The 430,929-nt window shown below is 43.8% G+C and overlaps 6 protein-coding genes across 13 annotated transcripts; 4 read left to right on the top strand and 2 right to left on the bottom strand.

Annotated features, from left to right (window-relative positions):
- Positions 1-27,864: 27,864 nt before the first annotated feature.
- On the bottom strand, positions 27,865-39,241 carry psmd14 (proteasome 26S subunit, non-ATPase 14). The gene is made up of 11 exons (XM_084337582.1): positions 39,102-39,241; positions 38,471-38,520; positions 38,025-38,096; positions 37,787-37,906; positions 37,491-37,561; positions 35,716-35,866; positions 33,289-33,396; positions 32,782-32,856; positions 32,553-32,678; positions 32,015-32,077; positions 27,865-28,055 (listed from the first exon to the last, which is right to left on the bottom strand). Exons 2-11 carry the CDS (start codon positions 38,516-38,518, stop codon positions 27,957-27,959), a joined length of 933 nt encoding a protein of 310 aa, XP_084193708.1. The 5' UTR covers positions 38,519-38,520; positions 39,102-39,241; the 3' UTR covers positions 27,865-27,956.
- A 12,458-nt stretch (positions 39,242-51,699) lies between these two features.
- On the top strand, positions 51,700-87,919 carry rbms1a (RNA binding motif, single stranded interacting protein 1a). 4 transcript variants are annotated; one of them, XM_084337698.1, is made up of 14 exons: positions 51,700-51,997; positions 55,451-55,696; positions 57,838-57,896; positions 59,090-59,181; positions 61,312-61,469; positions 63,786-63,865; positions 64,045-64,157; positions 64,938-64,987; positions 68,184-68,274; positions 68,757-68,807; positions 78,254-78,355; positions 79,113-79,181; positions 79,455-79,529; positions 87,785-87,919. In XM_084337698.1, exons 2-13 carry the CDS (start codon positions 55,473-55,475, stop codon positions 79,521-79,523), a joined length of 1,158 nt encoding a protein of 385 aa, XP_084193824.1. In that variant the 5' UTR covers positions 51,700-51,997; positions 55,451-55,472; the 3' UTR covers positions 79,524-79,529; positions 87,785-87,919. The 4 variants fall into 4 exon arrangements, with proteins under 4 accessions (XP_084193824.1, XP_084193826.1, XP_084193823.1 ...); XM_084337700.1 differs by lacking the exon at positions 87,785-87,919 and adding an exon at positions 84,234-86,292 and having other exon boundaries at positions 55,554-55,696; XM_084337697.1 differs by lacking the exon at positions 87,785-87,919 and adding an exon at positions 84,234-86,292.
- An 18,487-nt stretch (positions 87,920-106,406) lies between these two features.
- itgb6 (integrin, beta 6) lies at positions 106,407-127,323 on the top strand. 2 transcript variants are annotated; one of them, XM_084337325.1, is made up of 16 exons: positions 106,407-106,453; positions 106,581-106,659; positions 107,093-107,172; positions 107,748-107,946; positions 108,545-108,791; positions 109,016-109,181; positions 109,347-109,508; positions 110,181-110,276; positions 110,589-110,678; positions 113,389-113,523; positions 114,038-114,455; positions 117,365-117,590; positions 119,218-119,312; positions 121,595-121,711; positions 125,294-125,460; positions 127,025-127,323. In XM_084337325.1, exons 2-16 carry the CDS (start codon positions 106,596-106,598, stop codon positions 127,121-127,123), a joined length of 2,361 nt encoding a protein of 786 aa, XP_084193451.1. In that variant the 5' UTR covers positions 106,407-106,453; positions 106,581-106,595; the 3' UTR covers positions 127,124-127,323. The 2 variants fall into 2 exon arrangements, with proteins under 2 accessions (XP_084193451.1, XP_084193450.1); XM_084337324.1 differs by having other exon boundaries at positions 106,418-106,659.
- A 653-nt stretch (positions 127,324-127,976) lies between these two features.
- Positions 127,977-185,855, top strand: pla2r1 (phospholipase A2 receptor 1). Its single transcript, XM_084337574.1, has 30 exons — positions 127,977-128,232; positions 129,381-129,761; positions 131,637-131,810; positions 133,077-133,241; positions 139,627-139,740; positions 145,283-145,432; positions 146,668-146,862; positions 147,170-147,333; positions 149,824-149,934; positions 152,648-152,760; positions 153,062-153,231; positions 153,569-153,777; positions 156,174-156,319; positions 156,569-156,653; positions 157,283-157,418; positions 161,538-161,573; positions 163,213-163,373; positions 163,958-164,022; positions 164,154-164,257; positions 164,687-164,823; positions 165,129-165,246; positions 168,989-169,128; positions 169,985-170,132; positions 172,159-172,394; positions 173,731-173,908; positions 175,561-175,695; positions 180,665-180,787; positions 180,933-181,109; positions 183,637-183,672; positions 184,251-185,855. Exons 1-30 carry the CDS (start codon positions 128,016-128,018, stop codon positions 184,460-184,462), a joined length of 4,536 nt encoding a protein of 1,511 aa, XP_084193700.1. The 5' UTR covers positions 127,977-128,015; the 3' UTR covers positions 184,463-185,855.
- A 2,990-nt stretch (positions 185,856-188,845) lies between these two features.
- On the top strand, positions 188,846-297,969 carry ly75 (lymphocyte antigen 75). Its single transcript, XM_084337079.1, has 35 exons — positions 188,846-189,098; positions 190,428-190,826; positions 203,123-203,296; positions 204,068-204,235; positions 207,975-208,088; positions 211,867-212,004; positions 212,881-213,084; positions 214,128-214,291; positions 214,365-214,472; positions 216,136-216,224; positions 216,355-216,524; positions 227,861-228,060; positions 231,655-231,797; positions 247,605-247,683; positions 248,209-248,280; positions 252,595-252,718; positions 255,392-255,427; positions 257,765-257,934; positions 260,537-260,604; positions 262,836-262,912; positions 264,068-264,204; positions 265,322-265,430; positions 265,713-265,873; positions 271,812-271,941; positions 279,332-279,549; positions 283,995-284,157; positions 286,467-286,631; positions 286,737-286,859; positions 287,422-287,607; positions 287,729-287,952; positions 288,368-288,575; positions 290,297-290,458; positions 290,708-290,824; positions 291,160-291,342; positions 295,699-297,969. Exons 1-35 carry the CDS (start codon positions 188,948-188,950, stop codon positions 295,872-295,874), a joined length of 5,310 nt encoding a protein of 1,769 aa, XP_084193205.1. The 5' UTR covers positions 188,846-188,947; the 3' UTR covers positions 295,875-297,969.
- Positions 297,970-300,496: 2,527 nt separating this feature from the next.
- marchf7 (membrane-associated ring finger (C3HC4) 7) lies at positions 300,497-363,975 on the bottom strand. Of its 4 annotated transcripts, none has more exons than XM_084337762.1 (11): positions 363,918-363,975; positions 340,299-340,503; positions 318,994-319,128; positions 317,326-317,851; positions 316,774-316,947; positions 315,390-316,578; positions 306,982-307,151; positions 305,877-305,980; positions 304,855-304,956; positions 301,982-302,030; positions 300,497-301,248 (listed from the first exon to the last, which is right to left on the bottom strand). In XM_084337762.1, the coding sequence occupies exons 2-11, from the start codon at positions 340,494-340,496 to the stop codon at positions 301,160-301,162; spliced, it is 2,736 nt and encodes a 911-aa protein (XP_084193888.1). In that variant the 5' UTR covers positions 340,497-340,503; positions 363,918-363,975; the 3' UTR covers positions 300,497-301,159. The 4 variants fall into 4 exon arrangements, with proteins under 4 accessions (XP_084193888.1, XP_084193891.1, XP_084193890.1 ...); XM_084337765.1 differs by having other exon boundaries at positions 363,904-363,929; XM_084337764.1 differs by lacking the exon at positions 363,918-363,975 and adding an exon at positions 363,835-363,898.
- Positions 363,976-430,929: the final 66,954 nt, after the last annotated feature.

The following is a 430,929-nucleotide window of genomic DNA, read 5'->3' as shown; positions in this document are numbered from 1 at the left end:
TGTTTAGAAGCGGTCCGCCATGTGAGCTCAGCAGGAAGAAGACAAAGCGAGGAACAAAACACTCCATTTAGGACATTAGGACATTAAGACAAGGATATATGGGTTAGGTTGGTCCATGGTGTGTCCATGTCATAAGGAGGAGGAGAAAAAGGAGAGATTATTTGATGAGGAGAGATGGAGAAGATACATAAGCTGCTGCACTGTGTGACTCCAACCTCCTCCTTCTCTGTCCTCATCTCTCTCTCCCTCTATAGCTCTCTTCAACTCTGATGGGTCTCTCTCTCTCTAGCTCTGGCTCTCTTCAACTCTGATGGGTCTCTCTCTCTCTCTCTCTCTCTCTCTCTCTCTCTCTCTCTCTCTCTCTCTTCAACTCTGATGGGTCTCTCTCTCTCTCTCTTCAACTCTGATGGGTCTCTCTCTCTCTCTCTTCAACTCTGATGGGTCTCTCTCTCTCTCTCTTCAACTCTGATGGGTCTCTCTCTCTCTCTTCAACTCTGATGGGTCTCTCTCTCTCTCTCTCTTCAACTCTGATGGGTCTCTCTCTCTCTAGCTCTCTTCAACTCTGATGGGTCTCTCTCTCTCTCTCTCTTCAACTCTGATGGGTCTCTCTCTCTCTCTTCAACTCTGATGGGTCTCTCTCTCTCTAGCTCTCTTCAACTCTGATGGGTCTCTCTCACTCTTCAACTCTGATGGGTCTCTCTCTCTCTCTCTCTCTCTCTCTCTCTCTCTAGCTCTCTTCAACTCTGATGGGTCTCTCTCTCTCTCTAGCTCTCTTCAACTCTGATGGGTCTCTCTCACTCTTCAACTCTGATGGGTCTCTCTCTCTCTCTCTAGCTCTCTTCAACTCTGATGGGTCTCTCTCTCTCTCTCTCTCTCTTCAACTCTGATGGTCTCTCTCTCTCTCTCTCTCTCTTCAACTCTGATGGTCTCTCTCTCTCTAGCTCTCTTCAACTCTGATGGGTCTCATTTCAATTCATTCAATTAAAATAGGCTTTATTGGCATGAAATATTACATACTTATTGCCAAAGCAAGTTCAACATACAAACAATAACATATATATTAAGCAATAAAATATCATAATATTAGTAATAACAGTAAAGACAATCAACAAGAAACATATTAATTTACAAAATAGTCACTCGATCGGGTAGTCATTTTTCAAGTGTGGCCACTCAGATACATTTACAGGGCTTGTTCTCGTATTTTGTGACAACCGTCTACATATTTTGCAGCTAATGCTGTACACTGACTTTTCTCCCCACACATGTATAGCAGCTTTTGGTGATCAGGGAGATGGATAAACTGTGCGTCAATTTTGTTTATTTGATCAAAGAAGACTTCTCTTAGATCCTTGTATTTCTCACAGTATAGCAGGAAGTGAGGTTCTGTCTCAATGTCCCCCTGATGGCAAAGTGAACACAGCCTGGCCTCTCTGGGCAGCCAGTTCTGCCTGTGACGGCCTGTTTCAATGGCTAGACTATGTCCACTCAGTCTGTACCGTGTCAATGTTTTTCTTAATTTTATCTCATTCACAGTAGTCAGGTATTCTGCCACCGTGTACTCTCTGTTTAGGGTCAAGTAGAATTCTAATTTACTTTGAGATTTGGTTGATTTGTTCCAATATTCTATATAATTTTCTTTTTGTTTTGAGATTATTTGGTTGGGCCAGATTTCTTGGTATCTGTCCTGAAGCGTTTGTGGGCAGAGATTTCTGACTAGCTGGCAGAGGGGACTCTTATCTGGGTCATCTCTGGCTCTGAAGGGCTTTGTAGTGGTAGGAGTGGGGGGTCACTTGATTGGAGGTGTGTGTAAAATGTTATGGCTCGCTTTTGAATTTGAATGAATCTCTCTCTCTCTCTCTCTCTCTTCACTCTGATGGGTCTCTCTCTCTCTCTCTCTCTCTTCAGACTCTGATGGGTCTCTCTCTCGCTCTAGCTCTCTTCAACTCTGATGGGTCTCTCTCACTCTCTCTCCTCTCTCTCTCTCTCTCTCTAGCTCTCTTCAACTTTGATGGGTCTCTCTCTCTCTCTAGCTCTCTTCAACTCTGATGGGTCTCTCTCTCTCGCTCTCTTCAACTCTGATGGGTCTCTCTCTCTCTCTCGCTCTCTTCAACTTTGATGGGTCTCTCTCTCTCTCTAGCTCTCTTCAACTCTGATGGGTCTCTCTCTCTCTCTCTCTCTTCAACTCTGATGGGTCTCTCTCTCTCCTCTCTCTTCAACTCTGATGGGTCTCTCTCTCTCTCTCTCTCTCTCTCTCTTCAACTCTGATGGGTCTCTCTCTCGCTCTAGCTCTCTTCAACTCTGATGGGTCTCTCCTCTCTCTAGCTCTCTTCAACTCTGATGGGTCTCTCTCTCTCTCTTCAACTCTGATGGTCTCTCTCTCTCTCTCTCTCTCTCTCTGGCTCTCTTCAACTCTGATGGGTCTCTCTCTCTCTCTAGCTCTCTTCAAACTCTGATGGGTCTCTCTCTCTCTCTTCAACTCTGATGGGTCTCTCTCTCTCTCTCTCTCTCTCTCTCTCTCTTCACTCTGATGGGTCTCTCTCTCTCTCTCTTCAACTCTGATGGGTCTCTCTCTCTCTCTTCAACTCTGATGGGTCTCTCTCTCTCTCTAGCTCCCTTCAACCCTGATGGGTCTCTCTCTCTCTCTCTCTCTCTCTCTCTCTCTTCAACTCTGATGGTCTCTCTCTCTCTAGCTCTCTTCAGCTCTGATGGGTCTCTCTCTCTCTCTTCAACTCTGATGGGTCTCTCTCTCTCTAGCTCTATTCAACTCTGATGGGTCTCTCTCTCTCTCTTCAACTCTGATGGGTCTCTCTCTCTAGCTCTCTTCAACTCTGATGGGTCTCTCTCTCTCTCTCTCTCTCTCTCTAGCTCTCTTCAACTCTGATGGTCTCTCTCTCTCTCTCTCTCTCTCTCTAGCTCTCTTCAACTCTGATGGTCTCTCTCTCTAGCTCTCTTCAACTCTGATGGGTCTCTCTCTCTAGCTCTCTCTCTCTCTAGCTCTCTTCAACTCTGATGGGTCTCTCTCTCTGGCTCTCTTCAACTCTGATGGGTCTCTCTCTCTCTCTCTAGCTCTCTTCACTCTGATGGGTCTCTCTCTCTCTCTTCAACTCTGATGGGTCTCTCTCTCTCTCTCTCTCTCTCTTCAACTCTGATGGGTCTCTCTCTCTCTCTCTTCAACTCTGATGGGTCTTCTCTCTCTCTCTCTTCAACTCCTGATGGGTCTCTCTCTCTCTCTAGCTCCCTTCAACCCTGATGGGTCTCTCTCTCTCTCTCCTCTCTCTTCAACTCTGATGGGTCTCTCTCTCTCTAGCTCTCTTCAGCTCTGATGGGTCTCTCTCTCTCTCTTCTCTTCAACTCTGATGGGTCTCTCTCTCTCTCTAGCTCTCTTCAACTCTGAGGGTCTCTCTCTCTCTCTTCAACTCTGATGGGTCTCTCTCTCTAGCTCTCTTCAACTCTGATGGTCTTCTCTCTCTCTCTCTCTCTCTTCTCTCTCTCTCTCTAGCTCTCTTCAACTCTGATGGGTCTCTCTCTCTAGCTCTCTTCAACTCTGATGGGTCTCTCTCTCTCTCTCTCTCTCTCTCTAGCTCTCTTCACTCTGATGGGCTCTCTCTCTCTCTAGCTCTCCTCATCTCTCTCTCTAGCTCTGATGGGTCTCTCTCACTCTCTCTCTAGATCTCTTCAACTCTGATGGGTGGTCCTCTCTCACTCTCGCTCTCTCTCTTTCTTTCCCTCTCTCTCTAGCTCTTCAACTCCGATAGGTCTCTCTCACTCTTACACAAACTGTCTACTGGGCATTGAAACATAGACCCCAAAAACTGTGTATTGATACCTCAGAACTCAGGTCCATACCTACTGGGTATCATGGCTCCATGTTCCTGAGTGACTTTGTGAGGTAACCATCAGATTAACAATGGGCCTGGAATGGTGCTCTGTGTGGAGTCTGGCAGGAAAGATTACAATATGAGAGGAAGTTATTCAAAGATGAGATTATATCGTGTGTGTGTGTGTGTGTGTGTGTGTGTGTGTGTGTGTGTGTGTGTGTGTGTGTGTGTGTGTGTGTGTGTGTGTGCAATTGCGAGAAAGAGTATGTGTGTATCTGCAAGTGTGATGTGCGTGTGACAGTGTATTTGTGTACGTCTGTGTAATTACAATAGTAAAGCCCAGCAGTATTACTGCACCTTTGTCAAGGCAGACAAATATTTCAGGGTTTCTTCCCCATCATCATCATCATCAGAGAGAGGAGAGAGAGAGAGAGAGAGAGAGAGAGAGAGAGAGAGAGAGACTGAGAGACTGAGAGACAGAGTTTCAGGTTGAGACTTGTAGTAAATAGAAGCCTTTGAGGGGAAGTCTCTTATCGTGCCTCAAGGTGATAACATTGTGTTATTCATCACCACATACCCCTACTGTGCTGGACACACACACACACACACACACACACACACACACACCAACTGAGCCTGTAATCAGGAGACATCTTATCCACCAGGACAGGACCGGCCATGTCTACAAAGGTCTCCATGGTTGCAGCAGGGACCAGTGAAAATGTTTACATCCACACATGCACGGTTAAGAATGAGTGCACACAAACAAACAGAAATACACACCCAGTTGTTAGATTTCGATCAATCAGCCAGTACCACCTCTTCATCTGTTGGCTTGTGTAGTTCTGCGTTGTCTTTATTTCTTTGACGTCTTCTCATACTGGCTGTACCATCTTTGTCATTCCCCTTTAATGCAATCCGTAATCATAATAATTCACACCGTCAGACATGTTACCTTTCTCGGAACACGTTGTTTATTACATAAACAAAAGCCTCAGATGTCACCCATTTCGTATTGTCCTTGAAAAGTATTTGATGGAACACTAAATTCATTATTCTCTATTGTCCCTTCTGCTAGCTGCTTCTGTTAGTCCAATGGTGGTTGAGGCCTCGTCGTTAGCCAAAACCCTTCTTTGTTAGCAGAAGCTAGCCTCCTCGAGGCATAGGAGGGGGCCCTCTAATCTCTCTCTCCACGTCTGCTCGTATCACGCTGTGTCCTGTTCTAACTCACACGCGGAAGAAAACTCACATTATAATAATCATCATCATCATTATCATCTCGGCATAGCAATGACAGGCCCCGCCCCTCTTCTTGTTGCCATGTGACGCGCTGTCATGGCAACTGCTGTTCACCCTTCACACACATTAAACGTCTGTTTCTAGTGGTGTCAAACTCTCTCTCTCTCTGACCATTCTGCTAATGCAATCCTTATCAAGATGACGAACGACCTCACACCCTGCTCGCCGTGGAGACCCACTGCCTGCTAACACACTCTCTCTCTGCCTGTGCTGCTCTCAGATGGCTATAAGCAGTGCTGTCATTATATAAATTTTGTTTACATTATATACACTGAAAAACCTTGAGATCTTTCACAGTCAAACAGTTTGAATGGATCTGACCTGTCTCCATTCTCTCAGATCGCTCTGATCTTCAAATAGGATTACTGATATGCTTTTGAACTAGACCCGATGTTCGTCGGATTACATTTGCGTTGCTATGCATTTGCGTCACCCCCACTCCCACTAGTGCCACCAAGTCAAATATGAACATGTATATACAGTAACGCACCAATGTCTACCTCAGCTGTCATTAATGTGACTAAATGTCCACCAACACAGCTTCACCTCTGCATCTCCTAAAATGACCACTTCCAATGGCATTATGCTCCTTACACAAGATTTGTAAAGCACAGCTTTATTGCCTAATGTTACTTTAGCTAACGTAACCCTCACAAGTTAGCATTAGGAGCTAAGGACACAGCTACAACCACCGTTAGACACATGGAGGACAGCAAATTACACATTGCACATTAAAGAGGTCAGGACATGCCATATCTAGTTAGCTATATACTCATGACATTTTTAGAATATGACTAATTCCTGGAACATATGGACACATGGAGGACAACAAATAATGTTACAGAGGTGAGGACATGCCATAGCTAGCTAGCTATATGACTCATGACACTTTTAGGATAAACATGGAACATAATCGCTACTTGCTGGTCCCCCTGGCTGTAATTTATGTAATGCTACGCTACACTGACTTCATAGCACATAGCAGTTAGTTAGCATAGCGTAGCATTACTATTAACTCATACTTTTGGGCCTGTAACATTAAAGGCCCCATGAAATCTGAAATGAAGGCTCAGCTTCTTCCCTCAGGCCATCAGAACACTGAACACTGATCTCTCCACACACAAGCACACATGAACACACACAATACACACACACAACACACATTCTGCACTCACTCACACGGAAGGGAAAAAAGGACACTTTAAGAAAATAAATAAATAAACCTCTTGAATCTTGAATCTTGAAATCAAAATAGATGTTTGTAATTTCCTGGAAAACAAAAAAGAAATGTTGATGAGTCATCCAGCACACAGGGACGTATACAAATTTGGCACATTCAGCACTACGACAAGTAGCTCCCTAGCTTCCTGTTTTTACAGGAAACACATAAATATGTGGAATCAAATACCATTCTGCTAGCCGTTTCATGGGGACTTTAAGTCATGTATCCACCACTGCAGCATGATTTGAAACTGTCAGTTCTTGAAACTCAGGGTCACGTAAACCGTGCTGTGAAATAAGTTATAACAGTGGCTTTGGTATAACTATACCACATTTCACTAAAAGCCATGGTTGAGGCTACTCCATAGACAATAAAAGGGGCTCTGACTTTATGAGGCCATTGTGGTGGTAGCTTCTTGCTGCTATTGTTAGTCGAATGTCATTTCTTCAGTCGCTTGCTGTGAAGACCTTTCTATGTTTCAAGCACGAATGTATAGTTGCGTCATGCTTCACAACTAAAAACACCATCCATCATTAACAAGCATTCTGTCATGGTTTCTACTTGGTTTGATGGTGCTGTGGTTATCTATCTAGCTATCAATAACTGGATTCTGTGGATTTATTCCTGTGATGGACAGCTGTCAATCACTGGACTCTGTGGTTAATTGCCCCTTAGTAGGTCAGGTGTGTGGGCTTGATTGCACCTGATTCAGTGCAGCTGTAATGATGAAGATGATGATGTTGGAGACTTTATTCCAGACTCAAGGTCCATATTACATATATAAAAACAATACAAAAACAACATAGATCAAATACATAACAGGCATCGATTCCAATGTGTCCACAAACCAGAGGAGTACCTTGTATCGCTTTGTTTGACATCAGTACACCTATTATCCTTTTTTTCTAAACATAAATCAGCAGAGCATGTGGAAGGTGGGGACATTTTTTGTCACAAACATAGCTTGCACTAGTCCATCTTGGGAGCTTAAAGAGGATCCTAAATGCTTTAAAAGTGTAGGACCCAGGCCTAGAACTGTGCCCTGAGAGAGGGAACTGCACCCTGAGAGGGAGGTTTGCCCTGAGTAGGAGGTTCGAAGGGTCAAAGTGGGTATCAAACAAGAGGGAAGACTATCAGGTTTTAAACTTTGGATAGCAAACAGAAGGTAAAGACGATTTTGAACTGTTAAACAGTAATCCAGAACTATTTTATTGCACTGTAAAAAACTGTGATTTTATAGTATGTCTGCACTTTATGTGCTAATTTCATCATTCATGTCTTTTCTATTCTACTAACACTGAATCAAACCATAAACAAGGTGGCCTGTTGGGATCTTAGATCCTAATGTGAAAAACTGTGATTTTATATGTCTGCTCATTTTACCCTTGCTATTATTTTACTTATTTGTACTTTTATCTCTACGCCCCACTATCTGCTGGGTGCATACTATGACCTTTATCATGTTTTGTAACATTACAGAAATTCAAGAAGCCCATTGGAACGTGAGGTTCTGATATGATTTGATCAATATATCTGCATTATTTTATCCCACTTTATGCTTTGCTCTTGCTGCTTGTTTTACACAGATTTGATGTCTTATTTCTTACTGATGTAAAGCACTTTGAACTGCAATCCCCTGTATGATTGCATATACATATAAAGTTATTATTATTATTATTATTATTATTATTATTATTATTATTATTATTATTATTATTATTATTATTATTATTATTATTATTATTATTCGTTTTCACAATCATAACTACACTCTTGTTAGGGTTGAAATTGAAATCATGTTGTATACCATACACAGAGCAGACTTTAAACAATTGCTGTAAACCAGCACTATAGGGGGACAGTATGACTAAATCATCAGCATAAATCAGGTGATTGATAAGACTCTCCCCCACCATACATCCAGTCTTACATTCCCTTAGTTTAGTGGAGAGATCATCCATATATACATTGAACAGGAAGGGAGACAAAATCCCGCCCTGTCTTACTCCGTTACCCACATTAAAATGAGCTGACATAGAGTTAGCCCATTTAACATACTATAAGCTGATGGGCATACCAGACCTCTAAAATCCATAACTATAAATTTAGGAGCCTCTCTTTGGGACAGTTTATGGAACAGTTTGCTATGATTTATTCTATCAAATGCCTTAGAGGCATCCATAAAGCATAAGAACATTGTTCTGTCTTCTATACTTGGCTACTATTTATTTTAAAGCATATATGCACATGTCTGTTCCATGTTTTCGTTTTAAAACTGATTATCACTGGTGAGAATATACATTTCTGTTCTATTTAATAAGATTGCTAGTGGCCCAAACACCCGCAGCCCTCACACCTTCATCTTTAAGACCATATACAACATATTGGTGTCATAATCACAAGTGTGTATGTTTAACAATAAGGGTCATGAGGCAACATATGGTGGCTTAATGTCAAATCTAAAAATATTAGTGCTGTCACAAGTTAGCCCGTTAATAACGTGTTAACGCAAATGCATATTAACGCTACAAATTTTTTACGCATTATGCACAGAAGATATATATAATAATATCAATTGTAAAGATGTACAAACATTCAGTCATACCAGTTCATATATCAAGAAAAATAAATGTAATTTTGGTGACATACTTCTTCAGTCAAACATTTCTGAGTACATTTTAATTAGTGACGTGCGTTTCTTGTATGTATGTATCTTGTATGTGTCTGTCCCCAAATATGCCCACAATGAAAATAACCTCTCACATGGTCCTGTGTGAGAGGGGGAGAGAGATAAATTCAGTTTTACTGTACAAATGATATTAGTCTGTAAAAGGTTGGCAAGAGATTAACATTGGACTCCATTTAACCCTTCGCCAATTTGCAGCATATTTATTTTATGCCAAATGCAGTACATTTGTTTTTTGGACAATATTTGTAATTTTGGTTATTTATTTGACAAACACATATTTGCATAAAGCAAGCATACCTGTCACTCCTATGTTGATAAGAGTACAATTGAAAAATATCCGTTTAAGGTACATTTTGCAGATAAAAATGTGATAAAATACGCAATTAATCAGTTAACTCTGAACAATCATGCGATTAATTGCAATTACATATTTTAGTCAATTGACAGCCCTAGAAATATATTATAAATTATATATATAATAATAATAATTATTATTATTATTATCTCTTTATTTTTTGTATATACAGTATTATCCAAAGTGATGATATTGTCAATGATCCCTTATCTGTCAGATTCATATATCCTATCTATGCTGCGAGGTTGCTGGTTGTGTTTATCTTGGCATTTCCTTGATGATTGATGATTGATGATTGAGGGCGGTATTTCTCGAAACATTTTGGTTGTGAATTTACCGTAAGAACTTTTGTGCACCTCAGTCTGTCATTTCCCGTATGGCCAAGAGGGGGAAAAAAGTTTAATTTCACAGCCATACGTCTTCACAATTGTTACAATATGTTCAGGGGGAGAAAGGCTAATTTCCTCCTCTGTGGGTTGCAAAGACTCCGGTAAGGGACGAAGGTTACACAACCCCCACGAAGACCCCTAAGGCACATGTTCCAGACGAGGACCAAGTCTGTCATAACAATTAGTCTATTTGGTATATTTCGGACAGACTGGAGAAAGACCATATGCTGTATGCTATTGTGTAATTTGAGTTACTGCAATACTGGTGCTGTCCCTGGCTGAGATCCTGTGAATCCATTATGGAGACCCTTTTCCACCCTGTTTAATGGACTGAGAAGGAAACCTGCTGTTTACTGCAGGCCCAGGGCCAGTTATGAGAAGACGACTCCTCAAACAAGAGAACATCCTATTAGATAAGATAATGAAGTTGATTTTCCACAAATCCTTCCTTTAATACTGGTCCGCTTTAACCCCTTAAGTCCTAAGCTTTTTGGGGGGAGTTGTGGAAGGTTGGGGTGGGTGAGTATCAGGGGAGGGAGGGAGGGGGGGGGGACTCAAGGTCAGCAGTAGGTGCCACATACAAGTGCCAAACACCATCGGAGAGCTGGGACCCTAAGGAATCATTTTAGAGCACTACACTGTATGTCAATCCTTTCTATCTATTAATATGCAATAGATATGACAATTCTGACTTCTTGAGTGCATATGGGCTTGGGACATTATGTGCTGGCCTAATGATTGCCATGCCCATGCATGCTCAAAAACAGTGTGTCTCATAAGTTGCTTCTAGCTTTCTGCAAGAAAACCTTTTTTTTCAGTGATTGGATGGCAGGCACTTTTCCTTTTTTAGATAACACCCCTTATTGTCAATGTACCTAGTCAAGCCATACATCATCTGAATGGACTAAGGTCTCTAGTTTGGGTTGTAAATGTTCATGTGGCTGTGATTTTCCTAGAGATCCCAATATGGCGTTTAATACAGTGAGGTTAGGTTTTTAAAAAAAAAAGAAAAAAAATAGATGGTGTCACTACATTGAAATGGCTGCTATGGGTAGTCGAATTATCACACATGAATACTATTGGGCTCACTGGATCATCTCAAAGGAATATCTTATCTTATCTTATCTTATCCACATATGTCTCAGCTTTACAGCCATTCCCAGTGTGCAATTCCAAGACTGTTGAGGGACCACAGAATGCTAAATAAACATCATGGTTGTGGCCCCAAACTGCATGGGACTAGCATATAGGCGGGTGGATTATCCCTACTTTATGAGAGTAGATGTGCACTGTCACCAGGTAGTGGGAACACAGCAGATCTGGGTCCGGCTGAGTCCCCGACTGTAGTGTAGGGGTATTAGAATTGGGATTTAACAGAGGGAGCGGATGGGGCCTAGGGTTTACTAACCTAGGGGCGATGCGCTGGTCCTTCCTTCCCTCCAGGGCGACTTAGAGTAATTCCCCAAACACCCACACTTCCCCTAATACCTCCCACACCCTCCCACACCCGGTGGAAGTAGTGATAGATGATATAATTTCTCCCCAAAGCAGTACCTTTCCTTGTTGACGAACGGAGACCTGTCCCAATGAATGAATGAATGAATGAAAACTTTATTTAACAGATTGCAGAATGGGTACAATACAGTACGGCTCAATACATACAATTGTTAAGGGGATGCAGACCTGAGAAAGACGTTTGTCTTGTTTCCATCAGGGTCCCCCATTTTCAATTCATATAGACATATATGACATACACGACATACAGATAGTCAGTACTGCTACATCTATACATTTATGACATACCAGATTTGCAAATACAGTACTGTTTGTGCAATGATGCATAGGCTGTGGGTAAGAAGGGGTTAAACAAGAATGCACATTAATGGACACGCACACAGTGATCCCATTTGTACGCCTCTCCTTTTATATAGATTAGCATATAATCATTACAAGGCACAGTGCATAGCACTTAGATCTTACAAGTAGAAGGGTTAATATGCTTTGCACTCGTCCGCGGGGAGAGAGAGAGAGAGGGGGTACTGGCGAGCTCCGCGAGCTACTCAATGGGATTTATTATTATTAAACACACGTGCGGTCTGCACACCTTAACCACATAACCCATGTAACCAAAAAATGCAGTGGGCCCACAATTGAAACAAAAGTCCTATCTAAGCCGGCATTCCCCAAAATAACAAACGTCAGGGCACCCCTAGTCACTGGTGCACGTGCCAGTTCAATGTATCTATTCTGTTCGCCCTTAGAGGGCACGCTCTCGAAAAGGAGAATGTTCGCCGATAAAGTTCCAGCGCTCGGAGCGCTAATAGTACCTGGCTTGAGTGTACCAACCGAGTGCTGGTCTGCTCCCGCAACGAATGTCCGTGCTGCGAGATGGCCGTCGAACGGTCCCGTGGTTGTCACCTGTGATAGCAAGGGGCGGGCTGGGCGGACGTTTAGGCAGGCGACAGCTGGACTGGCTGTCGGCTAGGCGAATGCTGGAGGCGGGTGCGGTCTGGCGACGTCTGTTGCGGTGTCCTCTGCGGGGCTGGGAGACGGTGGAGCGACACGCGAGCTAACTGTGCTACTAGGCCTATACTTGAAGCTAAGCTTTGGGTCAGTGCGACCCCCTAGCCTTCCGCCTATACTTTACTAAAATGCAGCGCCTGCAATATCCACAGCGCTCTCCGGCAGTAGGACGTCTTCTTCTTGGTTCAAACGTACCCTAAGCACTAACTGGGAAGCTAAACTATCGCATACGACATTACTATCCCGCACCGTGACGGGAGTCGTATTCCGCGTGTCTTTGGTGTCAGGAGCTCCTGCTCCACACGTCTGCTTGCTTCAATGGAAAAACGACAAAGAGGATGTCCCGCTGTATGAGCCCCTCCTTCAGCCAGCCTCTTCTTCACCTGCCGTCACCAGCCCAACGTCGCACCAGCTCCCCCTGGCGGCAGTCCAGTGCCATGTCCCACTACTAAATGTCAATATTAGGAGATGGAGAATCAAGACGGGTCAGCAAGTTACACAACGTTATCATGAACACAGTAGAATACAAGGAATTAGAGTTATACACATTGAATTATTGTTAGACATATTCAGGTGTCTACACATAGTTGGGCATGACTGTAAAGGGGAAACTCCTGTGTATTCACTGAGCCCATTTTCTTTCAAATATCTTGAGGTGAGAGGCCCTTTGAAAAAGCTTGACTTTTTAACTTGATTTTACTTCAATTTTAAGGTTCTGCAACGCCTGCATTTAAAAAAAATAGTTTTAAATGTTTCCAAATGTAGCCTAGATCCCACATGTGACAGAGTCTTTCTCTGGCAACTCCAGCACTCATTTTGGCAGTGTCCTAACCTGTCCACTTACCACAGTTCAATCTTTAAAACACTGTCAGAGGTCTTAGAAATAGAAATTCAGCCAGATCCTATGATAGTTATTTTTGGCATAAGAGGAGAAAACAATGAGAATCTCTCTGGAACTAAACTCCAGATAACAACATTTGTTACACTGCTGCATAGAGCCTGATCCTTCTCCACTGGACGTCTCCTCATCCACCAACTCAGTGGCTAAGAGGCGATGCAGCAGCTTAAACTTGAGAGGTTGAGACTCATGGTCCGAGGAGCCTGATTACTTTTACCAACGGATTTCCAGTTCCGCGTTCTGCTATCTGATTGGCCACTGACGTTTCTGGTCGTGTGACATCTGCGCCAATCGTGTGACGCCTGTTTCTATCACCGGTTAAGCTTAGGCACTCTTTCGAAGTTGGTTAAGGTTAGAGTTTGTCTTAGAGCAGGGCGATAGAACACCAGCCCTGATTCCAAACTCTAACCTTAACCAACTTCGAAAGAGTCGCCTAAGCTTAACCAGTGATAAACTAGGCGTTAGGTAGTTTGCAGGCTGTTCGAGGCGGAAATGGGCGCAGAAACAGGCGTCACGCGATTGGGCGCATATGTCACATGACCAGAAACGTCAGTGGCCAATCAGATCGCACCAGAAACGTCAGTGGCCAATCAGATCGCAGAACGCGAACGCGGAACTGGAAATCTGTTGGTAAAAAACTAGACGCGTCCGGGGATTCTTAGATAGATTTGAGAAGATTTGAAATCCATTCGTGGACTATGTGTGAGGAATCCTGCACGCAGCCTAACGAGGGGGCGTGCCGTTTTTCACCTTCACGCACCTGTTGGGAGAGTACTTGTATTGCAGACTCCCCGCCACTCCTTGTCGGGTCGTTCTTGTTACTACGTTCTACTGCCGCGTCTCCGGCGTGAGACGACGTGCCCCCCGTCACCACCTGTCGCCGTTTTCCTGGAGTGGGACACCGCCTTCGCTCTCTAATACTCTACGGGAGGATTCCAGTGTTCCCACTCCAGACGTCAAGCCGGCTACTTCCCAACTCCCTCTTCGTGGTCCTGGTTCCTGGGGTGAGGCTCGCCATCGCTCCCTATTACTCCACGGGAGGATGGCGTGTTCTCATCCCGTTCCCCTCGGACCCCCTGTGTGCTGCATTGCCCGTGGGCAGCGTCTGGTCGGGAGGAGGAGGATTCCTTGGCAGAGCCGAGCCGCAGAGCCCTACTCGGTTGTAGGGACGAAGAGGATCCCTGTTACTTTTTCCCAGCCTGTTCGCCCGTTAAAGGCACAGTGCCGCCTTTTTTGTGTTCATGGACGTTTTATGTTTTTACCCCCTTAAAGGCTGAGTGCCGCTTTTTGTATTAAATAAATAATGCCCTGTTTTTGGCTAACTCTCATACCTGTCTTGTGTTGTGCTATTGGGGTCGGTTTCAAACCATAACACTATGTAAAAGAGAAGCTATAGAAGCCTGACATGATGAAACAGCTGTCAGTTCATGACTGGTTTTTTTTCTTTCTTTCTTATCGTCGTCTTTCTTTTCTTTCAAATGTTTTAGTCGTGTCTGTGTTGTTGTTTACAAAATAAATGTAAAGTTCAATAACAATTTTATAAAAGATATTGGAATATCTATGGATTCAAAATCTCATATGATACCAGTACAGTACTTTCGCACTACTTAAATAAATGAGCCCGACAGAGCCTGTGAAAAGAAAACGAAGGTTATCCTATAACCCTAGTTATGTGAGTACTGGCAAGCGTCCTGCTTCGCCTTCTGAACAGCTCGTTCATACCTAATGTATAGAAGTATTTCTCATACACCTTACATCTACCCAGCCACGCCCACTCCTTGCTACGTATATAACCCTGTGGCGTGGCTGTGCTCCTCCTTCCGAGTCTGAACTTCATTCGAAAGACAGTCAGGGGTCCTCAGGGCCGCAAAGCAAGACGCTTGCCAGTACTCACATAACTAGGGTTATAGGATAACCTTCGTTATGTGTCGATACTGGCTATGCGTCCTGCTTCACCTTCTGGATAAGTGGGCAGAGCAAGGCGCGTAGGGCCGATAAATGTACCCGCTGAGGTCCCTACTTTGACAACCAGAAAAACAGGGAGGGTCCTGGCCCTCACACTCGTCCTAGCGAGGAGCGGAGGGATAGAACACCGACTATGCAAAAAAAGGGTGCAGTACCCAAAAAACGCACAAGGTGAGTAGACCATGTGAAAAAGGCCAGCGTCTACCTCACCACGCATCCCGCCTGTTACCTAGCGGCAGGATGCAGAGGAGGTCCCAGCCCCATGGACCGCACGAGTAACAGGGCTCTCTGTTGGGTCCATGAGCTAGAACCTGACCAAAGGGACCTGGTGAGGACAACGAGGATGTGGCATACGTGTCCTCCCCAGGCGTTGTTTGCAACACCACCTCCCCTTCGTCAGGACCACCGAGTTCCACGTTCTAACAAATCGTTGACTGGTAGGTGGGGGTTCAGGATGAGTCTCTGACGCAGCCGCTCCTCTATAACTGGTGTACCAGGCAGGGGGGGACAACCACTCCTTGAAGAGGATTGCTCCTTTAACCCAGGCTGACAGGTTCCTTAGTAAGAGCAGAGCTCAACCGTCACCCGGCAGACACCGGGCTAGACTGATCCGGTCCGGCGTGACCAGAATGAGTCCTGGGTCCCCAACGCTGCCGCCCGCTTTTAAAACCGGTATACCAGGCGGGGGCTACACGTTTTGAACGTAAACCACAGGGGGCGCTACCGAGACTGACTGCCGAAAAGCATCTCCACGGTGGCCCACCCCCCTGTGACGCTCGATCTGCCCCATCATTTCCACCCGGAAATGTAGGGGGCCCTCAAGCTGGCAGATTCCTTAGCAAGAGCAGAGCTTGACTGCCGCCTGGTGGAGACATACTCCCTCATGTCTGACCACATAAACGCCCCAAGACGGCGCTGAAACGCCCGGGACCGGGCACCGACTTCCCTTCCCCAATATGTTAATTGTATCAAAGGACAGGGGATAGACCCTTACATTATGACCCATTCATTGGGGCTGTAATTGGCCTGCTTCGCCAAAAGAAAAGGACTCGATTAAAAATCTGCCTCTGTTTGGCCAGGGCTGTTGTAGCTGCGGGCTCAGATAACAGAGCTAGGTTCGTAAAACCTGAGAACGGCGTTGGGTGTATTGATAAGACAAGCCCCAAACCATCGTTTCTCCCCTATTTAAAAATGGGGGAGACCCGGTCCCCCGTAGGGGCCCTTGACACGGGATTTCTATACAGAACATGGGAAAAAAACACCCGTCGTTACATCCACCTCTTTGAGAGGGGGACGACGCTAGTTTATCCCACAGAGCCAGATCCCTTTGACCCACTCTTTTGAGTCGGCGGGTATGGGAAACCAACCCCCCCCCCCTCTGCGACGAGCAGGATATGTTAATATCTGCTCTGACGCTGAGGACTTCAGTCCATCCTGACAGGGCGGGACCCCATGTGCATATGTCAGCGCGTACAGGGAATCCCCTTAGTGATGACCGCACCTGTCAAGGCTTTCGCTTATTTACACGCACCCTTGTCAGGATTTCACCAAATTGATATAGCATACCCAAAGATAAGGGTTTATATTTCCACCCCCCGAGCAACCTCATGAAAGCAAAAACATACGAGGTGAAAATGGAACCTCGAGGAGCAGTGTTTTTAACCCTGTGTTGATTATAAGTGAAAAGCATATGTCACAGGCGGAATCACAGGCGGTTTAGGCCTGGTCCCGCGGCCATCACCTCCTGCCGCCTCGTGCGGTGCGCCCTCGCTTGCCCAGAGAGGCAGATGCTCTGGGAAGATGGGTCAGGGGTCGTGCAGTGGGTGCTGGCAGGTCCCTACCTTCCCATCCGAGAGCAGGGTAGGCGGAGGCACTGCGAGACGCACTGGCCTTGCGACGCCTCGGGTTGGGTCACTCCCTGGTCTCCGGCCTGGAGAAATGGCGACCAAGGAGCAACCGCTGCTCCTCCATCTCCCTGCAGATCACCGCCACTTTCTCGATAGAAGACTCGAATAGGCCGTCTTCGGAGAGGGGGGCCAGGAGGAGGGGCAGTCTTCTCCGGTCCTCCAGAGAAATACTTTAAATGTATACATTAGGTACAGTATGAACAAGCTGTTTAGAAGGCGAAGCAGGACGCATAGCCAGTATCGACACATAACAAATCATCTGGAGCCGTCATCCATGGTCTTTGAAGCCTATTATGTTCAGCGGTGTAAAATGTACCCAGAAATTATACTTAAGTGAAAGTATGGGTACCGTCTCAAAATCGTACTCAAGTAAAAGTACGAGTATCTGGCTAAAAACACACTTGAGTAAAAGTAAAAAAGTTTCTACTTTTAAATGTACTTAAGTACTAAAAAGTTAAAGTAAAAAAAAAAAATTATTCCGGGGGAATGAAATGTTCCGTTTCGTCCTCTTCATCACTTGTACTATCGTTTGTGGCCATCTTCTGTAGCTTGTCACTCTGGCTGTTTATTCTTCTGATAGCAGTCTGTTTAAGATCCCCGCTTTCTAGTCTTGCACAAGGACTAATCAGCATGGGTATGGGCGGGTTCATTTTCCATTGATGGGGATTTGATTGGCTGTTTTTAAATAAAGTGCGGGCGCAGGATTAATAACGTTAACGTTAGTTCGGCCAGAGAAACAAATATACTAATTAAAATGGTTGGACCTGCGAGATTTGTACTTTGTACTTTGTAGGTCTGCATTTTAAATGTAAGGAGTAAAAAGTATGTATGTCCGATATTATCGGCCTACCGATATTATCGGCCGATATTGGCATAAAAATGTGATATCGGAAAATGTCGGTTTTGGTTTTCAATAATATATATATTTTTTTACATTTATTTAACCTTTATTTACCCAGGCACGCAAGTAAGAACAAATTATTATTTTATTTATTGTCAAAGTATGCATAATGTTGTGTTAATTACACGACAAGAGATATGTAATGTTAATTACCTGAAATTATTCATTTTTTTGGGGGGGGGAAACCCTGCATATATCAGTATCGGTTGATATCGGTATCGGAAATTAAGAGTTGGACAATATCGGTATATCGGTATCGGTAAAGAAGCCAATACCGAGCATCCCTTGTTTTCTCTGAAATGTAATTGATAGTTAGGGAATTTTAGAAAGATGTTTGGACCATCTGTGAAAAAATGTATTACCAATAGCTTTCTTCACCAAAGTGTTCCTATAGGTGTCTACTAACACCTCTCAATTCAAACCCAAATCCTCTGAGAAAATTCTGGAGAGCCAATCAAAGTTAACTCTTTCAGTGCCACTCACGAGATTTCTCTGGTTTTTTTATAGGTGGCTGCATGCCACTCACGAGATTTCTCGGAATTATTATTATTATTATTTTTTTTTTGCGATCTGAAAAATTATTGCATCACCCGAGCCTACCCGAGTATAGCCGAGCTGCGCCGGTGATCACTGTGGAAAAAAGCGCCCCCTGTCGTCTCCCAGATGACATAAGTGATTTTGGAATGGACTCAATGAAAATGAATGGGGAAAAAAATCCGGTACTCCACATTTTCCAGTTCACTGATCCAGCCGGGGTTACCACAGTTCATTCTGGAGCCTCAGATCCCCGCGGATCATGGAGATCTACTGTGTCGCGTTGGATCCATACACGTATCGATTTTTTCGAATGGTGATCAGGAATTGGAATATACCAGTTGGATACCATCTGATGTCAGGTAAGGACTCTATGTTATCAGTGGTAGGATAATCAGAGTAAGTTTGATGAAGTTATAAGCTGTTTTGTGAAATGTCTTCTTTCGGTTTCACTGTAAAAGTCTGTGAGGAAATCAACGGAGCGATTATCAGTGCGCGGCCGTAATGTGCTTGCGTGCACGTATAATATTGATCATCTAGCGTTTATTTGAAAACGATTCATAAAAAGGCCGACGAATATCAACGTTGTGGAATATTCCACTAAAAGACGATTTTCATAGAATGCTCCAGAATGAGCTGTTTTTTATATCAAAACGGGGGCTTTTCTAACTGCTCTGAAACGGAAACGACGCGATAAAAAAACAATCTGTCTTCACAGCACTGACTGGAAAATAGTCTTTGATAATGCGATGGGCAGATTAGACACATAGCCATAATTTAAAACATAGATTAGGCGATATTAACGTTAACATTGGCGCCGATGGTGGCATTCAAGCGGTAAAACGGAAAACCAGGCGTGGCACTGAAAGAGTTAAGGAGCCCAGGGGGCTTGGGCGAAAAATATGAAAGAAATAAAAATCAAATATTAACGTGTGGGGTGACTAACTAGGGGCAGGGATGCTGAATCTATTCCAACCATTTGTTTTGAGTAAGAATGGCTTCCTGGCCATAAAATATTGGTATATTATATATAGTATAATATATTTTAAGCTATAATGTACAGCAAAGGGTATAATCAACAGTATGGGACTGAGGTGTTGTTGGTTTGATACTATTCTGGAAAATAAAAAATTTAAATATTGCAAAACACTAATAAGTGTTCACCTACTGCACATGCTCAGTACGGGTACACTGTCTGTGTGTGGGGAAGGAGCAGGAGTGCTGCATCATGGCAAATATTTCTGCACAACAAAAACGATTTTATGGTATGATTGTTTAACTACTCTTTGGGAGAGTAATTGGTTTTCCTCTGCGGGCAAAAGGTTTTGATAACTGTAAATGTATGTACTTTATCAATTTTCTCTAGTTTATTGCTAACAATAAACAACCATTCACCTAGCTAAAGTTTGCTTACAGCTAACATTAGATAGATAGCTAGCATCAGAGTGGTTATAAAATCAGCTGGACTTTGTGTGGTGATCTACTTTTTCAGTGAAGATAATCTTGTAGTTCACTCACTCCATCAATAAGTCTTGCTGTGTGGACCAGTTCTGTATGTTTTGACACGAGTCATGACACTTGTCTTTTAGTAGACTACAACATGGAAGAGGATTCTGTAGCTTGTTGCTTAAGGTGCTTCATCTGTGGTGGTCCTGAGACTAGGATTAAAAAACTCTCAAAAGTCACCCAAAAAGGCTACGCACAGATTTTGTCTTATTCTGAGAGTGTGGACGATGAAGCATTAATCAGAAGACTACATGAAGACTGGAAAAACGGAGATGACCCCAAGCTTAGATGCCATTTGGAATGCAGAACCGAGCTATACAATCGTGCAAGAAGTAAATCCACTGGAAATCGTACGTTTTTGTTTTATTTTTCATTGTGATGAAAGCACTTGCAGTTTTCAATCATATTCTATGTTGTGAGTGACATCTCAATTTAATAAGGCTCTTCAACCGCCTCATCATCATCAGTGAGCGTGAAGTCAAGACCAAAGAAGCTCTGCTATTTGAGTTGACGCCAACACCGATGTCTCTTTTTGACAAAAACCAGAAGATGCGAAAGCCAGATAAGGCTGCTCTAGCAAAGTTCCTAGAGACATTTGTGGAACCCATCGGGCAAACCCCATGCACGAGCCTTGTGATTGATGGTGGGTGGCTCCTGCACAATGTCAAGTGGGAGGTTGACCTCACCTGGAAGGACATCACTGAGAGCTACCTCGGGTTTGTGAAGGCCATGGGAAGCCAGCACCTCCGGATCATTGTGGTTTTTGACGGATATGACAACTTGACCAAGGACCATGATCATCTCAGACGTACAAAGCATGCATGCTGTGACATCCAGATTCGCCCAGACATTCAAACCATTATTCCTAGAGAAAAGTTCCTTGACAACAAGAACAACAAGGCCCAGCTTATCCTGCTTCTAGCTGAGACATTCAGTAGTAATGGAATCCGTGTACATCAATGCTCTGATGATGCAGACACTTCTATCGTCCAGGCAGCTCTAGATGGGGCAAGAGAGTCCGCTGTTGAGGTGAGAGCTGAGGATACAGACAGGTTATGCTCATTCATCATGATGTAGACCACTCAGTCTTCTTCACAACAGCAAACAATGTGTCTTACGATGTTGGAAAGATACAAGAGGGCCCTCCCAGAGAAATACAGGAAATATCTGCTCTTTCTACACAGCTTCTCAGGCTGCGATACCGTGTCTGCAATTTCTGGCTTTAGCAAACCAACTTTGCCACGCACACTCTGCAAGACGGACCAAGCTGAGAAGGCCATGGAAGTTTTTTCTTGACATCCAAGCCCAGAAAGATACCATCATCACAGCCGGCTGTGAAATATTCAAACTCATGTTCTATGGGAAACCACCCAAAGGCTTGGGGAACTTGAGATTTGAAATGTTCAGCAAGTGGGCTGTAGCAGGGAAAACCAGCCCTGAGAAACTGCCCCCGACTACAGCAGCAGCAGCACAACATTCGCTCCGGGCATATCTCCAAACCAGAGACTGGCTTCTACTACAAAGTCCATCACTGGATGTTCTGGACTATGGCTAGACACTGGGAGAAGAAGGCTATGCACCAGTCCCTACCACAGACCCCATTGCCCCAGACTATCTCCTGAAATTCATCAGCTGCAACTGTGAGGGAGACTGCAGTACACGCAGGTGCAGCTGTAAAAAACAGGGGGTTTGATTGATTGAACATTTTATTAACAGATTGCAGAATGGGTACAATACAGTAGAGCTCTGTACTGTACATTGGAGGTGGTTGGGTGGGTGGGGTGGGGTGGGGGGGGGGGGGGTAACTGTACATTGGATTATCGACGAAACCTTACTTGGTCCCAAGAAGAGGGTCTCGTGTATTATTGGGTTAGGACATTTACTGTACATTGGAGGGGGTTGGGTTAGGACATTTACAGGGGCCAGTTTCGAATTGCAGTCTCCCGTAGGTGCTCTTTGAGACAGGTTTTGAAAGTGGGTAGTGATTCACATTCCTTTACAGGTCAAGTGCAGGTCAAGTGCATATCTGCTTGTGGCAAGTGTAAAGGAGAGTGCCATAACAACTAGACAGACGAGAAAAGGAGTGAGGAAGATGGGGAGTTAGCTTAGTAAAAAAGAAACTTAAACCATGTATCAATAATGCACATTTCTATGTAACGTTACATTTCAAGTCAAGTCAAGTCAAGAGTTTTATTTGTCACGGCATACAAGGCATACAGTGAAATGCTGGTGGTCATGCCCGCAGCGATTGTGCACTGGGTCTTATGTACACTACTATACAATACTATACAATATACAGTTATACTATATATCCTTATGCTATCTTGCTATCCATCTATTACTATACAAGAACCACTCCTGTTTTTTTTTTTTTTTTTAGTGACCTTTTCATTGTGTAAAATGACCGTTTAGTGTGAGCATATACAGTATGTGTGTTGTGTGTGTGCTCATGTGTGCTTGTGTGTGGAGAGTTCAGTGTTCAAGACTCTGATGGCCTGAGGGAAGAAGCTGAGCCGAAGTCTCTCTGTCGTTGCTGGTGTGCGCAAGCGTTTGCCTGACCGCAGCAGCTTGAACAGGCTGTTGTTGGGGTGGTGAGGGTCTTTCATTATTCTGCAGGCTCTGGATTTGCACCTCTGCAGGGGTGGTAGTGCAATAACCGTAGTACGCTCAGCTGAGCGCACCACTCTCTGTAGGGCCTTCTTGTCCTGTGCCTTGCTGTTTGCATACCAGGCAGTGATGTTTCCAGTCAAGATGCTCTCTACAGCTCCGGAGTAGAAGGACTGGAGTATCTTCCCCGATACTCTGAACTTCCTTAACTGTCTCAGGTGGTAGAGGCGCTGCTTCGCCTTTTTTTACGACTGAGTCTATGTGTGTTGTCCATGTCAGGTCCTCTGAGATTTATCTTGGAATAAAGTAAAAATATATGTTCTTATGGTTGGAATAGATTCAACGCCCTGAAAAACCCTAGTTAGACACCCCACAAGTTAATATTTGATTTTTCATATTTTTCACCCAAGCCCTCTGGGTATACCAATATTGTATGGCCAGGGAGCCAATTTTACTCCAAACTAATGGTCGGAATAGATTCAGCACCCCTGAAAACCCCTAGTTAGTCACCCCACACATTAATATTTGATTTTGATTTTTTTCATATTTTTCGCCCAAGCCCCCTGGGCTCCTTAACTTTGATTGGCTCTCCAGAATTTTCCCAGAGGATTTGGGTTTGAATCAATTGAGAGGTGTTAGTAGACACCTATAGGAACACTTTGGTGAAGAAAGCTATTGGTAATACATTTGTTCACAGATGGTGAAACATCTTGCTAAAATTCCCTAACTATGAGTAAAAGTACAAGTATACAAACCTAATAATACTAGAGTAAAGTACAAATCCCCAAAAACAGTACTTAAGTATTGTAACGAAGTACAATTACTCAAGTACTTTACAACCCTGATTACGTTATTATAATTGGTGCATTCTCTGTTGAAGCAAAAGCACATTCATAAAGAATTGTGAGATTCTGTCCAGAATGCAGCATGTCTAGATCATATCGTTGGCCATTGCTCAGGGTAAAATCTTTAGCTGGTGTAATTGCTGCGACCCCCTCCGCAGGAATCTATTTAATTCTTTAAACATTTACTTAACCCTTTCACTACCACACGACAAAGGGTTAACCCTTTCACGACCACACTACAGAAGGTTAACCCTTTCACTACCACACTACAGACAGGTAGTGAAAGGTTAACCTTCTGTAGTGTGGTAGTGAAAGGGTTAACCAGGCAAGGCAGTGAAGAACATATTCTTATTTACAACGACGACCTGGTACGAGGAACCATGTGTTTAGGATAAAATCCTGCCAGGGAATGTCCCCCTACCTCCTCCATTCTGCATCCCACTCATCTCTCCTGTCAAAATGAAAAGAAAGATGTTTGCGAAGAGGGTGAACTGTAGGTCTTCTTGTCCAAATAAAGAGTGCACTGTATGGAATTATATTTTAAGACCTACTGTATTCAGTTACTGGAAATGTTCCAGTTTTGATTCCTCTTTCACTTCCTTATTTCAGATGACTTAATATTGCATTTGACGTCTTTCCTCTGCATTTTGCAAACACACATATTGTGTCATTATATGAAAAATCGTAAATTGTTTATGTTTTATTTCCAAAGTACTGTTTTAAAAGTCTTTAAAAACCCTTTTTGGATGAAGTAGATCCTTACTTCTCAGAAAAATGTGCCATGCCATCTCAGGCTATTTTTCTTTTCATATTGTGTGTTTCATCAACCCTGTTACCGACATATAAATTACTGTTTTTTTTTTTATCTATTTTTTCTCCCTCCTTTTTCCGTATTTTTCTCCCATCCCAATTTAGTCGTTATGCCAATTCCCTTCCTGGTCGTTGCGCGCATTTGCCCCCTACTGTCGGCATAGGGAGGGTGAAGACTACCACATGCCTCCTCGGATGTGGAGTCAGCCAGCCGCTTCTTTTCACCTGACAGCGAGGACTCTCACTGGGGGAATGTAACGCGTGGGAGGATCACACTATCTCCCCCAGATCGCTTCGCTGCTGAACAGGCGCCCCGACCGACCAGTAGGAGTCACTGTTTACAACGACCAGGACACATACCCCACCGGCTTCCCACCCGCTAACACTGCCAATTGTGTTAGTAGGGACGACTGACCAAGCCAGAGGTACCGCTGACAGCTGATCCCAGAGTCTCTGCGGTGGTAGGCGAGCGCTTAGTCCACTGCACTACCCAGCCGCCCCATATAAATTACTGTTTGAAAATGTTTTTAATCCATATTTAGAACAAATCTTATACATTATGAAAGATAAAAATCCCCCTCTCTTTCACTTAACATAAAATTTGTTTTTGTACACTGTAGTGCCCATTAGCTCGATTCCTCTAATACACATGTCACTCTATTGAGTCCCGGCGTTCCTTACAGAGGACAACCGTATAGCTTTCCAATGATATATCATGTGTTGGGGTGTGACCATGAAAAATTGCCTTTTTTGTCTTTTCAAAATGGCTGCCAAGTGCCAACACAAAAGGCACATTGCACGGAAAAAATAAAGATAAGCTGCATGATATTCATATTTAAAATGTTTGTTAATGTTATATTTTTTATTGTTTTTAGTAAGTAAACATCTAAGGAGCATTTTGAGAGAGTTGTCAGAGTTAAACATATTTATTTTCAGAGGAAAAACATTAATTGATTAATGTACACACTGTAGTGCACATCAGGACTTACTGTATGTTTGTTTCATATTTAGTAGACACAGCTCTATGTCAGAATGTGAGAGACGAAAGATGAAGAGCCAGATGAAGTTGATAAAGACCATCAGTCTTCTGGATGCTCTTCAAAAAATGGGCCTGCCTCTACTGGGACAATTCAGAAGAATCAAATTTGACGTTTTCTTTTCTTCTTTCTCACACACCCTTTTGGCCAGTGAAAAGACTGTGAATGTGGATGCAATTTTCATAATTCCTATGCAAGACTTGTATTGTTTTATGATCAATGAAGTCCGGTTGTGCACTACAGTGCACATTTTGTAGAGTTAAGTTAAAAATATATATATATTTAAATCTTTGAAATGTGTTCTTTAGCACCCAAACACTTAAATCCCCCAAAAAATACAAGTGACAACACTTTTTTACCCCTGGGTCTCAGGAGGGTAAAGGTCATGACAACACATGGTGTGCATCACCATCACACATACAAGAGTAATGAAAAAATCGATGCTTTATAAAAGTTTAAGTCTTTATATATTTAGTTTTTGTTGGCTTCAATAGCTAGTAAAAGTAGAAAGATCCTACTTTATTTTTACATTTTTCAAGTCTGATTGCGGTCATGAAAAAGTTTCCAGGGTGGGGGGGGGGGGGGGTATGTCATTTTTTATGTTCACAGTTCAGACACAGCCAGCTGACAAGTGGACAGTGTACGAGTCTTCTTTCATACTGTGCACTTTCAATGGAGTTTGTCTCATTTGGTCAATGGGGACGTTGCAAAATTGAAAGCTCACTTACAAATGTTAATGTAATGTTAGCCTACAGCTACATGGCACCACAAAAGGATTTCAAAATATTTCTAAATGTATATCATGCCATCTCTTTTAGGCTGTTTTTGAACAGGGGTTTTCCCAAAAGTGTTCTTTCATGCTGTATGACATTATGATCTAATATTTACTTTCAATACATCTTAACGTAATGTAAGTGTAGACTGTGTAGTGTACTAGTGTGGCCCCTCCATCGGAATACTCAATTCAGTTTCAGAGGAAAAACAATATCATCCTCTTCCTTGTCCCACGCAGGCATGCGTTCTTCATGGGACGGGGGTGCACTACGTGCAAGCCCAGATAAGTACTCGCTATTTGCATATCAATAGCGCCGGTAATTAAACCTTCGGCTAAATGGCCGTTTTCACTTCAGCATTAAACAGGACAACTGAAAACATGCCTGTAGCCCTACAACAGCTAACACTCAACTCTCAACTCACATTAACGTAGCTGTTTTTAATGGATGCATTCCATTTTCTAACCTGCCTAGACTTCCTGAGCACATAATCCGCGTATAACATGCCACCTAGTGGTCAAAACTGGTATGAATGATGTAAAATGGTCCACTGTTAGAAATGATGTAATCAGCCGTGGATTCCGAGGGTAATCAAGCGGGTGGCTCTTCTGACAAACAATTATGGTTGGGAGACTAAACTGAAAGAAACTAAAAATAAGCAGACTTATTTAACTTTTATTTACCCAGGGTAGGTTGACTGAGCACTCTTATTCAGCAACGCCCTGCTTCACACTCACACATTCACACCTGGGAGTTGCCCAGTACGACACTGTTGACCACACTAGTAGCTGCCCAGTATGACAACAGTAACACTGTTGACCACTAGTAGCTGCCCAGTACGACAACAGTCTAACACTGTTGACCACTAGTAGCTGCCCAGTACGACAACAGTCAGACACTGTTAAGAATAAGACACTTAGTTAACCCCTAATTGCTCCCGATGAGCAGGTTGGCACTTTGCATAGTTGCCTCCGTGGTCAGTGTGTGAATGTATGGAACAAACCAGTACATCCAGTCTGACACTGTTGACCACTAGCTGTCCAGTACATCCAGTCTGACACTGTTGACCACTAGGAGCTGCCCAGTACAGTCCAACACTGTTGAGCACTAGGAGATGTCCAGTACAACCAGTCTGACACCGTTGACCACTAGGAGCTGCCCAGTGCAACCAGTCCAACACAGTTGGCCACTGAGCAGCTCGAGTTTTTTGTTTAGTTTTTTTGTTTATTTGATCAGGGACAGTGCATATCAATCAACAGTTATACATTTATAAATGAATACAAAAAAAATACAAAAAAAATTTAAATATGCCAGCTGCTCTATTGGAACAGTTGGGGGTTAAGTGCCTTGCTCAAAGGTTGGGAGATCGTTACTCCTCCACTTCCACACTTTCCCTGCTGTCGTGGGGTTGAAACGGACAACCTTCCAGTCACAAGCCCATTCCGCTAACAACCTGTAGGCCACCGCTGTGTTCCTCACGCTCGCATGCTGGATACAAACCCCAAAACCTCTGCTGCATTTACAGTAGAATCCCTTTTAAAAAATAATCTTAAAATTGTTTTTAACACTGTAAATTATTATCTGTGCTTGCATGTAATTCTAGCCATCTTAATTGTTCGTTGCATTATGCATTGTGTGTTGAGTACTGACTTTTAATAATTTCGTTTTTGCAATAATAATTGTTTTTGTATGTTTTTTGTTTTCTTTTGGTGGACCCCAGGAAGACTAGCTGGTTGCTATGGTACCAGCTAATGGGGATCCTTAATAAAATCATAATCAAATACACATTTCATACACACATTTATTTATTATTTTTTTTATATAAAAGAAGAAAACAAAGAGTTGCAATATTAACAGTTATACACAGAGGGTTCCTCACTGGAAGACCACTGTATCCAGCATGGCAGCTAGGCACTGAACGATGTTGGAGGTCATTAGAACATCGACATGCTCCTCCAAGTGTCTCTTGGGATCCTGCAGGAGGGAGACAGAGGAGCAGACGATCAATGGAGGAGAAGGACAAGTGACAAAAGTCAAGAATTTACCTGTATTCACGCAGCGGCCCTTTTGCTCTCATGTCGTGCTCAGGTTGGGATTCCTTTGGGAACCGGGTGGAAAAGAATCCCGACCCGAGCATGACACAATAGCAAAAACGATGGCGTGTGTATCGACATAAACACGGATTGCAATACATTTCACAGGAGAGCATAAAGAGACCGGCAAGAATACACCCTGAGCTTCTCATCTTGGGAAAAAAAGCACATACCGGTATGTCATTTTTGAAAAGGATTTACAATTGACCATTGTTTGCTATTTTAGCCCAGTGAGAGCCTGCAGGGAAATTGTAGCTAGCTCAATACAGGACCGATCAGTGAAATGATTGTCTCTATGTGTCAGGTACATGGTAGACAGACCGCAAATAGGGTCTAATGTCCAAAATAGCAAAGCTATCCGTTTGTGTGTAAAATCAAGTTATGACATCATTTATTTAGACATAGTCAACTAAGCTAACGGAACATAGACCAAATGCGGCCACATTTGTATAGGATTCTATCACATTTTCATAACAATAGCACCCTGCACCGTTTTCATTGAGGTTTCTTACAAATTAACGATGCTTTGTGTTGTCCTCATGGATTAAAGCAAAAAAAAAAAAAGTCAGGCCAAGTCATTTATTCATCTTATTTTAATCTCCACTGTATTTTTTTTAATAGCGTTAGCGTTTTAAGGGAGCCTACTTGTAGAGCCTACTGTCCTGACTGTGACTATATACCCTACTGTTGTGGTTGTTGTGCCAGGCAGGGAGGCTGTGTGCTGGAGAGCGTGAAATGCAAGTCTTGTGGCTAGCTTCTGATTGATGGCGAGCTAGCACCCCTTTCCCATTACTTTGAACCATGAACTAAACGGCTGGTTATCATACAAACAAGGGACTAAACACGTTTCGCAATTATGCCACAACAACAATGGACAGTCTCCTCCCCACAGTTTGTATATATTTTTTAGCACCCACCCACCCCCTCCTAATGTACAGTCTCCTCCTCATCATATGTATATATTTACTGTTAGGATCTCTGGGTAACAGTACTGTATATTTGCATATCGTATATGTGACAAATGTTAACAGTACTATACCTGGAAGTCATGTATGTCCCTATGTCATAAATGTCATGATGTCATGTATGTTGTGTATGTCATAAATGTCACTATGAATTGAAAATGGGGGACCCTGATAATGTAAACAAGACAAACATCTTTCTCTGGTCTGCATCCCCTTAACAATTGTGTGTATTGCTACTGGATTGACCAGATCCAGAGTGAATGAATGAAAACTTTATTTAATACACGAGACCCTCTTCTTGGGACCAAGTAAGGTTTCGTCAATAATCCAATGTACAGTTACCCCACCCCGCCTACCCAACCACCTCCAATATACCACCCCACCTACCCAACCTCCTCCAATGTATATACTCTCTTTTTTAGACTATTTTTGTATCACAAACAATACTGTATTTGTAAATCTGGTATGTCATAAATGTATAGATGTAGCAGTACTGTCTATCTGTATGTCATGTGTGTCATATATGTTATGATGAATTGAAAATGGGGGACCCTGATGTAAACAAGACGAAAGTATTTCTCTGGTCTGCATCCCCATAACAATTGTGTGTATTGAGCCGTACTGTATTGTACCCATTCTGCAATTCTGTTAATAAAATGTTCAATCAATATTTAACAGATTGCAGAATGGGTACAATACAGTATGGCTCCCTTTTTGACATAGTTGCGGCACACGGAACAACTCACCACTACAGCCCCCAGTAGCGCTGCCTAGCCAGTCTCTTCAAACGTCCTCTCCTCTCGAAACTTTCTTTTGTTAGGTGGTCCCGCTGATCCTTTTCATCTGAGAAACCCGCGGTGGGTTTTCTTTTTAGTGGCCGGCTTACTCCTTCCATTTAACCGACGCTATTAAACTAACGTTAACTAATCGGTATAGCAGCGAGTGCAAGCAGCGTGGTGGCTGTGACGTCGGTCAACAAGCAGAGTTGACGCGCGAGGATGCAAAAAAGGCGACTCGTAAAACCAAAACACACCGCAGTTTTTAATTATTTTACATTACTATTTTGTTACCCTGCCATGTGGCGGACAGACTTCTCAGACCTCGCAAATGTGTAACTTGCCCAATAGCCTGCAGCTGCAACCGCGGAGCGAGCCTCCGGAGCGAGCAGCGTAATCCTGTATCTCGAGTCGCTGAGTGATGACTCTGCTTGGCGCGGCGCGATAGATTTTTTTTCTTTCATATTTGGCGCCTCTGATTGGCTCAATTTTGTTTTCAATGTGTATGTATCTACAAATCATATTATACCAGGTAGCCAATTCCGTCAGACTGCGAATCAAATGGACAGATCTCCCCAATCAAATTGACGGAACGCTTTAATGCATGTGTCCTTTATATGCCGATTATCATTCAAATCTTAAATTGTACCATAAGTCCCCCTTTAGACAACATATGTAATGCTACCAGCGCACTTAATTAGTTTACCATTCGCGGTCGCTATACCGAGGTCGCAGTAATAGTTTACCGCTGTTCAGATCACGTCGAAGAATATACACACATCCCAGTGACCTGCGACCTGTGCTAACGCTCTTGGGAAATGCATTATTGTAGTTTTCAACATTTTCACCTTTTAATTTTAAACCAATGCTGCAATCTACTGACAACAGAAAGTGTTGTCTAATCGTCACCTTGAGAGCCACTTCCGTATTCAGCGTCGCCCCAAACCCATTCTAGAGATTCCCACTTTTTACTGGGAGTGGGGCGTGGCCGTATTTGGTCCCAGACAATAAGAGTGGCTGCGATTGGTCACTGTGAAGTTAACCCTTATCTTCAAACCCTCTAGACAGTTATGGCAGCCTGCACATTATTATAAGGTCGGTCGAAACGTCGCATCTACTGCATTTTTGTCTATTAAAACACCTTGGAACAACAAGTGAGTTGCGAGCCCCGCTTTGTCTTAAGGCCTCTACATGCTACAGCAACTTCAAAGCAACTTCAACACAACATCAGCGCGATTTCAGCGCGGTTGTTTTAGAGGGTCTTGTAGACTGTTGTGAGGATGTTGCGTACCTTTCACCCAAATCTAACCTAAACAACTATTGCGTAGCAGTGATTGGTTGGTTAGCGAATGGGGGCGGGGCTGTCATATAATAATATTGGTCCCGCAGAGAATACCATCCTCCATTGTTGTAGCCAGCCAGCTAGCGTTGAACTTGATGCTATTCAATGCTCTATCATCATACCCAACTAACGTTAATGCCATTCAGAATTTATTAACATAGCTACAACAACACACAGTAACGTTAATATAATTACATGCATCATTGTTTACAATGAACGGACGGTGGGGCAGTTCGAAAGGACTGGACACGGACAAGTTGTATATTAATTTAATATAACACAGGTAGTTCGAGCTGCATTTTCGTGCCTACAACCACAGCCACAGGGATATATCCAGCTTTGACGAGCTCTCTCTCCTCCTGCCGATTAAATTCAGCAGCTCTTCCTCGACCTCGAGTGCCTGTAGCTGCCAGCTAACGTTAAAACTAACCTAAAGTTACACAAGCAGAATACATCACAAATACTTCCGGTCGGGGGTAAAAGCACCGGAAATACGTTTATTTTGTACATTATCTAACGTTAACACGAACCTAAACTAACTTTAGTTAAACTAACTTTGCGCGTCGATGTTGCAGAAGCATAAAGGCAGCGTCTAAAACACTGTTGCTTTGTCGATGTTGTGGTGCAGTTGCTTTGAAGTTGCTGTAGCATGTAGAGGCCTTTAGCCTGCACATTATGGACATATCTTTAATTCCCCATCTAAACTTGTCAAAAGCACCGACCATAGACTTTACCTTGAGTGAACATTAATTATTACCTGTTTTCCAACATTCTTGATGGCCAACTGCTCGGGCGTCATTTTGTCCTCTTCCTCAACAGCCTAGGTAGAAAGACAACAAATCTTATTAATACACATACAAATATATAAACACTTATTTCACAGATGTGAGTGTGCGGACGCAGTCTTCATTCGGGAACTGCCTCCGATTCCAAAAAGGGCATTTAAGCCATTAGACAGCCATTAGACTATAATGCATCACTGAGCACAGGGTGACAGTACAGCCTGGCGAAATCTTCCTGAACACTTCTCAACATCCTCCTGGACACTTCACATGTTCACTTATTACTGTACATTTTACTGTATATTTTTGGCTAAATAGTTGTATATTTAAGATCTTAGAACGTATTTTATTCGTATTTTTAATATTATTATATTCTTATTACCATTGACTACCTAAATGTTTATTTTTGTTCAATGTGAGCGATCTGTAGTGCAGAATTTCCCTCGGGATCATTAAAGGATTTATATTCTATTCTAAGAGCAACTGAAAGCCTCTCTCCTTGGCCAGGTGTACCTTATTGTAATTCTTGGCTAGCTCCAGCATCTCCTTCACTATGGTCTCGTTGAGCTTGCAGTGCTCACTGTAGTCCTGCAGGGTCAGGCCCTCCATCCAACTCTTCTTATGTAGGTTCAGCAACATCTAGAAGAGCAACACAGGTCAACACACAGGTCTCATGCTCAGGGCCAAGGCCAAGGTAGAGATTGTGGATCTTCAGCCTGGCAAAGATAAAAACCATACAAACCTTTTGCTCGAGCTCATTTTTCCTGTAATTGATGGTGATGGAGTAGTAGTGTCTGTTCAGTCCATGGATCAGAGCCTGGCAAAAGAACAAACCCAGAGTTATTAAACATAAGCCAATAGATTTAAGTCACTGTGTGATCGGATTCAAAAGAAGATTGAAAAGGGCAACTGAAGTGAAAACCATCATAACATGTTTTCAGTGGTTGATTAAGGCTTAAACAGGACTGACTGAAAAGTCCAGTGTAGCTCAGTGGATAAAGAACAGAGTATGGCATTAACACTGCCAGGGTTATGGGTTTGATTCCCACTACGGCCACTAATGTCAAAATGTCATTCCATTGGAAAAGCACTTTGAGTAGTACTAGCACTTGGAAAAGCACTACAGAAATGCAGCCATTAATTAATTCATCCAAAGTGGAACTTCTGCTCAGATTAAATCAAATATACAAACTTTATAAAAAAAATTCCCGTTTGAAGCAAGTGTTAATCTCCATCTCCAGGGTGTTACCTGGATAGAAGGCTTGTTCAGATGACCCAGGTTGGATGTGGTTTGTCTCGGCTCATGTCCCAGCACCATCATGTTGGCATTGATGAGCCTGAAGGCGTCGATTACAACCTGTAGAAGAAAATCGGGCTCATTAGGGATGCACCAATAACACCTTTTCACCGCCGATACCGATTCTGAGTACTTAAACTTTCGGCCGACAACGAGTACCGATCCGTCACCGTTTAGTGAACAGTATAGATTTAGTCCATCGGTTTGAGGTCACTGGAAAAAAATGGATATACATTTTTCTCCATTAGAGAGATCCAAGGCCTAAAAGAAAAAATGGTTTGTTTCCAGTTGCCGACCGACCCTGCCGATTTAGGTGCGACCCAATTTATTTTATGAGTTTAAATATTTATATTTTTTTAATAAAAAAAAAAAAAAAAAATATATATATATATATATATATATATATATATATATTTACAATAAACTTTAAAGTTTCATAAAAATCATAGTCAACCGGGCGGCTACGTGGCGTAGTGGGCAAGGCGCTCGCCACGAATGCGGAGACGCTGGGCTCGCCTGTTCGAGCCCAGCGCTCCACATTGCTTTCAGTTTAGCTGGTCGTTCATACTAATACACATTGGCCGTATTAGGGGGTGGGAAACTGATGGGTGGGGATCGGGCGTTGTGGACAGCGACTCCTACAGGTCGGTTGGTGCGCCTGCGCAGTAGAATCAGGAAGTATCGGGGGCAGCGTGAGCCTCCCACGCGTTACTCCTCGCCACTGAGAGATCGAGCTGCGCAGGTGAAAAGATGCGACTGCTGTTACCTCAAGTACCGGAGGGGACTTGTGCTATGTATGACTTAGTCCACATTGCAGCCGGCTTGTGGGAGGCAAGAAACAGCGTTCGTGACAGGGGAGGGTTGAATTGGATGATACGAAATTGGGATGGGAGAAAATATAGAAAATGGGAGAAAAAGTGGATAAAAAAAAAAATCATAGTCAAACCTTTAGTATTATGGATATTAAACATGCTGGCAAAGTCATGCATCCATGTTGTTGTGAACATTTTAATTAAATAAAGAAATTCCCTATCCATAGTCGCGGTGGGAAAGAATAAAATAAAAAATTAAATAAATTCCCTACCTACCCATGGCCTTAACACATTAACTGCCACGCTTATATCCATCGATGTTTGATCTCTGCCAGCACTGTAAGTCTATGGAGATGTTCACCTTCTTTGCAGGGCTATAACTTTTTTAATTGTATTGCTAAATTGACATTACTATGGCCCATTCAACATCGATTATCTATCGTTCAGGATGTAGGAACGTTTTACTTTTTCATTCACATATTCATACGAAAATACTGTCTAGACTCTAGAGTATAAATATGTTATCGTTTTCTGCAGTATTTCCTAGAACGTGAGATAGACATAAATGCATATATTAGATTATCAAATGCCGTTTGATACCGATGCACGCTATATAAAAAATGTCAACTGTACATGGTCCTAAACGTTATGACTGATCATGCGCGGGTGAATGGAGGGGTGGGGGGTCGTTTATAATTCCGTGATCGACGTTAAATGATTTATGTAGTATGGGTGATATATTGATCAGAGCAGTTTGTATCGATAATGATAAACACTCACGCTGAAACTCACGGCATCCTCCTCTTAGCGTTGGGCGATGATACTGGAGCAAACAGATCCCAGTTATGTGATGGGGATCGAGGCGATCTATTTCCGGTTTGTATAATACGAATACACGCCCAAATCATGTTGTTTATTGAGTTATGGCAACGATCCATATCCACGGTGTGTGTATTGAATCCCGCGACGATATACAAGTGGCCGGACGGAATAGGGAGAAGCACCGGGATCACAAGAGATCCACTTCCGGTTGCAACTCGCCGATCAGCCACCAGGTGGCAGTATTGAAGCGTTGCAGAGTTGTGCTGGCTCAGACAGCATCAGACCAGCCTCTGTGATGGAAATATGAATACCATGGCGAAAATATGAAATATGATCAGAATAACGTCGTACGCCGTGATCTGGCAGAATTCGCATGAACTTGAAACACGTCGTAAGCCATTTCCGGCGGAGAAAGGGTTAACTGACAACCAACAGGAAACAAACAATATTTTTTTTATGCCCAACATGCTTCTATCAAGTGTTAAAAATGCAGCAAATCAAGTAACTTTGATCTGATCTCTCTCTAGTATCTACCCTAGTTTAGCCTGCCACCGGACCAATATCAGACACCAGCATCGATACATTCCTACAGCTCATCATGCGCAACAACACAAAACAACAGACTAGTTAGTGAGAAAGAAGCCATGTATATAAATGCACTCAGATGGTTGATGTTGAACACGACGGCTGAACCCCACGTCACGTGGTAATAATACTGATAGAAGCTCGAGTCGTCCGTCCATACCTTTCCCTTGACGCTCTGGATGGGGTCCACCACCACAGCCACGGCTCGCTCCGACAGGGCCTCGAAGCTCTGCTGGGTGTTGATGTCGACCCCGGACAGCCAGCAGCCGAAGCCGGGGTGACTGTGATACCAGCCCACGACCATCTCCGGCCTGGAGAGGACCGTGACAGAGAAGACAAGGAAGACGACTTGTGAATAGGGATGTCCGATATTATCGGCCGATATTGGCATTAAAATGTGATATCGGAAAATATCGGTATCGGTTTTCAAAACTAAAATAAAAGTTGCATTTCTATAACCTTTATTTACCCAGGCAAGCAAGTAAGAACAAATTCTGATTTTATTTATTGTCAAAAGTATGCATAATGTTGCGTTAATTCCACAACAAGAGATATGTAATGTTAATTACCTGAAATTATTCCGTTTTTTGGGGGGGGGGGGGGACCCTGCATATATCGGTATCGGAAATTAAGAGTTGGACAATATCGGTATATAAAAAAAAAAAAAAAAAAAAAAAAAAAAAAAAAAGCCAATATCGAGCATCCCTACTTGTGAAGAATATCTGCTTCAAAATAGTCACAGAGCGGCGGAGGAGGCCATTTCCACTCTACATTGTAAAGCACATCGAGTGTCTAGAAAAGTGCTATGCAAAGTCAATGATTCATTCATTCAAGCTGGGTTAAAAACACACGGCTGTATATATGTGAACAAGCAATGGTCTATTGTTCTATCTATGTTACAACTATAACACTTAAATAACTGAGGGCTAGATCCACAAAGAATGGATTGCACAGAGAAAGTTGCACCCTTACTTACAATTCATTATGAATTGAAAATGGGGGACCCTGATGTAAACAAGACGAAAGTCTTTCTCTGGTCTGCATCCCCTTAACAATTGTGTGTATTGAGCCGTACTGTATTGTACCCATTCTGCAATCTGTTAATAAAATGTTCAATCAATCAATCACTGTGCAGTCTGATTGCATGAACATTTTATTAACAGATTGCAGAATGGGTACAGTACAGTATAGCTCAATACACAATTTTTAAGGGGATGCAGACCAGAGAAAGACTTTCATCTTGTTTAGATCAGGGTCCCCCATTTTCAATTCATAATGAATTGTAAGTAAGGGTGCAACTTGCTCTGTGCAATCCATTCTTTGTGGATCTAGCCCTTAGTGTGTGTGGAATATAAATTGTATAGGCTATATATAACAGAGTAAATGTCAACTACGTTTTTTACTGAGTGAAATTCCCCTTTTTCTTATGAACACAAAAGGGAGTGATAGTAGCAGGGAATCCTACACATGCTGCTGGAAATGACTCGGAGCTGAACACCTTGCAGAGAGAGGTTAATGGACAACATTGAGTTCAGATCCAATCCACTCTAAACCCGTCTGGAGTTGAGAGTTCTGATCCACTACTTTTTAGAACGGTACAGATGTAGACTAGTCGTTTGGAGTCACTGGACAAACATAATTGGATGTAATGAGATTTTTTATTTTTATTTTGTATATTTGTTCTCCATTAGAGATCAACACATTCACGATACCTCCAAAGAGACGTTCAGTTTACAAAACAGAAAAGTGAAGTAGGAGGACGATTGATTTCAACTGTGTTTGTAAAACATAGCCCTTTATCACAGCAGCTACCGATCCCTTCAAACCCTGTGTGCAGCTCTTCTACTCCCTTGTCCCATATAATTAACTATTATGTTGATTACCAGCAGAGCCTCTTCACATTTTGCACAACTACTTCAAACATGGTACATTTACCTCCCAGTCTGTTTAAGCATGTCCAACATCTTAGCCTGAAACACGGGGTCCACTGCCTCAACACTGACACCCTATTGGATTGAGAGGTTTAATAAATCAACAAACCAAGAACAATTACACAGGTAAAAAAGATTGCAACACTGCCAATTATATCAAGGCTAACAATAAATGCATTACTCAATAATAAGGCTACATAAGAAAATGTGCATACCATAACCAGGAATACTATATGCTAGCTGTCTCGAATGGGCTACTACAGTAGTATTGCATGATCTTGATGTTTAAAGGAGACATACCGTTCCTGACTGGGGCATGGCAAATACATCAATCACTCGCACTGTATAGTCGTCAACAAATTCGCCCAACATCAAACCCATGACCTCCATTGGCACACCTGCACGGCCATGCTTCAGCATCTAACAAGGCCAAAACACATACGGAGAGAGACGTGTCAAAACATAGACGATCATGAAACAACACAAGACCTTTTTCAACAATGCACTACACCAGTTATAAATGACAAGATGCACTTACCTTAAGCAGTGCCAGAGAGGAGATGTACACCTGTTCTGCCGTGTCCACAGCAGGGGCGTCTGTGGGAGGGCCCTTGGGGTCAAAACATATATATATTTTTTTTAAAGACTGTCAATTTACCTGTTCAGGTATTTCAAACAGTCACTGGGTACAACAACAAATAACATCAAATAATAAATGCACATCTCTGTAAACATACATCTACACATTCATGATGCTGATGGTCAAAGTAAACATGTTAAGTGACAGTCTGATCCCAGTTTTGCAAAAAGGTATCTCAACACAAAGACAACTTGAGCAGTGGTTTATAATGAAATACGTCGTAGATACATGCTTTTGCCTTGGAAAACACAGCCAAGTGTGTGTGAAGTTGACGAATAGATAGTAGCTTAAGTAGATAGTAGCTTATTAGCTTAACTAGCTAATATATTAGAGCTTAATCATACCTGACCAAGTCCGGGCATCCCGCCCCCAAGCCTCAGCAGCCGGTCCATGTCTGTTGAACAGGACAGAAACAGAGGAACGTGTTTAACGTTTACATCACTTAACACACTGCTTAGATCCAACTAACTCTGATCAACCCTGTGCTCATCTGATGTAGCAGTACTGTCTATCTGTATGTCATGCATGTCATTATGTCCTGATGAATTGAAAATGGGGAACCCTGATGTAAACAAGACGAAAGTCTTTCTCTGGTCTGCATCCCCTTAACAATTGTATGTATTGAGCCGTACTGTATTGTACCGATTCTGCAATCTGTTAATAAAGTTTTCAATCAATCATCTGACGGTTAGCTAACGCACTGTCATCAAGTGGACGCTAGCTCATTCTACCTAACATTAACGCCAGCGACTTTAGCATAATAACAGTTAACATAGGTTAGTTTGAATTACTCAGCGGCTTAAGTGATAAAACCCGTGTTACATTTAGATGTCTAGCTGATGATGCTGATCGTGATATTTACGTTAGCTATTACAAACGAGCTGTTGGCTATCAGACATAACGTTAGCTAGCTCGCCTAGTTAATATAACAACACAAAATAAACAAAAGGACATTTGGTTATTTTTTATATTTACCTGTTAATGTGCAAATGTAGCTAGCTATTTATGGCTTTAATCAGTAATCTGTTGTCAAATGTCAGAATGATGCCGTTGATTTGTGTGCTATCGAGTCATAACCAACAGCTAGCTACAATGAATCAGCCGGAATTCTTCTTAGAAACAAATGTGTTCCGTCGCACACTGAATACGTCTTCCGTCGCACTATTTTGTGTGCACCTGACGATTGTACCTGGTAGGGGGCGCTGCAGGTTAGATTTTGAAGTAGGCCTTGTGCTTTCAATCGAGTCTCTGTCGCCATGTCAAATTACCAAATCTTGCTTGGAACTTCAAGCACAATTTAATTTCAAATAGGCCTATTCACTTTATAAACATCATGAGCATCTCATTTGAACAAGATTGCTATTCAACACATGAATAGGTGCCTATTCATAAAAAACCCATGATGTGTCATGCATTTCTTACCAATGGATAAATGAGATTAACAGATCTCATTGGCCACAGGCACGGTTGTCATAAAGTCATTTGATCAACCGTTGTTTGCCTACCAAGATGTCTGCCATAGCCTATGGAATAGTCTAGACTATAATATGTATGCTATAATGACATTATTTTTTAAATGGTCATATTATGGACATTTCTGTTTGCCTAGTTTTGTACGGCAGTCTGAAATGTTATCTAGTCTAGTGGGGGGAAATGACAAATGCATTCCTTGCTGTTTGGCCAGGGTTTGAAGTCTTCAGATTAACACGCCTAAGCAAACTGTTCAGAACCATTGCCCCTGGTGACGTCAGAAGGGGGACACAAGCAACGAATTAGCTTGATCTAAACAATTAGCTGTGCTTTTTGAGCCAGGGACACTGACCTAATGAGTTTGTAAAGTTGTTTTACTCTTAGGTGTGGGGTAGCCAGGCAGTGAAGGAAATAATTCATTTAAACTATTGCTACACCCACCAAAACCATTAACCCATTTAGGGTTTATTTTCAAGATTCAAGAGTTTTATTTGTCACATACATACATTTGTACCTCACTGTACTTAGATTGTACTTAGGCTGCACTTAATATTGTATATTATATTGTATATTCCTCTTTTACTTACTTTTGTACTTACTTTTTTGTACTTACTTTTTTACTGTATGAAGCACACTCTCAGGGGCTCATACAGAACCAAGCATTTCACAGTAAAGTACATGTATTTTTTATTGTGACAACTAATAAACAAACTTGAAACATACACGAGACATGCAGTGAAATGTGGGTGGCCATGGCCGCCTGGATTGTGCAAAAATACAAACAATAAAATACAAAATAGACATGCTAAAAGAAAAGTTATACGAATAAAATACAGTACTAAACGTAAGAAGTAATAAGTAATACTATACAAATATACATATTAGACCATTACATGAGGCTGCAGTAGTAGGCTATCATCACTACAATAATGAAATAAGACCTCTGATCTTCTAGCCTGAGATGTGGCCACCGAGCTGGATTGCAAGCAGTGTACTTTTCCGGCCTCCCCAACAGACTATAGGCCTACTGTACAAACACCTCTAGCATGCTGTGTGTCCTACCTGGCTTGTAGCATCATCCTCTTTGGTAGAAATATCTGTACCTTGAGAGTGCCTATATGTTTATATACACAGATAATACATACAAAAGATCAACATGTTTATAATACCAGACATGCAGCGATGGAAAGATTCACACTTCCACTACCCAAAACGAATTCATTAAAGATAACTGTAATGTATAGAGCTATGTCAAACTGGAACAAACTGCCATTACATCTAAGACAAGTTTCCAAAAGAAATTGAGAACAGCGATTTTATAGAAAGAAATTATTTTATGATATACTTTTTGGTAGGGGAGAGTTGGGACCTCTGTGACCTCTCCACTTCTGTGGAGCTTCATTCATGTAGACAGATGAATGACTATCTTTACTGTCATTATTATTCTTTGTTTAGGTGTTGTTGCTTGTACAATGTGCATGGAAGTATTGTTTTATTCTGATTGTACAATGATTTTATGTTAATGTGTTATGTTATTTTGAGAGGACCCCAGGAAGAGTAGTTGTTACTGTGGTAACAACTAATGGGAATCCTAAATAAACGAAACTAAACTACCTAGACTATATGTAGTGAGGCAAAGGTATGTGGTTCTCCTCTGTCATCGGTCTCTGACGTGGAACCCTCTCTCTGGCTGTGAGCCACAGTGAATAGTCACGGTCCAGTGTGATGATGAACAGTGACAGTGTAGTGTAGAACTCACACACCATAGGACAGATGAAAAGGGCACTTGGCCAATAGCATGGAGCGGAAGACGGGGACTTCCAAGGCAGAGTTCCGTTAAATGCCATTTTGTCACCTAATTGAAAGGCTGTTCCTTGGAAATTATTTGCTATTTTCAATGGCCTTTCAGGATTAGCGTTCATCAGCAATAGACAGGCTCATTCATGTCATTATTTATAAACTCTTCAGCATTAATAAACCATTTAGTCTCTTTGATTTTGATTAGCTACTTGCAAATATAGACAAATTGCAAATGACTATAATCTTCATATAGCAATTATTGCATAATTATGATGAATCAGTGGATGAATCAGCTTACATTTGAGGTTTCAATACAGAAATGTGTTTGAAGCTTTAGAATCTGTCTTGGTAACCTGGTGCATTTCACAGTTGGCACTAGTCATAGAACTACAATCCACATAATTCAAAATACCACATGCTTGAGTCAGATGTGATTCATATCCTGGACACCCAAATCCATTCCTTTCATTGTTCCGAGCACATGCCATGTCAATACTAAGCTTTTTGATGAATGACTGAAATAATATTATGCATGAATAGATGCACTGAAGGATGCAGGATCAATATGCCTATTTGAACTAATTTGAACTACATGGTAAATGGGCCTATATACCGTAAGGTAGTGATGTACTGTAGTCAAAAGACAACAGAATTTGCTCAGCTTTTATGCTACAAATAAGCTACTTAAGCTAAATAATGTTCATATACATTCTTGCCACATTTGACTCAACATTCTAATACATTTCTGAACACACACACACACACACACACACACACACACACACACACACACACACACACACAGTTGGAAGAGATGGGAGAGTAACCACTAGTAACCACTAATTATCTCCCTAGATAATAAGCACAATGCATCATGAACATAAAAGCATCTACCATTGCAGCTGAGCAGCCTGTATTCCTTGTGACCTGAACCTTTCACTTTTCATGGGACATCAGTGGCTGCTTTGTAACATGACACCTCCCTGAAACCATAATCCTGTCGGCAGAGGAAACGAGGGAGAGAAATGTGATCCTCTAAGAGCCTCTTCCATCCATCCAGTTGGAATTTAGATTTGGTTTTGCTTTGTGAATCTACAACAGCATAGGATGGGTCAGCAGCACTGATATGTGCAGCTGAAGGCCATGCATTGTCATGCTTATACCTGACGATAAACTTGGACCAGGTAGGATCAAAATGAAAGGCAAAGGTTGTTGTTGTTGTTGTTGCACATTGTGATTTCCTACTTTATTTATTTGCCAAGTGAATTACATGTACAAGGAATAAAGTGCCTAAGTTAACCACGCCCCCTGGACCCTAGGCTGGACCCAAGGAGGGTCAAATCGAGGAGATGTCACCAAAGATGTCACTCGTCGTCATATAGCATCAAACATGCACCATACCCCCATCTCCCATTGGATGGATGACTGGTGACTTAGCCTACATTTATTAGCCTTGGCTGGACCCAGGAACTACTGTATGTTTACACAATATAGTTTTTGCATAGGAGGTAGGAAGGCTAGGCGCAACACTCAGGTTAAAACAATGAGTGATTCGGAATTATCCATGTTACATAGTATTTGTATGCAATTTTCTGTATGTGATCTGTAATTGTGCAAATACTGTAGGCGAAATAGATTTGTATCAATCCTAAAAGGACCAATATTTGATGTATGGAGTGGTTGCTACATGATCGTTTCAATCCCACAATTTTTTGTGGCAATTCTTTGGAAATTTCTCAAACAAACATTAAAACAAACAACATGCTGGCCACTGAAGCATCATTTGTGTGTTTTTTGGCCACACTGACAGCAGGCCTATAGCCTATACCTTCCCGATTGTACAGCTAGCAAGTGGAAACAGCTGTGAGTGAAATGTTTTCTTCTACTGGTATTACAAATGGCCACTTCTGCCTGGGTGTGGTGGAAGTCCTTCAAGTATATTGTATGTGAGTTCCTCTGGTAGTATGTCACACATACAGCACTCCATGTACTGAACAGTATTAGCTCCAACAATATGTAGTATGATGTACTTTATATATGTAGTATATACAAGTAATGCAGTTAACTTATTATTTCTAGTCTAAAACCATGGGTGACATTTCAGTCTGTCAACCTTCAACAATAGATATATTAAGGATTCTACGCCACTCTATAGCTACGCACAGCTCCACCATGGTGATTAAGTTTGCCGATGACACAGCAGTGATAAGCCTAATCACCAACAACAATGAAACAGCCTACAGGAGAGAGGTTGATGACCTGGCACAATCTCTTTCTCAACATTGACAAGACCAAGGAGCTGGTCGTGGATTACAGGAGAGGCGGAGAAAGGCTGGACCCCATCAACATCAATGGGTTTGTTGTAGAGAGAGTTAGCAGGTTCAAGTTCCTCTGTGTTCACATCACCGAGGACCTCACCTGGGACAAGCTCACCGGCCAGGTGGTGAAGAAGGACCTCACCTAGGCCCTCACCTGGGCCCTCACCTGGGCCCTCACCTGGGACCTCACCTGGGGCCTCACCGGCCAGGTGGTGAAGAAGGACCTCACCTAGGCCCTCACCTGGGCCCTCACCTGGGACCTCACCTGGGCCCTCACCTGGGCCCTCACCTGGGACAAGCTCACCGGCCAGGTGGTGAAGAAGGACCTCACCTGGGCCCTCACCTGGGACCTCACCTGGGGCCTCACACCGGCCAGGTGGTGAAGAAGGACCTCACCTGGGCCCTCACCTGGGCCCTCACCTGGGGCCTCACCTGGGCCCTCACCTGGGGCCTCACCTGGGGCCTCACCTGGGGCCTCACAACGGCCAGGTGGTGAAGAAGGACCTCACCTGGGCCCTCACCTGGAACCTCACCTGGGCCCTCACCTGGGACAAGCTCACCGGCCAGGTGGTGAAGAAGGACCTCACCTAGGCCCTCACCTGGGCCCTCACCTGGGCCCTCACCTGGGACCTCACCTGGGGCCTCACCGGCCAGGTGGTGAAGAAGGACCTCACCTAGGCCCTCACCTGGGCCCTCACCTGGGACCTCACCTGGGCCCTCACCTGGGCCCTCACCTGGGACAAGCTCACCGGCCAGGTGGTGAAGAAGGACCTCACCTGGGGTCTCACCTGGGACCTCACCTGGGGCCTCACCGGCCAGGTGGTGAAGAAGGACCTCACCTGGGCCCTCACCTGGGCCCTCACCTGGGGCCTCACCTGGGGCCTCACAATGGCCAGGTGGTGAAGAAGGACCTCACCTGGGCCCTCACCCGGAACCTCACCTGGGCCCTCACCTGGGACAAGCTCACCGGCCAGGTGGTGAAGAAGGACCTCACCTGGGGCCTCACACCGGCCAGGTGGTGAAGAAGGACCTCACCTGGGCCCTCACCTGGGACCTCACCTGGGGCCTCACCTGGGGCCTCACCTGGGGCCTCACCTGGGGCCTCACACCGGCCAGGTGGTGAAGAAGGACCTCACCTGGGCCCTCACCTGGGACCTCACCTGGGCCCTCATCTGGGACCTCACCTGGGGCCTCACAACGGCCAGGTGGTGAAGAAGGACCTCACCTTGGCCCCCCTCACCTGGGCCCTCACCTGGGGCCTCACAATGGCCAGGTGGTGAAGAAGGACCTCACCTTGGCCCTCACCTGGGCCCTCACACCGGCCAGGTGGTGAAGAAGGACCTCACCTTGGCCCTCACCTGGGCCCTCACCTGGGGCCTCACAACGGCCAGGTGGTGAAGAAGCACAGCAACGCCTGTCTCACCTTAGACAGCTGAAGACATTCGGCATTGGAACCAGATCCTACGGCCTTCTACAGAGACACATCCAAGAGCATCCTGACTGGAAACTGCTCTGCCCTCAATCACAAAGCAGTACAGAAGGTCGAAAGAACAGTCCAGAACATCAGTGGATGTGACTTCCCTCCATCCATGACATACTGTATACAAAGCCTGCAGGGTTATCAAAGACCCAAACCACCCCAACCGTGGATTGTTTCAGCTGAGTCTCAGAGCCCGGACCAGCAGGCTCCTGCAGGACAGTTTTCCCCCAGGCAGTAAGGCTCATGAACAAATAACCTTTGTTCTTTGGTCCTTTGGTCAGCTAAATGACTAAATGTAAATGTAAATAACATATGACGTATATCATGCCAGTTAGGGTACCTTGTGTATACTGCACATTGTGTATATCGTTTACGTTTACTCTTACTCATAATATATATTCAGATTAAAAAATGTATTGCTTATATTTATTGTAACATATACTGTGATGTAACCGGCATACAGACCCTCATCTGAACCTTTGAACATTTTCTGCTGCCACTTTGCACACACTACCCTCATACTGTGATTATTATATTATAACTCAGAGCTACCTTATTGTTGTCTCTGCTACTACTTTGCACAAACTACACCCGTACTGTGATTATTATATTATAATTTAATGCTTTTTAAATTTTGTATCATTGTTCTGCTGCTATTTTGCACACACTACACCCAGACTGTGACTATCATATTATAATCTAGTGCTATTTTATCATTGTTTATGCTGCCACCTTGCCATACTGTGATTATTATAAATATAGTTATTTTGCTGCTATTTCTATGCTATTGCTATTTTATTGACTTTACTTTATTTAGTCACTGCTGCAGGCAGAGGAGCCGGGACAAAGATAATCTCACTCTTTTATGCTGTAAAGGTGTAAATTATGTGATAATAAAGATCTGAATCTGAATCTATATGTAGCCTACACACACACTAACACTAACACACACACACTCACACACAAACCTGGAGAAGAAACTTTGTGGAGTGGGGGGCGGGGGTCTTTACTGATACACAAGGACATGATGAATTGAAAATGGGGGACCCTGATGTAAACAAGACGAAAGTCTTTCTCTGGTCTGCATCCCCTTAACAATTGTATGTATTGAGCTGTACTGTACTGTACCCATTCTGCAATCTGTTAATACACTTTTCAATCAATCAATCAATGCAGGACATCACAGTGGAAGGAAAAACAGTGGAAGACATTGAGATGGTACATTATACATAATACGCAAACTACATATGTAAATATATACTGTATGTGAGTGTCCAAGTAGTACTATAGTCAAGTCAGTGATACCGTAGCCTAAATACTAAATGGTTCAACACATTACAGTGTATATACACAAATACAGTAAGTACTGTGAATTGCTGGCAAACTGGCCATTGTATGATATGTACATTATCATTATCATATCAAGACATTCCTTGTGGAGGTTTATTCAGACCTTTTGGCAGTCTACTTGGAGTGTTACTAAAAGCACCTTTTGGCAGTCTACTTGGAGTGTTACTAAAAGCACCTTTTGGCAGTCTACTTGGAGTGTTACTAAAAAGCACTTAGCCATAATAGAGTAAGTTTGGTTTGAGGCCGATTGATCAGAATTGCACCACAGGCCACTTATACTTTCTGGATACTGGCCTTTAGTCTAGAATTATAGTCAGTGATGTCATATACATGTTCAATGTGTGCACGGTGGTGGAAAGTAACAAAGTATTTCTACTCAAGCACTGTACTTAAGTACAAATCCAAGGTACTTGTATTTTACTTGAATATTTTCATTTTTGGGAACTTCGTGGCAATAATATATGAAAATCATGTACTTCCAAATTAGAAAAAAGACGTAATCAGAGCCAGCATAACTGGACCACATACCACTTTAACATAAACTTTAGAGGTCAGTGGTTCAAGCAATGAACGATCCCAAGCACTGGAATACATAAACATCATGTAGTTGAATGTAGAATGCATACTTTTACTTTAGTTACTTAAGTACTTTTAATTTAATGTCAAATACTCAATATACTTTTACTTTACAATTTTGAATGGAAGACTTACTTTTACCAGAGCACTATTTTATTTGGGTAATTCTACTTGTACTTGAGTAAAGGAACTGTGTACTTCTTCCACCACGGCACATGTGTTCAAAAATTGAAAATGGGGGACCCTGATGTAAACAAGACGAAAGTCTTTCTCTGGTCTGCATCCCCTTAACAATTGTGTGTATTGAGCTGTACTGTATTGTACCCATTCTACAATCTGTTAATAAAGTTTTCAATCAATCAATCAATCAATCAATCAATGTCTCCAGCACACTCTTGTTCACACTCTCAGCCTGCTTCTCTATAGATTCCTGGCTGGATGAATACCTGGACTTGAACATGGAACGGGCAGCCTGCCTCTTAAAAGACAAGGACAAGGATCTCGATGGGTCACTGGGACACTGTCAGCAAGTTCCTTGATAGATTTAATATTTTATTTTGTATTCTATTTTTATTTTTTACTTCTCCACTGTACGATAATTTTACAACCTGTATCATGTCTTCTACTACCTGTACCTCCCCTCCCCCCTCCCCCATGCTGCTATGATGCCTGAATTTCCCCAAGGGGATCAATAAAGGAATATCTTATCTGTCTGTCTGTTTGTGTATTTGGGTTTTCACCGTACACACCCCCCCCCTCTTATTTGTTGTTGTTGTTGTTGTTGTTGTTGTTGTTGTTGTTGTTGTTGTTGTTGTTGTTGTTGTTTGTCTATATGTTGAATTGAAAAAAAGAAATGAATAACCCTTGTATCCATTTGTTCTCTTAGTCCACTCCGGCTCATCTTTTCCTTCATACTTGTTCAATCCCTTCTGTCCTTCACTCCCTTCACTTCTCTGGCTCTCCCTATAGCCCTGCCTTCCCTCCACCTTAGATCACTTCTCTGGCTCTCCCTATAGCCCTGCCTTCCCTCCACCTTAGATCACTTCTCTGTCTCTCCCTATAGCCCTGCCTTCCCTCCACCTTAGATCACTTCTCTGTCTCTCCCTCTCCCTGCCTTCCCTCCACCTTAGATCACTTCTCTGTCTCTCCCTATAGCCCTGCCTTCCCTCCACCTTAGATCACTTCTCTGTCTCTCCCTATAGCCCTGCCTTCCCTCCACCTTAGATCACTTCCCTGTCTCTCCCTCTCCCTCTCCCTATAGCCCTGCCTTCCCTCCACCTTAGATCACTTCCCTGTCTCTCCCTCTGTCTCTCCCTAGCCCTGCCTTCCCTCCACCTTAGATCACTTCCCTGTCTCTCCCTCTCCCTCTCCCTAGCCCTGCCTTCCCTCCAGCTCTCTGTCTGGAATGCAGAGTATGCCAGGCCTTAGGCCCACCAACATCTCCAGGCGAGGAGGCCACCCAATACCTAGACCTGCCGACATGCCTGGGGGCTGCTGTAGACCCAAACCTGCAAGCCTGTTCGATTCATGTTTTCTACTATAGCTGTTGATGGATCGATTGAAAACTTTATTAACAGATTGCAGAATGGGTACAATACAGTACGGCTCAATACACACAATTGTTAAGGGGATGCAGACCTCGAGAAAGACTTTCGTCTTGTTTACATCAGGGTCCCCCATTTGTGGTGTGAATGAACCAGGTTATGCAGGTTTGTAGATTGTTGTTTGTTCAATACTTAGTCAAACAGCGATCTCTAGGCAAAAGAGCTCCACATGGTATTGCACTTATTTGACATATTTAGTTTAGCTCTGATTGGATGGAGTTTAGTAACTTACTATAATGTGAATTTCTCCACAACTCCCTTGGCAGAGCCTGGGGTGTGGCTAGCAGTAACAACCCTTCCCCTATCACCATTCAACTCCAACCCACACATCAGACCAAAACATGTTTACAAAAGAATGTGTGGAGCTCTTTTGCATAGAGGTCGGCTGTTTCACGGTATTACAGATTTGACCTTTACTTTTAAACCAATAATTGTCTTGCACTCTGGTTAAATGGCAACTTCTTTTCATTGTACTCCACTTGTGCTGTGCTGTACGATGACAATACATTTGAATCTAATCTAATCTAATCTATCTGTCGTGCACAGTGGGAAATGGGCGCAGAGAGGAAGGACGGATGGGAAGTGCAGCAACAGGAAGGATATGATGGTGTTTTGGTCACCAGGAGTTAAATCATGTAAATATCTGTTAATAAAAACAAGATGTGGGAGGGCTCTTTTCTATTGTGCTACGGTCTTTGTATTCAGTTATCAGTTAGATCTAGTTGAAAGTAGACAGTTTCCTGCACCCAATAGATACACAAGCTAGATTAAGTAGAATACATGGTTTTGATTATTTGCAAAAAAAAATAAAGGTCACTTTTGAAACAGAGATAAAGCGTAATTCAATCTGGCTTGGCCATTTGTTGTTCTGATGTTCTAACTGATTATGTCTGCCAGTGCTGTATCTATATTTGATGTGATTGTATGCCGAAGGGTAATGTGCTTATGGTAAATTCATCAAAATGACTTGCTATAGCCAGCTAATGTAACAAAATGTAATGTAATGTAACTAAAAAAACACAAGTGAGCTTCATTAAATTAGACTGAAAATGTAAATTTCACTCAAATTATTTAGTAGCCTACCTAATGTTAGCATTTTTTTTTGGTGATAATATGATAAGATATGATGTTACAGATGGACAGGCAGGGCAATACAAATATATGAGAATAAAAACAAATATCCGTATAGAAGGACAAGATATAAAAAGGATATAAAAAGAATCTAGGTCTGGTCAACCATGGACAGGTGAGACATATACTCTATCAATAATAATAACAACACAATGCGATATGTACAGCCCCCCTGGGTATGATACACATTCTATCCTTAGTCAACCCCATGTGCAGATATAGCTTACTAAGTTTACTCTGTACAATGTGCAATACTCCATACTGAAGACAATTTGATATAAGTATATTTAATTAAAGGAGAATGCCACCCACTTCAAGAATTCATAATTCTCTCAATGAGCCCCAGGTCAGTTCAGTGAGTATTTATGAACATAACCACCCAATCTGTGATGCCACCTGGATGTAAAATCTGACTTTGTAGAGCCCTAACATATTTTAGTTGAGCTATCAAACACAAACACGTTTTATATTTGAGTACTGCTAACAGACTAGAATTGAACCCTCTTTTTAGGTGTAAGAGCTCACACAAACATGTTGTGGCCTCACGAAGACATGGATGCTATGGAGCAGACCCAGATTTTACATCCATGATGATGTGACAACATCACAAATGTGAAGGTTCGGCATTAGGAGAGTGGTCCATGTTCATAAATATCGACTGAACTGTCCCGGGACTCAGGAATAACATACAGGAATTAATTCTCAAAATGGGTGACATTCCCCTATAATGGGAATTATATTTACATGCAATATGTCTGCAATGTTTGGATTTAGGACTGCACAAACTATTCAGATGTGTCATTCAGATGCATATTCCTTTATTATGTTTAACTAAAAGTATTTTTTTTGTATATAACTATTATTACAAAGAATAATCTTTGTATATTTAATTTGCTGGCATTAAACCACTCAAACATCAAGAAGACTGTAACTGATAAGAGGAAACAACTCTTATGTATGTATGTTTAGTTCATATACTGGTTATGTGCTTGAATTGACATAGATGTTGTTGTTCTGCTTCATGAGGCAGTGAATTAAACTGCTTAAATAGTTATTATGAGGTACAAGACATGAAGGATTAAGTGATAATGATAAAACATCAAGATTTCCATATAACTGAAATTATGGTTAGATGACCTACTGTATTTGAAGAGAGCCTACCAGTAGTGATTGTTTTTTTTTTTTTGTAACAGGGTCTTTAATTGGCCTACATACATACTGCACATAATAGCGTAAGCGCAAGGAAAATGATCTTGTAGCCTGGTCTCATAGCAATCAAACCCATCGTCTAAAGACACCTTCCATAGAGCATCTGTTATTAGAGGCAAAGGGATATAGGACATAGGATAGACCAACGAGAATGAGCCCTCAATCAACCGGTTCCAAATCCAATTCTATATCAGGATTTATAGGTGAACAGGCTGTGTGACCTCTATGCCAGTCCAGTACAGTCCAGTCCCCTGCTTATTGCATTGCATCCTGATTCTGACCTGTCAGTATGCTGGCTTGGAGGGGGAGGGGTTGGGGGAGGGGGGGAAAGAATGCTTGGTATGCGCGGGCGATAATAAAAAGAGGCCCACAGAGTGCACCAGCAAATTAATAGAGGGGATTAAGGCCAAATATAAACGCATTTTTATGTCTGCATAAACCTTAGACGTTAAATATTCACGTTTCACCCCCTACTTTGTTAGACAAAAACGCGAAAATCGTATTATTTACTCAGAAGCGACATCATTTATTTGTTCCATTCCCCCCGCTGCTGCGGGAATGGTTTGGTCCGTAGTAGGTGGGACTCCATGGGGCGGGCGGCAGGACGTCGTAGATCAATGAAGCGGACCGTTTCGGGTTGGTCCCATCGCTTGGTGTTCGCAGGATCCGACTAGATGTAGATGTGTCAGTGTTGCCTATAGACCCGGAGAGGACATAAACGCATCAACAAGCCTATACTCGCGATTATTGTCAACCACCCTGTTCTTCAAAATGCGGATTATTTAAATTGATATAGCCATCCCTTTCATTTGGATTTAATCTGTCGCGTTGCTGCTATACTGGATCTGTTTAGGGATAATAACCAGCGTTATAACCTCCAGGATGATCTTTGCAAATACAGGCAACCCACTGAAGACAGTCAATCGTAAACAGGTAGGCCAAAAAAAAAGATTAAAGCACATTGCCTCCTATTATGTCCTCTATCCTCACCTGGGGCAGGCGATGGAACCAACCCAAATAGCCTGTATAATAACAAAGCAATAACTTAATCCCAAAAATGACATTGGAAAGTCCTTCTCTCGGCTAACATAGCTAGGTTAGATTGTAACCGGAACTGTTTTAAATGGCTTTATTATACATGGATTTGATCAAATTCATTTGACTTGAACGGAGAATACCCTATAGATCCTGATTCACTTTTGCTCATCACTGGTAACAGTTAGGCTACATGGAATTGGTTTACTGATGAGGACGGTGGAGGCTAGAACGAGATGATCCAACTAGCCTAGTCTCCTCAGAAGTCACCCATGTTATAGGCTATAACTTGTCTTCCCCATCTATTATCAATGTTGGCTAATGAAAAAAAGAAGAAGAAAAAAGAAGCCTAAATCCCATATGAAGAAGTTGGCAACTGTGGTCATCATTATTTGGTTAATAATAATCCAACCATGTATGGATTTTGTCACCTGATAATGCATCCTCAAATGTGGGCCAGTGTGTTGGAATTAAGGTTTCAGCAGCCATGCATAATATTGACCTCTCAGGTGTAAATTGGGTTATTATGTCCCATGTTCTATATCACATCGCCTGCCTCCCATTGACTTAGATTGTTAAGCAAAATGGAGACAATGCATCCAGTGGCAGACCGTGACAAAGATAGGAGGAACCACCACGGTCCACAGACACCTGAAAATGTTACTTTACCTGTCCTGTCCTCTGCATAGCCTGGATTCCTGCCAGTAGGAATCAGTTTGGAACCACAGTCTCACTGTAATCCCCACCATTGGAGAGGTGTGTTCCCACTCACCTTTGCCACACCCAAAGAGACAGGAGTCTGACTTTAATAACAAGTCATATTATCATGGATAGGGATACCTGAAAAACGGTCAAACAAGGTAATGGTGTATAGGTGTAGTGGTGTGTTCCACTTTGGTGAATAGGCCTATGGTGTCTAGACTTGGTGTGAATCTTGTCACATTCAGCGTAGATTATTCCTCATGCCGTTAGCTGTATTACCGCCAACCGTAATCCAAGGGTTCTTAGATTGTTTAAAGATGTTTCTGCAATGGAAACGAATGTCTTAATGTCTATAGAAAAGGAAAAGTATAAACAATCCTGGGTTCCTTTCTTTTTTACTAACCTTTTTTCTTTTCTTTTACCAATTGCTCCTCCAATCAATATCATTGGCTATCTCTTTGTAATCACTCTGGTGGTATTTATGGTTTTGGATTGGTTTATGTGGTTTTGGACTGGTATGTGTATGTATTTTCTTTCCTTTTTGATCATAAACACATGCGGTAGGAGTAGGACGCTCCATGTTTTGGTGCTGCCCCGGCAGGGAGTGGTGGGCTTGTGAGGATGCTGTTTTAATGAATGAGTACGAGGAGGAAGGAAGTGCAGTATGACTTGGCTCTGCATTCGACCGTGTGTGAGTCAGGGGGGTTTCCGTTGAACACTCAGACACAGGAAACTAACCAGGATCAGGAGCCAAGGCCCCGTTTTGGTACGCACAATCGTTTTTTATCTGAGGGACATACAGGAGTGAGTAGGTTTAGCCTACTGACGGAAAAACACAGGCACACAGGTTCAATCCTGCTGTGGAAAAGGACTTGAGTCAGAACTAACCAATTTATTAAACGATACACACAAGTTTATACTGCAATGAAAATTCCAACGCACACACACACTTGATAATTTTGCTTGTAAATGTAAGGGGTTCCCCCTGCTGACATTCCTGGCCAATCGGATCTCTGACATCGAGGCCACTTAATCATCCCTCTCCTTAATTGGCTCAACATCCATCCTTGTCTGCCGAGCCTTTCAGCCGTGGTGTAGTATGATGTGTGCCTGGTGCCAGTGTATGGCAGCCATTGAGCCCTCGTAGGCCAAGGTTGGGGTGCCACACATTGCCAGTGGAGGAGGCATTTTCCGCTTACATTGTAAAGCGCTTTGAGTGTTGAATAAGACACTGTATAAATGCAATTATTCATTAATTCTCAGTCATATTATGATTATCATACATGGAATGATCATTCAGGAGGAGATAACAAAATATGAGTAGGCCTAGCTGCTGGCCAAGGAACAACATGTATTAACTGGGGAAAGTATTATAGGCTGATCTCATTACATTTGTGTAGAAAATGTAATTTCTTTTAACAAAGTCACACATGAGGCGGCTAGGTGGTGCAGTGAGCAAGGCGCTCACCACCAATGCAGGAGACGCTGGGTTCGAGCCCAGCTCTCTGCATTGCTATCAGCTTGGCTGGTCGTTCATACTAATACACATTGGCAGTATTAGGGGGTGGGAAGCTGATGGGTGGGGATCGGACGTTGTGGACAGCGACTCCTACAGGTCGGTTGGTGCACCTGCGCAGCAGAATCAGGAAGCGACTGGGGCGGCGTGCCCTCCAAACGCAGACCCCCGACGCTGAGAGATCGCGCTGTGCAGGTGAAAAGATGCGACTGCTGCTTCCTCGAGTACCGGAGGGGACACGTGATGTAAGGCTTAGTCCACATTGCAGCCGGCTTGTGGGAGGCATGGCCTAACAGCGTTCGAGACAGGGGAGGGTAGAATTGGACGATACGAAATTGGGATGGGAGAAAAATAGAAAAATGGGAGAAAAAGTAGATACAAAAAAAAACAAAGTCACACATGAACTGAGGTCAAGGCACACCAGTTGAAAACCACTGGTCAATGGCAGGCAGTCTCATAGGGTGACAGAGTAAGAAGGACTTGAGCTCTGTTGACTGTTGTGAGTGGATCATTGTGATGTCATGCCATATCACATTGAATGATAGAAGAGCTGTTGCATGTATTGACTTAATACAAGGTTTACATTGCACAGTGACAATCTTTTGTATCTAATGTGTGTGTGTGTGTGTGTGTGTGTGTGTGTGTGTGTGTGTGTGTGTGTGTGTGTGTGTGTGTGTGTATGCGTGTGAGCGGGTGTCTGCTCCCATTAGCCAAGAGCCTATTGACAGGACGTTGATCAAAATTGGGCAATTTTCATTCTAAACAAAGAGATCAGAAACCCTAACAGTGCATAGCTGCTGGGCTATGTGGAAGAAGTTAATATCACAGTAATCAAAAGGGATGTTTACTTTATTCAATGTCAGTATCACAACTTATGCTTAGCCTATTATGCAAAAGCACATGGACGGTAAATAATCCAACGAATGTGAACTGCCTTGAACTACGTGATAAGGCGAAGTGTGATATCAAACCAAAACGGTCATTTCCCAATAGTATTCCCTCAAATATATCCAATCTAATCTTGTGAGAATTATTTAGTTGATCATTGATATATTCATTCATCCGTAATTTAGACTACAGAATTGAGTTCCACGGAGTCACGGTGTCATATTTCCATCTCAATATCATCCCAGTGAAAGTGGCTCAGCAGCAGCGATGATGATACAGAACGAGCCCTGCCGCCCAGTGCCCCTGGCCTCCGTACGCTTCCTAACTAGTGGCGCTTCCTCTGTGCAGTCCTACCCCATGACACCATCCAGCCCCGGCAGCAGCAGCAACAGCAGCAGCACAGGCTGGGAGCAGCTCAGCAAAACCAATCTGTACATCCGTGGGCTGCCGCCTGCCACCACTGACCTGGACCTGGTCAAGCTCTGCCAGCAGTAAGTACACAGGAGTACGGTTCCACGTGTTCACAATGCTCATGCAACACCCCCCCCCCCCCCGCCCCCCCACACACACACACACACACACACATACACACACACACACACACACACACACACACACACACACACACACACACACACACACACACACACACATACACACATACACACATACACACACACATACACACACACCTACACAAACACACACACACACACACACACACACACACACACACACACACACACACACACACACACACACACACACACACACACACACACACACACACACACACACACACACACGCATGTGCAAGCTTGCCGTGAATAAATGAATGCAACACTCCCAGACATACCCCACGCGAAGGTAAGGAAAAACTCACTAAAAACCCAGCAATAGGAAAAAAGCACCACAGGCAATGTGGAGGGGAGAAACCTTAGAAGGGCCATTCAACTCAAGGAGGGATCTCCCTTCTAAGATGTCGGTGATAGTAGTGTTGCTATAAAACAGGCGAAACAGTTGGTAAGCATGTACATATACGTGCAATGAAACACAAATAAGTACATGCAATAGCAACTGGGGTACATAAGAACATTTTGACAGATTGAAAATAGAGCTGATGACGGATCCATTTGAGGTATGGGGGCGGCACTATTACCACTGTAGGCTGTAGTGCTAATAGTGCAGTATATGCCGTCATTAGTTGGGTTTCCTCTCCTCTCTCTTCCTCTGAGTTATAGGCGTATGGGGAGAGGCATTGGACCATGGAACCAGCAGCAGCAGCTGTTTGTGTCATGTTTGCTTGTGTTTTGTTCCCGTTCCCAATGGTGTTCACCAGCACAAAGCAGAAATGAAAGAGCTTTTCATTGCAACAGGGTTTGAATGGAGATGTAAGCTAGGCATTTAGTCTGTATGGTGTGTGTGCGTGTGTGTTTGTGTAGGTGTGTGTGTGTGTGTGTGTGTGTGTGTGTGTGTGTGTGTGTCTGTGTGTGTGTGTAGGTGTGTGCGTGTGTGTGTGTGTGTTTGTGTAGGTGTGTGTGTGTGTGTGTGTGTGTATGTATGTGTGTGTGTGTGTGTGTGTGTGTGTGTGTGTGTCCTCAAAATACCAGTTCTGCAAACTGTGTTTTTAGTACCATAGTTCAAGCCAAGTATGAAACCAGTGCTTTACAGTATGTGGCATTGATATTAGACACAACGAGTTATAGAAATATAATGGTTTAAGTAATGTTGTTCATGGATCATGATACACCACGCTGTCTTCATTCACTTCATGGTTCATTGTCACACTAGTCTCCCTTATTTCTTTAGAAGCTCCTGAGTCTGTCGGTTTCTATCAATGCATCCTTTCTATTTTTATTGTTGGTTGCCTGATCCTGTTTTTAGGTTGTTGTCAAAATAGAGGGTAGTTTCTTCACAAAATTACTCCAAGGTGGAAGGGAAGACAGAGAGGAGGCCAGCTGGCTGACATTAAAAACAAACAAACAGAGACCAGTGCTCTGATCTGATTTGTTTTCTTAGTGTGAATTGGGATTCACATTTGCCATAACATTAAAGTGTTGTGAAATACGCAAGTAGTGTAACTGATGCATAGCTATCGGCTTACTTACCGAGTCCCGTGGTCGGTGAGTTCTGGCCCGGGTTCAGGCAGGCGGCAGACAGGGCCCGGAAACCAAACAGTTTGAATCCACACCGCAGCGATGCAGACAACAGTTTTAACAGAACATTCTAAACAGAAAACAGCAGTCCTCCTCGAGCATGCCCTGCCGCTTGATTCTTCTCTCAGACCGACGTGAGGTCTTGGAACGAGTGTATGCAGCTACACAGAGGATAATCAAGCATGGGAGATGCGCGAGGAGGACTGCTGTTGTATGTTTGCGGAAGGTTCAAACAAATGTCTGCATGCTGTGGTGTGGATGAAAATGCGTCTCTCTGAAGCTTCCCGGTTCGCTCAGAAGTCAGAACTCGGCCAGAACTCTGACCAGTAAGTAAGCTAATGGTTATATGCATCGATTACACTACTGGCAAGTATTTCATACTATTTCATACCACTTAAATATGAATTGTTGACATATTCTTATGTATCATCCAGTGTGGTTGCTGTGATAGTAATAATATATATGTTTATTTGTAGGTATGGTAAGATCCAGTCAGCAAAAGCCATCCTGGATAAGACCACCAACAAATGCAAAGGTCAGTATGTTCATTCATTCATGGACCTTGTTGAGTCATTGTAATATTATACATTGGATTTTAAACGATCGCTCCCGACCCACTACTGGGTCCTAACCGAGGGCCAGGCGGGTCACGGTGGGTCCTAACCGAGGGCCAGGCGGGTCACGGTGGGTCCTAACAGGCTGGCCACAGGATGAAAGGGAGAAGGATGAGGCAGAAATAGTTGAAGGCTGCATGAGCAAAATAGACTAATTTCCTGATTGTAAACTACTTCCTAAGTGAAGGATGATTTGTGAACAAAATAGACAGATTGATATATTATTAATTTTACTAACAATTTTGCAGTGAACTGAGTGTCAATTATCATGGTACTGCATTCAGCAATGTTAATTACTGAGTGATTACTGACTAATGTCAATGTAAGATTCAAAATAGAATATCTTGGTCAATATTGGGTGTAGAATTTTTTTTTCTTTAGCTGAATTATTATTGACATTTCTCATTGATGACTCGGCATAGACCACCACAACACTTCCGGGATTCTGAAATCATGGGAGAGAGAGCGGGGGGAGAACATTTATGAATGTGGATGAGACTCTTGACATTAAGTGGTTGTAGCTACGGCTGTGGGGGTGCTGGAGACCTGATCCAATAGACTTTTATACGCCTGAGTCTCCTGAACACGGAGAGACCAATCCCAAGTCGATCGGCACTTTCTCGGCCGAGCGATAGTCACCTTTCCGCATCTACTCCCGAACTACGCATGCGCAGATTGCCCACGGAGTCTAGGTTTATCAATCTGCGCATGCGTAGTTCGGGAGTAGGTGCGAAAAAGTGACTATAGCTCGGCCGAGAAAGTGCAGATCGACTTGGGATTGGTCGCTCTGTGTTCAGGAGACTCAGGCGTATAAAAGTCTATTGGATCATGTCTCCAGCACCTCCACAGCCGTAGCTACAACCACTTAATGTGACATGTCAAGGCTCTCATCCACATTCATAAATTTTCTCCCCCTGCTCTCTCCTCCATGAGCTCAATATAACGCAGAAGTGCAGTGGTCTATGCTTGGTGGGTCTCGGCACCCCTCTTGGTAGGACCCCCGGGCCCGGACATGAAACCGCTTGGGAACCCCTGTGATAAGATGTAATATGAGTTGGTGCATGTCCGATTTATAGTGATGATGTTTGCCGTTATTATGCTAACTCTACTACAGGTTATGGCTTTGTGGACTTTGATAGCCCAACGGCAGCCCTGAAAGCAGTGCATGCCCTCAAAACCAGTGGCATACAAGCCCAGATGGCAAAGGTGAGGTAGATCTAGCTAGACCTATACCTAATGTGTTTGTTTTACGCATGCACGTGAACATGTGTAGTATGGGTCTGTGCTTCCTTGATGCATGTGTGTGTGTGTGTTTGAGTTAGAGAGAGAGAGAGAGAGAGAGAGAGAGAGAGAGAGAGAGAGAGAGAGAGAGAGAGAGAGAGAGAGAGAGAGAGAGAGAGAGAGAGAGAGAGAGACAGAAGAGCAGTCACATGGTCGGTCTCAGCTGACTCGGCTGCTCTTCTGTGACCCCATTTACATTCACTGCAGAAACCAGATGTCACGTCTCTCTCTGCCAAGTAACCAGTCTGTCAACATTACACGCACTGGACCACCAGTTCCCTGCCCCCCCCCTAAACTATCCCCGCGATTCACGTGCCACGCAGATTAGTGGGTAGCATTAGCATTCAAGCTAATTGATGTTAGCATCTGCACTAAAGCAAATACCATGCATGCTCTGGGGCATCCTCCGGTTTTAATTATGTTAATCCTCTATGACCAATTAGGATATAGTGGTCTGACTTTCCTGTTTGTTTCAGGATATTTTTAGGGAGGTAAAAAAAAAAAAAACAGTGCTCTGTGTTTCTGCATTGAGAGCGTGATTTGTGAAGCGGCTTCTCTTCCTGGGCAACAGTGGTTTCTCTGGGTCAGCACATTTCTCTTAGTTCCCTTCCCTGGCCTATAGTGTTCCTGGATTTAAATGCAGGGTGGAGAGTTCATTGATGAAGGGTTCCTCTCTGGAGACCCGTTTCTAGCTGCTGTGTTTCGGCCAAGCCTAGCAGAACACAGTTTGTGTGTGGCGTGTGTGTGTGTGGTAGCTAGGTTACAGCGCTCCCCTGCTGTGACTAGTGGAGGCCTTAAAGGAGATGATTTACAATATAGAAGAGATGAAGTATGCAGGCAGTGTGTGTGTGTGTTTGTGAGAGAGACAGTGACAGAGAACATTAATGATGTTAATAAAAGTCACTTGGACCACACCTAATGCCTTCCAGCATTAAACCACACCATTATTTGCAACCTAGTCATGACTGTGAAACTAGTTTCTTGGCAAACAAAAAAAAATACATCTGCTTTGCTTTCTACAGTACATTCCATCTGCCCGTGTATGATTAGTCAAGCATCTAACTAGGCCACGTAGGATTGGTGATTTTAAAACTGGAATGAAACCCCACCAAAAACGTACCCAGAAGCCCCGGACTGCCATGTAACAAGAAAGGCATTTGAATAGAAAACTCCCATATTGTGACACTTTCTATCATGTTCAGCCACATTAATCATCCACAAAAACATTAGAGTTTCATACACGGCTGGAAAGAGGCGAATAGCAGCTTTCTAAAAATATTTATTATTTGTTTAATCCTTATATATATCAGTATTGGTCTTATTTGATAGAATAAGACCAATGTAAAGTACATTTATATTCTGAATTTAGAATGAATAATCAATACAGATTATAAAAGGCCAGATATTTGTTAGTAAAATATGCCAAAACCCAGACCCAAAAATCGACGTTTTTGACGGCAAACATCACTTGTATGCAAAAGAGCTGTTGAACAGCCTCTCATGCACATCCAGCCTTTTCTGCCCAAAGGGTTCCTTCGGCATGGGAAATTTAACGTTATCAAACTAGCTTTGTCTGCGGTTCACACAGGCTCTTTACCTCGAACAAGGTCTTCTGATATCCATTTCTTTCTCTGCTAAGCCAAGAGATAAAAAAAAAAAAAATAGAATAAAAAAGTCGCTAGCTAAAACTAGCTTAGTATTGCAGCTCAAGTCATCCACCATCACCAATGATGAAATCTAAGCAGTTAGTGTCAGCAATATGGCTCTGAAAATTAGGCTTGTTAGCAAAACATGTAATCCTCCTGTAAACACGTCACTTTCCCTCTCACCTCACATGCCGTTTCAAAGACAAAATCACTGGTAAACGAGGAAGGAAAACAGATTATTTTTGCCATAGGCGAGAGAAGAAAAAAGGAACCAGAGCTTTGTGCTTTTATTTATGTCAAAATTATGACAGCACTTGACAACACCAAGGGGCCTGTTGACCAACTGAGACTGATGGGACAGTTCCTCCTCCCTCTAACTCTCCCTCTTCTTCCTCTGCCATGGGAGCAGCAACAGGAACAGGATCCCACCAACCTGTACATCTCCAACCTGCCTCTGTCTGTGGACGAGCAGGAGCTGGAGAACATGCTGCAGCCGTTTGGCCAGGTGGTCTCCACCCGCGTCCTCAGAGACTACAGTGGCAACAGCCGAGGGGTCGGCTTCGCCAGGTCAGTCAGAGCCTCTCAACCTGAGGGGTCGCCAGAGAAACACATCATCACGCTTATTATCGTATAATACTGAATGTTTGAAGTCTAAAGCTCCTCCTCCGATCATTAATCAAGTTAAATAGCCTAAAATGGGGAAATAAAAAGGATTATTTTCATTATTGTCAGCATTCACTCTGTCTTTAGGGGTTTGCTAACCGAAAAGGTTGAGAACCACTGGCTCAGTTGGACGAGAGTTCTGTGCATGAAGATGTTTTCTTTGAGGAAGCATAGCATGTTGTATCAAATAATAACAGTAGAATGTCACTCAGAGGGATGTGACACAAAACACATTGACCCGTGAATGAATGAAGAGGATGGGTCAGTGACATCGTAGAGACATTTGAAAATGGTTTCCCCTTTATTATCGCGTTGTGACAAGTAGCGCTGTCTCACCACCGCTCTGAATGGCGTCTGTCAAGGCTAACGTATTAGAGGCTCAGTCACCCCATGGGGAGACGGGGGTACGGAACATGCTCAGATTGCGCTGGTGGAGCGTTTGGGCACCAAATCTAATGTAAATGCGGACAAATGTTAACTGAGCATCTGCTATATACCCCAATTCTTCACAGGGTGCGACGCGATATGGCGACAGTGACATCTCCTCCATTTACCCTCCTTGGAGAGTGTTTGGGCTGTGACTCATCCTCTATAATCCTCTATATCATCCTCAGCCTCCAGCCATGAATATGTAGGAGAATACCAAGAGGACTGACAAGTTATAATAATGTGTAGTCCCTTTTGTGCGTCACCATCTTGGTCCTCAGTACTAGCGTGCACTACCGTGACTGTCAACCTATCCACTACGGCTGGGCGGTATGGTCAAAATGTCATATCACCATATCTTTCTTAGTTTTGACAGGTATTTGATGGTATTTAGTTTTCTAGTACAAATTACAATGTGATATGACATTTATTGTACAGTTACCACGGTGATATTACATTTAACCTCTTAACAGGCACCCATTTTCTTGGCCATTTTCTAACTTGAACTTGAGGACTACATACCTTTTTTGCAAAGCTTAGCTTTATACTTTATACTTATAGCACATGCATGAGCCTGGTCTCTTTTGAAAGATAACATTCTGTAGTTACTAGGGGTGTAATGGTACACAAAAACCACGGTTCAGTACATACCTCGGTTCGGTATGGGTTTTCGGTACAGTGGGGGAAAGTTTGGCTTTCCATGTTCCACTCAGGGGTGATGTAGTGTGCAGTAACTAATTGTACTTGTAGGGCTGTCAACGAATATTCTATATTGAAATTAATAATCGACTTGTTAAATTTTTTAAATAATAATAATAATATTAAATTGTGTAACATACCGCTGTATTCGTTCAGTACACTGAACCTAAGGTCCAGTACTGAAACGGTTCGGTACGGATACGTGTACCTTTACACCCCTAGTAGTTACTAATGCAAAAAAGGAACACCACTTTTAGTGCTAATGAAATAGAGTAACAGAGGTCTGAACTTGAGTTGAACTTGAACTTGTGTACTCACATTTTTCTGTAGTGGTTGCAAAAAAATTATAAAAAATAGATATAAGCTGGAAAACACAGCGGATCCAGAGCCTGAAGTCTTATGTAGTACAGGTCCAAATTTATAAAAATCCCTTCAGAAATGGGTCTTTGAGAGAGATCCGGGTAAACCGTGCAGGAAAAAAAAAAGCACTCCAAAATTTCCTCATCCACGGCTGTTCACTCTGAAGTGTGATTCACTTCTGGTTTTCGCTCGTCAACTTTCACCTAGATCCCTTATTCGCACCCCCCCCCCCCCCCCATTCCATATCATTGGAAAGGTACATTCATTGGCTACAACGCTGACCAATCATTTTCGCCATCAGCGAATCAGCCGATGATTGGCAGTTCTGGAGCGACATGTAACTCGAGAACCGAGGCACAGATTTGGTCGAGTGAGGTGGTGTTCGAACAGCAACAAATAGACGCTCGGAAAGTGCCGTTACTTTTGTGCGTTCTGCGCACGTATACATCCCGGTGCACGTTATGAGGTTAAAATGGCCCCTTTTCATTAATACCGCTGCAAGGGACTCTTTACATTATGTATATATCATGGACGACGGTATAGTAAAAGTCCATATTCTGTATACCTCCCAGCCCTACTATCCACTGAGTTTGAGCCAAATCGGATAAGAAACGTACAAGATATTGGAGTTAGACAGACACACACACACACAAATGATTACAATACCACCTTGCACTTTGCATGAAAAAGCCCGGTCAGTGATCAGTGACTCAGCCATGTTTGTTTGCTCCTCAGGATGGACACAGCAGAGCAGTGCAACGCTGTTATCTCCCATTTCAACGGGAAGTTTATTAAAACAGTGGCGGGAACTCTGGGTAAGAATAAACTCAGTCTTTGTTCACTCTCTGCAGTGGAAGCAATCACTAGGTGATGTAGTGATGGATGATAATGATAATGATGATCAGTATGATGATGAGATGATGATGATGATGATGATGGTGATGATGGTGATGATGGTGAGGGTTTTCTAACCGGTCATGTGGTCCGTCCCTAGCTCCCTCTGAGCCGTTGCTGTGTAAGTTCGCCGATGGCCAGAGGAGGAAACACACTCATAGTCCATTTGTTCCCAACGGGCGCACATGGACCAGGGAAGGGGATCTGAGACTGGTATGTAACCCTGTGTCATTAGTATGACTCCCTGCAAGTCTCTGCAGGAATATAACATATTAACGAAATACGTACAGTACGTACTTGAGATATACTATATCCAGAATCTAATAAAAATAATCTTTCATACTTCATACTTCTCGCTAGTTTGGTGTTTCGTGGCCAATTGACCATATTCGCACGCCGGCCATTTTGCTCTTATGTCATGTTCAGGTTGGGATTCCTTTCCCACCCTGTTCCGATGTAAGAGTAAAATGGCCACTGTGTGAATATGATCAACAGCTATGACAGGAGTATTTTAAATTCTGTGTATCTTTTCTGGTATACATGTGAATAATAACCATTTTAAGAATTAATTAATTTTACCCTTGTGTTCTAGGGCAATTCAAACAGCTCTGAAGATGCACGACACTCTCTTCTAAAGTTTGGAGTCTTTTCTGGAGTTTGTGATGTCACCTGGATGTGAAATCTGGGGCTGCTCCATAAAAGATTAACAGGGCACTAACTTTATGAGCTCTTAAACCAAAACGACTTGTTAGCAATACTAGAATTAGAACCTCATTTGGGTGTGTGAGAGAACTCAACATTTTATAGCTCGACAAAGTCACTACCCCAATCGACATCCAGGTGACATCACAAATTCAAGGGTTGTCTCTCTTGATTTCTACCTTTAGGAGAGACTGTTTCATTTTCACAAACATTGACTAAACTGTCGTAAGGAAAATGGGTGGCGTTCCCCTTAAAGTGTGTAATCCTGTGCTATGTATCTCACCATCTCAGGGCGGAATGACTCTCACTTACGATTCCTCCTCCATAGCTATGCAGAATGGGTAAGTCACGCACAGGAAAGTAGCGCTGGAAATATATATCCAATTCATCTTTGCAGTATGTTGCCGTATTAATGAACACGTATTTTTTTACATTTTAAAATGATACAAAATAAGAGAAAGTGAGGTTTAGAAGAGTTTGGTAGATGTGCTTCACTCACAGAGATGCTGCATGAATGAATGAATGAATGAATGAATGAATGAATGAATGAATGAATGAATGAATGAATGAATGAAATAGAGTACGGCTCAATACACACAATTGTTAAGGGGATGCAGACCAGAGAAAGACGTTTGTCTTGTTTACATCAGGGTCCCCCATTTTCAATTCATAGTGACATTTATGACATACACAACATACATGACATCATGACATTTATGGCATAGGGACATACATGACATACAGGTATATAGTACTGTTACATTTGTGACATATACGATATGCAAATATACAGTACTGTTACCCAGAGATCCGAACAGAAAATATATACATATGATGGGGAGGAGACTGTACATTAGGAGGGGGTGGGTGGGTGGGAGAAAATATATACATACGGTGGGGAGGAGACTGTCTACTTTACTGTTACTTTCACACACAACATTTTACAGGGTAGATGACAGAAAGTCAGCCTGTATTGCCGGTCAACAGACACAGGCTGTTAATCCATGTTTTATGTATCAACGGTGATAATCACACTGTTGTACAAGAAAGATCGTGTTCACAAGTAACACATCACTTCCTTACCATGCATTTTTCAGAAATTCGATTGGGGCTGAGGGTCATATGGTTTGGCTTATCAACGGCCGTATCTAAATAATACATATTGATACCATTAGTTGGATATCATGAAGGGACAACGCATTTCGAATGTCATCATGATCAGTTAATTTCATATGTTTGTGAGTATAGCGCCACTATGAGGCCAAATGTCTCAAAAGGTCTTCTCGCTATAGCAGGACAAACATAATTATCAAGATTGGTGCAAATCGGACAAAGTAACACATCACTTCCTGTTTACGTGTGTTTATCTGAAATTTGATAAGACTTGGCGGTCACATGGTTTGGCCTATCAACTATGTAAATACTGTATTGTGCCAAATATAAGAGGGTTTCTTTCATAGGAAAAAGGAGCATCGTCTTATTTTCAAGGTCTAGACTTTTTAACGTCATTATTCTTTCACAACAACAGATCGTGCCAAATGAGTTTCAGTTTTTGCGCCATTGTTGTTGTTTTAGCTGCCTATATGCAGCCTCTCTCTCTCTATGTCCTTCGTATCTCTATCACCCAGTGCTGTCTCCTCTAGTTTCTCCCTTTCCTCTGTCTTTCCACTCTGTGTGCGTGTGCGTGTGCGTGTGTGTGTGTGTGTGTGTGTGTGTGTGTGTGTGTGTGTGTGTGTGTGTGCGCCTCTAATATTCAGACAGCAGTTCCTACTCAGTTGTCTGTGTAAATGTGTGTGCCAAGAGTGCCAAGGCTTCCAAGAGCGTTGAGTTCACCAGCTAAGGACACGACTCTCGTCTGTGTGACTGTTGAGCAAATTATCTTTCATTAGTTTCCTTTGTATCTCTCTCTATAACACCTTGCACTGCCTCTCTTTCTTTTCCCTGTCCCTCCATCTCTCTCTCTCTCTCTCTCTCTCTCTCTCTCTCTCTCTCTGTGTATGTATGTGTGTGTCTGCATTCCCTGATCATTTGCGGCGGCGAGCACATGCCAGGCAAAGCTGCAGATCTTTTATTTCTTCATAGGAAGATCTTCATAAATGGACAAATTAAAGTAGCATATAGATGTGCTTATTAGCTGTTGCTGTTTATATATTTCAGTGTATCTTTGTTAGAATGTTAGAAGACAGCCTACATGGAATAAAACAACGTGTTTTATTATCATTATTTTCTAAATAAAAAAAAAAAATCTTCAGAAAAGTATTTTTCCAAAAATGGTTCTTGGAAAAAGAGGGGTCGTCTTATAATCAGGGTCATCTTATATTCGGACCAATACAGTAATACATGGAAATATGTTGGTCCCTAGATGCCACACAGAAGCTTTAATGAGAATCAGATGAACAGCCCAGGAGGAGTATAGGGAAAAAAAGTATTTTCAAAGAATCAAATAGCGGAAAATCCAATATGGTGAACTTGAAATGTGTTCTCCATAAGGAGCCACATCTCAGAATATCAGTTTTGTGACTGTACGACTACCGGGTCATTTGAGAAACTGAACGTTTTGCTTAATGGTGGCACTAGAGGAAAGGTCACGGGTCACCAAGATTAATAGGTTTTTTCCTCTTTGGGTCATGAATGTTCACAGCAATTTCATGGCAACCTAGATATTACTTTTCAAGATACATAGAACAGTATCTTCTTCACAGACAAACAAACACCGTTTTCAGCAAGAAATCAAACAGGAGACGCCACAATGCCATAGGGTTACACCCACGTGGCAAGTACATCTACTGTACTCTCACAATATGCTACTATCCTAAATGTATGAGTAGACCTTAAAAAAATCACGTTATGTCACGTTATGTCACACTATCTGCTAAAATAATCACAAAGTGATCATTCATCTCTACAGGGAAGAGCAGAGCAAGATGTGTTAGCGTTTTTTCACCAGGCTCGGGATCACCCATGTTTTTTCACTTGGCTCACTCAGGATCACCCATGGTTTTTCACTAGGCTCAGGATCACACATGGTTTTTCACTAGGACCAGGATCACCCATGGTTTTTCACTAGGCTCAGGATCACCCATGTTTTTTCACTAGGACCAGGATCACACATGGTTTTTCACCAGGCTCAGGATCACCCATGTTTTTTCACTAGGCTCAGGATCACCCATGTTTTTTCACCAGGACCAGGATCACCCATGTTTTTTCACTAGGACCAGGATCACCCATGTTTTTTCACTAGGACCAGGATCACACATGGTTTTTCACTAGGACCAGGATCACCCATGTTTTTTCACTAGGACCAGGATCACCCATGTTTTTTCACTAGGACCAGGATCACACATGGTTTTTCACTAGGACCAGGATCACACATGGTTTCTCACTAGGACCAGGATCACACATGGTTTTTCACTAGGCCCAGGATCACACATGGTTTTTCACCAGGACCAGGATCACACATGGTTTCTCACTAGGCCCAGGATCACACATGGTCCTTTCAAACTTTCATCTAATGTCAAAACGCTCTCTGTTCTCTAGGTTCTATCACTCTCCTTACCCTTTGGCCAGTAGGATGATGACTGCTCAGCCGGCCATGTCCCCCTACATGTCCCCAGTCTCCGCCTACCAGGTACTGTGGTAGGCTTATCTCCTGAGGGAAAGCTGCATGTGGGAGGTGTGGGGGCCTGGGGCTCTGCTTTGCTGCACACCTATTTAAAAAGAGGGGGGACACAATGGGATTTGAGAAAACAGGGGGGGACACATTACTCCCTGACCCCTTGTGGAAATTACACCAGTGCTCTTTTCCAGGGAAACCAAGAGGACTCGTTTGGGCTGCTTTGGGTGTGCTAGTCAAACTGTTTACAATACGCTTATGTAAACATGTCCAATAGTTGTCATGATACTTAAATCATCCTCCACCCTCCCTCCCTCTCTGTCCCTACCCTCTCTCTCCCACTCCCACTCTCCTCTATTCCTCTCTCTCCCCCTCCTCTATTCCGCTATCTCTCTCTCCTCTATTCCGCACTCTCTCTCTCTATCTCTCACTCTCTCCCCCCTCTCTCTCCTCTATCCCCCCCCCTCTCTCTCTCTCTATATTCCTGCCTGCATCAGGTACAGAACCATTCTTGGGTGGCTCATCAGCCTTACATCATGCAGCACCCGGTAAGATGACAACACAATGCAACAGCACAACACAACAACACCACAGCTCCCAATGCTGTTGAAGGGAAAGCCGCAGGGTTTCCCACTTGCTGGTTCCTGGCTGTATATGTACTGCTACACTTTGCTTCATATCCCAGCTGTATATGTACTGCTACACTTTGCTTCATATCCCAGCTGTATATGTACTGCTACACTTTGCTTCATATCCCAGCTGTATATGTACTGCTACACTTTGCTTCATATCCCAGCTGTATATGTACTGCTACACTTTGCTAGCTTCATATCCCAGCTGTATATGCACTGCTACACTTTGCTAGCTTCATATCCCAGCTGTATATGTACTGCTACACTTTGCTTCATATCCCAGCTTTATATGTACTGCTACACTTTGCTTCATATCCCAGCTGTATATGTACTGCTACACTTTGCTTCATATCCCAGCTGTATATGTACTGCTACACTTTGCTAGATTCATATCACAGCTGTATATGTACTGCTACACTTTGCTAGCTTCATATCCCAGCTGTATGTACTGCTACACTTTGCTAGCTTCATATCCCAGCTGTATGTACTGCTACACTTTGCTAGCTTCATATCCCAGCTGTATATGTACTGCTACACTTTGCTTCATATCCCAGCTGTATATGTACTGCTACACTTTGCTTCATATCCCAGCTGTATGTACTGCTACACTTTGCTTCATATCCCAGCTGTATATGTACTGCTACACTTTGCTAGCTTCATATCCCAGCTGTATATATACTGCTATGCTTGGCTAGCTTCAGATCCCAGCTGTATATGTACTGCTACACTTTGCTAGCTTCATATCCCAGCTGTATATGTACTGCTACACTTTGCTTCATATCCCAGCTGTATATGTACTGCTACACTTTGCTAGCTTCATATCCCAGCTGTATATGTACTGCTACACTTTGCTAGCTTCATATCCCAGCTGTATATGTACTGCTACACTTGGCTAGCTTCATATCATAGCTGTATATGTACTGCTACACTTTGCTTCATATCCCAGCTGTATATGTACTGCTACACTTTGCTAGCTTCATATCCCAGCTGTATGTACTGCTACGCTTTGCTAGCTTCATATCATAGCTGTATATGTATTGCTACACTTTGCTTCATATCCCAGCTGTATGTACTGCTACACTTTGCTAGCTTCATATCCCAGCTGTATATGTATTGCTACACTTTGCTTCATATCCCAGCTGTATATGTACTGCTACACTTTGCTAGCTTCATATCATAGCTGTATATGTACTGCTACACTTTGCTTCATATCCCAGCTGTATATGTACTGCTACACTTTGCTAGCTTCATATCCCAGCTGTATGTACTGCTACGCTTTGCTCGCTTCATATCATAGCTGTATATGTATTGCTACACTTTGCTTCATATCCCAGCTGTATGTACTGCTACACTTTGCTAGCTTCATATCACAGCTGTATATGTACTGCTATACTTTGCTAGCTTCATATCCCAGCTGTATATGTACTGCTACACTTTGCTTCATATCCTAGCTGTATATGTACTGCTACACTTTGCTTCATATCCCAGCTGTATATGTACTGCTACACGTTGCTAGCTTCATATCATAGCTGTATATGTATTGCTACACTTTGCTTCATATCCCAGCTGTATGTACTGCTACCCTTTGCTAGCTTCATATCATAGCTGTATATGTATTGCTACACTTTGCTTCATATCCCAGCTGTATATGTACTGCTACACTTTGCTTCATATCCCAGCTGTATGTACTGCTACACTTTGCTAGCTTCATATCATAGCTGTATATGTATTGCTACACTTTGCTTCATATCCCAGCTGTATGTACTGCTACCCTTTGCTAGCTTCATATCATAGCTGTATATGTATTGCTACACTTTGCTTCATATCCCAGCTGTATATGTACTGCTACACTTTGCTTCATATCCCAGCTGTATATGTACTGCTACACTTTGCTAGCTTCATATCCCAGCTGTATATGTACTGCTACACTTTGCTTCATATCCCAGCTGTATATGTACTGCTACACTTTGCTAGCTTCATATCATAGCTGTATATGTACTGCTACACTTTGCGTCATATCCCAGCTGTATATGTACTGCTACACTTTGCTAGCTTCATATCCCAGCTGTATGTACTGCTACACTTTGCTAGCTTCATATCCCAGCTGTATATGTACTGCTACACTTTGCTAGCTTCATATCCCAGCTGTATATGTACTGCTACACGTTGCTAGCTTCATATCCCAGCTGTATATGTACTGCTACACTTTGCTTCATATCCCAGCTGTATATGTACTGCTAAACTTTGCTAGCTTCATATCCCAGCTGTATGTACTGCTACGCTTTGCTAGCTTCATATCATAGCTGTATATGTACTGCTACACTTTGCTTCATATCCCAGCTGTATATGTACTGCTACACTTTGCTAGCTTCATATCCCAGCTGTATGTACTGCTACGCTTTGCTAGCTTCATATCATAGCTGTATATGTACTGCTACACTTTGCTTCATATCCCAGCTGTATGTACTGCTACACTTTGCTTCATATCCCAGCTGTATGTACTGCTACACTTTGCTAGCTTCATATCACAGCTGTATATGTACTGCTATACTTTGCTAGCTTCATATCCCAGCTGTATATGTACTGCTACACTTTGCTTCATATCCTAGCTGTATATGTACTGCTACACTTTGCTTCATATCCCAGCTGTATATGTACTGCTACACGTTGCTAGCTTCATATCATAGCTGTATATGTATTGCTACACTTTGCTTCATATCCCAGCTGTATGTACTGCTACCCTTTGCTAGCTTCATATCATAGCTGTATATGTATTGCTACACTTTGCTTCATATCCCAGCTGTATATGTACTGCTACACTTTGCTTCATATCCCAGCTGTATGTACTGCTACACTTTGCTAGCTTCATATCATAGCTGTATATGTATTGCTACACTTTGCTTCATATCCCAGCTGTATGTACTGCTACCCTTTGCTAGCTTCATATCATAGCTGTATATGTATTGCTACACTTTGCTTCATATCCCAGCTGTATATGTACTGCTACACTTTGCTTCATATCCCAGCTGTATATGTACTGCTACACTTTGCTAGCTTCATATCCCAGCTGTATATGTACTGCTACACTTTGCTTCATATCCCAGCTGTATATGTACTGCTACACTTTGCTAGCTTCATATCATAGCTGTATATGTACTGCTACACTTTGCGTCATATCCCAGCTGTATGTACTGCTACGCTTTGCTAGCTTCATATCATAGCTGTATATGTACTGCTACACTTTGCTAGCTTCATATCCCAGCTGTATATGTACTGCTACACTTTGCTAGCTTCATATCCCAGCTGTATATGTACTGCTACACGTTGCTAGCTTCATATCCCAGCTGTATATGTACTGCTACACTTTGCTTCATATCCCAGCTGTATATGTACTGCTAAACTTTGCTAGCTTCATATCCCAGCTGTATGTACTGCTACGCTTTGCTAGCTTCATATCATAGCTGTATATGTATTGCTACACTTTGCTTCATATCCCAGCTGTATGTACTGCTACACTTTGCTAGCTTCATATCCCAGCTGTATATGTATTGCTACACTTTGCTTCATATCCCAGCTGTATGTACTGCTACACTTTGCTTCATATCCCAGCTGTATGTACTGCTACACTTTGCTTCATATCCCAGCTGTATATGTACTGCTACACTTTGCTAGCTTCATATCACAGCTGTATATGTACTGCTACACTTTGCTAGCTTCATATCCCAGCTGTATATGTACTGCTACACTTTGCTAGCTTCATATCATAGCTGTATATGTACTGCTACACTTTGCTTCATATCCCAGCTGTATATGTACTGCTACACTTTGCTTCATATCCCAGCTGTATATGTACTGCTACACTTTGCTAGCTTCATATCCCAGCTGTATATGTACTGCTACACTTTGCTTCATATCCCAGCTGTATATATACTGCTACACGTTGCTAGCTTCATATCCCAGCTGTATGTACTGCTACCCTTTGCTAGCTTCATATCCCAGCTGTATATGTACTGCTACACTTTGCTAGCTTCATATCACAGCTGTATATGTATTGCTACACTTTGCTTCATATCCCAGCTGTATATGTACTGCTACACTTTGCTTCATATCCCAGCTGTATGTACTGCTACACTTTGCTAGCTTCATATCCCAGCTGTATATGTACTGCTACACTTTGCTAGCTTCATATCCCAGCTGTATATGTACTGCTACACTTTGCTTCATATCCCAGCTGTATATGTACTGCTACACTTTGCTTCATATCCCAGCTGTATATGTACTGCTACACTTTGCTAGCTTCATATCATAGCTGTATATGTACTGCTACACTTTGCTAGCTTCATATCCCAGCTGTATATGTACTGCTAAACTTTGCTAGCTTCATATCCCAGCTGTATATATACTGATACATTTTGCTAGCTTCATATCCCAGCTGTATATGTACTGCTACACTTTGCTAGCTTCATATCCCAGCTGTATATGTACTGCTACACTTTGCTTCATATCCCAGCTGTATATGTACTGCTAAACTTTGCTAGCTTCATATCCCAGCTGTATATGTACTGCTGCACTTTGCTAGCTTCATATCCCAGCTGTATATGTACTGCTAAACTTTGCTAGCTTCATATCCCAGCTGTATATGTACTGCTAAACTTCGCTAGCTTCATATCCCAGCTGTATGTACTGCTACGCTTTGCTAGCTTCATATCATAGCTGTATATGTATTGCTACACTTTGCTTCATATCCCAGCTGTATGTACTGCTACACTTTGCTAGCTTCATATCCCAGCTGTATATGTATTGCTACACTTTGCTTCATATCCCAGCTGTATATGTACTGCTACACTTTGCTTCATATCCCAGCTGTATATATACTGCTACACTTTGCTTCATATCCCAGCTGCATATGTACTGTTACACTTTGCTAGCTTCATATCCCAGATGTATATGTACTGCTACACTTTGCTTCATATCCCAGCTGTATATGTACTGCTACACTTTGCTTCATATCCCAGCTGTATATGTACTGCTACACTTTGCTTCATATCCCAGCTGTATATATACTGCTACACTTTGCTTCATATCCCAGCTGCATATGTACTGTTACACTTTGCTAGCTTCATATCCCAGATGTATATGTACTGCTACACTTTGCTTCATATCCCAGCTGTATATGTACTGCTACACTTTGCTTCATATCCCAGCTGTATATATACTGCTACACTTTGCTTCATATCCCAGCTGCATATGTACTGTTACACTTTGCTAGCTTCATATCCCAGCTTTATATGTACTGCTACACTTTGCTAGCTTCATATCACAGCTGTATATGTACTGCTACACTTTGCTTCATATCCCAGCTGTATATGTACTGCTACACTTTGCTTCATATCACAGCTGTATGTACTGCTACACTTTGCTAGCTTCATATCCCAGCTGTATGTGTACTGCTACACTTTGCTTCATATCCCAGCTGTATATGTACTGCTACACTTTGCTAGCTTCATATCCCAGCTGTATGTACTGCTACGCTTTGCTAGCTTCATATCATAGCTGTATATGTACTGCTACACTTTGCTTCATATCCCAGCTGTATATGTACTGCTACGCTTTGCTAGCTTCATATCATAGCTGTATATGTACTGCTACACTTTGCTTCATATCCCAGCTGTATATGTACTGCTACACTTTGCTAGCTTCATATCCCAGCTGTATATGTACTGCTACACTTTGCTAGCTTCATATCCCAGCTGTATGTACTGCTACACTTTGCTAGCTTCATATCCCAGCTGTATATGTACTGCTACACTTTGCTTCATATCCCAGCTGTATATGTACTGCTACACTTTGCTTCATATCCCAGCTGTATGTACTGCTACACTTTGCTTCATATCCCAGCTGTATATGTACTGCTACACTTTGCTTCATATCCCAGCTGTATATGTACTGCTACACTTTGCTAGCTTCATATCATAGCTGTATGTACTGCTACACTTTGCTAGCTTCATATCCCAGCTGTACTGCTACACGTTTCTAGCTTCATATCCCAGCTGTATATGCACTGCTACACTTTGCTAGCTTAATATTCCAGCTGTATATGTACTGCTACACTTTGCTAGCTTAATATCACAGCTGTATATGTACTGCGGGATCATCCCTATGTTCCCCGGGTCCTATGTTCCCCGGGTTCTATGTTCCCCGCTTTGATTGATTAATAGATTGAACATTTTATACATTTTTATTATTTTATTAATTATTAATGTCCACCTTGTTTCGAACGGTTAAGCTTAGGCCCTCGTTCGAACTGGTTAAGGTTAGAGTTTGGAATCAGGGCTGGTGGTCTAAAATTTTCAATCTATCAATCAATCAAAGCGGGGAACATAGAACCCGGGGAACATAGGACCCGGGGAACATAGACATGCTCCCTGTACTGCTACACCTTGCTAGCTTCATATCCCAGCTGTATATGTACTGCTACACTTTGCTAGCTTCATATCCCAGCTGTATATGTACTGCTACACCTTGCTAGCTTCATATCCCAGCTGTATATGTACTGCTACACTTTGCTAGCTTCATATCACAGCTGTATATGTACTGCTACACTTTGCTAGCTTCATATCCCAGCTGTATATGTACTGCTACACTTTGCTAGCTTAATATTCCAGCTGTATATGTACTGCTACACTTTGCTAGCTTCATATCACAGCTGTATATGTACTGCCATGCTTTGATTGCTTCATATCACAGCTGTATATGTACTGCTACACTTTGCTAGCTTAATATTCCAGCTGTATATGTACTGCTACACTTTGCTAGCTTCATATCACAGCTGTATATGTACTGCTACACTTTGCTAGCTTAATATTCCAGCTGTATATGTACTGCTACACTTTGCTAGCTTCATATCACAGCTGTATATGTACTGCCATGCTTTGATTGCTTCATATCACAGCTGTATATGTACTGCTACACTTTGCTAGCTTAATATTCCAGCTGTATATGTACTGCTACACTTTGCTAGCTTCATATCACAGCTGTATATGTACTGCTACACTTTGCTAGCTTAATATTCCAGCTGTATATGTACTGCTACACTTTGCTAGCTTAATATTCCAGCTGTATATGTACTGCTACACTTTGCTAGCTTAATATTCCAGCTGTATATGTACTGCCATGCTTTGATTGCTTCATATCACAGCTGTATATGTACTGCTACACTTTGCTAGCTTAATATTCCAGCTGTATATGTACTGCTACACTTTGCTAGCTTAATATTCCAGCTGTATATGTACTGCTACACTTTGCTAGCTTCATATCACAGCTGTATATGTACTGCCATGCTTTGCTTGCTTCATATCACAGCTGTATATGTACTGCTACACTTTGCTTTCTTCATATCCCAGCTGTATATGTACTGCTACACTTTGCTAGCTTCATATCCCAGCTGTATATGTACTGCTACACTTTGCTAGCTTCATATCCCAGCTGTATATGTACTGCCATGCTTTACTTGCTTCATATCACAGCTGTATATGTACTGCTACACTTTGCTTTCTTCATATCCCAGCTGTATATGTACTGCCATGCTTTACTTGCTTCATATCACAGCTGTATATGTACACTACACTTTGCTTGCTTCATATCACAGAAATGGTCTAACTCCTCAAACTGGAGAGTAGGTTATGTCTGTTTCCTGGGGGCTGACATCTTGATTAGAACGTAAAATGTGTTATTTTCATTCCCAAGTCGCATTGGATTCATCATGGCAGCGCCCCAGTAAACAGACAGACTTTCGCTAAAGTGAGTTACTAAAGCAGAGCGGCTTTGGACAGTTCACCCAGCGACAGCTATCGGTTACAACATGAACGCACTACAGGTGACAGCGGGTCTGAGATCCATGTCCTTCACCTCTCGTCTGACTTCTGTCTCGTCTGACTTGAGGATGAACGTACGAGACAGCTAATGTTACTGTGCGTGGAATGATGTTATGACACATGCCGCTTAACAACCATCACAACTGTGAGGTTAGTCAGCTGTTTTATTTACTAGATGACATAACCGGCCTTTCACTCACTGACTCATCCTCAATTCCATCATTCCATTCTCACAGAAACCACAGAGTCCTACATCAGTGTGCTACCGCTCCACACCGGGCCCCCCGTTGGGCCCTCGTTGGGCCTCCTGTCAAAAGACACTTGCCACTTGCCTAACACTTTTTGCGGGGGAGACTCTGATGCTACTGACGCGGCTAAAGCTCCAGGCTGGCAGCTTGTTCTGCTGACACAGTTAAACCAACAGCTTCTAAACTAAAACTTACACTTTGTGGGAATAGCACAGTGCTGAGCTGAGTTCTGGGATATTGTGTGTGTGTGTGTGTGTGTGTGTGTGTGTGTGTGTGTGTGTGTGTGTGTGTGTGTGAGGGTGTGTGTGTGTGTGTGTGTGTGTGTGTGTGTGTGTGTGTGTGTGTGTGTGTGTGTGTGTGTGTGTGTGTGTGTGTGAGGGTGTGTGTGTGCGTGCGCGCGCGTGCGTGCGTGAGTATGTGTGCATGTCTGCATACATGTGTGTGTGTGCGTGCGTACATACGTACGCGCGTGCCTATGTTTGTTTGCATGCCTGTTTGTGAGAGAGACATAGAGAGACAGCAGAGAGAGAAAGAACGAACGAAAGAAAGAAAGAAAGAAAGAGCAACAGAGAAAGAGAAAGAGAGAGACAGAAAGAGAGTGTGAGGGAACAACTAAAATGACATACAGCCTCTGGCCTCTTGCCCCTCCTCCTTCTCCCCCTCCCCCTCCTCCTTCTCAGAATCCAACAGGAAATGCCTTGAGCAGAGACAGTCTTATGACTCTCGGCCTGTTTTACTCTCCCAACAGATGGTTTCCAGTAGAACAAGTGTCTATGTTGGATTCCCCCCTCCCCCGCTTTTTACTAGGAAATGGTATATTCCCTAAAGGCATTGTGTTTAGAGGAATAGACCACTACCGCGGAAAATGGAGCGAATCTGATGGTTCTATATTTTCTTGCCTGTCTATCCTCTTATGACCAACAAGGACCAGATATACTTTTCCATGTCTGCCTCAGACAAGCACATCATCACGCAGCATTTGTGCTACAAAAGCTTCCTTTATTGGGTGCATATATAAGCAAACTGTCGAGGCTCTCTACCGGAAAATATACATTTTATTTGCTTCCTGAATAGTGGAGTGACCATGCCATATTGGTGTGTCTGTTTGTCTGTAGGCCATGTGTTATTTGAATGGCACTTATTGTCTATTCAAACTGTAATGTTAACTCACTTTGAATGCAAGCCATCCTCTAAATATGATGATGAATATGAGAAACCAACACTGTTCTCCTCACTGCAGGCTGCTGCGATGTCTCCCTCTGTGGACCCCTCCATGCCACTGCACCCCACAGCCATGATTACTCAGCAGATGGGCCATCTGTCACTGGGCAACAGTGGAACGGTGAGGAGAATTCTGGGATATATTCTGTCATCACACGCCATATTGAATATAGACGGTTTCCCTACTTGACAACATAAACATCCTAAATGGACCCAGGTTGACTTCCTGTTGCACTGTGTGCTAATATCAAGAATAAAACAACATGAGTCCAAGCTGTTCCCTAGCAACACAATTCCAGTAAAACTGCCTATACTGTAGTTGAGAGTGACAAACGACGAACATAATGCCATCAACACGGTGTGTCACGACACAAAACAAAGCCATACAATAGGCTTACAATGTCATTGTACAAGCCATACAATGTCTTATTGTTATGATTGTATATGCTGTGTGACTTTATATGCTTTATTTATGCTTATTTTCACACTCGACATGAATGTAAATGAGGGAAACATTGCCTTTTGAGTTTAAATAAACATTGGATAAAATATATATAATATATCAAACAGTCTGTATCAACCTGTACTGACCATACTATTCATAGTATTTTCATGTTATGTCATGCCTACCAATATGGCACAATGCTATAGCTTGCGGTTGTCATTTAGTGCCAATCCCTTGAGTATGACGACCTGTTGTTTGCCTACCAAGATGACTGCGATGAAACACTATGAATAGGTCACACTGTATGCTTTGAATGTGGCTCAGATGGAAAGACAACAGGACTGATTTTATTCTAAAATGAGTTCATCAAATATAATTGAATACAGTAGGTGATATATTAGATTTGTTCTAATTCCCCTCTACAATTGAACAGTTCATTACAGCTAACCCGGCTGTGCAAGGAGCATACGTGCCTCAGTACGCCCACATGCAAACCACATCTGTAAGTATGCTTGACCTCTGTGCCATACATTCAACTTAACAATACACCCCACCATACATATTTCAGTATGATACAGTCTTCCATATCCATTTATGGATATAAATGTTATTAATTTCTAATTGTAAAATTACCTGTCATCACAGTCCAGCACACTTTCAATCATGAAGTTTTATTTATGTGTTATTCACGTTCTGATGTATTCATTGCCATATTGTAAACTATGTGGATATCTGTTGATGACCTGTAAATTAAAGATGGTGTTTTAATCTTCAGGACAATGGCACACAGCAACAGGTGGACTCATCCAACAACTCATCCCCCTACAGTCAACAGAGCAAGTAATCATAGGTACACATCACTCATTCATCCCCTTACAGTTAACAGAGCAAGTAATTATAGGTATACATGGGCCACATTCTGTTAAAGTAATCATAGGTACACATGGTTCCACATTATGTTACAGTAATAATAGGTACACATGGGCCACAGTCTTACAGTAATCATAGGTACACATGGGCCACATAGTCTTACAGTAATCATAGGTACACATGGGCCACATTACAGTAATAATAGGTACACATGGGCCACATAGTCTTACAGTAATCATAGGTACACATGGGCCACATTCTGTTACAGTAATCATAGGTAAACATGGGCCACATTCTGTTACAGTAATCATAGGTACACATGGGCCACATAGTCTTACAGTAATCATAGGTACACATGGGCCACATAGTCTTACAGTAATCATAGGTACACATGGGCCACATAGTTTTACAGTAATCATAGGTAGATAGATAGATAGATAGATAGATAGATAGATAGATAGATAGATAGATAGATAGATAGATAGATAGATAGATAGATAGATAGATAGATAGATAGATAGATAGATAGATAGATAGATAGATAGATAGATAGATAGATAGATACTTTATTAATCCCCTTGGGGAAATTCAGGGTATCTCGCAGCTCACACATTATACAGACATTGACCGTTCTCATTCAGTTATTACACGTTATGTCTGCATCATGAATAAAAAATAAGCACATGATAAAATTCAATTAAATCATATCCATCAATATTAATAGGAGCGTGATTAGATAAAAGCAGGTGTATAAAACAGTGTATAAAAACAGGTGTAAAAACAGGTGTAAAAACAGGTGTGTGGGTCAGAGGTCAGGTCCCCCGCACTATATTGCGCTGTTGTACAGTCTGATGGCTGTGGGGACAAAGGACCTCCTGTGCCGCTCAGTCCGTGAGTGCAGGGAGATGAGCCGTCCGCTGCGACTGCTGCTCTGCCCCACCAGGGTGTGGTGGAGAGGGTGGTTGGTATTGCCCATGATGGCCAGCAGCTTGCTCTGCGTGCGGCTCTCCACCACGGTCCCCAGTGGGTCCAGTCTCCTCCCCACCACTGAGCCAGCCTTCTTGACCAGCTTATCCAGCCGCCTGGCATCCCTGGCCGTGGTATTACCACCCCAACAGACAGCGGCGTAGAGGAGCACACTTGACACCACTGCCTGATAGAACATGAACAACATTTCCCCACACACATTAAAAGACCTGAGCCTCCTAAGGAAGAACAGCCGGCTCTGTCCTTTCTTGTAGAGCGCTTCCGCGTTTGCAGCCCAGGCCAGCTTATCGTCTAGGTGCACGCCTAAATATTTGTATGTCTGCACCGTCGCAATGTTGTTTCCCCGTATGCTGACTGGTTGCAGAGGTGGTTTCGACCTGCGGAAATCCAGTATCATCTCCTTGGTCTTTGTTGCATTCAGGAGAAGGCCGTTCCGTTCGCTCCAGTCGCTGAAGGCTCCCACCTGGTCCCTGTACTCTCCCTCCTGTCCCTTCCTCACACACGCCACAATCGCTGTGTCGTCCGAGTATTTTTGGACGTGGCAAGACTCAGAGTTGTAGTTGAAGTCTGCCGTGTAGAGGGTGAACAGGAACGGAGCGAGAACAGTCCCCTGTGGAGCCCCAGTGCTGCTGACCACTGTCTCCGAGACACAGTTGCCCATTCTGACAAACTGTGGTCGGTCTGTCAGGTAATCTGTGATCCAGGAAGTGAAGGAGGGATCCACCCCCATCTTCCTGAGCTTGTCTTCAAGTATGGGAGGTTGAATAGTATTAAAAGCGCTCGAAAAATCAAAAAACACAATCCTCACATAACTCCCCGGCTCATCCAGGTAGGAGTAGGCCCGGTGGCCACATGGGCCACATAGTCACAGTAATAATAGGTACACATGGGCCACATAGTCTTACAGTAATCATAGGTACACATGGGCCACATTCTGTTACAGTAATCATAGGTACAAATGGGCCACATTACAGTAATAATAGGTACTAGGGAGTAGGGGTGTAACGGTACGTGTATTCGTCCCGCGAATTTACGGTACGGCCGTCAAGGTGCGGTACGTGCAGCCATACGAAGAATACGCCTCACAGCGCACACACACACACACCAGTCGCGCATGCAGGCACTCGCGGGTTCCGTGTCCGTGTGAAAACAGCGCGCGGCACACCGAGTCCGACTTCAGATGAAGCAAATTAAACCAATGGAAAGACACACACACGCGTCGCCAACACACACACCAACATTCTCCCCCGCCGGACTCTCAGGCAGAGCTGATCAAATTAAAAAAAGAAACTTACATACTGAGCTCCTCTCCAGTTGAACTGCTACTGTGTTTAAATCCAAATAATCCTCTGCCATTGTTGTAACATGTCATCTGTTCTCTAGTATTCAGTCTTGTGAAATAAAATTATCTCTAGAAGTGAAACTGAAACTTAGCAAGGATAAGTTGTTAAAGGGACAGTAGGCAATTAATTTATTCAGTGGATGCCTGAACACAGAATGACACCAGTATCACTGACTACCACCCTATACATAATTATTCTATTTAATAATAATAATAATAATAATAATAATAATAATAATAATAATAATAATAATAATAATAATAATAATAATAATAATAATAATAATAATAATAATAATAATAATAATAATAATAATCATAAATATATAATAATAATTATAAATAATTATAAAAAAAAAGTATAATAATAATTATAAAAAAATTTATAAATTAAATAATAATTTCTTTTTCTGTTGTACCGAAATCGTACCGAACCGTGACCCCAATACCGAGGTACGTACAGAACCGTGGCTTCTGTGTACCGTTACACCCCTAATAGGTACACATGGGCCACATAGTCTTACAGTAATCATAGGTACACATGGGCCATATTATGTTACAGTAATCATAGGTACACATGGGCCACATTCTGTTATCTGAAAAGAACCATACACTTCCGTTATACATTTTCAGATTAATGATGTCTTCACCCATACAATTCATTCACTATAGTATTGCTGTAGTAATTGGTGTGTGCAGAGAAAAACCCACAGGAATACAGATGTACTATCTAAAGATAGTAAACTGAAGTGTACTTACTTGGTTATTTTTCTCAACGGTCCAATTCACCCATTGTAATTCACCTTGAAAGAAACGTGTTAGTGCTTGTGGGTCATCTGTGGTCTTCTGCTGGACATGGCATAGCCATAATATCAGCATGTTGACTGTTATCACTTAATATATGACATTTAGTTCCGTAAGTGCTTCTAGCCGCCCTATAGGAACTGGTATCTTACACTGCTTAGCAACACAGGACCAAAATAAAGCTTAACCTTATATTTGAAAGGATTCTGTAAAAAAAAAGAAAAAGAAAAATGTATTGTATAAAAGCAGTAACATACTCGAGGTCATGGTGGTTTATACCATGGCCTGGATGAATACTCTTTTCTGATTGGCTGACAGGTGTGTGTTAAAACCGCTTATTACATGGCGTTTAAAAATTCGCCAAAATGCTTGATTGTGATTGGTCAATAGCGCTGCGTTGCCCCTAACAGCGGTCAAATATTTCTCGATAATTCACTGCTGTTAGGGGCAACGAGCAATATTGACCGCTGTTAGGGGCAACGGGGAAAGATTCTGTTGTTTGTATAGCCTACTTTTCAAAACGACTGCATACGTTACATCCACAATGGCCTACAGTTACAGTGTTGAGGATTTTAACATTAATTTCGATTAAAATTACGAATGGTCCCCCCCGGCAAAACAAAGTAAGCCCTGTAATAAGCGGGATAATGTATAGCTATACTCGGTCATTGTCACAAAATAATTGACCTTCACTGCGTTTAGAACACAGTGTCGGTAAATAATTTTGCGACAATGACCTCGTAGCTATACATTATCCCTTACTTAATGCACATGTAGTTCGGCTCAAGATTAATCACTGTTCTAAATTCATCCGCTTACCCAAACTGTAAGCCATAGCTGGTTTGCTAGCCGGACATCTCATGGTCCCAAATAAATAACTTTTTTCCACGTAAAATATGTGTGGTAGCTGTATCACTGTCAAGCGACTCGTAGCCTCAAGTACATTCATTGTTGAATTGCAAAGACAACTCTGGGTGTGTACACAGACAGACAAATCTTTGCGCAAATATATATATAACCTAGTAGCCTATTAGTTAATCGGTCAGTGTGTTAATAAACAATAGTGTATTAGACTACTACCTCCGTTATGTCTCTGGGGCAAGGATTGCAACAATGTTTCTGACCAGGTATAGGATGTGCTACATACACGCCATTTAGCCGAGTGCACTCTCTGGCATCAGGGCGCTTACATCAAACACCATGGATTGTTTTGCACTACTGTGTTATGCAAGTATAGTTGTTCTTGCAATTACACATGCACTGTAATTCCTGTCCACTGTTTCTTCTTTCGCCTTCATGTCAACCGTTTAACACACACCTATGCATTGATTAACCCTTACTTGTTTATTGACTGGTGCCAATAACCACGATATAGCGCTCTCTCTCTCTCTCTCGTTATTGATCAAGTATAACAATGTTGACTTACATGTTGACAGTGTAAATATGGGGGCCAGTTGAACGGTTCAAAAGATTAAATGGAATCTAATATTGCTGACAATGACCAAATATGAATCTGTTATGGAAGTCTTCATCATCGTGTGTTGTTTTCAGATCACACGCCCCCCCCCCACCCCCCCCCCCCACCCCCCCCCCCCCCCCCCCGTGAGCCGTAATGGATGATGTGGGCTATTGCTGATGGCATTACAGCGAGAGCCATCATGGCCTCCTCGGATTGGACCTGACCCATGAACTCTTTGCACAGCTCCAATGTTTATGGTGGAAAGTGAGCGAGGACAGTGTGAATGGACTCAAACAGTTGGCTAATCATGAGATGACAAGTTTTATTTTGATAAGAGCATCATGTAACCCGACCCCCCCCCCCCCCTCCCCTCCCCACCACCACCCGAAGGATTCTCAAACGGATGCCATAAGACACCCAGTGTGATGTGATATTGAACATGCATGACTTTGAAATATTGTTTTTCCCTGAGGAGAGCTTCAATTTTTTTTTTTTTATATAGTTTGTTTGTGAGATATGAAAAACCTTGCCTGCACTGACGTTTCAATAGATGTTGCTTCATTCTCGTTTTCTCACTTGTCATGAAACAGCTGGTCGCATTATCAATTTCATCTTCCAACTCAATCGACAACTGATACAGACAGCCATTACCTTAGAAAATTAACAAATTTATTATTGGAAAATGTGCCTTCTTTATGTCACATTAAACATTACGCTACCAATCATATTGAGGTAGCTTAAAAAGGTTATCATATTGTAATTGGTTGATCACAATGTGTGTCGAATCACGACAATATCCATGATGTGCTTCACTAACTGACTAATCTCCTGGTAGCAATAAAGACAACAAGAGTCCAACTGCAATACATAGAAGAGAAGAATAGCGATGAGCTCACAGCAAAGGCTATTCCATCTTTCTAAGTTTTTTTTTTTTTTTTTTTTACTTCAATAGGTGACATCAACCAAGAGCTGTACTTTTATGAAATTTCACTGACGTTTTACATAACCTAGAATGGGTGTCTTTTAGGAAGCGTTTTGCTCTAGTGGTCGGTATGACCGGTGATCTACCTCATGGATCTTTGTCTGCTGGTGTGGTGGGGTTTGCGGGTCCAGCCCTTCTCACCAGAATGGACTCAAAACAGAACAGCCGTTGCTCAGGAGCAGGCTGGTAAAAATAACTTTTGTGTCTCGCATGAAATATTTCTCTCGTCTTGGTCCTCAAAGAAGCATTACGTTTTGCCTCATCTTTATTTGTCATCGCTCCAATTCTCAGTGTTTTGTGTGTGTGTGTGTTTTTTTTTTATCCTACATGTTGACATGTTTTTCTGTTGTGATGCTCCATTTTAGAGATTCCAAAGTAAAAAGACTAACTTCTTCTCCTCCTCAAATTAAAGATTCCAGATTTATAAGGTGCTTGAAAGACGGAAGGAACACAAGCTACATGAGTTTATTTGGTGCATTCCCACGCCTTGTACCGTTGGAATGGTGTTCTAGACAGACCCAAGACAAATCACCCCTGGCCTCTTAGCTCTGTAAAGAAGATGTCTTTGAAAAGGACAAGGGAATACGACTTTAAACTACAGTTATTTTGGGTTACATTGTAGTGCTCTTTAAAACAAAATATTAAAAACGGTTTGGATTTGAAGAGTTTTGGTACTTCTGTTGTAAGCTACTGCAGGTCAAACAAACTATTATTTTGTATGACAGGAAGACCTCTCGCGGGATGTCACTTCCTGTTTAATACATTTAGGATTAAGGAATGGACCTTTGTCTATGAAGTACTTTGAGAACAGGGATTTTTCATAAACAACACAGCAAGTCCAAGTGTCATTCATTGGATGTGTAAGATAGTGGTTGCCACGTGGTTTTAATAGAGGTCAAATACGCAGTGTGTGTGTGTTTCAAAGGTTTAGGTGGCAAAGAGTAAAACTGTAAATTGTGATTTACGGACAAAAAGAGAAAATGGGATTTTTTTATGTTTGTATTTCTGTTTTACATGTCTGGCTGATATGAAAAGTTTAAAAAATGAAGAAAAATAATTTTTTTTTCTTGTATGTTGTATTTCCTGCCACTTTCTCCTGATCCTATTCCAATTTCCTCCTTGTTCCTTCCTTTAATGAAACGATTTGAATAAAACAGTGCTCAGAGGTTGCTTTTGTTCATCTCAGACATTATTATCCCCTCCCCCTAACAGGGTCTTGCCAACGTTACCAATGGAATGTTGTTTTGTTTGTATTCCTGTTCATTCTTGTCATTCCCTATATCTCCCAAATGACAGACTTCAAATTCTGTGATGCACATTCAGGGGAAGAACCCTATTGATTTTTGTGAACCCATGACCTTTCCTGCAGGGCTCAAATTGTGTATCTTCTGCTAATTTCACAGAAATGATATCCTGACATGCAGCTTACTGTGGTCAACACATTTACCATAAGGATCTATGAAGTCCACCATATTGGATTTTCCACCATTTTAAACTTGCTGTGTGGCATCTGGGGACCAACATCTAGGTGTAATCTTCATAATTGATAGGCCAAACCCGATTTTGCGAAATTCATGGTAAACAGGAAATGATGTGACTGATGTGATTGACAAATATGGTTGTAATACTATCAAGGTGGCCTGTGAAGTTTTGAGTAATTTATCCTCATGGTGGCGCTATTCTCACAAAACAAAAAACGCTGTACCTCAGCAGCTTGTGCAATCATGATGATATTTGAAATGTGTTCTTATATTAAAAGGACACGTACAACATGTAACTATATTTACATTTCTCAAAAAGAGATTTTCTTTCGCTACTCCCCCTAGGCCGTTCATGTGAGTCTCAGGGGCCTGATCAAAGGTGGCATTGAGTTTTCATGGGATATACCCGCTGTTGGCCACCAACAGCATAATGTCTAGTTGTGCTTTTGGAAACACTCAGAGGGCCACTCTCCTGAGGAGATGACTACTGCAAGCAGCAGAGGGTGCTGTGAGGCAGACCTGTCCACTGGATTTCAAATCAATAACTGTTTTTGTAACCTTGGACATATTTTGCCCGGGATTCACTAAAAACTCTGTATCTGATGCTAATCACAGCTAATGGGTGGTTAACGTGGGGCGTGAGGTCCAATGAGGTTAAGGTAGGGTGGGTGGGTTTATACAATATTTTAGGTTGTCCTTCTTTTGCCCACCCATCCGAGTATCTCATCCCACACGCGTGACATTGAGACAGGATGAGTGATACAGATCAGGCCTAGAGCAACATCTGAGATGTAACCCAGCCTGTTCTGACACTATTTCCAGCATTCAAACTTTGTAATAGTAGTCATATACTGGACTTTCCTCCTTAAGCCCAGAGGCTTAGCGCAGTCGATGGCAGAGACATGAAGGCACCATGCCCCTATCTCTTACCAGTTGCAGGGATCAAACCAACTGGGGTGCGAGATTAACCATCACACCCACTGTTACCCTCATCCCAAACTCCAGGAGCGGACAGGTCTTACACACAAGAGATGTCAGTCAAATGTCTCTGAGGGGCATAACGTCTTTGAACATAAAGAACACTGGTCAAGGATTCTCTCTCTCTATCTCTCTCTCTCTCACACACAGTCCTGCCCTCTCTCTCCTGCCCCCCCCCCCTCTCTTTCTTAATACTCCACAGCTGAGGGGACACATGGCGTTATCCCTTGAGTGAGTCCAAGGTCAGATTGGGGGTGCAGACATTGAGGGGCTGTCTCTGGTGTCTAATGTCATTCATTTAGTCACCATCGTGTCACTCAGTACAGAAGAAGAAGACGAAGAAGAGGAGGAAATGCTGGTTAATGCACACATTTCTTCATCCATAAATGACATGATACAATTATAATATAGTACATATACTACTAGTAATACTAGTGTTTCACTTTTACTAGTGCTTTAGTTGATAATGGCAGCGTGTGGTCAATTCAGTTAGTAAAAAGGATGGCTATGATTGGTTATTACAGTATATGATGTGAAGATATTGACTGATTATTGACTGTTTATGTTACTATTTCCATTACTGCTGCTCTCTTGATAATCTCTTAGAAAATGATATGATAGTCTCTCAGAGGCAAATCATTATCACATATTCTGGTCTTGTCCCTTGCTGATGCCTTTCTGGAGGGAGGTCCATAAAATCTTTGAAAAAGTATTCCAGGTGGACATTCCATTTAAGCTGGAGAGTCTATATTTGGGCGCTATGCCATCAGAAAATGGTGATAGATATATATTTCAGATTCTAAGTGCTGCTAGCACGAAAGCCATTACTAGAAAGTGGTTAAGAACAGAAATTCCTACAGTGGATGATTGGATTGATATTATTTATGATATTTCTAAGATGGAAAGAATTACTTTTTCTTTTAGACTGCAACAGGTTTTGGAAGAAATGGGAAAGATGGATAATGTACATTACACCATTACGATCTTCATTTGTTTAATGTGTATAGCTACGTTCCTTCGGGTTAATTTTTAAGTGAACCTTGTGTAAAGTAGCCCCTTACGTGACTGCGGTTTGCAAGCCTGGGGCTTTTGTAACCGCAGTCACGTAAGGGGCTAGTGTAAAGGGAGTTGAGTGTCAGGAAGATGCACCCCAACATATTATTTAGTTATTTTTGGTTATTGTTTTTGTTTGTCTAGAAAAAAAGAAGTATAGGATGTTATTGACTGTATTGGTCCATGTGTGTACTTGTACTTCTGCACTTTAACTCAGAGTTATTAACAATGGATGAAAGTTGTACTACAGAAGGCTGAGATAAATTAATGTGAAGTCATGACATTGTTTGTATGGACCCTGGAGAAAATTAATAAAAAGAGAATTTCAGAAATAAAATTTAAAATGATATGATAGATGATAATAATGTTGTAATTTGTTATCATTATGATGATGATGAAATAAAAACAAATATTATAGTAAAATAAATACATAGAGATAGATGCAAATACATACTTCTGTACCTGCCATTAAGTTGTGGCTGCTGTTCTATACAACACCACCCGGCTGTGTTGATCTCATTTACCATCCAGCTATTCAGCATCACCACAGAGCACCCTATCCGGTTTAACCAGGACTGTTAACACCAGCATGGAAACTGGACAGTAAATATTGCGCTGCATTACTGTAATATTTCATCTCTAAGTGCCTCACATCCATGCCTGGATTACGCCTGGGCATACCGGGCACATGCCTCGGGGATCCAGGCCACCAGAGGTATATTAATTGCCTCATTTAACAGATTTCAATTGTAATATGTGCCCATGCAAGCATGCTTTTAATTAAAGGGGCCCCAGCACACTGTTTAAAGTACAGTCAAATATTCTCCACTAAAGGGCCCTTTAAATTAGTATTACAGAGCTGTTTTTCTAGATATTTTCTATCCCCTGATGGACAGGCTGGTCCATAGCAATTTCTTGCCCTGGGGCACCCGGGTGAAAAAATTCAGCCATGCTCAAAATAACAACATTGATTTTGGATTTATTTTGTGGAAAAGCAATACTTTTATTCCACACCTTTCTAAAAGCTCTGTGGATATATTATTAATATAGCACCTTTAATGAATGGCAAATCTAAGGTGGGTGAGAGCAAGTGATCTATGCTATTTGTAGCCTACATGTGATTTTAGGAAGACAACTTCAGTTATACAAGTGTTTAAACAAATAGCTTACTATAATGCTCGTGAAAAAGTAGAACGGTGTGCGTCCACCATCCCACCCTGAGCATGACATGATATATGGTCGATGTTGATGTTCAACACATTCCAGGAATTATTTTCTCATTAGGTTGACTGTTGTTTTGGTTCTCTGAGTCTACCCCTACATACTTTACATTAGGTTAGCTACATTGCTTTATGGACAAGCTACAAAGAAGCCCTGTTATATATCGTAATAGCTTACGCTCTGCTCGTAGTGGAACTATCCCTTTATCCAGTCTAATAATGAATGATTTTCTCCACATGCACACACCCATCCGCTCCAAGCGGGGTCGTGGCCACACCATCAGCTCCTTCCCTATTTTCACCACCAAAAAAGTGTCTGTAACACACCACTTTAAAGTTTAGTGCCGAAATAGTTATTGGAGATGAGGAGCTGCGTTGACATTGTATCTTTGTTTTCTCTCTCACAATTTTTCGAGGAAATACAGCGATAATGTCTTCGCCACCGGAGTGTCTAGAAGATGATGATCATTCTGACCTCCACCGGCGCTTCGCATTAGGGGCGCGCGTCGCTGAGCAATGCCCGCCGGCATTGTCTCCGGCTCTACAGCTGGATACTATGACGGCCTCTCTGGGCGGGTGATGTTTTTTGCGACGCAGGCGCCAGGTGTGTCAGTTGTGGGGGGACAACTGCACAGCTTACGAAGGTCGGCTCCAGGCTGGAATCCTTTGGAGGGGGTTCTAGTCTGATACCCCACGATAACATTGGCTCCTCCTCAGTGAAGTCGTAGCTTTGTTTTCCTGGGACCGTGATTCCGAATCTGCGGTTCAATTCCCCGGGTCTCTGGACAAACGGATACCCTCTGCCGCCGCGCTGGCCCCGTTTTTCAACATGAAAAACACCCAGCGCGAGGGGGGTGAGCTTGGTGTTTTGTTATGAGAATGTCTCCGAGCTCAGGTCGGCTGCAGCCCGCGTACAACGAGGGGCTTGCTGCCGATACCGCTGTGTCTGGTAAACGCCGTTCTGTAAGAGGGGCGTGTGTTGCCTTTTTTTTCCTTTTTTCTTCGGATAAGAAGAGGAAAAGACAGCGGCTGTCTGAAGTGTTGGCCTGTATTGCTATTTCTCACGTTGTACAGCTTCAGTAGTAGCCGCTTAGCTTGCCACTGCGTTAGCTGCCGGCTACGCTCGGCTAGAAACGTTAGCTTGATGCTATCAGTTAGCCTAGAGTTAGCTGTTTAGCTTATGCTACAACCATTGGCGCTAGCCGTGAGGATAGCGGGCCCTGGCACTCTGACTACGACGTCATCTCTGGCAGAAGATGTCGTCGGGCCTGCGCCATGACCGGCTGCAGGAGGGGGGCATCACGCCGGAGCAAGGCTCCAGCCATTGTCTCTTCTGGCCTTGCCAGCAAGAGGCCTTGTCAACGTAGACCAACCTGTGTTGTGGCCTTTCGTCCTGCGTTCGTAGGTGCAGGTAAGATGTCCATTTGACATTACTTCACTACATTTCTGCCAGGTGAAAAAAGAGGCACTGGCTGTCGCCGCGCGTGACGGAGGAAGCGTGCAGATGACTTCAGGTTTCCCTTGTACCGACCAGTTGGAGAACATGCGCACAACAAACAGGTAGGGGAGGGGAGGAATTGGCACAACAACTAAATTGGGACGGGGAGAAAACAGAAAAAAATCGGAGAAAGAGAGGATACATTTTCTTTTAAAGAATTCACCATTGATGTGTTTCGGGTTCTTGACGTGCATATAGCGCTGGCCCTGGGTGCTTCCAATGTGGAACCACGTTATGGGCCGGCGTGCCTTGGTTGCCCAATTCATAGAAACAGCATTTTTTATGCGGGCGACTGGGAAGGACATTTTTTATCTCTACTGAGCACCAGTGCACTAGGTTAGACTCGATGACTCACGTGCATCTCCGGGGGGAGATGACGGAGTAGATCAATACATTGGCGGAGGGGTCTCACGCCCATGAGGTGGGCCACCAGGAGCAGTGCTTTCACGTACTGTCCATACCCCCCTTTTAGGACTGGCGGCGTGACTAGGACGCGGGACTGGTTCTGGTCGCGCCGGACCAGGTCAGTTAACCCGTTGTCCGCCGGGGGGCAGATCTGCTGTTCTGGAACCTTATCGATTTTGGTGACTTTTCCTCTAGCACCACCATCAGGCCAAACAACATTTTCAAATTAGGATATCTCCTCCTGATCCGTTAGTCATACAGTCATGAAATGAGAAATGAGAAATGAGTCTTCTCATGGACAACAAATCTGCCATAGGACCGATGAAGTCTGCCATATTGGAATTTCTCTTTCTCTGTTTTCTCCCCGTCCAATTTAGTCGTTGTGCCAATCCCCCCCCCTCCCCTACCTGTTTGTTGTGCGCATGTTCTCCAACTGGTCGGTACAAGGGAAACCTGAAGTCATCCGCACGCTTCCTCCGACACGTGTGGCGACAGCCAGTGCCTCTTTTTATACCTGACAGCGAGGACTCTCATTGGTGAAGTGTGGGAGGTCACGCTGCCTTCATCAAGTCCTGCCTCCGCTGAGCAAGCGCCCAGACCTGACCTGTAGGCGTTGCTGTCCACAACGCCAGATCCCCACCCGTGACTTCCTTCCCCCTAACCCAGCCAAACGGGTTAGTATAGCGATCAGCCCAAGCCAAAGGCAATGCTGACTCCGGGAGTCGAGACCGCAGCCTCTTGCATTGGTGACGAGCGCAATCTCCGCTACGCCACCTGACCGCGATGCCATATTGGAATTTCTGTCATTTTTTACATTTTTCCTATTCCCCCTAGCCTGTTCACTGGAATCTCACCAAACTTGCTGTATGGAATCTGGGGACTAACATCTTTAAATGTGTCATTTAGATAATTGATAGGCCAATTATGACCGCCAGATCAAATTGAGTAAAAACGCATGATAAACAGGAAGTGATTCAATACTTTCCACCAAACCTGGCATATATGTTCAGTTTACAATAGCAAAGAGGCCTGTGAAGTTCTCAGTCATCTGGCCTCATGGTGTCGCTATTCTCATAAAACAAAATACATAAAATACAATACTCAATGGCTCAGATTAGGGGCATGGTCAAAAGATGGATTGAGAATTCAGGCCATTCGGGGATATACCTACTGTTGGCTACCAACAGCAATTTTTGTGGTGCTTAAACACACACACGCACGCACGCACGCACGCACGCACGCACGCACACACTTACAGTACATGACTGTGACATTAACTGAGATCTCACAGAAGTATATTCCAGTGTCAGGATGTCAGCCATGACAGCACAGAGCCAGCAACTCCCATTCCTGCGAGGGATGCGAGGATGATCTGATGGTTGACTGTGTCGAAGGCTGCAGACAGGTCCAGGAGAATCAGGACAGAGGAGAGGCCCTTCGCTTTTGCTAAGTGAAGAGCCTCTGTGACCACTATGAGGGCCATCTCTGTGGAGTGATGACCAGTCCCGAAGCCTGACTGATTGGGGTCTAGGTCGGAGGTCATTCTGTAAGAGATAATCAGTAAGTTGGTTGGATACAGCATGTTCACGTTGATTTAGAAAGGAAGGAGACAAGAGAGACAAGACGATAGTTGTCTATGGCGGTGGGGTTCATGTTTTTTTTTTATGAGCGGTGTGACTCTGGCTTGTTTTAGGGAGGTGGGGACCACCCCCGAGTTGAGGGTGGAGTTGATGGTAGCAGTTAGGAATGGGAGGATGTCTGGTGCTATGGTCTGGAGGAGTGGGGAGGGTAACGGGTCCAGCTGGCATGTAGTGAGACAGTTTGACGTTACCAGTGTCAAGGTCTTGGTGTCTGTAATGGGAGAAAAAGATGACAGAGTGAAGGATGAGGTTCTCGATTCAGCATTTGGAATGGGTGGGGGTTGGGAGAAGGAGCTGCGGAAGTCTTCGGCAGAGAGAGAGGAGGGGGAGTGAGGAGGGAGGACATGGTGTAATTATTTTGTTTCTGTCAAATCTTTTCACATACTGGAATGTAACACAAATGGCAGTATACTGCATACTGACAGAGTATGTTGTGCTATATATACATGTGGCCGTAGACTATTTATCTAACTGTATATCAAAATATGGATCTGCTCCCCTCAAGATGGGAGGGAGATGATCAGACATTGAGCTCACACAATGACGGGAGGATATAGTGACACGTGACAATTGTACATCCAATGTGGTATTAATTAGCCTAAAGGCCTAAAGCCTTCATGGCTGTTCAGTGAGCCTTGTGCTTGTGTGCCTCTTGTGTTTGTGTGCAGTACTTGTGTGCAATTATTTATTTATTTATTTTACTTTATTTAAGTTCATTGTAATTATATTTGACCTTACTTTATTTATGGCAGTAGGCTACTGTTTAATATTAAGATAATATATTGTAAATATTTATTATAATAATGTCAGTTGTTCACTGTTTTGATGTTAACCGTTTGATTTTGTGGGTTATTTTCAATAAAAGAAAAATGTGAAAACAAAAGTGTGAGTGATTATTATTGGTAGTGAATAAACTGTGATGCCACGGGGCGCCAAATAAAATCCTGCCTAGGGCCGCCAATTGGTCAGAGCTGGCCCTGGTAACCTCTTAAGCCCAATCGGTACCGGGCCGAGATTTATTTCACATCACTAATAGATCAATACAGTCCGTTAAATGATGTTGCGTTTCTTTTTCAAATGTAGCCAAGAGTAAAGACCCTAACCCTATCAAAACCCAGTCAAAGTGTATATTTTCAGCACTACGTTTGTTTCCCAATGACTTTAACCTCTTCCACCCGACGGGACCGGTACGCGTGTAGCTTTTTTACAACGCATCCTCGTTTCCGGCGCTCTGATTGGCCAGGTCATGTGACATGTGTGCCCAATAGCGTGTTTGCCCATTTCCGCGTCGAAATAGCCTGCAAACTACCTGGCGTTCTATCGCCATGCTCTAAGACAAACTCTAACCTTAACCAACTTCGAAGAGTGCCTAAGCTTAACCAGTGTAGAAACTTGCCATCCCACGATTGGCACTCATGTCACATGACCTGGCCAATCAGAGCGCAAAACGGGAACCCGGAAACGCGGATGCGTTGTAAAAAGGCTTCAAGCGACCGGTACCGGTCCCGAAATGACATCTGGTCATAAATCAATATACTGTATACGTTCAGACTGTATTTCAAACGTATTCAAGTATAAACATCATAAACATGTCACAACAGCATGTAGAATGTATATTATCATCAATACGTTAGTTTAGCAATAGGTTAAAAGTGTTATTAGATAGATTTTACTTTTCGATTTGGTCAAGTCTATTTCGCGAGGGTGACCATTTTGGATATTTTGAACCATGGGAATTGTAGTTTTTTGCAGCCATTTTGTAGCAGACTTCCACAGGTCTGGTTCTGCATTGGAATTCTGGAAAACTACACTTCCTGTAAGGTTCTATGGGGTTCAAGGTTCAGAGTTCTGTATGAATTATTTCAATAACTGTTATTATTCGGGATAATAAGCCACAAAAGGTAAAGTTTTTGTAAAAAGTAAAGTATTGAAAGGCAGTTAGTTTATCTTCCCTATTGTTAGCATGTAGGAACAATTAGATCTGAAATTAGTTTCAAAACGGTTGCACTGTGGGGAAAATAAAAAAGTACAGTAGATTACAGTAGATTTCATTATCTGTTCTTATGCACGCCTGGTGATACTAAATCCAAATTGAACTTGGGCATTTGAAAGATAATATATGTATATATAAATGAGCGAATTGGCTATAATAAGGTAATTTATAAGCCTCCTATTCTATATTCTATAATAATATTTCAAATTGCATTGGTCCGGATGGGAGAATTCAGTACTGTATCTACAGAACCTTCTGTTTAATCATCTTCCCTTTATTCATTTCCTTAGATTTTTTTGTACACATGATCTCAAGAAGGTACTGAACGAGATCAGTGGCCGTTTTTAATGTTTGGTCAGTATTAGCATGGTGTTATTCACTGTCAAAGATGCAAAGAAAAATCATAATTCATATTCTCCTTTGTTTCATCACAATTTAAGCAAGCCTAGTAATAGACACAATATTTCTGACACTGAATACATTCCCTGAGGTCCATAGATGTCCCTAGATACCACGAATATGCAAATGGACCTTGTAGAAGTGGAGCAATATTCCATTTACCTAGGTATATATTTTAGGCGGATTTTCAGAAAATATTCCACGGGTGGAAGAGGTTTTAAGTGTTATTAGCAAAATATGAGCTTATATTATAAAAATCTCTGTGCATTGCACCGGAAATGGGCGATTTAGACGCGAGGACAGGAAATCCATCATGAAATCATTGTAGTCCTAAAAAAGAGGAGACCCAGGGCTTTCGATGGACGTTTAAATTTCATAAAACTACACTACCCAGGGCGGCTGGGTAGCGCAGTGGAGAGTGCACTCGCCTACCACCGCAGAGACTCTGGGATCGAATCCAGCTGTCAGCGGTACCCTCGGCTTGGTCAGTCGTCCCTACTAACACAATTGGCAATGTTAGCGGGTGGGAAGCCGGCGGGGTATGTGTCCTGGTCGCCCGATTGCTTTTACCAAACGGTTCGTGTTTCCGCGTTCCCGCTTTGCGCTCGGATTGGCCACTGACGTTTCTGGTCATGTGACATGTGCGCCCAATCATGTTACGGCAAGTACTTTAGACGGTTAAGCTTAGGCGCTCTTTCGAAGTTGGTTAAGGTTAGAGTTTGTCTTAGAGCATGGCGATAGAACGCCAGCCCTGATTCCAAACTCTAACCTTAACCAACTGCGAAAGAGTCGCCTAAGCTTAACCAGTGATAAACTAGGCGTTAGGTCGTTTGCAGGTTGTTCGACGCGGAAATGGGCTAAGACACTGCTCGTCATGCGATTGGGCGCACATCAGTGGAGGTTATTCCATGACAACACGTGAAACACAAATTCACTCATAATTAGTAATTTAGACATATATATATATATATTTTTTTTCAATTATTATTATTATTATTATTTTTATTAGAAATGTTTCTCTGTAAAAAAATGCCAGTAAATTTTTTTCTCTTAAAAAATGGCCAAGTGACAGCTCTGAGCTCTCTGATCAGGCCTGCAGTGCTCACATAACTGCAGTAATGCGAGCTGTCATCACTCAAGTGCAACTTTCCCTGCACAGGTTGATCTTTTTATTCTATTATCCAATCAAAATAGGCTATTTGAGTCATCTAAGCCCCGCCCGTGCAACTTTGCGCACGCTACTCACGAACGCGGGTTGAATGATTGACAGCCCTCAATGGTCTGAGACTCAATCAGAGAGGAGCTGCGCGACATGGCATAGACCACTGCACTTCCGCGTTATATGGAGCTCGTGAGGAGGAGGGGGGCGGGGGGACGAGAGCGCGAGGGAATCAAATGAATGCGCTGCCTTCCCCCCCATGAGCTGAAAATACCGGAAGTGGTGGTCAATTGTTTACACTTTCCATGGGATAAAAGAACTTGTCTCGAGTCGAGTCGGACTTGTCACGATGGAGAAGCTGCAATATTCAATGGAAGATGAGATCGGTCACTGCTTTGGCTGTCGTGTGGTGAGTGGATTTAAAATATATATATATATTTTACAGTGATTATGAATTAATTGGCCCGCTGTGGCCTTGCGTGTGTAATACACCAACACGGTTCCCGCGGGCACCAGGTAGCCCCCAAGGCAAGGACCACATGAGTCGCCCACGGCAAGCCTTGCGTTTCTAATCAAATATTAATATCGCCGCGGGGAGGGGGGGGGGGGCATAATCCCACGGGACAATGCATTGGGATCTTGTGTCCCCAACTTCTCCTCTCCTCTCTCCTCTCCTCTCCATCTCCTCTCCCCTCTTAGGTATGAATTGAAAATGGGGGACCCTGATGTAAACAAGACGAAAGTCTTTCTCTGGTCTGCATCCCCTTAACAATTGTGTGTATTGAGCCGTACTGTATTGTACCCATTCTGCAATCTGTTAAATAAAGTTTTCATTCATTCATTCATTCATTGTCCTTGTGTTACATAAAACCCATAATGTGGCCTCGTGCAGGGGAAGGTGGTAAATACATGTTAGATATTCCAATGTACAGTTTTGCTGTACCATTGACTCAGAATGGTCTGTTTTATTGAAATCGTCACAGCAGTATAGTTTGTTTATACTTCAGAAGTAAGATATTTAAACATGGTCCCCAAAATGAATGGAAGCGAATGAGGAGCCTGACACCTGGGAGGAATGGGGGTGTTGCAGCCTTGGGGATGTTTTAAAAATATAATTTAATATATAATATAATATAATAATTTGTGCTTCACAAAGAAATTGTCTGTCACATGACCAGAAACGTGCGTGGCCAATGACAGCGCAAAACGGGAACGCGGAAACACGAACCGTTTGGTAAAAGCATAGACGCGTCCTGGTCATTGTAAACTGCGGTTCCTACTGGTCGGTCGGGGCAGCTGTTCAGCAGGGAGGGGATCGGGGGGAAATAGCGTGAACCTCCGCACGCGTTACATTCCCCCAGTGAGAGTCCTTGCTATCAGGTGAAAAGAAGCGGCTGGCTGACTCCACATGTATCGGAGGAGGCATGTGGAAGTTCTACACTCTCCCTAGGCCGACAGTGGGACAATGAGCGCAATGACCAGGAAGGGAATTGGCATAACGACTAAATTGGGATGGGACCAAAAAAATAAAAATTTAAATAAACAAAAAATATTAAAATAACTACACTACACCAGCCACATACAAAAAGGCCAACCATTTTTCTCGTACAAATATTGGTCCTCATTCTCAAACGGACATACATTCCTTCGTAACTCGATTTACGGAATTATTCTGCATTCTCGAACATCTTCGTATTGTAAAATCTTTTGTAGGATTTATGTAGGATATACATACTTGAAAAGGCAGTTGTAAGCCGGACAGACCGGCGTGTGCCTGTGTTCTCAACATCTTTCTCTGGGACAAGTCATTGGGGATTGCCGATACTACAGACATCCATGGAATTGGGGTGGCTAAGTGGCGCAGTGGGCAAGGCACTCGCCACTAACGCAGGAGATGCTGGGTTCGAGCCCAGCTCTCGGCGTTGCTACCAGCTTGGCTGGTCGTTCATACTAACACAATTGGCAGTGTTAGGGGTGGGAAAGCTGGTGGGTGGGGATTGGACGTTGTGGACAGCGACTCCTACAGGTCGGTTGGTGCGCCTGCACAGCAGAATCAGGAAATATCGGGGGCAGCGTGAGCCTCCCACGCGTTACTCCTCACCACTGAGAGATCGCGCTGTTCAGGTGAAAAGATGCGACAGCTGCCTCCTCGTGTACCGGAGGGGACACGTGATGCAAGGCTTGGTCCTCACTGCAGCCGACCAGTGGGAGGCATAGTCTAGCAACGTTTGAGACAGGAGAGGGGAGAATTGAAGGGAGAATTGGCGAGGAGAAAAAGTGGATAAAAAAAAAGACATCCATGGAATTAAATTATTATAATGATAATTAATACAACAATATTTGTATCATTAATAATTATGTTTTGCATTTATAGTCCTGACTCAATGAGGCATTGTGAGCATTACACACACACACTGCAAACTAAATAAATAAGAACTAAACCGATCGCTGTGGATTAGTGTTGTCACGATACTGGAATTTCGACTTCGATACTATACCTTGAAAAGTATCGATATTCGATACTTAACACATTTTGCTTTTGTTGCTGGTTGGTTCTCCTCAGCTTCTCCCTGGTACTATAAAATAAGATAAATATAACACTTTTAAAACCCTTTGTTTATCTTTAGATCAGACATTTAAAAATAACTAAATTATCTAATCTAAATCAAACCACTCTTAAAAACAAAAACCTGTTTAACCTAGCCATCTATAAAACATCATGCTAAAACTGTGAAACAAACTCCCCTAAAGAAAGAAATACATAGCAAACATGGCTCAGTTATGCAATAGTGCTGCACACACACACACACCACACCACACACACACACACACACACACACACACGCACACACACACACACAAGCCCTGCAGCTCCTCAAGGCCTTCTCCAAAATAATACTAATAATAATCAGAATGAGTGAGTTTGAGTGAGTTTGAACAAGGCCAGAGAATGTTTGATTTTTAGGTAATGGCTGTGATTGTTGGCACAACTGTGGTGATGCAGGACCTCTGGGCTGTGTGTGTGTGTGTGTGTGCTCATGTGCTGAGGCTTATCCACGCATTTATTTATTTATGGAGCATTTATTTATCCACTCTGGTTGGATGGCGTATTGTACTTGTGCTGTATAATAACAATACATTTATTTTTAATCTAATATAATTGTCAAGTTATGTGGTTTTTTTTTCCCCCTTTGGTACCAGTGCTGCCCAAACTTGAAAACGGCTTGAAACCTCAACAGAGGACGCTGGGACAACTCGACTTCATTTGTTTGCAGATTTTAATGACTTTTTGGTACAACACATCATCATTTGTTGCATCATCAGAAGTAGGTTGAAAACCTTTAAAGAAAAACACAAATTAGCCACTCCACAAATAACAAGTGCATGCCAAATAATCAAATACACTTCAATTGTAGTATTTTCAGTATATGATTATTTCTTCCCTCCAAACACATTTATATATTCTTTGGCTATTTTACAGACCAAATCAATTTAGTTTGAATTTCAATTTAACCAAATTACATTTTATACATCATTTGGCTATTTTACAGACCAAATCAATTTAGTTTGAATTTCAATTTAACCAAACTACATTCTTTGGCTATTTTACAGACCAAATCAATTCGTTTGAATTTTAATTTAACCAAATTACATTTTATACATTCTTTGGCTATTTTACAGACCAAATCAATTAAGTTTGAATTTCAATTTAACCAAATTAGTCTACCAACCTTCCAAATACATTTTACTTTAAATTTAACCAGACCAAATCAATTATGTTTGAATTACATTTAACCAAACAATTGTTACTTGATCACAATGGACCAGATCCAACCCAAAGTAAACAAAACAACTTGCCAAAAGGCATCCCCTCCTATCTGGTTACACAGTACACCCAAACATTCATTAATTGGAATGATTCCCACAAATTGCCACCAACCCAACCCTCCACAGGTACAATTTATAGTGATTTAAGTTGACAATTACACAACTACAAACATACATACCAATGGAGTGATTCTTTCACTTGGTTCCCTCTTTTCTAATTCTAAATGGGCATTCTTCTCCCACTGAAGGAAACTAGTCCTTCCACTGCAAAGAATTTTTTTCCCTCTGCCTATTCCACCCCAAGATGGCATTCACACCTGAATTGCCTTGCTGCTCATTACCCCCTGCAGCAATCAACTCTCATCACAGCAGCTCAGGGTTGGCGGCCATCTTGTCACAAATCATACCCCTTAGAATGTATTAGGAAAAATGAACCATCCCCACATTGTATATATATAATATAAATAATATATAATATGAAACAAACATAAATGTAGACATTGTCTTAACAATAATTTTTAGATCAGTCGCAAATCACTTCCGCGCTACCTGTAGAATGGATCAGCATGGTGAATGGCAATGCCGAACCTCTGCTGTTTTGCACACGCCTCATTCGCCTTATAAGGAGCTGGCGGGCGTGTCTGTATGCAAATGCAATGAACGAGAACACGCATTTCAGTTTAAGAATGAGTTATGCCCAGTCATTCATGTGAACCCAGTTGCGAAGATTTTGACAAGTTACGGAGACCGTTTCACGCATTCAGGAATCTGGAGGAGGATTTACGTAAATCTGTTGGTACAACATTTTTACCAAGATATTTACCAAGACACTTACGAACACGTTCGAGAATGAGGACCAAATGAGGACCAAAAAATGGCGGAGCTATGGACATTATACAAAAGTAACTGTACTTACAGTAGATTTAATTCACAGTCTTTGCTGCCCTGTAACAGGGGTGCCTGGTGGTACTAAATCCAGATTTAACTCTGCCATTGGAAAGAGGAGATTTGGGCCGATTTGGGCCGATCCACAGATGTATGATGTGGCCATAATAAGGTAATTTATAGGCCTGATGTTCTATATTCATATTTCAAATGACATGTGTCCGGATGGCAAAATTACATTTGGACCAATCGATCACCGATTGTGTTTAGTTCGGGACAACATGTGTTTATTAAGAGTGTCTGTGTGACGTACAATATTTCTGGAGGAGGCAAAGGCACCTTGCCAGCAAAAGGAGGCCATGTGTAGTTCTACAGCTAATTACCTGACATGTCTGATCTCTCTCTCTCTCTTTGATTCAATGTGTGACCTTCTCTCTGTTCAATCGCCTTTTTAGCAGCGTTCTCATTCTATTATTCTCCAGAGACATTCCCACATTCCAGTCGTACTTCTTCTGGTGAATATACTGCAACTGACTGGTTACTGCTGACACTCCTTTAAAAGCCAATCTCCTTTCCTTACTGGGTGGAATTTAATTGACCTTGAGTAAACACGTGCACGGAAACACACACACACACACACACACACCCACACACACACACACACACACACACACCCACACACACACACACACACACACACACACACACACACACACACACACACACACACACACACACACACACACACACACACACACACACACACACACACACACACACACACACACACACACACACTCACACACACACACACACACACACACACACCCACACACACACACACACACACACACACACAGTATACTTACACTCACACAGACAATACACACATGAAAACACCCAGAGAGAGGAATATACTTTCTTGTGTCGTTGTGTATTGTGCTTGTGCCTCCAGAGTGCCATGCTTGCACATTTGGCCTCTCAGTCCAGGGCTCTCTGGCCACAGGGCTTTCTAATGAAGCCGGCTGCTATGTAGAGCTCTCAAAACCAGCAGTTGTTACTGTCACTCATTATCACTACAGCCTCCCCCTACACACACACACATACACACACACACACACACACACACACACACACACACACACACACACACACACACACACACACACACACACACACACACACACACACACACACACACACACACACACACACACACACACACACACACACACACACACACACACACACACACACACGCTCAACACACATACATACACCCCCCCACACACACAGGCTTGGAGCATGGGCAGTAGGCTGAGTGGAAGCTCATAAAGCGATGTGTTACAGTAGGTTTACAGTTACTCAGCCAGGGGGCTACAATACATCTGGATGTATTCCTCCAATGACTTGCCCTTTCCTCCCACTTCTCACCTGCTGACAAGGACAAGAGACTCAGAGAAGACAGCATGGTATCAGAGGACACCCCTGAAGGTGAGTTGTCTCACTGCAGGCAAAACATTATACCATGGTACTGTAATACTGGAGGGTATTGAGTGTTGCTTTCATGAGGGATATTGTCAATAGAGAATTGGCAGGTATGACATTCTTGGATTGCCAGGTTGCTTCGACTGCCTCAGACCTTTCCATTTCAATGACTGTAAAACATTTGTTAAAAAAGGTGTTTTACTGATAACATTTGGGCCCAGATACTGTACATGTACAAACCATTCCATAGTGGAAAACATCCTTCAGGTTATGCTACTGTAAGTGAATGTCCTCTAAGTGCATTCCAAGAATGTTGTAGCTGGTAATCCTCAATATATTGGACCACAATTGGGATGTTCAATTGAACCATTATTATGTGGATATAGGGTTGGAGAGAAGCACATACAGTATAGCTGACTTTACCTGAAAAGCCTTCATTATATGGGCTGTCGTTTCTGGACTTTTTACTTTTTACTCTTTACTTTTTACATCAACATTTTACATTTGTACATTTATTACTATACATTTGACTGTATATTACTGTATATTGTTGGCTGTATATTTTAGAAAGTATATCCATATTTTAGAATGTATATCCCTTATTGTATTTGTATTTGTGATTTTTTTTACTACCTAAATGTTTATTGTGAGCGATCTGTAGTGAATTTCCCCTGGGATCAATAAAGTACTTCTATTCTATTCTATTACAGTAAAGGTAGTTGGCACAGTATTTGGGGCCGAATGCTCTGGTTAAAACTGTGTAATGTAGCTATGACTTCCTATAAGAGATGTACTATCTACCCCATAGAAATATAGCTTCTGTAACACGGGGGGCTGACAACATTGAATATGACCTGATATTGGGACATGTGAAGGAGAGACCAGGTGCTCAGATGGTAGGTAGTCATGCTGAGTGACATGACAGTCCCTTTCATTCATAAAATATAATGGTAGAAATAGGTGGAGGCAAGTGTGTCTGCTGAGAAGAGAAGAGGAGAGAAGAGGAGGAGATAGAAGAGAAGAGGAGAGAAGAGGAAAGGAGAGGAGAAAATAGAAGAGAAGAGGAAAGAAGAGAGGAAAGGAGAAGAGGAGAGGAGAGGAGAGGAGAGGAGAGGAGAGAAGAGAAGAGAAGAGAAGAGAAGAGAAGAGAAGAGAAGAGAAGAGAAGAGAAGAGAAGAGAAGAGAAGAGAAGAGAAGAGAAGAGAAGAGAAGAGAAGAGAAGAGAAGAGAAGAGAAGAAAATAGAAGAGAAGATGAGGGAGGAGTAGAGAAGAGAAGAGAAGAGAAGAGAAGAGAAGAGAAGAGAAGAGAAGAGAAGAGAAGAGAAGAGAAGAAAATACTTTGGGGAGGGTCAGTGTGAAAATGAAGAAGATAGAGGGGTGGAGGGAGGGACAGGTAGACCATGAAAGGGGGAACCTGATTATAGCAGATCAGATGAATGAAACTGAAGAGACACTAGCGAGGGGTGACAGGGATGACTATACTATAATAGCTATTGAGGATGACAAAGGAGAGAAGAGGGGAAATGAGAGGGGGATGTGAGGGAGAAGAGGTGCAGAGTAGGAGGAGGGGGTTTAGGGGTAACAGATGGGACTTACCCAGATTCACGGGGTGCGGTGCTGATTCCATTCCGTCGGGACACGCGGGGAACTTTGCACTGCAGCTGTCAATGGTTCAACACCTACGCACACACACATGCACGCACACATATACATGCACACACACACACACACACACACACACACACAGTAGTCCATAAAACATCTTATAACATGTAAATAAGGAAGTATTATATATTCTTTAAGGGGAATCAACTACAAGCTTGTTTTTCCTACAGGGTGATACACTGATGTTTTGCCTGCATGGTGTTAATCATCAAGCTGAAACAATCTTGACGTATAATAAAACAACAATGAACTATGGTTGGTCAAGTTAAACATTAACACTTGTTTCTGTTATGGTGTCTGCGGGTAATGTGGGCATATTTACTCATGGCGTGGTCTGTCTGTATTGTATTTGTCTCCTTCTTCAACAGGTCTCTATTTTGGATACTCTATTATACAGTATGGCTACATTCAAGGCGTATTGTGCGACATGGCTCTGAACACAGTATATATGCATAGGGAGGATGCGGAGACTTGTTGACCTACAATATGATACGACACATTATATATTCACCCTTGGCCTTCAACATTGATGCATTGTTTTATTTTTTCAGTGGGTGAAATGGGACACATCAGTAACAATAGTCATGTCACGCTTTTAATTCCGCTGGCTGCTGATACATTCTGCTGGGCTGTCGACAGATGATGGACTCATGTTACCTTATTATCGCTCAATGCTGGCTGGTGGCATTTATTTCAAACAAACTGTTACTGCCGGTAGGCCTACTGTAGGCTATTGTGAAGAGTATGACCGTTAGCATATAAAGACACAATCAGAGGCTGTATTGTCTTCAAGTTCAAGTTTCAAGTTTTGTTTTATTTGTCACATATAATGTACATTGCAGTGAAATGCTTGGTTCTGTATATGAGCCCCCTCCCTGAGATTGTGCTTCATACAGTAAAAAGTAAATAGAATATAAAGGCCAAATACTATACACAAAATATACAACATACAAACCTAAAGTACAAAGTGAAGTACAAAATGCAAACAATAAAGTGCAAATGCAAGTGTTTTTTTATGCAAGAATGAGGTAGGGATGTTGTGCAATTTCTTTCAGCTGTCCTATTCATATCGTTTGAAATTGTTTGCCGAACAATTAACAATTCATTAACCGTTTTTTCCATCTGTTTTAACGTAGAATTATTACATAATATTCCTTTTTAATAATAGTGGAATAGCTTTCACTTTTGTTTGGATCGGTAAATATATTGGATAGTATTTTTTTTTAATAGGCCTAACAAATAACGTAGGATATAATAACGAATACACAAGCAAATCAGAAAACATTTCCCCGTAGTAAATTATTTCCCACCAACGTCCAAGTTATTGTTTGATTGAATTGATTGATTGATTGATTGATTGATTGATTGAAAAGTTTATTAACAGATTGCAGAATGGGTACAGTACAGTACAGCTCAATACATACAATTGTTAAGAGGATGCAGACCTGAGAAAGACTTTCGTCTTGTTTCCAATTCCAGCAATTGTAGTCTGCTGTGGTCTTGCTCCTATATTCTCCTGCACGCTCGAACCCGCCTTGTTTGCGATTCCCACTTCTGTTCTCACCTGTACGGAAGTACACATACAAGGTTGGGCAGGTAAGAATGTCTGAACAAGGCAGGCATCGTTCCTCCCCTGGGTAAGAGAGACTGGAGAGACTCTTCTGATCGGGGCCGCATATAGCGCTAAATATTATAGATGACTTGTGCTCAGACAACTGTGAATATGATACAACCTGGAATCTATTTTTCTTTCCTCACAAGCAGTAATCGCGCGGACTAATGGGGCTTGTTGCACTGCTGAGCCTAATTCTCCTCCGGTATTGGATCAACAGCGTGGTGGCGGGTAAGGAGAGTTTGGAGACTCGTTAGAGTTCAAGGGCAGTAGATAAACTGTAAAAGATTAACCACCGTTTCGTCTTCACACTGTCTGTAGCCTATCTTGCCTCTGTTTGAGCAATTCTGATGGATTGTTTCTGTTTGTTGGTCAGCAATTCACGTACATTATTAGGTTATAACTTATTAGTCAGAGGCAAACGGCTATAGACTGTAGATTGTTCTAATTTCCCCCTGAACTTTATCATAAAAGTTGAAAGGTTTAAAAATATATATATATATATATATATATATATATATATATATATATATATATATATATATATATATATATATATATATGTAAATAAATGATTACTGAATGAAGCATTCAGCATTATAATTATAAAAGAATTACCCTAAAGACATTTCACTGAAGGCTGACCATCTGATAATCCCTATAGGATCATGTTCAGTTGGCAGTGTCTTGAACTGTGATGACTGTCTGCAGCTTAGCCCTCACTGTGCATGGTGCACGCAAGAGGTATGTAGCCAGGATTGTCTGTGTGAAAATATTTGTTCTAATCTGTTGTTAATTCATACATATATCAAAAAGCAGGGTAGCCGGACCAGCACTCACTGGTTCAATATTTTTTAATGGCAGCCTAAATAGCCATATCACTGAAGAAGGACATTGTCCGAAAACATGTCTGCTATTTATTTAAGCTGCCATTAAAAAATATTGAACCTGTGAGTGCTGGTCCGGCTACCCTGCTTTTTGATATACTGAACTTTATGGGATTACAGCACCCAGTGTGAGAATTAGTGAGCGCGGTCTAACTTGACTATATTAATTCATACATATACAACCAATCTGAATTGGAGTGTGCCATAACCTGTTAGTAGTACGTTTCAATCACATTTCTATGTACATTTAATGATAATACAATTTCACACTATAACTAACTAACTAAACATTGATAGCATGTGCACTGCACAGTCAATTAATCAGTTAATCACTTGGGATCAATTAATCACTTAACCACTCCATTTAATAACTTGTCAAATATGTAGTAAGCTAAACCTTTGGTGTGTTTAAATATTTTTTTTATCATTCAGAATTTCACAGACTGGTTTCTGATCAGTGAGCGATGTGACACACCGGACACCCTGCGGGAGAAGGGATGTGCCGGCGACCACCTGGAGTTCCCGGTTTCCAACGTGCAGATCCTCCAGGACCGTCTGCTGGGCAGGAAGACTGGGCACAGCAACAGCACCCAGATCTCCCCACAGAGAATGTCCCTCAAGCTACGACCTGGTACGCATCCAATGCAAAGACATTTTGACCATTTGTTTCTGCAAAGCTTTATTTATTAATTTATTTGTATCCACTTTTTCTCCCATTTTTTCTATTTTTTCTCCCATCCCAATTTTCGTATCATCCAATTCAACCCTCCCCTGTCTTTGAACGCTGTTTCTTGCCTCCCACAAGCCGGCTGCAATGTGGACTAAGTCATACATAGCACGAGTCCCCTCCGGTACTCGAGGTAACAGCAGTAGCATCTTTCCACCTGCGCGGCTCGATCTTTCAACGTCAGGGGTCTGGGCTTTGGAGGGGCCCCGCCCCCGTCGCTTCCTGATTCTACTGCGCAGGCGCACCAACCGACCTGTAGGAGTCGCTGTCCACAACGCCCGATCCCCACCCATCAGTTTCCCTCCCCCTAATACTGCCAATGTGTATTAGTGTGGACGACCAGCTAAACTGAAAGCAATGTGGAGCGCTGGGCTCGAACAGGGAGGCAAACCTGTTCGAGCCTCGTAGTCGTGGTGAGCGCCTTGCCCACTGCACCACGTAGCCGCCAAGCTTTTCTTTTTTTTTAACAACTTTTACCTGTTTCTTTTTAACATTTGCGCAGGTAGTGAGATGACCTTCCAGGTAAAAGTACAGCAGATGGAGGACTATCCCGTGGACATCTACTACCTGATGGACCTCTCAGCGTCCATGTACGATGACTTGCAGATGATCAAGGACCTGGGTTCCACGCTGTCCAAGGAGATGGCCAACCTCACCAGCAAGTTCCGGCTCGGTTTCGGCTCCTTCGTGGAGAAACCTGTCATGCCCTTCATCAAGATCACAGAGGAGGAGCTAGCTAACCCCTGCAGGTGCAGCTGAGTTGTGCAAATGAAAACAGAACCAGTGGTTCAGTCTCCCACCACATCCTCCAGTCTCCACATTCCTGAGTTTAGACCTTTCAACCTATTGTCTATGGAGGTTTCTCTGACTTACAAACTTTAAAAAAAAGAGTTGCCGGTTGCATCACTAGTTGTTGAAGTAATGCATTGTTTTGTGAATGCTTACAGTAAGTCTGCTTTCTGATGTATCCCAGGAGTGTGGATTTTGACTGCCTACCAACTTTCGGGTACAAGCATGTCTTGTCCCTGACGAGCAGCACTGAGAAGTTCAACCAGATAATTGCCAAACAGCAAGTATCTGCTAATATAGATGTCCCAGAGTGTGGCTTTGATGCCATCATGCAGGCTGCCGTTTGTGGGGTAAGATATGGAGCGATTAACGTCGTCCATGTTTGTTTATGTTGGTGTTTATCGACAAAGGATGCCCGTAGTCTCATACCACATGGAATTTGAGTTGCGTAATGCTGTATTTACTCCTACCAATATCTACTCTTCCTTTACAAGATGTGTTGTGTGTCTTAACAGGACAAGATAGGCTGGAGGAATGACTCGATGCGCTTGCTGGTGTTTGCCAGTGATGCAGACTCACACTTTGGTATGGATAGTAAGATGGCTGGCATTGTGATTCCCAACGATGGGCAGTGCCATCTGGACAGCAACAATGAATATGCCATGTCCACCACGTTGGTAAGCTGATGCTCATGGTTTTGCTTATGCATACAATGCGTATTAAAGCGATAGTTCACTATTCTTGAACCCTTTAGCCCTATTAGCTACCTACCAATGATGTCGATCGGTACAGTCTTTTCTCTGCACAATCCATGCTTTTCTTCATACTGGACACCTGCATCTAATTGTCTGCAAATTAATGAAAAGTCAATGGGGTCAAGCTCCTGTCTGTACAGGCTGACTGGACGTAACCAAGATCGACTCCACACAGTGCACACTAAAGTAGATTTCAGCTACATTCAGTCAACGTGTACAGCTTGACCCCACTGACTGTTTGTAGCTAACTGGAGCTGTGGGTATCCAGTATGAAGCGTGGAGGATTGTGCTGTAAAAGGACTCTACCGATCAACAATCATTGGTAAGTAGGAAATAGGGCTAGGGTTAAAAGATTGTTAACTATCCCTTTTAAGAGTGTATATCATGATTCATCTTTTGTATCCAATTCAGTGTTGAGGATCAGTTTAGGGCTCTGTGTGTTTTTATCGCCAATCTTTAGATAACAGTGAGTCATCATAAGTACACGGAACCACTATGACACCTCGCTACGTTTCTCAGAGTGTTGTTTTATTTGTCTACTTGCAGCTGTTTTAGTGTTTTCTTTATTGTTGACCTTTTGCACGACCTTCACAGGAATACCCGACTCTCGGCCAGCTTATTGATAAGTTGGTGGAGAACAACATCCTCCTCATATTCGCCGTGACAGAGAACCAGAAACATAACTACGAGGTGAGATTTCCTCTCCCATGTCACCCGAGTGCTTCCTCCTACCTTTTCTATCCCAGCGAGTTGACATTTGCTCGGGGGAAACCCAGGGCTGAAACAAGCGGAGAAGTATCACAAGGGAGAATAGTGTACTACCTTATTTCACTGTGCACAGTCATCGAGGTCGACATATTTGATATTGAGCGGCACGCTCACTGAACCTGTCGGAACAAGCCCTTGTGTCTCCCCCTTTCCATTCCATAGGAATATGTATGAGGTTGAGCCAGCAGGCCCGCATTTATAAGAGCGCTGTCGCTGTGTGTCTTTCTCATATAGAACTATGCAAACCTCATACCTGGCGCCACAGTGGGGATCTTGGCAACGGATTCGCGGAACATCCTGGAACTGATTGTAACTGCATATAAAGTAAGGAGACACATTCTTGCTACTGTAGATATGGGAGGAAGGGGGAGGGGTTGTTGTAGGTTTAGCTAGTAGCTAAGACGTGTTAAAAATGTGACTGAGCGTTATCATATCAATAAGGCCTTTGAGTTATTTCCTCTGTCATCAACAATTTGATAGCTGTTCACTATCCTTTGTTTCAAACAGCCTCCCGTGACTCAGCCATCAAACTTTTCCTCTGTCGCTCTCACTCTCCCTACCTGACTCTGTTTTCTTTCCTTTCCCTGGGCCCGTTCTTTTAGCTGCAAGTCTACACTCGTCCCCTGCTGTTTGATCCCCCCCCCCCCTCTCCGTTGATCCCCCCCCCCCCCCTCCCCCCCTGTCTAAATCCCTCTTGGCGGCAGTGAGTAGTGGCAGGCCTGCAGTCCTCTAATCACTTCATCAGACACATCCTCTACACCCACTTCTAGGGTTAGCTGCACTTTAGAAGAGCCCTTCAGTACAAAACACTGCACACACTGTGAATGCACTTGGGCCAGTGCCTCTTAACAAGCAAAAGAGATAGAGACACTGTCATACAGTTGAATACAGTCAGTGTGTTAAATGCAACTCTGGGTTCACCGCTTGCGTCCTTAATGTTGTCAAGCGGCAACCTCTAGGCAAAAGAGCCCACGTCATTTTGACTAAATCAAAAACTGTAAACAAAGCGCTGTACCACGTTGTCATCTTTTGCCTAGAGGTCGCTGTTTGGCGACATTACATAGCCTACCTTTATGTACTGATCAAATAGTGTAGGTATCTCGTTTGAACTACTCTGCCACTTACTGTGTGAAGGACAGGGGAACAATCATCCTGGGGTTAGGACAGTGGAAGAACAGGGGAACAATCATCCTGGGGTTAGGACAGTGGAAGGACAGGGGAACAATCATCCTGGGGTTAGGACAGTGGAAGAACAGGGGAACAGTCGTCCTGGGGTTAGGACAGTGGAAGGACAGGGGAACAATCGTCCTGGGGTTAGGACAGTGGAAGGACAGGGGAACAATTGTCCTGGGGTTAGGCCAGTGGAAGAACAGGGGAACAATCGTCCTGGGGTTAGGCCAGTGGAAGGACAGGGGAACAATCATCCTGGGGTTAGGCTTTGTGCTTTGAGCCTCTGAGGTTGAGTCTTTCCCTTGATTTCCCGACTGTCTTCACCGGCCACATCACAGCAAGAGGCCTGAGGGGAACACATGACTAACCCTCTGTTAGCTCCCAATCAGTCTGTCAGTCAGTCAGTCAGTCAGTCAGTCAGTCAGTCAGTCAGTCAGTCAGTCAGTCAGTCAGTCAGTCAGTCAGTCAGTCAGCCAGCCAGTCAGTCAGTCAGTCAGTCAGTCAGTCTCAGTCAGTCAGTCAGTCAGTCAGTCAGTCAGTCAGTCAGTCAGTCAGTCAGTCAGTCAGTCAGTCAGTCAGTCAGTCAGTCAGTCAGTCAGTCAGTCAGTCAGTCAGTCAGTCAGTCAGTCAGTCACACAGTCAGTCACACAGTCAGCTGTGTGTTACACCCTGTAATGCTGTGTACACCTGGAACACCTGGGATCCTGACTCACACTGCACACAGACAGAGCTAGAAGGGGATGTTTCAAAAGGTCCCACCATGCTACAGGTTAGGTCATGTGCCCATAGATCTAAGCAGGGGTTAACTTCATGATAATAGAAGTCGATACGTTAATGTGACACCTGTGTTATGGTTGAATTTATCATGTAGGATAGTGTGTTATGGAGAAGAAAATACTTCTCAGTCAGTCACTTACAAACTCTGGTCACCCACAGTAGTATGCTGAGTATACAAAGCATTAGCTATACCTGCTCTTTTCATGACAAAAGCAAACATTTCTGATGGCTGGCTGCTCCATCATCCCTTAAAACCCCTTCACTACCACACTACAGAAGGTTAACCTTTCACTACCACACTACAGAAGGTTAACCTTTCACTACCACACTACAGACGGTTAACCTTTCACTACCACACTACAGAAGGTTAACCTTTCACTACCACACTACAGAAGGTTAACCTTTCACTACCACACTACAGACGGTTAACCTTTCACTACCACACTACATACGGTTAACCGTCTGCAGTGGTAGTGAAAGGGTTAACCCTCTGTAGTGTGGTTGTGAAAGGGTTAACCCTTTGTCGTGTGGCAGTGAAAGGGTTGAGGAAGGATACTGTAAAGGTAGAATCTGTAATGTGGTCAAACAGCAACCTCAAGGCAAAAGATGACAACATGACAGCGTTTTGTTTACAGTTTTTGTTTTTGTCTGATGTGTGGATTGGATTTCAGTGGGGACAGGGGAGGGGTTGCTACTGCTGGCTACACCTCAGGCTCCGCCAAAAGAGACGCCTGGACAAATTCACTGTATAATAAGTTACTAAACTTTAAACCCACACTTCAGATCAAAACAGAAGAAAGAAATACCAGATGAAATACACTGACTGGTATTTCAAAAAGACAATCCCTTAATTGATTTTGACCTATTAAACCCAATAGAATCACGAAGGGGAGATGTAGGGGAAGACATGATATTGATACAAAGTTACCCTTATACCAAAACATTTATCATGTCATTCGATGATGGTAGTGATCTTTTTGGTAGTAATGATAGATCTTTTTTTACCTTGGATGGAAACTGGGATGAAACCCAACCCAGTGCTAGGAATATATGTTCTTATACTATTTTGACGTGTGCTGTTCTCTAGGAACTCCGTTCGGAGATTGAGCTGGAGGTCCTTGGAGACACAGAGGAGCTTCAGTTGTCCTTTACAGCCACCTGCCAGGATGGGACAGTCCTGCCTGGCCTCAAACGCTGCTCTAAAGTCAAAGCTGGAGACACGGTCGGTTCTCTCACTACTCACACTACATTTTTTTTAATCTATATGAGGGATTAGACTCTCTAATAGTCTAATAATTAGGTTGTATCAAAATGTCTGCACGCTGTTGAACTTGCTCCCACTCCGTGTTCATTGAGAGATCAACATTTCTGATCACATAAGGATCTTCATGAACACACAGTGAGAGACAGTGAGAGACACAGTGATTTGTCCTGCACCTTATTACCAGCCTGGATCTGTGTTCTAAACATTTTCAACTAGAAAGGTGCACTCAGTAGAGCACAAATCTCCACCTGGACGGCAGCCATCCATCTCTTCTTTAGTAGCCTACACATTAGGTGGGGCTTAAGTGTAGGCCGGGGGTGGGGCAAACATAGACCAATGAACACAGATCACCCTGCATTATTCCTATTACACTATTGCACACTACTACACTAGATTAGAACACTATTGCACTATTACACTATTACGATACCAAATGACTAAACGACAGGTCTTTTATCTCTCCACTCCGCAGGTAGCGTTCAACGTGTCGGTGGAGCTGACGGGATGCTTACCAGGCCCGCGGCACTTCCTCCTCAAGCCGGTGGGCTTTCAGGACACTCTGGAGGTGGAGCTGGAGGCGCTGTGCTCCTGTGACTGCCACCGTTCATCCGACACCAACAGCAGCCTCTGCACGCCGGGCCAGGGGGCTCTGGAGTGCGGCATGTGCGTGTGTCAGCCCGGTTACATGGGACCGCAGTGCGAGTGCAGGGAGGAGAGCGCGCTGAACAGCAACTGCCGAGCGGAGGGCCAGGCGGAGTCGTGTGGCGGTCAGGGGGAGTGCTACTGCGGACAGTGCGTGTGTCACAAGTCCAACTTTGGACGTGTCTATGGAACCTACTGCGAGTGTAATGATTACTCGTGCGTTCGCTTCCGCGGAGAGCTCTGTGGAGGTGCGTGCTCAGTTACAGATTTACTGATGGTAGTTTATTTTTTATTGAAACCTTTATTTATTCTCGAAATAAACATTGAGGTTTTACCGTCATTTGCAATGCCATCGAGAAGTTCAAACAGTTCAAGTACATATAAAAGGACAAAAGTACATTTGCATAAATAGGACAAAACACAGGTGAAAAGAGAAAGAACAAAGATAGATTAAAAGGTAGGGAGGTTTGTGATTATGTTTTAAAATTGTCCATAGGATAGTGGGGTATTGATCTTTAAAGTTAGTTGAAGATCATTCCAGGAAGCTGGTACATCAACAAAAGGTAGACATACCAAGTTCGACTGAACTCGTGGGCCCATAACACTTTCAGCGGCAGCCGTTTTATCCATCCTTTTTTTTTTATCCACTTTTTCTCCCATTTTCTATTTTTCTCCCATCCCAATTTTCATATCGTCCAATTCAACCCTCCCCTGTCTTCGAACGTTGTTTCTTGCCTCCCACAAGCCGGCTGCAATGTGGACTAAGTCATACATAGCACGAGTCCCCTCCGATACTCGAGGTAACAGCCGTCGCATCTTTTCACCTGCGCGGCTCGATCTTTCAGCGTCGGGGGTCTGGGCTTTGGAGGGGCCCCGCCCCCGTCGCTTCTTGATTCTACTGCACAGGCGCACCAACCGACCTGTAGGAGTCGCTGTCCACAACGCCCGATCCCCACCCTTCAGTTTCCCTCCCCGTAATACGGCCAATGTGTATTACTGTGGACGACCAGCTAAACTGAAAGCAATGTGGAGAGCGGGGCTCGAACAGGAGGCATCCTCGAACAGGAGGCATCCTGTTTGAGCCTAGTCTCCAGCATTCGTTGCGAGCGCCTTGCCCACTGCGCCACGTAGTTGCCACCCGTTTTATCCATCCTTGTAGTCAATGGGCCACGCTTTAAAAGATAGGGATTTCACAGGGCTATATTTATATTCTATATTATAGCTATGGAGACAATACTATGGCTCATTTGACAGTCACTATCCCTCGTCCAACATGTAAAAAATAGTTAATTTCTTCATGTATACGTTCGCGTGTTATCCCGTGGTGAATATTGTATAGTTTCAGAGTGATCCTGGCTTATTCCTGGAAGCTGCGTTATGGAGCGATATGTGAATTTTGCTAAAGGCGTTTGCGTTGCTCGCCTAGACATGTTACTATTTCCAAATCAAAGGTATATAATCGGTATTATGTTTCATCATGAAGCCATCAAAGGGGGGTGTTGTTTTTTGATGCTCTGATCGTCAGCAACTGCATTCTTTTTTAATACTACATACATGTACGTTGATCGTTGCGATCGATGTGAAATCAATGTTGGATAAAAGTAGGATTGATGTCATATAGTCCTTACCTTTACTAGGAGGTATCCCAAAAAGAATATTCCAATTTATTTTTCCGATTTCCAGTATTGATGTCCATCGGGTCCCTGACATGAACTGGCACAAAATATGCATGGAGTGTGCTGAACGCGTTTCAAGGTGCTCGGATGAAGTGATTCACTTGGCTTGGTCTAAATTCTCCTCCCGGACCATATACAATGTAGCACACAGTGTGAAATAAGGTTTCAAAGGGTAGGCGATACTGCCACTTAGCAGGATTCGGCCGGTATTGCACTCTCGGGGTCTCAGAATGAGTTCCAATGGTAACACCGAGGTCCGTGAGACTGTATAGAATAAAAAAATCGAATAAAAGAAAAAACGATGAAAACGATCGAAAACCCGACTATACTCTGGTTTTGGCGCTCAACGGTTGGAGAGATAACGTGGTTGGCCATGAATGAGTTAAGTGTAAGCCAATCATTTGAGCAAGTCAGATAAGATACATAATTTAGAAATCGATAGATGTTTAGGTTCTCTTTGTCACCAACTTTATATAATGTGCTGTTTACCAAACACTAGGCACTAAGGAAACTACTTCCTAAAATGGAAAGATTACATATATGAGTTAATTGTTCCACAATAATTGGAGCAGAGATATTTATTTTTTTTTTTTATAAAAAAGGAATCCAATTTATCCTCCCCAGTTGAACTCCTGGTATCAATGGCTTGCAATGCTTCTAATACAACACTAGGGGTGAAGGGAATGAAAGATCCAATCCATTGAGTACATACTATCATCAACAGTCAGAGCACTGTATCAACGATTGCCTATCAAAATGCCTATCAACGATTGAGGTAAAAGTCTTCACAAAATAAATCCAGAGCCATTTGTAAGTCAGAGAACTCAACTGCGAGGTGTATATCACTATGGTGAAGATCAGTTAAGAAAGTTTGTTCACTAAAGTGTCTACAATTTATTTAGATAATATTTAGAGATTAGACCTGCTAAAGAATCGATAGAATTTAGATCAGCTGATGGTGGTCTGTGGACCCCTATTACAACCAACTGAACTCTCAGTGCAAGAAATTCAAAACATTTATGTCTAGTAACAGCATCTAAAATGAACACAGAAATCCCTGATTTAACACAGATGACCACTTCCTCCCTTCCCAACTCATACAGAAGGTTTACCCTTTCACTACCACACTACATAAAGTTAACCGTCTGTAGTGTGGTAGTGAAAGGGTTAACCTTCTGTAGTGTGGCAGTGAAAGGGTTAACCTTATGTAGTGTGGCAGTGAAATGGTTAACCTGCTGTAGTGTGGCAATGAAAGGGCTAACATTCTGTAGTGTGGCAGTGAAAGGGTTAAGACTGTAATGTGTGTATCTATGGGGTATCGCTCTAACGATACGTGTAGTTACCTTTACTGACTAAAATGTGTGTGAATGTGTAATTGTGCATGCTTGTGTGTGTGTGTGTGTCTGTGTGTGCGTGCGTGTGTGTCTGTGTGTGTGTGTGTCTCTGTCTGCGTGTGTGTGTGTGTGTGTGTGTATCTGTAGGCAACGGACAGTGCGACTGCGGAGAGTGCGCGTGTCGGCCCGGCTGGACGGGGGAGTACTGCAACTGCAGCACCAGCACCGAGGCGTGTGTGTCGGAGGAGGACGGGGCTCCGTGCAGCGGGCGGGGGCGCTGCGAGTGCGGCCGGTGCGTGTGCTCCGTACCGGGGGCTTCCGGGGACCTGTGCGAGAGGTGTCCAACGTGCGGAGACACCTGTAGCTCGTCGAGGTATGAGGACACACTCGTGCCCAGCGACTCTGAGAGTGGGATAACGTGGAGGTGACAGTCGGCTCTACCTCAGCTATCCTTGTTTTATCACTAGATAAAAAGGCATAGTGTGTTGTCTGTCCACTCTTTAGAGTACAGGCGTATCGTGTTCTGGCTCTCTTGTCTGTGTGTGTCTACTTGTTACATGTGACATCAAAAGGAGAACCCATGTTCCCCACGCGGGGCTAACGGAGTTCCTTTCTCCATTGTAAAGGAGCTGTCAGGTCTAGACTATTTGACACTATTGTTAGAGACAGGGGAAGGGGAGGGGGGGGGGTGCGAGCGCAGCCTTGGGAACCCTCAGATAACGGGCCAAGAATCAGATTCCTCTGATCAAACACTGTATCACTGATTAAACACTCAAGGAAGAACAAAATAAAACACACAAAAAACCCCACTTGAGGTGGTAAGGTGCATGGCTCAGTGGTTAGAGAGACCATCCTGTAACTAGAAGGGCATGGGTTCAATCCTCACCACATCCTGTAACTAGAAGGGCATGGGTTCAAGCCTCACCACATCCTGTAACTAGAAGGGCATGGGTTCAATCCTCACCACAGAGAGACCATCCTGTAACTAGAAGGGCATGGGTTCAATCCTCACCACAGAGAGACCATCCTGTAACTAGAAGGGCATGGGTTCAATCCTCACCACAGCCAGTGTCCATGGATGGAGGAGATTAACTTAAATTCTGTCAAAAACACTCTTGAAGTTGTTGAAATGGTCCAACTTCAGTCCGTCTGCCTTCTGGACACGGACACATTGAATTGAAACGCCTTTGAGTCAAAAATAATGATTTGAAAGTTTGAATCATGGTGTCAGAAAGCAGATGGACTCTCCAATTTAAGTTGACAAATTGCACCATTTCAACATCTTCGAGGTGAGTGTTTGACAAATATGCTGCCAAATGTAATGTTGAGTAAGAACCATGTTATCATATGATATACCGTCGCCAGACGGATCTTCAAGAGATTAGTTGGCCACAAACCAATGCAAAGTCAATAGGGTCAAGCTCCTGTCTGTACAGGCTGACTGAAGACAATTTAAATCTACCCCACAGTGCACACAAAGTAGATTTCAGCTAGCTTCAGTCAGCCTGTACAGACAGGAGCTTGACCCCATTGACTTTGCATTGGTTTGTGGCCAACTAGCCGGAGCTAGTATGAGGAACAGCATGGATTGTGCTGAGAAAGGACTCTACTGTCCTAACATCATAATCGGTAAGTAGCAAATAGGCAATAGCTAAAATCAGAACTATCCCTTTAATTTCATCTCTCTATACATTGATTTGACCAGCTGTGATGTGCAGCTAGCGAAGTGTAGCATTACATGTTACAACCAGGGACCAGCAGCCTGGAACACAACACTGAGGCCCTGCCTGCTCCACAAGTAGCTGACCCTGTAATATGTGATTATATAAAGTCCAAGTTACACTGTGCATAATATGGCAAGTGACAATTTCTAATTTCCTTTTATTTATTTATCTTTTTAAAATACAACATTGACCTTGCACTATAAGGTAACATTGTGCGTGTGTGTGTGTGTCTGTGTGTGTGTGTGTGTGTGTGCGCGTGTGTGTGTTTCTCCTCAGGACCTGTGTGGAATGTCATCTACAAGCAGAGGAGAGTTCTGAAGAGTGTACCCCGAAGTGTAGCATACCTAAAGTTTCTATCAATAAATCTGCAGGTGAATATCTCCCCAGCCTCATGCAATTATGTTCTCTCTAATCTCATCTGTTCTGTTCTGTTCTGGCAATACAAAATAATACACAGATACACAGACGTAGATAAGAAGAACTCAGAAGCATTCTTCTGTAGACGGTTTCACTGGAATGCCGTTGGTTTGGACCCAAATGTATTTCCTGTCGGTTATTGCATTAGCGAACACTGTAATGGGAAATAAACGTGGGTCCTTTTACAAAGTTATTGTTGTCACTTTGAAACGGTCTATATTACCTAAACATAAAAACTGGGCCACTTATTAACTGAAGTTGTTGAAATGGTCCAACTTGTCTGTTTTCTGGGCGCCGACATCTTGATTAGAATGTAAAGATTTGTTCTTTTCAGCCCCCAGAAAGCAGACACTCTCTGTTGGCGGTTTTCACATATTGGACCATTTCAACAACTTCATTTTGACAAATAAGTCCCTGGGATTTTAGGTAGTTCAGGTAATATAGACTGCGTCAGAGTAAGTCAAATGAAATGATATGATATACCGTCGCTGCCGAGGGATCTTAAATTAATCTCATTCTGTGTTTATCATGCCCGGCTGTGATAAGTAGCTAGCATAACATAGCAATACGCGTACAGCCATGGACCAGCAACCCAGCCTATTATCATCACATAATGTACAGCCTGGACCAGCAACCCAGCCTATTATCATCACATAATGTACAGCCTGGACCAGCAACCCAGCCTATTATCATCACATAATGTACAGCCTGGACCAGCAACCCAGCCTATTATCATCACATAATGTACAGCCTGGACCAGCAACCCAGCCTATTATCATCACATAATGTACAGCCACACTACAATTACACTGTACATGCCTAATACAGTATGTGGAGTTTATTTTCCGTGTTCTTCTTATAGAGGGTCTTAATAAGGTGACATGCTAAGCTTCCACATGGGTCAGAGATTTGGAGGAATGCCGTCCTGCATGGCGAATCGGGTGTCCCTCTCACACAGGACATTGTCCACGTCCATTCAGCCAACACCAGACAATGCTGAACATATTATTTACCTTGTCGTACAGACAGTGCTATTGTGGTGTGCGTGAATAGCCCAGCAACTCAGGTTCCTATTTGGGGGAGATTATTTTGAACTTGGTCACACTAGTGCAAACTGAGAGGTAAGATCTTCAGGCCTCAGATGTGGAATAGATTAGATTAGATTAGATTCAGATTTATTGTCATTATACGGCACAGGTATAGTACAACGGAAACAAGTTTGGCATCCAACCAGAGTGAAAATATAAGTAATATACAAGAATGTACAGGTGATTAAACTGGGTATAAAATATATAAATTAGTAGGCTACTACTGAGTAATTGTGCTAATCAGATGTATGTACAGAGTTGTAGAATTATTATGTACAGTTATACAGGTATAAAGACACTATGGTAGTAAGTCATACTGGCCAGCAGCGTAACTAGTATTAAAAACTAGTAGTAAAGAGTAGGTAAGGGATAATATAGATAGATACAAGATATACAAGATACTTTAATGCCACACAACGATGGTTGGTGGTAATTGTTTTATGGTATATATGGTTTATATAGTGTCTACAAATATGTAACAAGGGTTATATGCAAGTATGTACAGACAGATGTGTATATATATATGTGGTAAATATAAATATTTGAATGTATATGGTATACAGCAATATTGTACATACTACCATACAGAGTTATATGGGTAGACTATATTTTGAGGTAGGTAGTTATGATTATTATGATTACTATGTTTACAGTGTAAGGCACACACAATACAATGGTGTGGGGCACACACAGACATACACACACACACATGCACACACACAGAGAAAGAGACAGACAGACACACACACACACACACACACACACACACACACACACACACACACACACACACACACACACACACACACACACACACACACACACACACACACACACACACACACACACACACACACACACAGAAAGAGACAGACACACTTGCACTCACTAACACACACATACCCCCACACACAGGTACACACAGAGAAAGAGACAGACACACATGTGTGTGCAACTTACACTCACTAACATAAACACACGCACACACACCAGATTTTCTTTGATATGGAAATCACAATGGCAGAAAGTCAGAGGCAAGCATATCCTCTTACCTTCTTTTGACAATGCAGAGAGAGGAGCGTGACATTTAAATTCACCCCCTTTTTTCTTTCATTATACACACATGCACTTCCACATTTTGCTTTCAGAATACGACCAGAGCCAGTCCATGCAGTGCACCCTGAAGAGTGACAAAGATTGCCTGATCTCTTTCAGCGTGGTAGCAGGTGACACAGGGAATACCGTCTATGATCTTCAGATCTACGGTAAGTCTTAGGATAACACACCATAGAAAGGAAAGGAAAGGGGCCCCTGTGATTTAGGGTAGAGGTGCTCAAACCTTTCGACCGCGAGGGCCAGCAGCCAATTCCACTCCAGGGCCCTCATTTATCAATGCTGCGTACGCACAGATTTGTGCATAAACCGTGCGTACGATCATTTCTAAGCAAAGTGTGGGATTTATCAACATGAACGTGTGCTTGAGATTGTGCGTGTATATATACGCACAGCTCAGACCGTGCGTACCTGTTACCAAGCAGTAGAATAGGAAAACTGCAAGACGGAAATAAGCTTTCATGCATTAGTTTAAACACCGACGTCTTCGGCATGACTCGGCGTAATTAATTATAGTTAATTGTAAAATAGCGATTAGTCTAATTATTGTCAAACACTATAAATAGCATTTGGAATAGGTCTTTCCGAATGAATGCAACATGGTTTATAGCGTTATAGGAATACTTCTCACGGGTGCGCTCCGCGGGGAGCTGTTTTCAGAGATAGGCAGTCTATTTGCGGAGAGAACATAATATTAAGTAGAGTCTGCTACCCGAGACACATTCTCCTTGATTTGTACCACAATTTGGGACCCAAATTGGAGCGTGGAACAAAATGCAGTGTTGGATGTCATAATTTCCCCAACCCCCAACTACATACAATACCCATATATCAATAATAACAGCAGGCCTAGCCTAGGCCAAGAGAGGATTTTACACCAGGTTACCCAACATCATCGGATCAATAGACTGTACCCGTGTAGCTTTCAAAGCTCCATCAATAAACAAATCCAGTTATGTGAATAGAACGGGATTCCACTCGGTCAATGTACAGATAATCTGCGATGCGCATTTGGCTGATAATGTCCTTGCCGGTGGCCGGGAGGAACACGACTCATTCAGGCCTAATTGTATTTAATTCTATTGTAATGTTATTACTGGGGTATCTGTAATTAAAATATCACTTAAATGCAGATCGGGGTTATCCACTGAAGCCATAATGACTCTGACCAAAACCAACGACCCAACAGGAGTGCAATTATAACGGGCTCACGCACGCACAATAGGGATTGTAGAGCGCAGTTGGCCTGCTGAAAGCAGCAATTCAGTCAAGAGGATCATACAGCAGTTTGTAAGTCTACCCTTGCAAGGTCTTAATCTAACTTGAAAAAACCTCAATGAAAAAGGCATTTATTTTGCAGTATATGTATATGGTATATGGCAAATGCAAGTGCAAAATAGTGGTTACGAGTTTGTATTCTCCATTGGGTTGCACAGATATAGCAGTGTGCTTCAGCGACTCTTTCATTTCAGTCATTACAGTGTCGGGTCAGCTTGTCATTTATTTCTGTCAATGTGCTGGTTCTGTAGGACTGGGTCAGTCAACATCCTTGGCTCCCGGCGCACCGAAGATAGTCTGCACACTCCCTCCTCAGCGGAGTTGTCTGTGAAATTGACAACTTCATTGGATTTATCTATTCTCAAAAAATATCTATAATCATACTATTAAATATTGTTTAAAATAAAAAGCTAAATACTATTATTCTGTGTGTCATGTTTCCAAATAAGATTGTTCACAACGGAAAATGCTGTATACGTTCAATTTGTTGGTTAGACCTCCGTGATCAATCTCGCTCTTTCAGTGAAGTTTCTCATAGTTAGCTTTTGCCCAATTTCCACATTCCATGGGGGTGTTTCATTACCATATATGGTTAATTAGGGGCGGTTCTGTATGCAAATACTTAAAATCGTGCACGAGCGCGGAGCGTAGAACAAGTGGTATTTATCAACACAGAGTACTTGCAGGTGTGCGTAGGACCTGTGTACACAGTGCACGGCACGTTTGATGAATCCCGAAACGAAAATAGAACACTTTCTACGCATTATTGATAAATGAGGACCCAGGGCTCTGTTGTATTTGTAGAAAACTTGCTTTAATTAAAACAGAGTAAAATCAGCCAGTTCTGTACATAATTGTCAGGTCAGAGATAGAGCCCTAAACTATAGCTTCCTGCTTTACAAAGGACTACATGACAAAAAAGGACAGGCGTTTACTTCCGCTTACTCCGTTACCTGGTGAGAGACAGTAGGAAGCTGATTGAGAGAGACAATCGAGGTATCAAGAAATTCTAATTACCCGCCCCATGTAGTTCTTCAAGATTGAGTGATGGTAGAGGTACGTGTCATTATGCCATGTCATAGCACCTTTATCACGATGTTCCCAAGCAGAGCTTGATTTGGCACAGCCACATAGAGAGAATCAATCAGTTATGCCTCAATCTGGTACATTTGTTGAATGTTGCTTTGCGATGTAATTTCCCTTCAACATGGGTGGTGGGCCATGGGCCAAAGAATGCAACTGGACATGGATTATGTTTTAGATTGTGTGTCAATACGTTGGTTCCTTATAGAAATCAATCATTCCTCAAACTAAATAACATCAAAATAGACCAAATAGAATAGCTCTCTGGAACAATGGTGGAATGAACTTCCCAACATCCCACCAGATAGGATAGCCGAAACCCGACCAATCTTCTGCCGTCGACGAAAACACACTTCTTCAATCAATATCGGAAATTACGTATTTTTTTATAATAACCATAATCTTTTACTATTATGCACTTTGCCACTAAATAATCTTCCTTGCCTATATTACTACCAAGACTATGCTAATAATTATGTCACCCAAGTTTCAACACTGTTTGACGAACATTGTTACTTAGCTGAAAGAGTCGGTTCTACCGACTTTTTAGGTTTAGTACACTACACATTTGCACCACCTCTCATGGCCTCCCTCTCTCCCTAGACTGCCCCATGCCCCCTAACATCCTCATGATCGTGCTGGGGGTCTCCCTCTCTCTCATGGCCTCCCTCTCTCCCTAGACTGCCCCATGCCCCCTAACATCCTCATGATCGTGCTGGGGGTCTCCCTCTCTCTCATGGCCTCCCTCTCTCCCTAGACTGCCCCGAACCCCCTAAAATCCTCATGATCGTGCTGGGGGTCTCCCTCTCTCTCATGGCCTCCCTCTCTCCCTAGACTGCCCCGAACCCCCTAACATCCTCATGATCGTGCTGGGGGTCTCCCTCTCTCTCATGGCCTCCCTCTCTCCCTAGACTGCCCCATGCCCCCTAACATCCTCATGATCGTGCTGGGGGTCTCCCTCTCTCTCATGGCCTCCCTCTCTCCCTAGACTGCCCCATGCCCCCTAACATCCTCATGATCGTGCTGGGGGTCTCCCTCTCTTTCATTGCCTCCCTCTCTCCCTAGACTGCCCCATGCCCCCTGACATCCTCATGATCGTGCTGGGGGTCTCCCTCTCTCTCATGGCCTCCCTCTCTCCCTAGACTGCCCCATGCCCCCTGACATCCTCATGATCGTGCTGGGGGTCTCCCTCTCTCTCATGGCCTCCCTCTCTCCCTAGACTGCCCTGAACCCCCTGACATCCTCATGATCGTGCTGGGGGTCTCCCTCTCTTTCATGGCCTCCCTCTCTCCCTAGACTGCCCTGAACCCCCTGACATCCTCATGATCGTGCTGGGGGTCTCCCTCTCTCTCATGGCCTCCCTCTCTCCCTAGACTGCCCTGAACCCCCTGACATCCTCATGATCGTGCTGGGGGTCTCCCTCTCCGTCATGTGCATCGGTCTGATCCTGCTGGGGGTCTGGAAGCTGCTGGTGTCAGTCCATGACCGGAAAGAGGTGGCCAAGTTTGAGGCCGAGAGGGCAAAGGCAAAATGGCAGTCGGTAAGATCTTCTTGGAGCACTTAAGAGTCACTCAGGGGTAGAAACGATACTGGTAATGGATTTAGTACATTTGTGCTGAGGTATACATTTTCCCCATATCATTTCTACCAGACGAGTACTGAGAAAGCTGTTGACTATTAGCTTTGACTACAGACTTAACGTTGAGCATGTCACTGTGTTGTGAAAAAGTTGAATATGTGTTTCAGAATATAAATATTATAGACTATAATCATTGAAATGTTGAGACCCATGGCAAAAGAACAGTGTTCCCATAGAGCTTGCAATTCTTTTAGATGGTATAATATATATTATGCAATATATGCAGAGGTTGTCAGTCAGGTTGCAGAGGTTGTCACTTGTCAGTCTGTGTTACGACCCTGGCTCAAAGGCACGCAACCTATGTGCAAACCAACACCAAAACCCCCGTGCTCTAACTCAAAATGCTACTATATCAAGGAACTATTAGTGTAAACCAAAGGACAAGGACTGGAAGAACGTGACAGCTCTTCCTCTAAGCACAGACACTGCATGTGTGTTACCAGGGCTGGTTTTAAAGCTCCCAGCAGGTAACCAATCAGCACTAATTACCTAATTGGCAGCCCTCAACCTGCATGCACAGTGACACAGGAGTGATCAGGCTCCTGGTACATAACAAATCCGAGGCACTCTGATTGTAAATTAAAAGTCCTTTATTTATGCAGTGATCACCGACGTGTAATGTAGCATCCCTGTATAGTGTAGAAAGAAACACAATGCTTCTAAGTTCAGTATAACATCTCAGTACTGTAGTGTAGAGACAGTTTTTCTCATCAAACACAGTTCAGTATAACATCACAGTACAGTATAGAGACAGTGTTCCTCATCAAACACAGATTAGAAAACTCACAGGGGAGTTGTAGAAAGGGGGAGAATGGAGATGTCAATTTCCTTTGTGGCCCTGGGGGTGTCTGTCCAAAAAGTCCCCCGTTGTAGGAGACTGTTGAGTCTGTCGCCACCCCTTGCATTCTTTTTTGTAATGTTGTGTCATGTGCCATGGGATAGTTGGTGCTACGGGTTCTGATGGCGTATCTGTATTCAGCCACTCTCTCCTGCAGCTTGCGTTTAGTGCGGCCACTGTAGAAACAGCTAGACTCACATTGAGGACACCTGCCCTCTTTTGATTTTTCACCCAGATGAAGACTCCTTTGAGTCGAAACACGTCGGTGATCACTGCATAAATAAGGCTTTTAATTTACAATCAGAGTGGACTTAATTTAAATGTAAGCTGGACAGTCACTGTATTTAATCCTATAATGATTTGCCCTATCCTTGAAGATTTGGACATTACCATCATTATAATTTTTGACCCAATACAGCACTCCCTATTTTTATGTATGGCTATATATGACGATATATCAGTATATTGTTCCATTACGAAATTCTAAATATATAATAATATGACATTTAGGCCATATTGCCAACTCCTAGTACTAGTGTCCTTGGTGTTATTTGCTTACCACACACAATTTTGAATGCTCTGTTGTTGGAAGTCGGTGATTCTCTGAACTCTGTTGTCTCTCCTCAGGGAACCAACCCTCTGTTCAGGAGCTCAACGTCAACCTTCCGAAATGTGACGTATAAGAACACCGGCAGAGAGAAGACGATCACCATGGATCACTACTGATGCAGAATCATAACATGTTATGGATTCAATGCAAAGTAATAACAACTGAGTGCACTGGATGTGTGTGTGTGTGTGTGTGTGTGTGTGTGTGTGTGTGTGTGTGTGTGTGTGTGTGTGTGTGTGTGTGTGTGTGTGTGTGTGTGTGTGTGTGTGTGTGTGTGTGTGTGTGTGTGTGTGAGTGTGAGAGAGAGAGAGATAAATGAACATTGTACAACTCCATATCTCTGTATTATTCAGGGATGTTATGGTAGAGTAGACAACACTGAATGTCCACACAGGCTCATACCCTTGGTGATTTCGCTGCTGTAAATGTGTACTGTTTGCCTGTTATGATCTGGTGCAAATGCTCAGTTGAACACTGTATTTTCAAGTTGAATGAAATGGCAAATTTGGACATAACAACATATTGTAGGCTACTGTATGATTCAGCTGGCAGAGGTCAGCTGCACGCAGTAGCTATGAGTGGTCTACTACTGAATTGTTTTTGATGGTTGTTGTAAATATAGGATGTTAATGTTTTTAAAATGTTTCTTTGTTTTATTTTGTAAATCGAGGCTGAGCCTTGAACATGGATGTTTTTTATTATTCAAAAGTTCGTTTTCAGTTGTGTGACAAATGAATAAAGTTGAACTTTGATTTATTGTGACATTGTGCCTTCAAATTTATTTGTGCATCATTTCAACACAGAGCAACATGCATTGTGATGTTTTCTCAAACAGCATGTGAGCCCCTAAATAGAAATCTCTGGTAAGGCCGCTGGCCAGCGAACATTGTCTGGAAGGAATTTGTCTGGTGTCTATAACCGTCTATAACGTTACCCTGCGGAGGTGCGGACGGGGGAGAACCGCCAGTCGTGACGTCGCGATCCCTTAAAAACTTGCGGAAAGTTTCTATGAAAAACAAACCGAAAGAAACTTTGAGGATCTCGGAATGTACGAATATTACTTTAATCTTGCATCTTGTCGTCGAAATGATAATACAGTTGCATCGTTGCATCGAATCCGTGGCAGTTGTTGCAACTATTTGTGCCGTATTGTTCGTGAATAGCTGCGTCTGTGTGAACGAGGAAGATGAAGTCCTGGACAAAAACCAGCTCACCGCATTTTACAGTAAGTTATCCTGCCTTCACTGTTACAGCCTACGCGCGATTCCTATAGATTATTTGATTGTTGTGAAAATGTGGACAAATTACTATCCGATATCTCTTACTGTGAAAAAATAAGTCGCAATAATAGGCCTGTCTGTCTATTAATAAATACTGTAGCTAACGTGTCTGAAGTTTCTTACCTCACGCCTCTCCATTAAATACATCTAATTCCAAGATGCAAAGTAGCCTAATAATAACGATTTCATGTGATGCTTCCTTGGATCCTCTTGGAATTTATCATTTTGTCTGACATTATGATACTGAGGCTGGCATAATAGGATGCAATAATTAGACCACACATGGGCTTGCTTACACACACACACACACACGCACACACACACACACACACACACACACACACACACACACACACACACACACTCTCTCACACACACTACTACTTTACATACTTAAGGTAACTTGGCAAAGTTGTTCATTTCCAATATAAATAGTAGCCTATATATATATATATCCCCCCCCTCTTTTTAAGTCATACAGTCAGATATGGAGCCAGTTTTTCCTCCTTTAATATATGAGTGATATGAAAGCCTTTGAGGTATTCACCAGTCTGTCCAATCAGCCATGTTTTCTGGCATAATAATATACATCCTTTGTTTTGATACCATCTCCAGTTACATTGGAACCCCTTTTCACATCACAATAACAAAGCCGGCCTCACTCTCCCCCAGGCTTTCATCTCTCTGGATGCAATATTACTCCATTTTTGGAGCAGTATCTAAAGCAGGGCCATATCTCTCTTATCTCTCTGTCCAGTGTCCACTAGTTCTGAATGACTCTAAATGGGGCTGGTTATGTGATAACTGATATCACAGATATTCTCACTTTACTCGTGGTGACCTGAACCTATACTTTCTAACATAAAGGACCTTTATCATGCTGTGTTTGGCCTGTTGTGAAGTTTTCATCTATCCCTCCCTGCTCACACAACCTTTTCCATTCACCCCCTCCTCGTTTAATCGCTCTATCCATTCCTCCTCCTCTGCTTACCATGTATAAATCCTCCCTTCTTTCTTCTTTTAACCCCCCCCCCCCCCTCCTTGTGCTCCCCATGTCTCTCACCCCTACCCCCCTTGCATCTGTTCAACCCAGAGAAGGGTCTGTTTATCCTGGAGAGTTCCCAGCTGAAGCGCTGCATCACCGTGGACCGCACCAACCTGGTGCTGGAGAACTGCGAGCGCCCCACGCGCCGCATGCTGTGGAAGTGGGTGTCCCGTCACCGGCTCTTCAACCTGGGCACCAGCATGTGCCTGGGCCTCAACGCCAGCGACGCCACGCACCCGCTCGGCACGTTCGAGTGCGACACCACCCTGCGCACCCTGTGGTGGCGCTGCAACGGGAACAGTCTGTACGGGGCGTCCCAGATGAAGCTGTCCGTGGCCGGACGCCTGGTGGTGGTGAAGAAAACCTCCTACCACGAGTGGAGGAGGTACGAGACCCCCGGTGAGGGGCCCTGCTCGTATCCCTATGAAGGTAGGCACGTGTCAGACCCCCGGTGAGGGGCCCTGCTCGTATCCCTATGAAGGTAGGCACGTGTCAGACCCCCGGTGAAGGGCCCTGCTCGTATCTGTATGAAGGTAGGCACGTGTCTGCTAGGGGTGGGCAATATGACGATATTAAATAAATATTGGGTACAATTCATTAACGATACACTTTTTAAACATATCGTGGACATTGTGATGTTTTGCACAAAACGTCACGTCAGTTTCTAAGCCGCCGTGGCTGAGATGAGACTTACTTTAGCGCAGCACTTTCCTCTCTCCCTCACACAGACGCACACACTTGCCCAATTTATATCATGTACACGCACACACACCTAGAGAGGTGGTAACTAAGTTAGCCGTTAACTAAGCTAAGCTAACTAACGTTAGCCGCTAACCCTGGAAATGCTCACAGGGGAGTGATCCACGACACCAGTTCCATTAGTGAGGAAAGGGGGGGTGGGGGGGTTATATTGACGAGGCTTGACAACAGAGGTTTATATAATCATCATATTGGCGTGACTGTATCCATCAAAGGGTTAAATCAAGCATTTTTAAGTGCTTTAGAGGAAATATCAAAATATCGCAATATATATCGTGTATCGTGATGGAGCAAAAACATATCGTGATATCATTTAGAGGCCGTATCGCCCAGCCCTGACAGTGCCAACCACCTCATTTTGACAAGCCCCGGTGCCTTTTTTTTTTTACGCCTATGGTGAAAATGAGCTGCGTTTTCCTTTCCTGTTTACCAGTAATGTTGTCCTTGATACTACACGTGGGGTTAATGGGGAAATTGTGTTTCACCAAAGACAAATTGCTAACACTAAAGGGAGATGAGCAGCCGTGAATATGTCACCCGTGAGAGGTCTATTAAATGGTAAATGGGCATTTACATACTGTAGCTCTTTTATCCAAAGCGCTTTACAATTTAGTTCCTCACTGTCACATACAATGGTCTATAAATAATATAAGTGTACCTGAACCGGGTTGTTGTGAACCTCCAACCCGTTCAGGGAGTGCATTTAGCACAGGTCCCGGTAGGAGGAAATAATAAAGCGTTCTCAAAAGTAAACGATATTTATTACCATAAGGGGAATGAAACCCACAAACACAATTTAGGACAAGGGAAGGGAGAACAAAACAGGAATATACAATATGATGAACAACACTAGGTAAAGGGGTACACACTAACAAACACAAGTAATCAAAGTGTCACAGGACACGAGCGAACTTCACACAAGCTCACATCTCAGGGGCATCAAGCTGACCCACAGTTCAGCACAGACGAATACAATCATCGTGGCAATGGCAAAAAGGCCAACACACAACCCACAATACACAGTTTGGTGATAATGGCAAAAGGCCATGAGTGTGTGCAGGATCTCAGGTTTTATCCACCTGCCCCCTAATGAGTGATTGCCCTCAGCTGCCATCATCATCGGGTAATCGGCACATTCTACAGGAAGGGGCGGGCGGCACCAGAGAAGGGGAAACACAAGAGGGAATTCATTACAGGTAAACACTACACCATATACAAATACACAACTACAATAATAAGGAGGATGATGAACCTACCTATGTCACACTCACATTCACATACTGATGGCAGAGGCAACCATACAAGGTGCAAACCTGCTCAACAGGAGCAATTAGGTGTGAAGTGTCTTGCTCAAGGACACTTCGACATACTGCCCGGGAGGAGCCGGAATCGAACCGGGAACCTTTCGATTACCAGACGATCACTTTACCTCCTGAGCCACTGTCGCCCCCAGTTGACTAGTACTAGTCATGAGATTTTGTCAACTAATCGGTTCGCAAAATCAGTAAAATTCAAATCACACCGTCTCTTATGTTTTATCTGCAGATATCCACACTTTGTTGGGAAATGGACACGGCATGCCCTGCGCCCTGCCCTTTAAGTACAACAACAAGTGGTACTCTGAGTGCACGGCAGAGGGGCGTGAGGACCACCACCGCTGGTGTGCCACCACCACCCGCTACGATGAAGCTGAAAGATGGGGCTTCTGTCCAATTCAAGGTACAGCATGCTACACAGATAACGTTACATGTGTCCTTCATGAGAAGGTTGATTGGTCCTCTTTGATGGAAAGGCGCAACAAACACTGGTATTGGTTAATTTGTAAGGCCCTTATTGGTAAGCTACCTCCTTATACTACATCATTTTTTGAATGGAATAGAACAGTCCTTAAAGGGGAACTCCAACATTTTGGGAAATTAGCTTATTTAACATCTTCCCTGGAGTTAGACAAGAAGATACATACCTTTTTTGTCTCTGTGCGTGCATTTCAGCTTTGGGAATAGACGCTCCGTTAGCATAGCTTAGCTTCATCACTGGAAGTGAGGCAGGACAGTAGCCTTACAGTGCCTTACAGTGTATTGCAAGGTCTGACATTGACCAAACTTGATATGCATGACCTTGGTGGGCTCTAGGTCAACTCCTGAAAAGGGGGTCAATGTCAGACTTTGCAATCAAAAGTTAGGGGGCTAATAACCCTTGCCATAATTTCAGTGCGCCCCCTAACTTTTGATTGCAAGGTCTGACATTGACTCCCTTTTCAGGAGTTGACCTAGAGCCCACCAAGGTCATGCATATCAAATTTGGTCAATGTCAGACCTTGCAATACACTGTAAGGCACTGTAAGGCTACTGTCCTGCCTCACTTCCAGTGATGAAGCTAAGCTATGCTAACGGAGCGTCTATTCCCAAAGCTAAAATGCACGCACAGAGACAAAAAAGGTATGTATCTTCTTGTCTAACTCCAGGGAAGATGTTAAATAAGCTAATTTCCCAAAATGTTGGAGTTCCCCTTTAAAGCTTGAGATTCTCCCCTCTGTTGCAAAATTTTAAACCTTGATCTCCAACCTTTGTCAATCAAGTTGTACGTGTTTTAATTGATTTGTTATCCTTACTTTTGCCTTGCCTTGTTGTCTTATTGTTATGATTTTATATGCTGTGTGATTTTATATGCCTTTTTTTTTTTTGCTTATTTCTGTATGTATACTCGACGTGACTGTAAATGAGGGAAACATTGGTTGCCTTTAGAGTTTAAATAAAGGTTTGAAATGAAACGTGTTTTCAGACACACCTTCAATCAAGTCTATTATATTGCATAGGGAAATAGTTAAAACCTACAAAATGTACAAAAACTGAGAAAAAGAAGGTGGTGTCATCTTTTCACACAAGTTCCCAACCGTCTTTTAACCCCCGAAATATGCCCGTTTATACACACAGTCAACCGGAGTGATCCTCTACTAAACTTTCCTTCTCAAACCCGGCACTTTAGATTCCAGTTGCGAGACGTTCTGGGACTCTAACCAGGAGCTGCGTGCATGTTACCAGTTCAACCTGTACACCATCCTTACCTGGAGTCAAGCCTTGTCGTCGTGCCAGGCCCAGGGTGGCAATCTGCTCAGTATCACCAGCCTGGCAGAGCACAGGTACATCAGAGGTAGGCATCTTACCTGGGAGGCTAATATTTTTCATTTGTTGGTTTTATCATGTTTTATTTATTTATTTATGTATTTTTTTTTGGTTCTCATGAAGTATCCGGTTCGACACCATTTGAGTCAGATGAGTCAGATGTACCGTTTGCTTTGGTTAGTATAATTCATCATTGTGATGAATGGGGGTATTGCACTTTTCTTTTCTTTTTTTACAGGAACTAGTTTATGTGGTGACAGTGATTGCTTCGAGTCTGCCTGAACCACAACTACTTCCAAAGCAATTGCTGTCACTTCATAAAGTAATTTCAGGAAAAAGTATAATGTCCCTGTTCATCAATGCAATGATGAATTTATAATAATAATCATTGTGAATTATTATCACACAAAGGAAGCACAACTTTAAGCAGCTAGCCAATAGGCAAGGGCACACATTTGAGGAAGCAATAGGCTACAAGCATTTGTTCAGCATTAAAGGGGACATATTATGCAAAATGGGTTTTGCTAAATCTTTGTATGGATTTAGGTTCTGGTTCTGGTTATTTAGGTTCTGGGGGAAATTACATAGATACTCCTTGCCGATTGGCCGGGGTTTGTCTTTGGTCTCTTTGAAGAATTGCTTGTCCTCAATGATGTCACAATGGGATGAATTAGCTTTGATTCATTTGCTTTTTTTGGAGCCAGGAACACTGCTTACTGTACAGTACATCTATCTACTGTGTTTCGTAAAATGTTTTTTTATTCTTGGGTGTGGGGTAGCCAGGCAGGGTAAGACATAATTAATTTAGAATATGGTGTCTGCTGCACCTACCAAGAAACCTTGTGTTCAATACAAGGGAAGAAATACATGCTGAAAAAATTATAATAATTATATTTTAATATAATTAAAATTAGATTTAGACTAGTTATTTTGAAAAGAAAAGTAACAAACATGTTCCACAGATTCAAGGAAGTCAGATACAATTGTTAAAATAATATGTTTGTTAATGTTTTTAAGAACACAACTTTGTGCAAAACAATCAACACCAAATATTAATATGATAAATTATTTCTTTCTTCCTTTTATGTATAACAAATGATTTATAAAACATTTATTGCAAGTATATTAATCATTTGTTGAGGTTTTTGCAGCCTAAAGTGTACCATGTACAAATGTCTCTTCAAGTTTATAGGTTATTTCCAGACTACCCTTTTCTCATCTCTTATAAATTATCTTTATTTATTGTTTATTGTTGTTCACTGTGAGCGATCTGTAGTGCCGAATTTCCCCCTCAGGATTATTAAAGGATTTCTATTCTATTCTATCTGTACATGTATTAAAGATGCCCTCTATTCATAAATGTTTCTTTTTACGGTTAACTCCTCTTGGCGGCATGGCTTTGACTCTACAGATTGTTATTTGTGCAAAACGTATCACCAGAGAGCCTTTTTCACATTCTTCCCCTGGAGAGGGAGAGCTTATCTGTACTTCCCTGAAATCTGAGTTGCATGTGTGATGTCACTAATAGGTTGAACCTCTCATAGTCCAATATGTGGAACATGAGAGGGGATCCATCTGGAGGGGATCTCTAATGAATTGTTTTCTAGTAATTTAGATAATTTTTGTAGTCTCTAGTCTAATCTAAAGTGTAAACCTGTTCACCATGTCCAAATGTGTATTGAAGTTCATATGTTATTTCTGGTCTGCCTTTTTCAAACTGTTTCAAACCTGTTACAATTAGGGGTGAAAAGATTAACCGATGCGTATTGGAAAACGAATACACTAGGCAGAGGTTACACCTTTCGTATCATCTTCGTATTGTTTTCTTATGCGTATCGCCGCGACGTCGTGCGCGTTTTTGTCAGCCGAGCACACTGATGTAGTACACTGCCAAAGCAGTAGGTGGCAGTAGGTGGCAAACATGAAGGCAATTTCAACCAATCAGAACGAATGTGCCAATACACTTCCTGGTGGAAGCTCCAGCAAAGAAAATGTCAATAAGGCAGGCGCCTATGCCGCGCCACCATCTTGCTTGCTCACTCAATGCAGCAATTCTTTTTTCAGCAAAGCCTAATAAAAGTGCAATAAACAAAACGGATACATTCACTGTGTGTTCTGCCTGTCATTTGTTGATGAAACAAAACTAACATCAACACAAGTGACCACCAAGAGCGGATAGTTTAGTCTAAAAAACGATCGGTAGCATTGTTAGCTGCATGCTAACGTCAATGGAGTATGCCATTATAACAATATAGCATTGTGGCTAGAAGCTAACATTAGCTCACGCTACTTAGCCAGCATGAAACTGATGATATCGCGAGCTATCAGTAGTTAGATAACATTAGAGACAACGCTGTGTGTATTAAACAAAGGTGAATAGATGACTGGGCCATTTTGTTTAATGCTTGTTAAGTTGAAAGAGGAACTCTGAGCTAACAGGGTCTGAATCCTGATAGCTCACGTTAGCCAGCTGCTCATGCAATCGGTAATGCTAGCAGAATGAATGGATGTAAACTTTATTTAACATATTGCATATGGGTACAATACAATACGGCTCAATACAAACAATTGTTAAGGGAATGCAGACTGTTGTAGCTTGGACTGGGGTCCTTATAACAATAACTTGACAACACATGGTAGCTGAAGCTATTTGGGACACGGAGCTCTGTCCCAAACACACACACTGTTGTCACCGGAAAGGCACGCAGATGGTATCTACTGCGCATGGGCGTTTTCGCAACAACTGCTCCGTGCTGACTACACGCTGTTGTCGACTCGTTTTTTTTGCGTATCTCCAAACGCAAACACAATTTTGCGTTTCAGCCGTATCCACAAAAAAACGCCAAAAAACGCATTTCTGTGTAGATAGGACATGAAACGTCGTCAAAACGTATAAAAAAACGCCAGGAATACACTAGTCTAACCATAGCCTTAGATACAGCTACAAAACTCTGAATCCGACTCAAAATCTGTCACAAGCCATTACAGTCAGAAATAGCCCCACATGAGCAGCTTCTTATGAGTCATCTCATAATGTGTCTGGGATGTCATACAGTACATGGAGCAACAACTTAAGTGACACAGAGTTAAGTGTGGTTGTGTTGGAATTAGTGACCAGGGCAGGCAAAACCTCACATAGGCGTGACTAAAGATGTGTGTAAGGAGAGGAAAGGGAGCAGTTTAACGCTTTCACTACCACACTACAGACGGTTAACCATCTGTAGTGTGGTAGTGAAAGGGTTAACCTTATGTAGTGTGGTTGTGAAAGGGTTAAACATTTGTTGTGTGGCAGTGAAAGGGTTAACCTTCTGTATTGTTACAGTGAAAGGGTTAACCATTTGGTAGTGAAAGGGTTAACTTGAAAATACTTATTTATTTGGGGATATATGTAGTTTTGTAATAGCTCCTGTCAATCAAAGGAGGTCAGACTCATTACAACTTTGCCGAAACCAAAAGTTAACAAGGATGGGATATAAATAATGCGAGAGCAAAGAAGATGATGAAGATGGACTTTGCAGAGGTTATATGAGGTAGATGATGAAGATGGACTTTGCAGAGGTTATATGAGGTAGATGATGAAGATGGACTTTGCAGAGGTTATATGAGGTAGATGATGAAGATGGACTTTGCAGAGGTTATATGAGGTAGATGATGAAGATGGACTTTGCAGAGGTTATACGAGGTAGATGATGAAGATGGACTTTGCAGAGGTTATACGAGGTAGATGATGAAGATGGACTTTGCAGAGGTTATATGAGGTAGATGATGAATATGGACTTTGCAGAGGTTATATGAGGTAGATGATGAAGATGGACTTTGCAGAGGTTATACGAGGTAGATGATGAAGATGGACTTTGCAGAGGTTATACGAGGTAGATGATGAAGATGGGTGGACATGTAAATATAAACAAAAGTGAGCTGTTTACCAGAAAACAAAGATTTGAATTCTACTACATTCTATACAAATACAGCAACGTTTTTATTAAACTAGTCATTTAACTCTATGTAGTTAACAATTGATTGAAAGAGGCAAAAAACACTCACATACTCATACACCCACAAATCACTTATAAACTTAAAGTGGCATTTGTAAATGGTGAGTACTTTACACTTCAGATTAGGGGTTGCTGTTACTTCTGGCCTGGTCAGACGTTCCTGTAGTGTTCGCGGGTGGGAAGCCGATGGGATACGAGTCCTGGTCATTGCATTGGTGACTCCTACTGGTGGGTTAGAGCAGGGAGGGGATCTGAGGGAGATAGTGTGAACCTCCACTAGGGCTGCACAATTAATCGGAAAAAAAAATCGGGATCTCAATTCATAGACCTATGCAATCTCATTTCTAAATTATGACGATTTTTTAAATAATTCTTTTACTTTAAAGAAATGTCAATTTTTTATATTTTTTTTACTTTTTACTGACATTTTTTAAATGATGACAAAATAAGAATCGTGTGAGCGAATCGTGATCTTAATTCTTAGAGAGAAAAATCATGATTCACATTTTAGCAAGAATCGTGCAGCCCGGGGAGCTCCAGTAGCTCACCGCGTATCTCGGCGCTATTTCGGCGTCGGGGACAACCGTGCGCGTCACGGATCTGGGGTACACGAGTTCGACTCCCGGACTCGCCGTATTTTCTCAGAGTGTCTTTCCCCCGATCTATATCCTATTCAACCTGTTTCTGTCGGTCATGCTTGACCAGAAAAAGCGATAAACGCTAAAAAGAACCAGCTGACTGGTCAAAGTAAAAAAAAAAAAAAAAAAAAATCGTGCAGCCCTAACCTCCACACGCGTTACGCTCTCTCAGTGAAACTCCTCGCTGTCGGGTGAAAAGAAGCTGCTGGCGACTACTGTACATGTATTGCAGAGAGACATGTGGCTACACCCTCAGGCTCTTAGCGACTAAATTGGTTAGAAAATGGGAGAAAAGGACAAATAAAACAAAACTATTAGGGGCTGCAAAAACGTCTACAAATTGTAATACATGTTTAATAAATTGTTATTTATGAATATAAAAGAAACAAAGATGATGATCAAGATTAGAAATGCCTGGGGTTCCATCCTCAGTTGGTTTTTAGATGTGAAGTACATGTATATGACCAGCGATATCACTAACTCACTCAACAGTAACTCACTCACTCGCTCGTTGTTAGTAGTCATGTGCAATTTGCTAACAAATTGTTGGGATTAGCAACTCGTTCAGCGACCATGCACCATTGTTTTCTACTGAGCCGTGTTGAGAGGGAGGGGTGCAGGAGTCAGCGAGTGGACAGGTGATTCGGGTAGGCGGGGTCCAGTGAGTCTCTTCACTTCATTCAACGGAGAATCTAAACTGAATTCCCGAATCACCTAGGGATGGGCGTGAGTAATCGATTACTCAAGTACTCGCTGTTTCAACTGAACTTGTTTTTTTATTAAATTTTTTTTTACAAAGTGCTTGTTTGTGCCACTGAAACAGTTGGTGTGAGTTGTTGCAGGAAGACAACACTGGTCAGCTGTGGAGCGTGGGAGTGGAGCGCGGAAACTTTGCTGCGTTGAAAGCTAGCTTAGCTTTATCTAAAAGGTAAAAACAGCAGTTCTTGTTCATGCACTGAAAGAATCAAATCTGTTAAAATAATCGGTCTTCCCACCACTAGTTAGCCACTCTGCCCCTAGTGGCAGCTCACAGGAAATGCGTTTCACTTTCACTTTCACTGTTTCAGATTTCTACATGCTACATACTATATTGTATGCAATTTTCAGCATGTGATCGGTTAGTAGTATGCAAATAATCTATGCGACTGAGATTTGTATGCATACCAAAATCACCAACATTTGGAGAATGTAGTGCATGGTTGCTACACGATTCTTTGCAGCAGGTCATTTCCAGTGTAATTTTTCTTTCCAGGTCAGTGAAAATGTTCCAAACAAACACAAAACACAACAACATACTGATACAAGCCACTGAAGCATAATGTCTGTGTTTTTTGGCAACACTGAATATCCTCCTGATTGTTTAGCTAGCGAGTGGAAACAGCTGTGACTGTTTTTTCTCTTTTTCTGCTATTACGAACGCCCACGTCCACCTGGGTGTGTAGGTCCTCCCAAGTATGTAGTATGTTGCACATACAGCACTCCATGCACTACACAGTAATCTCCCAACAGTATGAAGTATGATGTACAAACTTTATGTATGTAGTAGATACAATGAAGCAGTGTGTCCTTGTTGATGGCTTAACCCTTTCACTACCACACTACAGACGGTTAACCGTCTAGTGTGGTGTGAAAGGGTTAACCTTCTGTAGTGTGGTAATGAAAGGGTCAACCCTTTGTTGTGTGGTAGTGAAAGGGTTAACATTCTGTATTGTCGCAGTGAAAGGGTTAACCATTTGGTAGTGAAAGGGTTAAACTCAGCCGCACCATGTGTCCTCTGCAGATCGGCTGGCTGACGTAGGGGTGATGGTGTGGATCGGACTGAACCATCTGAAGGACGGCAGAGGGTGGCAGTGGTCTGACGGAGCACCGCTAGCCTTGGTCAACTTCACCGCAGGTACTGTGTCTCCCATATGATTATATTCAACATGGATATGTATGTATTTATGTATATACAATCTCAGAAACCCACCTTGTTTTCTTTTTTATATCCATTTACATTCCAAAAAAAACTTAAAACAAGATGGGTTTCCGAGGGTGATGTATATATAGACTTGCCGCTGTGCACATACATCTACATTACATAATGTCTGCATGTGTCTTATGTGTGTATGTTTGGATGTACCTATTTTAATAGTGTGGTGGATACGTATGTGTGGGTATGTACAGAAAACAGGCCTGGGGTGTATATACATGGTAAATGCCTGTAGAATTTCTACACAAAGGCAACACTTTATACAGCTTTTCATATATGTTTGGTGTAGGAATGAATAGATTCAAGATTCAAGAGTTTATTTATCACATACATACCAGGACAGACAGTGAAATGTGGTTGGCCATGCCCGCTACGATTGTGCAAGAATACAATAGTAATAATAGTAAATAGTAATACAAATAGTAGAATAGACTAGGGCTGGGCGATATGGCAAAAAATCATATCGCGATAACGATATGATAATGTTATATCATTCGATATCGATAATTATCGAAATAGTTATAAGTAAAAAAAAATCTAAAAAAAAATATATATATATATAATTTTTTTTACCAACATATGTTTATTTTGCAGCAATTCTTTGTCGTTGCCACCATCTTTAGTGTTACATCCCCTCACACTCCAGTTCTCAGGCTGCAGCGAAAGTAAACCGGCTTCTCTGCTGGCTGTGGCTCCAGGGTAGTTGAATAGTTCTGGCTCTGCTAGTTTCTTTTCTTTTTTTGATCCACTTTTTCTCCCATTTTTTCTATATTTTTCTCCCATCCCAATTTCGTATCATCCAATTCAACCCTCCCCTGTCACGAACGCTGTTTCTTGCCTCCCACAAGCCGGCTGCAATGTGGACTAAGTCATACATAGCACAAGTCCCCTCCGGTACTTGAGGTAACAGCAGTCGCATCTTTTCACCTGCGCAGCTCTATCTCTCAGTGGCGAGGAGTAACGCGTGGGAGGCTCACGCTGCCCCCGACACTTCCTGATTCTACTGCGCAGGCGCACCAACCGACCTGTAGGAGTCGCTGTCCACAACGCCCGATCCCCACCCATCAGTTTCCCACCCTCTAATACTGCCAATTGTATTAGTACGGACGACCAGCTAAACTGAAAACAATGTGGAGAGCTGGATTCGAACATGCGAACCCAGCGTCTCCACATTGGTGGCGAGTGCCTTGCCCACTACACCACCTAGCCGCCCTGCTAGTTTCTTTTCTATCTTTTGGCGCTTTTTTGGTGGACAAACCACCGCACATGTGCACCGTGACTCGTGACTGGAGTCTAGCTCTGCTAGCACACAAATCCTACTGTGTACAGACGGTTTCAAACTGTATTTTAAATTAGACTCAGGGTGATTTTGCTGGAGGTATGACCCCCCACCCTGACCGCCTGGGGCCTGTCACTTAGAAAGTCGGGAGTACTCGGTTAATTGATTACTCCCGCCCATCCCTAGTATGGAGTAAGGCAATAAAATAAAAGGTTTAGTTTCCATTAAAGCATATTGGACATTTTAGACATTAATCTCTTAACACTTTGAGAGCCACTCACGGCTAATCTCGTGTTTACGATAGTTACGTTGAAAGCCACTCACGAGATTTCTCTGAATTATTATTATAATATTTTTTTAGCGATCTGAAATCATATTGCATCACGCGAGCCTACCCTAGCCTACCCAAGGGCCGCCGGCGATCAGATGTGAAAAAAGCGCCCCCTATCGTCTCACAGATGGTAAATCACCCTTTTGGAATGGACTCAATGAAAATGGATGGGGGAAAAAAAATATTCCAGTCCACATTTTCCAGTCCACTGATGCAGCCAGGGTTACCATAGTTCATTCTGGATCCTCTGAGCCCCGCGGATCATGAGTTCTACTGTATACACGTTAGATCTATACACTTATCGATTTTTTCGAATGGTGATCAGGAATTGGAATATACCATTTGGATACCATCTGATGTCAGGTAAGGAATCTATGTTATCAGTGTTAGGATAATCAGATTCGTTTTCGAGGAGATAATAAGCTTTTTTGTGATATGTGCTCTATCTGTTTCACTGTAAAATCCATGAGGAAATGAAATCAGCTATTATCAGCGCGCGGCTCGAACGTGCGTGCATGCACGTATACTATTGATCATCTAGCGTTTATTTGAAAACTATTCATAAATAGGCAGACAAATATCAACGTTCTGGAATATTCCAGTAAAAGGCGATTATCACAGAATGGGCTGTTTTTCACCTGAAAACGAGTGCTTTTCAAAATGCTCTCAAACGGAAATGAAGCGATAAAAAACCATCTGCCTTGACAACACTGACTGGAAAATTATTCTTTGATAAGCGACGGGCAGATTAGACACATAGCCATAATTTAAAACATAGATTAGGCGATATTAACGTTAACATTGGCGCCGATGGTGGCATTCAAGCACTAAGTCGTGCGCCCCCTGGTGGCACTGAAAGTGTTAACAAGCACCCCGAAAAGTGACCATTTTTGTTTTTGTTTTTGAGGACTGCATACTCTTTTTGCAAACCAAAATACTATACTTTGTACTTATAGCACATGAATAAGCCTGGTCTCTTTTGAAAGATAACATTCTGAAGTTTCTGATACAATAAAGAAGGATCACTTTTAGTGCTAATGAAAGTAACATAGGTCTGAACTTGAGTATCCAAAAATAGTATATCCAATTTTCTTTCCAAATCTCATAAAAATCTGTTCAGAAATTAGTGATTAGGAGTGATTTTGGGTGGGCGGCTACGTGGCGTAGTGGGCAAGGCGCTCGCCACGAATGCGGAGACGCTGGGCTCGCCTGTTCGAGCCCAGCGCTCCACATTGCTTTCAGTTTAGCTGGTCGTTCATACTAATACACATTGGCCGTATTAGGGGGTGGGAAACTGATGGGTGGGGATCGGGCGTTGTGGACAGCGACTCCTACAGGTCGGTTGGTGCGCCTGCGCAGTAGAATCAGGAAGTGTCGGGGGCAGCGTGAGCCTCCCACGCGTTACTCCTCGCCACTGAGAGATCGAGCTGCGCAGGTGAAAAGATGCGACTGCTGTTACCTCAAGTACCGGAGGGGACTTGTGCTATGTATGACTTAGTCCACATTGCAGCCGGCTTGTGGGAGGCAAGAAACAGCGTTCGTGACAGGGGAGGGTTGAATTGGATGATACGAATTGGGATGGGAGAAAATATAGAAAATGGGAGAAAAAGTGGATAAAAAAAAGGAGTGATTTTGGTAAACTGTGTAAAAAAAAAAAAGGCTCTCCAGGATTCCATTTCCTCATTGACTTCAATTCATTCTGCGTTTTTTTTCTCTTCCTGTTTTCACTCGTGACTGTATCGCCCACGTGGGGTATCATTGGAAAGCCACACCCATTGGCTACATCCCTGTCCAATAATTTTCGAGATCGGCAAATGATTGACGGAGCTAAAGCCCTGGGAGTCTGGGGTGGTAATCTGACTGACGTGTACAATGGCGCACGCCTCACATATTGGCATGTAACTCGAGAACCGCTGAACGGAGTTGGTCGAGTGAGGTGGCATTCGAACGGCAACAAATAGGGCTTTAATTGTATATATATATTGTATAAAGAAATTGCAGGCCCGAGCTGCCAGACGCTCACAAAGTGTCGTGTCGCGTCGGTGGGCAAATCGTCCTAAAGAGGGGCCGGGCCGTTGAAAAACTGGTTTAAATTGACTGAATTTACAGGATGGACTGATTTGAAGAGTGCTTTTATCTTCACTGGCTTGAACTGTAGAATTAAACGAGACAAAGTCCACTGGTGGTGGTGGTGGTGATGATGATGATGACCACAGCGGTTCCCAAACCTTTATCAGTTAGGCCCCCCCTTGTGTAGTTGGAAACATTTAGGCCACCCCCTTCCCCCAACAATATATTTATATTTATTTGGGCCAAATGTATCATTGTAGTCAGGAAAGCATATTAAAAGAACACCACACCATCTATTTTGTATTTCCTTCGATGGGTCTCTTTTCATGCGAAGATTAAACTTTAGGTTCCTCTTAGTGTTTTGATGTATTGGGAAAGCAGAGGACTCTGAGGGGAGAGCTGTGCTTCATCACGCGTTCTTGTTCTTGGCTTTGTGACGTTAGCGTTACCTGGAACGCTTGTTATGAGTGCACCGGCTCTTCTTTTAGTTCCTGACTGTGTCAAAAAAGGTTTCCATTTAGTTTTCAGATTTATTTTCTCTCCCCGGTTGGATAGCTAACGTTGCATCAGCAAGCTAGCTCTTTGTGTGTTGGCAACCTAGCAACAGTGTTTATTTACAGCTCTTATGTATGCAACACATTGTATTTAAATCTGAATACATTTAGTTCCACTCTGATTTGTTTGTTCCACTGCTAGGCTCTCATAGCCAGACCTCTCTCCACACCGTGTTAGCGCTGTGCCAGCATTCCACTAGACTAGTGGAACAACCATGGAACTATAACGGAACAAGGTCTTTTTTTCTCCCTCCACCCCATCCCCCTGTTTGCCCCGGGCCCCCGGAGGGGGGCGCACCCCACAGTTTGGGAACCCCTGCCCTACCAGATAAATTGATAACAAAAACAACACAACATGATGCAACAAATAACTTTGGGCCCTACCCAGCAAGAATGCTGGTTTTCAAAGGGTTCCTGTCCTGCAGAAAAATAAAAGAAAGCAACAGGGCTTAAAGAAGAGGATATTTAAAGTGATAGATATTTAAAAGAAGAAGAGAGGAAATGAAGAGAAGAGAGGAAGGGCAGAAATAAAGAGATTGAATGTGTCTTAGTCCTGTGTCTCTTAGTCCTGTTGCAGTATGTATGGCCTCATTACCCAAATCAGTGACGTTTGTGATGGGGACAAGAGTAGCCTACTTATGAGGGAAGGCGTAAGATGGTATTATATCTGATAATATAGTTTCATTGATGTTCATTTAAAATAATGATCAAAGTTCAATGCACTAGCTCATGTGTGTGATTATATCTTTTTTCCTTCTTTTTATTATTACTATTGTTACCATTTTATCCCCAATTTAGTCGTTATTATGCCAATTCCCCGCATAGTCCTGGTCGTTGAGTTTACTCTCTGTCGGTCTGGGGAGGGTGTAGACTGCCACATGTCTCCTCCAACACATGTGGAGTCGCCAGCCACTTATTTCACCTGACAGCGAGGAGTTTCACTGGGAGAGCGTAACGTGTGCAGAGGTTCACACTCTCTCCCCCAGATCGCCTCCCTGCTGAACAGGCGCCCCGCGACCGACGAGTCGGAGTCGCTAATGCAACAACCAGGACTCATACCTTCCCTCACACCGGCTCCCCACCCGCGAACACTGCCAATTGTGTTCGTAGGAACTTCTGACCAAGCCGGTAGTACCGCTACTGGGGATTGAACACTACCCAGATGTCCGATTGATATAGTTCTATAACGTTAGGTTCTGAAAGTATGATTATGCCTCCTGGTGCCTCCAGGCCTGTCTCCCAGCCCTCTACAGGACAACAAACAGTGTGCGGTTTACAGCTCTGCAGCCGACGGCCATTGGCAGAGCCTGTCCTGTGAGTCAGCTCTGCCTTACATCTGCAAGAAGACGCCTAACGACACCAGGAAAGCTGAGCCACTAGGTGCACACACACACACACACACACACACACACACACACACACACACACACACACACACACACACACACACACACACACACACACACACACACACACACACACACACACACACACACACACACACACACACACACACACACACATGCATATGCAAACACACACACATTCAACTAAACTGGACTTTGAAGAAGTCTTTATTTATTGCACACATTGACAATGTCATCAATCACACACATGCGATGGGCAGCACACACAGGAACACACGCATGCAATTTTTGTGTTTGGGTTGCCGGTGAAATTTCGTCTCTGCACTTGACCCCACCCCCCAAGGGCAGCCGGGAGCAGACATGGGCTGCGGTGTGGGGCCAAGCCTGGGGACCAATCCAAGTGCTCCTGTCCATCCTCATCAGGGATGCGACAGCGTTAGCGATCTGTTCTGCATGATTTCCATGACCCCACATGACCCCTATTTACACATAACACTCACTCACTCACTCACTCACTCACTCACTCACTCACTCACTCACTCACTCACTCACTCACTCACTCACTCACTCACTCACTCACTCACTCACTCACTCACTCACTCACTCACTCACTCACTCACTCACCCACCCACCCACTCACTCACTCACTCACTCACTCACTCACTCACTCACTCACTCACTCACTCACTCACTCACTCACTCACTCACTCACTCACTCACTCACTCACTCACTTACTCACTCACACACACACATGGGGTATCCTACTAGAACTCAGTTGCTCTAGATATAGCGGAGCAATATATTATATATTCTCTCCTCCTTTCATCTTCTCTCCTCTCCTTTCCTTTCCTCTTCTCTTCTCTTCTCTTCTCTTCTCTTCTCTTCTCTTCTCTTCTCTTCTCTTCTCTTCTCTCCTTTCCTCTTCTTTCCTTTCCTTTCCTTTCCTCTTCTCTCCTCTCCTTTCATCTTCTCTTCTCATCTCATCTCTTCTCATCCTCTCCTTTCCTCTTCTCTTCTCTTCTCTTCTCTTCTCTTCTCTTCTCTTCTCTTCTCTTCTCTCTTCTCTCTTCTCTCATCTCTTCTCATCCTCTCCTTTCCTCTTCTCTTCTCTTCTCTTCTCTTCTCTTCTCTTCTCTTCTCTTCTCTTCTCTTCTCTTCTCTTCTCTTCTCTTCTCTTATCTCTTCTCTCTTCTCTCCTCTCCTTTCATCTTCTCTTCTCTTCTCATCTCATCTCCTCTCTCTTATAGAGAACTGGCAGTATTGCCGTACAGAGTGTGCAGAGGGCTGGCTGGCCCATAATGGGTTCTGCTACCGGGTTCTGTCGGAGGCGGAGGCAGGCAGCTGGGAGGAGTCATCCAGGGCCTGTGTCTCTCAGGGGGCCAACCTCACCAGCCTGCACTCGCTCTCTGAGGTGGAGCTGCTACTCAACCTGCTGGCTAACTGTAAGCTTCACCATGGAGGTGTGAATTTAATATTGCACATTTATACAGGGATGTCCCATAGAGAAACTTACAGGCTTGTGTGTGTGTGTGTGTGTGTGTGTGTGTGTGTGTGTGTGTGTGTGTGTGTGTGTGTGTGTGTGTGTGTGTGTGTGTGTGTGTGTGTGTGTGTGTGTGTGTGTGTGTGTGTGTGTGTGTGTGTGTGTGTGTGTGTGTGTGTGTGTGTGTGTGTGTGTGTGTGTGTGTGTGTGTGTGTGTGTGTGTGTGTGTGTGTGTGTGTGTGTGTGTGTGTGTGTGTGTGTATCCATAGTCTCTGGGGAGAGTGCAGAGGTGTGGATTGGACTGAGGACGAGGACATGGAGGACGGCTGTGGAGTGGTCTGACAGCTCCCCAGTTACTCTGACCCTCTGGCACCAGTACCACCCTCCTCCCTACCTGGTGGACGGCCCCCTCTGTGCCAAGGCTGACGCAAAGGTGAGGACTCCCTCTCTCTCTCTCCCTCTCTCTCTCCCTCTCTATCTCTCTCTCTCCCTCTCTCTTGCTCGCTCGTTCTCTGCCTCTCTGTCAAAACCTGTTTGAGGAAGTGTCGGGTTACACTATGCGCTACAACCATAGAGGGGGCGTTACTGCAAATCAGTGCTATATTCATGTCAGCAATACCGTCAAATCAGAACAGCTTAGTTGAGTGAGGGAAGATCTCGTGAACTCGAGACTAGACTGATGAGTCAATATGATCATTAACGACACAGACCACATTGATATAATCCCCAATTGCTAGGAAACAATGCTAAACACTGGAAAAGGCCATTTATAATGCATGGGACCTTTAAATGCTCACAGGAAATCTTGTCTTGTGTTCTTTTATCATGCGAATAAATAAACTAAACTAAACGTATGTTTCAGTGGCGTGAGACTTTACTTTGGCTTGTGATATGATGACATAACAAGGACACATGGTGTCAAAGATTCATTCAATCATTATTTATACTTTTATGTCATATAATACACATATTGGCATGTAAAAGTGATTTTTTTGTAATACTCACAAAAAATGAGTAATTAAACTAATTTACAGTGCCGTCGAGATGTTACAGTCACAAGTGTCACAGTGCGTTCATAAATATAAAGACATCAGACAATCAGAATAATTAAGAGCAAATTTTTATTTATTTTTTTAAACTTTGACCAGTCAGCTGGTTCTTTTTAGCGTTTATCGCTTTTTTCTTCGCATTCATACTTGGTCAAGTTCGACCGACAGAAGCAGGCTGAAAGGGTTCAGATGGGGGGGAAGACACTCTGGGAAAGGCACGGCTGCCGTCCGGGATTCGAACGCGCTCAGCCCCAGATCCGTGACGAGCACGGTTGTCCACGGCGCTGAAATAGCACTCGCGGTACGTGGTGAGCTACTGGAGCTCCCCCAAGAGCACATTTTTAAATACATTTAAAATAAATATTTTTAAAAGAATAAAATAGCAAACAATTAAAACAGAGGTAATAATTTAAAAACAATTACATATTGTGGTGACCTGAGATTGGTCATTAAGGTTCTAAACCGACCCATAGACCTAGAGTGTCCAGTTTCAGTGTTTCCTGCAGGGTATTCCATGATGTAGGGGCAGAAAAGCCAAAAGCAGATCTACTAAGTTCAGTACAAACTCTAGGCACTCTAAGTGTAAGCCAAAAACTGGATTGTGTACGACAGGGTTCAGTGGTCCATTCCAATAAAGAACTAATATAATTTGGAGAATCTCTAATTATGGCTTTATGAATAAAAAGATTCCAATGCAACTTACGTCTCTCTGCCAGAGAGGCCCACCCGACCTTATTATATAGGATACAATGGTGAGTACCATAACTATCACCGGTGATAAATCGGTCAAAGATGAGAAGCATCGCAGGCTTTAACCCTTTCACTACCACTCTACAGAAGGTTAACCTTTCACTACCATGTGGCAGTGAAAGGGTTAACTGTCTGTAGTGTGGTAGTGAAAGGGTTAACCTTATGTAGTGTGGTAGTGAAAGGGTTAACCCTTTGTCGTGTGGCAGTGAAAGGGTTAACCTTCTGTATTGTCGCAGTGAAAGGGTTAACCCTTTGATAGTGTGGTAGTGAAAGGGTTAACACACACACACACACATGATGAAACGGTCATCACGTATCAACCCTGATATCCCTATCTATCCAAATAGACAATGGTGAACGGAAATACTTAGCTAACGGATAAACACGGTACAGAATATCAGTCAAATGTAATTGTAATGATTTTCTACTAGCAGCTTTCACACCACGGTCTTGAGATAATTGTAGTGCAATTGGTTGTATAATTTGTTGTTGTTGTGATGTCAAGTTGACTGAGTCAGTGACATTGCCGAGAGGTGTATCTAAAAACGTATTTACAAGCAAGAAATTAATGCGTAGATGTAAAATGTTCTCATATCAGGCTTATAACATGTTATATTATAACATGTCATGAAGTCATCTATAAAGCACTATTGTGGCTATAAAATGAGTTTGTATTCATATGGGACATTATGAGCTATTGCATATGTTAATAATCATTATAAACGGTTAGGAACACCTTACAACACTTTAGTTCAGTCATTAAGTTTGGGGATCTTGTTAAAGAAATTGTACCGCTTTTGTTCTGCAAATAGTTATCATCTATTTATTACATTTATTACTATGTGCTTTTTTTTCAGTGACGTTTTTTACAAAAAAATAGACAATTTTCATCTAAAGAAATCCAATGTTTTCTCTTCCTGAAAAAAGTGCTAATCCATGAGTGTCACTCTGATCTGCACTTGACTGCAAACACGTCCCGTCAAATCCCTGGAGATGATGTTTCCATAGATCTTTAATGTTTTCAGGAGAATTGTTTGGCTCCTCTATTGAATTGATCCCATGATATCTTATGTATACTGTGCATGTAATGTATATTATTAAATAAATGGTCTGGTTGTCTACAGAAAGGTAACTGGCTGTTAGCATCCTGTGATGAGAGCCTGGCTGCAGTGTGTAGGAGAGAAAGCCAGACTCCTCTTCATCAGGCTGGAGCATGGGACGAAGGTTGTCCTGAGGTACACACACGCACACGCACGCACGCACACACGCACGCACGCACGCACGCACGCACGCACGCACGCACGCACACACACACACACACACACACACACACACACACACACACACACACACACACACACACACACACACACACACACACACACACACACACACACACACACACACACACACACACACACACACGCACCTCTAACCCTATAATAGCTTGTCAAACATAATTTTGTCCCCAAATCAGGGCATGTCACACAAACACACACCAAAATAGAAACAAAACCTAGAGCATGATCAACATAATTGCACCTTGTCTGCTGGATAATCACCTAACAACTTGGAGTGTGTCTCAGCACTCCAACAGGCATTCCATCTCACAGTTAGGCCTTTCACACCGGCCGGTTCCCGAACGTAATCTCGAACCGGCCGGCGCGTTCACACCGGGGAGAAATCGGTGCTCAGTGTTTTCTTAGAGGGCCGAACTAAAGCCTCCATCATGTGCCGAACCAATTATTCCCAGTGTGAACGCACCGGCCGGTTCGAGATTACGTTCGGGAACCGGCTCCGGCCGGTGTGAAAGGCCTAACTGTGATCTAATCTGACACCACTAAGTGTATAATGTGATGTGTCCTGTTTGCCAGCGCTTTCTGCGGAGATGTGAAGCGCTGATACAAGTCAGGCATTGTGGTTAGAATAGCTCCACAGTAGGCCTACATTATCGGGAACGCGTCACCGAGAGGAGAGGCAGGCGGCTGGTTCAAGTCCTGGGTGAGCTGGCGTGTTCTGCCTTCAGCAGAAGCACAATGATCTGATTCAGACCACTTGATGACGTATTGTCTGGCATTCGTGTCACACCCCTGACTTGTGTTTACGGGAATATCAAACGCCTGACTCATAGGGCTGCTTGATCATTCTCCAGAGCATCGAGCCAGAAAATAGCGCACGAGGCAGACGACCAATATCTGATACCGATATCAATTCCTAGGCCTAAACTTTCAGTATTAGCCGATATAGAGTACTGATTTGATACATATTAGGTATAGATCATCAGTTTGGGATCATTGGACAATGAATGAGAGATAATGAAATGTCCCCCATTAGAGAGATCTAACATGCTTCTATGTGTCAAAGGTGCAGCAAATCACGTCACTTTTCTACATTTCTACCATGTTACTTACCAATGGTTCTTGGTTCTCCGATACCAATATCTTATTTTAGCCCGGTATTTGTCCGATATCAAATGCCATTATCGATATTGGTGCATCCCTAGTTTCTGTAGTTTCTCTGTTCTACGGTTTTGAGAATTCCACGATGGCTTAAGCTACAGTACAGTAGTCTCGCTGTCATGGCGTTTCTGAATGAATTCAACAGAGAACAGAATCCATTCTGCTGTCACATTCCTTCCTCGTGTGAGTTTTGGCTTTGTAGGCCTTTCGTCCCCCGGTGCGTGGAGGGGAGTCGGGGGTCTTGGGGGCCAAATGGACACCACTTGTGAAAACACACACACACACACACGCACGCACGCACGCACGCACGCACGCACACACACACACGCACACACGCACACACACACACACTCTGCATCACAGATGGGCTTACTTAGTTAGAGATTAATGCCCCCCCCCCAACTCACTTTTGACTGCTTCTCTCTCTCTCTCTCTCTCTCTCTCTCTCTCTCTCTCTCTCTCTCTCTCTCTCTCTCTCTCTCTCTCTCTCTCTCTCTCTCTCTCTCACTCCCTCCCTGCACTTTGCCGTTAGAATGTGACTCTGTAACTCTATTCAGCTTCCTTAATCGCTATAAGTCATTTCAGGTGTGTGTGTTCATGTGTTTGAACTGAAGCACTGAATAAAGCTTATTGTAATAACTTTTGTCTGCTTTAATTTTTTGCCACGTTATATCTTTTTACAATAAAATGATATCAGTGTAAAGCAATACTGAGTTGCTGCTAGTAATTTAAGGCCAATTTTGTAAGCTCTTTTTGAATAAATTACTAGTTTAACATACAATTCAGGATAAATTAATTTATGATTGTATGTATTGTGGCAGATATCCCCCCCCCCCCTCTCATGGATATGTGAAGGACGGGAGATATTATTGCCACGGAAGGAGTAGAAACAATTAGGTAGCTGATTAGTACTGATAGAACACACCTGCGCATCATTAGTCCACCCACATCTCACGTGCACACACCCCAGACACACACACTACAAAGACACTAAGTTAGTCAGAAGTAAGTTGAGTGGAGGTGAGGTTGGAGTTGTGACATAGAGAGAGAGATTGTTGTGTACGGAGTTTTGCAAGGTGAGAGGTAGTGAGAGGAGAGGTGAAGGCGAGAAGGTGTTCATTGTGTACTGGACCCTAGACTGGCTGAGAAACCCCCTTGTGTCCTGACCCTGGACCGGACGACTACCCTGAGTATTGAACAATCCCTTTTTTGTGTACGAGAGCCTTTTTTGTGTTTTGTTTTTGACCATCGGACTGTATTACGACCATTCTCTTGCCTATCGAACTGAATTCTTCCCTTATTCAATAAATATTCTCATTGATTGATATTGCTCTTGTGTGGACATTCGAATTTGTTTGTATTTGAACCGTGGCGAGTCTGAACCCCACTAGGCTCGTCACAGTATTTATTTATATATATATATATATTTATTTTATTCAACAACATCCAAATTGCTTGGTATTTAATTATTTTTCTCTGCTTCCTGTAGGGCTGGAAGCGACAGGGTCACTCCTGCTACATGGTGACCAACCATGAGCAGACCTACGAGGATGCAGTGATGGGATATTACTGCAAGGCTCCTCTCCTCACTGTGGAAAACAGGTTGGCTGTTTGATTGTTACTGATTGATTGAATTGTTCTAAAAAATAAATCACTGCTTCAGTTAGCGGCAGAATTTCCGTCTCTTCTCTTACATACTAGATTTGGTTAAATTTAATTCTGCATCTGCCCCCCGCCCTCTCCACTCCTCTCCTTTCTCCACTCCTCTCCTTTCTCCACTCCTCTCCTTTCTCCTCTCCTCTCCACTCCACTCCTCTCTTCTCCTCACCTCTCCTCTCTTCATCTCTCCTCACCTATCCTCTCTCCTCTCTTCATCCCTCCTCTCCTCTCCTCTCCGTGTCAGGTTTGAGCAGGCGTTTGTGAACAGTCTGTTGAGTGACAGTGGGGTGAACGGCAGTGCTCTCTACTGGATCTCCCTCCAGGACCAGGGGAGGACAGGAGAGTACCGCTGGTTGGGGCACAACGGTTCCTCTCTGCCTCTCACCTACAGCAACTGGAACAAACACCAGCCTGGTAGGAGCTAGGGCTTTACCCCGGAACACATGCACTGTGATTGAATTTAGCTGCTCACTTTAATGAACCCTGCTCTTACTGTTCCACCAGGGACTGTAACTTTTCAGCACTGGCTTCTTTCTTGTGTTTTTAACATTCAAAGCGGCAGTTAATACACTGCAAGAGTGCTGCACTTCAAACAGGTTTCCAATAGTCGCATAACCACAAAAGCTACAACCAGCGCTTCTGTTCATTTTCTTCAAACATCTGGGTTTAGTGCTTAAAAGACACGTCCCTTTAATGCTCATTGTGTTTCCTGGCTTCCCTCATCCCCTTCACCCCCCCCCCCCCCCCCCAGTCAGCTCTGGTGGCTGTGTTGCTATGACAGGTGGCCTGGCCCTTGGCCACTGGGAGGTGAAAGACTGCAACTCCCAGAAGGCCTTCTCTGTATGCAAGCAGAGTGTCAGCATGTACCAGGTTGTGCAGCTTCCAGAGCACCACATTGACGCCAACGCCCCCTGTCCACCAGGCTGGGAATCACACTCTGGGCTGCTCTACTGTTTCAAGGTCAGACCTAACATTCTCTGACTATTCCATCCACCTTTTTTCTACCCTGCCCCTCTAGCTTTTGTGCTCTATTTATTATTCATAATCATTTACATATACACATTTTCTGTAGTTACTGTCTACCTTCACCCCATGTCGGCTACTCTATGTAAAATACAGACATTAAATGAAGATGGGAGACAGTGTTGTTTTGACACTGTTTGTGGTTTGTTTAGTCTGAAGGGCCAATTGTGACAATGTGTTTCTTAAAGGGATATTTCACTTCAGTATAACTAGTTTTAGCAGTCTTACCTCATCTAGAGTGCACCTAGTAAGTGTATCTACAAGCAAGCTAGCAACCACGGCTGTCCCTGTCATCCGCTGTCAACACCACCATTCCTCCCATTCCACTTCCATCAGGGACATCAGTGGTCACTAGCTTACTTGTAGATGACTTTAGATAGAGGTAAGAAGACTGCTGAATTTTGACAGGTTATACCAAAGTGAAATATCCCTTTTAAGGCTTTCAACAAATTGAGGCAAATTAAGCCACTGTTATTATTATTTAAAACCTTTATTTTACCAGGTAGTCACTTGAGATCAAATATCTCTTTTTCGAGCAAGACCTGACGCCATCTACAATGCCGTTTCCAACACACTTTCGATCCACAAACTTTCTGCACAAGTTCATATCGGTGTGTTGATGTGTATTAGTGCATATGGATGAATGAATGTCGATGTGCATGTGGTCTGATCATTAGATTCTTTTGAGGTGGGAACCCAGTCAATGAAAAGGCCTTGCAGCCAAATTAGATGAAAACCCAATTAGTGGGACGCCAGTCAAAGAGACTGGGGTTTAATTCTGTCGAGACACTGGTCACGTCACACAGAGCAAGTTTGACTTCATCTCCTATCTAGTACATGATGGTAGCTGAGAGTAGTGAGATTCTAAACAGAACCCTACGTTATGTTTGACATTTTCTAATGAGACAAGTAGATTAGATGCAGCCTAAACGCTGATAGTAAAGAACAGACTGTTCTGGTCAGGCGCCAGATATGACCCGATGAATGTATTTCTACTCTAAACAATACAATGTCCAGGGGCGGCTACGTGGCGTAGTGGGCAAGGTGCTCGCCACGAAATGACGGAGACGCTGGGCTTGCCTGTTCGAGCCCAGCGCTCCACATTTGCTTTCAGTTTAGCTGGTCGTCCGTACTAATACACATTGGCCGTATTAGGGGGTGGGGAACTGATGGGTGGGGATCGGGCGTTGTGGACAGCGACTCCTACAGGTCGGTTGGTGCGCCTGCGCAGTAGAATCAGGAAGTGTCGGGGGCAGCATGAGCCTCCCACGCGTTACTCCTCGCCACTGAGAGATCGAGCTGCGCAGGTGAAAAGATGCGACTGCTGTTACCTCAAGTACCGGAGGGGACTTGTGCTATGTATGACTTAGTCCACATTGCAGCCGGCTTGTGGGAGGCAAGAAACAGCGTCCGTGACAGGGGAGGGTTGAATTGGATGATACGAAATTGGGATGGGAGAAAAATATAGAAAATGGGAGAAAAAGTGGATTAAAAAAAAAAACAATACAATGTCCTTCAGATAGCCTTTTTGTGACCCCTGCAGCGCCATTGACAAACAAAATAAAACATACAGTAGTTTATTTTTTATTTTTTATCTACTTTTTCTCCCATTTTCTATTTTTCTCCCATCCCCAATTTCGTATTGTCCAATTCTACCCTCCCCTGTCTCGAACGCTGTTAGGCCATGCCTCCCACAGGCCGGCTGCAATGTGGACGAAGCCTTGCATCACGTGTCCCCTCCGGTACATGAGGAGGCAGCCGTCGCATCTTTTTCACCTGTACAGCGCAATCTCTCAGCGGCGAGGGTCTGCGTGGGAGGGACACGCCGCCCCCATTGCTTCCTGATTCTGCCGCGCAGGCGCACCAACCGACCTGTAGGAGTCGCTGTCCACAACGTCCGATCCCCACCCACCAGCTTCCCACTCCTAACACTGCCAATTGTGTTAGTATGAAGGACCAGCCAAGCTGGTAGCAATGCCGAGAGCTGGGCTCGAACCCAGCATCTCCTGCATTAGTGGCGAGCGCCTTGCCCACTGCGCCACTTAGCCGCCCCAACATACAGTAGGTTCAAAGAGAAAAGAGCCATCTGATATCTCCCTGGCATCTTACAGCTTGTCCTAATTACCGGATCACACACTGCTACTAAGTCATCCTTGTAACAACTGAGTTTATATGGCCTCTAGTGAGTAGTAGCTTAATACTATTGGCTCCTACAGTGTTGCCATGTCAAAGTAGGTGAAATGCACACCTGTATTAGAACTACAAGTGTTGCGGCTACTTCCGTAATTTTTGGGCCTCCCACAGTGTTGACAGTTGACAGTGTTTTCTTCTAGGTGTTCCACGACGAGAAGGTTCTGATGAAGCGCTCCTGGGCCGAGGCTGACTTCTTCTGTCAGGCCCTTGGGGCCCAGCTGGCCAGCTTCCACCACTATGAGGAGCAGGTGTTCGTTAAAGGGCTCCTCAGCACCATGTTTGAAGGGTTAGTACAGCCTTGTGGGCCTAGTCAGCACAATAATACTAGTCAGCAGCACATTAATATCTAGTCGGCACATTAATATCTAGGTTAATGTGAGGATAAAATAAAGAGTATATATATAATATAAAGGTTACGGTGAGGTGTGTATTTGTTTGAGTCTAACATGTATTAAGTGCAGTAGTTTATTAACGTAAGATGTGATTTAGGTAGACTGTAAATCCTGTATACATGTATGCGGTTTCTCCTCTCCAGAACAGAGGGGCGCTGGTTCTGGGTAGGCTTGAATAAGAGAGACCCTGAGCAGCCAGGGGCTTGGGAATGGTCCGATGGGACTCCTGTAAGTACACGTGCACACAAGCTCACACACACACACACGCACACACACACACACACACACACACACACACACACACACACACACACACACACACACACACACACACACACACACACACACACACACACACACACACACACACACACACAAGCTCACTTGCTCATTACCCAATTCAATTTCGGTTCACAAGGTCCCGATCCGTTTGATTCTATATCGATTCAATTAGGCTTGATGGCGCTGGTTTCAGGGGACCAGCACATGCCATTGTTTTAAAAGATTTAAGATGAACTGAGTTTCCATAGTCATTCCGCAGAAAATCAGCGCAAGGAAATATAAATAACATTTAGCGAAAATCCACTTAGAAATGGTATGGATTAAATAATTGATCTCTAGATTTTAAGAATCGATTTGATTTTATACAAATGTAACTATTTGAAATGGATTGTTTCTATATTTCCCCCTCCTAATACACACACATACATGTTCATAAACCTTTTCATGTGTATTACACTTGTTCATCTTGTAAGTCGATCCATGTATCCACATCAGAGCACACTCTTCACCTTCAACAAGTATTAGGGGATGAATGGCTGTTTGCTGTTCTGCCTCTTGTCTGCCTGTGTGTCCAGGTGGTGTCTTCCTTCATAGAGGATAAGAACGAGGAGGATGACAGGAGGAACTGTGTCGTGTACAGCGACCTGACCAATGCACTCCTGCCTCAGCCCTGTGATGCCAAACACGAGTGGATCTGCAAGATGTACAGAGGTGCTTGAACCACCGGGTCGATCTATTCTGCATAGTACCCTATACCCACACCTCCCATCCTACCCTGAGCCTCTCCTCAACCCTACCCTACACCCACACCTCCCATCCTACTCTGAGCCTCTCCTCAACCCTACCCTACGCCCACACCCCTGCCCTACCCTACCAACCCCACACCTCTCCCATCCTACCCTAAGCCTCTCCCCTACCCTACCAACCCCACACCTCTCCCATCCTACCCTAAGCCTCTCCCCTACCCTACCAACCCCACACCTCTCCCATCCTACCCTAAGCCTCTCCTCAACCATCAACCCTACGGAACACAGCACGAGGAGAGCGTTTATGGGGTGAACACTAGGAAAGCTGCAGGCCCAGATGGGATAACAGCACGAATACTTAAGTCCTGTTTTAAGTTTCAAGTTTCTTTAGTTTCAAGTTTCTTTAATAGTTGTCATACAGAAGTACAGAATACTTTCATACAAAATGCTTCTTACTGTTACGCTCCAGAGACTGTGCTAGACAAGATAGTATCAAATAACATAGTATAGCATGTAATTTAGAAGAAGAAAATGAGGTCACAGTGTTCGGTATAGACATATGTACAATGTTCTGAGTTACCATATAATATACAATACTATGCAGTGTACTAATGTACAGTACTATATAGTGCAAAGCAGAAATGGGATGAGGTACAATTTAGGTACAATTTACAGTAAGGTGTACGAGTTGTAGTGCAATCCTTCATCAATAAATATAAAGTGTGGGGAGTGGGTGCTACAGTGTGTTTGTTTAAAGTGGGTGTGTGCTATAAAGTGTGTGGAGTGGGTGCTACAGTGTGTCTGTTTAAAGTGCGTGTGGATGTGTGTGCTATGTGCGTTTGGTGGTTGTTGTTGTGTAGTGTTCATTGTTCGTTTAGCAGTCTGATGGCCTGGGGATAGAAGCTTCTTCTGAGTCTTTCTGTGCTCGCCTTGAGACTCCGGTATCGCTTGCCTGACCGCAGCAGTTCAAAGAGGCAGTTGTTCGGGTGACTGGAGTCTTTAATGATTCTCTTAGCCTTGCCCTTGCAACGCTTGTTGTAAATGTTCTGGAGGGTGGGGAGCCCCCCCTCCAATTGTGCGTTCGGCTGAACGTGTCACTCTTTGTAGTCTGCTTCGGTCTTGTGCAGTGCTATTCCCAAACCAGGAGGTGATGTTGCCAGTCAAGATGCTCTCTATTGTACATGAGTAGAAGTTCTTAAGGATCTTCTGACTGACTTGGAACTTCCTTAGGCGCCTGAGGAAGTAGAGGCGTTGTCGTGCCTTCTTCACAACACTGTCAATGTGTGTGGTCCATGTCAAGTCCTCGGATATGTAGGCTCCGAGGTACTTAAAGCTGTTGACTCTCTCAACCGGTGCCCCGTCGATGCTGAGGGGGCTGTAGTCCTTGACCCCCGACCTCCTGAAGTCCACAATCATCTCCTTTGTTTTGCTGACGTTCAGGGAGAGGCTGTTATCCTGGCACCATCCCGCCAGGACCTTGACCTCTTCCAGGTAGGCCCTCTCGTCGTTGGCAGAGATCAGGCCCACCACCACTGTGTCGTCAGCAAATTTGATGATTGTATTGCTACTCCGCTGAGCCACACAGTCGTGTGTGTACAGGGAGTAGAGGAGGGGACTCAGAACACAGCCCTGGGGGGCCCCTATGTTGAGGGTGATGGATGAGGAGGTGCAGTTGCCTGCTCTCACCACCTGGGGTCTGCCAGTCAGGAAGTCCAAGACCCACTGGCAGAGGTCATAGTTCAAGCCCAGGTCTCTGAGCTTGGCTATGAGTATGGAGGGGACTATGGTATTGAATGCCGAGCTGTAGTCGATGAATAGCATTCTCACATAGTTCCCCTGCCTCTTGTCCATGTGTGATGCTGCTGTGTGCAGCACATGGGCTATGGCGTCCTCCGTGGACCTGTTGGGGCGGTATGCAAATTGCAGGGGGTCCATGTTGATGGGGAGGGAGGAGCAGATGTAGCCCTTTACTAGCTTCTCAAAGCACTTCATGGCTATGGAGGTGAGAGCTACAGGGCGGTAGTCGTTGAGGCAAGCAGGCTTGGATTTTTTGGGTACAGGGATAATAGTGGACTTCTTCAGGCAGGTGGGTAACCAGCTATCCCCAGTGTTCACCACTATATTCAAACTATCCCTGGCAGAGTCTGTGGTCCCTGCCTGCTTCAAGGTGTCCACTATAATCCCTGTACCAAAAAGACTCCTCCCCAGCAGGCCTAAATGACTACAGACCGGTGGCACTCACCTCTGTGGTCATGAAATGCTTTGAGAGGCTGGTCAAGGATTACATCTGTGCCTCCCTCCCTAGTAACATGGACCCATTGCAGTTTGCATACAGGACAAACCGGTCCACTGAGTGACAACGCGGTCTCCCAGGTACTGCACAACACCCTTTCTCACCTTGACAGTCAGAAGGGGGGCTATGTGAGATTGCTGTTCATTGACTATAGTTCAGCTTTCAATACAATAGTCCAAGTTGATCGATCTGGGTCTGAACCCCACCCTGAGCGCCTGGACCTTCTGACCGACAGGCCCCAGGCGGTCAGGGGGGGTGGACATACCCCCAACTCAATCACCCTGAGCATCGGGTCCCCCCAGGGCTGTGCCCTCAGCCCCCTGCTGTATTCGGTGTACACACATGACTGTGTGGCCAGGTTCAGCTCCAACTCTATAGTGAAGTTTGCGGATGACACAGTGGTGGTGGGTCTGATCTCTGACAACGACGAGAAGGCCTACCGGGAGGAGGTTGATGTCCTGGCATGCTGAACATTGGTAAGACCAAGGAGCTGATCGTGGATTTTAGGAGAATACAGAAGGGGACACACGCCACTGTGGATAAATGCGGCTATCGTGGACAGGGTGAGCAGTTTTAAGTACCTGGGAGTCCGCATCAAAGAGGACCTGACATGGACAACACACACAAAAAGGCAAAGCAGCGCCTCTATCACATGAGACAATTAAGGAAGTACAGAGTATCGGGGAAGATACTCCACTCCTTCTACTCCGGGGCTGTGGAGAGCATCCAGACTGGGCACATCACTGCCTGGTTTGGAAACTGCACTGCCCAGGACAGGAAGGCCCTACAGAGAGTGGTGCGCTCAGCAGAGCGTACTACGGGTATTGAACTACCACCCCTGCAGGACTTATACAATAGGAGGTGCAAATCCAGAGCCTGCAGAATAATGAAGGACCCTCACCACCCCAACAATAGCCTGTTCAAGCTGCTGCGGTCAGGCAAACGCCTCCGCATACACGCAGCAAGAACAGAGAGACTCAGGCTCAGCTTCTTCCCCCAGGCCATCAGAACATTGAACACTGATCTCTCCACACACAAGCACACAAGAACACACACACATACACACACACACACACACACACACACACACACCACACATTCTGCACTCTCTCACACACAAACACACCACAGGTCACTTTAAACACACAAGGAAAGGTCACTTTAAAGGAAAGAAAAAAGGTCACTTTAAAGGAAAATAAAAACATAACTGGATGTTTTTGTATAGTATAGTTAGGATAGCATAGTGACATAGAGTATAACTGTATATTGTATAATAGTGTACATAGGACTCATTACCTTTTGTATTTTATAGTACTTTTATCATGTCTATTTTATTTCTATTTTATTCTATTATTATTTGTATTTTTTGCACAATTGAAGCGACCACCTTCATTTCACTATATGTCTTGTGTATGTATGTGATGAATAAACCCCATCCTACCCTAAGCCTCTCCCCTACCCTACCAACCCCACACCTCTCCCCTACCCTACCCTACACCCACACCTCTCCCCTACCCTACCCTACACCTCTCCCCTACCCTACCAACCCCACACCTCTCCCCTACCCTACCAACCCCACACCTCTCCTCTCCCCTACCCTACCAACCACACACCACCCTACACCCACACCTCTCCCCCACACCTCACCCTATCCTACACCCACACCTCTACCCTACACCATACGTCTCCCCCACCCTACCAACCCCACACGTCTCCCTCACCAACTCTCACTCCTCAAAAACATATGGTTTTATCATTCTCTATTGGAATAATTTTCTATTTGTCCTGTAGGTGATGAGCTGAACAAGCCGTACTGGTACACTGAGCGTAAGTTACCTTCTTAGCATGATTAGCTACACTTCTTAGCATGATTAGCTACACTTCTCTTAGCATGATTAGCTACACTTCTTAGCATGATTAGCTACATTTCTTAGCATGATTAGCTACATTTCTTATCACCGCATTGGTCCGAATATAAGACTCTTTTTTAAGACTAATCTTTGGAAAATTTATTTTTGGAAGACCAAATCTTGTTTTTAAAAAGAAAATATTTGTATTTGAAAATAATGATAACAAAACATCTTTTGGTTAAAAAAACCCGCCAGGGACTGGGATCCCTGCACGTGCCACTGGTGCGTGTTTGGAACCCGACTGTCTGCCCACAGAGCGCATGGCGGCTGCGGCCGGAAAGCTGTAGGGGACCCGGACCGATCGGGACAGAGCCCTGGAGACCAGCTGTAGGGGACCCGGACCAATCGGGACAGAGCCCTGGAGACTAGCTGTAGGGGACCGGGACCAGGACAGATCGGGAAAGAGCCCTGGAGACTAGCTGTAGGGGACCGGGACCAGGACAGATCGGGAAAGAGCCCTGGAGACCAGCTGTAGGGGACCAGGACCGATCGGGAAAGAGCCCTGGAGACTAGCTGTAGGGGACCCGGACCGGTCGGGACAGAGCCCTGGAGACTAGCTGTAGGGGACCGGGACCAGGACCGATCGGGAAAGAGCCCTGGAGACTATCTGTAGGGGACCAGGACCGATCAGGACAGAGCCCTGGAGACCAGCTGTAGGGGACCCGGACCCGGACCGATCGGGACAGAGCCCTGGAGACTAGCTGTAGGGGACCCGGACCGGTCGGGACAGAGCCCTGGAGACTAGCTGTAGGGGACCAGGACCCGGACCGATCGGGACAGAGCCCTGGAGACTAGCTGTAGGGGACCGGGACCCGGACCGATCGGGACAGAGCCCTGGAGACTAGCTGTAGGGGACCCGGACCAATCGGGACAGAGCCCTGGAGACTAGCTGTAGGGGACCCGGACCGGTCGGGACAGAGCCCTGGAGACTAGCTGTAGGGGACCCGGACCGGTCGGGACAGAGCCCTGGAGACTAGCTGTAGGGGACCAGGACCCGGACCGATCGGGACAGAGCCCTGGAGACTAGCTGTAGGGGACCCGGACCGGTCGGGACAGAGCCCTGGAGACTAGCTGTAGGGGACCCGGACCGGTCGGGACAGAGCCCTGGAGACTAGCTGTAGGGGACCCGGACCGGTCGGGACAGAGCCCTGGAGACTAGCTGTAGGGGACCCGGACCAATCGGGACAGAGCCCTGGAGACTAGCTGTAGGGGACCCGGACCCGGACCGATCGGGACAGAGCCCTGGAGACTAGCTGTTTGAAACGCATGGTCTCCCCAGGAACCTCGGGCATCTCTGACCTCCACCCCACTTGTTCTCAACCTCCCGCCAAGGGTTCACAGGCCAGTGTGTGTGTGTCCTGGATCTTTGTGAACAAAGCAGTAGCAGTAGGGAATCCTTTAGCTGTAGCCTACGGCGTAGATAGGACGTGTCCCCTCGAGCTTGTCTTTGGACTGAACCACCGCTGAACTTCGCCAGATGGGTTGAATGCGGAGGATACTTTCCAAATGTACTCTGCCAATAAAAGAGTTTCTTTCCTTTCCTTCTTTTTACCCAGAGAGCGAGCCCTGGGTCTTCTACCGTGGAGCAGAGTACCTGGTGGCCAAGCAGCTCTTCGACTGGGAGGTGGTCTCTCTGGCCTGTCAGATGATGGGAGCCCAGCTTCTGTCTGTTCACTCCAGAGAGGAGCTTCACTTTGTTAAAGAGCGCACAGCGAGGGTCTGTATTCACTTAATACCTAGACAAACACATTATACCTGTACGTCGCATACACATTTAGACAAACACGGTATGGATAAAACAGTTCACAGACACATGCGCGCACATACGCACGCACGCACACACACACACACACACACACACAAATCTTGTCAACACAATTGACCTATCCTAAGCTCTCTTTTCCTGACCCTCCCAATCACAACTTTGCTTTTCTTAGTCAGGGAAGTGGATAGTAGTCAATTACCCCCCTTCCCTGCTAGTGTGAAATGTTTACACAAGTGTACTCTTCAAATACACACGTACCGCAGGTCCCGCACACACCATGTATATCCATTCATGCATGAGGGCACCCACAGAAAAGGAAGGAAGAAAGGCCTGTGTTCTGACGGACTCTTTTGGTCCAGACTGACTGAAGGGATCACTTGTGTTGGAGAGGCTTTTGAGGAATGAAGGAGAAGATGAAAGGCATGGGTCAGGGAGAGAGCGTCTGAAAACAAAAGAGGACAGGATCGCAGGGGAGGAGGGTTTGGCTAATTGGCCCTGGAGAGTGAGTAAGCTGTTCTGTTCTCCCCTCTACCCAGCTCTCCTTGGGCCCTACTAACTGGTGGATTGGCTTGTATCTGGATCTGCCCAAGGAGGAGGTCAGGTATGTTCATTTTGACTTTACTAATTGTTCCTTTCCATCACTCCGTTGAATGATTATTTACGTAAGTATTTGTGTGTGTGTGTGTGTGTGTGTGTGTGTGTGTGTGTGTGTGTGTGTGTGTGTGTTTGCAGTTGGAGTGACAAGACTGAGCTAGATTATCAGAACTGGTCAGAAGGGAGTGCCTATGGTGGCCCTGTGAAACATAAGTTATGTGTTACCATGTCCTCTGTAACAGGTATACATACACACACACACACACACACACACACACACACACACACACACACATATACTACATACTGTACACACACATACACATACATACATACATACACACACACACACACATACATATACTACATACATACATACATACATACATACATACATACATACATACATACATACATACATACATACATACATACATACATACATACATACATACATACATATATACTATCTGTCATACTGTGCTTTCACGAGTATAAATAAAGGTATGAAATTAAATACATACATACATACATACATACATACATACATACATACATACAAAAATACATACATACATACACACACATAGATACTTACAAACACATACATACATATGTATTCATACATACATACACACACTGGCAAGTATTGATGTATTTGTGTGTTGCAGGGAAGTGGTCGATGGCGGAGTGTGGCGGTCTCCATGGTTACGTGTGTAAGAGAAGAACTGTGTCAGTGGTGGAGACCCCCAGGGAGCCACACTATATCGGACGCTGTCCAGAGACATGGCTGTACTTCAGACACAAGGTACACACACACACATATATATATACTACACACACACACACACCTACACACACACACACGCACGCACGCACGCACACACACACACACACACAGACACACACACACAGAGCTAGCTCCATGCTAGTTTCCAGTTACTCTCTCAGAGAACCACAGGGAGGTTATTGCCTCCTCAGCGCCAGAGTCACACTGTCCACTCAAGAAGAACTCTAGCCAAGCCACCTGACCAATAGATTATTCAAGTAGGGCACCATTTCTCCATTCTCACGAAGGCTTGCATGTGTGTGTGTGTGTGTGTGTGTTGGCAGTGTCTTCTGCTGCACCTCCCTGACAGTCCTACAGAAGGGAAGACCTGGACTGATGCCCAGTCAATCTGTTCCTCCTTCCAAGGCTCACTGGTCGCCATAGAGGATGAGATCGAACAAGGTAATGGCAACAGGAGAAGCGTATCCTCCCAGGAGACGATGGGTCCTTTTCACAGCAGCCATTTTGACCCGTCATAGATGGATAAACAAAGGTGTATAACCATAGATATTAGGGGTGGAACGGTTCACAAAATCTACAGTTCGATTCGTATCACGGTTTTGGTGTCTCGGTTTTCGGTTCGGTTCGATATGTTGTTTTTTATTCAAAGAAAATGTAACACTCCAAAAATACCATACATCAGCATAAGATATATAGCCTAAAAATAATCCAACTTTTCAGTTATTCTCAAGGACGTAGTCATGCAAAAACTGAAAGAATGAGGCAGATTGACATCAGGCACATTATTTTGACAGTGACGGTTAGAGCTAGGAGAGAGAGGGGAGGCATTGCTGATTTAAACATGCTTCTCATTTATTTGGTAAAAAAAAAGATTTACCTTTTTAATAATGTTTGGCACACAAAGACCAAACTAACTGAAAAATATAGGCAACATTTGTCAAAGTATTAACTTAGTGCAAACAAACAAAATAATTAAACCTTTTCTATTTTTGTGGCCACATTATAGACAACGGCCATCAACATAAAGTATGAATATGCTCAACCAGCACTAGACTTTCTTATCAAAAAGGAAAAGTCACTGTTATTTAAAATAAATAAATCATGTGTACTAAATATATATTAACTTTTTAATTGCATGAAACATTATGAAGTATTCTCTTATGCCGCTTTTCACTGCATGGTACCTAATCGACTCGACTCGCTTCTGCTATTTGAGTGTCCTGGTAGCCGTATTTGAAGTGACGTCACACGAGGAAGTAAATAGTCAACAGTAACACACTGCGTTGGAAGGAGAAGCCCTGATGATATACTATAAACCAACAGCCAATAAATGTGAAGTTATCTTTGAACCTCTGTTGTCAAGCCTCATCAATATACCCCCCCTTCCCCACTAACACAGCGAAGTGACTCCACGGTTAGCTTGCGCTAACGCTAGTTAGCTTGCGGCCAACATTATAACCGAACAATACACACATGCTCCGAACCGTGGAGGTCGTATCGAACGGTGTACGGTTCGAATGCGTACCGTTCAGGCGCGGAACTTTGTTCCTAGCGGTGGGGGGGCGTGGTCAGTGACGTCGCAGGGGGGGGCGCCCCCCCTTCCAATTTTTTTTTTCGAATACCAGGTGTGCAATACGCATTTTCCCAGGCGGTGGCGCCTCTTGTAAGAAGTGGTCATCGTGGAGCCAGGGCTTGTCCAGCTGCACGTCCGCTAATTTAATATAATGATACTAGTGAAATTTTTTTAACTCTGTCAAAATAAACGAGCTGCATAGGCATAATAAACTGTAAGCGACATATACATGTTTGCACTGTCTTTTTTCTATTATAAAGTGCCTCTTGAGACTCGGGTCCATAACACATAACAGATCAGTCATTTGATTGTAATGCAGGTGCTCGCATTATAAATCGAATGTATGCGAGACAAACAATGTAATCGTTTTGATGCATACATCTCTGCCCAGCCTACCCCACCTGTTGCGCCCCCGCACAGAGAGACCCATATCCCCGCACCAGAACGCTACGACGGGGACGTCTCTAAATGTCATGCCTTTATTTTTCAATATTCACTAGTATTCGGACAACAGCCGCACACTTAAAGTGATACATCTAAAATCGCTTACCTTACCTGTCGGGGGTCCAGGACTCCTGCGTTAGAATGGGCAACAGGCAGCTCTCTCCCTGCATACATCGCAAAAGGTATTCGACCACCCTCCCGGGGGCTCGGATAGTTCTTGTAACTGCCTCCGTGTTCAAGTTTAAGTTAAGTATGATGTCATAGACTATGTCAAATGTCATGACTCATAGTAGAATCGGCTGGCTTGTTCGCCATCCGCCAGGGAAACCGCAGATATATATTCCTTTACTGCGAATTGAGAGCGTCCCAAAAATGATTCCAGGCCGCTATTTCTTTACCAACGGATTTCCAGTTCCGCGTTGACGCTTCCAACTGGTTCATGCGTCGGCTACACGCTGCTTTAATAACACTGCATTATCGAGACAGCGCCCCTATGTATGACTTTGAGGATCTGGCAATGAATTCCAAGAGTAGGGTAAATCTGCAGTGCCGGCACTGTGTAGTAGCGACTAGCGAGTCACAGTGCTGGCCGCCAGGCCGCGCAGTTGCAGCGGTTTGGGGGTAAAAACATGGGGGGGACAAATACTGCATTCTGAAATCATGCGGGGGACATTTTCCGGGGACCCCCCCGCAAGTTACGCCCCTGGTACCGTTCCACCCCTAATAGATATAGATAGTCATGCTCGTAAAAAAAATAAAAAATACTCCTCAGAATGGCTGCTGTGAAAAGGGCACATTCCCCACAGCAGATACAAAATGTGACAGCGGGGGCCTAAAGGTTAGAGAAGTGGGCTTGTGACTGTAAGGTCGCCGGTTTGATCCCCCGGAGCGGCAAGTCAAGTCAAGAGTTTTAATTGTCACGGCATACAGGTATACAATGAAATGCGGGTGGTCTTGCCCGCAACGATGTGCAATACAGTGGTACATATAATAGAATCAAAATGAAAAAACAACATTGTGCAGTAAACAGGTAACAGGTAACATGGAGTGACATCTCGGTATCTGTACATAGTTATTTACAGAGCATATGGGACATGCTAGTTAGCTTTGGTAGTGCAATACACTGTTCCTGTTATTCTAATTTAAAGTGTCCTTTCCTTTGGCCATAAGTGTGCGTGTGTGCGACATGAGTGTGTGCCCGCTCATGTTAAAGTGTTAAGTGGCTGCTCGTGTGTGAGCGTGCACAGTGTGCGTGTCGTGTGTGTGTTCATGTGTGCTTGTGTGTGGATAGTTCAATGTTCTGAGCACTCAATGTTCATTGTTCATGGCTCTGATGGCCTGGGGGAAGAAGCTGAGCCTAAGCCGCTCTGTCCTAGTAGCTGGGGTTCGCAGGCGTCTGCCTGACCTCAGCAGCTGAAACAGGCTGTTATTGGGGTGGTGAGGGTCTTTCATTATCCTGCAGGCTCTGGATTTGGACAAATCTGTGTGGGGAAAGATGAATAATACCATTGCTCCTGAGCAAGGCACTTAATCCCAAACTGCTCAGTGGCACAACAGTGTCAGACTGTGGTTGTACTGGGCGTCTCCCAGGTGTGTAATGTATGTAACTGTGTGAATGTGAAGCAGGGCGTTGCTGAAAGAGCATCCTTGAACAGCGAACATACTCGATGATAAATAGAGATTAAAAGAAATTAAAAAAATCCAGACAAATTCTATCGGATAACTTTTATTTTATTCTCCTTAGTCAACATTCGAGAAGAAGAAGAAGTCTTTATTTGTCATGCAGCAACACACATGTAAGATGGGTGACACACAGGAACACACACATGCATCGGGTCACCAATGAAATGCCTTTCTGCGCTTGACCCATCCCGTCATCCGGCTACACCGTGGGCCACGCCCGGGGACCAAGCCAAGTGCTCTTGTCGCATGATTTTTTCCCATTGGGTTCATCTCTTTTTGGGGGGGGGGGGAGGGGGACCCTTGCGAGCACGGGGAGAACATGCAAACTCCACACAGAAAGGGGCCCCGGGGGAGATACCCCCACCTGGGTACCTGGCAACCTACCCATACCCAACCTACCCCAACCCCCATGTGCCACCTACCCATTCCTCCTGTCTTCTGTTTCATTGTGTCTCCTGTTCTCACGTTGTCTCTCCATCACAGCCTACGTCACCATGTTGCTACAGGGCAGCGCTGTGGGTGTTTGGATTGGCCTGCGGGACGAGGACACCATGAAATGGATCAGCGGGAAGTCACTCGGCTACACCAACTGGTCCCCCATCGAGCCCAAGAGCTCTCTCACTGTAAGCTCCCGTTACAGTGGGCTAGCTTAACCCTTTCACTGCCACACGACAGAAGGTTAATAACCCTTTACTATCACACAACTGACGGCGATGCTCCATCATTAGCATCCGCGGAGCTAATGATGCTAATGATGGAGCATCGCCGTCGGTTGTGTGATAGTAAAGGGTTAACGTTCTGTCGTGTGGCAGTGAAAGGGTTAACGTGAGGTGTTGCTATGCAGTGTGGTGGCAACTGCTCCTGAAGTATCCTAACGGGATTATCCATTGTGTGTGTGTGTGTGTGTCTTGAATATGTTGCACATGCTGTGTATGGCTGTACTGCATATAAAGGCCTGTATACCGCTAGACATGATTGCATTGTGTGGATTTGGTTGCCGTCGGAGAGGTGCTACCAAGAAGTGCGTGTATGTATAAATGATGATGCCTGAATGGTTTAATGTTACTTGTGATGTTTTCTACAGTATTCCAAATACCCCAGACATCACATTTGTCAATGAAGATCACAAAGAAGTGCTCCCCCTTGAGATAGGCTGTGCATTCAACCTTTATATTATGGAACATGCCTTGTTAGAAGGATCAGCCCTTGGCCACACAGATCAGAAGCCTTGGTTACACTGTGATTGTAGGCTAATTTGATGGCATGTCAATACACTTGCCATTAGTGGCCTGAGGATTTTAAGCCTGTCAAGGAGGAAGGCCAAACAACGTGCAAGATTTAAAACCTTTAAAAACCATATTGAACCTCTGTAAATATTTGAATCCTATGTAGGCTACATGTGATTTGTTCTGCGGATTCAAATGAGGTATTTCAAGTGTGTGTGTGTGTGTGTGTGTGTGTGTGTGTGTGTACCTCTAGGAGGATGAATGGCTCAATGGGCACTTGGCAGGTGACGACCCACTGTGTACCGTTCTCTCCAACAACCACAACTTTCACCTGACAGGGAAGTGGTACGATGAGAAATGTACTGAGGGCGGGTATGGCTTTGTCTGTCAGAAACCCCAAGGTAAGATTCACCTTTGATTTCTTGCTTTGTTGTAGTTCTGTCCCTTTGTCTATATATGTATCCACTTGTCACTCTCACCTCAACTCTGTCTTTGTGTCAAATTCCTAATGATTGATTGATTGAAAACTTTATTAACATATTGCAGAATGGGTACAATACAGTACGGCTCAATACACACAATTGTTAAGGGGATGCAGACCAGAGAAAGACTTACGTCTTGTTTACATCAGGGTCCCCCATTTTCAATTCATCAGGACATATGGGATTCATTAGACTGGCTTTACACTGTGAAAATTGCAGGTTGAAAATTGCATGAAACGTAATATTCATGCACCTAGACAGTTACACAATTCAAAAGGCAATACAAAAAGTATCAATTTAATACATTTCCACTCAATTTAGTAGTTTATTCCACTAACATTAGTAGCTAGTTAAATTGGTAGATTGGTATTATTTGTACTGGACTCTCCAGGGCCGGCCTACAGGAGGTGCATGACCGCGAGTCAACATTACGTGGAATACGCTATTTGTCGCCGCCATAAAAACAGCTTGACAACCACTTGACTGGTACCAGTAAAAATTTGCCTGCAAGCTAATTTCATGCTAGCAAGCCTTTCTGTCAATAATGTTTTTTTTTTTTATCTACTTTTTTCTCCCATTTTAAATTTTTCTCCCATCCCAATTTCGTATCGTCCAATTCTACCCTCCCCTGTCTCGAACGCTGTTAGGCCATGCCTCCCACAAGCCGGCTGCAATGTGGACGAAGCCTTACATCACGTGTCCCCTCCGGTACTCGAGGAAGCAGCCGTCGCATCTTTTCACCTGTACAGCGCGATCTCTCAGCGGCGGGGGTCTGCGTGGGAGGGACACGCCGCCCCCGTCGCTTCCTGATTCTGCTGCGCAGGCGCACCAACCGACCTGTAGGAGTCGCTGTCCACAACGCCCGATCCCCACCCACCAGCTTCCCACCCCCTAATACTGCCAATTGTATTAGTATGAACGACCAGCCAAGCTGGTAGCAATGCAGAGAGCTGGGCTCAAACCCAGCGTCTCCTGCATTAGTGGCGAGCGCCTTGCCCACTGCGCCACTTAGCCGCCCCTTCTGAAATATGCAAATGAGCTTTATTTTACGAGATCGTAAAATCACAATTGATACATTTGCATCACATCAACTGCCTGCTAACATTAGCTAGATCAGCTGATGCAAACAGATGTGAATAGTTATTTGGAAACATTGTAATGTTGTGACCGTGTATCATTACTGTCAAAGGGGAATGATTACAGTTATCTTTCATTACTAGGTACAAAGTACTGAAGCTGCCTCTTAGACAGCTATCAGTGCATTAATGCTTGTTGATATGCTGCTAGAGGAAGAAACTAGAGTGTGGGTGAAAGACATCATCACATGGCATGTTATGGCCACTTTGATTGGCTGTTGCATGAAACTAGTTTCACAAAGTTGAGATGTTTGCAACTGTTGCGGCTGAGTTTCAAAGAAGTTTCAAGTGTGTTGCACGGGGCAAGTTTCAAGCAACTCAAAGTGTGTGAATGTTTCACAGTGTAAAGCCAGCACAACAATCACACACAGTGTGAGTCATCTTAAAGTTTGATTCCAAAAGGCTTGCATTAGACTTGCAACTTTTTACATGCAACTTGGGTAGCCTACATGCAACTGAGTTGTAGCTAACAACAACATTGTCTGTAACTTGAAAATGACATCATCTGCAACTCGCAACTGCAACTAAATTGCATGTAGCGTTGTAGAGTTTGTGAATCTGGCGTGTCGTCGATGGCTTTTCTATTTTCCCGAGAGCCAATGAATGCTCAGAACAGGCCCGGCGTGTACCATTCCGTTCCTACGGCAACAAGCTAATGGACCTAATGCTCGGGGGAGCGGCTGAATGAAGCCTCCTGGGAACAGAACCGCTCTGTAACTGATTAACACCTTGAGATCATCATTCTGACCCAGTCTTCTCGCTCATTCTATCCCTCTCGTCTTGCTCTTTTTGTTTCTCCTTTGTGACAGACACGTCTAAAGCCCCTACCCACTCCTATCACCACCCGCTGCCTGACAGTATAGAGTACAAGAGCCGTCGCTACAGGGTGGTTACCGGAAACATGAGCTGGAATGATGCACTGCACATGTGCAGAGAGAAGGATGCTGACCTAGTGAGCGTGACAGACCCCTACCTCCAGGCCTTCCTCACTGTCCTTGTCAATAGATTGGCAGCCCCCCACTGGATTGGATTGTATAGTCAAGACGTATGTATTCCCTCACACAGTTTGTACTGGAGCATGACTTGCAGGCAGTGCATGTCTTTTATGTGTGAGACAGTCTGACATTACTTCATGGATTCTTTAAACTCTCCTCGTGTGTTGCTTTCATTCTTTAATAATTCATCATAATATACTGTAGTATACTGTAGTTTGTTCTTTAACAGCATGCAGGCATCACAGACCCTTCAAATCTACCATAATCTTCCTCTTCTGTTGCCAGCCTTTTAGAGCAGGATGCTAGTTATGATGAGAGTTGACATATTCTTTCATATAATTGAGATATTTGGTAGCAGATTTGTGCCGTTTCATTACTGACATACTCATAGGCTTCTAGTATATCTGATAATGTACAGATAATGAGTACAGTAAAGCCATGCAAAACTAGAAGTGTGGCTTTTTCTGAGATGAATATAGTTTAAATTACAATGGCAGTTATGAACACAAAATATCTCTGCTACCAAATATCAAATATAAAAGGAAACAAACAAACAAAAGCTCTGAGGTTCGTACTTCCATCAAGTCAAAAGTACAAAAGGGTGGTATTGTCCATTTTCAAAAGTCCAAAAAGTCTAGTCTCAGGGGGGCGGTAGTGAAACTGTCTGAATGATCAGATAAACAGAAACATAATTCTACACCATTCTGAGAGGCCCTGTCCTGGTCTGTCCTCAGGGCTTCTCTGCTGGCGGCTGTCAGCCCATGTCCAACTATGAAGTCCACTTGTACTGTAGCATGATTTACTTTTCCAGCAGCCAGTCAGATGGAATCTCAACATTTGGATCCAAGTATCCCTGAGCCCCAGTGGAATGTCCAAACGAACACCGGAAGCAAGGAAATTGATAATCTCTCCGTCTGTCTGTCTGTCTGTCTGTCTGTCTGTCTGTCTGTCTGTCTGTCTGTCTGTCTGTCTGTCTGGATGTCTGTCTCTCTCTCTCCCTCCCCCTGTATCTTTCCCTCCCCTGCATCATCTCACACACATAGGGAGCAAAGGGATTCCGGCTCCTCCCAGGGCAGCGCGTGGAAGTGTCCTTGAGCAAGACACTTAACCCTCTAACCTCTCCCGATGAGCAGGCCGGCAGACCTTGCATGGTTGCCTTCGCTGTCGGTCTGTGAATGTGTGGCATAAGTTGTAAAGCACTTTGGATAAAAGCGCCATATAAATGCAGCTCATTTACATACAACCTCAACCTGTTCAGACTTAGCCGAACTGCTGCCCGCTCTCCCGGTTCCTTGCGTGAAGGTGACACCCTGTTACGGAACCCAGACGGTGCCACCACAAGTGGGCTTCCCTGACACAGACCTGTGACACTGTTCCCCCACACAGGATGGCATCAACTACCAGTGGTCAGACAGCAGTGACACAGTGTACACCCACTGGGACGCGGAGGACGATGAGGACTTTGTATATGGAGAGTGTGTGTATATGGATGTGAGCGGAGGCTGGCGGAGAGCCGACTGTGAGATGCCACTACCGGGAGCCCTGTGTCACATACCCCCACCAAGTCAGTATTTGTTGTTTGTTTTTATTAAAAGAACACACCGATATTATGGGAAATGTTCTTACTCTCTCCCCCGGAGTCAGACAAGAAGATGGATACCAATTTCCTCTCTGTGTGTTCAGTAGAAAGCTATCCGGCTGCAAGCTAGCCTAGCTTAGCTGTGCCTGTCTACAGAGTTTTAAGCTAGGCTAGTGGTCCGTATCCACTTCCATTCATATATGCTAAGCTAGGCTAGCTTGCGGCTGGATAGCTTTCTAAACAGAGAGGAAATTGCTATCTATCTTCTCTTGAAAAGACGGTAAGCGTATTTCCCATAATGTTGGCGTGTTTTTTTAACTCATTGGACGCCAGTCACGAGTATAGTCGGGTTAACTCGTCGACGCTTGAGCGTCAATCACGAGTATAGTCTGGTTTTAATCGTTATTTATTTTATTAGCGATATCCATTCATTTTCATCCATCCAACCTGATGTTATCGTTGGGAATGGGTCTGAGCTTGCAAAAGGGCAAATACCGCCGACTATCGTCTCCCGGATGGTATTGCACATCATTGGATTGGATTGGCTGGGACTGTGCATAAAAAAAAAAAAAATCCGGTCCAGGTTTTCCTTCTCGGGCATGCAATATCTTTATACCACATTGACTGGGGACACTCTGAGCAGCGTGGATTATGTGTTTTGGATATATAACGTTGGATCAATAAACACGATCAATATTTGGAATGGCGATCAGGAATTGGATTAATCTTTTTGCAGGACATCAGATGTGAGGTAAGGACTCTATGATAAGCGACGGGTGTATTAGACCCATAGCCATAATTTAAGATATATTTTAAGCACTCGCAAATTTCCCACTCCTCCCATTGATTAAAGCGCTGGCACTCTACCGCCCTCTGGCGCACTTAAGCGGTGGCGTCCAATGAGTTAAGGAGAGTGGGCAGTATTTTTAGCTGCCAGCAGCAGCTCAATAGCTGGCTCTGGTGTGTGTATGTCTGTGTGTGTGTGTGTGTGTGTGAAGGCTGAAAGAGACAGACAGAGTAGGGGAGACACAGGAGAGCAGGTTCTTTATTGAGACAGCAGGAAGGATGAGAGGGAGAAAGTAGGAGAGACACAGGAGAGAAGGTTCTTTATTGAGACAGCAGGAAGGATGAGAGGGAGAAAGTAGGAGAGACACAGGAGAGAAGGTTCTTTATTGAGACAGCAGGAAGGATGAGAGGGAGAAAGTAGGAGACACAGGAGAGAAGGTTCTTTATTGAGACAGCAGGAAGGATGAGAGGGAGAAAGTAGGAGAGACACAGGAGAGAAGGTTCTTTATTGAGACAGCAGGAAGGATGAGAGGGAGAAAATAGGAGAGACACAGGAGAGAAGGTTCTTTATTGAGACTGCAGGGGAGAAGGTTCTTTATTGAGACATCAGGGAGGATGAGAGTGAGACAAACTAAGAGAGATGGAGGGGAAAAGGTTCTTGTGAGATTAGAACCTAGGCCAGTAGGGGTGATGCAGGAGAGAAGGTTCTTGTGAGATTAGAACCTAGGCCAGTAGGGGTGATGCAGGAGAGAAGGTTCTGGTGGGATTAGAACCTAGGCCAGTAGGGGTACTTGTTGTTCTTGAAGCAGGGATGACAACACACCACTTTCCTCTAACTCTTTCCCCCACAGGAAGCAATGCATTTGCCACCTACGAGGTGGTGTGCCCCTCCACTTGGGTGAAGTCTGGAAGTGGCTGTTACAACTTTGAGTCCGTGGTACAGAGACTTACTCTGGAAGAGGCCAGGGAGCACTGCAGACTGAAAGGTAATGATTTATCATAGCAAATTACTTATTCTTAAATGTATATGAGCATTGTTCCACAAGTTAACCTCAACAATAAAAATACATCTCCTTTTAATCCCTTTCTCAGCTTTTTGAACAGTAAACTTACAAACGTCTCTCAAATCACATTTTCTTTCCTGCTTTGAAAAAAGACCTTTGCACACAAAAAGTAAAGTAAAAATTGTACAGTATCCCTGTATATAAACTTGATTTTCTACTGCCAGTAGGAAGACTATTGTATTGTATTATGGTGACTTTCTTTTTTTGTGAAATAATTTTTTTTAATTTTTTTTTGACATGACATAAAACTAGACACACAAGCATTAACAGTAAATATCACAATAAATCAAGGGATTATACAATCCAATATTTGAATCAATATAAATGTAGTTTACGAGATATATACATTATACTTGCAATACAATACAATACATACATATGCTCTTACTCGCTCTTCTCCCCCCCCCCCCCCCCCCCCCAGGACCCCCCTTGGATAATCCATCCATTATTTCGCTTCTAACCAAGGATTATAATTATATGCTAACCTTTATTCTCTCCACCATTTCTAACCAGATTGCAATGCTGGCTTCATTGACACCTAAAATTCTTGCTGTAGATATCTCTAGATAAATCACATCGAGATAAGTAAGAGCCCATACCTTTAGGCACATTTTATCCGGTTGAATCCAGCGTGATGCTATCAGCTTTTTAGCAGTCGTCAGACCGGACAAAATTAGTCTCTTTAGTTGTTTAGTGGCTGCTATTTGAGAAACATCATTCAACAGCAATACAGAAGGCAGTACAGGTATGTTCAGATATAAAAATTCTGATAATTGTCTTCCCAGAATATCTTAACAGGGGGGCATTCCCAGTACATATGTATAAATGTACCGATATCGCCCCTTGAACACAAGGAGCATAGAGAGTCTTGTTTAAGCCCCATTCGGTTCAATCTTATAGATGGTGACTTTCTGTACATGCATGCCTCTCCCTCCACCTTGAAACCCCTCCATGTTGTGTATCATAGCGCACTGCGTTTTATCACTGGAGATACACAAAGTTAAGTGGGATGGCCTTGCATTTTATTTATCTACGAGGCTCTGCTTATGAAACCTTCATATTATCTCTTTGCTTTGAATGCTTTTTAATAGAGCACATATTGTACTAGGGCACAGGATTACTTAACTTTAGATACACCACATGAAAAAACTGAGCTTGGTAAAACATTTTAATATTATGCCCCATTCAAGAAAACCTTGAAGTTAGAACATTCCGTTAAAAGATCTGTTAGATTTAGAATTTTGAAAACATCTCGGTTGATGTTTGACTGAATCTTTGTCTGAACTGAACTTGATTGTCCAATATGTTTTTATATGTCTATTGTAAACAGGTCGCCCTTGAAAAAGAGATCTCAGTCTCAAGGTGCATACCTGTTTAAATAAAGGACAAATCAAAATAAATACAAGCCTGAGAATTCCCAAATGACACTAAATGTAACTACAAAGTAGATCATTGGGCCTGCTCTTTATAATGTTGACAGTCATGTCTCCCCCTTCTTTTGATGCATCTTCATCATTACAGCAGATTCCTCAGCAATATGAGAACATCCTAGATTGATCAGTAATCATTCATAGCCACAGGTTAGACAGGTTTGTTATTTAGGTTACCACATTATTGTATGCTATGCATGCTATGCTTGTAAGCTACAGTATCGTGTGCGAGTTCCCTCTACAGGAGGGATGGGGAAGCTATCCTAAAATGCAATTGAGCCAGTTTGTGAACTTTGCTGTGATGCATAACAATCAGGCAGTCCTGGGTTCTATTGGACTGTATACTTGCAACAATCTATATTGGAGCAAAATTATTTTCTGGCCTGCAAAGAGAAGTGTTACTTCAAAATGTAAAGGATATGCTCACTGACTGCTAGGGCCCTAGGGGTGTAACGAGGAATTCATTTTCAAATTCAATATCAATTTTGAGGTCAAGATTCGATTCTCATTTCTTTATGCGTTTAAAATGTGTTCATACTACATATCTCTAAGGGCCATTAGAGCCCTTTGACTGTGTATATCATTCAGCCATCAGATGTATCACCGGTGATGGTTATAATACTCATTGTGTCCTGTACAATAGGGTTGGGTGGAGAGACCAGATTTGCACTGGCATCTGTTTCTATATTATGACATAATTGGAGAATGTCCAAATGACATTACTTCATTATTGGAATGGACCTCTGGACCCTATGGTACACCTACCAATGACCGGCTCACCTAGAGTGCCTAGAGTTTATACTGAACTTGGTAGATCTGCCTTTGTCTTCTGTGCTCCTGAACTGTGGACGGCCCTGCAGGGGACATTGAAATGAGGTGCACTAGTGTCCTGTCCATGGGTCAATTTAAAGCGCTGGTGACCAAGCATGTCACCACAATATGTAATTGTAATTGAGTCTTAAAAAGATATATATATATTTCCATAATTCTTTTGTACAGTTTATTTATTTGTATTATTGTTTTCTTTTCTACTTTGTATAACATTGATGATTATGTGAATGTAAATACTCAATGACACTAAAGATGAGGGCTGCCCCTCAGTGTAATTTTGAGAATAAATAAAGATTGAATGAATGAATGAATTATAGATTAGGCCTATACTGTGCGGCTGGGTGGCGCAGCGGACATTGCGCTCGTCACCAACGCAAGAGACACCGGGTTCGACTCTGGCTGTCGGCGTTACCTCCAGCTTGGGCCAGCCGTCATACTAACTCAATTGGCAGAGTTAGCGGGTGGAAGTCGATGGGTGGTAATCTGGACGTTGTGGACAGCGACTCCTACAGGTCGGTTGGGGACGCCTGCACAGCAGAGACAGGAAATGGCGGGGTTGGTGTGAGCCTCCCACACGTTACACCTCGCCAATGAGAGTCTGCGCTGGCAGGTGAAAAGATGTGACAGGCTGCCTCCTCGTGTATCGGAGGGGACACGTGATGCAAGGCTTCTATCCTCCCTACAACCGGCCAGTGGGGGGCATATGCGAGCAACGTTCAAGACAGGGGAGGGGAGAATTGGCACAGTGGAATTGGGATGGGAGAAAAATAAAAAAGAGGAGAAAAAAGTGGATAAAAAAAAAAGATTAGGCCTATACTACACAGCTTGGTTTGGCTCAGAAAGATTTAATTTTTTTTATTTGTCATAAACAATTAACTCAATGGACGCCAAGGGGGCGCTGTTTACCTTCTGGTTAGAACAGCATCGCTGTAATGCAATGAGGAGAATGCCGTGTTTGCGAGTGCTAAAACTATATGAAATATTATAGCTATGAATCTAATAAACACGTCGATTGTCAGTGAGTTTCTTCCAGTCAACATGCAAAAAACATACTTTTTTCATACATACATTTCCATTTTATACCGTGGTGAATATGAGTATAGTTCCAGAGCGATTCTGTCTAATCTCAAGAAACTTGAGCAAACTGCGCTTCAATGCATTTCCTTAGAAATCGTGCCATTTGTCGCTTGATTTATGAATCGTTCTGAAAATAACGCTAGATTATCAGACCCATTCCCAATGATAACATCAGGTTGGATGGATGAAAAATGTATGGATATAGCGAATAAAAGAAACAACGATTAAAACCCGACTTTTCTCATGATTGGTGCTCAACGCATGGCGAGTTAACCCGACCTTTCTCGTGAATGGCGCTGAATGAGTTAAAAGGAGCCTTAAACAGCATGATAATTGCAGTAGCCATACCATACCACCAGTTAAGAGAATAATGCGAGACCTAAGGAAGAGAGAAGAGAAGATTCATTGATACAGTTCTAAATTTCAATACATTGTATTAAATCAAATCAAATGTATTTGTAAAGCCAGAAATTGCAATGCCCCCATGGGCTGTACATGTCTTCTTTAAACAAGTCAAGAAGAAACATCACAATAAATCAAGAACAAAATCCACCATAAAATCCAAATATGCAATACTCCCAGACATTCCCCAGCGAAGGTAAGGAAAAACTCACTAAAAACCTAGCAATAGGTCAAAAGCACCACAGGCGATGTGGAGGAGAGAAACCTTAGATGGGCCGTTCAAAGGGGGATCCATTCCACATAACTTGTGTTTTTTTTATTTAAATTTTTTTTATTGCTACACCCCTACTGACTGCTGTACATTTCCTATTGGAAGCTGAGTCATAATGCAGTTCCCTTAGGAAACTTCTGTTCACTGCCCCAGACATTTTTATTCATATTTCATTCATATTTTATCTTGTTCTTTACCTCTACTCCATTATATTTATTGCCTGTATTTTATTGTTTTTTCTATAACCCTGCCTCTGTACCTCCCCTCCCCCGTGCTGATATAACACCTGAATGAATTCATCTGCAATTGACATTGCACTTTAAGTATATATTTTTTTTTGTACGTTTTGGTCTGATGTGTGAGTTGGAGTTGAGTGGGGATAGGGGGAGGGGTTGCTGCTGCCAAACACACCACAGGCTCTAAGCTGCCCCCCCCCCCACCCCCCCCCCCCCCCCGATTATGGAACACAATGAAAATAAGCTTAGCTGTATTGTCTATATCCTTGATGACCTTTTTTAAGAATGTGTATGAGAAGCTTGCTTCAAATGTATCTGTTAAGTTATCAAATAAATTCAATCAATGACTGCCAAGAGAGGTCTGGAGAAATTCAAAGTATAATAAGTTACTAAACTCCAACCCAAACATGTGCCCAAAACCAAAAAGAAAATGTAAACAAAGGGCAGTACCATCCGGGGATATTTTGCCTAGAGGTCGCTGTTTGACAACATTAAAGATTCTACCTTTAACATCTAAACCTGAAAGCTGACGTTGACTTTGCACTTTTGCAGTGTGCATCATCTTTTCAAACTGTATTCAACTTGTGTCGTCTTTATCTGCCACTCCATGACCTTGACTGTGATGTGTTGCGTTGCCGTTCCAGTCAACACCTCTGATGTCCTGACCATCGAGAGCGAGACGGAGAACCGCTTTGTCCTGGAACAGCTGTGGTCGTCGGGGCTCCCGCATCAGACCGTGTGGCTCGGGATGCACTTCAGCAGCGACAGTAAGAGCAACTCTTTCTCATGACCTCGGTCATTATCTCAGGATCTGTGCAGGGAGCATAGTGACGCTATTGTTTCATGTTTTTACCGCCTTGAAAATGAAAACCTGCTTATCGTTTCTGTTTATTTTTTGGCCTTTGATTGTAGCTGATTCTATGGCGTGGGTGGACGGCTCGTCTATGGAGTACACCAACTGGCACTTCAAGGCCCCAGACACCAGCCTCCTGACCAAAGACATCTGTGTGTCTACTAGGGTAGCTGATGGGGTGTGGCACCTCTCACAGTGTACCGACCGCCTAGGCTTTGTCTGCAAGACACGCTCAGGTAGCTACAATCACAGAGATAGCCGGCCACATCTTTGACTTCGAATGGATTTTTTGTGACCTAACCCCTGAAATTATTCATATTGCGACACCATAACGCTGTATGTTTTACCCCTGGCCTCAATTGTCTTGTTATGCATGGCCCATATCTGTGTTTTACTGAAGTCTGTGCCTGCGATGATGACCCCCGGCTCTTCCTCAACATGTCTGTACATTGCTTGTATGTTCAAGGTGGCTGTCTTGTATGCATTTATGCCTGTTACATAATACTGTCAGTAGCATGTTTATTATCTCCCTGGAAGACCACGTTGTGGATGTTCTGGATTCACCCTGTCGTGGCAGATCCTTCATGTGAACGTGATCAAAAGTAGAGGAAGAACCCTACTGATTTTGGTGACCTCATGACCTTTCCTCTAGCAGGTCAAACGGTCCCCTTTTAAAAATGAGTACAGTCAGGATCAAGTCAAGATATCCAGAGATATATCAAATTTGCCATAAGGACCTATAAGTCTGCCGTATTGGATTTTCCGCAATGTATTTCTTTTTGTTTTTATAAACAGTCCCCATACTCCTCCTACTACGTTCACCGTATTCTCAACAAACTACAACACCTTAAAATGTGTCATTTAAGTCATTGATAGGCCAAACCGTGCAATCGTGCAATTGAATTTCGAAAATGCGTTAGTTGTTAACGCTTTGTCTGATTTTGTATCAAACTTGACATACCGGTACATGTTTTGTTTTACAGCAAGGAGGGCCTGTTAAGTTTAGAATAATTTGGCATACGTCTAGTTCATCCATGATATACTATGTTGCAGTATGCAGTCAATTAAACATTAAAGACAGAGGCAGTGGGTTGTCATTGAATATTGTCACAGGTGCTGATGGGCCTGATGGTGACTGGCAACACTAAGTGACACTATTGCATGATAATCCACAGCCTTGAAGCTGTTTATCACTCCTTAGTTAGAACTCACGTGTGCTGTAGACAAGCAACCGCTAGTTAGCACCCAACTTTGTATCATGTGTCTCCCATTAGTGAATCAGACACTGATACAGTGTTGACAGAATTGTTGGACACATTATAACTACAGTTTGCCAGGAGTAGGATAGGACCGTTTTCCTGCTGATGAAGTGATTCCTAAATGGAGAGTTTTGATTTTTGGAACTCTGGCCCTATGCACAACAAACCAATGCAAAGTCAATGGGATCAGGCTCCTGTCTGTACAAGCTGACTGAGGACAACTGAAATCTACATGGCATGCACTGGAGTAGATTTCAGTTGTCTTCAGACCTATGTCTTTAAGCAAGCTAGTGTGTTGATGTTCTGGACACAGGTAATCTTGAGACAATAGGCGTGTTCGAGATTGGCTAGGCGGACGCAGATCTGCGCAGGTTTTACTACGGCCTTGCCAAGCGCGTTGCATGACGGTTAGAATGTTGTCCGACTTGCTCTCGAAATCTGACGAGGCGAGCCGCGGAACTCTCACGGGAGCGAGCCACGAGCAGCCTTCAGAGCGAGGCGCCACAGTACCTCTCACCGACTGCTCCACCCAAATCCATGATGGGAAACGACTTGCTATCGTTGCGCAAAGCGCCTATTGGCTCAGAAAAGTCAGTCACCAGCCACAAGAGGAAGTATGAGACGTTTGATTGATTGATTGAAAACTTTATTAACCGATTGCAGAATGGGTACAATACAGTACGGGTCCCGTCTACCCGTCTATCCCCTCTATCAGATAGATTTATCATTATTATTATTGGATACAGGAGTTTGGGTACCAAGAGCTTCTTCAAGTCGATTCTACAGACAGACTGTTTCTATCATCGGAATTAAATCATTATAATGATAATAAATACAACAATTACGTTTTGCATTTATTGTCATGACTCATGACTATAATAGATTAACGAATTCCATATAAATCTATAGTTCATTAACGATGCAGCAGCTGATACTGTATACACACACACACACACACACACACTGCTGAATAATTCTGTTTTGCCTCAATATATACTGTATATATAATTCTGTTTTGCCTCAATATATACTGTATATATAATTCTGTTTTGCCTCAATATACAGTATATATATTATATTGATGCAAAACAGAATTATTCAGCAGTGTGTTGTGTGTGCGTACGCGCGCTGCGGTGGGCAGGAGGCAGGAGCGCGCAACAAGATGGTATATAAATATGGTATATTAATACAGTCTAGTGTGATGTGTGATGACAATACATTTGAATCTAATTTTGCACATGGCCTTCGCATTATAATGAGCTGGACAGGTGTGTATGCGTGTGTGCGAACGTGAACGCGATATCTGCCATGCGAGACGAGCAGGCTGTCGTCAAATCTGAAGTGTCCGACGTTCTGACTCCTCCCCCGGCTTCACTCGGCTACTCTTGTCTACTTTCGAGGCGAGCCGAAATCAATCTCGAACACGCCTAATGTCACTGAGACAATAACAACACACATTGCAAATTATGTTTTTGAGAATTTTGTCGTATCTGTTCTTTTGCAGATGTAATAACTGAGGTGGAAATGGAACCACTAAATGGTACAGTATGGTGTACTTTTTATGATTTATATTAATATTAGCCTATATAATTGATTGAACATTGAACATTTTTAATGTCTACTGCCATGTACTTTCATCTAGAGTTTTAAGTCATGCGGTACTCTGAGCTGAATATACAGTATCTGTAGTTCTCATATCTAGTGCCATTTGGCCAGATGACGGCGTCGTATCTTGAGAATCAGTCGCCCGATCGACTTCACACTTATTACCGAGGACCCAAGGGAGTGCCATGTCAGATTTGGTGCCATTTGGCCAGATGGTGGCTATAACAACAAACTTTACATTTTTCGCTGAGGACCCAAGGAGTGTTGAGTGTGAAGTCGATAATAATAATAATAATAAACTTTGAATAGCGTTTGAATATAACCTGTGCAGCTACATTCTCTGAACGTGCATGATTTTCTTCATCAAAAGCACAGCACAGTTTTATATTACTTTTATTATGATATATGAAATATAGAAATATGTACAAAACCACATGACCTCGTACAAGCAATGCTCTGCCTGTTCCGTCTGTTCTGTCTCTCCACTTCATCTCGTCTCTCTCTGTCTTCCAGGGTTGCACCATGGGATTGTCCCGGCTGCCGTGCTGGTGGCTATAGTGATCTTTGCTTTGCTGGCTGGAGTGGTGTGGTTTGTGTACAAGAGGAACACCACCCGTTTCCACAGACTGCCCACTATTGGCAACGCCTACTACAGCAGCTCACAGGCCACAGAGTCTGATGGAAATGTCCTGATCACAGACCTAGATGCTCACTCAGGAGAGTAGTACGGTCTTGATCTCTCTACCATTCTCTATTTCTGTGTGTGTGTGTGTGTGTGTGTGTGTGTGTGTGCGTGTGTGTTACAGTCTCTGTCTCTCTGTTTTACCATTACAGTATCAGTCCAGGTCCAGGACGTCACTTCCTCTTGAGAACGGTTTGACGACAACAAGCCAGATATTCTTTCATGAATTTAGAAACGCTTTTTGTCTTTTTAAAACCTCACTGATACCCACTGAAAGAACAATAACAATAGATACATTTCATTAGAAGGATGTATCACCCCTACTACCCATGATGGTGTGAATTACAATTGTTCCAAATGGTTGAAATAAGCCAAACTCACTGTGTGTTATAAGGTTATTTCTGTTGTAATGGGAGTGAGGAACCACAATAAGGGAATGTTGTGCAAAGTGGGGTATGATAATGGAGGATTGGGTGAACCAGTATAGTTTACACAGGAAGGAGACGTTCAATCAGGGACATGTTGTGCAAGCTTTAAATCTGAGATAAGAGGTATTGACTTCAACTCTCTCAGGTGTACGAGCTCACATGTCTGGTTGCAATTTTGAGAGCTGAACAATCTATTGATGTCACAATGTCTACTGGCCATTTGGGAGCTATGGAGTTTTATAAATCTAAGATAGAAGTCTGAGAAATTTTCATTTTATTATGAAAAAGAATAGGTACACCCGGAAGGGTTATGTTTGTTATTGGCTTGAAGAAGAATTCTCATGGGGATTATTAGATCAATCAGGATGATTATATCAAGCATTTTATGACTTTTATTGGAAGAATATATGTTCACATTGATGTTTACGCACACAGAAACAAACCCCTTATGAGATTTCTTAATTTTTTTTTTTACCTATTGATGCAAAGATTATTTCTGTACTGTAGGAAAAGAGAAGGCATATGTATGAAGAGATCCAGACCTATGGTCTATTATGTCATATTGGTCAGGAGAAAATGTTGTCCTTTTTATAAAACACATTCACTTGTAATTGTCCACAAAATGCTGATATGTAAGAAACAAACTGTTGACATAATAGAAATGATGATGTTGTTGTTGATGATGATGACCTTGATGTTTATTGGATATGGTATGTATAATTGTAGCTTAATTATGAATCTGGATTCAGGAATCTTATGAGCTGTCCATTCAGGTACAGTTATCTTGCTCAGTATTACCTTTTTGTAGTTAAGTTTCCAAAAGTACACATGCTGTATATTTGATACAAGAGTTATTTGTATTGTATTATTGTAAGGTAAACAATGCTAGGAGGCATCATAATTTAAAGTGTTTACTGTTTGTTCCTTTTTTCTACTGATGTGCATAGCAAAGTAATTGATATATTTTGCACACTTGTTTTTGGTGTTAATAAATTGAAGGTAGGCCTATACAGTATATTACAGTTTAACCTTGATTTATTTTAAGGGAGAAAATGTCAGCAGATGTTCTAAAAACAGATATTGTTCTTTACCATGATTTCTTTAAAATATCAATATAGAGATGGTATCTTTTGTTGTGTAAATTACATATGTAATGGAACATAATGATGTCCTATCTGTGTAGTACATAGTATTCAGTTTAAAGGGGCGAATCACCTAAATACAATACTGATTTATTGTGCACATAATCTCACACATACCGGTATACCAAAACTGTAAAGTTAAACGGTTTTCCCAGTGATAGAGTGTCAATGGATTCATGATTGAGTGAGTGTAACGGATATGTGCCGCGATAGTGTGACTACGGCACATAGAAGTGTGTAAAACTCACTCCCCAGAGGCATACAAACTGAGCGCTTAGAGGGGAATTCCCTTCTTGGCGCAGCGGTTTGCTATGCTGGCCCCGGTGCAGACGCCCGGGGTTCGACTCCCACTCGAGGCACGGTCGAAGTTTCGTGGCAGGTGCTAGGTGGCACCTGCTACAGTGGTGCCGTGACCCGGATGCCTTGGGTGGTGTGAGTTTAGGGGGGGTGAATGTAACGGATATGTGCCGCGATAGTGTGACTACGGCACATAGAAGTGTGTAAAACTCACTCCCCAGAGGCATACAAACTGAGCGCTTAGAGGGGAATTCCCTTCTTGGCGCAGCGGTTTGCTATGCTGGCCCCGGTGCATACGCCCGGGGTTCGACTCCCACTCGAGGCACGGTCGAAGTTTCGTGGCAGGTGCTAGGTGGCACCTGCTACATGAGCATAATATTTATTTCCTTTTCAAAAGCAATAATTCTCAAATAACGCACGGCTTTGACATTTTTTGTATTTTCCCAAACACAAACATATTTATTTTCACCCTTCATATCTATTTTTATGAATCGCAGCAATTGTACCACACTAATAGACCAATCAAAGCACTTGTCAACAAGCAAAGCATCCTAAATGTGTCTTTCGTTTTGTCAATCCCAGAATTGTTCCATAAACATAGTAAAGAGGTTTACCGTGCAGATTTCTGAAAATCCACAGCAGAATCATGCATATTAAAAGGGATTGTGTTGTGCTATTGGACAGTCAAATCAATCGGCTCCACTGACGATGAAAGAGACTGGCTTTGTGAACTTAAAGAATTTGCCTGATATTATCTGCCGATATCATTCCTGGGTATTGAAGACAGCAGAGCCATTTATTACAGTACGGCCCGGTTGGAGTTTGGACGCCACAGACACAGAAGAACTGTTTGAAAACCTCATTCAAACTGTTTTGATTGATTGAAAACTTTATTAACAGATTGCAGAATGGGTACAATACAGTACGGCTCAATACACACAATTGGGGGATGCAGACCAGAGAAAGACTTTCGTCTTGTTTACATCAGGGTCCCCCATTTTCAATTCATAATGACATACACAACATACAGATACAGCAGGTATACTGTAGGTACATTTGTGACATACAAGATCATGAAGATATGCAAATATACACTACTGTTAAACAGAGATCCTAACAGAAAATATATACATACGATGGGGAGGAAACTACATTAGGAGGGGGTGGGTGGGTGGGATTGGACATTTACAGTGGCCAGTTTTTAATTGCAGCCTCCCGTAGGTGCTCTTTGAGAGTGGTTTTGAATGTGGGTAGGGATTCACATTTTTCACGGCTGTGGCCGGGTAGGACGTTCCACATTGATTGTGGCATAATTGCGAAACGTGTTTAGTCCCTTGTTTGTACCGAATCTGGGTTGTCACTGTGACAAATAAAACTCTTGACTTGACTTGACTTGACTTGACTTGACTTGACTTGACTTGACTTGACATGTACATGGGTACAGTACCTTAGTCCTTGGTCGTGTAGTGTATCTTGTAGACCAGGCCCATTGCAAGTTGCTGTACTCTGTCGTCTATTCTATTTCTAAGCCATCCTAGGTTGTCAAAATGGGCAGGGGTGAGGTGGGTTTTAGGAGTCAGGTAAGGTTTATTATGTGGGTGATGGCAGCTGCTGAGGAATTTGGAGGGGATATTGTCCCCTAGGTTTTTGTACTGTAATACATGGCCCTGGAAGACTACTGCGTGTTGTGCTATACAGATTAAACTTGTCATAAGGCAGGTTTAACATGATTCTCCTGTATTTATCGTTGTTTGGATGATATCAAGATAGTGTAATGGAACATTAAAATTAAACTTGTCTTGACATTTCCCCAGGGCCATGATGTCCGATAACAGGCTCAAGTTCAATCATAACAACTGGAATGGGCAAATTAAGAGTATTGCTGTAGGCCATACATGTCATGATGTGCATATGGTGTGTATGTCATAAATTCTATGAATTGAAAATGGGGGACCCTGATGTAAACAAGACAAAAGTCTTTCTCTGGTCTGCATCCCCTTAACAATTGTGTGTATTGAGCCGTACTGTATTGTACCCATTCTGCAATCTGCTAAATAAAGTTTTCATTCATACTGTATAGCTCTGAAATATGTGACATCAAGATTCAAGAAGCAACATCACGAATATATAACATTTAAAAAATGCGTATGTTTCAGTTTCGAAATAATAGATATAGAATAGCACTATACTATTTATAATTATTAATCCCGATGGAAATTCAGCATTGTGAGCGAAGTTCGCTCACAATAAACATTTAGTCAAAAATAAGAATACACGGTCAAAGATATGTACACATTCTAAAATATATAGTCCAAAAATAACAGTGTGATGATGCTAGGTAACGGTTTATATTTCTCTGGGTGGGGTCTGTTGTAGACTGTTAGTTAGAACCGAACCGAACCGAATAGAACTACGTGATTGCAAACTGGCGAATGACCCAGCGTGACTGGGCGTTTTAAGACACGGAGACTACCGACCGGGCGGGTGGGGTCATGCGTTTGAAAACATTTGTACATCGGGCTGTCCTGCAATAACAAACGTGCGCCTATCGACGGAGGACGTCTCAGTGTGAGCTGGACCATAGATATATAGATATCTATGAGCTGGACGGCGACACGACTAGTTGAACTGCTCCTTTACGGAACATAGATTCTTAAACTAATGACTCCGGTGGACATATTCTATGAATCCAAAACAGCTCTTGTCATGACCATGTCGAGAAGATGGAAAGCGACACTTTGCCTTTGTTTCTTACTTGTGTGGGACAGGACAGTTCTTCTAGGAACTTGTTCACAACAAGCTCAAACTTCTGGTAAGTAGCAGCAACACCAAGTCGTGTATTATTACATTTAATTTATTATTTACCATCATATCTCATATTCCCAACTGGGGCAAAGGCGTTGTCGCATTTAATAATATGAGACGTAAAGTATCGAGCTGCTTCAGTTCAACAAACAAACCATAATATTTAGCCTGAAACACATGGCGACAGGATCATATGATGATATTTGAATAGTGGTTCGACATTGTTGTCCCACATTGTTCGTTGTCGCTGGCAGACCGTGGGATTGTCAAAGTGCACCCTCATTGTTCTCTGCTATGTATCTATGTCCCTGGCGGCGGAATATAACCTTCTTAACCATGATGTTGCAGCTCATGGACCCAAACTATTGCGTTTTGCAGAACAGCCCTACTACGTTTAACCGACTCTGAGATGTCATCTGTCTCTCAAATGTCAACTTGCTTTAGTGACATGATGCCACATAAATAAATAGGCCACAGCTGTGTTGCTAAAACATAGACAAATACATTACAGATAATGCACAAATAATGTAGACCTAAATGCCCTAATTCCTCATTATATTATAAAAGCATTAAATGTATGAATGAATGAATGAATGAAAACTTTATTTAACAGATTGCAGAATGGGTACAATACAGTACGGCTCAATACATACAATTGTTAAGGGGATGCAGACCTGAGAAAGACGTTTGTCTTGTTTCCATCAGGGTCCCCCATGACCCATGACCCATGATATATAGTGCTATTCTCTCTCTCTCTCTCTCTCTCTCTCTCTCTCTCTCTCTCTCTCTCTCTCTCTCTCTCTCTCTCTCTCTCAGTCTCTGATAATCCACCGTCACTGGCCTTCTGTTTTTGTTGACACGTTATCTAAAGACAGGCTTGTTTATATCCAGTTGGCTACATCATGGTCTCTTGGTTGCAATCCTAAAGAATGATTTAGGTTGGCATGAGCTGGTCTCTTGGGCCAGTCTTGGCCCATATTCACAAAGCTTCCCAGAGTAGAGTGCTGATCTGGAGTCAGTGGTCAGAAAGTACAAAACAACAGACTGGACTCTGGAGTTGACTTTAGATCGGTCGGCCTACTCTCACCTTCAGAGGCTTCATGTGAATATCGGCCTGGTCTCCTGAAAGAGCAGCAGATGTCTCAAAATCCCAATTTGGGCCTTAACCCTTTCACTCCCACACTACAGAAGGTTAACCCTTTCACTACCACACTACACTACAAAGGTTAACCGTGTGGCAGTGAAAGGGTTAATGGGCAAACACAGTGCACATCATATGTAAAAGAAAAATGGCCACTTTGTCAAAGATATGTTAAACGTTTCTATGTCCTCGCAGACGGAGACACTTTCACCATCCAGCACACAGCCACAGGGAACTGCCTGGTGGGAGGGGCCTCCACACATACAGGTGTGGGCCTGGCGTCCTGTGACATCACCACTGGCTCCCAGTTGTGGAAGTGGGGCTCTGGTCACCGGCTCTTCCACGTCGGGACGACCCTGTGCCTGGGCTTGGAGGTGCGGCCCCTGGAGGCCGTGTCCCTGCTGGACTGTGGTTCTGGCTCCCGAGGTGGGAGCGGCGCCCTGTCGTGGCGTTGCCTGGACGGGGCCATTTACTCTGCCCCTTACCGGATGGGCCTGTCGGTTAACGACCGCGAAGTCTCCGTCAAGCGGAACTCTAGTGATTCTTGGACTGCAGACGGATCTCGGGATAATATCTGCCAGCGGCCATACCGCAGTGAGTACACCGTCTTGGGAGAGGGACGGTCTGGTTGAAGACCCATGTTTTTAGTAGTTATTATGGGTAGGCGCATCATGCAAATCATGTTCTGCACTTAACCCAGCGCCCACTGTTGATGTGCATATAGCTAATCTTTCACTATAAGCTGTACATGTACACAAGACTAATTTCATCATTACTGATGAAAGAATCAAGATTGGGAACCCACTGTAACTCAAAATACCAGACCTTGATGTCCCCCAATGTTGACAAACAATACAAATGTAAACAAAGCATACAGCATACAGTACGCTGGAGATGCCGTTCCTGTCCCCGTAATCTTTGGGTGTCCTCATTGAAACTGGATGTTGTATTGTATGAATGAATGAATGATCATTACATTTATATAGCGCTTTTCTAGACACTCAAAGTGCTCCTCACAATGTAGGGTGGAAATTGCCTCCTTCACCACCACTGGTAGCACCCAACCTTGGGCTATGCAGGCTCAATGGCTGCCATACACTGGCACCAGGCACACATCACACTACTACACAATGGCTGAACGGCTCAGGAGATGGGGATTGATATCAGCCAATTAAGGGGGAGGGATGATCAGGTGGCCTTGATGTGAAAGACCTGATTAGGAATTTGGCCAGGAACCTCGGGGAACCCCCTACTCTTTGCAATAGGCGTCATGTGTTCTTTAATCAAATCAAATTTATTTGTAAGGCCCGACAACACACGTTAATGTCCCCATGGGCTGGACACGTCTTCTTTAACACAATGTTTGCCATTCAGTTTGACCATCTTATACCTCTCTCTGCCAGCGCTGTAAGCCTATGGAGTCGCTCACCTTCTTTGCAGGGCTATAACTTTTTAAATATTATAGCTATATCGACATTACTATGGCCCATTCAACATCGGGTATCTATCGTTCCGGATGTGGGAACGTTATATTTTTCCATTCATACATTGTCGTGTTAATACCGTTGTGAATATAAGTATGTTTTTAGAGTGTTCTGCAGTAATTCCTAGAACGTGAGTTATAGGCCCCGACCGACGCATATTATACATAATCGATTGGCGTTTCGTTCCTATACACGCTATATTAAAAAATTCAAATGCATATGATCGGTATACATTATGCTCCATCATGTGTGAAGGAAAGGGGGGGGGGGGGAGTCGTTTATGATTCCTTGATTGTCAATAACAGCTTTCTTTAGTACGACATACGTTGATCAGATGGATTGCAATGAAATAAATGGACAATCGAGCTGGAATTAACGTTAGATTCCTCTTACCTGTGGCCGATGAGTCTGGAGAAAAAATATTCCAATTATTTGATTTCCATCTGCTAGACTCGTTTTCCGTTTGTACGACGCAATAAACGCAGAAAGCATATTGATTCTTGCGTCTCGAAAGCGATCCAATGCACTAGAGTGTTTGTCTGGATCCACATAACAAGAGAGCTCTCCCCGGAACATTTTCGCCGATGCACAGAACGCACCATCTGGTTGAGAGTGGAGTGCAACTCGCCCGAAATCCACCAGGCGGCGGTATTGAGCCGTTGCAATATCCGACAGAGTCCAGAGTCTCCCGGAGCCTTGCTTGATGAATTATTAATGGAAATAGCGAATAAAGGAAATGACGATCATAAAAACGAGTTAACTCGTTTCTGGCGCTCAACGCATGGCGGCCAATAACGAGTATACTCGTTAGCACATTGACCGCCACAGCAGGGGGCGCTAATACCCCATTCATTGCCAGGTCTTTATTCAATGGATATAGTTTGACATTTGCGAGTGCTTAAAATATATCTTATATTATATCTATGGGTCTAATAACGCCGTCGGGTCTCAGTGAGCTGTTTCTTGTCAACATTGCTTAGACAGATTGTTTTTTCATCGGTACATTTCCGTTTTATACCGTTTTGAATAGAGTATGGTTTGGGTGTTTTTCAGTAATTCCAGGAAAAGGCGAGAAAAATGCATTTGACTGTAATCCAGTCATCACGTTGTAATTTTTCGGCTGATTATCTAATCATCCTGAAATCGACGCTAGATTATCACTATTATGTCTCCTCGTCCATACATAGAAAAAAGCAGGAAGCCGGACCAGCACTCTCAGGTTTCGAAAATTTTAATCTCAGCCGGATACAGACATGTTTCAGAACAAGTGTTCCTTCTTCAGTGTTAACACTTTCAGAGCCCAAGCTTAATTCCTTTTTACCCCCTTGAATGCCCAGCACCACTTCAATGTTGGCGTTAATATCGCCTAATCTATGTTTTATGGCTATGTGTCTAATCTGCCCGTCGCTTATCAAAGACTCATTTTCCAGTCAACATTGTCAAAGCGGATTGTTTTTTATCGGTTAATTTCCGTTTTCTAGATTTTGAAAAGCACTCGTTTTCACGGAAAAAGAAGACATTCCATGATAATCGCCCTTTGAATATTCTAGAACGTTGACATTTTTCGGCCTATTTATGAATAGTTTTCAAATAAACGCTAGATTATCGATAGTATATCAGGGCTCTACGCTAACCTTTTTCACTAGGGGCACAGGTGCTCCTAAATGAAAAAAGTTAGGAGCACACAAAGAAATTTAGGAGCACCCAAAAATATTTAGGAGCACAGTGAAAATATTTCAAGTAAAATAGTTTTATTTTTTTCAAAAATAAATGTATATTTGTACTGTGCGTGCATTGTGTAAATTAGCTCTTGCTACAACCCTGCATGTTTACATTTTGTATTTTGTACTTGATGTTCATTAACACTTTAATCGCCGAAGACGCTGTGCAGCGTCTTTCCCCGCCATGCTTATTCTGCCGAAGACGCTGGACAGCGTCTTTGATATCAATATTTCAAAAATCTGTGATCGAAATCATATTTCTCCCCCGGAGACATTATATGTACTGGGGAGCCCCTCTCAACTCTCCAACGGTTCAAGAGCGCCATCTGGTGGCCGATGCGGATGAAGTGGTGCTCACCCATGGATGAAGTGGTGCTCACCCATATTTCGTCCGGGCACTCGCTATCGTTAGCAGGACTCCATCTTGACACACTGGATGTCGATCGGTTGCAAATAACTCGATAAACAACATGATTTGGACGTATATACTATTATACAACCTGGAAATGGATCGGATATTTCTACATCCCATAATAGGAATATTTCAGTTCCACGCTCATCGTCCAACGGCGCGAGGAAGATACGGTAAGACCCAGCGTTATTTTTCAACGTGTTCTTTACTAACTGCTCTAATGATCATATCACCCACACTAGATGAATGATATAACGTTGCCCACGGAATTATAAACGACCCCCCGCCCATCCGGTCAACATCAGATCATACTTAGTAACTCCTAGAAGCACGTCCAGTTGACATTTTCTATCTCGCACAGATTCCTATCAAACTGTATTTGATCATCAATATAATACATTTGGGGCTATAAATCAAGTTCTGGAGAAAGCTGCAGAAAACGATAAAAACATACTTATACTTTAGACCAGGGGTCGGCAACCCTAGGCACGCGTGCCTGCATAGGCACGCGGGGGCATTTGCATAGGCACAGGGGGCAGCAGTAAATTTTTTTTTTTTTTTCTTTTTTTGAAATAATTATTATAGTGAAATATTTTGCACTGTTGTCGCATTTATCTTGTTGAAATCCTCCCACAGGTTCTTTTTACTACCACATATTTAATTGAGACCCTTTATTTGTTTATTATTTCAATTTAGCTGGAAATACATTGCTACATCATTCAGTAACATTTGCAGAGCCTTATAACAAAAACATTATTATGGTCACCATTGTGACCAGTGGGATTAATCAACAAATTGTATTATTTATTTTTCTATTTCATTGAACATTGCACATGTTAAAAGCAATTTTTTTACTCAAAATGTGAGTATTACCAAGTCAACTTGTGTTCTTAAAACAATGACAATAAACATAGTTTTATTAGGTTGAAATAATGTGGTTGTGTACTTATTTTTCTGTTAACTTATTATGGATTGAAAACTGAAAACCTTAATGCACAGTAACTGAACTCAATATTTTTAAGTTCTGGTAACTTATTATTATATATTCTTTTACAGTGTAGTCTTGCGATCAATTAAAACTTATTTACACGATATACCTCACATTCACCCTCCATTCACATCCTGGTGTTCTCCATTAGGCCTGTAGGTGGAGCTATGACAGCACACGTGCAGTACACACACCAATGGTGTGTGATGTGTCCAAAAATTAATGGGCAAATGTGAGTGAAATGGTCGCACTGTATGCAGCTGTTTGTCTGCATTGCATTCCCCCCCCCCAACTCAGATTTAGGGTTGATACAACCATCATAATAATATTGTTAATAATAACAATAACAATAATGATGTAATAATGTAAAAATTATCATTAAAAAGACCTGATTATGAGAAAAAAATATTACGATGCATGGAATATTGTTGAGGCACACTAGTTACAACTATATTTCAAACAGGCACTCCATGTCAAAAAGGTTGCTGACCCCTGCTTTAGACCGTATTTTAGTATGAATATGTGAATGAAAAAGTATAACGTTGCTACACCCTGAACAATAGATATAGGACGTTGAATGGGCCATAGTAATGTCAATTTAGCAATACAATTTAAAAAGTTATAGCCCTGCAAAGAAGGGGAACTTCTCCATGTTAAATAGGGCTGGCGAGGGATGGTAAAATATGAATTTAACCCCGGCGATCAAAGTGTTAACATGTGCTGTCCCTATCAAATAACTATCAAATCAAACTACTGCTACAAAAGTAACAGTCACTTAACTTTAGCTTTTGCCCCTTTTATGCATACAATGCCTGTTTTGGCTGTGTTGCTCTTCTAGAGAAATAATCCTTTCAGGGTTGCCTATTGAAATACTGTACACCTCCAGTACAGAAACATTGTTTATGAGTTTGCGTGTCAGGTAGACCATTGATTGACAGTCGAGTCTGCCAATTACGTCACACCGCTTGCACTCCGGCCGTCCGGCGCTGCAGCTGGACCCTAATGCCCACCTCTGCTGTTGATAACGCTAGCCAAGTTAGCTGTACACACAGATACACAGTGGGCCAGTTACTTTGGTGTAGGGGTGTAACAATGCATCGATCCTAAGGGGGAAATTCAACTGCATCGATTTGAAAATGTTAGAATCGATTATCGCAATTTGAATGTGTACACAGTGTTATGATGTTATTATGTCCGTTACAGTCAACACAACGGCATACGCTACTGCATCAACGTTATGATTAACAAAGCAAGGCATTCGTTTTGTTGCATTAACGTTATATTACTATTGTTATCGCTAAATCTAGGTGTTCTAAAATATATTGCTATTGGTAAGACTAGAAGTTACATGTCTCGGGGAAACTCTCGCATATCGCAATGGTGGCGTTTCAGGAAGTAAACAAGCCAAATGAGAGCTTCCGATTGGTCATTTGCTTTCTTTCTCTTGAAACCAGTCACGTCACTCTACTGTGATTGGACCGTTGGCTTGAGTGCAATGTGGGGCTTGTAGTTTTTTAACGTTTCTCGCGGCGGAGAAAAAAAAGACGAGAGGCTGTAATCTGTACTCGCACACCGTGCGCGTAATTGAGTTTTACGGTTCGCACACACATATTTTTAGGGGCATATGCGAGCAATTTGGTCGCACTTTAGAGCCCTGTATATGTGTACGCATGCACGCTCGTGCCGCGAGCTGAAAATTTATTCTCCTAGTTCCTGACCGCTCGCACAGTCAAACAGCCTGGGGGACACATATGGGAAACGCTTATATCTCTGTGAAAACGGGTCTGATTATCCTAAGACTGGTAACATAGATTCCTTACCTGAGATCAGATGGTATCCAAATGGATTATTCCAATTCCTGATCGCCATTCGAAAAAATCGATCCTTTTATTGATCCACCGCATATACTGTAAAAACACATAATCCCTGCTGCTCTGAGGCTCCAGAGTGAAGCTGATCGACGCCAGTTGCATGAGTGAGAAGTAAAATGTGGAGTCCGGGTTTTTTTTTCTCATTCATTTTCATTGAGTCCAATCCAAAAGGGTGAATTACCATCTGGGAGACGATATGGGGCGCTTTTTTCACATCTGAGTGTCTGGGGTGGCTGAATTTCCAACGGTAGACTCGGTTGATGAAATATGAATTCAGATCGCTAATATAAAAAAAAAAAAAAAAAAATATTCTCGTGATGGGCATTCAACCCGCGAGGGGTAAACCCGAGAAAACTCGGGTTGGGCAATCAAAGTGTTAATGGCTAGCAGTATTAGTTTGGAAAGATGGTGGCTATATACAAGGTGGGCAGGAAGTGACATAAAAAACAAGTCATCTGTAGCTCGACATTTTTCTAAATGCAAACATGCCGTCAACGATCTGAAATATATGGGACTCGAGTTACAGGCCCTCTAGTCTAGAGGGGGTGACAGGCATAAGCTGCTATTGCAACGCGAATGTTATTATATCCATTAGTTCAATTGCATAGAACGTGTTAACCTGTTTCCTATAATAAGTGACTTTTACCACTTATTATTATTATTATTATTATTATTATTATTATTATTATTATTATCATTGTTTTTACGAATGAGGAAATGTTTTCTTCTGTTTATGCTGCTCTTAAGAGACTTTTCGTTTTGCAAATATTGCAATGGGCTCATTTATTTAGCCCTATTAGCTATGGGTAAGATGTATTTTGTTTCTGGTCATTTTAATATTTTGGAATTTACTTCATATTATAATGTCCTTCCTAGGGTCAAAGTTGACCAGTAATCCCAGGCACACCTGTTTTTGATGTCACTTCCTGCCCACCTTGTATATAGCCACCATCTTTCCAAACTAATACTGCTAGCCATTAACACTGAAGAAGGAACACTTGTTCTGAAACATGTCTGTATCCGGCTGCGATAAAAAAAATTGAAACCTTAAACCTGAGAGTGCTGGTCCGGCTTCCTGCTTTTTTCTACTTATATCTTCAGGATTGCAGCACCCAGTGTCAACTATTGTGAGCACGGTCTAACTTGACTTTCCTCGTCCATACATGAAATGACCGCCGTAGCGGGGCACTTTAAACCCCGCCCGCCCGGCTCAGATCGCTAAGACACAAGCCCATTTTCAATGAGATGCAATAGCTCCGCCTGGCAGTAGAGGGTGCTGTTGACCGTCTGCCAGCTCAGACAGGGTCTGAAGACTATACCAGAGGCTGCAGCTATAATAATAATAATTTAGGACCTGCTCAGAGGTCATTAATCGGCATGCATGTATGCGATTAGTCTCTGCGATTAACCCATCCCGTCGTAAACTAATTTTTGGCGGGGAATATGTTAATGGCGCAGAAACGGTTAAACAAGTCCAGAGGACAGAGTGCCCCCTGTTGGACAACAACACCACTTTCTGACAATGGCCTTGACCGGGGCTCGAACCGGTGATCTTCCAATCACGAATCCGGAGCTCTATTCATGTAGCCACACTGCCGGACATGCCACTGTATGTCTAATAATCCATAACTGTGGGTCTAGTTAACTCCAGTCCACCCTACATCTGCAAGGCGACAGTGGTCTAGTTCACTCCTGTGCACCCTACATCTGCAAAGGGACCGTGATCTAGTTCATTCCTGTGCACCCTACACCCTACATCTGCAAGGGGACAGTGGTCTAGTTCTCTCCAGTGCACCCTACACCCTACATCTGCAAAGGGACCGTGATCTAGTTCATTCCTGTGCACCCTACACCCTACATCTGCAAGGGGACAGTGGTCTAGTTCTCTCCAGTGCACCCTACACCCTACATCTGCAAGGGGGCAGTGCAGGGCCAGGGCAAGTGATCAGATGTCATGTAGACCCAAACTGACTCATAATGCTATGCACAGTATAGGCTACATCATGTCATGTTCATTATGTGACAGGCAGCCTTGTGGTAGATGATGGTTGTAGGCAGCTAGGGACATGCCTGGGTAGAGCACATCACAATAGTGAACAGTTGACTAATCTTTCTTTGGTCCTTTGGGGGAATTCCTTCAGGCTTAACTCATTCCGTGCACTGTTTACCGCCAGCGCTCTGTTCAATGGGGATAATGCTGGTGTTTGCGAGTGCTAAAACTATATTAAATATTATAGCTATGGATCTAAACACGTCGATTGTCAGTGAGTTTCTTCCGGTCAACATGCAAAAAACAGAAAAAATTTTCATACATACATTTTCCATTTTATAACGTGGTGAATATGAGTATAGTTTTAGAGTGATCCTGTCTAATCCCAATAACCCCAGCAAACGGCGCTTCAATGTATTTTCTTAGAAATCGTGCCATTTGTCGCTTGATTTATGAAATAAATGCTAGATTATCTGTATTATATTTCATCATACACGCACGGAAGCGGGGGAGGAAAAGTCGCCCCTCCGTGCTTTGGTCGCAGCCAACGGCAGGCGCGCACACACACACACACAGGGCACGAAATAAACTTTTTGACTCACCGGCCAGTGGCGGGTAGATGAGAAAAATCTACCCGCCAAGCATATTTCTTACCAGCCACATTTTTTTTTATTCTTTTTTTTATATAAAATATATATATATATTATATAATCATACTTGTAGTTGTATTATCTGCGAGACATCGCCACCACGCAACAAGTCAAAATGCTCGCTATCTGCAAAAAGCTCTACTGTCTGTGTGTATACTCGAGTAGCCTCCAGCTCCAGCAAGGATTCTCCGGCGCTGCAGCTGGACCCTATACTCTACATTCAGCATGCAAGGATTCTCCTGCGCTGCAGCTGGACCCTATTCAGCATCCCCTCATGCGATGGAAGCCAGGGGCTCGAATACGCATGTTATAAGACATTGATATCAGGATCTATCTGTAGCTACTGCTAGATAACGTTAAGACAACGCCTCAGTGAACTATTTAGTTTACTGGGACATTTCGGTAGTGAGCTAACGTGAGCTACCTAGCCAATGGAGGTATTATGCACTAGACTATTGCTGGAGCATTTGTTGATATCAGGAGCTATCAGTAGCTAGCCGGCTGGATAACATTACACAATGCCTCATGTATTAAACTAAAAGTGAATAGTTGACTGGGTCATTTTGTAACGGTAGCTCACGGAGGTCCCACTGACTAGACTAACGTCACGGTGACTGTCCGAGGCAATAGCCTCTGTTTATGTGGGTGCGGGAGGGGCAGGAGGAGTAGGAGGAGCAGTGTGCTGCATGTCTTGCTGAGACAGTGAGAACTCTGCTAAGAATTGGATCATGATTTTCGATCGGTTTTCACATGGCTATTTGATTGCCCGCCACATGGCGGACAGACCTCTCAGTCTCACTAGCCAAACGTAAAATCTGCCCGCCAATGGCGCTTGGCGGGCTCTAGTTTCGTGCCCTGCACACACACACAGACTCGGATTAACCCAAGATTGGTAACATAGAGTCCTTACCTCACATCTGATGTACTGCAAAAATAATAATCCAATTCCTGATCGCCATTCCAAATATTGATTGCGGTCGTCTTTCCAACGTTTCTCAACCAAAACACATGAATCCACGGTGCTCGAGTCTCCCCAGTCCATGTGTTATAAATGTTAGTCATGCCCGGAAAGTAAAACCTGGACCGGACTTCTTAGATCGATGAACAGCCCAAGCAGGAGTGATTCCAATGACGTGCAATACCGGCCGGAAGGCGTTAGGCGCCGGTATTGGCCTTTTGCGAGCTCAGACCCATTCCCAATGATAACATCAGGCTGGATGGATGAAAAATGAATGGATATAGCGAATAAAAGAATTAACGATTAAAACCCGACTTTTCTCGTGATTGGCACTCAAGCGATGGCGAGTTAACCTGACTTTTCTCGTGATTGGCGCTCAAGCGATGGCGAGTTAACCTGACTTTTTTCGTGATTGCCGCTGAATGAGTTAAGAGTAGTTGTGTTATGGTTGCAAATGTCATGGTAAGATAACACCTACCCTGGTTTCACTTTTGTTTACTAGACTTAGTTCAGTAACCCTGTTCTGTTGGGATACATTTTAAACTGAACTGTTCTTAGCCAAAATATTACTATCTTTACTTTGGAAAGCAACAGTTTTATGAAATCCTTTCTGTAACTAATATCTTCTGTTCAGTATGTGTCCAAAATATTAATAAATGTAAGCTACAGTCAAGTTTCACATGTGTGAGTCCTACTGCCCTGTTGTAATTTCCTTTTTATTACCCTTACATAGCCTCACATCAGACCCATGGAACACTAAACAAACTAGCTACACATTTCACATGTGGGTGTGTGTGTCTACTGTCCAGGAAAATAACTATAATAGTATAATGATCAACATATTGCTATAGTGAAATAATGCATCTAATCTTAATTGTTTCTTTGCAAATTGGTTAGCCACACATGTTTGAGGATCTCTCTCTGTCCCAGTCTAAAAATCGAGGGAGAGAAGCATTGTTCTCCAACTTCTCCCCACTCATGCTCAACCCAGTCTCTATGTCCATGTTTATTCTGCTCTCATTCTAATTAGATTTTCTTTTTGAGTGTCATGTGACAGGGAGGCAATGTCTCTGCTCTAGTGTTTTACTATCAGATTTACTGTTTCTATTTACTGTCTCTGCTATAGTGTTTTACTATCAGATTTACTGTTTCTATTTTTTACTCTCTCTGCTATAGTGTTTTACTATCAGATTTACTGTTTCTATTTACTGTCTCTGCTATAGTGTTTTACTATTAGACTTACTGTCTCTGCTATAGTGTTTTACTATCGGACTTACTGTCTCTGATATAGTGTTTTACTATCGGACTTACTGTCTCTGATATAGTGTTTTACTATCAGACTTACTGTCTCTGATATAGTGTTTTACTATCAGACTTACTGTCTCTGATATAGTGTTACTATCAGACTTACTGTCTCTGATATAGTGTTTTACTATCGGACTTACTGTCTCTGATATAGTGTTTTACTATCAGTCTTACTGTCTCTGTATCATGTAATCATGTAAAACCCAGATTCGGCTCAAACAAGGGACTAAACACGTTTCGCAATTATGCCACAACAATGTGGAACGCCCTACCCAAAGCTGTAAAGGAATGTAAATCACTACCCACCTTCAAAAACACTCTCAAAGAACACCTACGGGAGACTGCAATTCAAAACTGGCCCCTACAAATGTCCTAACCCAGTTGTACAATAAAGACCAAGCATGGCTTTGTCAGTATTCCAATGTACAGCCCCACCCAACCCCACCCCACCTACCCAACCTCCTCCAATGTACAGTTTCCATGTCAAATGTATGTCAGTATTCCAATGTACAGTGTGTCCCCCCCCCCCTACCCAACCCCCCCCCCCCCACCTCCAATGTACAGCCCCACCCCACCTACCCAACCTCCCCCAATGCACAGTTTCTATGTCAAATGTATATACTCTTCTTCTGGATTTTTTTAGTATCACAAACGGTACTGTATTTGAAAATCTGGTATGTCATAAATGTATAGATGTAGCAGTACTGTCTATCTGTATGTCATGTGTGTCATATGATGAATTGAAAATGGGGGACCCTGATGGAAACAAGACGAAAGTCTTTCTCAGGTCTGCATCCTCTTAACAATTGTATGTATTGAGCTGTACTGTACCCATTCTGCTATCTGTTAATAAACTTTTCAATCAATCAATCTGCTATAGTGTTTTACTATCAGACTTACTGTCTCTGCTATAGTGTTTTACTATCGGACTTACTGTCTCTGATATAGTGTTTTACTATCGGACTTACTGTCTCTGATATAGTGTTTTACTATCGGACATCTAAACTAGATTTGGGTTCAATTTACGGCTGATCAGCTATTGTTGTTAGATGATATACGATAAAATGAGATGGATCGTTATTAATCCCTGTGGGGAATTTCTGGATTCTGTAGATGCCAGAGGCTTACATTTAAGAAATAACAGAAGCATATAGGATATAGCCCTATGACAGTGACGGTTCAGCGAAGTCTTCCTCAGTGCCCCATGTGTGCCTAACTGCTGTGTAGACCCAAACATGGACCTAAACAGTGTTGACCTAAACAAAACAGTGTTGACCTAAACATGGACCTAAACAGTGTAGACCTAAACAGTGTAGACCTAAACAGTGTAGACCTAAACAGTGTTGACTTAAACAGTGTAGACCCAAACATAGACCTAAACAGTGTTGACTTAAACAGTGTAGACCTAAACAGTGTTAACCTAAACAGTGTTAACTTAAGCAGTGGAGATCTAAAGTAAACAGTGGGCTAAAGGAGCTGTGCTTGTGTACTTCTCTCTCTCCCGTCTGTAGCTGTTCACACCACTAACGGGAACTCAGCCGGCGCTCCCTGTGAGTTCCCCTTCCTCCTCCGAGGTGCCTGGCATCACCAATGCCTTCCAGATGAAGACTCTCCTGGACTGTCCTGGTGTTCCACCACCACAGACTACGGCAGAGATCGGAAAAGGGGAACATGTCTAAAACCAGGCACGTCCTCCTTCTGCTCTTTCCTCATCAGCCTCCCCTTATTAACATTCACTCATTACTGATGATGGACACATAGAAAATCCAATACGCTGTAGAGTTCCCTGTTGGCGTTTGAACTCCATGTTGGCACAGCGGGTTATTTTCCTGGCTGCGCTCTTCGATAAAGATGATCTAATGTGTCTGCCGTCAGAAGAATGTGCTCAGGCTATTTTCTGTGTTTACTTCATAACGGACAATGTTAAAACACGTCCAGCATCAATAGAACTGAATCACACACACACACACACACACACACGCATACACCGACACACGCACACACACACACACACACACACACACACACACCAGCGTTCGCACAAGGTCCTTGAAGTGCTTAAAGTGCTTGATTTTGGTCAAAAGAAAGTCAAGGCCTGGAATTCCTTAAACAGCCAATTTCTTTTAACAAGGTGCTTAAAAGGTCCTTGAAATTCAAATCAACCATTCACATTGAAAGTTTTGTTCATCTATCATAAAATAGTTCTGAATCAAGAAATATAATTGTTTTTATCTAAAGTGTAACTAATCGTCGGAAATTTTGGACAAATATTGGATCAGATTTTCGTTTCAATAAAAAAACGGCATTTAAAAGTGAATTGTATCCTTTTTTAAATGCCCTTTTTTTAAATGGAAAATAGTGCTTAGAAAAGTACCTAATTTGAATAAAAAAATGTTGCAGTGTCTGTGGGAACCCTGACGCACAACTCTACCTTCTTTTGTGTCTGTCTTTTCCAGAGGAAGGCTGCCATGGTCTGTTTGTGGGAGCAGAAGGGTCCTGCTATGAGTTTGTGTCTGCTGCAGCGGTGACGTGGCAGGGGGCTCTGGACTCGTGTCGCAGCCAAGGAGCCGAACTGCTCAGCCTCTCTGGCCCAGAGCAAGTTACCACCCTGGCCCTTACCAACTGTAAGACTGGCTATTCCTAACCTCCTCCTACTAACTAACTGGCTAGATTTTCAAACATGTTGTATTCTCCATACATGCTATAGGTCGGGGGGGGAAGGCCACGAGACTATTCCACTGGATTACAAGAATTTTTTTAATGTATTTAATTTAGTAGACTAATTGATTTGTATATTTTCATATATTTGTGGTTTAAAGGACTCTTGATTGTGCTTGACTTTCCTTCACGTGCCATGCCATGGTATGTTAGACAATTAGTTCTAGTTGGTTTATTCTGTTTGATGTGATTGTGTTTGGTTCTTAAAATTGAAGCTCACTGAGTGTCCCAGGATGCTGGTACGCAGAGAACCCTCTGGCTTTTGAGTATACTGTATTAGGCATTATATGACATTGGTATGAGGAAATCTGTCTTAAAGGGATATTTTACTTTAGTAGAACTCGTTTCAGCAGTCTTACCTCTATTTAAAGGCATCTACATCATATCTCATATTTTATTGCTAAATATTACAAATGTGTGGTGGACCTTATTCTACATAATTCCTTTTTTAGCTAAATACTTTTTTCTGATGAGAAATTGCAGCCTTTTTCAATTTGGATATTGCATTAGTCAATATTGCATCATTTTCTGTTTATGTGGCCCTTGCTATGCGAGGGGCTTAAAGGGATATTTCTCTTTAGTAGAACTTTGTCACCACTGCTGTCCCTGTCATCCGCTGTCAACACTACCAGTCCTCCCAGGTGTCATTCACTTCCTTCATTATGAGGACCATGTCTAAATATCATACTTCCGAATTATAAACAAACAATACAGCAATATTATTCTGTGTAAAAAAAAAACATTTTTTTCTGAGTCAAAGGTACTTGTTTTTTGGAACAAACACTTTTGGGGACTCCCTGAGAGGAAGTACCCACTGGGGAGCTCTCCAGAGTCCTACATACCTTCAGGGCTTATTTTCTGTTTGCGTTCGTTCTGCCAATAGGAAGTTCCTGAACAAAACAACAGCCGCAATCACAGACATGCTGTATACACTGAACACAGTTGGTTGTTGTGTATGTTGGCTCACTGTGAAAGGAGACTCGGCCTCCTCCTGTATCTCTTGGTTTGATACCATGCCAGGAACAACTGCTGTTGTGGTTGGAGCCATGGAAAGTTATCAGAAACGGGCCAGACAGGATGACTAAACGCTGTGAATGTCCCTTAAAGGGCAACACCACTGCACATCACTGAATCTAATGATTGATGGATAATATTATCAATAATTGAATATTCACCATCACTACTGTCAATCATAGCCAGACAAAGGGGGACAAAAGTGTTCCCCTCCCACTAATCTGTGTCACATCAGTGCACAGCTCCCAAGAAAATGAAAGCATAAAGCATGTTTGTTTTGTTTCCGTGGCAGTTTCCTGGTTGATGGGGCTACACTTCCTGGTTTAGAGCTGACATTGCTGTTGCAAGTGTAGAAGAGAACTTGGGAGGACAAAATGGTGTCGGAATAGACCGGAGTCAGGTTTTTCAAAACCGAAGTGACTGAATCACCAGTTCACCACATCTTTTCACACTGATCTGTGACATCCACTTACTATGGGACACCGTTACTGGTTGTGTCCAGCTGTGGGTGACCATGGGACACTCTGTTACTGGCTGTGTCCAGCTTTGGGTGACCATGCCCTCACGGCTTGTATTTGTTTGTCCCCCCAGTAAGGTTGTCTTGACACTAGGGTCTAGGGGTGTAACGATGCGACCTCACAACGATTAAATTCGATTACGATTCTTCAGGCAACAATTCAATGCATCATGAAATCTCTTCATTTGACCACGATTCGATTAGATTAAATTTTCTATCAGTTAATTCCCCAAAAAGATTTGAATACACAAATGTGGCTGGGGGAACTGATTCACTCAGCATGAATGGACTATAGGTCAATAAAAACAAGACGCAAAAAAAATAAAAACATTTTCCCCCCCGATTAATTTAGATTATAATCGATTCTAACATTTTCAAATCGATGCAGTTGAATCGTCACATTAGAATCGATGCATCGTTACACCCCCCTACTTGACACACAATAGAACCTCCTCGGATGCCATTTCAATATATGCCCACAGATGCCATTTAAATATATGCAATTCTTATTATTAAATAATAAGAGTATTTATGTATCTTCTTTATGAACATATGTCATAAGTGTCAGTTACGGCTAGATGTTCCACTACAGAAGCTAATCTTTGGATGCATTATTTAAGACTCACCTCGTTTTTAGTTCATAAAGTCAGCCCCATTTGTTTTCATTATGGCATCTACCATGGTTCTATTTGTTCTACAACAGAGTAGTTGACCATAGCGAGGAAGTCGGGACTGTTGGGTCCTTCAGTAAGGTTGTCTTGACATGCAACGGGACCTTGGACAGACACGTCCTCAGACGAACAACATGTTATCAGTTGCCATTTGATTATGCAATTCTTATTATTAAATAACAAAGTATTTATGTATCTTGTGTCAGTGTCAGTTATGGCTAGATGTTCCACTACAGAAGCTAATCTTTGGATGCATTATTTCAGACAAACCTTGTTTTTAGTTGATAAAGTCAAATCGTGTACGTGGGTAAGACGTAACGAATAAGGCCCTGTGTCTGTATAGCGCCTTTTTCTGAGCACTTGCATCTTTTTTCAGTTGTTCCCAATTAGGAGAGAGCGTACACGGCTGCCTGGAGAAGAAGTGCTGCACCCAGCATCTTTTTTTTCCAGAGTGCTCCACATTTTCTGTGTGGCTGCTCCTCTGAACGGAAAGGTGCTGCTATCATCATTGCCCTGCCAGCACGTTTCAGACATAGCATGGACATAGCATCTATTTCTAGCTTAAAGTTGTTAATATTCTTCGATACTCACTGGGCTGTCCTGGGCTGAGCATGTGCATTCTTACATGCGAGTGGTAGCCGCCTTGTTGGCAGTGGGCTTAAGAGAGCTACTACAGTATGATAACAGCTTCATATACAGTAGGCTCTTTCCCCTCTCTCTCTCTCTCTCTCTCTCTCTCTCTCTCTCTCAGGAAGCTCTTTGAGTGGCACGGCAGGGGGCTGCACTCGGCACAGATAGTCTTTGATCTAATTGTTGTGTGTATATGTTATGCAAGGAAGCTTTCGCCATAATAATACCACATACACAGTTGTGTTTTGTGTGAGCTGAAATGTGAGTTTTATAGATGTTTAAAAATGTTTAACTATTCCTTCCTTCATAACTCTCCATTCACAGCGATGGGGGTCAGGTCTTGTTAGTCCCTGTTATCAAGATGGCTGCAGAGTGACTTTTTTTAAGACACTTGCAGTTGCTTGATTTAAGATAAGATATTCCTTTATTGATCCTCTTGGGGAAATTCTGGCGTCATAGCGGGGGGGGGGGGGGGGGGGGGCACGATATACGTCATACATTAGATGTTGTAGTCTGTGCAGGTTAGGTGGTTAAGAGTCTAATGCACTTAGTGATCCTAGTAGTTCTAGAATTCTGCCACCGTTGGTTCTCCAGCTGCTGGCAGCGGTCCCTGCCCACTGTTGTGGAGCCTGATGACCGCTGGTACGAAGGACTGGCCGAGGCAGATTTCATATAATGTTCACGGATATAAATACTTATAAAATAAATAAATAATATAATGTTGACTTTGCCTCATGTTCTCTTTTATCTCCCTGTGTGAAATATATCTTTGTGCAAACTGTTATGTGTGTGTGTTGGGTCCATGTATTGCAGTGCTACTTGACAGAATGCCAGACAGGATGTGGATAGGCCTTCACCAGCTGGACCAGTCTCAGGGCTGGCAGTGGTCCGATGGCACCCCTCTCTCTTACCTACGCTGGGAATCAGGTGAGAAGCAAATGCATGTCAGAATGTCTTCCACCACCGTTGGTTCTGACTGAGCAGCACTGTGGATTTGCTGAGATATGTACATTTCAAAAGAGCGCCAAAAAACGAGTTCCTCTAGTACCACCAGAGATGTTTCAAAAGGGTGACTATGACTAACCAACTTGTTCTCACTTACAGCAATGCATCACATGAGCTACACAATGAATAGAATATAATAGAAATCCTTTAATAATCCAGAGGGAAATTCGGCACTACAGATCACTCGCATTGAACAACAATAAACATTTAGGTAGTCAATAGGAATAAAATACGGTCTGGGATATACATTCTGGTATGTATATACATTCTAAAATCTTAAATATAAAACTATCCAGCCAAAAATATACAGTAGTGTATACTGTGTGAAAATGTAAAGTGAAAAGTGTTCAGGAAGATGTCGCCAGGCTGTACTGTCACCCTGTGCTCAGTGATGCTGTGAGGCACAGTGATGCATTATAGAGTCTAATGGCTGTCGGAATGAAGGACTTCCTGTGCCGTTCAGTGTTACATCTAGGGAGTTTTAGTCTAACACTGAACGTTGTTGTCCATGATGGCGTGGAGCTTAGCAAGGCTCCTCCTCTCCACAACCACCGCTAGAGTCCAGCTCCACCCTTACCACGTTACTGGCCTTCCTGACCATCTTTTCCAGCCTGTTTGTGTCCCCCGCTCTCAGTCCGCTGCCCCAGCAGGTCACGGCGTACAAGAAGGCGCCCGCCACCACCGACTTGTAGAACATCCTCAACATCCTTGTACAGATGTTGAAGGATCTCAGCCTTCTGAGGAAGTAGAGTCGGATCTGGCCCTTCTTGTAGAGTGCCTCTGCGTGTGTGGCATTGGTGGGCTTACTGCCCCCCCCCCCCCCCCACCATAAGAGACTAGAGTGAGCACAGGTTCCATTCACCCCAATGAGCGATGCAGAGGCTTTGACTGAATAATGAAATATTGGATGAAGATGATCTGAACATTCTGACAGTAAATTGACGTTTTCCTGACCTGTAGATCCAGCGCAAAACAAGTTGGTTATAGTCAGACTTGTCCAGTGATCTCAGTCTTAACGATTGTCTGTAACGATTGTCTGTGTAAAAGTCCCACCCACTTAGGAGACAGAAATTGAAAAGCGTTCGTCAAGGGGAAAAGTGTTCGCCAAGGGGAAAAGTGTCAGTGAAGGGGAAAAGCGTATGTCATGGGGAAAGGCTTACGTCATGTGGAAAGGCGTACGTCATGGGGAAAGGTGTACGTCATGGGGAAAGGTGTACGTCATGGGGAAAGGCGTACATCATGGGGATAGGCGTACGTCATGGGGAAAGGCGTACGTCATGGGGAAAGGCGTACATCATGGGGATAGGCGTACGTCATGGGGAAAGGCGTACATCATGGGGATAGGCGTACGTCATGGGGAAAGGCGTACGTCATGGGGAAAGGCGTAAGTCATGGGGAAAGGCGTACGTCATGGGGATATGCGTACGTCATGGGGAAAAGGCCTACGTCATGGGGAGTGAAATGCCCAGGTGAAGGCATTGTTTGTTTCAATGTCTTAACAGCAGCACAACATTGTATGTAACAATCTCAATACAGAATAATAATAATAATAATAAAGTACCTTCGGTGATTCTCCTTCTCTTGTGCTCTTCCATTGGTCTCTAATGTTTTTCTCTCAGTTTAACTGGTGGTATGGTATGATGTCCTCAGTGTAACTGGTGGTATGGTATGATGTCCTCAGTGTAACTGGTGGTATGGTATGATGTCCTCAGTGTAACTGGTGGTATGGTATGATGTCCTCAGTGTAACTGGTGGTATGGTATGATGTCCTCAGTGTAACTGGTGGTATGGTATGATGTCCTCAGTGTAACTGGTGGTATGGTATGATGTCCTCGGTATGGTATGATGTCCTCAGTGTAACTGGTGGTATGCAATGAGTCATGGTCTGTTTTTAGGAAGGTGATGCCACAGCCTACTTTTAGTTAGTGTTGTGGTTTTGACATGTTGATGCTCTGCTTATTGTGTTACATTATGCACGGGTTGCTGCTGGCCGGGAAGTCGAGAGAAAAACCACAAAAGCAAGTTATGCATCAGCTGCTGCACAGGAAACGAGAGCATTGAAATCATTGTAGCGCTTGGGTCCGGGTGGTACCGTTACTACTCGGTACTCCAACCCTACCTGTGACTGTAGCACAGCACTACCAGAACCCCTTGTGTGTGTTATTGGTTAAGTAACGGTGTTGATGCTGTATCCTTTTCCCTTCCTTCACTGGTTATAAAAGTGACACAAGAAATCACGAATAAAAAAGTCATGAGGCAGACGGGATGACGTGCCAATTGCAACGCACGCACACACACACACACACACACACACACACACACACACATTGTAATAACGTGCACATCCAGGGACCCTTTCAGAATGACCCAGTTTTAGGTTGCAATCCACCTGTTGAGAAACACTGAACTAAGGCCCAGTCAAGGCAGCTTGTTTACCAGGCTTTCAAACCAGATCCATTTACGATGAATTGAAAATGGGGGACCCTGATGTAAACAAGACGAAAGTCTTTCTCTGGTCTGCATCCCCTTAACAATTGTATGTATTGAGCTGTACTGTACTGTACCCATTCTGCAATCTGTTAATAAAGTTTTCAATCAATCAATTGTGCTGTACTTTGAGGTACGTTAGGGAGGTAGGAACATCCTAGTGCCTGCATCGTCGTTTTAGAGGTTAAAGTAAAAATTATGTGAACTTTGGGGGTGGTGCCTTGTTGGATTTGAAGGTGGCGTGCCCCACTTTCAGTCGCACAGCTGTTGAAGACAACAATCTTGCTCAGCGCAACTGTGTGTGAAAGCCTAGTCACCGATGCTGTTGCCCCTCTATAAACTGTGACTCTGTCATTCAGAGAAACAAGGAGGCCAGTGTTGTGAACACGCTCATTGTGACTGGCTGTTGGACACAGGGTGGTATTGGGATTGTTAAGTTTGAGGAACACATTAGATGGCACTGAATGGAACGCTCTCTAAAGTCTAAACTATTGTAATGGGGCTTGCTGTCTGCCGTCAGAAGGGAAGTGTTGTCATTAGGGATGTCCGATATTATCGGCCTACCGATATTATCGGCCGATATTGGCATTCAAATGTGATATCGGAAATTATCTGTATCTGTTTAAAAGAAATATATATATTTATTTTTTTTACATTTATTTAACCTTTTATTTACTCAGGCAAGCAAGTAAGAACAAATGTTGTGTTAATTCCACGACAAGAGATATGTAATGTTAATTACCTGGAATTATAAAAAAAATTGGGGTGGAAACCCCGCATATATCTGTATTGGTTGATATCGGTATCGGAAATTAAAAGTTGGACGATATCGGTGTATCGGTAAAAAAGCCAACATCGAACATCCCTAGTTGTCATGCTGTCAGTATTTTGCTGTCAGACCCTCGAGGCTTCTGTAGCTGTCCAGCCTAATGCAGATCTTAAGCTGTTAACGGCTACAGAGACACAACCCTTTTTTCTGCTTGTGTTGCACAGTTGTTGCAGCAAAATGTGTAAGCATTGGGGCAACAGATCTTTTTCAGTATAATTTTTATGTCTGAACTCGATCCAGTATGTAAACGCCATCTGGTATGGTCTGCTGACAGTCACAATCCCCCCCCCCCCCCCCCTCTCTCTCTCTCTCTCTCTCTCTCTCTCTCTCTATCTCTCTCTCTATGTGTGTGTGTGTGTATAAATGTGTGTTTGTGATTGACAGGGATGCCATTCACCTCCATTACTGAATCGGACTGCGGTGTTCTGAATTCTAAACAGAACTATGAGTCGGAGGCATGCGACAAGCGGCTGCCATATATCTGTAAGAAGAATGTCAACTCCTCTCAGTCTACAGCAACAGGTACTGTAGGCTCGCTGTTTTCTCTGTAGTCTGTTGCCAGCCTTCTATGGTAATGTTCCAAACAAAATGTCAGTTTGTTTTTCAGCCCTTCTTAGCAAATACCATTTTTTTTTATTCACTTCACTTGGATATGATTGTTCACCAAAAGTATTTGAACAGTTAGATGTGTTTTTGTTGTTGTGGCTCTACACTCTGTGGCTCGGGAGGTAGAGCAGTCGTCTGGTAATCTGGAGGTTCCCGGTTCGATTCCCACTCCTCCCGGGCAGCGCGTTGAAGTGTCCTTGAGCAATACACTTAACCTCTAATTGCTCCCGATGAGCAGGGTGGCACCTTGCATGGTTTCCTCTGCCGTCGGTGTGTAAGTGAATGGGTAAAATGTGAGGAACAAATTGTAAAGCGCTATATAAATGCAGCCATTTACCATTTATATGCCATTTACACTCTAATAACTTGAAAATTGTACATGGACTGGTATGTAACATACTAATAATCGGTTAGATTTAAAGGAACATGCCAACATTATGGGAATTGCCCTTACCTTCACAGTCGGACAAGAAGATTAATACCAATTTCCTCTCTGTGCGTTCAGTAGAAAGTTATCTGGCTGCAAGCTAGCCTAGCTTAGCACAAATAGAAGTGGCTTCGGACCACTAGCTGTTGGCCAAAAACACCTCTCCCGGAGTTTTAAGACTAAGTACTATACTAACGCACAGAGAGGACATTTTTATATATCTTCTTGTCTGACTCTGGAGAAGACGGTAAGCGCATTTCACATCATTTTGATGTGTTCCTTTCTAATTATTATTATTCTTATTCTTTTTATTAACTTTCTTATAGCTTCATTGTAGACATGGGTTATTCCCCTGTTCTCCACAGAGTTGTCTCTGTACAAAACGACTATGTGTGCAAAAGACTGGATTCCATGGAGTGGCTGGTGCTATAAGCTGGTGAAGGATGAGGTCCGGGAGTTTGTAGACGCCCAGTCCCACTGTGAGAGCATCGAGGGAGGAGGTGGGGGTGCTCTGGCCAGCCTCCACTCCATGGACACCAAGGAGATGATCAGCTCCAGCTTCCATACAGGTAGATCCGAGATCAGTTTACTTCAAGCCTGTTCAGATTCTCATGACATCTCAGGGTTTCTCCACATAAAGATTCTTAGGCCAGGGGGCAACTGCCTACAACCCGATGTAGGTCCAGCCTGGACCCGATGTTACAATATTAGATTAAGAGACTGTTGGACAGTCCTCACCGATGACCAGAGTTGTGGAATATTGATGCACTGTTTGAAAACCTGACAACATAGATCGTCTAGGTGGCGCAGTGGGCAAGGCGCTCGCCACCAACGCAGGAGATGCTGGGTTCGAGCCCAGCTCTCGGCGTTGCTACCAGCTTGGCTGGTCGTTCATACTAATACATTTGGCAGTATTAGGGGGTGGGAAGCTGGTGGGTGGGGATCGGACGTTGTGGACAGCGACTCCTACAGGTCGGTTGGTGCGCCTGCGCAGTAGAATCAGGAAGCGACGGGGGCGACGCAGACCCTCACCGCTGAGAGATCGCGCTGTGCAGGTGAAAAGATGCGACGGCTGCTTCCTCGAGTACCGGAGGGGACACGTGATGCAAGGCTTCGTCCACATTGCAGCCGGCTTGTGGGAGGCATGGCCTAACAGCGTTCGAGACAGGGGAGGGTAGAATTGGACGATACGAAACTGGGGAAGGGAGAAAAAAATAGAAAAAATGGGGAGAAAAAGTAGACAAAAAAAATCAAACCTGACAACATTTATTAACATAACACGTGTAAAAATTATATGAATGAAATAGTCAATGTCAATCAATTTAAAAAAAAATTTAATCTTGAGAAACCTGAACATGTACATTTTATGTATGGCCAATTATACACCGAGAAATGAGATTAAGACGGTTTCATACTTAATTGATCCCCATGGGGAAATGTAGATCTCACACGGTAGTATATTAAACGGTATACATGACGAGATGAGATCGGGCTATAAATAGGTGACACATGTCAACAGATCACCACAATTTTCTCACTGCACTTGTTTTAAACACCCGTATATGACTGGCTTATTGAAAGTTTACCGTGTGTGTGTGTTGCGGTTCATCAGCTGGTGCGCTGGATGTGTGGATCGGTCTGATCGGTACGGTGGACTACCTGAACTTCGCCGTATTCAGTTGGGTTGACCAGGCGCCGGTCACTTTCACCTACTGGGACCCAGGCCAGCCCTCCCAGCCTAAACAGGACCCCAGCTGTGTATTCTACTCCGGAGAGGTGTGTGTGTGTGTTTGTATAGAGCTATGTCTTGTTGGATCAGTACAAGTCAACTTGTTTGTTCTCTCCCCAGCTCCATGGGTGGAGGGTCGGCAATTGCAGTCAGAAGCTGCCTTTCCTGTGTCAGAAGAGAGGAGTGGTCAACGAGTCTGCCACGGAGGCTGGATGCCCACCTGAGGGTGTAAGTTTAGAGAGGAGTGGTCAATGAGTCTGCCACAGAGGCTGGATGCCCACCTGAGGGTGTAAGTTTAGAGAGGAGTGGTCAATGAGTCTGCCACAGAGGCTGGATGCCCACCTGAGGGTGTAAGTTTAGAGAGGAGTGGTCAATGAGTCTGCCACAGAGGCTGGATGCCCACCTGAGGGTGTAAGTTTAGAGAGGAGTGGTCAATGAGTCTGCCACAGAGGCTGGATGCCCACCTGAGGGTGTAAGTTTAGAGAGGAGTGGTCAATGAGTCTGCCACAGAGGCTGGATGCCCACCTGAGGGTGTAAGTTTAGAGAGGAGTGGTCAATGAGTCTGCCACAGAGGCTGGATGCCCACCTGAGGGTGTAAGTTTAGAGAGGAGTGGTCAATGAGTCTGCCACAGAGGCTGGATGCCCACCTGAGGGTGTAAGCGCCGTCCTCGACACGTCCTGATCACTCTGTGCTTCACATCTGTGTTTTCAGAACGAGGCGAGAGGTGTAGAGGCGTAGAGGTGTAGCAAGAGAACTTGTTTCAAGTGTGTCCCTTTTTGGGATCAGGATTAGGGTCTGCTCACTTTGATTCTAAATGTGGGTGGATATAGTAATGATTGGGCGTTCATTCTACAGTTGGGGTGATAATCTAAATGAATGATAACGACCACATATTATCTCCGATTTCAAAATGAGATTGTCAGTGTTTTGAAGAGATATCATCGTGATTTTGATATCTGATAGAATTCCAGCTGAATATGGCAATATGAATTTCTATATTCTATATTACACAACACCACATTACATGTTGTCCTATCATTGCCACCTGCTGGGAAACTCCTAACAGAGTGTGACGGCTCTCACCATATTCTCCATTTGTGGAGATAGGATTTTCTTTCTAGATTAAGAAGGTTGATTATTTTCATCCTATGCGACTGATTTCCTACTCCGAGATGCTTGATAAAATGTATGGACCCTGGTCTTACCCAAGTGTCATGCATACAAGCTGCCTCTAAGGGCAGAGTGGCTAACTGTGAGTGAATAACTGCTTTGCATCTATATAAAGGCCCCATGAAATCAAAATAATGTTTATGTTCTTTTATCACATATGCCTTGCACTTAAACACCAGTATCTGTCCCAGCAATGACAAAATCTTGTTTTATAGGTATTCTTAATGGTATTTTAGAGTTTGTAATTTCCTGGAAAACTATAAAAAAAAATATTAAATGTAGTCATCCTGCACACAGGGGTGTATACAAATTTAGCATCCAATGAAATGCTTTCTAGAATGACATTTACAGCACATTGTAACTAAGCTAGCACTCGGCCTCTTGACTAAATTGAACAAATGTTCAATGTTGGCTTGCTAGCTAACATTACTAATATTGCTAATATTAGTAATTAGTAGCTTGATAGCTAATGGGTCGACTGTAAAGCACATTCAGCACTATTGGCTACTGTGAATGCCAATCAATATCCACAATAAGTCTCCCCCTAGCTTCCTGGTTTTACAGGAAACTCATAACTATGTGGAATCAAATAGCATTCTGCTATCCATTTCATGAGGACTTTAAACGGAGTGATTGAACAAGTCTAGATACTGTGTGTGCAGGGTTTAGCTGATACGAGTGAGCTCCAGACTCTGAACGCCTCCACCTTCCTTCCCCTAGGGCTGGAGGAGACATGGCAACTCCTGCTATAAAGTGGTTCCCAAGGAGGTGTCCTTCAAAGACCGCTGTGACATCATCATAAGAAACGGGTAGGTAATTTAATTGTTTCAATAATCTGTAATCGTCCAGCTAAACTTGGTCTTTGTTGTATTTTTTACAAAACAAGAGTTTCAGTTGTGTGGTGAGGAAATGGTATTTTTGTTGTTGTTGTGCGTGCAGCTTTGAGCAGGCTTTCATCAGCCGTCTGCTCGGGGAGCACATCGGCATGGAGACTCTGTATTTCTGGATCGGCCTCCAGGACGCAGACAACGCAGATGAGTACCGCTGGCTGAGTCTGGATGGAGCGGAGGATGCAGTTACATACACCAACTGGGGCTCGTTCGAACCAGGTCGGTATTGGGGTGTGTGTGGGGTGGGGGTGGCGAGGGGGTTTGGATTGTTTGTTTCCAATAGGGAGGCGTAGTGGTTACGTCATTGCCGTTTCCCGCGCGGTCCACCCCTCTTGAAATCGCAATGTATTTCCAATCGACACATTTCTAAATCGTCTCGTTTTGAAACATAAAAGCATGAACATTGGCATGGTGTACCTTTCTGTGTGTATTCATCTACAATCTATAGCTCAACATGAAACAATTCGCAATTAACTCAATCAGCGCCAGAGGGCGCTGTGTACTGTGTGGTAAGAAGGCCACCACTTTAAAGTATAGGAATACGTGGCTGTGTTTGCAGGGCTCAAACTATATTATATATCATAGCTATTGCCCATTTGACATCGAGTATCTATCAATTTGTGAAAAAGAATTTTTTTTTTCATCCATACATTCCCATTTTATACCGTGGTGAATATGAGTATAGTTTTAGGTCGCTTTCACACAGGGGCTGTTTGGTCCGGACTTTCGGACCAGAATTCGATAGTCCGGTTTTTCGGGTCTGTGTGAATGCGTGTCGAACTCGGTCCGCGGACCAAGCAGGCGAACTCTAGTCCGCCTGAAAACGTAGGTCTCGGTTCGGCTTCATCAAACCAAACGCGAACCAAATATAGGAAGTGATTATTATTACCACTGCTCGCAGCACTCACTGCAAAACAAGCACACTGCATCTATCTATCTATCTATCTATCTATCTATCTATCTATCTATCTATCTATCTATCTATTTATATATCTGTGCATCTTGGGAAGAAGGAAGAAAAAACGCGGTTTATTATTATTACCGAGGCGCGCGGCTTATTATATTATTAATAAAACAGCTACTTGTGGGCACTCATAAAAACACCGTGGTCTACAAGTTGTTTAGCGAGAGGATGGTGGTAATGTGCTTCAATAGAACAATGGATCAATGCCATGTCAAAACTCGGTTCCGCTGATCTGGAGGGCTCGCAGTCCTCCACACACAGACACACACACGCGCGCACGCGCACACACGGGATCGCAGCCACACACACATTTCCACTGTCCAATAGACAAGCGCCCTTTTCGACCGCGTGACATTGTTCAGAAGGTCTCGGTCCGCATGACAGATATCTGTGTGAACGCAGGCGAACCAAATGAAGAATGCAACAATGTTGCAACTTCACCCCCAGAACCGCACCGAGTCCACCAAAACTATATGTGAAAGCGACCTTAGAGTAATCCTGTCTAATCCCAGAAAACTACGCTATGCAGCAATACGTGCATTTCACAAAAAAACTTGCTGTTTATCGCCTGTATACGCTACTATTTAGAAATCAACGCTATATTATCGGGATTATATTTCATCATGAATGCATGAAAGGGTGGGACGGGGGGGTTTCTATGCTTTGATCGTCACCGACGGAATACGTTACACACACATTACACACATACGCTCGGATCGCAGTGAAGGAATTCTTGGATCAACGCAAGATTGATACCATATAGCCCTTACCTTGACTAGGATGTACTCTAAAAAGAATATTCCAATTATCTGATCGCCATTCCAAGTATTGATGTCGATTGTGTTGCCAACATAATCCACCAAAGAACATGAACCGGGAGTGCTTGGTTCTCCTCAATCCATGCGTTATAAACGCTTGTCCTGCCCGACAAGGAAAACCCCGCCCGGACACTTTAGATCAGGGGTGCCCAACCGTTTTTGAACCAAGATTAACTTTTTAATTTACCACCCGGCCGAGAGCTACCAGCCATAATTTGACCTACTCTCGGCTAGTATTAGTAGTAATAGTATTAGTAATACCCATTCAATATGCACATGACAGAAAATATTATATGGCATATAATATTTTCTGTCATGTGCATAATGAATGGGTATATAATATAATATGATATTTTATATATCATTGTAACGGTGTAGTGTAGGAATTACAAGAATGACAAGACTAACTTCTCACGTTGGGCAATTAGGCAGCATGACTCATTTATTTCACACTCTGCAGTGCATACACACTGACAACACACACTCAATTCAATGGGCAGGAGAAAACATATGTTTACATTGCAAAAGTGGAACAATACAATCAAAACAAAAATGATATATGTACAATTAAAAGGGAATAGGAATGATGTGTAAACAGAGCTGTCACATTGCAACTGTAGTGTTGTTACGATACTGGAATTTCGAACTTCGATACGATACCTTGAAAAGTATTGATATTCGATACCACAGGGAAAAATGTTAAATCTTAAAATGTAAAAGAATTTAAATAAAGATATATATATATATATTTTTTTTTTTATTTAACTAAATTTAGCTTTTGTTGCTGGTCGATTCTCCTCAGCTTCTCTCTGGTACTATAAGAGAAGATAAATATAACACTTTTAAAACCCTTTGTTTATCTTTAGATCAGACATTTAAAAATAACTAGATTATCTAATCTTAGAAATTAAGTAAAGTTAATAGTACTGCATGTTAAGCATAACTGATTGATTGATTGAATATTTTATTAACAGATTGCAGAATGGGTACAATACAGTACGGCTCAATACACACAATTGTTAAGGGGATGCAGACCAGAGAACGACTTTCATCTTGTTTATGTGACCACTGTGTTCCTGTTCTGCTTGAATAATGGACACGGGAGACAGGATGGACGGAGCACTTCTTTTCTTTATACTGTCAAGCATAAGAGACATACAATGCCGTCAGCCTTAAGCACATCAACGTTGGTTTAGTACACACATCTCTGTGGTAGGAGAAAACTCCAGTTAGAACACACACTTCTCAGCAGCGCCAGGTGTAAAGCCCTTCCCCCCCCATGAATACTGGTTTACCAACGTGCTCATAATAGTTCGCGAAAACGGCCAGATCTCTTATAAACAGATACACAACTGCACATCATCAACATCAAACCACTGTTTATAACTCTGTTTATTACTTGGAAACCTATTTACAACATTATCGGCTTAGACCAGAGATATAACATCAAGGTACACGGATAGCTGCTCACCTCTTATCATTCACGGATAGACTGAGGTGGAAGCAGCATGTAAAGCCAGATACCATACGTCGCGCAGCAAATACGTCACTTCCTCTTGAAGTGACGATTTCAAAATAAAAGACCTATTTACAATAGTTGGTTATCCCAAATCATTCAGAATTTACGGTAAACTAAAACCGCTGATCATTCTTCAAACCGTTACATTTACATCAGGGTCCCCCATTTTCAATTCATCATAACATTTGACATACAGATAAACAGTACTGTTACATCCAGACATTTATGACGTACAAGATATACAGTACTGTTTAAGAGACAGAGTTTCTAAAAGAGAGTATATACAGTTAATTTACTTATGACCATTATAGTCAAAGTATTTTCCTATGAACTGAAACTCATAAGCCCACATAAGGCTAGCATCATTCTGTTACAGGTTATTGGCCAACATTAGCCAGCTATCTAGCCAGCTACTGCACCACGAACAGCCAGCCAGCTGGCCACCCCCAATCCAACCAACCTCAGTCTCAGCCAAATCACATCGATTTGTACAGTTAGTTAGCTAGCCATTCCATTGTGAATTAAAAGCCAGTCAGCCAGTATTAGCTAGCTAGTAGCTAGCGTTAGCCAACTGAGAACGATAGCTAGCTAACCAACAGCTGCAAGCCTGCAAACAACAAACGCTGTTGATATAATGAGCTATCCGTAGATAGCCAGCTAGATAACATTAGACAACGCCTCATGTATTAAACTAAAGTCAATCGTTTAATGGGCCATTTTGTTGAATGATTCAGTGATGTTGAAAGAAGAGCTGTCGAGGCTCTGCACTTGGAGCGAGTGAGACCCTGAGGATGTGTGTTGACAAGAGAGGTCCGTGAGGGGAGGGGGAGTGGCAATGCCCCAGCAGCGTGTGTGCGTGTGTCAACAAGGAGAGAAGCTGCAGGAGAGAAAACTGCAAGATCTACTTGAAATCAGCCGGCGATCTACCTGTCGATTGCGGTCGACTGGTTGGGCACCACTGCTTTAGATCGACACACAGCCCAAGACAGTTTCAAAGGATGTGCAATACCGGCGGCAGGCGGCGGTATTGGACGTTTACGATCTCAGACTCATTCCCAATTATAACGCAGGCTCCCTCGATGGATTATGAATGGGAATATCAAATAAAAGAAATAACGATAGAAAACCCGACTTTTCTCGGGTTTGGCGCTCAAGCGTCGGCGAGTTAACCCGACTTTATTCGTGAGTGGCGTCCAATGAGTTAATCATAAAGGTAGCAAAATAATAATAACTTTATTTGTATAGCACTTTTCATACAGAGGTTGCAGTTCAAAGTGCTTCACAACAGTAAAAAAATACAGGCATAAGCAAGCATAATTTCTTTTTAATTTAAATACAAAGAGATAGAGAGGTAGCCAGGTAAGGCAAATCACAGTTCTTCAGTAATACAAATAATAAAATAGATTAGATACAGTAAAAAAAGTGCGGTTTGATTCAGTTTAAAATAGGCTAAAAATAATAAAATGGAATAGAACGGAAATAACATTTATGTTTTCGTTCACTGAGGAATAGGGGTGTAAAGGTATCCGTATCGAACCGAACCGTTTCAGTGTGTACCATACCGAACGGCTGTGTAGTGTACCGAACGAATATGGTATGTTAACCACTAACGACCACTGTTTTTTTCACAATCTAATAGAATTATTATTTAAAAAAAAGTTGATTATTAATTTCAATATAGAATATTCGTTGACAGCCCTACAAGTACAATTATTTGCTGCACACTACATCACCCCTGAGTGGAACATGTAAAGCCAAACTTTCCCCCACTGTACCGAAAACGTTAGGTTATGACTATAACCAAGTTCTGTTAGTATAGCGACGCTCGGCATCACTCTCTGCACTGTCCTCGCACACGTGCACACGCACTGAATAAAGACCACAATGTACCTTTAATCCCAATATTCGTCTGACCACACCCCTATCAGCTTACCCATATAAGCAGGGGTGGGGCCACCCACTCGCCTCCTTCCCAAGCTTTCACCACAAGGCGAGATCAAGGGCTGCAGCGGCGTCGGATGCCGAGCGTCGCTATACTAACAGAACTTGGTTATAGTCATAACCTAACGTTCTGTTTCGTATTAGCTCTCGCTCGGCATCAATCTCTGCACAAGGGAGGCCGAGCGAGAGCCATCGGCCGACAAATACACCCCGCTGAAAGCCCCCCACAACCATCAGAACAGGGAGGGCCGAGCCCCCCCGACCCACCCTAATGGAGGGCACCCCCCCTATTGGGGGCTTCACGGGAGGGCGACGGACCCGACCGTGCGAAGAGGCACTCAAGCAACTCAGCGCACAGGGTGAGCAGACCGTGGCTTGACCCCACGACTACACACACGCACAACCCGCATGCCACCCGGGAACGAACGGAGGAAACAACCTCGTTACTGCCCCCAGAATCACGGGGTCAAGGGCAAACCCAACCCCGTGGCAAGGCCGTAGCAGCGGAGCGCGAAGGAAGACCCAGACCCACCAAAGGGACTGGACCCCCTGGAACGGGGGCCCGGAGAAGTCCATGATGCCAGCATCAAGACCCCACCAGGTGGGCACTTAGTGACCCCGCCCCCCACATCGCCAGCGTATTCGGACAAAGGCCCCTCAGCCGAGCGGGCCCTGTCCCCCCAATAGTACACTGCCTGGCACACTGACCCTGCAGAACAGGCAGTCAGCATGGCCGTAAGCACACAAAAAAGGTTAACCAACGGAAGCAGGCAGCGCACCGGGGAAAAACCAGGCAACAGGCTATTAACCCTAGCCTGGAGACTGCGGACGAGACAGGCGCCAGAGGGGACAGCTGAACACAGCCGCCCCGGCGGAAGGAGCGTAAGCTGGCGGTGTTGCATGACCAAGCCTCCATTTAAAAACCCCCACCCAGAGGGGTTGAGGCAGAGAAGGCTGACACGATTGGCAGACGTCATGAACGTGCAGGGGCACCCTCAAACGGTGAACCCGGGAGTTGACACTGCTCCAACACACCAGGGAATCAACCACCTTGGTGTTACCCAATGCGGTGGTTGTTCCTACAACCCCTCAATAAAAAACTCAAACACACCTGCGGGTATACACCGGCTATACCGCAGTACAAGTGTTTCAGTTTTTCAAAAAAGGGTTAACCCAGGCCTACGGGTCGACAAAACATTACTTCGGACCGGGCCCGGCGATACGGGAAGCACAGGGTCACCAGAGGAGGTCAAAGACCACCCTAACAGGCCCCTCTTCGCCATGCGTGAGAGAGGAGCGAAAAAGAATGGAGAACCAGCCCCTAAGCACACCGTACTTGGTATTCCCAGGCAGTCTCCCAACCAAGTACTAACCAGGACCAACCTGTGTAGCGGCCGAGATCCGACGAGATCGAGCGTGTACAGGTTGGCATGGCCGTAAGCCATTACGACAGTGCTGAGTAAAAACGTACCCAACCAGGGTCTCCATAGCGTTTAACCCTGTGACACCCGGACCGACCTGGCATTTTTCCCCCTGAAAAAAGCCCAAGTCCCTCAGGGTACCAGAACAGCAGATCTGCATCCCCGGCGGACAACGGGTTCAACTGATCCGGACCAGCGTGACCAGAACCAGTCCCGTGCCCTAACCACGCCGACATGCCTACTCCAGGAGAAAGGGCAGATATGCGTGTTGATCTTAACATGAAAAGAAGGCGCCACCCAGACGTTCGGGCGAACCGCGCCCGGTGGCCCAACCCCAGGGCGTGAGACCCCTCTACATATGTTCAGATCCATTCCGTCATCATCCCCCAGACATGAACGAGAATCCGTCGATAACCAACCCAGGTCGTGGGATGTGGTCGTCGGAAGAGGAAAAACCTCCATCCCAGTTGCTTTATAAAAACGCCGTTTTAACCTCAAGCAACCAAGGCGTGCCAGTCAGTCGCCTGTTTACAGCGAGCTAGCACTATGCGTGCGTCGGGACACACCCACATCAATGAACAGGCTATTTAGACCTGTCATTGAATCCCCAAGGCGCCCAGGGGAACGACAAGAGGGGTGTGACACTTCCTAACTCCAACTCTTTTTTAATAGAAAAGAAGGAAGCACCAACAGTATGTATCCCAGTCTACACAGCCGGGGGTAAACATTTTTCACATTTTTACATCCCACCACCCTCCCATAGGAAGGAGACTGGAATCCCCAGAGAGACTTCCCACGCGAGCTGTACAGATTGAAAAGAATATATTGCACCTTGAGCCATGTAAAAAATTGGTTTTAGGGCTCTCCGGGGAAGAGGCACTGAACCCATACACACTCGATAATTGAATTGAATCGAATACATACACAATAGAATAGGACACCTTCTAGAGGGTCCACTCACTTTGACAATCTGAGGAGGAGGCTCTGTACTCTGGAGGCTCCCTCACATGGAAGGAGGAGTCCGAACTCACAGAAGGCCCGAATAGGCGCTTGGTGAGGAGGAGCCCTGACCACCCCCCCGAAACAGATCCATCACATGGACCTGAACAGCACACGGAAGTCCTACCAACAGAGACGTGCACCAGGACGCGCCGTGGTACCAGGAAACTCCCCCCCCCCCCCCCCCCCCCTCACCCCGTAACGTGCCGAACCGCAACGTGACAGGAACCTTGAAGGACAGGGGGTGTACCCCTGACCAACAGAAAAAAGGGGGAGAGGAAAGGTTACCAGTTCACCCCTTTACGACCCCACACCCATGATACGATGTAATGACAAAAAGAGAATATGACAGTCATAGTCGGCTCTATGAAGCGTTTGACAGCTTCACACAGCGCATGAGCTAACCTGCTATCTGATTTTTACTAAGGAAAAAACACAGAATAGAGAGGGCTCTCTAAGAGCCCCGGTCCAACTCACACATGTGCTTCTGTGGCCAGTCCAACCCAGTTGTAGGTCACATGACACACACAACCCATCATCACCTACAAAAAATGGCAAAAACACTCTACAGAGGAACGCCGTTTTTCATAATGAGAGAATACATAATTCTCGATTTAGTATCGGCCACAGGCCTTGCTAAGCACACACGAAAGCGACCAAACAATCTTTTCTTTTAGGAAAATAAAGTCTCTCCAGCAGTCTTAGCACAACCTCAGCAATCAAGCTAAGGGTTACATCGCATCCCTACCACACAAGGACACAATGTAGTGCAACAACATGTCTGATAGGAGGATGAAAAAGTCCCCAGGGAACCGGGGGGAAACGCAATCCTCCTACTTTACCCTTAATACGGCCAGTTAAAACAGGAAAACCTGTTAATATGTGAACACACTGTTCATTGTCATCACAGGCTGAGAAAAGAAAATTATTTACTCATTTGTCACTAAGCATAGCTTCATAGGTTAGTTACCCCTTAGTTGTGAGTACACGGTACATATAAACACACATGATGTTTCTCACACAACAACCAGATCATTTTCACATCTGTAACAACAACCCGATTTGCACGGAGAAGCTAATTACCAGTGACAAGACAGTTCACACAAAACTTGCGTCGTATCCTAAATGTAGTGCAGCAACACACGTTTTTGGAAAACAGCGTTATATACAAAACATGTAGAAGGTAAAGCCAGAAGACTCGTATAAGGTCTGGCCAAACCTTTGTCCTACCCGGAGCGTAGATCAGCGAAGTGCAGTCTCAAGGCCCCGTAGAAAACACAGCAGTCCTGTGTTGTTCGAACTGGGCAGCGTCGCCGCACCAACCCGTTGTTACGGTCCCCTTTGTTGACGCAGGCTTTGCCGTCCTGGCCCAGGGCAGGTTCGACGAACATCCTCTGTCAAAGATGACGTCGTAGTCAAGAGTGTAAAACATGTTATAATCAAAGCACGTTCAACAGAGTAGCATTAAGCTAACGGCCGCTCCAACCGTCGGTCGCTACTGCCCCTGCCCGCGAGACGCCGAGCGAACGGCGCACGCGACCAGAGGGGAGCTCGCGGCGGCGCGCGAGGAGCCGGAGCTACCCCGCGCTGGGCCTTGGCCGATAGCAGCAAGCTAACGTTTCCTAGTGATCACAGCAAGCTAGCGCCGCAGCTAACAGCTGACTGGCTAACAGTAGGCCCAACATATGTAGGCCATGCAGTGATCACAGTAGGCTAACGCCGCAGCTAACAGCTGACTGGCTAACCGTAAGCTAAGCAGCTATCACCTGAACTTGTACACAATGATATAACACTCACCCAGACAGGCCGCCGTTCTGAAACCCTCCTCACTTTTTAAGAGAAAAGAGAAACAAGATGTCAACACAGCTTTACAACGGTGATTTTACCAACACCCGACAGAGCCAGCACAACACCCAAACTGGCCTGTGTAGCTGACTTGAACATAGATCTTCCGCTATCGAACATCTATGCCCATATCTCCTCGTGAAGGAATACTCTCATTTGGATATGAAAGAAGGGGCTACACGGTGACAGAAGAGATATCCACTCGTCCAGAAAACACAGGGATCACCAGTGTTAATGGTCGCGGCCCACTAGTTAAAACTATAATGGGCTTCAGACCAAGGTCTTCTGTCGCCTAAGAGGCTGAACAAAGGACCCTAGCCTGGGGCCGGTTTTCATAAACATTGTCAATTAGCCCCCATAACACTAACAGACAAGTGGAGCCTGCCAGCAAAACATAACTCACCAAAACCAGGAACCCACCGCTTCTCACAACAGCGGCGCGTCCTACAGCCCAGCTGTGCCTTTACCGCAACCAGCACACAGCAAGGACTGCAGTTGGAAAAGCATGTAGCGGTGCGAACTCCCAATACGAAAACCGGTGGAGGATTTTTAGAATGATCATCATCTCCCAGACACTCCAGTACGAAGACAATATCGCCGTATGTTCTCGAAAATAGTGAGAGAAAATAAAGATATGATGTCAACGTATCCTTGTTTTCCAACTCTTCTCCTACTTCAAGTGTGGGGATCTACCGAGGCACTTCTTCCTTGTGGTGAAAGCGAGAAGGAGGCGAGTGGGTGGCCCCACCCCTGCTTATATGGGTAAGCTGATAGGGGTGTGGTCAGACGAATATTGGGATTAAAGGTACATTGTGGTCTTTATTCAGTGCGTGTGCACGTGTGCGAGGACAGTGCAGAGAGTGATGCCGAGCGAGAGCTAATACGAAACAGAACCCATACCGAACCGTGACTTCAAAACCGAGGTACGTACCGTACTGTGGTTTTTGTGTACCGTTATACCCCTACTGAGGAACTACACAATGGCCGTGATGTGTATTAGGCGACAGCGCTGAACGACAGGCATTCTACTGGTAAGTGTAGTTATTTAACAACAAATTAAACAATCTTATAACTAGGGATGTCCCGATCACGTTTTTTTGCTCCCGATCCGATCCCGATCATGTGATTTTGAGTATCTACCGATACCGATCTTTCCCGATCCGATCAAAAAAAATAAAAGAAATAAAATATTATTTTATTTATTTTTAATTTTTTTATTCAACAAACATGACCATGTTCACGTCTTAAACTCATACTGAGGTTTTAAATTGCATATCATTCATTTATTTATTGTCACACAGAGCAGAAGAATTTTGCCAAAACAAACCAATAGTATCCAGCTGCAGAATGGCAGACCAGCCACACTCTCAGACCCAAACGCATTTCCTTTGATTTAATTATACATCAAATGATTTATGTCAAGGATTGCAATGCCTCGCTTGAATGAAGTTAACTTTTCACCTTGATAACATCAACATTCAGGGTGAATGTAATGTGAGAAATTGGGATACAAAAAAAAATTATTTGGGTCTGAGAGTGTGCCTGGTCTGCCATTCTGCAGCTGGATACTATTGGTTTGTTTTGGCAAAATTCTTCTGCTCTGTGTGACAATAAATAAATGAATGATTATATGCAATTTTAAAACCAAAACTAAGGCCTCAGTATGACGTGAACATGGTCATGTTTGTTGAATACATTTTTTTTTTCTTTTCTTTTTTTGAGATCCCGATCTTCGCAAAATCACGTGATCGGCCCCGATCATGTGATCGGATCGGGACATCCCTACTTATAACTAACTTTATTTTAACCAAACATGCATAAACAATAATGTTAGTGATGGAAGGGAACTCATTTTGTGCAAAAATGGAAAGCTTGCCAATGTTCATGAGGCAGAATTATTACAATAGCCCATAATACATTTTCCCAATGATAAATCCCTATACCGGTGGACCGCGCGGGAAACTAAAGTGACATCAGACTACACCTCCCTATACTAGTGTGTCATCATTTGGTTACTATTGTATATGAGAATTCCATGTGTGCTTCAGCTCGGGACGGAGGCTGTGCAGTGATGTCCACAGCTAAACCCCTGGGCAGGTGGGAGGTGAAGAACTGCACCCTGTTTAAAGCCGGCACCATTTGTAAAAGGGACATCGGTGAACCACCGACCCCGGAGCCGGAGCCCAGCGACACCATACCTTGTCCTGATGGGTGGATATCCAGACCTGGCATCAAATACTGTTACAAGGTGTGTGTATTAAGACGTGGTCCTCTCCACCTAGAAGCTGCTTTATCTCGATTATTTAATGTATTTGATAATCTACGTTGTTCATACCTTGAGCCTGCATTAACAGGGCCTGGGTTTGTTGCTGGAACTCTTGTTACATTTCCTTTCTTAGATTAGCTCGGATGATGCTCCAGTGTTGTAGCTTAGCATCGCTAGTTTTTGGCATCCGCATCAGTTTTGTTTGGCATATGTTGGTTTGTTAAGGTCTGTGTCTGATCATTGCGTTTTGGGTGATGTATCTTGTGTAGAGGAGGGTGGATCTGAGATTTCAGGATCTACCGTTGAGCGTTCCTGCGTCGTGGGCCTATGTGAGGTGCCTTGATAACCCCAACGACAAATCCACGCTCTGCACTGCACACACATAATACCTTTTTAGATGTGAAGGTGTCATGGTTAGCCCCTCTGCCTCTTGTCGCGGCTCACAGGCTCACTTTGTGTAAGACCAGTTTAACCACATAACGTGCACCAGGACGTATACATGCTCACGAGTGCGCGCAAGTCACGGCACTTTGCAAGCGTCTAGTGGCTCGGGGCTGCATTTTTCACCGACCATATAATATACCGTGCGAAAGATAGATTTGTTGCCATTCGAACGCCACTTCACTCGACCGAAATCGTGCCTCGGTTCTCGAGTTACACGACGATATGTCAGATGAGCGTTTTTTTTACGCGCCGCACGTCTGATGACCACCCCGGACTCCAGACGCTCCAGAACTGCCAAACATCCGCTGATGGCAAAAACGATGGGTCAGCATTGTAGCCAACGAGTGTACGTTTCCAACGATACCCCACGTGCGGCGGTGCGAATAAGGGAACTAGGTGAAAGTTGACGAGCGAAAACCAGAAGTGATTAAGACTTCAGAACACACAGCGGTGGATGAGGAAATGGATTTTGGAAAGCTTTTGTTTTGTCGTCCGTTTTATTCTGATGTCTCTCAAAGACTCATTTCTGAATGGATTTTTATAAAATTTGGACCTGTACTACATAAGACTTCAGGCTATGGAACCGCAGTATTTTCCAGCTTATACCTCTATGCTGGAATATTGGAATATGGAATCTTGCAACCACTACAGAAAAATGTGAGTACTCAAGTTCAACTCAAGTTCAGACCTCTGTTACTCTATTTCATTAGCACTAAACGTGATTTTCCTTTTTCGCATTAGTAACTTCAGAATGTTATCTTTCAAAATGGCCTTTTTTCTTAACACTTTCAGCGCCAGAGGTTGCTGTGGGCCATGTGGTAAGAATGCCAGCGCTTAAAGAATAGGGATACATGGCAGTGTTTGCAGGGCTAAAACTATATTAAATATCATAGCTATGGATATAAAACTATTGCCCATTTGACATCGAGTATCTATCGTTCAATTTGTGAAAAAGAAATAATTTTTTCATCCATACATTCCCGTTTTATACCGTGGTGAATATGAATATATTTTAGTAATATTTTAGAGTAATTCTGTCTAATCCCAGGAAACGCCGCTATGCAGCGTTTAGTGCATTTCACTAGAAGCAGTGACGTTCCTCGCCTGTATCAACAATCAATCTGAAATCAACGCTATATTATCGGTATTATGTTTCATCATGTATGCATGTTGTTTTTCTATGCTTCGATCGTCACCAACGGAATACGTTACACACACATTACACACATACGTTCGGATCGCGGGGAAGGGATTCTTCTATCAACGCAAGATTGATATCATATACTGTAGCCCTTACCTTGACTAGGATGTACTGCAAAAAGAAGATTCCAATTTTCTGATCGCCATTCCAAGTATTGATGTCGATCGTGTTGCCAACATAATCCACCAAAGAACATGAACCGGGAGTGCTTGATTATCCTCAATCCATGTGTTATAACCGCTCGCCATGCCCGACTAGGAAAACCCGAACCAGACTTTTTAGATCGACGTACAGCCCAAGCCAGAGAGTTTCGAAGGATGTGCAATACCGGCCACAAGGTGGCAGGCGGCGGTATTGGATGTTTGCGATCTCGGACTCATTCCCAATGATAACACAGGCTCCCTCGATGGATTATGAATGGGAATATTGAATAAAAGAAATAACGATAGAAAACCCGACTTTTCTCGGGTTTGGCGCCCAACGCATGGCGAGTTAACCTGGGATATCTCGGGTCTGGCCCCGAATGTGTTAACCTCTTAACTCACATTTTTATGTAGTGGTTGCAATATAAAAAAATATATTAAAAAAAAAAATAGGTATAAGCTGGAAAACACCGCAGATCCATAGCCTGAAGTCTTATGTAGTACAGGTCCACATTTTCTAAAAATCCGTTGAGAAATGGATCTTTGAGAGAGGTTCAGGTAAACGTGCGAGAAAAAAAAAATCCATTTCCTCATCCACGGCCGTTCATTCTGAAGTGTGATTCCTTCTCGTTTTTGCTCGTCAACTTTCACCTACTTCCTGTATTTGCACCCCCCCCACATGGGGTATCGTTGGAAAGCTACTCTCATTGGCTACAACACTGACCAATAATTCTCACCATCAGCGGATGATTGGCAATTCTGGAGCATCGGGAGTCCGGGGTGGTCATCTGATGCGCGGCACGTAAAAAGACGCTCGCCTGTCATGTAACTAGAGAACCGAGGCACGGATTTGGTCGAATGAGGTGGCGTTCGAACGGCAACAAGTGGATCTTTCAAACGGTAATTTATATGTTGGGTGAAAAATGCAGCCCTGAGCCGCTAGACGCTCGCAAAGTGCTGTGACTTTCGTGCAAGGGCAAAGCGGCACGTATACATGCCGGTGCATGTTAAGAGGTTAATGTATCCCAGAACGCTTTTCATCCAAGTTTAAGTTGTATCTTTATTAATCCCCTCGAGGAAATTCGTTCTCTGCATCTGACCAATCTAAACTATTTGGAAGCAGTGGGGCACCAACTCCAGTTGTAGTGCCAGTGTCTTGCTCAAGGGCAATGGCAGGAAACCTATGACACTTGTGTGTTGTTTATTACATCTAAACTACTGTAGGTCCCTAAACATGTACAGTACACGCCTTGCAGGTTCTGGTTCTGTATATGTACCAACAGTCTCATTAAAAGGTGTTCTAGCTGTGGTATCTCACAAACTAGCCCTTCTACTGTGGCTAATTTAATATCATAATTTGACAGCATTTCCCCTTTTTTTATTAGGAAATTTTTTTTTTTGGTGTGAAAATAACATTTTACATTCGAATCAAGATGTCAGCCCCCAGTAAACGGACAGACTCAACATTTTTAGCAGTTGGACCATTTCAACAACTTCGGGTTAGGCGTCTGACAACTCAGTGGCTCGGATTTTATGATTGGACTAATATAAAAATGCTTCGGAGTTAGTAAAATAAATGCTCAGGAAAGTTAATCCGAGTCTATGTTGATTTGCCCGGGCGTGATATGAAGCAAGCAGAACGTAGCGGTAGCACACGTCTGTGACGCAAGGAATCATAACATCATATCCTGCATATTGGTAAATATCAACATTCCTGAATATTGGTGCGTCAGGGCGACCACAACGCTGTTGTACTCCAGGCTGAATGTGGTTTCTGGGCTGTGGCAGGTGTTCCACGAGGAGAGGCTGAGCAGGAAACGCTCATGGGAGGAAGCAGAGCGCTTCTGTCAGGCTCTCGGGGCCAACCTGCCGAGCTTCATGCAGCATGAAGAGATGAGGGCCATGCACTACGTCATGAGAGATACTATCAGGTACACACACACGCATACACACATACATACATACATTCATATACACACACACACATGCATACATACCGGTACATACATACATACATACATACATACATACATACATACATACATACTGTACATACATACTTTCACTGTATGCCCTTGTATGTATGTGACAAATAATCCTCTTGAAACATACATACTGTTATGTACCATGAGCTTGGTCACTCCTGTGTCACTGGGCATACAGGTGAGGGCTGCTAATTAGCTAATTGCTGCTGATTGGAAACATGCCTGGCAGCTTAAAGCCAGTGTCTCAGTCACACATGCAAGCGGACGGTGGCTAGAGGAGTGTGTGAAAACTGAGACTTGTCACGTTCTCCCATTCTTTGTTCTTTAGTTTGTACCAGTAATTCATTGTTAGTGTAGTCTTTTGGGTTAAACACGGGTTTTGGTGTCGGTTTGCACATAGGTTGCGTCCCTTTGAGCCAGGGTCGTAACAGTTGGGCGCTCGTCCGGGAGTGAATTTGGAAACAAATACCCCTAGAATTAGTTTGGTGTTTTTTTTTTTTTGCATGGTGTGTCGTGGTGCTATAGTGTGGGTGGTGTTCGTTACATGTTGTGTAACGTGGGGGCTTGAGCCGATCATCAAACAGGTGAGTATGCCCTTATTTGTTTGTAATTTGATGTGACTACTTATTGCTGTTAAAATATATAGTTTAGTGGGCACCACATGTAGGTAGGGACATTCTTTTCTGGTTGTTTGTTAGCTTCCTGTGCACCACATACTCCTGGGGCAGTCAGAGAAGTGATTAGCACCATCTACTTGTCTTGTACCATTCCATATACGTGAAGGGTGGATGGTCAATATGATCTTTGGCTGGTAGCAGGTGTGGTTGAAGAGGGTTAGGTCTACAGGGCATTAGTTTAAGGGTAGGTAGGATAGGGGGCCAGAAAACACAGGTAGTGTGGTAGGGCTTGATGTCGTTTTTTTTTTAGGGTAGACATGTGGTGGGCCGTTTTGACTGCAGTTTAGATGTAGAAGCTCTAAGAAATCATATCGGGTGCACCTGTTTGAATTTGTTTGTTGTATTTATTTATTTTTTAGTGTTTGGATAGCCTACCTGTTAGCACCTGACCTCCTGCGCGTATGTCACAGCTAGTTATTCAGGGTGTTTTTTTTTTTTTTGCAAATTAGAAAGGTGCGCTCAGTAGAGCACACATTTCCACTGCGTCTCCTTGTAGTTATTGGTATTGGCATTAGCATGCTAACGCTGAAAAGGGGTGCTTCAGCGGTCTTCGGTGGTTCTTTAGTGTTTCTTCAGTGGTTCTTTGGTGGTTCTCAGGTAAATTGTGTGTATGCTAGGGTGCTTTGGTGACTCTAAAGTGAGCAGGTTGTGGCGCTGGTGCAGTAAAGATGGCTTCCATTAAGGATTTTGTTGATCGCCCTTCGCATGACATGTTGGAGAGGTTTTCCAAAGAACAGCTTCTGGAGCTTGCTGTGCACTACAAGGTAGAGCTTACTGCCAGTGAGAAACGTTTGAAACCAACTGCCTTGAGTGCTTTGAGGGTTTTGCTCGTTAGGGAGCAGGTGCTTGCGGCGAGGGTGGAGGAGCCTACTTTGTCTGACGCGTCTCAGCTACTATCTGGTGCGGAGGGTGAGTGGAGGCTTAGAGAGTTGGAGTTTAAGGAAAGACAGCTGCTACAAGAGCGTGAGGAGAGGAGAGAGGAGCGTGAGCGTGAGCTTAAGGAGCGGAGAGAGGAGCGTGAGCATGAGCGTGAGCTTAAGGAGAGAGAGAGGAGAGAGGAGCGTGAGCTTAAGGAGAGGAAAGAGGAGCGTGAGCATGAGCGTGAGCTTAAGGAGAGAGAGAGGAAAGAGGAGCGTGAGCTTAAGGAGAAACGCATGTTGCTGGAGCACGAGCGTGCGCAGAAGGAGCTTGAATTTAAGCATGCTGCCTTGCAGGCGGGGGCTCTGCATTCAGGGTCGCGTTCCGGTTTTGATATAGGCAAGAATATTAGGATGGTGCCTCCTTTTGTTGAGAAGGATGTGGAAAGGTATTTTCCCATTTTTGAACGGGTGGCAACCACATTGAAGTGACCTGATACAGCCTGGACACTGCTGCTGCAGTGTGTTCTTGTTTGTAGGGCGCAAGAAGCCTATACTGCTCTGTCCCTTGAACAAAGTGCTGACTATGAGCTTGTTAAAGCTTCCATATTGAGGGCTTATGAGTTAGTCCCCGAGGCCTATCGTCAGCATTTTAGAGGTTATCGCAGGTCGGAGGGACAGTCGTATGTTGAATTTGGAAGAGAGAAGGAGAACCTTTTTGACAGGTGGTGCACCTCTCAGAAAGCAGAGTCAAGAGAGCAGCTTAGACAGTTGATTCTCCTAGAGGAATTTAAAAGATGTGTTCCTGATACCGTTTCCACTCATCTAAACGAGCGTAGGGTAGTGAAGATAGGCGACACTGCTGTCTTCGCTGATGAGTTTGTGTTGACACAAGTCTGTTTTTGTGGAGGACTACCGTGTTGAGTCCAGGGATAGGCGTCCTTTTCAGGGGGGCCGTTTCCCAAAACCTGTGTCTGCTGGTCAGTTAACTTCACCTCCTAGGCGGGGTGGTTCTGCTAGTGCATTCCCAGAAGGGATTATATGTTTCTACTGTAAATAGCCTGGTCATATCGTTGCTGGGTGCCCGGTGCTTGAACAGAAAAATGTCAGAACGGTGGCTCTGGTAGAAACCATATGCAGAACACCTATGCCAACGTTAGAGGGTGATGGGGAAAGTATCAAACGTGTGGACAAAGAGCTCGAGGGTTCCTCAAGATTTATGATGGATGGATTTGTTTCCCTGACTAATGCACTAGAGTCCAAACAGGCTATAACAATTTGGAGAGATACCGGAGCTTTTCAGTCCCTCATTCTGGAGGGGATTTTGCCGTTTTCAGAAAAGTCTTCTTTGCATTCCGGTGTCGTTGTTCGTGGCTTTGTTGGCTACTCCAGTTGTAACTCCCATTCCTGTGGTTTCTGAGGTCCCTAATGAGCTGGCACAGAAACATCCAGGAGTGTTCCCTGTGTGTGCTGTGACACGGGCAATATCAAAGGACAAAAGTGATGATGTTGATACTTCGACTTGTGACATTACACTTAGTGACACATTCTTTGTTGAATTGAAAAGTGTACCTGTTGAGAATTTTGGAAAACACACTGTGGATGTACCTCTGCATAATGATTCTCTTGATTGTGCCTTTGTGTCAGGCCCGGTGGTGAAACCAGAGTTGACATGCGTGCCGGATAGGCATGTGGCAGGAGATGATCTGGCAGCGCAGTGTCTCAAAGTCTTCCCAGCCTGTACGGTGGCTGAGGCCACGAACTAATTGGAGGATGAGTGTGGGAAGGATGCTATGAGAGATGCTGTTGATTCATGTGACACCGTTCTAGTTGAAGAGGCTACAAGGCCTGGCTTAGGCTGCCAGCCTTCCCACAGTAGCTCTATTGTCCCTGATGTTTCACTTGTGGGCAGGGATGGTCCCAGTATGTCAGTTGATGATTCTGACATTGATTCACGTGTCCACACTGACTCTCTGCCATGCACTAGGTGTGCTAGTCAACCTAGTTACCTGTGTCCTGTGGAGCAGGAGCCGCCTTCGCGACCTGGTCTGATGAGTGGCAACCATTTTGATCAGGACAATGTTATTTTGTGTGACGCCATTTTAGATGGTGTTCCAGACGCTTTTGTGACTGATGTATTGCCATGTTCCAGGGACGGTGGGGCTGTACCTGAGGTGGTGCATCCTACTCTGGATGTTCACGGTTTGCAGTATCCTGAACTGCCAGTGCCAGGTGGGATGGATATGGGCGCTGTGGTGGCATCAGAGATCTATGGTTTTTGTTTTTCTGTGTTCTGTCCTGTTGAGCACAGTGAGCTTAGCTCTCAAATTGATTTTGGTTTGCAGTCTATTTTTGACAGGTCGGTATCGGTGGAGGGGCCTATTGAAATGGAAATGAAATATGATAAGGTCTTGGTTTGTCGATGGGGTCCTAAGTCTTACGCCTCAGTGGAGGAGGCGCCTGCCCCACTCCAGCCATATACCGCAGTGGCGGAACCTTTTGTGAGGTCTAGCTTGCCCGAGAGTCGGGACAGGGTTGTTTTTTGTTTTACACAGCATTGGCGAATGTTCCACAGTGGGGAGCATGCGACACGGTTGGTGGTCGTGTTCGACAGGGGCCGGCCCGTTATCGCTGTTGTGGTAGTGGCCCTGGCAACTAATGGGTCACAATATTTTTTGTTTATGGGTTTGATGTGTAGTGGTTGCCTCTTGGACAACCATTTTGGTGGGGGAGGTGTTATGTACCATGAGCTTGGTCACTCCTGTGTCACTGGGCATGCAGGTGAGGGCTGCTAATTAGCTAATTGCTGCTGATTGGAAACATGCCTGGCAGCTTAAAGCCAGTGTCTCAGTCACACATGCAAGCGGACGGTGGCTAGAGGAGTGTGTGAAAACCGAGACTTGTCACGTTCTCCCATTCTTTGTTCTTTAGTTTGTACCAGTAATTCATTGTTAGTGTTAGGGATGCCCCGATCGATCGGCCACCGATCGTTATCGGCCGATAATCAGTATAAATATGCGATCGGTGATGGGTGATAATGCTTTATTTTCGCCGATCGTCAAAACCGACGGGTGGTGCGGCGTCTGCTCATCCCTCCAGCCCCTCCCGCACGCATGTAAACACGGGTCTAGTAGTCTAGTGGGACGGGACACGGGAGGACGGCGTCTCCCTGAGCTAACGTTAGCTTAGCTACCGTTACAAAATGACCCAGTCAACTATTCACTTTTAGTTTAATACATGATGAGGCATTGTCTAACCGAACGGTATCTAGCCGGCCTGCTACCGATAGCTCCTGACATCAACAAACGCTCCATCACGTCTAGTAGAGACGTGTATGATACCTGTTAGCTGTTAGCTCACGTTAGCGCAAGTTAGTTCACTGTTCAAAACGAAATGTCCCATTGAACTAAATAATTCACTGAGGCGTTGTATTAACGTTATATATCCGGCTAGCAGTAGCTACAGATAGCTCCTGATATCAATGTCTTATAACACTGATTCGATGCGTATTTGAGCTGAGGGCATGTTGAATGTGATATGACCACAGTAACGTTATACCAATAGGGTCCATCTGCAGCGCAGGAGAATCCTTGCCGTAGCTCGAGGCTACTCGAGTATAGGGTCCAGGTGCAGCTCCGGAGAATCCTGGCCGTAGCTGGAGGCTACTAGAGTACACACAGACAGTGGCGCTTGTTGCGTGGTGGCGATGTCTCGCAGATAATACAAGTACAAGTCTAATTATATAATATATATATTTTATAAAATAAAAAAAATAAAAAAATTATATAAAATTAAATTAAAGATTTTTTAATCAAAAACGATCGGTATCGGATCGGTATCGGCCGATATGGCTCACGACGATCGGTGATCGGTATCGGTGGCAAAAAACGTGATCGGGGCATCCCTAGTTAGTGTAGTCTTTTGGGTTAAACACAGGTTTTGGTGTCTGTTTGAGCCAGGGTCGTAACACATACATACATACATACATACCGTATGTTGTGAAGGGCCAGATTAAACCGAATATATATATTTATTATATATATTTAATTGTATTTGTATATTCTCTAATATTCCCTGATATCCCTTGTATATTCCTTGTACAATATGCATTGAATATCCATTCTAGCCTACTGAACATCCCATAATAGTCTCCATTCTACTATTGGTCGAGACCTTGGTGCCAGGCTGCCATACCCCCCAGACCCAGTTCAAACGTACCGCTCAACATGTACGAACAAGTCCTAGTTCCGCGTAGGAATCTGGCTACCGCACCACTAACGGTACTATTTGTTCATAGTGCGTATATATACTGCGCTACTAAAGTAGGACTTCCTTTTTAGTCCAGTTTCTTACCCTCCAATAGAGTGACAGACGTAAAGCCTCCCCGCGACGCCACGTGTGGGAGTAAGGCCAAGTTCGGCCTACCATCGGTATTGAGACATCGTGTATATTAATATTTGAATAGTCATATTTGGTACTATATCGTCGAGTTAGACGTAGTCTATTAAGCTAATAATAGTCTGTTAATATATAGTGCTTCGTACGGTGAGAATACTATCGTAGTCAGTACCCCATCGTTTCGGGCAGAGAACTGGCTGCTTATCCAGGGTGGCCGACCCCATGTGAGGCTGCACCCGAGGAGCCCCAGAGCCGACGAGCGAGTGGACCTGCATACCGGATTATTCTACCGACGACAGCCCGCCTTCCCAGGCACGGATTCTGCTTTGTATACAGTGATTATTCTATGGATAAAGACCAACACTGCCGTGTGTTGGAAACCCCCCCCCCGGAGAGGACGACAGGTGAGGAGACGCTCTACACGACGAGGTCGCTTCACGTCTCTCCATCGTGGACCGAAGGAAGCCGGCCCACAGAGAGTCCAACTGCTTTCATCTGTGGATCGAGGATCGCTGAGGCACCGAGCCGCACAACCGTGGGCTCTCCCAGGATACCCTCGGCCAGACGGATACAGCCAGACTCTACCCCCCCCCCCCTTCTCCAGTTGTCTTACAAGCGACCGGAATTCCCCCCTAGTGTATCCAGTTCTATAATCATTAAAGTATCATTGCTGTTATTCCTTAACTATTCCAGGTCGTATATGTACCACCTGCGCCTTCAGAGATTGGACATTCTCTATTGATATACCGACGAATACTCTTGCCATAAAAGTGCATACTAATTCCCATTCATAAATGTGATTGATTTGATTAAGTGCTTGCTCTACACACCATCGCTGTGTAGAAATAAAGACCTATTTCTAATTCGTACATTTGTGTTTGATCCGTTTCATCTACGTGACAGTGTTCATCATAATATATTTATGCCGAGTACTGGGTGGCCGAATATTAAGTACAAAGGTAGTGGTAGTAAGTATCATATCTAGTAATACAGTCAGGGAATTGTACCCCTCAGTTACAATTGGTCCTTCGAGCCGGATGGTAATTAGTGTAATATTAATATAGTGTTATTAATATTGAAATGGCCTATGATGAACACTCCACGAAACGATCCTCCTAACCAACGCCCGCAGCGCGAACGACGGCTCCCTCAGTACTTAGAGGCTTACGCTGTCAGTCAACAACCTAGTCTTCTACTAACAGTAAACGCGGTAAAACTAGAAAGTAAAAGTATGTCTAACCCCAACGCCCAGACTACCCCGACCATAGAGGCCCCTACGGGTTCTAATGTAACTGACCAAGTTCACGGTGGGGACCAGTGGGAACCAGACATGACTTCACACCCCGCCAGTACTGAAGAAGTAGTCCCCGATGAGTCCCGGGAGGAATACAACGCTACCGAGAGAGAACTCGGCACGGAAGAAGACTGGGAGAGCACCGTGGAGATAGAGCTCCAAGGCTCCGCAAGGAGTACCCCGAGGGAAGGCTCCCCTATACAACCGCCTTCTCCCAGCGAGGCAGAGAGGACCCTACAGCAGGCCTTCCTCATCAGCCTGAACGCCGCTGCTGAACGCGACCGACTGCAGATCCAGCAGCGGAGCGAAGAAGAGCATATACGTCTAGAAATAAGACTCATTCAGAGGGAAGAGAATGTGGCCCGAGACCGAGCAGACAGCCAGCGAGCAGCTGCTGGTGCTCTACGGGACGCAGAGCGCGACAGACAGCAAGCGCAACTAATAGAACAGCTGATCAGACGGACAACACCCTCTCCCTCCGCCAGAGGCTCCAGGAACTCGTCTAGACACACCTCCAGGGCGGCATCCCCTAGCCGAGTAAACAACCCTGAACTTGACCAACAGACGAGGTCTATACCCCCCACAGACCACCTCCCCCCACCGGTCCAAGCGAGACCTAGCAACCGGGAAGGAGCAGCATATCCTGTGGAGAGGCTAAACCAGAGACTACAAGCACTGGATGACCTAACTGAAGACGAAGAGGAAGAGGAGGAGAACCACGCCCGACGACAGCACAGTACTCTACCGGACCAGGAGGTCCGGTACAGCCCAGGCTATACTCCCGCGGAGCTGCGCTACAGACCCCCGACTCTATACCCGGGTGAGCACGACGCACGACCCGCACCGAGGAACAGCACCTGGACAAGCGGGCCATGGTACACTGCCGGTACCAGCCCATACCAAGGAGCGGGAGGAGACTCGCCTAGGAGGCCTCTCCCCCAACGCTCGCCGATGTATCCACAGTCAGCGTCATACATTGGCACGCCTATGGTACCCGACTTCACCCAAGAGAACCGGGCCCAGTATACAGAACTCCGCATGTGTCTGGAGACCATGTTGGTGGATGTATTGGATGAACGCCATAAATACGCCATCCTACTGAAGCACTTAAAGGTACCCCGCGCACATAATATAGCGCTCGCCTACGCGACTTCCACCACCCCATACACAGCAGCGCTGGTAGCATTGGACCAGAGGTATGGGCGCATATGGGATTACGTGATCCAGGAGATCCGACACATCGACCGCTTACCCCCAGCAATAGACAATCGAGCACTGGACGACCTGTCCATCAGAGTGCAGTCCCTGGTAGGGATGTTGGGAGCGCAGAGAGAGAAGGGGAGGCATGAACTTTACGCCAACTCAAATGTGGAAAGGATCTTGGAGAAGCTGCCGCCCGCTCGACAGGAGCGTTTTAGGCGGCAGAGAGACCACCGAGACCCGAATGGCCCCGAACCGAACCTCCTCGATCTAGCAGACTTCCTGGCGAGAGAAGTCAGCAGCCTACGGCTAGATACATTCGGACGGAGCACCCCTGGCTCCAGAGAAGGAACCAGACGACTAAATGATGGAAGAAGATCGGTGACTGTGATGCACCAATCGGAGTCAGTACCGAGCAGCAGGAGCCACAGTACCCCCTCCAGAACGGAGAAGTGGAAGATAGTGTGCCCCTACTGTGAGAAAGAACACTGGCTAGCGCAATGTGACTCCTTCCCCAAGCTGAACGCGGAGGAAGCAAGTCAATGGATAAAGTCCAACAAGCGCTGTTTTCGCTGTGCGCGCTCACACATGGCAGCCGAATGCCGCTTAAAGAAAAGGTGCACCAAGTGCGATGGAGCCCATCTGGACATACTTCACGACAGTAACAGACGGCGCCCTTCACCCGCACCATCCAGCAGCAAAGCGAGCGTCATGTACATCGATCCCGCCAGCAGCAGTGGAGCCCGAGTACTCCTAAAAGTAGTGCGTGTGACACTAAGCTACCAGAATAAAGTCCTGGACACTTACGCCGTCCTCGATGACGGGTCAGAGAAGACCCTTCTGCTCGCCTCCGCTGCGGCCCAGCTAGGGCTGCGGGGAAGCGAAACCCAAATGACAATTCGGACAATAAGACGAGATTTGAAGACGATAAAGGGCGAGAATGTCTCATTCTCTATCGCAGCAAGCGGCCAGCCTGAGCGACGGTACCAGATTACAGACGCTTTCACCAGCCAAGAAATAGGACTGTCGCGGTACACATACCCCGTCGCCAAGCTGATGGAGAAATATGCACATCTGCGCAAGTTACCGATCCCGCTCATAGACAATGCTATGCCGACCCTGTTGATAGGCTCCGACCATGCAGACCTCATTGTCCCGATAGACCGGGTTCATACCGGACCCCGAGGCTGTCCTGCAGCAGTCGAGACCCGTTTGGGATGGACTCTCCAAGGCCCGCTCGCCAAATCTCTCAACCGAAGTACAGCCACTAGATGTCTCCACTCCCGAGTCACAGAGGGAGAAACCGCACTCCTGCAACACGTAGAGCGGTTATGGACCTTGGAACAAATGCCCTTTAAGAACGGAAAGAAAGACATTCGCTCTAAAGATGACATTTACGCCATGCACCTCCTCGAGACAGGGACCAAGAGAGTCCCGGTCAACGGCGTGTTGAGATACGCCACGCCACTCCTGCGGCGAGAAGGAATGCCTACTTTCCACGCCAAGACAGACGCCACAGAACGGTACCTGCTGAACACGGAGCGGCGCTTAGCCAAGAACCCCGCCCAAGAGAGTGTATACCGCGCTGAGATTGAGAAGCTCATCACAGCGGGACACGTCACAAAGATGGACATTAAAGAGGCTGACCAGACCACTGAATCGTGGTACGTGCCTCACCACAAGGTCCATCACAACGGTAAAGACCGCATAGTATTTAACTGCAGCTACCAGATCGGATCCCAAAATCTGAATAAAGAGTTACTGCCCGGTCCCACACTCGGCCCCTCCCTACTCGGCGTTCTACTCCGCTTCCGCCAGGAAAAGGTGGCCATCAGCGGGGACATTAAAGGAATGTTCCTGCAGGTGAGATTAGTAGAGGAGGACAAGCCCCTGTTACGGTTCCTATGGAGAGAGAAGCCAGGAGATGAGCACCCAGCCATCTACCAATGGGAAGTCCTCCCCTTCGGAACGACGTGCAGCCCCTGCTGTGCTACATTTGCACTACAGAAACATGTAGCAGAGGACCCAGCAGCGGACGAAGAGGTCCGACACAGCGTAAAGAACAGCTTCTACGTAGACAACTGTCTACAAAGCCTTTCAACCCAGGAAGAAGCCGAGGCTCTCCTGATTAAACTCCGCGCCTCATTGATCAAAGGCGGCTTTGATCTCAGGCAGTGGGCCAGCAGCGATCCGCAAGTACTGCGCAGCCTCTCCTCCGAGGACAAGGCAGCCAGCAGCGAGACCTGGATGGCTACAATCCCGGGAGAAGCCCAGGAGATGACCCTGGGATTGGTGTGGCGATTCAAAACAGATTCGCTTCACTACAGACACAAGCCCCTGACTACGGAGCAGGGAAGGCCGGCGGCGGCGCCGACCACCAGACGGAGTGTGTACACAACACTCGCCCGACAATATGACCCGCTAGGATGTATTCTACCGTACACCACCAGGGCAAAAATGATTGTACGAGCATTGTGGGACAAGGACCAGGGCTGGGACGACCCCATTCCCGCACACCTTGCATCCACCTGGAGAGAGTGGGAGATGGAGCTCCACTCACTCCCAGGCGTTAATATGCGCCGAAGCTACTTCCCACCCACGGTGAGGCCAGAGACATGTAAAATGGACTTACACGTCTTCAGTGACGCCTCAGAGGTCGCATACGGATCAGTAGCCTACTTGCGGGCCCAAGAAGAGGGGGGAGAGATCTACACAGCATTTGTCCTCGCCCGCTCGAGAATAGCCCCACGCAAGCAACAATCTATCCCACGCCTAGAGCTCTGCGCAGCCCTAGCCGGAGCGCACCTAGCCACGCTCATCCAACGTGAGCTCACCATACCGGTGTCTAGAACAATCCTGTGGTCAGATTCCACGACAGTACTCGCCTGGATCAAATCGGACTCATGCAAGTACAAAGTCTTCGTGGGAGTCAGAGTCACCGAGATTCAAGACTTAACCGAAGAGTTAACCGGAGAAACAGAGTGGCGCTACGTTGATACAAAACAGAACCCAGCTGACGTCATCACCCGGGGAATGCCCCTAGATGACCTCACCCGTCGCAATGTCTACAGTGACGGCCCAGCATTCCTAAAGCTCCCGGAAGGAGAGTGGCCCACGCCTATCCCGAGGGAAGCCAGTCAGGAGGAGGCTGAGAATAAGAAGCCTGTGTTCTGTGGATTGAGCACTGTTATCTCCGCAGACCCCAACATAGATGATTGCACTACCATAGAGAGTGCACAACAAAAGACAGCCCTGTACGCAGTACTTGGGGCCCAGACTGTGGCGGAAGAAGTCCTAATGACAGTCCTCACGGAGATTGAGGGAGTATTGAACTCTAAGCCCCTCGGCTACGTCTCCAGCGATGTGGCGGATATCGACCCAGTTACCCCCAACACACTCCTGATGGGGCGGCTAGATCCCGCGTTACCCCAGACAATGTACCGGCCTGAAGAAGCGAACGGCCGACGAATGTGGAGGTACAGCCAAGTATTAGCCGACAAGTTTTGGAGCAGTTTCCTACTGCACTACCTACCGTCTCTACAGACCCGCCAGAAGTGGGTAAAGGAGAGAGACAATTTGACAGAAGGAACAGTCGTCATGATTATTGATCAATCACTGCCCAGAGCTATGTGGCCGGCCGGCCGCGTAAGCAAAGTGATCACCGGTGCCGACGGCAAGGTCCGAGCAGCTGAAGTGCTTGTCCAGGGTCGCACTTACACCCGTCCCGTGGCGAGGCTCATAGAACTGCCCCGACTCCCAGACACAATCGATGATGACCATGACCCTATAACCCTATGACTTTGTGAAGTTGACTGACCCGTACAGCAAACCCTTATGTGTAAATAGACAACGCGATTAATCTGTCTCTGCTTAACTGATTAGGTCTGGGACCAATCAGGGGGTGGCTGTTGTGAAGGGCCAGATTAAACCGAATATATATATTTATTATATATATATATTTAATTGTATTTGTATATTCTCTAATATTCCCTGATATCCCTTGTATATTCCTTGTACAATATGCATTGAATATCCATTCTAGCCTACTGAACATCCCATAATAGTCTCCATTCTACTATTGGTCGAGACCTTGGTGCCAGGCTGCCATACCCCCCAGACCCAGTTCAAACGTACCGCTCAACATGTACGAACAAGTCCTAGTTCCGCGTAGGAATCTGGCTACCGCACCACTAACGGTACTATTTGTTCATAGTGCGTATATATACTGCGCTACTAAAGTAGGACTTCCTTTTTAGTCCAGTTTCTTACCCTCCAATAGAGTGACAGACGTAAAGCCTCCCCGCGACGCCACGTGTGGGAGTAAGGCCAAGTTCGGCCTACCATCGGTATTGAGACATCGTGTATATTAATATTTGAATAGTCATATTTGGCACTATATCGTCGAGTTGGACGTAGTCTATTAAGCTAATAATAGTCTGTTAATATATAGTGCTTCGTACGGTGAGAATACTATCGTAGTCAGTACCCCATCGTTTCGGGCAGAGAACTGGCTGCTTATCCAGGGTGGCCGACCCCATGTGAGGCTGCACCCGAGGAGCCCCAGAGCCGACGAGCGAGTGGACCTGCATACCGGATTATTCTACCGACGACAGCCCGCCTTCCCAGGCACGGATTCTGCTTTGTATACAGTGATTATTCTATGGATAAAGACCAACACTGCCGTGTGTTGGAAACCCCCCCCCCGGAGAGGACGACAGGTGAGGAGACGCTCTACACGACGAGGTCGCTTCACGTCTCTCCATCGTGGACCGAAGGAAGCCGGCCCACAGAGAGTCCAATTGCTTTCATCTGTGGATCGAGGATCGCTGAGGCACCGAGCCGCACAACCGTGGGTTCTCCCAGGATACCCTCGGCCAGACGGATACAGCCAGACTCTACCCCCCCCCCCCCTTCTCCAGTTGTCTTACAAGCGACCGGAATTCCCCCCTAGTGTATCCAGTTCTATAATCATTAAAGTATCATTGCTGTTATTCCTTAACTATTCCAGGTCGTATATGTACCACCTGCGCCTTCAGAGATTGGACATTCTCTATTGATATACCGACGAATACTCTTGCCATAAAAGTGCATACTAATTCCCATTCATAAATGTGATTGATTTGATTAAGTGCTTGCTCTACACACCATCGCTGTGTAGAAATAAAGACCTATTTCTAATTCGTACATTTGTGTTGGATCCGTTTCATCTACGTGACAGTGTTCATCATAATATATTTATGCCGAGTACTGGGTGGCCGAATATTAAGTACAAAGGTAGTGGTAGTAAGTATCATATCTAGTAATACAGTCAGGGAATTGTACCCCTCAGTTACACCGTACATACATACATACATACATACATACATACATACATACATACATACATACATACTTACACACACAAAGACAAACACACACACATGCATACATAATACACACACACCCATACATACATACATATATACATATAGCAAAAAATATATATTATGAAAAGTATGACTTTATTATAACAACTGGGTAGCACTATTAAAATAATTAGCAACAGAATGTCATGCAAAGTTGTTCTCCTTATGCCTAAAAGGAACACGCCACTTACCGACTTCTTCAGAGTCAGACAAGAAGATGGATACCAATTTCCTCTCTGTGGGTTGAGTTGAAAGCCATCCGGCTGCAAGCTAGCCTAGCTTAGTTTAGCAAATTAATGGAAGTGGATACGGATCACTAGCCTAACCTCCCGGAGTTTTAAGCTAGGCTACTGGTCCATATCCACTTTGCAGTATACACATTAATTTGCCATAACCTAGTCCTAGATATTACGATACATCTGATCTAATAGTCTTATTAAAAGGAATTCTAGGTGTGGTATCTCGCAAACTGTGGCAAATTCACCACCACAATTTGTGTTTCCCCCTTTTAGTAGGAAAAGTATCAAGTATTGAAATTCACAACTTTGTACAGTATCAAAACGAATGTTGATATTGTGACAACAACACTACTAGACACATGCAAGTCATGGAAACTTGTTATTATGTAAGGGATACGAGGTCATTGTCGCAAAATAATTGACCGACACAGAGTTTAGAACACTGAGGCGCCGCGCCGGGGTGTTCTAAACGCAGTGAAGGTCAATTATTTTGCGACAATGATCAAGTATAGGCTATACATTATCCCGCTTATTACATGGCTAACTTACTAACAATATACCTAATTCATTTTACACCATCGACAAGACGAGATCAAATGCAGACGCAGTTGTTCTGTGGCTCCGCTGTCAGCCCAAATAAAGTTATTATTATTATCGCCGGCAGGTCTGTGGTCTGATTGCACTGATGAGTGCAGATGTGCATATGCTGAGTTTAGCTTTCGTGACTGCGATCTAAATGCTTGATTGTGATTGGTCAATAGCGCTAGTTACCCATATCACCGGTGATTATTGCGCGTTGCCCATGGCAGGGGCAACCGAGCGCTATTGACCAATCACAATCAAGCATTTCGGCGAATGTTAAAACGCCATGTAATAATGTTGGATAATAGTGCAGGTGGTTATCATTCCATCTCAAGACTTCAAAGGGGAATACCAGCCATTTTAATAATTTACATGTTATTCCTTTGTCCCAGGGCAGTTCGGTCAATATTCCTGAATTAGACTGCTCTGTGGTGTGGGGATGGCTGGATTAAGCAGCCACACCTGCCCTGGGTCAGGCTAATTAGACCTGGGAGCAGGGGTGTGGCAATGAATGCACGCAGGTTTAATCTGCCATCCCCACACACAATGGTGAGAGCTTCCGTCATGACAAGGTTCCATCTGCTCTGGCCATCTTGCCACCTCTTCAATAAACTGGTCTGCTGTTGATACCATCTCTGCCTGTGTCTGTGTCCGAGAGCCCTTAGAAAAGCCACTTGTGTGGCACGTCACATTGGATAGACAATGAATGGGGCACTAGCTTTGTGGGACCATCAAATGATTGCGTGAGCTCTTACACCCAATCATTTTTTTTATTATTGTTCATATAAACCTCATTTAGGTGTGAGAACTCTACATTTAATAATAATAACCCTATTCATTGCCCTCAATGACCAGATGCTTTTACACTCCGATAACGTCACAAATTCTCCCTGATTTCTAGCTTTTGAAGAGAGCGGCGCATGTTCACAAATGTCGGCTGAACTGGCCTGGGGCACGGACATAATAATTTCTCAAGATTTTTTCTTTCACTTCATTGTTTGGTGTCATCCAGCTCTGTGGGATTTGATATCCAGATCAGAGTCCATATCTTTCATTGACGAACGTGTGCTGATTGACATTCTTATGTTGTCCCCATCGCAGCGATGAGCGTTTCTTCTGGGTGGGGCTGAACAAGAGAAACCCAGCGGACCGTTCCTGGGTGTGGAGCGATGGCAGACCTGTGAGTAACGAACCACGTCTTATTTTTACTACAGCGTCCACAGTGTGTTCAGTGTGGACATCACTGTGACAGCGCCAGTGTGGTCTCTGTACACGGTTTGCAGCACAAACGTCTTGCTGCCTAGGTCTGCTGCCCCTTCATGTGATGCTTGCTGTATTTGTGAAGAGCTCCGCAAAGTCTCAATTTGGGGCTTGGTTGCTGTAAGAACCATACGTACGAGTCACCCGCCCGCACACAACCGGTGTGAACAGCGACGCCCGTTAACATGGGAGCGAAAGTGAAGCGCTGATCGCCCGCGTTCGGTGGGGTTGGGCTGTTACAATAGCAAGGAGGCCTGTGAAGTTCTGAGTCATCTGGCCTCATGATGGTGCTATTCTTGAATTAACTATTCAACGGCTGGGATTGGGGGCCTGGTATGTGGATTGAGAGGTTTGGGGCCGTTCAGGGATATATGTGTCTAGTTTAACCCTTATTTTATTTTATCAGAAAATTCTGCTAAATCTAATATCTTTGTCTCCTTATCAGGTATCTATGGCCATTTTACACCAAGATTTCCACGAGGACGATGCATACAATCGGGACTGCACTGCTTTTAAGGTGGGCTGGGTATATTTGCACAGATGATTTTATTTAATTTTTTAAGAGTGAACTTTTAATATGGGCTGAACAGATCTGGGCTGAACAGATCTGCACAACCCTATCTGTGACTGAAAGCATTTGCACAGCTGTTTGTGGTCCTGAGAAATGTCACCGCACAACCCCCCCCCCCATTGACTTGGTGACGTCAGCTTCCCACATGGTGCCTTGAAGAAACATTCTAGGGTCAGGGATGGTCATTTTACTGGCCCATTAGCCTGTCTGTAGTATTTTTCATACTGGACTAGTACAAAGTTGTCCTCACTAGGAGTTTGAATTGGAGCAAATGATGACTGTAATGAGATTAAGCCTGAATACCACTGTTGTACTAATCCTTAAGTTCCTCTTGGATTCCCTTAATCCTTAAGTGAATGTGGTTACAGCAACAAACTCGCAATGAAAATTTTAGCAATCTGCTCATGTTTTCAAACCAAGTTGTGTCTCTGGCTACGTTTTGACGGAGAGAGTCTGAACAGAAACCGCAAAAGTCGTCTTGCGGTCTCACTTTTAATTTTGCGTTTCGACTAGCGTTTTGGGATGGAATTCTGCATGCATACGAGGCTGTAACGACTCGAGACGACGGAGCCCCGCTGTCACACGATTGGCGCATATGTCACATGACGTGCTGTGAAGACCCGCCCTACTCTGCCTCTGATTCGCAGACTGTGGGTGGGGGAATGTGATTGGACCAAAGCAGAGTCACTCACAGACAGTGGGTCCAGTCACTAATAGTTGTGATAGCCGTGGGACAGATTCTTGTGTATTTAAAAGTACTGCCAATGTAGCCTTCAGGTGATCGCCATGGATAGAAACGGCTTTGTTTACGCTTCTAGGCTACTGGAGCATGCCTGTGATGTAAGCAGTACGCGCGACGAGAGCCTTGACAACCCTTTCGTCATCGTTTTATGCGGTTTGACAGTTTAGATGAGAGCGCGAAGGTTTATCGTTTCTAGGAATTCCACCCTGGAAGGTGGTCTCACTTTTTTACGGTTTCACCCCGTAAAAACGCCGTTTCCGTATAAACGAAAGACTCATCCGAAAAAATATTTTTGCGGATTCACCTGCTAGCGTTTCCGTCTAAACAGGGCCTCATATGCATGCGGCATAACCCAGACTCTGACTGCTGGTGATGATTTAATATCCTCCTTCATTATGCATGTGTCCTTCAGTCAAACTCTTCCCTCTTACCATAAAATGTTACAATCTATGCCATAACACCACACATTTTCCCCAGAAGAATGCCATAAAATTATATTGATAAAATACATGACATTTGGCTTCAGGCTTCTATAGCAGCAGTAGATGTAAAGACGATAGTATGTTCCGATACAACGCAAAGACACATATTTGCTCATGAAGACATGCTAGTAGGGTGTTTGGTCTCAGCAGGAGCATTGTTAACATTTAAAAGTCACCCTTAGGAAGGCATCCAGCTTCTCTCTTATGTAATCCACAAATGGACTTTTACATTTATCAGAGGCTCTCTGCATCTCAACTTCAAGCTGCTGCATCACCTCTTAGCCACTGAGTCGAAGCTTTTAAATCCCTGCTTAAGACCCATCTTTTCTCTCTCTCCTTCAACCTACCCTGATCTCACCTGATCGGGGTCTGACCCTTAGATTAATCTGTCTAGTTTAGTTAGGATGTCTATTAGTGCCCATGTCTGGTAACCCCCTCCTATTGCTAGGTATTTTTAATTTTAATTTTAATTTTTTTTGGACCTTGTTGTGATGTGATGTTTCTTCTTGACTTGTTTGGGGAGGACGTGTATGGCCCATGGGGACATTGACGTGTGTTGTCGGGCCTTATAAATAAATGTGATTTGATTTGAGTTGGTGGATGAGGAGACGTCCAGTGGAGAAGGATCAGTCTCTGTGCAGCAGTGTAACAAATGTTGTTATCTGGAGTTTAGTTCCAGAGAGATTCTCATTGTTTTCTCCTCTTATGCCAAAAATAACTATCATAGGATCTGGCTGCATTTCAATTTCCAAGACCTTTTGTTTTAAAGATTGAACTCCGTTAAGTGGACAGGTTAGGACACACACCAAAATGAGTATGCTGGAGAAAGATGGCATCTGTCACATCTACATTTTGGAACATTTTAGAAAGTTTAGCTTTTGAAAAATGCAAGCGATGCAGAACCTTAAAGTGACTAAGGCTGCGTCGGGCACACATTGAGGTTCTCCTCCAGTGCCCCTTCTCTTCCACTGCTCTGTTGTCAAAGCCACCCCTAAATCCCCCTCCCATGCCGATTGTATGATCTCTAGTGATGGGTTAAAACTGCATAAAATAGCAGCAGAAACAATAGAATAGCAATAGAAATAAATGACAATACAATAGTTACAGTACAGATGTATTGCATAGTGACAACAGAAACGATGATAAATGGCACTAGATCATAATACAACAGTCACAGTATGGGTGTAGTGTGTGCAAAGTAGCAGCAGAGACATCAATATGGTCCATTGGCTTTGTATGCATTCGATTTCACGTTGTATTTGAACTAAGCATTTAGTCCTTCTCTACAAGTCAACACAATGACCTTTCTGTGATCAAACCAATGTACTAATCAAACTTAGAATATTTAGGGAGACAAATAACACACACACCACTGGATACTCTCTTTAATTACTGCTGCAGGTAATTCCAAATATCAAGTCCATAATATATAGTCCATAATATGTACAGTGTATGTTTACTTTTCTAGTAAATGAAAGACAAGTCCCACATGCACAGATTCACCTCTGCATTAAAGTACAGATGTTTCTCAAGGCATCGGTTATCTTTTATGTTTTCAGTGGATAGAAGTGAAGCAGTAATGTATCTAGGTTAGTAGTTGCGCAGTGGGGGGAAATTACTTATACAAATTAACTTATACTATGAGCTCTGCCTGGTGGACTTGTTGTCTTTATGGACAGGCTGTGCTGTGCTGCTGTGCTGCTGCTCTCTATAATATATTTACAGATGCTATATGGGCTATCATACTATCATGGCTGCTTTCCAACCCCTAGCCATGGTATAAAAGAGGAATTTGGCAAGTGATACTAAAGAGGATCAACTTAAACTCTCATTGATGACTGCTACCCTTGACCCAACATCTCATTGATGACTGCTACCCTTGACCCAACATCTCATTGATGACTGCTACCCTTGACCTAACGGAGACCATGGACACCACAGCCTGTCCTGCACCAGGCCAAATTAGTACATTACTGTAAACGTTGGCACAATACTGCAAACTACCCAGTTCCATAGCCTGTACTTACTGCCCAGTATTCTCACACAGGCTTTAACATTTAATTTATTGTCAGACATTTCCCAATATGAATTAACCAGATAACTTCAACAACACATCATGTCCACTGTGATGTGAAACATTGTATTTGAAATTACTAAGAAAGACAAAAAGCGAAGAAGTCCCCGACCTTTGAAGAGAGGTGATGATATGAGGAGTTTGGGTGGGGGAGGGGCCGTGGGGTGATTCTTTCTGATTTTGAGTATCTCCATGGATACCATCAGCTGGAAGCTTATTAGAGAAGGGATGCCAGGCTGCACCACACAGAAAATGTACTCACTTGCTATATTATTATGTTTTTAGTTTTGTCATGATTACTTTTTTTTATTATAATAATGAATTAAAAAAGATATATCTTTTTGCCATTCAAAGGTTCTAGAATACAGTTCTGGACTGGTCCTGCCCACTTTAACCTGTTAAGCCCTAGCCACATTTTCAGAAAATGCATGCAATATGAATATTAGAATATCAGGCCTATAAATTACCTTATTATGGCCAAGTGATTCATCTATGGATCGGGCCAAATCTCCTCTTTCCAATGGCAGGAGATATAAACACGACGTTCATGTCAATATTTGGAAGAAAAAAATGGTTGGCCTGCATTTGGCTGTGGCTGGTGTGAGCTGGTTAGTGTAGTTTTATGAAATTTAGACGTCCATCGAAAGCCCTGGGTCTCCTCTTTCTCAGGACTACGATTTCATGACTGCTTCCTGTCCTTGTGTCTAAATCATGCGGTTTCCGATGCAATGCGTGGAGACTTCGCTAATAACTTAAAATCATTGGTAAACAAACATAGTGCTGAAAATATACACTTTGACTGCTGTTTTGATTAGGGTTAGGGTCTTTACTCTTGGCTACATTTGAAAAAGAAACACATCACTTAATATGGACTGTATTGATCTATTTGTGACGTGAAATAAATCTTGGCCCGGTAGTTAAGAGGTTAAACCCTGATCGTGACCTCTCTCTCTCCTCGTCAGACTATGAAAAACAGCTTGAAGAGCCTGTTTGTGTTCCTCCTCCATGACATCCCTCCACGCCCCTTCTATGCCACTCCATTCCACTGTGATGCCAAGCTGGAGTGGGTCTGTCAGATTCCCCGGGGTAAGAAACCAACACTGATGCCAGCTTCTCTCTCATTAAAGGACCATACCAGTCTTTTTGACAAGTGGGTTCCAAGTCATTCTTGCCTTGATGCAAAAACCAAGGCACCCTTTTTCATCTCCACCAGGTGACAGCCTGGAGATCATATGTTTGCTCCTGTGTGTAGTTGTGGTAATGGTAATAGATGGTCTCTGTAGTTGTGTGTGTGAGTGTATCTGTCCGCAGCAATTCTTGCAAACTACTGGGCCGATTAATATTTTTGTGCTCAATCATGCTCTCCTGGTTTTAGCATTTGATGTTGAGTTAGCATTTCATGCAAATCAAGTGCTAACTCTGCCCGGCCAGGAGCTACTGGGGAGATGACAGATGATGCCTGTTTGGGATTACTTTTTATCTCCACCAGGTGGCAGCGTAACAAGGGAATTCCTTGAATTTTACATTGAAAACATTCATCAGTATGAAGGTCCCCAGCCTAATCTAGGCAAGTAGCCCCAAGGAAGAAAAACGGGTGTGAGAAGGACATAATATGTCTTATGTGGATATGAGACACAAGTGTCAAGCTAGCTACGTCACCCGGTAGGCTACATCTGAAATTCATCAAAGCATTAACCTAGCTATAGCTATCTGTGGCGCACACTCTTCCTCCTCTCTATTTCTCTCTTACCCATTGGCTTTTACAGTAGTGGCTAACGTAACTCAATGTTATGGTTATGTTATGGTTATAAAGTACTCTCTCCATCCCTAGTTGTGCATGTTGCCTAAAATGGCAATCGGTGAATATGATGTATGTGTTTATACAGCTACTTAGCCATTTCATGGTCCCCAATGTAAAGTCATGATTTACCCTAACAATTGGTAGGCCATATCTAACATGTAGGCTACTGTCTGCTGTCCTCGGTAGACTAGTGACTTGTCAACACTGTTGGGTTTTCCTTTTTTTTTGTAGACAGTGGATGATCTCTGTGCGAGTGTGTTTGCATACTGACAATTATAATGAATGGTAATAGATGGTCTCTGTATTTGTTATATATTGTAGGCGTGTTTGTTTTCTCTGTGAGAGAGAAGAAATGTGTGGCTCCTGCATCTCCCAGGTTTGTTGAATTACTTTTGTGCTATAGGGAGGTGTAGTCTGACGTCACCGCCCGCGAGGGAAAATGGATTATCGGCTATTGTAACAATTCTGCCGCATGAACATTGGAAAGCTTTCCATTTTTGCACAAAATGAGTTCCCTTCTATCACTAACATTATTGTTTAAGCATTTTTGGTTGAAATAAAATTCAGCGATTTTTTTCTTCTTTTTTTTTTACGATTAATTGCGAATATTTTCATGTTGAGCTATAGTTTGTGGATGAATAAGCACAGAAAGGTACGCCATGCAAATGTTCATGCTTTATTTGTTTTAAACGAGACAATTTAGAAATGGGCAATTTTGCGAGGTGGACTGGCCGGAAACAGCAATGACGTAACCACTACACCTCCCTATTCTGTGTCCACCCTGTGATGTTCAGAGGACGAGGCACATCGAACGAACTGTCTGACTGGATATTCAGTCTAGTTAGACTAGATGTTTTCTACATTGTTTTGCACAAAAACTGTTGTTTTTTCCAACATGGACGGAAAATGGGCGTTCTAAACATTCTGCGACATCCCTCTATTGACTCCAGAATATAGGCATACCACCTAGTGGAGATTTGCACTATACTCGGTGCACCTTTCTACTTTTTCATAATCCTTTATCGTTACAGGTTATTTTCTGCCGATTTACTACTGCCATAGGGCTCCATTGTATGTGTCTTCATTAGGGATGCTCGATATTGACTTTTTTACCGATTCCGATATTGTCCAACTCTTAATTTCCGATTCCGATATCAACCGATACCGATATATGCAGGGTTTCCCCCCCCAAAAAACTGAATAATTTCAGGTAACTAATAATTTCACTGGATATATATATAACAAATATTGTTATTGTTTTTATTTTTTTTTAAACCGATACCGATATTTTCCGATATCACATTTTACTGCCGATATCAGCCGATAATATCTGTCGGCCGATAATATCGGACATCCCTAGTCTTCATATAAACCCACATCTGACTAAAATGCAATGCTAACATCTGAGGTGCATTTGTTTTTTCCCCCTGAAAAGTTACTCTATTGTGCCTTAAAGGGGAACTATCTTATAAAAAGGAATAAAGGAATTCTTCCTTGGATACTGTATATGTTAAGAAGTTTATATCACAATGGCAAAACCTTTCAGAAAACAAGTGAAATATAAGATGTTAGCATATAGCATGGCATTTTAGTCAAATGTGGTGACTTTCTTCAGTTAATGTGGTGTTTTAAAACACATTCAGATACACTTGAAGCAGTGTCAATTGGCAGAAAATAACTACCAACATTTTCAGTAACAGTAAAAAGATTAAGGGAAGGGTGCCTTGATTTTTGTATCCCACATGTCAAAAATTTTTCTTTTTAAGGCTGCTTAAAACCTGCATGATGTTTACCTCCTAGATCTTCTCAGTATTTGGCGGCCACATAAGTGTCTAAATAAATGTAACAGAGTGCAACGATCATTATTTTGAAACCATGATAGTTTGTTGTTAAAAGTTACTTGCAGTGCTTTTGCTTAGTCACCGTTTGATTTGTCTTTTTGTTTTGTTTTTCATCAGGAAAGACGCCAAAGATCCCGGAGTGGTACAATCCTGGTAAGACAAACTATTGATGTCTGATCTTCTACATCAAATCAAATGCTCCCCATTCCGCTACATTGTCTGGCCAATCACCGGTGTTCCTGTGCGCTGTGAGCACCGCCTCTTGGTTACGTTCGTAGCCTCAAACAATGCTACTATTTGGGGCGAAGGACACACTGTAAAAAGTAGGAGAATCACAGAGACCAATCTACTAGAGGAAGATTACAATTACACTTATTATGACACCAGACAGCTTGAACACGAGACTTTTCATTTTGCTCTCGGTTTGCTTTATATGGGGGGCATTTGCCTTTGTTCTTTAACTACATATGAAATAGAACCACAGTTGGGGTCTAAAGAAATTAGCATTCTGCTATGATAATCGAGGCCAGCCCCACAACTTAAGCGACATAGGCGGTTGCCTAGACCGCCATCCAGAGGGGGCCGCCAAAAATTGCACCCAGCAAAAATACAAATATATAAATTATTCTTTAAATTTTTTTGCTGGTTGAGTTTTTTTTGCGCCCCCCTCCTGTTCTTGTTTGTAATAAATAAAGGTGCAGTACTTTTTTATTTGGGGAGAGGGGGGCGCCGGGGGTGTCTATGCTTTTACCAACGCGTTCGTGTTTCCGGGTTCCTGTTTAGCGCTCTGATTGGCCACTGACCTACGCTAGTACGCCCCCTCGCTATGAGCGTAGCAGGACGCTGAAATGCAAATGCAATTTGCAAGTTTAAAGTGCTTAGAAATGCCGGTAAATGCCGGTAATTCATTATAGTTCATTGTAAAATAGCGACAGTAGTGTAATTATAACGGGCTCACGCGCGAACAAGAGGTTGGCCTGCTTGTTTGGCACCGGGGGCAGACTCAGAACACCCACCTCCAAACGCGATTAAATATTGTTTCAAATAAAAAGCGAAATACTATTATTTTGTGTCATGTTTCCAAATAAGATTGGCCACAACGAAATGCTTTCTACTTCAATTTGTTGGTTAGAATAGATTACCTCCGTTGAAACTTCACTGAGACTAAAAGTAAAAGACAGTCTTTTTTTTTTTACGCGGGTGGCGTAGTAACAGTCTATTGCTTGATCCATCTACAATATCACGATGGACCGTGCCATGTAACCTATGTATAGCCTGCCTATGTGATCAATAAAAACGCGAACTTGAATCCCATCATCATATTTATATGTTGTGTCTGTCCACTATGTGTGTTACTTTGTTATTTCCCCCCCCTATCTATGTAAAGCGACCTTGGGTCTCTTGAAAGGCGCTATATAAAATGAAGCTATTATTATTATTGTTATTATTATTATTATCACGTCTGTGCGCGGAGCTCACAAAAAAAATACTGTCTTTTACTTTTAGTCTCAGTGAAGTTTCAACGGAGGTAATCTATTCTAACCAACAAATTGAAGTAGAAAGCATTTCGTTGTGGCCAATCTTATTTGGAAACATGACGCACAAAATAATAGTATTTCGCTTTTTATTTGAAACAATATTTAATCGCGTTTGGAGGTGGGTGTTCTGCGTCTGCCCCCGGTGCCAAACAAGCAGGCCAACCTCTTGTTCGCGCGTGAGCCCGTTATAATTACACTACTGTCGCTATTTTACAATGAACTATAATGAATTACCGGCATTTCTAAGCACTTTAAACTTGAACTTGAGCGCACATAAAGTCACGCGGAAACCGCTGTTCCTGGAGGCAGTACTGTGATACGCATTTGCATTTCAGCGTCCTGCTACGCTCATAGCGAGGGGGGCGTACTAGCGTAGGTCAGTGGCCAATCGGAGCGCAAAACGGGAACCCGGAAACACGAACGCGTTGGTAAAAGCATAGACGCCGCCGGGGATGGAACTTAACCCTTTCACTGCCACACGACAGAAGGTTAACCCTTTACTATCACACAACCGACAGCGATGCTCCATCATTAGCATCATTAGCTCCGCATCCGCGGAGCTAATGATGCTAATGATGGAGCATCGCCGTCGATTGTGTGATAGTAAAGGGCTAACCTTCTGTATTGTCACAGTGAAAGGGTTAACCGGCTGTCGTGTGGCAGTGAAAGGGTTAACTAGGGCACCAAATGTGCTAGGCCCGGCCCTGGCCACAACAGTCCTCCAAGTAGCCCAGTCCAGTTTAATGACCAGGCCTAGGAACCTAGCCTGTGTGTGTATATGCATGTTGGGAGGGGGGGTTGTAATTCCATTAATTGTGATTTAATAATCGTGATCACAATATCAACTTTGAGCTTACTAATAGGTACTGTCCACATTATGGAGATAACATGGCTGCCCATAGATTCCAGGTGGTGACCGAAGATGCTCTTTGCTTTCTCTTGTGCATTTCAGGTGGACACCATGAGACGTCCATCTTCGTGGACAGCCGGGAGTTCTGGTTTGTGACCGCACCTACGCTGACCTTCGAGGAGGCCCGTCTCTATTGCAGTACGAATAACAGCACACTGGCCACGCCACAGAGTTTCACTGCTGCCAGACAGATCCACCAGGCCATAATGGAGGTGAGCCACTGGGCATGGTGTGGCACGGCTCAACCCTTGAACCCTTGCACTGAATAACCGTATGAGTCTCTTTTTTGAAATCTTTTGAGACTGATTGATTGATTGATTGATTGAAAATTGTATTAACAGATTGCAGAATGGGTACCGTACAATACAGTACAGCTCAATACACACAATTGTTAAGGGGATGCAGACCAGAGAGACTTTCGTCTTGTTTACCTCAGGGTACCTCATTTTCAATTCATCATAACATATATGACATACTGTACATGACATACAGATAGACAGTACTGCTACATTTATGACATACCAGACATACCGGAGGGGGGGGGGGGGGGGGGGGGGGGGTTGGGTGGGGTGGGAAACTGTACATTGGTGGTGGTGGGGTGGGGGGGGGTAACTGTACATTGGATTATCGACTAAGCCTTACTTGGTCCCAAGAAGAGGGTCTTGTGTATTATTGGGTTTAATAGGACATTTATTGTACATTGGAGGGGGTTGCGTTAGGACATTTACAGGGGCCAGTTTCGAATTGCAGTCTCTCGTAGGTGCTCTTTGAGAGTGGTTTTGAAAGTGGGTAGTGATTCACATTCCTTTACAGCTGTGGGTAGGGCATTCCACATTGATGTGGCATAATTGCGAAATGTGTTTAGTCCCTTGTCTGAGCCGAATCTGGGTTTAACATGATTTGTGGAGCTCCCTCTGGTGTTGTGATCGTGGTATTCACTGACCTTTGGGAAGTATTTTGACATGTACATGGGTACCTTAGTTGTGTATCTTGTAGACCAGGCCCATTGCAAGTTGCTGTACTCTGTCGTCTACTCTAAGCCATCCTAGGTTGTCAAAGTGGGCAGGGGTGAGGTGGGTTCTAAGAGTAAGGTCAAGCAGTAGTCTGACCAGTTTGTTTTGAGATGTTTGTAATTTTGTTTTTAGCGCCTTTGAGGTGCTTTGGTACCATGAGGTGCAAGCATAGTCGTAGTACCCTTGAATGAGTGCTCCTGCCAGAGTCTTCAGGGTATTCTTGTTTACCAGAGAGGAGATCCGGTACAAGAATCGAGTTCGTTGGTTGGCTTTTTTTTTATTACATTGGATGCCATTTTGTCACAGGAAAGATTTGCCTCTAGGATGGAACCTAGGTATGTAATTTCATCTTTCCTTGTGACAATATTGTCACCCACTGTAACTGAGAAGCCGTCGGTCTTGCTGAGTTTGTTATTTGAACCGAAGAGAATGGACTCTGTTTTACCCAGGTGTCATGATAGTTTGTTATCAGCGAGCCAGATGCAGATTTTGCCTAGTTCTTTGCAGTTGTGAAGTTGATCTAAATCATCTGGTGTGTGAACGATACGATATTTGCCGATATCACAAAGTCTGCTACGATACGATTCGATTCAGGTGCCCATATCATATGCCCATTTAACACAATCGGTAACATTTAGATCAACTCAAAAAAGGCAACAAAAATATAATTTGCCATTTTTATTTTTGAGCTCTTCCAGACATTTAAATGAAAAACAATAGTTTTAATACAAATAGACCTCCTGTTCACTGTAAAGTGCCACGTTTTGATATATTGAGCTTTAAACTTTAAGCTCCATAAAACCCCTCCCTACCTCCCTCTCCAAAACCGTTCCTACAACACATTTTTTTATGATTCATGATCATGTATACATTTATTATGGATTATATCTTTTATGTTTAAATATCAACATTATCTGTCCATCCTCGGTAAATACTATCAAACTCCTCTAACCTCATCTGGTCTTTCCAAAGACCAGATATGGGATGCGAACGAGCACACGCAGAAAGGGAGAATGGCTTAAAGCAGAATATTTCAGCTAATGAAGTTAAATGTTTATTATCATCAACTATCTAGTTTGTTTTTATAGTGTAACGTTTTGCTAATTATTAATTTGATAATTAAATCGATGTATCGATCTGGATCGATGTATCGTCCCGTCCCACCCCTAGTAGATGGGGTTTACAAAGATTTAAAATCTATCAAATAGAGGGGTTTTTACTAAAGGACATGAACTTCCTTTTGCCCTACATTACATTTGCAGTTTTGTTGGTGTTTGGTGTTTTTTTTTTTTTTTTTTGAAACTTAAAGGGATAGTTCAGATTTGTGGAACTTTTTCCTATTTGCTACTTAACAGTGTTGATTGGTAGAATCCTTTCAGCACAATCCATGTTGTTCCTCATACTAACTCTGCTTAGTTAGCCACACAAACCAATGTGAATGGGGTCAAGCTCTGTATAACCTGGCTGAAGACTGAAATCTACTCCACAGTGCACACAAAGTAGATTTCAGTTGTTTTCAGTCAGCTTGTACACCAATCAACAGCATCATTGGTACAGTAAGTAGCAAATAGGGCTAGGGTTCCAAAAATCTAAACTATCCCTTTTAATGAATCACTTCTAAGCACGTAGAAGTTACAATAGCTTGTAGTATGTCCCTACTTACAACAGCGTGTGTGTGTGTGTGTGTGTGTGTGTGTGTGTGTGTGTGTGTGAGAGAGAGAGACTATTATGTTCTGTTGCTATAAAATGCTTCAAATTGTCTCCTATATGCTGGACTGAGATGTTTGCTATTATTTAACAGAGGTCAAACTTTCCCAAACAAAGCTGGTGGGCAGACATGAGACAACCTGGACGTTTCTTCCCTTTGACGTAAGGCCACACACACACACACGCATACACACACATACACACACACACACACATGCACACACCCACACACACACACACGCATACACACACACGCATACACACACGCATACACACACACGCATACACATGCACACACGCATATTACCCAAAATGTTAGAACTGTTGTTGTTGTTGTTGTTGTTATTGTCAAACAATGCTGGTCCAATCAACCAGCTCCAGATCCCTCCGCTCAAACAAACCAAATCTGCCTAAAAATCCCCCACACAAGACTGATGACAAAGGGAAACCGGGCTTTCGCAGTCGCAGCACCGACCCTCTGGAACAAGCTCCCACTCAACCTGAAATCTGCAAGCACCCTACGGACCTTTAAGGCCATGCTCAAAAACCCACCTATTCGCCATAAACATTCCATGAGCTATTTTTTTGTATTGTTGTATGTGTGGTGTACTATGTCTGTCTGTTCTCTATCTGATTGGTTGGACTGCCTGTATTTTCTTCAGTTTTTTCGTTTTGTTCCTGTCTTTTTTGTTTGTTTTCTCTTTCTCTCCCGGGATGCGCCCCGGACCGATATAACTATACATCTCTTCGGTTCAAATAACAAACTCAGCAAGACCGACGGCTTCTCGGTTACAGTGGGTGACAATATTATCACAAGGAAAGATGAAATTACCTACCTGGGTTCCATCCTAGAGGCTAATCTTTCCTGTGACAAAATGGCATCCAATGTAATAAAAAAAAGTCAACCAACGAACGCGATTCTTGTACCGGATCTCCTCTCTGGTAAACAAGAATACCCTGAAGACTCTAGCAGGAGCACTCATTCAAGGGTACTACGACTATGCTTGCACCTCATGGTACCAAAGCACCTCAAAGGCACTAAAAAACAAATTACAAACATCTCAAAACAAGCTAGTCAGACTACTACTTGACCTGACTCCTAGAACCCACCTCACCCCTGCCCACTTTGACAACCTAGGATGGCTTAGAGTAGACGACAGAGTACAGCAACTTGCAATGGGCCTGGTCTACAAGATACACTACGCGACCAAGGTACCCATGTACATGTCAAAATACTTCCCAAAGGTCACAACACCAGAGGGAGCTCCACAAATCATGTAAAACCCAGATTCGGCTCAAACAAGGGACTAAACACGTTTCGCAATTATGCCACATCAATGTGGAACGCCCTACCTAAAGCTGTAAAGGAATGTGAATCACTACCCACTTTCAAAAACACTCTCAAAAAACACCTACGTGAGGCTGCAATTCGAAACTGGCCCCTACAAATGTCCTAACCTAGTTGTACAGTAAATGACCAAGTAAGGCTTTGTCAATATTCCCCCCCCCCCCCCCCCCCCCCCCCCCCCCCCCCCCCCCCCCCCCCCCCCCCCCCCCCCCCCCCCCACCCCCCAACCTCCAATGTACAGCCCTCACCCAACCCCCACCCAACCAACCTCCTCCAATGTACAGTTTCTACGCCAAATGTATATACACTCCTTTTCTGGACACTTTTGTATCACAAACAGTACTGTATTTGCAAATCTGATATGTCATAAATGTATAGATGTAGCAGTACTGTCTATCTGTATGTCATGTATGTCATATATGTTATGATGAATTGAAAATGGGGGACCCTGATGTAAACAAGACGAAAGTCTTTCTCTGGTCTGCATCCCCTTAACAATTGTGTGTATTGAGCTGTACTGTACTGTACCCATTCTGCAATCTGTTAATAAACTTTTCAATCAATCAATCAATTGAGGGGCGCAATATAAATAAATGTATCATATTTATCACTAAAGCCCTTTGATCTCTATCTCCCGGGATATCGAAATTTAAGCCATTTCAGATATCCAATCTGCTTCCTTGAAGATATTGCATAATGTGCTCTGGGTACCGTGATTGGCCCATCAGTCACATCTAGCCGAGTGGTGTAAGGACAATCAAGCATCTATATAGTGTCTAGTGAACAGAAGGCCACGCCCCTCAGCCTACTACTAGCAGTTGGCAGTGCTCTGAGAGGGTGCACTAAAACTGTTATCAACCAAATCAAATGATGCATCTGAAAATTATACTCATGACATTAACATCCCACAATAAGCAATTTATGACTTAATTATGAAATCATTGTACTGGATGTTCAAACACAATGCTATTTGCGACGTATATCTTGAGTGAATTTAGAGACGCCAAGTACAGTTGACTGAAGGAATACATTGTTTATCTTCCAGATTTACTCAGATGCACTTCTATCACTCTGCCTTCCTGGGCAGGTGCACGTCTCTAAGTCCTGAAAACATCTTCCCAGGTGAACAAACACACCTCTTTGTTTATTATAGTAGCAGTTTCCATAACAAGTTAAAGGAACACACCAACTTTTGGGGAAATTCGCTTATCTGCCATCTACCCTGGAGTTAGACAAGCGGATACATGCCCTTTTCTTTTCTGTGCATGCATTAGGCTTAGGGAACAGCCGCACCGTTAGCCTAGCTTAGCATCATTCACTGGAAGTAGGTGTGCCAGTGTAGCCTAGTTCCCAACAGTCACGAAATACACTCTTAAATACAACTCCAAAAACGTTCCTGTAAACATGTTGTGACCTAGAAAAAAAAAGAATTTAGACATTTTCGTTTTCTAAGCAGATATATACTCGTTTTTGCCGAACCACTGCTGCCTGGGCACAGTGATTTCATCACCTCAAAAGCCCAATTTTAAAAAAATCTGCTTTTCTAACTCCAGGGTAGATGGCAAATAAGCGAATTTCCCAAAAGGTTGGCGTGTTCCTTTAAGAAGGTGCTCGTTGGGGCAGGATAGAGGATATAAACATGTCAAGGACCAAGGCAAGGCAGAAAAATGTCGTACAGCCTTTATTTAATGGCTAGTTCATGATTGGGGCAACATGACGGTGGCTCAGGAGCTAGAGCGGTCGTCTGGTAATCTGAAGGTTCCCTGGTTCGATCCTAGCTCCTCCTTGGCGGCATGTCAAAGTGTCCTTGAGGAAGACACTTAACCCCTAACTGCTCCTGATGAGCAGGTTGGCACCTTGCATGGTCGTCTGTGTGTGAGTGAGTGGGTGAATGTGAGGCATAAGTTGTAAAGCACTTTAGATAAAAGCACTATAGAAATGCAGTCCATTTACCAGGCTTTAACAATGAAAATAGCCAACATGTGTCAGCCTAAAGGCTTTCATCAGGGCAGAGAACATGGTTATATTGTTATTTACATTATATCCTGTTGTCCTTAAAACATTTAATGTACATTACTTAATTTGATTATGGATGTTCAGTGATTATGTCAGAAATGCTTATTGTCTCACTCACTCTCACACACACACACACACACATACATACATACATACATACATACATACATACATACATACATACATACATACATACATACATACATATACACACACACACACACACACATCTCTCTCTCTCTCCCGTATCCTCCCTTACAGAGTATGAGTACAGCTGTGAGCGGCGGCTGCCCTTTGTGTGCGAGACTCACAACATCACGTCTGTAGAGAGGAACCCTGGGGGGGGTCACCCTGGAGCCCTGCCCTGTGGAAACGGCTCCCTGGCTTTCAGAGACAAGGTCTGGCTCTCCAGCACCACCTGCTGGTGGTCATCAGATGGTGGAACCTCTTTTTAATAAATTCCTGTTATAGATGTGAAGCACCTCATAGACCGGCAACGTCACTAACTCCCTCACTCACTCACTCACTCACTCACTCGCATGTCATTCATTCATTCACTCACTCGTGGTTAGTCACTCTGCCTCTAGTGGCGGTGCACAAGCATGGCACTTTGTGTAAGAGTGCTTTGCATCTATGATACTGTGGGCCAGATTTACAAATGTGAGAAGCGCAGGGCAAACTGCAAGGCACTCATTCCTAATTCACAAAAGCAGCATCTATGACCGGTGATGTCACTAACTCACTCAGTAACTTGCGGTTATACTAGGATCCCATAGTTGTCAACAAAAAAAGCGAGTGGAGAGAAACCAGAGTGAGTGAAATCCCTGTATGTTGTCGCAAGACGTTGCTCAAAATAGTTGACTAGAGAGTCCATCACACGTACTGCATAGATAGACAAATCCCAAGTCGATCAGCACTTTCTCAGCCGAGCTATAGTAACTTTTTCGACACCTACTCCCCAAACTGCAAGCGCAGATTGATAAACCTAGACATTGGACAATCCAGAGACTCCGTGGGCAATCTGTGCATGCGCATGGGGAGTAGGTGCTGAAAACGTGACTATAGCTTGGCCGAGAAAGTTCAGATCGACTTGGGATTGGTCTCTCCGTGTTCAGGAGACTCAGGTGTATAAAGGTCTATTGGATCATGTCTCCAGCACCCCCACAGCTGTAGCTACAACCACTTACGTCAAGGCTCTCATCCACATTCATTCATTTTCTCCCCCACTCTCTCTCCGATGATTTCAGAATGTTGCGTTGGTCTATAAGTGATTATTTTTGTAAAGTTTTGGTTACATTTGAACTGATAGGCACACCCGCATTTCGCCTAATAAGGAGGAAATTAGCGGACACAAATTAGTTTGTCGTCACTAGTGGGCCCTTAGCGTTAGCCGCTCTGCCCCTAGTGGCAGCTCACAGGAAATGCGCTGTCAGGAAGTGCCCGAGGACACCAGTGTATCTTTCACACACCCTGTTTCCTTAGGGGATTCTAATACTGGCCTGTCTTTTCTTCCAGTGCTACACCTTGCTGAAGCCCAGCGTAGAAATGTCATTCGGCAGCGCTAATGAGAGATGCCATTCCTTGAGGGGAAGTCTGGTCACCATCTCTGACCAAGTAGAGCAAGGTGAGGGTACTTCCACAGCTGTGCTTCTGGTATAAAACACATGGTGTACTACTACTAACCCAGATGTACGACTACTAACCCAAGTCAAACTCATCCTATCTTGTCAACCTTTCAACCACTTAATTCTATTATTCTTTATTTCTTTTACCTTTTTAGTTTATGAAGAACACATTCTTACTTGCATGAATTCTTACATTCACTGTTAGATAGTGAATACAGTTATTATGACAAACACTCTGAGAACAAGAGTACCATTGTGTGTTTGTGTGTGTATTTCTGCAGACTTTGTCACCTCCCTCTTGCTGCAGCTGCCTGACATTCAGAAGACTTGGATTGGCCTGAAGCTCAAGATGGAGGAGCCAGAGTGGGTGGATGAGACCCCAGTCACCTTTCTCAACCTGAACCCCCTGCTTCATGGCCTGTTCAGGCCTGTACGAATCAATGTAGGTGCATTCTCCCTTCATATATATAGAAATTGAACACATGCTAAAAGTTGTCCATATCTCCATTTGATTTCGTACCTAAACAGTGCAGAAAGGACAGGGAGACCAAGCACTCAAAAGTATCAGATGGTGAACTCCAGAGGATGAGGTAGTGAACTCCAGAGGATGAGGTAGTGAATAAAAGGTGCTCTTGAGGTCAATTGCTCTGACCGCGTACGAGCACACACACACACACACACACACACACACACACACACACACACACACACACACACACACACAGAGAGAGGACGTCCATTCCAATTTTCAGGCTCCTTGGGCAAAGACTGCAGGCGCTAGAGGGTGGGGACACTTTTGTGGACCAGGCAACCAACAGAGCGAGCTATAAAGCTGCTGGTTGCAGCTAAAAACTATGAAACCGAAAAGGGATTCCATAAAGGCTGACTTAAGGCACACACTAAAAGCCTTCATTAAGGCACACACTAAAAGCCTTCATTAAGGCACACACTAAAAGCCTTCATTAAGGCACACACTAAAAGCCTTCATGAACAATAGTGCATGTTGAGGTAAAGGACGCTGAGCAGTTTCAACCCCAGTGTCCAATCAACTTCCTGCTACTTTGTTCCAGCTACATCAGTAGTTACAATCTGAGTTTCTATGGCCTACTGTTAAGTTGTAGCTGGTACTCTTTACTCGAGACGTACTTTTTCGTACCCACATACTTTTTCGTACCCACAATATAATTTTAAACTAGTAGATTTAAACTATTTTTAAATGACTAGATTTAAAGATCTGTGTTGCACCAGTTGTGATTGGAGGATCAAGAAAAGAGGGCAAGGCTTGAGATAGGTCCATTTGAATCCCTCCCATTAATCATCTTGTAAATACATGGGACAGTGGCACAAGCATGCATTGGAAAAGCCACCTCAGAGAGTTATTGTTGAGAAGCAGTGCTAGCCCTACAGTAATCCTTACTCCCTCTGCTGGTCTGAACTGTCTTGGCAAGTGTCACAGGAGCCTACTATCATTCCCACAGGAAGATATAATCCAATACTGTGTAACTAGTAGTACTATGTAATCTCAGCACAAATGTGTCATATCTAACCTTTTCATAGATGTTCATTCCATTGCCCTGCATCATGGTGGCAAAGGAACTGGCCATTTGTGATTTATAGCAAGTACTAGTTCACACCTTTTTTTTGTACTACATATTTTGCACTGAGGTGTTTTTTTGCATGATGTTCTTGATGCTCAAGGCATTCTTATTTAAGTGCATCAGCTACCAGTTTTGGTTTGGCAGAACAGATATAGGACATGGTTATACTCTGCTACATTCTCGCCCTTTCAGTTGGATTCATAAATACAAAAATTATCATAAATACAATACATTTAGGCTTCACTGGCTTTTCAACACATAACCATCATCCTACCTTGGGCTTATCATGACCAATGATGTTATTTCCAAGGATCATGACATGCCCTGGCAGCACATCACCCCCACCCTCATCCACCTCCACTGGCTCCCGGTCAAGTCCCATATCTCATCCTCCTCCTTGCCTACAAATCCCTCCATGCCCCCATCTGACCTCCTACACCGCCTCCCGGAGGCTGCGATCATCGGACACAGATATGCTCTCCATCCCCCACACCCGCCTACAAACTATTATATTGGGGACAGAGCCTTCAGCGTGGCGGCCCCCACCCTCTGGAACTCTCTCCTGGCTGAGATCCACTCTGCCACATCCTAGGACTCCTGACGGCCCTGAAAACCTACCTGTTCACGAAGGCCTACGGCCTCTAGTCGTCTCCCTGTCCTTTATTGTAATTATGATACCTTTTTATCTTAGGTGTCTTTTTTTTGTTGCTTTGTAAAGCATCCTTGGGTTTCTTGAAAGGTGCTATATAAATCCAAGCTATTATTATTATTATTATTATTATTATTATTATTATTATTATTATTATTATTATTATTATTAACACTTTCCGTGGCAGCAGGGGGAGCCAAAAATAGCGCTTGAGTGCCAGCGCTGTAGTCAATAGGAGGGCGATCACATTTGCGAACACATAAACTATATCTTAAATTATGGCTGTGTCTAATACGCCCGTCGCTTATCAATGACTTGTTTGCAGTCAACATTGTCGAAATGGATTGTTTTTTAATCGGTTAATTTCCGTTTTATACCATTTTGAAAAACGCTAGTTTTTTTTAAACTTCCAGAAAAAAAAATTAAGATTCTGCAGGAATCGCGCTTTACTGGAATACACAAAACACGTTGTCATTTTTCGGCCCATTTATGAATCGTTTCAAATAAACACTAGATTATCGATAGTATATGTGTACTTATGCACGCTAGAGAAGCGGGCTGAAAAATCGATTATCTTATTTCCTGATCAGCACACACACTCACAGCCACACACACACATATGGGACACGCTGGTATTTTCCCCGTTCAAACTCGGACAGAGTCCCAGTGGTAACGTGAGGCTAGATCGATGAAAAATTTATGGAAATCGATAATTACAAAAATAGCGATTAAATAACGATTTCTCGTTCCTGGCACTCAACGCATGGCATGAACTAATGAGATTTCTTGTGGCTGGCACTCAAAGTGTTAAGATTAGAACATAAATAAATTTTGTGGAGAAAACATAATGATTTTGTCCAAAATAAAGTACTTAATTGAAATCAGTGATTGTTTTGTCTAGATCAGGGGTCTAAAACTCAAACTCAATTGCGGCCCGCTGGATGATATTTTGCGGCCCCCCAGATGATTTCCACCAAAAAAATAAATAAATAAAAAAGATTTCAGATTTTTTTATTTTTATTTTTTCTTTGCCGTCATGTCATCACACACACTGCCATTTAAAGGGTACAAATAAAATGAAGTCTTTGTAACCCAAAATCTCTTGGTGGGGGACCCCCCCGCTTAAAAAGTGGCCTGACTGGGGCTATATTTCGCACTATATTTCCTGGCCTGAATGATTTCCCCAGTCTGGCCCTGGTTAAAAGCCTCCAATGCTTATTAGTGTGTGTGCGTTTGAACGTTTGCATGTTTCAACCATACATTTCCATAAAAATAAATACTTAACCCTTTTTGTGTGGAATATTTGATGCGGCCCAGCCTCACCCAGACTCTACCTCCAGCGGCCCCCAGGTAAATTGAGTTTGAGACCCCTGGTCTAGATCAATGTTATTCATATACATTCTTGTCCAGATCAATGTGAGGTGTATTCATATACATTCTTGTCCAGATCAATGTGAGGTGTATTCATATACATTCTTGTCTAGATCAATGTGAGGTATATTCTTTTTTTTTATCCACTTTTTCTCCCATTTTCTATTTTTCTCCCATCCCAATTTTCATATCGTCCAATTCAACTCTCCCCTGTCTTCGAACGCTGTTTCTTGCCTCCCACAAGCCGGCTGCAATGTGGACTAAGTCATACATAGCACGAGTCCCCTCCGATACTCGAGGTAACAGCCATCGCATCTTTTCACCTGCGCGGCTCGATCTTTCAGCGTCGGGGGTCTGGGCTTTGGAGGGGCCCCGCCCCCGTCGCTTCTTGATTCTACTGCGCAGGCGCACCAACCGACCTGTAGGAGTCGCTGTCCACAACGCCCGATCCCCACCCTTCAGTTTCCCTCCCCGTAATACGGCCAATGTGTATTACTGTGGACGACCAGCTAAACTGAAAGCAATGTGGAGAGCGGGGCTCGAACAGGAGGCATCCTGTTCGAGCCTAGTCTCCAGCATTCGTTGCGAGCGCCTTGCCCTCTGCGCCATGTAGCCGCCCCTAATATGAGGTATATTCATAGACATTCTTGTCTAGATCAATGTGAGGTGTATTCATATACATTCTTGAGGGGTTTGATCAGTAGATGGAACGTAAGCTATTTGGAATTTTCTTAGATATTCAGTTTTACTGCAGTGTTCACAAACCTTACCAAGATAAAGAAACATTTTGCAGCCACTTAAATACAGCAAATATCTTTGAAAACGTATATATTTACCTTTTTTCTAGTGCTAGTCCTTGTATCAAGAGCTCAGTCAATCAGCTGAGAATGCAATAGCATGTCTCCAATGTTATTTCTTCTTTTTGGTGGTGGGGCAACCCATTTGTTGATGTTTGGATCACTGAGTGGACCTTTAACCCTTTCACTGCCACACTACAGAAGGTTAACCCTTTACTATCACGGTAACCGTCGGTAGTGTGATAGTAAAGGGTTAACCATTTGGTAGTGTGGCAGTGAAGTTCACTGAAGTTCACTGAAGTTACAGTAACAGTACTTCTGCTTGTTGGTATAATTCTGCTCATGTTCCACTTTTATTTGGTTCCTCTTTAGTATGGCGACAGTGGTTCAGGGCAGGGCCGGACTGGGGAAATAATTCATACCGGGAGATATAGCGCGAAATATAGCCCCAATCAGGCCACTTTTTAAGCGGGGGTCTGGGGGTCCCCCACCCGGAAGATTTTAGTTACAAAGACTTAATTTCCTGCATTCTGGTGAATTTTAGTGCATGTGAATCAGAAACTAATGAGCCAACAATTGCTTAGTACAATGTACTGCTATGAACCTCAAATAAAACTGTTGTGGCACTAGCAATGGTACTCTCTCCACCTTCAAAAAGAAAAAAGCAAGAGCACAACATATTTTTCTATTTACTATTATAATACAGTTAACCACTCTCTCCACCTATTCAAACAAGTCAAGAGCACAATACCATATTCACTTTACTGATGCACTACCCATCAACAGTTAAAATAGCCCTTTACACAAACATTAAATAACAGACCTTTCATTACAATACTATAATAACAGTAGCCACTGCCAGAATAGTGACGCATGTATCACGTGTGGTGAGCACACGCATGCATGCACAACGAAGACAGAAGATTGCGTTGTCTCAATCATTTTAACTATAAAATTAGCTCAAAGTATGAGCTCACTGACTGAAATTTCCAACAAAAAGCATCAATTGTCAAATAATATTGATCACATTAACTAGACTAGATGTTTTTGAGGAAATTAGAAAGGGAACAACAACTTAACCCTTGTGTCTGATCAGATTCTTATTTGTTTGATAACTTTGCAGTGATTATGTTTGTAGCCAATGTGGCAAAGGTGTGTAATCTTTGAATTATCTTGGAATTATTTTGACTCTCTCTTTCATAAATTGTTTATTCAACTTCAGCCCCAATCATAACCACCACATATTGTTTTTTGTAATGTCAGATTTAACAACTCCTTTTGGGAGTGTGCCATCTGCCATTCCATTCGCCGCCTCCACTGTCAATCAGTTGTATCACCTGGTCCCGCCTCCACCAATCACAAGCGGCAGCACGGCTCCATTGTGTGTGTGTGTGTGTCCGTGTGAGGGAGAGAGAGTCAGATAGTTATCCAACTCTGTCGCAGACAGTGAAATCCTGGTTGTTCCCCACCCACCTGGTTATCTAAACTATCGCGCCGCGCCACCGCCACAACTAGAAACAATGGTCTGGCAAAAAAATAAAATTTTAATAAAAAAATATATATATATTTTTTTATATATAATATTTTTTTTTAATCTGTGCAGGCCAGGCCACCGGGAAAACTCCCGGTGCTCCCGATGGCCAGTCCGGGCCTGGTTCAGGGGGTAGAGCGGTCATCTGGTAACCGGAAGGTTCAGATTAAGACACTTAACCCCTAACCGCTCCGGATGAGCAGGTTGGCACCTCGCATGGTTGCCTCCACTGTGTGAGTGAATGGGTGAATGTGAGGCATAAGTTGGTAAGCGCTATATAAATGCAGTCCATAAATGAAGTCTATTTACTGGAGCTGCATGGAGAAGTGGGAAGGCTGACGGAATCTTTGACTAAATTAAAAATCTTTGCCATGGCCTAATCTGTGTGCATCTTCTTTTTTCCTTTGTTTCTTTGTGTCTGTGTGTATTTCTAGGCATTGGATCCAGAGAGTATGGAGCTGTGTGTATTTATCATCAATGACCCTAAATCTCCCATGATGGGTAGCTGGGATTATAACACCTGTTCCGAGAGGCAACCAGTGGCCATCTGCCAGCACCATGCAGGTACAGTATATCACTACCACCTCTAAAGCACTGACTGATTGATTGACTGAATTCATTACAGTTAAAAAATACATATACAGTTTCTCCGTAAGTAGCAGGCAGAATACAGGATATTCAGTAAGCTACTCCAACCCACAAGCATAAAACGCAGAACACCACAACACTTACATGAAGTACACATTTCCACACAAATAGACCGACTTTTCTGTTGTTCTATAGTCTACAAGCTGAATACATTTCCTATTTCATATAACCATTTCTATGGAGCTCTGGAGTGGCCATAGAGAAAAGATATATATATATATATATCAAGGCCACGTTTTACTACATTGAGCACTCAAAATTATATTGTGTGCGCACGAGATACAATTCATTCCCACATTTTGGTTAATTAGTTGGTACAAATGAGATAATTAAATAATTCCAGCTGCCACCTGCTTAAGACACCTGTTCTTGGTTTTAGATGTCTATAGATAGAGACTTTAATGAAGCTTTATTTTAGTTTGGGGATGAGTCATCAAGACATGTTGACAACACTTGCTACTACGGTATCTTAATCCAAGTATACCCACCGTGCTTAAAGAGGCACACAACTCATTCAAAATCAAAGTCAGCGTTATTGTCGCTTCTCATAATGTGCAAGACATACAGAGAAGTGACATTTAGTTTCCCCCTTCCCACGGTGTATATAAAAGAAAATAAGATCTAATATAAACATAAAGGAGGTTGAAATAGTCCAGTCCTATAGATATCTTGGATTATGTGTTCAACAAAGCCCAGTCTCGGCTTTTTCATTTGAGGAAACTTAGATCCTTCGACATCAGCAGGTCACTTCTCTATGTATTCTATCAAGGTATCCTAGCTAGTGTCCTGTTGAATGCTGTTCTCTGCTGGGGGGGGCAGCATCACGGTTTCTGACAAAAAACGTATAAATAAAATCATTAAAAATGCTGTCTCAGTGATTGGCCTTCCTCCTGATTCCCTAGAGAGCATCATAGCCAAGCGAACCAGAACTAAACTGAACACCATTTTATCTTTTGAAGGCCACCCACTGTTCAGTATTTTCGATGCTCTGTGAAGCTCATTCAGTGATAGATTGTTGATGCCTCAATGCTCTACTGAGCGATTGAGAAGGTCCTTTGTTCCTGCTGTGGTAAAACAAATTTAACAAACACTGATAGCACTGTGTTTAGAGGCTCTCCTATTGTGTTGTGTATCCTGTATTGTATCATGTAACTGTTTCTTTCATGTTTGTATATTTGTATTCGCTCTGGTGGCAAACCATGTTTCCCCTCTGGGATTAAGAAATAAACCATACCATATCAAAGTAACATATTACTTACTTACTCAGGGTTCCCACGGTACCTGGAAAACATGGAATTAATTTTCATTTTCCAGGTATGGAAAAGTCATGGAAACTGAGCAAAAGTGAACACTTACATGGAAATAGAAACAGTTGTCCTGGACATTTTTATTGGATGATGTGTAAAATAGTAATAAAATGAAACTATTGAGCACAAGATTAAGATGAGTTTATAAAAACCCTTTACATGTGAACAGCGTTTACTGTAGATATAAATGGATGATCCCATGTTGTAGAGCATGCTCTTGGAATCCTATATGGTATATTGGATGTTGGAATTTGATGCAGGCAACTTGGTGATATGGACTTTAAAAGTATAGTTTCGGGTTGGTGGACTTCAGGAATAATAACGTTACTCGCGATCTCAATAGAACGGTCAAATACATGCATTTCCCAGCCAACACGGGAGCCTTGATTGATTGATTGATTGAAACGTTTATTAACAGATTGCAGAATGGGTACAGTACAGTACAGCTCAATACATACAATTGTTAAGGGGATGCAGACCAGAGAAAGACTTTCGTCTTGTTTACATCAGGGTCCCCCATTTTCAATTAATAATAACATATATGACATACATGACATACAGATAGACAGTACTGCTACATCTATACATTTATGACATATCAGATTTGCAAATACAGTACTGTTTGTGATACAAAAGTGTCCAGAAAAGGAGTGTATATACATTTGGCGTAGAAACTGTACATTGGAGGAGGTTGGATGGGTGGGGTGGGGTTGGGTGGGTTGGGTGAGGGCTGTACATTGGAGGTGGGGGGGGGGGGGGGGGGGGGACACACACACACACATTTTACACTGTACATTAGAATACTGACAAAGCCTTACTTGGTCATTTACTGTACAACTAGGTTAGGACATTTGTAGGGGCCAGTTTCGAATTGCAGTCTCACGTAGGTGTTTTTTGAGAGTGTTTTTGAAAGTGGGTAGTGATTCACATTCCTTTACAGCTTTAGGTAGGGCGTTCCACATTGATGTGGCATAATTGCGAAACGTGTTTAGTCCCTTGTTTGAGCCGAATCTGGGTTTTACATGATTTGTGGAGCTCCCTCTGGTGTTGTGATCGTGGTATTCACTGACCTTTGGGAATTGAAACGTTTATTAACAGATTGCAGAATGGGTACAGTACAGTACAGCTCAATACATACAATTGTTAAGGGGATGCAGACCAGAGAAAGACTTTCGTCTTGTTTACATCAGGGTCCCCCATTTTCAATTAATAATAACATATATGACATACATGACATACAGATAGACAGTACTGCTACATCTATACATTTATGACATATCAGATTTGCAAATACAGTACTGTTTGTGATACAAAAGTGTCCAGAAAAGGAGTGTATATACATTTGGCGTAGAAACTGTACATTGGAGGAGGTTGGATGGGTGGGGTGGGGTTGGGTGGGTTGGGTGAGGGCTGTACATTGGAGGTGGGGGGGGGGGGGGGGGGGGACACACACACACACATTTTACACTGTACATTAGAATACTGACAAAGCCTTACTTGGTCATTTACTGTACAACTAGGTTAGGACATTTGTAGGGGCCAGTTTCGAATTGCAGTCTCACGTAGGTGTTTTTTGAGAGTGTTTTTGAAAGTGGGTAGTGATTCACATTCCTTTACAGCTTTAGGTAGGGCGTTCCACATTGATGTGGCATAATTGCGAAACGTGTTTAGTCCCTTGTTTGAGCCGAATCTGGGTTTTACATGATTTGTGGAGCTCCCTCTGGTGTTGTGATCGTGGTATTCACTGACCTTTGGGAAGTATTTTGACATGTACATGGGTACCTTGGTCGCGTAGTGTATCTTGTAGACCAGGCCCATTGCAAGTTGACATCTACAGTGAAACTTCTTATGCAAGTTTATCCTCAAATGTAAGTACTGTAGCTGTGTTTTAACTGTGTGGTAAACCTGGGTTTATCAATGTTAGTTAGTAAGCAGTGCAATCTTGCTAACTAGCTAGCAACTTGAGTTTGAGTTTGTTTTGAATTTGGATTTTGTTAATGATGCAAGCACATGGAGTGCAATCTTGCTAGCTAACATCCAGTTTGCTAACTAACTAGCTACTAGCTGTTGGCTAGCTTGCATTGCTACGTGTAGCTAACTACCAATACATTTGCACATTAGGCTGTGACATTACTTCTATACTAGTTGACATGAATAGTCTAGTCTTGATACATTTTGTAACATTCATTCTTATATCTACTTTTAGCTATTTTGTGATTTTTCGTTTTTTTTCTTAAAAAAGATTATACTACCAAATAGGAACATTTGGGGTGAGACATTTTTGAAAGATCATTGATCATGCCTAGACTGATTCTATACATCTATACTGTTAAGCTAGCTTACTAGTGGGGTTGCTGTACTGAGGAACCACAGGGGAACCTGCCTTATGTTTTCCCTTTTAGGTTCATTAGTTTGATTTACAAAATATTTTACAGAGTAAGAGTAGGCATACTACCCCTTCTACGTAAGACTCATAATCTAATAAGACTAATAATAAAGGAAAGGGGGAGGAGGAAGAGAAGAGGGGCGAAGATGAAAGAAGAGGAGGAGAAGAGAGTAGAGGATGACAGAGGAAAAGGGAGAAGAGTGGAGAGGAGTTGAGAAGAGTAGGAAGAGAAGACAGGAGTGGACACGAGGGGAGGTGTGGAGAGAAGAGGACAGGATGAGATAGGAGAGGAGTGGAAGAGAGAACAGATATCAATCCCAGTGCTCATGTGTTTCAAAGTTCCAGTTCAATAAATTGTTGTTCATCTACAGCTTGTTGCATTATTTCATGCATTGATATTATCAATAAGACATAATCTCTAAGCATTTACAATGTAGACTTGAAAATCAGGAGGTAGCATGGAAAAAATTTCAAGGCAAGTGTGGGAACCCTGTTACTTACTTATCCCCATTACGCCAGCTGGCGCATAGAATATACGTAGGATTCTGCGCAGGCATGAGGTGTGGAAAGTGGATAATTTATGGATGTCGCTTTCTGTGGTTTTCCAGCATTCTGCACCGTATAGTAGTGTTGAGAGAGTATGCAGCTTTGGTAGATCCCAAGTTTTGTTTTGGTGCTGTATTGGCTTGACTTCCAGATTTGTTTAAGTCTTATGAAGGTTGTGTATGCTTTGTTAATCTGGTTTTGGATGTCCTTACTTGCTCCCCCATCATGGTGAATGATGCTTCCAAGGTATGTGAAATTATCTGAATTTTCCAAGACCTGTTCTTCTATTGTTATATGTATTAGTGTTGATGGGCATGACTTTGGTTTTATTGTTGTTTACAATCAGTAAAGTAACATATAGGACACTATAAACATAAGTAACATATGGGACACGATGTGTCCGGGGGGGGGTTCTGTGGTGGCAGAGTGAGAGAGGAGGGGGGAGCTGGGAGAGAGTTCAGCTTCCTGACAGCCTGGTGTATAAAGCTGTCTTTTAGTCTGCTGGTCCTGGCTCGGAGGCTCCTCATTCTCGTCATCCCCTAAAAAACGATGTACCAGCTGTTTGTATATGTTATCAAAACGTTTCTAAAAACATTCAGTGACATTGTGTATGGGTTCGCTCTGTTACATTCTAAGTGGGCAGACGGTGTTCAACGTAGGTTAAATTTGGTGAAGAATGTATTCATGATTTTATAGGTTTAGGTTAGTCCTACAGTGGGTGCACTTGGCAGCTCATTGCCATCAATGCGTAAAATGATGCATACATCATTGACTCTCGTAATTAGTGGTGTGATTTTTAAAGTGTGTTCTCACAATGTTTATATCTGTGTTAAGTTTCGGTTTTGGTGAAGTTGTAATGAGTCCAACCTCCTTTGATTGACAAGCAGAGGTTAGATTTTGAGGAAGATTGTATTGACCAATCAATTTGAAGCACAAGAGCATGCTTACACGCCTTCAGCGCACTCTGTTTGTGTTCTACTATACCAGGGGTGGCCAACCAGTCAAAGAGCCACAAAAATTACTGTGGTACCACAAAGAGCCACACCATATACCAGCGTTTCTCAACCTTTTTTTTCAGTCACGGCACCCTTCATGTGCTTATAGGTCTCACCCTCTGGCCTCTGAAGTTGCTAATGTCTTTTTTATTTGGGCCTCACAGGGTTAAAAGTACCCTGTGAGACCCACGGTTGCAAAATTACAAAATCACTTTTAGCCATTTAAAAAAAGAATGTTTATTTAAAAAAATTTAAGCACATGTATAGTCAATTGGTCCTGTTGTTCAGCCTCACAATGCTATTTGATAGTAACATTTATAATAATGTGTTTATATGTCCCACCCTCTGGCCTCTGAAGTTGCTAATGTCTTTTTAATTTGGGCCTCACAGGGTTAACCTCTTAAGCCCGAGATATACAGTAAAAGTGTATATTTTCAGCATTACGTTTGTTTACCAATTATTTTAACTGTTATTAGTGAAATATAAGATTATAGAAATCTCAGGGCATTGAGTCGGAAACCGGCGCATATTGACAGGAGGAAGTGGCACATCCAAAAGTGAGTGTAGTCTTTTGAAGGAAGAGACCCATGGCTTTCAAATTTCGAAAAACTACCCTACCCAGCTCACACCAGCCCCTGTCAATCATCTGACTTCTGGATTTACTTTTTTATTTCTCTTATTTTTTTGGGATTATCTCTCACAAACCTGAACGTTATTGCCATAAAACAGAACGCAGTTAGTTTCTCTACCTTTCTGTGAACGTCTTGCAAAAAACGGTGTTGCAATATGATGAAAAATGGTGGAGAAATGTACATTATAAAAAAGATGGCAGAATTCAGTACTGTATCTACAAAACCTTCTGTTTAATCATCTTCCCTTTATTCATTTGCTTAGATTTTTCAGGTCTGGTCAATTTTAGCATGGTGTTATTCACAGTCAAAGATAATTTTTTTTTTTTTAAATAGAATTGATATTCTCCTTTGGTTCATTACAATTTACTCAAGCCTAGTAACAGACACACTATTTCTGACACTGATCCATATATGTCCCTAGATTCAGATACCAAGAACATGCAAATGGACCATTAAAAATAAAAAATTAAATGTTTATTCTACGTCCTTATGGAATGGAAGAGCCGCACATTGACGGGCAAAGAGCCGCATGCGGCTCGCGAGCCGCGGGTTGGCCACCCCTGTACTATACATTAGGACTGCTTGATTATGACAAATCATAATCACGATTGATATTGAAATCACGATTATTAAACACAATTACTCATTGATTTGAGGACATCATTATGTGTTTATTGAACTTCTAACACTGGTGATTATTTTGAACACTGACTTTGAACTTTAAATATAATTTTAGTTTAAATATAATTTTACTGAAAAACAAGAAATAAATATAAAATAAATAAAACAAATAATAATGTATACAAATTAAGATAAATATCACTATATTGCAAACTACAAAAATAATAATTGTAACTCGTCTTTATCTTGTTTTCATGATCGTGGTAAGCCAAAATCGTAATTGAAACTTGATTAATCGCCCCACCCTACTGTATGTCATCCATTTGTGGTGTATGTGCATCCTTTTGCACATGCTGGAAGAACACGTGATACAGATTTCAGGGACCCCTTTTCTCCCACTGTGTGCTTCAGCCGCTTCAGCGCCAATTTCATCAACTAGTGGCCAACAAATATATATGATCATATAAATAAGTATATCAAAGATCCATCCATCTCTTTGTAAAGCACATTGGTTTTAAACCTCTTGTCCTTTCTTAATTCTAGTTGTAGGGTGCTGCTCACATTATCATCAATCTTACTACATTAGGCTAGGTTTTAAAGGAAGGCAACATTCATGTATTTTAGTGTAGCCTACTGTCGGTACTACAGACTGGAAATAGCAACACTATTCTGGTTTCCAAAGTCTGGACCTTGGGATTTGTCATCAAATCCAAAGACAATGTTTTTGAACACTGAGAGCAGCTGGGCGATGGCTCTCTGTGTGACTCCCAGCTTAGCTGTTTTCATTTTCCGCCTTTACTGACCTTCCTCTCATGGCAGATAAAACGGAGGAGCCCCGGGTCCCCTCAGAGCCCATCCACACCAACAACCACACCTTCCAGCTGCTGAGGAACAACCTGACCTTCTGGGAGGCTCTGGCAGAGTGCCAGAGCAAGAAGATGGACCTGGCCAGCGTGGCCGATACTTCACAACAGTCCATCCTCACTGTGTACGTGAACAGGGCGCAAGCACCCATGTGGATCGGCCTCTTTAGTGACGTGAGTTGACCAAGCAAAGCATGTTTATGTCTCAACTCTCTACATATTTTGTTAAAATTGATGATGATGGAGATGATGATACATCTGACCAGAATGCACCAGTAATGTTAAGACATTGAATAAAACAAGGTAGGTATGCATTTGCATATTTTAAATTCAATTGTCTTGTTTAAATAAGATTAAAAAAAAAACTATTATACATATTAACTCAATGGACACCACGCAGTTGAGCATCATTTGTACTTACCACGCCAAGCTCTAAGAGATAGGAATAAGTGGCTGTGTTTGCAGGGCTATAACTATATTCTATATTATAGCTATGGATACAATACTATGGCCCATGGACATCGACTATCTATCGTTCAATATGTGAAAAAGAAATAATCTTTTCATTCATACATTCCCGTTTTATACCGTGGTGAATGAGTATAGTTTTAGAGTAATCCTGTCTAATCCCAGAAAACGACACTATGCAGCAATACGTGCATTTCACTAAAAGCGTTGCAGTTTCTCGCCTGTACATGCTACCATTTCAAAAATCGAATCTCTATCGGTATTATGTTTCATCATGAATGCATGAAAGGGTGGAGACTTTTGATCGATGCACAGGCCAAGATATAATGTTTCAAAGGGTGCTCGATACTGCCACCTGGGTGGATGCGGCCAGTATTGCACGTTGGCATTCTCAGGATGATTCCCCATGTTAACCCCGAGTCTGTGTGCCTGTAATGAATGGAAATATCAAATAAAAGAAATAGCGATAAAAACCCGACTATACTCGGGTTTTCGGGGATCCTGGCGCTCAACGCATGGCGAGATAACCCGACTATCATCGGGTCTGGCGTCCAAAGAGTTAATAATATAAAATAGTATTATTATTATTAATTTGAGTTATTAAAATAAAACTGTAGCCTACTGGTAGGCTTATTTCTGACATAATTTGTCTCAAAAAAAAAAAATGGAACCATAGGTTATATTTCAATTAAAATCTGCCGCATTGATCACATAATAAAATAAAATTGGAATTAGAACTCAATAAAGTAATGCATATTGATCATCAGAAGGAAAGGGACAATTTCAAATGTCATAATGATCGGACAAGCTGTCAAAACTTCACAAGGTTTCTCACTATAGTAAGACAACATATTTGTCACGTTTGGTGCAAATCAGACAAAGTATTCACAAGTAACACATCACTACCTGCTTATCATATATTTATCTGACATTCTGTTGTATCTGGCGGTCAGACAATTTGGCTCAGCAACTATATAAATAATATTAGTGGTCGACTGGTTTTTCAAAAGCCGATTGCTGATATTTAGAGAGCAGGGTGACCGATGGCCGATATATAATGCCCATATGTTGTTTTTTGTATCTGATAAAAGTACAAAAAAAAGTATAACAAATGAGATACGCAAGATTGTTGAACTTAAATTAACATTTATTTAACACTAATATCTCTGTTTGCTTATATCTGTCTCTGTGCAGTGCACTTGTTTTAAAATGTCCACTCTCACAGCCTGCTCATATCATCCACCAAGTGACTAACGTTAGAGGTGACAACAATGTGACATTCTGTCCCGTGAATCCACTACTATCTCTCATTAAACACTGTGCCAAGTTAGCCTGGTGTATTGAATCCACTACTATCTCTCATTAAACACTGTGCCAAGTTAGCTTGGTGTATTGAATCCACTACTATCTCTCATTAAACACTGTGCCAAGTTAGCTTGGTGTATTGAATCCACTACTATCTCTCATTAAACACTGTGCCAAGTTAGCCTGGTGTATTGAATCCACTACTATCTCTCATTAAACACTGTACCAAGTTAGCCTGGTGTATTGAATCCACTACTATCTCTCATTAACAATGAGCAATTAACAATGAACAATTAACAATGAACAATCAACTCCTCACTCAACTCGGGGGTGGTCCCCACCTCCCTAAAACAAGCCAGAGTCACGCCGCTCATAAAAAAAAAAAACCCTGAACCCTACCGTCATAGGCAACTACCGTCCTGTCTCTCTTCTCTCCTTCCTTTCTAAAACACTTGAACGTGCTGTATCCAACCAACTTACTGCTTATCTCTTACAGAATGACCTCCTAGACCCTAATCAGTCAGGCTTCAGGACTGGTCACTCCACAGAAACGGCCCTCATTGCGGTCACAGAGGCACTTCACTTAGCAAAAGCGAAAGGCCTCTCCTCTGTCCTGATTCTCCTAGATCTATCTGCAGCCTTCGACACAGTCAACCACCAGATCCTCCTTGCGGCCCTCGCAGGAATGGGAGTGGCTGGCTCTGCGCTGACATGGCTGTCATCATACCTCAATGACCGCTCCTACCAAGTGTCATGGAGAGGGACCCTGTCGGTCCCCCAGGGCTCGGTTTTAGGACCCCTTCTCTTCTCCCTCTACACTAAATCACTGGGTAACATTATCACGTCTCATGGCTTCTCCTACCATTGTTATGCCGACGATACTCAACTCTTCCTCTCCTTCCCTCCCTCAGATATCCACGTCTCTGAGCGGATCTCGTCCTGTCTGTCCGACATCTCAGCCTGGATGACGTCCAACCACCTCAAACTGAACCTAAGCAAAACAGAATTGCTCCACCTGCCGGCCAAATCCTCCCCCCTAACCGACCTTTCAATCACAGTCGAGAATACAGCTGTGACTGCGTCCCCGACCGCCAAGAACCTTGGTGTTGTCCTCGACGACCAGTTGAACTTCTCTGCTCACATCGCAGCGACGACCAGAACCTGCCGATTCCTCCTGAGCAACGTCAGAAGGATCCGCCCCTTCCTGACAAAAGAAGCCACCCAACTCCTCGTCCAATCAACAGTCATCTCCCGCCTCGACTACTGCAATGCACTGCTCGCTGGCCTCCCGGCCACTGCCACTAAGCCTCTTCAACTCATTCAGAACGCAGCGGCCCGCCTGATCTCAAACCTACCGAAGTCGGCCCATGTCACCCCACTTCTTAGGGACCTGCACTGGCTCCCCATTGCTGCACGAATCCGCTTCAAGGCCCTCGACCTAGCATACCGTGCGGCAAAGGGAACCGCTCCCGCCTACCTCCGGTCAATGGTCTCTAACTACACACCCTCAAGACCCCTACGCTCTGCATCTTCTGGCCGCCTCAGACCTACTCCTATCCAAGCTCCGGGAGGGTCATCAAAGAGAAGTCGCCTATTCTCAGTCCTTGCCCCACAATGGTGGAATGAACTACCCACCCCAGTTAGGACAGCCGAATCACGTCCAATCTTTCGCCGTCAACTAAAGACGCACTTCTTCAACCATTATCTGAATAAAAAACAAAAAAAAATAAAAAAAATCTAACCCTAACTAACCGTACTGTCATGCACTTGTCCTAATAAACTAACCTACACTGTAGCACTCAACACTTTGATGAACATTGTTGCTCAGCTGATAGAGTTGTGCCCTTCCTGATGGCTTGTCGTACAGAACTTGTAAGTCGCTTTGGATAAAAGCGTCAGCTAAATGACTAAATGTAAATGTAAATGTCATTAAACACTGTACCAAGTTAGCTTGGTGTATTGAATCCACTATCTCTCATTAAACACTGTGCCAAGTTAGCCTGGTGTATTGAATCCACTACTATCTCTCATTTAACACTGTGCCAAGTTAGCCTGGTGTATTGAATCCACTACTATCTCTCATTAAACACTGTGCCAAGTTAGCTTGGTGTATTGAATCCACTACTATCTCTCATTAAACACTGTGCCAAGTTAGCTTGGTGTATTGAATCCACTACTATCTCTCATTAAACACTGTGCCAAGTTAGCCTGGTGTATTGAATCCACTACTATCTCTCATTAAACACTGTGCCAAGTTAGCCTGGTGTATTGAATCCACTATCTCTCATTAAACACTGTACCAAGTTAGCTTGGTGTATTGAATCCACTATCTGTCATTAACACTGTGCCAAGTTAGCTTGGTGTATTGAAGCACAGATAAAACACATAGAGGGAGAGAGAAAAGCAAGCACACAAGTGCAAGATGTGTCTGCAGAATTTTTTTGTTTATCTGTCTCGTGAGCTCAGGAATCGACCGATGCCGATTATCTCAAAATGTCAAATATATTTAATGGTTTTAATCTCTGGATACAGCGAGTTTCATGAGAATCGGATGAACATCCCAGGAAGAGTAGGGACTCCATAGGTCCTATAACAAACGTGTTGTCCATGAAACGTGGGTGAGGATATACGCTCACTTGAAAAATTACGCTTTGGGCTGATGGTGGCGATAGAGAATGAAATAAAAAGACGACAAAAATTATAAAATAATTGATGTAGTACTTTTGAAAACGGTTATAAGTGTTTAACAAACAAATGCAATGATAAATCCTATCATTCTATAATCTACTCTGCTCATCCAGGTTTTAGAAGGGTTTCATACTGTGTGCTCTTGGTTTGATGATCAGGATGGTATACACTACCGCTGGACAGATGAGAGTCACACCACGTTCAGCCGATGGTCTCCCGAAGCCACCAGTGGCTCCTGTGTCTACATGGATACTGACGGCTTCTGGAAATCCACAGAGTGCCAGGAGACACTACCAGGCGCCATCTGCCATGTACCACACAGTGAGTTACTAATGTACAATACTAGTGCAGCACACAGTAACATAGACACAGTCGTTCTACTTCTAAGCAAGTAAGAAGGTCACAGACAGACGCTTGGCTTCAAATTATTCAACGTGTGTAAACTATGAACAGTGTCTCAATTGACCATATTCACATGGTGGCCATTTTGCTCTTATGTCATGGTCAGGCTGGGATTGCTTTCCACCCTGGGGAACCTGGGCCTGACATAAGAGCAAAATGTTCACCGTGCGAATATGGTCAATGGACCTGTCTCAAACCCTGCCCTCTTTTCTTGATCCTCCAATCACAACTGTCGCTTACCTCGGACAAACCAAGTTTGTCCGAGGTAAGCGACAGTTGTGATTGGAGGATCAAGAAAAGAGGGCAGGGTTTGAGACAGGTCAATTGAGACACTGTTCATAGTTTACACACGTTGAATAATTTGAAGCCAAGCGTCTGTCTGTAACATATCGACGTGTCAGGATCGCCAAGATATAGGTCTGGTAGTAGGGTGTTTTGATTTTGATTTGATTAAGGATCCCCATTAGCTGGTGCCATAGCAACCAGCTAGTCTTCCTGGGGTCCTGGGGTCCACACAAAAACAATTATTATTGAAAAAAACAAAATTATTAAAAGTCAGTACTCGACACATAATGAAACTAACAATTAAGATGGTTAAAATTACATGCAAGCACAGAAACGGAAAACAAAAACAAAAAAATACTTTACAGTTTAAGATTATTTTAAAAAGTGAATCTACTGTAAATGCAGCAGAGGTTTTGAGGCAGGTTATTCCAAAGAGTTAATGCTCTAAAAATAAAAGATCTCCTTAACACTTTCCGTGCCAGCAGGGGGTGCCAGCAATAGGCGCTTGAGTGCCAACGCTGTAGTCAATGGAGGGCGATCATATTTGCGAATGCATAAACTATATCTTAAATTATGGCTGTGTCTAATACGCCCGTCGCTTATCAATGACTTGTTTGCAGTCAACATTGTCAAAACGGATTGTTTTTTTAATTGGTTCATTTCCGTTTTATAGCATTTTGAAAAACGCTAGTTTTTTTAAACTTTAAGAAAAAAAATTAAGATTCTGCAGGAATCGCGCTTTACTGTAATACACAAAACACGTTTCACATTTTTCAGCCTATTTATGGATCGTTTTCAAATAAACGCTAGATTATCGATAGTATAAGTGTACTTATGCACGCTATAGAAGCGGGCTGAAAAATCTATTATCTTATTTCCTGATAGCACACACACACATATGGGACACGTTGATATATAGGTGAAAGACTGGTAAAATAGATTTCTTACCTCAGCTCAGATGTTCTCCAAAAAAAATATTCCAATTCCTGATCGCCATTCCAAATATCGATTGTGTTTTTTTTTTATCCACTTTTTCTCCCATTTTTCTATATTTTCTCCCATCCCAATTTCGTATCATCCAATTCAACCCTCCCCTGTCACAAACGCTGTTTCTTGCCTCCCACAAGCCGGCTGCAATGTGGACTAAGTCATACATAGCACAAGTCCCCTCCGGTACTTGAGGTAACAGCAGTCGCATCTTTTCACCTGCGCAGCTCGATCTCTCAGCGGCGAGGAGTAAAATGTGGAATCTGGACTATTTTTTCCCATCCATTTCATTCAGTCCAATCCAATGGGGTGCAATACCATCCGGAGAGACGATAGGGGGCGGTATTCTCCCTGTTCGAGCTCAGACAGATCCCCACTGGTAATGTGAGGCTAGATTGATGAAAAATGAATGGAAATCGATAATTAAAAAAATAATGATTAAATAACGATTTCTCGTTTTTGGCACTCAACGCATGGCATGAAATAACTAGATTTCTCGCCGTTGGCACTCAAAGTGTTAAAGCGTTGGTTTTAGGACCTGGCAATTCAATCTGCCCACTACTGGAACCTCTAGTCAAGTGTAATGCTCATGCACAGTATTACTAAAAAACAATCTGTTTATGTATAAAAACAGGAGTTTTACTGCTCATGACCAACTTGAACAGCACAAGATTAAAAGTCGATCTATTTTCAACGTTAAGCCAAGAGAGGCGGGCATGCATACGGCTCACATTAGACCTTAGTGAGCAGCCCAGTACCAGCTGCCCTGTTCTGGACCAGGTTCTGTTCTGGTTCTGTTGAAAGTGGTAAGCCCAACACCAAGCCCTACCATAACTTTAAGCCCTTTTAACCCTTCATATCTTGCTTGATAACTGAGACCCATTGTTGGCAGGCAAACATGTAATATTGCTTCATATTTACAGACTCAAAACTATTTTCACTTTTTTTTGTCACAGAGGAGACCACCACTACCCCTGAGAGTGAGACAGTCAAGTGTCCCCATAAGATCAACGGGCCAAACTGGATCCCCTTCAAGAAGAACTGTTACTTTTTCCAGATGGTTTCCTCCAGGTGGGACCAGTTCGATCGGGGACAGATTCATGACACCTGCAAGAACATCGGTAAGGATTTCTCAGCTTACCAATAAAAAAAAAAAAAAAAAAAACTGCCAGACCAATGCACAGTAGAGATGATGATGATTATTATTATGATTGTACTGTGTATAGATGCAGTTGCAGACATCCTTACCATCCGCAATGCAGAGGAGAATGAGTTTGTCAGGCAACAGCTCCTGCCCTTCAAAAACCTGGTCCAGTTTATATGGCTGGGGCTGTTCAAAGATGATAATGGTGAGACGTTTTCTACTTGTAGAAAGTAAGTACTATGAAGATTACCGGTAGTCTATATCGTCGCCATGGTTGTCGTGCATGGAAGGCATCATAGCAGCAGGGGGGGCGGGGGGGTACAGTTACGGGTATGGTAATAGTAGAAGACATAAATACAGGCAATAAAACTATGGTAAAGGTAAAAAAAATAAGCAGTGTAAGAATATGAGCAAGTAAACAGTGTAATCAAAGGATGCAGATGAGGGTCTGTATGCCCTATCACTATCAGTTATATTATTATACGTTACAATAAATATGGGCAATAAACACTTCAGAAGCTGAATATATATATACTATGAGTAAGTATACGGTATACACGGCTGCCTACCATGTATTCTACTTTCCGTCTCTTCCGCTACAGTACAATGACACAAAAAAAGACAAATACCGTTGTACATTAAAGTACCATCTTGTGGTAAGTGCAGTCGTGTAGACCACACCTCGTAGCGTAGGTAAGTGTGCTGAACTGAACGTCTTGGTGTGAGAGTGATCGGCAGTGTGTCTCTGGCTGGTGCGTCTCCTGTAGATGACGGGATGAAGTGGTACGACGGCACCAACGTGCAGTACTCTAACTGGAGAGACGGCAGGCCGGAGGTGGATGGAGAGTTCATGGCCGGCCTCGACCCCGACGGCGTCTGGGAGCTTGTCACAAACACTCGCTACTTCCGGCCCTTCAAGCAGCAGAGCATCGTGGTCTGCAAACTGGACAACGGTTGGTTGGGACATCGCTTCACCTCTACTCGCACATCTCGATTCTTCTCTAATATCAGATAAATGCATTCAAAAATATTGTTATACGCCTTTACTTACTACTTAATTCTCCCTTCCCCAAGATCCAAAGGAGGAGTACAGCCAGTCTGTCAAGGACATCGAAAGCTACGGCAACCTAACCTACGAGGTTGTGACCAAGAAGCTGAGTTGGTTCCAGGCCCTGGAGGAGTGTGGCGGGCGCGGGGGGCACCTGGCCAGCGTGCACGACGCCCAGCATGACGCGCACCTGGAGCTCATAGCCAAGACGGACGGTTTCCCGCTCTGGATCGGCCTGTCCAACCAGCATGTAAGAACATGTGCTCCAAAACCCCAATCCCTTTACTTCCCTTTTACCAAATCACATTGTGCTTTGTTACGCTCCACCCCCCACCAAGCTCACCATGTAAACCACTGACCTGCTGACACCACAGACCTGATTTGGCAGTTATTACAGGGAATCACCTTGATCAGCCATGCGGGAGGAAACAAGCTTATTACAGTTAACCCATTTCTCTCTATCTCTATCTCTCTCTCTCTATCTCTCTCTCTCTCTCTCTCTCTCTCTCTCTCTCTCTCTCTCTCTCTCTCTCTCTCTCTCTCTCTCTCTCTCTATCTCTCTATCTATCTATCTACACAAATAAAGAGCTCCTGTTATCCCAAATCCTCCTACTGGTGACTTGTAATGCTAACATGGCTGTGTGTCCCGTCCCCCCCCCGTACAGGCTAGTGGCTCAGTCTATGAGTGGTCTGACGGGACTAGGTATGACTACAGAGCAACCATTTGGGAGTCCCTGGAGGGGTCCAGCCCTCAGCGGAAGCAGGGCGGCTGTGTGTTTGTTAACACAACCGGGAGTTGGGTGAAAACAGACTGCAACGCCGTGGTGAATGGAGCCATCTGCTACAGCACCACCATCACCACCCCTTCTCAGAGTAAGATACACCATCACCACCCCTTCTCACAGTAAGATACACCATCACCACCCCTTCTCACAGTAAGATACACCATCACCACCCCTTCTCACAGTAAGATACACCATCACCACCCCTTCTCACAGTAAGATACACCATCACCACCCCTTCTCAGAGTAAGATACACCATCACCACCCCTTCTCACAGTAAGATACACCATCACCACCCCTTCTCACAGTAAGATACACCATCACCACCCCTTCTCACAGTAAGATACATCACCACCCCTTCTCACAGTAAGATACACCATCACCCCTTCTCACAGTAAGATACACCATCACCACCCCTTCTCACAGTAAGATACACCATCACCACCCCTTCTCACAGTAAGATACATCACCACCCCTTCTCACAGTAAGATACACCATCACCACCCCTTCTCAGAGTAAGATACACCATCACCCCTTCTCAGAGTAAGATACACCATCACCACCCCTTCTCAGAGTAAGATACACCATCACCACCCCTTCTCAGAGTAAGATACACCATCACCACCCCTTCTCAGAGTAAGATACACCATCACCACCCCTTCTCAGAGTAAGATACATCACCACCCCTTCTCAGAGTAAGATACATCACCACCCCTTCTCAGAGTAAGATACACCATCACCCCTTCTCAGAGTAAGATACACCATCACCACCCCTTCTCAGAGTAAGATACACCATCACCACCCCTTCTCACAGTAAGATACATCACCACCCCTTCTCAGAGTAAGATACACCATCACCACCCCTTCTCACAGTAAGATACATCACCACCCCTTCTCAGAGTAAGATACACCACCACCCCTTCTCAGAGTAAGATACACCATCACCCCTTCTCACAGTAAGATACATCACCACCCCTTCTCAGAGTAAGATACACCACCACCCCTTCTCAGAGTAAGATACACCACCACCCCTTCTCAGAGTAAGATACATCACCACCCCTTCTCAGAGTAAGATACACCATCACCCCTTCTCACAGTAAGATACACCACCACCCCTTCTCAGAGTAAGATGCATCACCACCCCTTCTCACAGTAAGATACACCACCACCCCTTCTCAGAGTAAGATGCATCACCACCCCTTCTCAGAGTAAGATGCATCACCACCCCTTCTCAGAGTAAGACCCTGGTGTCTTTCTCATCGCTTCACCGACTGCTACGTGACGGTGGCTCAGGAGGTGGAGCGCTCGTCTGGTCATCGGAAGGTTCCCGGTTCCATTTCAGCTCCTCCCAGCAGCGTATCGAGGTGTCCTTGAGCAAAACACTTAACCCCCAACTGCTCCCGATGAGCAGGTTGGCACCTTGCATGGTTGTCTCTGTCGTCGGTGTGTGAATGGGTGAATGTGAGGTAAAGCGCGTTGGATAAAAGCGCTGTATAAATGCAGTCCATTTACCAACTTATTTTTCACCTTCATACAAATGTGAAATGTGCTGGCTAGAATGTAAAAATAAATCAAATACAATTGGCCAACATTCAATTGTTTAGAATCGTACAATTGTTTCAAATGAGAATTTGCCCTCAACTCCCTGAGCCATTTAGGGCATTATTATTTATTTTTTAATAATGATAATAATACATCAGATTTATATAGTGCTTTTCTAGAACTCATGAAGAGTCATTACATTATGCAGTAGTTATGCGTCTTCTTTCAAAATCAATTTCCTTTTTTGTTTCTGTGCTTTTGTAAATCAGGGGCCAAGCTGGTGGCGGCCCCAGTGCACAACAACTGTCCCCAGAGCAGTGGTTTGTCCAAGTGGGTGGAGTACAAGCACCACTGTTATGCCTTTGACATGAGTCTTTACAACTACACTGTCTATAGCATGGACGACGCCAGGAGCATCTGCCTGAGTCTGGGTGAGAGGCCGTCTGACCAGGCGATTCATATTCAACACTACTATTGTTCCACTTTTAGGATTAGTATTATGCATCATCATCATTTGTATAGCACTTTTCAAAAAACAAAGTTACAAAGTGTACACTCCTGAGGCAGCAACTCTATTATGAGGGTTTATAAGAATCACTGTTAATATGAAGATGCTTGCAGTTCATCCTGGGTGGAGTTCAGTAGAGAAATGTATTTCTTAAAGTTATTACTTTTGACAGATGCTCATCTGCTGACTATAATGACCAAAGACGAGAATGACTTTGTATCAGAGTACATGTCTGAGAACCCCCTCATCACCAGTAGAGCATGGCTGGGCATGGACCTGGATACACAAGGTAAACTACATCTTATAAACGTGTCTGTCTGTCTGTCTGTCTTTCTTACAGACGGGAAGCAAAGCCTGATGGCTATTTGTAACTCCTTGCCCCTGACATCCATTGCCTGGCCTGGTGGTCTCTGGACAAATTTAAATTGAGCTGTACAATATTATAGACATAATGTGAATTCTATTTTACGGTAGATTTTCCCTTTAACATTAACACGGGCGCACGGCTTGCGGACGGGACTATTTTCCAGACGAGTTTATCGAAATACATTGATTCACTCTGTGCCCCGGGAAGCGCCCCTCAACTCTCCTCTTTCTTCACCTCCCCTACCCCCGTCCCGCCAGGTACACCTGTTGCCTGGGTGGATGGCTCAGCTCTGGCCTTCTCTAATTGGGGGCCCAGGGATCTGGTGGCTGGGGAGACGTCTGAGCCCCCCTGTGCTGTGATGGTGTCGGCAGACAGAGGTGTCTGGAGCCGTGTCGGCTGCAAGGAGAGCCACAGCCGAGTGGTCTGCAAAGCAGCAGCAAGTGAGTAGCCTTTACCTAGCCGCCTCCAGCTTCACCCACTGAGGGGTGAAGTGAGTAGCCTTTACCTAGCCGCCTCCAGCTTCACCCACTGAGGGCTCAAGTGAGTAGCCTTTACCTAGCCGCCTTCAGCTTCACCCACTGAGGGGTCAAGTGAGTAGCCTTTACCTAGCCGCCTCCAGCTTCACCCACTGAGGGGTGAAGTGAGTAGCCTTTACCTAGCCGCCTCCAGCTTCACCCACTGAGGGGTGAAGTGAGTAGCCTTTACCTAGCCGCCTCTAGCTTCACCCACTGAGGGGTGAAGTGAGTAGCCTTTACCTAGCTGCCTCCAGCTTCACCCACTGAGGGGTCAAGTGAGTAGCCTTTACCTAGCCGCCTCCAGCTTCACCCACTGAGGGCTCAAGTGAGTAGCCTTTACCTAGCTGCCTCCAGCTTCACCCACTGAGGGCTCAAGTGAGTGGCCTTTACCTAGCCGCCTCCAGCTTCACCCACTGAGGGGTCAAGTGAGTGGCCTTTACCTAGCCGCCTCCAGCTTCACCCACTGAGGGGTCAAGTGAGTGGCCTTTACCTAGCCGCCTCCAGCTTCACCCACTGAGGGCTCAAGTGAGTAGCCTTTACCTAGCCGCCTCCAGCTTCACCCACTGAGGGCACAGACGATGGTGTGCTGCAAACCCATATTAAGCAGAATTGTTACCTCTCTCAAATTAGATTCAATTCAAATGTATTGTCATTATACAGCACAAGTACAGTACAACGAAAATACGTTTGGCATCCAACCAGAGTGCAATGTAGCGGTAATACTGAGTGTAGTGCTAGTCAGATGTTTGTACAGAGTTGTAGTATTAATATGTACAGTGATACAGGTATAAAGACAGTATGGTAGTAGTCATACTTGCCAGCAGCGTAATTAGTAAAGTATATGTACAGATATATATAATAATAATAATAATAATAATAATTCATTTAATTTATATAGCGCTTCTCAGTAACCCGAAGTCGCTGACAGTAGTCGGGAGCAAGAGTACAAACAAAGAAACGAAAGCAAAAAAAACAAAAACAAAGAAACAAAAACAAAAGGAACATGAGACCATGGGGGGAACAGTGGAGGAGGACCGGAGGGAACGGGTGGGGCGGTAGGGAAGAAGGAGATCAGTCAGGTAGGGGGGGGCCAGGCTGTGGAGGGCTTTGAAGGTGAGGAGTAGTGTTTTAAAGTTTATGCTGTGTTTGATCGGGAGCCAGTGGAGGGAGTGGAGGACAGGAGTGATGTGTTCGCGGGACCGGGTGTTAGTGAGGAGGCGGGCGGCTGAATTTTGGACCATTTGCAGTTTATGGAGGGAGCGGGAGGTGATACCAGTGAGGAGGGAGTTGCAGTAGTCCAGGCGGGAGGAGATGAAGGCGTGAATGAGGGATTCAGCAGCGGGGGGGGGGAGGCAGTGACGGATTTTTGCGATGTTGCGGAGGTGAAAGTAGGATATTTTTACGATGGAGCGGACGTGGGGGTCAAAAGAGAGGGTGGGGTCAAGGAGGACACCAAGGTTTCGGACTAGGGGGAGGGGGTGATGGTGGAGTCGTTGATGGTGAGTGTGATGGGTCCGGATCTGGTGAGGGTGGTTTTGGTGCCAATGATGAGAAGTTCAGTCTTGTCACTGTTCAGTTTGAGGAAGTTGTGAGTCATCCAAGTTTGGAGTTCGGTGATGCAGGATTCGATGTGACTGAGGGGTGGGCTCAGCTGTGGGGGGATTGTGTACTGATGTAGATTTGGGTGTCGTCAGCGTAGCAGTGGAAGTTGAGGTGGTATTTACGGATGATGTGACCAAGGGGGAGAATGTAGCAGATGAAGAGCAGGGGGCCAAGGACTGAGCCTTGGGGGACCCCCTGTGTGACTGGGGAGGGGGAGATGAATTGGTGTCTGTCTGTGAGGTAGGAGGAGAACCAGCCAAGTGCTGTGCCCTCAACACCCAGTTGGTGCAGCCTTTGGAGGAGGATGGAGTGACACACTGTGTCAAAGGCTGCACTGAGATCGAGTAGGATCAGGATGTTGAGGCCACCGGAGTCAGCGGAGATGAGGAGGTCGTTGATGACCTTAACCAGTGCAGTTTCGGTGCTGTGAGCGGGACGGAAGCCAGACTGAAGGGGTTCATAGAGGGTGTTGGACTGGAGATGGGAGTGGAGTTGGGAGGCAGCAATGCGTTCCAGTGTTTTAGAGAAAAAAGGAAGATTGGATATGGGGCGGTAGTTGGAGAGGCTGGATGGGTCAAGAGTGGGTTTTTTGAGGACAGGGGTGACAGCGGCGAGTTTATAGGGGGAGGGGACGTGGCCTAGGGATAGTGACTGGTTGAAAAGGGCGGTGAGGTGGGGGATGAGAGCAGGGAGGCAGGCTTTGGTGAGAGTAGTGGGTAGGGGGTCAAGGGAGCAGGTAGTGGTCTTGGAGTTGGTCATGAGGTCCATGATGAAGGAGTCGTCGACTGGGGCGAAGGCAGTAAAAGGGGTGGGAGGGATGGAGTCGGGTGGGGGGAAAATGTTGGTGGGGGGGGCGAGGGTGGGGGAATTGGCGATGCGGGCAGTCAGTGAGCTGTTGATTAGAGATACTTTATTATTGAAGAAGAGGAGAAACGAGTTGCAGAGGTCGGGAGGAGAGTGAGTTATTGTCCGGGGGTTGTAGGAGTTTCTTGACAGTGGAGAAGAGGGTCCGGGGGGCGTGTAGCTTATTAACAGCGGAAGAGTGCGTCGCGTGCTTCCGCGTTTTCTCTGATTGGCCATGACGCCCATGTGACCACGGCAGCGCGAGAGCTGCAGCGTGGAAATAGGCTGTCTATTGCCATTCTCTAAGACAAACTCTAACCTTAACCAGCTCCTTAACAGCGCCTAAACGTAACCCTTCTAACCTTAACCAACTCCGAAACAATGCCTAACCTTAACCATAACCAACTCCGAAACAATGCTTAAAGTTAACATGCCTAAACTTAACCGGCGAAAGAATGCACGTTAAAAAAAAAAAAAAAAATGAAGGGAATCGAACTTGTCACCAACGGACCGCAGGATCCACAGCACGGCAGCGCTGCCAGTTGAGCTAAGCGTCGAATGAAAAACATCTGGGATTACGGCTACATAATGCCGCAAGCTCTGCCGCTCCGCTCTGCGGCTGCCACGGGGCGTGTCGCAGCCAATCAGGGAAAACGCGGAAGCACTCGGCAGCACTCTTCCGCTGTTAATAAGCTATAGGCGTCCGGGGGTTGCGGTTGCTGCTGTTGATAATGGTGGAGTAGTGGGCAGATTTGGCAGCTTGGAGTGCATCACGGTAGGAGGAGACGTGCTGTTTGTGGAGGTCGGCGTGGATGGTGAGGTGGGTTTTTTTTATAGAGGCGTTCTAATTGGCGGCCGGTCTGCTTCATGGAGCGGAGTTCCGGAGTGTACCAGGGGGAGGAGGTGGTGAATGAGACAGTGATGGTTTTCATGGGTGCCAGTGAGTCGAGGCAGTCTAATATATATATTAGTATCTACAGATATGTTATGTACATATATTAGTATCTACAGATATGTAAAGGGACTGTGCAGCACGGTGGTGTAGTGGTTAACACTGTCGCCTCACAGCTAGAAGGACCAGGGTTCGAGTCCCACTTGGGGACCAGGTTTCCGTGTTGCCAGGTACCCAGTTGGGGTATCTCCCAGGCCTTTCTGTGTGGAGTTTGCATGTTCTCCCCGTGCTCGCAAGGGTTTCCCCTCCCGATAAGATAAACCCAATGGAAAAACATGCACAACAGATCGCTAACGCTGTCGCGTTCCCTGACACAAACGGATTGGATTGGTCCCCAGGGTGCGGCCCCACACCGCAGCCCCTATCTGCTCCCGGCCGCCCATCGCATGTGTGTCACTGCATGATGAATAAAAACGTCTTCAAAAGTCCAGTTTATTATAGGTAAATACAAACTGGTGTGGATATATATATATATGCGGTGAGAATAAATATATATACCGGTGTATATATAGTATATACAGCATTTGTCCATGCTATCATACAGAGCTATGGGTTATATGCAGGTGTATGGTAAGTATATGGAGGGGTTATATGCAGGTATATTCAGACAAATATATATATATATGTGGTAGCAGCGGTACATATAGAATATAAATATGCTGTATACAGCATTGTTGTACATGGTATCATACAGAGTATATGGGTAGAGTATAGTATCAGTCTGAAATCATTCACTCCATTCCTTCATCTAATTATACATTGAACTTTCAACATTGAGCATCTACATGGACTGCTGGCTACAATGGGCTGGTTAAGATTGGACATTTCCTTTACTTGATCTGCTAAATGAACTTGACAGACTGGCTGTATTGTGTGGTCCCCAGGGTCTGCAGGCTCCCCGGTGGCTCTGGGGTTCTTTGTGGTGGTCCTCCTAGCTCTGCTGGCAGCCATCGGCGCTCTCATCTACAAGAAGAAGAGAGCCTACTTCACCTCCACCATCCGCTACAAGAAGAACTTTGATGAAGCCGGCACCACAAGTATTATAACGGACGACGAGTGAGACTTCACGGAGCGGCCTCGGGGAGCGATGATGTGCCCGTCACGTTTTTGTATTTTATTACCCGCAGCACTTACAAAAACAGCAAATGCAATCTGCCTTTTTTAGTGAGTTATTTATTCGTCTCAAGTTACTCAAGCAGGTAGACTTTCTACAGTTGTCTGTAACACTGTAAATATTGTGAGAGAATTGTGAATATCCCCCGATGATGTTTTATTTGAGATATTTTAGATTATGACCATTTCTTGAGAAGGTACTGCCGATTATTCTTCCCACCAACTTCCAAAACCAACGGGGGACTGTATGAAGTATGGGACTCGTATAAACCCAGTATGGGACTGTATATGGGACTCTTGTATAAACCCAGTATGGGACTCTCGTATAAACCCACCCCTACCTTAACCACCCATTGGACCTCATGTGGTGCCGTTTTTAGGGAGTCCTTATTAAAAGGGGCACTTCACAAAAAACAATGCTGATTTATTTTGCACATAAATGGACTGCATTTATATAGCACTTTTTGTCCAAAGCGCTTTACAATTTATGCCTCGCATTTACCCATTCACTCTCACACCGATGGAGGCAACCATGCGAGGTGTCAACCTGCTCAGCAGTTAGGGGTTAAGTGTCCTGCTCAAGGACACTTCCACACGCTACGAGGAGCGGGAATCAAACCGGGAGCCCTCGCATTATCAGACGACCGCTCTACTGTACCTCCTGAGCCACTGAATCCTTTTTTCTTTTCTTTTTATTATTTTTTAAACACCACTGAGCCACTGAATCCTTGCAGTGTTAATTACAGCTCAGTGAAAGGATACGGTAGCAGTCCCTATAAGATGAGGTATTGCTATTTTCATGGCATCTACATAATTTCATGGTGCTGTAAATAACACAAGAATTCATTGTCCCCGATGACATCACTGGTGACCATATTCAAACTTGTTTACTCTCAACTGTCAAACTAAATTAAATGTGTGCAAAACTGTTTAGTTTTTGGATGCGAGATTATGTGCAAAATAAATCTGCAGTTTTTTGGTGAACTGCCCCTTTAGAAATGGTTGCCCCCAAGCTTTGTCATTCGGTTCTCCACAATGCAAAGTGTGCAACATCCTCTTTTGCTGCTAGCAAGCATTAGCAAACATTAAACGCTGCTAAATCAGCAACCAAATGTTAGTTAACACTAGTTTAAGTTTTAATTCAAGATGGTCTTTAAGTGTAACACTAGGTTGTTTACATTTGCTCTGATGTTTTGTAGCCAACAGCACAATGATTTCTTATGTTTTACATTGTGGGGTAGATGAGGACTGAATGACATCATACTTTATACAAGCCCCCATTAGCAGGGCCATGGTCTCATGGGTGAGAAATATTACTGACGGTACCTTTTTAAAAACTTTACTGCAGCAGCTATGAGACATCTTCAAAAGAAAGCACTGGATAGTTAATGCAAGATGTTCTTCAGGGTATTTTTCTTCTAAGCATTGTTTCTTGCTACTTCATTTACCTGTTCAGTGGCCATGTTAATAGCCCATTAATAGGTGGCCAATGGCTGTAATTTAATTGGTGTGTGAGAGGGTGCTGACAGGTACTTTTTAGTTCCATGAATCAAGCACTAAGATGTGTCTTGGACATTGTCTGATCTATGATGATCTGAAGTATAACTTTTGATAGAGCTGTAAGTCATGATTGTGTACATTTGTATTTCTTTCCTATGCACTTAAACTACTGAGCAAGTATGCACTTTAATATGTTATGGAGCAGTGGTTCATACTATGTTAAAGCACAACAAAGGTTGGACATTATATTTCCTGATTGCTTTTCTTATGGACTGTCAAAATTGCACTTATGGCTGCTGTGACTGCTTTGTAAATATTTTATTGTATTTTTTTTTTTTTATATAATTGAGAACGGACACCAAAGATGCGTTGAATCTTTTCAGTGTTTATAGCCTGGGTGGGCATTCCTTTGTTTTTCACTAAATGCCTTAACCGTAAGCTTGCAGAATAACTCATATCAAGATCAGTCCTTCTTTCCCATTGATTTTGAACACATCCATCAGCTCAAATCTCACATGGTTTTATCTGGCCTCCAATAAAATACTGTCAAAGGACTGAGTCTTTGTTTTTTAAATGTATTTAGTTGATTTGAGCACCACAAACCTGAGGGCCATTCAGCTCCATTGTATTGGAGTGATGGAAGACTTCTCAAAAACGATTTGGATGGATGGATAGATAGCACTCAGTGAGGGGAGGGGTGTATTTTGGGTGACCTAATCCTTTAAGCTGAACATCATAGATGACTTGATATGAGGATTTGATGGCAAATGGTGAATAATAGAACAACTCACCGGACAGAGTAGCCTTGGTGATTCTACTGGGACATGGGTACATTTTCTGATTCAGAGCAGCTAGCCCTACATTGAAATAACTCATTCTATGAGCCTACAAAGTCAAGTCACTAATTAAATAACAGACCAACTACAAAGTGACAGCTGATGACAAACCTGCCTTGTTGCCGATTTCCAGCTTAGAGACGGCTAGTATGGACTCAACTCCACTATCATAGGAATACCAGTCAATCATGTTGGAAGGTGGATTTCCCCTTTAATGTAACAATACCAGGTTAATGCTATATCATGCAACATTTGATCAAGTGAATTAGTTTATGCAGACTTGTTCAAGCCATTAAGAGTGGAAGATAACGTGTCTCCATACACTCCCACCTGTTAAGACCCAGGTTAATATCGTACAACCACCATTGGGTTATCCACCTCAGGAGATTTACAGATATCTACTGGCAGTGATAGGAACAAGTGCCATTGAGTGACGAAAATACAAAATCAAGCAACATGATACCCAATAATTGATCCTTTCTGACCAATAACGCAAGTTACTTACTAACTACACCATACTTCCTGTACATCTAGTTCATTTTGCTTTTAGGTGTGCAACATTTGACATACGAGGGGAGGGGCTGAATCCTGGGCCCTATTCCCCGTACCTGGTTCAACTAAGTCGATCAAGAGTCCCATTATCCAGATTCAGTTAACCCGATGTTTGAAGCCGGGATTTTCCTGTTCCTCGAAGGTGGATTCAGTCTCGTTAACTCGAACCAGACTTGAGACCCAGGATAAGTGCGCGCGGCCGCTTCAGTTGAAAAGCCAGCACGTATCGATAGCAGAGATCCTGATTCTCTAACGGCATTGATTGATTAATTGATTTAAAACTTTATTAACATATTGCAGTACGGCTCAATCGCCTCGCCGACAAGTTAAATGCGTTATCTATAGGCTAATTTTAAGTCCCTCATTACCTCAATCAATCAGATTATATTTCTTTAAACTTGCCTGCTGGATTGAATAATCAAATGAGATCTTGCTAGCGAAAATAATTAGTTAAACTGTTATACAGAATAACGATACAGCTCTCTTACCCATTGATTGATGTATGGTCGATCTTTTACTTATCTCCACTGTGGTGTAACGGTTTCTTCTTTTGACTTTCACGCAGACGGCCCGGGTTCGAAACCTAGTCTTTTCCTTCTTTTTGCAATGTAGGAATAATTCAATTTGGTGCACGTTGAGAGCTATATAAAGAATGACATCCTCAATGCATGTAGATTTATAATATTTTAACTTAAAACTAGGCTACTTTTGCGTATAATCATTAATATTATATTCCAAAAAATTATATTGGAGACGCGGGGTTTCGAACACCGGTCGCCTGGTTGCCAGGATTGAGCACTACCGCTGCGCCACTGTGCCAGACAGGATCAATTCATTGTTGATCCATTAATGGAGGAGAGACCCGTGTTTAGAATATTCTTTCTTTTGAATGAAGTTTTATCTCTTTATTCTCAAATGCATTAATGTGACGTCAACGGCTCATTCAATTTCTCAAATCCGTCAAACAGCGCATCTCAGACATTTTAATCCCAGTTACAATATCACACAAAATCCACAATCCCTGCATAGACACTTATTAAAATAACCACATGCAGCGTGTATCGCGACTCCAAGCGCCGTATATGACGTACATGATTTTATTTAGGACAAAGTAAATCTATAGGCTCAATATGATTTATTATCAGCATTTAGTTCTATTATTATACATTTCAAAAGCCCCCTCTAGGAAAACGAAGCACAGAAACGTAATTCAGAATGGTATAATGCAGATCCTAGACTGAGAATCATTTCAGGAAACGAGCTGTCACTTCTTTGCGGGGGCGTGGCCATGGTTCATCCGGCTAACTGAACTTAACCCTGCTCCCGACCAGGCTCAAACTTTTTGATCTGTTGTCATGGTGATTTAGACAATCGAGCTTCGGGGAATGGGAAGGTCCGGCTTAAGTCAGGCTTGACCGAAAATTATCCGGCTAACTCAGTTATCCAGGTACGGGGAACGGGGCCCTGCACATTCTAGTTTCAGCATCTGAATTAACTCATAATAAAACCTGCCCCCTTTTCTTGATCCTCAAACAGTCACTTCCGAGGAATGAAGAAAAGGGGCGGGGCTTGACAGAAGTGAAGCGACTCCTCAACAATAATCCCCTTCCTGTAATACAGGTCAACAACCACATGACAAGTGATACCGTTGCTTTTAACATTCAAAACTTTATTGCAATAATTAAACGTTGAAAACAAAGGAGTTTAGGGCCAAACAAAGTATTTTCAACCGCAACACTGAAACAAGACAATATGGGGTACACAAACTTTTCAATTTATGCGTGAAAAAGTTATTACATTTCACATTGCATTTTCATACTGTTCATAAAACTTCGATAGCTCGTGCAAGAGCATCCATCTTCCGCCACAGGACAAATTAACGTTGATCCATATCTCAAGTATCTTGTTGCCGTTAGCCGATTTCCTCTCCTTCGTTACAATATCCCACTGTTGCCATATCTGCCTCAGTTCAGTAAACATTAAAGCACTCATGGTAGAACAGTTCAAAAAGACTTTACTGAACAAAGCATTAGAAAGTGCACTCAAAGGAAGAAAAGAAATACAATGGCAGAATAAAAATTTTTTAAATAAAGTTCCCACCCATTCACTTCAATGTCTAAATATGAATGAAAGCCACCCTTTAAAAAAAAGGCAGGATATGTTATTTCCATATACTTTCATTTAAACTCCTCCCCAGCCATTGCACTTAGTTAAAACATGATTTGAAGCGTGTATGAAAATAATGGGGGTTAATTACCAAAAGGTATACTACACCGTGCCAAACAAGTCCCTCATCCCCCACCTTCCTTCTCATCCCCCTCCTTCCTTCTCATCCCCCTCCTGATCAGTATTCCTCCAGATCATCATCCAGGTCACAGAAGTCGATAGACGGCCTGTTGTCTTGCACTTCCTCCTCGTCCGATCCGTAAGAACCTGCAAAGAGGGGTAACCCGTTGTCAAAACACTGTCAGCCAAAGATAGTAACATGGTTAGGGTTTGTTTTAGGAACAGACAAGGGCAGTTGATATCATGTATCAAAGGTCTAAAATAATCAGAAAGTACAGTAATAGTCTGAGGGGTAGAGTATACTGCATTACATAACACTTCATATTTTCAAGGTAGGTAGCTTTAACTCTGGTATTAAATGGAAGTGAGCTTTCTTCAAATGTACTGCTGAAGGTTAAAAGAAAATGTATTCCAATTCTGTACTTTGAATCACTTAGAAACATTCAAAGAAATGTCAGGTTTGAAAACTAATCCCCTTTATGTACAAATCCAAAGTTGTAAAAAGAGATGCTTTGTAGCTCAGATAGGTAGATATAGATAAGGATGGATTCAAACTAAAGGACTTGATTTGAGAGGTGGTTTGAGCTCTGAACGATTGGAACCAGAGTTGGTTACAACAATGGTACAATGGAATTCCATTCTACATCCACATTCCTCTCGATTTATGGGGATAAAGGCTGTTCAGTAAATTATAAGACAGGCCTTGGGTCGGATGTTTATGGATTTAATTTGACAAGCGCTGAAACGATTCATCATAATTTCTCACGATTCATCTTCCCGTCACTCGACACCAGTGTATGTTCCGTTCACATGGTGACATCCTAGTGAAGTGGGACAATTCACACAACATGAACGTGAGAGAAGGGATTGCATGACATACTTTCAAGATTGTCCATGTGCTCGTGAAGACTTCTCGCCAGGTTGAAAAACTGGGCGACAAGAGAGGAGAATGTTTGTCAAGGGGGAACTCATTTAAAAACATTTACATCCAATAAATTCACAACATAGCTTCACAAAACTTGTTAATTTTTTATTTTTTTTATTTTACTAAATGTCTTTCCTGAGCCAAGGGTACATTTTAGGCGAATTACAAAGCTGTAACTCATCGTAATCTTTACCTAGAAAAGTTGTTGAGACTCCCTTAAAATGTCCTTTCGGGCAACGGATTCCTGATACTAAATATTTTCTCGCTGCCGTCGGCTATGGTAGATTGTCCACTCACTGCTACATGGACGTTGTAGGACGCATGCGCAGGTCGTGTAGGTTCTTCAAGAGACACCTTCTCTGCATCTCCCAAAATCGTCACCTCCAATGACATTATCCACATTATACAGCAAGCCACCCCCCAGCTGCTAAAAGGTTATCTGATCCAGGCCTAAAATCCCTGCTATTGACCGCGATGCTCCAAAGTTTGCAACCCACAGCTTTGACTAGCCTCCTTCAGCTAACCCAGGCATGTTAGCGTGATACCTGCTGGTACCTTTCTTTTTTCTTTTTTTTTTATTGATCTTTTCCCCCCTCCTTTTTCCTCCGATTTTCTCCCATCCCAATGTTAGTCGTTATGCCAATTCCCAATCCCCTTCCTGGTCGCTGCGCACTCCCCCCCCCCCCCCCCCCCCCAGTCGGTCTGGGAGAGTGGAGACTATCACGTGCTTCCTCTGACACACGTCTAGCCAATCAACCGCTTCTTTTCACCTGGCAGCGCGGACTCTCACTGAGAGGGTGTAACGTGTGGAAGGATCACACTACCCCCCTTAGATCCTATCCGCGCTGAGCAGGCGCCCCGACCGAACTGTAGGAGTCGCTGTTTACAACGACCCGGACCCACCCCGCCAGCTTTCCCACCCTCTAATACTGCCAATTGTATTAGTGTGAACGGCCAGCCAAGCTGGTGACAACGCCGGAGCTGTGAGGCGAATCCAGCGTCTCCGGCGTTGGGTGACGAACGCAATCTCCGCTACGCCACCTGACCGCCCTGCTGGTACCATCTTAAATCTAACTTTTGCACTGAACCATATAAGTCTGTTCTGAGATTTTTTTTGGACAGCCCATGTAGTATTTGCAGTTGTGAAGTTAATCTAAATCACTTGTGTGAATAGGGATGGGAATCGAAAACCAGTTCCTGTTGGGAGCCGGTTCCTAATTGTCCGATTCCTGGAATCGCATGCCTCCGTGACTATCAATTCCTCTTAATGATGCCATGTTTTTCCAACAGTTGCGCATTTTAAAACAATAAAGTTAGCGCCACGCATGCAGCCATAGCAGACTATTTGATTCCTTAAAGGAAAACTCCAACATTTTGGGAAATTAGCTTATTTGCCATCTACCCTGGAGTTAGACAAGAAGATACATACCTTTTTCTTCTCTGTGCATGCAGTAGGAGTAGGAAGACATTGGGAACTAGGCTAATGGAGGAACCTACTTCCAGTGACTGACGCTAAGCTAGGCTAACGGTGCGCGTCTTCCTACTCCTACTGCATGCACAGAGAAGAAAAAGGTATGTATCTTAACACTCCAACATTTTGGGAACCCTGGAGTTAGACGAGAAGATGCATACCTTTTTCTTCTGTGCATGCAGTAGGAAGGAAGACGTTTGGATTTGGAACTAGGCTAATGAGGAACCTACTTCCAGTGACTGACGCTAAGCTAGGCTAACAGTGTGTGTCTTCCTACTCCTACTGCATGCACAGAGAAGAAAAAGGGTATGTATCTTCTCGTCCAACTCCAGGGTAGATGCCAAATTATCAAATTTCCCAAAATATTGGAGTTTCCTTTAAGGGCTCGAAATTGCGACTGTTTTCTTGCACTGTTTCTATGTGCAGTGAAAACTACTCCAATGCTTTGCATCCTAGTCATTCATTTACTTCGGGGTAAACTAACGTTAGCTGCTAACCATGCTCATGACAGAGACAAGAGAGAAAACAGCTGAGCTAGAAAGGGTGGGGGCGAGCGGGGAGGGAGCCGTCTCTCCCTCCCTCTCTCACAAGGAGCCCTTTCTGTGTGTGTGTGTGCGCGCTGGTCTTCTGAAAGACCAGATGACATCAGGAGTCAGAGGAATAACGACCTGTTGAATGCAACTACAGTTCAATAGATTAAATTAGTTTAAGAGAATCTCAAATACATTATTTTATTTAAGTGTATAGTTAATTCTTTGTTAGTTTTTGTATTTTTCTGACATGGGGGCTCAACAATAAATGACAAGAAATGTCAAGTTGCATGTTGTTATTCTAACCAGCTTAGTTCTGTTGCATTTCTAATTTATTTAAATTATAAATGTATCAGGGATCGATAAGAATCGTATCGATAAGCATAATCGATAATGGAATCGTATCGATAAAATCTTCATCCCCATGTGTGAATGTGATATATCACAAGTAACTACTCAACCTCGACTGCCTTAACTATGAGTGAAGACAACACTCTAATTTACCATCTTTAAATAATAAAGTTTGAAAACATTGTTTCTCTGAAAACTGACATATGGTTCTTCATCCGAGGTACTTTTGTGCCGTTTTGGCATGACTTTACACGTGGAACGTGATGGCATATCATAGCAGAGTCAAACAAGCAGGAGTCATAAGTTTGCCTAGTTTTGGATCTTCAGAATGCATTGCCGCCACCGACACGTAGTTGCAGTGAATCTGGACCGTTTTCATATTTGTTTTACGTTCCAACCTAAATTAACACAGCGCAGGCCTTTGCCTGTTTGGCGTGTGTGTAATGGTGTGTGTGTGATGGTGGGCATGATCTCACCCCAGCTTCATTGGCAGCTCCCATGTATTCCGAGAACCTCTGCTCACAGAGATGTAAGAGCACCACCAGGTACAGACCACAGCTGATTAACTCGTATTCCGACTGAGGAAAAAAGAAGAGTATAGTGAACAAAAACTAGAGGTAATATACCTTACAGTGCAACAAACACGAACAGGTGATATACCGCATAGTGTAACATGATTAAATTGGGTAGAGAAGAGGTCGTATATCATACAGTGCAACAAGATAGCTTGTGTCTGACAGTTTAATTATCTCATAGCTTATTTGTAGATGTGGCCTCAAAATAACCAGAGGCAAGGCATTTACTAATAGACGGGGTATCTACAGGTATCAGAATATTTAATTACATTAAGACCTTTTACACTTTCATTCAATTTAACGCCAATTTTGAAAATAGAAAATAAGCAATAAATGTGAATATAGACCGTTTCAACTCGACAAACATTTTAAATGGACCCTAGTTTATTCATTTAGACCACGGCTGTATTCTGGTGGTTCACGGTTTCAGAGTTTATACATGGCTATTAGATAAACAGTAAATCCCCACCTTAGATGCTAAATAAGAACTGACATTTAGCCTAAAGGCAGTCTGTGTTCATAATGAATCTAGTCAACTTCCTCTTGTAGATTAGACTTGATTATTGCCCTTTTTGCCCAAATATTGATATCGTTTCTACCCAGCAATATTTCCTACACGTTATTTAGCCTCCATCGTTCCTCACATTTATATTCTGCAATGGCGGTGGACATGAAGGACAGAGTTTGAGAAAACAAACACCAACTCCTATCGATTTCGCCAAAGACACATTTGCATTTGGCGCTTGCAGTACATGTTGGACCATGCTTATAGCATTGAAAAAAATACATATTTAAACAAGAGTTTAAGACTATTTAATGTATTTTAAGGCCTTTAAATTAGTAAAAGTGAATCCAAGACATTTTAAGGACCCTCTGCCACCCTGCTAATAGTCCCAACAATGTAACCAGCTGTGGTACCATACCTGCTCATGTGTCCTATACAACTCATTAATGTCAAAGTTCTCTATGTTGAGATGAAGCTTCTGCTTGCAGAGTTCACACGTTGTGATGGCCTCAAGATTAGTGCCTGAAAGAGAAGAACAGAACTTGTTTGAAAACTTTATTAACAGATTGCAAAATGGGTACAATACAGTACGGCTCAATGCACACAATTGTTAAAGGGATTGCAGACCCAGATGAATTTTCAATTCATCATGACATACAGATATACAGTACAGTTTTTTTACACATCGGTATCAGTCAGATAAAGATTTTTTACTCGTTTATTTTTGTATTTTTACATGTTTTGGCCTTAAATAGTTTCAAAATATCAGTCATTTCTGAAAATAAGTTACAAAAGTAAAAAATAAATGAGTTTTGGAAAATGATTTGATTATCATGAAAAAGTGTTTTCTATACAGAGATATCGACATCTGTAAATATCGGTATCAGCCAGAACAGCAATATTAATATCGGTTATCTGCCACAATTTTCACATCGGTGCATCACTAATTTATGACATACAAGATATACAAATATACAGTACTGTTTAAGAGACAGAGATCCTAAGAGAAAATATATACATTTGAGGGGGAAGAAACTGTACATTGGAAGACTAAGCTTTGTGTGAAGACTAATGGTCGAGACGATCGATTAAGACAGATCTACGGTGCTGCAGAAGTCAAATAAAAGTTATGGAATTGCCCCCATGGGCTTTACAGGTCAAGAAGAAACATCACAATAGATCCAGAACAAAAAACACCATCAAATCCACATATGCAACACCCCCAGACTTTCCCCAATGAAGAATGACTCACTAAAACATAGCAATAAATAAAAAATAAATTAAAAAACAGGCGTTGTGGTGGGGAGAAACCTCAGACTGGCAATTCAAAGGGGATCCCCGATTAGGATGTCAGTGATAATTATAGTGGTGCCATCTGCTATGGATGGAGAGTAGAACAAGCGAATAATTGGTATGTATAATGTATAATACATACACGGTAGCAATAGTATCAGAAGCAGACAAAAGCCAGTGTATTTGAAGGAGGGTTTGGTGAACCCTTGGAAACCCAGAACCTGGTGTACCTGAGCTGATCTTGGAGCGGAGCCACTTCGTGATGCACTCCTGGTGGACGTACTGCAGACTGCCGGTGCAGGAGCAGGGCTCCATGAGAGGGTTGACTGGAGAGTCCTCCCCCATCTGGCAGATCCGGCACAGGTCTCCCTCGTCTTCGTCAGAGTCCTCCAGCAGCAGACTAGTGCAGGGGAGAGCAGGGGACATTTTAACCATACTCTGGCTTGGATCTACAATACAGAAGCAACAACTAAATAAAGCTTGGATTATTTAAACATTTTAACTAGTATTTTCCAGCAATACTCGCTTCAGTAAATCCTTTTCAAAATGCCAAGTGGAATATCTTCTACACAGACAGGTGTAGCATATCGCTGCCGTTACAATGAAATCCTCATAGTATTTTTTTATTTAAAAACATACCCAGAACGTGTATGGCGTTTTATGTGCCAAATGTTTTATGAACTTAAGGCTACTATACCCAAAGATTTTCTTTATGCACAGGCATCAATTTCGTGAGGAAGATGATCCGTTTTCTCTATTCCTGAAAAGTTTACTTCTAGGCAAAAGAGTCAGACTTGGTATTGAGCTTTATTCATTTATTTGTTTTGGTCTGACGTGTGGGTTGCAGTTTAGTAACTTATTATACTGTGAATTTCTCCAGACCTCGAAACAAAGTGCAATACCATTTGGGGCTCTGGTTTATGAAATTTTGACACAGTAGAAAAAAAAGGCACACAAATATTTTATTGGATGATTTTGTATCCAAAATGTGCCCAGGTTGGTGAAGTTATGTGGCTTTGCAACAAGATCCATGTTGCTCATTACTTGTACATGTACTCATTCACTACATTGCAATCAGAGCAAGAGAAATTAGCATCTGTAAAAGTGTTTTGAATAATAGCATCCAACCTCTCCTGCACACAGACTAAGGCTATTTAACTGATACTTGATCTTAACCAAAAGGGACCCTGTGGGTGATGTATCTAAATGTTGACCAATTTACAAACATATTTGCTTTCATTTTAAAGTTAATATCAAATTCTAAAGGGTAAAATGAAACTAAGACGACAATAGGCTTGGGCGATATTGAAATTCCCCTACAGACTTATATTTCCCTATATTGCTTTAAGAAAAATAAATATTATTATCGTCCAAAAAAAAAAAGCTGAAAAGACACATGTAGCAGCTTTTATTTAAAAAAGGATGGGAATCGAGAACCGGAACCGGTTGGGAACCGGTTCCTAATTGTCCGATTCCTGGAATCGCATGCCTCCGTGACTATCGATTCCTCTTATCGATGCCATGTTTTTTCGACAGTTGCGCATTTTAAAACAATAACGTTAGCGCTATGCATGCAGCCATAGCAGACTATTTGATTCCTTGACTAGGAAAACCTAAATGAAAACGAATGCTTTCACTGTATAAATATTCTCCCATTTCATCCATTTTAGATGATCACAATAGACTGAGGCTGCAGCTAGTGGTTCTCACGCACCTCAGGAAAATCCTTTCACGCTAGCACAGCGGGGTCAACTGACTCAGGAAAAGGTGAACAAGTGTCACGAGCAGTTACTAAATTTGTAAGGGCTCGAAATTGTGACCATTTTGGTGGGGGCTCAACAATAAATGACAATCAGAAATGTCAAGTTGCATGTTGTTATTCTAACTAGAGTTGTTCCGATACAAGTATCGGAAATGCCGCCGATACTGCCTAAAATGCTGGTATCGGTATCGGCGAGTACGTCGAAAGTCTCCGATACCATATAACGTAATTTATCAACAACACTGCGTCTGCTGAGTGAGCATTATAAAACAAACGTGTTTTTAATCAACCGTGAATTAAAGTGTCAATGCCGTTTGTCATTTTAACAGCAGATTCTTAAATGCCATCGTCCCAAGAGAGGGGTGTTGACTGGGAGCTCTGATGTGTTCGTTGCTGGTGTTATTTAGCATTAGCTGAAGCGCTAACCAAAAGCTAGTTTTAGCTTTAACGTTACCTTGGCTAAAGTTGGGGCTATTCATAATCCAGCAATAATGGCTGCAGACCTGCAAGCAAAGTACCGCAAGTTGGCACAGGAGTATTCCAAGGTAAATCCCTTTATCAGTAACGTTACATTGTTTGTATTTCCATCTAACGTTAGCTAACGCTAACCTAGCTCACGCTAATGTGGCTAACTGATCGACCTCTCGCACACAATTAATGACATGTTGCGGACAGCCATATCTGTGACAATGTTTAGCTTTTAGTGCCAAATGATAAGAGTCTGAGACGGAGTCTCAAAAGAGAATGTTGAATATTTATTGTGCATTAAAAATCACAACAGCGCCTCTGCTACAAACTGAAGTTACCGGAGCCTTCTGGAGTGCAACAACGTATAACGTCCGTGCGGAATCAATGTCCCAACAACCATTCCGTGGGTGAACTCATTGAGATAGTTGTCAATTAATGATACTAATACTAATCTATACAATCACCTGTTGTTGAATAAATACCATTACTTTATAGTTATTATTAAAAAAAACAGTATATATAAAACAGTAGCTGAAAAAAAAAAAAAAAAAAAAAAAAAAAAAATTATATAATATATAAAAAAAAATGTATGTGTGCACTGGTATCGGATCAGTATCGGTATCGGCCGATACCCAAAGCATCGGAATCGGATCGGGAAGGAAAAAATGGTATCGGAACATCTCTAATTCTAACCAGCTTAGTTCTGCTGCATTTCCAATTTATGTATGAAAATTATACAAGTATCAGGAATCGAGGGATGCCCCGATCGATCGGCCACCGATCGTTATCGGCCGATACTCAGTATAAATATGCAATCTGTGAATTCCGATAATTAGTCATATTCGCCGATAGCGGAAACCGATCAAGCGAAGCTCTCACTCGCTGTCTGTCTCAGACACACACGACCTGCAAACTGCCGCTGCTCCTCCTCCCTAGCCCCGCCCGCCCCCGTGTAGAGTTTGTAAACAAAGAGGTGCGGCTCCTCTGCTCGAGTCTGTAGTGCACTGCATTCGACCTGCGCTAACGTTAGCTACCTAGCTATCGTTACTGTTTAAACAAAATTACCCAGTCAACTATTCACGTTTAGTAGGCATTGTACTTGTATCGGAACAACTCTAGTTAGAATAACAACATGCAACTTGACATTTCTGATTGTCATTTATTGTTGAGCCCCCACCAAAATGGTCACAATTTCGAGCCCTTACAAATTTAGTAACTGCTCGTGACACTTGTTCACCTTTTCCTGAGTCAGTTGACCCCGCTGTGCTAGCGTGAAAGGATTTTCCTGAGGTGCGTGAGAACCACTAGCTGCAGCCTCAGTCTATTGTGATCATCTAAAATGGATGAAATGGGAGAATATTTATACAGTGAAAGCATTCGTTTTCATTTAGGTTTTCCTAGTCAAGGAATCAAATAGTCTGCTATGGCTGCATGCATAGCGCTAACGTTATTGTTTTAAAATGCGCAACTGTCGAAAAAACATGGCATCGATAAGAGGAATCGATAGTCACGGAGGCATGCGATTCCAGGAATCGGACAATTAGGAACCGGTTCCCAACCGGTTCCGGTTCTCGATTCCCATCCTTTTTTAAATAAAAGCTGCTACATGTGTCTTTTCAGCTTTTTTTTTGATCGGGGCATCCCTAAGGGAATCGATAAAGAATCGCATCGATAAGCAGAATCTATAAAATCTTATCAATTCCCATCCCCAAGAAAAGCTCTGACCAGAAGTATTATTGTTGTTTCTAGCTTGACACAGGCCTTTGCTACAAAGTTAACGTTAATATCTCTGGGAACATTCAAGCTTTTTTATTCCACCTTCCAATCAGAATTGATAAAGTGGGCCATGGTGGACATAATAGCGCTGTAAATTAACACTTGATGACTTGTCTGGTCAGTACATGAGAACTATCCACAACTGCCTTGTCTTTCACATCGGAAACGACGTAACGTTATCTGCGGCTTGGTAAGTCATATTGCAAATCCAATGTGTTCCGTTTGCTTAGACCTCGACTAAACCTTCTCAGTTGGTGATTGTTCCGTTAGAATATCGTTTGTGCCTATGGTTTACCGTGTTTTACGTTGTGCAGTTTGGAGAGCTAGGAGGCTACCGTAGGAGAGTTCAGTGTTAAAAGTAAAAGAGACAAGTAAACACGGCTCGAGCCTAAAGCCAACAGACTAAGCAGGTCTCTCTCATCCCATGCTGCTTTTCTCTTTTTGGGATGGCCTTGTACCCTGTATTGACACACGCTTATGTTATACTCCTTATCTTACTCTATATCCACATCAGTCTGTAATGTATACCTGCATATAATCCTTTTTTACATATCTGTAGATACTATATCTATCTATACATATCCCTTACCTGCACACGCCCACACTTATGGCCACTAAGGAAAGGTCACTTTAAAAATAGTATAGTATAACCTGAGATTGTATAAAATAGCATGTACAGAAAGACCCAGTGCCTCATCCGTAGCTAACAGTGTATTGCACTACCAAAGGACCTAGCATGTCCTCCATGCTCTGTAAATAACTTATGTACAAATACCGATATGCCCTACTATGTTACTTGTTTATTGCACAATGTTGTTTTATTTGATTCTATTATATGTTGTTACTACTGTATTGCACATCGTTGCGGGCAAGACCACCCGCATTTCATTGTATTTGTATGCCGTGACAAATAAAACTCTTGACTTGACTCTTGACTTGACTTACCTGTTCTTACTAGTTACACTGCTGACTAGTATGACTTACTAGCATAGTGAAGGAATCTATGTTTTTCAATGTGTATATAATGTATATATCGGTGGGTGACAGCATCTGCTATTAGATCTCAGATGAGGAGGACAGTATTTAGTGGTGTGTTTTCAAGTTAGACTGGGAAGCCAGTTCTAATAGAGCCATGGGCTCCGAGGTCGTCTGCTGCTTGTTAACATAAACACTGATGAGCACTGGTGGAGGCAGGTTTGGTCAGAGCTACGGGGAGAGTTTGACATCGATAGAAACGGACGTTTAGTGTGTTAAAGGTGACCAGCCGTTGCCATGGTAGCGTGTCACGTAGTAACGAGAAGAGGGGGCGGGGCCCGTTGCTAGGGGGAAAACGTTATTAGAGGAGAGTTTCCTTCCGGGGTAAGTTAGATTGAGACACGACGCGCAGGCGAGCAGACGCATTGATCAGAGACTTTGAACCGCGGGGAGGAAGGAAATGCCATGTCATCGCTAGCTTCAGCTAACAGGGGAGGTTTTGGCTGACGACGAGGCCCAGAACCATTGGACTAATGACAGAAGAGAGATAGTTAGAATAATGAATTTAGGTTTTCTTCTAATGCTTTTCAAGGACAGAAAGAGGGAGTTTTCCATCTGGTACAGAGGCTTTGTTTATGGAATAAACAAATTTTCCAAGAAAGGCACCACGTTTGCCAGTGTCGTGTCTTCCGACTACAGATGTACCAACGGGGTTGATACAGTGTGAGACAGCTAATGATATCCAAGAAAATTACACAACGTGGAGGCCAGTCACGGAGCAGCAGGTGACGAGTGGATTAAATGATCAAAGGCTAGAAACGCTGTTATCTTTCAATAGGTTTATACCTGTATCACTGTACATCTTAATACAACTCTGTGCATACAGTACATCTGTTATTCAGTAGTACCAATTTATATATTTCACAGTTTAATATCCCGTACACAGTTTGGATATTACTATTGCACTTTACAGTTACATTTGCACTCTGGTTGGATGCCAAACTTCTTTTCGTTGTATAATGACAATAAATTTGAATCCAATCTCATTTTGATCATTGGCAAATTGCCATCATGTTGCCTGTGGATTCTGTGTGCACACGGTCCTGTGGTTGCAAGGAGCTGGCGGGGCGTTTATTTATGCAAATTCAGGTGTACGAGAAAGCGCATTCAATTTAAGAATCAGTGTCATTCTTCATTCCAGGGGAGCGCAGCCGAGAACACTTTGGCTGCTTAAGAACACATTTCCACACGTTCATGAATCTAGCTAGAATTTTTAGGTTTGGTCTTATGATATTTAACCATTTAATCGCCAATGACGTGTTTAGACGTCATTCCTCGCCATGCGTAATCTGCCAATGACGTTTTACAGCGTCTTTGAGATCAATATTTAAAAAATCTGTCATGGCAATCATATTTCACCCACGGAGACTTGACGGGTGCTGTAGATCTCCTCTCAACTCTTCAACGGTTCAAGACCGCCACCTGGTGGCCGATCGGCAAGCTGCCAAAACCGGAAGTGATCGGCCGGAAGTGGTGCTCACCCATATTTCATCCGGCCACTCGCTGACACACTGGATAATCGATCGGTTGCCATAACTCAATAAACAACGTTATTTGGACATATATAGTATTATACAACCTGGAAATGGATCGCATATATCAACATCCCATAATAGCAATCTTTTTGCTCCACGCTCATCACCCAACGCTACGAGGAGACTGGGGTGAGTTTCAGCCTGTTTGTTTACCATTTCCGATACAAACTGCTATGATCAATATATCACCCATACTACATGATTCATTTAACGTCGGTCATTGCATTATAAACGACCCCCCCCCCCTCCGGTCAACATCAGATGATGAGTCATGACGTTTAGGACCTTGTACAATTGAAATTTTTTATCTGACGTCAATCGGTATCAAACTACATTTGATGATCTAATATATGTATTTATGGCTATAACTCACATTCTATGGAATGCTGCAGAAAACGATAAAAAACATATTTATACTTTAGACCGTATTTTAGTATGAACGTGTGAATGAAAAAGTAGAACGTTGCTACATCCTAAACGATAGATACTTGATGTTGAATGGGCCATAGTAATGTCAATTTAGCAATACAATTTAAAAAGTTATAGCCCTGCAAAGAAGGGGAACATCTCCATAGACTCAGTACTGGCAGAGAAGGGATTAAGATGAGAATAATCTCCGGCAGATAAAGGGTTAAGAAGACGCTTAAGAAGATGTTCAAGAATGAGGTCCAGGGGCGTCCCAGTGGCGCACCAGGATAGGACGCATACCGTGTAATCACAACGTCCTGGGTTTGAATCCGGCCCAGGACATTTGTTGCATGTCCTCCCCCTTCTCTCTACCTCGTTTCCTGTCTCTCACTGTCCTGTCCCCAATAAAGCACAAATGCCCTAAAAACATAGCTTAAAAGAATGAGGTCAAATGTATTTCCTTGAAACAAAAGCAGACATCTTTCCAAGGTTTTCTCCACTAAGTTAGGGCTACATGTGGTAACGTTATACAGGTAGGGGTGGGCGATATGACTACCGGTATATTAAATAAATATCAGGTACAGTTAATTAACGATACTTTTGAAACGTATCGTGGATATCGTGATGTTGTGCACAAACCCTCACGTCAGTTTATAAGCCGCCGCGGCTGAGATGAGACTTGCTTTAACGACAGCGCTTTTCCTCTCTCGTCTCTCCCTCACAGATGCACGCACTCGCCCAACTTACGTCACGTACATACACTCGCACACACCCAGAGACAGAAGCGTGTTCGTTATGTTCTAAACGGGTTATGTTTAGAGAGTTTAAATGTTAGCCCTATGTGTTTTATTCAGAAAAGGCAATGTAATATGGAGGCGCCAAGGCGGACTAACTGGTTCCAAAATGTAGTAGCCTCGCGTTCTAACTGTTAGCATTGCGGCTAGCATAAATGAGCTAATAAGGTACTGGTTTCATAGCTTCGAAATCCTGTGTGTCACGTTTAAGATGACGTCACGGCGCCCACGCTATGATGACCGGGGGGGGGGGGGGGGGTACTACCGATTACTATGCAGACCTGGAAAAGCAGCACAAGAGAATACTTCATAATGTTTCATGCAATATTTAATACACATGATGCACACACACCTTTACAGTGTTTTGTTTACCAGTATGATGTTGTAACATTGCTGATAATAAAATGTCTTATTTTCTCACAGTAGTGTGTGTGGGTGTGTATTGTTGGCTAAAGTTGATAGAACACACAGTACTGTGCAAAAGTCTTGCACCCAAGAGTTTTTATATAAAATTGTCTTAAATGTTAATAATCTTTTTTCTGTATTAGTGTGTCAGTACAGTAGACTACTCTTTTAGATTGTATACGTTATATACAGGGTCAGAACGTAGGCTATGTGGTAACGTTATATACAGGGTCAGAACGTAGGCTCACAAGCAAGAGAAGGGAGAGAGAGTGACTATTTCGCAAGATTTTTTTAAGATAATATCGTCCCATCGCCCAAGCCTAGATCACAATCACACTAAATGAATTGCCTCATATAAACTGGCACAGCAGTCCTAATTATCACATGTACAGACGAGGGGCAAGAATGACAAAGGATAGAGAAACACACTTTGAATAGAAAACAAAATCTCATACCTCTCCTGGATCTTGCGCAACCTCTCGGGGTCCCTTGAGGGTGCAGGCTTGTCCTTCTCCTTGCCCTCTGGTTGGCTCCTAGCGCCATCCATCATATTTACAGCAGCAATCACAGTATCCCGTACTCTGAACATAGGACTGTTGATGACCCGGGCCAAGCGCTGACTCCTGCTGGCGGATCCAAACTGCGCCTGCAGTGCGGCTACAGCAGCAGCGGCCTCAGCAGCAACGGCCACAGGAGAGGTGGCTGAACCGACCGCTCCCTCCTCCTCCTCCTCGTCCTCCTCGTCATCTTCCTCCTCGTCTTCCTCCTCGTCTTCCTCCTCGTCGTCCTCTTTATGCTCAGGGTCGTCTCTCAGTGGATACTGAGCACTGAAGGTCTCCTCCGCGCCTGCAGCTGAGCGGGCGCTCTCGTCCCGTCCCTCTCTCCTGCGGCGGGAGAAGAGGGGAGTGCAGCGGTTCCTCAGGGAGGAAGAAAGCCAGGAGCCAGGAGTACCGATATTGGCCGGGGGGCTCTCCTCCGTCAGGGGGCTCTCCTCCGTCAGGCTATCATGGACGGTGGGAAGGCCTTGTCTTGTCAAACGCCGCCTGAGGAAGGCAAAGGCCTGGGACGTCTCCAATCCTCGGACGTCAGGCTCTACGCTGGGCATCCTGGGTGCCTCCTCGCCGTCCGTGGCTCCGCCTCCGTCGTCAGCCGACTCAAAGGAGCGAGTACTGGAGGAGCCGCTGGACGAGTCTTGACTGGAGCGTCGGGAGAAGAGGCGGGCGAGGAGGCGGCGGGTGGAGCGGCGCCCGTCCGAATATCCACCCTCGGGAGACAGCCTTGGCATGGGAGGTCCAGCGGTGGTGGTGGTGGAGGAGGAGGGGGGGGGGATCGTTTCCTGCCTGGCCAGGGGAGAGGTGTACCAGGAAGATGTGAGTGAGGAAGAGGAGGTGGCCGAGGTGGATTCGGGGTCTCTCGTCTGCTCCTGGGCAGAGGAGGAGGAGGAGGTGGTGGTGGAGGAGGTGGTGGTGGAGGTGGTGGTGGTGGTGAGAGAACGGGCAGTGGTTCTGCTGCCGAGATCACGTGGAGAATACTGATAGGAAAGATTCCGGTCGAAGGAGCTCTCACGGGGAGAGGCGGGGGAGTAGAGGGTCTCTTTGGGCCGTGCTCCCTGTGCATAGGTGGAGGTTACCCTGTCTGTCTGATCTGGAAGAGGAGAACACAAACGGTTGAATGACATTAACATGTACAGTAAGTACTAACAAGACTGCTGTTTACCTGTTCAGGTGTGTGTGTGTGTGTGTGTGTGTGTGTGTGTGTGTGTGTGTGTGTGTGTGTGTGTGTGTGTGTGTGTGTGTGTGTGTGTGTGTGTGTGTGTAAACAATCAAAAGGCACCCCTACACAAAGGAGAGGTCAATCCACTGCTCCTACGGCTGCTCTCTCCCAGGGCAGATCGGCTGGTCTCACTCCTCTTCTCCAGCTCCCTCCTAGACCAGAATGGGTCTGAGGAGGAAGAGGAGGAGGAAGAGGAAGAGGACGACCGGGACAGTGGACGATATGACCTCCAGGATGAATCTAAACAGAAGGTGTCAGTTTGTTATTCGCCTGCATGTTAGAGAAGCTAAAGATTATTATTATTATTATGTTTGGAAGTGACAAGCTTTCGCCTATTAAACAGTCCATGAAGATTACGAGCAGGATTAATGAAAACATCTTTGCTCCATACTGCACCTCAGCTCTAGTTATTCAATGATAACAAGGACACGTGCAAAGCATTCTAATGAATTGAAAAAGTGCCATGCCTGTGAGCTGCTACTAGGAGCAGTGGTTAACTGTGAGTGAATGACTGGATATGCGAGTGACAAGAGTGAATTAGTGACATTGCCAGTCTATGGAGGTGATTCACGTCTAAAAGATGAATGATGCAGACTTCCAAAGCCGGGGGCAGGGTACCTGATCCGAGCCCAATGGTGGAATAGCTAGATGAAGTCACTGAGGTGGAGGGAGGCCTTGTATAAGATGATGTCACGGAGGTGGAGGGAGGCCTTGTATACGATGATGTCGCTGAGGTGGAGGGAGGCCTTGTATACGATGATGTCGCTGAGGTGGAGGGAGGCCTTGTATACGATGATGTCGCTGAGGTGGAGGGAGGCCTTGTATACGATGATGTCGCTGAGGTGGAAGGAGGCCTTGTATACGATGATGTCGCTGAGGTGGAGGGAGGCCTTGTATACGATGATGTCGCTGAGGTGGAGGGAGGCCTTGTATACGATGATGTCGCTGAGGTGGAGGGAGGCCTTGTATAAGATGATGTCACTGAGGTGGAGGGAGGCCTTGTATAAGATGATGTCACTGAGGTGGAGGGAGGCCTTGTATACGATGCTCTGTTGGTGTACGACAGCTTGGCCCTTTTGGAATCCCCATCATCTGTAGAGCTCAACAAGCCAGAGTACGTCCCCAACCTCCTCTCAGATTCGGTCTGAAAAACAAACGCATCCATTAGGACATGCCTCATACCACCCATTTTACCTACATAGATCCAGATCATTTCAACTTGAAAGATCCACTCTACAGTAGGTGCATATCAACACTCAAAGATTTTCTATACAACAAGACCAATTTGTATAAATGTGGGGTTTTCTCCACCAGTGTTCTAATAAACTACTGCAAATGGCTCAGCAGAATCTTTACACCTTTACCTTCATGAATGCAAGGATTTATCAGTGTTTCCCATTAATTACCTAGACTGTGGTGGCCCTAATTTGTTCCGCCAGTTTTATAATGAACTGAAAATATTATATACATTTTTTTTTAATTAAATTAAAAAGAAATTATTATATTATTATTTTTTTTATATATAACGTTTGCCAATAGGGATGCATCAGCAGTGGTAGTAGTCGTAATAGTAGTCCAGTATATTTTTTTATTTTCTAAAAAATAAACCAGCTCAACACAGGTAACCACTTTTGCTTAATTTCTTTGATGGCTCAAATGTATGCTCTAGTCTAGTCGATTGTGTTTTGAGCACAAAGTTCATCATAGATCTAGCCTCTTATTTTGCTCTCAAAGTGCACCAGCTTGATGCATTTAACTTTAAAATGTACCAAAAAAATTATCCGGGGGGGCATGCCCCGGGACCCCCCTAGAGGGTCCGAGGTTCACCCACCACAGTCTCACAAAATCGTGTGGGAAACAGTCTATGAATATGCAAAATTGACTAAACAAGCGCAAATATTTACCAGGAATTACAAGTCAGCTAATTATATTCTTTCAAGAAATGACAAGTCAGTATCTACTCAGCTTTCTGTGTAGCTGAAGCTAAACATGTCAAGTTACCACATATTGGCCCACGAGAGGTTCTATTGATGACGTCACACATGCAACTCAGAAGTACAGAGAAGCTCCCTCTCCAGGGGAGGAATGTGACCCTCTGGTGACAAGTTCTGCACAAATAACCATCTGTATAGTCAAAAGTCATGCCTCCAAGTTAAGAGGAGTTAACCGTAACAACAAAAAACACGTTTAAGTAGCGAGGATCATTTCAACTTCCACATTTGCAAAGAGGAAGTGTATGTTTCTAGGAGGCTTTGCGTGCCTGCCATATGCAAAAACCATTAGTACCAATTTGGTCCTGCTGCCGAGCTCGTAGCGGTCGTAGGCCGTGGAGGAGGTGGTCAGAGGAGAGGACAGCTTCCAACTAGGGGTGTGACTGTCTGAGCTGCTGTAGTCTCTGGATGACCTCAGGAAACGAGAGCTCTGTGATGGAGAAAGGGTACAAGACAGGGTTATTTATGAGTGAGAGTTCAAATGTTTTTTTTACGCCAGTGTACATTTTTATTTAACGCATATTTTTTATTATAATTGTATTGCCTACATTTATGTATTTTCTACTATTACCATGCCCCCCATGCTGCTATGACGCCTGAATATCCCCAAGGGAATCAATAAAGGTAGTGTTCAAACTACGTTAGTGTCACAGCATTTAACGGCATCATAACCTCTTAAAATTCCACACGCCGTTTGAAAGCTAAAATGGCCATTGTTTGATTGACACCCTGCTTGACCCATTTCATGCTTCCAGTCTCAGGTTATAAAACCAAACAGCCAATGAGCTTCAGTTTCAAAAGAGACCAGCTCTGGTTTCGTGTGTGCAATATATGTATACTTATTCATCCTATGGATATACTGACTGCAAGCAACTTTGTTTGCTGTGATAAATGCATTTTTGTGATAGTGATTTATTGTGTAGCACCTTGTGTGGCAAGTTGCAAGTTATTTATCTCATTGTATGAAGTATAATGACAAGACTTATTCTATTTTATTCTTCTACTTTATAAAAATATAGAGAATATCTATTGGCTGCAAGGTTCTAAGTAACTTGTAGTATCTTGTAGTTAAGCTTAAAGAGCCATTTGCACTCCTGTGACTTACTTACTGACCGATTATGGTAATAATATGGGTGGGTTGTACATTGTTCACGCCAAGTACAGACCTGCATAGGTGTTAAATTCTAGACCATCTTTGAGAGCCGTTATCTCTGCTTGCAGCACTAAGAAATTAAGGTTTTACAAGATTCAAATGAACACATTTTCACAACATTTTCAGATTCAATCTATGACACATCATTTGAAAACTTTACACATTCTGTACTTCACAAATCTGGAAAATGACGATGGAGACATGTGGTCACAATCGCTGGTCGTGGTCACATATCTTATCTCAAGACCTTTCACTACACTAGGCATGCCTCAGTGTGTGTAGTACTTGAGTTCTAACAGTGCATGTCTGTGTATTAAACGGTCACTGGGGAAGATTGATTGAGCGCACATGAAGTAGCCTACTGTAAACTGTGTGAAATTTATAAAAAAATAAAATAAAAAAAAAGGCTGATGGCTCAACAAAATAGTATACACGCTTTTTATTGCCATTCTCTGAGTAGTATTGATGATCAATAAGGATGATTGATGACATCGACAAGGATATCACTGTAAGCCCCACAGTTAGTGGCCGTTTGTGCTGTATGGTGAAATGAGTGGTCACTCATCAGTCTCATCATTGTGGGCATATACACAGTAGTTTACTTGGCAGTTGGCACCATTCATTATCATGTTAGAAGATGCAACAATATTTTCCATGGTGCACTGCACATGGAGTAGTTTGTTTTGGAAGCGAGAGCAGGCTTTTGCTAATGAAGCCAGGTCTGTACTGTACCGTGGACATGAGTAAATTACAGTTCATACAGGCGTGCTGTATTTTTGTAGTTTGCTAACATTATGCATTAGCAGGCATTGTTGTGATGAGCAGCAGGGTTAAGTCATGTTGTGTGATGAGCAGTAGGCTTGGGCGGTATGACAGTATACTAGGGTATTTAGAAATCCCGTCGGTATGATTTTCAATACCGTGACCTCAGAGACTGTGCGCCACGCAACGTTATAGTGTGTTCCTGTAGGTCGCCCATCTCGCATGTGTGTGACAAATAAAGACTTATTCTTCTATAGAATGCGTTTATGGACCGGTGGCCATCCGTTTATTAAAGGGGAGATGAAGCATAGCGATATAAAACAGTCAATAGTATCAAATAGTATTTAGATAAACCACAGAAGAAAAAAAATCACGTTATAAAAATAAGCAGTTTCTAAGAAAAAAACGATTTGTTATGTCCTTTTTTGAAGCATTTATCAACATGGGGGCCGCCATTTTGTTGCTGACGTCACGGAGATGGTTTCGCCGGCTCTGCAGAGCTGCAGCTGCCTGCATACTATTGACCACCTCAAAGAATTGCATCCTGTAGCACGCGGACCTCCAGAGGCTGTAGTTAGAAATGGATCTGGAAAGTTTTGACGAGGTGGACAGACTCACAGAGAGTATAAGAAATCCAGTGGCCTATGCCTTTGAGCCAAGACGTGCTCCTCCTGTCTAGCCGGACGATGGAGAAAGTGGTGCGCAAAACTTGCCTGATGATGATGGCCGCGTCGGGAACACTGCCTGGTGCCGCTGTGGATATTGTATCCCGATGGAAACGCACGTTGAAAGCGTGTGCTGCCAAGATGAACACATGGCTAACCTAGAGCATCTCATACGAAACAACTGCATTACGACGAGTCCAACTTATAAAATGTGTCTTGAGAGGGATGTCCTGGAGGTCTCGATGTTGTCATTGAAGGATGTCCGAGCTGAGACGCTGGAATGGCCGATTAGTAGCAGGTAAGAACGTAAGATTATGCATAATAACGGTAGCTAACGTCAGACAGTAGCTAACCTGAATGAATGAATGATCAAATTGTTTGGACCACTGCTAGCCTCTGTAAAACAGCAGGGAGCATAACACATTGTAAAACGAAATAAGGGAGTTTTGAAGCTGTAAGCAGCGCAATCAATACCTGTATTATAAGAAAGAATTTAAAACGCATTGCAAAGAGAACAGAGGTTATTTGTTGTTTATGTGTATACAAAACCCTTGCAATAAATGTGAATGAAAGCATAGCCTAAATAGCACAGAATGCTGCTCTGGATACACCCCCTCCAAAATTGCATAGTAATAATACATGATGCAGAAGCCAGATAAAAGAAAACCTATACAAGAACTTTTCCCATTAAAGTTATGACTATAACAATAAGATAATTTAGTCACATGTAGGGATGCCCCCCGGACCCCGGTTTTAAACGGGAACCGGTACTATATTAGAAAATACCGGAGTATTTATAAGCTCCGACGTCCTCGGTACTGCTATAGATACGAAATTATTATTATTATTATTATTATTTAAAAGTTGCGAACGATCTCTCCTCTCTCTGTCTCTGCACGAGAAGCGAGCCGCAGCGAGTCATTATTACACACACTCCTCGCGAGTCGCGCCATACGGGTACTTCGTTCTTCTACATACGGTACTCCTTAATGAAAGCGCTGTCTCCGCACGCGCGCTGCACACAGACAGCTCTGAGTCTGCATGCACTGAGTCGTGATGGCGGATAGAGCGAAGCGTTCTAAAGTATGGATATACTTTACAAGGGTCAATGCCGACAACGCACGTTGCCACAAGTGCAACAAAACATTTGCCAGTAAGGGTGGCAATACGAGCAATCTATCAAAACATTTGTTTGCAAAACACTTTATTAGTGTGCAGAAATGCGCCGTATTCGACTGCCTTGCGCGCAGTGGTCCATCTGCATCCACGTCCACTGCAGCCGGTAAGCCAAGATATGGAGTTTCCTAGGCTAATAACGAATTATTACAAATAGGCTAATAAACAAAATAATTGTTTAGCTACAAATACTACAATCTAAAAACTTCTTATAGATCGTCAAGCTGAGGTCAGCCACCAATGTGTCCCAGGCCAGTGAGCCCAGGGCCACCACACATCCTCCCTCTACCTCCACCACCCAAAGTCCTTTCTCCCTAGCAGCTAGAGGAAAGATGACAGAGGATAGGGTGAACGAGTGTCACAGGGCTGTGACAAAGTTTGTTGTCAAAGGCCTGCACCCGTTACCTAAAGTCCTTACTTTAGGTAACAACTAATCATTCAGTGTATATCGTTTTTTTTTATACATAGTTGTCTAACTTGTCGGTTGTTGTTATAAGTTATTATTGAAGCAGCTATTCCCACCACTCACACAAATTTACAATAATTCAATAATTTCTAATCTTTACTGTAGGGAGATGACCAATGCTCTCAACTGCAAATATAAAAAGCATAAAAAAATTATCAAAAAGAACCGATAAGAGTATCGATAAAGTACCGAACCGTTAAGCAGTATCGATAGGAGTAGTAGTATCGATAAAATCCTAACGATACCCATCCCTAGTCACATGGGTAGGCCTATAGCTTTGACAGTGGTCCAGTGGACACTGCTAGGTTGTAATATATTTGGACATACTGGAGAATGACTGCTTGGGGCCTCATTACAGAAACGTCCTAAGTCTAAAAGCCTATCTTCTTTGAGGATAGGATGGCTTTCAGGCATTTCGGTTTCGGTATTACAGAAAGATGTTTTCCTAACCAAATTTAGGGTAGAATCCATGGACAAGCAGTTAGGATTTTTTTCTGTAATGAGGGCCCAGGTTATAGAATGCATTCCATGCCGTGTATGCTAACGCAACGTATTTTCCCTTTCTCCGTCAGTCTTTTCAGGCTGACAGCCTACAGGCAGTTCTATTTCATTATGGCTTTCGCTCAGCATCAGTTGCATAATATCTCGCTTCAGTGGATATGCACTGAATACATTTCAAAATGTACCTTTACATACCAACATCCGTCTGACCACACCCCCATCTGCTGCCTACATAAGCAGGGGTGGGGCCACACACTCATCTCCTTCTCAAATTTCATCCACAATATAGTGCCTGTATACCACCACTTGGCGAGGAAGAAAGTATTAGCTGGAGAAAGGAAAACAGAAGAACAAGGAGATACGTTGACATTATATCTTTATTTTCTCTTCTCACTATTTGAGAAAATACGGCGATATTGTCTTAGTCACTGGAGTGTCTGGAAGATGATCATTCTAAACCTCCACCGGTTTTTTCGTATTAGGGGCTCGCGTCGCTGATATACTCCCCAACTGCAGTCCTCCATTGGCCCTCCGGCCATGCAGCTGGACTGTGGAAGTCTGTTGTGAGGGACTGGTTGTTTGAGCCTGGGTGAGTAATGTTTTGCTTGCGAGCGCCAGTTGTCTGTTAGTGCTATGGGGGCTAGCTGACAATTTTTACGAAAGCCGGCCCCAGATTAGGGTCCTCTGTTCGGCCTCTTAGGAGACGGCGGAGGATCTTGGTCTGAAGCCCATGATGGTCAACTAGTGGGCCGCGTCCAGGGCCTGGTGAACCCAGGATTCTCTGGACAAGCGGATGCTTCTCTGTCCCGTGCAGGCCCCATCTTTCACTTGAGTGGAAGTACACCCTAAACGAGGAAATGTGGGCATGGATGTTCGTTATCGGAAGATCCATGTTCAAGTCGGCTGCAGCCCAGATGGGACTTGTGCCGGCTCCGCCATATGTCTGGTAAAATCACCGTTGTAAACTGTGTTGACATTTCTTTTTCTCTTCACTCTTAAAGGATGAGGAGGGTTTCAGACGGCGGCCTGTCTGAAGTGTGGCTTGTTATGTCGTTGTGTACAGTTCAGGCGATAGCTAAGTGCGTGCTAGTTGTAGCCTACCTGTTAGCCAGTCAGCTGCGGCGCTAGCCCGTTGTGTCACTAGGAAACGTTAGCTTGTTGCTATCAGTCGAGAGCGGCTGTTAGCTTGATGCTACACTGTTGAACGTTGCTATGACTATAACATGCCTTAAACACTCAGACTACGACGTCATCTTTGACAGAGGATGTTAGTCGAACCTACACCGGGAGCCCTGCCAGCGAGGACTGCGTCAACATGGAGAAACGTAGCGGCTGGGTGGCGCAGCGACGTTACCCTCGTCGCCAACACAGGAGATGCTGTGTTCAACTTCGGTGTCCCGTTAACCAGATTGCAGTTCTCTTGGCCTGCGCTCAGGGTAGGAGTCCCGACCGGACTTTAAACACTTCTTTCCTTCCCTTCTAAATGTTTTGTAATAACGATGTTTTCCAAAACGTGTGTTGCTGCAATACATTGAGGATACGACGCGCGTTGTGTGTGAATCGTCTCGTCACTGGTATAGCTTCTCTCTCCATAGAAATCGGGTTGTTGTTTACATGTGTAAAAATGATCTGGTTAGTTGTGATGAGAACATGTGTGTTCATGTAACGTGAACTCACAACTAAGGGGGTTAATTAACCTATGAAGCTATGCTTAGTGACATGTGATTGAGGAATGAATTCTTTTCTCAGTCTGTAATGACAATGAACAGTGTGTTCACATATTAACAGGGTTACCTGTTGAACTTGGTCGTATCAAGGGTAAGGAAGGAGGGGTGATCCCCCCCCCCCGGTTCCCTGGGGCTCCCCCCCCCCTCCTCTCAGACATGTTTACAATATATTGTGTCACTGTTTGTGGGGATATGATGTAACCCTCAGCTTAATTGCTGGGGTTGTGCTTTCCGCTTGAGAAAAAAAAATGTCCTAAAGAAAAGATTGTTTGGTCACTTATCATGTGTGCTTAGCAAGGCCTGTGGCCAATACATAATCGAGGATTCTGTATTCTCTCGTTATGAAAAACGGCGTTCCTCTGTAGCAAGAGTGTACTTTTGCCATTTTTTGTTGTGATGAAGGGTTGTGTGTGTCTTGTGATCTACAACTGGGTTAGGTTGGCCCACAGAAGCACATGTGTAAGTCTGGTACCGGGGCTCTTAAAGGGGGCCCTCTCTGTTCTGTGTTTTTTCCTTAGTAAAAATCAGATAGCAGGTTAGCACATGAGCTATGTGAGGCTGTTCGATGCTTCATGTAGCAGGCTATGACTGTGTCATGCTCTACTTGTCATTACATCGTATCATGGGTGCGGGGTCGTAAAGGGGTGAACTGGTAATCCTTTCCTCCCCTTTTCTGATTGGTCAATCCTGTCCTTCAAGGTTCCCGTCACGTTGTTGTTCGGCACGTTACAGGGTAAGAGGGGGGGGGGGGGGGGGGGGGGGGGGGAGTGTGCACCGCAGAAATTCCCCCGCCATAGAGTACGTCACTGAGCGCGTCTCTGTTGGCAAGACTTCCGTGGGTTGTTCAGGTCCATGTTATGGATCCGTTTCAGGGAGTTGTCAGAGCTCCTCCTCACGAAGCTCCTCCTCGGGGAGAAGTGCCTTCGGTGAGTTCGGACTCTCCTTCCCTGTGAGGGAGCCTCCTCAGAGTTTCAGAGCCTCCTCCGCAGATTGTCAAGGTGAGTAGAACTTCAAAAAGGAGTTCTGCTCTATTGTGGGTGTATTCGATTCAATTCGATTATTGAGTGTGTATTGGTTCAGTGCCTCCTCCTCGGAGAGCCCTAACCCAAGTGTTACATAGCTCAATGTTGCAATATATTCTTTTCAATCTATACAGCTCGCGTGGGAAGTCTCTGGGGATTTCCGTCTCCTCCCTGTGGCGAGGGTGGTGGGATGTAAAAATGTAAAAAAATTTTACCCTCAGCTGCGTCACGTGGGATTCATGTCAGTCTGTGTTTTTCTTTTTTAAATAAAAAGAGGAAGGAACATGAAGCACGATGGCTCCGTGTCGTTCTCCCAGGCGACTTGGAGGAACAATGTTTGGTGTCTTGCTAGACTATCCATTGATGTGTTTGGGTCTCGACGCGTACATAGTGCTGGCTCGGGGTGTTTCTGTTAAGAATCACGCAGGGGCTAAGTGCGCCTTGGTTGCTCGTTATTAAAACAGCGTTTTTATAGGGCAACTGGGATGGAGTTGTCTCTTCCGAGCGCCAGTTTACTAGGTTGTCTGGATGAATTCTCGTTCATATCTGGGGGATGTTAACGGAATAGATCAGAACATAGGTAGAGGGGTCTCACGCCCTTGGGGTGGGCCACTGAGCGCGGTACAAATGGGACCTGGGTGGCGCCCTCTTTTCATGTTTTTAGATCGACACGCATACCTACCCCCTCTTCTGGAGTGGGCATGTCGCCGTGGTTAGGGCACGGGACTGGTCTGGTCGCGCTGGTCCAGGTCAATTAACCCGTTGTCCGCCGGGGAAGCAGATCTGCTGTTCTGGTACCCTGAGGGACTTGTGCTTTTTTCGGGGGGAAAAATGCCGGGTCGGCCCAGGTGTCACAGGGTTAGGCGTTATGGAGACCCTTTGTTGGGTACATGTGGTACTCTGCACTATTGTAATGGCTTACGGCCATACCAACCTGAACACGCCCGATCTCGGAAGCTAAGCAGGTTCGGTCCTGGTTAGTACCTGGTTGGGAGACCGCCTGGGAATACCAGTGCAGTGAGCTTAGGGCTGGTTCTCCATTCTTTTCGCTCCTCTCACGCGTGGCGAAGAGGGGGCTGTTGGGGTGGTCTTTTGGACCTCCTCTGGTAACCCTGTGTGCTACCCGAGCCGCCGGGCCCGGTCCGAAGTAATGTTTCGTCGACCCGTAGGCCTGGAATAACCCTTTTTTGAAAACTGAAACACTTTTACTGCGGTATAGCCAGTGTATACCCGCAGGTGTGTTTGAGTTTTTTCTTGAGGGGTTATAGGAACAACCACCGCATGTGGTACCAAGAGGGTGGTTGATTCCCTGGTGTGTTGGAGCAGAGTCAACTCCCGGGTTACCCGGTTGAGTGTGCCCCTGCACGTTCATGACGTCTGCCAATCATGTCAGCCTTCTCTGCCTCGACCCCTCTGAGTGGGGGTTTAATGGAGGCTTTGTCATGGTGATCAACAACGCCAGCATACGCCCCTTCCGCCGGGGGGGCTGTTATCAGCGGACTCCTTTGGCGCCTGTCTCGTCCGCAGTGCTCCAGGCTCAGGTTACAGCCTGCTGCCTGGTTTCCCCGGTGCGCTGCCTGCTTCCGTTGGTTAACCTTTTTTGAGTGCTTACGGCCATGCTGACTGCCTGTTCTGCAGGGTCAGTGTGCCAGGCGGTGTGCTATTGGGGGGAAAGGGCCCGCTCTTGGAGGGGCCTTGTCCGAATACGCTGGCGATGTGGGGGGCGGTGTCACTAAGTGACCACCTGGTGGGGTCTTGATGCCTGGCGTCATTGACCTCTCCGGGCCCCCTTTTTCCAGGGGATCCAGTCCCTTCAGTGGGTCTGGGTCTTCCTTTGCGCTCTGCTGCTACAGCCTTGCTCTTGACCCCGTGATTTTGGGGGCAGTAACGAGGTTTGTTCCTTCCGTTCGTTCCCTGGTGGCATGCGGGTTGTGCGTGTGTGTAGTCGTGGGGTCAAGCCACGGTCTGCTCACCCCGTGCGTTGAGTTGCTTGAGTTCCTCTTTGCACGGTCGGATCCGTCTCCCTCCCGTAAGCCTCCAATAGGGGGGGTATCCTCCATTAGGGAGGGTCGGGGGGCTCGGTCCTCCCCGGTCTAATGGTTGTGGGGGGCCTCAGCGGGGTACATTTGTCGAGCTATGGCTCCCGCTCAGCTCCTGTTATGCAACTGATGCTGAGCGAAAGCCATAATGAAATAGAACGTAAGGTTATGTATATAACCAAGTTCTATGAATTATGGCGACGCTCAGCATCAGGACGCCGCTGCGGCCCTTGATTTTTCATTGTGGTGAAATTTGTTGGGAAGGAGATGAGTGTGTGGCCCCACCCCTGCTTATGTAGGCAGCAGATGGGGGTGTGGTCAGACGGATGTTGGTATGTAAAGGTACATTTTGAAATGTATTCAGTGCATATCCACTGAAGCGAGATATTATGCAACCGATGCTGAGCGTCGCCATAATTCATAGAACTTGGTTATATACATAACCTTACGTTCACGCTGTGGTCCAGAGGTCATCTGGGGAGGAGGAACAGAATTCCACTTCCGGCATGTGCCGTCAATGCCATCAGGAATGTCTTCCCATCCTTGGAATATGTTGGATTTGAGTACTACAATGACTTCATAAAACAATTATTTTTATGATCCTTCATTCTCATAAGACTGTTATTATTATGATTTTTTACCCCGCATTCCCTTATTATCGATCAATGATAACACTTGCAATGAATGCACAAAAGGAAACATGAAAAAACAAGGGAATAATCAAATGTTTAATAATGGATTAAATAACATCAAAATTAAAATTCTCATTGAAAAGAAAGGCTAATTATGTCTGCTAAAACATGAACAAAACTCTGTTTTGCAATAACTGTTGCTTTGAACTTTTTTTGGTTGCCATTAGATTGAAATTTGAACTTGAAATTCTTGATAAAAAAAAAGGCCCATAAGGATAGTTCACATTGCAGGTTATCGTGATCAAACCAGTGGAGGTTTCTCTATGACAACACATGTGAAACACAAATTCACTCATAATTCATAATTATTATTAATTTACACATATATTTTTATTATTATTATTATTATAATCTTTATTAGAAATGTTTTCCCCTGTAAAAAAAATGCCAGTGCATTTTTTTCTTCTTCAAAAATTGCCAAAATTGACAGCTCTGAGCAGGCCTGCACTGCAGTAATGACTGCAGTAAATATTAGTGCAGAATAACTGCACAGGTTGACCCAGGATTAAATAAATAATAGCCAATCAAAATAGGCTATTAACGTCATCTAAGCACGGTCCGTGCATTTAAACTCTTGCCATTGATGGGGGATTGAATGATTGACAGCCTTGACATCCAGCCTTGACATCCAATCAGAGTATGGCTCCTACTCTGCAGCTACACGGAGGTTGAATGATTGACAGCCTTTAGTTCCAATCAGAGAATGGCTCCTACTCTGCAGCTACACGGCTGTTTCTCGCCTTGCGGGATTGATTGAAAATTGTATTAACAGAGCAGCCACATTCGAAACCTCTATATTAGTGTATCTAACATTTAGCACTTTAATAGCAACTTATTTTTTGCCGGCGGGACATTTACTGAGGACCAGCACAACACACCTGTGGATATTATGATTTAACAAGTCTATCTGTCCAGGAGGATGACAACATTATTGCAGGTACTGTAAGCAGGCAGCCTAGCAGTTTCTAGCTTGGATGCTAATAACTACTAACGTTATCACGTTAGCTTGGATGCTAACTAACGTAATTAAGCTGGTCATGGTTCATGGTGAGCTGTTTGTGTTATAACGAGACAGCAAATTAATGAATGAAAACTTTATTTGGGTGAATCGCTTGGGTGACTGTCTGAGTGACCACCTGTCGGAGTCGGAGTCCCGAAAATGGAACGCGTGTCACGCATCAACAGAACAATGTTTAGTGGATTTCGACAGCATCCTCACGCAAATGAAGGATCGATTAGATCACAAAAGACTGCCGTTTGTTGCATTGCTGGATTTGCAACTGCAGAGGAGGTCATTGAACGTTTCATCAGAAAAGAGCAAAGGATGGATTTCATTTACAAGGAGCGACAGGGACACTATTTCCTCCTAAGAAGTAACGTCGTCAATGGTGAGTGAAATTCTTTTTTTTCTCTCTCCTCCTCTCCCTAATCAGAGTTTCCAACGCTATAGGTCTATATGACAGGCGTTGTACTCTTAAACAGTAATGTATATTTGTAGATCTGGTATGTCCTAAATGTCTGGATGTAGCAGTACTGTCTATATCTCTGTATGTCATATATAGATGTAGCAGTACTGTCTATCTGTATGTCATGTTATGATGAATTGAAAATGGGGGACCCTGATGTAAACAAGACGAAAGTCTCTCTGGTCTGCATCCAATTGTGTGTATTGAGCCGTACTGTATTGTACCCATTCTGCAATCTGTTAAATAAAGTTTTTCATTCATTCATTCATTGTCCTTGTGTTACATAAAACCCATCTGTGGCCTCGTGCAGAGGAAGGTGGTAAATAAATAGAATAGATATTCCAATGTACAGTTTTGCATACCATTGACTCAGAATGGTCTGTTTTATTGAAATCGTCACAGCAGTATAGTTTGTTTATACTTCAGAAGTATGATATTTAAACATGGTCCCCAAAATGAATGGAAGCGAATGAGGAGCCCGACAACTGGGAGGAATGGGGGTGTTGCAGCGTTGGGGATGTTTAAAAAATATAATTTAATATATAATATAATAATTTGTGCTTCACCTAAATTTCAGCAGCCTCCACTGGATCAAACATATTTTTTAAAGTCAAAAACATTAAAGTTAAATGATCTTGTGGAATTTAAAACGGCACAATTAATGTATAAAGCAAAAGGTCATGTACTTCCAGGAAACATGTAAGAACTGTTCTTTGATAGGGAGGGGGGTTATAATCTGAGGGGAGAACTCAATTTAAAAGTTCTTAGTGTACGCACTACCATGAGAAGACACTGCATCTCAATATGTGGAGTGAAACTGTGGAACAGTCTGAATGTGGTGCCAAAGCAATGTCCAAATATGAGACAATTCAAACCGATTTATAAGGAAATTATGTTCACGAGGTACAGGGACTTGATATTCATGGATGTTTACATTTTTATTTGATTTTTTTCATGTTTTGCATATATAGTTTGTTTTTTGTTATATATGTTTTGAAATGTTTTAAATTTGTACACTCATTTGAGTAGTGGAAAAGGGGTAGGATTAAATAAGTCTATACTTCTTCCTACTTCGTGATCGGCTGGAAATCTACTAAGGTGTTTCGCTATTGAAAGTGCCTTGTCTGGTTTCTGGATTCCTTTATGCTGCGCGATGGTCACTGCCTTCTCTGTTGCATGCTCCCTTAGTGCTGCCCGGATGGAGATTGCCTCGCAGCGCTTCAGTGTTCCTGCCACAATGTCCTTTCTGAAGCTGTAGTCTTTTGCCATCTTCACAGGTGCCACCACATGCTGCCCAGAAGCCTTAGAAAAGTAGTGCTTCATTTGTTCCTCTCCTTTTGTTTTTGCCGTTTCTCTGATCACATTGATGTTGTGGTCCAGCGCAGCTACATAAAGTCAAGCCTCAAAGCTTGCTCTCATGAACTTTTTTCTTTTTGTGGCATACTTGGTGTAGAGGGAGTAGAGGCTCTCAAGTGTCCGGTGTGGATTCCGTCTGTCACTTTGTCCAGTTTCTTCATCAGCAGTTTGTCTAGGACCACCTTCTTGAGATGAGCAAAAGCAGCAGAGCCAGGTTCGAGCCATGGCCGTAGGCTTTCCTCTTCAGGACTGTAGGGAGGGTGCTCACATTTTGTCATTGTCTCCCCTGAGTTCCAGTTGTGCACGTTGGTGATGTGGTGAAGCACAGACATCCACTTCTCTCTCAGCTGCTCGCACATCCATCACATGTGGTTGCACAGTACCACAGGTGGTTTGTAACCATCCTGATCCACTCGAGTAGGTCCTCACTTTGGCACTTCAACACTTCATATTTTTCACTATATGCCACAGATCATATTCATGTTTGATGTTGTCATGCTCCTCTCTCATTACTTTCTGGACAGATGGATGGCAGTCAGTTGCTAGCACTGAGACGGAGACCCCATAGTCTTCCAGCTTAGCAAGGCATCTAATCAGACCTTCTACATCTAACCAGTAACTGTTTTTCGCCTCAGTGACGTTCACAGTCTCCTGGGCTACCACCAGCCCTGACTTTGTGTCCAATAGTGAATAGGTGCCATATGATGCATTGTGACCCGGGCTGTCATACCTCCCGTCACCAGAAACGACCAGGGGTTCATCAGCAGCTGCATTCATTATTGCCTCATTGTGTACAGACCATTTTTCCTCTACTTCAGGAATGACATAGGCCTTCTGTATGTTGAACCACTGCCTCTTAGAGGCTCTGCAAGCCAATTGTTTCACAGACCTCTAGGAAAGGTGTACACTCATTCCCTGTTACAAACACTGCTGCAGGAATAGACACATTGCACTCCATCACACATCCTCTCAGCACAGGCTGGGAATGCCATGTATAGCTGTGACCATCGATGCACTTGGTTTTAACTGTCAAACCGAATCCACTTTTTTTAAGTGTTGGTGACTCCACAAGACATTTCCTGCAACTTAGTATTTACAATATTTTTTGAGTCTTCTGAGCGATTAGGCTCTTCCTCCTCTATGTCCTCTACATCACTCAACACCATTTCACTTTCTTCACTTAGTTGAAATTCCTCATCAGAGTAATTTATGCTCATGTCCTCTGCACTTTGCTCCTCACCTGAACTCTCACTGCTCATGCACACCTCACGGTGCTGTGGTGATGATGCTCTTGGCAATGGCATGTCAATCATATTTAAGTCATCTACTGATGTACAGTAGGAATGGTCATTGGTGACTATTAACCTATTGCCTATGTCAGCAGTTCCCAAACTGTGGTGCGCGAGACTCTTGGGGGTGCGTGACATGAAAAGGCTAATGGCGGTGCTATGGTGTTATTTTACTAATAAATATAACTAAGATACATTATTTCAAATAGGGATTTTCACTGTAAATCATGAAATTTACTAAACTTTTCAATAAAAAAAAAATGTACGTTTTAGTAATAAAAAAAAAAAAGATGCATCAAAAATCCACTTTACTTCCTGCCAAAAGGCTATAGGCGTGCGACGGGGACCGGTGCGTTATTATTGTGGCAGCGTATATATATATATATTTTTTTTTAAACTTTGGCCATTCCGCTGGCTCTTTTTTGCGTTTATCGCATTTACTCTGGTCAAGAATGACCGACAGAAACAGGCTGAATGGGGGTACAGATGGGGGGAAGACACTCTGAGAAAGGCACGGCTGCAGTCCGGGATTCGAACTCGCTAAACCCCAGATCCGTGACGAGCACGGTTGTCCCCGGCGCCGAAATAGCGCTCGAGGTACGCGGTGAGCTACTGGAGCTCCCCTTGTGGCAGCATATATTAAACGTATATTATTAGTGTGTTTCCACACTTCATGCGTTCTTGGAGATGAAACGAAGTTGTTCCCACCTATGGATGCATCTCAGACGTGGATTCAACCCATTTGAAGTTTCCCCTCCTGTCACTACAACCGCAGCAACAGCTGATAGACCATCTGATGGAGCTGCTGCTGCTGCGGTTAAAACGAAAGCCACTTGTGGATTTTTGGACCGAGGCAATGACAGCATACCTGGCAAAGCAAGCCGTGAAGATTGTAATGCCCTTCGCCAAAACCTATTGCGAGGCTGGATTCTCTGCTCACAGCAGTAAAGACAAAATATCGGCAGACTGCATGATGTTGAGAAGGACTTGCGCATTCAACTGTCTTCAATTGCCAAATCACCAAACTTCGCAGAGCTTTGTACACAGATGCAGGCCAATCCGTCGCATTAAGCCGAGAGACGATGGCAAAGTGCCGCGAAGTGTGCTCGAGTGCGTGACGGCCCATCCGGTTAACGAGAGTAAGCAATTAACCATCAATATTATTATTGCTACCAAGTTCGTGCTGGTTTTAATATATTAATCTAAAATTAAACGCAGGTTGGTAGAACATGACTCCACATAACAGAGAAAACAACATAAACCCAAGCAAAAGCAATCGCAATGATTAATCTCAGGCATAGTGGGAATAATCCTGTCTTTCTCTCTCTCCCTTCCACTCCCTCTCTGCCCCTCGCTCTCTCTTTCTGCAGGCCACTGCACTTGAAAATCCATGAAAATGCGTTTCGTTTTAGTTTTTTGGCCAATCTGTTTCTGAGCCTATATGCCAGTAATTCTCATTGTGTTCTTTCGTGTGGTGAAGTATTTTATTTGTTGCAATGTGAGTAAAATGACTGGTGTTACCTACATTTTCGTTAATAACTGCTGCTTATTGATATAGCTGGTTAATTGTTGTGCGAAGATACCGTTTAATTGGTAACATATTATTCTCCCAATTTTTGTGAACTTGAGAGCTCATAGGCCTACTGCACTTTGTTATGTGTTCTTATTGGATTAAACCTGATGCCTTTAGTGTGCCTATGAATAGACGGTGTTGTCTTTTTTATGTTGGGCATTGGGGGTGCGTCAGCTAGGTCGGGAGGTGACAGGGGGTGCATGGCCAAAAAAGTTTGGGAACCGCTGGCCTATGTCATCAGTGACTGTGCCTTTGCTCACAAATCCCTTACTCTCATCCATCAGATCAGTCCGAGTACTGGCATGCACATGGTTGATGTCCACACCCGTCTCCGGCTCCTCCACCAACAATTCTTCTCTGACCTTTGGGGAGTGTAGAAGATCATTCTTAGATAAATAATTTTATCAACCTACTATATATTGGTACTAAAGAGCTAATGAAACCTAGTAAAAGAAAAATGAGGCAATAATGAACAGCAGCTGAAGAACCCATGGTCGTATATTGTGACTCAAGGTATGACAGCCCAGGTCACAATGAGTCTTATTTCATCTACTCACTGATTGACATAAAATCAGGGCTGGTGGTAGCCTAGGATACTGAAAGCTGACTGGGGAGAAAAACAATTACTGGTTAGAGGTTGAAGGTCTGGAGAGATGCCAAGCTGGAAGGATATTATAGGGTCACCATCTCTGTGCTAGCAACTGACTGTCATCCATCTGTCCATAAAGTATGCAAGAGCAGTATGACATCAAACATGAGTATGATGAGACTGTGGTATTTTGTGAAAAACATGAAAAATAAGTTCCACAATGAGGACCTACTCTAGTGGATCAAGATGATTGTGAACCACCTGCTGTTCTGTGCAACCACATGTGATGGAAGTGTGACAAATCTGAAAGAGAAGTGCATGACTGTGCTTCACCACATCACCAACATGAAATTTGGGGAGACAAACCAAATGTAAACATAGCCTACGGGATACGGCCATGGCTTCATCATCCCTCTGCTGCTTTTACTCATCTCCAGAAGATGGTCCTGGACAAACTGTTAATTTAATTAACAGATTGCAGAATGGGTACAGTACAGTACGGCTCAATACACACAGAAAGACTTTAGTCTTGTTTACATCAGGGTCCCGCATTTTCAATTCATAATGACATTTATGACTAACGTTATGATACAGAAGCTAACAAGGTATCAGGTGAGACTAGTTATTTAATAAGCTAACGTTATGATACAGAAAGCTAACGTTATAGTACCTACTGCATATCACTACAGGTGGCTAGTCTAAATATAGACAGTCTGCAAAGATGATATGCGAAACACTGATCCAACACCCCTGATTATACCTCTCGCTCTGTTGCGGTACAAGCGCGTCTTTGAGCTCCGTCTCTCCGGCGCAGGGCTGGCGCTGGCCGAACTGCCTGGGCTGGTCTCTCCTGCACTATATAGCCACTGAAGTCGAAGACCGAGGGAACCGCATCGGGCTTCAGCTGATTAGTGGTCTTCTGGACAAACCTCCCATCCTCTTCAAAGACACCCTCAACAACATAATCCGAGGCAATGAAGTGTTCGCTGCGGATCTTCGTCCCCTGTCCAACAGGCGGATCGTGCCGCTTGAGTGCAGCCAGCCAACAACACTGTTTTTTTCACTGGTAGTTTGTGGAAATAAACCAACTCTCCTCTCTCTTTCACGCGGTAAAATTCGTTTGAACAGCCGGGAGCAATACAAAAAGAACCACCGCGGCCCCGTTGTTTGGTAGGCAACATTGCATTTACTGACTGACCTTCAATACACTATGTTTACTAGGCAGCTAACCAGCAGTGTATACCAGGAGCCACACCAAACCATCACCGTGACGTCAGCAACAAAATGGCGGCGCCCATGGGGAAAACAGGGAAATTATATTTGATTTTTCAGACAAATAAGCAGGATTTCATATTTGATTATAGGACCCTGTCTTACACAAGGTACACAACACACAAACTAGGATCACATTGTTCAATGCTTCATCTCCCCTTTAAGGTCGAATGGACCATGGGTCCACTTCCAGACATCGGATGATTGTGGATTCGGGTATCGGAGCATTTTTCTAACGTTTTTGAGAGTATGGATTCGTGCGCGAATGTGGACTCGGGAACACGTTGTTTGGGTAAGTAAGTTATGTCATGGTTAAGCGTATGGAAGATTAACTCATTCTGCATCATCCCTTAATGCGCCAGAGGGCGCTAGTACGCCATCGCTTTAATCAATGGGGAGACTGAGAGATTTGGTAGCGCTTAAAATATATCTTATATTGTGCGGCTACGTGGCGTAGTGGGCAAGGCGCTCGCCACGAAATCTGGAGACGCTGGGCTCGCCTGTTCGAGCCCAGCGCTCCACATTTGCTTTCAGTTTAGCTGGTCGTCCGTACTAATACACATTGGCCGTATTAGGGGGTGGGAAACTGATGGGTGGGGATCGGGCGTTGTGGACAGCGACTCCTACAGGTCGGTTGGTGCGCCTGCGCAGTGGAATCAGGAAGTGTCGGGGGCAGCGTGAGCCTCCCACGCGTTACTCCTCGCCACTGAGAGATCGAGCTGCGCAGGTGAAAAGATGCGACTGCTGTTACCTCAAGTACCGGAGGGGACTTGTGCTATGTATGACTTAGTCCACATTGCAGCCGGCATGTGGGAGGCAAGAAACAGCGTTCGTGACAGGGGAGGGTTGAATTGGATGATACGAAATTGGGATGAGAGGAAATATAGAAAAATGGGAGAAAAAGTGGATAAAAAAAATATATATATATCTTATATTATAGCTATGGGTCTAATACACCAGTCGATTGTCAGAACAAAACAGAGTTTTTTTCATCCGTACATTTCCGTTTTGAATACGAGTATAGTTTGTGATTCTTAGTAATCCCAGGAAAAGACGCGATAATAGCCCTTTAGTGGAATACACTAAACGCGTTGTAATTTTTCGCCTGATTATCAAATCTTCCTGAAATCAACGCTAGATCATCATTATTATTATTAGGGATGCCCCGATCGATCGGCCAGCGATCGGTATCGGCCGATATTCAGTATAAATATGAGATCGGTGAATTCCGATAATGCTTTATTTTCGCAGATCGTGAAAACCGATAGAAAAACATGATCCAATTCTTAGCGGAGTTCTCACTCGCTGACTTCTCTCTCAGGCACACAGCTACTGCTGCAGCGCACTGCCCCTCCTCCTCCTCCTCCTCCTCCTTCTCCTCCTCATCCCAGACCAGTCATGTAAACAAGCTCCGGCAATAATCGGGTCTAGTGCATGCAACCTCTGTGAGCTAACGTTAGCTACCTAGCTAACGTTACCAGGGGAGGAAACTAACTTTTTGGCTTACCAGCCAACTGGCGAGTAGATGATTTTTTTTACCAGCCAAAAATAAATATTTTGTGGACGAACAACAACTCTAACAAAGACTTTTTGTATCACAAACAGTACTGTATTTGCAAATCTGGTATGTCATAAATGTATAGATGTAGCAGTACCGTCTATCTGTATGTCGTGTATGTCTAGATTAATCTAGATTAAAATGGCTCAAAAAAAAATAAAAAATAAACTGCCGAAGGCATTCAAAATATGTGTGTTCTACCCAAATAATGACCAGAAGTAAGTCCTTACGTTTTCTTTCCTCCTTATGTTTCTCAGGCCAGGTGGCCCATTACACCATGAGCCCATCTCCCGTTTCCAAAATGCATTACAGACTGTTTGAAAAAGCTGTTTTGCTATGATAATTGGTAATGAAATATCAAAATAATGTTCAATAAGATGTACTTGTGTTTAATAAGTTGTTTTATTCAAAAGTTAACACAAATAAATAATATTACCAGTACAGTACAGTATCTAGCACTCTCAGGAGCAAAACAGAAAGAATCATTTCAAACTTGGAACTATGTGACATGGCTTGAATCAACTGCTCCAGTGGAGTTGCTCAGTGGCCAATGGAGTCAACTGTGGTTGTACTGGGCAGCTCCCAGGTGTGAATGGAACTGTGTGAATGTGAAGCAGGGCGTTCCTGAAAAAGAGCATCTGTGCTCAGCGAACCTACCCTGGGTAAATAAAGGTAAAAAAAAAAAATGTAAAAAAAAAAAAAAAAATAGATTAATGCGTTAATTATATTATCGCGCGATACTAGTATAGCGTTAATGCAGCACGTTAACGCCGTTAACGGCCCAGCTCTAATTTTTATGTTAGCCATTGAGATTCTCAGATTTTTTACAAACCGCCGCTCAACTAACCGGTTAATCGGCAGGTGACGTATGTTGCTCAGTAGTTGCTGATGTCTGCTCAGGAGGTTTGAGTGTTTGCTCAGACCGAAAAAAAATTAGAGGGAACATTGCCAAGGTATCAAGTATTTACTCCCGGAAAATCTTCATGTATGGTGTTAACGAGTATATTGTCATAGTGAACCTTTAAATGTGCTTCTAATGTAAAGGCCAAAGTCAATGACCAACACTATGACCAATAAATGGAGTCATGGGGTTGGAGTGGTCATTTGTTTAGGAACCTTTGCACTTAGCCTGGACTCTTCTGGAAAAGAGCAGTGACAAACAAGAGACAGGGCTTTGGCCAAGCTGTAACTCTATCTTAAGAGACAGCCCTAGACGAGCAGCAGGGCTGAAATACACACGCCGTCTGCGCAGGAATCTAGGCTGGCCTATTAAAAGCCCCACTTCTCGAGCACCACTGATCGAGTAGCCAACGTTAGCTACCCTCCTCCTGAGGGAACTCACTAGAACTCACTAGAATGCACCGATTGGAACACTCTAGGAAGCCTGACGACCAGAGAACCACGCACACAGGAGATCATGTGGAATCGGTCTAGAGCCTTTATTAGTGCACCTGGATTTGTTTGTTATAGATGGCTCTGCCTTGAAAAAGCAAGCAGTTTTATTGCGCTTGGGCCGATATGATTCCAAATAATATTTCCTTCTTGGTAACCCCTTTGTGTGTCCATCCTTGACAAAATGGACCAATAAGATAATACATATATTCATCATGGTTAGACATAAATAATGTGCATACAATCTACTAGGGGTGGAGGAAAAAATTTCAATCAATACAGCATGGCATCATTATTTTGCGTGGCAATATACAGTATCGTATTGTGGCGGACGCCAAATACTGTTTCTCTTTTCTTGCTGTAATAAAAATGAATGAAGTGCGATGAACAGACTGAAAACATTATCTTAGATAAAAACCGATGTTTGTATACATATGTAACGGATGGTACCACGAAGCGCAGTCACGATGGACTTCCGATGTTGTGAAGTGACTGGGGTGAGTAGCGGTGCTATGGGTTAAACTCACTCACCCTCAAAAGACAGACGTTACAAAGCAGTGAGTTCACTTCTTGGTATAGAGGTCTGTGCCGTTGCCCACGGCGTGAGAGACCCGGGTTCGAAACTCCCTCGGGGCATCGAAGTAAGGTGACGATGTCACAACCGTTACATTTCTTTTTGTGCAGACGTTTGCAAGTTTACCATTGGGGACATAATTTGCAGTTGACCATTTCATCCCTAGTAGGCACTCTGCGCACAGCAAGCCACAGAATGAATATTCCCTCTTTGGATTTCACATGGAAAGGGGTGCATTTTGTGTATGTGCTCATGAACTGGCAATGCATGGTTGACAATCTTGAGCCTTTTCTGTGTGACCAGCTAGTGTTTTATGTTGTTCTCCTACCTGGGTGTCTAGATCTGGTTTGAGCGCTGATGAGACCCTGGTCCTGGTCCGGTCACTGCTTAGCACACTTTCTCTACCATACAGCCTACTGGAGCTCAGCGAGGAAGAGGTGGGAGTGGAGTAGGACGACGGGGAGGAGTAGGACGACCTGGAGCCGGACATGGTGAACGGAAGCCGGCGAGGCTTGGAATCCATCATTGATTGACTGTTGGAAGACAAAGATGTAAAAAAGACATGTTACAGATCAGATCAACAGTGACCTTGTTTACGTGAATGAAGTAGCCTAACCACTTAAAGTCTGCATGAAATGGCTAGCAGAATACTATTCGATTCTACATATTAGAGTTTCCTGTCAAAACAGGAAGCTAGGGAGGGGCTTGTCGTGTGGCATTTTATAGTAGCCAATAGTGCAGAATAACATAGGATAGCAACATTAACCCATTCTTCACCAGCATTGTACCCAACCTAAACCACCCTCTGCCAGCTCTATTTGTCTATGGAGATGTTCATCTACTTTGCAGGGCTATACCTTTTTAAATTGTATTGCTAAATTGACATTACTATGGCCCATTCAACATCAAGTATCTATCGTTTAGGATGTAGCAACGTTCTACTTTTTCATTCACACATTCATACTAAAAAAAATACGGTCTAAAGTATAAATATGTTTTTATCGTTTTCTGCAGCATTCTGCAGAACGTGAGTTAGCCATAAATGCATATTGATGATCAAATACAGTTTGATAGCGATCGACGCCAGATTAAAAATGTCACCTGTACATGATCCTAGACATTATGACTCATCATCTGATGTTGTCCGGAGGGGGGGGGGGGGGGTCGTTTATAATTCCGTGGCCCACGTTAAATAATTTATGTAGTATGGGTGATATATAGATCAGAGCAGTTTGTATGGATAATAATCAAACACGCTGAAACTCACCGCAGCTTCCTCGTAGCGTTGGGCGATGAGTGGAGCAAAAAGATCGTTATTATGGGATGTCGATCTAGGCGACCCAGTTCCAGGTTGTATAATACTAATATACGTACAATCATGTCGAGTTATGGCAACGGATCCATGTCCAGTGTGTCAAGATGGAGTCCCGCAAGCGATAGCGAGTGGCCAGACCGAATATGGATGAGCACCACTTCCGGCCGCTCACTTCCGGTTTTGGCAACTCGCCGATCGGCCACCAGGTGGCGGTCTTGAACCGTTGGAGAGTTGAGCGGAGATCTACAGGACCAGCCAAGTCTCCGTGGGTAAAATATGATTGCCATGACAGAAATTTGAAATATTGATCTCGATGACGGCGTAATCCGTCATTGGCAGATTAAGCATGGCGAGGAATGATGGCTTAATCCGTCATTGGCGAAAAAAGGGTTAACTAGCAAGCCAACGTTGAACATTTGTTCAATTTAGCTAAAGAGGCAGAGTGCTAGCTTAGTTACAATGTGCTGTAAATGTCATTCTAGAAAGCATTTCATTGGACACAAAATTTGTATAATTTTAGTATAATTGTCTGCTGGAAGACTCAAATAAAATAAAAAAAATTAAGAAATGACAAACTATTATTATTCTGGTTAAGCTATTCACATGTAGTATTTTACTTTTTATACTGGTTGGAAGGAACAGTTTCTTTAATTTATATTTAAAAATTATGTATATTTTCTTACAATATGTACTATAAATCATGGACTACGGCATAGTAGAAATCCATACCCTTGCATGGATCCATGATGGGCCGTATACCTTCATACAAACATGGAGTTTGCATACATCGACCGTTGGTTGTGTGATAGTAAAGGGTTAACCTTCTGTCGTGTGGCAGTGAAAGGGTTAACAAAAACATGTTTCCCCACCAAGCTCTGAAACGCGACTAAGCAACAAGTTAGGACATGCCGTTTTCACTGCACTACCGAGAATCTCACAATCTGGAATCCAACAATCTGATGAGGTCAAAACAGTCCAGGAGTGTTTGCACATGTGAGAGTTTGCTGATGCAACGCTGTATACAAAACATGCCAGCATGGCTCCTGGTATCAAACCCTCACACCTGTCCCTGGACTGTGAAGTTGAACCCACTCAACACGTGATTGTGACATTTCTAAGGAGGCAGCAGCGACAGTTTCCAAGTAGGCAGGCCGTTCCATCAAAGACCGTTTATAATGTCTACAGGGAGATAATTTATCACCAAGCTCAATTTCTTCATCAAGATGACAATAAATTACTACCCCATCACGTCCTTCAGCATGGCTATAAAACTACCGCACCCTTCAGAGTGGCCATTTTAGGAACATTTGCCTAAAAGTACATAACCAAGTAAATGGAAGATTGCTCCACTTCTACATGGTGCATGTTCTTGGTATCTAGGGACATCTATGGACCTCAGGGAATGTATTCCCAGTGTCAGAAATAGTGTCCGTTACGATGCTTGAGTAAATTGTAATGAACCAAAAGAGAATAATATACATTTTAATTGTTTCCACATTAGGCTTGGGAGGTATGACTGTATTACGGTATACCAGGATATTTCGAAATCCCGTCTGTACCGTTCCAGTTCGACTGCGTGTGCGTATTGGCTTCGCGATTCACTACATGGATTTAGCGGCTTATGCTGGGTTTTGATTATCACTTAATCAATGCAGAATAAATTGTATGCGTCTGTATGTGTAGTTGTGTACTACTGTCGTGAGTTTGTGACACACAATGTTCTAATTTCAGCCTCCGTTATACGTTATTTGTTCCGTATGACTCGTTTCATATCCGTGTCTCGAACGTGCACACTTTTTTTTTTTTTTTTTTTTACACTTTGGCAACACGGGTTGCTATGGAATTTAGGTTTGAGGTTGAATAAAGTGCACTTTTAGGTTGAAAGAACGGCCCTAATGTCAACATAATTCAATATAAGCGTTATGTATGGTGATAACGAGTATATTGTTAACTTAGCTCTAGCTTAGATTCTGCATCGATGCAGTGACAGAACATAATCGATGAATATGGACAGAAAGGTACACCATGCAAATGTTCCTGCTTTATTGGTTTTAAACGAGACGATTTAGAAATGGTCAATGGGGAATTACATTGCGTTTTCAAGATGGTGGACCGGCCGGAAACAGCAATAACGTAACCACTACACCTCCCTATATATGCCGCACACATCAGGCGGAAAGGGGAGAAGGTGATTGGTGAGCCCTCTCACCCTGCTTCTTTAACCCCTTCCCTCTGGTAGAAGACTCCAGTCTCCGGTGTAGGACATCTCGTTTTAGGAATAGTACATATCCCGAGGTTGTCCAGTCAGCTGAACTCAAACCCTAATGCACAGGCACTTTGTACTAGAAGGGCTAGCACTAGCAGACAGGCACTTTAGGCAATATGCACTCTTAAGGAGCACTGAGCTCTTTTATGCACTAGCATTTTTAGGAATTCACAGGGCATATGAAATGTTTGTGAAATATTCTACTTCAGGGACTGCATTGTATGCATTATTGTATGTTTTTTCTACTGTATGTTTTATACTGAAATGAGCATTGCACAGAGACAAATCCCAATCAACCATGAGTTGAAATGGCAATAAAGTATCTATCCATCTATTTACAGGGGGGTTTGTAGATAGTGATACAGTACAGAATTTTGCCATTCGGACACATGCAATTTGAAATATGAATATAGAACATCAGGCCTATAAATGACCTTATTATGGCCCATGTCATACATCTATGGATCGGGCCAAATCTCCTCTTTCAAATGGCAGTTAAATCTGGATTTAGTACCACCAGGCGCCTAAATGGCTAAAACTAAATGGCTGTGTAATTTCCTCGTGTCAATCCTCTTCTTCCCCCCCCCCCCCCCCCCCCATTTTTTCCTAGATTGCGAGATACAACGCGTTATATGCATTATGCCCAAATCGTTCGGGTTGCTCGCCTGAAATTCCAAATATTTCCAAATCAAAAAGGTATATACCATATATATTAGGGGTGTAACGGTACGCGGATACGTACTGTACCGCGTCAATGTGGTCCTCCGGTACAGTACGGGCTGTGCACCGTACGATTGCAACGGTATGGTCAACCTTTTTTGCGGAACTTAAATCCCCCCGGCCCCCGTAATTTATCAACAACACTGCGGTCTGCTGTGAGCATTATAAAACAAACGTGTGTGTAACCGACCGTGAATTAAAGTGTCAATGCTGTTTGTCATTTTAACAGCAGACACTTTCTTAAATGCCATCCTCCCGACAGAGCGGTGTTGATGGGGAGCTCAGATGGGTTCGCTTGCTGGTGTTATTAGCATTAGCTGAAGAGCTAACCGAAAAGCTAGTTTTAGCTTTAACATTACCTTGGCTAAAGTTGGGGCTATTCATAATCCAGCAATAATGGCTGCAGACCTGCAAGCAAAGTACAGCAAGTTGGCACAGGAGTATTCCAAGGTAAATCACTTTTTCACCAGCAGTAACGTTATATTGTATCGTTTCCATCTAACGTTAGCTAATGCTAGCTAACCTAGCTCACGTTAGAGTCATCACTGATCGACCTCTCGCACACAATTAATGACATGTTGCGGACAGCCATATCGGTGACAATGTTTAGCTTTTAGTGCCAAATGATAAGAGTCTGAGGCGGAGTCTCAAAAGAGAATGTTGAATATTTATTGTGCAAAAATCACAACAGATCCTCTGCTACTTCACCGGAGCCAGCATTGTAGACTGAGTAGGGTATATCTGCAGAGCCACTGGGTAGCGAGTGCAAAGTGACTGAGTGGATCATTGGAGTAGGGTATATCTGCAGTGCTGCAGCCCCATAATACAGTATCATTAATCAATCACCTGTTGTTGAATAAATACCATTACTTTCTAGTTATTACTGAAAAAAAACGTTCGTTTTACCTTGAAACTACGATCGTTATCAAAAGCATGTTTTAGGTCTGGTAAAATACGAGACTGATCAGTACAAAAGCATGTTTTGGTTAAAGAAATACCAGCAGGTTACCTAAAATAGACCTTACCTCAGTCAGAAGTAGGGGTGGGAATCGCCAGAGACCTCACGATACTAAATATATCGCGATATGCTGAGTATTGTGATTTTTTTTTATATCAAATTTAATTTATTACCTTTTTTTTAATTTTTTCAACTGCAAAGTAAAACTTGACTCATGTTTTATCTAATAAAATAAAGTTCAGTCTGTTCATCTCACTTCAACATTTTTATTGCAGAACATGGTATTTTCTCAAGCAGACATATGTAAACACTGTAATCTGTGTTTCATGTACCTGACAAACGGAGGGTTATGTATATAACCCAGTTCTATGAGTTATGGTGCGCTCAGCACAGCTGTCTGCACTGTACTTCACTTCGTGCACGAGCACTGAATAAAAAATTCCACCATGTACCTTTACATCCCAACATCCGTCTGACCACACCCTGTTCCGCTTACCTTCATAAGCAGGTGTGGTCACCTACTCGCCTCCTTCCCAAACTTTCACAACAAGGCGAGATCAAGGGCCGCAGCGGCGTCCAGGTGCTGAGCGCACCATAACTCAGAACTGGGTTATATACATAACCCTCCGTTCTATGTCGTTTATGGCTTGCTCAGCACCTGTCTGCAACAGGGGCTGAGCGGGAGCCATAGCCCGACAAATGTACCCCGCTGAGGCCCCCCACAACCATCAGACCGGGGAGGACCGAGCCCCCCCGACCCTCCCTAATGGAGGATACCCCCCCTATTGGAGGTTCACGGGAGGGCGACGGATCTGACCGTGCGAAGAGGCACTCAAGCAACCCAACGCATAGGGTGAGCAGACCGTGGCTTGACCCTACGACTACACACACAACCCGCATGCCACCCGGGAACGAACGAAGGAACAACCTCGTTACTGCCCCCAAAATCACGGGGTCAAGAGCAAACCCAACCCGTGGCAAGGCCGTAGCGCGAAGGAAGACCCAGACCCACTGAAGGGACTGGATCCCCTGGAAAAGGGGGCCCGGAGAGGTCAATGATGCCAGGCATCAAGACCCCACCAGGTGGTCACCTAGTGACACCGCCAGCGTATTCGGATAAGGCCCCTCCAAGAGCGGGCCCTTTCCCCCCCAATAGCACACCGCCTGGCATACTGACCCTGCAACACAGGCAGTCAGCATGGCCGTAAACACTCAAAGGTTAACCAACGGAAGCAGGCAGCGTACCGAGGAAACCAGGCAACAGGCTGTAACCTGAGCCTGGAGCACTGCGGACGAGACAGGCGCCAAAGGAGTCAGCTGAAAACAGCCCTCCCGGCGAAAGGGGCGGATGCTGGCGTTGTTGATCACCATGACGAAGCCTCCATCAAAAAAAAACCACCCAGAGGGGTCAAGGCAGAGAAGGCTGACATGATTGGCAGACGCCATGAACGTGCAGGGGCACACTCAACCGGACAACCCGGGAGTTGACACTGCTCCAACACACCAGGGAATCAACCACCCTGTCGTTACCATATGCGGTGGTTGTTCCCATAACCCCTCAAGCAAAAAAAGGGTTATCCCAGGTCTACGGTATCAACAAAACTTTACTTCGGACCGGGCCCGGCGGCTCGGGAAGCACACAGGGTTACCAGAGGAGGTCCAGAAGACCAACCCAACAGCCCCCTCTCCGCCATGCGTGAGAGAGGTGCGGAGAAGAGAACCAGCCCCTTATGATAGCGCCAGGTACAAAAAAGTACCCAACAAGGATCTCTATAACGCCTAACCTTGTGACGCCCCGGCCTTTTTCCCCCTGGAAAAAGCCCAAGTCCCTCAGGGTACCAGAACAGCAGATCTGCATCCCCGGCGGACAAACGGGTTAACTGACCTGGACCAGCGTGACCAGAACCAGTCCCGTGCCCTAACCACGCCGACATGCCTACTCCAGGAGAAGGGACAGATATGCGTGTTGATCTAAAAACATGAAAAGAGGGCGCCACCCAGACGGGCCGGTGTGAACCGCGCTCGGTGGCCCACCCCAAGGGCGTGAGACCCCTCTACCTATGTTCAGATCCATTCCGTTATCATCCCCCAGATTAGAGATGTTCCGATACCATTTTTCCCTTTCCGATCCGATTCCGATACCTAAGCTTTGGGTATCGGCCGATACCGATATTTATCCGATACCAGTGCATAAAAAAAAAATTTAAAAAAAATTTATATAAATTATACTTTCTTTTTTTTTTTTTTTTTTAGATACTGTTATACTGTTTTTTAGTAATAACTAGAACGTATGGTATTTATTCAACAACAGGTGATTGTATAGATTTGTATTAGTATCATTAATCAATGAGTATGGGCTGCAGCACTGCAGATATACCCTACTCCAATGATCCACACGGACATTAAACGGTGTTGCACTCGCTACTCAGTGGCTCTGCAGATATACCCTATTCAGTCTTCAGTGGCAGATGGACCGTTCATGTTGTGATTTTTGATGCAAAATAAATATTCAACATTCTCTTTTGAAACTCCGCCTCAGACTCTTATCCTTTGGCACTTGCTGTACTTTGCTTGCAGGTCTGCAGCCATTATTGCTGGATTATGTGAATAGCACCAACTTTAGACACGGTAACGTTATCAAGCTAAGCTAACTGACCTAGCTCGCCTTCCCGCATCGACATTAAGATAACGTTAGTAATAGTCAGCTAACGCTAGTCCGTAGCTACTTAACTTAAATACAATTCACCGTGGGTGCATTATTGTTGATAGACGGTCACGGACAGTGTTAGGTCCTGGAGAAAGGACAGGCGATCATCTGATTTGATGTAACGTTAAAAGCGGATGTTGTTCCAACTAGCTATCTTTCCAGCTAATGCTATCATAACACCAGCCAAACACATCCCGATTCCCGTCCGAGCTCCCCGTCACACCGCACTGTCGGGGACAATGGAAATTAAGAAAGTGTATCTGCTGTTAAAATGACACAGCATCACACTTTAAAACATGTTCATTTTATAATCCTCACTCTCCGCAGGACTTGGCAGGAGATAAATTACATCATGGGATCGGAGGCTAGAATTTACGTGTACTCGCCGATACCGATACTAGCATTTTAGGCAGTATCGGCGGCATTTCCGATACTAGTATCGGTATCGGAACAACTCTACCCCAGATATGAACGAGAATCCGTCGAGAACCAGTAACAGGTTCACGGAAGAGGACAAACCTCCATCCCAGTTGCTTTATAAAAACGCCGTTTTAACCACAAGCAACCAAGGCGTACTAGCTACCCGCATGATTCTTAACAGAACACCCCGAGCTAGCACTATGCATGCGTCGAGACACAACCACATCAATGAATAGGCTATTTAGACCCTTCATTGAATCCCCAAGGCGCCTGGGGGAAACGACAAGAAGGGTGCGGTGCCTCCTATACTCTACACTTTTATTTAAAAGAAGGAAGCACCAACAGACATGAATCCCATTTGACACAACTGAGGGTATAGTCAAGTTAGACCACGCTTACAAGTTCTCACACTGGGTGCTGTAATCCCATAAAGTTCAGTATATCAAAAAGCAGGGTAGCCGGACCAGCACTCACAGGTTCAATGTTTGTTAATGGCAGCCTGAATAAAAAGCAGACATGTTTCGGACAATGTCCTTCTTCAGTGATATGGCTAGCACTGGAAATACAATCAAGGTGATAGTTAAATACACCTGGCAAGTAATTACATGACACGGCAGGAAATGACATCACAACGCAGGTGTGCCTGTGCAATATGACCAAATGAATGACCTATCAAAATAGAGTCCAAACATAAATAATACATATATATATATATAGATATATCTATATCTAACACCAATCTATATTATAAACAATACAATACAAAAAACAAAATTACCAGAAACTTGATAACATATAACATGCCCATTAATTTATAGGGCTAATTGAGCCACTTTACGTATTTAATTAATTCATTTCAAATTATACATTGGGCATCTTTGTGAAGCATGCCTCTAGTTTAGCAACAAACAACAACTTTAATAAAACCAGAAATAACACTGTAGCAGTAAGGAGGTTAGAGGAAACTGGTTAAAACGTTCTCTTCATTCATTCCTTTAGGTTCGATGCAATTGAACAGGTGGATATAATAACATTCACGTTGCAACAGCAACTTGTGTCTGTCTGCACCTCACGCTGGCCTGAGTACTAACTCTAGTCCCATATATTTGAGATCGTATTGGTCATATTGCACAGGCACACCTGCGTTGTGATGTCATTTCCTGCCGTGTCATGTCATGTAATTACCTGCCAGGTGTATTTAACTATCACCTTGATTGTATTTCCAGTGCTAGCCATATGACTGAAGAAGGACATTGTCCGAAACATGTCTGCTTTTTATTCAGGCTGCCATTAAAAAACATTGAACCTGTGAGTGCTGGTCCGGCTACCCTGCTTTTTGATATACACAACTGAGGGTAAAAACTGTTTACATTTTTACATCCAGTCACCCCTATCACAGAGGATTTTAGACTGAAAATTCCCCAGAGAGCCTTCCCACGTGAGTCGTAGAATGAAAAAGCCATGGTAACTCCGTCATGTGACCAACCGACTCAAGTTACACATAAAATCGAGCGTAGTGGACCCGTAAGTCCTACGCTCTATCCCGACACTTTGACAACAGATCGTACGTACAGATCTAACTCACGGAAGCCATCGTCAAATAGCAACGTGCGTAGTGACGTATGCTATGACGGGGGGAAACCCAACACTCAACGCCTGTTAATAGGAGCAGAGTCAGGGCAACCCCCCCCCCCAATGCATACAAGTTGCAACCTCATCATATGTTTTGGTGAAGAAACACACAGTTTGTTAACAAAAAATACAGTCCCCCTTTAGAGGGGACTTTATTTTTTAATCAAAATTATATGAGAGGGCCAGGGAGGGGTAAACAGAGGGGACCACAGGGGGGGGGGGGGGAATAAAAATCACTGCCTAGCGAGTCCTACGCTCTATCCCGACACTTTGACAATTTGCCACCCCGGGAAGCCCCGGAGGGACGGTAGACAATCGGTGGCTGGTCACGGCGATCCCTACCGTCTCCTCCAGGAGCAGATGGGCCGGCTGCAGCAGCGGCGCCCTCTCTCCTCCTGGCCTTCTTCGAAGGGCCAGCAGTGGCGGCCAGCAGCCACGGCGGAGGAAGCTCGACGACGTGGTAGCCGTCTGACTCCACCGGCGATGCCGGGAGGGGGAAAATGGGGTTGGAGCATGGAGCGCTCCTCTGCACATCGAGGTCATCAATTGCAGGGCCGTCCCGAACAGTCCAGCATCGGAGAGGGGTGCCGTCAGAAGAGGACTTCTCTTCTTCTCCGGTACACGGGCCTGCTCCAGCCAAAGGTGGCGCTGGGTTAGAGTTGCCAGGGCTCGCACTTTCCCAGCGGCTATGGCCTGCGGCTGCGTCAGATGCAGGATAGCTCCTGCCGACTGGGTGAGCTGGTCATGTTGTTCATCACTCAGCTCCATGCCGCCCGTCAATACCCCGGACATGAATCTTGCCAGCTGTGTGATGTTAGACGCAGCAGCCAGAGATTGTGTTCCGGCGATAAATGACTGGTCGCTCCAGTAAGCCAACCGCCTCGCGGATTTCCCTTGAGGAACCGGCTTGCATAACGGCTCCCACACCACCTCCGGACAGAGGAGCGCGGCCATCGGCCTATCAAGCCGTGGCACGCCCTCTCTCATACCTTCGACCAAACCCGCCACCCGCGTAACTTGTACGTAGGCGGGGGTGAGGCCCATGATGTGGGACACCACCTGGCCCCGACGAACATAGGCCCCCATTGAGGGGAGAAATGGGTAGACAACGTCCACCCCTCTCACCGGGCGACGTTGCCAGAGATGACCTATTAGATCATCAGGGACAGGAACAGGATTTGCAACGGCCGCCACCGCCATAAGCTCGGGAAACAAAGCCTGCAGTTCCCCCTGCAGACTTTCCTCCACCGAGCCCGCATCCCTCACAGTCATACAGCAGGCTTCGACTGGTCAAGGAGCCACACTCCGATGTGGCTGATAGTAGGGCATCCTGCCGACGAGTCCGAGGGTCTTCCCCGACATCTTCAAACAAGGCGCCCCAAGGAGACATTTCACCCCCCTCCAGTGTTACCTGGACGGGCGGGATACATGTCTCCACCGGGCCTTCAAATAAGAACCCGTCCGCCTCTACCATGTAATCCTCTGTTTCCATCGGGCAGGTAGAGACCGACGCATCCTCACTGGGCTCCAGCAACTCACCAAACACAGGCCGTTCACGTCTGCAAGCCACCATCTTGCGACGGGAGCTAGCAGACGCAAAAAGTTTGCGTCTCAAATCCTCTGGAACCAAAGGAACCGGCCGCTCAACAGCGGACGATTCCCCGGAAGCAGAGGAACCAGAGCCAGGACCAGGCCATCGCAGAGGCGACGGCACCGGTGCACCAGCTCCTTGGAGAGGCAAACTACCCATCGGACGCCTACCGGGCGTGGCTGTCAACCACGAGAGAGGCAACAGCCCTGCACCAGAACGCACAACGGAGGCGGAAATGGAGAACCGCTGGTGGAGAGTGGCTCTGCGACTCTCCGAAGTAGACATTATGACTTAGATTTTTCTATTGAATATTTATGAGAGAAGAAAAAAATAAGCACAATGTAAACACGTCTCAACTTTCTTCAGCTAACAACCTCGTCAAGTGGGGATCTACCGAAGGCACTTCCTTGTGGTGAAAGTGAAGAAGGAGGCGAGTAGGTGACCACACACCTGCTTATGAAGGTAAGCGGAAGGGGGTGTGGTCAGACGGATGTAAAGGTACATGGTGGAATTTTTTATTCAGTGCTCGTGCACAAAGTGAAGTACAGTGCAGACAGGTGCTGAGCAAGCCATAAACGACATAGAACTGAACTGTTTGTATTACAGTCATATTCCAACTTAACTGAATGCACATGTATGGACTACTGTACCATTACATGTATTGAAATGAACAATGCAACTTCCTTATAATTTTTTTTTTTTTTATGAATAATTAAATGTCGATACTTGGCGTCCCTGTATCGATACAGTATCGCCACGCAAAGTATCGCGATACTACTACATATCGATTTTTCCCCCCACCCCTAGTCAGAAGGTACTCCAAAATGAATAAATCCCAGTCGTCCCATCGCGATCGCAATTACTCGTGTATATTGGGCATGGCTATCATACGAGAAACAATAGATTTGAGGCATCAAATCTCCGACCGATTGCTATGTACTGATCCACTTTGAGGGGGAAGCAGCCGGAGGTAACTCAGTACTGGAAGACAACTGATATCCCCAGTTTAAAAAGTAGACGATACTACCACCTGGCGGGATCCGATCGTCATTGCAATTTTAACGTAGGCAGCAGTGCCAGGGAGATACAGGCAGCTCCGAGCGAGTGTTTAGAATGAGGATCAAAAGGAAAAAGATCAAAGGATCTAAAAACGAGAAAACTAGTTTTTGGCGTCCAAGTGTTTGCGACGAAACACAAGTATACTCGTTTTTGGTGCCCAATGAGTTAAGAGGTTAAGGTTGCGTTTTTTCTCCAAATGTAGCCGAGAGTAAAGACCCTAACCCTATCAAAACGGCAGTCAAAGTGTATATTTTCAGCACTACGTTTGTTTACCAATGATTTTAAGTGTTATTAGCTAAATATGAGTTCATAAATATCTTGGCACATACCGGATGAATTAGACGCGAGCAAATAATGAGTCATGAAAGCGTTGTAGTCTTAAGACAGAAGAGACCCAGGGCTTTCAATACATAGAATTTCATAAAACTACACTACCCAGCTCACACCAGCCTCTGAAAATATTCTTTGTAAAAAATTCAGACGTGATTATATCGAGATTATATCTCACAGGTCGAACAAACCTGAACGTTGGCATAAAACGCAGTTTTTATTTCTTTTTATTATTTATTTATTTTTGGGCTTTCTGTATTTTTCACCATCCCAATTTAGTCGTTATGCCAATTCCCTTCCTGGTCGTTGCGCACATTGCCCCAATGTCGGCCTGGGGAGGGTGTAGAACTACCACATGCCTCCTCCAATAGTTTCACTGGGGGAACTTACTGTGTGCAGAGGTTCACGCCATTTCCCCCAGATCCCCTCCCTGCTGAACAGGCGACCGACCAGTAGGAGTCGCAGTTTACAACAACCAGGACACATATACCCAACTAACACTGCCAATTGTGTTAGTAGGGACGACTGACCAAGTCAGAGGTACCGCCGATAGCTGGATTCGATCCCAGTCTCTGCGGTGGTCTGCGAGAGCTTAGTCCACTGCGCTACCCAGCCACACCGTCGTAGTTTTTTTTTTTTTTTTTTACCATTCTGTGAACATCTAGGGAAAAAAACATGTCTCAATCTAATGAAATGGCGGAGCTTTTTACATTATAAAAAGGTAACTGTACTTACAGTAGATTTCAGTCACGGTCTTTGCTGCCCTGTTATGGTACTAAATAGAATTTTCTGAGAATATGGCTTAAGAGGTTAAAATCATTGGTAAACAAACAGTGATGAAAATATACACTTTGACTGCCGTTTTGATAGGGTTAGGGTCTTTACTCTTGGCTACATTTGAAAAGGAAACGCAACATTAATTAATACGGACTGTATTGATCCATTTATGGCGTGAAATAAATCTCGGCCCGGCACCTGTTCAAACTAGTCCGGGCAGTAAACTACCTTCCAAATAAAATAATGTTTCGAGCATTGAAAATGTAAATCAACAATCACTTCCCCCCCCCCCCCATTCTACCCGAGTCCTCGGGTAGGCTGAAGCAGATCCCTCAGTGCAAACCAAAAACGCATATAACGTTATGTTAACCCCCCTCAATGTACAGTGATTCAAACCCATAACGTTATGAATAAAACGCATATAACGTTATGTTATATAACGTTTATGAGTGAATCTGGTAGTTGTTTTGATAAATATGTACATTCCGCCGATTAACATTACATTTCCGTGAGTAGGTCGCTTAACATTACAAGGCTCGCTTAACACACGGGGACCTCTGCCGCGCGCTGCAACACACAGAGGAGGCGCGGCGTAGCGGCAGGCGTGGATAAGGGGGCGTGCTAGCGCGGGGTCAAGTGGGCGTCGTGGCCAATCAGAGGAACCCGGAAACCGAACTGCGTTGTATTTGGCATAGACTCCACTACAGACCAATTATCAGTGAATGTTCATGCATTTTTAAGAAGGGCTACTTCCACAAAAAAACAAAGAACTCACCAAAACATCCCAGTAGCACCTTATCTAAATGTTCTATTTCATATATGGAGATTCATATTTATTTATGTATTGCATGCATTTCTACATTTTATTTCCTATTTTGTTTATTCATGCCAGTATCTTTCTTTCTTATGTGTGGAATTCTACAAGGCATGTAGGTGTATATGTTTGAGGATGATATCCTCCAACACACACACCACTCGAAGTAAAAAAAGAAAATAAAAAAAAAATTCGATTTTTTTTTTATGTTCGAAGCTTGTGCCATCGAACGAAGCTTCGAAGTATTTAAGACAGCCCTAGTTCTTACCTGGTCTCTGATGTAATGCAAAGAAAAGTATCCAATTATCTGATCGCCATTGCAAATACTGCTCGTGGAGGTCTGTCCCACGTAGGGCTGGGCGATATGACCAAAAACGTTATCGCGATAAAATTATAAAATTATTTTCATATAATTCGATATCGATAATTATCGTCGATATAATGTCCGTCAAGTTTAATTAACTTCTTATGCTGCTGCGAATGTCTCAAGTCGAGTTGATGTCGTCATCAGTCTGCGCACGTTAGCCGACAAGCGGAGTATCTCATGACAATAAATATGACACTAAAATACTCTCTTCCGCCACAATATATTGAAACGACGTCCACTGTATATCCCACACTACCATAAACGTGGCCTCAGAATTCAAAACACACATACTCGGCACGTAAATATATAAAACAGTGCCGTGCAAGCTAGTTATCCTAGCCAGCCTGTTGGTTCTAAGCGGTGGATTCCATGACAATGTGCTAAATATGACACTAAAATACTCTCTTCCGCCGCAATATATTGAAACGACGTCCACTGTATATCCCACACTACCATAAACGTGGCCTCAGAATTCAAAACACACACATACTCGGCACGTAAATATATAAAACAATGCCGTGCAAGCTAATTAGCCTAGCAAGCCTTGTTGTTGAGTGAGTCCTACCTCCTTCCGGGTCTCGGCCATCTCCTTCACTGATTGGTTGTTAGCTGTTGTGCGTAAGCACGTCATCACGTAATGCTGGTTGTTGTGAGTGAGTGTGCTGAGCCGAGGCTGAACGGAGCCAAGCTTGGAAAATCGATATATCGAAACTTTGCGACCACGTTTCATGTTTATTTCGAGGAAATAATTTATCGCGATAGTTATCGTTATCGTTTTATCGCCCAGCCCTAGTCCCACGTTGTCCGTCAGGGGGGGGGGGGGGGGGGGTTTGGGGGGGGCAGCCTTGCAGATGTATCGTTGTAAACGCTCATCCTGCCGGAGTATTTAAACCCCGCCCGCACTGCTCAGATCGGCCCAGAAAATAAACTACATCATTTCTAATGGAGTGCAATACCGGCTGGAAGGCGTAGGCGGCGGTATTGGCCCTTTTGCGAGCTCAGACCCATTCCCAATGATAACATCAGGCTGGATGGATGAAAAATGAATGGATATAGCTAATAAAAGAAATAACGATTAAAACCAGAGTTTTCTCGTGATTGGCACTGAACGGTTGGCGAGTTAACCCGACTTTTCTCGTGACTGGCGTAGAATGAGTTAAGACCAAGTGCAAAAAAACAAACATCTTGAATGGCTGCTTGTAGGGAAAAGTCAGGCAGAGTTATGCTACTTTGCTCTGTTTGGTGGTTATTTGGTTTTGTAAAAAGCAAAGCACATATGCTATAGAATCTTCAAATATATATATATATTTTAGAGGATGTGAATAAATCAAATATGAACAAAATCATGAAAAAGCTAAAATTACAATTTCACCCTACAAATGAATAAAGTTAACAGGATTCCAGATAGAACCCGATATAGGACTGCCATCAGTCCACCAATATTATCAGCCTATGGACCTTTTGCCGATGAGTATCAGTTCCGTTGCTATGGCATCAATAGAATTCTTCAAAATAGCATCCTTTGAGAGGAATCGGACTCGTGCAGTAAATTGTTCTTTAGTGAAATACTAATAGCCACTTCTCAGTTAAAAAAAACAGTATGTAATTGGCAGGGCTCTACAGTGCGACCAAATTGCTCGCATATGCCCCTAAAAATATTTGTATGCGAACCGTAAAAATCAATTACGCGCACGCTGTGCGAATACAGATTATAGCCTCTCTCGTCTTTTTTTTTCTCCGCTGCGAGATCGTTAAAAAACTACAAGTCCCACATTGCACTCAAGCCAACGGTCCAATCACAGTAGAGTGAAGTGACTGGTTTCATGGGAAATAAAGCAAATGACCAATCGGAAAATCTCATTTTGCTTGTTTACTTCCTGAAACTCCGCGATCAGGGCTCTCGTTTTCCAAGACACCAACTTATTATAGTCTCTCTCTTACCAATAGCAATAGATTTTAGAACACCTAGATTTATCGATAGCAATAGTAATATAACGTTAATGCAACAAAACGAATGCCTTGCTTTGTTAATCATAACGTTGATGCAGTAGCGTATGTCGGTGTGTTGGCTGTAACGGACATGACAATAACATAACGTGTACACATTAAAATTGCGATAATCTATTCTAACATTTTCAAATCGATGCAGTTGAATTTCCCCCTTAGGATCGATGCATTGTTACACCCCTACACCAAAGTCACTGGCCCACTGTGTATCTGTGTGTATAATAACTTGGCTAGCGTTATCAACAGCAGAGGTGGGCAATGGGTCCAGCTGCAGCGCCGGAGTGCAAGCGATGTGATGTAATTGGCAGACTCGACTGTCAATCAATGGTCTACCTGACACACAAACTCAAACAATGTTTCTGTACTGGAGGTGTGATTGATTGATTGATTGAAATCTGTATTAACAGATTGCAGAATGGGTACAATACAGTACAGCTCAATACACACAATTGTTAAGGGGATGCAGACCAGAGAAAGACTTTCGTCTTGTTTACATCAGGGTCCCCCATTTCAATTAATCAGGAAAGTGTACAGTAGGAAAGTGTACAGTATTTCAATAGGCAACCCTGAAAGGATTATTTTTCTAGAAGAGCAACACAGCCAAAACATAAGCATTGTATGCATAAAAGGGGCTAAAGTTAAGTGACTGAACCTTTTGTAGCAGTAGTTTGATTTGATAGTTTATTTGATAGGGACAGCACATGTTAATGAACATCAAGTACTAAATACAAAATGTAAACATGCAGGGTTGTAGCAAGAGCTCATTTACACACATGCACGCACAGTACAAATATACATTTATTTTTGAAAAAAAAATAAACTCTGTTACTTGAAATATTTTCACTGTGCTCCTAAATATTTTTGGGTGCTCCTAAATTTCTTCATTTAGGAGCACCTGTGCCCCTAGTGAAAAAGGTTAGCGTAGAGCCCCGATTGGGTTTAACAGCAACCTCCAAGAGCCCTAGTTGGTTGGTACTGTGCTTCGTTTAGGTTCGATGTGCGGGTTGGATTTGAGTGAATTACATTTCAGAGAATAAATATACTTTTTACTCCTTACATTTAAAATGCAGACCTACAAAGTACAAATCTTGCCGGGCCAACAATTTTAATTAGAATATTTGTTTCGAACTAACGTTATTAACTTATTAATCCTGTGGCCACTCTTTATTTAAAAACAGCCAATCAAATCACCATCAATAGAAAATTAACCCACCCATATACCCATGCTGATTGGTCCTTGTGCAAGACTAGAAAGCGGGGATCTTTGAAGTTAAACCAAAAGTTTTACATGAGTAAATACAGCTACTGCTGAAGTTAACGGGAACGTTCTGGTCTTGTGAGCAATTATTTTTATGTGTACTAATTTTTCTATGGCAGTGGTTCCTAAACCTGTCTTCGAGGCACCCCATGTATTTGTTGTTAAATTCCACCAACAGCACACTTGACTCAACTTAAATCAGGTCAAATAGTTGAAAACCATTTTAAATTCTGCCCTATGCTTACTGAGAAATGTCCACTGTAAGCTTGTTAACATTTTGTAGCAATGCTAGCCAGTATCTGGTTTGGTAAACTAGCAAGCCGAACCCATTTGTTTCCATTAGCATTGCTACAAAATGCTAACAAGCTTTCAGTGGATATTTTCATTAACCAGTGCCGATTAAAAAATTATGTTCAACTATTTGACAAGAACCTTAGGATGTGCAATGTCGAACCCACATATAATAAACATTTTTTTTGTATTCCAAGGCTGTAGTTTGGCCAACTTTACAACTGGATGCTGTGATGTGAATGCTGTCCATGTTAGTTTACCTCGACATGTTTTTTCAAATTTGATGAAGTGCATTAAATCATTTGAATGCAAAAAAAAACGTGTCCTCCGTTCTTTAATTTCAGCATCGTCTATTGCAGAACATTCCATTGTGGGCCGAGTGTATGCTTGGTTTCATTCCAGCCTTGCCTAAATACCAACTAACTCATCTGGTGCAATGTGTAGTTAAAAATGAAAACTTGGGCCACGATGGAATGAGTTTGAGACCCCTGGTCTATCCCTTACAATTAGGGGTGTAACAATGCATCGATTCTAATGTGACGATTCAACTGCATCGATTTTAAAATGTTATAGTAATCGAAATTTAAAAAAAAAGTTTTTTTGTGTATTGTTTTTGTGAATCAGTTCCCCCATCCACATTTGTGTATTCAAAAAAAATTGGGTGAATTAACTGATAGAAAATTAATCAAAGTCAAAAAATTTAGAGATTTCATGATGCATTGAATCGTTGCCTGAATCGTTGTGAGGTTGCATCGTTACACCCCTACTTACAATAGATACTCTGACTTTTACTTGGAGTACGATTTTGAGATGGTACCCATACTTTCACTTAAGTATAATTTCTGGGCACTTTTTACCCCCCTGCTTTTAACACTTGAGTGCCACGGACGCTTTTTGTCGTTAGATCATGCCGCCAGTTGAATGCCAGCAACGCTATATAGCGTTTGTCGTTTTTTTTTTATTTATTAACGATTTGAATTCATATTTCATCAATCGAGCCTCACGCTAGTGCTGCAGACTCTCTCCGAGCTCCATTGGGAAAATACCGCCCCCTATCGTCTCTCCCTGTGGTACTGCACCCCATTGGATTAGACTGATGGGGGGGGGGTCCAGGTTCCTCATTTTACTTATCCGGCGAGCCATCTGAAGAGACCGAAGTGATTGGCGAGCCAGAAAACGTGGAATACATATTTACAGTACCCAGCGCTGAATCAATAAACACGATCGATATTTGGAATGGCGATCGGGAATTGGAATAATCTTTTTGGAGAACATCTGATCTGAGGTAAGCAATTTATTTTACCAGTCTTTGGGTAATCGGATCTGTTTTCACCTATATATCAGCGTTTGCCCCATGTGTGTGTAGGGCTGGGCGATATATCGAGTATACTCGATGTATCGCGGCTTGTTCTATGTGAGCTGTAGTAAATTACTATATCGTGAACATCGAGTATATGTTGTCACGTCGCGGCTGATATGAGACTTGCTTTAGTGCAGAGCGTTCCTCTCATTTCATTATAGACAGACCAGCGCGGACCTTAAATGACATGCAATGGGCTAACGTTAGCTGCTAAGTTAAACCATAATAGGCTAAGCTAACTAGCGTTAGCTCTTAGCTGCTAGCGTTAGCTCAAAGCAGACTCCACGACACGACATTAGTGAGAAAGGGGGGGGGGTTATATTGACGACGCTTGACAGAGGTTTAAAGATAACGTTATTCGTTTCTTGCATCCAGTTTCAATCTCTGTGTGTTCAACTTCCTGTGTTTACAGTAGAGTGTGACATCATCGCCTACGGCAGCTCTCTCTCTCTCCCAATCTCTTCAATGATTTAAAGTGGCCAAACGTTACAGTATAAATACTAACTGGATAGTTGATGATATAACCATTTCATTTCATTATCTGAAATATTCTAAAATCATTAAGTCTGCTATAAGCCATTATCCCGTTGTAAGGCTTTGTGTGATTATTATTTTCTCACAGTAGTATATATATATATATATATGTGTGTGTGTGTGTGTGTGTGTTTGGCTAAAGTGGATAGAAAACACAGTACTGTGCAAAAGTCTTGTAAGATGTAAATACAAATTTTTATTAGTGCGTCAGTAGACTACTCTTAGTACATTTTCATTTAATAATTTTTTAAAGCATCTTCATGGTTTAATAATGGAAACATATTTTGCAGGGACTTATTATAATCATCATATTGGCGTGACTGTATGCATCAAAGGGTTAAATCAAGCATTTTTAAGTGCTTTAGAGGAAATGTCAAAATATTGCGATATATATAGTGTATCGTGATATGGCCAAAAAATATCACGATATAATTTAGAGGCCGTATCGCCCAGCCCTGTGTGTGTGTGTGTTGATCAGGAAATGAGAATATATTTTTCAGCCCGCTTCTCTAGCGTGCATAAGTACACATATACTATCGATAATCTAGTGTTTATTTGAAAACGATTCATAAATAGGCCGAAAAATGACAGTTGTGTATTCCAGAATATTCCAGTAAATGCTGTTTATCACGGAATCTATATATTTTCCTGAAACTTACGAAAACAAGGGCTTTTCAAAATGCTATCAAACGGAAATGAACCGATTAAAAAACAATCAATTTCGACAATGTTGACTGCAAACAAGTCATTGATAAGCGACGGGCAGATTAGACACAGCCATAATTTTAAGACAGATTATGCGTTTAGAGCGCCATCATTGAAGTGGGTGGTGGCATTCAACAATGTTTTACCATCTTAACCAGTGGCAACCAAAGTGTTAAGGAACCCAGTAACATTGTACACATCGATTGCACATATGGCTAAAAAATACTCAAAGCCGACAACTTGCTAGTTTACCTCATGGGTAGGGATGGGTACCGAATTCGGAACTTTTGAGGTACCGAACCGAAATACGTCGGTACTACCGAGTATCGAATCAAGTGAGAAACCGAAAAAAAATGAAAAAAAAAAAAAATTACTTTTTTTTTTTTTTTTACTTTTTTCTTTTCATGTCAACGTTCACACGCACAATATATGCTTACCTAGGATTTGACTTGATTCAACAACAAAGCAGTCAGAGCAATGACAAGCCGAAAACTGTCGAAATTGTAGTTATTTGAAGTTTGGATTTTTTTTTTACGACTGAGGTAGGTAAATAAAATTTCTTGAGACTAAAGTACCGAAAAAAGGTACCGTTGGGTACCGGTATCGATTCACAGGTACCGTACCGGTATCGGTTAAAATGTGAAAGGTACCCATCCCTACTCATGGGTGAGTTCATTCAAAGTAGTACGTCAAGTACAGAATATCAAAACATTTCACTGTCCACTTAAGCTAAGTTTAGCACTAGGGCGGTCTTAAAATACTTCGAAGCTTCGTTCGATGGCACAAGCTTCGAACATAAAAAAAAATATCAAAGTAAAAAAAATATATATATATAACCTTTTTTTAATAATTTAATTTTTTTGCCTCCAATCTTGCGCGTCCATTCCAATGAAACAAAAGTAAGCAGCGCCTTCCCGCCTCCATTCCAATGAAACGAAAGTAAGCGGCGCCTCGACTCCACCTCTCTACAACAAGCATGTGGAGATTATCTGTGTTGAAAACAACAAGGACATGTGCAGCAGACATGTCGACGAAGAAGCGAAGCAATGCCGTTTGTTATTTAAGACTAATGTTGGACAGATGTGTTCATTGTGCTGCTTTTTTAAAGTGTCCCGACCCATATAAAAATATGTCTTAATAAAACGTGCTTAATTAAGTCGAATTCTGCCTTTGTCTCTTATCAACTACATATACATATTTATATAATTGTTTGCTTGATAGACGAAGGTTGCAACATAATTATGTAATGTCATGTCGTTGGCTGTGAGAGCAGCCCCACTGCACCCAGGCAGGGCAGCTGAGTGAAACCTTGTTGGCTGCATCAGTCACAAAAGGGGCTACTTAATTAATTAATCCAATCCACTTTATTTATAGAGCACATTTAAAAACAACAAAGTTTACCAAAGTGCTGTACAAGTCCCACAACATAAGATTTTTTTTTCTCAAAGCTTCGAATTAAAATCAAAGCTCTGCCCCGAAGCTTCGATTGCCAAAAAAAGCTTCGAAGGTCAGCCCTATTTAGCACCCAATGTAGGCATGTTGCTTTGAGTAAACATACCTTACTTGATTAGCATTCAAAGTATGACGCATCCATAGGCATGGTAGAAGGCTGACAGGCTACTGAAACGTTTGCACGACGTACTGTAACTAGGCAGGTAGCGTTATATACTGAAGATGTCATTTATTTATTGTTTTAAAGATGCCGACGTTATTCGGTTAATAATATCCAAGTGGGTCCTACTGGCATAATGCAGTCTGCTCCGTCATGAATGATCTGTAGTAGTTGCATGCTATAGTTAGGCCTAAACACAGAGAGAGAGAGAGAGAGAGAGAGAGATCTTTTGGTAACATAACATCCCAACATTGGGTAGATAATGTTAGATATGTTCTGATTTTGTAACATGCATGTCTTCTCCTGGTGGCTGTCTGTAACAGTTCATGTCAAGTTGCACACACCAACTATGCAGCACAAACACAGAAAGTGGTGCGCTTGTATATATATATATATATATATATATGACACACTAAAACTTGTATTCTCCCCTGGGATCCATGTCTGATTGGAAACTTTATTAACAGATTGCAGAATGGGTACAGTACAGTACAGCTCACTACATACAATTGTTAAGCCGGGGTTGCAGACCAGAGAAAGACTTTCGTCTTGTTTACATCAGGGTCCCCCATTTTCAATTAATCATATAATGTCTGGCCCCCACACAGAAACAGCAGCTTTGATAAAGCAGCACCTAGCTAACATTAGCAGCTAGCTCGACAGTCGACACTGACAGCTCATGCAAAGCAGAAGAATGTTCCAGCAGCGCAGCTCGGTGAACGTCGACCATCTCGTTTCGTGCAGAATGTCATTTCGTGTTTCCCCCACACAGCATGTCCGATTTAATAATAATACTAGATGTTGACGTTAGCTAGTACCGCTAGCTAGCCACCTACAGACAAATCTGGAATCAAAACAAGCACGTGCAAGGAAGGGGGAAACCCCTGTATATTTGCATTATTATTTAATAAAGAAAGTGTACCCAAGTAGACAGCTGCCTGGCTAGTTGGTGTCAACTGTCATCGTCGCTCGCTGGTTTAAATCCATGCAGATCTACTGACCCGTCTGTTGATGTCTTTCATGGTCGGACGGATTTAGCTATGTAGCGTAACGTTAGCAGCCCTGCCTCCTGCATTTTATTATTTCCACGCTGACTAACTAATACGCGCTCTTGTGCTGAAATTGTACCGTTTATTCTTACCCGCTCAGTGTGATGACATTGTAGTGGTTGTTATTATTATTAGCATAGTGCGAGATAGTGTCAGTTTACATTCTTCTTCTCACCTTTGCTTTCAGTCTTCCTTGATTTCAACATTGATGATGATGGCGTCTGTGTGTGTTGACTGAGGAGAAGGTCATGTGATTTATAACGAGCAATGGCTAAATCCCATGTTCTCTGTGGACGCCCTTGGGCGTGGCCATTATTTAGAAGAATCTCTCTCTCTCTCTCTCTCTCTCTCTCTCTCTCTCTCTCTCTCTCTCTCTAAAGTATAACAACACCAGAAGCTCGCAATAATGTAAAATAGGCCTTAAAAAATACAATGGTGAAATAATAAAATATCTACATTTAAAGCTAGATTTATGCAGAATTTGGGAATTGTTTTGTATAGCATTTCCTTGTATATCATCCTCCTTAGATCTCGCTTGGTATGACTGCATTCTATTGATTGTTCTGAATAATTTGCTGCATGATGTGTGGGGGGTTGGGGGATGTCCTAGCAAACATAATTATTATAGGCCTAATACTATATATATTTAATTTTTTTATCTACTTTTTTCTCCCCCTTTTTCTGTGATTTTTCTACCATCCCAATTTCCTCTCGTTGCTCGCATGTGACTGGCCGGTCGTAGGGAGGATAGAGGCCCATCACATGTCCCCTCCGATACATGTGGAGGCAGCCAGTCACATCTTTTCACCTGCCAGCGCGGACTCTCATTGGCGAGGAGTAACGTGTAGGAGGCTCACACTGCCCCCGCCATTTTCCTGTCTCTGCTGTGCAGGCGCCCTGACTGACCTGTAGGAGTCGCTGTTTACAACGACCAGACTACCACCCTTCGACTCCCCTCCCGCTAACTCTGCCAATTGAGTCAGTATGACGGCCGGCGCAAGCCTGAGGCAATGCTGACAGCTGGATTCGGGACCGGTGTCTCTTGCGTTGGTGACAAGCGCAATGTCCGCTGCGCCACCCAGCCACGCCGGCCGCGTGAATACTTTCCCCAAGGCAGTTGTCCTTCCGCGTTCGGTTTACGCGGCCTGATTGGCCACTGACGCTTCTCTCAGCGCCCAATCGCGTTAGCCCTACTATCGCCTAACTACTCGCTCAATACACTCGCTCAATATACTAAAACTAACTGACTCAACTCACTATCACTCAACTAGACTAAATATAGCCTATAGAACAGATTTTTACAGCCTAACGTTAATATAGAGAGATGAAAACAATACGTTATTGATATGAATAGCGTGTTACGTTAATATAGAGAGATGAAAACAATACGAGGAAATGGGCGAGGACTATTGATGTGAGAGATGAAAACAATACGGTATTTATATATTGATGTGATGTCGATTGAATAGCGCGTTACGTTAATATAGAGAGATGAAAACAATACGAGGAAATGGGCTACGTTAATATAGAGAGATGAAAACAATACGAGGAAATGGGCGAGGACTATTGATGTGAGAGATGAAAACAATACGTTATTTATTTATATATTGATGTGATGTCGATTGATATGAATAGCGCGTTACGTTAATATAGAGAGATGAAAACAATACGAGGAAATGGGCGAGGACTTGGGCTGTGGAACTGAAAGCTAGGGAAAGTATTCACGCGCCCCGGCCTAATACTATCTTGAAAATGCCTGAACATGAACATTCAGCATTGTATAGGCCAGCATACAGATTGCTTGACTACTCTGGTAAACAAGAATACCCTGAAGACTCTAACAGGAGCACTCATTCAAGGGTACTACGACTATGCTTGCACCTCATGGTACCAAAGCACCTCAAAGGCACTAAAAACAAGATTACAAACATCACAAAACAAACTTGTCAGACTACTGCTTGACCTTACTCCTAGAACCCACCTCACCCCTGCCCATTTTGACAACCTAGGATGGCTTAGACTTAGAGTAGACGACAGAGTACATCAACTTGCAATGGGCCTGGTCTACGAGATACACTACACCACTAAGGTACCCATGTATGTACATGTCGAAATACTTCCCAAAGCTCAGTGAATACCACGACCACAACACCAGAGGGAGTTCCACAAATCATGTTCAACCCAGATTCGGCTCAAACAAGGGACTAAACATGTTTAGCAATTATGCCACAACAATGTGGAACGCCCTACCCACAGCCGTAAAATAATGTGAATCCCTACCCACCTTCAAAACCGATCTAAAAGAGCACCTACGGGAGGCTACAATTCGAACTGGCCTTTCCCCCTCAAATGTATATATTCTCTTTTAGAAACTCTGTCTGTAAATAAACAGTACTGTATATTTGTATATCTTGTTGTATGTCATAAATGTCTGGATGTAACAGTACTGTATATTTGTATATCGTGTATTTCATAAATGTTATGATGAATTGAAAATGGGGGACCCTGATGTAAACAAGACGAAAGTCTCTCTGGTCTGCATTCCCTTAACAATTGTGTGTATTGAGCCGTACTGTATTGTACCCATTCTGCAATCTGTTAATACAATTTTCAATCAATCAATCAATCAATCAATTGAACTTGGACACCAAATCACATTCAGTAAATGCAGGGGTGAGTATGAATATAATATATACATACTTGTTTTTTGCTCAATGTTTTGAGCTAATTGTTCTTTTTGTATTTCCATTTTAGTTTTATAGTAGCCTATAGGCCTAATACTATATTTACTCCTCTACAAAAGGAAATCGTTTTACTTTACTTAGGCTACTTGTTACTTTGGAGAAAAAGGTTGTATACAAAACCTGTAATAAACTGAAAATCATGCTCCTCCAAAATGCAAATCCTGCCAACCAACTTTAGTAATTAGAGCCGAGTGGTCTATACCAATCAACCTTGGGCCAATGCATTGGCAATTAAACCATCCTACTAAACCATTTCAAGCATTGAAATCCATGAATGTCATAGAATGTGTGCTTTTACTTACATTCAATATCAAATATGTGTATACCTTATATTAAAGGTATTTCTACCTTTGTAAAATATTGAATGGAGACTTACCAGAGTATTATTCTATTAGGGTATGTCTACTTTCAGATAGAAATTAGGCAAAAGTGTAGAACGTAGGCAGAACGTATGTGTAGCCTACTCTGTCCATGAGTAATGAACACCATTATAATTCAGCAAAAAGGGAGTTTGTAGGCCTACATCTTGTAGTGCACTGAACAAGATTAATGAGATTACCGGTCATTAAATAATTAATTTCCCTACTAAATTATCTTGAAAGAATCGACTCAATCAATTTCTAAAAAGAGGTTGATATTTTGATTTGTCTATGATGAATTGAAAATGGGGGACCCTGATGTAAACAAGACGAAAGTCTTTCTCTGGTCTGCATGTATTGAGCTGTACTGTATTGTACCCATTCTGCAATCTGTTAATAAAATTTTCAATCAATCAATCAATCAATCAATCCCAGAGTTCCTGTTAGGCAAGCAGTGTTGACAAAGTCTTGACCACGCCCACGAGCCGTCCGGGTCATATGATCTAGCGACTTGCATAATGTAACCATACACCAAAAAGCAAACAGACCTGCGCTGCGCAGCAATGGTTTACAAATTGACATACAGTCCAACCAAGTGTGACTTATATGGATATGTCGAGTGGTAATAGGCTAATGTTTTTCAACCATGTCAAAAGCTGTAAAAGACAGGATATCGTTGATGTTGATGTTTTGACAGCTGTTTCAGTCAAATTACCTGCTATATATTAAATACATCCACAGAGCTTTTAGAAAGGTGCAGAATACAATTATTGCTTTTCATTAATGAATTTATCATTAAAAGATTTCTTGCGGGTCCAAAATTAATGTTGTTGTTTACATGTTGCATGTATCCCCTCCCTACATCCCATTTACCCATGTGGAATGCACCTGATTGGATAAATGACATGCTGGTGCTCTAATATAATAATAATAATAATAATAATAATAATAATAATAATAATAATAATAATAATAATAATAATAATAATAATAATAATAATAATAATAATAATAATAATAATAATAATAATAATAATAATAATAAACTATTTGTATAGCACCTTTCATACAGAAACTGCAGCTCAACAGAAAAAAGACAGGCATAAAATGAGCACATAAAGTGCAGACATATAAAATCACTAGCTTACGCTCTGCGCTCAAGCGCATCCAGTCCAACACTGAATAAATTTCTTCACATGTACACACCCATCCGCCTGGCCACACCCCCATCTGCTCCTCTACATAAGCGGGGATGCGGCCATACTAACAGCTCCTTCCTTATTTTCACCACCGACAAGTGTCTGTATACACCACTTGAGTTTAGTGCCGAAATAGTTGGAAAGGAGCTACGTTGAAGAGAAGGAGCTGCGTTGACATTATATCTTTGTTTTCTCTCTCACTATTTTCGAGGAAATACAGCGATAATGTCTTCGCCACCGGAGTGTCTAGAAGATGATGATCATTCTGACTTCCACCGGCGCTTCGTATTAGGGGCTTGCGTCGCTGAGCAATCCCCGCCGGCATTACCTCCGGCTCTGCAGTTGGACACTTTGCTTGTGTAGCAGGTATATATAATATACTGTTATGTATTCCACAAATAATCCCTCACGTTTTATTTTTATTTAATTATTATTATTTTTATTCTCAAAGTGAGATGGTTTTGGTGTGGGTTAGGAGAGGAGATCCCAAATGCAGGTAACCCGAGCAGAGAGAGAAGAGACTGAGACGACGTACTGAAGTGAACAGGCTTTTACTAAGCAGTCAGCAAGCAACAATGATTACAAACGGTATCAAAAGTTACGAAACAAAAGCGAACTGCAAACCCGAAAACAATACTCAGCAATGCTGGAAAAATAAGAACTTAAGAGAGGAACGGACTCACAGGGAATACGGTGACAAAGGTGAGTAAGTGACCGAAACCAACTGTGATAACAATACACTGAAACAGGGCAATGGTGCAACAATGAGTGAGAGGCACGGGCAGGTCTAAATAGAGCCTGTGAATAGAGCTGCCGCGATAACCGCATTACCGCGGTATCGCTGTTGCATCACGCTCACCGCAGAGTTAGGCTGAATACCGCGTCACCGCTGTTTTTTATCATAATAATAAAGTTGGCTTGCGGCTTGCGGCTCTGCAGATATACCCTACTCGGTTCCAAGCGACCCTATTGGGTAGAAGTGGTACCAGAAAAGGCATGTGAAACATTGCAGACCACTGACTGGTCAGAAGAGAGACGCGTCACACTTTGTAGCCTCTGAACGAAAACAGAACGCCGCGCCGCCATCTTTACTGCCTCGCTAAGGATGCATTTCATTCAGGATTTGTTTGCGACAGAACCAAGTGCAATAAACAAAAAAGAATGGATTCACTGTGTATTCTGCCTTATTTATTGATGAAACAAAACCGACATCAACCCAATTTACCACCGAGCGGAGAGTTTAATGTCACAACAAGATCGCTGATGCGTTAAGTTTGTTGTTGTTATTAGCCTAATGCTACCGTCAGCCGATATACACGAGAGGTAACGTTAAACCCGGGTTTGCTTGGTAGAATACACAATGAGAGGTAACGTTAGCTTTGGCAGAATAGACGCAACGAGAGTCTGGTTAATGTTGTTATTGATTGATTGATTGAAACTGTGTTAAACTCTGGCTTGCTGCAAGCCCTCGGACATCTATGCCCACGGAGCTTTCAGCGTACACAAGCGGCGCCGCCTGCGTCCCCACACGGAGTAGTACCTGGCTGCAGTGGAAAAGGAACGAAGTACCAGGTGCCTAAAGCGGGTCGAGTCGAGTAGGTACTATGCAGTGGAAAAGCGCCATTAGACTAGAGGCAGGCTATAAGAGTAGACTACAAAAAAAAAAAAAAATGCATTCAAACTCTTTTTTTTTTTGTGCGCACTGTGCGGTAATACCGCGGCGGTAGAAAATATTTCGCAAATTCGTGCGGTAAGGAAAATATCAATACCGCGGCAGCTCTACCTGTGAATAATAATTACTAATGAGTGCCAGCTGGTATAGGCCAGGCAGGTGAACACAGAATTAGTAAAAGAAAACTCACAACATTGTTAAAAGCATGTGTACAGGAATATCTAAAAGGAAACATATGTAAAACAAACCACCCTTAAAGGAACATACATATGTAAAGAATTTAACACTATTAATGTCACGATCAGAGCTCGTGTCTGCCAGATGAGGAGCAATCAGCGCGGCTGCAAGAGATCACCTCATCAAGCGTTCCCTACTTCAACTGGCAGAACCCGTCATCCAACGTCGCAGTGTTAAACTGCCTACCGAGGTACGACGACGCTACCTGAAGACCAGCTGTAAGACCCTGTTTATGCTTGCCCTAACCTTCTGTTTCTTGTGCCCCAGGACTTTGCTCCAGCGCCCTTCCACCCTGACGTCTCGAGCCCCAGCATCCTTCCACCCTGACGTCTCGAGCCCTGCAAAGAGGACTCCTGCTCGCTCTCAAGCGCAAGACCTGCGTCCTCTCTCTCTCGCTGCCGACAGCTGCACTGAAGTGCACTTGCTCTCATTTCTTCTTCCCCCCAAGAACATTATAACCTCCGTGTTGTTCACATTCCTGTTTCACATTCCTGTTATACTCTGCTTGGTTGGGAAGAATAATTAAAGAACCATAAACCGCTCCATTCTCTCCTCCTGTGTTTTGCTATTGGGCTCCGCAAGAACCCCCCATCCTCACAGAACACTGCGACCATGATGTCGGACTCAGCAGCACAGGAGGCCGGTGAATGGAGCACCAGCATCCAGGCCGCCGTCAACGGACACGCCAGTCTGGTAAATCAACACTCACAGATACTGGATGAGACTATTGCCCAACTCGGCGCTCTCACTCTCAGCGCCACGGAGTGAGACAAACGATTCGAGCGTTTCGAAGCATATTTAACAGCCCAGTCAATTCCGCCTGCTGTCTCTCCACTTGTGGTATCCCCACCTATAGTATCCCAGTCCCGGGAGCCTCACGTACCCTGGGCACATGCACAAGCCTTAAATTTGTTCCCAGTTCCGGTCCGAATATGCAATTCAGTGCCACGCTTTACCATAACGGTCAATCCCTCCCTCTTTCCGCGCTGGTCGACTCGGGCGCAGACGAAAACATCATCGACGCTGGGGTAGTGTCCCACTACCACATTGCCACCGACGCCTTACCCATCCCCCGAGATGCCCAAGGCCTAAACGGGAAGTTGCTCTCGCAAATAACACGCCACACCACGCCTCTCCGCCTTCAACTCTCCGGGAATCATAGCGAGGAGATCCGTTTTCACGTCACTGATTCTCCCCATAACCCAATCGTTCTAGGCATGCCTTGGCTAAAGCTACACAACCCTGTAATAAATTGGCCAACGGGCTCAGTCACGAGCTGGAGTGCTCACTGGTGGGGGCCACTGGTTCTCCCGTTCCCAACGAACCTGTTGACCTCTCGACTGTTCCTCCAATTTACCACGACCTAGAGGCTGTGTTTAGCAAACAACAAGCTCTCTCCCTACCTCCTCATTGCCAGTACGACTGTGCTATAGACCTGCTCCCGGGAGCCCCGCTCCCCGCTAGCCGCCTGTTTAACCTCTCACGCCCAGAGAGAGAGTCTATGGAGAAGTACGTCCACGAGTCCCTGGCCTCGGGCATTATTACCCCCTCCTCCTCTCCTGTCGGCGCAGGCTTCTTTTTTGTTTCCAAGAAGGACCACTCCCTTCGCCCCTGTATTGACTACCGGGGTCTCAATAACATCACGGTTAAGAACAAGTACCCCCTGCCTTTGATTAACTCTGCTTTCGAACCCCTGCAAGGCGCCACCATTTTCTCAAAGTTGGATCTCAGAAATGCCTATCATCTGGTCCGCATCCGGGAGGGAGACGAATGGAAGACGGCCTTCAAGACCCCGCTCGGCCACTTTAAGTACAAGGTGATGCCTTTTGGGTTGACCAACGCCCCTGCTGTCTTCCAGGCCCTTGTCAATGACGTTCTCCGTGATGTCCTGAACCGCTCTGTCTTTGTCTACCTGGACGACATTCTGATTTTCTCCCGCTCCATGGAGGAGCACATCCAGCATGTCCGCCGGGTCCTCTAGCGCCTACTAGAGAACAAGCTGTTCGTCAAGGCGGAGAAATGTGAGTTCCACATCTCCTCCATTGGGTTCCTCGGCTACATTATCGAGGGCGGCAAGATCCGGGCGGACCCCGAGAAGATCAAGGCGGTGACCGACTGGCCCCGTCCCACAAACGTCAAGCAGCTCCAACGCTTCCTGGGGTTTGCTAACTTCTACCGGCATTTCATCAGGGACTACAGCCGGGTCGCGGCACCCCTTACTCAACTCACCTCGCCTTCCGTGCCCTTCGTCTGGTCGGACAGAGTGGACTCCGCCTTCGCCGAGCTACGCCAGCGCTTCACCTCCGCGCCCATCCTCGTTCAGCCGGACACGTCCCGCCAGTTCGTGGTGGAGGTAGATGCCTCAAGTACCGGAGTGGGGGCAGTCCTTTCCCAACGCTCCGCCCTCGACCAGAGACTGCACCCCTGTGCCTTCTTCTCTCGCCGCCTGACCCCGGGCAGACGTCAATTACGATATCGGGAACCTGGAGCTCCTGGCAGTCAAACTGGCACTGGAGGAGGGGAGGCACTGGCTGGAGGGATCGGAGACCCCCTTCCTGGTCTGGACCGACCACAAGAACCTCGCCTACGTCCAGACGGCCAAGCGCCTGAACTCCCGCCAGGCACGCTGGGCACTGTTCTTCACCAGGTTCAATTTCACCCTGACCTACAGGCCTGGCTCCAAGAACACCAAGCCAGACGCCCTCTCCAGGCAGTTCGTCCCCGAGGAGGGTTCCGCACACCCGGACACCATCCTTCCTTCCTCCTGCCTGGTGGCCGCCGCCACCTGGGAGATCCAGTCTGTCGTCCGGGAGGCCCAGCGCGTCCAGCCTGATCCAGGTAACGGCCCACCTAACCGGCTTTTTGTCCCCGAACTTGTCCGCTCCCAGGTGCTCGAGTGGGTCCACGCCTCCCGGTTCGCCTGTCATCCTGGGATTAACCGTACCTTGTCCCTGCTGAAGCGACACTTCTGGTGGGTCACCATGAGGGAGGACACCCGCGACTTCGTCCTTGCGTGCACCGTCTGTGCCCGTGGAAAGGCTTCCCACCAACCACCAGCTGGGCTCCTCAGGCCGCTCCCTGTTCCCGGTCGGCCTTGGTCACCCGTCGCCCTGGACTTCGTCACCGGACTGCCTCCTTCACACGGTAACACTGTTATTCTCACCATCGTGGACCGGTTCTCAAAGGTTGTGCATTTTGTCGCTCTCCCCAAACTCCCCTCTGCTTCAGAAACCGCGGACCTGATGGTGCTCCACGTCTTCCGTCTCCACGGGATCCTGGTGGACATCGTCTCCGACAGGGGCCTGCAGTTTATCTCCCAAGTATGGAAGGCTTTCTGCCGGTCCCTGGGGGCCACGGTCAGCCTCTCCTCCGTGTTCCACCCGCAGACCAACGGTCAATCGGAGCGTGCCAACCAGGACCTGGGATCCGCCCTCCGCTGCGTGACCGCCCGGGACCCCTCCGGCTGGAGTATGTTCCTGCCGTGGATCGAGTACGCCCACAACTCGCTGTCCTCCACGGCCACAGGTCAGTCTCCCTTTGAGTCCTCCCTGGGCTACCAACCCCCACTGTTCCCTGCACAGGAAGAGGAGATCGCCGTGCCTTCGGTGCAGGACCACCTTCGCCGCTGCAGGAGGATATGGGAGGACACGAGGGCTGCGCTGCTCCACATTGCTGAGCAGAACCGTCGCTTCGCCGACCGCCACCGGACTCCGGCTCCCGACTACCAACCAGGTCAGATGGTTTGGCTCTCGTCCCGAGACCTTCCACTCAAGTCCTTGTCCCGCAAACTCACCCCCCGTTTTGTTGGTCCGTATAAAATCCTGTCCGTTATCAATCCCTCGTCGTTAAGCTCCAGCTCCCCGCCATCATGCGCATTCACCCCTCCTTCCATGTGTCGCAGCTGAAGCCGGTTCTCTCCAGTCCCCTGTCTCCTCCTGCTCCAGAGCCTCCTCCTCCGCTGATCATCGATGACCACCCGGCCTACATCGTCCACCAGCTGCTGGACATGCGTCCCCGTGGTCGTGGGTACCAATACCTCGTGGACTGGGAGGGCTACGGCCCAGAGGAGCGCAGCTGGGTCTCCCGAGGGATGATCCTGGACCCTGAGGTCGTCCGGGATTTCCATCGCCGTCACCCGGACAAGCCTGGGGGCCCGCCAGGAGGCGCCCGTCGAGGGGGGGGTCCTGTCACGATCAGAGCTCGTGTCTGCCAGATGAGGAGCAATCAGCGCGGCTGCAAGAGATCACCTCATCAAGCGTTCCCTACTTCAACTGGCAGAACCCGTCATCCAACGTCGCAGTGTTAAACTGCCTACCTGAAGACCAGCTGTAACTACCCCTGTTTATGCTTGCCCTAACCTTCTGTTTCTTGTGCCCCAGGACTTCACTCCAGCGCCCTTCCACCCTGACGTCTCGAGCCCCAGCGTCCTTCCACCCTGACGTCTCGAGCCCCGCAAAGAGGACTCCTGCTCGCTCTCAAGCGCAATACCTGCGTCCTCTCTCTCTCGCTGCCGACAGCTGCACTGAAGTGCACCTGCTCTCATTTCTTCTTCCCCCCAAGAACATTATAACCTCTGTGTTGTTCACATTCCTGTTTCACATTCCTGTTATACTCTGCTTGGTTGGGAAGAATAATTAAAGAACCCTAAACCGCTCTATTATCTCCTCCTGTGTTTTGCTATTGGGCTCCGCAAGAACCCCCCATCCTCACAATTAAAAACCTGTGTAAAGGGAATGAGCCTTAAAGGAAACACAAGTAAAGTATTAACACTATAAAAACATATGCAAAAGAGATGAACCTTTAAAGGGACATGAAAAGGATACCTTAAAGGAAACATATGAAAAGGTTGAACCTTTCAGGAACATATGTAAGGATAAACCTTTTAAGGAAACATGTAAAGATAAACCCTTTAAAACACAAGCTACACACCACACAACATGAACAGAGAAAACACAGCACCAATATTATTCAGCAGACCTAGACTAAAATGCCACAGAGAGTCCAGGATCTGGAGTTGCTGCATTTGGCCACCAGAGGGCGGCAGAAAACCACTGTTCACATTGTTCGAGCATGATCCCTGGCTGGGACCATGACAGTACCCCCCCCCCCCCCCCCCAAAGGGTCGGACCCCAGACGACCGGCAAGACCGTCCGGGAACGGGCGAGGCGGGGGGCAGAGACCCCGGAAAAAACGGGGGGCGAGGACCCGGAGAGCCGGGACTGGGGGGCCGCGAAAAGAACCCAGGAGGGGCAAAGCAGCAGGGGACCCGAGGAACAGGACCAGAGGGAAACCCAGGGAAGGGCGGGCGGGGCAAAGGGCCAGGGCGGCCGGAGACGGGGACAAAGGCCCGACGACGGGGGCCGGAAACGTGGACAGAGGCCCAGTGAGGGGAACTGGACACGGGGATGAAGGGCCGGTGAGGGGGACTTGAAACGGGGACGGAGGACCGGTCAGGAGGCCTGGAGCAAAGGGGCATGGGCGTCAGACCCGGAGTAGGACCTTGGATGAAGGACCCTCCAGGTGCAGGACTCGGGGCCGGACCGGAAGGGCCGGAGCCGAGGCGCGAAGACGACAACCCCGGAGCAGGACCCCGGACGGGGACCACTCCACGTGCAGACCTCGGGACCGGGTGCAGACCCCCGGACGGGGGTCTCTGCGGATGAAGACCACGGTGAAGACCACGGCGATGACCACGGCGACGACCACGGCGAAGAGCTGGACCAGACGAAGAGCCGGGGCCAGTCGAGGAGCCGGAATCAGTCGAGGAGCCGGAATCAGTCGAGGAGCCGGGACCAGTCGAGGAGGCCGGGTCAGGCGTGGGAGCCGGACCAGTCGAGGGGGCCGGGTCAGGCGTGGGAGCCGGACCGGGCGTTGAGACCGGGCCGGGCGTAGCACCTGGGGCTAAGCTAACAGGGGCTAGGCTGGCAGTAGAGGCTGGGTTAGCTGAAGAAGCCCTGCTAACTGTGAGGGCTTTACTAGCCTTTCTAGACCTAGCAGTAGCAGGGGGAGCTAAGCCTGTACTAAGGGCCGGAACCACACTGAGTCTCCTTACTGAGGAAGCCAAAGGTTTAGCTGTAGGGCCTGTAGAACTAGCAGTGGCTAACCTAGCAGGGGATGCTAAGGAAGTAGCTAAAAAGTCTATATTGGCTACAGGGGCTACAGGGCCAGCAGGGAGAGCTGAAGTGCTAGCTTTAGATGCTAAACTAGCAGACAGTGCTGAGCTAGTTGAGAAAGCCTGGACTGTGTTAGCAGAGCTGGGGTTAGCATTACTATAGCTGCCGAAGCTAGGCTAACGGCTGGGCTAACAGCCTGGGCAGTGTTCACAGGGCGAGAGTTAGCAGAACTAGCTGGGGAAGCTAGGCTAATGGCTGGGCTAACAAGCTGGACAGTGTAAACAGGACGAGAGTTAGCAGCACTAGCTGGGGACGCTAGGCTAACGGCTGGGCTAACAGCCTGGACAGCGTTAACAGGACGAGAGGTAGCAGCACTAGCTGGGGAAGCTAGGCTAACGGCTGGGATAACAGCCTGGACAACGGTAACAGGACGAGAGTTAGCAGCACTAGCTGCCGAAGCTATGCTAACGGCTGGGATAACAGCCTGGACAACGGTAACAGGACGAGAGTTAGCAGCACTAGCTGCCGAAGCTATGCTAACGGCTGGGCTAACAGCCTGGACCGTGCTAATGGCGAGAGGACTAGCTGTACTTGCGGAGAAAGGCATGCTGGTAACCGGGGCTTCGGAAGCAGAGGACAGGAGCTCCCGAATCAGCCAACGGATCACACAGCCGTGTGCCTCCAGCTGGAGCGCCTGCTCGGCGCTGCGCTCACAGACAGAGATGAGGAGCGTGTACATCGTCCACCTCTCCTCTGAGGACGAGGAGAGAAAATCCCCCTTGAAGAACCTCTCCATCGAGAGGAGAGCGTCGCTTGCTCCTGCTGTCATCGTGCGTGCTGGGATCATTGATGGTCGCACCATTCTGAGATGGTTTCGGTGTGGGTTAGGAGAGGAGATCCCAAATGCAGGTAACCTGAGCAGAGAGAGAAGAGACTGAGACGACGTACTGAAGTGAACGGGCTTTTACTAAGCAGTCAGCAAGCAACAATGATTACAAACGGTATCAAAAGTTACTAAACAAAAGCGAACTGCAAACCCGAAAACAATACTCAGCAATGCTGGAAAAATAAGAACTTAAGAGAGGAACGGACTCACAGGGAATACGGTGACAAAGGTGAGTAAGTGACCGAAACCAACTGTGATAACAATACACTGAAACAGGGCAATGGTGCGACAATGAGTGAGAGGCACGGGCAGGTCTAAATAGAGCCTGTGAATAATAATTACTAATGAGTGCCAGCTGGTATAGGCCAGGCAGGTGAACACAGAATTAGTAAAAGAAAACTCACAACATTGTTAAAAGCATGTGTACAGGAATATCTAAAAGGAAACATATGTAAAACAAACCACCCTTAAAGGAACTGTAAGGGACCAAGCAGCCAGACAAGGAGGACAAAGTGGTTTTGGCAAAAAATAAGGGTTTTATTTTACCCATTTCAAAAACATAATTTAAATATAACATAAATGGTCAAAATAATATAGCAGGACAAAAACAGACCTGAACAGAACGGAAGACAATGACAACTAAGAACTCAAAACTATATATAGGCCCTGGCCAGATACAATTAACCTAAGTGGGCTAATTGATAATTAATATTTTACTAAATAATATCTTACACTTCTAATTAATCTAACAAACAATAAACACACAACACACAACACAACTACCAAACTGCACAACTAATAATCTTAATTAATAAGGAAATACATATAAGGAAACTAAATTACAATACAATAAACCCCCCCCGACATGCCATTTAGGACCGATCAGTCACCCCCCCCCATCCGGCCATTTAGGACCGATCAGTCACAGCTGCTCTGTTTGCCCAGAGTGGGGATGGCTGGCTGCAGAGTTGGAGAAAACAAACAATGAACAACATGCATGCACTTAACCATGTAAGTCAAATAATAAAGAATGGATATGATATCAGTACGCAAGTCTATGTGTCATTATGTGAAATAGAAATTGTGTATGTGTATCATGAATGTAAACGTGTACAAACAATGCGGTTAACATGTGCGGGTGCGGTGCACAGACGTATCCGTCACAGGAACATACATATGTAAAGAAGTTAACACTATTAAAAACCTGTGTAAAGGGAATGAGCCTTAAAGGAAACACAAGTAAAGTATTAACACTATAAAAACATATGCAAAACAGATGAACCTTTAAAGGGACATGAAAAGGATACCTTAAAGGAAACATATGAAAAGGTTGAACCTTTCAGGAACATATGTAAGTGTAACGGAGGTACCGCAGTATATCCACAGTCACGATGGTACAAGTAGTTCAGTGGCTGTGGATGGTAAGCGGTACTGCAAGTAAACTCACTCCCCAGAGGCATCCAGACCCGGAAGCAAGAAGTGAATTCACTTCTTGCTTAGTGGTCTGTGATGCCGCCCGCGATGCGGGCGTCCGGGGTTCAACTCCCACTCAGGGCGATCCCTTAACAGGGGTCGAATCGACTAAAAACACAACGCAGACAAGATCACACCGGCTACACGTGGTGCCGTTAGACCCGGATGCCCTGGGTGGAGTGAGTTTAGGGGGGTGAGTGTAACGGAGGTACCGCAGTATATCCACAGTCACGATGGTACAAGTAGTTCAGTGGCTGTGGATGGTAAGCGGTACTGCAAGTAAACTCACTCCCCAGAGGCATCCAGACCCGGAAGCAAGAGCTTAGTGGTCTGTGATGCCGCCCGCGATGCGGGCGTCCGGGGTTCAACTCCCACTCAGGGCGATCCCTTAACAGGGGTCGAATCGACTTAACACAACGCAGACAAGATCACACCGGCTACATAAGGATAAACCTTTTAAGGAAACATGTAAAGATAAACCCTTTAAAACACAAGCTACACACCACACAAGTTATGAACAGAGAAAACACAGCACCAATATTATTCAGCAGACTAAAATGCCACAGAGAGTCCAGGATCTGGAGTTGCTGCGTTTGGCCACCAGAGGGCGGCAGAAAACCACTGTTCACATTGTTCGAGCATGATCCCTGGCTGGGACCATGACACAAAGTCTTTTATTTTGAAATCGACACTTCAGGAAGTGACGTATTTCCTCTTGCGCGTCTCTCTTCACACCAGTCTATACTGGGTGTTTGAAGAGGTAAGATGTCTGCTCAGTGTCTGTAAATATATCTCTGGTCTAAAAGAACGTATGATGGTTTAAATGTTGTAAATAAGGTTTCGGGCAAGGAACCAAGTGTGTATAACGTTAAAGATGAGCAGTTGTGCACTTTTTGTAAAGGAATTTAACCGTGGTGACGAACTTTTGATATGACCACATGTGAGTAGGCCTTGACCTGAAATGTGACTATTTCCCCATTGCAGCCTGTGAGCTGTGGGTGCCATCTAGTGGACAAGACTTAATACTGTCTTGTTTATCTGTCTGACAGGTAAATGGATGAATCCTATTGTTTATTTTGTATTATTTTATTGTATTGTTTCATTATAAATGTGTTATTTCAATGTTTGATTCAAAACGTCAGTCTATACTGGGTGTTTGAAGAGCCTGTGAGCTGTGGGTGCCATCTAGTGGACAAGACTTAATACTGTCTTGTTTATCTGTCTGACACGGCAAATAAATATTGAAATGGATCACGAGCCTGTCTTCACTTCCCATACACGACCGACATTGAGGAGTAGGCCTTAAACCGGCTACATTGGTGCCGTTGACCTGGACGACGGAAGAATCAACACCAGCTTGATCACCGGAGGTCGTCGAACGTCAGAACCACAGAAGAAAAAGAGCTGAGTCATTGGAAAAATGCTGTGATCACTATATTTATTTTTTTTGCAATGAGGGAGACCAGCTTGATCACCGGAGGTCGTTGGACGCCGGGGAAGAAGAAGAAGAAGAAGAAGAAGAAGAAGAAGAAGAAGAAGAAGAAGAAGAAGAAGAAGAAGAAGAAGAAGAAGAAAAAAAAAAAAAATTCCCTTGGGAAGGTTGTATCTGTGAGCGACTGTGTCACAGTTGCAAGGACATTGGGTCTCATTCCCGAAAATTTTTCAAAGATATATTCTGGAAGACTTATCTTGGAACCACTGAGACATAATCTATGACAAGTACACTCTGAGTCCTGAACGTGCTGGAGATATGTCTTAAGTGGCTGAAACGGTCGCAGAAATTATATGATCTGATATCTGCTTGGAGAATGGCATTCTGTCGTAAACTCCAAAGCGCGTTCCCGTTCAGCTCATTTGCATACAAACCACGCCCCCGACAGTCCTTATAAAGCAGCTGTGTGAAATGGAATGGCGGAAGTGCTTTGAGAGCCGCGTGATTACGAAACCTAGCGTCAGTCAGTGCCAATCAGAGAGCGTCTCCGAGAAATGCGGCTATGTTTCATAATCACGCTTGCGCCCATCAAAACTAGATTAGATTAATGTATTGGCATCATATACAGCTCGCGGTACACACCTGCCGCAGCGCGCGCGCACACACACACGCGCGCGCAGTACTGTATATGAATGAATGAATGAATGACATATAATATATAGCCTACGGGCCGGCGGGCGTAATGAATGAAGCAGTATGGCTTATTATTCCATAAGCCTATAGGCTACTGTTCATTCGTAGGCGCACACAAGACTTGTTATGGAATATTAATGTAGTCTATTTCCACCGATTAGCTTTAGTTCTTATTTATTTATCCACTGTCATTTCAGTGTTGGTGTATAGAGGCTATATAGTGTATTTCAATATAAGTTTAATTGATATATTCGAAGGAATGCAGGTTTATAGCTATATCAACCCCCTCCAATGTACAGTAAATGACCAAGTATGGTTTTGTCAATATTCCAATGTACAGTTTTGCTTGTACAGTGTAAGTCTACCACCCCTCCAACCTCCTCCAACAGCATGCTATACTGCCTTCCCAGCTGCTATACTGCCTTCCCAGCTGCTATACTGCCTTCCTAGCTGCTATACTGCCTTCCTAGCTGCTATACTGCCTTCCCAGCTGCTATACTGCCTTCCTAGCTGCTATACTGCCTTCCTAACTGCCTTCCCAGCTGCTATACTGCCTTCCTAGCTGCTATACTGCCTTCCTAGCTGCTACTGCCTTCCCAGCGGCTATTCTGCCTTCCTAACTGCTATACTGCCTTCCTAGCGGCTATTCTGCCTTCCTAACTGCTATACTGCCTTCCTAGCTGCTATACTGCCTTCCTAACTGCTATACTGCCTTCCTAGCTGCCTTCCCAGCTGCTATACTGCCTTCCTAGCTGCTATACTGCCTTCCTAACTGCTATACTGCCTTCCTAGCTGCTATACTGCCTTCCTAGCTGCTATTCTGCCTTCCTAACTGCTATGCTGCCTTCCTAACTGCTATACTGCCTTCCTAGCTGCTATACTGCCTTCATAGCTGCTATACTGCCTTCCTAGCTGCTATACTGCCTTCCCAGCTGCTATACTGCCTTCCCAGCTGCTGTACTGCCTTCCTAACTGCTATACTGCCTTCCCAGCTGCTATACTGCCTTCCTAGCTGCTATACTGCCTTCCCAGCTGCTATACTGCCTTCCTAACTGCTGTACTGCCTTCCCAGCTGCTATACTGCCTTCCTAGCTGCTATACTGCCTTCCTAACTGCTATACTGCCTTCCTAACTGCTATACTGCCTTCCTAGCTGCTATACTGCCTTCCTAACTGCTATACTGCCTTCCTAATTGCTATACTGCCTTCCTAGCTGCTATACTGCCTTCCCAGCTGCTATACTGCCTTCCTAACTGCTATACTGCCTTCCTAACTGCTATACTGCCTTCCTAGCTGCTATGCTGCCTTCCCAGCTGCTATACTGCCTTCCCAGCTGCTATACTGCCTTCCTAACTGCTATACTGCCTTCCTAGCTGCTATACTGCCTTCCTAGCTGCTATACTGCCTTCCTAGCTGCTATACTGCCTTCTCAACTGCTATACTGCCTTCCTAACTGCTATACTGCCTTCCTAGATGCTATACTGCTTTCCTAGCTGCTATACTGCCTTCCCAGCTGCTATACTGCCTTCCTAACTGCTATACTGCCTTCCTAGCTGCTATACTGCCTTCCTAGATGCTATACTGCCTTCCTAACTGCTATACTGCCTTCCCAGCTGCTATACTGCCTTCCCAGCTGCTATACTGCCTTCTTAACTGCTAACTGCCTTCCTAACTGCTATACTGCCTTCCCAGCTGCTATACTGCCTTCCCAGCTGCTATACTGCCTTCCTAGCTGCTATACTGCCTTCCTAGCTGCTATTCTGCCTTCCTAACTGCTATGCTGCCTTCCTAACTGCTATACTGCCTTCCTAACTGCTATGCTGCCTTCCTAGATGCTATACTGCCTTCTTAACTGCTATACTGCCTTCCTAACTGCTATGCTGCCTTCCTAGATGCTATACTGCCTTCCTAGCTGCTATTCTGCCTTCCTAACTGCTATGCTGCCTTCCTAGATGCTATACTGCCTTCCTAACTGCTATACTGCCTTCCCAGCTGCTATACTGCCTTCCTAGCTGCTATACTGCCTTCCTAGCTGCTATTCTGCCTTCCTAACTGCTATGCTGCCTTCCTAGCTGCTATACTGCCTTCCTAGCTGCTATACTGCCTTCCTAGCTGCTATACTGCCTTCCCAGCTGCTATACTGCCTTCCCAGCTGCTGTACTGCCTTCCTAACTGCTATACTGCCTTCCCAGCTGCTATACTGCCTTCCCAGCTGCTATACTGCCTTCCTAGCTGCTATACTGCCTTCCCAGCTGCTATACTGCCTTCCTAACTGCTGTACTGCCTTCCCAGCTGCTATACTGCCTTCCTAGCTGCTATACTGCCTTCCTAACTGCTATACTGCCTTCCCAGCTGCAATACTGCCTTCCTAGCTGCTATACTGCCTTCCTAACTGCTATACTGCCTTCCTAACTGCTATACTGCCTTCCTAGCTGCTATACTGCCTTCCCAGCTGCTATACTGCCTTCCTAACTGCTATACTGCCTTCCCAGCTGCAATACTGCCTTCCTAGCTGCTATACTGCCTTCCTAGCTGCTATACTGCCTTCCTAACTGCTATACTGCCTTCCTAACTGCTATACTGCCTTCCTAGCTGCTATACTGCCTTCCTAGCTGCTATACTGCCTTCCCAGCTGCTATACTGCCTTCCCAGCTGCTATACTGCCTTCCCAGCTGCTATACCGCCTTCCTAGCTGCTATACTGCCTTCCTAGCTGCTATACTGCCTTCCCAGCTGCTATACTGCCTTCCCAGCTGCTATACTGCCTTCCTAGCTGCTATACTGCCTTCCCAGCTGCTATACTGCCTTCCTAACTGCTGTACTGCCTTCCCAGCTGCTCATGCCTTCCTAGCTGCTATACTGCCTTCCTAACTGCTATACTGCCTTCCTAACTGCTATACTGCCTTCCTAGCTGCTATACTGCCTTCCCAGCTGCTATACTGCCTTCCTAGCTGCTATACTGCCTTCCTAACTGCTATACTGCCTTCCCAGCTGCTATACTGCCTTCCTAACTGCTATACTGCCTTCCTAACTGCTATACTGCCTTCCTAGCTGCTATACTGCCTTCCTAACTGCTATACTGCCTTCCTAGCTGCTATACTGCCTTCCTAGCTGCTATACTGCCTTCCTAGCTGCTATACTGCCTTCCCAGCTGCTATACTGCCTTCCCAGCTGCTATACCGCCTTCCTAGCTGCTATACTGCCTTCCTAGCTGCTATACTGCCTTCCCAGCTGCTATACTGCCTTCCTAACTGCTATACTGCCTTCCTAGCTGCTATACTGCCTTCCTAACTGCTATACTGCCTTCCTAGCTGCTATACTGCCTTCCTAGCTGCTATTCTGCCTTCCTAACTGCTATGCTGCCTTCCTAACTGCTATACTGCCTTCCTAGCTGCTATACTGCCTTCCTAGCTGCTATACTGCCTTCCTAACTGCTATACTGCCTTCCCAGCTGCTGTACTGCCTTCCTAACTGCTATACTGCCTTCCTAGCTGCTATACTGCCTTCCTAACTGCTATACTGCCTTCCTAGCTGCTATACTGCCTTCCTAACTGCTATACTGCCTTCCTAGCTGCTATACTGCCTTCCTAGCTGCTATTCTGCCTTCCTAACTGCTATGCTGCCTTCCTAACTGCTATACTGCCTTCCTAGCTGCTATACTGCCTTCCTAGCTGCTATACTGCCTTCCTAACTGCTATACTGCCTTCCCAGCTGCTGTACTGCCTTCCTAGCTGCTATACTGCCTTCCCAGCTGCTGTACTGCCTTCCTAGCTGCTATACTGCCTTCCCAGCTGCTATACTGCCTTCCTAACTGCTATACTGCCTTCCTAACTGCTGTACTGCCTTCCCAGCTGCTATACTGCCTTCCTAGCTGCTATACTGCCTTCCTAACTGCTATACTGCCTTCCTAGCTGCTATACTGCCTTCCCAGCTGCTATACTGCCATCCCAGCTGCTATACTGCCTTCCTAACTGCTATACTGCCTTCCTAGCTGCTATACTGCCTTCCCAGCTGCTATACTGCCTTCCCAGCTGCTATACTGCCTTCCTAGCTGCTATACTGCCTTCCTATCTGCTATACTGCTATACTGCCTTCCCAGCTGCTATACTGCCTTCCCAGCTGCTATACTGCCTCCTAGCTGCTATACTGCCTTCCTAGCTGCTATACTGCCTTCCCAGCTGCTATACTGCCTTCCTAGCTGCTATACTGCCTTCCTAGCTGCTATACTGCCTTCCCAGCTGCTATACTGCCTTCCTAACTGCTATACTGCCTTCCCAGCTGCTATACTGCCTTCCTAGCTGCTATACTGCCTTCCTAGCTGCTATACTGCCTTCCCAGCTGCTATACTGCCTTCCTAGCTGCTATACTGCCTTCCTAGCTGCTATACTGCCTTCCCAGCTGCTATACTGCCTTCCCAGCTGCTATACTGCCTTCCTAGCTGCTATACTGCCTTCCTAGCTGCTATACTGCCTTCCTAGCTGCTATACTGCCTTCCTAACTGCTATACTGCCTTCCCAGCTGCTATACTGCCTTCCCAGCTGCTATACTGCCTCCTAGCTGCTATACTGCCTTCCTAGCTGCTATACTGCCTTCCCAGCTGCTATACTGCCTTCCTAGCTGCTATACTGCCTTCCCAGCTGCTATACTGCCTTCCCAGCTGCTATACTGCCTTCCTAACTGCTATACTGCCTTCCCAGCTGCTATACTGCCTTCCTAGCTGCTATACTGCCTTCCTAACTGCTATACTGCCTTCCCAGCTGCTATACTGCCTTCCTAGCTGCTATACTGCCTTCCTAGCTGCTATACTGCCTTCCCAGCTGCTATACTGCCTTCCCAGCTGCTATACTGCCTTCCCAGCTGCTATACTGCCTTCCCAGCTGCTATACTGCCTTCCTAGCTGCTATACTGCCTTCCTAGCTGCTATACTGCCTTCCTAGCTGCTATACTGCCTTCCCAGCTGCTATACTGCCTTCCCAGCTGCTATACTGCCTTCCCAGCTGCTATACTGCCTTCCTAACTGCTATACTGCCTTCCCAGCTGCTATACTGCCTTCTTAACTGCTATACTGCCTTCCCAGCTGCTATACTGCCTTCCTAGCTGCTATACTGCCTTCCTAGCTGCTATACTGCCTTCCTAACTGCTATACTGCCTTCCCAGCTGCTATACTGCCTTCCCAGCTGCTATACTGCCTTCCTAGCTGCTATACTGCCTTCCTAGCTGCTATACTGCCTTCCTAGCTGCTATACTGCCTTCCTAACTGCTATACTGCCTTCCCAGCTGCTATACTGCCTCCTAGCTGCTATACTGCCTTCCTAACTGCTATACTGCCTTCCCAGCTGGTATACCACCGAATTCCCAGCTGCTATACTGCCTACCCTGATCCTTTATGTGTGTGTGTGTGTGTGTGTGTGTGTGTGTGTGTGTGTGTGTGTGTGTGTGTGTGTGTGTGTGTGTGTGTGTGTGTGTGTGTGTGTGTGTGTGTGTGTGTGTGTGTGTGTGTGTCTGTCCTGCACAGCGACAGGCTCCTAGACTTGAACTTCATTCTTGTCAAAGCTATTAGCTCATCTAATCTCCTCATCAGCCTTGTGAGCAGATCCCTCCTACCACCTGCCTTGCCCCAGTGAGGACATACTTTAACACTACCTGGCACAAAATGGGAGAGATTGAAACGCTTGAATTTGAATGAAAGATGTGCCAGTATGGTCAATTGACCTCTACAGTCCAGTTCATTTCAATGGAATTTGCAATTGAATATTCAGGACTGATGTTCTGTAAAGTTTCTCAGCAATGGAACCATGTGTATACATTATATATTGGAGCTCACTGTAACAAGTGTAACATCAGAATGTAAAACTGTGGCTTTTAAAAAGTGTTTTGGACCAAATTGGAGAGGAAATTATCACCGAAAGTATACTTCTACGGAAGTAAACACTGCAGAGCTGACTGGGACCAGCGTATAAACCAGGTCCCAGTGCTACCATGGCGCTGTGCTGTGAATGCTGAATTTCCCCATTGTTGTCAAAGGAAAGTTGGCAACATCTTATAACTTGTCATCTGACAACTTATAACTAGGAAGGTGCACTCAGTAGAGTGCAAATCTCCACCAGGTGGCAGCCTCCCATGGCTTCTCTATAGCCTACAACACATTAGGCAGGGCTTAAGTGCAGGGGGCGGTGCAAACATAGACCAATATGTATGTCAATGGACAATGATGTAAATTCATTCAAATAAAATACTTGTTCTGGAAAATATTACAGCCTGTGACATTTCATCCAAATCGCCCCTGTAGTTAGATTAGCTGTGGACAGACTCTCACACACACACACACACACACACACACACACACACACACACACACACACACACACACACACACACACACACACACACACACACACACACACACACACACACACACACACACACACACACACACACACACACACACCATTACATTTACATTTTACATTTTGTCATTTAGCTGACGCTTTTATCCAAAGCGACTTACAAGTTTTGTACAACAAGACAGCAAGAAGGGTACAACTCTATCAGCTGAGTAACAATGTTCATCAAAGTGTTGAGTGCTATAGTGTTGCTTAGTATATTAGGACAAGTGCATGACAGTAGGCTAAGGTTAGATATATATATTTTTTCTTTTTTTTTTCAGATAATGATTGAAGAAGTGCATCTTTAGTCGACGGCGAAAGATTGGACGGGTTTCGGCTGTCCTAACTGTGGTGGGAAGACTTGGTGTGTGTAAATGCCTTTATCACATAGTGTACAATGATGTGCCTTTGCTGCTGCATTAATAGTCCTAACAACTGCTTTGCACTCAGAAAGAGCAGCTTTAAAAAATATATATATATATTATTATGTTTTGGTAGATTTTTTATTGGTTTTTACTACCAGGCAGTCCGGTAGAGAGAGAGAGAGAGAGGAAGAATGGGAGACAGAGCAGGGGAAGACATTCGGCAAAGAACACCGGGTCCGGGAGTCGAACCCGGGTCAGCCGTGCCGCAACGCAGCGCTTTGCGTGGTTCGCCCCGGAAAGAGCAGCTTCTTAATTAAAATCTTTCTGCATGCTATTCCATGCAGAGATCAGACATTAATCTTGGGATCGAAGACTGTCCTCCACAATTCTTGAAACATTAAAGGGGAATGGAAGCATTCGAAATCAAAGGAATATTTGTAAGCCAAATAATCATGTCACTTTTGACAAAACAGTTTTACAAATTAATTAATACATTTTGAAGTAGCCTAATTTGCTATCTGTCTAATGGGGGCTGCAATATTTTTGTTGTCAACAATACACTGTGTCACTGGTTTGATAGCTTCTAGCAGTTAATTAGACTACATGCGTATGACTTATCAAACCAGTTAATTAGACTCCATGCTTACTTACTTATCAAACCAGTGACACACTGCATTTCCATGACAACAAAAACACAGCAGCCCCCATAAGACAGCTTAATAACATTAGGCTACTTCAAATTAATTTGTTTGTAAAACTGTCAAATGTGGCATACTTATTTGACTTGGGAATATGAATATCATTGAATCATCTAGTGTTTCCATTCCCCAGTGACACTAGTGGCTAGTGGTGAACTACTTTATTTATTTTTTAACTTTTTTTTCTGAAAGTGGACAAAAGGGAAATGAGTACAATGAGGATGCTTTTGTATATTCTTAGACACTGCTTAGGATTGGACAATGGACACAAAGTCATATAGCTAATGTTCTGCATATGAGTTACTTTGTGAATCTATACATCCACACTGTGAATCATACTGTAAACTAGTAAACTGTGAATCACTTGTGGCTCAATGGGGGTACATGGGAGTACCAGTCCCGGCGCCATGGGCGGGCATTAGGGGGCCGGGCCCGCCCACTGAGTCAGCTGTGCCCACCCTGGTAAAAAAAAATTGTCAATCAAAGTCAACTATCCAAATCCTTAGTCGGGGACAGCCCTAGTGGGCACTGATGTCAACAACAACACTACTGAAGCTAGCACGGCACTCTGTGAGAATTCATTTTCTACCCTCAAGAACGTCTTTACAGAACATCGCCTTAGTATGCTTCATCGATGCAATTAAGGCCAATTTAATTCAGTTGGCATTTGAGAAGGACTTAACAAAAAAGTTCAGGAATGAGTGGAGGGGCAGTGTTTTAAGAAGATTTCACTCTGTCCCCAAACACCGCTTGCCTCTCTACTTATGATGGTGAGTAGCCTGTGGAGGAATTTTGTTTGCTTCTTTATGCACCTTATTTTTGTCAGTTCAGTTCAGTTTGTCAGTGAATTCAGAAGTGTTGAATAAATGGAGACTTTTCAAAGATATAGAATAGAATAGAATAGAAATGTATTATCCTGAGGGAAATTTGACACTGCAAATCACTCAACATTAAACATTTAGACAGAACAAGTCACAAATAAGAATAACAAAACAAATGGCCTAAGAATAGAATAAAATGAAATAGAATAAAAATAGAATAAAAGATACAGTAAATAAATACAGTAAAAATATACTGGAGTCTACAGTAGGTGTAATAATGCACAGTGCTGTTTAAAAAGTAAGAGTCCAGGAAGATGGTAATTGTCACTCTGTGCTCAGTGATGCAGTGAGGCACAGTGATGCATTGTATAGTCTGATGGCTGTCGGAATGAAGGACTTCCTGTGCCGTTCAGTGCTGCATTTAGGTAGTGTGAGCCTATAACATGCTCCTCCTGTCAGCCAAGTCTGTGTATAGTGGGTGGGAGGGGTTTTCCCTGATGGCCTGGAGCTTAGCAAGGTTCCTCCTCTCCGCCACCCTCGCTAGAGTCCAGCTCCACCCCAACCACGCTACTGGCCTTCTTGACCATCTTATCCAGCTTGTTTGTGTCCCCTGCTCTCAGTCCGCTGCCCCAGCAGGTCTGTTATATATATCCGTTCAGTCTGTTTTTGTATAAGTGAAAGTTCTTAAGATAGAGAGAAATTAGATTTTTCAATTGCCTCTCTGCTGTTTAGTTCAGCACCGTGGGCAGCGCCAAGCAAGCCACAGCGCCGCTGTCCCAGCTGAAACGTATAAAAGGGAACCTGTGTTGAAAAACCATTGTGCCCCCCCGAGAACATTTTATTCCCCCCCACTAATTTGTTTCTGCAGCCTGGTCTGTGTAAGTATGCGAGAAAAAAACAGCAAAGTTGTAGCACAGAATCACAACACCAGTACAATTATTTCTATAAAAATCCATACACTGATTAGGTGGCTACGTGGCGCAGTGGGCAAGGCGCTCGCAACGAATGCTGGAGACTGGGCTCGAACAGGATGCCTCCTGTTCGAGCCCCGCTCTCCACATTGCTTTCAGTTTAGCTGGTCGTCCACAGTAATACACATTGGCCGTATTACGGGGAGGGAAACTGAAGGGTGGGGATCGGGCGTTGTGGACAGCGACTCCTACAGGTCGGTTGGTGCGCCTGCGCAGTAGAATCAAGAAGCGACGGGGGCGGGGCCCCTCCAAAGCCCAGACCCCCGACGCTGAAAGATCGAGCCGCGCAGGTGAAAAGATGCGACGGCTGTTACCTCGAGTATCGGAGGGGACTTGTGCTATGTATGACTTAGTCCACATTGCAGCCGGCTTGTGGGAGGCAAGAAACAACGTTCGAAGACAGGGGAGGGTTGAATTGGACGATATGAAAATTGGGATGGGAGAAAAATAGAAAATGGGAGAAAAAGTGGATACAAAAATAATCCATACACTGATTAAATATGAACAACATCACCTTTACTATACAACATTGAATATGATTGTGGTATTGGTGCTAATGCTGCAATTGCCATTGTTGTTGTTACCTCTGCTGCTGAGGATGAAGATGAGGAGGAAGATGAGGAGGAGGAGGACAACAAGTGGTGTAGTTCTTAAGACCAAAACCTCATGGTCGTCTCTCGTCTCTGTCCTAATGTGTCTTGGTCTTCTCTCGTCTCTGTCCTAATGTGTCATGGTCTTCTCTCGTCTCTGTCCTAATGTGTCTTGGTCTTCTCTCGTCTCTGTCCTAATGTGTCATGGTCTTCTCGGCGGCTACGTGGCGTAGTGGGCAAGGCGCTCGCCACGAATGACGGAGACGCTGGGCTTGCCTGTTCGAGCCCAGCGCTCCACATTGCTTTCAGTTTAGCTGGTCGTTCATACTAATACACATTGGCCGTATTAGGGGGTGGGAAACTGATGGGTGGGGATCGGGCGTTGTGGACAGCGACTCCTACAGGTCGGTTGGTGCGCCTGCGCAGTAGAATCAGGAAGTGTCGGGGGCAGCGTGAGCCTCCCACGCGTTACTCCTCGCCACTGAGAGATCGAGCTGCGCAGGTGAAAAGATGCGACTGCTGTTACCTCAAGTACCGGAGGGGACTCGTGCTATGTATGACTTAGTCCACATTGCAGCCGGCTTGTGGGAGGCAAGAAACAGCGTTCGTGACAGGGGAGGGTTGAATTGGATGATACGAAATTGGGATGGGAGAAAATATAGAAAATGGGAGAAAAAGTGGATAAAAAAAAATGTGTCATGGTCTTCTCTCGTCTCTGTCCTAATGTGTCATGGTCTTCTCTCGTCTCTGTCCTAATGTGTCTTGGTCTTCTCTCGTCTCTGTCCTAATGTGTCTTGGTCTTCTCTCGTCTCTGTCCTAATGTGTCTTGGTCTTCTCTCATCTCTGAGAGAGAGAGAGAGAGAGAGAGAGAGAGAGAGAGAGAGAGAGAGAGAGAGAGAGAGAGAGAGAGAGAGAGAGAGAGAGAGAGAGAGAGAGAGAGAGAGAGACTTCTATAGATTTGACTATTCTCATTCTTCTTGAAGAAGACTTTTTTAGTCTTGGAATTTCTTGCCTTTTTCTTGACTGGACCAAGTCTATAAGTCTCTGCCTTGGTCTCAACTGGGGAGGGTCTTTGTTACAACACAGAATGTTATGATGATGATGATGATGTTGTTATCTGAGTCATCATTCTGTAACTAAAGCAAGACGGTTGCCTACTACACTACACTACACTGCTTGGCTTCACCTTGACAGCAGAGTTAGTGCTGTTTAAACTGCTAGTCTGTCACTAGGGGGCACAACACTTCACACTTTGTCTCAACACCCCCATGGAAAACAGATTGGTCTGCTCTATTATTTGCATGCCAGGGCTATTTGTTTTGTAATGGGGGTAATTAAAGGCAATTCAAACAGGTTTAATTAGATTGCTTTAAATAAGTGTTGTGAGAAATAGTGTAGATCCTGTCATCAAAATAAATCTGAAAATAGTATGAGTTGTATGATTTGTCATTTATTAAACTCCACACATATTACACATAACATTACACCAATCAGATATTCTGATATTTAACAAATAATACAAGTTTTAAATACATTTTCTAACTGTATTTGATCTAATTAGAATCAATTTGCAACCTAAACATTTTCTAAACGCACTCTGCATTCCTGTTAAGCATTTTGGCAGAAAGGTCAACGTGTGGAGCGCGTGCTCACATGTAGCACGTTATAAAGGCAGAGCAATCCATTACTAACCCCGTGTATTAGGCAGAACAGTGATCAAACCAGGTGTAAATCTACCCCAAGGCTATGTAGAGGGAAAGGTGAAGGAGAGAGGGAGAGTGAGAGGAATAAAGAGAGGGGGGCGGGGCGGTCGGGGGGTAGATATGGGCGCTGCAGATTAATTGCCGACAAAAAAACGGACACATGACCTAGACAAATGAGGAAGTGCAAGGTCTGGCAAGCTGAGGAGGAGGCTCACAACCCCACTGCAGGTCTTTAGGCCAACCCCCCCCCCCCTTCTCTCGCTCTCTCTTTCCCTCTCTCTCTCTCTCTCTCTCTCTCTCTCTCTCTCTCTCTCTCTCTCTCTCTCTTCAGACACATGATTCTATGCTCTGCTACATGAATAGAGACTACATACTCAACCCCCCTGGTTTCTGATTGGATGACAACAGTGCATTCCTTGGAGCTGTTTCTCATTCATGTTGGCTGTGACAGGAGAGGAGAGGAGCATGCATTTTCCATTGGGGGGTAGCTGCGCTCTTTCAGTGCAGCTTATGGGCATGTAACCTGAGACCTCACACAATCTCCTCCTATTACTTCAACCCTTTCTCTATGGTGGATAGGAGATGGATACCTCAACTGTCCCTCTTGAGTAGCTACTCACCCCGTCTTAAGGCATACCAATAATGTCATGTAGAGCTAGGAAATATTTGGTTAAAATGATTATTCTATTTCATTGTCCTATGTAATGAGTATTGTCTTTTGTACGTGTTTTTATTTTTTTTAATTTTATTTATCCTTTATTTATCCAGGAATGTCCCATTGAGATACAATATCTCTTCTTCCAGGGAGTCCTGACCAACACGGCACACAACAAGTTTCAACATAAAACAGGGCGTTAAACAAAAAACATACAATTCAAATATAAATACAGAAGGCCATTTGTGCAGTGGCAAGGAGCATAATCAGATCAGAAGCATCAGGTAAAACAGTTACATGTTTCATGAAGGGCTAATCGTAGCATACCTTTAAAAGCATTCACAGTAGGAAGTGCCTCTAGACAAAGTTTTACTTGCAGCGTATTCCATAAAAAGGGAGCATAGTGGGAGAATGCAGCTTTACCAAGCTCTGACTGCATCAAAGGAACATTTAAAAGCATCCCATTTGCTGCTCGTCTGGTATTAAAAAAGCAAGTATAAAAGGACAGAAGTCTGGAGATATATATGGGCAGCTTACCTAGCAATGACTTAAGGATAAAAATCAACATGTGTGATTGTCTTCTTTGGTACAGAGAGGACCATCCTAAGGACTGATACAAAGTGCAGTGGTGGGTGCGAGAGCCTGCACCCGTTACAAAACGTATGGCAGTATGATACGCAGAATCCAACTTTTTAAGCAGGGAGGAAGGAGCATGTATATAGATCACATCGCCATAGTCTAATACAGGCAGAAAGGAACTCTGCACAATTCTCTTCCTGGCTTCAGACGGGAAACATTTCTTTAACCGGAAGAAAAAGCCCAGTTTAGGTCTAAGTTTTCTCAGTAGGTTCCCAATATGAACATCAAAGGCCATATTTTCATCAATCCATATGCCCAGATATTTATAGGATGCTACTTTGTCAAGGCATGTCCCTTCCAGTGTCAGAATCGGGGGGACAGCTGTATTAGCTCGAGAGCGAGAGAAGGTCATGTACTTGGGTCTTTTTTGCATTAAGGACCAGTCTTAGCCTTAGCAAGGAGTGTTACAGTGTATTAAAAGCATCCTGTAGAAGCTCTATGGCCTGAGTTAAAGAGGAAGCCACTGTGTAAACAACTGTATCATCGGCGTATAAATGAAAACGTGCTGGGTTTATCCCATTTCCTAGTTCATTTATAAAGATGGAGAATAAGACAGGGGCCAAAATATAACCTTGTGGAACACCTTTGTTTACAGTAAGAGCAGCTGAGGTATAATCTTCTACTGAAACACACTGAGTTGTGAATGAATGAATGAATGAAAACTTTATTTAACAGATTGCAGAATGGGTACAAATTACAGTACGGCTCAATACACACAATTGTTAAGGGGATGCAGACCAGAGAAAGACGTTTGTCTTGTTTACATCAGGGTCCCCCATTTTCAATTCATATTGACATTTATGACATACACAACATACATGATATTTATGGCATAGGGACATACAGGTATTTAGTACTGATACATTTGTGACATAAACGGTATTCAAATATACAGTACTGTTACCCATAGATCCTGACAGAGTATATACATATGATGGGGAGGGGACTGTACATTAGGAGGGGGTGGGTGGGTGGGAGAGAAATATACATACGGTGGGGAGGAGACTGTACATTTGGAGGGGGTGGGTGGGTGGGAGAGAAATATACATACTGCGTGGAGAGAATGCGGTGGGGAGGAGACTGTCTATTAGGAGGGGGTGGGGGGTTTGGACATTTACAGTGGCCAGTTTCGAATTGCAGCCTCCCGTAGGTGCTCTTTAAGAGCGGTTTTGAATGTGGGTAGGGATTCACATTCCTTTACAGCTTTGGGTAGGGCGTTCCACATTGATGTGGCATAATTGCGAAACGTGTTTAGTCCCTTGTTTGAGCCGAATCTGGGTTTAACATGATTTGTTGAGCTTCCTCTGGTGTTGTGGTCGTGGTATTCACTGACCTTTGGGAAGTATTTTGACATGTACATGGGTACCTTAGTCGTATAGTGTATCTTGTAGACCAGGCCCATTGCAAGTTGCTGTACTCTGTCGTCTACTCTAAGCCAGTTTGTTGTGTAACCTTGAGGAAGGCACATCGCCGAAAGGCATTTTATCAATCAATACTCTTTCTATTCCTCACCTAAGTGTGCCAGATACCTTTTTTCCACCCTGTATTTTACCAACATATATGAGCACATTGGTGTTGTTTAGCAAAGTGGCATCCTGAAATTACCCGATTCAAGGATGGCATATCAATAATGTGATATAGAGCTATAAAATAAATGGATAATCATAAGAAATTGACGGCGCATCGTTGTTATGAATTTATTTGACAGTGCTTATTAAATGACCAACGTCTCCCTACATCTACAGGGGCAAGGAGGCGCTGCTTCCTCACCCCCTTCAGTATAGGTGCATCATGGGAGTGTATTCACAGGTAAGTAGCAGCACGTCGTGAATATCGTTGTATTAGACTTCATTTTGAGTGACTTTGAGCCCTCGGACGCAAAATAGCTCCAAGAATGTCTGGACTTCTCCAACGATGTGTAATCACAAAGGAATGTCCCGAGACATTTCTGCTTTTCCTCCACCACAGACCCCTCTTTTCCCACGGCTTTTCCAGGTCTCCAGTATAGGATATTTTCCCCTCTCTCTCTCTCTCTCTCTGCCCCCCCCCCTCTCTGTGTTTGTGGAGACACATGAATGCCACAAAGGGTGATTTACTAGAGAACTACAATGCCAGCTTCAGTGTCTCGAAGAGCACAATGAGCTGATGCCGCTAAACCCCTGAAAAGGACCATCAAGGCTAAAAGTTTGGTATTAATTCCCTTATTTGAATCCTCTGTCTGAGACTGTAAAGAGAAGGAGGAAGCCACAGTGTGTGTAATGTCGACTGACCTTATTTGAAGAGGCCGTCGCAGAGAGATTTTCCACATCGGACCGCTTCGAGAAATCCTCTGAGGAAGGAAGTGACATTTTCTCCCTTATCTTGTGAATTTGTATAGACAGCTACATTTCTGTTAAATCTGGTCCAAATTGTGTAGTGTATGGCCGCTCTATCTGGGGTTATGGATGTTTATAGTGGAACGCCTCTTATGATACAATAGCAAGACAGTGGTAAAGGATTCAGTGTCCCTGTGCTTTCCGTAATATGTGTGAATCACTTGAATTGTGCCGATTCTGAATGATCTAGTTGAGTTTGTCACAATCCATTGTTTCTTGTTCACGACACGTTATATGTGGTTCATACACAGAATTGTGAACATACATGTGAAACGCTGCAGCAACAGCAGGGAGAGAACCATGGCCACATGTGTTAACACTTGAGAGGACACATGTTTGAGGGGCACCGTCTAAAACACGTGAGCTATTTATGGACATGTGTGTTTGCTCTCTTGTATTTCAATGAAATGCAAATTTGTCGCAAGAAATGTTTACGAATTCACTCTGCACTGATTAATGCACAAATTCAATGTAATGAAATGGGAGGGGAAAAAGGCAAAGCATGATGTTTATATATGAAACACTTTTGAGAGAGAGAGAGAATTTTCTTAATCATGATCACCTAACTTCAGGTGTCGATGAAAACATGCCGTCGTTTAAAAATGCCACTCGACCGCATGCAGAGTTGTAGGAACGGGCCTTTTGCTCTGCATGTACAGCCACACGAGAGGCCTCCTCGAGAGGATTCAGAAAACATTTGTTGGTCTTAATGTTCCCCCCCAGACACACTGTGACATCTGCCTCCCACCCGATATGCCGGCTGCTCTTTGTTCAGATGAGCACAGAGAGAGAGAGAGAGAGAGAGAGAGAGAGAGAGAGAGAGAGAGGAGGAGAGAGCATGCCACAGTGATGGCAGAGATGATGTCACCATTGTGATCATTACTGTGCCGCACTGTGCCCTATTTTTGACCAGGCGTCATGGAGGGCAGTCCGGAATGTCTGCCTGGATAGGCTGCCAGGAGGAACAGTCAGAGGCCTGCCAGTATTAATTAACACAGGCCCTATTTTTCATCATCCTTGAGATGAGTATGAGGAGTGGAAAATGCCCCCGTAAGGCGTAGGCGATTGTTTTCATTGTGAAGAGAACGATTAATCCCTCTCGCCATTTTGTATTTTAATATTTGTGAGTAAAATAGATGTTTTGAATAAATAAGTGTGAAATACATTCATAAACCCAGTGGTGTTCATAATAACGCCACCTCTTTAGTTTTTCTTTCATCTTGCTTTTGATTTTTATTGATAACAATGGTAATTGATTGTGTTAATTCACTGGTTTAGTGGTTTTAGACCTATTAGAAATGTATATGTTGAATGAATTCCTCAAGTTATTACTGATCAAACATGAGAAATGGACCTACTTACCAGACCCCACTTTCAGCATACAATGTGGTCCTTATTGATTTGAAATAAGAAATCATGTCTTGATCATGACTGATATTGGGATATCAAATTACTTACTTCATGTACATATGATGAGGCTTACTTATTGCCCACAGGTTACATGCAATGTATTGTGTGTGGATCAGGGGTGTAGAACTGGGAAGGACACATAATCTGGACTAAAATATTTTTAAGGTTTTTACTAAAAGGTGTGAATGAGTTGCGGCTTGGGAGGGGAGGGCGATCCAGAGACGTATCATGTGCATACAGCCCAGAATTTCTGGGTTGTGCCAATGTTGTGCCGGTGCCAATGTTGCAGTACAGTACAGTACAGTACAGTACAGTACACAAAATTATTTAATTCCCTCTCCAATGTTGGTGAGATTTTGACAGTATGTTTTACCTGTGAAGGTTTAATTTCACCCACCTCGAGGCAAATTCACTTGGTCAACACTTGGTCACACAGTCCCTTATACAAGAATCAAAGACAGTAGACCTACTTCTGTTGCTGTTCAGTAAACGCCAACGGCAAATGTTAAAGGAGCACTTGACCAAAAAAACCATGCTGATTTATTTTGCACATAATCTCACACACATCCCAAAGGTCTAAACAGTTTTGCACACATTCATTTAATTAGGCAGTTATTGAGAGTCAATGAGTTTGAATATGTCCTCCAGTGATGTCATCGGAAGACATTGAATTGTTGCGTTTTGTTAATTGCAGCTCAATGAAATGATGTAGATGAAAGAAAAGTAGCAATCCATGTATCTACTGTTTCATCTGCATAATTTCATTGAGCTGTAATGAACAAAACACAATTGGATTCGGTGTCTTCCATCACTTTGTTGACTCTCTCTGGCCATATTCAAACCCATTTACTCTCAATAACTGTCAAACTAAATGATTGTGTGCAAAACTGTTTAGGAATTTGGTATATGTGTGAGATATGGTCAAAAATAAATCAGCATTGTTTTTCGGTGAAGACTCCATATGAATATTATATCACTTTAGTGATATCACTCCATATGGGCTGGGGGAAAAGTAACCAATAGGTCTCACCGATCTAAGGAGGGAATAGAAATGTTTTCGAATTTATGTCTTCTTTAAATACCCAGATGAAGATGACTTAACTGTAAAAAAAAATTATGGAAGATATGCATGTGTAATATCAAATTAATCTACATGATAGAGTAACATTTCACATTTCCTCACAACTGCAGGTACGTTTCTTAACGTCCTTACTTGGAATTCAAATACAACTGGGCTTATTATGTGAAGATACTAGGAGCTTATATACATAATAGTATATTATAGTAAGGACTTACTGTCATGGGTGTGGCAGAGGACTCAAGTTCAGAGAAGGTCGACAGCGGCAGGTAAACATGGGGTATTTAATGCTGACAGGCAGTATACAAGTAACGGAATGGGGGAGGGGGGGTTGACTAACTGACTAAACCAAGCTGGTAACAGGAAAAACACTGACACTAGGAATGGGAACACAAGACAGACTGAACAGAAACATGAACAGGACAGGTAACGTTAACATTCGACCGGACACACTGACTAACTAGGGAAGCTGACATAAATACACAGGGGCAATCAGGGGAAAGGGGCAACAGCTGGGGTTGATGAACAGCTGGGCAGACAGGAGCCATGACCACACGTGGGAACACACTAGGGATATCTGCTAGGTCAGGGTGGAGAGACAGGAGGAGAGAGAAACACTAGAGAGAGAGAAACACTAGGGAGAGATAAACACTAGGGAGAGAGAGAGAGAGAGAAACACTAGGGAGAGACAGAGACAGAGAAACACTAGGGAGAGAGAGAGACAGAGAAACACTAGGGAGAGAGAGAGACAGAGAAACACTAGGGAGAGACAGAGAAACACTGGCAGTGAGGTGTGGGGTCCACTTACAAAACAAGACTTTACCTAATGGGACAAACACCCCATTGAGACCCTGCAGGCAGAGTTCTGTAAGATTCTCCTACATGTCCAGAGGAAAACTACAAACAATGCATGCAGGGCAGAATTAGGCCGTTACCCACTAATACTAAAAATACAAAAAAGAGCAATTAACTTTTGGACACACCTAAAACAAAGTGACCCCCTCTCGTACCACTATCAAGCCCTGCAGTGCCAAGAGCTGAGGAGCAGCAGGAACCCCCTTACCCAGCTGGTCCTGAGGCTGAGTCCACAAACCTGCTCTCTTAACACACCCCAGGAACAGAACACATCACCGATCAGAATAAATCAAATTACTACACAGCTAAAACAAAACTACATCACCTATTGGAAAACACAAACAAAAGCACAGAGCAAAATGCAGTGCTATCTGGCTCTAAATCGACAGTACACCATAGCAGATTATTTGAGCATGGTGACTGATCAACAACTAAAAAGAACCTTGACAAAATACAGAGTGAGTGAGCACAGCCTCGCTGTTGAAAAGGGAAGGCACAGGAAAACCTGGCTTCCTGCAGAGCAAGGGCTGTGCTGTCATTGCATCCTCAGTGAGCCTGAAACTGAGTTGCACTTCCTCACCAAATGTGAAAAATATAAATATATTAGAGAAACGCATTTTAAAAAATGTGAACTAATAACAAAAGGTTTTCTTGCACTACCAGATACAGGAAAACTACCAGTCCTACTAGGGAGGACTCAACCAGCTGTGAGCTAGCAGCAGCCTATGTTGCTGCCTGCCATAGACTGAGGGACAGTGAGTGACAGTCACCTGACATGTTTATGCCGTAATATTTTATGTTCTATTTTATGATGAACATTTTTGTATATTAATATGTGTTTTGTAATCCATGCTTATGTTATTAATAATTTGCTTTGGCAACATGTACAAGTTGCGTCATGCCAATAAAGCCATTTGAATTGAATTGAATTGAATTGAGAGACAGAGAAACAGGGGGAGAGAGAAACACTAGGGAGAGAGAGAGAGACAGAGAAACACTAGACAGAGAAACAGGGGGAGAGAGAAACATAGGGAGAGAGAAACACTAGGGAGAGAGAGAGACAGAGAAACAGGGGGAGAGAGAAACACTAGGGAGAGAGAGAGACAGAGAAACAGGGGGAGAGAGAAACACTAGGGGGGGAGAGAGAGACAGAGAAACAGGGGGAGAGAGAAACACTAGGGAGAGAGAGAGACAGAGAAACAGGGGGAGAGAGAAACACTAGGGAGAGAGAGAGACAGAGAAACAGGGGGAGAGAGAAACACTAGGGAGAGAGAGAGACAGAGAAACAGGGGGAGAGAGAAACACTAGGGAGAGAGAGAGACAGAGAAACACTAGGGAGAGAGAGAGAGACAGAGAAACACTAGGGAGAGAGAGAGACAGAGAAACACTAGGGAGAGAGAGAGAGACAGAGAAACACTAGGGAGAGAGAGAGACAGAGAAACAGGGGGAGAGAGAGACAGAGAAACACTAGGGAGAGAGAGAGAGACAGAGAAACACTAGGGAGAGAGAGAGACAGAGAAACACTGGGGAGAGAGAGAGACAGAGAAACACTAGGGAGAGAGAGACAGAGAAACACTAGGGAGAGAGAGAGACAGAAACACTAGGGAGAGAGAGAGAGACAGAGAAACACTAGGGAGAGACAGAGACAGATAAACAGGGGGAGAGAGAAACACTAGGGAGAGAGAAACACTAGGGATGAATGAATGAATGAATGAAAACTTTATTTAACAGATTGCAGAATGGGTACAATACAGTACAGCTCAATACACACAATTGTTAAGGGGATGCAGACCAGAGAAAGACTTTTTGTCTTGTTTACATCAGGGTCCCCCATTTTCATTTCATATTGACATTTAAGACATACTCAACATACATGACATTTAGGGAGAGAGAGAGACAGAGAAACACTAGGGAGAGAGAGACAGAGAAACACTAGGGAGAGAGAGAGAGAGACAGAGAAACACTAGGGAGAGAGAGAGAGACAGAGAAACACTAGGGAGAGAGAGAGACAGAGAAACACTAGGGAGAGAGAGAGACAGAGAAACACTAGGGAGAGAGAGAGACAGAGAAACACTAGGGAGAGAGAGAGACAGAGAAACACTAGGGAGAGAGAGAGACAGAGAAACAGGGACTGGATGTCACCACTGTGACACTTATATAATAAAGTCCTTGATATAACAAAGTCCTTGAGTAAATGGTTCAATCTAGTTCAAAAGATTTATTGTGACTTGTTTATATCTTCTTGTTGCAATCTGAAAATACACTAGCTCATATGTCTGCAGTGTGGCACAATTAAACTAGAAAAAAGGTTGAAATAAATGTTTATACCATTTTCAACTTGAAATGATTTTGGTCATAATACTGCATTTTCTGAAACAGCAGAAAATTACATTCTTTATATATATTATAGTAAATATTATACAGTAAAGGGGCACTTCACCAAAATACTATACTGATTTATTTTGCACTGAATCTCACACACATCCAAAACCGTTTTGCACACATTCATTCAGTATGACACCAAGGGTAAATTTGTTTGAATATGGCCTCCAGTGATGTCATCAGGGACATTGAACCCTTGTGTTGTGTTAATTACAGCTCAATGAAATGATAAGGTAGCACTCCCTATAACTATAAGACAAGGTATTGCTATTTTTTCATCTACATTTCATGGAGCTGTAATTCAATGGATTACAAGGATTCAATGTCCCCGATGACATTACTGGTGGTCATATTCAAACACTCTCAATAACTGTCAAACTAAATGAATGCGTGCAAACTGTTTAGAGTTTTGGGATGTGTGTGAGATGATGTGCAAAATAAATCAGCATTGTTTTTGGTGAAGTGCCTATTTAATACAATATGCAAACGTTGAGAAAGGAAGCCACAGATTTGATTTTCATTGAGACAAATGGAAATGGTTTGTCATCTCTCAAGCTATGGCGTGTTATAAGAAAAGGAGACCCAGGACTTAGTCATGTTTCACATAGCTCTCATTATCATTATAAACATGCAGAAAATGTCAGACGAGACCCCGGCTATTACTGTTGATGGTGAAATCAATATACCATGAAATGTCAGATGGCATCCTCTGAGCACTGAACATAAACATAAACCTATGACAAGCTGGGAAATCTGAATGTAAAGTTATGTTAAGTTAGTGTTATAGATTTAGGCTACATGCACAAAGCGACATTTAAGGCAAATTAAATTAAATTAAAAAGAAGATTCAATTTAAATTATTTTGGTGTGTTATTTGGTCAGGTTGTGGACGTGCTGTTTCTGTGTGTCTGTGCATCGGGCACTTTGACTATATGCACTTTTACTGTAAACTGTGCCTCTATGCATTATGCACTTTACCACTTTAGGGGATGTTGATAATATCAACCTTAGCATTTGTCCTTTTATACTGTCTGTGTTTTTTTTAATTTTATTTCTGTACTGTGTCTACTCTGCTCCTGTATTGGATTAGTTGTAGACACACAGTGTTGCTCTGTACCTGTATTCCAATGTGGATGTGTCCATACATGGCAAATAAAATCTCTGACTCTGACTCTGATTAAAGAATAATAATTTTTGTAGTTATAATTCAGGACAAGTTCCCTTTAATGAAAGACCACGTTTTTCACTCATCATCATTGGAAATGAGGGCAACCTCAATGGTCTTATGAGTATTTAAATAACGGTTTGGTGGCGATGATGATGATGATGATGATGATGATGATGATGATGATGATGATGATGTGGCTTCTATACATAACAGGGAAATATTCACTGGAGCACACAGACCATTCAGGCCTTTATTTCGGGTGCACAGACAAACATTTGGATGTCAGTACATGTTCACCAGAGTCAAGGTGAAAGACGTAGTAACATTGAAACATTGGTCTGTGTGCCCCAGTGAATGTTCCCCTGTGTTGCTACTAGGTGCTGCTCCTGAGAGGGGGGCACCGGACTGCCTATCTAGGCCGACGCACGGTGGAACCTCCTTGTTACTCCTTGAGCTTCTCTACATCTTATTAGAACCTACAGCAAGTGCCAGATAACAGAGGTATTATTCACTTCATACTAGTAAATAGTAAATATAGTAAAACACAGTTTTATAACCATCACTTCAAATGTGAACAACATTATCCCTGCTGTGTGCCATGGTTTGATTCAAATGCTCCTTGTTAGGGAACCAGCTATAGTTTGAAGAGAACAAGAAATCTGCCTCTGCCTCTTTGAATTTCTGCAGTCAGGCAAGCGCTACCGGAGCCTCGTGGCCAGTACAGAGAGACTCAGAAGGAGCTTCTATCCCCAGGCCACCAGGATGCTCAATGACAATGACACTATATTTATCTATTATTAAAGAGATTTGCACCACATTCATACCTCATTTGCACCCTACCCCAAGTTTTGTACCTCTGCATTCTACCTCACTGGTACTCATTTTACTCTATATTGTATATTGTATATATGTATATTTACTTTACCTCTTTTTACTTCTTGACTTTGTACTTACTTTCTCTTTACTGTATGCAGCACCCTCTCAGGGCCTCATAAGAAACAAGCATTTCATTATAAAGTATCCTGTATTTTGTTCTGACAAATAAAAACAAACTTGAACTTGAAACTTGAAACTGATTTACCAATGATGGAGTATGCCACTTATTGACATGGACGTCTGTCAGTGGGATATTTTAATGTGGTTTTAAATGGAGTAGGATCCTTGGATTACTTATCGAAGTTGAATAAACCTGCCATATCTTCAACGGTTTACTTGTTGGAATTAAGAAAATGATTACTTTCCAAATGAATGCGCAAACCTTTCATGGGTGTTATGGGCCCTAGCCCATTTTCCAATTACAACAGCTGTCAGAGGGAAGCAACTGTTGTGATTGGAGGATTGAGAAAAGAAGGCGGGGCTCAAGATAGGTAAATTACTCTGCACATGGAGGACCATACACTAAAGGAAGTAAATGAAAAGCAATGATCAGAGTTGCCAGGTTTTCCCTTGACAGCAGCAATGCCTAAGAATACATACATGCTGTGCACTGACCAATTTCGGTGGGTCAACAGATGAGTGAACAAGTCAATATTAGAGGTATTAGAGGTATACACCCTCCAATGGTGTTGGCATCTAAAACGCACAAATAAACACAAATAATGGACAAGTGAAAGACGACTTTACCATTTGCTGTATTATGACATTAAACAGTGGTTCCCAAAATAGGGTCTGGGGACCCCCGGGGGTCCTCGATTCAATTACAGGGAGTAGTTTGATTTTAATCTTTTTTACTAGACGTTAACCCAATGTGAGAATGTATAAGAACTAGTATTTTGATCATACTGTAGTTTTCTCTCCCCCCACCTGTAGTAGACAGATGTGCAAATCTACTAAATCACATCTAAAAATGTGTTTTATAATAATAGTTAAATAATAATATTAAAAAAAATAAAAAATGAAAATCTCAGATACAAAAGAAATTACAGTAACTTGGTCTTTATCTATTTGTAGCATCCCTGATATGTAAGAAAGCTATAGGGAACACCCTGATATATATAGGGTGAAGAACTATTTAAAAAAAAAACAATCATATGAGTTTGGTCTTGTCAGATCCGATTCCTGCAGTTAGGAGTACATTTGAATGTGGAAAGTTTGCTGACATTTGTGTGGAGTGTGTCATCCGCTGGACTAAAGAGATGTGTTTTATTTCATTCGAGGTCACTATTCTTTTGCTCAGGCTGTGGTGACAATGTGCCTGTGACATCATCCTCTATGGAGAAATGCATCGTTCCAAAAGGGCCGTGACTTCTTTCTCCACTTTTCTGGCACAAATGACTCTACATTCCCAGAAAAAGAACATACTCGTGCCCCCCTCCCCCAGCTGTTTTTGTCTCTCTCTCTCTCTCTCTCTCTCTCTCTCTCTCTCTCTCTCTCTCTCTCTCTCTCTCTCACACACACACACATGCACTATCTCTACTGAATGATGGTGTGAATATACCTCATCAACGAATGAGTCACCCTATACTACTCTGCTATTATGATGATTCCTCCCCTGTGTGTATTACATCATCGGCCTACAACAGAGGGCCCTGTTCAATCAAACGCAGCACAACAACACTCTCTCTATAGGCGACACTCAGAAACCTATTCCAGTCAACGCCTTGGCTTAAATGTCTAGTACCTTGTATCCAAAATATTGTTTTGAACCCTATATTCTGGCTTACCTGCAAAGGTTTGAAACGGCTCCTCACGTTCTGTCTCATACCTAAAAGTAGGGCTGATATTGTGCCAGATTGCTAAAAGCATTTAGGGGGCTGCTAAATGCTTAATGTGGCGAGGTATGCAGTAACATCCACTGACCTGCATCCTGTAGATGGCTCTGTGCTGGGGTTGAGGGGTCAAGGGTTAATACATACTCCGCCGACACGATGGATTCCCATGAGCCACCATGCCTAGCATCGTTCTCAGGGTGTACAAGACTGGAATGTGTACATCCAGAATCCATTGACCATATTCACACAGCGACGATTTTGCTCTTATGTCATGCTCAGGTTGGGAGGAAAGGAATTTCCCATCCTGTCCGGGTAGAAAGGAATCCCAACCTGAGCATGACATAAGAATGCAAAATGGCCGCTGTGTGAATATGGTCAATTACTGGAAAACCTCTTTCAGCCTATAGGAGCCCAATCAATAGCTGTGTTCATCTGGCATAATTGCTGAATTTCATAACAGTAAAAAGAATATAGGAGCATTACTTCAAGCGTACCAATATTATAGATATAGCAGCAGCAAATTGGTCTCTTGTGCTTCAATCACATAGGCAGTTCAATTCATTGACTTTCCAAATCATTACAAGGCGTTCACGCTCAATACTACTGATGTACTGAAAGGATGCTACAAATGGAGATACTAAATAGATGAGAGGAATAATTGCAAGTATGGCCAAAGGCTTCTACCATTAATTCGAAACAATATATTACATTAGGCTCAATTATTGTAGCACTGTTAGATGTCAAACATAGCGGGGAAACAATTGTGCTCGACTCACTCTTAACAACAGAACAGTGTCTTAATTTCATTTATTGGGTGTTTATTTAATGCTTATTATGTAGGGCACAGCAATGAGTGCAGCTTAATTCAATTGCGTTAAAAGACAACCGTAGGCCAGTTTTCCTCTGTGAGAACACTATTTTAAGCTCCATTTGTGTTGTTCAAATTAAACATCTCAGAGTTGCTGGAAGCCTCTTGTGTTAATGGGATCCCACATTGTGGATTGTGTGGGGAGGAGATGAATCTGTATTCCCTGAATGTGTCTCATGGGCAAAAATCAATAAATGCAAGCGCAGCTCCTAGCTTCTGACGGCTGTCCCTGTCTTGTCCACCATGGTGGAGTAATAGAAAAATAATAATTAAATCCAAATCACCACATTAATTTGTTTTCCATCAGTCTCAGGAGAGATATTTTTTTTTGTCTGTTCCTTTAGTGGCTCATTATACTTTCTAATCAAGACAAAAAGTCACTCTTTTAGACAGACACACTGCCTCCCATCCCCCCTCTCTTCCCTGTGGCGTGCTTTCTGGCATTGCAGTCATTGTGCTGGCACTTATTATGTTACAAATGACCGAGGTATACGGCAGGCAGGCATTCTCAGTGTGCATGCAAAGAGAGAAGAGAGAAGGGCCCACCCTTCTAGACTGCTATTGCCTTCTTCTAATGATGATGCTGAAAGCCCCCCCCCCCCCCCCCCCCACCCCCAACAGCTCTTCTCACCCATGCCCGCCCCCATGCGCTCTCTTTAATGAAGATTCTCCAATGCAATTAAAAATCCCTGCGTCTTGCTGCTACTGTATGACAAACACAGCCACTGTCATTCCTCATGGCTTGTCATTCCCATTTCATGAGGCGGGGGTGGAGGACGAATACACCAGGGTGCCAGTGGCCAGAGAGAGCGAGAGAGAAGAGGAGCAACCCCCCATCTCAACAGGTAATGGAAAGGGGCAGAGAGAAAAATCAATGACCAAAGAGCATGGAGAGAGCTTATGAAATGGCTTTAGCTGCACACCAGCCGCTGAATAAGGGTTTCTGTGACCATATCCTCCAAACTCTATGGGGTGGCTGTCCGGGAATGTTTCATCACTATTCTCATCCTAAACTGCTGATGTTAGACCTTTTTTCTTCTTCTTATATAAAAACAATTGTACTCATTTGAAATACAAATATCTTTGCAACTTGAAACAATGAATCAGAAATTATGTTCACACGTTTTCGAAGTATCAAAACAACAGAGGTGATTACGACGTCATATAACGCTATACGACGTCAAATGCCTAATATATTTGTGGTCATTTGTAATGTTTATGAAGCATTAACACAAATTAATCCCAACACTCCATCGCACTCATATCACTGAGAAATAAATTATTACGGCTGATTCACGATGTGTCTATAAACTTGGGAGTAAACAGTTTGTTAATCCTATAATTGCCTGTTAAAATGGATGCAGAGTATGGTTGCACTGCTGATGTGACATGTAGAGACACACCAGTTGGCTGCGCTCTGCTATCCAACCCAACCTCATCCTCACCAGGGTGGGGCATAAGAACAGTTGCCCATTCCATCTGTAAACTCCCCCGCCCCTTGTTGTTCTCCAGCTGAAAGAAATAATCCCCCCCCCCTGTCTGGAAACCCAGTCTGGGTCATAGGGCCTGCGTTCAGCCTGTTGCTTATTGTTGTGTGCTCAGAAGATGAGGTAAAGCACGCAATTAGGCACAGATGGCTGTCTTTGCCCAGCAATGTATTGATCCCATCTTTAGGAAGATCTGTCCTATATTTATTTTTATTTGGCTAATGCATTTGAATGGAAAAACCAAAGGACAATCGCCAAAGGGGACCTGTATGACACGGGGTGTGATGTTCTTTGATCCTAATATACTATGATTATTTTACTTGTAAGACTCATCTTTGGATCTGATCAGTTAATATTGCAAACTGTATTAACAATATTTTTGCACGAGTATAGGCTACACATATATTGCCGTTTCAAGTGCAGAAATGTAATGCCACAAAACTAGAATGATTTTTTATTGAAGTGGATTTTAAAGTGAATAATTTATTATATACAGCAGCCTAAGGCTGATAATATTACAAGGAAAAATAGCATAATACAATTATTAAATCAACGAGTCAACCTCAGGCCAGCAGCATCAACTGAGCATTCAAACATTCCAAGTGTCATAACATGTTTCTTTAATATAGTACGGCTATTTTCTGCACTGCCTGCCTGATAATAGCTTAATAAGTAGGTTACACAACTCCTCTCTCTCCTCATCAAGCTGTCTCATCTAAGTAGACATGGTATCGGGATAATTGTTATGCCACATAAAAGTATTAGTGGTCGAAATAGTTGCCATGTCGGTGATTATTATATCCCAAATCATTACAGCTCCAGAGAAATAGAAGTTTTCTTTGTGTGTGTGTGTGTGTGTGCGTGCAGTTGTGAGCTGACGTCACATTGGTTCCTTGAAGTGGGAGCTGAATAAACCTTGAGAAGAGTCTCCTTCAATCTGCTGTTCGCAACTAACACACACACTAACACCGAGACTCAATTACTGCCCAATTCCCTTCTTTATCATCTGTTACCGACCTCTTCCGTTACCAAATCCGAACAGGAAAAGAGGCAAGAAGGTCAATAGAATCGCCGCTTGAACTAAAAAAATACGTTGGGAATAAGTAAAGTGTCGAAACTAAAGGTAAGTCGGTGTTTATATATATGTTATATCACAGGACAGGCGGTGTGTTATAGCTGGCTTGATTTCTTTGGCGGAGCGATAGTTTCTTTGGCGTTCCGCTCGTTGTCCCTCAATCGTTAACTGCTCGATTGATATAAACTTATTGTAATGTTACTATAATGTTATTCACCCGATCAGCAAGCTAGCAGGCAGTGGTCGATCTGGTCAAATTGATAAAGTTTTCCTCTTCATATGAAACGAAGTGTTTGTCTTGTCGGAGAGTGGTGACCTGATAGTGGGGGAATCGTCTTTGTGTCCTCTTTGGTGCGCGTCCGTCTCTAAGCTGTTGTGTTTGATAATAATAAGCTGTTTTGACGTTTAAAAATGTAAAACTTTGAAGGCTCTATTAGATTGTATTGTGTTTTCGCCCTCTCTATTATCCACCGTTACCGACGATCGTTGGTGTTCGTGCACATCGTGTTGATGTTGTGATCGGGCACCGAGAGAGGAGGCATAGAGGAGGCACTGGACTACCTTTGGTCTCGCTGTCCGTTTACACAGACAGGGCAAAATCCATCCAGTTAATAGTCGATGCAAAAATAAAATAATTAGTGACAAATAAAAATGTCCTTGTTCGAGTTGGATTAAGTTGGACATATAATAATAATACACCGATCCATGTCCACACAGCGGGTAGGTGCGTGTTTGTTGAGCGGCTCCGCGCTGCTGCGCTCCGCTCGGCCAGACGCGCGTCTCTCTGCGCGCTTCTTCCAGAGCAGCCGCGCCTGGCCGGGTTGTTGAAATGTATCCCTTTGTGTATATTACAATATCCTCCATTTTTCTGCCCTCTTCCAAACAACAAGCCTTTCGCCATCTTGGTTGATTTAAATTCCCCACAGGCACCTCTCCCTCTCCCTCTCTCTCTCTCTCTCTCTCTCTTCGAAGGAAACCGTATCCATGTTTTTTTGCACAGAGAAAGTTTAGACGCGCAAAGAAAATGTTACTATCATGAATGATGACGTCATCATGTGAAGTTTATTATAGAGGACAATGTAGCCAGTTATTGTTATTATGAAAGGATTGTTGTCAGCGATGATGACTTGAGACAATTTGTTCACAATGTCACAGTGACCAGACTGTGTGTTGTATACGATGGTCAGATATGTTAAGCAAATAGAAAGTGACGTATAGCTTATGTCATGATTTGATGATGGATATAGACAGGTGGAAAACACTTTATTTGGCTCATATTGATATTCATATAGGAAACCTTCTTTTATTAATGGAATTTCCGGTCCGTTTATGTAAATATTTGAATGTAATTATAGATATAGATATACATTAATTTATTGACATAATTTCATTTTACGACATCGTTTATGATGGTTGTTGACAGTTTATGACGTTGACAATAAGTGTAGATGTACATATTTCAGTTATTTTTAGACAAGTAAACTACACAACGTGTTTCATGACGTAGTTTATGGTTATTTGCTGTACTGATCAGTGATCACAAACACACATGTTTTTGACAGATTGACGCGCGCGCACACACGCACGCACACACACACACTGACACACACACACACACACTTATTAGTTTGAGATAGCCTTGACGGGGCTCAGCTGCAATACTATAGTGAGTCCGGACTAGATAATAACACCCTTTACTGAGTTTACATCAAAATCTTGAAAACTAAAACTCGCCTTATAATAGTTCGTCCGTTTGTGTTGTGATCCTGAATTTAATAAACGGATCTCACGTCCATGTAAGCAGCAGTTTTAGAAAGAAGAGAAACTAACCAAACAAACGCCTTTGAGACGGAAAATCTAATAATTTCACCTCCCACCTCTTTTGTTTGCCCATTTATTGCTGCAAAGCTGAAGTGCAGAGGAGCAGATGTTTAGCCAAACATGAAGGAAGGCGCGGTGCCTCTCTCTCTCTCTCTCTCTCTCTCTCTCTCTCTCTCTCTCTCTCTCTCTTGTGGGAATGGCTCTCCCTCCTCCCTCCCCCTGCTGAGGCATCAACATGACAGCTGCTTGATTTCATGGCGCTGCTAAGAAGCCATTAGTGGTATCAGTGAATTGAAACGGAACAGTCTCCCCCAGTTTTCCACCACTTTTACAAATGTCTATTGTTAGCTTCCGTGTGTATGTGTGTGTTTGCTGCGTGTGTACATGCGTGTGCTTCTTGTATGTTGTGTTCAAGTGTTGCTGCAGCTGTACACACAGCAGCACAGTCAGAAGCACTAATACACTTGTGCAGTGGATTTTCCCTTAATGTGAGTGAGTGGAGTGCGGGAGAAAGAAAGAGGCAGAGAGAGAGAGAGAGAGAGAGAGAGAGAGAGAGAGAGAGAGAGAGAGAGAGAGAACAAATGTGTCAGAGCTTGTTTGTGATGTGTCGGTTTGAAATGAAAGCACACTGTGCCACCTCAAGCACACTCACATCAGAGATGTCTCTCCTTGCCAGGCCAAGAGGAAAGAGGGGGAAAAGCAACCTTTGGTTGGAGTCTCTCTCTCTCTCTCTCTCTCTCTCTCTCTCTCTCTCTCTCTCTCTCTCTCTCTCTCTCTCTCTCTCTCTCTCTCTCTCTCTCTCTCTCTCTCTCATTTCAGTACAATTCAAAGATCCTTTTTGCTTTATGGCACAGCTTTAAAAAAAATGTTACCAATATTCCCATGGCAGTTTACAACATTACAATGTTGAGAGATCATCACAGAATTGCCTTTCTTCTCATTTCAGTACCCCCCACCCCCTCTCTCTCTCTCTCCCTCTCTCCCCATGTGTTCAGAATGTTGTTTTTCAAGAGATAAAGAGGGACTTCCGCTTGACTTGGAACACTCGGGAATTAAGGAAAGACATAGTTTAGCCCCATTTGCATGTCTACCAAAGTCACACAGCGAACGGTTGCTATCGCCTATAAGCTGATTAGGTGAAATTAGGTTCACAAGCTCTGTGTCTGGGGGTGCCGGATCTGACAGTATAGTACTTGGGATGCGTTCGAGAAGACAATCCCGTGTGCACACAAGCCCGCATTCGGTCTAATCCCTCACCATTGAAATGGGGGCTATCAATTTGGGAGTGAGCTCTTTACTTTTGAGTTTTTTTTTTTAAACTTTTGAAATGAGGCAAAATGGGAATGATGTTGTCAACAGTCAAAGGAGTCGGTCTGTCTGTGTCTGTCTGTATGAATTTATTCAAGAGACTTGAATATATCTTGACTGCTATAGTGCTACTACTGGGTGCATATTGTAGGTCCATTAACCACAGTGTAAATTGCAGCTTTGTAAGGACTCATGTTACAGCCGTGTTGTGTCTCATCCTTGTTTAGTTTGGTCTCAAATAATGACATCTTGAACGAGACGGTCTTTTCCTGTCTTCCCACCTTAATATTCTGTGGCATCGATTTCCACACCCGGGTTCAGGTTTGGACAGATTGATTGGCATCTATAAACAGCCTAATCCACAATAACAACAATCTGGAGGCAGTGACAGATCTCTGCGTGTTACCAGTGACACAGAACTGAGACACTTTACAGAAGAAGAGGAAGAACAAGTAGCAGTAGTGAGGATAGAAGAGGTCCCTGCAGGTGTTCAGGGCAACGCATGGACTCATGAGAACCAGTAGCAGCAGTGAGGGCTGCTGAGTGTTCAGGGACCGAGGACAGAAAACATTTCATTTTCAAACCTTTATTTATACTCGTGAAAGCACTGAGGTTTCCCTCATTTACAGTGATGACGTAAACATAGTCTAGTCCTCCCTGCGCTTCTCTATTTGTCCATCTTCATCTATCTCTCACTCATTGACATGCGCACGTACACACACACACACACACACATACAGACACACACACACACACACACACACACACGCACACACACACACACACACACACACACACACACACACACACACACACACACACACACACACACACACACACACACACACACACCACCACAGCACACAGCACAAACACACACCACCACAGCGCAAACACACACACACACACACACGCACACACACACAGACACACACACACCACCACCGCAACAACAACAACAACAACAACAACAACAACAAAAACAGCAACTAGGGATATCCCGATTTGATTTTAATTGATTGGTATTGATCAGTATCGGCTATATTAAGCCAGATCATATTTGATATACTGTTATGTATATATATATATATATATATATATATATATATATATATATATATATATATATATATATATATATATATATATATATTCTTTTTTAAATAAATAAATGAATGAAAACCATTAAGAGAACTGTAATGTAGGCAATTTATTTTCTTTAAGCAGAGTTATTCAATTACTAAGCATACGTACATTGGATTGATTGTACTAACTTTAATACACTTGCTGTGTGGACTATGCAGCTGTATTAGCTAGGAACATGTAAATATGGGATCAGGACTCTCGGCAGATACTCATATTAAATTACTTGGATCAGGATCGGGGGTAAAAAGAACTGGATCGGGACGTCCCCACCACCACTACCAACAACAACAACAACAAAAACAACAACAAACAAAGCAAATGCAACCAGTCATCAAGACAAAATTTTAGGAGCAGAAACATTTCAGCAAAAGTCCTAAAAGCTTCTCGCCATTAGATTCATAATTCTACTTATTGTTGGCTGTCAAACGGTGGTTTCTCTGCATGTAGGGCTGCCCGACAGCAGTATGTGCGTTTTGCCTCAGTCTGCTGTGTCTTGTGGGTTCAGTTAAGCGGCTTGTCCTCGCAGGCCTCACTGGCATACCGTGTTTGTTTATCTGATCTAGAGATGCACCTTTTCATTCGTTTTCAAACAAGTAACATTATTGAGGTTAAAAACGGCAGAAACAAACATGTTTCACAATGTCCTCTCTAGTGATCTGCCTCACTGATGACAAACGCAACGTGATCAGTGTGTTTGCCTCGGCTCTGTTTGTGTGTGTTGTCCTTGTAGGCAGCATTGACCGTGTTTACCTCTACCAGGTTAATGACTTCTCAGTTGGAGAGGGTGGTTAGATCTCAGCTGATCCGCCTCACCTTACTTTGCCTTGCTATTCTGGTCACATTGTGTGCGTGTGTGTGTGTGTGTGTGTGAGAGAGAGAGAGAGAGAGAGAGAGAGAGGATGTGCTGATAACAAATAATTGCTTAAAGCGAATGCACGGTCGCAGCCATTTTGCATCTTGTCTGTATGTGTTGACTATTTAGAGGGAACTGGTTTCTCTGGATCGGGTTTTAATGAGATTTGGTCTCTTGATTATTCAGCATGCAGCGTGTGCTTTATGGCGCAAGAGAAGGGTGGGCAGTAGAACTCATTTGACACACAACGCAATGTGCTTTTCCAGAAATGTTAAAAAAGAAAAACAACATTGGGCATTGACATCCTTCGGCGTCTGGATTGCACTGGGTGCACTATAAGTACAGAACCACAGTGTGAAGTGCCACACGGTCACGTTCATAAGACAGAAACTGGAGAGGGGGAGGCGATTAGCTGCTGCTCATCCCCTGGGCCTCTATTTATCATTCAATGTGAGAATTTCCTTGATGAAAGTCAAGGTTGTTTGTGCGCCTGGGCTGTCTCGTCAGGATGCCTGTTTTTATTTCTTTATTTCTTTCCTCTCCGCCCACCAGCAAGGTGACAAGGTTGATTTCTCTCTCCGACGAGACGCCGTGTTTGGAAAGTCTTGGCTAGTTTCTTTAATGAAGTCTCAAAAGGTCTCAGTGTTTTTCTTTTTTTCTCTCTTTCTTCTCACCCCTCTGGTCTGTTATTGTTTTCTTCATTAGCGTGGAGGTAAAAATACAAGCGCTCTGAACAGCGCTGCGTACCGACCCTCACAGAGCACCTTCCTCCCTGTCACATCGCTCTGTGTCGTGGTCTGAACAGCGCTGCGTAGCGACCCTCACAGAGCACCTTCCTCCCTGTCACACCGCTCTGTGTCGTGGTCTGAACAGCGCTGCGTACCGACCCTCACAGAGCACCTTCCTCCCTGTCACATGGCTCTGTGTCGTGGTCTGAACAGCGCTGCGTAGCGACCCTCACAGAGCACCTTCCTCCCTGTCACATCGCTCTGTGTCGTGGTCTGAACAGCGCTGCGTACCGACCCTCACAGAGCACCTTCCTCCCTGTCACATCGCTCTGTGTCGTGGTCTGAACAGCGCTGCGTACCGACCCTCACAGAGCACCTTCCTCCCTGTCGCACATTCACACGGGAGAGACGATGCAAAGCAAGTCACCTGATGTGCACTAAAAGCATCCATTTCAGAGGGCATGCGATTCTCGGATGAGACACTCTGATCAAGACAAACATGGCAACGGCTGGTTTGCATTCCTCTCTTGAACAGAGATCACATCAGCATCATGCGGCGACGCAGAGCGTCAGCAGCCTTCGTGGAGATGTAGTTTAGCTGGGATGGGATGACGAAGTCTGACTTAAAGGTAGCCAATGAGAGTTTTTGAACACTAGTTGATAAAAATTAGCGCTATTAGGACAAAAGGAGTTCCCAAAAGTGGTGTATTCTTCTTCCGCCACATGGGGTTGACGTAGAACGCGACATGCCCTTGTGCTTCAATTTGATTGGTCCATACAGACTTCCCTCAAAATTGAACAAGCTAACTGCCTGTCAATCAAAAGGAGGTTGGTCTCATTACAACTTTGTCAAAACCGAAAGTGAAACTTAAAACACGGATGGGATAGAAAACATTGTTAACCCTTTTTCATCGCCGCACTACCAAACGGTTAACCCTTTCACTGCGACAATACACAGAAGGTTAACCCTTTCACTGCCACACGACAGCCGGCGACCGTCGGTTGTGTGATAGTAAAGGGTTAACCTTCTGTCGTGTGGCAGTGAAAGGGTTAAGAGAAAATGGACTTGAAGAGGTTATATGAGGCAGTGAAATGTATTTGACTTCAACTATAGAACAAGAAAAGAAACATCTGTCTATTTGGGCGAAGAAGAAGAACACTCCATTGCATAGCTTTAACCCTTTCACTGCCGCACTACCAAACGGTTAACCCTTTCACTGCGACAATACACAGAAGGTTAACCCTTTCACTGCCACACAACAGCAGGTTAACCGGGCGACCATCGGTTGTGTGATAGTAAAGGGTTAACCTTCTGTCGCGTGGCAGTGAAAGGGTTAACACACAACGTCCTCATGTTTGGAACCTTTCTGTGCATATCAACAGACTTTCCCACGGGCAAGAACGGCCCTCCTCTTTAACTAGGTTGTTTACGTAAAAGAAACTCTTAATAAGTATGACATGTACATACGTCCCCTGCTGTCTGGGGTGGTCATTGTGCTTGTACTTTACCAGAGCCCGTGATAATGGAGATGCAGCCTCAGAAAATCTAACATTAGGTTTGCTGCTTACTGTATGTAGCGTTCTTTCACACGCGCCCTGGAAGTCTCCCATGCTGAGAAGGCTGAAATGGGAAAGCCTACTGGGAAGGGGAAATGGGAGGGAGGTTTTGGATGTGGGGATGGGGCTGATATTGGTTTCTGCACCGGTGTCCCTCCTGGGTCAATGGGATTCTTGATGATACTATAGAAAAGCAGGTAGCAGTAGGAGGAGGAGGAACACACACACACACACACACACACACACACGCACACACACACACACACACACACACACACACACACACACACACACACACACACACACACACACACACATACATATACACACACACATATACACACATTACGCAAACAAACACACACACACACACACACACACACACACACACACACACACACACACACACACACACACACACACACACACACACACACACACACACACACACACACACGCCTGGACAGCCTCCCGTTTATTGATCTTCTTCAGCATTTAAAATCTGGTCACTGCTGCCACAAAGGCTTTTTTATTTTAGCTGCGCTGGCAAACAGCGCTTCCAGCTAAGCCAGAATTTAAAATATTTAAATCTAACTGAGCTCCATGAGAAATGACAAGGATGGAGGGAGAATAAAAACACGGAAAGCTGTTCCGCGATGGAATAGCATAGCTTAATGTATGGTTTGGTCAGCGCCGTGTTTTATGTGTCAACTGTATACTGCTACAGTCACACAGCTCAGAGTTCAGGCCTGCTCACACCAACTTATCTGGGAAAACGACCGTTTATGTATGGAGATATGCATTTACAGAACTCTCTCTTTGATATGTGCACTATAGGCTGTGTGTCGTGGGAGTCTTGCTCCGCTGTGTGGCCATAGCTTGTTGTTAGCAGTGTAGCCTGAGACACTAGTCGGTGTTGGATTAGTCATTATGGGAACATGGGACAAGCTCCCCTTTTAAAGCACGTTAAAGGGTAATTCCACTCCGGGCAGTGTCTTGTATTTGTAGAAAAGTTGCTTTACTACAGGAGCTCACAGTACACATCGCCAGGCCAGAGACATAGCCCTAAACTACTCCATTACTAAAGCTCCAGCTTCCGGCTTTACAAAGCCTTGCCGCTCCTCCCAAACGAGCATGGACCCCTGGTCACCGGGGCGAGGGAGAGTGGGGAGCTGATCGAGAGACGACCAGGAAATGTCATCGTTGAACTTCTTCACAGTTGAGTGTAAAGCTGAGCGTCATCGTGGCGTCTCGCTCTACCTCTACCTTCCTGTCCGTGTTCCTGAGCAGAGCTTGATTTGGCACAGCCACATAGAGAGAATCAATCAGTTACGCCTCAGTCTGGTAAATTAGTTTAATGTGGCTTTGTTGCCGTGTTAATTCCCCTTTTTAAAGCAAAAAAAAAAAAAAAGATCCTCCCCTCAAGAAGAGAAGTGACTGTAGTAAGTCTAATTCACAGGTACTGTAACGTTACACTTTCTCTGGTCCTGACCTGAGCACTCGTGTCTGAACCTTTCATTTCAACAGATGTCGGATCAGTTCATATGTTCGTGTTTTCTCATTCCACACAAAAGCAGACAATGGCAAATCGATTTTATTAGACCGTGTTGTCGGTCTTGCACAGGCGTGAGTTTCTACCTCCTCCCCATTGGTTGAAATGTTCCCCACCAACCCCGCTGACAAAACAAAAGTCGACAATACACTTTGTTTACTCCACATGCTTGCACGACGTGGTGGACGATACACATTGCATGACATTGTGTTTCTCAACAAGCCACTAATGTACCAGGTAGCTAAACCACAGTGACTGTTCCTTATGCCTCTCTGCCTGCTGTTGTTGTTTCTCTCTCATCCAGCCATGAAAGGATAGCCAGCTCAGCCTGTCTGCTGCTTTGGCATTCTCTATCTCTCTCTATCTCCCCCCCTCTCTCTCTCCCTCTCTTTGTCTCTCTCCCTCTCTCTCTGTCTCTCCCTTTCTCTCTCCCTCTCTCTTTCACGCACACACTATCTCTCTCTTGCTTCCTCTCTCTCCCTCTCTCTTCTCTCTCTGTCCCTCGCTCTCTCTCTCCCCATACTTCCCTCTCTCTTTTTCTGTCTCTTGTCTCCTCTCTCTCTCTCTCCCTCTCTCTCACCTCCTCTTTCTCCCTTTCTCCCTCTGAACGATGACAGTGAGAGACAGCTGTAACGTGAGACGCCTCTCGATCCTGGCAGGGGCTCGGGAAGCCAGCGAGAGAGGGAGGGAGAGGCCTTTATCTGAGGCTGGGGGTGCTGACCTCCCTCCCTCCCCCCCTCTCTTTTTCTCCTTCTCTCCCTCCCTCGCTCGCTCCGCAGGGCTGGGAACAACGTCTGGTAGTATATCCTATCCTCCCCCCGCCCCGCCGCCACCAGCCAGGGACTGCACTCTTAAAGAAAGTGCCATGGAAAACAAGCTAAAAAAAAAGTGCACACACTAGGGACGTGACGTAGACTCGGGAGACGATGCGACTCGAAACGTGACACGATATTTTGACAACACCTGAATGAAGGAAGGGTATGACAAAAAAATAAATCATACTTTCATATTTTCTAATATGCAAATCAATACCATTTCTCAGATGTTTCCATTCCTTATGAAATTGAAAACTAAATGTTATGTTATGGTAACGCGTTATTAGTCTAATGTTATCATCATAAATGGCAAACAAACTAGAAATGACAAGTCTATTTTTACGTGGCGCGTCCAGGCGATGTCTCCCCCACTCGCACTTCTTACTGTCATTTGTGTGTGTGTGTGTGTGTGTGTGTGTGTGTGGGTGTGGTGTGTGTGTGTGTGTGTGTGTGTGTGTGTGTGTGTGTGTGTGTGTGTGTGTGTGTGTGGGGGTGTGTGTGTGTGTGCCAGAGTGGGGTCGTCAGGTCCCGTTGAGTGTGAATGTGTGAAAAAGGTCTCTAGGCATTACGGTGTCTCACTAGAACACGGAAGGACAGTTTCCCGGAAGGTCTTCTGTTCCCTGCATACTCCTTTGCCATATATTGGTCCTTGCATTGAACAAGAATGTGCAACAGACCTTTCAGTGCACTGGCAACTCACAGAGTCTGGATGACGAGTATTTCCAAACTAGGCTTATTGTAGATTGTTGATCATCTCTGTGCCTGAATTGGCAATAGCGATCTTTAAACACTTGACCTGCAAACATTTCACCTGCTTAGGTCGTACAATCTAATTGTAACTAACAAAAAACAATTGCTTTTGTTTTGTGCATACTGCATAGATCACAAGATTTTAGGGGTGTAACGGTACACAAAACCCACGGTTCGGTATGTACCTCGGTTTTGAAGTATTTGTATTTAGTATTTTTGTATTTTTCCGGTCACGGTTCGGTACAGCTTTTCGGTACAGGGGGGAAAGTTTGGCTTTCCATGTTCCACTCAGGGGTAATGTAGTGAGCAGTAACTAATTGTACTTGTAGGGCTGTCAACGAATATTCTATATTGAAATTAATAATCGATTTCTTTTATATTAGATTGTGAAAAAAACAGCCCCTGGTAGGCGGTTGTTACTTGTTAGTGGTTAACATACCGTTGTATTAGTTCGGTACACAGCCGTACAGAACCTTAGGTCCAGTACTGAAACGGTTCGGTACGGATACGTGTACCTTTACACCCCTACAAGATTTATCAGCTTATAATATGAATTTCACGTTTTGCATGTCCTGGTTGAAAGCACATGACATTGGCAAAATTATTGATGTAACTAAAAGATTTGCTGTGGGGTATCTTTAATGCATCTAGCTCAATTAACAAGCAACAGGCCCTGCCTTTTGAGAGAAGGCATGTTGACATAAACTTACCCCAAGATGTTCAGCCATTCAGCCAGATTTATTAGCACAACCTTACCTGTTGCTAAACAAGCAACCCTGTCCCCAAATTCTTCCCAAGCAGCCGGTTACAGCTGGGCACTCATCCTCTGTGAGCCAAACCCACACACAATTGCGCTAACTGGCCCAGAGCCAAATGAACCAAACTACTGGCGTTTGCAAGCCAAACCACTGCCATACGCGCGGTCTTGTAAGTCGCACGCCATAAATTATGTCGAATTTGCTTGTCGTGAAACTTGGCAAGTTGGCTCCCGGTGTGAAGGTCTTGGCCACACCCCTTAAACAGTCTGTTTGTAGCTCAGTGCCTTTGTTTTAGTGAATGGGGAGAATAGGCAACGGATAATCGGATACATTTTGTCATTTAAATTGTTAACGACCTATGGGCTGGATGGACGGGAGCTATGTGGTTCATGCCAGGGGTTTGTGGAATATGGCATATGATATTTGCTCAATTTGTGCGTGCATTGTGTGCGCGTCTGCGTGAGTGTGCAGTTTGTGTACACACTCATTTGTGTGTATTTGCGTTACAAGCAGACTGTGAGTGGGGGAGGGAGTGTGTGTTTGTGTGTGTGTGTGTGTGAGCGTGTGTGAGCGTGTGTGTGTTTGTGTGTGAGAGCGTGTGTGAGAGCGTGTGTGTGTGAGAGCATGTGTGTTTGTGTTTGTGTGTGTGTGTATGTGTGAGAGCGTGTGTGTTTATGTGTGTGTGAGAGCATGTGTGTGTGTGTGTGTGTGTGTGTGTTTGCATGGAGATGGAAACCATGCACACTGGCCTCCAGGCTGCGACTGCTAAATCCTCAGCGAGAGCTCCACGTGTTCCAAACATTTACAGCTAATTTAAGCATGTGAGCAGGAGCAGCATCCTTTAGGAAACAACAGCTCTCCCTCCCTTCGTCCTCCACTGTGTGTGTGTGTGTGTGTGTGTGTGTGTGTGTGTGTGTGTGTGTGTGTGTGTGTGTGTGTGTGTGTGTGTGTGTGTGTGTGTGTGTGTGTGTGTGTGTGTGTGTGTGTGTGTGTGTGTGTGTGTGTGTGTGTGTGTGTGTGTGTGTGTGTGTGTGTGTGTGTGTGTGTGTGGATCTTGTCAACGCTGGGGGAAATGAAAGCACTCAATCACTCACCTGTCAGAGTGCTTCAAAGTCTGCCTCCAACATACATGCACTTGTACTCGCACAAACACACACACACACACACACACACACACACGCACACACACACACACCCTTACCCCCGAGGGTTTGACGGGATGGTGTCTTTATTGACTCTCTGATTGAGAAGACAGCAGATCCATTTAATTGAAGCTCCAAATGGAAACATGGAGAAAGCTAACGGGACTCACCACCTGCTCTCCTCTCTGCTGCGTGGCTCACGGGTGTCTGTTGAATTTCATTTGGAAGGGTCAGCGGAGAGAGATGCACTGGACACTGGGATGGACCAGGCTGGACCGGTGGTTTTCTCTCGCCCAGTGCAGTTTAATTTAACCGAAACGAGAACGACGCAGGTCTTGCCATAAGGGATCTGCCCTCCCTTATAGTCAATTAGTCGATCAATCGGTCGGTTTGGTCTAGAGGCTTTGTTAGACAGTTAAGTCATTTAACAAAAGAAAGTTGTTGTTTCCTGAGAAAAGAACATCTGTGTGGGTCAGCACTGCTACTAGTGGACTATTACTAATTAAGAGTTCCTTTAGGACAGGCCCTACTAGCCAGATGATTTGTCAGCATGGTGTAATATTTAGGGATGTCTGATATTATCGGCCGATATTGGCATTAAAATGTAATATCGTAAATGATCTGTATCAGTTTTCAGGCAAGCAAGTAAGAAGGCAAGCAAGTACAAGAACATATTCTTAATTTATTTATTGTCAAAAGTATGCATAATGTTGTGTTAATTCCACAACAAGAGATATGTAATGTTAATTACCTGAAATTATTCCGTTTTTTGGGGGGGGGGGAAACCCCGCATATATCGATATCGGTTGATATCGGTATCGAAAATTACGAGTTGGACAATATCGGTATATCGGACATCGGTAAAAAAAGCCAATCTGGAACATCCCTAGTAATATTATAATGTTCAGTAAGCCCAGCCCGTGCTATAGAGGACTGGTGGGTTGGCCGCGGCCTCTCGGCTCCCTAGCTGGCCGCGCAGTGCGTCAGGGTCAGTGAGTGTCTTGGCCGGTTAGCCGGGTGCTGGCGGGGGGTGTGGTGGGGAGAGGTGTATGACAGCTGCGGTGGCTGCTCTGACCTTCATGCGTCATCTCCACGGATCGTCAAGGCTATAATGATACACAGAGCCCGGGCGGTGCCGGCCTTCCGCTGGCCTGTTCGTACCGGGCCGATGGTTTCTGAACTGTGCCGCACTGTATTCTACTGTACCCTGTAGACCAGGGGTTCCCAAACTTTCTCAGCTCGAGACCCAAAAGAGAAATTTGGTATATATGTATATATGAAATGTATTTATTTAATTATAAAAGTACATCACAGCAATAATCAGAGTGTAATGTTAAGTTGCTCACCACCTCATGTACATACAATTTTGTAACACTTTTAAATGAACAAACATGTTCTACTCTCCTTTCTATTTCTCACCCCTTTTTCAACTCTCCATTTCTTACCCCCTCCCTCCGTCCCTCAACCTTAAACCCCAACATTGAGCAACATTCTGATTAATTTGTACTGACTTATTTTGAAATTCTACTGACCTGACACGCTAGAAGGGGTATAATATTTCATCTATGGCACAATGAAATCTAATGAGAGGTATGTGGCTGGTTGAAGTTTTCAACCAGCAGATCTATTCTGGGCTTGGTTTTTGAAAGTGCTATTCTGAGATCATTCTGAGCATTTAGTCTGTTTCTGTATTTGTTTGTCAGGTATGCTAGAGTAGAAAACCCAGATTCACATAAGTATGTGGTGCCAAACTGAATCAACACATCTACAGCTTAAATTTTTTTTTTTTTATTCTTTACATTTTCTTTTGTTTCTAATTATTGGCAACCCAATAAAACGGGTCCCGACCCATTTTGGGTCGCGACCCTAAGTTTGCGAAACGCTGCTGTTGTTTGTCCGAGGTAAGCGACAGTTGTGATTGGAGGATCAAGAAAAGAGGGCAGGGTTTGAGATAGGTCCATTATGGGAAGATATTGGCTTGTTACCGATATATCAGTATGGGCTTATGTTACCGATATTCTGCCGACGTCCCACTGGTTGATTCGCCATCTTGTATGGGCTCTAGCTGGCTGACTTCTTAGGCTAGGGGGGGGGGGGGGGGTAATGGGCGTCTATGTCCAAAGGGGTCCCTCGACCTCTAACCTGAAACTCGGTCTCAGTCAGGTGTTTAGCTGGTGAAGGACAACAAGATGGAAGTGGACTAAAGGATGAACATGAAACAACATGCACACACACACACACGCACGTACACACTAGGGATGCACGATAATTATCGGACCGATATCAGCAATTATGACGTCATCCCGATAAACTCGATAACGTTATTAATAGCTCCGATAATTTAATATATGTTTTGGTAAAAAAAAATGCTGTGTGGGTGAATTGGAATGAAGTGCGTTTGTTTTGACTAAAGGCTCCTCCCGTTTTGTCAGTACTGTGCTACGACTGACAGCGTGTGGTTTAGGAACAGGGCGTTTTACACAAATCCAGCGCTCCCTTACTTGGCTGTGACGTAGCCCACGCAAGTTAACAACAAAGATGGCCGCGTCGGTACTCGGAGTTTCAGAGTAAAAAGATCGCTTGCTATTTGTAATAAATGCAATGCAGACGTTCCAGAAGGAGGGAAAAGGGCAACAACTTGCAATACATCCAGCCCGACGGGTCATCTGCGGCATCACCACCGCCACGACGGACAGACAGACCGGCGCATGCAGTTCAGCGTCGCGGAGCTCCAGCAGCTTGTCGATGTGCTAATAGCCTCAGCAAGCTAACGTTAGCTGGCTCCAGCAGCTTGTCGATCTGCTGGAGCCAGCTAACGTTAGGTTGCTGAGGCTATTAGCACATCGACAAGCTGCTGGATCTCCCGAATGCTAACGTTAGCTTGACTGGTTGCTGGCTAACTAATGAAGCTACTCGTCCCGGGAGATAACGGCGTTGCCTGGCTGGTTGTTGGCTAACTAATGTAGCTACTCGTCCCGTGAGATAACGGCGCTGCCTGGCTGGTTGCCCTTCTGTCAAACTTCTTTAATTTAGCAAACGATGGTGATGCCGCAGGTGACCCGTTGTTGTGGTGGTGATGTGTCCACTCAAAGCCTCTTTATCAAGGCTCCGCTTTGAAAAAAGAAGAACAAAAAGCTTCGAGCGTCTTAGGTTGGATGCACCACAAGCTGTTGACGGATTGTGAATTTTCATTTGGAAAAATAAATATGGTCACTTTATCAGTCAAAACTTGGCTTTTGTTTCTGTTGTCTGGTTAGGTCACATTTAAGTTGGTGTTAAGTTATTGTCCTGGGAAGTCTTTTTATGTATTATTATTGTATTGTGATATGTTTTGTTTCATGTTAAAAAAAAAAAAAAATTTATCAAAAAAAATATATACATTAAAAATGTTTTATAATACAATAAATATCGGTTATCGATATCGGTTATCGGCCTGAGGAGCATACATTTATCGGTATCGGTATCGGTGTCAAAAAAGCAATATCGTGCATCCCTAGTACACACACACACATATGAAACAATATGCACAGCACACACACACACACACACACACACACACACACAAACACACACACACACACATGAAACAACATGCACACACACACACACACACGCACACGCACACACACATACACACACACATACACATGAAACAATATGCACAGCACACACACACACACACACACACACACACACACACACACACACACACATGAAACAATATGCACAGCACACACACACACACACACACACACACACACATGAAACAACATGCACATGAACACACACACACACACACACACACACACACACACACGAAACAACATGCACACACACACACACACACACACACACACACACACACACACACACACACACACACACACACACACACACACACACACACACACACACACTGTGCTTTTGAGGAAGCCTGGAGGATTTGAATTGCACTTAGACAAACGTTTCACACTCAGTTTCTTTATTCCCCCACCCATTCCCCTCTTTACCTTACACACACACACACACACACACACACACACACACACACACACACACACACACACACACACACACACACACACACACACACACACACACACACACACACACACACACACACACACACACACACACACACACACACACACACACACACACACACACACACACACACACACACACACACACACACACACACACACACACACACACACACACACACACACACACACACACATACATACAGGTTCCATTTTGTCAGCTTTCAGCTCCAGATCATGTAACGATAAAATATACTGCCCTGCAGTTAAACACTGCCAGTAAATCACAAGGCAAAGAGAGCCGGAGAAGCACTTATTTTTAAGCAGCATGAAAGCCACAGTTAGGGGAGGAGGTAGGGGTCGAGAGAGATAGAGAGAGAGAAAGGGGGGGACACACACATAGGGGGATAGGGAGAAAAAGAAAGACAGGGAGGAAGAGAGAGAGAGAGAAAGAGAGCCTCTTTGTGTGCTGTGTGCTGGCATTGTGTGTGATGCAGAGATGAATCATTGCTATTTAGGGATTGGTTTCCTGCAACTGATTGTGTGACGACTCCGTGGCGGACAGACTGAGTGTCAAGACTTGCCTGTTTTGTTCTGGGGGCTTCAGGAAAATGTCAGTGGCCAAGTCCCTGTAGCTCACTCCCACAAGCGCCTGCGTGTCAGAGAGCAATGGAGAGAGACAAACACCTTTTCTATTTTATTCATTTTATTTTTTAGCAAGGCATCAAATTGAACAAAAAAGGGGCTTTTTTTGGGTTTGGCTAATCTGACTGTGCATCACCAGGGTAGGCTGCACTTTCCACTTTTATATGGTTGGCTCTCTAAAAGCAAGGGCCTTTTCTTTCTTTCTTTCTTTCTTTCTTTCTTTCTTTCTTTCTTTCTTTCTTTCTTTCTTTCTTTCTTTCTTTCTTTCTTTCTTTTCTTTCTTTCTTTCTTTCTTTCTTTCTTTCACTCTTTCACTCTTTTTTCCACTCTTTCTCAAAGCAAGGATCTTCTCTCAAAGCAGTCCACGCCGCTGTGTATCTTAGCTTGGGTTAGTTTCTTCAGGTACAGTAAGAGAGAGAGAGACGTGTAACAGCAGTCAAGGAAGAGCTGCGGTGCCTGTGTTTTTAAAATGGATCAGGTAAACAAAACAGGATTTTCACAGAGGCTGTGCAGACACGCACTCGATTGTTAATGCGTACGTCTTTCAGAATTAATATTCAGAAACGGTTTATGAAGCCATGGCAATGTGCATCATGAACATACACGTTAACAATCTATTGCTTGTAATCAGTATTGGTCATCTAAAGATGGTTATTGTAGTGAATATATAAGCATATTAAGGCTGCCCTAATATTATAATGCTGCCCTTAATACAGAGCTATTAATAGTTGATAGTAATCTAATCTGATAGTAATAGGTAATCTGTTGTCTAAGAACTTTGAAGCTGATTTGTATGATTTCAGTCAGGAACACTTAGATTTAACCTAATCTATTGCAACGAATGGATACAGTGATGCTTGGTACTGATGCTCAGTGCACTTATTTTAAATTGTTTACTCTCATCGCACAGCCTGCTCATATCATCCACCAAGTGACTTCAACAATGTGACAGAGCGGAGATTCTGTCCCACAAATCCACTACTATCTGTCATTAAACACTGTGCCAAGTTAGCTTGGTGTATTGAATCCACTACTATCTCTCATTAACCCTTTCACTGCCACACTACAGAAGGTTAACCCTTTACTATCACACTACCGACGGTAATGTTGGGTGGCAGTGAAAGGGTTAACCTTCTGTGTATTGTTGCAGTGAAAGGGTTAACCGTTTGGCAGTGCGGCAGTGAAAGGGTTAAACACTATGCCAAGTTAGCCTGGTGTATTGAATCCACTATCTGTCATTAAACACTATGCCAAGTTAGCCTGGTGTATTGAATCCACTATCTGTCATTAAACACTGCCAAGTTAGCTTGGTTATGAAAAAAGACTGGATTATTTTGGAAAGGGGCGATGTTTAGTGTGTAATAGCAGCGCACAAACTACAGTATGTACAAAATAACTGGTTAGTCAGTGATGGACTATGAACAATGCCTGTCAAATGAGAGATACTATTGTCTCCATAGCTATAATACAGAACACACGATGGGTACACAAAACATCGCTAAAATGGTCAATAACGCTGGCGCCATTGAAGATGGGAAAAGAGCGTGGCGCTCGATGAGTTAAACACAGTGCCAAGTTAGCTTGGTGTATTGAAGCACAGACAGACACACACACAACATTGAAATTCAGTTGAACCTTGAGCCATGGTAGGATTCTGAACCAGAGGGGTGGTGGCAAAGCTTTGCTTGTGTGTAGCAGCTTAGGTGTAACAGGGATCAGTATAGGAGGAAGCCATAATTATATGGACTGTCTTGTTGTGAGAATGGACTGTGATTGGTCTGTGACTGATTAGGAACGCTGCTTCAATCAGTGGGCTGTCAGCTGATTTACAGCTGAGGGCGTATGACTTCTCTGTCCTGCATGAATTAACACAATGCTTGATTTCTTTGTGTTTTAATAAGTGATTTCCTTAGGGAAAAAAACAACAACACATCTCTGGGCAAGCGCGAGATTTAAAGACGCCATAATTCGCGATTGCGTGCGGGAAGCGCAATTTGACATATTTGTCGATTGACTAGTTGACAAAATCCAAATGTCTTTAGTCAAAAAGTAAAACATAAACGCTGAAAGCACATACAGACACATGAAGTGCTATAGTATATTATTTAGATACCCTATCATTTGCTTTTGGCAGTGGAAATATCTAACAAGGTAAGATTAGGTTAATGTCAGGACACGATGACAGACGGCATTGGCTTTGTGGAATTCACTTGGCTGGTAAATCATGTTCTGAGCTGAAGCCCTATGAGCAAAGACCCTTTAATCATATATACTCTAATAGGCCTTTATGAGAACACTGTGGATTAATTCACCTTACTTACATTTACATTACATTTACATTTAGTCATTTAGCTGACACTTTTATCCAAAGCGACTTACAAGTTCTGTACGACAAGTCAGCAGGAAGGGTACAACTCTATCAGCTGAGTAACAATGATCAAACAGTGCTGAAACTTGGGTGCTGCACTATTGAGTGCATAGACATAAGACATATTAGTATAGTAGGAGGAGTGCATGGTAGTGTATAGGACAGTAAGAAGGTTAGTTATTATTATAATATTTTTTTTACCTGGCCCTCTCTTATAAGTAATCAACGTGTTTGTTTGCTTGTTTGTTTGTTGGTTTATGTGTGTGTATCTGTCTGTCTGTGTTTAGGCACATGTGTGTGTGTGCGTGCACATCGGTGTGTGCACGTATATATACATGTATACTGTATGTCACTCTCTGTGTTTTTGCGCGTGCATCTATGTTACACATGTGTGCGCACGTATACGGGCAAGGGGAGTATGTAGGCTAGATGATGAGGGAAGCCATTATGGTTTGATCAGTGTCCTTATTATGGCTATGGTTGTGTCTAGGTGATGTCCGCTCAGTGGTAAATTGAGCCGTAATGACAGATGTGTGTGTGTTGCGAGGGGGCAATAGACTCTGACAGGGCCGGAGGGGAAGAATCAGTCACACACACAGGCTGTTTAAACATGCTGCTACTGGGCCACTGGACCAGTCAGCTCTTACTTTGTCCTGGCAGTCAATTGAGGAAGCAGTGCCTTGAGAAATACATTTATTTTTGTTTCTTAATAATAATAATAAATAATAATAATAATAATAATTAATTTATTTTGTAAAGCGCTTCTTAATGACCCGAAGTTGCTGACAATAAATAGGCAAAAAGAAAAACAAAGAAACAAAGAAAACATTAGAGCCACAGTAACAGACGACAAAATACAGGAGCCAGTAGGGGAGGGGAGGTAGTTGGGAGGTGGGGTGGGGGGGGGGCGTTTGGAGAGGAGAGAAGGTAGGGGAGGGGGGGGGGGGGGGGATACAGGTTTGAGGAGGGTGGTTATCGGTAGGGTAGGTTAAATGCTAGGGAGAACAGGTGGGTTTTGAGATGGGATTTGAAGGTGGAACATAACATTTTCACATTACATTTCCTTATCTTCTTGTTAATACAGTGTTTTTAATGCTATTTCTGAGATATATGTGAGAGTATATCTAGCTGAAGGAGGTGACCCTATTCCTGCTGACTGGTTAGCGCCAGTCCTCAGTCTGTTGTTGTTGACCAGATGGATATATTTACTGTCAACAGGATCTTGTTAGATAGCTAGCCACACATTTGCTATAACACTCCTGTTTTCGAAACTATGTCTGTGTGGCTGCTGTGCATATGTGTATATGTGTGTGTGTGTGTGTGTGTGTGTGTGTGTGTGTGTGTGTGTGTGTGTGTGTCTCTGTGTGTGTGTCTCTGTGTGTGTGTGTGTGTGTGTGTGTGTGTGTGTGTGTGTGTGTGTGTCTGTGTCTGTGTGTGTGTCTCTGTGTGTGTGTGTGTGTGTGTGTGTGTGTGTGTGTGTGTGTGTGTGTGTGTGTGTGTGTGTGTGTGGTGTGTGTGTGTGTGTGTGTGTGTGTGTGTGTGTGTAGTGTTCTGCACGGAGGATGGCGGTGACGACGTGATGCTTGTATGACAGACGAGGCCCGGTGTGGCAGCTCGTGATACTTGTGTAGGTCTGAGTGAGAAGTGAGAACACAGGAGGGACTCAGAGACGGCAGGGAGATGGGCGTGAGAACGCCGGCTAGGGTTGGTTCTCTGCAAGAACTGTCTTGTGTTTTGGGAAAATATCCTCTCACCACAAGCCCCGGTGTCTGGGAGTCTTTTAACAAACAGGTTTCGCAAGAAAGGGCTCGGAGAGAAAGAGAGTTTTGTGTGTATGAATATCTCTGCGTTAATGTGTGTGTGAGTGAGTGTGTGTGTGTGTGGAGTGTGTGTGTGTGTGTGTGTGTGTGTGTGTGTGTGTGTGTGTGTGTGTGTGTGTGTGTGTGTGTGTGTGTGTGTGTGTGTGTGTGTGTGTGTGTGTGTGTGTGTGTGTGTGTGTGTGTGTGTGTGTGTGTGTGTGTGTGTGTGTGTGTGTGTGTGTGACACAGTGCAGCTGTGTTCCAGGCGTCACATTGCGTTGTGTCTGAAGTGTCAGTTGACCATAATGAGTGCTGTGACTATAGCTTTGATATCTTGGTAGTTTTTCCTCTCCGAGGGGATTTCTCCCCACAGGGCCCAGACAGGCAACCAGTTGTTGTTGTTGTTATCGACATCATTCAGAAGAATACGTGTCACTATGTTATACCATCATCCAAATCCTAGGCTACCGGAAAAGACCAATTGATAGGACGATATAAGACGTTTTTTTGATGGAATAATAACGGTTATAAGTTTGTTTATTTATTTATTATTTATTATTTATATCTTTGTCTCTTTGGTTTCAGGTGTTTACAGCAGTAATGACAAAGAGCTGAAGACATTTCTAACAGTGAGTACGCAACAATTACCCCCACATGTGTTCTTCTCTTTTATTTTCCTTATTTTATTTCTTTTGTTATTTCATTTCATGCTGATGTTATGGTCACAAAAGGGTTTGAATTGTTGACGCTTCATGTAGAACCCCCCCCCCAGTATTCCTTCACGTAGAACCCCCCCCCCAGTGTTCCTTCATGTAGAACCCCCCCCCCCCAGTGTTCCTTCATGTAGAACCCCCCCCAG

Source organism: Notolepis coatsorum (assembly GCF_963971535.1).
Source record: "Notolepis coatsorum genome assembly, chromosome: 20".
Lineage (NCBI taxonomy): Eukaryota > Metazoa > Chordata > Actinopteri > Aulopiformes > Paralepididae > Notolepis > Notolepis coatsorum.
The sequence above is the reverse complement of the archived record's forward strand: the minus strand, read 5'-3'. Positions and strand labels throughout refer to the sequence as shown.

Coding starts and splice junctions, on each gene's coding strand:
- psmd14 (XM_084337582.1), bottom strand. CDS start 38,518: ATGGACCGGCTGCTGAGGCTTGGGGGCGGGATGCCCGGACTTGGTCAG. Junction 32,857..33,288: donor TGAACAAGCCTTCTATCCAG/GTAACACCCTGG, acceptor TTCTTTTGCCAG/GCTCTGATCCATGGACTGAA. Junction 28,056..32,014: donor TCAAGAATGTTGGAAAACAG/GTAATAATTAAT, acceptor TCCCTCCTGCAG/GATCCCAAGAGACACTTGGA.
- rbms1a (XM_084337698.1), top strand. CDS start 55,473: ATGATGATACAGAACGAGCCCTGCCGCCCAGTGCCCCTGGCCTCCGTA. Junction 55,697..57,837: donor CTGGTCAAGCTCTGCCAGCA/GTAAGTACACAG, acceptor GTTTATTTGTAG/GTATGGTAAGATCCAGTCAG. Junction 59,182..61,311: donor TACAAGCCCAGATGGCAAAG/GTGAGGTAGATC, acceptor CCATGGGAGCAG/CAACAGGAACAGGATCCCAC.
- itgb6 (XM_084337325.1), top strand. CDS start 106,596: ATGGGGCTTGTTGCACTGCTGAGCCTAATTCTCCTCCGGTATTGGATC. Junction 110,679..113,388: donor TGATTGTAACTGCATATAAA/GTAAGGAGACAC, acceptor GCTGTTCTCTAG/GAACTCCGTTCGGAGATTGA. Junction 117,591..119,217: donor GACACCTGTAGCTCGTCGAG/GTATGAGGACAC, acceptor GTTTCTCCTCAG/GACCTGTGTGGAATGTCATC.
- pla2r1 (XM_084337574.1), top strand. CDS start 128,016: ATGAAAAACAAACCGAAAGAAACTTTGAGGATCTCGGAATGTACGAAT. Junction 149,935..152,647: donor GGGACGAAGGTTGTCCTGAG/GTACACACACGC, acceptor TGCTTCCTGTAG/GGCTGGAAGCGACAGGGTCA. Junction 153,232..153,568: donor CTGGAACAAACACCAGCCTG/GTAGGAGCTAGG, acceptor CCCCCCCCCCAG/TCAGCTCTGGTGGCTGTGTT.
- ly75 (XM_084337079.1), top strand. CDS start 188,948: ATGACTCCGGTGGACATATTCTATGAATCCAAAACAGCTCTTGTCATG. Junction 228,061..231,654: donor GCATCAAATACTGTTACAAG/GTGTGTGTATTA, acceptor GGGCTGTGGCAG/GTGTTCCACGAGGAGAGGCT. Junction 257,935..260,536: donor TCCACCAGGCCATAATGGAG/GTGAGCCACTGG, acceptor ATTATTTAACAG/AGGTCAAACTTTCCCAAACA.
- marchf7 (XM_084337762.1), bottom strand. CDS start 340,496: ATGATGGATTCCAAGCCTCGCCGGCTTCCGTTCACCATGTCCGGCTCC. Junction 319,129..340,298: donor AACCAGATCTAGACACCCAG/GTAGGAGAACAA, acceptor TCTCCATCACAG/AGCTCTCGTTTCCTGAGGTC. Junction 304,957..305,876: donor TGTATAGGACACATGAGCAG/GTATGGTACCAC, acceptor TTTTTTCCTCAG/TCGGAATACGAGTTAATCAG.